This window comes from Pristiophorus japonicus, chromosome 10, assembly GCF_044704955.1.
Source record: "Pristiophorus japonicus isolate sPriJap1 chromosome 10, sPriJap1.hap1, whole genome shotgun sequence".
Taxonomy (NCBI): Eukaryota; Metazoa; Chordata; class Chondrichthyes; family Pristiophoridae; genus Pristiophorus; species Pristiophorus japonicus.
Genome location: NC_091986.1, coordinates 222,846,671 through 223,422,579, shown reverse-complemented (window position 1 = coordinate 223,422,579; position 575,909 = coordinate 222,846,671). Strand labels below are relative to the sequence as shown.

General features: G+C 47.6%; 3 protein-coding genes and 1 non-coding gene across 10 annotated transcripts; 1 reads left to right on the top strand and 3 right to left on the bottom strand.

Moving 5' to 3' along the window:
• Window positions 1-35,272: 35,272 nt before the first annotated feature.
• selenoj (selenoprotein J) lies at window positions 35,273-100,340 on the bottom strand. Of its 5 annotated transcripts, none has more exons than XM_070891680.1 (8): window positions 100,177-100,340; window positions 71,874-71,949; window positions 68,954-69,133; window positions 62,109-62,296; window positions 61,213-61,342; window positions 59,411-59,578; window positions 36,044-36,172; window positions 35,273-35,669 (listed from the first exon to the last, which is right to left on the bottom strand). In XM_070891680.1, exons 1-8 carry the CDS (start codon window positions 100,279-100,281, stop codon window positions 35,545-35,547), a joined length of 1,101 nt encoding a protein of 366 aa, XP_070747781.1. In that variant the 5' UTR covers window positions 100,282-100,340; the 3' UTR covers window positions 35,273-35,544. The 5 variants fall into 5 exon arrangements, with proteins under 5 accessions (XP_070747781.1, XP_070747783.1, XP_070747785.1 ...); XM_070891682.1 differs by lacking the exon at window positions 100,177-100,340 and adding an exon at window positions 80,799-80,853 and having other exon boundaries at window positions 35,275-35,669; XM_070891684.1 differs by lacking the exon at window positions 100,177-100,340 and adding an exon at window positions 80,499-80,519 and having other exon boundaries at window positions 35,276-35,669.
• A 141-nt stretch (window positions 100,341-100,481) lies between these two features.
• Window positions 100,482-166,787, top strand: LOC139275326 (ankyrin repeat domain-containing protein 50-like). The gene is made up of 5 exons (XM_070892634.1): window positions 100,482-100,682; window positions 106,395-106,948; window positions 133,119-133,348; window positions 156,311-159,846; window positions 165,787-166,787. Exons 2-4 carry the CDS (start codon window positions 106,548-106,550, stop codon window positions 159,841-159,843), a joined length of 4,164 nt encoding a protein of 1,387 aa, XP_070748735.1. The 5' UTR covers window positions 100,482-100,682; window positions 106,395-106,547; the 3' UTR covers window positions 159,844-159,846; window positions 165,787-166,787.
• Window positions 166,788-181,110: 14,323 nt separating this feature from the next.
• On the bottom strand, window positions 181,111-473,735 carry LOC139275325 (uro-adherence factor A). Of its 3 annotated transcripts, XM_070892631.1 has the most exons (6): window positions 473,349-473,735; window positions 350,669-350,794; window positions 337,850-337,939; window positions 337,179-337,273; window positions 225,091-225,254; window positions 181,111-185,669 (listed from the first exon to the last, which is right to left on the bottom strand). In XM_070892631.1, exon 6 carries the CDS (start codon window positions 185,584-185,586, stop codon window positions 182,194-182,196), a length of 3,393 nt encoding a protein of 1,130 aa, XP_070748732.1. In that variant the 5' UTR covers window positions 185,587-185,669; window positions 225,091-225,254; window positions 337,179-337,273; window positions 337,850-337,939; window positions 350,669-350,794; window positions 473,349-473,735; the 3' UTR covers window positions 181,111-182,193. The 3 variants fall into 3 exon arrangements, with proteins under 3 accessions (XP_070748732.1, XP_070748733.1, XP_070748734.1); XM_070892632.1 differs by lacking the exons at window positions 337,179-337,273; window positions 337,850-337,939; window positions 350,669-350,794; window positions 473,349-473,735 and adding exons at window positions 287,910-287,980; window positions 319,833-319,981; window positions 320,277-320,395; XM_070892633.1 differs by lacking the exons at window positions 337,179-337,273; window positions 337,850-337,939; window positions 350,669-350,794; window positions 473,349-473,735 and adding an exon at window positions 241,885-241,953.
• Window positions 337,592-337,790, bottom strand: LOC139275410 (U2 spliceosomal RNA). Its single transcript, XR_011595715.1, has one exon. It is a non-coding gene; the product is annotated as a U2 spliceosomal RNA (small nuclear RNA).
• Window positions 473,736-575,909: the final 102,174 nt, after the last annotated feature.

Genomic DNA, 575,909 nt, shown 5'->3' with positions numbered 1-575,909 from the left:
TGTGGGCGGTGTGGACGGTGTGGACGGTGTGGGCAGTGTGGATGGTGTGGGCAGTGTGAGTGGTGTGGGCGGTGTGGGCAGTGTGAGTGGTGTGGGCAGTGTGGGCAGTGTGGGCGGTGTGGGCAGTGTGCGTGGTGTGGGCGGTGTGGGTAGTGTGGGTAGTGTGGGTGGTGTGGGCGGTGTGGGCAGTGTGCGTGGTGTGGGTAGTGTGGGCGGTATGGGCGGTGTGGGCGGTGTGGGTGGTGTGGGCAGTGTGGGCAGTGTGGGCGGTGTGGGCAGTGTGGGCAGTGTGGGCGGTGTGGACGGTGTGGGCAGTGTGGATGGTGTGGGCAGTGTGAGTGGTGTGGGCGGTGTGGGCAGTGTGAGTGGTGTGGGCAGTGTGGGCGGTGTGGGCGGTGTGGGCGGTGTGGGCAGTGTGAGTGGTGTGGGCGGTGTGGGCAGTGTGAGTGGTGTGGGCGGTGTGGGCGGTGTGGGCGGTGTGAGTGGTGTGGGCAGTGTGGGCGGTGTGGGCGGTGTGGGCGGTGTGGGCAGTGTGGGCGGTGTGGGCAGTGTGGGCGGTGTGGGCAGTGTGAGTGGTGTGGGCAGTGTGGGCGGTGTGGGCAGTGTGGGCGGTGTGGGTGGTGTGGGCAGTGTGCGTGGTGTGGGCAGTGTGGGCAGTGTGCGTGGTGTGGGCGGTGTGGGCGGTGTGGGCGGTGTGGGCAGTGTGAGTGGTGTGGGCAGTGTGAGTGGTGTGGGCAGTGTGGGCAGTGTGGGCAGTGTGGGCGGTGTAGGCAGTGTGAGTGGTGTGGGCAGTGTGGGCGGTGTGGGCAGTGTGGGCAGTGTGGGCGGTGTGGGTGGTGTGGGCGGTGTGGGCAGTGTGCGTGGTGTGGGCGGTGTGGGCAGTGTGGGCGGTGTGGGCGGTGTGGGCAGTGTGGGCGGTGTGGGCGGTGTGGACAGTGTGGGCGGTGTGGGCGGTGTGGGCAGTGTGCGTGGTGTGGGCAGTGTGGGCAGTGTGGGCAGTGTGGGCGGTGTGGGCAGTGTGGGCGGTGTGGGCAGTGTGAGTGGTGTGGGCAGTGTGGGCAGTGTGCGTGGTGTGGGCAGTGTGGGCAGTGTGAGTGGTGTGGGCAGTGTGGGCAGTGTGGGCGGTGTGGGTGGTGTGGGCGGTGTGGGCAGTGTGCGTGGTGTGGGCGGTGTGGGCAGTGTGCATGGTGTGGGCAGTGTGGGCAGTGTGGGCGGTGTGGGTGGTGTGGGCGGTGTGGGCAGTGTGCGTGGTGTGGGCGGTGTGGGCAGTGTGGATGGTGTGGGCGGTGTGGGCAGTGTGCGTGGTGTGGGCGGTGTGGGCAGTGTGGGTGGTGTGGGCGGTGTGGGCAGTGTGGGTGGTGTGGGCGGTGTGGGCGGTGTGGGCGGTGTGGGCAGTGTACGTGGTGTGGGCGGTGTGGGCAGTGTGCGTGGTGTGGGCGGTGTGGGCAGTGTACGTGGTGTGGGCAGTGTGGGCAGTGCAGAGAGAAAATTCACTAACCCCACCACCGTGTTTGGGCTCATTTGAAAGGAAATTTAATTTGGGACTATCTACCGAAAAGTTTGGAACTCTAAAGCGTTTATGGAAGAAACTACGAACTTTAATAGAATTATGAACTTTTACAAGACAAATTCAAGCCTGTGGGCGGACCTAGGGAACAAAGGAAGCCCACTTGATTATTGGAACTGTCTGGGTGTGAGGACTGAGGTAACCTGTCTGGAAGAATGAGTATTTGGAAATCTTCCTCCACAGGAGACATTACCATCACAGTATCACCCAGAGATAGCTCCCCATCAACATGGGTCTGGACAAACCATTTTCAGCATATACATCACAAAGAGGCCCAATCCAGCCTGTATGCGGAAGACAAAGCACAAAAGGACATTAAAATTACCAAACTAAGATTTCCATCAGGAAACAGTTTTTCAAAGATCAACCCACCCAAGACATATCAACTTTTACAAGCCCGAAAAATATTACAAAGAAGAACCAAGCCCGCCAAAATTATACAAAGGATTGTGAATAGATTGGGTGGCAAGGTTAGAACACTGAAATCTTATAACTGGCCACTGTTTTCAAGGGAGAGTAGAGAGAGAGAGAGGGAGGAGAGAGAGAGAGAGAGAGAGAGGGGAGAGAGAGAGGGAGGAGAGAGAGAGGGAGGAGAGAGAGAGTGGGAAGAGAGAGAGAGAGAGAGAGAGGGGAGAGAGAGAGAGAGGAGAGAGAGAGAGGGAGGAGAGAGAGAGAGAGAGAGAGGGGAGAGAGAGAGGGAGGAGAGAGAGAGAGAGAGAGAGAGAGAGGGGAGAGAGAGAGAGAGGAGAGAGAGGGGAGAGACTCTCCAGCCTCGAAGTCTTGAAGTCCTGAAGGAAGGAAGAACATCACCATCTACCATTAACTATCAAAAGGATTGATAAGTATAAGTCCCTGCCTGCCCTGGAGTGTAACCTCGCTAGAATTAGGTATTGGGAGGTGGGAGATATAATTTTACTGCAACCCCCTTTGAATGTGTAGCGTATGGTCCTTTATTTGAGTGATTATAAGTTTGACCTTGTATCTTTCCTTGTATTATTCTTTGTTACAGTGATTGTAAGTTTGGCCTTGTATTTTCTTACGAGAGTAGTAGGTCTGTATTACCCTGACTGTAATAAAAACAAAGTTCTTTGCATCAAACCAGTGTCCTCTGCATTTTTGTCACACTCCCCAAATAAATCCAGAGTACCGAACCCAAGGGAGGGGGAGCGATTCAAAACCACTCAAGTTGGTCAGAAGGGGACCTGACTCCCTCAGAGAGACCACACACCCCCACCCCTTACAAAATGGTGACTGCGGCAGGACTCTGGTACACGGGGTGTGATGTAGAGAGTGCTGGTTTGGGGCAAAGAACCAAACTGGAAGAGAGGATTTCCTCCTATGTGTATAAGAAAGTGAATGTAACTAAGGAATGGGTGCTTAGTCTATTGTGCGCTGAGCGTCCGGCTCACGCTGCAGCCCAGTGAACAGCAAGTAAAGATCACAAAGAAGCAGCAAAGAAAGCAATTTGGTTGGTCTGTCTTCAGCAACAGGTCCAGCTGCTAGAATGAATGAAACATTACAGGTAGAGTTATGGGAATGTGCAGAGGACTGCCAGGAAAGGGTTATGTCAGAAGAAAGATTATCAGAACTCCGTAAGCTAAAACAGGAAAGGACCCAGATAATGGAACAGTCAGGACTATTTTCAATGTCAGGTTACCGCGGCCAAAAGTAATGAAAAATCACTGAGGGAGGAAAGCACTCACCTCACCCTACAAGAGCTTCAGGAAAGATTAAAAGATGTGCAAGCAGCGTATAAAGTAGCTAGCACTAATGGGTTTGAATCGGGAGACCACGGTCCCTGCCAGCGACAAATTAAAAGTTTAAACCTTGCTCTGTCCAAGGCAAAAGGCATGGTATGTCTAATAAGCCCGGGTACGCTCCAGGTAAACCTGGAAGAGAAGGAAGAAACTACCTGGCCACTACCTGTGGTACCGGTGACTACACCGGTGCAGCAGCAGGACGGGCAAATCAGTTGCGGGGCGGACAGGGATAGTGAACCACCACCACCTGTAGCACCGAGTTTCAGCTCGGCTTGGCCACAGGGAGGAGAAGGAGGCGAGCCAGAACAGAGAGAGCCAGAACCAGGGCCAATGTGCCCAGCCCAGCAACAAAGGTTTGGCCCGCCCACCAGTGGCGGGGGTCCAGGGCCCCAGGAAAGTCAGTTTGTGGTCCCCCACACTCACCACCTGGGGAAGCTAACTCCAAAGGGAGACTCCTCGGTTCACTTTGTGGAAGTGGAACAGGCCGGGGATATTAATGGGTGCGCTGATGCAGAAATAGCAAAGATGCTTCTCCTATCCCTAGACAGCAAACTGTACCAGTCCCTCTCTACTGAGAGCAAAAGAGGACAGAAAACACTTGCTGCCATCCAGACAGACATTTTAGAAGCTATGGGCTGCAATGATGGAAGTCCCTTCTCTAGAGTAGAGAAAACGGTGCAGCTCACAGGAGAAACCCCACAGGCTTTCTCAGACCGACTGTGGCCTGTGCACAAAAGCACCTGTAGTGGGGGCATAGACAGGGATCACTGAAACCCGGCCGAGTTAGCCCACTGGCTCCGAAGCCTAGTCACTAACAGTTTACCCAGAATAAGAACCAAGGCTGAGGCCTGGTTTGACCCCAGAGAGCCCCAAGCCACAGAACAGGGAGTGCTCAGGCAACTGACCCTAGCTTACAGAAACAGCAGAGGGACAGAAGAGCACCCACAAAAGGGAAGGGTTCACGAAATCCGACCTAACCAAGACAAGAGGGAATGGTACCTTGAGGGAGCCAACCCCTCTGATACAAAACGTACCTGCTTCGGGTACGGAAAGAGTGGGCACTGGAGAAAGAATTGTAAAAATCCTTGGTAGAATAGCGCAGGAAAGAATTCTCCAGCCCCTGCCCAAAAGACCGGGACAGATAAGCCAGTCCCTCCCCACTCGTTTGAGACCGATTTACCTGCGCTCCGAGCCATGTTAGATGGCCCTGGAAAGGTAGCCACTGCCACCGGTACGGAAATCCCATCTGCCCCTCCCAACCAAAACCGTGACTAGGACAGGCACAGCCTGGCCACCTGTGGGCCCTCGAGTATGATGCGTGGAGGAGACCGACCGTACAGATGGAAGTGGAAAAGGTGAAAGGGACTTACCTGCTGGACACCGGTGCCTCAAGCACCCTTGTCTATGCAGCTAACCCCACCACTTCACCTCTGTCTAACGGGGTCCCCTACAGCTTGGTGGGTTTCACAGGCACTGAACAGACAGGCTCATTCTCCGTTCCGCTCTCCATTCATTTAGGTACACTCCACACTAAGTGGACTTGTGCCCTGATGAAGTGGGAGCAGGGAGGGAGAGGGATCCTGGAGGCTGACTTCATCCTGGGCCACGGGATCCTAGTGGATTTAAGAAACCACTGTCTTTGGGGGTCAGTCTGTACGGGACAGGAGAGTGAGGTGATGGTTATCCCGGGAAAACAGGGAAAAGGGACGGTGTGCACCATGAAATCAAAGGAGGGTTACGACCTTGAATCACTGGTCAGTAACACACCTGTAGAACATCAAGAATATGTGAGGAAAAACCTTGCAGCTTTTGCCACTCACAAACACGACTGTGGGAGAATAAATGGGGTCGAGATTAGCATAGATGGGGACCCCATGACCCGACCACAGAAACAGTACAACTTCCCCAGGGAGGCGGAGACAGACATGGAAACAGCCTTGGGTTCTCTGGTTAAACAGGGGGTATTGAGACCAATAGTGAACTCTCCATTGTGGCCGGTTAAGAAACCGGACAACTCCTGGAGAGCCACGGTGGACTATCGAGTACTCAACCGTAACATCCCCGCCTGTGCACCCACTGTTGCTGCTGTCGCTGACCTCACTGGAAGTATCCCAGCCTCCGCGACCACCTTCACGGTGCTAGATATTTCCAACGGGTTCTGGTTCATACCTTTAAGAAGGGAAGATCAGAACAAGTTTGCTTTTACCTTTAAAGGGCAGCAATACACTTGGAACTGTCTCTCTCTTAGGGCTTCCACAACAGCCCCAGTGTTTTCCACCAGTGTATGGCCAACTGTTTAAAGGGCTTTAGCAGACCCCAGCAGTTGGTGCAGTATGTGGATGACCTGCTCCTGTTCACCGATCAGGGGGAGGAACATGGCCCACTGCTGGCTGAGCTGCTGGAGCTGCTGAAAGAAGAGGGATTTAAAGTAAACCCCAAGAAGGCACAAATCGTCCTGAAGGAAGTAAAATTCCTTGGACTGGCTGTGTGCGCTGGGGAGAGAGCAATAGAGAAAGCTAGAAGGGAAGCAGTGCAGAAGTTACCCGCCCCAACACAGTGACAGGAGTAAGATCTTTTCTTGGGCTAACCGGGTACTGCAGAGATTTCATTGAGGATTATGCAGCCACCGCAGTCCCTCTGCTCCGAGTCCTACACAAGGGAGTGGAGTGGGAATGGGACAAAGGTTGTGAGGCAGCATTTATCCAACTCAAGAAAGACCTGCAGACTGCGCCAGCTCTAGGGGCCATAGAAGGGGGTAAAGAGTTTTTCCTGGAGGTAGCAGCCAGTGGGGACAGCCTGAGTGCAGTACTGCTCCAAGAGTGGCATGGCCAGCTGAGACCAGTGGTCTACTCCTCCAGGATACTCACGGACATGGAGAAGGGATACTCCAACTGTGAGCGGCATCTCCTAGCCACTCACTGGGCCGTGAAAAGATCACTGATCTTCACAGCGGGGGTCCCCTATCACCACCATACCCACCATACGCCCACCCAAATGCTCCTGAATGGGAGAATCAAGGATGGGACAGTGAGCAGTGCCCGCATTGCTCGCTGGACCCTGCTCCTCTCTCATATGGACCTAAGGGTAAAGGGTCTCTGCGAGCCAAGACTCGCAGCCAACATGATTTATCCAGGGACAGCCCAGAAGGGGTATGGGAAATTAACATAGGTTTTCGGGCCGCGTTACACCCCACAGGCCGAGAGATCTATGTGGACGGTTCAAGCACGGTATCTGCGGGTGAACGACTCACAGGCTGCGGTGTTTATGACCCCGAGGCAGGCATTGCCCTGGCGATTAAACTCCCCAGTACTATGAGCGCCCAGCACACTGAACTGTCTGCGATGGTGTATGTAGTCACACACCCCTAAGAATTCCCTACCCCATACACGATTTGCTCAGACAGTATGTTCACATGCAATTCATGTACGGAGTACCTGGCTATCTGGTCTCGCCACGGATACACATCCGCAGATGGGAGACCCCTGGTAATTAAGCCCCTACTGGAAAGATCATAAAGCCGTAGGGGAGGAAGGGAATATATACATACATAAGGTGAAGGCACATTCCGCCACAGAACCCCGTAGCGAGGGAAACCAGCAGGCTTAGATGTTGGCCAAGCAAGGGGCCTGCACGGGCAAGCTCTGGGATCCGTACAACTCAGGACCCATAGCAGCAGTCAGGGGCAGGATAGGGACAGCAGGGAATGCAGGGAAAGCTTTGCCCCTGGACCTAAAAATGGTCCAGACCCAAGACCCCGTCCTCAAAACTGTCCTGAACACTCTAGCGAAAGGGGAAAGGATAGACGGCCCGTAAGGCACTGCAGCAATTGCCATTAAAGAAGGCATGCTGTTCAGGGGCGAGTAATGGATAGTACCGCAACAACATAAGAACACAAGAACAGAAGAATTAGGAACAGGAGTAGGCCATCTAGCCCCTCGAGCCTGCTCCGCCATTCAACAAGATCATGGCTGATCTGGCCGTGGACTCAGCTCTACTTACCCGCCCGCTCCCCATAACCCTTAATTCCCTTATTGGTTAAAAATCTATCTATCTGTGATTTGAATACATTCAATGAGCTAGCCTCAACTGCTTCCTTGGGCAGAGAATTCCACAGATTCACAACCATCTGGGATAAGAAATTCCTTCTCAACTCGGTTTTAAATTGGCTCACCCGTATTTTGAGGCTGTGCCCCCGAGTTCTAGTCTCCCCGACCAGTGGAAACAACCTCTCTGCCTCTATCTTGTCTATCCCTTTCATTACTTTAAATATTTCTATAAGATCACCCCTCATCCTTCTGAACTCCAACAAGTAAAGACCCAGTCTACTCAATCTAATTGTGTACAGTTTTGGTCTCCTAACTTGAGGAAGGACATTCTTGCTATTGAGGGAGTGCAGCGAAGGTTCACCAGACTGATTCCCGGGATGGCGGGACTGACCTCTCAAGAAAGATTGGATCAACTGGGCTTGTATTCACTGGAGTTCAGAAGAATGAGAGGGGATCTCATAGAAACGTTTAAAATTCTGACGGGTTTAGACAGGTTAGATGCAGAAAGAATGTTCCCAATGTTGGGGAAGTCCAGAACCAGGGGTCACAGTCTGAGGATAAGGGGTAAGCCATTTAGGACCGAGATGAGGAGAAACTTCTTCACCCAGAGAGTGGTGAACCTGTGGAATTCTCTACCACAGAAAGTAGTTGAGGCCAATTCACTAAATATATTCAAAAGGGAGTTAGATGAAGTCCTTACTACTCGGGGGATCAAGGGTTATGGCGAGAAAGCAGGAAGGGGGTACTGAAGTTTCATGTTCAGCCATGAACTCATTGAATGGCGGTGCAGGCTAGAAGGGCTGAATGGCCTACTCCTGCACCTATTTTCTATGTTTCTATGTTTCTATGTAACCCCCTCATCTCCAGAATCAGCCTAGTGAATCGTCTCTGTATCCCCTCCAAAGCTAGTATATCCTTCCTTAAGTAAGGTGACCAAAACTTCACGCAGTACTCCAGGTGCGGCCTCACCAATACCCTATACAGTTGCAACAGGACCTCCCTGCTTTTGTACTCCATCCCTCTCGCAATGAAGGCCAACATTCCATTCGCCTTCCTGATTACCTACTGCACCTGCAAACTAACTTTTTGGGATTCAAATAACAATACAGGACTCTTTCGAGGCCCTGTAATTGGACCTAAAAGAGTTTCATGCCAAAAGAGTTTCATGCACAAGGACCCCCAGGTCCCTCTGCACCGCAGCATGTTGTAATTTCTCCCCAATCAAATAATATTCTCTTTTACTGTTTTTTTCCCCAAGGTGGATGACCTCACATTTTCCGACATTGTATTCCATCTGCCAAACCATAGCCCATTCGCTTAACGTATCTAAATCTCTTTGCAGCCTCTCTGTGTACTCTACACAACCTGCTTTCCCACTAATCTTTGTGTCATCTGCAAATTTTGTTACATTACACTCTGTCCCCTCTTCCAGGTCATCTATGTATATTGTAAACAGTTGTGGTCCCAGCACCGATCCCTGTGGCACACCACTAACCACCGATTTCCAACCCGAAAAGGACCCATTTATCCCGACTCTCTGCTTTCTGTTAGCCAGCCAATTCTCGATCCATGTTAATACATTTCCTCTGACTCCGCGTACCTTTATCTTCTGCAGTAACCTTTTGTGTGGCACCTTATCGAATGCCTTTTGGAAATCTAAATACACCACATCCATCGGTACACCTCTATCCACCATGCTCGTTATATCCTCAAAGAATTCCAGTAAATTAGTTAAACATGATTTCCCCTTCATGAATCCATGCTGCGTCTGCTTGATTGCATATTCCTATCTAGATGTCCCGCTATTTCTTCCTTTATGACAGCTTCAAGCATTTTCCCCACAACAGATGTTAAACTAACTGACCTATAGTTACCTGCCTTTTGTCTGCCCCCTTTTTTAAACAGAGGCATTACATTAGCTGCTTTCCAATCTGCTGGTACCTCCCCAGTGCCCAGAGAATTTTGGTAGATTATAACGAATGCATCTGCTATAACTTCCGCCATCTCTTTTAATACCCTGGGATGCATTTCATCAGGACCAGGGGACTTGTCTACCTTGAGTCCCATTAGCCTGTCCAGCACTACCCCTCTAGTGATAGTGATTGTCTCAAGGTCCTCCCTTCCCACATTCCCGTGACCAGAATTTTTGGCATGGTTTTTGTGTCTTCCACTGTGAAGACTGAAGCAAAATAATTGTTTAAGGTCTCAGCCATTTCCACATTTCCCATTATTAAATCCCCCTTCTCATCTTCTAAGGGACCAACATTTACTTTAGTCACTCTTTTCCGTTTTATATATCTGTAAAAGCTTTTACTATCTGTTTTTATGTTTTGCGCAAGTTTACCTTCGTAATCTATCTTTCCTTTCTTTATTGCTTTCTTAGTCATTCTTTGCTGTCGTTTAAAATTTTCCCAATCCTCTAGTTTCCCACTAACCTTGGCCACCTTATACGCATTAGTCTTTGATTTATAGAAACATAGACATAGAAAATAGGTGCAGGAGCAGGCCATTCGGCCCTTCGAGCCTGTACCGTCATTCAATGAGTTCATAGCTGAACATGCAACTTCAGTACCCCATTCCTGCTTTCTCGCCATACCCCTTGATCCCCCTAGTAGTAAGGACTATATCTAACTCCTTTTTGAATATACTCTCTTTGATACTCTCCTTTATTTCCTTGGTTATCCACGGCTGGTTATCCCTTCTCATACCGCCCTTCTTTTTCACTGGAATATATTTTTGTTGCGCACTATGAAAGAGCTCCTTAAAAGTCCTCCACTGTTCCTCAATTGTGCCACCATTTAGTCTGTGTCTGTACTTTAGCCAACAACACCGGAGAGAATTCCTTTAGATGGCCCACGAGGGTCCAGGAGCAGGACACCCCGGACCTGAGACCACCTCGCAACGAGTGGAACAGACAGGTTGGTGGCCAGGACTCAGGGAAGACGTCCGCGAGTTCTGTGCTTGCTGTCTGGTGTGCGCGGCCAACAACCTCGACCCCCAGAAAAGAAGGTGTCGGTGGGACATATCAGGAGGGTGGAGGGCAGTCGATCCAGATCGATTACATCGGGCCCCTACCCACTGCCCAGGGAGGTTACAAGTACTGCCTCGTATTGGTGGATGTATTCACCAAATGGGTGAAAGCCTTCCCATGCCGAACAGCCACTGCCCTGGGAACAGCCAGGATCCTGGTCAGAGAAGTGTTCTCCCGATGGGGACTACCCCAGTACGTGGAGTCCGACCAAGGGAGTCACTTCACCAGGCAGGTGATGCAGGAGACCCTTAAGGTACTCGGCATCAAAGGGAAATGGCATGTCGCCCACAACCCGCAGCCATCCGGGCCTGTGGAGCGTTTAAACCGCACCATCAAAGAAAGGCTGCACAAAGAGACAGGGGACTCACCCAAAAGGTGGGTAGAGGTCCTACCACTGGTCCTCATGGGGATCCGGGCCAGCCAGTCAAAGAGCACGGGGTACTCCCCGTACGAGCTTATGACCGGCAGAGCCATGAGAACCCCCACCCATGTGTCAGTCCCGGTACTCACGGAAGGTCAGCTTAGGGAAGTGAACCGGGACAGCTTTGTCAGGAATCTGTTTGAACACCTTAAACAGATTCAGTGGTAGGCTGCTAACAACATGGGAAAACAACATCGGAGCAACCGACTGCTGCTGGAGCTCTGCAAACACCACGAGTGGGAGATTGGGGACCAGGTTATGGTAAGAAACTACGCTAGAGTAGGGGTCTTTGAAGCACTGTGCATGGGACCGTACCACATTGTCGACAAGGCAAGCCCCATGGTCGATGCCATAAAACTGCCCCGCCGAACAAAGTGGTTCCACATAAATCAGTGCAAACTTTTCAACCCATGGGCAGCAGCTAAACGTAAGGGACAGCCAAAACCTGTAAACCGCACTAAAGACAGGGACCCCCAGCCAACAGCCCCCGACTGTGTAACTCCCACAGGGGACGTGGCAGACCCACAGACTGTACCTAGAGGGGCGGTGGACTGTGTCACTGGAGGAGCTGTCCCCCCAATCATTGGGGACTTGGACACACCCCCAGCAGCCGGAGCCTTAAGAAGGATTCCCCGCACACCACGGCCAAAGGCACTGTGGTCACCAGCGCTTCAATGGTTCAGCCCCGGGAAAAGGACCAGCCACAAAAGGGCACCTAAGGTCAGAGGCCAGTCCGCGAGCAGGGACACCCAGCCGGTAGCCTCGGGCAGCGAGGGACCCCCCAGAGGAGATAGTGGTGGACCAGCCAGCAAGTGAGAGTCCCCAGCCTATAGTCCTCAGCCAGGCAGTCACCCCCAAAGGAGCGGTGTGCTGCAGCGCCGGAGGGGACGTTCCCCCGATAGTGTGGGACTCAAACCCACGTCCGGTCAGGGTACTTAGTGTTAGATGGTGTAGACCGATCTATCACCTACCTCGTTGAACACCTAGCGGGAGAAGAAGAAAAAGAGAAGGCAGAAATTAACCTGGCCACCCGCAGACGGGTGGCAGATGTACATATATAGCGATGTGAATTTAAGTATGTTTATTGAATAAGTTTAGAATAGTGTAAGATTTATCTGTGTATTGATAAGTATATATGTAGCAGTTAACTGGGGTAAGGAAAAGAATCTACCTGTGCAGCTGTTAAAAGAAGCACAGGCCTGGTAATACACAGGAGTAAGAAGAATCTACCAGTATGGCTATTAATGCAAGCACCGGTAAGATAATAAGCAGAACGAGTGTGAGATAAAGTTAAAAGCAGGAATCAGTCCACAAGGAACTGAATAAGACAGCCAGTCAATTAAAGACTATGAGCCCAAATTTGGAACTCCGTCACCTTTGTCAAGCTGTCTCAGGGCTCGACAATCTGTTTCATGTGCCCCTATAGGAAAAAGAACAGTCTGGAAAGAATCCTGTTCCTGCTCGCCCTGATAGGGATGAGCAGCAGCGACCGAGGAGAGGTGGAAGAATACCTCATTTACAGGTGTTCAGGAGGGAGAACACCGATCGTAACCGCCGGGGATGGCTCCCGACACGTGGAAGAACTCGCCGTTTATGCCCACAAGGGAAGATGGCCAGGGTGGCTGGGATCTAACTCTACCCGCTACACCAGCCAGGAAGGGTTTACTTACGGGGAGGCCTCACTTCCATGCCCCTGGATGCGGATCATCGCTGCCCGAGTCAGTGTTACAGAGGGAAAGCGTGTGTGTTTGACTTGCAAAGGGAACATTCCCCTGGGGAGATGGTGGTGGCTCAGAAAACTCAGCAAGGACGCATGGGACCAGGAATCGGACTGAGAAAGACACGGTAATGATACGTACCGCACCATCACGGGGACACGGGGAGGAGTAAAAGTGTGTGGGGACAAATGGTGGGAATCCGAACAAGGAATTTGTGTTTGCATGTGGGGATCAGAGAGTATTTGCCCTGCAGGCAATGGCAAGATGAAGGGAAAGGGATGGAGTGGGATTCTAGCCTACACGGGTGCGCGGTTCCACACTCCCCACTCCCAGTTAATGCCACCAAACTAAGAGCACACATTAAGAAACCCCTGCCCAGTAATAGAAAGGTGTCCTATCACCACCAAGGGACCTGGGAACGGATTAGTATTGGTACGGACCAAAAAGGTGTTATCCCGGGGGTACATGATGCAGGAGCTTCAGTAATATTAAACCTTACCGAGGTACACCTGCCTGCATGGTGTCTGAAGGAAACAGAGCTGCTATACCAGGCCCTACTTAGAGACATGTTCAAGAAATTTTATGAGTTGGACTTTGGAAATGTAGACAAAGCAGACCTATACACCCTAAACACTAGGGACACCATGGGCTCAGGGAGACCTAGAAGGGAAATCATAAATGACGTTTTCACTACTTACAATACAGCATCCTCTGTAATAAATAGCCTAGATGACATAGAGCTGCAAAAACTGATAAACAGTTTAAAGACCCAACTGAGAAAAATCCTGAAACAGGAGACCACAGTAGTAGGTTCAGAACTGCACGAGGACCAGGCTATGACTGTCTATTTAAAAGAAATAGTGGCTGAGTTGGAAAAACATGCACAGACAGTGAATGCACTAATACGGGAGGATAGAAACGCTTCTGACCAGGCTGCACAGAACGAGGTGTGCGTACTGTATGGGGCATGGTTGTTGGGCAAGGGCCGCGACAACCTGGAGGATTTAAAACAAGGTGTAGTCCCCTCTTGGATCAGGAACAAGCACCTCGCAGCCCTCCACCCATACAGCAATTCACTAAGCCTGTGCCAGCTCCACCTAGCCTCTGAAGCCTACCCTGTCCCAGTAGACTGTGGGAAATCTAACCACACTATTATGGGGATAGTATTAAGGATGCTGGTCATAGGTGGGACAGCCCGACCCGCACCGGTATACTGGGTGGAGAACATTGGAGTTATTCAGGGAGGTGCACACACTCGTTTCGTAGTGGTCCCACCCTATGTCATAAAGTGGGAGCACGCTGTAACGGGTACTGACCTCTCTGGGTGCCGGAGCCGGGGTCACACGTAATACTGTGTCCCCTGTACTTGAGTGCCAGTCACAGTGTGTGTTTAAAGCTGCTGGCGCACAACCTATTAACTGCACCATGGAGGTAATGGCACGAGACCATGTCCCTCCACAGATAACATACATAGGGGGTGGGGCATATTGTGTCACCACCAGTGCGCCCCACTACCAACATGGACACTTCTGGTGTCCGGTAAGTCAGCAGTTTTTGCTTCAAACCTGAGGCATCAATTCAAGTGGCTCAGGAACGGATTGTTCCCATTCCTGAACCCTCCACTGTCCACCTCACTGTGAAGGAAAACATTACAAACCTGCAGGGTTATGTTGTACATTTTGTCTATGCAATTCCCCCTCTACCCGAACATCTTACCGCTCTGCTAAAAGCTGTAATTATCTCACAAAAACACTTCTATACTCTAGAAAAGAAAACCATTGCGAAAGGGAAAAAGATTCTTGAGATCACCATTCCGCCTTGGTGGGAATATAGAGGTCCCAGTCTGGATCCGAATCGCTTTCCACACTTGAGTTATTTGTCAACTCGCGATTATTCTTTACTTATGGTGTCTCACTTGCCGAGTGAAACGCAAAGGCCATCAGGTCAGGCACCAAAGGGTGCTGTACGCTCCTTGACCGAACTTGGGAATCGCGCAGGGAGGGGTGACACCATACTACCATGTTTAATTTGTGTTTGATTTTATCTGCTGCAAACCGCAACATCGCGAGTGTTGTAAGAGTGTTACTTAAATGTTTTGACTATGTACCTTTATTTTACTGAACTTAAAACGTGTTTGACTATGGACCTTTATGCTATTTGAAAATGTGTTACTGTGTGTTTTTATTTTACTTTGCTTAAAGTTGTGTATGACTGTATAGCGTCATTATACTGTGAAAACCGAGTAAAAGAGGGACATCATACCCCCTCTATGCTATAACCGAATTGTAATGACTTTATTCGCCTGTATATTGCATTGCATTTCAACGGGGGATACAGGATAATGTTTAGCTAGTATAAAAGCAGGGAAGGTTGACTCACGGGAGCAGGAATTTTGCTTACCTTGATTGACACTCAAGAGTGTGGAGTGTGAACAGGGGGGAATGAAGGGATGCAGAATTCACAAGAAACCCCCCTGTGTTTGGGCTCATTTGAAAGGAAATTTAATTTGGGACTACCTATCGAAAAGTTTGGAACTCTAAAGTGCTTATGGAAGAAACTACGAACTTTAATAGAATTATGAACTTTTACAAGACAAATTCAAGGTTATGGGTGAACCTAAAGAACTCACAGGAGACACCCTGATTAATGGGTCTGCCTAGGTGTTGGAACTGAAGTAACTTTGTCTGGAGAATTGAGTCGTCAAAAATCTTTCTCCACAAGGAACATTAACATTCCAAAATAGCTACTCATCAACATGGGTCTGGACAACCATTTCAACATATACACCACAAAGAGGCCCAATCCAGCCTGTATGCGAAAGACCAAGCACAAAATCACATTGCAATTACCAAACTAATATTTCCATCAGGAAACAGTTTTCGAACATCAACCACACAAAACATACCAACTTTTAACGAGCTCGACAAAATATGACAAAGAAGAACCAAGCCCGCCAAAATTATACAAAGGATTTTGAAGAGATTTGGCGCTAAGATTAGAACCAGTGAAATCCTATAACTGGCCATTGTTTTCAACAGAGGTTAGAGGTGGTTGCTAGGTAGCTACAAGGCTGCTGCTGCCTCATCAAGACAAGGAAAGAAACCAACGCGACGGTTGTAAACTAACTTCTCCAGCCTCGAAGTCCTGAAGTCCTGAAGGAAGGAAGAACATCACCATCGCAGCAGCAACCGACCACAGTCAACGTGGTATCAAGGGAAAAACAACCGCAATCTACCGTTAACTATCAAAAGGATTGGTAAGCATAGTCCCTGCCTGCCCTGGATTCTAACCTAGCTAGAATTAGGTATTGGGAGGTGGGAGGTATAATTTACTGTAACCCCCTTTGAATGTGTAGTGTACGGTTCTTTATTAGAGCGATTATAAGTTTGATCTTGTACCTTTCCTTGTACTGTCCATTATTAGAGTGATTGTAAGTTTGGCTGTGTATTTTCTTACTAGAGTAATAAGCCTGTATTACCTTGACTGTAATAAAAACAAAGTTCTTTGCATCAAACCAGTGTCCTCTGCACTTTTGTCACAGCCCCAAATAAATCCAGAGTACAGAACCCAAGGGAGGGGGAGCGATTCGAACCGCTCAAGTTGGTCAGAAAGGAATCTGACCCCCTCATAAAGATCAACCCCCCTCCCCTTACAGGACTAATTAGGGACATTCAGCATGGAGTTGTTAAGGGAAGATCGTGTTTGACTAACCTGATTGAGTTTTCCGAGGAGTAACGAGGAGGGTCAATGAGGGCAGTGTATACGATGTAGTGTATATTGATTTTATCAAAGCTTTTGATAAGGTCCCACATGGCAGAATGGTCCCATGGCGGCGGTGTGGGCAGGCAGTGAGGGCAGTGTGAGTGGGCAGTGTGGGTGGGCGGTGTGGGTGGGCAGTGTGGGCAGTGTGAGTGGGCAGTGTGGGCGGGCAGTGTGGGCAGTGTGAGTGGGCAGTGTGGGTGGGCAATGTGGGCAGTGTGGGAGTGTGGGCGGGCAGTGTGGGCAGAGGACTCTGCCCGCTGCTCCCCAGGCATATCTCTTATGCATCGACATCTGGGCACCCGTGCCCCAGTGAGAGTCAGTGTGTGTGGGACCCATACCACAGTGAGAGTCAGTGTGTGTGGGACCCGTACCCCAGTGAGAGTCAGTGTGTGTGGGACCCGTACCCCAGTGAGAGTCAGTGTGTGTGGGACCCGTACCCCAGTGAGAGTCAGTGTGTGTGGGACTGTACCCCAGTGAGAGTCAATGTGTGTGGTGGGACTGTACCCCAGTGAGAGTCAGTGTGTGTGGGACTGTACCCCAGTGAGAGTCAGTGTGTGTGAGACCCGTACCTAGTGAGAGTCAGTGTGTGTGGGACCCGTACCACAGTGAGAGTCAGTGTGTGTGGGACCCGTACCCCAGTGAGAGTCAGTGTGTGTGGGACCCGTACCACAGTGAGAGTCAGTGTGTGTGGGAACGATACCCCAGTGAGAGTCAGTTTGTGTGGGACCAGTACATAGAAACATAGAAAATAGATGCAGGAGTAGGCCATTTGGCCCTTCGAGCCTGCACCACCATTCAATAAGATCATGGCTGATCATTCCTTCAGTACTCCTTTCCTGCTTTCTCTCCATACCCCTCGATCCCTTTAGCCGTACGGGCCATATCTAACTCCCTCTTCAATATATCCAATGAACTGGCCTCAACAACTCTCTGTGGCAGGCAATTCCACAGGTTAACAACTCTCTGAGTGATGAAGTTTCTCCTCATCTCAGTCCTAAATGGCCTACGCCTTATCCTAAGATTGTGTCCCCTGGTTCTGGACTTCCCCAACATCGGGAACATTCTTCCTGCATCTAACCTGTCCCGTTCCATCAGAATCTTATACGTTTCTATGAGATCCCCTCTCATCCTTCTAAACTCCAGTGTATAAAAGCTCAGTTGATCCAGTCTCTCCTCATACGTCAGTCCAGCCATCCCGGGAATCAGTCTGGTGAACCTTTACTGCACTCCCTCAATAGCAAGAACGTCCTTCCTCAGATTAGGAGACCAAAACTGAACACAATATTCCAGGTGAGGTCGCACCAAGGCCCTGTACAATTGCAGTAAGACCTCCCTGCTCCTACACTCAAATGTCCTAGCTATGAAGGCCAACATGCTATTTGCCTTCTTCACCGCCTGCTGTACCTGCATGTCAACTTTCAATGACTGAGGAACCATGACACCCAGGTCTCGTTGCACCTCCCCTTTTCCGAATCTGCCACCGTTCAGCTAATATTCTGCCTTCGTGTTATTGCCTCCAAAGTGGATAACCTCACATTTATCCACATTATACTGCATCTGCCATGCATTTGCCCACTCACCTAACCTGTCCAAGTCACCCTGCAGCCTCTTAGCGTCCTCCTCACAGCTCACACCGCCACCCAGTTTAGTGTTATCTGCAAACTTGGAGATATTACATTCAATTCCTTCATCCAAATCATTAATATATATTGTAAATAGCTGGGGTCCCAGCACTGACCCCTGGCGGCACTCAACTAGTCACTGCCTGCCATTCTGAAAAGGACCCGTTTATCCCGACTCTCTGCTTCCTGTCTGCCAACCAATTCTCTATCCATGCCAGTACATTACCCCCAATACAATGTGCTTTGATTTTGCACACTAATCTCTTATGTGGAACCTTGTCAAAGGCCTTTGAAAGTCCAAATACAGCACATCCACTGATTCTCCCTTGTCCACTCTACTAGTTACATCCTCAAAACATCCAGATTTGTCAAGCATGATTTCCCCTTCATAAATCCATGCTGACTTGGACTGATCTTGTCACTGCTTTCCAAATGCGCTGCTATTTCATCTTAAATAATTGATTCCAACAACTACTGATGTCAGGCTAACCAATCTATCATTACCAGTTTTCTCTCTCCCTCCTTTCTTAAAAAGTGGTGTTACATTAGCTACCCTCCAGTCCATAGGAACTGATCCAGAGTTGATAGACTGTTGGAAAATGATCAGCAATGCATCCACTATTTCTAGGGCCACTTCCTTAAGTACTCTGGGATGCAGACTATCAGGCCCCGGGGATTTAACGGCCTTCAATCCCATCAATTTCCCCAACACAATTTTCTGCCTAATAAGGATATCCTTCAGTTCCTCCTTCTCTCTAGACCCTCAGTCCCCTAGTACATCCAGAAGGTTATTTGTGTCTTCCTTCGTGAAGACAGAACCAAAGTATTAGTTCAATTGGTCTGCCATTTCTTTGTTCCCCATTATAAATTCACCTGAGTCCGACTGCTAGGGACTGACATTTGTCTTCACTAATCATTTTCTCTTCACAATTCTTTAGAAGCTTTTGCAGTCAGTTTTTATGTTCCCGGCAAGCTTCCTCTCGTACTATATTTCCCCCCTCCTAATCAAACCCTTTGTCCTCCTCTGCTGAATTCTAAATTTCTCCCAGTCCTCAGGTTTGCTGCTTTTTTTGGTCAATTTATATGCCTCTTCTTTGGATTTAACACAATCCTTAATTTCCCTTGATAGCCACGATTCCCTGTTTTATTTTTACTCCAGACAGGGATGTACAAGTGTTGAAGTTCATCCATGTGATCTATAAATGTTTACCATTGCCTATCCACCATCAACCCTTTAAGTATCATTTGCCAGTCTACTCTAGCCAATTCACGCCTCATGCTGTCGAAGTTACCTTTCCTTAATTTCAGGACCCGAGTTTCTGAATTAACTGTGTCACTCTCCATCTTAATAAAGAATTCTACCATATTATGGTCACTCTTCCCCAAGGGGCCTCGCACAACAAGATTGCTAATTAGTCCCTTCTCATTACACATCACCCAGTCTAGGATGGCCAGCTCTCTAGTAGGTTCCTCAACACATTGGTCAAGAAAACCATCTCTAATACACTCCAGGAAATCCTCTACCACCCCGCATTGCTACCAGTTAGGTTCTACAATCTATATGTAAATTAAAGTCACCCATGATAACTGCTGTACCTTTATTGTACACATCCCTCATTTGATGCTGTCCCCAACCTCACTACTACAGCTTGGTGGTCTGTACACAACTCCCACCAGTGTTTTCTGCCCTTTGGTATTCCGCAGCTCCACCCATACCGATTCCACATCATCCAGGCTAATGTCCTTCCTTACTATTGCATTAATTTCCTCTTTAACCAGTAATGCCACCCCGCCTCCTTTCTTTTCTGTCTATCCTTCTTAATGTTGAATACCCCTGGATGTTGAGTTCACAGTACCCCAGTGAGTCAGTGTGTGTGTGGGACCCGTACCCCAGTGAGAGTCAATGTGCGTGGGACCCAGTGAGGAGAGGGAATGGCAAGAATTTGGGGAAATTGTTTTTTGAAAAGTCCATACATTCCTTTTTCTTGCTAGAGAGTTCTCGGGAACATTGCTTGTTGAGCAAGGACTCGATTGTTTGTCATACAGAACCGGTAAGATCACTGAGTTCACAAGGTGGACTTTCACACGCAGGGATAGCGGGAACATGGGACGGTGACCTCGCTCCCAGGGTCCCGGAGACGGCAGGCTGTGGGGCCCAGACACGAGCAAGGAGCCGGCAGCAGCAACACCAGGCGGGCCGACTTCAATCCCTCGCTGCCCCTGAGAGCGAGAGGCCCTGAGCTGCTGGTAACAGCAGAGAGCAGGACTCCGGGAAAGTGTGGTAACTCCAAGCTCGCTCTCTGTTGCAACCTTGTTTGTGTGTGTGTGTGTTATCAATGGTCGTTGGGTCAGTGACCCCCTAACCTTCCCTCTCCCATCCAAGGCCCCCACCCCACATACTCGCTCTCTTCCCTCAATTCTCAATCTGCTACTCCTCAATTGTCTCCCAGATGTGAAGCTGACGCAGTGGATCAGCCGCCCCAATCGACAGCGTCAGTTTCACGCCCGAGTGGCGTGAATAAATCATCTCATCCTTTTCCAAATCGCTCTTCCTCAACCCCTCGATCTCTGCAACTCCTCCCCTCCTCCCTCACTACCCCCTCTCTCCTCACCTCTCTCACCCTACCTCCCTCACTCACTGCCCTCTCCCTCCATCATTCCACCCTCCCTCACTACTACCCCTCACTCCTCCCCTCTGCCCTCCCTCCCTCACTCTCCCTGCCCTCCCTCACTCTCTCCTCCCCTCCCTCACTCCTCCCCTCCCTCACTACAATCCTCCCTCTCCCCCTCCTCCCCACCTCCCTCTCTCCCCTCCTTCACTCCCTCCTTACCCCCCTCCCTCTCCCCCCCTCACCCCCCCATTTCCCCTCTCCCCTCCTTCACTACCCCCTCCCTCACTCCCTCTCCCTCACTTGCCCTCCTTCACTACCCCCTCCGTCACTGCCCATCACTCCTCCCCTCATTTCTCCCTCCATCACTCCCCTCTCACTCCTCCCCCTCACACCTCCCTTCCCACACTCCTCCCCTCCCACTCACCCATCCCTCACTCCCTCCTCCTCACTCCTGCCCATCTCCCCTCTCCTTCCCTCACTCCTCCCTCCCTCACTCCTCTCCTCCCTACTCCCCTCACCCTCCTCCCTCACTCCTCTCCTCCCTACTCCCCTCACCCCCTCCCTACTCCCCTCACTGCCTCTCTCGCTCACTCCTCTCCTCCCTATTCCCCTCACCCCCCTCCTCTCCTCCCTATTCCCCTCACTCATCCCTTCCCTCACTCCTCTCCTCCCTACTCCCCTCACCCCCTCCCTCCATCACCTCCCCTTCCCTCACTCCCCCTTCACGTCCCCCTCCCTCACTCCCCCTCCCTCACTCATCCCTTCCCTCATTCACCCTCTCCCTCATTCACCCCCCTCACTCCTCTCCTCACTTCCCCCCGCCTCACCCCAATTAGGGCGGTCTTTGGCCAGGGACTCCCAGGTGTCGGTGGGGATGTTGCACTTTATCAGGGAGGCTTTGAGGATGTCCCTGTAACGTTTCCTCTGCCCACCTTTGGCTCATTTGCCATGAAGGAGTTCCGAGCAGAGCGCTTGCTTTGGGAGCCTCTTGTCGGGCATGCGGACAATGTGGCCCAGCCAATGGAGCTGATCAAGTATGATCAGTGCTTCGATGCTGGGAATGTTGGCCTGGACGAGGACATTAATGTTGGTGCGTCTGTCCTCCCAGGAGATTTGTAGGATCTTGTGGAGGCATTGCTGGTGGTATTTCTCCAGCAACTTGAGGTTTCTACTGTACATGGTCCATGTCTCTGAGCCATACAGGAGGGTGGGTATTACTACAGCCCTGTCGACCATGAGCTTGGTGGTAGATTTGAGGGCCTGGTCTTCAAACACTCTTTTCCTCAGGCGGCCGAAGGCTGCACTGGCGCACTGGAGGTGGTGTTGAATCTCCTCATTAATGTCTGCTTTTGTGGATAAAAGGCTCCCGAGGTATGGGAAATGGTCCACGTTGTCCAGGGCCGTGCCGTGGATCTTGATGACTGGGGGGCAGTGCTGTGCAGCGAGGACAGGTTGGTGAAGGACCTTTGTCTTACGGATGTTTAGTGTAAGGCCCATGCTTTCGTATGCCCCAGTAAATACGTCGACTATGTCCTGGAGTTCAGCCTCTGAATGTGCGCAGATGCAGGTGTCGTCCGATTTGACACAGGGAGGGCGTGGGAAGCCCATCCCAAAGGTCTAACAGAAGATATGGGCCAAGATAGCAGAGGTGGTCTCGTTGGCGACCAATGAGGTGCGTGAGGGCAACCAATGCTGCAAACGCTGGAACGACCTTGTGGGATCCGCAAGAGTAAGTATTACATTTGTTTACATGTACTTATGTATTTATCTAATTTGATTTGTAACAATCATGAGTGACTGTCAGCAGATGTGAGATGTTTCACTTTTACCGGGAATATCGTCAAAGCCTGCGGTCACGGTGCCGTCTTTAGGTAAAGAATAAGTATCATAATAATTATGATTACTGCTGTTGGTTATGTGTTATCAGTCTCTATGACAGTACCTAGCAATGATATCACGCAATGATCTCATGCCATGTCGTCCTGTCACCTTTTACAGAAGAAGCTATCGATGATGAGGTCCATGCAGAGGCGAACGGGTAGGGGGCTACCAGTCCCCAGCGACATCACTGACATGGAGGAGCGGGTGCTCGCACTCGCGGGGAGGCACACCCGGACAGCCACAGATGCATCTGCAGATCCTGAAGTAAAATGACGTGAGTAAAGTTTACACCATTGCATGATGTAAAGTCAAGAGATGCCACACACACTCATATCTGAACAATCATATATGATAGATGATTTCTAAAGTTGTCCTAGAAATAATGCTGGCCTGATGAAAATCATTGCAATGCACAATGTGTTGATGGTCATGAAATGTGGTCTATGATGATCTTGATAGCAGTGGTGCTTTTGTCCTACATGTGCTGTGTGTAGCGCTGGACTCACCTTGTGACCTTAGCACCCCCTTCTCCTCTAATAACCTCATTTGTGTTTTGCAGCTCAGCCAGCAGCACATTCCCAGGCAAGACCACAGAGGCCAGAAGATGGAGGCGTGGGGCAGGAGTCGATGGATGATGCTACACCTAGTGCTGAGGGGCTCTGATTTGCGCCCGTCAATCCGCTGGGTCTGTTCTCTACGGATGAGAGCGTGGACTTCGCGGAACCTGCATCACCACGCTGCAGAAGCCATTCCATCCCAAGGCCATCTAGTGCTCCTCTGGCCATTCGCGCCTCCTCTCTGGAGGTAATGGTCCCAGCACCTCACCACAGGGCACCCCATTTGTCCCCTGGATGGCGCCGACCCCGCGGAGGTTTCGTGGACTTGGCAGGTCTGGTCTACGAGCGCGACATGACAGCGGAGAGATGGTACAGTTGTCCGGGAGGACAGTAGACATTGGTGATCAGCTCATTGAAGCATTGGGGGGCTATATCCCAACAGCTGTCCACCATGACTGAGTACGTTCTGCGGATGTTGGAGACACTGGATGTGATAGCCAGGAACACTGCTGGCACCCCCAGTGGTCCCCGAGCGCGGCACTCCACCCCTAGGTTCCGCGTCACCACTGCGAACGACAGCTGAGAGGAAGGATCAAGATCCTGCTTCTGCATCAGAGAATGTTCCCCCCTCAGCATCCCCCGCTCCTGTACCCGTGCAACCACCGCCTCTGCCTTTATTCCCCCCCCCTAATGAGGCACCGCCTGAGGAGCTCCTCAGCCAGGCACCGTGGAGCGAGGAGGGGTAGGGGTAGAGGTGGGGAGAAGAAGGGGAGGGGGGAAGGAAAGTGAGGTGCATGTCCACAGGTGATGGCTGTGTTATATCTCCATCTGGGGAGAGGGCCACCCTCCTGCTTTGCCTTTGTATTCTGTGTTGCTGAACATGTTGAACATTTGATTGATGTCAATGGTGGAGGAAGTGGGGTGTGGGTGGGGGTTGGGTGTTTTTGCCTGTGATACTTATGATTTCAGACTAATGTTGGTATAAATTTTATTTAATTGAACATTACCTTGTTGCGCATTGTCACAGATAGCTGGACCGTTACACACTGGTGGTGCCCTAACATGAAAGGGTTAAATAAAACTTAACTTCAATAAACGTAAACTTTAACTGGCACTAAGGTGATGGGCACCATTGATGACTGAGCTGCACACACACAGCAGTGTGTCAGCATCGTCACTCACAGCAATGTTCTTTCAGGCAAATCGTTCAGATATCAGCTCCTCACATAAGAGTCTTGCAGCTATGTAGCCACCACTGGCCCCTTCCTGCAATCTGGAGGGGGTCATGGGCATGGTTGCATAGCCAGCCTGATTGTCTGGCCCTAGGTCAGTGTCCAGTCCCTCGTCGTCTCCGTCCTCTCTCTCCTGAGGTGGACCATCAGACCCTTCTGGGAATTCTTGTCCCCTCCTCATAGCCAGGTTGTGCAGCATGGAGCACACGATTACAAATTTACCTACTTGCTCAGGGTTGTATTGTAGCTCCCCTCCTAAGTGGTCCAGACATCTGAAGCACTGCTTAAGCACAGTTATTGTTTTCTGGACCACATTGTGTGTGTCTCTGTGGCTCTGGTTGTATCGCTTCTCGGACTCGGTGTGGGTGTCACACAGGGGGGTCATCAGCCAGGTGGCGAGGCCATATTGGTTATCACCAAGCATCCAGCATTGTTCTTGTGACTGACTCTTAAACATAGAAACATAGAAAATAGGTAGAGTAGGCCATTCGGCTCTTTGAGCCTGCACCACCATTCAATAAGATCATGGCTGATCATTCACCTCAGTACCCCTTTCCTGCTTTCTCTCCATACCCCTTGATCCCCTTAGCCGTAAGGGCCATATCTAACTTCTTCTTGAATATATCCAATGAACTGGCATCAACAACTCTCTGCGATAGGGAATTCCACAGGTTAACAACTCTCTGAGTGAAGAAGTTTCTCCTCATCTCAGTCCTAAATGGCCTACCCCTTATCGCTGAGGCGTGAGTCCGGGGATCGGCGGAGGCCTATAAAGGCCGTGAGAGGCAGAAGGAGTTCGTGGTCACTGAGGCGTGCGTCCGGGGACAGCGGAGAGGCCGATAAAGGCCGCGAGAGTTCGTGGTCGCTGAGGCGCGAGTCTGGGGACAGCGGAAAAGCCTATAAAGGCCGCGAGAGGCAGCGGGAGTGCGTGGTCGCTGAGGCGTGAGTCCGGGGTTGGCGAGCGGCCTATAAAGGCGAGCTTGTGCAGCTACAGGGAGAAGGCAAAAAAGATATAGAAATAGAAAGGTGACGTCACAGCCAAGGGGGTAAGTGATTGGTAAGTATTTTTTCTTTTTTCTCTTCTATATCAGTGAGTAACTATTAGATACACTTAACCCTTAGTACTGTTGTTGCCAATTTAAGTCATGGCAGGAGAGCTCGGACACGTGTTATGCTCCTCCTGTACTATGTGGGAAATCAGGAACACCTCCGGTGTCCCTGACGATTACGTGTGCGGGAAGTGTGTCGCCTCCAGCTCCTGACGAACCGCTGGAGCATCCACGATGCTGAGAATGATGTGAATAGCACATTTAGTGAGTTGGTCTTACCGCAGGTAAAGGGTCCACAGCCAGATAGTGAATGGAAGACCAACAGGAAGAGCAGTGCAAGGAAGGTAGTGCAGGGATTCCCTGCGGTTATCCCCCTGCAAAACAGATACACTGCTTTGGGTACTGTTGAGGGGGATGACTCATCAGGGGGGGAGCAGCAGCCAAGTTCATGGCACCGTGGCTGGCTCTGCTGCACAGGAGGGCAGGAAAAAGAGTGGGAGAGCGATAGTGAAAGGGGATTCAATTGTAAGGGGAATAGATAGGCATTTCTGCGGCCGCAACCGAGACTCCAGGATGGTATGTTGCCTCCCTGGTGCAAGGGTCAAGGATGTCTCGGAGCGGGTGCAGGACATTCTGAAAAAGAAGGGTGAACAGCCAGTTGTCGTGGTGCACATTGGTACCAATGACATAGGTAGAAAATGGGATGAGGTCCTACGAGGCCAATTTAGGGAGCTAGGAGCTAAATTAAAAAGTAGGACCTCAAAAGTAGTAATCTCAGGATTGCTACCAGTGCCACGTGCTAGTCAGAGTAGGAATCGCAGGATAGCTCAGATGAATACGTGACTTCAGGAGTGGTGCAGAAGGAAGGGATTCAAATTCCTGGGACATTGGAACCGGTTCTGGGAGAGGTGGGACCAGTACAAACCGGACGCTCTCCACCTGGGCAGGACCGGAACCAATATCCTAGGGGGAGTGTTTGCTAGTACTGTTGGGGAGGAGTAAACTAATATGGCAGGGGAATGGGAACCTATGCAGGGAGACAGAGGGAAATAAAATGGAGACAGAAGCAAAAGACAGAAAGGAGAATAGTAAAAGTGGAGGGCAGAGAAACCCAAGGCAAAAAACAAAATGGGCCACATTACAGCAAAATTCTAAAGGGGCAAAGTGTGTTTAAAAAAAACAAGCCTGAAGGCTCTGTGCCTCAATGCGAGAAGTATTCGGAATAAGGTGGATGAATTAACTGCACGGATAGCAGTTAACGGATACCATGTGATTGGCATCATGGAGACATGGCTCCAGAGTGACCAAGGCTGGGAACTCAACATCCAAGGATATTCAGCATTTAGGAAGGATAGACAGAAAGGAAAATGAGGCGGGGTGGCGTTGCTGGTTAAAGAGGAAATCGAATGCAATTGTAAGGAGGGACATTAGCCTGGATGATGTGGAATCGGTATGGGTGGAGCTGCGGAATACCAAAGGGCTGAAAACGCGAGTGGGTGTTGTGTATAGACCACCAAATAGTAATAGTGAGTTTGGGGACAGCATCAAGCAAGAAATAAGGGATGTGTGCAATAAAGGTACAGCAGTAATCATGGGCGACTTTAATCTACACATTGATTAGGCTAACCAAACTGGTAGCAGTATGGTGGAGGAGGATTTCCTGGAGTGTATTAGGGATGGTTTTCTTGACCAATATGTCGAGGAACCAACTAGGGAGCTGGCCATCCTAGACTGGGTGATGTGTAATGAGAAGGGACTAATTAGCAATCTTGTTGTGCGAGGCCCATTGGGGAAAAGTGACCATAATATGGTAGAATTCCTTATTAAGATGGAGAGTGACAAAGTTAATTCGGAAACTAGGGTCCTGAACTTAAGGAAAGGTAACTTCGACGGTATAAGGCGCTAGAATAGACTGGCAAACGATACCAAAAGGGTTGACGGTGGATAAGCAATGGCAAACATTTAAAGATCACATGGATAACTTCAGCAATTGTACATCCCTGTCTGGTGTAAAAATAAAACTGGGAAGGTGGCTCAACCATGGCTAACAAAAGAAATTAAGGATAGTGTTAAAGCCAAGGAAGAAGCATATAAATTGGCTAGAAAAAGCAACAAACCTGAGGACTGGGAGAAATTTAGAATTCAACAGAGGAAGACTAAGCGTTTAATTAAGAGGGGGAAATAGAGTACGAGAGGAAGCTTGCAGGGAATATAAAAACTGACTGCAAAAGCTTCGAAAATATGTGAAGAGAAAAAGATTAGTAATTGTCATTGCAGTCGGATTCAGGTGAAATTATAATGGGGAACAAAGAAATGGCAGACCAATTGAACAAATACTTTGGTTCTGTCTTCACGAAGGAAGATACAAATAACCTTCCGAAGGTACTAAGGGACAGTGGGTCTAGTGAGAAGGAAGAACTGAAGGGTATCCTTATTAGGCAGGAAATTGTGTTCAGGAAATTGATGGGATTGAAGGCCGATACATCCCCGGGGCCTGATAGTATGCATCCCAGAGTGCTTTAGGAAGTGGCCCTAGAAATAGTGGATGCATTGGTGATCATTTTCCAACAGTCTATCGACTCTGGATCAGTTCCCATGGACTGGAGGGTAGCTAATGTAACACCACTTTTTAAAAAAGGAGGGAGAGAGAAAACAGGTAATTATAGACCGGTTAGCCTGACATCAGTAGTGGGGAAAATGTTGGAATCAATTATTAAGGATGAAATAGCAGCGCATTTGGAAAGCAGCAACAGGATCGGACCAAGTCAGCATGGATTCATGAAGGGGAAATTATGCTTGACCAACCTTCTGGAATTTTTTGAGGATGCAACGAGCAGAGTGGACTAGGGAGAACCAGTGGATGTGGTGTATTTGGACTTTCAAAAGGCTTTTGACAAGGTCCCGCACAAGAGATTGGTGTGCAAAATCGAAGTGCATGGTATTGGGGGTAATGTACTGGCGTGGATAGAGAACTGGTTGGCAGACAGGAAGCAGAGAGTCGGGATAAATGGGTCCTTTTCAGAATGGCAGGCAGTGACTAGTGGGGTGCCGCAGGGCTCAGTGCTTGGACCCCAGCTCTTAACAATATACATTAACGATTTGGATGAAGGAATAGAGTGTAATATCTCCAAGTTTGGAGATGATACTAAACTGGGTGGCGGTGTGAGCTGTGAGGAGGACACTAAGAGGCTGCAGGGCGACTTGGACAGGTTAGGTGAGTGGGCAAATGCATGGCAGATGAAGTATAATGTGGATAAATGTGAGGTTATCCACTTTGGGGGCAAAAACACGAAGGCAGAATATTATCTGAATGGCAGCAGATTAGGAAAAAGGGAAGTGCAACGAGACCTGGGTGTCATGGTTTATCAGTCACTGAAAGTGGGCATGCAGGTACAGCAGGCGGTAAAGGCGGCAAATGATATGTTGGCCTTCGTAGCTAGGGGATTTGAATATAGGAGCAGGGAGGTCTTAATGCAGTTGTACAGGGCCTTAGTGAGGCCTCACCTGGAATTTTGTGTTCAGTTTTGGTCTCCTAGTCTGAGGAAGGACGTTCTTGCTATTGAGGGAGTGCAGCGAAGGTTCACCAGACTGATTCCAGGGATGGCTGGGCTGTCATATGAGGAGAGACTGGATCAACTGGGCCTTTATTCACTGGAGTTTAGCAGGATGAGAGGGGATCTCATAGAAACATAAGATTCTGATGGGACTGGACAGGTTAGATGCGGGAAGAATGTTCCCGATATAATCCTGAGATTACTACTTTTGAGGTCCTATTTTTTAATTTAACTCCGAGCTCCCTAAATTCATCTCGTAAGACCTCAACCCATTTTTTTACCTATGTCATTGGTACCTATTTGCACCACGACAACTGGCTGTTCACCCTCCCTTTTCAGAATGTCCTGCACCCACTCCGAGACATCCTTGATCCTTGCAACAGGGAGGCAACATAGCATCCTGGAGTCTCGGTTGCGGCCGCAGAAACGCCTATCTATTCCCCTTACAATTGAATCCCCTATCACTATCGCTCTCCCACTCTTTTTCCTTCCCTCCTGTGCAACAGAGCCAGCCACGGTGCCATGAACTTGGCTGCTGCTGCCCTCCCCTGATGAGTCATCCCCCTCAACAGTACCCAAAGCGGTGTATGTTTTTCAGGGGGATGACCGCAGGGGACCCCTGCACTACCTTCCTTGCACTGCTCTTCCTGCTGGTCTTCAATTCCCTATCTGGCTGTGGACCCTTTACCTGTGGTAAGACCAACTCACTAAACGTGCTATTCATGTCATTCTCAGCATCGTGCATGCTCCAGAGTGAATCCACCCGCAGCTCCAGTTCCGCAACGCGGTCCGTCAGGAGCTGCAGGCCGACACACGTAGTCATCAGGGACACCGGAAGCATCCTGACTTCCCACATAGTACAGGAAGAGCATAACACGTGTCCGAGCTCTCCTGCCATGACTTAACCCTTAGATACACTTAAATTGGCAACAACAATGCTGAAAGTTACTTCCTGATATAAAAAAGGAAAAGAAAAACTACTCACCAATCACCAGCCAATCATTTACCACCTTGGCTGTGACGTCACCTTTTGATTTCTCTCTACTTCTTTTTGCCTCCCTGCTGCAGCTGCACAAGCCCCGCCCCTCCAACCCCGGACTCACCCTGCCCAAACTCCTCCTCCTCCTCCTCCGTACCTTCATAGGCCTCTCCGACCCCGGACTCACCCTGCCCAAACTCCTCCTCCTCCTCCTCCGTACCTTTATAGGCGTCTCCGACACCGGACTCACCCTGCCCAAACTCCTCCTCCTCCTCCGTACCTTTATAGGCCTCTCCGACCCCGGACTCACCCTGCCCAAACTACTCCTCCTCCTCCTCCGTACCTTTATAGGCCTCTCCGACTCCGGACTCACCCTCCGACCCCGGACTCACCCTGCCCAAACTCCTCCTCCTCCTCCTCCGTACCTTTATAGGCCTCTCCGACCCCGGACTCACCCTCCGACCCCGGACTCACCCTGCCCAAACTCCTCCTCCTCCTCATACTCCGTAACTTTATAGGCCTCTCTGACCCCGGACTCACCCTCCGACCCCGGACTCACCCTGCCCAAACTCCTCCTCCTCCTCCTCCGTACCTTCATAGGCCTCTCCGACCCCGGACTCACCCTGCCCAAACTCCTCCTCCTCCTCCTCCTCCTCCGTACCTTTATAGGCCTCTCCGACCCCGGACTCACCCTGCCCAAACTCCTCCTCCTCCTCCTCCGTACCTTTATAGGCCTCTCCGACCCCGGACTCACCCTCCGACCCCGGACCCGCGCTGCCCGAACTCCTCATCCTCCTCCTCCGTACCTTTGTCGGCCTCTCCGACCCCGGACCCGCACTGCTCGAACTCCTCCTCCTCCTCCATACCTTTATAGGCCTCTCCGACCCCGGACCCACCCTGCCCAAACTCCTCCTCCTCCTCCTCTGTACCTTTATAGGCCTCTCCGACCCCAGACTCGGGCTGCCCAACTCGTCAGTGGCAGCGCTCTCACGCAGAATGTGGGCCTCATCGAAGCTGCCCGGACATTTGGCATTCACTGCCATGAGGATCTGGTTGTGGTCGACAACTAGTTGGACCATGAGGGAGTGAAATCCTTTTCGGTTACGAAAAAGCTCTGTATCCAGAGAAGATGCCCGCATGGCGATGTGGGTGCACTGTATTGCTCCCTGCACCCTGGGGAACTTAGCAATGCGGTAGAATGCTCCAGCTCTGTCAGTCTGAGCTTCCATGGTCATGGGGAAGCTGATAAAGTCCATCCTTCGTGCGTACAGGGCTTCCGTGACCTGTCTAATTCAGCGATCGGTGGTATGGTGAGACAGAGGTGAAATCTCGACTGCGGAGGCCCGAAAGGAACCGGACGCGTAGGAAGACAGTGCCGCGGTGACTTTGACTTCGACCAACACTGATGTCCTGATGGCAGGCTGCATATGTGGCTAGTGAGGTGCCGCAGGGATCAGTGCTGGGGTCCCAACTATTTACAATCTATATTAACGACTTGGAAGAAGGGACTGAGTGTAATGTAGCCAAGTTTGTAGATGATACAAAGATGGGAGGAAAAGCAACGTGTGAGGAGGACACAAAAAATCTGCAAAAGGACATAGACAGGCTAAGTGACTGGGCAAAAATTTGGCAGATGGAGTATAATGTTGGAAAGTGTGAAGTCATGCACTTTGGCAGAAAAAAAAATCAAAGAGCAAATTATTATTTAAATGGAGAAAGATTGCATAGTGCTGCAGTAGAGGGACCTGGGGGTCCTTGTGCATGAAACACAAAAGGATAGTATGCAGGTACAGCAAGTGATCAGGAAGGCAAATGGAATGTTGGCCTTTATTGCAAAGGGGATGGAGTATAAAAGCAGGGAAGTCTTGCTACAGTTGTACAGGGTATTGGTGAGGTCACACCTGGAATACTGCGTGCAGTTTTGGTTTCCATATTTATGAAAGGATATACTTGCTTTGGAGGCAGATCAGAGAAAGTTCATTATGTTGATTCCAGAGATGAGGGGGTTAACTTATGAGGAAAGGTTGAGTAGGTTGGGCCTCTACTCATTGGAATTCAGAAGAATGAGAGGTGATCTTATTGAAATGCATAAGATTATGAGGGGGCTTGACAAGGTGGATGCAGAGAGGATGTTTCCACTGATGGGGGAGACTAGAACTAGAGGCATGATCTTAGAATAAGAGGCCGCCCATTTAAAACTGAGATGAGGAGAAATTTCTTCTCTCAGAGGGTTGTAAATCTGTGGAATTCGCTGCCTCAGAGAGCTGTGGAAGCTGGGACATTGAATAAATTTAAGACAGAGATAGCAGTTTCTTAAACGATAAGGGGAAAAGGGGTTTTCTGGGGAGCGAGCAGGGAAGTGGAGCTGAGTCCATGATCAGATCAGCCATGATCGTATTAAATGGTGGAGCAGGCTCGAGGGGCCGTATGGCCTACTCCTGCTTCTATTTCTTATGTTCGTATCCCCACCGACACCTGGGAGTCCCTGGCCATAGACGGCCCTAAGTGAAGGAAGTGCATCCGGGAGGGCGCTGAGCTCCTCGAGTCTCGTCGCCGAGAGCATGCAGAAATCAAGTGCAGGCAGCGGAAGGAGCGTCTGGCAAACCTGTCCCACCCTCCCTTTCCTCCAGAGACTGTAATTCCTGTATTGGACTGTACAATCACCTGAGAACTCACTTTTAGAGTGAATGCAAGTCTTCCTCGATTTCGAGGGATGCCTATGATGATGATGATGATGATGATGTACATTAATTATGAAGCAGTTAGATGTGATTTCAGGACAAGTAATCTACATTGTCTGTATGTGAATTATTTGTATGTACCATTGTTACTATGCAAGGAAACGAGACACACACACACTCACACAGACACATACACATACACACACACACTCACACGTACATAGGCACTCAATGGGGACGGTAGCTCAGAGGTTATGTCACTGGGCCAGTGACCCAGAGCCCTGGACTAATGGTCCGGAGACACAAGTTCACAATCCTACCACGGCCGCTGGGGAATTTAAATTCAGCGAATTAAATAAACCATTATGGTAAAATCCCATCCAGTTCACTCATGTCCTTCAGGTAAGGAAATCTGCTGTCCTTACCCAGTCTGGCCGATATGTGACTCCAGACCCACAGCAAAGTGGTTGAGTCTTTGCCCCCTGAAATGTCGGCCCACCCCCACCTTCTCAGGGCATTAGGGACAGGCAATAAACACTGCCTTTGCCAGCGATGCCCACATCCTGTGAACGAAGGAGGGAAAGCTCACACACACGCTGTTTCCCCGGGCGGTGAGCTTTGGTTAACGGGCTGTCTCGAACAGGCTCCACATCGAGTTGGTCAGGTTATTGCAGCCACCCAGTGGGCCTCCTGGAACGTCCCACCATCGGCAAAGACTTTGGGCACACGGTGTTGGTCGATTGTTACTGTTTATTTCTCAACATCCCAGTGTCGCTCGGCTGGAGTCACCGCTCACGGAGAGAATACCCCGGGGGAGGGGGAGGGAGTGGGAGGGGACAAGTGAGGGGTGATGGGGAGGGGAGTGAGGGGAAACTGAGGGAGGGGGTGTGAGAGGAGAGGGACAGGGGAGGAGATGTGAGGGGGAGGGGAGTTAGGATTAGGTTTAGGGAGCAGGGGTGTGGGGGACGGGAGTGAGGGAGAGGTGAGGAGGGGGTGGGAGAGGTGAGGAGGGGGTGGGAGAGGTGAGGAGGGGGTGGGAGAGGTGAGGAGGGGGTGGGAGAGGTGAGGAGGGGGTGGGAGAGGTGAGGAGGGGGTGGGAGAGGTGAGGAGGGGGTGTGAGTGGGGAGGTGTGAGGGGATGAGAGTGGGGAGGTGTGAGGGGATGAGGAGTGAGGGTGAGGGGATGAGGAGTGAGGGTGAGGGGATGAGGAGTGAGGGTGAGGGGATGAGGAGTGAGGGTGAGGGGATGAGGAGTGAGGGTGAGGGGATGAGGAGTGAGGGTGAGGGGATGAGGAGTGAGGGTGAGGGGATGAGGAGTGAGGGTGAGGGGATGAGGAGTGAGGGTGAGGGGATGAGGAGTGAGGGTGAGGGGATGAGGAGTGAGGGTGAGGGGATGAGGAGTGAGGGTGAGGGGATGAGGAGTGAGGGTGAGGGGATGAGGAGTGAGGGTGAGGGGATGAGGAGTGAGGGTGAGGGGATGAGGAGTGAGGGTGAGGGGATGAGGAGTGAGGGTGAGGGGATGAGGAGTGAGGGTGAGGGGATGAGGAGTGAGGGGATGAGGAGTGAGGGTGAGGGGATGAGGGGATGAGGGGATGAGGGGAGAGGGGATGAGGGGATGAGGGGTGAGGGGATGAGGGGTGAGGGGATGAGGGGATGAGGGGATGAGGGGATGAGGGGTGAAGGGGAGGGGATGAGGAGTGAAGGGGAGGGGATGAGGAGTGAAGGGGAGGGGATGAGGAGTGAAGGGGAGGGGATGAGGAGTGAAGGGGAGGGAATGAGGAGTGAAGGGGAGGGAATGAGGAGTGAAGGGGAGGGAATGAGGAGTGAAGGGGAGGGGATGAGGAGTGAAGGGGAGGGGATGAGGAGTGAAGGGGAGGGGATGAGGAGTGAAGGGGAGGGATTGAGGAGTGAAGGGGAGGGATTGAGGAGTGAAGGGGAGGGGATGAGGAGTGAAGGGGAGGGGATGAGGAGTGAAGGGGAGGGGATGAGGAGTGAAGGGGAGGGGATGAGGAGTGAAGGGGAGGGGATGAGGAGTGAAGGGGAGGGGATGAGGAGTGAAGGGGAGGGGATGAGGAGTGAAGGGGAGGGGATGAGGAGTGAAGGGGAGGGGATGAGGAGTGAAGGGGAGGGGATGAGGAGTGAAGGGGAGGGGATGAGGAGTGAAGGGGAGGGGATGAGGAGTGAAGGGGAGGGGATGAGGAGTGAAGGGGAGGGGATGAGGAGTGAAGGGGAGGGGATGAGGAGTGAAGGGGAGGGGATGAGGAGTGAAGGGGAGGGGATGAGGAGTGAAGGGGAGGGGATGAGGAGTGAAGGGGAGGGGATGAGGAGTGAAGGGGAGGGGATGAGGAGTGAAGGGGAGGGGATGAGGAGTGAAGGGGAGGGGATGAGGAGTGAAGGGGAGGGGATGAGGAGTGAAGGGGAGGGGATGAGGAGTGAAGGGGAGGGGATGAGGAGTGAAGGGGAGGGGGATGAGATGAGGAGTGAAGGGGAGGGGGATGAGATGAGGAGTGAAGGGGAGGGGGATGAGGAGTGAAGGGAAGGAGAGGAGGAGTGAAGGGGAGGGGATGAGGAGTGAAGGGGAGGAGAGGAGGAGTGAAGGGGAGGGGATGAGGAGTGAAGGGGAGGGGATGAGGAGTGAAGGGGAGGGGATGAGGAGTGAAGGGGAGGGGATGAGGAGTGAAGGGGAGGGGATGAGTGAAGGGGAGGGGATGAGGAGTGAAGGGGAGGGGATGAGGAGTGAAGGGGAGGGGATCAGGAGTGAAGGGGAGGGGATGAGGAGTGAAGGGGAGGGGATGAGGAGTGAAGGGGAGGGGATGAGGAGTGAAGGGGAGGGGATGAGGAGTGAAGGGGAGGGGATGAGGAGTGAAGGGGAGGGGATGAGGAGTGAAGGGGAGGGGATGAGGAGTGAAGGGGAGGGGATGAGGAGTGAAGGGGAGGGGAGGGGGTAGGAGTAATTGGTGGTTGTGGAACGGGTGGTTGCACATTGTTGGCAGTCGGTGAGACAGCGAGCTGAAGGTAGCCGATTGCAGTTACCGGGAGGGCTACACTCCCTTCCTGGGGAGGGAGGGGTTCCTCACTCGCTTTGCCGAAGGGCGACCAGCTGCTGCGCCAGCTCCTTAATGGCGTCACCATTCCGCGTCTTCTCCACCCAGCCCGCCGGGATCCCGCTGGGTCCTAATGCTGCCCCCGCACAGGCCCCTGGAACATACCGAGAGACGATGGTTAGCATGGCCGAATAGTCACTTGACGCCCCACTCACTAATGTACACCAGTCCCCCACCCTGCTCCCATACCCTCCCCAAACTGACCCGCTTTCTCCTCCCCCACGCCCTCCCCAACCCGACCCGATCTCCCCTCCCCCAACCCGATCTCCCCTTCCCCACCCCGCCCCCATACCCTCCCCAACCCGACACACTCTCCCCTCCCCCAACCCGATCTCCCCTTCCCCACCCACGTATGTCAATCCACTCACCGCTCCCACACCCCACCCTGCACTCACCCCTCTCCCCACCCCCCCCCCCACCCACCCACGTCAATCCGCTCACCGCTCCCCCACCCCACCCTGCACTCACCCACGAAGCAGAGCCGGCTGCAGTTGCATCCTCCGGCAGACAGGGTGCGCCGTACTATGGTGCTGTAATCACTCTGGCTGGGAGTCACCAGGAGGCAGTGCAGGGAATTCAACAAATTCCCCGGGATAGCTGGGTGGGAATAAAGCAGAGATCAATGATGGGGCAACAGAGGGTTCTGGGGGCACAGATACACTGATCTAAGGGTAATCACACTGATTGAGGGATACAGGTACACAGATAATAAACACAAGAATTAGGAGCAGGAGTCGGCCACTCAGCCCCTCGAGCCTGCTCCGCCATTCAATACGATCATGGCTGATCATTGACCTCAACTCCACTTTCCCGCCCGATCCCCATATCCCTCGATTCCTCGAGAGTCCAAAAATCTATCGACCTCAGCCTTGAATATACTCAACGACTGAGTATCCACAGGTTTTTGGGGAAGAAAATTTCACAGATTCACCACCATTTGAGTGAAGAAATTCCTCCTTGTCTCAGTCCTAAATGGCCGACCCCTTATCCTGAGACTGTGACCCCTGGTTCGAGACTCCCCAGCCCGGGGGAAACAACCTCTCAGTATTTACCCTGTCAATCCCCCTCAGAATCCTGTATGTTTCAATGAGATCACCTCTCATTGTTCTAAACTCCAGAGAGTATTAGCCCAATCTATACAACTTGTCCATTTGCCTTCCTAATTGCTTGCTGCATCTGCATGCTAACGTTCTGTTTCCTGTACATGGACACCTAAATCTCTCTGAACAACAACATTTCATAGTTTCTCACCGTTTAAAAAATATTCTGTTTTTCTATCCCTACCAAATTGATTCTGTTTTACTATTCTTCCGACCCCACATTATACTCTATCTGCCACCTTATTGTCCATTCACTTAACCTGTCTCTATACGCTTTAAAACGTTCCCGGTCGTGTCTATATTCCCCCAAATGTCCGATTACACCTGCCATTTTAATCTCTAGCTGTTCACACCGTGTGCTGTAATTTACCTCGGATTTTGTAGCTTTTTTCCGAAGACAGAAACTTCCAAAGTCTCTCTGTTGGCTGGCTGAATCCTTCACCAACAAAATTTAAGCTTTAAATCATCTGAAAAATCCCATCTTAATTGCCAAATGTGATATATTCACAGAGCACAGTACACACAGCTCCTAACATGGCAGGCAGCTCTCAGAAGCCTCCAGAAATCTGCCTGGTTCTGTTTATTATTAACCCTGCACTTACAGTACACAATATGTCCACATCCACAATGTGGAGCTACAAACATTACAAGCTTACAGACATTACACTTCTCCCTCCTTAAATGAAGAAGCCATCATAACAAACATCATACATAACTTTCATGTTTATACATAACACAGGGTATAAACTTTTTTTTCCCATATTTACAAATTTAACTTTACCACTTGTTTTCTGTTTCAAAGAGGATACCTTCTCTCTCGAACAGAACCTTCCAAACATTGTGTCGATTTCACACTCATTCGAGGCTCATCCTGAGGAACGTTTTCCTCCACAGAATTTCCTTGATTTTCATTTGAACTCACTAACTTCAGGCTCTTTGTTTCCCTGACTTGGACTCAGACTTTCATTCTGATTCTCTCCTGGATTTGTTTCCAGTACATTGGATTTAGGATTTGCTACTGGTGTAAACTATCTGATGAGTCAGAAATAATTGAATCATTCCCACCTTCAACTCCTTCCATGGCTGTAGGTAAAATATGATCAATATGAACAAACCTAACCTGTCCATTATCAAACATCTTTACCAAATATGTGCGAGGACCACATATCTTCACCACTCTTCCTGGTAACCACTTTAACCATTTATGGTGATGGTTCTTCACTCCCACCTTCTGGTTTAATTTCACACTTCTCTCTTTTACTCTACCTCTAGCATGATTCTCTTTCTGTCTTAATTGTTCCTCTTCTACGGACTGTGCCAAATTTGGCTTTAACAACGCAAATCTGGTTCGTGGCTGTCATTTGAGAAACAACTCTGCTGGTGTTCTACCAGTAGTTGTATGAGGAGTATTTCGATATGTAATTAAAAAATTAGCCAATTTGTGATCCAATGACAACTGTCGTTTCCTTGGATTAGGATCTAACATTTGTTTTATGAGGACACGTTTTACAATTTGTACAGTGCGCTCTGTTGCACCATTCGAAGCAGGATGGTATGGTGGAACCTTCGTATGTTTCACACCATTTTTGCTCGTGAATTGTGCAAATTCTTCTGAACGAAATTGTGGTCCATTATCCAAAACAGTTTCTTCAGGGAGGCCAAATGAAGTAAATAATTTTTGTAAAATGTCCAATGTTTTTCTTGTTATTTTCCACATTGGGAATACCTCAACCCACTTCGAATGGCTATCAATCACAATGAACAATTGTTGTCCTTCTAACTCAGCAAAATCAATATGTAGCCTTTGCCACACCCTGGGAGGCCATTTTCATGGCTTTAATGGTACTGGTGGTGGTTGCTTGCTTACCGATTGACATGTCGTACACTGACTTATGATGTACTCTATATATTTATCAAGACTAGGCCACCATAAATAACTGCGTGCAAAACTCTTGGTCAAGCACATTCCCAGCTGCTGGTCATGGAAATCTTCTAATAATTTGGACATGAATTTACTTGGTATAACCACTCTTGCACCCCACATGATACAATCTTTATCGACTGATAATTCATTCCTATGAATGAAGAATGGATGTGTATCTTTGTCTGTTACCTGGTTTGGCCATCCATTTGCAAGATACTTATACACCTTTAACATCACTGGGTCACGTTTGGTTGCTCTACCAATCTCTTCAGCTGTGACTGGCAGTTCATCAATGTATGAAAAATAAAACACTTTTTGGGTGTAACTTGTGATGGGGAAGGCAATCTAGACATTGCATCAGCATTACTGTGATCAGCTGATCGTCTGTATTCAATATCATATGTATATGCTGACAAAATCAAAGCCCATCTCTGCATTCGGGCTGCAGCTAATGTTGGAACTGGGGACTTTGGATGGAGGATTGCTGTTAGGGGCTTATGGTGCGTAACGATGGTAAACTTACGACTATACAAGTATGTGTGAAACTTCTTAACCCCCAAAATTATTGCCAAAGCTTCCCTTTCAATTTGAGCATAATTACTCTCACTGGCACTGAGAGTGCGTGAAGCAAAAGCAATTGGTCTCTCCTCCCCACTACGTGATACATGAGAGATCACTGCCCCAACTCCATACGCAGAGGCATCACATGCTAGCTTAATCTCCTTCGATATGTCATAGTGAACTAACATGGTGCTCTCTACCAATTTGCTTTTACACTCCTTGAATGCTGTATCGCATTCTTTTGACCACTTCCAATGGACCTGTTTTTTCAAAAGTTCATTCAGTGGATGTAATACTGTAGCCAAATTTGGTAGGAACTTCCCATAATAGTTCAAAAGACCCAAGAATGAACGAAGTTCAATGACATTCCTGGGAGTGGGTGCATTTCTAATTGCATCCAATTTTTCTATGGTTGGATGTAAACCATCTTTGTCTACTCTGTACCCTAAGTACTCCATTGAGTTTTTAAATAACTCACACTTACGAGCAGACACTCGTACTCTGTGCTTCTCTAGCTGTTTGAGACCTTCATTCAATATGTTATTATGAATTTGCCTATTTGGTGCTGAAATTAGTATGTCATCCAAATAACATACTACCCCTTCAATACCTTGCAAAATCTGGTTCATCACCCCTTGAAATATGGCAGGGGGGGAAGACACTCCAAACGGTAGCCTATTAAATTGATATTGACCTAGATGAGTATTTATAGTCAAACATGACTTGGACTCCTCATCTAGTTCAAGCTGTAAGTAGGCATTCGTAAGATCCAGTTTTGAGAAGATCTGACCAGCTGTCAGTGTTGTGAACAAATCTTCTATATTCGGCAATGTATTGGGGACATTACCCTCTAGAACCTGGTTTACGATTACTTTATAATCACCACACAATCTTACCTTACCATCGGACTTAGGTACAACAACAATGGGTGTAGCCCAATTACATCGATCTATCTTACAAATAATGTTCTCAGTCTCTAGTCTTTTGAGTTCTTGCTCAATTTTCTCCTTGAGTGCATATGGTACGGAACGTGGCTTGTAGTAAACCGATCTAGTGTCCTTCTGTACCCTAACACTCGTCTTGAAGCCTTGGATCGGACTGCCCGTTTCGCAGAACACCTTCAGATACTTCTTGATAACCTCATCCGTTGATGAAAATCTCGCTTCCACACAGAAAATCTTACTCCAATCCAGCTTCAGTGAGCTCAACCAATTTCTTCCTAGTAAGGCAGGCTTGTCTCCTTTCACTACTATTAGAGGCAAGTTCTGAAATTAATCTTTATATTTCACCGGTACGGTGATACGACCTACCACAGGAATTTTCTCTCCAGAGTAGCCTCGCAGCTCTATCTTAGAATTCTCCAGTTGAAAATCACGCAATTTGTCGAGGTATAGTGACTCCGGTACTACACTCACGGATGGATCCGTGTCAATTTCCATTGGTATCTTGAATCCCGCAACATCTATGTGGATTTTGATGCTTTCCGAATCGCTGTCCATTAACCTCGTGCTCCTGATGACGTGTAACTCTAACATCTCGTCCTGTTGTTGTTCTTCCATGCTATGTAGTCTCTGGGGATTTCTACTCATAGCTTTGAACGCTGGACTCATAGCTTTAAAAGCAGGTTTACCCTTCAGTCGGCATGCCTTCACAAGATGCCCAGTCTTCCTGCAGAAGAAACACTCTGCCTTCACATATGGACAACTTTGAGCAATGTGTTGTTCCAGGCACCTATCGCACGACTTCGACGCTCTGTTAGAATTTCCAGTTTCTGAGACTTTGGGTACCCACCGTCTTTTACCTTGAAGCTGCAGGTGATTTACCTCGGTTGACTGACGACCGTAATCATTATTTAATTCTCGGGAATATTGTTCGGCCATACCCATTGACCTCGCTGTCTGACAAGCAATCTCAAAAGTCAAGTCATCCGTCATCAATAACTTCCTTCTGATCGCATCATTTTTCACTCCACAAACAAAACGATCCCGTAATGCTCAGTTTTGAAAGTGCATTGATAGCTTTTTTAATGCTACGATGTAATCACTTATACTTTCATCAGTTTTTTGATTCCGAATCCTGAAGCGATAACTTTCAGCAATTTCTAACGGTTTGGGATTATAGTGCTGCTCCAGCTTCGTTAAAATCTCTTTAAGCGTTGTGTCCTTTGGCTCGTCAGGCACAAGCAGATTTACAAGGGTTTCGTACAATGCCGGACCTGCCTCCGATAAGAAGATCGCTTTCTTACGTTCTAACACAGCCCGGTTCTGGACTGCATTGTCTGGAACTTCGATTATGTTATTTGCAGTGAAATACATTTCTAGCTGATCCACATACGCTTTAAAACGTTCCCGGTCGTGTCTATATTCCCCCAAATGTCCGATTACACCTGCCATTTTAATCTCTCGCTGTTCACACCATGTGCTGTATTTTACCTCGGATTTTGTAGCTTTTTTCCGAAGACAGAAACTTCCAAAGTCTCTCTGTTGGCTGGCTGAATCCTTCACCAACAAAATTTAAGCTTTAAATCATCTGAAAAATCCCATCTTAATCGCCAAATGTGATAAATTCACAGAACACAATACACACAGCTCCTAACATGGCAGGCAGCTCTCTCGGAAGCCTTCGGAAATCTGCCTGGTTCTGTTTATTATTAACCCTGCACTTGCAGTACACAATACGTCCACATCCACAGTGTGGAGCTACAAACATTACAAGCTTACTGACATTACAGGGTGTTAACTTTTGAAATTTAAAAATTTAGTGCCAGGCTCCAATGATTCTGAACCTACTAAACTGGGTGTCAGCATCCCAGGAAGGAAGTGGAGTACTAAATTGAGCGCTAATTACCTCAGTAGGGCGCTACAGGGGCACAGAGCGATAAGGAATTTCAGATGCAATGCATTCAGCAATGATCCTTCACACTGGCTTCTTCCAGCTCTTAAAGGGGAGGTTGTGTCGTTGTGCAGATGCTCAATTTCAGCATTGCTGGCTCTGAAGGTGAGCTCTGAGCAACTGAATCCCCTGTTCTCAATGGCTGACCCCACTCCCAGGGAGAGAGCTCGTTGTTTCACTGATGTGGCATTGGAGGCATTGGTGGAATGAAGGAGGGCAGTGCTGTTCCTGGCCACTGGAAGGAGGCCATTGCACCAGGTCTTCGGGGCAATGTGGAGGGAAGTGGCCCAGGAGGTCTCGGCCAGCAGTGTGGTCGTACGCATTCCGACACAGCGCCAGAAGAAATTAAACAACCTGAGTCGGGTGGTCAAGGTGAGCACATTCTTCAATAGGTCTTACATTCCAGCATCTGAACCTCAGTCTGTGCACACACGGCAAAGCACCACGCACCCCGCCCCCCCCCACCAAACATCTGCACCGACTCAAACTCACATCCACATCTCACGCCTTGCCTACAATCACAGCTATTCAACATCGGCAGGCGTATCTCCCAGACACAAAGCGAGACTCAGACTCCTCCCATTCCTTTCCCTTGCAGGCCAAGATGGCCGACAGTAGGGGGGGAGCAGCAGAGAAGAGGCAGGGGGTGAAGCACATCTCCAGCAGCTCACGGACCTGGAGGAGCGAGCGCTGTGGCTCATTGGGCAGCAGGTGGTGGGCGACGTGGCCGTCCCTTGGGGGCAACGGTATCATCATCCCCTCTCCTTCTCTCATCCCACTTCCCAGCTCTTGATACTGTCTGTCTTCCTTGCTCCATTCCTGCCCTCCCTGCCCTCACCTTAACGCAAGTCTTGTGCATTTATGCTTTCAGATAATCAGACAGCAGATGAGCAGCCTGTCCCCGAGCCCCGCACTGAGAGTGAGGCAGGAGAGGAGGAGGAACCGAGCGCACAATTTTTGCTGCACAGGACTCAGATCAGGACCTCGATGGGGAGGCATTCACAAGAAGGATGATGGCCATGCACTCGGAGACGATAGGTGCAATGACCAGGGTGCCCGAGAGCCTCTCGGCAATGGTAAGGAGCATGGAGGAGTCTGTCTCCAACATTGTACACAGCTCTGTGCACACCAAGGAGCCCATCATTGCCAGTCTGTAGAAGATGGTGGACTCCCAGAGAGACTGTGTGGATCCAGACCTCATGACGCGTGTCATGGGCGACATGGCAGCTTCCATTGCAGCACAGGCGGAAGCCACGCAACGTCTTGGTGCTGTGATGCAGACAATGGTTGGTGGCATCGAAGCTCAGACTGCTCTCACGCAGTGTCAGCTGGATGCCACGTGAGCTCTGTCTGTTGCCATCATTGTTTGGTTCACCACAGACCACCGGGGATCTCACGGTGGCGCAGCAGGCCCGGAATCTGTGCTCCAGCAGGTTGATGGGGATGCTGAGGTGTTGCCCCGGGGAGTGGCAGTGGGTCAGGAACCTGCTGTCCACTCTCAGGATGACAGCGTCCCTGATCCCACCACTGCCACTCCGCCATTGCACATGTCGCTGCCCGTCACACAGCCAGCCCAGACTGCTGCCGCCCAGCCTGAGGTGGTGCAGTCAACAGCCGGGCCTTCCAGGCCCAGAGCTGGTCGAGGGTGCCCTGCAAGACCATCTGTAGTCTCTGGCCCTGACACACAGCAGCCTTCCAGCAGCCCTGCTGCAGTCACTGGGGAGACACTGCGGAGGAGTAGATTAGGGAAAGACACTGTAAAGAGGGGAAGTAAGTGTTTGCACAAGGGTGATTAGTTAATACTGTTGTTGTATTTATGTAGTTAATGGTTTTTGATAAATTTATTACTGGAATGTTGCAGATTTGTTGCCGTCTCTCATTTCAGTTCTGGGGTGTGATATAGAAGGGGAAATTGATGGAATGGTGGGGACGTGCTCAGCAACCGGGCAGTGGCCTCGAAGTCACTGGAATAGAAATCTGATGAGGCAGTCACCGACTGACCTTCCCCAAGGCCGACTGAGTGGCTGCCTTCTCCTCCTCCTCGTCCTCTTCCTCCACCTGCTCCTCCTCATCCTCCTGCTCCTCCACCTCCTTGATCTCCTCATCCTCGTCCTCCTCATCTCCCTCTTCCTCCTCCTCCTGAGGGGGTGGAGCTATGCCTGGTGGCAATGGCTGCGTCCTCATGATGGCCAAGTTGTGCAGCGTAAGAACATAAGAAATAGGAGCAGGAGTCGGCCATTCGGCCCCTCGAGCCTGCTCCGCCATTCAATAAGATCTGATCTTGGGCCCAGCTCCACTTCACCGCCCACTCCCCATAACACTTCACCCCCAGCATGCAGCAGTGAATAATGACACCCGCTCAGCCGAATACCGGACACCCCTCACCCCCCCGACTGGTCAAGGCAGCGGAACCGTTGCTCGAGCTCTCCGATGGTTCACTCACTGATGTTCCTGGTGGCGGCATGGCTCTCAGTATCTGAGTGCTGGCAGGAATGTTGATGTTGCGGAGGGGTGTCAGAGCCAGGTGGAGAGTGGATAGCCCTCGTCTCCCAGAAGCCAGCCACGAGCTCGATGTGGTGGCTGGAAGAGAGCTGGCACACCGGTCTGGCGCAGGATGTAGTCATCGTGCTGCCTGGATAGCGGGCATTGACTGTGAGGATTCTGCGTGTGTGGTCACACACCTACTGCACAGTGAGTGGCAGCCTTTGCAGTTACGGAATATCTCGGGATTGTGATGTGGTGCCTGCAAAGCCACGTGGGTGCAGTCAATGGCGCCCTGCACCGTGGGGGAAGCCCGCTATCCTGGCTTAGACACATGCACGCTCGTGCTGCTTCTTGCTGGTCACGGGGAAGGAAATATAGTCTCTCCTCCGCTGTATAGAGCATCTGTGACCTCGCAGATGGAGCAATGGACGGCGAACTGTGAAATGTTGGAGATGTCTCCTATTGTGTATGCATGCCTGTTTACTGTGTGATGTCTGTAACACTGTTATGCAACACTGAAGGGACCCTTACACTGTACACACCAGAGGGTGCTGCTGCTGGAGACCTAAGGGTTACCTGCACACTGCAGGTAACCCAGTATAAAAAGGAACACACAGCTTGTTGTCTGCACTCAGGAGCTGCAAATAAAGGACTACAGGTCTACACAGTTTAAGTATCATACCTTGCCTCGTGGAGTCATTACTAAAGGTGCCTACATACGCTACAACTGGCGACGGGAATACGAGGTCACGAACCACATGCTCAGCATGTTGAATCTCAGCAACTTTCAGCAATTTACCGATGGGGAAGATTGGGACGCTTTTGTAGAAAGATTGGAACACTTAAGGAGACTGGCTGCACCGTGCAACATTGGCGACCACCTAAATGAAGCACTAAAGGACTCTAACCGACGAGAGCAGTGCACCACATTGATACTTCGAAAGGCAGAAACGCTGCCCGAGTCCCGCAACCCTGAGTCCACCACATGGGACAAACTGGCTAGCCCCGTGCTGGCGCTGTGGAGGAAACCACAGGGCCCACCAGTGCCGCTACAAAGACTATGCATGCAAAGAGAAAAGGCACCTTCAAAGGATGTGCAGCAAAAGCTGTACTCACCATGTCTCTGATGAGTTGGCTGATCACCGGGGCTCCGACACAGAGGAAGGTGAAGTTGCTCAACCCCTGGAAGAAGGGTATGGAACTCATACCTGCTCCACCAAAAGTTCTCCGTGGACGAAGAAAGTAGACGTCGACGGGGTCCCGGTTTCTATGGCGAGCGACACAGGGGCGAGCCAGTCTGTGATGAGCCAAGCGACCTTTGAAGAACTTTGGATGAATCCCGCCAATTGACCATAACGGCATCCTGTCTGAGCGAAGCTGCTCCCAGGCCTCCGGGCTCCGGCAATCGACCTCGAACATGGATCCATTGCAGCATCCAGAGGTTCCACTGTCCAGCTCGACTGCCCACAGCACCCCGGCAAAATCTCCGAGACAGAGGATCCAAACTCCACTTTCTGGGCGGGGGCAGCACTCCAAGAGGTGAACATCGACGAAAGAAATGGATTCCAACATCCAGGATTGAACCTGTGGAAGAAAAGAGCACCACAGCCTACCTGCAGCAAGATCAGAAAATGGCTGCAGCACCACAAGCAGCAGAACCTGTAATCAAAATGGCCTCCGCCATGCCACCAGTGAGCATGGAGGAGCATCATGTGACATTGAGTGGCCAATCGGATTTGAAAGCTCCCTTAAAGGAGACTGGTAACCAAAAAAAAATTCAAAGGGGAAGTTTCAACTATTTGAGTACACGGACTTTAAAGCTAAGGATGCAATTAAAGGGTGCAAGTATGAAAATGTATGCAATGTAACCATGAATTGTGATGCTGGTTTAACTAATGTGACTAATGAGATGAATGCAGGTATCAGTAAGATTAAGAACAAGTTTATTATGCTTAACAATAATGCTAGAGATTGTGAAATGCCTAATGTAACCATATCTGTTGAAACCAGGACACCCAAAAGTGATGCAAGTGCGAGAATGTATAACGCAGGCTCGACTATGTGTGTCATGTATACCGGTAGGACACTGCCAAAGGACATTGGGTCCTACAGGGACCATGCTGATGCCAATGGAATTCCCCTGTGGGAGACCCCCAGGTACAGCAGGCTACCTGATAATGTAGCCTGGACCTTTGGAACGAATGTGATGCCCCTTGCAGGACACACACAGGCAGTGGGAGCAGACCCCCACTACAGGGACAGTGGTCAATGGGCAGCCCAGCCACCACCAATGGCAACCGGCACCAGACCAGCCCTACAGCCCCCGGCCACCAGGGCCAACACCAGAAGCATGAGGCCAATACCCTCCAGCTTCCCTGGCAAACCCTGGGATGACCTGACCCTCATCCCCATTGGTGGACAAGGAGCCCACCCAGTCTTGTGGCCCTGCCACAACTACCCACATCACACCACCCACTGCTGCTGTGGCCAACCCCCCCCCGCCCCGAGGGATCCCACAACAGTGACACCCACATGGTCTGTGTGTGAGGGAGGGGAAACGTACGAGGCCAGCCTCAAGCACAGGGGTCACACCTGGTAACCACACAACCCTCACCACAACCTCCCATAGCCCACCACTGATCACCTCTGAACCTCCCATAGCCCACCACTGATCACCTCTGAACCTCCCATAGCCCACCACTGAACCTCCCATAGCCCACCACTGATCACCTCTGAACCTCCCATAGTCCACCACTGATCACCTCCCCTAGTCATTACAACTAGGATATGAAAAATGCTTAGGGGGGGGGGGGGTAAGTGTTGTTGTGTATGCATGCCTGTTTACTGTGCGATGTCTGTAACACTGTTATGCAACACTAAATGTACCCTTACACTGTACACACCTTGCTTGTACACCAGAGGGTGCTGCTGCTGGAGACCCAAGGGTTGCCTGCACACTGCAGGTAACCCAGTATAAAAAGGAACACACAGCTTGTTGTCGGCACTCAGGAGCTGTAAATAAAGGACTACAAGTCTACACAGTTAACGTATCATACCCTGCCGCGTGGAGTCATTACTAAAGGTGCCTACTTACACGACAGTTTCCTGTTGCACACTGGAAGGATCTGCTGGTGAAGAAATTGAGGATGATGGTGACCTTGACTGGCACTGAGAGCGCAGTGATCCCCCTGGTCAGAGGCTCAAGGTCTGGCTACACAAGTGGCAGAGCGCTGTGACCACGCCCTTGCTGAAGCACAGCCTTTGAACAACAACAACTTGTATTTATATAGTGCCTTTAATGTCCGAAGGTGCTTCACAGGAACATTATGAGATTTTAAAAATTTGACACTGAGCCACATAAGGAGAAATCAGGGCAAGTGACCAAAAGCTTGGTCAATGAGGTAGGTTTTAAAAAACATCTTGAAGGAGAAAAGAGGGGTAGAGAGGTGGAGAGGTTTAGGCAGGGAGTTCCAGAGCTTGGGGCCCAGGCATCAGAAGGCACGGCCACCAATCCCTGGGTATGTCGTGTCCCACTGGCAGGACAGACCCACCAGGGATGGAGCACAGTGGTATACAGTCAGGAGGGAGTGGCCCTGGGAGTCCTCAACATTGACTCCGGACCCAGGAAGTCCCATGGCTTCAGGTCGAGCATGGGCAAGGAAACCTCCTGCTGATTACCACCTACCGCCCTCCCTCAGCTGATCAATCAGTATCCCCCATGGTGGACACCACTTGGAAGGAGCACTGAGGGTAGCAAGGGCACAGAATGTACTAGGTGGGGGACTTCAATGTCCATCACCCGAGAGTGGCTCCGTAGCACCACTACTGACCGAGCTGGCCGAGTCCTGAAGGACATAGCTGCCAGACTGGGCCTGCGGCAGGTGGTGAGAGAACCAACATGAGAGAAAAACCTACCTGACCTTGTCCTCACCAATCTACCTGTCGCAGATGCATCTGTCCATGACAGCATTGGTAGCAGTGACCACCGCACAGTCATTGTGGAGACCAAGTCCTGTCTTCACACTGAGGACACCCTCCATCGTGTTATGTGACACTACCACCGTGCTAAATGGGATAGATTCAGAACAGATCCAGCAGCTCAAAACTGGGCCTCCATGAGGCACTGTGGGCCATCAGCAGCAGCAGAATTGTATTCCCCACAATCTGTAACCTCATGGCCCGGCATATCCCTCACTCTAACATTACCATCAAACTGTTTCAATGAGGAGTGCAGAAGAGCATGCCAGGAGCAGCATCAGGCTTACCCAACAATGAGATACCAACCTGGGAAGCTGCAACACAGGACTACATGTATGCTACACTCAGAAGCAGCATGCTATAGACAGAGCTAAACGATCCCACAATCAACGGATCAGATCAATGCTCTACAGTCCTGCCACATCCAGTCGTGAATGGTGGTGAACAATTAAACAAGTAACGGGAGGAGGAGGCTCCATGAATATCCCCATCCTCAATGATGGTAGAGCCCAGCACCTGAGTGTAAAAGACAACGCTGAAGTGTTTGCAACCATCTTCAGCCAGAAGTGCTGAGTGGATGATCCATATCGGCCTCCTCCTGAGGTCCCCACCATCACAGAAGCCAGTCTTCAGCCAATTCGATTCACTCCACGTGATATCAAGTAACGGCTGAGCGCACTGGATACAGCAAAGGCTATGGCCCCCGACAACATCCTAGCTGTCGTGCTGAAGACTTGTGTTCCAGAACTAGCCGCGCCTCTAGCCAAGCTGTTCCAGTACAGCTACAACACTGGCATTTATCTGACAATATGGAAAACTGCCCAGGTATGTTCTGTCCACAAAAAGCAGGACAAATCCAATCCGGCCAATTACCACCCAATCAGTCTACTCTCAATCATCAGCCAAGTGATGGAAGGTATCGTCGACAGTACTATCAAGTGACACTTACTCACCAATAACCTGCTCACCGATGCTCAGTTTGGGTACCACCAGGACCACTCGGTTCCAGACCTCATTACAGCCTTGGTCCAAACATGGACAAAAGAGCTGAATTCCAGAGGGGAGGTGAGAGTGACTGCTCTCGACATCAAGGATCCCGAGTAAAACTGAAGTCAATGGGAATCGGGGAATACTCTCCACTGGCTGGAGTCATACCCAGCACAAAGGAAGATGGTTGTGGTGGTTGGAGGTCAATCATCCCAGCCCCAGGACATCGCTGCAGGAGTTCCTCAGGGCAGTGTCCTAGGCCCAACCATCTTCAGCTGCTTCATCAATGACTTTCCCTCCATCATAAGGTCAGAAGTGAGGATGTTCACTGATGACTGCACAGTGTTCAGTTCCATTCACAGCCCCTCAGATAATGGAGCAGTCCGTGCCGCATGCAGCAAGACCTGGACAACATCGACGACAGGGTCCAACACCGCCTCCAGGGCACCAGCGCAGCCTTCGGTCGCCTGAGGAAGAGAGTGTTTGAAGACCAGACCTCAAATCTGGCACCAAGCTAATGGTTTACAGGGCAGTAGTGATACCTGCCTTCTTATATGGCTCAGAGACATGGACCATGCACAGTAGACACCTCAAAGCACTGGAGAAGTACCACCAGCGCTGCCTCCGCAAGATCCTGCAAATCCCCTGGGAGGACAGATGCACCGTCAGTGTTCTCAATCAGGCCAACATCCCCAGCATTGAAGCACTGACCACACTCGACCAGCTCCGTTGGGCAGGCCACATTGTCCGCATGCCCGACACGAGACTCCCAAAGCAAGCGCTCTACTCAGAACTCCTACACGGCAAGCGAGCCCCAGGTGGACACCCTCAAAGCCTCCCTGATAAAGTGCAACATCCCCAGCAACACCTAGGAATCCCTGGCCAAAGCCCGCCCTAAGTGGAGGAAGTACATCTGGGAGGGCGCTGAGCACCTCGAGTCTCGTCGCCGAGAGCATGCAGAAACCGAGCGCAGACAGCGGAAGGAGCGTGCAGTAAACCAGATTCCCCACCCACCCCTTCCCTCAACCACTGTCTGTCCCACCTGTGACAGAGACTGTAATTCCCGTATTGGACTGGTCAGTCACCTGAGAACTCACTTTTAGAGTGGAAGCAAGTCTTCCTCGATTCCGAGGGACTGCCTCTGATGATGATTACCCTGGTTACATGTGCCTCTAATTTCCTGACTGATACTGTGCCCTACATTACCGCGACTGTTTGGGGCCTATAAACATCTCCCCTGCTCCTGGCTGTTTCTTAGCTCCACCCAAACTGATTCTATTTCTTGATTTTCCAAGCTCAGATCCTTTCTCTTTACTGTCTTTATCCCATCCTTTATTATCAGGGCTACCCCTCACCCTTTTCCATTTTACCAATCTCTTCTAAAAGTTGAGTATCCTGGAATATTTAGATCCCAAACTTGGTCACTTTGCAACCACGTCTCCGGAATGGCTATGAGATCAGTGTCCTGGCGAATCGAATAACTAGAGCAGTAGACAGGGCTTTAAACTCATTTCTATCTGCGCTGTTAATTCATTGATTTTGTTGTGAATGTTTTGTGCATTCAGATACAGTGCCTTTAGCTTTGACTTTTTTCTATTTCCCCTGATTTTTGACCTCAGTCAGTGATGCCCTATGACCTTTGTTACTCTCTCTGTTCCTTCCTGACCCATCCTGCTTATTTCACCCAAACTCTGCTCGGTTCTGCTCTCGAGCTTCGACATTTCTCTTGCTGCTTTTAAATTGACTCTTTCCTGAACCCTCCCACCCACCTTCATTAGTTTAAAGCCCTGTCCACTGTCCTAGTTATTCAATCCGCCAGGACGCTGGCTCCAGCCCGGTTCAAGTGGAGCCCGTCCCAACGGAACAGCTCCCTCTCTCCCCAGTACTGGTGCCAGTGCCCCACGGAGCAAAATTCTTGCCCCCCCACACCACTCTTCCCGGGGGGGACACGGACGGCCAATGGCTGGTGGTCAGACTCGAGGTACGGGCAGGGCAGGTCTGACACATTGACCAGTGCACAGGACCTGTCCCAGCAAGGAGCTGTGGCCGGGGGCTGGGCGGGAGAGCAATTGTGGAAGGTGTGCCCAGTAACAGGTTAAAGGGATATTCCTCGCGTCCCTATTAACAGCTGCCCCACCTGTTATATATGCAGACTACAGATATACTCCCTGTGTAGTCACTGTATAGTTGCATAAGATGGAGACTGGTTACCTGATGTACTATCAATAAGGTTTACGCTGTGTATACATCATGCTGGCACCACTAGAGGGTGCAACTGGTGGAGACCGGGGTTTCCTGCCCCTAAGGCAGGGGTTGTCCACCAGAGGGCACTGCAGTGGGAGACCTGGGGGTCACCTGCATAGGTGTGCAGGGCCCAGTATAAAAGGTTGCCCACCATGCTTGTGCCTCACTCTGGAGTTACGAATAAAGGACCAAGGTCACTACAATTTGAGTGCAACACATTGACTTGTGAAGTCATTCATAAGTGCATTATAGACATAACTACTGACGAGACTGTGGACTTTCACGTTATTATGGCTACCTTTGGCACACGAAAAGAGAGAGGGTGATGATCGGGATGCCTTCATGAATAGGTCGAGCAATATTTCATGGCAAACGCCCTGGCAGGAGAGAAGGACACATTGGCGGAGAAGTGCAAGGCTATACTGCTGACCAGTTGTGGGCCCGCGGTCTACCGCCTCGTCAGGGACTTGCTGGCACCCACGAAGGCCAAGGATAAGACATACGATGAGCTGACTGAACTAATTCGCGACCAACTAAAAACAAAACAGGGCATCCTCATGGCCAGACACAGATTCTACACTCACCGCAGACCTGAGTGCCAGGAGATTGCAAAATATGCTGCCGACCTCAGGAGACTTGCGGCACCGTGTGATTTCGGCACGCACCTCAACGAAGTATTGCGAGACATCTTAGTTATGGGAATTGGCCACGAGGGCCTCCTTCACAAGCTATTATCTGCCAACACCACAGTCAACCTGCAGAAGGCCATCAGCATCAGTCAGGCGTTCATGACCTCGACCTGCAGCACCAAGCAAATGATTCATCCTGTGGACTCAAACCCAGCAAGTTCTGTACACAGAATGGTGCCTTTCACAGGCAAGACTGTAGAACGTGGCTCTGCCCAGGGCAGAGAGCACAGACCTCAGGGTCCCAGAACTGAGAGTCCGCCGAGGTGTCCTAATCGAGTAGCACCAGGCTGGCATTGTGGAGGAAACCATAGGGCTCACCAGTGTCGGTTTGCTGAGTATGTATGCAAAGCCTGTAACACGAAGGGCCACCTCCAGCGTATGTGTAAAAGAAATACGACTCACCGTCTAGCAGAGGAGTCGGTAGATGACTTTGAATCCAGCGGGGAGTATAATGATTTGGCCAGAGAGGTAGCTCAGCCCCAAGAAGTGTATGGAGTGTATACCTACACCACCGATTGTCCTCCAGTGACGATGGAAGTCGAGATAAACGGTGTTCCAGTCTTCATGGAAGTGGACACGGGAGCAAGCCAGTCAGTGATGAGCCAGGATGCCTTTGAGAGGCTATGGAACGAAAAACGACCCGAGCTGGTTCCAGTACAGGAAAAGTTGCGCACCTACACCAAGGAGCTGAACCCAGTCCTCCGTAGTGTGGATGTAAGTGTAATCCATGATGGGGTGGTGCACAAGTTATCTCTGTGGATTGTTGCAGGTGATGGTCCAACGGAAGGAGGTGGACGGGGAAGATCCAGTGGAAATGGGAAGACCTCTTCACTCCAGCAATCGATGTCCCCCGTGCTCAGAGGCAGAGCAAAACCTCACCTTCACTTGGGCCAGGCACCAGAGAACAGACCAGTGCAGCACCTGAGGCACAGACCGTCCATCACGACTGCATGGCAATGATCCGACCGGAACGACCTAAAAGTACCCTCCAGTGGTAGGACTCCTGGGGAGGAAGATCGAATTCACAGGCACTCTTCCAGCTTTTGTGGCAGAATCGCGGGAGAGAAGGATCAAGGCAGTCGACCGCGAGGACAGAGGCAAGATGGCGTCCCTGCTGCAGCGAGGTGCAGCGTGGCTGAAAAAAAAGATGGCCTCGGCCACATCGTGAGGTGCAACGCTGAGGGACCAACATGGGGTGTCTGACAGAGGATTTGATTGGGCTCAAGCCAGCAGGGTTCTCTTAAAGGAGACCTGCAACCAACTGAAGTTAGAGACATTGTATGCACGGCAATCAATGTAACGAACCGATTAAGATTGTGAACAAAATGTTGCGAGATGTCGGGAATAGAGTGTCCCCAAAAATAGCCAGCGAGCGAATTTGGGAGGGTGAAGGCACTGATCCTGATACCCTGCCCCAGGTGTCCCCACAAGTTATAGGTCAGTGACCTCAGGAGGGTGAAGACACTGATCCTGATACCCTGCCCCAGGTGTCCCCACAAGTTATAGGTCAGAGACCTCAGGAGGGTGAAGACACTGATCCTGATACACTGCCCCAGGTGTCCCCACAAGTTATAGGTCAGAGACCTCAGGAGGGTGAAGGCACTGATCCTGATACCCTGCCCCAGGTCTATCCCACGCTGCAGACACCCGATGGCACTCTTCGCCACGGACCTGGAAACGAAAATGGCACCAATACGCGCAGTCGGCCGCCGTTGCCCAACACCCGGGTGGAGACGGTGCAGCCCCCAGACCCAGTCGCTACCTCGGCCATGTCCAGGAGTGAAAGGTCAGAACCAACGAGTTCCCCAAACGGGACCTGGAACAGCCAGGTTCCCAACACCGTTACAGAGCAGGCAGAAGATTCTGCAGCCCTCAAAGGAGGACAGGGAGGTCACACACATCTGTGGCCCTACCCACCACTAGGCAACGGCAAAGGCCTGGAGTCCTGGCTATGTGAGAGAACCAATCCCGTCCCGCTATCAGGGGGCGCAGTGAAGCTATCAGACGACTAGGACCCCATCCGGTTGCTCTGGAACCTGCGTCCTCGCATACCTGTACTGCTACCTCAGTACTGACCATGAATGCTATCTACCCAATCCTGGCGCATGACTGCAAAACGTAATGAATGGAAGTCACTGAACCCTAGGTGTCACGATACAAACTTTAACTTCCTTTCTGTGTATTGCACTGTGCCTGATCCTGTATGTCAATGTAATGGGCCAGCTGCATGATCTCGCTGTGGCGGGGAGCTGGGGGGGGAAATGGATGTATGTTGCCATGGACACACACATGGATCACACCCAGAACCCACTGGAACCTCCACTGCATCATCGAACCATCCAAACTGGTAACCATTACCCAACGTTGTGGCAAAAGGACTTGAGGGTTAACAGGGAGAGAGCCAAGCCAAAGCACAGCGAAAGTACAAGGGCTATCGGCACTTAAGTCTGGGAAGAGCAAAGCCAGAGCACATAGTGCAAAGGTAATCGGCACAAAGGACTTGGGGGAGAGTGATGTTATATATGCAGACTATAGGTATACTCTCTGTGTAGTCACTGTATAGTTGCATAAGATGGAGGCTTGTTACCTGGTGTACTATCAATAAGGTTTACACTGTGTATATACTATGCTGGCACCACTAGAGGGTGCAACTGGTGAAGACCGGGGTTTCCTGCCCCTGTGGCAGGGGCTGTTCACCAGAGGGCACTGTGGTGGGAGACCCGAGGGTTACCTGCGTAGGTGTGCAGAGCCCAGTATAAAAGGCAGCCCACCATGCCTCATTCTGGAGTTATGAATAAAGGACCAAGATTGATAAGCTCATAATAAAGGATGAAACTGAGTACTGTGAGCAATGAGTAAGTGTGACCTCTGCTCCTTTAATTAGACTCCAGAGTGCAGGGTACCGCATGGGTGGCCTGCTTATATACTGTGCTCCCAAGGGATGCTAGGATCCTTTGGGACTCCAACAGGTAGGCCCTCTGGTGGTGGTGTGATACAGGTTGCCAAGGGTTAAATACATAACATCACTCCCTCCCAAAGTCAATAGTTCACTTCTTTACAGGGTGAAACGATCTGGGGCTTTTCGCTCCCTTGTCGATCGTCTTGGTACAAATGCGATGAGTTGGTTAGTTCTTCACTGGGCTGTTGGGCAGCCGGCCTTGCCAGGTTGCTGGGGATGGTGAGTTCGGCTTCGTGGTCAACCATGATGTCAGTTGCCACTTGTGTGTGTGTTGGAGGGTCAAAGTTGGTGGCGTCCTCTTTGGGTTGTTCGTAGCTGTTGGTGAACCGCAATTTGATTTGGTCCAAATACTTTCTGCACGTTAATCCATTGGCCAATTTGACCTGAAACACCCTACTCCCTCTCTGGGTGCATTGCTCAGTTGAGAACAAGTGTTGCATTGGCGCACGCATGACTCTAAATCTGAGTCGTGCCGGGCCACCACACATGGGATCTGGCTATGGCGTTCATCTTTACAATGTCTGGGTGGGTGCTGTGTAGGTCACGAATGAATGTTTCACTGCCTTTCTTGGGCAAGACCACACGATTATCCCACAAAAGACAGTCCGCCTGCAAGGACATTTCATCTTTGCTCCTGTGGAACGGCTTGATCACCTCCTGCATCTCCGCTGGGATGTCTGACCAGCTCCCATGGAGGTCACAGTTCTTTTTGCCAAGGACAGTAAAGGATCCTGGCTGGTCCAGGTCCTGATCTGGCGGGCCGTAATGGGTGACTTTTCATTTTTGAATGCATCCATCACCATGAGCAAGTCTGCAGGCTGTGCCATTTCCACCCTGGTGGTGGGCAATGGTAGCCGACAGAGCATCTGAGTAGTTCTCTGTGCCCGGTCTGTGGCGGATTACATAGTTGTATGCCGACAGTGTGAGCGCCCATCTGTGGATGCGGGCAGAGGCATTGGTGTTAATCCCTTTGCTCTCTGAGAACAGTGATATGAGGGGCTTATGGTCAGTTTCAAGCTCAAACTTGAGGCCAAACAAGTACTGGTGCATTTTTTTCACCCCGTAAACGCACGCGAGAGCTTCTTTCTCAACCGTGCTGTAGGCCCTTTCGGTCTTGGACAGGCTCCTGGACGCATAGGTGACCGGTTGCAAAATCCCCGATTTGTTAGCCTGTTGTAACACACACCCGACCCTATATGACGACGCATCGCAAGCTAACACTAATTGTTTACATCTTTTTGTTTGAACATAACAGACTTTCTCAAAGGCAGCCTCTTGTGAATTCCCCCACACCCATGCGTCTCCCTTGCGTAGCAGCACATGTAGGGGTTCTCGCAAGGTGCTTAACCCGGGTAGGAAATTACCGAAATAGTTAAGGAGTCCCAGGAACGACGGCAGCTCCATCACGTTCTGTGGTCTCGGCGCGTTCTTGATGGCCTCCGTCTTGGTGTCGGTGGGTCTGATGCCGTCTGCTGCGATTCTTCTTCCCAAGAACTCGACCAGGAAAACAGTGTTTCAATCCGAGCCCCACACGATCTAGCTGACTTAGAACCTCTTCCAGGTTCTGCAAGTGTTCGATGGTGTCCCGACCTGTAACCAGTATGGCGTCCTGGAAAACCATGGTGCGAGGAACCGACTTTAGCAGGCTCTCCATGTTCTTTTGAAAAATTGCCGCAGCCGACCAAATCCCGAACGGGCATCTGTTATAGATGAACAGACCTTTGTGTTGTGTTGATGCAGGTGAGGCCTTTCGAAGATTCCTCCAGCTCCTGCGTCATGTAGACCGAGATCAGATCCAACTTGATGAACGTCTTCCCTCCAGCCCTTCGCAAATAGGTTGTCTGCCTTGGGTAGCGGGTACTGGTCCTGTAGCGAAAAACGGTGAATCGTTACCTTATAGTTCCCACAAATTCTGACTGTGCCGTCACCTTTGAGTACCGGGACAATCGGACTGGCCCACTCGTTGAATTCCACCGGCGCGACGATGCCTTCTCGCTGCAGCCTGTCCAGCTTAATTTCTCTCGCATCATATACGGTACCGCCCGTGCCTTGTGGTGGACGGGTCGTGTACCGGGAACCAAGTAGATCACCCGAGAAACTTCCAATGCCTGGCTCGAACAACGATGGAAATCTGCTCAGAATCTGGGCACAACAGGCGTCATCGACGGACGAAAGCACTTGGATGTTGTCCCAGTTCCAGCGGATTTTTCCCAGCCGGCTTCTGCCGAACAGTGTGGGGCCATCCCCTGGCACGATCCAGTGGTAGTTCATGTACTGCTCCATCATAGGAGACTTTGACTTCTGCACTGCCAATTACAGGGATCAGTTCTTTGGTGTAAGTTCTTAGCTTGGTGTGAATGGGGCTGAGCTTGGGCCTGTGTGCCTTTTTGCCCCACAGCCTGTCGAAGGCCTTTTTGCTCATTATAGACTGACTCGCACCTTTGTCCAGTTCCATGGATACTGGAATTCCGGTCAGTTCAACTTTTAACATTGGTTCGCGTCTCTAGTTCAGCCTGATCCACAGTGGATCGATCTTCCTCTGCAATCTGGTGGTTTGCAAGGTTTGCAGCTCGCCTGCACATTCGCTGGAGGTGTCCCATTGTTCTGCAGCCGTTGCACGCACAGTGCTTGAAGCGGCATTGATGGACCTGATGATCACCTCCACAACGCCAACAAGGTGTGAACTGCCTCGCATTAACGATTGATGGCGGGCTCTGGGTCATCTGAGGTTGTGTGTACGTTCTGCCATGTATATGCTTGCTCGAAAACGACGTTACTTTGTGCACAGTACTGGCCGAAACCTCTTTATGCGGCGAAATTTGTTTGGTGTTATCGTTGGTGGACATAAATACCTGGGCTATCGTTATGGCTTTGCTCAGGTTCGGTGTTTAAACAGTCAATAGTTTGCGAAGGATAACCTCATGGCCAATGCCAGGCACAAAAAAGTCTCTCAGCATTTGTTCTGGGAATCCATCAAATTCGCAATGACCTGCGAGGTGCCTTAGTTCGGCGACGTAGCTCGCCACTTCCTGGCCCTCCGACCGTTGACACATGTAGAGCCGATACCTCGCCATTAAAACGCTTTCCTTCAGATTTAAGTGCTCCTGGACCAGTGTACACAATTTTTCATAGGATTTAGTTGTTGGTTTTACCGGAGCTTGAAGATTCTTCATGAGGCCATAGGTTGTTGCCCCACAGACGGTAAGGAGGATCGCCCTTCGTTTGGCAGCGTTTTCGTCCCCTTCCAGTTCGTTGGCCATGAAGTATTGGTTGAGTCTCTGCACGAAGGCCTCCCAATCATCCCCTTCTGAGAACTTCTCCAGGATACCAACTGTTCTTTGTAATTTTGCGCGGTTGTTCGTTACCTCGTCGCCAATTGATTGTACGCATGCTCATAATAAAGGATGAAACTGAGTACTGTGAGCAATGAGTAAGTGGTGACCTTAGCTCCTTTAATTAGACTCCAGAGTGCAGGTACCGTGTGGGTGGCCTGCTTAGATACAGTGCTCCCAAGGGATGCTGGGATCCCTTGGGATTCCAACAGGTAAGGCTCTGGTGGTGGTGTGATATCGGTTACAAAGGTTAAATACATAACAAAGGTCACAACAGTTTGAGTACAACACATTGATTCCACAAGTCATTCATAAGTGCATTACAGACATAACACCACCTGTGCCTTTTACACATCAGTGATGACTTTAATATGATGAAAGTTTCCAGTGCCTGTGTTGAGCAATCAGTGTCTCCTGTCGATGAATCTAACATCCCCGACCCCCCCAATCCCTCCCACCTCCCAGTCTCCCTGATCCCTCCATTCCCCAACCCCCCCTCCCTGATCTCCCCACACCTGAGCCCCAACCCTTGTCCCCGACACCCCCTCCCCTATCACTCCACTCTCCGACCCCACCATCCCCTCCCCCATTCCCCGACACCCCTCTCCGGGAACCAGCACGGTGACAACCCCTCCCTGATTCCCCATCCCTGACCACTCTCCCCTCCCCTCCCCCCATCACTTACCACACGAGCTGCCGAATTTCTGCACTACCTCACGGTGAGCCGTGCCGCGCAGTTTCAGGACCTCGGGTAACTTGCTGGCGATAACGCTGAGCTCCGGCCGACCCATCATCTTCTCCAGGAAATCCTTCGCTGGGGGTCCGAGCACGAATCCCTCCAAAACAGCGGTGGCTGTGGGGGGGGAGGGGGGGCGTCGAGAGGCGGTTAGAGTGGCACAGAAACTGCGGCACACGGTGCCCAGGCAACGGGGCCATGGACTGAGGCACCAGGACAGCAGACACACCAAAAGATGCTCAGGGCAACATCCCCCCGCTCTCTGTCAGAGCAACCCCACCCACTCCCCATATCCCCAACCCTACCCACCCACTCCCCACATCCCCAACCCCACCCACCCACTCCCCATATCCCCCAACCACTCCCCATATCCCCCAACTCCACCCACCCACTCCCCATATCCCCCAACTCCACCCACCCACTCCCCATATCCCCAACCCCACCCACCCTCTCCCCATAACCCCAACCCCACCCACCCCCCATATCCCCCAACTCCACCCACCCACTCCCCATATCCCCCAACCACTCCCCATATCCCCCAACTCCACCCACCCACTCCCCATATCCCCCAACTCCACCCACCCACTCCCCATATCCCCCACCCACTCCCCATATCCCCCAACTCCACCCACCCACTCCCCATATCCCCCAACCACTCCCCATATCCCCCAACTCCACCCACCCACTCCCCATATCCCCCAACTCCACCCACCCACTCCCCATATCCCCAACCCCACCCACCCTCTCCCCATAACCCCAACCCCACCCACCCCCCATATCCCCCAACTCCACCCACCCTCTCCCCATATCCCCAACCCCACCCACCCACTCCCCATATCCCCAACCCCACCCACCCTCTCCCCATATCCCCAACTCCACCCACCCTCTCCCCATATCCCCAACCCCACCCACCCACTCCCCATATCCCCAACCATCCACTTCCCATATCCCCAACCCCACCCACCCATTCCTCATATCCCCACCCACCCACTCCCCATATCCCCAACCATCCACTCCCCATATCCCCAACCCCACCCACTCACTCCCATATCCCCAAACCCCACCCACCCACTCCCATATCCCCAATCCCACCCACCCACTCCCCATATCCCCAACCCCACCCACCCACTCCCCATATCCCCAACCCCACCCACTCACTCCCATATCCCCAAACCCCACCCACCCACATCCCCAATCCCACCCACCCACTCCCCATATCCTCAACCCCACCCACCCCCCATATCCCCCAACCTCATCCACACACTCCCCATATCCCCAACCCCACCCACCCACTCCCCATATCCCCAACCCCACCCACCCACTCCCCATATCCCCAACCCCACCCACCCATTCCCATATCCCCAACCCCACCCACCCACTCCCATATCCCAACCCCACCCAACCACTCCCATATCCCCAACCCCACCCACTCTCCATATCCCAAACCCCACCCAACCTCTCCCCATATCCCCCACCCCACCCACTCCCATATCCCCAACCCCACCCACTCCCCATATCCCCAACCCCACCCACTCCCCATATCCCCCAGCCCCACCTGACTGGGGATTGGAGTCAGAGGATGTTGGGGATTAATCATTGCCGGGCAGCCTTTTTGCGCCTGGGAATATCGGACAATCAGAGTCCCATTAAATGGGAAGAGCAGAAGCGAGGATCAGTGTGGAGCTCCTGCCTGGTTTGGTGTAAGAAATGCGAGTGACAGACCACGGGGACGGCCCAGGACTGAGTCCTACCTGCGATGCTGCACTTCACCGCCAGATTGTCGTCCTGTGTGACTCGAACCGCCTCCTCCACGAGCTGTGGGAGTCTGGGGTCTCCGGCATACAGGGCGACCAGGGGGGCAATCTTCGCCACACCGTCCATCTGCCAACCGAGAGCAAGGCAAATAAGCGGCAACTCACAGCATCCGTTTCATATATATTAATAACCTGGACCTGGGTATACAGGGCAGCATTTCAATGTTTGCAGGTGACTCGAAACAGAGCAGTTTAAGAGCAAAGTCCGCCATAAGCTGCATTGCCTCCTGTGCGGCCTGTTGAGATATTTGTGCCTGTGCAGGAACTCTGGGTAACAGGAAATTTTATAGACTGTTCAAAATCATGAAGGTTAGATAGAGTAAATAAGGAGAACCTGTTTCCAGAGGCAGGAGGGTCGGTAACCAGAGGGACACAGATTGAAGGTAATCGGCAGAACAGCCAGAGAAGACACGAGGAAATATATTTACGCAGTGAGTTGTTGTGGAATGCGCTGCCTGAAAGGGCGGTGGGAGCAGATGTAAGAGTAAATTGGATAAATATTTAAGGGAAATGTTTACCGGACTGTGGGAAAGGGCAGCAGTGGGACTGATTGGATCAGTCACAGAGCCGCTGAATGGCCTCCTACTGTGACTCGATAAAATGCTGACACCGCCACAAGTAGAAAGCAACCTGGGTCAATGCTATCTCTCTCGGACAACCATTCTTCACGGGTGATCGCTGGGAGGTTATACATCCGAAGGTCATCCATTATACACAGGGACAGCGCTCACCCTCTATCTGGGGCCCTCCTGGTTTAGGGTAATGTTTTGATGGGACTGACCGACCCAGATCGGATGGGAGTGGACCAGGCTGGGGCCGTTACTTTGCATTACCTGTGGATCCGGGGAGAGTCCCGTTTTCTCCTTGGTTGCTTCATACGCAGACAGGAAGGCTTTGATAGAAGCATGTCTGTATCCTATTGGTAACTGGTCCTGTCCTGTAGGTCTCGCCTTGAGGTCGTAGTCAGTGTTTGGTCCAAAGGTTTTGTACAATTCTTGTCTGTACAGCTGGACATCGAATCCTGCTCAAGGGAAACCACAGCATCACCTAATTATTCCTCATTTCCCCTCTTCTTCTGTCTCTCACTGGGGTACAGTTCCCCATTTCCCCCTCCTCTCCTGTCTCTCATTGGGGTCCAGTTCCCCATTCCCCCTCCTCTCCGGTCTCTCACTGGGGTACAGTTCCCCATTTCCCCCTCCTCTCCGGTCTCTCACTGGGGTACAGTTCCCCATTTCCCCCTCCTCTCCTGTCTCTCACTGGGGTACAGTTCCCCATTTCCCTCTCCTCTCCTGTCTCTCACTGGGGTACAGTTCCCCATTTCCCCCTCCTCTCCGGTCTCTCACTGGGGTCCAGTTCCCCATTTCCCCTCTTCTCCTGTCTCTCACTGGGGTACAATTTCCCATTTCCCCATCTCTCCGGTCTCTCACTGGGGTACAGTTCCCCATTTCCCCCTCCACTCCTGTCTCTCACTGGGGTACAGTTCCCCATTTCCCCCTCCAGTCCTGTCTCTCACTGGGGTACAATTCCCCATTTCCCCATCTCTCCGGTCTCTCACTGGGGTACAGTTCCCCATTTCCCCTCTTCTCCTGTCTCTCACTGGGGTACAATTCCCCATTTCCCCTCCTCTCCTGTCTCTTACTGGGGTACAATTCCCCATTTCCCCTCCTCTCCTGTCTCTCACTGGGGTACAGTTCCCCATTTCCCCCTCCACTCCTGTCTCTCACTGCAGCCATTCAGCCCCTCGAGCCTGTTCTGCCATTCAATGAGATCATGGTTGATCTGTATCTTAACTCCATCCACCTGCCTTGACTCATATCCCTGAATACCTTTGGCTAGCAAAAATCCATCAATCTCAGATTTAAAATTATGAATTGAGCTAGCATCTATTGCTTTCTGTGGGAGGGAATTCCACATTTCTCCCCCCACCTCCCCTGTGTGTGAAGAAGTGCTCCCTAACTCCTCTCCTGAATGGCCTGACTCTGATTGTAAGGTTCTGTCTCCTTCTCCAAAACTCCCCCACCAGTGGGAAAAGTTTCTTTGTATCTACCCTTTCAATTCAGTAAAAAACCTCAATCAAATCACCCCTTAGCCTTCTATATTCCAGGGAACTCAAGCCTAGTTTGTCATTTCTCCTGATAATTTAACCCTTGGAGCCCTGGTACCATTTGGGTCAATCTGTGCTGCTCCCTCTCTGAGGCTGGTATATCTCCCTGAGACTCGATGCCCAGGACTGTACACAGTGCTCCAGATGTGGGCTCTGGGTAGCTGGAGCAAAACTTCATCCCTGTTATATTCTAACCCTCTAGTTATAAAGGCTAACATTGCATACGCGTTTTTGATTATTTTTTGAACCTGACTGCTACATTATAATGATCTGTGTACATGGACCCCGAAATCTCTGGACTTCTGCTTCATCAAGGGGAGGATTAAGTAAAAAAGGGAAGCTTATGTCATATACCAACGGCTAAATACTGTAGAATCTTTAGAGGAATATAGAAAGTTAAGAGGCAAAATTAAAAAGGATATTAGGAATGCTAAGAGAGAGCACGAGAAATTCTTGGCCAATAAAATTAAGGAAAACTCTAAGAACATAAGAAATAGGAGCAGGAGTAGGCCATACGGCCTCTCGAGCCTCCTCCACCATTCAATAAGATCATGGCTGATCTGATCATGGACTCAGCTCCACTTCCCTGCCCGCTCCCCATAACCTCTTATCCCCTTGTCGTTTAAGAAACTGTCTATTTCTGTCTTAAATTTATTCCATGTCCCGGCTTCCACAGCTCTGAGGCAACGAATTCCACAGATTTACAACCCTCAGAGAAGAAATTTCTCCTCATCTCAGTTTTAAATGGGCGGCTCCTTATTCTAAGATTATGACCCCTAGTTCTAGTCTCCCCTATCAGTGGAAACATCCTCTCTGCATCCACCTTGTCAAGCCCCCTCATAATCTTATACGTTTCAATAAGATCACCTCTCATTCTTCTGAATTCCAATGAGTAGAGGCCCAACCTACTCAACGTTTCCTCAAAAGTCAACCCCCTCATCCCCGGAATCAACCTAGTGAACCTTCTCTGAACTGCCTCCAAAGCAAGTATACCCTTTCATAAATACGGAAACCAAAACTGCACGCAGTACTCCAGGTGTGGCCTCACCAATACTTTATATAGCTATAGCAAAACTTTCCTGTTTTTATACTCCATCCCCTTTGTAATAAAGACTAAAATGTTCTATAAATCTATTACGAGTAAGAGGGTAAATAAAGAAAGGGTAGGGCCTATTAGAGACCATGAGGGTAATCTTTGTGTGGAGGCGGAAGATGTTGGTAGGGTTCTTAACGAATACTTTGCATCTGTTTTCACAAAGGAAAGGGGCAATACAGATACTGCTATCAAAGAGGAGTGTGATATTCTGGATGAAATAAATATAGTGAGATGAAGTATTAAGGGGTTTGAAAGTGGATAAGTCCCCAGGCCCAGTCAGAAACATAGAAACATAGAAAATAGGTGCAGGAGTAGGCCATTCGGCCCTTCGAGCCTGCACCACCATTCAATAAGATCATGGCAGATCATTCACCTCAGTACCCCTTTCCTGCTTTCTCACCATACCCCTTGATCCCTTTAGCCGTAAGGGCCATATTTTACTCCCTCTTGAATATATCCAATAAACTGGCATCAACAACTCTCTGCGGCAGGGAATTCCACAGGTTAACAACTCTGAGTGAAGAAGTTTCTCCTCATCACAGTCCTAAATGGCTTACCCCTTATCCTTAGACAATGTCCCCTGGTTCTGGACTTCCCCAACATCGGGAACATTCTTGCTGCATCTAACCTGTCCCGTCCCGTCAGAATTTTATATGTTTTTATGAAATCCCCTCTCATCCTTCTAAACGCCAGTGAATACAGGCCCAGTTGATCCAGTCGCTCCTCATATGTCAGTCCTGCCATCCTGGGAATCAGTCTGGTGAACCTTCGCTGCACTCCCTCAAAGCAAGAACGTCAGATTAGGAGACCAAAACTGAACACAATATTCCAGGTGAAATGCATCCCAGGATGAAATGCATCCCAGGTTGCTGAGCGAGGTAAAAGAGGAAATAGCAGAGGCCTTGGCCATCATTTTCCAGTCCTCTTTGGATCTGTGCATGGTACCGGAGGATTGGAGGACTGCTAATGTAGTACCCTTGTTTAAGAAGGGAGAAAGGGATAGACCGAGTAATTACAGGCCTGTCAGCCTAGCCTCAGTGGTGGGAAAATTATTGGAAAAAATCCTGAAAGACAGGAGAAGTCTGCACTTGGAAAGGCAAGGATTAATTAGGGACAGTCAGCACAGATTTGTTAAGGGAAGATCATGTCTGACTAACCTGATTGAATTTTTTGAGGAGGTAACCAAGAGGGTCGATGAGGGTAGTGTGTACAATGTGGTATATATGGACTTTAGCAAGGCTTTTGATAAAGTCCCACATGGTAGACTGGTCATGAAGGTTAAAGCCCATGGGATACAGGGCAAAGTGGCAAGTTGGATCCAAAATTGGCTCAGAGGTAGGAAGCAAAGGGTAATGGTTGATGGGTGTTTTTGTGACTGGAAGGCTGTTTCCAGTGGGGTTCTGCAGGGCTCAGTACTGGGTCCCTTACTTTTTGTGGTATAGATCAACGATTTAGATTTGAATATAGGGAGTATGCAGACGGCACAAAAATTGGCTGTGTGGTTGATAATGAAGAGGATATCAATCTACTGGTCAGGTGGGCAAAGCAGTGGCAAATGGAATTTAATTCAGAGAAGTGTGAGGTAATGCACTTTGGGAGGGCTAATAAGGAAAGGGTATACACATTAAGCGGTAGGCCACTTAATAGTGTAGATGAACAAAGGGACCTTGGAGTGTTTGTCCACAGATCCCTGAAAGTAGCAGGCCAGGTAGATAAGGTGGTTAAAAAGGCATACGGAATGCTTGCCTTTAATAGCCGAGGTATAGAATACAAGAGCAGGGAGGTTATGCTTAAATTGTATAATACTTTGGTTAGGCCACAGCTGGAGTACTGCGTGCAGTTCTGGTTACCGTATTATAGGAAGGATGTGATTGCACCAGAGACGGTGCAGAGGAGATTTACTAGGATGCTGCCTGTAATGGAGAATCCTAGTTATGAGGACAGATTGGATAGGCTGGGTTTGTTCTCATTGGAACACAGGAGGTTGAGAAGAGGTGTACAAAATATTGAGGGTCCTGGACATAGTGGATAGTAAGGGTCTATTTCCATTGGAGATGGGGTCTATTACGAGGGGGCATAGTTTTAAGGTGGTTGGTGGAAGGTTTAGAGGGGATTTGAGGAGGGGCTTCTTTACGCAGAGGGCTGTGGGGATCTGGAACTCGCTGCCTGGAAGGGTGGTGGATGCAGAAACCCTCACCACTTTTAAGAGATGGTTGGATGGGCACTTAAAGTGCAGTAACCTGCAGGGTTACAGATCTAGAGCTAGTAATTGGGATTAGACTGGATGACCTTTTGTTGGACGGCGCAGATACGATGGCAAGTACTGCAGGGAATAGAATACGGCCAGAGTGATCTCCTGGACTATTTTCGATCGCCTGGATGGGTCGGAGAGGAATTTTCCCAGATTTTTTTCTCCCTAAATTGGCCTGGGTTTTTATCTGGTTTTTGCCTCTCCCAGGAGATCACATGGCTCCGGTTGGGGTGGAGTGTAGAATTTTTTTAGTGTAAGGGGTGTCGCAGTTGTGTGAGGCGGACTGGTTGGGCTGGGTGCTTTTTACCTTTCCGTCATTGTTCATGGGTTTATATGTAACCTTCAGGGCTGCTGACCGAGGGCCGTGTGGCTCTTTGTCGGCCGGGGCAGACACGATGGGCCGGAATGGCCTCCTTCTGTGCTGTAAATTTCTATGTTTCTATCAAGCGGAGGTAACCAGGAGGGTCGATGAGGGCAGTGTGAATGATGTAGTGTATATGGATTTTAGCAAGGCTTTTGATAAGGTCCCACATGGCAGACTGGCCATGAAAGTAAAAGCTCATGGGATCCAGGGCAAAGTGGCAAGTTGGATCCAAAATTGGTTCAGAGGCAGGAAGCAAAGGGTAATGGTTGATGGGTGTTTTTGTGACTGGAAGGCTGTTTCCAGTGGGGTTCCGCAGGGCTCAGTACTGGGTCCCTTGCTTTTTGTGGTTTATATCAATGATTTAGACTTGAATGTATGGGGTATGATTAATAAGTTTGCCGATTATACGAAAATTGGCTGTATGGTTGTTAATGAAGAAGAAAGCTGTAGACTGCAGGAAGATATCGATGTACTGGTCAGGTGGGCAGAACAGTGGTAAATGGAATATATCTGGAGAAGTGTGAGCTAATGCATTTGGGGAGGGCTAACAAGGAAAGGGAATACACATTAAATGGTCGGACACTGAGAAGTGTAGAAGAACAAAGGGACCTTGGAGTGCAGGTCCACAGATCCCTGAAGGTAGCAGGCCAGGTGGATAAGGTGGTTAAAAAGGCATACGGAATACTTTCCTTTAATAGCCAAGGCATAGATTACAAGAGCAGGGAGGTTATGCTAGAACTGTATAAAACACTGGTTAGGCCACAGCTGGAGTACTGCGTGCAGTTCTGGTCACCACAATACAGGAAGGATGTGATGTGCTAGAGAGGGTACAGAGGAGATTTATGAGGATGTTGCCTGGACTGGAGAATTTTAGCGATGAGGAAAGGTTGTGTAGGCTGGGGTTGTTTTCTTTGGAACAGAGGAAGCTGAGGGGAGACCTGATTGAGGTGTATAAAATTATGAGGGGCCTGGATAGCGTGGATAGGAAGGACTTAGCAGAGGGGTCAATAACCAGGGGGCATAGATTTAAAGTAATTGGTCGGAGGGTTAGAGGGGATTTGAGGGGAAATGTCTTCACCCACAGGGTGGTGGGGGTCTGGAACTCACTTCCTGAAAGGGTGATAGAGGCAAAAACACTCACCACATTTAAAAAGTACTTGGATGTGCACTTGAAGTGCCGTAACCAACAGGGCTATGGATCCAGAGCTGGAAAGTGGGATTAGGCTGGGTAGCTCTGTGTCGGCCAGCACGGACACGATGGGCCGAATGGCCTCCTTCTGTGCTGGCCGACACAGAGCTACGGAGCCAATGCGGGTCAGTAGAGTTGAGATACAGTTCAGGCATAATCACATTGAATGACCCAACAAGTTCTAGTGGCTTAATGGCTTCCTCATGTTCCTATGCCAGAGGTGGGGTTGGGGGATATGGGGAGGAGGAGGGTGGAGTTGGGAGATATGGTGAGTAGGTGGGTGGGTGGGATTGGGGGATTTGGCGAGAGGGTGGGTGGGTTGGGTTGGGGGATTTGGGGAGAAGGTGGGTGGGTGGGATTGGGGGATTTGGGAAGAAGCTGGGTGGGATTGGGGGATTTGGGGAGAAGGTAGGTGGGAATAGTGGATTTGGGGAGAAGGTGGGTGGGGTTGGGGAAAGGGTGGGTGGGTGGGGTTGGGGGTTATGGGGAGAGGGTCGGGGTGGGGTTTGATCTATGCGAAAAGTACGGGTTTGTTGGGCATGATGAATATTTCCCTCTCGGAGAATCTCTGTCCTCACACGTTGGGCCAGCAACTGGGCTAAACGGCAGCACACGGCTTCTCCCGACACTTGTACACCCTCCCATAGGTCATCCTCCTGAAATGTTTTGCTCACCTTTCCCTGCTACCAGGGACTTGAGCAAGGCGAGTGTCTGATCCCCATAGCCGCTCTGGGCTCCCGTGGCCTGGTGGTAGTACGGGCAATGGCTGGGATCCACAAACTCTGGAGTGTCCTCGCGACCCTTCAGGATCTGGTCCAAACGCTTCACATCATAGATCCAGTGCAGTGGCTGGCCTGGAGAGAGAGAGAGAGAGAGTGAGAGTGAGAGGGAGGGAGGGAGGGAGGTGGACAGACTGTAACCTGAGCTCACCCCGTCACACACATCTCACTTTCTCATTATTGAGAAACGCAAGGCCGCACGGATGGGGAGAGAGCGAGAGAGCGAGAGAGAGAGAGAGAGAGAGATGGAGAAAGACAGACAGTACAAAAGAGCATAAGAATTAGGAGCAGGAGTTGGCCATTTGGCCCCTCGAGCCTGCTCCACCATTCAATAAGATCACGGCTGATCTTCGACCTCAACTCCACTTTCCCGCTCGATCCCCATATCCCTCAATTCCCCGAGAGTCCAAAAATCTATCGATCTCAGCCTTGAATATACTCAACGACTGAGCCTCCACATCCCTTTGGGGTTGAGAATTCCAAAAATTCACCACCCCCCGAGTGAAGAAATTCCTCCTCATCTCAGTCCTAAATGGCCGACCCCTTATCCTGAGACTGTGACCCCTGGTTCTAGACTCTCCAGCCCAGGGGAAACATCCTCCCTGCATCTACCCTGTCAATCCGTTTCAAGATCACCTCTCATTCTTCTAAACGTCAGAGAATACAGGCCGAGAGAAGGAGGAAGAGAGAGGGGAAGGGACAGATAGAGGGAGAGTGAGAGAAGGAGTGAGGGAGTGAGAGAGGGATGCAGAGGGAGGGAGAGAGAGGGAGGGAGGGGGAAAGTGAGGGAAGGAAGGAGGGGATGGGAGAGTGAGAGGGAGCGAGTGAGATTGAATGAGGGGGAGCGAGAGGGAGAGGGAGGGGGAAAGAGAGAGGGGATGGGAGAGTGAGAGGGAGGGAGGGAGAGTGAGAGGGAGGGAGGGAGAGTGAGAGGGAGGGAGGGAGAGTGAGAGGGAGGGAGGGGGGGGGGAGTGAGAGGGAGGGAGGGGGAGCGAGAGGGAGGGAGGGGGAGCGAGAGGGAGGGAGGGGGAGCGAGAGGGAGGGAGGGGGAGCGAGAGGGAGGGAGGGAGGGGGAGCGAGAGGGAGATAGACAGAAAGGGCCTGGTGTCCACTAATCCAGTGGTTCCCAAGCTAGAGTCTGTGACCTGAGGTAATTTCAGGTCTGCTGCTCTTTATAAAACAGATAGGAATTGAGATTTTGCGAATTATTCTCAGGGGCAGGTCCTGCCTGCGGACAGAGGCCCCGCTCTCTCACGCACTCTGCACCCGGTGCTCCCCGCCGCTCGAGCAGATTCCTGAGCCTGGCGCCGCGACCAGGCGCCATGCTCCCGACACGTGGTCACAGCGCCCTTCGAACACAGGCCCGAACCTGTTCACATACACACACGTACAATCCCACCGTGTGGCTGGTACACGACATGCCAGTGGGACAGTGTGGCATCCAGCATTGCCCAGCATGTACACAGACCCCGTGCACCATCGCCCAAGCCTGTACACGGGCCCCGTATACCACCATCGCCCAGCCTGTACACGGGCCCCGTGTATCCACATCGCCCAGCCTGTACACAGGCCCCGTGTGCAGGCGGTGTGATGGTACAGAGTGCCCAGGGTTGGTGTGAGACGCAGGCACACCCATCTCACAGATCTGGCAGTAAATATCTGCTCATGTACAGCACTGGTCAAGTGTGGTCAGTGCTTCAATGCTGGGGATGTTGGCCTGGACGAGGACACTGATGTTTGTGCGTCTGTCCTCCCAGGGGATTTGCAGGATCTTGCGGAGACAGCGCTGGTGGTATTTCTCCAGCGATTTGAGCTGTCTGCTGCATATGGTCCACGTCTATGAGCCATACAGGAGGATACTACAGCCCTGTAGACCATGAGCTTGGTGGTAGATTTGAGGGCCTGGTCTTCAAACACTCTTTTCCTCAGGCGGCTGAAGGTTGATGTCGTTGATGTCTGCCCTTGCTGATAAGCTCCCAGGTATGGAAAGTGGTCCATGTTGTCCAGGGCTGCGCCGTGGATTTTGATGTTGTGCGGCATCAGTGTTCTCGCCCAGGCCAACATCCCCAGCATCAAAGCACTGACCACACTCGACTAGCTCCTCTGGGCAGGCAACATTGTTCACATGCCTGACACAAGACTCCCAAAGCAAGCGCTCTACTTGGATATATATTCAAGAGAGAATTAAATTTGGCCCTCATGGTTAAAGGGATCAAGGAGTATGGAGAGAAAGCAGGAAAGGGGTACTGAGGGAATGATCAGCCATGATCTTATTGAATGGTGATGCAGGCTCGAAGGGCCGAATGGCCTACTCCTGCACATATTTTCTATGTTTCTATGTTAACTCCTACACGGCAAGCGAGCTCTAGGTGGGAAACGTTACAGGGACACCCTCAAAGCCTCCCTGATAAAGTGTAACATCCCCACTGACACCTGGGAGTCCCTGGCCAAAGACCGCCCTAAGTGGAGGAAGTGCATCTGGGAGGGCGCTGAGCACCTCGAGTCTCATCGCCGAGAGCATACAACGGAAGGAGCGTGCGGCAAACCAGTCCCACCCACCTCTTCCCTCAACCACTGTCTGTCCCACCTGTGATAGGGACTGTGGCTCTGGTATTGGACTGTTCAGCCATCTGAGAACTCACTTTCAGAGTGGAAGCAAGTCTTCCTCGATTCCAAGGGACTGCCTGTGATGATGTGCAGCACTTTGACATTATGAGAGTTATAATTTGATGGGGGGTCCGAGATATCTAACCCATTTCAAAAGGGGTCCTTCAGCCGAAAGAGTTTGCGAAGCCCGGCGCTAATCCGCCCTCACCTGCCGCGTCTGCCACCAGGGATCCGATCACTGCTCCCACCGCACGCTGCTCCACCATCATCGTCACAGGCACACCCTGCACACACACACAGGGAGACAGGACACAGAGAATCATACACTGCCTGTCCCACACCTCGCTCCATCCGACCGCCCATCTCACTCTCTCTCTGTCCGTCCATCTCTGTCTCTGTCTCTCTCCCTCGCCCTCGCCCTCGCTCTCTCTCTCCCTCTCTTCCCTCTGTCTCTCTCTGTGTCTGTTTGAGTCTCTGTCTCTGTCTCTCTTTCTGTTTGTAACTTCCTGTTTCCACCACACAATTTACTGAGCCTCCGAACCGAGCAGCCGTTCTCACTCATCGGTCTAGTTTCCCCCCTTGCTGCCCCCTGCCTCCCCCTATATTCCCCCCTCTCGCTCCCTCCATTAACCCCCCGCCAGCCGCCCACCTTCGCAGGCTCCAGTCACAGGCCGGAGGAGCAGGTAGTGCAGCACTGCCACCCACTGGCCTCCCCCGCCAGTGCAGGCGCCGAGCATTCTCCTTCCTCGTCCTTGTCCCTCCCCCGGAGTCCCTGCCCATCCTCCGGCTCCACCTTCACTCCCCTCCCCCCCACCTCACCCTGCCCCCCCGCACTCACCCTGCCCCCCCACACACTCACCCTTCACCCCTCCGCACTCACCCTGCACCCCCCCCCCGCACTCACCCTTCACCCCTCCGCACTCACCCTGCCCCCCCCCCGCACTCACCCTTCACCCCTCCGCACTCACCCTTCACCCCTCCGCACTCACCCTTCCGCACTCACCCTGTCCCCCCCGCACTCACCCTTCACCCCTCCGCACTCACCCCGCCCCCCGCACTCACCCTTCACCCCTCCGCACTCACCCTTCCGCACTCACCCTGCCCCCCCACACACTCACCCTTCACCCCTCCGCACTCACCCTTCCGCACTCACCCTGTCCCCCCCCCTCGCACTCACCCTTCACCCCTCTGCACTCACCCCGCCCCCCGCACTCACCCCGCCCCCCGCACTCACCCTTCACCCCTCCGCACTCACCCTTCACCCCTCCGCACTCACCCTTCCGCACTCACCCTGTCCCCCCCGCACTCACCCTTCACCCCTCCGCACTCACCCTTCCGCACTCACCCTGTCCCCCCCCCTCGCACTCACCCTTCACCCCTCTGCACTCACCCCGCCCCCCGCACTCACCCTTCACCCCTCCGCACTCACCCCGCCCCCCGCACTCACCCTTCACCCCTCCGCATTCAGCCTGCGCGCCCCCCCCCGCACTCACCCTGCCCCCCCTCACACTGCCCCCCCAACGCATTCACCCTGCCTCCCTCACACTGCCCCTCCCAACGCATTTCTCCTGCCCCCCTCACCCCCGCACTCACCCTGCCCCCACCCCTCACACTCTCCCTGCCCCCCCCACACACTCACCCTACGCCCCCCCCGCACTCACCCTGCCCCCCCACACACTCACCCTTCACCCCTCCGCACTCACCCTGCCCCCCCCCCGCACTCACCCTTCACCCCTCTGCACTCACCCCGCCCCCCGCACTCACCCTTCACCCCTCCGCACTCACCCTTCACCCCTCCGCACTCACCCTGCCCCCCCCCGCACTCACCCTTCACCCCTCCCGCACTCACCCTGCCCCCCCCAACGCATTTCTCCTGCCCCCCTCACCCCCGCACTCACCCTGCCCCCACCCCTCACACTCTCCCTGCCCCCCACAACACACTCACCCTGCCCCCCTCACACTGCCCCCCCAAAGCATTCACCCTGCCCCCCTCACACTGCCCCTCCCAACGCATTTCTCCTGCCCCCCTCACCCCCGCACTCACCCTGCCCCCACCCCTCACACTCTCCCTGCCCCCCACAACACACTCACCCTGCCCCCCTCACACTACCCCCCCAACGCATTCACCCTGCCCCCCTCACACTGCCCCTCCCAACGCATTTCTCCTGCCCCCCTCACCCCCGCACTCACCCTGCCCCCACCCCTCACACTCTCCCTGCCCCCCACAACACACTCACCCTGCCCCCCTCACACTACCCCCCCAACGCATTCACCCTGCCCCCCTCACACTGCCCCTCCCAACGCATTTCTCCTGCCCCCCTCACCCCCGCACTCACCCTGCCCCCACCCCTCACACTCTCCCTGCCCCCCACAACACACTCACCCTGCCCTCCCTCACCCCCGCACTCACCCTGCCCCCCCCCCACCTTTCGGTGTTAGCCGTCGTTCACCCCCGCCCCCCCCCCACCTTTCGGTGTCAGCCGTGGTTCACTGGGCATCACGACCCCTCTGTCAGAAGGTCACAGGTTCAAGTCTCACTTCAGAGACGTGTGTACATAATCCAGGCTGACACTCTAGAAAAATAGACAATAGGAGGAGTAGTAGGCCATTTGGCCCTTCGAACCTGCACCACCATTCAATATGATCATGGCTGATCCTCTATCTCAACACCATATTCCCGCTTTTTCCCCATACCCCTTGATGCCTTTTGTGTCTAGAAATCTATTTATCTCCCTATTAAACATATTCAGTGACTTGGCCTCCAGAGCCTTCTGTGGTAGAGAATTCCACAGGTTCACCACCCTCTGAGTGAAAACATTTCTCCTCATCTCGCTCCGAAATTTCCTACCCCGTATCCTGAGACTGTGACCCCTTGTTCTAGACTTCCCAGCCAGGGGAAACATGCTCCCCGCATCCAGTCTGTACAACCCAGTCAGAATTTTATACGTTTCAAATGAGATCCCCTCTCATTCTTCTAAACTCTAGTGAATACGAGCCTAGTCGACCCAATCTCTCCTCATATGACAGTCCTGCCATCCCAGGAATCAGTCTGGTGAACCTTCGCTGCACTCCCTCTATGGCAAGTATATCTTTTCTTAGGTAAGGAGACCAAATCTGCACACAATACTCCAGGTGCGGTCTCACCAAGGCCCTGTATAACTGGAGTAAGACATCCTTGTTTCTGTACTTAAATCCTCTTGCAATGAAGGCCAACATACCATTTGTCTTGCTAACTGCTTTGTCCTTATGTTTATCCTACCAAAGTGGATAACTTCACATTTATCCACGTTATACTGCACCTGCCATGTGTTTGCCCACTCACTCAACCTATCTAAATCGCCTTGCAGCGTCATTGCATCCTCCTCACAACTCACAATCCCACCTAGTTTTGTGTCGTCAGCAAACTTGGAAATATTACATTTGGTTCCCTCACCCAAATCATTTATATATATTGTGAATAGCTGGGGCCCCAGCACTGATCCCTGTGGTACCCCACTAGTCACTGCCCGCCAACCCGAAAAAGACCCGTTTATTCCTACTCTCTGTTTCCTGTCAGTTTAACCTATTTTATCCATGCCAATACATTACCTACAATCCTATGTGCTCTAATTTTACACACTAACCTCATGTGGGACTTTATCAAAGGCCTTCTGAAAATCCAAATAAACTACATCCACTGGTTCTCCCTTATCTATTCTATCAGTTACATCCTCAAAAAACTCCAGTTAGTTTGTCAAACACGATTTTCCTTTCATAAATCCATGTTGACTTTGTTTAATCCCGTTAATATTATCTAAGTGTGCCGTTATCACATCCTTTATAATAGACTCTCGCATTTTCCCTATTACTGATGTTAGGCTAACCGGTCTGTAGTTCCCCGTTTTCTCTCTCCCTCCTTTTTTAAATAGTGGGGTTACATTTGCCTCCCTCCAATCTGCAGAAACTGTTCCATAATCTACAGAATTTTGGAAGATGACATCCAATGCATCTACTATTTCCATGGCTACCTCTTTTAGTATTCTGGGATGCAGATCATCAGGCCCTGGGGACTTATCTGCCCAGCCCCATTAGTTTCTCCAGCACTATTTTCTTACTAATAATCATTTCCTTTAATTCCTCTTGTTCACGAGACCCTTAGTTCCCTAGTATTTCTGGGACGTTATTTGTGTCCTCTTCCGCGAAGACAGAACCGAAGTATTTATTTAATTATTCTGCCATTTCCTTGTTCCCCATTACAAATTCTCCCATTTCTCTCTGTAAAGGACCTACATTTGTCTTCACTAATCTTTTTCTTTTTACGTACTTGTAGAAACTTTTGTAGTTGGTTTTTATGTTCCCTGCAAGCTTACTCTCACTCTATTTTTCCCCTCTCAATCAATCTCTTGGTCCTTTTTGCTGAATTCTAAACTGTTCCCAATCCTCAGGCTTGCTACTTCTTCTGGCAACTTTGTATAACTCCTCTTTGGATCTAATACTATCCTTAATTTCTTTTGTTAGCCATGGTTGGGCCACTTTTCCGTTTGTGTTTTTACGCCAGAAAGGAATGTATAACTGTTGCAATTCATGCATTCGTTCCTTAAATATTAGCCATTGCCTATCCACCGTCATGCCTTTTAATGAATCTTCCCAATCTATCGTAGCCAATTCATTCCTCATACCTTCGTAGTTTCCTTTGTTTAGATTGATAGTACGAGAGGAAGCTTGCAGGGAACATTAAGATGGACTGCAAAAGTTTCTATAGATATGTAAAGAGAAAAAGGTTAGTAAAGACAAACGTAGGTCCCCTGCAGTCAGAATCAGGGGAAGTCAGAATGGGGAACAAAGAAATGGCAGACCAATTGAACAAGTACTTTGGTTCGGTATTCACTTAAGGAGGACACAAACAACCTTCCGGATATAAAAGGGGTCAGAGGGTCCAGTGAGAAGGAGGAACCAAGGGAATTCCTGATTAGTCGGGAAATTGTGTGGGGAAATTGATGGGATTAAAGGCCGATAAATCCCCAGGGCCTGATGGACTGCATCCCAGAGTACTTAAGGAGGTGGCCTTGGAAATAGCGGATGCATTGACAGTCATTTTCCAACATTCCATAGACTCTGGATCAGTTCCTATGGAGTGGAGGGTAGCCAATGTAACCCCACTGTTTAAAAAAGGAGGGAGAGAGAAAACAGGGAATTATAGACCGGTCAGCCTGACATCAGTAGTGGGTAAAATGATGGAATCAATTATTAAGGATGTCATAGCAGCGCATTTGGAAAGAGGTGACATGATAGGTCCAAGTCAGCATGGATTTGTGAAAGGGAAATCATGCTTGACAAATCTTCTTGAATTTTTTAAGGATGTTTCCGTAGAGTGGACAAGGGAGAACCAGTTGATGTGGTATATTTGGACTTTCAGAAGGCTTTCGACAAGGTCCTATACAAGAGATTAATGTGCAAAGTTAAAGCACATGGGATTGGGGGTAGTGTGCTGACATGGATTGAGAACTGGTTGTCAGACAGGAAGTAAAGAGTAGGAGTAAATGGGTACTTTTCAGAATGGCAGGCAGTGACTAGTGGGGTACCACAAGGTTCTGTGCTGGGGCCCCAGCTGTTACATTGTACATTAATGATTTGGACGAGGGGATTAAATGTAGTATCTCCAAATTTGCGGATGACACTAAGTTGGGTGGCAGTGTGAGCTGCGAGGAGGATGCTATGAGGCTGCAGAGTGACTTGGATAGGTTAGGTGAGTGGGCAAATGCATGGCAGATGAAGTATAATGTGGATAAATGTGAGGTTATCCACTTTAGGTGGTAAAAATAGAGAGACAGACTATTATCTGAATGGTGACAGATTAAGAAAAGGGGAGGTGCAACGTGACCTGGGTGTCATGGTACATCAGTCATTGAAGGTTGGCATGCAGGTACAGCAGGCGGTTAAGAAAGCAAATGGCATGTTGGCCTTCATAGCAAGGGGATTTGAGTACAGGGACAGGGAGGTGTTGCTACAGTTGTACAGGGCCTTGGTGAGGCCACACCTGGAGTATTGTGTATAGTTTTGGTCTCCTAACTTGAGGAAGGACATTCTTGCTATTGAGGGAGTGCAGCAAAGGTTCACCAGACTGATTCCCGGGATGGCGGGACTGATATATCAAGAAAGACTGGATCAACTGGGCTTGTATTCACTGGAGTTCAGAAGAATGAGAGGGGATCTCATAGAAACGTTTAAAATTCTGACGGGTTTAGACAGGTTAGATGCAGGAAGAATGTTCCCAATGTTGGGGAAGTCCAGAACCAGGGGTCACAGTCTAAGGATAAGGGGTAAGCCATTTTAGGACCGAGATGAAGAGAAACTTCTTCACCCAGAGAGTGGTGAACCTGTGGAATTCTCTACCAAAGAAAGTTGTTGAGGCCAATTCACTAAATATATTCAAAAAGGAGTTAAATGTAGTCCTTACTACTAGGGGGATCAAGGGGTATGGCGAGAAAGCAGGAATGGGGTACTGAGGTTGCATGTTCAGCCTTGAACTCATTGAATAGCAGTGCAGGCTCGAAGGGCCGAATGGCCTACTCCTGCACCTATTTTCTATGTTTCTATGTTTCTTTGTTAGGACCCTAGTTTCAGATTGGACTACTTCACTTTCCATTTTAATGAAGAACTCAATCATATTCTGGCCACTCGTCCCTAAAGGACCCCTCACAACAAGACTGTTAATTAACCACTTCTCATTACACAATACCCAATCTAGGATAGCCTGTTCCCTAGTAGGCTCCTCAACATACTTGTAAAGCCCTTACTCTACAGCATGAAACCACACGAGGCACTTTCTGGGGACATCGTCACTCTGTGACCTTAACTCTTTATTCACAGGACTCCAAAGATGATGACCCTGCGTGTGATCAGGTAAGGAGTGTCTCCCACAAGTTCACCCCTTGTCGTCAAGGTGCGCATCTAGGTTGAGTGTATACAGTAATACAGTGGTGTTACATTGTGGTTACATACATGACAATACTGGTCTAAAAAAACATCTCGTACACACTCCAGGAATTCATCTGCCACAGTATTATTACTAATTTGGTTTGGCCAGTCTATATATAGATTAAAGTCACCTACGATTACTGTAGTACCCTTGCTACATGCATCTCTAATTTCCTGTCATCCCCTACACTATCACTACTGTTTGAAGGCCCATAGACAACTCCCACCAATGTTTTCTGCCCCTTGGTGCTCCTTAGCTCCACCCAGACTGATTCTACATCTTGATTTTCTGAGCCAATATCCTTTCTCACTATTGCTCTGATTTGATCTTTTACTAACAACACCACACCATCCCCTCTTCCCTTTTGCTTGTCCTTCCTAAATATCGAATATCGTTGGATATTCAGTTCCCAACCCTGGTCACCCTGCAACCATGTCTCCGTAATTGCAACTATATCATATCTGTTTACATCTATTTGTGTTGTTAATTCGTCTACCTTATTACAGATGCTTCGTGCATTCAGATTTGTCTTTTTAACATTATTAGACATCTTAACATTATTTTGTACTATAGCCCTATTTGTCTTATCGCTACTTTTTCTTACCTGCACCCTATTTGTTAGTGCACTCTTGTGTTTGTGTGCTCTGTCCCTTCCTGACATAATCTGGTTATCCTTACCACAATCACGTTCCTGCATTGCTTCCTTTTCTTTTCTCTTTAGCATTCTAGATTTATTTCCAGTGCGACCGTCCCCTCCCCCCCCCCGCCCCCACTTATTTAGTTTAAAGCCCAGTCTACCTCCCTAGTTATTCGGTTCGCTAGAACACGGGTCCCAGCATAGTTCAGGTGTAGTCCATCCCCATCTCTTTCCCGACTATTGGTGCCAGTGCCCCACAAATCGAAACCCACTTCTGCCACACCAACCTCTGAGCCACGCATTCATCTCCCTGATTCTATTGACCCGATGCCAATTTGCTCATGGCTCAGGTAATAATGCAGAGATTATTACCTTTGTGGTTCTGCTTTTCACTTTAGTCCCTAGCTGTTCAAACTCTCAGCAGAACCTCTTTCTTAGTCCTACCTATGTCATTGGTACCGACGTGTACCAGGACAACTGGATCCTCCCACTCCAAGTTCTTCTCCAGCCCGGAGGAGATGTCCTTTACCCTGGCACTGGGTAGGCAACGCAGCCTTCAGGACCTATTGTCTCAGCTGCAGAGAACCCTATCTCTCCCCCTAACTATACTGTCCCCTGCTACAACCACCTGCCTCTTTACTCCCCTCACTTGAATGACTTTCTGCACCACGGTGCCTTGGTCAGTCTGCTCGTCCACTCCGCAGTCTGCACACTTGTCCTCAAGGGTTGCAAGAACCTCAAATCTATTGGACAAGTGCAGGGACTGAGGCTCCTGCAATACTACCTCCTGGATCCCCGTATCTGCCTCACTCACAGTCACATCCTCCTGTCCCTGACCACGTGTCAATTCTAAAGTATTTAATCTAGAGGGTGTGGCTGCCTCCTGGAGCAAAAGGTCCAGGTAACTTTCTCCCTCCCTGAAGTCTCACAATGTCTGCAGCTTGGACTCGAGCTCCTCAACTCGGAGCCAAAGTTCATCGAGCCGCAGACACTTACCGCAGATGTTGTCGCCCTGGACCAAAACGTCCAGAAGCTCCCACATATTGCAGCAGCAACACATCTCCTGTTTTCCCATTATTTTATTTAATTAATTAGTTGAGTGTTAATCAAAGTATTTACCTTATATAATTTATTAAATTAGTTAAACAAATAAAGGTGAGATTTTAGAATTTAGATATATGCCATATGGTAATTTAAAAGAAAAACTTAGCCCACAATCAATCACTTACCTGCCTTACCTGTGATGTCACACAGCAGAGTTCTCCCCACCCGGAGCCATGCGATCCCCGAGAGAGACAAAAAAACAGATAAAAACCCAGGCCAATTGGGGAAAAAATCTGGGAAAATTCCTCTCTGACCCAACCAGGCAATGGAAACTAGTCCAGGAGCTCACACTGGCCGCATGCTGTGGCCTTTATTCCCACTCTCGGGCCTCGGTCTGCTCCCACTCAGGTACACCGCAGCTCTGCGGGAAAAGTTATGAAAAACAAGGCAAAGCAACACCTCCTGCCTCCACTTCACCGAACCCTCCCACTTACCAAACTCTGTTTTCTCACTCCGAGCTGCAGCACCATTCCTCGGTTTTTAAACTGCTTGTGGCTCAGATGAATCACCACTGGTCAGCTGTTCAAAGAACCGGTTTTAACTAGGTTTAACTAATCGGCTATTTAGAAAACTACTGCAGAGCTAGCTAGCTAGTTTGTCCCTACTTCAGCCTATTTTAAAAGTTAAAAGTTGATGAAAATTCCCAATTTGTTTAAAAAGTTTCTAAGAGTTGTTAAAAAGTCTAAGATGTAGATCAATAATAGGTTATAAAAGTTTCCCCAATTGTTTAAAAGTTAAGATTGATTAAAAGTTTTTTTTTAAAAAGAATTAAAAGTCGATTAAAAATTTAAGGTGCAGGGGTTCCCCCGGGCCGAGGTAGAAACGGGCCGGTGCAGGGGTCTCTTCGGCCCGGGACAGAAACGGGCCGGTGCAGGGGTCTCTTCGGCCCGGGACAGAAACGGGCCGGCGTAGGGCCCACACAGATCTGTCGGGCGAGCACGCCAGGCCAAAGGCGGCTCCGTGGGTTTTTTGGCAACAAGCGACACCAAGCCAGTCGGGACTGCTACCCTCACTCTCCTTGGTGTGTGTGTCCCGGGCTCGGGGCCCTGCTGTGTGTCCCGGGCGGTGCCAGGCCAGGCCCGGTTCCCCATGCAATCAAAATAACTTTGGAAGTGACCTTCCTAATGCCTGCCCCCCAACCGGGCCTCGGGCCATCTACCATCAATGGTGCCGAGCCTGCGGCCAACATCTCGCCGTAGGCAATTAGGCTTATCGAGCTGTGCCTGGTCTCCAGGTGTCTTGGACCCCCTTGGGACTGGACCAAGACCTTGTCCAGCTAAGCCCGTGTGGTTGATGGTGTGCAGTGGCCAGCCCATGTTAAAAGAACTCATGCACAGGCATCTTCCACTCCTTTAACATGAAGTTCCTGACCTGGAACGTCAGGACCCACTATGGACAATTCCAACAGGCCGGAACGCTGCATTGCCATAGTTGCACGGGAACTCAGACATTTTGACATTGACATCGCCGCTCTAAGCTAGACCCGACGGGCAGGGGAAGGCCAGCTCAAGGAACATGGTGGAGGTTACACCTTCTTCTGGAAAGGGAAACCAGAGGCAGAACGCCACCTTCATAGAGTCGGCTTTGCCATCAAGAATGAGCTGGTTGACTTCCTCAAAGACTCCCCCTGTGGGGTTAACGAACGCCTCATGACTCTCCGTATCACCCTATCTCGGAACCAATGTGTCACAGTCATCAGTGCGTACGCCCCCACACTCGATGCAACGGAGGAGGCTAAAGAGGGTTTTTAATTCCAACCTCGAGACATCCTTGTCCCATATCCCCACGGGCAACAAATTGATCCTCCTGGGTGATTTTAATGCAAGGGTTGGCAAAGACACAGCTCTCTCGGGAGGCGTGATTGGCAGAGGGGTAGGGAAAGCCAACTCCAGCGGTACCCTACTCCTGACAAAATGTCTAGAACATGAACTTTTCATCACCGACACCCTGTTCCGCCAGAGGGACAAATACAAGGCATCATGGCAACACCCTCGCTCCAAACACTGGCACTTGCTCGACTATGTCATCGTCCGAGCCAGGGATCGCAAGGATGTGCGCATCACCCGCGTCATGACAGGAGCTGACGACTGCTGGATGGACCATCACCTAATCCGATCCATCATCAACATTAACATTGCCCCAAAGCAGAGGGGACAGCAGAAGCAGTTCTGCAAAAAAGTTAATGCCGGGGCACTTAGAGATCCAGCTAAGAGAGCCCTATACAGCCAGCGCCTCACAGCCAATCTGGCATGCCTTGATGTCCCTGAGATGCTGAATCCCCATAGCGCTTGGTCAGCCCTCCAGGCCTCTATAACCAGTGCCTGGGAAGAGACACTTGGTCACTCAACCAGAAAACACCAGGACTGGTTTGATGAAAATGATCAGGAGATCCAAGAACTTAAAGATCGTAAGCGCAAAGCATTTCTGAGCCTCAAGCAACAACCCAACTCGGGAGTTGAAAAGCAACGTTACAGACGGCTCAAGGCTCAGGTCCAACAAAAAGCCCGGGATCTAAAGAACATTTGTGGATGGAGAAAGCACAGGAGATACAACAACTGGCCGACAGCCACAATATGCGAGGATTCTTCATTGCAGTCAAGGCCACCTACGGTCCAAACTCCCAAGGCCCCACCCCACTCCTGGCCAAGAACGGGGGAACACTCATCAAGGACACCGAGGCTGTCAGGGCCCGAAGGAAGGAATCTCCTCAATTGAGACTCTGCCTTTGACTCGAGTGTTCTCGATTCCATCCCGCAGCATGCGACCCGCCACCAACTCAGTGAGACCCCAACGTTGCACGAGGTTGGCAAAGCCATAAAACTTAAGAATAACATGGCTACGGGTGCGGATGGAATCCCTGCTGAGGTGCTAAAGTATGGTGGAGAGGTGCTGTTGGCGTGGATACATGACCTCATCTCTCTCATCTGGAGGGAGGAGAGCATGCCGGGAGATCTCAGAGATGCAGTGATCGTGACCATTTTTAAAAAGGGGGACAAGTCCAACTGCGGCAACTACAGGGGGAAAGTTGTCGCTAGAGTTCTCCTCAATGGTCTTCTCCCTGTGGCCAAGGAGCTCCTCCCGGAATCACAGTGCGGATTTCGCCCCCTACGGGGCATAACAGGCATGATCTTTGCAGCGCGACAGCTACAGGAAAAATGAAGGGAGCAGCGCCAGGCCTTATGCATGGCCTTTTTTAATTTTACAAAGGCCTTTGACACTGTCAACCGTGAGGGCCTATGGAGCGTCCTCCTCCGTTTCGGATGCCCCCAAAAGTTTGTCAACATTCTTCGCCTGCTCCACGACGACATGCAGGCCGTGATCCTGACCAACGGATCCATTACAGACCCAATCCACATCGGGACCGGGGTCAAACAGGGCTGTGTCATCGCCCCAACCCTCTTCTAAATCTTCCTCGCTGCCATGCTCCACCTCACAGTCAACAAGCTCCCCGCTGAAGTGGAACTAAACTACAGAACCAGTGGGAAGCTGCTCAACCTGCACTGTCTCCAGGCCAGGTCTAAGATCACCCCAACCTCTGTCGTTGAGCTGCAGTATGTGGACGATGCCTGCGTCTGCACACATTCAGAGGCTGAACTCCAGGATATAGTCAATGTATTCACTGAGGCATATGAAAGTATGGGCCTTACACTTAACATCCGTAAGACAAAGGTCCACCACCAGCCTGTCCTCACTGCACAGCACTGCCCCCCAGTCATCAAGATTCACGGCGCGGCCCTCGACAATGTAGACCTTTCCCCATACCTCGGGAGCCTCTTATCAATAAAGGCAGACGTTGGTGCAGAGATTCAACATCGCCTCTGTAATGTCTCAAATAAAGCAATGTGACTGAGTACTGTAGACTTGAGTAAGTGTGACCTTAGTCACTTTATTCTGACTCCAGAGTGCTGGCACAGCATGGGAGGCCTGATTATATGCAGTGCTCCCAGGGGATGCTGGGATCCCTTGGGACTCCAACAGATGCGCCCTCTGGTGGTGGTAGAATGGTTACAAGGTGTTGCATACATAACATCACTCCACCCCCCCACCCCCCCAAAGTCAATAGTACCCTTGTTTACAGGGTGAGACGATCTGAGGCTTTCCGTTCCCTAGTCGATCGTCTCGGTACAAACACAGATGCAGATGAGTTGGTTGGGCCTTCGCTGGGCTGCTGTGCAGCTGGCCTTGCTGGGCTGCTCGGGATGATGAGTTCAGCTTTGTGATCAACTGTGATGTCGGTTGCCACTTGTGTGTGCATCGGAGGGTCAAAGTTGGTGGTATCCTCTTCAAGTTGCTCGTGGTTGTCTGTGAATCGCAGTTTGGTTTGGTCCAAATGCTTTCTGCAAGTTAGTCCATTTGCAAGTTTGACCGCAAACATCCTACTCCCTTCTTTGGCTACGACAGTGCCAGCAAGCCATTTGGGACCATGTCTATAATTGAGTGCAAACACAGCATCATTGACTTCAATATCACGTGACAAATTTGCGCGATCATGGTACATGCTTTGTTGATGCCGCCTGCCCTCGACATGATCATGGAGAACAGGGTAGACAAGAGAGAGCCTTGTTTTGAGTGCCTTTTTCATGAGCAGTTCGGCAGGGGGAACTCCGGTGAGCGAGTGGGGTCTTGAGCGGTAGCTGAGCAGGAGTCGCGACAAGCGGGTCTGCAGGGAGCCTTCCGACACGCGTTTCAAGCTTTGCTTGATGGTTTGTACTGCCTGTTCTGCCTGGGCGTTAGATGCAGGCTTGAACAGGGCAGATGTGACGTGCTTGGTCCCATTGTGGGTCATGAATTCCTTGAATTCAGCGCTGGTGAAGCACGGCCCATTGTCGCTGACAAGGACATCAGGCAGGCCATGCGTGGCAAACATGGCTCGTAGGCTTTCTTTCGTTGCAGTGGACGTGTTTACAGACATTATTACTCACTCAATCCATTTTGAATAAGCATCCACAACAACCAAAAACATTTTGCCTAGAAATGGGCCAGCGAAGTCAACGTGGATCCTAGACCACAGTTTGGAGGGCCACGACCACAAACTTAGCGGTGCCTCCTTGGGTGCATTGCTCAGTTGAGAGCAACTGTTGCATTGGTGCATGTAAGACTTCAAATCTGAGTCGATACCAGGCCACCACACATGGGATCTGGCTATAGCTTTCATCATTACTCTGCCTGGGTGGGTACTGTGTCGGTCGCGTATGAACATTTCTCTGCCTTTACCACGCGATTACCCCACAAAAGACAGTCCGCCAGTATGGACATTTCGTCTTTACGCCGCTGGAACGACTTGATCTCTTCATGCATCTCCGCTGGGACGCTGGACCAGCTCCCATGGAGGACACAGTTTGTTACAAGGGACAGTAAAGGATCCTGGCTAGTCCAGGTCCTGATCTGGCAGGCTGTAACGGATGACTTTTTGTTTTCAAATGCATCCATCACCAAGAGCAGGTCAGCAGGCTGTGTCATTTCCATCCGGTGGTGGGCAATGGTAGCCGATTGAGAGCATCAGCACAGTTCTCTGTGCCTGGCCTGTGGCGAATTACATAGTTATATGCAGACAGCGTGAGCGCCCATCTTTGGATGCGAGCAGAGGCATTGGTATTAATACCTTTGCTCTCTGAGAATAGCGATATGAGCGGCTTATGGTCAGTTTCTAACTCGAACTTAGGCCCAAACAGATACAGGTGCATTTTTTTCACCCTGTAAACGCATGCCAGAGCTTCTTTTTCAATCATGCTGTAGGCTCTTTCGGCCTTGGACAGACTCCTGGACGCATAAGCGACCAGTTGCAATGTTCCCGATTCGTTTGCTTGTTGTAAGACATACCTGACCCTGTACGAAGACGCATCGCAAGCCAGCACTAAATGTTTACATGGGTTATATAGAACAAGCATATTTCTGGCTTTCTCAAAAGCAGTTTCTTTTGATTTCCCTCACACCCAGTCATCTCCCCTGTGTAGCAACACATGTAGAGACTCTAGCAAGGTGCTTGAGGAGTCCCAGGAATGATCGCAGCTCCATCACATTCTGTGGTCTCAGCGCGATCTTGGCGTCGGTGGGTCTGATACCATCTGCCGCGATTCTTCTCCCTAAGAACTCAACCTCTGGCACCAGGAAAACACACTTCGAGCATTTCAACCTGAGTCGCACGCGATCTAGCCGACTTAGAATCTCTTCCAGGTTCTGCAAGTGATCGATGGTGTCCCGACCTGTGATCAATATGTCGTCCTGGAAGATCATGGTGCGCGGAACCGACTTTAGCAGACTCTCCATGTTCCTTTGAAAAATAGCCGCGGCCGATCGAATCCCAAACGGGCATCTATTGTAGATGAACAGATCTTTGTGCGTGTTGATGCAGATGAGGCCTTTCGAAGATTCGCCAGTTCCTGTAGGCCGAGGTCAGGTCCAGTTTGGTGAATGTCTTCCCTCCTGCCAGCGTCGCAAATAGGTTGTCTGCCTTGAGTAGCGGGTACTGGTCCTGCAGCGAAAACGGTTAATCGTTACTTTATAGTCCCCAAAAATTCTGACCGTGCCATCACCCTTGAGAACTGGAACAATTGGACTGGCCCACTCGTTGAACTCAACTGGCGCGATGATTCCCTCTCGTTGCAGCCTGTCCAGCTCGCTCTCCACTTTCTCTTGCATCACGTAGGGTACCGCACGTGCCTTGTGGTGGATGGGTTGTGTACCGGGAACCAAGTGGATCTGCACTTTCACCCCAGAGAAGTTTCCGATGCCTGGCTCAAACAACGATGGAAACTTGCTCAAAACCTGGGCACATGAGACGTCATCGACAGACAAAAGTGCTCGGATGTCGTCCCAGTTCCAGCGGATTTTTCTCATCCAGCTTCTGCTGAATAGTGTAAGGCCATCTCCTGGTACAATCCATAGTGGGAGTTCGTGCACCGCTCCATCATAGGAGACCTTTACTGCTGCGCTGCCAATTACTGGGATCAGCTCTTTAGTGCAAGTTCTCTGCTTGCTATGAATGGGGCTCAGCTTGGGCCTTTGTGCCTTGTTGCACCACAGCCTCTCAAAGGCCTTTTTGCTCATGATAGACTGACCAATTCCATGGATACTGGAATTCCGTTCAGTTCAACTTTTAACATGATCGGTGGACATTTCGTGGTGAAGGCATGTACCCCGTACACTTCTGCCTCCTTCGTTCGAGTCTCTAGTTCAGTTTGATCTGCCATGTATCGGTCTTCCTCTGCAACGTGGTGGTTTGCAGGATTTGCAGCTCGTCTGCACATTCACTGCAGGTGTCCCACAGCCTTTGCACGCATAGTGTTTGAAGCGGCATTGATGGACTCGATGATCACCTCCGCAGCGCCAACAAGATGTTAATTGCCTTGCATTCACACTTGATGGCGGGCACTGAGTCATCTGAGGTCGTGCAGCTGCAGGCGTGTACGTTCTGCCATATGCATTACTGTCTGAAAACGACGTTACTTTGTGTACAGTACTTGCTGATGTATCTTTGTGCTGCAAAATTTGTTTGGTGTTATCACTGGTGAACATAAATTCCTGGGCTATCGTTGTAAAGTCCTGTCCCCTCAGTACAGATTCACACGAGGCATGTAGTGAAATCAAGGTCACTCTGGACCTGCACCTTTTATTTCACAGCTCTGGAATGCTGCACTTGCCTGAGACCTCGGCTTATATACCTGTATCTTGCAAGTGCACCCCCGGTGGTAAGGTATGCTGGTGGTTACAGGTCATATCTTATTACAGTCATGTATAGCATGTTAGGATACAGTTATATATAATAATGTAAGATACATGACAATCGTTATGGCTTTGCTCAGGTTCGGTGTTTCAACAGTTAATAGTTTGCGAAGGATAACCTCATGGCCAATGCAGTGCTCCCAAGGAATGCTGGGATCCTTGGGACTCCAACAGATGCACCCTCTGGTGGTGGTAGAATGCTGGTTACAAGGTGTTGCATACATAACAGCCTCCAGTGCACCAGTGCAGCCTTCGGCCGTCTGAGGAAAAGAGTTTTCGAAGACCAGGCCCTCAAATCTACCATCAAGCTCATGGTCTACAGGGCTGTAGTAATACCTGCCCTCCTGTATGGATCAGAGGCATGGATGATGTATAAAAGACATCCTCAAGTCGCTGGAGATGTATCACCAACGATGTCTCCGCAAGATCCTGCAAATCCCCTGGGAGGACAGACGCACCAACATCAGTGTCCTCGACTAGGCCAACATCCCCAGTATTGAAGCACTGACCACACTCGATCAGCTTCGCTGGGCAGGCCACATAGTTCACATGCTGGACACGAGCTTCCCTAAGCAAATGCTCTATGGGGAACTCCTCCAAGGCAAACGAGCCAAAGGTGGGCAGTGGAAACGTTATAAGGACACCGTCAAAGCCTCCCTGATAAAGTGCAACATCCCCACCGATACCTGGGAGACCCTGGCCAAAGACCGCCCGAGGTGGAGAAAGTTGAGCTCTTCAAGTCTCAACGCCGAGAGCATAAAGAGGTCAAGCGCAGGCAGCGGAAAGAGCATGCGACAAACCGGTCCTACCGACCCCTTCCCTCGAATGCCTGTCCCACCTGTAACAGGGTCTGTGGCTCTCATATTGGACTATTCAGCCACCAAAGAACTCACTTTAGGAGTGGAAGCAAGTCTTCCTCGATTCCGAAGGACTGCCTATGATGATGATGAGACTTGAATGTAGGGGGTATGATTAAGAAGTTTGCAGATGATACTAAAATCAGCTGTGTGGTTGATAACTAAGAAGAAAGCTGCGGACTGCAGGAAGATATCAATGAACTGGTCAGGTGGGCAGAACAGTGGCAAATGGAATTCAATCCGGAGAAGTGTGAGGTTATGCATTTGGGGAGTGCTAACAAGGCAAGGATATTAAATTACATTAAATGGTAAGGTACTGAGAAGTGTCAAGGAACAAAGGGACCTTGGAGTGCATGTCCACAGATCCCAAAAGGTGGCAGGCCGGGTGGATAAGATGGCTAAAAAGGCCAACGGAATGCTTGCCTTTATTAGCCGAGGCATAGAATACAAGAGCAGGGAGCTTAGGTTTGAACTGTATAAAACACTGGTTAGGCCACAGCTAGAGTACTGCATGCAGTTCTGGTCACTGAATTACAGGAAGGATGTGATTGCACTGGAGAGGGTGCAGAGGAGATTTGTGAGGATGTTGCTGAGAGTGGAGAATCTTAGCTATAAGGCAAGATTGGATAGGCTGGGTTTGTTTTCCTTGGAACAGAGGAGGCTGAGGGGAGACCTGATTGAGGTGTATAAAATTATAAGGGGCCTGGATATAGTGGATAGGAAGGAGCTGTTTCCCTTAGCAGAGGGGTCAACAACCAGGGGGCATAAATTGAAAGTAATTGATAGAAGGTTTAGAGGGGATTTGAGGGGAAATGTCTTCACCCAGAGGGGGGTGGGGGTCTGGAACTCACTGCTTGAAAGAGTGGTAGAGGCAGAAACCCTCACCACATTTAAACAGTACTTTGCACTTGAAGTGTTGTAACCTACAGGGCTACGGACCTAGAGCTGAAAGGTGGGATTAGGCCGGATAGCCTCTTGTTGGCTGGCACAGACACGATGGGCCGAATGGCCTCCTTCTGTGCTGTAAATTTTTATGATTTTATGATTGTTGAGTGAAGAAATAATAGAGGTGCCATTACACTACTCGGTGTATTCTATAGACCACCAAATAGTGGGAAGGATATGGAGGAGCAAATTTGCAGAGAAATTACAGAGAGGTGCAAGAACTATGGAGTAGTGATAATGGGGGACTTCAACTATCCTAATATAGACTGGGATTTTAATAGTGTGAAGGGCAGAGTGGGGGGAGAATGTCTGATGTGTGTTCAGGAGAACTTGAGCAGTATGTTTCCGGCCCGACGAGGGAGGAGGCATTGCTGGATCTGGTTCTGGGGAATGAGGTCGGTCAAGTGGAGCAAGTGTCAGTAGGGGAGCATTTAGGGAACAGCGATCATAATATCATAAGGTTTAGATCAGCTATGGAAAAGGACAGGGAGCAATCTCGAGTAAAAATGTTTAACTGGGGGAAGACCAATTTCAGAGGGATGAGAACAGATCTGGCCGAGGAAACTGGAATCAAAGATTGGCGGGAAACCTGTAATGGAACAATGGGCTGCCTTTAAAGAGGAAATAGTTTGGGTCCAGTCGAGGTACATTCCCAAAGGCAGGGCAACTAAAGTCAGGGCCCCCTGGGTGATGAACGAGAGAGAATATGATGAAGCAGATAAAGGGTCGTATGACAGATGTCAGGTGTTAATATATCTGAGAATCAGGCTAAATATAGAAAGGTCAGAGAAGTGAAAAAGAAAATAAGAGGGGCAGAGAGAGGGTATGAGAATAGAATGGCAGCCAACATATAGAGTTATCCAAAACTCCTCTACAGGCAGATAACTAGTGAGAGGGTAGTAAGGGAGGTGTGGGGCCGATTAGGGACCAGAATGGAGACCAATGTGTGGAGACAGAGGGTACGGCTGAGGTACTAAACGAGTACTTTGCATCTGTCTTCATTAAGGAAGAGGATGCTGCCACAGACAGAGTGAAGGAGGAGGTAGTGGAGACACTTGATAAAAATTGATAACGATTTATTAGAAAGGCTGCTGTACTTAAAGTCAATAAATCACCAGGAACGGACGGGATGCATCCTAGGATGCTGAGGGAATTGAGGGCGGAAATCGCGGAGGTACTGGCGATAATATTCCAATCCTCCATAGATACAGGGGTGGGGCCAGAGGGCTGGAGAATTGCAAATGTTACACCCTTGTTCAAAATAGGGTGTAAGGATAAACCCAGTAACTACAGGCCGCTCAGTTTAACCTCGGGAGTGGGGGAGCTTTTAGAAACAGTAATCAGAGACAAAATTAACGGTCACTTGGACAAGTGCGGATTAATTAAGGAAAGTCAGCACGGATTTGTTAAAGGCAAATCGTATTTAACCAACTTGATTGAGTGTTTTGATGAGGTAACAGAGAGGGTTGATGAGGGTAATTGTTATATATGTGGACTTGTATTTACTCTGTACAGCCACCAGAGGACTCATGCCCTGGAGTCCCAAGGGATCCCATAATCCCTTGGGAGCACAGGTATTTAAGGAGGCTTCACAGGTTGGAGAGGCACTCTGGAGACCTGCAATAAGAGACTAAGGTCACACTTTACTTTGAGCTCACAGTGTTCAGTCTGACTCTTTCTCCATACACTGCAACTGGCGACAAGATACAGATAGTGAACACAAAGATGCAGAGAACAGTGGGCAACCTGAAGAAATTTTCAGAGGGAGATGATTGGGAAACTTTTGTGGAGCGACTCGACCAATACTTCATGGCCAACGAGCTAGATGGGGAAGAGAGCGCTGCCAAACGAAGGGCGATCCTCCTCACCGTCAGTAGAGCACCAACGTATGGCCTCATGAAGAATCTGCTCACTCCAGCAAAACCCACGGAGAAATCGTATGACGATTTGTGCACACTGGTCCGAGAGCATTTGAACCCGAAGGAAAGCTGATGGCGAGGTACCGGTTCTACACCTACAAAAGGTATGAAGGCCAGGAAGTGGCGAGTTATGTCGCCGAGCTAAGACGCCTTGCAGGACATTGTGAATTTGAAGGACATTTAGAGCACATGATCAGAGACTTTTTCCTACTTGGCATTGGCCACGAAACCATATTTCGCAAACTTTTGACTGTAGAGACCCCAACCTTGAGTAAGGTCATAGCGATAGCCCAGGCGTTCATTGCCACCAGTGACAATATGAAGCAAATCACTCAGCACACAAGTGCTGCTACAAGTACTGTGAACAAAGTGATGTTGTTTTCGAATCGTAATGTACAGGACAGGTCACACATACCTGCAGCTACACGTCCGAAGATAACTCAGAGCCCACCATCAAGGGTGATGAATGCAAGGCCATTAACATCTTGTTGGTGCTGCGGGGGTGATCATCGTTTCCATTCATGCCGATTCAAAGAGAACATTTGCAAGGACTGTGGAACAATGGGACACCTCCAACGACTGTGCAGGCAAGCTGCAAAGCCTGTTAAACCTGCAAACCACCATGGTGCAGAGGAGGACAGATCTACGGAGGATCACGACGAACCAGAGCCTCAGATAGAGGAGGCAGATGTACATGGGGTGCACACATTCACCACGAATTGTCCCCCGATCGTGCTGAATGTTGAAATAAATGGACTCCTGGTGTCAATGGAGCTGGACACGGGTACGAGCCAGTCCATCATGGGCAAAAAGACTTTCGAAAGGTTGTGGTGCAACAAGGCCTCAAGGCCAGTCTTAACTCCAGCTCGCATGAAACTAAGAACTTACACTAAAGAACTGATTCCTGTAATCGACAGTGCTACCGTAAAGGTCTCCTACGATGGAGCGGTGCACAAGCTACCACTCTGGGTGGTACAGGGCGATGGTCCCACGCTGCTCGGCAGGAGCTGGCTGGGAAAGATACGCTGGAACTGGGATGACGTCCGAGCGCTATCGCCCGCTGACGACACTTCGTGTGCCCAGGTCTTAAGCAAATTTCCTTCGCTGTTCGAACCAGGCATTGGGAAATTGCCAAGGAGCAAAAGTGCAGACCCACCTAATTCCGGAGGCGCGACCCATCCATCACAAGGCAAGAGCAGTACCGTATACGATGACAGAAAGGGTAGAACTAGACCGGCTGCAACGAGAGGGCATAATTTCACCGATCAAGTTCAGCGAGTGATTTAAAGCTGAAATTTTGTTGGTGGGGGATTCAGCCAGTGGACACAGAGACTTTGGAAGCTTCTCGGTCTTTGGAAAAAGCTATAAAATTCGAGGTAAAATACAGCACACTGTGTGAACAGCTAGAAATTAAAATGGCAGCACCCGCAGGTGTAATGGGACATTTGGATGAATATAAACGCGACCAGGAAAGGTTTAAAGCATATGTGGATTGGCTAGACATGTATTTCACTGCAAATAACATAATCGAAGTTCCAGAGAATGCAGTCGAGAATCAGGCGATATTGGAACGTAAGAGAACGATCTTCTTATCGAAAGCTGGTCTGGAATTGTATGAAACACTGATAAATCTGCTTGTGACTGCCGAGCCAAAGGACACAATGCTTAAAGAGATTTTAACGAAGCTGGAGCAGCACTATAACTCCAAACCGTTAGAAATTGCTGAAAGCTATCGTTTCAGTATGCGGGATCAAAAGACTGATGCAAGTATCAGTGATTACATTGTAGCATTAAAAAAGCTATCTATTCACTGTAATTTTGGAAACTTTCAAAACCGAGCATTGCGGGATTGTTTTGTTTGTGGGGTGAGAAAGGATGCGATCAGAAGAAAGTTATTGACGACGGATAACTTGACTTTTGAGCTTGCTTGTCAGACGGGTATGGCTGAATAATATTCCTGTGAATTAAATAATAATTACGGTCGTCAGTCATCCGAGGTGAATCGCCTGCAGGTTCAAAGTAAAAGGCGGTGGGGGCCCAAAGTCTCAGAAACTGGAAATTCTAAAAGAGCGTCGAAGTCGTGCTATAGGTGCCTGGGACAACACATTGCTCAAAGTTGTCCATATGTGAAGGCAGAGTGTTTCTTCTGCAGAAAGACTGGGCATCTTGCGAAAGCATGTCGACTGAAGGGTAAACCAGTTTTAAAAGCTATGAGTAGAAATCCTCAGAGACTACATAGCATGGAAGAACAACAACAGGACGTGGAGATGTTGGAGTTACACGTCATCAGGAGCACAAGGTTAACGGACAGAGATTCGAAAAGTATCAAAATCCACATAGATGTTGCGGGATTCAAGATACCCATGGAAATCGACACTGATGCATCCGTGAGTGTAGTATCGGAGTCGTTATACCTCGACAAATTGCACGATTTCCCATTGGAGAAATCCAAGATAGAGCTGCGCGGCTACTCGGGAGAGAAAATTCCTGTGGTAGGTCGTATCGCGTACCGGTGAAATACAAGGATCAATTTCAGAGCTTTCCTCTCTTAGTAGTGGCAAGAGACAAGCCTGCCTTACAAGGAAGAAATTGGTTGGAATCACTGAAGCTGGATTGGAATGAGATTTATCATGTGGAAGTGAGATTTGCATCAAGGGATGAGGTTATCAAGAAGTATCCAAAGGTGTTCTGCGAAACGGGCAGTCTGATCCAAGGCTTCAAGGCGAATGTCAGGGTACAGAAGGACGCTAGATCGGTTTACTACAAGCCACGTTCCGTACCATATGCACTCAAGGAGAAAGTTGAACAAGAACTCAAAAGGCTAGAGACTGAGAACATTATTTGTAAGATAGATCGATGTAATTGGGCTACACCCATTGTTGTTGTACCTAAGTCCGATGGTAAGGTAAGATTGTGTGGTGATTATAAAGTAACCGTAAACCAGGTTCTAGAGGGTAATGTCCCCAATACATTGCCGAATATAGAAGATTTGTTCACAACACTGACAGGTGGTCAGATCTTCTCAAAACTGGATCTTACGAATGCCTACTTACAGCTTGAACTAGATGAGGAGTCCAAGTCATGTTTGATTATAAATACTCATCTAGGCCTATAGCAATTTAATAGGCTACAGTTTGGAGTGTCTTCTGCCCCTGCCATTTTCCAAGGGGTGATGAACCAGATTTTGCAAGGTATTGAAGGGGTAGTATGTTATTTGGATGACATACTAATTTCAGCATCAAATAGGCAAATTCATAATAACATATTGAATGAAGGCCTCAAACGGCTGGAGAAGCACAGAATACGAGTGTCTGCTCGTAAGTGTGAGTTATTTAAAAACTCAGTGAAGTACTTAGGGTACAGAGTAGACAAAGATGGTTTACATCCAACCATGGAAAAGCTGGATGCAATCAGAAATGCACTCACTCCCAGGAATGTCACTGAACTTCATTCATTCTTGGGTTTTTTTTAACTATTATGGGAAGTTCTTACCCAATTTGGCTACAGTGTTACATTCACTGAATGAACTCTTGAAAAAACAGGTCCATTGGACGTGGTCAAAAGAGTGCGATACAGTATTTAAGGAGTGTAAAAGCAAATTGGTAGAGAGCACCATGTTAGTTCACTATGACATATCTAAGGAGATTAAGCTAGCATGTGATGCCTCTCCATATGGAGTTGGGGCAGTGATCTCTCATGTATCACGTAGTGGAGAGGAGAGACCAATTGCTTTTGCTTCACGCACTCTCAGTGCCAGTGAGAGTAATTAGTGAGGGCAAATTGAAAGGAAAAGGGGAGGTGCAACGAGACCTGGATGTCATGGTACATCAGTCATTGAAGGTTGGCATGCAGGTACAGCAGGTGATGAAGAAGGCAAATGGCATGTTGGCCTTCATGGCTAGAGGATTTGAGTATAGGAGCAGGGAGGTCTTACTGCAGTTGTACAGAGCCTTGGTGAGGCCACACCGAGAATATTGTATTCGGTTTTGGTCTCCTAATCTGAGGAAGGACATTCTTGCTATTGAGGGAGTACAGCGAAGGTTCACCAGACTGATTTCCGAGATGGCAGAACTGACATATGAGGAGAGACTGCATCAACTGGGCTTGTAACCACTGGAGTTTAGAAGAATGAGAGGGGATCTCATAGAAACATATAAAATTTTGACGGGATTGGACAGGTTAGAGGCAGGAAGGATGTTCTCATTGCTGGGGAGTCCCAGAACTAGGGGTCACAGTAAGAATAAGGGGTAAGCCATTTAGGACTGAGATGAGGAGAAACTCTTTCACTCAGAGAGTGGTGAACCTGTGGAATTCTCTACCACAGAAAGTTGTTGAGGCCAGTTCGTTGAATATATTCAAAAGGGAGTTAGATATGGCCCTTATGGCCAAAGGGATCAAGGGGTATGGAGAGAAAACAGGAAAGGGGTACTGAGGTTGAATGATCAGCCATGATTTTATTGAATGGCAGTTCAGGCTCGAAGGGCCGAATGGCCTGCTCCTGCACCTAATTTCTATGTTTTTATGAAGCTTTGGCATTAATTTTTGGGGTCAAGAAGTTCCATAAATACTTGTATGGCCATAAGTTTACCATCGTTATGGACCATAAGCCCCTAACAGCAATCCTCCATCCAAAGTCCCCAGTTCCAACATTAGCTGCAGCCCGAATGCAGAGATGGGCTTTGATTTTGTCAGCATATACATATGATATTGAATACAGATGATCAACTGATCACAGTAACGCTGATGCAATGTCTAGATTGCCTTCCCCATCACAAGTTACACCCGATAGGGAAGAAGTGTTTTATTTTTCATACATTGATGAACTGCCAGTCACAGCTGAAGAGATTGGTAGAGCAACCAAACGTGACCCAGTGATGTCAAAGGTGTATGATTATATTGCAAATGGATGGCCAAACCATGTAGCAGACAAAGATATTCATCCATTCTTCATTCGAAGGAATGAATTATCAGTCGATAAAGATTGTGTAATGTAGGGTACAAGAGTGGTTATACCAAATAAATTCAAGTCCAAATTATTAGGAGACCTCCATGACCAGCACCTGGGAATGTGCTTGACCAAGAGTTTTGCGCGTAGTTATTTATGGTGGCCAGGTCTTGATAAAGATATAGAGTACATTGTGAATCAGTGTACGACATGTCAATCAGTAAGCAAGCAATCACCATCAGTACCATTACAGCCATGGAAATGGCCTCCCGGGGTGTGGCAAAGGCTACATACTGATTTTGCTGAGCTAGAAGGACAACAATTGTTCATTGTGATTGATAGCCACTCGAAGTGGCTAGAGGTGTTTCCAATGTGGAAAATAACAACAAGTAAAACATTGGACATTTTGAGAAGTTTATTTTCTTCACTTGGCCTCCCAAAAGAAATTGTTTCAGATAATGGATCACAATTTCGTTCCGAAGAATTTGCACAGTTCACGAGCAGAAATGGTGTGAAACATACCAAGGTCCCACCGTACCACCCTGCTTCGAATGGTGCAGCAGAGCACACTGTATAAATTGTAAAATGTGCCCTCATAAAACAAATGTTAGATCCAAATCCAAAGAAACAAAAGTTGTCATTGGATTACAAATTGGCTAATTTTCTAATTACTTATCGTAATACTCCTCATACAACGACTGGTAGAACACCAGCAGTGTTGTTTCTCAAACTACAGCCACGAACCAGATTCTCGTTGTTAAAATCAAATTTGGCGCAGTCCGTAGAAGAGACACAATTAAGACAGAAAGAGAATCATGATTGAGAGAGGGCAAAAGAGAGAAGTGTGAAATTAAACCAGAAGGTGAGAGTGAAGGACCATCACCATAAATGGTTAAAGTGGTTACCAGGAAGAGTGGTGAAGATATGTGGTCCTCGCACATATTTGGTCAAGATGTTTGATAATGGACAGGTTAGGTTTGTTCATATTGATCATATTTTACCTACAGGCATGGAAGGAGTTGAAGGTGGGAATGATTCAATTATTTCTGACTCATCAGATAGTTTTGAAACACCAGTAGCATATCCTACATCCAATGTTCTGGAAACAAATCCAAGAGAAAGTCAGAATGAAAGTCTGAGTCCGAGTCAGGAAAACAAAGAGCCTGAAGTTAGAGTGAGTTCAAATGAAAATCAAGGCAATTCTGTGGAGGAAAACTTTCCTCAGGATGAGCCTCGAATGAGTTTAAATTCAACATCATGTTTGGAAGGTTCTCTTCGCGAGTGAAGGTATCCTCTTCGAAACAGAAAACAAGTGGTTAAGTTAATTTTGTAAAGATGAAAAAAATAAATTTATATCCTGTGTTATGTATAAACATGCAAGTTATGTATGGTGATTGTTATAATAACTTCTTCATTAAGGAGGGAGAAGTGTAATGTCTGCGAGCTTGTAATGTTTGTAGCTCCACACTGTGGATGTGGACGTATTGTGTACTGCAACTACAGAGTTAATAATTAAGCAGAAGCAGAGGTTCCGGAGACTTCCGAGAGAGCTGCCTGCCATGTTAGAAAGCTGTGTGTGCTTGTGCTCTGTGAATATATCACAGCTGGTGTTGTAGTGCTGCTCGGCAGGGGTGGTGGGATTGCAGAGGGGTGTCATGAGCCAGGTGGCGAGACCATATCCTTCGTTGCCCAGGCAGCCACATTCGTGGCACACTGCTCTCCTGCAGGATGACGACATCGTGGCAGCTGCCAGGATAGCGGGCATTAACAGCGAGGTTCATCTGCCTGTGATCGCAGACCAGCTGAACGTTGAGGGAGTGGAACCCCTTGCAATTCGGAAACAGTTTTGCATCTTGGGGTGAGGACCTCAATGTTACCTGCATGCAATCAATGGCTCCATGAAACCTGGGGAAGCCCGCTAGCCTGGCGAAGCCAAGGGAGTGCTCATCCTGGTTTTCCCTGGACATGCTGAACTTGATGTAATCCAGTTGTTTGGTGTAGAGAGCGTCGGTCACCTGGCGAATGCAGCAGTGTACTGCAAACTGCGAAATGTTGCGTATATCGCCTACACCGACTGGAAGGAGCCGGTAGCATAGAAGTTGAGTGCTGCTGTTACTTTCACTGCCACTGACGGTGAGGTCCTGGTGCCGATGTAAGCTGCCAGGTCTGTCTGTAGGAGTTGGCACAGCTCTGTCACCACCTCCTTGCAGAACCTCAGCCTTGTTAGGTACTGGTCCTCGAACATCTCAGGGTAAGAGTATTGTCCACGGTAAACCCTGCGTCTGTACAGCCTCCTGGCCCACCACTGGGTGTCGCTCCTCTGGCACCTTTCAAGTCTTCACCGCAGGATGACATGATGTGCGATCACTGCTCCCATAAGTTTGCAGAGGTAACAGTGATATGCTAGTATCCGGCATTGACCCCACCAATGCCTCCGAGATGCTGGTACTGAAGCTTAGGAGTCAGTAGCCACAGGACGCCAGCACCTTCAAACTGTGCGAGCATCCAACGCAGCACGGACTGCGAGCTTTCTGGGCCATCTGCAACACCCTTTCAATAACGCCCCGGATTTGTTTCCCCGCCTTGTGCACGTTAACTTTTTCAGGCGTCCTCGCCGCCAGCTGGTAAGGAGACGTTGCACGTGTATTGACGTCAGGATTCCCATGGCGGTAGTCGGCGGGACAGCAAATCTTTACACCCTTGAAAAAGGACAACTGAATTTCCCATCAGGCGGCACCCACGCCTAACGCTGCTGGCCAGCCATTTACGCCCCATTGCTGCCTCACTCAGGTGGTTTCAGCTAGCGGTAGCAACCAAATTTCAATCAAACAAACTAAATGGTACAATCCCAAAGCGGGTGCACGAACAGAGTGGGTATGTGTGCATAAATCGTTGGAAGTGGCAGGGTAGGTTGAGAAAGGATTACAGAATCCTGAGCTTTATAAATAGAGGCCTAGAGTATAAAAGTGTGGAAGTTATGAAGAACCTGTATAAAACACTGGTCCGGCCCCAACTGGAGTATTGTGTCCAATTCTGGGCACCACACTTTAGGAAGGATGTGAAGGCCTTAGAGAGGGAGCAGAAAAGATTTCCGAGAATGGTTCCAGGGATGAGGGACTTCAGTGACGGGGAGAGACTGGAGAAGTTGGGGTTGTTCCCCTTGGAGCAGAGAAGGTTGAGAGGAGATTTGATCGAGGTGTTCAATATCATGAGGGGTCTGGACAGAGGTTGAGAGAAACTGTTCCCATTGGTGGAAGGGTCGGGAACCAGAGGACACGGATTTAAGGCGATTGGGAGAAGAACCAAAGGTGACATGAGGAAAAATATTATTCCGCAGCGAGTGGTTAGGATCGGGAATGCACGGCCTGAGAGGGTGGGGGAGGCAGACTCAATCGTGGCTTTCAAACGGGAGCTGGATACGTACCTGAGGGGAAAATGTGCAGGGCCCCGGGGAAAGGGACTGGCTGAGAGTCGGCACGGGCTCGACGGGCCGAATGGCCTTCCGTGCTGTAACCGTTCTATGAACCATTCACATAACTGAAGTATTCCATCCCGGGCCATTTTAGTAAATTCTCCTGGGGACAGGGCCCGGCGGTGCGGCTCCGCCCTGGGGACAGGGCCCGGCGGTGCGGCTCCGCCCTGGGGACAGGGCCTCGCGGTGCGGCTCCGCCCTGGGGACAGGGCCTCGCGGTGCGGCTCCGCCCTGGGCCCGCCTCCCGCAGGCCGCAGCCCCGCTTCCTGTGGCGGTGGGTCGGCCGGCGGAAGGTTGGCGGAGCCGGAGCCGGAGCCCGGGCCGAGGCAGAGCCGGAGCCGGGAGCAGCGCTCAGATTCCCGGGCCCGACACAGGCCGCAGGCCCAGCCCGAGCCTCGGCCTCTCCTGGCCGCAACTCCCAGCCAGAGCCCGAGAGAGAGAGAGAGAGAGAGAGAGAGGTAAGGACACCCGGGGGGCGGGGGGGAGAGAGACACCCAGGGTTAGGGGAGAGGGAGAGCGACACACACACCCAGGGGTGGGGGTGGGGGAGAGAGAGAGACACACACCCAGGGGTGGGGGTGGGAGTGGGAGAGAGACACCCAGGGATGGGGGAGAGAGAGACAACCAGGGGTGGGGAGAAATAGAGAGACAGACAGGGGTGGTGGGGGGGTTGGAGAGAGACACCCAGGGGTGGGGGGGGAAGAGAGACACCCAGGGGTTGGGGGGGGGGAGAGAGAGAGACAGACAGATGGGTGGGGAGAGAGAGAGAGACAGACAGATGGGTGGGGAGAGAGAGAGAGAGAGACAGATAGATGGGTAGGAGGGGGGAGAGAGAGAGACACTCGGGTTGGGGTTGGTGGGGGGGAGGGGGTGGAGAGAGAGCGAGGGGGACACCCAAGGGTGGAGGAGTAAGAGAGAGAGACACCCAAGGGTGGGGGGGTCGGAGAGAGAGAGAGAGACACACCCAGGGGTGCGGGGGGTCGGAGAGAGAGAGAGACACCCAGGGGGGTCGGAGAGAGAGAGAGACACCCAGGGGTGGGGGGGGGTCGGAGAGAGAGAGAGACACTCAGGGGTGGGGGGTCGGAGAGAGAGAAACACCCAGGGGTGGGGGGGGGGGGGTCGGAGAGAGAGAGAGTCACCCAGGGGTTGGGGGGGGGGGGGGGGGGTCGGAGAGAGAGAGAGTCACCCAGGGGTGGGTGGGTCGGAGAGAGAGAGAGTCACCCAGGGGTGGGGGGGGGGTCGGAGAGAGAGAGAGACACCGAGGGGTGAGGGGGGTCGGAGAGAGAGAGAGACACCCAGGGGTGGGGGGGTCGGAGAGAGAGAGAGAGAGACACCCAGGGGTGGGGGGGATCGGAGAGAGAGAGAGAGACACCCAGGGGTGCGGAGGGTCGGAGAGAGAGAGAGAGAGAGAGAGAGAGAGAGAGAGAGAGAGAGACACCCAGGGGTGCGAGGGGTCGGAGAGAGAGAGAGAGAGAGAGAGACCCAGGGGTGGGGGGGTCGGAGAGAGAGAGACACCCAGGGGTGGGCAGATGAAGGAAGAGAGGTTTCCAGGTGTTGGAGACATAATACCCCAGGGTTGGGGTAGGCTGTTGGGTTGTGGGGAGAATTACACAGAGCCAGTCTATGGGCCTGAGTTAAATTGGAAAAGGAAGGCAGGAACTTGCATTTCGAAAGCGCTTTTCATGAACTCGAGCACTTTACAGCCAATGAAGTACTTTTTGGAGTGTAGTCACTGTTGTAATCTAGGAAGCACAGCAAGCTCCCACAAACAGCAATGTGATAATGACCAGATAATCTGTTTTAGTGATGTTGGTTGAGTGATAAATATTGGCCCAGGACACCGGGAATAATTCCCCTGCTCTTCTTCCATTAGTGGTCCGGGATCTTTTACATCCACCTGAGTGGCAGACCACACCTCGATTTAACGCTTCATCCAAAACTTGGCATCTCCGACAGTGCGGCACTCCCTCAATACTGCCCCTCCGACAGTGCGGCGCTTCCTCAGTACCGCCCCTCCGACAGTGCGGCGCTCCCTCAGTACCGCCCCTCCGACAGTGCGGCGCTCCCTCAGTACCGCCCCTTCGACAGTGCGGCGCTCCCTCAGTACTGCCCCTCCGATAGTGCGGCACTCCCTCAGTACCGCCCCTCCGACAGTGCGGCGCTCCCTCAGTACTGCCCCTCCGACAGTGCGGCGCTCCCTCAGTACTGCCCCTCCGACAGTGCGGCGCTCCCTCAGTACTGCCTCTCCGACAGTGCGGCACTCCCTCAGTACTGCCCCTCCGACAGTGCGGCGCTCCCTCAGTACTGCCTCTCCGACAGTGCGGTGCTCCCTCAGTGCTTCCCCTCCGACAGTGCGGCACTCCCTCAGTACTGCCCCTCCGACAGTGCAGCACTCCCTCAGCACTGCCTCTCCGACAGTGCGACGCTCCCTCAGTACTGCCTCTCCGACAGTGCGGCACTCCCTCAGTACTGCCTCTCCGACAGTGCGGCACTCCCTCAGTACTGCCCCTCCGACAGTGCGGCACTCCCTCAGTACTGCACAGTGGGAGTCCGCCTGGATTTTGGGTTGAAGTCTCGGGGGTGGGACTTGAACCCTCTACCTTCTGACACAGAGGTGAACCTGTGATTTAATTATGTATGAACACCAGCAATGTGTGTTCATTCACGTTGCTGGTAAGGCTAGCATTTGTTACACATCCCAGTCACCCTGAGAAGGTGGTGGTGGGCCGCCTTGAATAAGTGCAGCACCATTTAACCGAGCAGCTTGCTTAATCACTTGGAATTACGGGCCAATCCCGCAGTGTGGGCCTGGAGTCACGTGTCGTTCAGAACGGGAAAGGCCGGGTGTGAGTGACCGGCATTCGTGGTCAGGTTCTTTGTTTGGTGCAAAGCCACAAATGATCAGTGGGAGTGAGGGGGTTAAACCTCCGTCCCTGCGGGAGTGAGGGGGTTGACCCTGCGGGAGTGAGGGGGTTGACCCTGAGGGAGTGAGGGGGTTAAACCTCCGTCCCTGCGGGAGTGAGGGGGTTGACCCTGCGGGAGTGAGGGGGTTAAACCTCCGTCCCTGCGGGAGTGAGGGGGTTGACCCTGCGGGAGTGTGGGGGTTGACCCTGCGGGAGTGAGGAGGTTGACCCCGTGGAGTGAGGGGGTTGACCCTCCGTCCCTCTTGGATTAAGCAGACTTCAGGTGCAGGAATATTTTGGGGATGAGGGAGAGTGAGGGGGATCCAGTGTTGCCTCCTACGCCGTCACTTCCGCTCGGATCGCCAAATCCACCGACACTGGAGCAAGTTTAAAAAAACTGATTATTGGTGTAGTCAGGGAGTTGGTGAGCAGGATCGCTGGGAACTGTGGTTTCACTTGTCTCACACACAGCCCCAACGCCTGCCTGTGTTCCTGCTCTTGGCTTTAACCATTTGCCAGATGGTGGCTCCTTCTCCGAAACAGGGGAGTGCCTACGTGGAATTAGCACGGGGTAAGGCTGCGTTTGGTGTGAACTGTTTTTATTAGTTGCTCAGGCCTCTCAACCAACGCTGCATGTGCAGGCAGATCGGACAGCTGGCTCACGCTTGTAACGTTTGAGGTGATTCATTGTTTGAAGTTCTGGGGCCGAGGTTCACAATCCAGCTGTCTGGAAACTGAAAGGAGTCCCAGTGCAGCGGAGACCAACATACGTGATTCCTCAGTCTACTGTATGCAGTTCCCGCTGGGCGTCCCACCTAGCCCCCAGTGTGAGCGCGGTGAGTCTCGCTCGGCGGTGGGGGGGGGAGTTTGGCACAAGATATTATCGCACAAAGCAGTCAACTAATTCCTCATCGAACCTTAGTTGGAATCGTGAAAAGCAGACATTTCACCTCAGAAGCAGAGACAGGAATTGCTGGGCACACTTGGCATGCCAGGTCGATGTAGAGTCACCCGGCCTGGGCCTGACAGAGGAGTCGGGGCCTGCACCCTGGGGTGCTGAATGCAGGATTGTGTCTCTCTGTCATTGTGTTCGTCAACCAGCTGAATCAGTCTCCTCATCCCCAAACTCAGCACCAAATAAGCCCACAAACTCTCACCAATCATTCCCAGGGCAGGTACAGCACGGGGTTAGATACAGAGTAAAGCTCCCTCTACACTGCCCCATCAAACACTCCCAGGGCAGGTACAGCACGGGTTAGATACAGAGTAAAGCTCCCTCTACACTGCCCCATCAAACACTCCCAGGGCAGGTACAGCACGGGGTTAGATACAGAGTAAAGCTCCCTCTACACTGTCCCATCAAACACTCCCAGGGCAGGTACAGCACGGGTTAGATACAGAGTAAAGCTCCCTCTACACTGCCCCATCAAACACTCACAGGACAGGTACAGGGGGTTAGATACAGAGTAAAGCTCCCTTTACATTGTCCCATCATACACTCCCAGGTCCCTCTGAACACCAACATTTCCCAATCTCTCACCATTTAAAAAAATACTCTGCTTTTCTATTTTTCCTATGGATAAAATGGATAACTTCACATTTCTCCAAATTATATTCCATTTGCCATTTTCTTGCCCGCTCACTTAGCCTGTTTATATCCCCGCGAAGTCTCTCTGCATCCTCCTCACAACTTACATTCCCACCGAGCTTTGTATCATCAGCAAACTTGGATACATTACACTTGGTCCCTTCATGCAAATCATTGATATAGATTGTGAATAGCTGGGGCCCCAGCACCGATCCTTGCGGCACCCCACTAGTTACAGCCTGCCAACCCGAGAATGACCTGTTTATTCCTACTCTCTGTTTCCTGTCTGTTAACCAATCCTCAGTCTATGCTAGTATATTACCCCCAATCCCTTGAACCCTAATTTTGTTTAATAACCTCTTGTGTGGCACCTTATCGAATGCCTTCTGAAATGCCAAATACACCACATCCACTGGTTCCCTTATCTATTCTGCTAGTTACAACCTTAAAAAACTCGTGTCAAACATGATTTCCCTTTCATAAATCTATGTTGACTCTTCACAATCGTATTATTATTTTCTAAGTGCCCTGTTACCACGTCCTTAATAATAGATTCTAGCATTTTCCCAACTACTCCTATCTACACTGTCCTATTAATAAACACTCTCAGGGCAGGTACAGCATGGGTTAGATACAGAGTAAAGCTCCCTCACTCTGTCTCAGTTGAATGCCCCCCACCACAGCAGTGTGTTGTATTTCCATTTGACACTTCTGCTGTTTGCCCATTGGAGTGGTCCCACGGTTCAAACAATCACACAGAGTCCTTCATTTTTGTTTCACTCCGTCGCTCGCCCCATACTGAGGGACACCGAACTGTCAGAGGGGCAGTACTGAGGGAGTGCCGCACTGTCGGAGGGGCAGTACTGAGGGAGCGCTGCACTGTCGGAGGGGCAGTACTGAGGGAGTACTGCACTGTCGGAGAGGCGGTACTGAGGGAGCGCTGCACTGTCGGAGGGGCGGTACTGAGGGAGCGCTGCACTGTCGGAGGGGCAGTACTGAGGGAGTGCCGCACTGTCGGAGGGGCGGTACTGAGGGAGCGCTGCACTGTCGGAGGGGCAGTACTGAGGGAGCGCTGCACTGTCGGAGGGGCGGTACTGAGGGAGCGCTGCACTGTCGGAGGGGCAGTACTGAGGGAGTGCCGCACTGTCGGAGAGGCGGTACTGGGGGAGTGCCGCACTGTCGGAGGGGCTGTACTGGGGGAGTGCCGCACTGTCGGAGGGGCTGTACTGGGGGAGTGCCGCACTGTCGGAGAGGCGGTATTGGGGGAGTGTCGGAGAGGCGGTAATGAGGGAGTGCTGCACTGTCGGAGGTGCCGTCTTTCAGATAAGACAGTAAACTGAGGCCCCGTCTCCTCTCTCAGGTGAATGTAAACGATGTCACGGCACTATTTTGAAGAAGAGCAGGGGAATTATCCCCGGTGTCCTGGGGCCAATATTTATCCCTCAACCAACATCACTAAAACAGATTATCTGGTCATTATCACATTGCTGTTTGTGGGAGCTTGCTGTGCACAGATTGTTTGCCGCGTTTCCCACATTAAGACAGTGATTAGACTTTAAAAAGTTCTTCATTGGCTGTAAAGTGCTTTGGGATGCCCTGAGCATGTGGAAGGGGCGAGATCAATGCAAGTGTTTCTCTGTGTGACTCGTGTCTCTCTCTCTCTCTCTCTCTCTCTACAGGTTCTCACACGCCGTGACTTGCGAGCGCTGCTGATGTGAGCCAGCCAGGCGTGGGGGATTGGAGCTGGGATCGCCGGGCACAGCCACAGCCACGCCCGCCCGGGAGTGCAGCATGCGTGAGCTGCAGCACTGGGAACGTGGAAAGGCTTGAGAATGACACAGAGCCTGCTGCAAGGGAAGCCCTTCTACTGCCGGGAATGGGCCCTGCGCAAGCTGCAACATTGCCTGGACTGCTGCCCTGGGGGTCGCGGCAGCGGCGTGCTGGTCACCGGGGGCCCCGGCAGCGGCAAGACAGCCCTGTGCAGCGAGGTGCTGTGGCCGGTGTCGGAGCACGGCCAGAGGTTTGACCTGTCCGCCAGGGCGGTGGGCCACCACTTCTGCCAGGCTCAGGACGTGCGCACGCTGTCGGTCAGGGCCTTTGTCCTGAGCCTGGTGGGTCAGATTAAGAGGTGCTCGCTGGTGCAGGGATACCGGGAGAAGCTGCGGGAGGTGTCGGTGCAGGCCGTGCTGGAAGCCAACGAGTGTGAGAGGAACCCCGATGAAACCTTCAAAAGGTAACATAGAAACATAGACAACAGGTGCAGGAGTAGGCCATTCAGCCCTTCGAGCCTGCACCACCATTCGATATGATCATGGCTGATCCTCGATCTCAATACCATATTCCCGCTTTTTCCCCATACCCCTTGATGCCTTTTGTGTCTAGAAACCTATCTATCTCCCTCTTAAATATATTCAGTGACGTGGCCTCCACAGCCTTCTGTGGTAGAGAATTCCACAGGTTCACCACCCTCTGAGTGAGAACATTTCTCCTCATCTCAGTCCTAAAATTCCTACCCCATAACGTGGAAAAAACGCCCCAAGTAACAGTTTGGAGCCTTGTTGTCATTTTGTTCTTGAAGTTGCTGATCTCCAGGACAGGGGTGTTGAGGGAAATGGCGCAAAGGCAGCTAAATGGAGTTGAGATGCAGATGAGCCGTAATCCTAAAGCTGGAGGGGCTGAATGTCGTCCTGTTACTATATTCCCCCACACCGTATTCTGGCAAGGCACGTGTCCCCTCGGTCGTGCTAATGTGGGCTGTGGCTGAGCAACTTCCAATATCTGGCCAGAAACAGGGCTCGAACTTGTTATTTGTCCTGATGCAGCCTCAATAACTCGGTAACGCTCCACAATCCCCACCCTGGCCACTGTCTCGGGCTGAACCAGGCTGTTCGCAACCCTGAGCGGAGTTTCTGACCCCATATCCACGCCTCCACTCAAACCGCCTCCTTCCACCTCTGTAACATCGCCCGTCTCCGTCCCTACATCTGCTGATTAAACCCTCATCCATGCTTTTCTTATATCTGGACTTGACTATTCTGACGTTTGCCTGGCCGACCTTCCACCTTCTGTAAACTTCAGGTCATCCAAAACTCGGCTGCCCCGTGTCCTAACTCGCACGAAGTCCCACTCACCCATCACCCCCTGTGCCCCGTGTCCCAACTCACACCCAGTCCCACTCACCCATCACCCCCTGTGCTCGCTGCCCCGTGTCCTAACTCATACCCAGTCCCTCTCACCCATCACCCCCTGTGCTCACTGACCGTGTCCTAACTCACACCCAGTCCCACTCACCCATCACCCCCTGTGCCTCGTGTCCTAACTCGCATCGAGTCCCACTCACCCATCACCCCCTGTGCTCACTGACCGTGTCCTAACTCACACCCAGTCCCACTCACCCATCACCCCCTGTGCCTCGTGTCCTAACTCGCATCGAGTCCCACTCACCCATCACCCCCTGTGCTCACTGACCGTGTCCTAACTCACACCCAGTCCCGCTCACCCATCACCCCCTGTGCCCCGTGTCCTAACTCGCATCGAGTCCCACTCACCCATCACCCCCTGTGCTCACTGCCCGTGTCCTAACTCACACCCAGTCCCACTCACCCATCACCCACTGTGCTCGCTGCCCCGTGTCCTAACTCACACCCAGTCCCTCTCACCCATCACCCCCTGTGCCCCGTGTCCTAACTCGCATCGAGTCCCACTCACCCATCACCCACTGTGCTCACTGCCCGTGTCCTAACTCACACCCAGTCCCTCTCACCCATCACCCTCTGCTCACTGACCGCGTCCTAACTCACACCCAGTCCTGCTCACCCATCACCCCCTGTGCCCCGTGTCCTAACTCTCACCCAGTCCCACTCACCCATCACCCCCTGTGCTCGCTGCCCCGTGTCCTAACTCACATCCAGTCCCACTCACCCATCACCCCCTGTGCTCACTGCCCCATGTCCTAACTCGCATCCAGTCCCACTCACCCATCACTCCCTGTGCTCGCTGCCCCGTGTCCTAACTGGCACCAAGTTCCATTCACCCATCACCCCTGTGCTCACTGACCCGTGTCCTAACTCGCACCAAGTCCGACTCACCCATCACCCCCTGTGCCCCGTGTCCTAACTCGCATCCAGTCCCACTCACCCATCACCCCCTGTGCTCACTGCCCTGTATCCTAACTCGCACCGAGTCCCACTCACCCATCACCCCCTGTGCCCCGTGTCCTAACTCACACCCAGTCCCGCTCACCCATCACCCCCTGTGCTCACTGCCCTGTGTCCTAACTCGCACCGAGTCCCACTCACCCATCACCCCCTGTGCCCCGTGTCCTAACTCACACCCAGTCCCGCTCACCCATCACCCTCTGTGCTCACTGCCCGTGTCCTAACTCACACCCAGTCCCGCTCACCCATCACCCCCTGTGCTCACTGCCCCCGTGTCCCAACTCACACCGAGTCCCACTCACCCATCACCCCCTGTGCTCACTGCCCCGTGTCCTAACTTGCACCAAGTCCCACTCACCCATCACCCCCTGTGCTCACTGCCCCGTGTCCTAACTCGCACCGAGTCCGACTCACCCATCACCCCCTGTGCTCACTGCCCCGTGTCCTAACTCGCACCGAGTCCGACTCACCCATCACCCCCTGTGCTCACTGCCCCGTGTCCTAACTCGCACCGAGTCCCGCTCACCCATCACCCCCTGTGCTCACTGCCCCCGTGTCCCAACTCACACCGAGTCCCACTCACCCATCACCCCCTGTGCTCACTGCCCCGTGTCCTAACTTGCACCAAGTCCCACTCACCCATCACCCCCTGTGCTCACTGCCCCGTGTCCTAACTCGCACCGAGTCCGACTCACCCATCACCCCCTGTGCTCACTGCCCCGTGTCCTAACTCGCACCGAGTCCCGCTCACCCATCACCCCCTGTGCTCACTGCCCCGTGTCCTAACTCGCACCGAGTCCGACTCACCCATCACCCCCGTGCCCCGTGTCCTAACTCGCAACGAGTCCCGCTCACCCATCACTGACCTACATCGGCTCTCGGTTAAGCAAATCCTCGATTTCAAAATTCTCATCCTAGTGTTCAAATCCCTCCATGGCCCTCGTTCCTCCCTATCTCTGTGATCTCCTCCAGCCCCACAACTCCCCGAGATCTCTGCGCTCCTCCAACCGCGGCCTCTTGAACATCGCTGATGTCCGTCACTGCACCGTCGGTGGCCATGCCTTCACCTGCCTGGGCTCTAAGCTCTGGAATTGCCTCCCTTAACGTCTCCGCCTCTCTGCCTCTTTTAAAGTCCTCAATACCCATCTCTGGCCAAACACTCAGTCACCCTTGCCAATATCTCCTCCTCTGGCTCGGTGTCCATTTATGAGCATCCTGCCTGTCGAGTGTTTGGGACAGTTTTCTTCGTTAAAGGTGCAGTTTAAATTGTCGCATGTACTCTTGCTCTGTCAGGATCTTACTCGCTCATTCGCACAAAATATAAAAACAGACAGTAAGAGTTTCTCCAGGTACATAAAAAGGAAGAGAGTGGCTAAAGTAAATGTTGGTCCCCTGGAGGATGAGGCTGGGGAATTAATAATGGAGAACAGGGAAATGGCAGAGATCCTGAACAAATATTTTGTATCGGTCTTCAAGGTAGATGACACTAAAAACATCCCAATAGTGGATAATCAAGGGGCTATAGGGAGAGAGGAACTTATTACAATCACTATTACTAATGAAGTAGTACTCGGTAAAATAATGGGACTAAAGTCCCCTGGACCTGATGGCTTACATCCTAGGGTCTTTAAAGAAGTGGCTGCAGAGATAGTGGATGCATTGATTGTAATTCCCTGGATTCTGGAGCGGTCCCAGCGGATTGGAAAACCACAAATGTAACGCCCCTATTTAAAAAAGGAGGCAGTCAAAAAGCAGGAAACTATAGAGGATTGCCTAACTAACAGAAAGCAGAGAGTTGGGATAAATGGATCTTTTTCTGGTTGGCAAACAGTGACGAGGGGGGGGAGGGGGGGTGGCGGGGGAGGGTCTATGCTCAGTCCTGGGGAGGGTCTGTTCTCAGTTTCAGGGTCCCGCTGTCTTGTTGACGCTTTCCCAGCCGGTCTATTTTCTGTCGGATTCTCACTCAGTCGGGCACTGGTGAGAATTGATTGATGTGCCAAGTGTTGCACTGGCTCAGTGACCAGTCTGCCTTTAGGTTCCAATAAATCTCCCACGATCACTGACTGCCACCTTTTCAGAGTTTCAATGATTCTCAACACCTAACGAATCATCAGTGACACTGGGTGTGAAGGCGGAGTGTGAGCTGCTGTGGTGTGTTCTGAATGGTTTAGTGCTTAGTCACAGCTACAGTCAGGGTGCGACAGGCTGGGCCGGAAAAACCAGTCTGTGTGCAATATGCACGCGCACAAGTGTGTACGTGTACGTGTATGTGTTTGTGTGTGTGTGCGCGCGCACGTGTGTGTGTGTGTGTGCGCGTACAAGTGCATACGTGTGTGTGTGCGCGCGCGCGTATGTACGTGTGTGTGTGTGCGCGCACAAGTGTGTACGTGTATGATTGTGTGTGCGCGAGTGTGTGCACAAGTGGGAGTGCACATGCGACTGTGTGTGCGGCACGAGTATGTACTTGTGAGTGTGTGCATGTTCGAGTGTACGTGAGTGCGTGCGTGCGAGTTTATGCGCACAAGAATGTGTGGGATGTGGGTGTCGCTGGCAAGGCCGGCATTTATTGCCCGTGCCTTACTGCCCTTGAGAAGGTGGTGAGCCGCCTTAGAAACATAGAAAATAGGTGCAGGAGTAGGCCATTCGGCCCTTTGAGCCTGCACCACCATCATGGCTGATCATGCAACTTCAGTACCCCATTCCTGCTTTCTCTCCATACCCCTTGGTCCTTTTAGCTGAAAGGGCCATATCTAACTCCCTTTTGAATATATCTAACGAACTGGCCTCAACAACTTTCTGTGGTAGAGAATTCCACAGGTTCACAACTCTCTGAGTGAAGAAGTTTCTCCAAATCTCGGTCCTAAACGGCTTACCTCTTATCCTTAGACTGTGACCTCTGGTTCTGGACTTCCCCAACATCGGGAACATTCGTCCTGTATCTAACCTGTCCAATCCCGTCAGAATTTTATATGTTTCTATGAGATCCCCTCTCATTCTCTCTAAATTCCAGTGAATATAAGCCTAGTCGATTCAGTCTTTCTTCATATGTCAGCCCTGCCATCCCAGGAATCAGTCTGGTGAACCATCGCTGCACTCCCTCAATAGCAAGAACGTCCTTCCTCAGATTAGAAGACCAAAACTGCACGCAATACTCCAGGTGTGGTCTCATCAAGGCCCTGTACAACTGCAGTAAGACCTCCCTGCTCCGATACTCAAATCCCCTCGCTATGAAGGCCAGCATGCCATTTGCTTTCTTTACTGCCTACTGTACCTGCATGCCTACCTTCAGTGACTGATGTACCATGACACCCAGGTCTCGTTGCACCTCTCCTTTTACTAATATGTCACCATTCAGATAATCTGCCTTCCTGTTTTTGCCACCAAAATGGATAACCTCACACTTATCCAAATTATACTGCATCTGCCATGCATTTGCCCATTCACCTAACCTGTCCAAGTCCCCCTGTTACCTTCTAGCATCCCTCTCGCAGCTCACACCGCCACCCAGCTTAGTATCATCTGCAAACTTGGAGATATTACATTTAATTCCTTCGCCTAAATCATTAATGTATATTGTAAATAGCTGGGGTCCCAGCACTGAACCCTGCAGCATCTCACTAGTCACTGCCTGCCATTCTGAAAAGACAGATAGGGAATGGGTGACCATCAAGCAGAACAGGAATAGGAAGGCAGTGCAGGAGTCCCCTGCGGACATCTCCCTCCAAAACAGATGCACCGTTTTGGGTACTGTTGGGGGAGATGGCTCATCAGGGGAAGGCAGCAGCAGCCAAGTTCATGGCACCGTGGGTGGCTCTGCTGCACAGGAGGGCAGGAAAAAGAAGGGGAGAGCTGCAGAAGTAGGGGATTCTATTGTAAGGGGAATAGATAGGTGTTTCTGCGGTCGCAACCGAGACTCCAGGATGCTATGTTGCCTCCCTAGTGCAAGGGTCAAGGATGTCTCGGAGCGGCTGCAGGGCATTCTGGAAGGGGAGGGTGAACAGCCAGTTGTCGTGGTGTGTATAGGTACCAACGATATCAGTAAAAAAACGGGATGAAGTCCTACAAGCTGAATGTAGGGAGCTAGGTGTTAAATTAAAAAGTAGGACCTCAAAGATAGTAATCTCAGGATTGCTGCCAATGCCACGTACTAGTCAGAGTAGAAATAGCAGGATAGCTAAGATGAATACGTGGCTTGAGGAGTGGTGCAGAAGGGAGGGATTCAAATTCCTGGGACATTGGAACCGGTTCTGGGGGAGTTGGGACCAGTACAAGACCAGGACGGTCTGCACCTGGGCAGGACTGGAACCAATGTTCTAGGGGGAGTGTTTGCTAGTGCTGTTGGGGAGGGTTTAAACTAATATGGCAGGGGGATGGGAACCTATGCAGGGAGGCAGAGGGAAGTAAAATGGGGGCAGAAGCAAAAGATAGAAAGAAGAAAAGTAAAAGTGGAGGGCAGAGAAACCCAAGGCAAAAATCAAAAAGGGCCACATTACAGCAAAATTCTAAAGGTACAATGTGTGTTAAAAAGACAAGCCTGAAGGCTCTGTGCCTCAGTGCGAGGAGTATTCGCAATAAGGTGGACAAATTAACTGCGCAGGCAGCTATTAACGAATATGATATAATTGGGATTACGGAGACGTGGCTCCAGGGTGACCAAGGCTGGGAACTCAACAAACATCCAGGGGTATTCAACATTCAGGAAGGATAGACAAAAAAGAAAAGGAGGTGGGGTGGCGTTGCTGGTTAACATAACATAAGAACATAAAAACATAAGAATTAGGCAGGAGTAGGCCATCTAGCCCCTCGAGCCTGCTCCGCATTCAACAAGATCATGGCTGATCTGGCCGTGGACTCAGCTCCACTTACCCGCCCGCTCCCCGTAACCCTTAATTCCCTTATTGGTTAAAAATCTATCTATCTGTGACTTGAATACATTCAATGAGCTAGCCTCAACTGCTTCCTTGGGCAGAGAATTCCACAGATTCACAACCCTCTGGGAGAAGAAATTCCTTCTCAACTCGGTTTTAAATTGGCTCCCCCGTATTTTGAGGCTGTGCCCCCTAGTTCTAGTCTCCCCGACCAGTGGAAACAACCTCTCTGCCTCTATCTTGTCTATCCCTTTCATGATTTTAAATGTTTCTATAAGATCACCCCTCATCCTTCTGAACTCCAACGAGTAAAGACCCAGTCTACTCAATCTATCATCATAAGGTAACCCCCTCATCTCCGGAATCAGCCTAGTGAATCGTCTCTGTACCCCCTCCAAAGCTAGTATATCCTTCCTTAAGTAAGGTGACCAAAACTGCACGCAGTACTCCAGGTGCGGCCTCACCAATACCCGATACAGTTGCAGCAGGACCTCCCTGCTTTTGTACTCCATCCCTCTCGCAATGAAGGCCAACATTCCATTCGCCTTCCTGATTACCTGCTGCACCTGCAAACTAACTTTGGGATTCATGTACAAGGACTCCCAGGTCCCTCTGCACCTAGCATGTTGTAATTTCTCCCCATTCAAATAATATTCCTTTTTACTGTTTTCTTTTCCCCAAGGTGGATGACCTCACACTTTCCGACATTGTATTCCATCTGCCAAACCTTAGCACATTCGCTTAACCTATCTAAATCTCTTTGCAGCCTCTCTGTGTCCTCTACACACTTGCTTTCCCACTAATCTTTGTGTCATCTGTAAATTTTGTTACACTACACTCTGTCCCCTCTTCCAGGTCATCTATATATATTGTAAACAGTTGTGGTCCCAGCACCGATCCCTCTGGCACACCACTAACCACCGATTTCCAACCCGAAAAGGACCCATTTATCCTGACTCTCTGCTTTCTGTTAGCCAGCCAATTCTCTATCCATGATAATACATTTCCTCTGACTCCGCGTACCTTTATCTTCTGCAGTAACCTTTTGTGTGGCACCTAATCGAATGCCTTTTGAAAATCTAAATACACCACATCCATCGGTACACCTCTATCCACCATACTCGTTATATCCTCAAAGAATTCCAGTAAATTAGTTAAACATGATTTCCCCTTCATGAATCCATGCTGCATCTGCTTGATTGCACTATTCCTATCTAGATGTCCCGCTATTTCTTCCTTAATGATAGTTTCAAGCATTTTCCCCAATACAGATGTTAAACTAACCGGCCGATAGTTACCTGCCTTTTGTCTGCCCCTTTTTTAAACAGAGGCGTTACATTAGCTGCTTTCCAATCCGCTGGTATCTCCCCAGAGTCCAGAGAATTTTGGTAGATTATAACAAATGCATCTGCTATAACTTCCGCCATCTCTTTTAATACCCTGGGATGCATTTCATCAGGACCAGGGGACTTGTCTACCTTGAGTCCCATTAGCCTGTCCAGCACTACCCCCCTAGTGATAGTGATTGTCTCAAGGTCCTCCCTTCCCACATTCCTGTGACCAGCAATTTCTGGCATGGTTTCTGTGTCTTCCGCTGTGAAGACCGAAGCAAAATAATTGTTTAAGGTCTCAGCCATTTCCACATTTCCCATTATTAAATCCCCCTTCTCATCTTCTAAGGGACCAACATTTACTTTAGTCACTCTTTTCCGTTTTATATATGTGTAAAAGCTTTTACTATCCGTTTTTATGTTTTGCGCAAGTTTACCTTCGTAATCTATCTTTCCTTTCTTTAAAGAGGACATTAATGCAATAGTAAGGAAGGACATTAGCTTGGATGATGTGGAATCTGTATAGGTAAAGTTGTGGAATACCAAAGGGCAGAAAACGCTAGTGGGAGTTGTGTACAGACCATCAAACTGTAGTAGTGAGGTTGGGGACACCATCAAACAACAAATTAGGGATGCATGCAATAAAGGTACAGCAGTTATCATGGGCGACTAATCTACATATAGATTGGGCTAACCAAACTGGTAGCAATATGGTGGAGGAGGATTTCCTGGAGTGTATTAGGGATGGTTTTCAAGACCAATATGTCGAGGAACCAACTAGAGAGCTGGCCATCCTAGACTGGGTGATGTGTAATGAGAAAGGACTAATTAGCAATCTTGTTGTGCGAGGCTCCTTGGGGAAGTATGACCATAATATGGTAGAATTCTTTATTAAGATGGAGAGTGACACAGTTAATTCAGAGACTAGGGTCCTGAACTTAAGGAAAGATAACTTCGATGGTATGAAACGTGAATTGGCTCGGATAGACTGGCGAATGATACTTAAAGGGTTGACGGTAGATAGGCAATGGCAAACATTTAAAGATCACATGGATGAACTTCAACAATTGCACATCCCTGTCTGGAGTAAAAATAAAAAGGGGAAGGTAGCTCAACCGTGGCTAACAAGGGAAATTAGGGATAGTGTTAAATCCTAGGAAGGAGGCATATAAATTGGCCAGAAAAAGCAGCAAACCTGAGGACTGGGAGAAATTTAGAATTCAGCAGAGGAGGAAAAAGGGTTTAATTAAGAGGGAGAAAATAGAGAATGAGAGGAAGTTTGTTGGGAACATAAAAACTGACTGTAAAAGTTTCTATAGACATGTGAAGAGAAAAAGATTAGTGAAGACAAACGTAGATCCCTTGCAGTCAGAATCAGTGAATTTAAAATGGGGCACAAAGAAATGGCAGACCAGTTAAACAAATACTTTGGTTCTGTCTTCACGAACGAAGATACAAATAACCTTCCGGAAATACCGAGGGTCTAGCGAGAAGGAGGAACTGAAGGAAATCCTTATTAGTCAGGAAATTGTGTTAGGGAAATTGATGGGATTGAAGGCCGATAAATCCCCAGGGCCTGATCGTCTGCATCCCAGAGTACTTGAGGAAGTGGTCCTAGAAATAGTGGATGCATTGGTGATCATTTTCCAACAGTCTATCAACTCTAGATCAGTTCCTATGGACTGGAAGGTAGCTAATGTAACACCACTTTTCAAAAAAAGGAGGGAGAGAGAAAACGGGGAATTATAGACCAGTTAGCCTGACATCAGTCGTGGGGAAAATGTTGGACTCAATTATTAAAGATGAAATAGCAGCGCATTTGGAAAGCAGTGACAGGATCGGTCCAAGTCAGCATGGATTTATGAAAGGGAAATCATGCTTGACAAATCTTCTGGAATTTTTTGAGGATGTAATTAGTAGAGTGGACAAGGGAGAACCAGTGGATGTGGTGTATTTGGACTTTCAAAAGGCTTTTGACAAGGTCCCACACAAGAGATTAGTGTGCAAAATTAAAGCACATGGTATTGGGGGTAATGTACTGACGTGGATAGAGAACTGGTTGGCAGACAGGAAGCAGGGAGTCGGGATAAACGGGTCCTTTTCAGAATGGCAGGCAGTGACTAGTGGGGTGCCGCAGGGTCCAGTGCTGGGACACCAACTATTTCCAATATACATCAATGATTTTGATGAAGGAATTGAATGTAATATCTCCAAGTTTGCAGATGACACTAAGCTGGGTGGCGGTGTGAGCAATGAGGAGGATGCTAAGAGGTTGCAGGGTGACTTGGACAGGTTAGATAAGTGGGCAAATGCATGGCAGATGAAGTATAATGTGGATAAATGTGAGGTTATCCACTTTGGTGGTAAAAACAAAGAGACAGACTATTATCTGAATTGTGACAGATTAGGAAAAGGGGAGGTGCAACGAGACCTGGGTGTCATGGTACATCAGTCATTGAAAGTTGGCATGCAGGTACAGCAGGCGGTGATGAAGGCAAATGGCATGTTGGCCTTCATAGCTAGGGGATTTGAGTACAGGAGCAGGGAGGTTTTACTGCAGTTGTATAGGGCCTTGGTGAGGCCTCACCTGGAATATTGTGTTCAGTTTTGGTCTCCTAATCTAAGGAAGGACGTTCTTGCTATTGAGGGAGTGCAGCGAAGGTTCACTAGACTGATTCTCGGGATGGCAGGACTGACATATGAGGAGAGACTGGATCGACTGGGCCTGTATTCACTGGAGTTTAGAATAATGAGAGAGGATCTCACAGAAACATAAAATTCTGACGGGATTGGACAAATGCTTGGCAGATTCAGTATAATGTGGATAAATGTGAGGTTATCCACTTTTGTGACAAAAAGGCAGATTATTATCTGAATGGCGACAGATTAGGAAAAGGGGAGGTACAACGAGACCTGGGTGTCATGGTACATAAGTCATTGAAAGTTGGCATGCAGGTACAGCAGGCAGTGAAGAAGCAGTTGGAGGCAGGAAGAATGTTCCCGATACTTGGGAAGTCCAGAACCAGGGAACACATTCTAAGGATAAGGGGTAAGTCAGTTAGGACCGAGATGAGGAGAAACTTCTTCACTCTGAGAGTTGTTAACCTGTGGAATTCTCAACCGCAGAAAGTTGTTGAAGCCAGTTCGTTAGATATATTCAAGAGGGAGTTCGATATGGCCCTTGCGGCTAAAGGGATCAAGGGGTATGGAGAGAAAGCAGGAAAGGGGTACTGAGGGAATGATCAGCCATGATCTTATTGAATGGTGGTGCAGGCTCGAAGGGCCGAATGTCTACTCCTGCACTCTTTGCTTCCTGTCTGCCAACCAGTTCTCTATCCATGTCAATACATTTCCCCCCAATACCATGAGCTTTAATTTTGCACACTAATCTCTTGTGTGGGACATAGAAACATAGAAAATAGGTGCAGGAGTAGGCCATTCGGCCCTTCTAGCCTGCACCGCCATTCAATGAGTTCATGGCTGAACGTGCAACTTCAGTACCCCATTCCTGCTTTCTCACCATACCCCTTGATCCCCCGAGTTGTAAGGACTACATCTAACTCCATTTTGAATATATTTAGTGAATTGGCCTCAACAACTTTCTGTGGTAGAGAATTCCACAGGTTCACCACTCTCTGGGTGAAGAAGTTTCTCCTCATCTCGGTCCTAAATGGCTTACCTCTTATCCTTCGACTGTGACCCCTGGTTCTGGACTTCCCCAACATTGGGAACATTCTTCCTGCATCTAACCTGTCTGAACCCATCAGAATTTTAAACGTTTCTATGAGGTCCCCTCTCATTCTTCTGAACTCCAGTGAATATAAGCCCAGTTGATCCAGTCTTTCTTGATAGGTCAGTCCCGCCATCCCGGGAATCAGTCTAGTGAACCTTCGCTGCACTCCCTCAATAGCAAGAATGTCCTTCCTCAAGTTAGGAGACCAAAACTGTACACAATACTCCAGGTGTGGCCTCACCAAGGCCCTGTACAACTGAAATAACACCTCCCTGCCCCTGTACTCAAATCCCCTCGCTATGAAGGCCAGCATGCCATTTGCTTTCTTAACCGCCTGCTGTACCTACATGCCAACCTTCAATGACTGATGTACCATGACACCCAGGTCTCGTTGCACCTCCCCTTTTCCTAATCTGTCACCATTCAGATAATAGTCTGTCTCTCTGTTTTTACCACCAAAGTGGATAACCTCACATTTATCCACATTATACTTCATCTGCCATGCATTTGCCCACTCACCTAACCTATCCAAGTCACTCTGCAGCCTCATAGCATCCTCCTCGCAGCTCACACTGCCATCCAACTTAGTGTCATCCGCAAATTTGAAGATACTACATTTAATCCCCTCGTCTAAATCATTAATGTACAATGTAAACAGCTGGGGCCCCAGCACAGAACCTTGCGGTACCCCACTAGTCACTGCCTGCCATTCTGAAAAGTACCCATTTACTCCTACTCTTTGCTTCCTGTCTGACAACCAGTTCTCAATCCATGTCAGCACACTACCCCCAATCCCATGTGCTTTAACTTTGCACATTAATCTCTTGTGTGGGACCTTGTCGAAAGCCTTCTGAAAGTCCAAATATACCACATCAACTGGTTCTCCTTTGTCCACTCTACTAGAAACATCCTCAAAAAATTCCAGAAGATTTGTCAAGCATGATTTCCCTTTCACAAATCCATGCTGACTTGGACCTATCATGTCACCTCTTTCCAAATGCACTGCTATGACATCCTTAATAATTGATTCCATCATTTTACCCACTACTGAGGTCAGGCTGACCGGTCTATAATTCCCTGTTTTCTCTCCCTCCTTTTTTAAAAAGTGGGGTTACATTGGCTACCCTCCACTCCATAGGAACTGATCCAGAGTCTATGGAATGTTGGAAAATGACTGTCAATGCATCCGCTATTTCCAAGACCACCTCCTTAAGTACTCTGGGATGCAGACCATCAGGCCCTGGGGATTTATCCCATCAATTTCCCCAACACAATTTCCCGACTAATAAGGATTTCCCTCAGTTCCTCCTCCTTACTAGACCCTCTGACCCCTTTTATATCTGGAAGGTTGTTTGTGTCCTCCTTAGTGAATACCGAACCAAAGTACTTGTTCAATTGGTCTGCTATTTCTTTGTTCCCCGTTATGACTTCCCCTGATTCTGACTGCAGGGGACCTACGTTTGTCTTTACTAACCTTTTTCTCTTTACATATCGATAGAAACTTTTGCAATCCGTCTGAATGTTCCCTGCAAGCTTCTTCTCGTACTCCATTTTCCCTGCCCGAATCAAACTCTTTGTCCTCCTCTGCTGAGTTCTAAATTTCTCCCAGTCCCCGGGTTCGCTGCTATTTCTGGCCAATTTGTATGCCACTTCCTTGGCTTTAATACTATCCCTGATTTCCCTTGATAGCCACAGTTGAGCCACCTTCCCTTTTTTATTTTTACGCCAGACAGGAATGTACAATTGTTGTAGTTCATCCATGCGGTCTCTAAATGTCTGCCATTGCCCATCCACAGTCAACCCCTTAAGTATCATTCGCCAATCTATCCTAGCCAATTCACGCCTCATACCTTCAAAGTTACCCTTCTTTAAGTTCTGGACCATGGTCTCTGAATTAACTGTTTCATTCTCCATCCTAATGCAGAATTCCACCATATTATGGTCACTCTTCCCCAAGGGGCCTTGCACAACGAGATTGCTAATTAATCCTCTCTCATTACACAACACCCAGTCTAAGATGGCCTCCCCCCTAGTTGGTTCCTCGACATATTGGTCTAGAAAACCATCCCTTATGCACTCCAGGAAATCCTCCTCCACCGCATTGCTTCCAGTTTGGTTCGCCCAATCTATGTGCATATTAAAGTCACCCATTATAACTGCTGCACCTTTATTGCATGCACCCCTAATTTCCTGTTTGATGCCCTCCCCAACATCACTACTACTGTTTGGAGGTCTGTACACAATTCCCACGAATGTTTTTTGCCCTTTGGTGTTCTGTAGCTCTACCCATATCGATTCCACATCATCCAAGCTAATGTCCTTCCTAACTATTGCATTAATCTCTTTAACCAGCAATGCTACCCCACCTCCTTTTCCTTTTATTCTATCCTTCCTGAATGTTGAATACCCCTGGATGTTAAGTTCCCAGCCCTGATCATCCTGGAGCCATGTCTCTGTAATCTCAATCACATCATATTTGTTCACATCTATTTGCACAGTTAATTCATCCACCTTATTACGGATACTCCTTGCATTAAGACACAAAGCCTTCAGGCTTGTTTTTTTAACACCCTTTGTCCTTTTAGAATTTTGCTGTACAGTGGCCCTTTTTGTTCTTTGCCTTGTGTTTCTCTGCCCTCCACTTTTCCTCATCTCCTTTCTGTCTTTTGCTTTTGTCTCCTTTTTGTTTCCCTCTGTCTCCCTGCATTGGTTTCCATCCCTCTGCCATATTACTTTAACTCCTCCCCAACAGCACTAGCAAACACTCCCCCTAGGACATTGGTTCCGGTCCTGCCCAGGTGCAGACCGTCCGGTTTGTACTGGTCCCACCTCCCCAGAACCGGTTCCAATGTCCCAGGAATTTGAATCCCTCCCTGCTGCACCACTGCTCAAGCCACGTATTCATCTGCGCTATCCTGCGATTCCTACTCTGACTAGCACGTGGCACTGGTAGCAATCCCGAGATTACTACTTTTGAGGTCCTACTTTTTAATTTAGCTCCTAGCTCCTTAAATTTGTTTCGTAGGACCTCATCCCTTTTTTTACCTATGTCGTTGGTACCAATGTGCACCACGACAACTGGCTGTTCTCCCTCCCTTTTTAGAATGTCCTGCACCCGCTCCGAGACATCCTTGACCCTTGCACCAGGGAGGCAACATACCATCCTGGAGTGTCGGTTGCGACCGCAGAAATGCCTATCTATTCCCCTCACAATTGAATCCCCTATCACTTTCGCGCTCCCACTCTTTTTCCTGCCCTCCTGTGCAACAGAGCCAGCCATGGTGCCATGAACTTGGCTGCTGCTGCCCTCCCCTGATGAGTCATCCCCCTCAACAGTACTCAAAGCGGTGTATCTGTTTTGCAGGGGGATAACCACAGGGGACCCCTGCACTACCTTCCTTGCACTACTCTTCCTGCTGGTCTTCCATTCCCTAGCTGGTTGTGGACCCTTCTCCTGCGGTAAGACCAACTCGCTACACGTGCTACTCACGTCATTCTCAGCATCGTGGATGCTCCAGAGTGAATCCACCCTCAGCTCCAATTCCGCAACGCGGTCCGTCAGGAGCTGGAGGCGGACACACTTCCCGCAGATGTAGTCGTCAGGGACACCGGAAGTATCCCTGAGTTCCCACATGGTACAGGAGGAGCATATCACGTGACCGAGCTCTCCTGCCATGACTTAACCCTTAGATACACTTAAATTGGTGACAACACTGTTACAGGTTACTTACTGATATAAAAAAGAAAAAGAAAAACTACTTACCAATCACCGGCCAATCACTTACCCCTTTGGCTGTGACGTCACCTTTTGATTCCTTTCGACTTCTGCTTTTTCTCCCGGCTGGAGCTGCACCAGCCTCTCGCCTTTTATAGGCCTCACCACACTGCTCCCGCCTCTCGCCGACTGCCGCTGCCTGTGGAACACCCGCTGGGCCTTTTATAGGCCTCACCATGCTGCTCTCGCTGACTGCCGCTGCCTGTGGAACACCCGCTGGGCCTTTTATAGGCCTCACCACACTGCTCCCACCTCTCGCTGACTGCCGCTGCCTGTGGAACACCCGCTGGGCCTTTTATAGGCCTCACCACGCTGCTCTCGCTGACTGCCGCTGCCTGTGGAACACCCGCTGGGCCTTTTATAGGCCTCACCACACTGCTCCCACCTCTCGCTGACTGCCGCTGCCTGTGGAACACCCGCTGGGCCTTTTATAGGCCTCACCACGCTGCTCCCGCCTCTCGCCGACTGCCACATACTCTATTTCCCCCCTCCTAATTAAACCCTTAGTCCTCCTCTGCTGAATTCTAGATTTCTTCCAGTCCTCAGGTTTGCTGCTTTTTCTGGCCAATTTATATGCCCCCTTCCTTGGATTTAACACTTTCCCTAATTTCCCTTATTAGCCACGGTTGAGCCACCTTGCCTTTTTTATTCTTACGCCACACAGGGATGTACAATAGTTGTAGTTCATCCATTTGATATTTAAATGTCTGCAATTGCCTATCCACCGTCAACCCTTTAAGTATCATTCTCCAGTCTATCCTAGCCAATTCACACTTCATACCGTCGAAGTTTCCTTTGTTTAGGTTCAGGACACTAGTCTCTGAATTAACTCTCTCGCTCTCCATCTTAATGAAGAATTCGACCATATTATGGTCACTCTTCCCCAAGGGGCCCCGTACGACCAGATTGCTAATTAACCCCCTCTCGTGACACAAGACTCAATCTAGGATGGCCTGGTCTCTAGTTGGTTCCTCGATATATTGGTCTAGAAAACCATCCCTTATACACTCCAGGAAATCCTCCTCCACCGTATTGCTACCAGTTTGGTTAGCCCAATCAATATGTAGATTAAAGTCACCCATGATAACTGCTGCACCTTTATTGCACGCATCCCTAATTTCTTGTTTGATTCTGTCCCCAACATCACTACTACTGTTTGGTGGTCTGTACACAACTCCCACGAACATTTTCTGCCCTTTGGTGTTTCAGCAGCTCTACCCATATAGATACCACATCATCCAAGCTAATGTCCTTCCTTACTATTGCGTTAATCTCCTCTTTAACCAGTAACGCCACCCCACCTCCTTTTCCTTCCTGTCTGTCCTTCCTGAATATTGAATACCCCCAGATGTTGAGTTCCCAGCCTTGGTTACCTTGGAGCCATGTCTCTGTAATCCCAATTACATCATGTCCGCTAATAGCTATCTGCAGTCAATTCATCCACCTTATTACAAATGCTCCTCGCATTGAGACTCAGAGCCTTCAGGCTTGTTTTTTTTTTAACAGTTTGTCCTTTTCGAATCATGTTGTAATGTGGCCCTTTTTGATTTTTGTTCTTGATTTCTCTGTCCTCCACTCTTGCTTTTCTGCTTCCTACCTTTTGCTTCTGCCCCCTTTTTACTTCCCTCTGTCTCCCTGCATAGATTCCCAATCCCCCTGCCATATTAGTTTAAACCTTTCCCAACAGCACTAGCAAACACTCCCCCAAGGACATCGGTTCCGGCCCTGCCCAGGTGCAGACCATCCGGTTTGTATTGGTCCCACCTCCCCCAGAACCGGTTCCAATGTCCCAGGAATTTGAATCCCTCCCCCTTGCACCATTCCTCAAGCCACGTATTCATCTAAGCTATCTTGCGATTCCTACTCTGACTAGCATGTGGCACTGGTAACAATCCTGAGATTACTACCTTTGAGGTCTACTTTTTAATTTAACTCCTAGCTCCCTAAATTCAGCTTGTAGGACCTCATCCCGTTTTTTTACCTATATCGTTGGTACCTATATGCACCACGACAACTGGCTGTTCACACTCCCCCTCCAGAATGCTCTGCAGCCTCTCCGAGACATCCTTGATCCTTGCACCAGGGAGGCACCCTGGCCTATCTATTCCCCTTACAATAGAATCCCCTATCACTATAGCTCTCCCACTCTTTTTCCTGCCCTCCTGTGCAGCAGAGCCACCCCTGGAGACATGGACTTGGCTGCTGCTGCCTTTCCCTGATGAGCTATCTCCCCAACAGTACCCAAGGTGGTGTATCTGTTTTGGAGGGAGATGACCGCAGGGGACCCCTGCACTACCTTCCTTCCACTGCTCTTTCTGATGGTCACCCATTCCCTATCTGACTGTGTAACCTTAACCTGCGGTGTGACCAACTTACTAAACATGCTATTCATGAGCATCGTGGATGCTCCAGAGTGAGTTCATGCGCAGCTCCAGTGCCGCAACTGGAAGCGTCCCTGACTTCCTACATAGCACAGGAGGAGCATGACACAGGTCTGGGCTCTCCTGCCAGGACTTAACCCTTAAATTAACTTAATTGGTAACAACGCCAAAGGTTTCTTACTGATGATAAAAGAAAAAGAATAAGATTAAATACTCACCAATCCACCAGCCAATCACTTATCCGCTTGGCTGTGACGTCACACTTCGATTTCCTTTTGCTGCTTTGTTTACCTTCTGCCCCTGCACCAGCTGGCTTCTCCCACCTTCTGGGCACCTTTTATGGACCTCGCTGCTCCCGACCTGCTCCGCTGTGACCTCTGTGAAGGTTCACCCACAGTGCTGTTATGGAAATAGTTCCAGGAGTACGTGTGCCTGTGTATGTGTGTGCGCGAGTGTGTGATAGTAGTGCGTGTCCCGGGACCCGTGTAAGTAATACACGCCACACGCTGCCCGCGAAGAGTGGGCTTTGTTGTTACTCCAGTTATTCCCAGCGCAGATTCTGCTCCTCCATGGGGAGACAGATGTTGCACATTTGAGCCCCTTATCACATCTGCGAACAGGTTCCAATGCATTTCACACAAATCAGTCACTTTTGAAGTATCGTCGCTGTTGTAATGTAGGATAGGGAGCAGCCTGAGGTTAAGTAAAGGAGACTACAAAGGTATGAGGGCAGAGTTGTCTAAAGTGGACTGGGAAAATAGATTAAAATATGGGGCGGTTGATGAGCAGTGGCAGACATTTAAGGAGATATTCCATAACTCTCAACAAAAATATATCGCAATGAAAAGGAAAGACTAAGAGAACTAACTAAGGAAATAAGGGAGGGTATCAAATTGAAAACAAGGGCATACAATGTGGCCAAGACTAGTGGGAGGCCAAAGGATTGGGAAACTTTTAAAAACCAGTAAAGAATGACTAAAAAAAAATAAAGAGGGGGAAGGTAGATTATGAAAGTAAACTAGCACGAAATATGAAAACAGATAGTAAGAGTTTCTACAGGTACATAAAAAGGAAAAGAATGGCTAAAGTAAATGTTGGTCCCCTGGAGGATGAGACTGGGGATGTAATAATGGAGAACAGGGAAATGCCACAGACTTTGAACAAATATTTTGTATCGGTTTTCACGGTAGAAGACACTAAAAACATCCCAATAGTGGATAATCAAGGGGCTACAGAGAGGGAGGAACTTAAGACAATCAGTATCACAAAAGATGTAGTACTCGGTAAAATAATGGGACTAAAGGCAGACAAGTCTCCTGGACCTGATGGCTTACATCCTAGGGTCTTAAAAGAAGTGGCTGCAGAGATTCTGGATGCATTGATTGTAATCTACCAAAAATCCCAGGATTCTGGGCTGGTCCCAGCGGATTGGAGAACTGCAAGTGTAACGCCCCTATTTTAAAAAAGGAGGCAGACAGAAAGCAGGAGACTATAGACCAGTTAGCCTAACATCTGTTGTTGGTAAAATGCTGAAGTCCATTATTAAGGAAGCAGTAGCAGGACATTTGGAAAAGCATAATTCAATCAAGCAGCGTCAGCATGGTTTTATGAAAGGGAAATCATGTTTGACAAATTTGCTGGAGTTCTTTACGGATGTAATGAGCAGGGTGGATAAGAAGGAACTAGTGGATGTGGTGTATTTGGATTTCCAGAAGGCATTCAATAAGGTGCCACATAAAAGGTTACTGCACAAGATAAAAGCTCACGGGGTTGGGGGTAATATATTAGCATGGATAGAGGATTGGTTAACTAACAGAAAACAGAGAGTCGGGATAAATGGGTCATTTTCCGATTGGCAAACAGCAGTTAGTGGGTGCCGCAGGGATCGGTGCTGGGACCCCAACTATTTACAATCTATATTAATGATTTGAATGAAGGGACTGAGTGTAATGTAGCCAAGTTTGTTGATGATAAATGAAACAAAAGGTTAGTATGCAGGTACAGCAAGTAATGAGGAAGGCAAATGGAATGTTGGCTTTTATTGCAAGGGGGATAGAGTATAAAAGCAGAGAAGTCCTGCTACAACTGTACAGGGTATTGGTGAGGCCACACCTGGAGTACTGCGTACAGTTTTGGTCTCTGTATTTAAGGAGGGATATACTTGCATTGGAGGCTGTTCAGAGAAGGTTCACTAGGTTGATTCCGAGATGAGGGGGTTGATTTAAGAAGGTAGGTTGGGCCTGTACACCTTGGAGTTCAGAAGAATGAGAGGTGATTTTTACGAAACATATAAGATAATGAGGGGGCTCGATAAGGTGGATGCAGAGAGGATATTTCCACTCATAGGGGAAACTAAAACTAGGGGACATAGTCTCAGAATAAGTGGCCGCACATTTAAAACTGAGATGAGGAGTAATTTCTTCTCTCAGAAGGTTGTAAATCTGTGGAATTCTCTGCCCCAGAGAGCTGGGTCATTGAATAGATTTAAGGCGGAGATAGACAGATTTTTGAGCGATAAGGGACAAAGGATTATGGGGAGCGGGCGGGGAAGTGGAGCTGAGTCCATGATCAGATCAGCCATGATCTTATTGAATGCTGGAGCAGGCTCGAGGATCCAAATGGCCGACTCCTGCTCCTATTTCGTATGTTCTTATTATGCTATTAAAAAAATAAGATCAATGACCAATAAATCTGTTGTTGATGCTGTCAGTTGAGTGAGGAATGTTGGCCAGGGAACAGTGCTGTGGGATCTGAACCTGCAGTCAAGGTCTTGATTTAACGGTTCACCTGAAGAGCAGCCCTCTGACAGTGAGGCGCTCCCTCAGTACTGCCCCTCCGACAGTGCGGCGCTCCCTCAGTACTGCCCCTCCGACAGTGCAGCGCTCCCTCAGTACTGCCCCTCCGACAGTGCGGCACTCCCTCAGTACTGCCCCTCCGACAGTGCGGCGCTCCCTCAGTACTGCCCCTCCAACAGTGCGGCGCTCCCTCAGTACTACCCCTCCGACAGTGCACTACTCCCTCAGCACTGCCTCTCTGACAGTGCAGCGCTCCCTCAGTACTGCACTGCAGTGTCTGTTCAGGTCCCGCATTGGATTGAACCCATGGGACAGTATAGAGAGAGCTTTACTCTATATCTAACCTGTCCTGTACCTGCGCTGGGAGTGTTTCATTGTACCGTGTAGAGGGATCGTTACGCTGTATCTAACCCCGTGCTGTACCTGCCCTGGGAGTGTTTGATGGAACAGAGTAGAAGGAGCTTTACTCTGTATCTAACCCGTGCTATACCTGCCCTGGGAGTGTTTGATGGGACAGTTTAGAAACATAGAAACATAAAAACAGGTGCAGGAGTAGGCCATTTGGCCCTTCGAGCCTGCACCACCATTCAATAAGATCATGGCTGATAATTCACCTCAGTACCCCTTTCCTGCTTTCTCTCCATACCCCTTGATCCCTTTAGCCATAAGGGCCATATCTAACTCCCTCTTGAATATATCCAATGAACTGGCATCAACAACTCTCTGCGACAGGGAATTCCACAGGTTAACAACTCTCTGAGTAAAGAAGTTTCTCCTCATCTCAGTCCTAAATGACCTACCCCTTATCCTTAGACTGTGTCCCCTGGTTCTGGACTTCCCCAACATCGGGAACAATCTACCCGCATCTAACCTGTCCAGTCCTGTCAGAATTTTGTATGTTTCTATGAGATCTCCTCTCTAAACACCAATGTATGAAGGCCTAGTTGATCCAGTCTCTCCTCATATGTCAGTCCCGCCATCCCGGGAATCAGTCTGGTGAACCTTCGCTGCACTCCCTCAATAGCAAGAACGTCCTTCCTCAGATTAGGAGACCAAAACTGTACACAATATTCCAGGTGAGGCCTCACCAAGGCCCTGTACAATTGAAGTAACACCTCCCTGCTCCTATATTCAAATCCCCTAGCTATGAAGGCCAATATACCATTTGCCTTCTTTACCGCCTGCTGTACCTGTATGCCAACTCTCAATGACTGATGAACCATGACACCCAGGTCTCGTTGCACCTCCCCTTTTCCCAATCTGCCACCATTCAGATAATATTCTGTCTTCGTGTTTTTGCCCCCAACGTGGATAACCTCACATTTATCCACATTATACAGCATCTGCCATGCATTTGCCCACTCACCTAACCTGTCTAAGTCACCCTGCAGCCTCTTAGCGTCCCCCTCACAGCTCACACCACCACCCAGTTTAGTGTCATCTGCAAACTTGGAGATATTACACTCAATTCCTTCATTCAAATCATTGATGTATATTGTAAAGAGCTGGGTCCCAGCACTGAGCCCTGCGGCACTCCACTAGTTACTGCCTGCCATTCTGAAAAGGACCCGTTTATGCCGACTCTCTGCTTCCTGTCTGCCAACCAGTTCTCTATCCACGTCAGTACATTACCTCCAATACTATATGCTTTGATTTTGCACACCAATCTCATGTGTGGGACCTTGTCAAAAGGCTTTTGAAAGTCCAAATACACCACATCCACTGGTTCTCCCTTGTCCACTCTACTAGTTACATCCTCAAAAAATTCCAGAAGATTTGTCAAGCATGATTTCCCCTTCCATGTTGACTTGGACCGATCCTGTCACTGCTTTCCAAATGCACTGCTATTTCATCCTTAATAATTGATTCCAACATTTTCCCCACGACTGATGTCAGGCTAACCGGTCTGTAATTACCCGCTTTCTCTCGCCCTCCCTTTTTAAAATGTGGTGTTACATTAGCTACCCTCCAGTCCATAGGAACTGATCCCGAGTCGATAGACTGTTGGAAAATGATCACCAATGCATTCACTATGTCTTGGGCCACTTCCTTAAGTACTCTGGGATGCTGACTATCAGGCCCCGGGGATTTATCGTCCTTCAATCCCATCAATTTCCCTAACACAATTTCCCACCTAATAAGGATATCCTTCAGTTTCTCCTTCTCACAAGACCCTCGGTTCTCTAGTACTTTCAGAAGGTTATTTGTGACTTCCTTCGTGAAGAAAGAACCGAAGTATTGGTTCAATTGATCTGCCATTTCTTTGTTCCCCATTATAAATTCACCTGAATCCGACTGCAAGGGACCTATGTTTATCTTCACTAACCTTTTTCTCTTCACATATCTATAGAAGCTTTTGCAGTCAGTTTTTATGTTCCCAGCAAGCTTCTTCTCGTACTCTACTTTCCCCCTCTTAATCAAATCCTTCGTCGTCCTCTGCTGAATTCTAAATTTCTCCCAGTCCTCAGGTTTGCTGTTTTTTCTGGCCAATTTATATGCCTCTTTCTTGGATTTAACACTATCCTTAATTTTCCTTGTTAGCCACGGTTGAGCCACCTTCCCCGTTTTATTTTTACTCCAGATAGGGATGTACAATTGTTGAAGTTCATCCATGTGATCTATAAATGTTTGCCATTGCCTATCCACCGTCAACCCTTTAAGTATCATTCGACAGTCTATTCTAGCCAATTCACGTCTCATACCATCGAAGTTACCTTTCCTTAAGTTCAGGACCCTAGTTTCTGAATTAACTGTGTCACTCTCCATCTTAATAAAGAATTCTACCGTGTTATGGTCACTCTTCCCCCAAGGGGCCTCGCACAACAAGATTGCTAATTAGTCCTTTCTCATTACACATCACCCAGTCCAGGATGGCCAGCTCCCCGGTTGGTTCCTCGACATATTGGTCTAGAAAACCATCTCTAATACACTCCAGGAAATCCTCCTCCACGTATTGCTACCAGTTTGGTTAGCCCAATCAATATATAGATTAAAGTCACCCATGATAACTGCTGTACCTTTATTGCACTCATCCCTTATTTCTTGTTTGTTGCTGTCCCCAACCTTACTACTACTGTTTGGTGGTCTGTACACAACTCCCACTAGCATTTTCTGCCCCTTGGTATTCCGCAGCTCCACCCATACAGATTCCACATCAACCAAGCTAATGTCCCTCCTTACTATTACATTAATTTCCTCTTTAACCAGCAATGCCACCCCGCCTCCTTTTCCTTTCTGTCCATCCTTCCTCAATGTTGAATACGCCTGGATGTTGAGTTCCCAGCCTTGGGCACCCTGGAGCCATGTCTCCGTAATCCCAATCACATCATATCCATTAACTGCTATCTGTGCAGTTAATTCGTCCACCTTTCCGAATACTCCTCGCATTGAGGCACAGAGCTTCAGGCTTGTCTTTCAAACACACTTTGCCCCTTTAGAATTTTGTTGTAATGTGGTCCTTTTTGCTTTTTGCCTTAGGTTTCTCTGCCCTCCACTTTTACTTCTTTCTACCTTTTGCTTCTGCCCCCATTCTATTTCCCTCTGTCTCCCTGCATTGCTTCCCATCCCCCTGCCATATTAGTTTAACTCCTCCCCAACAGCACTAGCAAAGACTCCCCCTCGGACATTGGTTCCGGTCCTGCCCAGGTGCAGACCGTCCGGTTTGTACTGGTCCCACCTCCCCCAGAACCGATTCCAATGCCCCAGGAATTTGAATCCCTCCCTGCTGCACCACTGCTCAAGCCACATATTCATCTGCGCTATCCTGTGATTCCTACTCTGACTAGCACGTGGCACTGGTAGCAATCCTGAGATTACTACTTTTGAGGTCCTACTTTTTAATTGAGCTCCTAGCTCCCTAAATTCGTCTTGTCGGACCTCATCCTTTTTTTTACCTATATCGTTGGTACCTGTATGCACCACAACAACTGGCTGTTCCCCCTCCCATTTCAGAATGCCCTGCACCTTCTCCGAAACATCCTTGACCCTTGCACCAGGGAAGCAACGTACCATCATGGAGTCTCAATTGCGACCGCAGAAACGTCTATCTATTCCCCTTACAATTGAATCCCCTATCCCTATAGCTCTCCCACTCTTTTTCCTGCCCTCCTGTGCAGCAGAGCCAGCCACGGTGCCATGAACTTGGCTGCTGCTGCCCTCCCTTGGTGAGTCATCCCCCTTAACAGTACCCAAAGCGGTGTATCTGTTTTACAGGGGGATGACCGCAAGGGACCCCTGCACTACCTTCCTTGCACTGCTCTTCCTGTTGGTCATCCATTCCGTATCTCCCTGAGTAACCTTTTCCTGCGGTAAGACCAACTCACTAAACGTGCTATAGTGCCAGAGGGAGTGGTTGATGGGACAGTGTAGAGGCAGCTTTACTGTGTATCTAACCCGTGCTGTACCTGCCCTGGGACTGTTTAATGGGACAGTGTAGAGGGAGCTTTATTCTGTATCTAACCCCGTGCTGTGCCTGCCCTGGGAGTGTTTGATGGGACAGTGTAGAGGGAGCTTTACTCTGTATCTAACCCCATGCTGTACCTGCCCTGAGTGGTGGAATGGTTTGTGCAGAGTTTGATCCGGTGTGAGGAATGTGATACGGTTTGTTGGGGACATTCCAGTGTCAGATGGTTTGAGGTGTTGTGTCTGATGTTTGATGTGTGCCCGGGGCATTTACTACAGGTCTGGCCAGTGATTATTGCTCCTTCCCACAGCTCCTGCGTACTCAGCCTGGGAGGGTGCACAGAAAGGTTGCAGGTGTCCATCAATGCTCTGTGCACAAACAATGCTCACAAACACCAGGGCTGCCTGCCGCTCACACTCGTGTTGGGATATGAGTGTGTAACTGAGTGTGACCCCAGTTGCCTAGTGAGGCCCACACTCATGAGGTGTCTTCCCCCCGCCCTCCCCGGTGCTCCGAGTGTGAGCTGGGGTGATTGTTCTCACTCACTATTGTGGCCCATATACTAGTGAGTCACGTTAATGCTCCCTGTACCTCTTCCTACCCCATAACCTCTCCATCACGCAGACCGCCTACTTCCCCCTCCTCAACATCGCCCGTATCCAGCCCCACTTCAGCTCATCTCTTGCTGATGCCCTTATCCGTGACTTTGTTACCTCCGGACTCAACTATTCCAGCACACCCATGGCCTCCCAACTTCCACCTTCATAAACTGGAGCTCACCCTAAACTCTGCTGCTCTTATCCAAACTCCTCAATCTGGTCACCATCCTCGTGCCTGCACCTTTGGCTCAGCGAGCATCCATTCCCGTGTCTGTGTGAAACACCTTGTGAGATGTTTGCATCTTGTTGTATAGGGAGAGCACTCACTTACACACTGATGCTTTTAACTTTGCCCGATGCAGGGCTGTCCTCCTCCCGCTCCTAGACATCCAGCCACCCTCACAGAACCTTCTGCTGCTGGTAGACTCCATCGATGAAGGCGAGATCTTCAAAGATGTCGACTGGAAGCCTTCTGGGAAGAGTGGGACCATCGGCGAGCTTCTTTCCAATCACCACGAACTCTTCCCCTCCTGGCTCCTCCTGGTGTGCTCGGCTCGAAAACAAAATAAAGTGGTCAGCAGAATGTTTACAGGTGAGGTGTACAGCAGGAGCAGAGTGTATGCAGGTGGGAATGGGGTACAGGTCCCACACACACTGACTCTCACTGGGGTACGGGTCCCACACACACTGACTCTCACTGGGGTACGGGTCCCACATACACTACCTCTCACTGGGGTACGGGTCCCACATACACTACCTCTCACTGGGGTACGGGTCCCACACACACTGACTCTCACTGGGGTACAGTCCCACATACACTAAATCTCACTGGGGTACGGGTCCCACACACACTGACTCTCACTGGGGTACAGTCCCACACACACTGACTCTCACTGGGGTACGGGTCCCACACACACTGACTCTCACTGGGGTACAGTCCCACATACACTAAATCTCACTGGGGTACGGGTCCCACACACACTGACTCTCACTGGGGTATGGGTCCCACACACACACTGACTCTCACTGGGGTACAGTCCCACATACACAAAATCTCACTGGGGTACGGGTCCCACACACACTGACTCACTGGGGTATGGGTCCCACACACACTGACTCTCACTGGGGTACGGGTCCCACACACACTGACTCACTGGGGTATGGGTCCCACACACACTGACTCTCACTGGGGTACAGTCCCACACACACTGACTCTCACTGGGGTGCGGGACCCACACACACTGACTCTCACTGGGATACGGGTCCCACGCACACTGACTCTCACTGGGGTACGGGTCCCACACACACTGACTCACTGGGGTACGGGTCCCACACACACTGACTCTCACTGGGGTACGGGTCCCACACACACTGACTCTCACTGGGGTAGGGGTCCCATACACACTGACTCTCACTGGGGTACAGTCCCACACACAGTGACTCTCACTGGGGTACGGGTCCCACACACACTGACTCTCACTGGGTTATGGGTCCCACACACACTGACTCTCACTGGGGTACAGGTCCCACACATACTGACTTATTGGGGTACGGGTCCCACACACACTGACTCTCAGTGGGGTACGGGTCCCACACACACTGACTCACTGGGTTACGGGTCCCACACACACTGACTCTCACTGGGGTATGGGTCCCACACACACTGATTCCCACTGGGGTATGGGTCCCACACACACTGACTCTCACTGGGGTATGGGTCCCACACACACTGACTCTCACTGGGGTACGTGTCCCACACACACTGACTCACTGGGGTATGGGTCCCACACACACTGACTCTCACTGGGGTACGGGTCCCACACACACTGACTCTCACTGGGGTACAGTCCCACACACACTGACTCTCACTGGGGTGCGGGACCCACACACACTGACTCTCACTGGGATACGGGTCCCACACACACTGACTCTCACTGGGGTACGGGTCCCACACACACTGACTCACTGGGGTACGGGTCCCACACACACTGACTCTCACTGGGGTACGGTTCCCACATACACAAAATCTCACTGGGGTACGGGTCCCACACACACTGACTCACTGGGGTATGGGTCCCACACACACTGACTCTCACTGGGGTACGGGTCCCACACACACTGACTCACTGGGGTATGGGTCCCACACACACTGACTCTCACTGGGGTACAGTCCCACACACACTGACTCTCACTGGGTTATGGGTCCCACACACACTGACTCTCACTGGGGTACGGGTCCCACACACACTGACTCTCACTGGGGTACAGTCCCACACACACTGACTCTCACTGGGGTGCGGGACCCACACACACTGACTCTCACTGGGATACGGATCCCACACACACTGACTCTCACTGGGGTACGGGTCCCACACACACTGACTCACTGGGGTACGGGTCCCACACACACTGACTCTCACTGGGGTATGGGTCCCACACACACTGACTCCCACTGGGGTATGGGTCCCACACACACTGACTCTTACTGGGGTACGGGTCCCACACACACTGACTCACTGGGGTATGGGTCCCACACACACTGACTCTCACTGGGGTGCGGGACCCACACACACTGACTCTCACTGGGATACGGTTCCCACACACACTGACTCTCAGTGGGGTACGGGTCCCACACACACTGACTCTCACTGGGGTACAGTCCCACACACAGTGACTCTCACTGGGGTACGGGTCCCACACACACTGACTCTCACTGGGTTATGGGTCCCACACACACTGACTCTCACTGGGGTATGGGTCCCACACACACTGACTCTCACTGGGGTATGGGTCCCACACACACTGACTCTCACTGGGGTACAGTCCCACACACACTGACTCTCACTGGGGTGCGGGACCCACACACACTGACTCTCACTGGGATACGGGTCCCACGCACACTGACTCTCACTGGGGTACGGGTCCCACACACACTGACTCTCACTGGGGTACGGGTCCCACACACACTGACTCTCACTGGGGTAGGGGTCCCATACACACTGACTCTCACTGGGATACAGGTCCCACACACACTGACCCACTGGGGTACGGGTCCCACACACACTGACTCACTGGGGTACGGGTCCCACACACACTGACTCTCACTGGGATACGGGTCCCACACACACTGACTCTCACTGGGGTACGGGTCCCACACACACTGACTCTCACTGGGGTAAGGGGTCCCATACACACTGACTCTCACTGGGATACAGGTCCCACACACACTGACCCACTGGGGTACGGGTCCCATACACACTGACTCACTGGGGTACGGGTCCCACACACACTGACTCACTGGGGTACGGGTCCCACACACACTGACTCTCAGTGGGGTACGGGTCCCACACACACTGACTTTCACTGGGGTACAGTCCCACACACACTGACTCTCACTGGGGTACGGGTCCCACACACACTGACTCTCACTGGGTTATGGGTCCCACACACACTGACTCTCACTGGGGTACAGGTCCCACACACACTGACTCACTGGGGTACGGGTCCCACACACACTGACTCTCACTGGGGTATGGGTCCCACACACACTGACTCTCACTGGGGTACAGTCCCACACACACTGACTCTCACTGGGGTAGGGGTCCCATACACACTGACTCTCACTGGGGTACGGGTCCCACACACACTGACTCACTGGGGTACGGGTCCCACACACACTGACTCTCACTGGGGTACGGGTCCCACACACACTGACTCTCACTGGGGTAGGGGTCCCATACACACTGACTCTCACTGGGATACAGGTCCCACACACACTGACCCACTGGGGTACGGGTCCCACACACACTGACTCACTGGGGTACGGGTCCCACACACACTGACTCTCACTGGGGTACGGTTCCCACACACACTGACTCTCAGTGGGGTACGGGTCCCACACACACTGACTCTCACTGGGGTACAGTCCCACACACAGTGACTCTCACTGGGGTACGGGTCCCACACACACTGACTCTCACTGGGGTACGGGTCCCACACACACTGACTCTCACTGGGGTACGGGTCCCACACACACTGACTCTCACTGGGGTATGGGTCCCATACACACTGACTCTCACTGGGATACAGGTCCCACACACACTGACCCACTGGGGTACGGGTCCCACACACACTGACTCACTGGGGTACGGGTCCCACACACACTGACTATCACTGTGGTACGGTTCCCACACACACTGACTCTCAGTGGGGTACGGGTCCCACACACACTGACTCTCACTGGGGTACAGTCCCACACACAGTGACTCTCACTGGGGTACGGGTCCCACACACACTGACTCTCACTGGGTTATGGGTCCCACACACACTGACTCTCACTGGGGTACAGGTCCCACACACACTGACTCACTGGGGTACGGGTCCCACACACACTGACTCTCAGTGGGGTACGGGTCCCACACACACTGACTCACTGGGTTACGGGTCCCACACACACTGACTCTCACTGGGGTATGGGTCCCACACACACTGACTCCCACTGGGGTATGGGTCCCACACACACTGACTCTCACTGGGGTATGGGTCCCACACACACTGACTCTCACTGGGGTACGGGTCCCACACACACTGACTCACTGGGGTATGGGTCCCACACACACTGACTCTCACTGGGGTACGGGTCCCAAACACACTGACTCTCACTGGGGTACAGTCCCACACACACTGACTCTCACTGGGGTGCGGGACCCACACACACTGACTCTCACTGGGATACGGGTCCCACACACACTGACTCTCACTGGGGTACGGGTCCCACACACACTGACTCACTGGGGTACGGGTCCCACACACACTGACTCTCACTGGGGTACGGGTCCCACACACACTGACTCTCACTGGGGTAAGGGGTCCCATACACACTGACTCTCACTGGGATACAGGTCCCACACACACTGACCCACTGGGGTACGGGTCCCATACACACTGACTCACTGGGGTACGGGTCCCACGCACACTGACTCTCACTGGGGTACGGTTCCCACACACACTGACTCTCAGTGGGGTACGGGTCCCACACACACTGACTCTCACTGGGGTACAGTCCCACACACAGTGACTCTCACTGGGGTACGGGTCCCACACACACTGACTCTCACTGGGTTATGGGTCCCACACACACTGACTCTCACTGGGGTACAGGTCCCACACACACTGACTCACTGGGGTACGGGTCCCACACACACTGACTCTCACTGGGGTATGGGTCCCACACACACTGACTCTCACTGGGGTACAGGTCCCACACACACTGACTCACTGGGGTACGGGTCCCACGCACACTGACTCTCACTGGGGTACGGGTCCCACACACACTGACTCTCACTGGGGTAAGGGGTCCCATACACACTGACTCTCACTGGGATACAGGTCCCACACACACTGACCTACTGGGGTATGGGTCCCATACACACTGACTCACTGGGGTACGGGTCTCACACACACTGACTCTCACTGGGGTACGGTTCCCACACACACTGACTCTCACTGGGTTATGGGTCCCACACACACTGACTCTCACTGGGGTACAGGACCCACACACACTGACTCACTGGGGTACGGGTCCCACACACACTGACTCTCAGTGGGGTACGGGTCCCACACACACTGACTCACTGGGTTACGGGTCCCACACACACTGACTCTCACTGGGGTATGGGTCCCACACACACTGACTCCCACTGGGGTATGGGTCCCACACACACTGACTCTCACTGGGGTATGGGTCCCACACACACTGACTCTCACTGGGGTACGGGTCCCACACACACTGACTCACTGGGGTATGGGTCCCACACACACTGACTCTCACTGGGGTACGGGTCCCACACACACTGACTCTCACTGGGGTACAGTCCCACACACACTGACTCTCACTGGGGTGCGGGACCCACACACACTGACTCTCACTGGGATACGGGTCCCACACACACTGACTCTCACTGGGGTACGGGTCCCACACACACTGACTCACTGGGGTACGTGTCCCACACACACTGACTCTCACTGGGGTACGTGTCCCACACACACTGACTCTCACTGGGGTAAGGGGTCCCATACACACTTACTCTCACTGGGATAAAGGTCCCACACACACTGACCCACTGGGGTACGGGTCCCATACACACTGTCTCATTGGGGTACGGGTCCCACGCACACTGACTCTCACTGGGGTACGGTTCCCACACACACTGACTCTCAGTGGGGTACGGGTCCCACACACACTGACTCTCACTGGGGTACAGTCCCACACACACTGACTCTCACTGGGGTACGGGTCCCACACACACTGACTCTCACTAGGGTACGGGTCCCACACACACTGACTCTCACTGGGGTATGGGTCCCACACACACTGACTCTCACTGGGGTACAGTCCCATACACACTGACTCTCACTGGGGTAGGGGTCCCATACACACTGACTCTCACTGGGGTACGGGTCCCACACACACTGACTCACTGGGGTACGGGTCCCACACACACTGACTCTCACTGGGGTACGGGTCCCACACACACTGACTCTCACTGGGGTAGGGGTCCCATACACACTGACTCTCACTGGGATACAGGTCCCACACACACTGACCCACTGGGGTACGGGTCCCACACACACTGACTCACTGGGGTACGGGTCCCACACACACTGACTCTCACTGGGATACGGTTCCCAAACACACTGACTCTCAGTGGGGTACGGGTCCCACACACACTAACTCTCACTGGGGTACAGTCCCACACACACTGACTCTCACTGGGGTACGGGTCCCACACACACTGACTCTCACTGGGGTACGGGTCCCACACACACTGACTCTCACTGGGGTACGGGTCCCACACACACTGACTCTCACTGGGGTAGGGGTCCCATACACACTTACTCTCACTGGGATAAAGGTCCCACACACACTGACCCACTGGGGTACGGGTCCCATACACACTGTCTCATTGGGGTACGGGTCCCACGCACACTGACTCTCACTGGGGTACGGTTCCCACACACACTGACTCTCAGTGGGGTACGGGTCCCACACACACTGACTCTCACTGGGGTACAGTCCCACACACACTGACTCTCACTGGGGTACGGGTCCCACACACACTGACTCTCACTAGGGTACGGGTCCCACACACACTGACTCTCACTGGGGTATGGGTCCCACACACACTGACTCTCACTGGGGTACAGTCCCATACACACTGACTCTCACTGGGGTAGGGGTCCCATACACACTGACTCTCACTGGGGTACGGGTCCCACACACACTGACTCACTGGGGTACGGGTCCCACACACACTGACTCTCACTGGGGTACGGGTCCCACACACACTGACTCTCACTGGGGTAGGGGTCCCATACACACTGACTCTCACTGGGATACAGGTCCCACACACACTGACCCACTGGGGTACGGGTCCCACACACACTGACTCACTGGGGTACGGGTCCCACACACACTGACTCTCACTGGGATACGGTTCCCAAACACACTGACTCTCAGTGGGGTACGGGTCCCACACACACTAACTCTCACTGGGGTACAGTCCCACACACACTGACTCTCACTGGGGTACGGGTCCCACACACACTGACTCTCACTGGGGTACGGGTCCCACACACACTGACTCTCACTGGGGTACGGGTCCCACACACACTGACTCTCACTGGGGTAGGGGTCCCATACACACTGACTCTCACTGGGATACAGGTCCCACACACACTGACCCACTGGGGTACGGGTCCCACACACACTGACTCACTGGGGTACGGGTCCCACACACACTGACTATCACTGTGGTACGGTTCCCACACACACTGACTCTCAGTGGGGTACGGGTCCCACACACACTGACTCTCACTGGGGTACAGTCCCACACACAGTGATTCTCACTGGGGTACGGGTCCCACACACACTGACTCTCACTGGGTTATGGGTCCCACACACACTGACTCTCACTGGGGTACAGGTCCCACACACACTGACTCACTGGGGTACGGGTCCCACACACACTGACTCTCAGTGGGGTACGGGTCCCACACACACTGACTCACTGGGTTACGGGTCCCACACACACTGACTCTCACTGGGGTATGGGTCCCACACACACTGACTCCCACTGGGGTATGGGTGCCACACACACTGACTCTCACTGGGGTATGGGTCCCACACACACTGACTCTCACTGGGGTACGGGTCCCACACACACTGACTCACTGGGGTATGGGTCCCACACACACTGACTCTCACTGGGGTATGGGTCCCATACACACTGACTCTCACTGGGATACAGGTCCCACACACACTGACCCACTGGGGTACGGGTCCCACACACACTGACTCACTGGGGTACGGGTCCCACACACACTGACTATCACTGTGGTACGGTTCCCACACACACTGACTCTCAGTGGGGTACGGGTCCCACACACACTGACTCTCACTGGGGTACAGTCCCACACACAGTGACTCTCACTGGGGTACGGGTCCCACACACACTGACTCTCACTGGGTTATGGGTCCCACACACACTGACTCTCACTGGGGTACAGGTCCCACACACACTGACTCACTGGGGTACGGGTCCCACACACACTGACTCTCAGTGGGGTACGGGTCCCACACACACTGACTCACTGGGTTACGGGTCCCACACACACTGACTCTCACTGGGGTATGGGTCCCACACACACTGACTCCCACTGGGGTATGGGTCCCACACACACTGACTCTCACTGGGGTGCGGGACCCACACACACTGACTCTCACTGGGATACGGGTCCCACACACACTGACTCTCACTGGGGTACGGGTCCCACACACACTGACTCACTGGGGTACGGGTCCCACACACACTGACTCTCACTGGGGTACGGGTCCCACACACACTGACTCTCACTGGGGTAAGGGGTCCCACACACACTGACTCTCAGTGGGGTACGGGTCCCACACACACTGACTTTCACTGGGGTACAGTCCCACACACTGACTCTCACTGGGGTACGGGTCCCACACACACTGACTCTCACTGGGTTATGGGTCCCACACACACTGACTCTCACTGGGGTACAGGTCCCACACACACTGACTCACTGGGGTACGGGTCCCACACACACTGACTCTCACTGGGGTATGGGTCCCACACACACTGACTCTCACTGGGGTACAGTCCCACACACACTGACTCTCACTGGGGTAGGGGTCCCATACACACTGACTCTCACTGGGGTACGGGTCCCACACACACTGACTCACTGGGGTACGGGTCCCACACACACTGACTCTCACTGGGGTACGGGTCCCACACACACTGACTCTCACTGGGGTAGGGGTCCCATACACACTGACTCTCACTGGGATACAGGTCCCACACACACTGACCCACTGGGGTACGGGTCCCACACACACTGACTCACTGGGGTACGGGTCCCACACACACTGACTCTCACTGGGGTACGGTTCCCACACACACTGACTCTCAGTGGGGTACGGGTCCCACACACACTGACTCTCACTGGGGTACAGTCCCACACACAGTGACTCTCACTGGGGTACGGGTCCCACACACACTGACTCTCACTGGGGTACGGGTCCCACACACACTGACTCTCACTGGGGTACGGGTCCCACACACACTGACTCTCACTGGGGTATGGGTCCCATACACACTGACTCTCACTGGGATACAGGTCCCACACACACTGACCCACTGGGGTACGGGTCCCACACACACTGACTCACTGGGGTACGGGTCCCACACACACTGACTATCACTGTGGTACGGTTCCCACACACACTGACTCTCAGTGGGGTACGGGTCCCACACACACTGACTCTCACTGGGGTACAGTCCCACACACAGTGACTCTCACTGGGGTACGGGTCCCACACACACTGACTCTCACTGGGTTATGGGTCCCACACACACTGACTCTCACTGGGGTACAGGTCCCACACACACTGACTCACTGGGGTACGGGTCCCACACACACTGACTCTCAGTGGGGTACGGGTCCCACACACACTGACTCACTGGGTTACGGGTCCCACACACACTGACTCTCACTGGGGTATGGGTCCCACACACACTGACTCCCACTGGGGTATGGGTCCCACACACACTGACTCTCACTGGGGTATGGGTCCCACACACACTGACTCTCACTGGGGTACGGGTCCCACACACACTGACTCACTGGGGTATGGGTCCCACACACACTGACTCTCACTGGGGTACGGGTCCCAAACACACTGACTCTCACTGGGGTACAGTCCCACACACACTGACTCTCACTGGGGTGCGGGACCCACACACACTGACTCTCACTGGGATACGGGTCCCACACACACTGACTCTCACTGGGGTACGGGTCCCACACACACTGACTCACTGGGGTACGGGTCCCACACACACTGACTCTCACTGGGGTACGGGTCCCACACACACTGACTCTCACTGGGGTAAGGGGTCCCATACACACTGACTCTCACTGGGATACAGGTCCCACACACACTGACCCACTGGGGTACGGGTCCCATACACACTGACTCACTGGGGTACGGGTCCCACGCACACTGACTCTCACTGGGGTACGGTTCCCACACACACTGACTCTCAGTGGGGTACGGGTCCCACACACACTGACTCTCACTGGGGTACAGTCCCACACACAGTGACTCTCACTGGGGTACGGGTCCCACACACACTGACTCTCACTGGGTTATGGGTCCCACACACACTGACTCTCACTGGGGTACAGGTCCCACACACACTGACTCACTGGGGTACGGGTCCCACACACACTGACTCTCACTGGGGTATGGGTCCCACACACACTGACTCTCACTGGGGTACAGGTCCCACACACACTGACTCACTGGGGTACGGGTCCCACGCACACTGACTCTCACTGGGGTACGGGTCCCACACACACTGACTCTCACTGGGGTAAGGGGTCCCATACACACTGACTCTCACTGGGATACAGGTCCCACACACACTGACCTACTGGGGTATGGGTCCCATACACACTGACTCACTGGGGTACGGGTCCCACACACACTGACTCTCACTGGGGTACGGTTCCCACACACACTGACTCTCACTGGGTTATGGGTCCCACACACACTGACTCTCACTGGGGTACAGGACCCACACACACTGACTCACTGGGGTACGGGTCCCACACACACTGACTCTCAGTGGGGTACGGGTCCCACACACACTGACTCACTGGGTTACGGGTCCCACACACACTGACTCTCACTGGGGTACGGGTCCCACACACACTGACTCACTGGGGTATGGGTCCCACACACACTGACTCTCACTGGGGTACGGGTCCCACACACACTGACTCTCACTGGGGTACAGTCCCACACACACTGACTCTCACTGGGGTGCGGGACCCACACACACTGACTCTCACTGGGATACGGGTCCCACACACACTGACTCTCACTGGGGTACGGGTCCCACACACACTGACTCACTGGGGTACGTGTCCCACACACACTGACTCTCACTGGGGTACGTGTCCCACACACACTGACTCTCACTGGGGTAAGGGGTCCCATACACACTTACTCTCACTGGGATAAAGGTCCCACACACACTGACCCACTGGGGTACGGGTCCCATACACACTGTCTCATTGGGGTACGGGTCCCACGCACACTGACTCTCACTGGGGTACGGTTCCCACACACACTGACTCTCAGTGGGGTACGGGTCCCACACACACTGACTCTCACTGGGGTACAGTCCCACACACACTGACTCTCACTGGGGTACGGGTCCCACACACACTGACTCTCACTAGGGTACGGGTCCCACACACACTGACTCTCACTGGGGTATGGGTCCCACACACACTGACTCTCACTGGGGTACAGTCCCATACACACTGACTCTCACTGGGGTAGGGGTCCCATACACACTGACTCTCACTGGGGTACGGGTCCCACACACACTGACTCACTGGGGTACGGGTCCCACACACACTGACTCTCACTGGGGTACGGGTCCCACACACACTGACTCTCACTGGGGTAGGGGTCCCATACACACTGACTCTCACTGGGATACAGGTCCCACACACACTGACCCACTGGGGTACGGGTCCCACACACACTGACTCACTGGGGTACGGGTCCCACACACACTGACTCTCACTGGGATACGGTTCCCAAACACACTGACTCTCAGTGGGGTACGGGTCCCACACACACTAACTCTCACTGGGGTACAGTCCCACACACACTGACTCTCACTGGGGTACGGGTCCCACACACACTGACTCTCACTGGGGTACGGGTCCCACACACACTGACTCTCACTGGGGTACGGGTCCCACACACACTGACTCTCACTGGGGTAGGGGTCCCATACACACTGACTCTCACTGGGATACAGGTCCCACACACACTGACCCACTGGGGTACGGGTCCCACACACACTGACTCACTGGAGTACGGGTCCCACACACACTGACTATCACTGTGGTACGGTTCCCACACACACTGACTCTCAGTGGGGTACGGGTCCCACACACACTGACTCTCACTGGGGTACAGTCCCACACACAGTGATTCTCACTGGGGTACGGGTCCCACACACACTGACTCTCACTGGGTTATGGGTCCCACACACACTGACTCTCACTGGGGTACAGGTCCCACACACACTGACTCACTGGGGTACGGGTCCCACACACACTGACTCTCAGTGGGGTACGGGTCCCACACACACTGACTCACTGGGTTACGGGTCCCACACACACTGACTCTCACTGGGGTATGGGTCCCACACACACTGACTCCCACTGGGGTATGGGTGCCACACACACTGACTCTCACTGGGGTATGGGTCCCACACACACTGACTCTCACTGGGGTACGGGTCCCACACACACTGACTCACTGGGGTATGGGTCCCACACACACTGACTCTCACTGGGGTATGGGTCCCATACACACTGACTCTCACTGGGATACAGGTCCCACACACACTGACCCACTGGGGTACGGGTCCCACACACACTGACTCACTGGGGTACGGGTCCCACACACACTGACTATCACTGTGGTACGGTTCCCACACACACTGACTCTCAGTGGGGTACGGGTCCCACACACACTGACTCTCACTGGGGTACAGTCCCACACACAGTGACTCTCACTGGGGTACGGGTCCCACACACACTGACTCTCACTGGGTTATGGGTCCCACACACACTGACTCTCACTGGGGTACAGGTCCCACACACACTGACTCACTGGGGTACGGGTCCCACACACACTGACTCTCAGTGGGGTACGGGTCCCACACACACTGACTCACTGGGTTACGGGTCCCACACACACTGACTCTCACTGGGGTATGGGTCCCACACACACTGACTCCCACTGGGGTATGGGTCCCACACACACTGACTCTCACTGGGGTGCGGGACCCACACACACTGACTCTCACTGGGATACGGGTCCCACACACACTGACTCTCACTGGGGTACGGGTCCCACACACACTGACTCACTGGGGTACGGGTCCCACACACACTGACTCTCACTGGGGTACGGGTCCCACACACACTGACTCTCACTGGGGTAAGGGGTCCCATACACACTGACTCTCACTGGGATACAGGTCCCACACACACTGACCCACTGGGGTACGGGTCTCATACACACTGACTCACTGGGGTACGGGTCCCACGCACACTGACTCTCACTGGGGTACGGTTCCCACACACACTGACTCTCAGTGGGGTACGGGTCCCACACACACTGACTCTCACTGGGGTACAGTCCCACACACAGTGACTCTCACTGGGGTACGGGTCCCACACACACTGACTCTCACTGGGTTATGGGTCCCACACACACTGACTCTCACTGGGGTGCAGGTCCCACACACACTGACTCACTGGGGTACGGGTCCCACACACACTGACTCTCACTGGGGTATGGGTCCCACACACACTGACTCTCACTGGGGTACAGGTCCCACACACACTGACTCACTGGGGTACGGGTCCCACGCACACTGACTCTCACTGGGGTACGGGTCCCACACACACTGACTCTCACTGGGGTAAGGGGTCCCATACACACTGACTCTCACTGGGATACAGGTCCCACACACACTGACCTACTGGGGTATGGGTCCCATACACACTGACTCACTGGGGTACGGGTCCCACACACACTGACTCTCACTGGGGTACGGTTCCCACACACACTGACTCTCACTGGGTTATGGGTCCCACACACACTGACTCTCACTGGGGTACAGGACCCACACACACTGACTCACTGGGGTACGGGTCCCACACACACTGACTCTCAGTGGGGTACGGGTCCCACACACACTGACTCACTGGGTTACGGGTCCCACACACACTGACTCTCACTGGGGTATGGGTCCCACACACACTGACTCCCACTGGGGTATGGGTCCCACACACACTGACTCTCACTGGGGTATGGGTCCCACACACACTGACTCTCACTGGGGTACGGGTCCCACACACACTGACTCACTGGGGTATGGGTCCCACACACACTGACTCTCACTGGGGTACGGGTCCCACACACACTGACTCTCACTGGGGTACAGTCCCACACACACTGACTCTCACTGGGGTGCGGGACCCACACACACTGACTCTCACTGGGATACGGGTCCCATACACACTGACTCTCACTGGGGTACGGGTCCCACACACACTGACTCACTGGGGTACGTGTCCCACACACACTGACTCTCACTGGGGTACGTGTCCCACACACACTGACTCTCACTGGGGTAAGGGGTCCCATACACACTTACTCTCACTGGGATAAAGGTCCCACACACACTGACCCACTGGGGTACGGGTCCCATACACACTGTCTCATTGGGGTACGGGTCCCACGCACACTGACTCTCACTGGGGTACGGTTCCCACACACACTGACTCTCAGTGGGGTACGGGTCCCACACACACTGACTCTCACTGGGGTACAGTCCCACACACACTGACTCTCACTGGGGTACGGGTCCCACACACACTGACTCTCACTAGGGTACGGGTCCCACACACACTGACTCTCACTGGGGTATGGGTCCCACACACACTGACTCTCACTGGGGTACAGTCCCATACACACTGACTCTCACTGGGGTAGGGGTCCCATACACACTGACTCTCACTGGGGTACGGGTCCCACACACACTGACTCACTGGGGTACGGGTCCCACACACACTGACTCTCACTGGGGTACGGGTCCCACACACACTGACTCTCACTGGGGTAGGGGTCCCATACACACTGACTCTCACTGGGATACAGGTCCCACACACACTGACCCACTGGGGTACGGGTCCCACACACACTGACTCACTGGGGTACGGGTCCCACACACACTGACTCTCACTGGGATACGGTTCCCAAACACACTGACTCTCAGTGGGGTACGGGTCCCACACACACTAACTCTCACTGGGGTACAGTCCCACACACACTGACTCTCACTGGGGTACGGGTCCCACACACACTGACTCTCACTGGGGTACGGGTCCCACACACACTGACTCTCACTGGGGTACGGGTCCCACACACACTGACTCTCACTGGGGTAGGGGTCCCATACACACTGACTCTCACTGGGATACAGGTCCCACACACACTGACCCACTGGGGTACGGGTCCCACACACACTGACTCACTGGGGTACGGGTCCCACACACACTGACTATCACTGTGGTACGGTTCCCACACACACTGACTCTCAGTGGGGTACGGGTCCCACACACACTGACTCTCACTGGGGTACAGTCCCACACACAGTGATTCTCACTGGGGTACGGGTCCCACACACACTGACTCTCACTGGGTTATGGGTCCCACACACACTGACTCTCACTGGGGTACAGGTCCCACACACACTGACTCACTGGGGTACGGGTCCCACACACACTGACTCTCAGTGGGGTACGGGTCCCACACACACTGACTCACTGGGTTACGGGTCCCACACACACTGACTCTCACTGGGGTATGGGTCCCACACACACTGACTCCCACTGGGGTATGGGTGCCACACACACTGACTCTCACTGGGGTATGGGTCCCACACACACTGACTCTCACTGGGGTACGGGTCCCACACACACTGACTCACTGGGGTATGGGTCCCACACACACTGACTCTCACTGGGGTATGGGTCCCATACACACTGACTCTCACTGGGATACAGGTCCCACACACACTGACCCACTGGGGTACGGGTCCCACACACACTGACTCACTGGGGTACGGGTCCCACACACACTGACTATCACTGTGGTACGGTTCCCACACACACTGACTCTCAGTGGGGTACGGGTCCCACACACACTGACTCTCACTGGGGTACAGTCCCACACACAGTGACTCTCACTGGGGTACGGGTCCCACACACACTGACTCTCACTGGGTTATGGGTCCCACACACACTGACTCTCACTGGGGTACAGGTCCCACACACACTGACTCACTGGGGTACGGGTCCCACACACACTGACTCTCAGTGGGGTACGGGTCCCACACACACTGACTCACTGGGTTACGGGTCCCACACACACTGACTCTCACTGGGGTATGGGTCCCACACACACTGACTCCCACTGGGGTATGGGTCCCACACACACTGACTCTCACTGGGGTATGGGTCCCACACACACTGACTCTCACTGGGGTACGGGTCCCACACACACTGACTCTCACTGGGGTATGGGTCCCACACACACTGACTCTCACTGGGGTACGGGTCCCAAACACACTGACTCTCACTGGGGTACAGTCCCACACACACTGACTCTCACTGGGGTGCGATACCCACACACACTGACTCTCACTGGGATACGGGTCCCACACACACTGACTCTCACTGGGGTACGGGTCCCACACACACTGACTCACTGGGGTACGGGTCCCACACACACTGACTCTCACTGGGGTACGGGTCCCACACACACTGACTCTCACTGGGGTAAGGGGTCCCATACACACTGACTCTCACTGGGATACAGGTCCCACACACACTGACCCACTGGGGTACGGGTCTCATACACACTGACTCACTGGGGTACGGGTCCCACGCACACTGACTCTCACTGGGGTACGGTTCCCACACACACTGACTCTCAGTGGGGTACGGGTCCCACACACACTGACTCTCACTGGGGTACAGTCCCACACACAGTGACTCTCACTGGGGTACGGGTCCCACACACACTGACTCTCACTGGGTTATGGGTCCCACACACACTGACTCTCACTGGGGTACAGGTCCCACACACACTGACTCACTGGGGTACGGGTCCCACACACACTGACTCTCACTGGGGTATGGGTCCCACACACACTGACTCTCACTGGGGTACAGGTCCCACACACACTGACTCACTGGGGTACGGGTCCCACACACACTGACTCTCACTGGGGTACGGGTCCCACACACACTGACTCTCACTGGGGTAAGGGGTCCCATACACACTGACTCTCACTGGGATACAGGTCCCACACACACTGACCTACTGGGGTATGGGTCCCATACACACTGACTCACTGGGGTACGGGTCCCACACACACTGACTCTCACTGGGGTACGGTTCCCACACACACTGACTCTCACTGGGTTATGGGTCCCACACACACTGACTCTCACTGGGGTACTGACCCACACACACTGACTCACTGGGGTACGGGTCCCACACACACTGACTCTCAGTGGGGTACGGGTCCCACACACACTGACTCACTGGGTTACGGGTCCCACACACACTGACTCTCACTGGGGTATGGGTCCCACACACACTGACTCCCACTGGGGTATGGGTCCCACACACACTGACTCTCACTGGGGTATGGGTCCCACACACACTGACTCTCACTGGGGTACGGGTCCCACACACACTGACTCACTGGGGTATGGGTCCCACACACACTGACTCTCACTGGGGTACGGGTCCCACACACACTGACTCTCACTGGGGTACAGTCCCACACACACTGACTCTCACTGGGGTGCGGGACCCACACACACTGACTCTCACTGGGATACGGGTCCCACACACACTGACTCTCACTGGGGTACGGGTCCCACACACACTGACTCACTGGGGTACGTGTCCCACACACACTGACTCTCACTGGGGTACGTGTCCCACACACACTGACTCTCACTGGGGTAAGGGGTCCCATACACACTGACTCTCACTGGGATAAAGGTCCCACACACACTGACCCACTGGGGTACGGGTCCCATACACACTGTCTCATTGGGGTACGGGTCCCACGCACACTGACTCTCACTGGGGTACGGTTCCCACACACACTGACTCTCAGTGGGGTACGGGTCCCACACACACTGACTCTCACTGGGGTACAGTCCCACACACACTGACTCTCACTGGGGTACGGGTCCCACACACACTGACTCTCACTAGGGTACGGGTCCCACACACACTGACTCTCACTGGGGTATGGGTCCCACACACACTGACTCTCACTGGGGTACAGTCCCACACACACTGACTCTCACTGGGGTAGGGGTCCCATACACACTGACTCTCACTGGGGTACGGGTCCCACACACACTGACTCACTGGGGTACGGGTCCCACACACACTGACTCTCACTGGGGTACGGGTCCCACACACACTGACTCTCACTGGGGTAGGGGTCCCATACACACTGACTCTCACTGGGATACAGGTCCCACACACACTGACCCACTGGGGTACGGGTCCCACACACACTGACTCACTGGGGTACGGGTCCCACACACACTGACTCTCACTGGGATACGGTTCCCAAACACACTGACTCTCAGTGGGGTACGGGTCCCACACACACTGACTCTCACTGGGGTACAGTCCCACACACACTGACTCTCACTGGGGTACGGGTCCCACACACACTGACTCTCATTGGGTACGGGTCCCACACACACTGACTCTCACTGGGGTACGGGTCCCACACACACTGACTCTCACTGGGGTAGGGGTCCCATACACACTGACTCTCACTGGGATACAGGTCCCACACACACTGACCCACTGGGGTACGGGTCCCACACACACTGACTCACTGGGGTACGGGTCCCACACACACTGACTATCACTGTGGTACGGTTCCCACACACACTGACTCTCAGTGGGGTACGGGTCCCACACACACTGACTCTCACTGGGGTACAGTCCCACACACAGTGATTCTCACTGGGGTACGGGTCCCACACACACTGACTCTCACTGGGTTATGGGTCCCACACACACTGACTCTCACTGGGGTACAGGTCCCACACACACTGACTCACTGGGGTACGGGTCCCACACACACTGACTCTCAGTGGGGTAAGGGTCCCACACACACTGACTCACTGGGTTACGGGTCCCACACACACTGACTCTCACTGGGGTATGGGTCCCACACACACTGACTCCCACTGGGGTATGGGTGCCACACACACTGACTCTCACTGGGGTATGGGTCCCACACACACTGACTCTCACTGGGGTACGGGTCCCACACACACTGACTCACTGGGGTATGGGTCCCACACACACTGACTCTCACTGGGGTACGGGTCCCACACACACTGACTCTCACTGGGGTACAGTCCCACACACACTGACTCTCACTGGGGTGCGGGACCCACACACACTGACTCTCACTGGGATACGGGTCCCACACACACTGACTCTCACTGGGGTACGGGTCCCACACACACTGACTCACTGGGGTACGGGTCCCACACACACTGACTCTCACTGGGGTACGGGTCCCACACACAATGACTCTCACTGGGGTAAGGGGTCCCATACACACTGACTCTCACTGGGATACAGGTCCCACACACACTGACCCACTGGGGTACGGGTCCCATACACACTGACTCACTGGGGTACGGGTCCCACGCACACTGACTCTCACTGGGGTATGGTTCCCACACACACTGACTCTCAGTGGGGTACGGGTCCCACACACACTGACTCTCACTGGGGTACAGTCCCACACACAGTGACTCTCACTGGGGTACGGGTCCCACACACACTGACTCTCACTGGGTTATGGGTCCCACACACACTGACTCTCACTGGGGTACAGGTCCCACACACACTGACTCACTGGGGTACGGGTCCCACACACACTGACTCTCACTGGGGTATGGGTCCCACACACACTGACTCTCATTGGGGTATGGGTCCCACACAGACTCTCACTGGGGTACAGGTCCCACACACACTGACTCTCACTGGGGTACAGTCCCACACACACTGACTCCCACTGGGGTACGGGTCCCACACACACTGACTCTCACTGGGGTACAGGTCCCACACACACTGACTCTCACTGGGGTACAGTCCCACACACACTGACTCCCACTGGGGTATGGGTCCCACACACACCGACTCTCACTGGGGTACAGTCCCACACACACTGACTCTCACTGGGGTATGGGTCCCACACACACCGACTCTCACTGGGGTACGGGTCCCACACACACCGACTCTCACTGGGGTACGGGTCCCACACACACCGACTCTCACTGGGGTATGGGTCCCACACACACCGACTCTCACTGGGGTACGGGTCCCACACACACACTGACTCTCACTGGGGTACGGGTCCCACACACACACTGACTCTCACTGGGGTACGGGTCCCACACACACACTGACTCTCACTGGGGTACGGGTCCCACACACACACTGACTCTCACTGGGGTATGGGTCCCACTCACACTGATTCTCACTGGGGTACGGGTCGTATACACACACTGACTTTCACTGGAGTACTCTCTATTGCCTTCCACAAGTGGCCATTTGTGAGCCCAGACAGTCAAGAGCTGCTGAACCAGCTCCATTCCCTCCTGTTGCGCCCACCTCCTGCCGTAATCAAGGGACGGGGACGGTGACCGAGACTGGGAACCCCGGCTGGATTTTCCTCCAAATCTGTTTATTTGACACGTGCCAGGGATGAGGCCACGGACCTACCTAATCTGTATGAGTTCGGAATGACACGCTGCAATACAATTAAATCCTTGTGGAGACCCAAGCAGTGTACGTCTGAGATAGAATTTACACAGGATTACACCGGATATTGGATGAAGGCGGATCAAGGGGTATGGTGAGAAAGCAGGAATGGGGTACTGAAGTTGCATGTTCAGCCATGAACTCATTGAATGGCGGTGCAGGCTAGAAGGGCCGAATGGCCTACTCCTGCACCTATTTTCTATGTTTCTATATGCGGTACAGAAACAGGCCATTCGGCCCAGCCAGTCCATGCCGGCCTTTATGCTCCATTCGAGCCTCATGCCCTCTTTCCTCATTAAATCTATCAGCTTCACCCTCTATTCCCTTCTCCCTCATATGCTTGTCTAGCCTCCCCTTGAATGCAGCTATACTATTTGCTTCAACCAGACCACGTGGTTTACAGTCTTTGGCTCAACTGCTCCGTGCTCCACTCGAGGCTCCTCCCATCTGTCTTTATCTCACTCCATCAGCATAACCCCCTATTCCTTTCCCCCTCATACGATTACCCAGCTTCCCCTTCCCACATAATGTGTTTTGAAACATGTAAGATAATGAGGGGGCTCGACAAGGTGGATGCAGAGAGGATGTTTCCATTCATAGGGGAATCTAAAACTAGGGGACATAGTCTCAGAATAAGGGGCCGCCCATTTAAAACTGAGATGAGGAGGAATTTCTTCTCTCAGAGGGTTGTAAATCTGTGGAATTCTCTGCCACAGAGAGCTGTGGAAGCTGGGTCATTGAATATATTTAAGGCGGAGATAGACAGATTTTTGAGCGATAAGGGAATCAAGGGTTATGGGGAGCGGGCAGGGAAGTGTAGCTGAGTCCATGATCAGATCAGCCATGATCTTAGTAAATGGCGGAGCAGGCTCGAGGGGCCGAATGGCCGACTCCTGCTCCTATTTCTTATATTCTTATGTTAAGTGCATCTGTGCTACTTGTCTCAACCCCTCCCTGTGGCAGCGAGTTCCACATTCTCACCGCTGTCTGGGTAAAGAAGTTTCTCTGAATTCTCTATCGGATTTATTAGTGACTAGCGTATATTTATGACCCTGAGTTCTGGTCTCCCTTCAATCACAAACATTTTCTCTGCGTCTACCCTATCAAACCCCTTCAATGAGGTCACTCAGCTTTCTCTTCTCTAGAGCAAAGAGCTCCAGCCTGTTCAATCTTTCCTGATAGTTATAACCTCTCAGTTCTATTATCATCCTTGCAAATCTTTTTTGCACCTTTTGATAAATATGGAGACCAGAACTGTGCACATTACAGTTGATGAGAAGGTTGCTGAGAGTAGTGTGGTTGATGTTGTGTGTATGAACTTTCTAAAGGCGTTCGACAAGGTACCACATAATTGATTTGTTAACAAAATTAAAGCCCATGGGATTAAAAGGACAGTGGCGGCAGGGATACAAAGTTGGTGAAGGGGCAGAGAGTGGTGGTGAACGGTTGTTTTTGGGACTGGAGGAAAATATACAGTGGTGTTCCCCAGGGGTTTGTATCAGAAACATTGCTCTTTTTGACAAATATATTAATGACCTGGACTTTGGTGTACAGGCATAATAATGAACAGTGAGGAGGATAGTGAGAGACTTCAGGAGGACACAGACAGGCTGGTGGGATGGGCGGGCACGGGGCAGATGAAATTTAACGCTGAAAAATGCAAAGGGATACATTTTGGTAGGAAAAATGAGGAGAGGCAATATAAACTATGGGTACAATTCTAAAAGGGTTGCAGCAACAGAGAGAACTGGGGGTATATGTAAACAAATCTTTGAAGGTGGCAGGGCAGGTTGATATGGATATTTAAAAAAGCATACAGGATCTTTGGTTTTATAAATAGAGGCACAGAGTATAAATATAAGGAAATTATTAAACACTGGTTAGGCCTCAGCTGGAGTATTGTTAAGTTCTACACACAACTTTAGGAAGAATGTCGAGGCCTTGATGAGGGTGAAGAAGAGATTTACTGGAACGATTCCAGGGATGAGGAACTTAAGTTTGATGATGAGAATAGAGAAGCTGTGGTTGTTGTCCATGGAGCAGAGAAGGTTCAAGAGAAATTTGATCGAGGTGTTCAAAATCATGAGGCTAACTAAGGAGCAACTGTTCCCTGGGGGCAGGAGGGACGGTAACCAGGGGACACAGATAGACGATAATCGGCGATAGACCCAGATGGGGAGAATGTGTTTACGCAGCGAGTTGTTGTGATCGGGAACGCGCTGCCTGAAAGGGCGGTGGGAGCGGATTCAATAGTAACTTTCAAACCGGGGATTGGGTAAATACTTGAAGGAAAGAATTTACAGGGCTGTGGGGTAAGAGCGGGGAGTGGGACTGATTGGATCGTTCGAATGGTCACCTGTGCTGTCTGATTCTGTGACTCCGAGTATGGTCTAACCAGTGTTCTGTACAAGTTTAGCTTTCTGTGGGAACTATAACGGATCGCTAATTTTGCGGGTTTTTTTCCGGCAGGATTCCGGAAGATTTGCCTGGACGACCTGCGGAAATCGCACATCGTGAAAGATGTGCAGCAGTACATCCTGTGCCGGCTGGATCAGGAGGAAGCACTGCGGCATCACCTGACCCGCGAGACGGCCGAGATGTTGAACCAGCTTCACATCAAGAGCAATGGCTGCTTCCTGTACCTGGAGCGGGTGCTGGACGGGGTGCTGGAGAGCTTCATCGTGCTGCGCGAGATTCGGGACATCCCTGGCACCCTCAATGGGCTCTACCTGTGGCTGTGTCAGCGTCTCTTCACCCGCAAGCAGTTCACTAAAATCCAGCCCATCCTCAACGTGATCCTGGCTGCCCACCGACCTTTGACCCCGCGGGAGCTGTTCGAAGCGGTCTGGACCAAGTGCACCAGTTTGACGGTGGCCGATTTCCAGCACAAGATGGAGATGGTGTCCAAACTGTTGCTGGATGGGGAGTGTGGGACCAGGATCCTCTTCCATCACAGCTTTGCCGAGTGGCTGCTGGACGTCAAGTACTGCACGCAGAAGTACCTCTGCAACTCGGCGCAGGGGCATGGAATGCTGGCCATGAGCCTGACCTGCCGGGCCAGGGAGCTGAGCCCTGCCCAGGTGCAGGAGTACGCCCTGCACCTCGTCCACTCCCGGCTGCAGACCGAGCCTTGCCGACTGGCGCTGTGGATGGTGTGGAGCGGGGCGCCGGTTAGCCGTGACTCCCTCACCTCCATCCTGCCAGTGGAGCAAGAGGTCCTGCAGCTCCTGGTCAAGGCCGGGGCCTACGTCACCGACCAGGAGTGCGAGGACTCCTCGGGGGTGATCCACCGAGCCCTGGAGAGGGAGGACTCGATCCGAATGCTGCTGGAGAATGGGGCGAGCGTCCACCAGCGGGACTCGAGTGGGCGCACGCTGCTGGCGAGTGCGGCCTACAGCGGCAACCTGGAGGTGGTCAACTTGCTGCTGTCCAGGGATGCCGATCTGGAGACTGAGGATCACCAGGGGCAGACCCCCTTAACCCTGGCCGCGCGAATGGGCCACACCAAAGTCCTTCACTGCCTGATCTCGCATGACGCCAACATCAACCACGCCGACCAGGAAGGCTGGACGGCCTTGCGATCGGCAGCCTGGGGTGGGCACTCGGAGGCGGTGACTGCTCTGCTGGACTCGGGGGGAGCTGAGGTGGACAGCACGGACACTGACCACCGCACTGCACTGAGAGCCGCCGCCTGGGGCGGGCACGAGGACATCGCGCTGACCCTGCTGCGTCACGGGGCCGAGGTCAACAAAGTGGACACGGACGGGCGGACGGCGCTGATTGCTGCCGCCTACATGGGTCACCGGGAGATGGTGGAGATCCTGCTGGACTATGGCGCTGACATCAATCACCGGGACGCGGATGGGCGCTCGGCGCTGTCCGTGGCAGCGCTCTGTGTCCCCGCCAGCCGCGGTTACGCCAACGTGGTGAGCCTGCTGATCGAGCAGGGGGCGGAGGTGGGGCACCGGGACCGCGACGGACTGACCCCGCTCCTGGTGGCTGCCTACGAAGGTCACGCAGACGTGGTGGACCTGCTGCTGGAGGGCGGTGCGGACGTGGACGAGGCCGACGCCACTGGACGCACACCGCTGCTGGCCGCGGCCTCCATGGGCCACGTGGCCGTGGTCAACGCCCTGCTGTTCTGGGGCGCGGCCGTGGATACCATCGACGGCGAGGGCCGCACGGTGCTCAGCATTGCCGCCGCTCACGGCAACGCTGAGGTGGTGCAGACCCTCTTGGACCGGGGCCTGGACGAGAATCACCGGGACGACACAGGCTGGACCCCTCTCCACATGGCCAGCTTCGAGGGCCACTGCTCCGTGTGTTTGGCACTGATCGAGCAGGGCGCCAGGGTGACTGAGGTGGACAATGACGGTAGGATCCCGGTCGTCCTCGCGGCTCAGGAGGGTCACTGCCCGTGCGTCCAGGCCCTGCTGGAATATAAGTCGCCGGTGGATTCCAAGGGGTACGACGGGCGGACCACCTTGTGCACCGCCGCCCTCGAGGGCCACAAGGAGGTGGTGAAGCTGCTGTTGAGCAAAGGGGCAGGTGTAGACGTGAAGGACGCAGACGGACGCCCCTTGCTCTACCTCCTGGCTTTGGACAACCAAATGGACATGGTGCAGTTGCTGCTGGACCAAGGAGCTGCCAATCTCGAGTCACGGGATTTAGACGGGCGGACGGTGCTGCATGTGTGTAGCTGGCAGGGCAGCCTGGAGCTGGTCAAGTTACTGGTCAAATATGGGGCAGAGGTCAATGCCTTGGACAATGACCGTCGCTCGGCCCTGCATTCGGCGGCCTGGCAGGGTCACTCCCCGGTGGTGCGGTTTCTGATTGAGAGCAGGGCTCCCGTCGATCATGCCTGTAACCAGGGAGCCACTGGACTCTGCATAGCCGCCCAGGAGGGCCATGCCGAGGTAGTGAGGATACTTTTAGAGAAGGGAGCAGATCCCAACCATGCCGACCAATATGGCCGCACGCCGATGAGGGTGGCGGCCAAACGCGGGCGGACGAAGATCATGAAGCTGTTAGAGAAATTTGGCGCGCCGGTGTTCAATGGTTACGTGGCACCGGCCTCCGGGCAGAAAGGGGAGCTACACATCTCCACTATGAAGACCCTGTCCTCTGGCACTTCCAACAGCTCTGGAAGCCCCAGTACAATGGGTGGAGAGATGCATTCTTCCAACCGCACGGCCAGCGACAGAAAACATTTGGGGGCAACGAGCTCTCCCTCCGAGTCCCCGGATTCCACCGTGGACCACCGCAAGTCCCTCATGTCCAGCAACTCCTTGAAGAGCTCCAAGAACTCGTCCATCCTGACCTCCTCCACCTACCACTCGCTGGCCACTGCCCAGACGGTGCCCATCGATAGCCTGACCTTCACTCAGCAGATCCAGCAGCACTCGCTACCCCGCAGTCGCAGCCGACACTCCATCCTCACCTCCCCTTCGTCAACACTGATCAAGCCCAAAGCCGGCACGCAGACCAGTGCCATATCGGAGGCGGCCAGGAGCCCCAGCAGACAGGGGGGAACCACACCCTTGTCCAGCCCGGTGCTGGGCCTTGAGCTGGCAGACACCAGTCCCAAAGGCAAGAAGCGACCAGCGGTGAAAGTTGGCCTGACCAGCGTCCCGGAGCAGATACCCAAAGCCGAAAGTGCCAAGAGGAGCTGGGAGATTGCGTCGCCACTCATCATGTCGCTGGGCAACGACCAGTCCCCTGTTGACCGGGAGACATCGCGCTTTACTTGGTGCCGTGACAACCAGACTGAGTTCGAGGAGAAGCATAACGGGATCCTGAGCAAGTCCCAGTATCGAGGGCATGGCAGCCCCAAGTACTCTCCGCAGAAGCTTAGCAGCACCAGTGCGGTGGCGAAGGTGATGATGGAACCGCTCATTGCGATCACTACCCTGGATCCTGAGCTGAACTTAAAACAAGCCATCAAACTGCAATTCGAGGGACCAACCAGTGGCTTTAACTACAAGAAGGAAACACCTCTGTGAGGGGTAAGGGCGTTAGTGTGTGACTGGAGGCGTGACAGTTTGGGGCATGACTGGGGGAGTGACAGTTCAATGTGTGACAGTTCATTGTGTGACTGAACGTGGCTGGGGTGTGATGTTATAGTGCATGGGGGTGTGGGTAAAGACCCTACACTTTTCATAGAATCGCACAGCACAGAAAGAGGCCATTTGGCCCATCATATCTGTGCTGGCTCTTGGAGCTATACAATTAATCCCCCCCCCCCCACCCTGCTCTTTCCCCATAGCCCTGCAATTTTATTCTTTTCAAGTGTATCCAATTCCTTTTTGAAAGTTATTATTGAATCTCCCTTTCAGGCAGCGCGTTGTAATCTGTGTCCTCTCGTTGCTGACCCTCCTGCCAGTGGATATAGTTTCTTCCCATATTGTCCTGGCAAATATTTATCCCCTGATGAACATAACAAAAAAAAACAGATTATCGGGTCATTATCACATTGCTGTGTGTGGGAGCTTGCTGTGTGCAAATTGGCTGCCGCGTTTCCTACATTACAACAGTGACTACATGCCAAAAGCACTTCATTGGCTGTAAAGTGCTTTGAGACGTCCGGTGGTCATGAAAGGCGATATATAAATGCAAGTCTTTCTATATACCATTTCAAAACATGTTATAATTTTGAACACCTCTATCAAATCTCCCCTTACCCTCTCTGCTGTAAGGAGAACAACCCCAGCTTCAACAGTCTCTCCACATAACTCATCCTCATCCCTGGTACCATTCGAGTAAATCGCTTCTGCACCCTCTCGAAGGCCTTAACATCCTCCCCAAAGTGTGGTGCCCAGCTTTGGGCAAGGATCCCGTGTGCTTTTGTTAACAGCCTTCTCAATTCGTCCTGTCACATTCAAAGATTTGTGTAGAAACATAGAAAATAGGTGCAGGAGTAGGCCATTCGGCCCTTCGAGCCTGCACCGCCATTCAATAAGATCATGGCTGATCACCCACCAGCACCTCCCCCCCACCCCCCCCCCCCCCCCCAGCCGCAAGGACCACATACAACTCCCTCCCGAACACATCCAATGAAATGGCATCAACAACTCTCCGCGGCAGGGAACCCCACAGGCCAACAACTCCCCGAGTGAAGAAGTCTCCCCCAATCCCAGCCCCAAACAGCCCCCCCAGTCCTTTCTGTTCCTGCAACCCTTTTCAAATTGTGCCTTTTAGTTTATATTGCCTCTCCTCATTTTTCCTACCAAAATGTTCACTTTATAATTTGCATTAAATTTCATTTGCCACGTGTCTGCCCATTACACCAGCCTGTCTACGACCTCCTGAAGTCTTTATCACAATCCTCCTCACTATTTACTATATTTCCCAGTTTCGTTTCAGCTGCAAACTTTGAAATTAAACCCTGTATATCAAAGTCCAGGTCATTAATATATATTGAAAAGAACAGTGGTCCTAATACCGACCCCCGGGGAAGATCACTCTATACATAGAAACATAGAAAATAGGTGCAGGAGTAGGCCATTCGGCCCTTCGAGCCTGCACCGCCATTCAATAAGATCATGGCTGATTATTCAACCTCAGTACCCCTTTCCTGCTTTCTCTCCATACCCCTTGATCCCTTTAGCCGTAAGGGCCACATCTAACTCCCTCTTGAATATATCACCACTCTCTGAGTGAAAAGGTTTCTCTTCATCTCGGTCCTAAATGACCTACCCCTTATCCTTAGACTGTGACCCCTGGTTCTGGACTTCCCCAACATTGGGAACATTCTTCCTGCATCTAACCTATCCAGTCCCGTCAGAATTTTATATGTTTCTATGAGATCCTCTCTCATTCTTCTAAACTCCAGTGAGTATAAGCCTAGCCGATCCAGTCTTTCCTCATATGTCAGTTCTGCCATCCCAGGAATCAGTCTGGTGAACCTTCGCTGCACTCCCTCAATAGCAAGAACATCCTTCCTCCGATTATGACTGGTGTACCATGACACCCAGGTCTCGTTGCACCTCCCCTTTTACTAATCTGTCACCATTCAGATAATCTGCCTTCCTGTTTTTGCCACCAAACCTCACATTTATCCACATTATACTGCATCTGCCATGTATTTGCCCACTCACCTAACCTGTCCAAGTCCCCCTGCAGCCTCTTAGCATTCTCCTCGCAGCTCGCACTACCACCCTGCTTAGTGTCATCTGCAAACTTGGAGATATTACATTCAATTCCTTCGTCTAAATCATTAATATATATTGTAAATAGCTGGGGTCCCAGCACTGAACCCTGCGGCACCCCACTAGTCACTGCCTGCCATTCTGAAAAGGACCCATTTATTCCCACTCTTTGCTTCCTGTCTGCCAACCAGTTCTCTGTCCACGTCAATACGTTACCCCCAATACCATGTGCCTTAATTTTGCACACTAATCTCTTGTGTGGGACCTTGTCAAAAGCCTTTTGAAAGTCCAAATACACCACATCCACTGATTCTCCCTTATCCACTCTACTAGTTACATCCTCAAAAAACCTAGAAGATTTGTCAAGCATGTTTTCCCTTTCATAAATCCATGCTGACTTGGACCGATCCAGTTACTGCTTTCCAAATGCGCTGCTATTACATCTTTAATAATTGACTACAGTATTTTCCACACCACCAATGTCGGGCTAACCGGTCTATAATTCCCTGTTTTCTCTCCCTCCTTTTTTAAAAAGTGGGGTTACATTAGCTACCCTCCAATCCATAGGAACTAATCCAGAGTCCGTGGAATGTTGGAAAATGATCACCAATGCATCTACTATTTCTAGAGCCACTTCCTTAAGTACTCTGGGATGCAGACTATCAGGCCCTGAGGATTTATCGGCCTTCAGTCCCTTCAATTTCCTTAACACCATTTCCTGACTAATAAGAATTTCCCTCAGTTCCCCCTTCTCGCTAGATCCTCGGTCCCCTAGTATTTTCGGGAGGTTATTCGTGTCTTCCTTAGTGAAGATAGAATCAAAGTATTTGTTCAATTGGTCTGCCATTTCCTTGTTCCCCTTTATGAATTCCCCTGATTCTGACTGCAAGGGACCTACATTAGTCTTCACTAATCTTTTTCTCTTCACATATCTTTTGCAGTCAGTTTTTATGTTCCCTGCAAGCTTACCCTCATACTCTATTTTCCCCTTCCTAATCAAACCTTTAGCCCTCCTCTGTTGAATTCTAAATTTCTCCCAGTCCTCAGGTTTGCTGCTTTTACTGGCCAATTTATATGCCTCTTCCTTGGATTTAACACTTTCCCTAATATCCCTTGTTAGCCACGGTTGAGCCACCTTCCCATTTTTATTTTTACGCCAATTGTTGCACAATTGTTGTAGTTCATCCATGTGATCTTTAAATGTCTGCCATTCCCTATCCACCGTCAACTCTCTAAGTATCATTCACCAGTCTATCCTAGCCAGTTCACGTCTCATACCATCGGAGTTTCCTTCTTGCACTGAACCCTGCGGCACCCCACTAGTCACTGCCTGCCATTCTGAAAAGTCACCTTTCTTTAAGGTCAGGACCCTAATCTCTGAATTAACTATGTCACTTTCCATCTTAATGAAGAATTCTACCATATTATGGTCACTCTTCCCCAAGGGGCCTCGCACAACAAGATTGCTATTTACACATCACCCAATCTAGGATGGCCTACTCTCTAGTTGGTTCCTTGACATATTGGTCGAGAAAACCATCCCTTATACACTCCAGGAACAACAACTCTACAGTATTGCTACCAGTTTGGTTAGCCCAATCAATACGTAGATTAAAGTCACCCATGATAACTGCTATACCCTCATTGCACGCATCCCTAATTCCCTGTTTGATGCCGTCCCCAGCCTCCCTACTACTGTTTGGTGGTCTGTACACAACTCCCACTAACGTTTTCTGCCCTTTGGTGTTTCGCAGCTCTACCCATATAGATTCCACATCATCCAAGCTAATGTCCTTCCTTACGATTGCGTTAATCTCCTCTTTAACCAATAATGCTACCCCACCTTCTTTTCCTTCCTGTCTATCCTTCCTGAATATTGAATACCCCTGGATATTGAGTTTCCAGCCTTGGTTACCTTGGAGACATGTCTCCATAATCCCAATTACATCATATCCGTTAACAACTATCTGCGCAGTTAATTCATCCACCTTATTACGAATACTCCTCGCATTGAGACTCAGAGTCTTCAGGTTTGTTTTTTTAATACTCTTTGTCCTTTTAGAATTATGTTGTAATGTGGCCCTTTTTGATTTTTGCCTTGGGTTTCTCTGCACTCCACTTTTCCTTATCTCCTTCCTATCTTTTGCTTCTGCCCCCATTTTACTTCCCTCTGCCTCCCTGCATAGGTTCCCATCCCCCTGCCATTTTAGATTAAACCCTCCCCAACAGCACTAGCAAACACTCCCCCTAGGACATTGGTTCCGGTCCTGCCGAGGTGCAGACCGTCCGGTTTGTACTGGTCCCACCTCCCCCAGAACCGGTTTCAATGTCCCAGGAATTTGAATCCCTCCCCCTTGCACCATTCCTCAAGCCACGTATTCATCTGCGCTATTCTGCAATTCCTACTCTGACTAGCATGTGGCACTGGTAGCAATCCTGAGATTACTACCTTTGAGGTCCTACTTTTTAATTTAACTCCTAGCTCCATAAATTCAGCTTGTAGGACCTCATCCCGTTTTTTACCTATATCGTTGGTATCTATATACACCACGACAGCTGGCTGTTCACCCTCCCCCCTCCAGAATGCACTGCAGCCGCTCCGAGACATCTTTGACCCATGCACCAGGGAGGCAACATACCATCCTGCAGTCTCTTTTGCGGCCGCGGAAACGGCTATCTATTCCCCTTACAATAGAATCCCTTATCTCTGTAGCTCTCCCACTCTTTTTCCAGTCGTCATGTGCAGCAGAGCCACCCCTGGTGTCATGGACTCGGTTATTGCTGCCTTCCCCTGATGAGCCACCTCACTCAACAGTACCCAAAACGGTGTATCTGTTTTGGAGGGAGGTGACGCAGGGGACCCCTGCACTACCTGTCTTCCTGATGGTCACCCATTCCCTGTCTGGCTGTGCAACCTTTACCTGTGGTGTGACCAACTCAGTAAACGTGCTATTCACGACATCCTCAGCATCGCGGATGCTCCCGAGTGAATCATCCACAGCTCCAGTGCTGCAATGCAGTCTGTCAGGAGCTGCAGCTGAATACACTTTCCGCACACTTAGTAGTCAGGGACACTGGTAGTATTCCTGATTTCCCACATAACATAGGAGGAGCATGCCATGGGTCTGGGCTCTCCTGCCATGACTTAACCCTTAGATTAACTTAATTTGTAACAATGCCAAAGGTTTCTTATTGCGAAGAAAATAAAAGATCAAATACTCACGACCAGCCAATCACTTACCCGCTTGGCTGTGACGTCCCACTTCTTTGTTTACCTTCTGCCCCTGCTCCTGCACCAGGGCCTTTATAAGCCGTTCGACTGCCCGAACTCCCGCTCCTGTGGCCACCTCCTCCGACTCTCGGGCCTTTATAGGCCGTTCGACTGCCCGAATTCCCGCTCCTGTCCAGCTCCCCCTCCAGTCTGTAAAATAACTATTCACCACCACTCTCTGCTTCTGCCCCTCAGCCAGTGTTGTATCCATGCTGCCACTGTCCCTTTAATCCCACCGGCTTTCAAATTTTGTACAAGTCTATTGTGTGCCTCAGTTAACCTGGGAGGGGACATGGTTTAACTTCTCATCCAAAACACGGTCCCTCTAACAGTGCAGTTCTCCCTCAGTACTGCCCCTCCGATAGTCCAGCACTTCCTCAGTACTGCCCCTTCGACAGTGCGGCACTCCCTCAGTACTGCAAGAGAGTGTGAGCCTGGATTTTGTGTTCAGTGAGACTTGAACCCATGATCTGACTCTGGAGAGGAGAGAACAGATACTGACCTGGGTTAATCTGTGTTTTTTGAAGGAATGCTTCCAGTGAGCGGCTCAATCATGAAGAAAATCGACGCATTTGTTTCCAACCTTGGTGGAATGCAAGAATATCGCTCCCTGCCACTATTGGGATGTCTGAGATTCCAGGACAGGAGGGAGTATTCTTGCAGTATTCTGGGCACAATCCTCTGGGACAACACTACATAATTCAGGAAAAAGAAGACCTCATTCCCGATAATATGCTGTTGAAATGTACAATTGTGTAATATATATATTTGCAGTCTGTGGTATGTTTAATGCCTGCGTATGCTGTTAAACAGTGTGTACAGTATTCAGGTCTTTTCCTGATGTAATCGGGATTCAATTTTTATTTTATTTTTTTTATTTTATTTCCTTCAGCATTAACACTAACAGGAATTGGGTATGAACGATAGGAGAGGGGGTCATCTTGGTCCCGAACCAAAGTGGAATTTCCATTGCTGCAGGTGCTGCCCTCTGACCCCCAGGGTCAAGGCATCGGAGGTCAAACTAACCCCACCCCCCCAGGGTCAAGGCATTGGAGCTCAAACTACCCCCGCCCCCCAGGGTCAAGGCATCGGAGATCAAACTACCACCACCCCCCAGGGTCAAGGCATCGGAGATCTAACTACCCCCGCCCCCCAGGGTCAAGGCATCGGAGATCAAACTACCACCACCCCCTAGGGTCAAGGCATCGGAGGTCAAACAACCAGGGAAGCGAGGAGCCCTCTCCCTCGAGTCTGTAGTAACTGCACCACAGGTGATGGGAAATCCCTTGCTGTAGCCCATAATATTCTCTCATCCCATAATATTCACAGGCTGTGCTCCTGTCACTAGTATTACAATCGTGTACACGCCCATGTGAACAGTACAAGTGCCAATATTACTACTGTGAGTCACAAATGCCACTATTGGTTGTGTACATGGTCTTGTAGAACAGATAAGTGTCACTATTAATAGTATCATTGATTGCTGCTTACGTTTGATTAATGAATTATTTAAATTGTTTTGTTTGGGTTGGGCTGTGTTTGGGGGCGGGAGTCATTGGTGGGGCGATGGTGGTTGGGCAATTTGGCTGGGGCGAGGAGGGCTGGGGCGAGGGCATTTAGGGAGTTTGGCTGGGCGAGGGGGGGGAGGTGAAGAGTTTGGCTGGGCGAGGGGGGGGGTGAAGAATTTGGCTGGGCGGGGGGGATGTGGGGAGTTTGGCTGGGCGGGGGGGATGTGGGGAGTTTGGGCCGGGCGAGGTGGGGGAGGGCGGTGGGAAGATTGGGCCGGGGCGAAGGGGATGTGGGGAGTTTGGTGGGGGGTGGGGTGGGGAGATTGGGCCGGGCGAAGGGGATGTGGGGAGTTTGCGGGGGGGGGGGGCGAGTTTGGGCCGGGGCGAGAGGGATGTGGGGAGTTTAGGCTGGGGGGGGGGAGATGTGGGGAGTTTGGGCCGGAGGGGGGTGGGAGATTGGACCGGGGGGGGGGGGTGGGGTGGGGGGGGGGCGGAGATTCGGCCAAGCCAAAGGGGATGTGGGGTGTTTGGGCCGGTGGTGGGGGGGATGTGGGGAGTTTGGGGCGGGGGGAGGAATGTGGGGAGTTTGGGGGTGGGGGGGATATGGGGAGTTTGGGGCGGGGGGAGGAAAGTGGGGAGTTTGGGGGGGGGGGCGGGAGGAGTTTGGGTCGGTGGGGGGACGGGGTTGTGGAACAGGGCGAGGCTGGGTGCTGACCCTGACCTTGTGACCCTGACCCTAACCTTGTGACCCTCGGTGTGCCGCATGCTGACGGCCTCACGGCGCTCCGGATTACTTTAGGGACGGTTCTGGGCTATCGGGGGAAATTCCGACTGTTGCCCCGACGCCCATTATCTAGTGTACTGTTAATATTTTTCATTGTATTTTTTGGAGAAGGGAGGGCAGGGATTGCTGGGCAGGCTTAAATTTATTTTTTTATTTTGGTGCTGTTCTGACCTTTTGTACAGCGTGTTGCCGATCTTCACTGGCACACAGCAGGGCCGAGCTGTCTGCTGCTCCGTTTCTCTGGATTTTATACGTGTAATTGTTTTGAGACAAATCTCTGTTCCCACCAGAGGCTTTTTTTCCCCTCTGCCAAATACAAAGGTTTTGGATTTAACCGTGTTCTCTGCTCTTGTATCGTTGCGTTGGAACCACACCAGCTATCCATCCACATCTGTGAAGAGGAAAAGATGTATGTGGGCCCTTCGGTATAACGGGTAACACTTGTCTCGGCTTGCCTCAGTCAGTACCACTCTCCCCACTGAGTTACAGGTCGTCCAAACTCCAGTGAATTGACAACATAATCCATGCCTCCAGATTAGGAAAAGGGGATGAGACCTGGGTGCCATGGTTCATCCGTCATTGAAAGTTGGCATACAGATGCAGCAGGTGGTGAAGAAGGCCAAATGATATGTTGGCCTTCATAGCTAGGGGATTTGAGTACAGGAGCAGGGAGGTCTTACTGCAGTTTACAGGGCCTTGGTGATGCCTGACCTGGAATATTGTGTTCAGTTTTGGTCTTCTAATCTGAGGAAGGACGTTCTTGCTATTGAGGGAGTGCAGCGAAGGTTCACCAGACTGATTCCCGGGATGGCTGGACTGACATATGAGGAGAGACTGGATCAACTGGGCCTTTATTCACTGGAGTTTGGAAGGCTTAGAGAGCATCTCATAGAAATGTATAAGATTCTGACGGGACTGGACAGGTTAGATGCAGGAAGAATGTTCCCGATGTTGGGGAAGTCCAGAACCAGGAGAGACACAGTCTAAGGATAAGGGGTAGGCCATTTAGGACTGAGATGAGGAGAAACTTCACTCAGAGAGTTGTTAACCTGTGGAATTCCCTGCCGCAGAGAGTTGTTGATGCCAGTTCATTGGATATATTCAAGAGGGAGTTAGATATGGCCCTTGCGGCTAAAGAGATCAAGGGGTATGGAGAGAAAGCGGGAAAGGGATACTGAGGTGAATGATCAGCCATGATCTTATTGAATGGCGGTGCAGGCTCGAAGGACCGAATGGCCTACTCCTGCACCTATTTTCTATGTTTCTATGACAGTCTCATGCAGTACTGAGCAAGGTTCTGTCTTTTGAATAAGATGTTATAAGAACATAATAGGAGTAGCAGTAGGCCACCTGGCCCCTCGAGCCTGTTCCACCATTCAATAAGATCATGGCTGATCTGATCATGGACTCAGCTCCACTTCCCTGCCCATAAACCTTTATTCCCTTATCTTTCAAAAATCTGTCTATCTCCGCCTTAAATATATTCAATGACCCAGCCTCCACAGCTCTCTGGGGCAGAGAATTCCACAGATTTACAATCCTCAGAGAGAAGAAATTCCTCCTCATTCAGTTTTAAATGGGAGGCTCCTTATTCTGAGACTATGTTCCCTAGTTTTAGTTTCACGTATCCACCTTGTCAAACCCCCTCCATTATCTTATAAGTTTCAATAAGATCACTTCTCTTTCTTCTGAACTCCAATGAGTAGAGGCCCAACCTACTCAACCTTTCTTCATATATCAACCCCCCCATCTCTGGAATCAACCGAGTGAACCTTCTCTGAACAGCATCCAATGCAAGTATATCCTTCCTTAAATATGGAGAGCAAAACTGTACGCAGTACTCCAGGTGTGGCCTCACCAATACCCTGTACAGTTGTAGCAGGACTTCTCTGCTTTTATACTCTATCCCCCTTGCAATAAAAGCCAACATTCCATTGCCTTCCTGATTACTTGCTGTACCTGCATACTAACCTTTTGTGTTTCATGCACAAGGACCCTCAGGTCCCCTAATACCAAGGCCCTGTCTGCCCCCTCGGGTGAATGTAAACGATCTACTGGAAAAAGAGCTGGGAGTTCTCCTCTTTGTCCTGGCCAATATTTATCCCTTAACCAATATAACAAAAATACATTGATCATTATCTCATTGCTGTTTGTGGGAGCTTGCTGTGTGCAAATTGGCTGCTGCGTTTCCTGCATTACAACAGTGACGGCACTTCAAAAAATACTCCATTGCTGTGAAAGGTGCGGAATAAGGCAAGTTCCTTTTTCTTATACCAGTCCCCCTGTCAGTCAGCCTTGACCTGCATTGCCAATTTTACAGTAACACTGCAGTTTGCATTGATTCCCACTTTCTCCTATCAAATCAAATATGGGTTATTTTGGCAATACCGGCCTGGTACCGGCTAAGACCAATACCATATTTACACATCCAAATATACAGAAGTTTAGGAAATAGGCAGAGCTATGAGCTCAAGGCACTGTTATGTACACAGGCTGGGGTTAAGTGCAGCATGTTAGTATAGTGGTTGTGTTACTGTAACAAGTGGGGGTGTCACAGAGATCAGTGCTGGGGCCTCAACTATTTACAATTCATATTAATGACTTGGATAAAGGGACCGAGTGTAATGTAGCCAAATTTGCTGATACAAAGGTAGGTGGGAAAGCGAGTTGTGAAGAGGACGCAAAGAATCTGCAAAGGGATATAGACAGGCTAAGTGGGTAAACATTTGGCAGATGGAGTATAATGTGGGAAAATGAGATTATCCACTTTAGTAGGAAAAACCAAAAAGCAAATTATTTAAATGGGGAGAGATTACAAAGTGCTGCAGTATAGAGGGACCTGAGGGTCCTTGTGCATGAAACACAAAAAGTGAGTATGCAGGTACAGCAAGTAATCAGGAAGGCAAATGGAATGTTGGCCTTTATTGTAAGGGGGATAGAGTATAAAAGCAGAGAAGTCCTGCTACAACTGTACAGGGTATTGGTGAGGCCACACCTGGAGTACTGCGTACAGTTTCGGTCTCCGTATTTAAGGAGCAATATACTTGCATTGAGGGCAGTTCACAGAATGTTCACGAGGTTGATTCCTGAGATGAGGGGGTTGTCTTATGAAGAAAGGTTGGGCCTATACTCATTGGCGTTTAGAAGAATGAGAGGTGATCTTATTGAAACATATAAGATTCTGAGGGAGCTTGACAGGGTAGATGCAAAGAGGATGTTTCCCCCCGTGGGGGAATCTAGAACTAGGGGGCATAGTTTCAGAATAAGGGGTCTCCCATTTAAAACAGAAATGAGGAATTTCTTCTGAGGTTGTAAATCTGTGGAATTCTCTGCCCCAGAGAGCTATGGAGGCTGGGTCTTTGAATATATTTAAGATGGAGATGGACAGATTTTTGAATGAGAAGGGAGTAAAGGGTTATGGGGAGCGGGCAGGGAAGTGAGTTGAGGCCATGATCAGATCTGCCATGATCTTATTGAATGGAGGATCAGGCCTACTCCTGCTCCTATAACTTATGTTCTTATAATTGAGAGCACATGATGTCAAATCCCACCAGGGCAATCTGAGAATTTGAATTCAGTTTTAAAAATCTAGTATCAGTAAAAGTGACCATGAAGCTGTTGGATTGTTATAAAAACCCAACTGGTTCACTGATGTCCTTTAGGGAAGGAAACCTGCTGCCCTTACCCGGGCTGGGCCGATATGTGACTCCAGTCCCACACCACCATGGTTGACTCTTAACTGCTCCAGCGAGAAAAAGAAAAGAAATGCATTTATATGCCGCCTTTCACGACTTTGGAACGTCCCAAAGTAACTCACAGCCAATCAAGTACTTTTGTAATGTAGAAAATGTGGCACCTAATTTCACACAGTAAGATCCCGCAAACAGCAATGTGATAATCATAGAATGGTTACAGCATGGACCAGATAATCTGTCTTCGTTGATTGAGGGATAAATATTGTCTACGACACAAGGGAGAACTCCCCTGCTCTCTTTGAAATAGTGCCATGGGATCTTTTACGTCCACCTGAGAGAACAGACAGGCCTGGGTTTAACGTCTCATCTGAAAGACGGCACCTTCGACAGTGCAGCATTTCTGTGCTCAAGTCTCTGGAGTGGGATTTCTACCCACAAACTTCTGATTCCGAGGCAAGAGTGTTACCACTGAGCCATGGCTGACACACACTACTGAAAGAAGGCGCACCACTACCTTCTCGAGGCAACACATGCCTTGCCAGCGGCACCCTCATCGTCAGTAAAGAAAATTCCACTCGGTTAGGGAAGTAACGAAAAAAAAAACTGACCAGGAACGCGAGGCTGGATTAAAGTTTTCTTTATTCCACACGGCACCCAGCTTTCAATACACAGAAACACACTCACAGAGATAGAAATAGAAATACACACACACACACAAATATAGTGACTGCTCAGATACATCGTGTTCATTCATGGACTGAAATGTTTGTGATAATGCTAATCCCACTGAGCAGCACAAAAAAAGTCCGGCTCACCATCGCATTGGTCCCTGGCCAGGGTCAGGTTACTGGGACCGAGGTGTTGCTAATTCAACTATTTAAAATAAAGTAATATTTAGGAAGAATGATGGTCAGTCAAATAAACATGAGAACTCAGTTCTGATATAGGGACCCACCTCTCTATTCCTGCTATCCTCCTCACTGACCAAAAATCATAGAATGGTTACAGCACAGGAGGCCTTTCGGCCCGTCGAGCCCATGCCAGCTCTGCAATAGCACTTCAGCTAATTCCACTCCCCTGCCCTTTCCTCATAGCCCTGCATTTTTTTTCCCCTTCAGGTACTTAATCCAATTCCCTTTTGAAAGCCACGATTGAGTCTGCATTCGCCATCCTTTCAGGCAGCGCATTCCCGATCCTAACCACTCGCTGCTAACATGTTTTCCGCCTGTTGCCTTTGGTTCTTTTGCCAATCACCTTAAATCTGTGTCCTCTGGCTCTCAATCCTTCCACCAATGGGAACAATCTCTCTCTACTCTGTCCAGACCCCTCATGATTTTGAACACCTTGATCAAATCTCCTCTCAACCTTCTCTGCTCCAAGGAGAACAACCCCAGCTTCTCCAGTCTATCCATGTCACTGAAGTCCCTCATCCCTGGAACCATTTTTGTAACACTTTTCTGCCCCCTCTCGAAGGACTTCACATCCTTCCTAAAATGCGGTGCCCAGAATTGGACACAATACTCCAGTTGAAGCCGAACCAGTGTTTTATACAGGTTCATCATAACTTCCTTGCTTTTGTACTCTACGCCTCTATTTATGAAGCCCAGGATCCCGTATGCTATTTCAACTGCTTTCTCAATCTTCCCTGCCACCTTCAACGATTTGTGCCCATATACCCCCAGGTCTCTCTGTTCATGCACCCCCTTTAGGATTGTACCCTTTAGTTTATATTTCCTCTCCTCATTCTTCCTACCAAAATGTATCACTTTTAAATTCCATCTGCCCCGTGCCCGCCCATCCCACCAGCCTGTCTGTGTCCTCCTGAAGTCTCTCACTACCCTCCTCACTGTTCATTATACTTCCAAGTTTTGAGTCATCTGCAGATTTTGAAATTGTGCCCTGTATACCCAAGTCCAAGTCATTAATATATATCAGGAAAAGCCGTGGTCCCAGTACCGACCCCCGGGGAACACCACTGTATACCTTCCTCCAGCCCGAGAAACAACCGTTCACCACTACTCTCTGTTTCCTGTCACTGAGCCAATTCCGTATCCATGCTGCCACTGTCCCTTTTATTCCCTGGGCTTCAACTTTGCTGCCAAGCCGATTATGTGACATATTGTCGAACGCCTTTTGGAAATCTATGTATACCATGTCAACCGCATTACCCTCATCAACCCTCTCTGTTACCTCATCAAAAAACTCAATCAAATTAGTTAAACATGATTTGCCTTTAACGAATCATGCTGGATTTCCTTAATTAATCCATACTTGTCCAAGTGACTGTTAATTTTCTACCTGATTATCATTTCTAAAAGCCTCCCCACTACCGAGGTTAAACTGACTGGCCTGTAGTTTCTGCGTTTATCTTTACACCCTTTTTGAACAAGGGTGTAATATTTGCAATTCTCCAGTCCTGTGGCACCACCCCCAATTCCAAGACGGATTAGAAGATTATGGCCAGTACCACCTTTACTTCTCTCAGCATCCAAGGATTCATTCCATCTGCTCCTGGTGATTTACCAACTTGAATTACAGCCAGCCATTCTAGTACCTCCTCCTTATCAATTTTTATTCAATCCAGCATCTCAACTACCTCTTCTTTCACTATGACTTTGGCAGCATCCTCTTCCTTGGTAAAGACAGATGTATAGTACTCCTTTAGTACCTCAGCCATGCCCTCTGTCTCCATGAATAGGTCTCCACCTACTGTGGCTGTGTTCACCGATGCCTCGATTTTGAAATTCTCATGTTCAAATCTTTCCATTGTCGCACCCCTCTCAACTTTGTAACCTCCTCCAAGAAATCTGTATTTCTCCATAGGAACAGGAGTAGCTCATTCGAGCCTATTCCACCATTCAATGAGATCATGACTGATCTGTGACCTAACTCCATATACCTGCCTTTGGCCCATATCCCTCAATACCTTTAGTTAACAAAAAGCTATCAGTCTCAGATTTAAAATGAACAATTGATCTAGCATCAATTGCCGTTTGAGAGAATACAGCTCTTGTTTGTGTAATCTCCCCATGTCATTTAAGCTTTGGAGTCCATGTATCATTATGGTAAACCTACGCTGCTCTCCCTCCGAGGCCAATATATCCTATCTAAAGTGCAGGGCCCAGAACTGAACACAGTATTCGAGGTGTGGTCTAACCAGAGCTTTGATAGCTGCAGCATAACCTCTACCCCCCTGTATTCTAGTCCTCTAGATATAAAGGCCAGCATTCCATTAGTCTTTTGATTATTTTTTGTACCTATCTATGACATTTTAATGATCGATTTACCTGGACCCCCAAGTCTCATTGGACCTCCACTGTCTCTCACCCTTCACCATTTGGAAAGCACTTTTCTCCATCGTCCCTAGGTCCAAAGTGGATGACCCCATATTTGCCTACAGTGAATTCCATTTGTCACAGCATTGCCCATTTGCTTAATCCATTAATACCTCTTTGCAATTCTATGCTCCCATCTACTCTACCCACAATGTTGCCTATCTCTGTGTCATCAGCAAACTTGGACATGTGGCTCTCCATCCCACCATCCAACTCGCCAATAAACATGATGAACAGTCGAAGCCCCAAAACTGATCCTTGCAGGACACCACCAGCCACATCCTGCCCATTATCGCTACTCTCCATCTCCTGCCACCCAGCCAATCTCCCAACCAGGTCAACAATCCGCCCTCAGTCTCTAGCCAACAGTCTCCCATGAGGGACTCCAGCAAATTCCCAAAGAACATCCATAGACATGCCCTGTCCACTACCTCAGTCACCACTCCCACAAAAAAAATTCAATCAGGTTCACCAAGCATAAGCCATCCCCCCACAAATCCATGCTGGCTCTCCGATCAGCTGAAAACCTTTGAGGTGTCCAGCCACTGCATCCCCAACCACAGACTTTAGGAATTTCCTGACAACAGATGGCAATTCCTTGTTTTCCCCATCACACCCCTCCCAAAAAATTGGAGTGGCATTATCCAATCTAAAAGAACAGATCCGAATCAAGAGAACTTGGGGCATCTGTCATGTGCTCACCTACTTCATTTAAAACCCTGGGATGGAAGACATCTGGTCCTGGAGATTCGACATCTATACGGCTATTTTCTTCATTTCCTCTTATTTTGCTTATGTGAATTTTGGCGAGTCCCTGTCTCTGATTCAGTATTAGTTTCCTTGGGATGTCCGGCTTGCTATGCTCTTCCTGTACTGTAAATACTGACACAAAGTCATTGTTCAACATGTCTGCCATTTCCTTCATTTACAATATCACCGTTAGTCGTTTTCAATACATTGCTCCTGACCATTCTTATTTTACTAATTGGAACATTTTTGTGGGCTGATTTTGATATCCCTTGCAAGTTTCTTTTCATGCTCCCTTTTTGTAGCTCTTACTATCTGTTCTGTCACCTTTGAATGTTCTTTGTATCTCTCCCAGTTGTTAGGATCTGTACTAGATCTTGCATTTTCGTATGCTTTTTCTTTTGTGCTGTCTCTTATCTCTTTAGTTGTCTATGTTTTTTTTTGGCAAGTCGAGCTCTTGCTCCTCAGGTATAAACTGGTTCTGTACCACATTAAATGATTATTCGAACGTCTCCCACTGATCTTTTGTCATCTTGTCCAGTTTACCGTGGACTTTCTCTGCCTCAACCCGCTGAAGTCGGCCTTACCCAAATCTAGAATCTTAGTGGCTGTTTCACGTTTCACCCTTTCAAACACTACGTTGAACTCAATCATATTATGATCGCTATTGGATAAATGTTCACGCAGCATTAGGCTGTTAGCTAAGTCTGGCGCATTACACATTACTAAATCTAATATGGCATGCCCCCTTGTTGGTTCTCGGACATTTATTCCGTATATGACGTGTGTTTGTATAAAGAACGTTTATTTAGTCCACATACCCTAACTTGCTCTACTCTTTTACATAATAGGAGCAGGAGACGGCCATTCGGCCCCTCGAGCCTGCTCCACCATGGCTGATCTGATCATGGACTCAACTCCACTTCCCCGCCCGCTCCCCATAACCCTTTACTCCCTTATCGCTCAAAATCAAATCGCACGGGGTAGCCTTGAGGAGGAATTCATACAATGCATATGGGATTGTTTCTTAGAACAGTATGTTACAGAACCTACAAGGGAGCAAGCTATCTTAGATCTGGTCCTGTGTAATGAGACAGGAATAATAAACGATTTCCTAGTAAAAGATCCTCTCGGAATGAGTGATCACACATTGGTTGAATTTGTAATACAGATTGAGTGTGAGGAAGTAGTGTCTCAAACAAGCGTACTATGCTTAAACAAAGGGGACTACAGTGGGATGAGGGCAGAGTTGGCTAAAGTAGAGTGGGAACACAGACTAAACAGTGGCACAATTAAGGAACAGTGGAGCACTTTTAAGGAGCTCTTTCATAGTGCTCAACAAAAATATATTCCAGTGAAAAAGAAGGGCGGTAAGAGAAGGGATAACCAGCCGTGGATAACCAAGGAAATAAAGGAGAGTATCAAATTAAAAACCAATGCGTATAAGGTGGCCAAGGTTAGTGGGAAACTAGCAGCTTGGGAAAATTTTAAACGACAGCAAAGAATGACTAAGAAAACAATAAAGAAAGGAAAGATAGATTACGAAAGTAAACTTGCACAAAACATAAGAACAGATAGTAAAAGCTTTTACACATATATAAAATGGAAAAGAGTGACTAAAGTAAATGTTGGTCCCTTCGAAGATGAGAAGGGGGATTTAATAATGAGAAATGTGGAAATGGCTGAGACCTTAAACAATTATTTTGCTTCGGTCTTCACAGTGGAAGACACAAAAACCATGCCAAAATTTGCTGGTCACGGGAATGTGGGAAGGGAGGACCTTGAGATAATCACTATCACTTGGAGGGTAGTGCTGGACAGGCTAATGGGACTCAAGGTAGACAAGTCCCTTGGTCCTGATGAAATGCATCCCAGGGTATTAAAAGAGATGGCAGAGGTTATAGCAGATGCATTCGTTATAATCTACCAAAATTCTCTGGACTCTGGGGAGGTACCAGCGGATTGGAAAGCAGCTAACGTAATGCCTCTGTTTAAAAAAGGGGGCAGACAAAAGGCAGGTAACTAGAGGCCGGTTAGTTTAACATCTGTAGTGGGGAAAATGCTTGAAGCTATCATTAAGGAAGAAATAGCGGGGCATCTAGATAGGAATAGTGCAATCAAGCAGACTCAACATGGATTCATGAAGGGGAAATCATGTTTAACTAATTTACTGGAATTCTTTGAGGATATAATGAACATGGTGGATAGAGGTGTACCGATGGATGTGGTGTATTTAGATTTCCAAAAGGCATTCGATAAGGTGCCACACAAATGGTTACTGCAGAAGATAAAGGTATGCGGAGTCAGAGGAAATGTATTAGCATGGATCGAGAATTGGCTGGCTAACAGAAAGCAGAGTCGGGATAAATGGGTCCTTTTCGGGTTGGAATTCGGTGGTTAGTGGTGTGCCACAGAGATCGGTGCTGGGACCACAACTGTTTACATTATACATAGATGATCTGGAAGAGCGGACAGAATGTAGTGTAACAAAATTTGCAGGAAGGCGAATGGAATGTTGGCCTTCATTGCGAGAGGGATGGAGTACAAAAGCAGGGAGGTCCTGCTGCAACTGTACAGGGTATTGGTGAGGCCGCACCTGGAGTACTGCGTACAGTTTTGGTCACCTTACTTAAGGAAGGATATACTAGCTTTGGAGGGAGTACAGAGACGATTCACTAGGCTGATTCTGGAGATGAGGGGGTTACCTTATGATGATAGATTGAGTAGACTGGGTCTTTACTCGTTGCAGTTCAGAAGGATGAGAGGTGATCTTATGGAAACATTTAAAATAATGAAATGGATAGACAAGATAGAGGCAGAGAGGTTGTTTCCACTGGTTGGGGAGACTAGAACTAGGGGGCACAGCCTCAAAATACGGGGGAGCCAATTTAAAACCGAGTTGAGAAGGAATTTCTTCTCCCAGAGGGTTGTGAATCTGTGGAATTCTCTGCCCAAGGAAGAAGTTGAGGCTAGCTCATTGAATGTATTCAAATCAGAATCGATAGATTTTTAACCAATAAGGGAATTAAGGGTTATGGGGAGCGGGCGGGTAAGTGGAGCTGAGTCCACGGCCAGATCAGCCATGATCTTGTTGGATGGCGGAGCAGGCTCGAGGGGCTAGATGGCCTACTCCTGTTCCTAATTCTTCTGTTCTTATGTAAAAATCTGTCAATCTCAGCCTTAAATATATTCAATGACCCAGCCTCCACTGCTCTTTGGGGTAGAGAATTCCAAAGATTCACACCCCTCAGAGAAGAAATTCCTCCTCATTTCTGTTTTAAAATGACGACCCCTTATTCTGAAACTATGCCCCCTAGTTCTAGATTCCCCCACGAGGGGAAACATCCTCTCTGCATCTACCCTGTCAAGCCCCCTCAGAATCGTGTATGTTTCGATAAGATCACCTCTCATTCTTCTAAACTCCAATGAGTATAGGCCCAACCTGCTCAATCTTTCTTCATAAGACAACCCCTTTAACTCAGGAATCAACCTCGTGAACCTTCTCTAAACTGCCTCCTATGCAAGTATATCCCCCCTTAAATAAGGAGACCAAAACTGTACTCGGTACTCCAGGTGTGGTCGCACCAATACTCTGTAGCAGGACTTCTCTGCTTTTATACTCTATCCCCCTTGCAATAAAGGCCAACATTCCATTTGCCTTCCTGATTACGTGCTGTACCTGCATACTAACTTTTTGTGTTTCATGTACAAGGACCCCCAGGTCCCTCTGTACTGCAGCACTTTGTAATCTCTCCCCATTTAAATAATAATTTGCTTTTTTATTTTTCTTACCAAAGTGGATAACCTCACATTTTCCTACATTATACTCCATCTGGCAAATTTTTGCGCACTCACTTCACCTGTTTATATCCCTTTGCCGATTCTTTGCGTCCTCCTCACAACTTGCTTTCCCATCCATTTTTGTATCATCAGAAAATTTGGCTACATTACACTCGGTCCCTTCATCCAAGTCATCAATATAGATTGTAAATAGTTGAGGCCCCAGCACTGATCCCTGTGGCACCCCACTAGTCACTGTTTGCCAACCGGAAAATGACCCATTTATCATGACTCTCTATTTTCTGTTAGGTAGCCAATCCTCTATCCATGCTTATAAATTACCCGCAACCCCATGACCTCTTATCTTGTACAGTAACCTTTTATGTGGCACCTTATCGAATGCCTTCATAGAATCATAGACATTTACAACATGGGAGGAGGCCATTTCGGCCCATCGTGTCCATGCCGGCCTTCTGGAAATCCAAATACACGACATCTACTGGTTCCCCTTTATCATCATCATCATAGGCAGTCTGTCGGAATCAAGGAAGACTTGCTTCCACTCTTAAAATGAGCCCTTAAGTGGCTGAACAGTCCAATACGAGAACCACAGTTCCTATCACAGGTGGGACAGATAGTCGTTGAGGGAAGGGGAGGGTGGGACTGGTTTGCCGCATGCTCCTTCTGCTGCCTGTGTTTGTTTTCTGCACGCTCTTGGCTATGAAACACGAGGTGCTCAGCGCCCGCCCGGATGCACTTCCTCCACTTAGAGCGGTCTTTGGTTAAGGACTCCCAGATGTTGGTGGGGATGTTGCACTTTGAGGGAGGCTTTGAGGGTGTTCTTGTAACGTTTCCTCTGCCCACCTTTGGCTCATTTGCCATGAAGGAGTTCCGAGTAGAGCGCTTGTTTTGGGAGTCTCGTGTCTGGCATGTGGACAATGTGGCCCACCCAGCCCGACCTTTATCCACGCTGCTCGTTATGTCCTCAAAGAAATCCAGCAAATTTGTCAAACGTGATTTACTCACATTGTTATACTGTAAAACATGTGATTTACTCACAACTTTCTTATTTCTCTCTTCTGGTTTAATCACTTGACATCTACAAGATGCACTGCAGCAACTCGCCAAGGCTTCTTTGGCAGTAACTCCCAAACCCGCGACCTCTACCACCTAGAAGGACAAGGGCAGCAGGCGCATAGGAACACCACCACCTCCACATTCCCCTCTCAATCACACACCATGCCGACTTGGAAATATATCGTCCGTTCCTTCATCGTCGCCAGGTCACAATCCTGGAACTCCCTCTCTAACAGCGCTGTGGGAGCATCTTCACCACATGGACTGCAGTGGGTCAAGAAGGCGGCTCACCACCACCTTCTCAAGGAGCAATTAGGGATGGGCAATAAATGTCGGCCTTGCCAGAGATGCCCACATCCCAGGGAAGAATTAAAAAAGTAACAGTGAACCCTAAACATCTTGTAATGTGATATTGAGGCTTTGAAAGGGTGCAGAGGAGAACCACTAGACTAATTACAAGTTTAAAGCATCTTATTTATCAAGATAGGCTAAAAGAGTTGGAACTCTGCTTTAGAGAAGTGTAGCCATATTGGTGATCCGATTAAGGTTTATAAAATGATGAAGGAAATAGATCGTGCTCCAATTGACAGTTTGTTCCAATAGATTAGGGAGGGCCGGAGGTCACAATTGAAGTTGTGTCAGGCCAGATCGAGGTTAGTTGTCAGGAGGTGGTTCTTTTCCCAGAGAACAGTGGACCTCTGGAATAGGCTGCCGTCTCGTGTGATCGATGCTGATTCGCTGAACTCCTTCAAGCGAAAGTTGGATTTAAAAATTCATTCTTGGGATGTGGGTGTCGCTGGCAAGGCTGGCATTTATTGCCCGTCCCTAATTGCCCCTTGAGAAAGTGGTGGTCAACTGCTGCAGTCCGTGTGGTAAAGGTACTCCCACAGTGTTGTTAGGGAGGGAGTTCCAGGATTTTGATCCAGCAACAATGACCTCTGGAATAGGTTGCTGTCTCGTGTGATAGACCCCGATTTACTGAACTCCTTCAAACGATAACTGCATCTGTTTCTAGCTGGGGTGAAGATCATTTCTTACAGAAGGCAGGTACTGCAGGGAATTCAGGGCCAGAGTGAGCTCCTGGATTAGTTTCGATTGCCTAGCTGGGTCGGACAGGAATTTGCAAGATATTTCGGGGCCTGGGTTTTCTACTTGTTTTTTTGCCTCTCCCAGGAGATTGTGGTTTCGGGTGGGGTGGAGTGTATATGTTGTGATAATTGTGTGGGACAGGCGGAATGGACCAAAGGGTATTTTCCTGTCTGTCATATGATATTCCTCCACAAATCACACACAAACAAGTTAATGATCTGCAGTAATCTACATGCCCTAGCCCTTCCCTATCTCTACACATGGCAATTTTTAAAAATGAAGAGACTGTATCTACAATCACTTAGCCTTCCAAGCCTGAAGCCATTTGCTTGTTCCTGGTTTGCACTTTGCATCTTGTTGACATTATACGACTGTTTCCATATGTACACTGATACCCAGCTTCCACTCTTTGCTACATCCCTTGAATCCACAATTCTTACTGAGCTATCTCACCAACCATTAAGTCAAGATGAGCCAGAATTCTCTCCATCTCAAGACAGAAGCAATTCTCAACACTTTACCTCCCAGCCCCTTGATTCCATCACTTTCCCCAGCTCCTCACCCAGGTTCAGGCTGAAAGTTTGCAACCAAAATTGTCACAGCAGGATCCCAAAATACAAATGCGATAAATGATCAGATAATCTGTTCCGGTGGTGTTGGATGAGGGCGAAATGTTGGCCAGGACATCGGGAGAACTCCCCTGTGTTCCATCCACCTGAGAGGTTAGACAGGGCTGGAAATGTGCAACATTGGATTACACAGGATGACCAGGGTCAATGGCATAGGAGGAGTTCAAAAACACTCAGAATTAGAAATGATTAATAAAATAAATTAATTCTTATGTTTTAGTTGTCAGGTTGTTGGGTGTGGAACTCAGTTCTACTGATTCAGCGGCGTTGTGTCTACTTGCGGACTTTCTCTATCTGTAGCGAAAGACCTTGATGCAGTTGTGCATGCTGTCCACCACTGCGATGTGTCCATCTTGGACCAGTCCAAGACCCCGAGGGCTTCTGAGTCCATCCTCCACAACAGTGCAGGCGGGTCCTTGTGGTGGGAAAAGGATGATTGTGTGTCTGCGGCCCCAGTCTACCACCAGCACATTGCCCTGGTCATCGATGCAGATGCCCCATGGGTTAGAAAGCTCGATGGTCAAACTGGACTTGGTGCTGCCCAGGACACCAAGAACTTGCAAGTCTCTGTCCAGAACCTTCACACAGCAGCCGCCATCAAAACCTCTCTCTGAGACAGCAACATGCTCGGAGCAGTTGGTGCTGATGAAATAAGGCTTATTGAAGCCGGACACGACATTGTTATCAATCCTTTGCGCAGTGCGTGGGTCCAGGGTCAAGACTGAGATGGTTCCTCGTTTGGTGTCAGTGATGAGGAACTGGCCACAGATGTTGGCAGTGATGCCCCGCGGGTTCTGGAAGTTCTCAGTGATGACACTGAGGAGCTTCCCATGCCTGCTGTAAACATCTACCGACTTATTGGGGATGCTGGTCAGAGCCAATAGGCCCTGGTTGTTCACTGCAACATCGAAGTATGCCCCTCGCTCCAACCCAACCTGTTGGGTGACGTCTCCTTTCCTGTTCATGGCCTGTAGCCGCTTGTTCCCGTAGTCCACCACATACATGGCACCCTGAGGGGTGGTGTGTATGCCGTAAGGGAGGTTCAGATCTGCTCGGCCACAGCCATACCTTCCAAACTGTCCAACCAGCTCATTTTTGAAAAAAAGTGCTCCTCTCTGCACCTGGAAGCTCAGATTGGCCTCGCTTTTGCTCCGAGCTTTAGTAGCACCGAGGGATGAACGAGGACTCTCTGTTGGACAATGGCCACTAGCCACCATCCACCCACCCACCTCAGCAGAGGCCCCACTGCAAGCTAGAGAAAGAGATCTGCTGTAGTTGGACGGTGATATCTTAGATGTCAAGATCTTCCTGTTACCTTGAAATGGGGGTTGAGGTTTCCTGGTCACTACCCTTGATTGAAACCGTGACTTTTGTCCTGCTGACACTGATGAATAGACGCGAGACATTCTATGGTGACCAGTCAGCGATGGACGTTCTTCACTGTTTGGAAATGAGCCGCTGCTTAAACTTGCTCTCAATGTTGTGTTTGGTTCAGAGGATCTCCCTTTGGCAATCCTGGTTTGAGATGAACCTCTTTTATGAGCCTCACATCCATCAGTCTTGGTGAAATGAGACCTGTATCTCCCTTTGGGTTGACACTGCACTGATTTTGAGGGTGACTCAGCCTTTGACGCCCCAATGGTTATTTTTTTCCTCTCGTCAATACCTCGAGGTGAGTTGATCAGGAAAGTATCAGAAGAGTCCAAGCTTTCACTGGGCGAGGAAGTCCTTTGAGAGAGTCTTTCCAGCTTGTCTTCCTCCGGATCACTGAACATCCTCAGCTCAGGGATTACAGGTGCTTGACTGTTATTTGCAGACAGATCCAAACAGCTCTTACTGAACTCATTCTTCTTAAACCTTTTCTTTATTGTCAAGGTCCCTGTGCCTCTTGCTGCAATCCTCCCACTGCCTTGTTTGGCTGAGGCTTTGCTGATTGAGTCCATTGATGTCCAACATGACATTTTAAGAAGATTGCTCCCTTGCCATGCAGAGGGCATGTGACTGGCACAGATTGCTTCTGCCAGACAGAGCTCAGGATCCTTTTCTTCTGTCTGCTTCAGTGCTTTTGTGTTGGTCACGCTTGACTGTTCGGTAAAGGTGGAACATTCTGAATCTTCATCAGAGATAAAAGCAGCAGTCACTCTGAAAATGGATTCACAATCAAATGGGCTGGAAGTTTCTAACGGAGACGAGCTGGATGTTGAGTCACCTCCTAGGCAGTCTTGATGGTCAGTGGGGTTAGATTGATTTGCCTTGTTTCTGTGTGTCACAGTACAATGACTGTTCCTTAGTTGTGAGAAAGGGTTGTGAAGATCGGTATTGGGCACAGAAGCCGTTGGGTGCACCTGTGTGGTAGAGTCCTCGTGGGCATTAGCTGGAGAGGTCATAGTCTGAGAGCCCAGTGCAGGCTCAGGTTTGTTCTTTGTCACTGAACTGAGAGTGCTGATTGGCTGTTGGTCCCTTTGAATGTGAAAATTATCGTTAAATGTCACAGATGAGCTTGTGGAGTCCTCAGCCAAAGATTTAGGTGTTTGGTAATTCCTGTCTGGGCCAGACTGGCCTGAAATCTGGACATCGGGGCACTGAGAACTCACTGGTCCAGGAATATCGGTGGCTCGGTTTGTAGAAGGGTCTCTTTTGATCCATGAAGCTCTCACTGTGAGGGGCACTGCAATGTTTCTCTGCTCAAGCACCTCTAATTTCTCCAGTACTTCAGGTGAAGTATGAGGGACACATCCACCATCTAGCCATGAGGCCGAAATATTTACCTTTTCAGATGACCTGCATCTCCCACAACCTTCACTCCCTGGAGCTTTACTCCCGATTGTACTGTAGCTCTCTGTGTTTGGAGATGGAACTGTTTGACAGTCACTCACCCTCAGAGAAATCTTGTTTCCTGAGCTCTTGAGAGGCAGCATCCCTTCCTCGCTCAGCCTCTCTCCATCAGATCCTTTCCAATTCACCTGATCCTCCATGCTGTCCTGAAAGAAGTCATCTTGAGCCCTTGAAGGATCTCCTACCAAAGCGTAGCTTTGACTAATGCTGTCACAGTCTAGGTTTTGCCAAGGGAATGTGCTGTTGATATCCAAAATCTCACTTAATGTAGTGTTCCCTGTCTTAACTCTGCATTTCTGCACTGAGCTACACTTCTGCTCTCCAGTAATCGAGGGACTCCTCATCTCACCACCTTGACACAGGGAGGAGAAGGAGAATTGAATGGACCGTTCCTCTGATACTATCTTCCCCAGCTTCAGGCCCTGCTGGAGCCTTGGCGCAAACTGAGGCTTCTTCAGTGTGATATTGAAGCTCTTCTCCTTGGGGAAAATCTTGGCAATTTCATCTCGGATCTCTCTGGCACCTATGTGCTTGCCCCCAGAGTTTATCAATGTCTGAAGTTTGGAGCAAAGTAGTAGAATCTGCTCTTGTTTCTGGTCGATTTTGGAGATCCCTTCTTGGAGACTTATTTGGTTAGCTTCCTGTAAGGCTGTGAGCTGCCGCTCCAGTTCACATTGTTCTTCCTCTACTTTTCGCAGAATGGCTTGCTCTTGTTGAAGAATTAACAGTCGAACATGTTCAGAGGAGTTGAAGGTTCTTTCGTGCTCCTTGATGTTGCTTGTCCTGAGGTCCTCAAGTCTCTGGTAGTCTTTCTGGAGCTTGGACAACAAGTCTATGTATTCCCCCATTGCTGCCTTTTGTAGTGGAGTTGATGCTGAGATGAGTTTGAATAATTCCTCAACTGAAGTAGATCTTCCTGGTCAACACTTTCCTACGGAAAAACAGCAAACTCATTAAGACATACTTTAAGAAAAAACAACAAACCTGAGGACTAGGAGAAATTTAGAATTCAGCAGAGGGGGACAAAGGCTTTAATTAAGAGGGAGAAATTGAGTACGAGAAGAAGCTTGCCAGGAACATAAAAACTGACTGCAAAAGCTTCTGTAGATATGTGAAGACAAAATGATTAGTGAAGACAAATGTAGGTCCATTTCAGTCGGATTCAGGTGAATTTGTAATGGGGAACAAAGAAATGGCAGACCAATTGAACAAATAGTTTGATTCTGTCTTTACGAAGGAAGACAAATAACCTTCCGTAAGTACGAGGGGACCGAGGGTCTAGTGAGAAGGAGGAACTGAAGGATATCCTTGTTAGGTGGAAAATTGTTAGGGAAATTGATGGGATTGAAGGCCGATAAATCCCTGAGGCCTGATAGTCTGCATCTCAGAGTACTTAAGGAAGTGGCCCTAGAAATAGTGGATGCATTGGTGATCATTTTCCAACAGTCTATCGACTCTGGATCAGTTCCTATGGACTGGAGGGTAGCTAATGTAACACCACTTTTTAAAAAAAGGAGGGAGAGAGAAAACAGGTAATTATAGACCGGTTAGCCTGACATCAGTAGTGGGGAAAATGTTGGAATCAATTATTAAGGATGAAATAGCAGCGCATTTGGAAAGCAATGACAGGATCGGTCCAAGTCAGCATGGAATTATGAAAGGGAAATAATGCTTGACAAATCTTCTGTAATTTTTTGAGGATGTAACTACTAGAATGGACAAGGGAGAACCAGTGGATGTGGTGTATTTGGACTTTCAAAAGGCTTTTGCCAAGGTCCCACACAATAGATTGGTGTGCAAAATCAAAGCACATGGTATTGGGGGTAATATACTGACATGGATAGAGAACTGGTTGGCAGACAGGAAGCAGAGAGTCGGGATAAACGGGTCATTTTCAGAATGGCAGGCAGTGACTAGTGGAGTGCCGCAGGGCTCAATGCTAGGACCCCAGCTATTTACAATATACATCAATGATTTGGATGAAGGAATTGAGTGTAATATATCCAAGTTTGCAGATGACACTAAACTGGGTGGAGGTGTGAGCTGTGAGGGGGATGCTAGGAGGCTGCAGGGTGACTTGGACAGGTTAGGTGAGTGGGCAAGTGTATGGCAGATGCAGTATAATGTGGATAAATGTGAGGTTATCCACTTTGGGGGCAAAAACGCGAAGACAGAATATTATCTGAATGGCGGCAGATTAGGAAAAGGGGAGGTGCAACGAGACCTGGGTGTCATGGTTCATCAGTCTTTGAAAGTTGGCATGCAGGTACAGCAGGCGGTGAAGAAGGCAAATGGTATGTTGGCCTTCATAGCTAGGGGATTTGAGTATAGGAGCAGGGAGGTCTTACTACAGTTGTACAGGGCCTTGGTGAGGCCTCACCTGGAGTATTGTGTTAGTTTTGGTCTCCTAATCTGAGGAAGGACATTCTTGCTATTGAGGGAGTGCAGCGAAGGTTCACCAGACTGATTCCCGGGAATGGCAGGACTGACATATGAGGAGAGACTGGATCAACTGGGCCTTTATACATTGGAGTTTAGAAGGATGAGAGGGGATCTCATAGAAACATATAAGATTCTGACGGGACGGGACAGGTTAGATGTCGGTAGAATGTTCCCGATGTTGCGGAAGTCCAGAACCAGGGACACAGTCTTAGGATAAGGGGTAGGACTGAGATGAGGAGAAACTTCTTCACTCAGAGAGCTGTTAACCTCTGGAATTCCCTGCTGCAGAGAGTTGATGTCAGTTCATTGGATATATTCAAGAGGGAGTTAGATATGGCCCTTACGGCTAAGGGGATCAAGGGGTATGGAGAGAAAGCAGGAAAGGGGTACTGAAGGAATGATCAGCCATGATCTTATTGAATGATGGTGCAGGCTTGAAGGGCCAAATGGCCTACTCCTGCACCTATTTTCTATGTTTCTATGTTAACTCATCCATTATTAATGTGAGGAATTTGGTATTTGCCTACTGGGCATCTAAGGACTCTTTGGTGATCACCGCAGGTATTGGGAGCCCATGCCCAAAGCAGAGGTCAGCTGGCATGAAAAGAGAGAGCAGGAGGGTAATGTGGGCTGAACCAAAGCAGATTTTCATGGATGCACCTTGGAATATGGCACCTGACTGAATTGCAGACGCCTTCTCCTATTACCACTTGCCCTGGGCTTGCTGACAATGAGACCCAAAGCAATCAGGTCGGAACTACAGACTTGAGCCTGGAGGACAAGAACCAAACACAAAGCAAACCATCCAACACAGTTCATTTCATTTTAATTGCAAATTCTTCTCATAGTTTTCAGAGATCAAACAATGAAATGACTGCACAGAAACTCCAGGTGATCTCACATAACTGAAACCAGATCTGGTGTTGTGTGCTGTGCGATTAAATTTAAATGACTGTTTTGTTACTGACAGAGAAAGGGAGGGCCACACAGATGAAGATAGAGAAAGGCACAAAGTAAAACAAATAACAAGATCGAGGGACACACAGAGATAGAGGCAGCAAAAAAATGGTCAATCCTGTTAATTCAGAATAAAACCTGAAATTGTTGGAAATACACAACAGGTTTGTCAGCATCTAAAAAGAGAGGTTAATGATTTGGGGTGGTCTTGGTTTTTATGTGAAGTTAAGAGACAGACATTAAAAGATGTACATATAGAAACATAGAAATTTACAGCGCAAAAGGAGGCCATTTCGGCCCATTGTGTCCGCGCCGGCCGACAAAGAGCCGCACGGCCCTCGGTCAGCAGCCCTGAAGGTTACATATAAACCTATGAACAATGAACAATGGCGGAAAGGCAAAGAGCATCTGGCTCAACCAGTCCACCCCACACAACTGCGACACCCCTTATACTGAAACATTCTACACTCCACCCCAACTGGAGCCATGTGATCTCCTGGGAGAGGCAAAAATCAGATAAAAACCCAGACCAATTGGGGAAAAAATCTGGAAAAATTCCTCTCTGACCCATCCAGGCAATTGAAACTAGTCCAGATCACCCTGGCCGTATTCGATTCCCTGCAGTGCTTACCATTATATCTGTGCCAGCCAACAAGAAGTTATCCAGTCTAATCCCACATACCAGCTTTGGGACCCTGCAGGTTACGGCACTTTAAGTGCCCATCCAAGCATCTTTTATATGTGGTGAGGGTTTCTGCATCCACCACCCTTCCAGACAGTGAGTTCCAGACCCCCACAACCCTCTGCATGAAGAAGCCTTGCCTCAAATTCCCTCTGAACCTTCCACCAACCACCTTAAACCTATGCCCACTCATAATTGACCTCTCCACCAAGGGAAATAGGCCCTTGATATCCACTATATCCAGGCCACTCAAAATTTTGTACATCTCAATGAGGTCTCCTCTCAGCCTCCTCTGTTCCAAGGAGAACAAACCCAGCCTATACAATCTGTCCTCATATCTAAGATTCTCCATTCCAGGCAGCATCCTTGTAAATCTCCTTTACACCCTCTCTAGTGCAATCTTGTCCTTCCTACAATACAGCGATAAAACTGCCATATACAGAGGGGACAGCGAAAAGGGGAGAGAAGAGAAGAGAGAGGGGAGTGGAAAGGAGTGGGGAAAGGGAGAAAGAGAAAGAATGAGAGAATGTGAGGTAAAAGAGAGGAAGAAACTCACTCCCCATACCCTTTAATATCCTACCCAGTCTAATTGCAGTTAAATAGTGCCCAGGTAAACCCCTGAGATCTTGGTCCTGCAGAGCTCAAAAGGGTAGATTATTCCAATCTCTAATATGCAAAATATTTACTGGGATGATTTTGAATGAATCTTCATGATCTCATGCATTCTAGAAAGAATCATAGAATGATACAGCCGAGGAGGAGGCCATTCGGCACATCATACCTGTGCCAGCTCTTTGAAAGAGCTATCCAATTAGACTTACTCCTCCCTGCAATTTTTTCCCTTTCAAGAATTTATCCAATTCGCTTTTGAAAGTTACTACTGAATTTGCTTTCAGCAGCACATTCCAGATCACAACAACAACAAATTGTATTTATATAGCACCTTTAACGTACTGAAACATCCCAAAGTGCTTCACAGGAGTATTATGCGCTAAAAATTTGACATTGAGCTGCATAAGTAGAAATTAGCGCAGGTGACCAAAAGCTTGGTCAAAGAGGTAGGTTTTAAGGAGCGTCTTGAAGGAGGAGAGAGAGGTAGCAAGGTGGAGGGATTTAGGGAGGGAATTCCAGAGCTTAGGGCCTAGGCAGCAGAAGGCACAGCCACCAATGGTTGAGCGATTATAATCAGGGATGCTCAGGAGGGCAGAGTTAGAGGAGCGCAGACATCTCGGGGGGTTTTAGGGCTGGAGGAGATTGCAGAGATAGGGAGGGGCGAGGCCAGGGAGGGATTTGAAAATAAGGATGAGAATTTTGAAATCAAGGCGTTGCTTAACCGGAAGCCAATGTAGGTCAGCGAGCACAGGGGTTGATGGGTGAGTGGGAGTTGGTGCGAGTTAGGACACGGGCAGCTGAGTTTTGGGTCACCTCTAGTTTATGCAGGGTAGAATGTGGGAGGCCAGCCAGGGGTGCGTTGGAATAGTCAAGTCGAGAGGTAACAAAGGCACGGATAGAATAAGTTCCTCATGTTGCCTTTGGTTCTTTGTCAATTACCTGAAATCTGTGTTCACTGGTTACTGACCCTTATGCTACTGAAAACAGTTTCTCCTTATTTATTCTATCAAAACCCTACATGATTTTGAACACCTCGATCAAATCTCTCCTTAATCTTCTCTGATCCAAGGAGGACAATCCCAGCTTCTCTCGTCTCTTCTACTAACTGAAGTCTTGCATCCCTGATACCATTCTAATAAATCTCCTCTGCACCCTGGTAAAGGCCTTGACATCCTTCCTAAAGTGTGGTCCCCAGAATTGGACTCAATACTCCAACACTGATAACCAGTGTTTTATAAAGGTTTAGCAGAACTTCTTGCTTTTGTACTCTATGCCTCGATTTATAAAGCCAAGGATCCCATATGTCTTTTTAACTTGTCTTGCCACCTTCATAAGTTTCTACATGTACATCGCCAGGTCGCTCTATTCCTGCACCCCCTTTAAAATTGTATCATTTAGTTTATATTGCCTTTCCTTGTTCTTCCTTCCAAAATGTATAATTTCATACTTCTCTGCGTTAAATTGCATCTGTTATGTGACTGCCCATTTCACCAGCCTGTCTATGTCCTCCTGAAGTCTGTTAATATACTCCTCATTGTTTACAACAATTCCAAATTTCTAGAAAGAAAGACTTGGATTTATATAGCACCTTTCATGACCACCGGATGCTTCAAAGCGCTTTACAGCCAATGAAGTACTTTTTGAAGTGTAGTCACTGTTGTAATGTGGGATTCGCGGCAGCCAATTTGTGCACAGCAAGCTCACACAAATAGCAATGTGATTAGTGACCAGATTATCTGTTTTTATGATGTTGATTGAGGGATAAATATTAGCCAGGACACACCTTCCAGTTTCTGAGCCTCATTCACAGAATGTGAATCTTATCCCCTGAAAGCAAAATTAAACTTTAAATTAACATTGAAATACCAAGTTCCCTTCCATGAAAAAATGGTCAAACATCCATAAACATAATACCTATGAGAACCTTTAAAAATCTCGGAGACCTCTATCAGGTCTCCTCTTAACCTTGCATCTATTAGAGAGAAAAGGCCTCCCTTCTCATGTCACTCTCCATAACTCTAACCCACTCCTCTCCGGTATTAGCCCTGTGGATCTGCATTCTACAATCCTACAATCGGGAGACCAAAACTCTACACGATACCCCACCTGCAGCCTAATAAGGTCTTGTACAAGTTCAACATTACCTCCTTGCCTTGCTATTCTATACCTCTAGATACAACCAAGGGTTCCAGTTCCCTTATCATGGAGAATGTTAGCTGTGGCTCAGTGGGTAGCACACTCACATCTGAGTCAGAAGGTTGTGGGTTTAAGTTTCACTCCAGGGGCTTGAGTACATAAATCTAGACTGACACTCCAGTGTAGTGCTGAGGGACTACTGCAATGTTGGAGGTGCTGTCTTTCGGATGAGATGTTAAACCAAGGCCCCCGTCTCTCAGGTGAATGTAAAAGATCCCATGGCACTATTTCGAAGAAGAGCAGGGGAGTTACCCCTGGTGTCCTGGCCAATATTTATCCTTCAACCAACCTAACAAAAACAGATTATCTGGTCATTATCACATTGCTGTATGTGGGAGCTTACTGTGCGCAAATTGGCTGTTGCGTTTCCCACATTACAACAGTGACAATACTTCAAAAGTACTTCAGTGGCTGTAAAGTGCTTTAAGACATCCTGTGATCATGAAAGGCGCTATATAAATGCAAGTCTTTCTTTCTTGCATTATCTCCTTCACCTGCCCCCATTCAGTGCCTGTGTATCTGCTCCTTGATTCATTTCAAATCTTACCATGTAAACTACTCCACTTCCCTATTTTCACTTCCAAAATGTATCGCTTCAGATTTTTCAACATTGATCTGCCTCTATTCCTTATCTGCCCCTCCAGCTGCCTCTTATCTGCTCCTAACAGATAGGGAAAGAGAAAAACAGAGAGACAGGCAGCGAAAGAGAATTAAACATGTTTACACCATGAGATAATTACATAGACAGAAAACTGTGTGTAAGTGTGTGCATGTGTGAGAGAGCAAGCTGGTAGAAGATGGAATAATTGAATTATAGGTAAATAGTAGAACTTAGATTGTATGGCATTTACCTACTTTTAGCAGCTGTGTTCCACAGTTCCTAGACCATCAATTGCACAATGCTAACTGGCAAAAGAAAGTGATATTTTGAACAGCAGTGTGAGAGTGATAATACCAGGCCTGCCCAAGCTTGCCTGACCCTCCCAGTTACCATTAGCAACATGAAGCCTGACCTGCGTGCAGTGGCCACATCCTGCCACGTGTGGTAGAGAACAGTAATCAACCTAGGAGTATCTCTACCCTGAGCTCCATTGTGTGTAAATGGTGTGATTATTGAATTACGGACGAGTCTGGTTATTAGGTTAGCGATGCTGCAATAATTGAGTTACTGATTAGTTTGTAAATTGGGTTAGTCACTAGATTGGTTATTGAGTTAGATAGAGTGTGCTTATTGTGCTATTGACTACTCTGGTTATTGGGTTAAATATACTGTGGTTATTGAGCTATTGACTAGTGTGGTTATTGGATTAATATAATGTGGCTTGGAGCTATTGACTGGTGTGGTTATTGGGTTAATATATGTGGTTATTGAGCTATTAACTAGTGTAGTTATTGAGCTACTGAATCGTCTGGTCATTGGGTTAGATAGAGTGTGGTTATAGAGTTATTGCCTAAATTGGTTATTAGGTTAGATATAGTATGGTTATTGAGATATTGACTATTTGGTTATTGGGTTGGAGACTGTCCAATTACTGTAATAGCAAACTGTTTGGTTATTGGATTAGAGACAGTCGTTGGGGATTTCCTCTATTCAGCAGAAGACAAGCAAAAAATCATTTATCCGTCTATCCAAGGTGTCTACTACATGTAGTAACCGTGGATGATCGTCAGAATCACCAAGGAAATTCCTGCCCACCGTGATTATTGCGTTAGGAATGATTGAATTAGAGGCAGTACTGCTACTGAGTTAATAGCTAGTTTCTTTATCAGATTGAAGACTGTGTGGTTATTGGTTAGTCTTGTTATTGGGTCAGTAATAGTGTGATTACTGAATCATTGACTGATCAGATTATTGAGTTGGAGACAGTGTGGTTATTGAGTTATTGGTTAGTCTGGTTATTGGATTATTACTGAACTGACGATTAGTCTGATTATTGAGTTCTAGGCACGCATTGTGGAGCTGCGGCTCAGTCTGGTGAGTTACCATCAGTCCACCGGAGATCAGAAACACGTAACAATCGGGCAGTGTGAGATCAGAGCCAACAGTTAGAGAAACGAAGCCGCAGAAACGTCGCGGTGGGGTGGCCAAGGAGGCGCTTCCCAGAGGATGAAACTGATTCCTCCCCACCCGCCTAACTTGGCAGCTGGCCCATTGGATCCTTTCGCCAACCCAGTAAAGGCCATGTCCTTGGTCAGTGTGCAGCCGGAACAAATCACTCGTCGGCAGGCGGATGATTATTGGGTCCTGGTCCGACGTGAGGTGAGAGCAGCAGGAGGGTCTTGGGGAGCCTTCATCAGGCTGAATGAGAGTCCATGTTTGTGAGAGGAATGGCAATCAATGGGAGACAGGGCAATGGGATCACTTCGTATCTGGAGTTCAGTGGGAGAAGGTGAGTGGGAGTAAAATCAGTAGGTCCCAGCCTTTTATCATGCCATTTTGCCAGATACCACCAGAGAGGAAATCTGTGAAACTGAATACCTTTTTTGAACGACAATTTGCATTTAAAAAGCCTATTTAACATCATAAAACATCCCAAAGTGCTGCATAGAAGCATAATCGAACAGAAATTGACAGTGTGCCAAAGAAGGAGACAATTAGGATCAGTGACCAAAAGCTTGGTTAGAGGTGGGTTTTAAATGTGAGACGGAGGGAGATCTTAGGACAGCAGAAGCTGCCAATGGTAGAGCGAAGAAAATAGTCGATGTGCAAGAGACTAGAATTAGAGGGATGCAGAATTCTCTGAGGGTTGTAGGGATGAGGAAATGGAAGGGTTTAGGCACAAGAATGAGAATTTTAAAATTGAGGCATTGGTGAACTGAGAGCCAATGTAGGTCAGTGAGCACAGGGGTGATGGGTGAATGGAACTTTGTGCAAGTTAGGATACGGGCAGAAAAGTTTTGTATGAGCTCGAGTTTATAACTGCATGGTTTAGAGGAGATATGAGAGGAAATGTCTTCACCCAGAGGGTGGTGGGGTCTGGAACTCACTGCCTGAAAGGGTGGTAGAGGCAGAAACCCTCACCACATTTAAAAAGTACTTGGCTATGCACTTAAAGTACCATAACCTATAGGACTATGGACCAAGAGCTGGAAAGTGGGACTCGGCTGGATAGCTCTTGATTGGCCAGTGTGGACACGATGGGCCGAATGGCCTCCTACGGTGCTGTAAATTTCTATGATTCTATCATTTTTATGAAGGTGAGAGGTTGGCTAGGAGAGCATTGGAATAGTTGAGCCTGGTGGTAACAAAAGAATGAAAGTGGGTTTCAGCAGCAGATGAGCTGAGGCAGGTGTGGTGATAGGTAATGATACAGAAATGGAAGTAGGCAGTTTTGGAGAGGAACCTCAGCTGAGGGTAAAATAAGACAGAGGTGTGAACAGTCTGGTTCAGCCTCAGGGTGGCCAGGGAGAGGGATGGAGGCAGTGCCTAGGGAACAAAGTTTGTGGTGGGAACCGAAGACAATGGCTTTGGTCTTCCTGATGTTGAATTGGAGGACATGTACGGTAGTGTAATGGTTGTTACTGGACTAGTAATCTTGAGATATGGGATTTCAAATCTAAGTGGGGCAGTATGAGAATTTGACTTTATTTTTTTGGTTGGAAGAACGAGGAGAGACCATACACACTAAATGATACTAGTTTAAAGGGGGTGCAAGATCAGAGAGACCTGGGGGCGCTTGTGCACAAATCTTTTGAAGGTGGCAGGATAGGCTAACAAAAGCAGTTATTAAAGCATATAATACAAAAGAAAAATACTGCGGATGCTGGAATCTAAAATAAAAACAGAGAATGCTGGAAATCTCAGCGGGTCGGGCAGCGTCTGTGGAGAGAAACAGTTAACTTTTCAGTCCGATGATCCTTCATCAGAACTTATTAAAGCATGGAATCCTGGGCTTTATAAATAGGGGCAGAGAGTACAAAAATCAGCAAGTTATGCTAAACCTGTATAAAACACTGGTTTGCCTTCAGCTGGAGTATTGTGTCCAATTCTGGGCACCACACTTTAGGAAGGCCATGAAGGACTTGGAAGCTATGCAGAAGAGATTTACTAGAATGGTTCCAGGAATGATGGATTACGGTGATGTTGATAGACAAGAGAAGCTGGGATTGTTCTCCTTGGAGCAGAGAAGGCCAAGAGGAGATTTGATAGAAGGTGTTTCAAATCATGAAAGATTTAGATAGAGTAAATAGAGAAACTGTTTTCAATGGCTGAAAGGTCGATAACCAGAGGGTACAGATTTAAGATGATGACAAAAGAACCAGAATCGAGATGAGGAATAACTTTTACACAGCAAGTGGTTAGGATTTGGAACACACTGCCTGATAGTGGTGAATACAGATTCAGTAGTAGCCTTCAAAAGAGAATTGGATAAATACATGAAGGAGAAAAATTAGTGATATAGGGAATGAACAGGGCGGACGGGGGGTGGGACTAACTCTTCAAAATGGCTGGCACAGATGTGATGGGCTGAATGGCCTCTTTCTGTGCTACACTATTCAATAATTGTGTGTCATTTTGGCTCATCCAGAACTGGATGTTGGACAAGCAATCTGATAAGAGATATGGAGGGGTCTAGGGAAGTGATGGGTTTTGTCAGAGTACAAGCGGAACCTGACCTTGTTTTCAATAAACCAAAGGCGAGGTAGGAAAAAACGTTTACGCAGCGAGTGGCTAAGATCTGGAATGCACTGCCTGAAAGGGTGGCGGAGGCAGACTGTTTTATCTTTCAAAAGGGAATTGAATAAATATCTGAAGGAAAATAATTGCAGGGCTATGGGGAAAGGCTTGGAGTGGGACTAGCTGAGAGTTGGCACATGCTTGACGGCCGAATGGCTTTCTTTGCTGTAACCATTCTATGATTCTATGTTGCTGAGGGGCAGCATGTAGATGGGGAAATAGGAGGGAGCCCAGTATAGATCCTTGGGGATTTCAGAGGTAATGGTGCAGGAACAGGAAATAAGTCAAGGTGAAGTCTTAGACACAGGGGTTGTTCCATACGACTGGAAGCAAGGTAATGTGGTGTGCATATGATGTGGCTAACACCAGTAATAGGCAAAATCATTGTCTCTTCCAAGGGGTACAGTAAGAACCTAATAATGAAAAACAAGCTTGGGTTTAGAAAGGGAAAATTCTGGTTAACATAGCGAACTCCACTATCTCTTTCTTCTGTAAAATCTTCCTTCTTTGAAGACGTTATAGGTAAAGAAAATAGTGCAACTCCCTTTGGTATCAAATGTAACACCAAATGCAAGAAGGGAGTGAGGGAGAAAGATAACCAGGAATTACAGGCCAGTTAGCCTGACATCAGTCGGTGGGAAAATACTGGAATCCATTGTTCAGGAAGTGGCAACAGGACACTTAAATAGAATCACAGAAATTTACAGCACGGAAAGAAGCCATTTCAGCCCATCGTGTCTGTGCCGGCCGACCAAGAGCTACCCAGCCTAATCCCACTTTTCAGCTCTTGGTCCATAGCCCTGTAGGTTACGGCACTTCAAGTGCACATCCAAGTACTTTTTAAATGTGGTGAGGGTTTCTGCCTCTTCCATCCTTTTCAGGCAGTGAGTTCCAGGCCCCCACCCTCTGGGTGAAGAAATTTCCCCTCAAATTCCCTCTAAACCTCCTATCAATTACTTTAAATCTATGCCCCTGGTTATTGACCCCTCTGTTAAGGGAAATAAGTCCGTCCTAACCACTCAATCTCGGCCCCTCATAATTTTATACACCTCAATCAGGTCTCCCCTCAGCCTCTACTGTTCCAAAGAAAATACCCCCAGCCTATCCAATCTTTCCTCGTTGCTAAAATTCTCCAGTCCACGCAACATCCTCGTAAATCTCCTCTGTACCCTCTCTCTAGTGCAATCCCATCTTTCCTGTAATGTGGTGACCAGAACTGCACGCAGTACTCCAGCTATTTTATACATTAAGTATAACCTCCCTGCTCTTGTATTCTATGCCTCGACTAATAAAGGCAAGTATTCCGGATGTCTTCTTAACCACCTTATCTACCTGGCCTGCTACCTTCAGGGATCTGTGGACATGCACTCCAAGGTTCCTTTGTTCCTCCACACTTCTCAGTGTCCTACCATTTCATGTGTATTCCCTTGCCTTGTTAACCCTCCCCAAATAGATTACCCCTCATTTCTCCGGATTGAATTCCATTTGCCACTGTCCTGTCCACCTGCCCACACTCGACCAGCTCCGTTGAGCGGGCCACATTGTCCGCATGCCGGACACAAGACTCCCAAAGCAAACGCTCTACTCAGAACTCCTACACAGCAAGTGAGCCCCAGGTAGGCACAGAAACGTTTCAAGGACACCCTCAAAGCCTCCTTGATAAAATGCAACATCCCCACTGGCACCTGGGAGTCCCTGGCCAAAGATCACCCTAAGTGGAGGAAGAGCATCTGGGAGGGCGCTGAGCACCTCGAGTCTCATCGCCGCGAGCATGCAGAAACCAAGCGCAGGCAGCGGAAAGAGCGTGCGGCAAACCTGTCCCACCCACCCTTTCCTTCAAACACTGTCTGTCCCACCTGTGACAGAGACTGTAATTCCCGTGTTGGATTGTTCAGTCACCCGCAACCTCACTTTTACAATGGAAGCAAGTCTTCCTTGACTCCGAGGGACTGCCTATAATGATGCCCACCTGACTAGTTGGTTGATATCTTCCTGCAGTCTACAGCTTTCTTCTTCATTATTAACCACACAGCCGATTTTAGTATCATCTGCAAACTTCTTAATCATACCGCCTATATTCAAGTCTAAATCATTGATATATACCACAAAAAGCAAGGGACCTAGTTCTGAGCCCTATGGAACCCCACTGGAAATAGCCTTCCAGTCACAAAAACACCCATCAACATTACCCTTTGCTTCCTGCTTCTGAGCCAATTTTGGATCCAACTTGCCATTTTGCCCTGGATCCCATGGGCTTTTACTTTCATGACCAGTCTACCATGTGGGACTTTATCCAAAGCCTTACAAAAATCCATATGCACTATATTAAATGCACTACCCTCATCGACCCTCCTTGTTATCTCTTCAAAAAATTCAATCAAGTCGTCAGACATGACCGTCCCTTGACACATCCATGCTGACAGTCCTTGATTAATCTGTATCTTTTTAAATGAAGTATTATCCTGTACATCAGAATTTTTTCCAATAATTGTCCCAGCACCGAAGTTAGGCTGACTGGCCTATAATTACTCGGTCTATTCCTTGCTCCCTTTACCACGTTAGCAGTCCTCCAGTATCGCACCTGTAGCCAGGGAGGATTGGAAAATGGTCAGAACCTCTGCTATTTCCTTTCTTGCTTTATTTAACAGCCGGGGATACATTTTAATCTGTGCCTGGGGATTTATCCACTTTCAAAGCTGCTAAACTCCTTAATACTTCCCCTCACACTGTTTATTTCATCTAATATTTCACACTCCTCCTCCGTGATTGCAATATCTGCATCACCCCTCTCATTTGTGAAAACAGACGCAAGGTATTCATTAAGAACCATACCCACATCTTCCGCCTCTACACACAGATTACCTTTATGGTCTCATAGGCCGTACTCTTTCATTAGTTATCCTCTTGCTCAATATATTTAGAAAACATCTTTGGGTTTTCTGTGACTTTACTTGCCAAAACTTTTTCATGCTCTCTTTGCTTTCCTAATTTCCTTTTTAATTGCACCCCTGCTCTTTCTATACTCCTAGGGTTTCTGCAGTATTGAGCCCTCAGTATCTGTTATAAGCCTCCCTTTTTTTCTTTATCCAGGCATCCATTATCTTGACATCCAGGCGGCTCTAAATTTGTTATTCCCACCCTTTTTCTTTAAGGGAACATACTTGCTCTGAACCCTACGGATCTCTTCCTTAAAGCCTCCCACTGCTCTGACACTGATTTACCTTCAAGTAGCTGTTTCCAGTCCACTTTGGCCAAATCACCTCTCAGCTTTGAAACATTGGCTTTTCCCCAATTGAGAACTTTTATTCCTGATCTATCTTTGTCCTTTTCCACAATTACCCTAAATCTAACTGAATTATGGTCACGAGCACACACAATGTGACGTCACAGCCAAGAGGGTAAGTGATTGGCTGGTAGATTGGTGAGTATTTAATCTTTTTCTTTTTTCTGATCAGTAAGAAACCTTTGGCATTGTTATCAATTAGGTTAATTTAAAGGTTAAGCCATGGCAGGAGAGCTCAGACCCGTGTCATGCCCCTCCTGCACTACGTGGGAAATCAGGGACGCTTCAGGTGCTGGAAGTGTATCCCACCTGACAGACTGCATTGCTGCACATGGATTCACTCTGGAGCATCCCGTGATGCTGAGGATGTCCTGAATAGCACATTTAGTGAATTGGTCACACCGCAGGTAAAGGTTACACAGCCAGATGGGGAATGGGTGACCATCAGGAAGAGCAGGGGCAGGAAGGTAGTGCAGGGTTCCCCTGCAGTCATCTCCCTCCAAAACAGATACACCATCTTGGGTACTGTTGGAGAGATGGCTCATCAGGGGAAGGCAGCATCAGCCAAGTCCATGGCACCAGGGGTGGCTCTGCTGCACAGGAGGGCAGGAAAAAGAGTGGGAGAGCTATAGCGATAGGGGATTCTATTGTAATGGGAATAGATGTGCGTTTCTGCAGTCGCAAACGAGAGTACTGCTGCAAGGGTCAAGGATTTCTCGAAGCGGCTGCAGCTCATTCTGGGGGGGGGGGGGGGTGAACAGCCAGCTGTCGTGGTACATATCGGTACCAACGATATAGGTTAAAAAAAAATGGGATGAGTTCCTACAAGCTGAATTTAGGGAGCTAGGAGTTAAATTTAAAAAGTAGGACCTCAAAGGTAGTAATCTCAGGATTGCTAGTCAGAGTAGGAATTGCAGAATAGCTCAGAGGAATACGTGGCTTGAGGAATGGTGCAAGGGGGAACGATTCAATTTTCTGGGACATTGGAACTGGTTCTGGGGGAGGTGGGACCAGTAGAAACCGGACGGTCTGAACCTGGGCAGGACCGGAACCGATGTTCTAGGGGGAGTGTTTGCTAGTGCTGTTGGGGATGGTTTAAACGAAAAAGGCAGGGGGATGGGAATCTATGCAGGGAGGCAGAGGGAAATAAAATGGGGGCAGAAGCAAAAGGTAGGAAGGAGAAAAGCAAGAGTGGAGAGCAGAGAAATCAAGGGCAAAAATCAAAAAGGACCACATTACAACTTAATTCTAAAAGGACAAAGAGTGTTAAAAAAACAAGCCTGAAGTCTGAGTCTCAATGTGAGGAGCATTTGTAATAAGGTGGATGAATTGGCTGCAGATAGCTGTTAACGGATATGATGTAATTGGGATTACGGAGACATGGCTCCAAGGTAGCCAAGGCTGGGAACTCAACATCCAGGGGATTCAATATTCAGGAAGAATAGACAGGAAGGAAAAGGAGGTGGGGTAGCATTATTGTTTAAAGAGGAGATTAATGCAATAGTAAGGAAGGACATTAGCGTGGATGATGTGGAATCTATATGGGTAGAGCTGCGAAACACCAAAGGGCAGAAAACGTTAGTGGGAGTTGTGTACAGACCACCAAACCGTAGTAGGGAGGTTGGGGATGGCATCAAACAGGAAATTAGGGATGCGTGCAATAAAGGTACAGCAGTTATCATGGGTGACTTTAATCTGCAAATTGATTGGGCTAACCAAAACTGGTAGCAAAGCTGTGGAGGAGAATTTCCTGGAATGTATAAGGGATGGTTTTCTAGACCAATATGTCGAGGAACCAACTAGAGAGCAGTCCATCCTAGACTGGGTCTTGTGTGATGAGAGGATTAATTGGCAATCTTGGGGAAGAGTGATCATAATACGGTTAGCCCAATCAGAATACCAAAGGACAAAAAACGTTAGTGGGAGTTGTGTACAGACCTCCAACAGTAGTAGTGATGTTGGGGAGGGCATCAAACATGAAATTAGGGGTGCGTGCAATAAAGGTGCAGCAGTTATAATGGGTGACTTTAATATGCACATAGATTGGGTTAACCAAACTGGAAGCAATACGGTAGAGGAGGATTTCCTGGAGTGCATAAGGGATGGTTTTTTAGACCAATATGTCGAGGAACCAACTAGGGGGGAGGCCATCTTAGACTGGGTGTTGTGTAATGAGAGAGGATTAATTAGCAATCTCGTTGTGCGAGGCCCCTTGGGGAAGAGTGACCATAATATGGTGGAATTCTGCATTAGGATGGAGAATGAAACAGTTAATTCAGAGACCATGGTCCAGAACTTAAAGAAGGGTAACTTTGAAGGTATGAGGCATGCATTGGCTAAGATAGATTGGCTAATGATACTTAAGGGGTTGACTGTGGATGGGCAATGGCAGACATTTAGAGACCGCATGGATGAACTACAACAATTGTACATTCCTGTCTGGCATAAAAATAAAAAAGGGAAGGTGGCTCAACCGTGGCTATCAAGGGAAATCAGGGATAGCATTAAAGCCAAGGAAGTGGCATACAAATTGGCCAGAAATAGCAGCGAACCCGGGGACTGGGAGAAATTTAGAACTCAGCAGAGGAGGACAAAGGGTTTGATTAGGGCAGGGAAAATGGAGTACGAGAAGAAGCTTGCAGGGAACATTAAGACGGATTGCAAAAGTTTCTATAGATATGTAAAGAGAAAAAGGTTAGTAAAGACAAACGTCGGTCCCCTGCAGTCAGAATCAGGGGAAGTCATAACTGGGAACAAAGAAATGGCGGACCAATTGAACAAGTACTTTGGTTCGGTATTCACTGAGGAGGACACAAACAACCTTCTGGATATAAAAGGGGTCAGAGGGTCTAGTAAGGAGGAGGAACTGAGGGAAATCCTTATTAGTCGGGAAATTGTGTTGGGGAAATTGATGGGATTGAAGGCCGATAAATCCCCAGGGCCTGATGGACTGCATCCCAGAGTACTTAAGGAGGTGGCCTTGGAAATAGTGGATGCATTGACAGTCATTTTCCAACATTCCATTGACTCTGGATCAGTTCCTATGGAGTGGAGGGTAGCCAATGTAACCCCACTTTTTAAAAAAAAAAAAAAGAGGGAGAGAGAAAACAGGGAATTACAGACCGGTCAGCCTGACATCGGTAGTGGGTAAAATGATGGAATCAATTATTAAGGATGTCATAGCAGTGCATTTGGAAAGAGGTAATATGATAGGTCCAAGTCAGCATGGATTTGTGAAAGGGAAATCATGCTTGACAAATCTTCTGGAATTTTTTGAGGATGTTTCCAGTAGAGTGGACAAGGGAGAACCAGTTGATGTGGTATATTTGGACTTTCAGAAGGCTTTCGACAAGGCCCCACACAAGAGATTAATGTGCAAAGTTAAAGCACATGGGATTGGGGGTAGTGTGCTGACATGGATTGAGAACTTGTTGTCAGACAGGAAGCAGAGTAGGAGTAAATGGGGACTTTTCAGAATGGCAGGCAGTGACTAGTGGGGTACCGCAAGGTTCTGTGCTGGGGCCCCAGCTGTTTACACTGTACATTAATGATTTAGATGAGGGGATTAAATATAGTATCTCCAAATTTGCGGATGACACTAAGTTGGGTGGCAGTGTGAGCTGCAAGGAGGATTCTATGAGGCTGCAGAGCGACTTGGATAGGTTAGGTGAGTGGGCAAATGCATGGCAGATGAAGTATAATGTGGATAAATGTGAGGTTATCCACTTTGGTGGTAAAAACAGAGACACAGACTATTATCTGAATGGTGACAGATTAGGAAAAGGGGAGGTGCAAAGAGACCTGGGTGTCATGGTACATCAGTCATTGAAGGTTGGCATGCAGGTACAGCAGGCGGTTAAGAAAGCAAATGGCATGTTGGCCTTCATAGCGAGTGGATTTGAGTACAAGGGCAGGGAGGTGTTGCTACAATTGTACAGGGCCTTGGTGAGGCCACACCTGGAGTATTGTGTACAGTTTTGGTCTCCTAACCTGAGGAAGGACATTCTTGCTATTGAGGGAGTGCAGCGAAGGTTCACCAGACTGATTCCCGGGATGGCGGGACTGACCTATCAAGAAAGACTGGATCAACTGGGCTTGTATTCACTGGAGTTCAGAAGAATGAGAGGGGACCTCATAGAAACGTTTAAAATTCTGACGGGGTTAGACAGGTTAGATGCAGGAAGAATGTTCCCAATGTTGGGGAAGTCCAGAACCAGGGGACACAGTCTAAGGATAAGGGGGAAGCCATTTAGGACCGAGATGAGGAGGAATTTCTTCACCCAGAGAGTGGTGAACCTGTGGAATTCTCTACCACAGAAAGTTGTTGAGGCCAATTCACTAAATATATTCAAAAAGGAGTTAGATGAAGTCCTTACTACTAGGGGAATCAAGGGGTATGGTGAGAAAGCAGGAATGGGGTACTGAAGTTGCATGTTCAGCCATGAACTCATTGAATGGCGGTGCAGGCTAGAAGGGCCGAATGGCCTACTCCTGCACCTATTTTCTATGTTTCTATGGTAGAATTCTTCATTAAGATGGAGAGTGACACAGTTAATTCAGAGCCTTGGGTCCTGAATTTAAAGAAAGGAAACTTCGACGGTATGAGATGTGAATTGGCTGGGATAGACTGGAGAATGATACTTAAGGGGTTGACGGTGGATAGGTAATGGCAGACATTTAAATATCACATGGATGAACTACAACAATTGTACATCCCTGTGTGGTGTAAGAAAAAAAAAGGGAAGATGGCTAACAAGGGAAAGTGTTAAATCCAAGGAAGAGGCATATAAATTGGCCAGAAAAAGCAGCAAATCTGAGGACTAGAAGAAATTTAAAATTCAGCAGAGGAGGACTAAAGGTTTAATAAGGAGGAAAATGGAGTGTGAGAGCTTGCAGGGAACATAAAAACTGACTGCAAAGGCTTTCATAGATTAGTGAAGACAAACGTAGGTCCCTTGCAGTTGGATTCAGGTGAATTTATAATGGGGAACAAAGAAAATGTCAGACCAATTGAACAAATACTTTGATTCTGTCTTCACGAAGGAAGACGCAAATAACCTCCTGAAAATACTAAGGGACCGAGAGTCTAGCGAGAAGGGGGAACTGAGGGAAATCCTTATTAGTCAAGAAATGGTGTTGGGGAAATTGAAGGGACTGAAGGCTGATAAATTCCCAGGGCCTGATAGTCTGCATCCCAGAGTACTTAAGGAAGTGGCCCTAAAAATAGTAGATGAATTGGTGGTCATTTTCCAACATTTCATGTACTCTGGTTCAGTTCCAATGAATTGGGGGCTAGCTAATGTAACCCCAGTTTTTAAAAAAGGAGGGTGAAAGAAAACACGTAATTATAGACCGGTTAGCCTGACATCGGTGGTGGGGAAAATGCTGGAATCAATTATTAAAGATGTAATAGCAGCACATTTGGAAAGCAGTGACAGGATTGGTCCAAATCAGCATGGATTTATGAAAGGGAAAATCATGCTTGACAAATCTAGAGTTTTTTGAGGATGTAACTAGTAAAGTGGATAAGGGAGAACCAGTGGATTTTGGTGTATTTGGACTTTCAAAAGGCTTTTGGCAAAGTCCCACAGACGAGATTAGTGTGCAAAATTAAGGCACATGGTATTGGGGGTAATGTATTGACGTGGATAGAGAACTGGTTGGCAGACAGGAAGCAGAGCATAGGGATAAATGGGTCCTTTTCAGAATGGCAGGCAGTGACTAGTGGGGTGCCGCAGGGTTCAGTGCTGGGACCCCAGCTATTTACAATATACATTAATGATTTAGAAGAAGGAATTGAATGCAATATCTCCAAGTTTGCAGATGCCACAAAGATGGGTGGCAGTGCGAGCTGCGAGGAGGATGCTAGGAGTCTGCAGGGTGACTTGGACAGGTTAGGTGAATGGGCAAATGCATGGCAGATGCAGTATAATGTGGATAAGTGAGGTTATCCACTTTGGTGGCATAAACAGGAAGGCAGATTATTATCTGAATGGTGACAGTTTAGTAAAAGGGGAGGTGTAATGAGACCTGGGTGTCGTGGTTAATCAGTCATTGAAGGTAGGCATGCAGGTACAGCAGGCAGTGAAGAAAGCAAATCGCATGCTTGCCTTCATAGTGAGGGGATTTGATTATAGGAGCAGGGAGGTCTTACTGCAGTTGTATAGGGCCTTGGTGAGACCACATCTTGAGTATTGTGTGCAGAAGAAAAGTAAAAGTGGAGGGCAGAGAAACCCAAGGCAAAAATCAAAAAGGGCCATATTACAGCATAATTCTAAAGGGACAAAGTATGTTAAAAGGGAAGCCTGAAGGCTCTGTGCCTCAATGCGAGAAGTATTCGTAATAAGGTGGATGAATTTTCTGCGCAGGCAGCTTTAATGAATATGATATAGGGATTACGGAGACATGGCTCCAGGGTGACCAAGGCTGGGAACTCAACATCCAAGGGTATTCAACATTCAGGAAGGATAGACAGAAAGGAAAAGGAGGTGGGGTGGTGTTGCTGGTTAAAGAGGAAATTAACGCAATAGTAAGGAAGGATATTAGCTTGGATGATGTGGAATCTGTATGGGTAGAGATGCAGAATACCAAAGGGCAGAAAACGCTGGTGGGAGTTGTGTACAGACCACCAAACAGTAGTAGTGAGGTTGGGGACAGCATCAAACAAGAAATTAGGGATGCGTGCAATAAAGGTACAGCAGTTATCATGGGTGACTTTAATCCTATATATTGATTGGGCTAACCAAACTGGTAGCAATGCGGTGGAGGAGGATTTCCTGGAGTGTATTAGGGATGGTTTTCTCGACCAATATGTTGAGGAACCAACTAGAGGGCTGGCCATCCTAGACTGGGTGATGTGTAATGAGAAAAGACTAATTAGCAATCTTGTTGTGCGAGGCCCCTTGGGGAAGAGTGACCATAATATGGTAGAATTCTTTATTAAGATGGAGAGTGACACAGTTAATTCAGAGACTAGCGTCCTGAACTTAAGGAAAGGTTAACTTCGACGGTATGAGACATGAATTGGCTAGAATAGACTGGTGAATGATACATAAAGGGTTGAAGGTGGATAGGCAATAGCAAACATTTAAAGATCACATGGATGAACTTCAACAATTGTACATCCCTGTCTGGAGTAAAAATAAAACGGGGAAGGTGGCTCAACCGTGGCTAACAAGGGAAATTAGGGATAGTGTTAAATCCAAGGAAGAGGCATATAAATTGGCCAAAAAAAGCAGCAAACCTGAGGACTGGGAGAAATTTAGAATTCAGCAGAGGAGGACAAAGGGTTTAATTAGGAGGGGGGAAATAGAATATGAGAGGAAGCTTGCAGGGAACATAAAAACTGACTGCAAAAGCTTCTATAGATATGTGAAGAGAAAAAGATTAGTGAAGACAAATGTAGGGCCTTTGCAGTCAGCTTCAGGTGAATTTATAATGGGGAACAAAGAAATGACAGATCAATAGAAGCAAAATATTTGTTCAGTCTTCATGAAGGAAGTCACATACAACCTCCCAGAAATATTCTGGGACCGAGGGTCTAGCGAGAAGGAGGAACTGAAGGAAATTTTTATTCAGGAAATTGTGTTAGGGAAATTGATGGGATTGAAGGCCGATAAATCCCCAGGGCCTGATTGTCTGCATCCCAGAGTACTTAAGGAAGTGGCACTAGAAATAGTGGATGCATTGGTGATCATTTTCCAACAGTCTATTGACTCTGGATCAGTTCCTATGGACTGGAGGGTAGTTAATGTAACACTTTTTTTTTTAAAAGAAAAAGGAGGGAGAGAAAACGGGGAATTACAGACTGGTTAGCCTGACATCAGCAGTGGGGAAAATGTTGGAATCAATTATTAAAGATAAAATAGCAGCGCATTTGGAAAGCAGTGACAGGATCAGTCCAAGTCGGCATGGATTTGTGAAAGCGAAATCATGCTTGACAAATCTTCTGGAATTTTTTGAGGAAGTAACTCGTAGAGTGGACAGGGAGAACCAGTGGATGTGGTGTATTTGGACTTTCAAAAGGCTTTTGACAAGGTCCCCCACAAGAGATTAGTGTGCAATGTTAAAGCACATGGTATTGGGGGTAATGTATTGACGTTGATAGAGAACTGCTTCCCGTCTGCCAACCGGAGCATAGAGATAAATGGGTCCTTCTGAGAATGGCCGGCAGTGACTAGTGGGGTGCCGCAGGGTTCAATGCTGGGACCCCAGCAATTTACAATATACATCAATGATTTTAGATGAAGGAATTGAGTGTAGTATCTCCAAGTTTGCAGACAACACTAAGCTGGGTGGTGGTGTGAGCTGTGAGGAGGATGCTAAGAGGCTACAGGGAGACTTGGACAGGTTAGGTGAGTGGACAAATACATGGCAGATGTGGTAAATTGTAGATAAATGTGAGGTTATCTACTTTGGTGATTAAAAACAGGAAGACAGATTATTATCTGAATGGTGACAGATTAGTAAAAGCCGAGGTGCAACGAGACCTGGGTGTCATGGTACATCAGTCATTGAAAGTTAGCATACAGTTACAGCAGGCAGTGAAGAAGCCAAATGGCATGTTGGCCTTCATAGGGAGAAGATTTGAGTACAAGAACATAAGAACTGGAACAGGAGTAGGCCATCTAGCCCCTCGAGCCTGCTCCGCCATTCAACAAGATCAACAAGCTCCACTTACCCACCCGCTCCCCATAACCCTTAATTCCCTTATTGGTTAAAAATCTATCTATCTGATTTGAATATATTCAATGAGCTAGCTTCAACTGCTTCCTAGGGCAGAGAATTCCACAGATTCACAACCCTCTGGGAGAAGAAATTCCTCAACTGTTTTAAATTGGCTCCCATGTATTTTGAGGCTGTGCCCCCTAATTCTAGTCTCCCTGACCAGCGGAAACAACCTCTCTGCCTCTATCTTGTCTATCCCTTTCATTATTTTAAATGTTTCGATAAGATCACCCCTCATCCTTCTGAACTCCAACGAGTAAAGACCCAGTCTACTCAATCTATCATCATAAGGTAACCCCCTCATCTCCAGAATCAGCCTAGTGAATCGTCTCTGTACCCCCTCCAAGGCTAGTATATCCTTCCTTAAGTAAGGTGACCAAAACTGCACGCAGTACTCCAGGTGCGGCCTCACCAATACCCTGTACAGTTGCAGCAGGACCTCCCTGCTTTTGTACTCCATCCCTCTCGCAATGAAGGCCAACATTCCATTCGCCTTCCTGATTACCTGCTGCACCTGCAAACTAACTTTTTGGGATTCATGCACAAGGACCCCCAGGTCCCTCTGCACTGCAGCATGTTGTAATTTCTCCCCATGCAAATAATATTCCCTTTTACTTTTTTTTTCAAAGGTGGATGACCTCACATTTTCTGACATTGTATTCTATCTGCCAAACCTTAGCCCATTCGCTTAACCTATCTAAATCTCTTTGCAGTCTCTCTGTGTCCTCTACACAACCCGCTTTCCCACTAATCTTTGTGTCATCTGCAAATTTTGTTACACTACACTCTGTCCCCTCCTCCAGGTCATCTATGTATATTGTAAACAGTTGTGGTCCCAGCACCGATCCCTGTGGCACACCACTAACCACCGATTTCCAACCCGAAAAGGACCCATTTATCCCAACTCTCTGCTTTCTGTTAGCCAACCAATTCTCTATCCATGCTAATACATTTCCTCTGACTCCGCGTATCTTTATCTTCTGCAGTAACCTTTTGTGTGGCACCTTATCGAATGCCTTTTGGAAATCTAAATACACCACATCCATCGGTACACCTCTATCCACCATGCTCGTTATATCCTCAAAGAATTCCAGTAAATTAGTTAAACATGATTTCCCCTTCATGAATCCATGTTGCGTCTGCTTGATTGCACTATTCCTATCTAGATGTCTCGCTATTTCTTCCTTAATGATAGCTTCAAGCCTTTTCCCCACTACAGATGTTAAACTAACCGGCCTATAGTTACCTGCCTTTTGTCTGCCCCCTTTTTTAAACGGAGGTGTTACATTAGCTGCTTTCCAATTCGCTGGTACCTCCCCAGAGTTTAGAGAATTTTGGTAGCTTATAACGAATGCATCTGCTCTAACTTCCGCCATCTCTTTTAATACCCTGGGATGCATTTCATCAGGACCAGGGGACTTGTCTACCTTGAGTCCCATTAGCCTGTCCAGCACAACCCCCTTAGTGTTAGTGATTATCTCCAGGTCCTCCCTTCCCACATTCCTGTGACCAGCAATTTTTGGCATGGTTTTTGTGTCTTCCACTGTGAAGACCGAAGCAAAATAATTGTTTCAGGTCTCAGCCATTTCCACATTTTTCCATTATTAAATCTCCCTTCTCATCTTCTAAGGGACCAACATTTACTTTAGTCACTCTTTTCCGTTTTATATATCTGTAAAAGCTTTTACTATCTGTTTTTGTTTTGCGCAAGTTTACTTTCGTAATCTATCTTTCCTTTCTTTATTGCTTTCTTAGTCATTCTTTGCTGTCGTTTAAAATTTTCCCAATCTTCTAGTTTCCCACTAACCTTGGCCACCTTATACGCATTGGTTTTTAATTTGATACACTCTTTTATTTCCTTGGTTATCCACGGCTGGTTATCCCTTCTCTTACCGCCCTTCTTTTTCACTGGAATATATTTTTGTTGAGCACTATGAAAGAGCTCCTTAAAAGTCCTCCACTGTTCCTCAATTGTGCCACTGTTTAGTCTCTGTTTCCAGTCTACTTCAGCCAACTCTGTCCTCATCCCACTGTAGTCCCCTTTGTTTAAGCATATTACACTTGTTTGAGACACTATTTCCTCACCCTCAATCTGTATTACAAATTCAACCATACTGTGATCACTCATTCCGAGAGGATCTTTTACTAGCAGATCGTTTATTATTCCTGTCTCATTACACAGGACCAGATCTAAGATAGCTTGCTCCCTTGTAGGTTCTGTAACATACTGTTTTAAGAAACAATCCTGTATGCATTCTATGAATTCCTCCTCAAGGCTACCCTGTGCGATTTGGTTTGACCAATCGATATATAGGTTAAAATCCCCCATGATTACTGCCGTTCCTTTTTCACATGCCTCCATTATTCCCTTAATTATTGCCTGCCCCACCGTGAAGTTATTATTTGGGCGCCTATAAACTACGCCCACCAGTGACTTTTTCCCCTTACTATCTCTAATCTCCACCCACAATGATTCAACATTTTGTTCATTAGAGCCAATATCGTCTCTCACAACTGCCCTGATATCATCCTTTATTAACCCCACTTCCTTTCCCTTCTTGTCTATCTTTCCGAATTGTCAGATACCCCTGTATATTTAATTCCCAGTCTTGGCCACCCTGCAACCATGTTTCTGTAATGGCCACCAAATCATACCCATTTGTAATGATATGTGCCGTCAACTCATTTACTTTATTTTGAATGCTGCGTGCGTTTTAGGTAGAGTGTTTTAATACTGGTATAGGAGCAGGGAGGTCTTACTACAGTTGTACAGAGCCTTGGTGAGGCCACACCTGGAACATTGTGTATAGTTTTGCTCTCCTAATCTGAGGAAGGACATTCTTGCTATTGAGGGTGTGCAGCGAAGGTTCACCAGATTGATTCCCGGGATGACGGGACTGACATGAAGAAAGACTGGATTGACTAGGTTTGTATTCAATGGAATTTAGAAGAAATGAGGGGGGGATCTCATAGAAACATATAACATTCTGATCGGATTGGACAGATTAGCTGCAGGAAGAATGTTCGTGATGTTGGGGAAGTCCAGAACCAGGGGTCACAGTCTAAGGACAAGAGGTAGGCCATTTAGGACCGAGATGAGGAGAAAGTTCTTCATTCTGAGAGTTGTTAACCTGTGGAATTCTCTAATGCAGAGAGTTGTTGATGCCAGTTTGTTAGATATATTCAAGAGGAAGTTAGATATGGCCCTGATGGCTTAAGGGATCAAGAGGTATGGAGAGAAAGCAGGAAAGAGGTACTGAGGTGAATGATCAGCCATGATCTTATTGAATGATGGTGCAGGCTCAAAGGGCTGAATGCACCTATTTTCTATGTTTCTATCATCAGTGATCCCTCAAACGAGGATGACTTGCTTCCACATGAGTTCACAGATGTTTCAATAAAGGATCCGATGTTCCAGTCCTCAACTCCAGTTGAGGGGGTGGAAGATGCCTGTGCGTGGATTTTGTTTAAGGTGTTGTGACCGTTGCACATCAGCCTTGACAGAGCTAGGCCTTTATCCAGTGGCAAGGGTTAACCAGGAAGACTGGAGACCCATTTATCACTGCCAAACTTCCTTGTTTATTTTCTTGCCCTTGTTTCCTCCTGTCTTCCAGATTTACTTTCTATTTTACTGTGTTCCAATTCCAGGTTTGCTTCTCTCTCTGATGAATCTATTCTCAGGCTCCTATCCCCCTGCCAAGCTTGTTTAAACCGTCCCCAAGTGCTCACCCCCCCCCCCCACCCCAGCCACACCCTGCGAGGATATTGGTCTCAGCTCTGTTGAGGTGCAACCCGTCCGACTTGTACAGGTCCCACCTCCCCTAGAAATGGTCCCACTGCCTCAGGAATCAACAGCCCTCCTGCCTGCACCATCCTTCCTGCCACGCATTCTTCTGTCTTCTGGGACTTTGATGAAGAGACTGAGTATATTGTATCCAAGTTTGTTGACGATACAAAGCTAGATGGGAAATTAAACTGTGAAGGGGACACTCATAGTCTGCTAAGACACACAGGTTAAGTGAATGGGTAAGAAGGTGGTCAATGGATTATTATCTGGAGAAATGTGAGGTTATTCATTTTTGGTAGGATGAATAAAAAAAACAATTGGTTGCAAATTGCATGGCGCCCCGTTAGGGGCGATAACTTTTCAGGGAGCGCAAAAGTATCGCCGGGCGAAAAAGATTTGCTGCTGCTGGGAACTTCCACTTTAGTGCTCCAAGAGGGAAGTGGAGCTAAATCAAGAGCTACCACTTCCCTTGGAGCGCTAAAGGAAGTGAGAGGGGCGATATCCGCAGAGCACTGAGCAATGTGCAATGCATGCTGTCGTCTGAACAGCCAATGATGGGTTGAAGGATTCTAACTGCTTGTTGCTGTAGGGCCACAGCACCTATGCTCATCATCATCACCATAGAAACATAGAAAATAGGTGCGGGAGTAGGCCATTCGGCCCTTCGAGCCTGCACCACCATTCAATAAGATCAAGGTTGATCATTCACCTCAGTACCCCTTTCCTGCTTTCTCTCCATACCCCTTGATCCCTTTAGCCGTAAGGGCCATATCTAAATCCCTCTTGAATATATCTAACAAACTAGCATCAACAACTCTCTGGCAGGGAATTCCACAGGTTAACAACTCTGAGTGAAGAAGTTTCTCCTCATCTCAGTCCTAAATGGCCTACCTCTTATCCGAAGACTATGTCCCCTGGTTCTGGAGTTCCCCAACATCGGGAACATTCTTCCCGCATCTAACCTGTCCAGTCCCGTCAGAATCTTATACGTTGCTATGAGATCCCCTCATCCTTCTAAACTCCAGTGAATAAAGGCCCAGTTGATCCAGTCTCTCCTCATGTCAGTCCAGCCATCCCTGGAATCAGTCTGGTGAACCTTCGCTGCACTCCCAATAGCAAGAACGTCCTTCCTCAGATTAGGAATCCCTCAAAATCGAGGAAGACTTGCTTCCACTCTCAAAGTGAGTTCATGGGTGAGTGAATAGTCCAATATGGGAATTACAGTCTCTGTCACAGGTGGGACTGTCAGTGGTTGAAGAAAAGGGTGGGTGGGGAGTCTGGTTTGCCACACGCTCCTTCTGCTGTCTGTGCTTGATTTCTGCTCTTGGCGACGAGACTCGAGGTGCTCAGCGCCCTCCTGGCTGCTGCTCCTCCAGTTAGGGCGGTCTTGGACCAGGGATTCCCAGGTGCCGGTGGGGATGTTGCACTTTATCAAGGGTGTCCTTGAAATGTTTCCTCTGCCCACCTGGAGCTCACTTGCCTTGTAGGAGTTCCGAGTAGAGCACTTGCTTTGGGAGTGTCGGGCATGCAGACGATGTGACCCGCCCAACAGAGCTGGTCGAGTGTGGTAAGTGCTTCGATGCTGGGGATGTTGGCCTGAGCGAGAACACTGATGTTGGTGCGTCTATCCTCCCAGTGGATTTTCAGGATCTTGAGACAACGTTGGTGGTACTTCTCCAGCGATTTGAGGTGCCTACTGTATATGGTCCACATCTGAGTCATATAGGAGGGTGGGTATCACTACTGCCATGTACACCATAAGGTTGGTGCTAGATTTGAGGTCCTGGTCTTCAAACACACTCTTCCTCAGGTGGTGCTGGCACACTGGAGGCGGTGTTCGACATCGTGCATAGCAGCCCCAAGCACTCTGACAGAGTGCAAGGCTGAGCAATCGCTGGGGCAAAGGAAATGAGGAGGCACCAGAATGACGATATAAATAAATTTTGCCCTATCTGACCACCACTTTAAATATCGGTCCCCAAGCGGCCAGACGAGGTGATCGCACCTCTTGCAACTGTTGACGCCTGACGTTGCTGCAGGGGACTGGAGCGAATATTGCATCCGGGGTGCTAATTGGGTGCTCTGCACCAGGTGATGTCATGATCTATGGGGTGCAAGAGAGCAAGGCGGTAAATGTTAGCGCCAGTGCAAAACCGCCAGGGAAGTTCACGGGCGTCGGTGATTTCACTGCACCTGGTCGGTAAGTCCATCGCACCCCGTTACCGCCCATCCGCACCTGCTAATAGGAGGCGCAAACCAGGTTAATTTCTCCCCCAATATGTTTTAAATAGTGAGAAACTATTAATGTTCTTCAGAGGGATTTAGGTGTCCCTGCACTGAAATATATAGGTGCAGCAAGCAAGGAAGGCAAATGGTATGTTAGTCTCTATTGGAGTACAAGAGTAAGGAAAAATTGCCATAAGAATTTGATTTAAAAAGTAGAAAGCAAAGAATAATTGTTGCAGCAGTAATGTCAAACTTGGCGTGGGGTAAGATTTTCCAGATTGACTTATCAGTTATGCAATTGGGCAGGTAAAGTCAGGTGAAATTAAACCGTGCTAAATGGAAATTACTGCACTTATTGAAAGAATGTATTTAATAGTTATCAAATTAACGGGTTTAAATTTGCAGAAGAAAACTTGGAATGGGCCCTGAAAATGGTTGAGTCAGCACTTTCAACATCTGAGTATAAGGGGAACAATATATAAAGCTGCTTGAATATTAGCAGTTGGGTTCACATTTGTGCTCCGGCTATACAAGACACTGGGCAGAATTCATTGGAGTTGCATTGTTCAGCTCTAGGAACACAAAAAGAATGGGAGAGGAGCAGCAAGATGGCTCTCAAGTGTAGAGGTTATGAGGAAATGTTAGAGAAGATTCATAGTTGAGAAAGGAAGAGATTAACTGGTGTATATAAAAAAAAAATATAAAGACTGGGTAAACAAATTAAGCTTAAAAAATTAAATTTAAATGTTAACTATTGGAAAATAAATTTAAACAGGGTGAATGGTTTTGTCAGAGGGTAATAATCAGCTGGGTGGGATGTTGGAGCAAAAAAATAGGATGTCCAGACAACAGCTGTCTTGTTATAAGAGTTAGGGGACTGGAGGGATGGTCTTCAATGGGAGGGTTATGGTACTGGAGGGGGGGGGGGGCGCTATGTTGGTAGTGTTAGGGTACTGGAGTGGGGGGGCTATATTGGTAGTGTTGGGGTACTGGAGGAGGGGGCTATGTTGGGAGAGTTTGGGCACTGGAGGTGGGGCTATGTTGGTCGTGTTAAGGTATAAAGGGATAAGAATTGAAAGGCAGTGTGCCTTTTTTCATCGTACTTTTATATTTTTGAGAGAAATATCCTGAAAAAGGGAGCCAGTATCTAACAATGACCACTACAGCATCCCTACCTTGCACACCCAAGTCCTGACCACTAAATACCCCACTCACCGTTCATAATGAATTCCACTATCCCAGCACAGCCCCGAGCTCCTGTTATAGACAGTAGTGAACAACCAGCTGCTCTTGACTATCAATTCAATTTGTTCAAATGAAATTTGCAAAATGGATTTGGGTAACTTCCTCGAGGGAGGAACCAGTCTCCCGAAAACAGGTTTTGCAGCTTCAGAAATATCAACAGGATTTGAGAGAGAGACTGAGGCACTGCTGTATTTTTTTAAAAAGGGGGAGGCAACTCGTTTCAAAGATGACATTAACCGCATATCTAGCAGTGAATGCATCGCCCAAGATGGAGGTGAGCTATACAGATTGATAAGGCCCCAGCTTTGATCCTTGGTCTGTGCAAATCGGTCTTCAGTCTTGACCATGACTGCATTGAATAAATTTAAGACAGATATGGGAATAAGGAGTTATGGGGAACAGGCAGGAAAGTGGACCAGAGTCCATGATCAGACCAGCCATGATCTTATTGAATGGCGGAGCAGGCTCGAGGGGCTGTATGGCCTACTCCAGCTCCTATTTCTTGTGTTCTTATGTTAACATTTTTCTTTCTTTCCAAATACTTCCTGATTAGATGAGTGTTTCAATCATTTTTCTTTATTTTAAATAATCACCATGAGCAACAGTTGCCCTTGGTCGCCCCCAGGCAATCATTTGAGGGGGGACATAGAGTATGAGAGGAAACTTGCCGGGAACATTAAAACTGACTGCAAAAGCTGCTATAGATATGTGAAGAGAAAAAGATTAGTGAAGACCAATGTAGGTTCCTTGCAGTTGGATTAAAGTGAATTTATAATGGAGAACAAAGAAATGGCAGACCAGTTGAACAAATAATTTAGTTCTATCTTCACGAAGGAAGACACAAATAACTTTACGGAAATACTAGGGGACCGAGGGTCTAGTGAGAAGGAGGAACTGAAGGATATCCTTATTGGGCGGGAAATTGTGTTAGGGAAATTGAAGGCTGATAAATCCCTGGGGCCTGATCGTCTGCATCCCAGAGTACTTAAGGAAGTGGCCCTAGAAATAGTGGATGCATTGGTGATCATTTTCCAACAGTCTATCATCTCTGAATCAGTTCCTATGGACTGGAGGGTAGCTAATGTAACACCACTTTTTAAGAAAGGAGGGAGAGAAAATGGGTAATTCTAGACTGGTTAGCCTGACAGCAGTAGTGGGGAAAATGTTGGAATCAATTATTAAAGATGAAATAGCAGCGCATTTGGAAAGCAGTGACAGGATCGGTCCAAGTCAGCATGGATTTATGAAAAGGAAATCATGCTTGACAAATCCTAGAATTTTTTGAGGATGTAACTAGTAGAGTGGACAAGAGAACCAGTGGATGTGGTGTATTTGGACTTTCAAAAGACTTTTGACAAGGTCCCACACACGAGATTGGTGTGCAAAATTAAAGCACGTGATATTGGGGGTAATGTACTGACATGGATAGAGAACTAGTTGGCAGACAGGAAGCAGAGTGTTGGGATAAATGGGTCCTTTTCAGAATGGCAGGCAATGACTAGTGGGGTGCTGAAGGGCTCAGTGCTGGGACCCCAGCTATTTACAATATACATCAATGATTTTAGATGAAGGAATTGAGTGTAATATCTCCAAGTTTGCAGATGACACTAAGCTGGGTGGCGGTGTGTGCTGTGAGGAGGACCCTAAGAGGCTGCAGGGTGACTTGGACAGGTTAGGTGAGTGGGCAAATGCATGGCAGATGCAGTATCATGTGGATAAATGTGAGGTTATCCACTTTGGGGCCAAAAACATGAAGGCAGAATATTATCTGAATGGCGGCGGATTAGAAAAAGGCGAGGTGCTACGAGACCTGGGTGTCATGGTACATCAGTCATTGAAAGTTGGCATACAGGTACAGCAGGCGGTGAAGAAGGCAAATGGTATGTTGGCCTTCATAGCTAGGGGATTTGAGGATGTTCTTGCTATTGAGGGAGTGCAGCGAAGGTTCGCCAAACTGATTCCCGGGATGGCAGGACTGACGTGGAGAAACTGGATCAACTGGGCCTGTACTCACTGGAGTTTAGAAGAGGGGATCTTATAGAAACATATAAAATTCTGACGGGACTGGACAGGTTAGATGCAGGAAGAATATTCCCGATGTTGGGGAAGTCCAGAACCAACAGACATAATCTAAGGATAAGGGGTAAGCCATTTAGGACTGAGTGAAGAAGTTTCTCCTCATATCAGAGTTGTTAACCTGTGGAATTCCCTACCGCAGAGAGTTGTTGATGCCAGTTCACTGGATATATTCAAGAGGGAGTTAGATATGGCTCTTACAGCTAAAGGGATCAAGGGGTATGGAAAGAAAGCAGGAAAGGGGTACTGAGGTGAATGAACAGCCATGATCTTATTGAATGGTGGTGCAGACTCGAAGGGCCGAATGGCGTACTCCTGCACCTAGTTTCTATGTTTCTATTGTTATAGAAAACATAATTAGAGCTGGTCTTCCAGCTTGCGATAGCATGACTGGTTGTCAGCGGTGTATCGGCTGGGGCTGAGTCTGGGCTGTGGGGGCCTGCGTGCACCACAACCTGTTCCCACAGGCTGCCAACACTCTGCATACTGGTTAACATGCTCAAAATGCCCTCTTGGTTCAAGTGCCATTCACTGTAACACTCCAATATAGCCCACACCCCTCACTGTAACTCTCCAATATACCCCATACCCCTCACTGTAACACTGATGTACCCCACACCCCTCACTAACGCTCTGATATAGCCGACACACCTCACTAACACTCCGATACAACCCACTCCTCACTGTAACACTCTGATATACCCCTCTCTTAGGCAGTCCCTCAGACGGGGATGACTTGCTTCCACACTAATAATGAGTTCTCAGGTGACTGAAGAGCTCAATGCGGGACCTACAGGGTCTGTCACAGGTGGGACAGACTATGGCTGAAGGAACAGGTGGGTGGGGTGCTTGGGTTGCTGCGCGTTCCTTCCGCTGTCTATGCTTGGTAGAAAGCAGCCAGTGGAGAAGGCCCTCGTGGCCGATTCCGATAATGATGTCCCGCAGCGCTTCGGTGATTAGGTCGCCAAAATCACACGGTGCCGCCAATCGTCTGAGGTCTGCAGCATATTTTGCGATTTCTTGGCCTTTGGGTCGCCGTTGTGTGTAGAACTGGTGAGGATGCTCTCTTTAGGTTTGAGCTGTTCCTGTATCATCATTACGAGCTCCGCATACATTTTGGTTGTTGACTTCTCTGGGGCTAGCAAGTCCCTGACGAGGTCTAGACGTGGGCCCACAACTGTTGAGCAGGATAGCTCTGTGCTTATCAGCCAGCGAGGTCGGTGTGTCTCCCACCAGGTCGTTCGCAATGAAAAAGTGTTCGAGCCTTTTCACAAAGGCCTCCCTCCCGATCTTCCCCATCGGCGAATTGTTGAAAGATGCCAAGGTTAGCCATTTTTTGTGTGGAAATTCATAATCTCGTCGCCAGTTATGGTGTCTAAGCACTCTAGTAATGACTCCACGAGGTAAGGTATTGCACTTGAACTGTTGTGACCTTAGTCCATTTATTGTAGCTCCTGAGTGAGGGTACAGGATGGTGAGCTCCCTTTTATACCTGGTCACCTGTAGTGACCCCTAGGTCTCCACCAGTTGCACCCTCTGGTGGTACAGGCATAGTGTATACAGTGTGAAGATACATCCAGTAGTCTTATGTACCTGTACATTGAGTGTACAGGCTATAAACTTGTTATATACACACACATTAATAAATTGATTAATAGTTCGGGCATGTCCTTCTAAGACCGTCACCTGTTGTGTTTGGATCTCTATACTTTCCTTCCTGCCTGTGACTCCTGTCTTTGATTATTATTCAGTTTCTCCAACAACGTTTTGACTTTCTGGGTTAAGGTTACAACCTTGGAGTTCAAATGAGTTATATCTAGAGTATTTACGGTGGACATTCCTGCTCCATAGACTGTCCCTACATCATTCAGTAACTCTCTGACTCCTTTTCCTAGCTGTCTTTGTTTCATTTCCCTGATTCCCACCTATCTCTTCCTTGAGCAACATCGAAGTCAAGTCCTGATACAATCTTTTGGTTCCCTCTGGACACCAATCGGGCAATTGTTCATTGGTTATATTCAGCACTATAGGTATTAATTCATATTGTACATTATCATAAACAACTTTAGTCGTGCTTCTTAATATTACTCCTCCCTTGGGTCCCAGCTTGTTTTTGGGGCAGCCCCAAACCCTTGGTGTGAGTGTAACCGGGGTCAAAGTGGTAGTTGCCGGGGAGTTGCAAATCTCTCTCTCTCCTGTTTTCTCAGCCCCTCGGCGGAGGTATTCTACGATTATTGTAATTGAAAATTCTATAACAGGACACGTTTACACAGTCTTTCACCCTTTCACACAGCACAGTCACTGGTTGTGCTGAACAGTCGGTGATGAAGTTGTGACTCAAATGTGTCTGGTTCCATGACAGTAGGCATGAGGAGTTGCTTAATCCTTGTTAGTTACTACTGTCCTACATGCTCTTTTGTAACTGTAGGGTACTTGGCTCTTCTAGGCAAGTGAAGCATATTTGTCATGCATGTATGATTGGGTTTACTAGCCACCAGGTGGTGCCCTGTCAGAGGTCATTGGGCTGTACGCACGTGTGTGCAGCCCAGTATAAAAGGCCAGCCATCTTGTAATGTGATCACTTTGGGTCCTAATAAAATGGAGCCAGGTTTGTACCTGTTCGGAGTTTACAATATTTAGTCTATTGAGTTATTGCATACACAACATTTGGCGATGAAGTAGCAAGAACCTTTGCATGCAAAAATGAGCACAATTGGAATTCTGGAGTGATTCGTGGAGGGAGAAGATTGAGCAGACTTTGTAGCCCACTTGAACCAGTACTTCGTGGCCAACAAAATGGAGAAAGAGGAAGACTCAGTTCAGCGCCGGGCTCACGGTTTGCAGTCCAAAAATCTATGGACTCATAAAGAATCTCCTCTCGCCATTAAGTCCAATGGACAAGGACTATGAAACATTGTGTGCTCTGGTATGTGACCATCTCAAACCAGATGAAGGCATCATCATCTCAAGATATCGATTCAATACGCACGTTTGTTCTGAGGGTAAGGATGTATCGGAATTCGTTGCTGACCTAAGACGTCTAGCTGGAAGTTCGAAACTGCGTTGGCAGACATGCTGCGGAACTTCTTTGTAATTGGCATCAATCACGAGGTGATCCTGCATAAGATACTGGCGGTGGAGATGCTGGATTTGAGCCAGGCCATCACGATTGCCCAATCATGCAAGATGACGGGCAAAAGTTTAAAGCAGATATTGAAAATTCGGAACTCGGCAAGATAGTATCGTCATATGGCAGGGCCTACCCGACTGCGTACGCGAAACCTGTGGCTGGTCAAAGTCCGCCAACGGGAATGAATCTGATCTCACCGTGCTGGTGTTGTGGGGGAAATCATGGGCATCATCAATGTCGGTTTAAACAGTATATTTGTAAAGGCTGTTCGAGAGTGGGGCATCTCCAGCGCATGTGTCCATATGTCCGCAATGGAGCAAGCGTACTGCAACACACCACGTGGGGGAGTTGACCAGTCTAGCGCAGATCTGGATATGCAATCCGAGCTACCAGAGGAGGAAGTGTATGGATTGTGTTCGTTCCTAACAAAGAGCCAACCGATACTGATGTAAAACTTAATGGTGTGCCGGTATCGATGGAATTGGACACAGGTGCGAGTCAATCAATAATGAGCCAGAGGACATTCAACAGGCTGTGGGATACTAAGGCTGTGAGGCCTAAGCTGAGTCCAGTCAATGCCAAGTTGCGTACATACACTAAAGAACTCGATGGTGATTGGCAGTGCAGTAATCAAGGTGTCGTATGATGGTGCGAACGATTTACCGTTATGGATTGTTCCAGGCAATGGTACAACGCTGTTCGGCAGGAACTAGTTAGAAAAAATCAAATTGAACTGGAACGAGATCAAAGCATTGTCGTCGGAGGATACTCCATGTACTCAAGTTCTGAGCAAGTTCCCAGCATATGGCAGGGCCTGCCCAACTGCATACGTGAAACCTGTGGCTGCTCAAAGTCCGCCAACGGGAATGAATCAGATATCACTGTTTGAACCAAGCATTGTCAATTTCACGGGAGCCAAGGTGCAGATCCACGTGGACTCTGATGCAAGACCCATCCATCATAAAGCTCGGGCAGTTATGTACATAATGAGGGAGAAGATTGAAATCGAACTGGACGGACTCCAGCGTGAAGGGATCTCCGGTCGAATTTAACGAATGGGCCAGCCCCATTGTTCCCGTGTTGAAAAGTGATGGCACTGTCAGGATTTGTGGAGACAAGGGTATGATCAACTGAGTTTCGAAACGGGATCAATACCAGTTACCGAAGGCTGATGACCTGTTTGCAACACTAGCCGGGGGGAAGTCATACACAAAACTGGATCTGACATTGGCCTATATGACACACGAGCTGGTTGATACTTCGAAGAAACTTACGTGCATCAACACTCAGGACTGTTTATCTACAACAGGTGCCCTTTTGGAATTTGCTCATCTGCAGCCATATTTCAAAAGAACATGGAGAATCTACTGAAGTACATATTCAGAACCGTTCCAAGATGACATACTTGTCACAGGTAGTGACTCCGCCGAACATCTGAACAACCTAGAAGAGGTTCTACATAGTATGGACAAAGTGAGACTCTGACTGAAATGCTCTAAGTGCGTCTTCATGGCACTGGAAGCCGAATTTCTGGGGAGGAAAGTTGCTGCTGACGGTATCAGGCCTACGGACTCAAAAACCAAGTCCATCAAAAATGCACCCAAGCCTCAATGTGACGGAGCTGCATTCGTTCCTTGGTCTACTCAACTACTTTGGTAATTTCTTACCTAGATTGAGCACCTTATTAGAGCCACTGCACATGCTGCGAAGAAAAGGTGACAACCGGGCCTGGGGTGTGTCTCAAATAGAGCTTTTGAGAAAGCTACTAATCTGCTTTGCTCTAACAAGCTGCTGGTACATTATGATCCATGTAAGTGTCTAGTATTGGCCTGTGATGCTTCGTCATATGGAGTTGATTGTGTGCTCCAACAAGCTAATGAGTGCAAGGGTCAAGGATGTCTCGGAGCGGGTGCAGGACATTCTGAAAAGGGAGGGTGGACAGCCAGTTGTCATGGTGGATATAGGTACCAACGATACAGGTTAAAAGATGGGATGAGGTCCTACAAGATGAATTTAGGGAGCTAGGAGCTAAATTAAAAAGGACCTCAAAAATAGTAATCTCAGGATTGCTACCAGTGCCACGTGCGAGTCAGAGTAGGAATCGCAGGATAGCTCAGAGGAATACGTGGCTTGAGGAGTGGTGCAAAAGGGAGGGATTCAAATTTCTGGGACATTGGAACCGGTTCTGGGGGAGGTGGGACCAGTACAAATCAGATGCTCTGCACTTGGGCAGGACCGGAACCAATGTTCTAGGGGGAGTGTTTGCTAGTGCTGTTGGGGAGGAATTAAACTAATATGGCAGGGGGATGGGAACCTATGCAGGGAGACAGAGGGAAATAAAATGGAGGCAGAAGCAAAAGATCAAAAGGAGAATAAGTGGAGGGCAGAGAAACCCAAGGCAAAAAACAAAGGGCCACATTACAGCAAAATTCTAAAAAGACAAACCTGAAGGCTCTGTGCCTCAATACGAGGAGTATTCGGAATAAGGTGGACAAATTAACTGCGCAGACAGCAGTTAATGGGTATGATGTAATTGGCATCATGGAGTCATGACTCTCGGGTAACCAAGGCTGGGAACTCAACATCCAGGGGTGTTCAACATTTAAGAAGGATAGGCAGAGAGGAAAAGGAGGCGGGGTGGCATTGCTGGTTAAAGAGGATTAATTAATGCAATAGTAAGGAGGGACATTAGCCTGGACGATGTAGAATACCAAAGGGCAGCAAACGCTAGTGGGAGTTGTGTACAGACCACCAAAAAGTAGCAGTGAGGTAGGGGACAGCATCAAACAAGAAATAAGGGGTGTGTACAATAAAGGTACAGCAGTTATCATGGGAGACTTTAATCTACATATTGATTGGGCTAACCAAACCGATATTGTCATGATGATGGCCATTGCCAGGTCTCCTGTATGGTGGCCTGGAATTGACTTTGATCTGGAATCATATGTGCATCACTGCAACACTTGCATGCAGTTTAGTAAAGCACCAGCGGAATCGTCGTGGAGTCTGTGGTCGTGGCCGTCTAAACCATGGTCATGAATCCACTGACTTTGCAGGTCCCTTCCTGGGAAAGGTGTTCTTGGTTGTGGTGGATGCTTATTCCAAGTGAATAGACTGTACAATCATGTCATCAGCACATGCACAAAGCTACCATTGAGAGCCATCGTGTCATGTTTGCTACGCATAGTCTGCCTGACATCGTTGTAAGCGACAACAGATCTTGCTTCACCAATATGGAGTTTCAAGAGTTCATGAAACTCAATATCAAATGTGAGGTCAGCACCATTCAAACCCGCATTCAATGGACAAGCAGAGCGTGTGATCCAAACCATCAAGCACAGTATGAAATGTGTAACTCGAGGTTCACTGCAAACTCGCTTGTCACGCATATTGCTTAGTTACAGGACAAGACCCCATAGGCTTACTGGGGTCTCCCCTGCTGAACTATTGATGGAGAGGTCTCAAGACCAGGCGCGCGCTCTCGCCCACCCTGACTTGAATAATCGTGTCAAATACAAATGTCAAAGTCAGCAAGGGTATCATGATCGTGCTACTGTGTCACGTGAAATTTCTATCAATGATCCTGTGTATGTACTGAATTATGGTCAAGGTCCCAAATGGATCGCCGGTACTGTTACGGCCAAGGAAGGCAACAGTGTTTATCCTTAAGCTCAAGAATGGGCAGACATGCAGGAAATATGTCGATCAGATAAAGCTGCGGCAGACGGATGAACCGGAATAGTCTGAGGAAGACCAATCAGTGACCAACCAACCTATCTTCAGTCATCAGAGGACTCCATTGTCATCAGTGAATCTGGACTTTCAATCCCTGACGTGGTCAATGAATCTGGACTTTCAATCCCTGACGTGGTCAATGAATCTGGACTTTCAATCCCTGACATGGTCATTGCCGCTACCCAGCCCCCAGTCATAACAGACTCTGAACGCTCGCCCAAGGCTGGAGTTGAACTGAGACATTCAACTCTGGAGCGGAAAACCCTGGACCGCCTCAATTTGTAAAAAGACTGTTACTAATATCTTAAAGGGGGATATTGTCATGTATTTATTCTTGGGTTTACTAGCCACCAGGTGGAGCCACTGTCAGAGGTCATTGGGCTGTGCGCACATGTGTGCAGCCCAGGTATAAAAGGCCAGCCATGTTGTAATGTGATCACTTTGGGTTCTAATAAAGTGGAGCCAGGTTTGTACCTGTTTGAAGTTTACAGTATTCAGTCTATTAAGTTATTGCATACACACCTGGTGGCTAGTAAACCTAAGCATACATACATGACAATATTGGTAGTTGGCTACCTTCTATGATCACCTTCCGACCATGTCTGTTTAGCCTGTTGGAGCATAGGTTGACTGGCTTACTCGCAACTATTCCAAGTAGGATGAGGATGAGGATCTCCATGTTCTATTTCTTCACCTTTCGGATTCTTGCAACGTCCTGACTCTTGGATCCAGGGTCCAACCTTTAACAAAAAGAAAATCAAGGGTACTATGGGCTCTTATTCACAGTTCTATCTTATTCGGATAACCGACGCTAACCGTTTGGTTCGCCCTGGACTGGGCGGGTATAGAGGTTGGTGTCTAGTCCAGGCGACGGGTCGGATTAGAAACGGGGTTCGGAGAGCCATCCTAGGAGGTTCCAAAAACAACCTCTAATCGTCGGTCGGATCCCAATTCAGTGCTGGGCCCAGCCCCCCTTGTGACCCTTCTGGGTGTGAGCCAGGCCTATTCATGTTCGCTGGCTCGAGAGCTCCCAGCACGGGGAGCCCGGCGTTGGCTGGGCCTTCAGCATCATCCTCCCCTGCGTCCAACATGACAGTGCATATGGAAAGAGCCCATTTTCCCAAAAGGTTTCAATTGGTTAATATGGTGCCATCAGTATTTCCCTTGTCCATCCATAATCGTATACACGGAAGCGCTAGCTTTTTCCATGACACTGAAGGGTCCAGCCTATTTAGGGGTCAAAAAGGTTCTTTCCCTATGGACCTTGACCATCACCTGATCCCCCTATCTTTAATTTCCAGGGATGGGACTTCTCATCAAAGTAAGCCTTGCTCTTTCGATGCCTATTTCCCATGTTTACTCATTTTAGCAGCCTCCAGTGTTTTACCAAATTGAACATGTATTTCTCGGAGGACAAGGAGGTTTTATGGATTTCATTTAGGTCTAATCCCATGAAGGCTTCAACCCCTCTCATAAATCTGTCATTAATTCATGTGGTGAATAGCTGGTAATTGCAACTACCCAATTACACATAGCCATTAATACATAGGGGAGTGCCTAATTCCAGGAGGTGTGATTTTGTTGGACCATTTTCCGCATCATAGTTTTTAGGGTTCTGTTCATTCTCTCCACTATTCCACTGGACTCTGGGTGGTATGCGATGTGGAATTTCTGTTTTATCCCAGCTAACTGCATGACCATTTGCATAACCTTTCCTGTAAAGTGGGTCCCCTGATCTGAATCGATACCTTCTGGCAATCCCCAGCGGGCAAACACTTCTTCCATTAGGATTTTTGCGGTGATGGCAGCTGAATTGTTTAGTCGGAAAGGCTTAATCCATTTTGAAAACACATCTACAATTACCAGGATGTATTTCTTCCCTCCCGAGCAAGAGGTCAATGGCCCGATGTAATCTATCTGGAGTTGAGTCCAAGGGCCCTTTCCTTGTGTCCCAATTTGGCCTGGTTTTTGTACTTCTTCCCCCCCCCCCCCCCAGATTAAACAATTCTTGACATATTTCTCTACATCTGGTTGTATCCCTGGCCACCAACACATGTCCCTTATTTTGGCCTCAGTCCTGTCTGTTCCTGGTGCTCTCCCACATCATGGAATTGGTAAATCATTTCTGCGCTTTATCTTTGGGACGACATATTTTCCCTCTTTCAGCATCACACCTTGATGCAAGGTTAGACCTGTTCTATGGTGACTGTAGGGGTCAGGATAGGGTTTTCCCAACTGAATAGCCTTTGTCTGGATCTGTACCTTGACTGTCCTTTAAATCTATAACTGTTTTGGAGGATACCTTGACAACAGAGAATTTCTGTTATGTATGAAGAAAGACTCTGACTGAACAGAGCTCAAAGTAAAGTGTGACCTTTGTCTTTTATTGTAAGTCTCCAAATGCCTCTCCAACCTGAGATCTCCTTAAATAGCTGTGCTCCCAAGGGATTATCCTGGTTGATCGTCTCGGGGCAAATGCTGGTATTGGTGAATCGTCTCTTGGGCCCTCACTGGCCTGCAGTGCAGCTGGCCTTGCTGAGCTACCTGGTGTGATGTGTCCTGCTGTGGATGATGGGTTCTGCTTTGTGATCAACCGCTGGGGGGGTCAAAGAAGGTAGGGTCCAAAGTGGGTTGCTCAGGATAGGCTGTGAATCTGAGTTTGATTTGGTCCAAGTGATTCCAGTGAATGAGTCCATTTGAAAGTTTGACCCTAAACACCCTGCTCCCCTCTTTGGCCGCAACAGTGCCGGGAAGCCACTTGGGACCTTGTCCATAATTCAGTACAAATACAGAATCATTGATTTCAATCTCGTGTGACACATTTGCGCTATCGTGATATGCACTTTGTTGAAACCGCCTGCTCTCTACCTGTTCATATAGATCAGGGTGAACTAACGAGAGCCTTGTCTTAAGTGCTCTTTTCATGAGCAGTTCAGCAGGTGGGATCCCAATGAGTGAGTGGGGTCTCATGCGGTAGCTAAGCAGGACTTGGGATAGACGAGTCTTCAATGAGCCTTCAGTTACCCTTTCAAGCCTTGCCTGATGATTTGCATTGCTGTCTCTGCCTGACCATTGGACGCTGGTTTAAACGGGGCAGATGTGACATGTTTGATCCTGTTACGGGTCATGAATTCTTTGAACTCAGCACTGGTAAAACATGACCCATTGTCGCTTACCAGGACATCGTGTAAGCCGTGAGTGACAAACATTATCTCACATGGAGTATGTGTCTACAACCACAAGGAACATTTTACCCAAGGACGGGCCTGCATAGTCGACTTGTACCCTAGACCACGGTTTGGAGGGCCAAGACCATAAAGTTAGTGGCGTCTTCCCGGGGGCATTGCTTAACTGCGAGCATGTATTACATCTGTGAACGCAGGACTCCAAGTCCGCATCGCTACCGGGCCACCACACGAGGGATCTGCTATCGCTTTCATCATTACGATGCCTGGGTGGGTACTGTGTGTCATGTATGTAACCACAATATAACACCACTGCATTACTGTATACACTCAACCTAGATGCACACCTTGACCACAAGGGGTGAGCTTGTGGGAGACACTCCTTACCTGATCACACAGGTATAAAAAGGGAGGTCCCACGCAGGGTCAGTGTCTTCGGAGTCCTGTGAATACAGTGACCTTGTCCCCAGAATGTGCCTTGTGTGGTTTCATACTGTAGAGTAAGGACTTTACATTGGCGACGAGAAACGGGAATTCACGCCCCCTGCGAATGCCCACCGGTAGCACAGGAACGGTACTGTGTTGGGGAAGACTGGGATGATTTTGTCAAGAGGCTTCAGCAAAGCTTCGTTACGAAAGAATGGCTGGGGGATGCGAAGGGCTCATCTTTTGACCAGCTGCGGACCAAAGACTTACACGCTCATGAAGGACTTACTAGCACCCGAAAAGCCGGTGGACAAAACCTTTGAAGAACTTAGCAAATTGATCGGGGAGCACCTCAAACCGGCGAGTAGCATACATATGGCCCGACACAGATTCTACACCCACCGACGTCGTGAAGGACAGAGCATACCGGACTTCGTAGCGGACCTCCGGCGTTTGGGCAGCCTCTAAGTTCACAGACGCCTGCAGGGGGGAGATGCTAAGGGACTACTTTATCGAGGGCATCGGTCATGCAGAAATTTTCTGCAAATTAATTGAGACCAAGGATTTGACCTTGGCGGCGTTGATAGCTCAAACTTTCATGGCGGGGGAGGAAGAGGCGAAAATAATATACGCGCGCAATTCTGCCTGTAATGCGGCGATGGATCAGGGAGTCAACATTATCAATGCGACTCAGAGCCCCGCAGGCAGGCAGGGGCAGTCCGACACTCCCCAGGCAGCAATTGACCCCAGAGTAGGACTTCAACAGCGACCATGGCAGGCTGAACGAACATTCTCACCATCACAATGAACAATGTGGCCCGGGATGGGGCCATTGACACCCACTAATAGGGTACTTGAGCAGTCAAAGGGACAGTCAGCGTGGAATGCCTGGCCATATTCCCTTTGTTCCCAACAATGGAAACTTTAACTCATGCTGGAGGTGTGGGGGGAAAACACTCAACTAGATCTTGCAGATTTCAACAGTTTGTCTGCAGGGACTGCAATCTCAGTGGCCAATTAGCTCGACTGTGCAGGAAGTCTGCAACCAGACTAATGAGGCGGATGGACCAGAAGAGGGTTCTTTGAGGCAGAATGACTTTTGGGGCAAATCAATGGACGCTGAGGTTCAGCGGGTCCATGTGGCAAATATTCACAGTTCATACACCAGAACACCACCAATGATGATGAGGGTGTTATTAAACAGTATCCCTGTATAGAAACATAGAAACATAGAAAATAGGTGCAGGAGCAGGCCATTCAGCCCTTCTAGCCTGCACCGCCATTCAATGAGTTCATGGCTGAACATGAAACTTCAGTACCCCCTTCCTGCTTTCTCGCCATAACCCTTGATCCCCCGAGTAGTAAGGACTTCATCTAACTCCCTTTTGAATATATTTAGTGAATTGGCCTCAACTACTTTCTGTGGTAGAGAATTCCACAGGTTCACCACTCTCTGGGTGAAGAAGTTTCTCCTCATCTCGGTCCTAAATGGCTTACCCCTTATCCTCAGACTGTGACCCCTGGTTCTGGACTTCCCCAACATTGGGAACATTCTTTCTGCATCTAACCTGTCTAAACCCGTCAGAATTTTAAACGTTTCTATGAGGTCCCCTCTCATTCTTCTGAACTCCAGTGAATACAATCCCAATTGATCCAATCTTTCTTGATAGGTCAGTCCCGCCATCCCGGGAATCAGTCTGGTGAACCTTCGCTGCACTCCCTCAATAGCAAGAATGTCCTTAAGTTAGGAGACCAAAACTGTACACAATACTCCAGGTGTGGCCTCACCAAGGCCCTGTACAACTGTAGCAACACCTCCCTGCCCCTGTATTCAAATCCCCTCGCTATGAAGGCCAACATGCCATTTGCTTTCTTAACCGCCTGCTGTACCTGCATGCCAACCTTCAATGACTGATGTACCATGACACCCAGGTCTCGTTGCACCTTCCCTTTTCCTAATCTGTCACCATTCAGATAATAGTCTGTCTCTCTGTTTGCATGGAGCTGGACACTGGGGCCAGCCAGTCACTCATGGGCGTTCAGCAATTTGAGAAGCTATGGCCACTTAAAGCCAGTAGACACAAATTAGCACTTGAGACACAGTTACAGACTTACACTAAAGAAATCATTCCGGTGCTAGGCAGTGCAATGTTGGCTGTCTCACACAATGGGTTAGTGAATAGGCTGCCACTCTAGATTGTCCCGGGCAATGGTCCCGCACTGTTGGGGAGGAGCTGGTTAGGAAATAGGGGGATGTTCATGCAATGTCATCTGTGGCGCGAAGTTCGTGCTCAAGTCCTACAACAATTCGATTCACTATTCCAACCACGCATCGGGACTTTCAAAGGCATTAAAGTAGTGATGCACATCACTCCGGACGCCAGGCCAGTGCACCATAAAGCCAGAGCGGTGCCATATGTGATGCGGGAAAAGATCGAGCGTGAATTGGACCAGCTGTTGAGTGGCCATTATCATGCCTGTTGAATTAAGCGACTTGGCGAGCCCCATCGTTCCCATCCTAAAAGCAGATGGCTTTATCAGGATCTGTGGCGACTACAAGGCCACTATCAATCGGGTGTCCCTACAAGATCAATACCCGCTCCCGAGAGTGGAGGACCTCTTCGCCACGCTGGCAGGCGGCAAGCTGTTCACCAAGTTGGACCTCACTTCAGCCGATATGACCCAGGAACTGGCTGATGAATCTAAACTACTGACCACCATCACCAGGGACTGTTCGTTTATAACAGGTGCCTGTTTAGCATTCGATCAGCGGGCTGCGATTTTTCAACAAAACATGGAAAGCCTGCTTAAATCCATTCCTGGAACGATCGTATTCCAGGACGACATCCTCATCACGGGTTGAGACACCGAGGAACACCTCCACAACCTGGAGGAGGTGCTACGCCAACTGGACCGGGTAGGCCTGCAATTTAACAAGTCTAAATGTGTGTTCTTGGCTCCTGAGGTTGAGTTTCTGGGCAGGAGGGTTGCTGCAGATGGGATTTGGGCCACCGAATCTGTAAAGTCCTTACTCAATGGCACAAAACCCACACGAGGCACATTCTATGGATAAGGTCACTCTATGACCTGAACCTTTATTCACAGGACCAAGAAGTGATGACTCTGCGTGGGACCTCCCTTTATATACATGGATGACCAGGTAAGGAGTGTCTCCCTGTGGTTAAGGCGTACATTGTTTAAGTATATACAGTATTGCAGTGTTACATAGAGGTTACATACATGACAGAATCCAAAACAGGCGATTCGACGAGCACCCAGGCCCTGCAACACAACGGAGTTGCGTTCATTCCTGGGACTGTTGAACTATTTTGGGAACTTTCTACCGAACTTGAGCACATTGTTGGAGCCGCTACACGTGCTCCTGCGTAAGGGTTGCGATTGGTTTTGGGGGGGACTGTCAGGAACGGGCTTTTGATTGGGCGCGAAACCTAATTTGTTCAAACAAGTTGTTGACCCTGTACGACCCCTGGAAAAATTGGTTCTGACATATGATGCATCGTCCTATAGGGTTGGGTGCGTGTTGCAGCAGGGCAATGCTGAGGGTCAACTACAATCTGTGGCTTATGCCTCCAGGTCGCACGCTCAAGCAGAACTGGGATATGGGATGGTCGAGAAGGAAGCGCTTGCATGTGTCTATGTTGTAAAAAAAAATGCATCAGTACCTCTTTGGTAGAAAACATAGAAGCAGAGAAAATAGGTGCAGGAGTACGCCATTCGGCCCTTCGAGCCTGCACCGTCATTCAATGAGTTCATGGCTGAACATTCAACTTCAGTACCCCATTCCTGCTTTCTCGCCATACCCCTTGATCCCCCTAGTAGTAAGGACTACATCTAACTCCTTTTTGAATATATTTAGTGAATTGGCCTCAACAACTTTCTGTGGTGGATAATTCCACAGGTTCACCACTCTCTGGGTGAAGAAGTTTCTCCTCATCTCGGTCCTAAATGGTTTACCCCTTGTCCTTAGACTGTGAACCCTGGTTCTGGATTTCCCCAACATTGGGAACATTCTTCCTGCATCCAACCTGTCTCAACCCGTCAGAATTTTAAACGTTTCTATGAGATCCCCTCTCGTTCTTCTGAAATCCAGTGAATACAAGCCCAGTTGATCCAGTCTTTCTTGATTTGTCAGTCCTGCCATCCCGGGAATCAGTCTGGTGCACCTTTGCTGCACTCCCTCAATAGCAAGAATTTCCTTCAAGTTAGGAGACCAAAACTGTACACAATACTCCAGGTGTGGCCTCACCAAGGCCCTGTACAACTGTAGTAACACCTCCCTGCCCCTGTACTCAAATCTCCTCGCTATGAAGGCCAACATGATATTTGCTTTCTTAACCGCCTGCTGTACCTGCATGCCAACCTTCAATGATTGATGTACCATGACACCCAGGTCTCATTGCACCTCCCCTTTTCCTAATCTGTCACCATTCAGATAATAGTTTGTGTCTCTGTTTTTACCACCAAAGTGGATAACCTCACATTTATCCACATTATACTTCATTTGCCATGCATTTGCCCACTCACCTAACCTATCCAAGTCATTCTGCAGCCTCATAACATCCTCCTTGCAGCTCTCTCTGCCACCCAACTTAGTGTCATCCGCAAATTTGGAGATATTACATTTAATCCCCCTCGTCTAAATCATTACATTGTACATTAAACAGCTGGGGCCCCAGCACAGAACCTTGTGATAGATACCCCACTAGTCACTGCCTGCCATTCTGAAAAGTACCCATTTACTCCTACTCTTTGCTTCCTGTCTGCCAACCAGTTCTCAATCCACGTCAGCACACTACCCTCCAATCCCATGTGCTTTAACTTTGCACATTAATCTCTTGTGTGGGACCTTGTCGAAAGCCTTCTGAAAGTCCAAATACACCACATCAACTGGTTCTCCCTTGTCCACTCTACTGGAATCATTCTCAAAAAAAATTCCAGATTTGTCAAGCATGATTTCCCTTTCACAAATCCATGTTGACTTGGACCTATCATGTCACCTCTTTCCAAATGCGCTGCTATGATATCCTTCATAATTGATTCCATCATTTTACCAGCTACCGATGTCAAGCTGACCGGTCTATAATTCCCTGTTTTTTCTCTCCTTCCTTTTTTTAAAAAAAAAAAAAAAAATGTTGTTACATTGGCTACCCTCCATTAGAGAAGGACCACAAGCCATTAACATCCCTGTTGTCAGACAGCAAGGCTATCAATGCCAACGCGTCAGCTCGCATACAGCGATGGGCTCACGCTGGCTGCTTATGACCATTCCATCCGGCACCAGCCCAGCACTGAAAATTGCTCTGACGCGCTCAGCAGGCTTCCACTGGCCACCACTCGGGCAGCAGAGCAAAGTGCTGAGACAAAGGGCTGTCGATGCCTTTGACAGCGCAGGCTCCCCATCACAGCCTGCCAGATCAAAATCTGGACAAACGGAGATTCCCCCCTATCCCTGATTAAGAAATGTGTCCTGACTGGGGATTGGGTGCCCGCACATGGATCATGCCCTGAGGAGGTCAGACCGTTCCACAGACGGATGGATGAGCTCTCCATCTAAGCCGACTGCCTATTATGGGGCAGCCGGGTAGTTGTGCCCCAGAAGGGCAGGGAGGCATTCATCAGGGAACTCCACAGTGAGCACCCTGGCATTGTGCTGATGAAGGCCATTGCCCGGTTACACGTTTGGTGGCCTGGAATTGATTCAGACCTGGAACACTGTTCGCAGGTACATGACGTGCCCAGCTGGGTAATGCCCCCAGGGAGGCCCTGCTCAGTCCGTGGCCCTGGCCCACCAGGCCATGGTCACGCATTCATGTTGACTACGCGGGTCTGTTCATGGGTAAGCTGTTCCTTATTGTGGTAGATGCATACTCGAAATGGATTGAGTGCATCATTCTGAATTCATGCACGTCATCCACCACCGTGAACAGCCTACGTGCGATCTTTGCAACTCATGGCTTGCCGGACATCCTGGTTAGTGATAATGGCCCATGTTTCACAAGCTACGAATTCCGAGAGTTTGTCGGGCAATGGCATCAACCACGTCAGGACTCCGCTGTTCAAGCCGGCCTCCAATGGCCAGGCGGAACGTGCGGTCCAAATCATTAAGCAAGGTATGCTCAGGATTCAAGGACCCTCCCTACAATGCCGCCTATCACGTCTCCTGCTGGTCTATAGATCCCGACCGCACTCGCTCACGGGGGGTTCCGCCCAGAGCTGCTAATGAAACGGACACTCAAAACTCTCTTGTCCCTCATTCACCCAGTCCTGACCGACATAGTTGAGGGCAAGCGCAAGTCACAAAAAACGAGTACCATGACTGTAATTTGAAGGGGAGATGTATAGAAATAAATGATCCTGTATTCGTCCTCAATCACGCCATGGGGCCCAAATGGCTTGAGGGCACTAATTGACAAAGAGGGGAATAGGGTCATCGTGGTAAAACACAACAATGGTCAGATATGCTGTAAGCATCTGGACCAAGTTTTAAAAAAAAAAAAGGTTCAGCATGGACACGGAGGAACCTGAAGAAGACCATGAGATGGAGCTCACCACCGCCAGTGAACGAGCAACAAGAGCAATCAGAAGAATGCACAGTCCCTGCGGTCAGCCCGGACAGGCCGGAATCACCACAGGTGACAGACACTCATGTCAGTGTCCAACAACCAGAGCCCCAACTGCGGCGCTCCACGAGGAAGCGTAGACCACCTGAAAGACTGAACCCATGATCCCAATAAGACTTTGGGAGGGAAGGTGATGTCATGTATGTAACCACAATGTAACACCACTATTACTGTATACACTCAACCTAGATGCACACCTTGACCACAAGGGGTGAGCTTGTGGGAGACACTCCTTACCTGATCACACAGGTATAAAAAAAGGAGGTCCCATTCAGGGTCAGCGTCTTTGGAGTCCTGTGAATAAAGAGTTAAGGACACAGTGACCTTGTCCCCAGAATGTGCCTCGTGTGGTTTCATACTGTAGAGTAATGACTTTACACTATGGAGGTCATTGATGAAGGGGTCTCTGCCCTTCTTGGGGACCACTACTTGACTGCCCCACAGAAGACAGTCTGCCTGTATAGACATTTCATTTTTGCGCTGCTGTAACGACGTTATCTCTTCCTGCATTTCCACTGGGACACTGGACCAGCTCCCGTGAAGCACACAGCTTTTGACTAGAGATAATAAGGGATCCTGGCTTGTCCAGGTTTTGATCTGCCAGGCAGTGACGGGTGATTGCTCACTCTCAAATGCTTCCATAACCATGGCTAGATCTGTGGGCTGCGCCATTTCCACCCCTGTGGTGTGCAATGGCAGCCTACTGAGAGCATCGGCGCAGTTTTCTGTGGCTGGCCTGTGGTGGATGGCATAGTTGTATGCGGACAACTTGAGCGCCCATCTCTGGATGCGGGCCGATGCGTTGGTATTTATCCCTTTACTCTTGGAAAACAGGGATATAAGTGGCTTATGGTCAATTTCCTATTCGAATTTTAGCCCAAACAGGTATTGATGCATTTTCTTTACCCCATAGACACACGCTAACGCTTCTTTTTCAATCATGCTGTAAGATCTCTCGGCCTTAAACAGACTCCTGGATGCATAAGCAACCGGTTGCAGTTTCCCGAAATCAAGTTTGTTGCAATACACACCCGACGCCATATGACGACGCACCACATGCTAGTACCAAAAGCTGACATGGATCATACAACACAAGCAATTTGTTTGAGCATAACAATTTTCTCTTTGCTTTTACAAAGGCGTTTTCTTGGCTTTTGCCCCAGCCCCCTTTTTGTAGTAAGACATGTCGTGCTTCTAGCAGTGTGCTGAGACCAGGTAAGAAGTTACCAAAGTAGTTCAAGAATCCCAGAAATGACCGCAGCTCTATCACGTTCTGTGGCCTTGGTGCGTTCTCGATTGCCTCTGTCTTCGTGTTAGTGGGCCTGATGCCGTCTGCCGCAATCCTTCTTCCCAAGAACTCCACTTCAGGCGCCAGGAAAACGCACTTCGAGAGTTTTAACCTGAGCCCCACGCCGACTAAGAACCTCCTCCAGGTTCTGCAGTTGCTTGACTGTGTTCCAACCTGTGACCAAGATGTCGTCCTGGAAGACCAACTTCAGTAAGCTTTCCATGTTTCTCTGGAATATCGTCGCTGCTGATTGGATTCCAAACGGGCATCTGTTATAAACAAAAAGACCTTTGTGCGTGTTGATGCAGGTGAGGGCCTTCGATGATTCTTCCAGTTCCTGCGTCATGTAGGCTGAAGTCAGATCCAGCTTCGTGAACATCTTTCTTCCCGCCAGTGTTGCAACGAGGTCGTCGGTAGTGGGTATTGGTCCTTCAGGGAGAAATTATTGATATTTACTTCGTAATCACCACAGATTCTGACAGTGCCATCTCCCTTGAGGACTGGGACAATAGGACTGACCCACTCGCTGAAATCGATCGGTGAAATGATGCCCTCTCTTTGCAACCGGTCTAGTTCTATCGCTACCCTTTCTCTCATCATGTACGGTACTGCTCTCGCCTTGTGATGGATGGGTCGCGCCCCCGGAATTAGGTGGATCGGCACTTTTGCTCCTTGGAATTTCCCGATGCCTGGTTCAAACAGCGAAGGAAATTTGTTTAAGACCTGGGCACACGAAGTGTCATCAGCGGACGATAGCGCTCGGATGTCGTCCCAGTTCCAGCGTATCTTTCTAAGCCAGCTCCTGTCGAGCAGCGTGGGACCATCGCATGGCACCACCCAGAGTGGTAGCTTGTGCACCGCTCCATCGTAGGAGACCTTTACGGTAGCACTGCTGATTTTAGGAATCAGTTCTTTGTGTAAGTTCTTAGTTTCGTGCAAGCTGGAGTTAAGACTGGCCTTGAGGCCTTGTTGCACCACAACCTTTCGAAAGTCTTGTTGACCATGATGGACTGGCTCGCGCCCGTGTCCAGCTCCATTGACACCGGGAGTCCATTTAGTTCAACATTCAACATTATCGGGGGACAATTCTTGGTGAATGTGTGCACCCCATGTACCTCTGCCTCCTCAGACTCTGGTTCGTCGTGATCCTCCATGGATGTGTCCTCCTCTGCAATGTGGTGGTTTGCAGATTTAACAAGCTGTGCAGGCGAGCTGCAAAATCGGAGGTGTCCCATTGTTCCACAGCCCTTGCAAACGTACTCTTTGAATCGTCATGAATGGAAACGATGATCACCCCAGCTGCATCAACAAGGTGTTAATGGCCGTGCATTCATCACCCTTGATGGTGGACTCTGAGACATCTGCGGATGTGCAGCTGCAGGTATGTGTGACCTGCCCTGTATGTTACAATTCGAAAACATTACTTTGTTCACAGTACTTGTAGCAGCACTTGTGTGCTGAGATTTGATTCGTATTGTCACTGATGGCAATGAATGCCTGGGCTATCGCTATGGCCTTACTCAAGGTTGGGCTCTTGACAGTCAAAAGTTTGCGAAGTATGGTTTCGTGGCCAATGCCAAATACGAAAAAGTCTCTGAGCATGTGCTCCAAATATCCTTCAAAGTCGCAATGTCCTGCAAGATGTCTTAGCTCGGTGACATAACTCGCCACTTCCTTGCCTTCAGATCTTTTGTAGGTGTAGAACCGGTACCTCGCTATCAGAACGCTTTTATAGAAACATAGAAAATAGATGCAGGAGTAGGCCATTTGCCCCTTCAAGCCTGCACCGCCATTCAATAAGATCATGGCTGTCCTTCGGATTCAAATGCTCTCGGATCAGTGTGCACAAATTGTCGTACGATTTCTCCGTGTGTTTCGCTGGAGTGAGCAGATTCTTCGAGGCCATACGTTGGTGCCCCACAGACAGTGAGGAGGATCGCCTTTTGTTTGGCAGCGCTCTCTTCCCCATCTAGCTCATTGGCCACGAAGTATTTGTCGAATTGCTCCACAAAAATTTCTCAATCATCTCCCTCTGAGAATTTTTCCAGGATGCCCACTGTTCTCTGCATCTTTTGTGTTCGCTATCTGTATCTCAGTTGTTATGTATGCAGAAAGAGTCAAACTGAACACTGAGCACAAAGTAAAGTGTGACCGTGGTCTTTTATTGCAGATCTCCAGAGTACCCCTCCAACCTGTGAAGCCTCCTTTAAAACCTGTGCTCCCAAGGGATTATGGGATCCCTTGAGACCCCAGGGGATGAGCCCTCTGGTAGCTGTACAGAGTAAATACAAGTCCACATATATAACACTAACATTGTACCGTTGTTTAAAAGTTGTTTAGAAAGGGAGAGACTAATTAATTACAGGCCAGTCAGCCTAACCTCGGTGGTGGGAAAATTAATGTAAAAATTCTGAGGGATGGAATAAATCTTAATTTAGAAAGACACAGATTAATCAAGGACAGTCAGCATGGATTTGTTAAGGGAGGTCGTGTTTGACTAACTTGATTGCATTTTTTGAGGAGGTAACATGGAGGGTCGATGAGGGCAGTGAGTATGAAGTAGTGTGTATGGACTTTAGCAGGGTTTTTGGTATGGTCACATATGGCAGACTGGCCACGAAAGTAAAAGCCCATAGGATCCAGGGCAAAGTGACAAGTTGGATCCAAAATTGGCTCCGAGGCAGGAAGCAAAGGGTAATGGTCGATGGGTGTTTTTGTGACTGGATGTTTCCAGTGGGGTTCCGCAGGGCTCAGTACTAGATCCCTTGCTTTTTGTGGTTATATATCATTGATTTAAACTTGAATGTATGGGGTATGATTAAAAAATTTGCAGAAGATACAAAAATTGGCCGTGTGGTTGATAATGAAGAAAAAAGCTGCAGACAGCAGGAAGACATCAATAGAATGAATTTGAATCCCGAAATGCATTTGGGCAGGGCTAACAAGGCAAGGGAATACACAAATGGTAGGACACTGAAGTGTAGAGGAACAGAGGGACCTTGGAGTGCATGTCCACAGATCCCTGAAGGTAGCAGGACTGGTAAACATAAAAAATAGGAGGTGTAGGTCACCTGGCCCCTCGAGCCTGCTCCGCCATTTAATAAGACCATGGCTGATCTGATCGTGGATTCAACTCCAATTCCCTGCCCGCTCCCCATAACCCTTTATTCCTTTATTGCTCAAAAATCTGTCTATCTCCGCCTTAAATATATTCAATGACCCAGCCTCCACAGCTCTCTGGGGCAAAGAATTCCACAGATTTACAATCCTCTGAGAAGAAATTCCTCCTCGTCTCAGTTTTAAATGGGCGGCCCCTTAGCGTGAGATATGTCCCCTAGTTTTAGTTTCCCCAGAGAGTGGAAACATCCTCTTTGCACCCACCTTGTCGAGCCCCCTCATTATCTTATATGTTTTGATAAGACCACCTCTCATTCTTCTGAACTCCAATGAGTATAGGCCAAACCTACTCAACCTATCTTAAGTCAACCCCCTCATCTCCGGAATCAACCTAGTGAACCTTCTCTGAACAGCTTCCAATGCAAGTATATCCTTCCTTAAATACGGAGACCAACACTGTACGCAGTACTCCAGGTGTGGTCTCACCAATACCCTGTATAGTTGTAGCAGGATTTCCCTGTTTTTATACTCTATCCCCCTTGCAATAAAGGCCAACATTCCATTTGTCTTCCTGATCACTTGCTGTACCTACATACTAACTTTGTGTTTCATGCACAAGGATCCCCAGGTCCCTCTGTACTGCAGCACTTTGCAATTTTTCTCCATTTAAATTATAATTTGCTTTTCTATTTTTTGTGCCAAAGTGGCTAACCTCACATTTTCCCATATTATACTCCATCTGCCAAATTTTTGCCCACTCACTTAGCCTGTCTACATCCCTTTGCAGATTTTATGTGTCCTCCTCACAATTTGCTTTCCCACCCGGCTTTGTATCATCAGCAAACTTGGCTACATTACACTCTGTCCCTTCATCCAAGTCATTAATATAGATTGTAAATAGTTGAGGCCCCAGCACCGATCCCTGCAACACTTCACTAGTTACTGTTTGCCATCCGGAAAATTACCCATTTATCCCGACTCTCTGTTTTCTGTTAGTGAGCCAATCCCCTATCCATGATATATTACCCCCAACCCCGTGAACTTTTATCTTGTGCAGTAACCTTTTATGTGGCTCCTTAGCGAATGCCCTCTGGAAATCTAAATACACCACATCCACTGTTTTGTAACAATTCTATGATTATATTCCAAGAATCTGATATACCCCACACTCCTCACTTAACACTCTGATATATCCCTCACTGTAACACTCTGCTATACCCTACACCCCTCACTGGAATCTGAAATGAAAACACAAAATGCTGGAAATTTCAACGGGTCAAGCAGCATCTCTGGAGAGAAAAACAGTTAACGTTTCAGGTCGATGACCCTTCGTCAGAATTGGCGAATGTTTGAAAAGAACATATTCTTAAGCACTGAAAGGGGGAGGGGAAGAAAGAACAAAAGGGAAGGTCTGTGATAGGGTGGCGGGCAGAAGCGATTAGAGAGACAAAAGGGATGATGGGCCGAATTGAAATGGTAATGGCCGGAATTAGAAAAAGGTTAATCTAGATAGTGTGTGAATGGTAGAATAATGACCAGCTGCCATTGGAGACAGAGAAAAAACGTAAGCTCAGCAAGGTGGGGTGGGGGGGCGCTAAGGTAAAGAGAGTCACTGATGGGTAGAGGTTATGCTCTGAAATTGTTGAACTCTATGTAGAGTCCAGAAGGCTCTAAAGTGTCTAAGCCAAAGATGAGGTGCTGTTCCTCGAGCTTGCGTTGAGCTTCATTGGAACAGTGTAGGAGACCGAGGTCAGAGTGGGAGTGGAGCGGGGAATTAAAGTGACAGGCGACCGGAAGCTCAGGTTCACTCGTACGGACTGAACGGAGGTGTTCCGCAAAGCGGTCACCCAATCTACGCTTGGTCTCCACAATGTAGAGGAGACCACATCGTGAGCAGCGAATACAGTATACTAAATTGAAAGAAGTACAAGTAAATCACTGTTTCACCTGCAAGGAGTATTTGGGGCCCTGGATCGTGGGAACACTTCCTGTAACACTTATACACCCTTCATGGTAACACTCTGATATACTCCACATCTCTTACTGTACTATACCCCTCACTGTAAAACTCTGGTATACCCCAGACCCCTTACTGTAATACTCTGGAATTCCTCACAGTAATATTCTGATGTATCCCATACCCCTCACTAACACTCTGATATTCCCCACACCTCTCAATGTAACATGCTGATATATCCTACACCCAAGAACACCATGTTGGACAATGAATCACATCTACTTGAAGCAAATGATTTAGTTTTCTCCCATCTCACATTCTACCCTGATCTCCTGTGGATGTTGACAAATTGGGACAGATCCATGGGCACTGTGCAACCTCTAGAATCTCCTCCAAATGGCTACTCATCATGTTTGAGTCTGGTAAGTAAACATAAGAGAATCACAGCTACACCCATTACTGCCCTCACCCATTGTACACACACACACTTTCCAGCAAGTGTCACTGGAGAGTGAACATGATGAAAGTTGGCTGAGCTTTTCCATCTGTCTAGCGTTGTTGAGGTCATTTGTGTGTCCCTAATCCCTGGCCCAGCTGTGATCAGTTAAGACCTGGGAACCAGATTGAAACCCTGTTTTGCTTGGTATGACACTGGGTCACACATTTCCTCACTGAGCCATCCAGAGCTCTTGTGAACCATGTCTTTATTGGGATTCTCTTGTGTTTCTGACTGTCTTTTAGGTGTGCGCAACATACCTTGGTCTGCATGTGGTTCCTGTTCCCTATCTGGTAGACTCTGATCACTATGGTCTGCTGAATGTGTTCGTCGAACGTTCAGAGAGCCTAGGGTCCCAACTATTTCGACGCAAGAGCTTCTTCCCTTTGGGGTCGCTGAAAGAAATGGTGGTCAATATTGATAAGGAAAGCATGGAATTGATGGAGCAGAGCATCGACCACATAACGAGATGCGTAAATGACTTTGATTATGAGGAAGTGGTTATTGACGAAGGAGTTTTGAAATCCATCAAGCTGATTGTCAAAGATATCAACAAGGACGTCTCACTGTTCTTTGTCAAACCTGGCATAATGAGGGTATCGGAAGATTTTCCTTGGATCTATTCTATTAGGAATCTGTACATCATCTATGAAGTTATCTACACCACTAACATTGAGCTCCTGGTGACCGACAGTAAGCTGACCCAGCAGTTTATGTCCAAAACCCGTATTCCAATTGGGTTTCTGTGTAAGAAGTTCAAGTTGGGCGTGGGAGGACTAATCGGAGATGAGATGTTCATGAATAAATCTCTATCCACTGCAAACTTTGTGAATACCTCATCCCATATTTATCAGACGGTGATCAGCCAGTTCCTCAACGTATCCGACGCGCCTTTTCTGACACGTAATAAGAACTCCCCCAGTGTTTTCCGATCTCTTTTATCAGGTAAATGATTGAGATTACCTAATGGGTTCTGGGAGGGAGAATGGAATTGATGTTGGCGGGTTTTTTTTCTGAGCATTGAATCTCCATTTGGCAAGTTCAAGGAATACTGCAGGTTTCATAACCAGTGACAAATACTAAGTCCAACCAGCATTCCCTTCTTTTTCAGTAATGGTTCCCATAGACCCTCTCCATCTATTGACTGTCTTGACTTCACTATTTCGTCTGATCGTCAATGGATCTTAATCTGCTTCTAAAAAAACACATGTTCTCTTTTGTCCCAAACCCCCCATAGCAACTCTTTTTACAAAGTCTAAATCCACCCAAGACTCAAATCATGCTCCCATATTGAGGGAGTCTCTGCGCAGTCCTCTCAAGCTCCAAGACAGGACACAAGAAAACAACTTGTAAACTGAGAGAGATGCAGAATTGCTTTGGCTAGAATGAATAGTTGGTAACAGAAGTAAACTATTTATGACAGTGTGCTATAGGCACCCAGGCCAGGTTGAAAGCCTTGATCTGGAACTATGGGATGAGATAAGGAAAGAGACTGATAAGAAAAGAGACTGGTAAGGAACCAACTATAGTAGTTAGAGATTTGAACTTACCAGCAATTGACTGGGACAATAATGTCTCTACTGGTAAGACAAGGAAGGGATTTCTAGAGTTAACGGAAGACTGTTTTAGGACTTGGCTTGTAAAAGAACCAACAAGGGGAGAAAACATCCTGGATTTAATTGAGCAATAGGAACAATCAAATCTCCAACACAAAGTTGGGTAAGGCTTCAAGTACCGGTGATCATAATGTAATCACAGTAACATCACAAGGATTGGAGAGATTCTAAAAACCCAAAGAAAATTGGCAATTTTTTTGAGGTCCATCCTTATAGGCTTGAGAAGTCTTGTCATAGAGGGTTTGCCAGGTTTGAATACGACTAGGGGAGCGGAGGAATTATGGAGTTTCTTCAAGACCGTGATTCTGAATGCAATAGATCAATGTGTACCCTTGCAAAGCAAAAGTACCAACTTAAATGCACACCTGCCTGGTTGAACAGGACTACCAAGCAATTTGCAAAGAAGGGGAAAGAAAGCAATGAAGGAAAACAGAATTAAGACAGATTCAATACCAAAAAGCATACCTAGTGTAAAAAGGACATCAGAGTAGAAAATAAAAAGGAAGTGAAAGATGATGTTTTTAGTTACAATCAAAGAAAAATCAAAACGTGGGAGTGGGGCCACTGAGGGTGGGATCAGGTGACGGCATGACAACTGATGCTGCAAAAGCGCTAAGCTTTTTTTTTACCTCAGGTTTTACAAAGAAGGAGACAGGTTATTTATTTGATCTGGAAATGGAACTGGAGGATCTTGCAGAGGGAAGTTGTGACACTATTCACATTACTACCAGCAATGGTTACTGAACTGCTGTGCAAACTTAAGGTAACTATCATAAAAAGATCGCCAATTTGGGTTGATGAAGGGGGGATCTTGCTAATCTAATCTTTGAGGGTGTGTCAAAGGCGCTTACTAGGAGTAAGGCAGTGTACATGGACTTCAGTAAGGCCTTTGATACAGTTCTTCTGGATAGGCAAGTACAGAATAGAAAGAAATCGAGAATCCAAGGAAATTTTTACACTGGATATGTAATTGGTTGACTAATAGAACCCAGAGGGCAGTGGTACAGGGATTGCCATGGACCTGGGAGAATGTTACTAGTGTAGTCCCATCAAGGGTCTGTTTTGGGACCTCTTTTGTTTAATATCTTTATAAATGATCTGGAGCTTGGAGTCAAACCCGCAGTGGCAGTCATTTTCAGATTATTCAAAGCTAATGAAGGTGGTGGACTCCAAGGCTGAACAGGATAAGCTACAGGAGGATTTGAATATACTTCAGGACTGGGCAGACAGGTGGCAGGTGAAATATAATGTAGAGAATGCAAAGTGCTTCACAGAGACAAAATATCCAGGAAGGGACGTTTACTTAATGGAAAGAAAATAATGTGCATGAAAAATGAGAGCGATCTGGGGTCCTGATTGACAATAAATTGAAGCTATCCCAACAATGCTCGGTGGCAGTGAGTGAAGTAAATCGGATGTTAGGATGTATTAAAAGGTCAATATTGAGCTAAAATAGAGAGCTAATCCTGACACTTAATGAATCATTGGTGCGACTGCACTTAGAATACTGGATATAGTTCTGATCGCCACAATGTTCGTGGTCACTGAGGCGAGTCCGGGGATCAGCAGAGGCCTATAAAAGGCAGCGGGAGTTCGTGGTCGCTGAGGCGTGAGTCCGGGGATCAGCAGAGGCCTATAAAAGGCCGCGAGAGGCAGCGGGAGTTCGTGGTCGCTGAGGCGTGAGTCCGGGGGATCAGCAGAGGCCTATAAAAGGCCGCGAGAGGCAGCGGGAGTTCGTGGTCGCTGAGGCGTGAGTCCGGGGATCAGCAGAGGCCTATAAAAGGCCGCAAGAGGCAGTGGGAGTTCGTGGTCGCTGAGGCGGAGCTTGTGCAGCTACAGGGAGAAGGCAAAAAAGAAGTAGAAAGAAACAGGTGACGTCACAGCCTAGGGGGTAAGTGATTGGCTGGTGATTGGTAAGTAGCTTTTCTTTTTTTCTTATATTAGACAGTAACTTTTAACATTGTTGTTGCCAATTTAAGTGTATCTAAGGGTTAAGTCATGGCAGGACAGCTCGATCGGGTGTTATGCTCCTACTGTACCATGTGGGAACTCGGGGACACATCCGGTGTCCCTGACGACTACGTGTGCGGGAAGTGTATCCGCCTCCAGCTCCTGACTGTCCGCGTTGCGGAATTGGAGCTGAGGGTGGATTCACTCTGGAGCATCCACGATGCTGAGAATGACGTGAGTAGCATGTGTAGGGAGTTGGTCTTACCGCAGGAGAAGGGTCCACAGCCAGATAGGGAATGGAAGACCAGCAGGAAGAGTAGTGCAAGGAAGGTAGTGCAAGGGTCCCCTGTGGTCATCCCCCTGCAAAACAGATACACTGCTTTGAGTGCTGTTGGGGGGGGGGGAATGACTCATCAGGGGAGGGCAGCAGCAGCCAAGTTCATGGCACCGTGGCTGGCTCTGTTGCACAGGAGGGCAGGAAAAAGAGTGGGAGAGTGATAGGGGATTCAATGGTGAGGGAAATAGATAGGCGTTTCTGCGGCTGCAACCGAGACTCCAGGATGGTATGTTGCCTCCCTGGTGCAAGGGTCAAGGATGTCTCGGAGCAGGTGCAGGACATTCTAAAAAGGGAGGGAGAACAGCCAGTTGTCGTGGTGCACATTGGTACCAACGACATAGGTTTAAAAAAAAAGGGATGAGGTCCTACGAAACGAATTTAAGGAGCTAGGAGCTAAATTTAAAAAGTAGGACCTCAAAAGTAGCAATCTCTGGATTGCTACCAGTACCACGTGCTAGTCAGAGTAGGAATTGCAGGATAGTGCAGAAGAATACGTGGCTTGAGCAGTGGTGCAGCAGGGAGGGATTCAAATTCCAAGGGCATTGGAACCGGTTCTGGGGGAGGTGGGATCGGTACAAACCAGACGGTCTGCACCTGGGCAGGACCGGAACCAATGTCCTAGGGGGAGTGTTTGCTAGTGCTGTTGGGGAGGAGTTAAACTAATATGGCAGGGGGATGGGAACCAATGCAGAGAGACAGAGGGAAACAAAAAGGAGGCAAAAGCAAAAGACAAAGGAGATGAGGAAAAGTGGAGGGCAGAGAAGCCCAAGACAAAGAACAAAAAGGGCCACTGTACAGCAAAATTCTAAAAGGACAAAGGATGTTAAAAAAAACAAGCCTGAAAGCTTTGTGTCTTACTGCAAGAAGTATCCGCAATAAGGTGGATGAATTAACTGTGCAAATAGATGTTAACAAATATGATGTGATTGGGATTACGGAGACGTGGCTCCAGGATGATCAGGGCTGGGAACTCAACATCCAGGGGTATTCAACATTTAGGAAGGATAGAATAAAAGGAAAAGGAGATGGGGTAGCATTGCTGCTTAAAGAGGAGATTAATGCAATAGTTAGGAAAGACATTAGCTTGGATGATGTGGAATCTATATGGGTAGAGCTTGGAGTTGTGTACAGACCACCAAACCGTAGTAGGGAGGTTGGGGATGGCATCAAACAGGAAATTAGGGATGCGTGCAATAAAGGTACAGCAGTTATCATGGGTGACTTTAATCTGCAAATTGATTGGGCTAACCAAAACTGGTAGCAATGCTGTGGAGGAGAATTTCCTGGAATGTATAAGGGATGGTTTTCTAGACCAATATGTCGAGGAACCAACTAGAGAGCTGGCCATCCTAGACTGGGTCTTGTGTGATGAGAGGATTAATTGGCAATCTTGGGGAAGAGTGATCATAATATGGTTAGCCCAATCAGAATACCAAAGGACAAAAAACGTTAGTGGGAGTTGTGTACAGACCTCCAAACAGTAGTAGTGATGTTGGGGAGGGCATCAAACAGGAAATTATGGGTGCATGCAATAAAGGTGCAGCAGTTATCATGGGTGACTTTACTATGCACATAGATTGGGCTAGCCAAACTGGAAGCAATACGGTGGAGGAGGATTTCCTGGAGTGCATAAGGGATGGTTTTCTAGACCAATATGCCGAGGAACCAACTAGGGGGGAGGCCATCTTAGACTGGGTGTTGTGTAATGAGAGGAGATTAATTAGCAATCTCATTGTGAGAGGCCCCTTGGGGAAGAGTGACCATAATATGGTAGAATTCTGCATTAGGATGGAGAATGAAACCATTAATTCAGAGACCATGGTCCAGAACTTAAAGAAGGGTAACTTTGAAGGTATGAGGCGTGAATTGGCTAGGATAGATTGGCGAATGATACTTAAGGGGTTGACTGTGGATGGGCAATGGCAGACATTTAGAGACCGCATGGATGAACTACAACAATTGTACATTCCTGTCTGGCGTAAAAATAAAAAAGGGAAGGTGGCTCAACCGTGGCTATCAAGGGAAATCAGGGATAGTATTAAAGCCAAGGAAGTGGCAGACAAATTGGCCAGAAATAGCAGCGAACCCGGGGACTGGGAGTAATTTAGAACTCGGCAGAGGAGGACAAAGGATTTGATTAGGGCAGGGGAAATGGAGTACGAGAAGAAGCTTGCAGGAAACATTAAGACGGACTGCAAAAGTTTCTATCGATATGTAAAGAGAAAAAGGTTAGTAAAGACAAACGTAGGTCCCCTGCAGTCAGAATCAGGGGAAGTCATAACTGGGAACAAAGAAATGGCAGACCAATTGAACAAGTACTTTGGTTCGGTATTCACTAAGGAGGACACAAACAACCTTCCGGATATAAAAGGGTCAGAGGGTCTAGTAAGCAGGAGGAACTGAGGGAAATCCTTTAGTCAGGAAATTGTGTTGGGCAAATTGATGGGATTGAAGGCCGATAAATCCCCAGAGCCTGATGGACTGCATCCCAGAGTACTTAAGGAGGTGGCCTTGGAAATAGCGGATGCATTGACAGTCATTTTCCAACATTCCATTGACACTGGATCAGTTCCTATGGAGTGGAGGGTAGCCAATGTAACCCCACTTCTTAAAAAAGGAGGGAGAGAGGAAACAGGGAATTATAGACCGGTCAGCCTGACCTCGGTAGTGGGTAAAATGATGGAATCAATTATTAAGGATGTCATAGCAGCGCATTTGGAAAGAGGTGACATGATAGGTCCAAGTCAGCATGGATTTGTGAAAGGGAAATCATGCTTGACAAATCTTCTGGAATTTTTTGAGGATGTTTCCAGTAAAGTGGACAAGGGAGAACCAGTTGATGTGGTATATTTGGACTTTCAGAAGGCTTTCGACAAGGTCCCACACAAGAGATTAATGTGCAAAGTTAAAGCACATGGGATTGGGGGTAGTGTGCTGACGTGGATTGAGAACTGGTTGTCAGACAGGAAGCAAAGAGTAGGAGTAAATAAGTACTTTTCAGAATGGCAGGCAGTGACTAGTGGGGTACCGCAAGGTTCTGTGCTGGGGCCCCAGCTGTTTACATTGTACATTAATGATTTAGACGAAGGGATTAAATGTAGTATCTACAAATTTGCGGATAACACTAAGTTGGGTGGCAGTGTGAGCTGCGAGGAGGATGTTATGAGGCTGCAGAGTGACTTGGTTAGGTGAGTGGGCAAATGCATGGCAGATGAAGTATAAAGTGGATAAATGTGAGGTTATCCACTTTGGTGGTAAAAACAGAGAGACAGACTATTATCTGAATGGTGACAGATTAGGAAAAGGTGAGGTGCAACGAGACCTGGGTGTCATGGTACATCAGTCATTGAAGGTTGGCACGCAGGTACAGCAGGCGGTTAAGAAAGCAAATGGCATGTTGGCCTTTATAGCGAGGGGATTTGAGTACAGGGGCAGGGAGGTGTTGCTACAGTTGTACAGGGCCTTGGTGAGGCAACACCTGGAGTATTGTGTACAGTTTTGGTCTCCTAACTTGAGGAAGGACATTCTTGCTATTGAGGGAGTGTAGCGAAGATTCACCAGACTGATTCCCGGGATGGTGGGACTGACCTATCAAGAAAGACTGGATCAACTGGGCTTGTATTCATGGAGTTCAGAAGAATGAGAGGGGACCTCGTAGAAACGTTTAAAATTCTGACGGGTTTAGACAGGTTAGATGCAGGAAGAATGTTCCCAATGTTGGAAGTCCAGAACCAGGGGTCACAGTCTAAGGATAAGGGGTAAGCCATTTAGGACCGAGATGAGGAGAAACTTCTTCACCCAGAGAGTGGTGAACCTGTGGAATTCTCTACCACAGAAAGTTGTTGAGGCCAATTCACTAAATATATTCAAAAGGGAGTTAGATGAAGTCCTTACTACTAGGGGGATCAAGGGGTATGGCGAGAAAGCAAGAAGTCGGTACTGAAGTTGCATGTTCAGCCTTGAACTCATTGAATGGTGGTGCAGGCTAGAAGGGCTGAATGGCCTACTCTTGCACCTATTTTCTATGTTTCTAATACAGATAGGATATTTCAGCTATTAAAAGGATACAGAAGAGAGCAACTAGATTGATTGAGGAGATTAGAATTATAAAGGGACTAGATAATGGCAACCATAACAAGGTTTTTCACCTTATGCAGAACAATAGAACCAGATACCCCCTGCGCTTGAAAGGGTGTAAATTCTAAATAATATGCAGAAACATTAGCCTCGATATTAACATATTCCGATGGGCGAGACAGGATCAGGTGGGTGGTTAAATTGAGAAAATCATCCGATCTGCCCTCCCCAATCGATGCCACAATTTCCACGCTGGCTGTCAGAGGGTCAAACGAGTGTCCCGCTATGGAGAGACCGGTGGGCAATAAATTAATTTTAATCAGGGTGATGCAATAAGAATCCCAAATTGATTTTAGGTAGTGCAGCAGGGGTTTCCTCCAAGACAGCAAGGTCACCAGGGAAATGGAGGCGGGATTGGCAGGATCTTTATTTAAGTGCTTAACTTCCCAGATGCTTTCTCAGTTCATTGGAAACAGGAGGTGAGCATGCCAAGAGATTGAGGGTGAGTGGAGGTGCATTGAGTCGGTCTGATTGGTCATGATGAGAGTGGTGTGTGGGTGAGGAGTGGTGTGAATTGAGTAGGATTGACAAAACAAAGTGATGGGAGGTGCAGTGCAGGAGCTGGGAGAATATAGCCTTATGCTTACCTGTTCTGACCTGGTCAGATAATTAAACGCTTCAAGGGCACCCTCAAATCCTCCTTGAAAAAGTGCAATATCCCCACCAACACCTGGGAATTCCTGGCCCAAGACCCCTCAAAGTGGAGGAGAAGCATCCGGGAAGGCGCCAAACACCTCGAGTCTCTTCGCCGGGAGCACGCGGAAGACAAGCGCAAACAGTGGAAGGAGTGCACGACAACCCAAGTGCCCCACCCAACCGTCCCTCTAACCACTGTCTGCCATACTTGTAACAGAGACTGTAGGTCCCACATTGAACCACACCTGAGAACTCATATTAGTGTGGAAGCAATTCATCATGGACTGCCTAAGAAGAAGATAATTGAACCAATTGCGGCACTGAATCCATGACTTAGAGGTGACATTCCTGCTGCTCACCCCAGATACACAGAAATCTATAGCGCAGAAGGAGGCCATTTCGGCCCATCATGACCGCGCCGGCTGACAAAGAGCCACACGGCCTTCGATCAGCAGCCCTGAAAGTTGCATATAAACCTGTGAACAATGGTGGAAATATAAAGAGCACCCGACCTAACCAGTCTGCCCCACACAACTGCGACATTCCATTCATCGCAGCATTTTATACTCCACCCCAACTGGAGCCATGTGATCACCCGGGAGAGGCAAAAAACAGATAAAAAAACTCAGGCCAATTGGGGGGGAAAAAATCTGGGTAAATACACCTCCGACCCATCCAGGTGATCAAAACTAGTCCAGGAGGTCACTCTGGCAGTACTTACCATCATATCTGCACCAGCCAACAAGAGGTAATCCCACTTACCAGCTCTAGGTCTGTAACTCTGCAGGTTACAGCACTTTAAGTGCCCATCCAAGCACCTTTTTTAATGTGGTGAGGGCTTCTGCATCCACCACCCTTCCAGGCAGCGAGTCCCAGACACCGACAACCCTCTGCCTGAAGAAGCTTCCCCTCAAATCCCCTCTGAATCTTCCACCAACCACCTTAAAACTATGCCCCCTTATAATTGACTGCTCCCACCAAGGGAAATAGGCCCTTGCTATCCACTATATCCAGGCCCCTCAAAATTTTATATACCTCAATGTGGCCTCCTCTCAGCATTCTCTGTTCCAAAGAGACTAATCCCAGCCTATCCAATCTGTCCTCATAGCTACAATTCTCCATTCCAGGCAGCATCCTAGTAAATCTCCTCTGCACACTCTCCAGTGCAATCTTGTCCATCCTATAATACGGCGACCAGAACTGCACGCAGCATTCCAGCTGTGACCCAACCAAAGTATTATACAATTTAAGCATAACCTCCCTGCTCTTATATTCTATGCCTCGGCTATTAAAGGAAAGCATTCAGTATGCCTTAACCACCTTATCCAGCTGGCCTACTTTCAGGGATCTGTGGACAAGCACTCCAAGGTCCCTTTGTTCATCTACATTATTAAGTGGCCGACTGCTTAATATGCATACCCTTCCCTTATTAGCCCTCCCCAAGTGCATTACCTCACACTTCTCTGAATTAAATTCAATTTACCACTGTTCTACCCATCTGACCAGTAGATTGATATCCTCCTGCAGTCCATGACTTTCCTCTTCATTATCAACCACACAGCCAATTTTAGTGTCATCTGCAAACTTCTTAATCATACCCACTATATTCAAATCTAGACCACTGATGTATACCACAAAAAACAAGGGACCCAGAACTGAGCCCTGCGGAACCTCACTGGAAACATCCTTCCAGTCACAAAAACATCCATCAAGCATTACCCTTTGCTTCCTACCTCTGAGCCACTTTTGGATCCAACTTGCTATTTTGTCCTGGATCCCATGGGTTTTTACCTTTGTGACCAGTCTGCCATGTGGGACCTTAAAGTCCATATGCACTACAGTGTACGCACTACTCTCATCGACCCTCCTGATTACCTCCTCAAAAAATTCAATCAGGTTAGTCAAACATGATCTTCCCTTAACAAATCCAGGCTGACTGTCCCTAATTATCCTTGCCTTTCTAAATGTAGATTTATCCTGTCTTTCAGGATTTATTTCCAATAATTTTTCCACCACTGCAGTTAGGCTGACAGGCCTGTAATTACTTGGCCTATCCCGTTTTCCCTTCTTAAACAAGGGTACCACATTAGCAGTCCTCCAGCACCATACCTAGATCCAAAGAGTACTGGAAATCGATGGTCAAGGCCTCTTCTATTTTCTCTTTTACTTCACTCAACAGCCCGGGATGCATTTCATCTGGGCCTGGGGACTTATCTACTTTCAAAGCTGCTAAGCCCCTTAATACCTCCTCTCTCACTCTGTTTATTTCATCCAGAATTTCACACTCCTCCTCGATAGCAGTGTCTACATTGCCCCTTTCCTTTGAAAACAGACGCAAAGTATTCATTAAGAACCATACCCACATCTTCCGCCTCCACACACAGATATTACCCTCATCGTCTCGAATAGTTTTCCTTAATTTTACTTGCCAAGAATTTTTCATGCTCTTGCTTAGCATTCCTAATATACTTTTTAATTTCACTTCTGAACTTCCTATATTCCTCCAGAGATTCTATAGTATTTAGCTATTGGTATATGATATAAGCTTCCCCTTTTTTTTTCTTTATCCTCCCCTGTAAGTCCCTAGACATCCAAGGGGCTCTAGAATTGTTATTCCCACCCTTTTTCTTTAAGGGCACATGTTTGGCCTGAGCCTTCCGGATCTCCTCCTCGAATGCCTCCCCACTGTTCTGCCACTGATTTACCTTCAAGTAGCTGTTTCCAGTCCACTGGGGCCAAATCACTTCTCAACTTAGTAAAGTTAGCTTTTCCCCAATTTTGGACTTTTATTCCTGGTCTATCCTTGTCCTTACCCATAACTACCTTGAATCTGACTGAATAATAGTCACTGGCACCCAAATGCTCTCCCACTGATACCCCTTCCACCTGCCCAGCTTCATTCCCCAAAACTAAATCCAAAACCACCCCCTCCCATGTTGGGTTTGTTAAATACTGACTAAAAAGTTCTCTTGAATAGATTTTAAGCATTCCGCACCCTCTATACCCTTCATAGTATATTTGTCCCAATCAATATTAGGATAGTTGATCTTCTACCACTGCTGCCCTATAGTTTTTGCAGGTCACAGTCTAAGGATAAGGGGTAAGCCATTTAGGACCGAGATGCGAAGGAACTTCTTCACCCAGAGAGTGGTGAACCTGTGGAATTCTCTACCACAGAAAGTTGTTGAGGCCAATTCACTAAATATATTCAAAAAGGAGTTAGATGAGGTCTTTACTACTAGGGGGATCAAGGGGTATGGCGAGAAAGCAGGAATGGGGTACTGAAGTTGAATGTTCAGCTAGAAGGGCTGAATGGCCTACTCCTGCACCTATTTTCTATGTTTCTATGTTTTCTATGTCTCAGAAATTTGCCTACATATTTGCTCTTCTGTCTCCCTCTCACTGGGGGTCTATAAGTACACTCCCAGCAGTGTGACTGCCCCTTTTTTCTTTTTCAATTCGACCCATATGGCCTCGTTTGATGATCCCTCCAACATATCATCCCAACTAGAGAATGTATCCTTTAGATCTGTAGTCGGGACAAGATGAAACAGCTTGTCTTGGTCGTTCTGATGAAGGGTTGACGACGCAAAATGTTAACTCTGCTTTCTCTCCATAGATGCTGCCTGACCCGCTGAGATTTACAGCATTTTCTGTTTTTATTCCAGGTTCCAACATTCGCAGTATTTTGCTTTTGTCTAAATTATCTAGTCGGTTTAGAGAAAATGGGTGGGGTTGGGGGATGTGGTGAGAAGGTGGGATTGAGGGATATGATGAGAAGGTGGTTGGGGTTGAAAGATATCGTGAGATGGTGGGTAGGGTGGAGGGATATGGTGCTGCGGCCTCAACTATTTACAATCTGTATTAATGACTTGGATGAAGGGACCGAGTGTAATGTAGCCAGGTTTGCTGATATAAAGTTGGGTGGGAGAGCAAATTGTGAGGAGAACACAGAAATCTGCAAAGTGATATAGACAGGCTAAGTGGGAAAAATTTGGCCGATGGAGTATAATGTGGGAAAATGTGAGGTATCCACTTTGGCAGAAATAATAGAAAAGGAAATTATAATTTAAATGAAGAAAAATTGCAAAGTGCTGCAGTGCAAAGGGACCTGGGGGTATTTGTGCATGAACACAAAAAAGTTTGTATGCTGGTAAGCAAGTGATCAGGAAGGCAAATGGAATGTTGGCCTTTATTGCAAGCGGAATGGAGTATAAAAGCAGAGAAGTCCTGCTACAACTGTACAGGGTATAGTTGAGGTCACACCTGGAGTACTGCATACAATTTTGATCTTTGTATTTAGGAAGGATATACTTGCATTGGAGGCTGTTCAGAGAAAGTTCACTAGGTTGATTCCAGAGATGAGGGGGTTGACTTATGAAGATAGATTGAGTAGGTTGGGCTATACTCATTGGAGTTCAGAAGAATGAGAGGTGATCTTATCGAAACATATAAGATAACGAGGGGGCTCGACAAGGTGGATGCAGAGAGGATATTTCCACTCATAGGGGAAAATAAAACTAGTTGGCATGGTCTGAGAATAAGTGGCCACCATTTAAAACTGAGATGAGGACGAATTTCTTCTGAGGGTTGCAAATCTATGGCATTCTCTGCCCCAGAGAGCCGTGGAGGTGGGTCATTGACTATATTTAAGGCAGAGATAGACAGATTTTTGAACGATAAGGGAATAAAGGGTTATGGGGAGCGGGCAAGGAAGTGGAGCTGAGTCCATAATCAGATCAGCTGTGATCTTATTAAATGGCAGAGCAGGCTCGAGAGGCCAAATCTCCTGCTCCTATTTCTTATGCTCTTATGTTTGCTGCACTCCCTCTATGGCAAGTATATCCTTCCTTAGGTAAGGAGACCAAAACTGTACACAATACTCCCCAAGTTTGGTCTCACGAGGGCCCGAATAATTGTAGTATGATTTGTTTACTCTTATACTCAAATCCTCTTGTAATAAAGATGAACATTCCATTTGATTCCTAATTGCTTGCTGGCTGCATGTTAAGTTTCAGTGATTCATGTAGAAGGACACCTAGGTCCCCCTGAACACCAACATTTCCCAATCTCTCACCATTTAAAAAATACTCTGCTTTTCTATTGTTTCTACCAGTGGATAACATAGAAACATGGAAACAGAAAATAGGTGCAGGAGTAGCCATTCAGCCCTTCGAGCCTGCACCATCATTCAATAAGATCATGGCTGATCATTCACCTCAGTACCCCTTTCCTGCTTTCTCTCCATACCCCTTGATCCCTTTAGCCATAAGGGCCATATCTAACTCCCTCTTGAATATATCCAATGAACTGGCATCAACAACTCTCTGCGGTAGGGAATTCCACAGGTTAACAACTCTGAGTGAAGAAGTTTCTCCTCATCTCAGTCCTAAATGGCTGACCCCTTATCCTTAGACTATGTCCCCTGGTTCTGGACTTCCCCAACATCGGGACCATTATTCCTACATCTAACCTGTCCAGTCCCGTCAGAATTTTATATGTTGCTATGAGATCCCCTCTCATCCTTCTAAACTCCAGTGAATACAGGCCCAGTCGATCCAATCTCTCCACATATGTCAGTCCTGCCATCCCAGGAATCAGTCTGGTGAACCTTCACTGCACTACCTCAATAGCAAGAACGACCTTCCTCCGATTAGGAGACCAAAACTGAACACAATATTCCAGTTGTGGCCTCACTAAGGCCCTGTACAACTGCAGTAAGACCTCCCTGCTCCTATACTCAAATCCCCTAGCTATGAAGGCCAACTTACCATTTGCCTTCTTCACTGCCTGCTGTACTTGCATGCCAACTTTCAATGACTGATGTACCATAACTCCCAGGTCTCGTTGCACCTCCCCTTTTCCTAATCTGCCATTCAGATAATATTTTGCCTTCATGTTTTTGCCACCAAAGTGGATAACCTCACATTTATCTACATGATACTGCATCTGCCATGCCACTCGTTTGCCCAATCACCTAACCTGTCCACATTATATTCGTGTTCTTACCCACTCACTTAGCCTGTCTATATCCCCTTGAAGCCTCTTTGCATCCTCCTCACAACTTACATTCCCACCTAGCTTTGTATCATCAGCAAACTTTGGATATATTACATTTGGTCCTCTCATCCAAATCATTGATATAGATTGTGAATAGCTGGGGCAAAAGCACTGATCCTTGCAGTACCCCATTAGTTGCAGCCTGCCAACCCGAAAATGACCCATTTATTCCTACTCTCTCTTCTCTCCGTAAACCAATCCTCAAACTATACAAAACAAAATACTGTGGATGCTGGAATCTGAAATAAAAACAGAGAATGCTGGAAATCTCAGCGGGTCAGGCATCATCTGTGGAGAGAAAGAGAGTTAATTTTTTGTGTCTGTGACCCTTCGTCAGAATGTTCTAATGAAGGGTCACAGACCAGAAATGTTCTGTTTCAATCCTCAATCCATGCTAGTTTACTGTCCTCAATCCCATGAGCCCTAATTTTGTTCAATAATCTCTTGTGGCACCTTATCAAATGCCTCTAAAAATACAAATGTATCACATCCACTGGTCCCCCGCTTATCTATTCTGCTAGTTTCTACCTCTCAAAATTCTTAACAGATTTATCAAACATGATTTACTTTTCATAAATCCGTGTTGATTCTGCCCAATAATATTATTTTCGAAGTGTTCTGTTTCTACTTCCTTAATAGATTCTAGAATTCTCCCTACAACTGATGTCAGGCTAACTGGTCTGTTGTTCCCCATTTTCTCTCTCCCTCCATTCTTAAATAGTGGGGTTACATTTGCTATTTCCAATCCACGGGAATTGCTGGAATTTTGAAATATGACATCCAATGCATCCACTATCTCTATAGCCACCTCTTTTAAAACCCTAGGATGTATGTAGGCAATCTGGTCCAGGGAATTTATTGGCTTTCAGTCTCAAGTACTTTTTTTTTTTTTTTTTTACACATACTAATTTCTTTCAGTTCATCATTCTTGCTAGACCCTTGGTTCTCCACTATTACTGGGAGATTTTTTGTGTCTTCCAAGAAGACAGACACAAAGGGATTGAAATTGACCCTCTCCTTCAGGCCTATTACCACGCTGCAGAGTGGAGTGGCCGCTGACTTTTTGTGGAATGGCCGCTAATAGCCCAATTGCACTCCCAAGGTTTCACGGCGGTGTCCCGATCACCCCCCTACTGCTCCGCTGCTGCTGATCCGTGGTAAGCGCATCATCACCGTGCACACCCCGACAGGGACATTCCCCTCTGACAATCTGCGGCAGTGCCAAAACCTGTTTTTTTTTTTTTTTTTTTTCCCCCGGTGGCTTTCTGCAACGGCCGTGCGGCTTCCCTTAAAGAGCAGGATACACTGCCGCTGAGTTTTTTTTGTCAGCTGACTGTCACGTCGGCCGGACAATTATGCCCCCAGGTTTGGCTAAGCCTCCAACAGGCAACCTGCCACCCCCGTGATAAAAACCATTCAAACGAGGTGCGTGTGCCCTGTTTTGGGTGGGGGTAATTTCTGCCCCAAAGTATTTGTTTAACTACTCTGCCGGTTCCTTATTCCCAATTATAATTTCTCCTGTCTCAGCCTGTAAGGGACCCATGTTTACTTTCGTTAATCTCTTCCTTTTTACATATCTATAGAAGTTTTTACAGTCTGTTTTTCTGTCTCCGCTAGTCTACTATTATATTCTATTTTCTCTTTCTTTATCAATTTCTTGATCCTGGTAAATTCAGAAATCCTCCCAATCATCAGGCTTATTACTCTTTATGGCAACATGATCTTTCTTTAATATACTATCTTTAATTTCTCTTGTTAGCCATGGTTGGACCATTTTTAAAACATAAGAACATAAGATAGGTTGAGTAGGTTGGGCCTATACTCATTGGAGTTCAGAAGAATCAGAGGTGAGCAGGAGTAGGCCCCTCGCCTGCTCCACCATTGAATAAGATCATGGCTGATCTGATCTTGGCCTCAACTCCACTTCCTTGCCTGCTCCCCATAACTCTTGACTCCTTTATCATTCAATAACCTGTTTATCTCTACCTTAAATATATTCAATGACAGAGCCTCCACAGCTCTCTGGGGCAGAGAATTCCATAGATTTACAACTTTCTGAGAGAAGAAATTCCTCCTCATCTCAGTTTTAAATGGGCGGCCCATTATTCTAAGATTATGCCCCCTAGTTCTAGTCTTTCTCATCAGTGGAAACATCTCCCTGCATCCACCTTGTTGTGCCCTCTTATATGTTTCAATAAGATCGCCTCTCATTCTTCTGAACTCCAATGAGTATAGGCCCAACCTATTCAACCTATCTTCATAAGTCAACCCCCTCATCTCCAGAATTAACCGAGTGAACCTTCTCTGACAGCCTCCAATGCAAGTATATCCTTCCTTCAATACGGAGACCAAAACTGTACGTAGTACTCTAGGTGTGGCCTCACCAATACCCTGTACAGTTGTAGCAGGTCTTCCCTGTTTTTATACTCTCTCCCCTTTGCAATAAAGGCCAACATTCCTTTTGCCTTCCTGATCACTTGCTGTACCTGCATACTAATTTTTTTTTTCATGCACAAGGATCCCCAGGTCCCTCTGTACTGCAGCACTTTGCAATTTTTCTCCATTTAAAGTATAATTTGATTTTCTATTATTTCTGCCAAAGTTTTGCCCTACTCAAAACCTGTCTATATCCCTTTGCAGATTATTTGTGTCCCCACAATGTGCTTTCCCACCCACCTTTGTATCATCAGCAAACTTGGCTAAATTACACTCGGTCCCTTCATCCAAATCATTAATATAGATTGTAAATAGCTGAGGCCCCAGCACCGATTCCTGCGGCACCCCACTAGTTACTGTTTGCCAACCAGAGAATGAACCATTTATCTTGACTCTCTGTTTTCTGTTAGTTAGCCAATCCTCTATCTATGCTAATATATTACCCCCAATCCCGTGAACTTTTATCTTGTGCAGTAACCTTTTATCTGGCACCTTATCGAATGCCTTCTGGAAATCCAATTACACCACATCCACTGGTTCCCCCATATCCACCCTACTCATTACATCCTCAAAGAACTCCAGCAAATTTGTCAAACATGATTTCGCCACTGCATTCACCACCATGATTCTGCCCCTCAGGTATAGTCACCGCACAACATTATGACCAACTTCCGGATGAAAACAAAAATAAAACAAAAACCGGAATTTCCGGATAGAATCGACCTGAACCGCAGCTGATGTAAGAAAAATCGAAATGGGCTCTGTGCGCCCCATTTCAGGCGTGGGGCAATGTCTACCCCTGTATGTTTGTTGCAAATAATGAATTATTTTTCAAATTTTTGCCATTGCTTTTCTACTGTCATAAAATTTAATCATATTGTGATCACTGCTCCCCAGAGGCTCCTTTACTGCAAGGTTATGATTAACCCTGTGTCGTAGCACAGTACTAGGTCTAAAATAACCAATTCCCTCCTGGATTCCTTGATTTACTGATCTAAAAAACTATATTAATTGCATTCCATGAACTGTTCTTCTGCACTATTTCTGCAAATTTGGTTTGCCCAGTCTATGTGAAAACTAATTACTCTATTACCCTTGTTCCATGAATCTTTAATTTCCTGGTTTATACTCAGCACAGCACTACAAACACTGTTAGAGGGCCGATAGACTACTCCCACTAGTGTTTCTGCTTCTTGTTGTTTCATAGCTCCACCCACGCTGATTCTCCATTTTGTATTTCTGAGCCAAGACCCTTTCTACTGTCTTTATTTCCTCTTTTCTGTAGACAGGGCTTTAAACTAAAAAATGCAGGTGGGGATCAGGTAAGAGGAAGTCAATGCAATAGAGCACTTTAGCGATTTGGATAAGAACATAAGAAAAGAAATAGGAGCAGGAGTAGGCCATACGGCCCCTCGAAACTGCTCTGCCATTCAATACAATCATGGCTGATCCGATCATGGACTCTGCTCCCCATAACCTCTTAATCCCTTATTGGTTAAGAAACTGTCCATCTCTGTCTTAAATTTATTCAATGTCCCGGTTTCCACAGCTCTCTGAGGCAGTGAATTCCACAGATTTACATAGAAACATAGAAAATAGGTGCAGAAGTAGGCCATTCAGCCCTTTAAGCCTGCACCACCATTCAATAAGATCATGGCTGATCATTCCCTCAGTACCCCTTTCCTGCTTTCTCTTCATACCCCTGATACCTTTAGCCATAAGGGCCATATCTAACTCCCTCTTCAATATATCCAATGAATTGGCATCAACAACTCTCTGCAGTAGGGAATTCCAGAGCTTAACAACTCTGAGTGAAGAAATTTCTCCTCATCTCAGTCCTAAATGGCCTACCCCTTATCCTAAGACTGTGTCCCCTGGTTCTGGACTTCCCCAACATCAGGAACAATCGAACCTGTCCAATCCCGTCAGAATTTTATGTTTCTATGAGATCCCCTCTCATCCTTCTAAACTCCAGTGTATAAAGGCCCATTTGAATCCAGTCTCTCCTCATCGGTCAGTCCAGCCATCCCAGGAATCAATCTGGTGAACCTTCGCTGCATTTCCTCAATAGTAAGAACTTCTTTCCTCAGATTAGGAGACCAAAATTGAACACACTATTCCAGGTGAGGCCTCACCAAGGCCCTGTATAACTGCAGTAAGACCTCCCTGCTCCTCTACTCAAATCCCCTAGCTATGAAGGCCAACATACCATTTGCCTTCTTCACCGCCTGCTGTACTTGCATGCCAACTTTCAATGACTGATGAACCATGACACCCAGGTCTCGTTGCACCTCCCTTTTCCTAATCTGCCGCCATTCAGATAATATTCTGACTTCGTGTTTTTGGCTCCAAAGTGGATAACCTCACATTTATCCACATTATACTGCATCTGTCATGCATTTGCCCACTCACCGAACCTGTCCAAGTCACCCTTCAGCCTCTTAGTGTCCTCCTCACAGCTCTCACCGCCACCCAGTTTAGTGTCATCTGCAAATTTGGAGATATTACACTCAATTCCTTCATCTAAATCATTATATTGTAAAGAGCTGGGATCCCAGCACTGAACCCTGCGGCACCCCACTAGTCACTGCCTGCCATTCTGAAAAGGACCCGTTTAACCCGACTCTCTACTTCCTGTCTGCCAACCAGTTCTCTATCCATGTCAGTCCATTACCCCCAATATCATGTGCTTTGATTTTGCACACCAATCTCTTGTGTGGGAACTTGTCAAAAGCCTTTTGAAAATCCAAATACATCACATCCACTGGTTCTCGCTTGTCCACTCTACTAGTTACATCCTCAAAAAATTCCAGAATATTTGTCAAGCATGATTTCCCTTTCATAAATCCATGCTGACATGGATCGATCCTGTCACTGCTTTCCAAATGCGCTGCTATTTCAGCTTTAATAATTGATTCCAACATTTTCCCCACTACTGATGTCAGGCTAACCAATCTATAATTGCCTGTTTTCTCTCTCCCTCCTTTTTTAATAAAGTAGTGTTACATTAGCTAACTTCCAGTCCATAGGAACTGATCCAGATTCAATGGACTGTTGGAAAATGATCACCAATGCATTCACTATTGCTATGGCCACTTCCTTAAGTACTCTGGGATGCAGAATATCAGACCCCGGTGATTTATCGGCCTTCAACCTTCAATTTCTCTAACAATTTCCCACCTAATATGGCTATCCTTCAGTTCCTCCTTCTCACTAGACCCTCGGTCCCCTCGTACTTCCAGAAGGTTATTTGTGTCTTCCTTGGTGAAGACAGAACCAAAGTAATTGTTCAATTGGTCTGCCATTTCTTTATTCCCCATTATAAATTCACCTGAATCTGACTGCAAGGGACCTACGTTTGTCTTCACTAATCTTTTTCTCTTCACATATCTATAGAAGCTTTTGCAGTCAGTTTTTATGTTCCCGGCAAGCTTCCTCTCATACTCTATTTCCCCCCTCCTAATTAAACCCTTTGTCCTCCTCTGCTGAATTCTAAATTTCTCCCAGTCCTCAGGTTTGCTGCTTTTTCTGGCCAATTTATATGCCTCTTCCTTGGATTTAAAGCTATCCTTAATTTCAATTGTTAGCCACGGCTGAGCCACCTTCCCCGTTTTATTTTTACTCCAGACAGGGATGTACAAATGTTGAAGTTCATTCATGTGATCGTTAAATGTTTGCCATTGCCTATCCACCGTGAACCCTTTAAGTATCATTTGCCAGTCTATACTCGCCAATTCACACCTCATACCATCCAAGTTACCTTTCCTTAAGTTCAGGACACTAGTCTCTGAATTAACTATGTCACTCTCCATCTTAATAAAGAATTCTACCATATTATGTTCACTCTTCCCCAAGGGACCTCGCACAACAAGATTGCTAATTAGTCCTTTCTCATTACACATCACCCAGTCTAGAATGGCCAGCCCTCTAGTTGGTTCCTCAACATATTGGTCCAGAAAACCATCCCTAATACACTCCAGGAAATTCTCCTCCACCATATTGCTACAAGTTTGGTTAGCCCAATCTATATGTAGATTAAAGTCGCCCATGATAACTGCTGTACCTTTATTGCACGCATCCCTAATTTCTTGTTTGATGCTGTCTCTACTACTGTTTGGTGGTCTGTACACAACTTCCACTAGCGTTTTCTGCCCTTTGTTTTTCCGCAGCTTCACCCGTACAGATTCCACATCATCCAAGCTAATGTCCTTCCTTACTATTGCATTGATTTCCTCTTTAACCAGCAATGCTACCCCACCTCCTTTTCCTTTCTGTCTATCCTTCCTGAATGTTGAATACTCTTGGATGTTGAGTTCCCAGCCTTGGTCACCCTGGAGCCATGTCTCCATGATGCCAATTATATCGTATTCATTAATTGCTGCCTGTGCAGTTAATTCGGCCACCTTATTACTAATACTCCTCGCATTGAGGCACAGAGCCTTCTAACACACTTTGCCCTTTTCGAATTTTGCTGTAATGTGGCCCTTTTTGATTTTTGCCTTGGGTTTCTCTGCCCCCCCCCCCCCCCCCCCAACTTTTTCTTTTCTTCTTTCTATCTTTTGCTTCTGCCCCAATTCTACTTTCCTCTTCCACCCTGCATGGGTTCCCATCCCCCTGCCATATTAGTTTAATTCCTCCCCAACAGCACTAGCAAACACTCTCCCTAGGACATTAGTTTCAGTCCTGCCCAGGTGCAGACTGTCCGGTTTGTACTGGTCCCATCTCCCTCAGAACGGTTCCAATGTCCCAGGAATTTGAATCCCTCCCTACTGCGCCACTCCTCAAGCCACATATTCATCTGAGCTATCCTGCGATTCCTACTCTGACTAGCATGTGGCACTGGTAGCAATCCTGAGATTACTACCTTTGAGGTCCTTTTTAATTTAACTCCTAGCTCCCTAAGTTCATCTTGTAGGACCTCATCCCATTTTTTACCTATATCGTTGGTACCTATATGCACCATGACAACTGGCTGTTCACCCTCCTGCTCCAAAATGTCCTGCAACCACTCCAAGACGTCCTTGACCCTTACAAACCTCAGAAGAAATTCCTTCTCATCTCAGTTTTAAATAGGTGGCCCCTTATTCTAAGATTATGTCCCCTGGTTCTAGGCTCCCCTATCAGTGGAAACATCCTCTCTGCATTCACCTTGTCAAGCCCCCTCATAATCTTTTATGTTTCGATAAGATCACCTCATTCTTCTGAATTCCAATGAGTAGAGGCCCAACCTCCTCCACCTTTCCTCAAGTCAACACCCTCATCTCCAGAATCAACTTAATGAACCTTCTCTGAACTGCCTCCAAAGCAAGTATATTTTTTCTTAAATATGTAAACCAAAGCTGTACGCAGTATTCCAGATGTGGTCTCACCAATACCCTGTATAACTGTAGCAAGACTTCCTTGATTTTATACTCCATCCCCTTTGCAATAAAGGTCAAGATTCCATTGGCCTTCCTGATCACTTGCTGTACCTGCATACTATCCTTTTGTGTTTCATGCATAAATATCCCCAGGTCCTACTGTACTGCAGCACTTTGCAATTTTTCTTCATTTAAATAATAACTTGCTCTTTGATTTTTTTTTTACTGTCAAAGTGCATGACCTCACTCTTTTTCCAACATTATACTCCATCTGCCAATTTTTTTTCCACTCACTTAGCTTGTGAATGTCCTTTTTCAGATTTTTTTTGTGTCCTCCTCACACATTGCTTTTCCTCCCATCTGTGAATGATCAGCAAACTTGGCTACATTACACTTGGTCCTTTCTTCCAAGTCGTTAATATAGATTGTAAATAGTTGGGTTCCCTGCGGCACCCTACTAGTTACTGATTGCAAACCTGAGAATGAACCATTTATCCCAACTCTGTTTTCTGTTAGTTAGCCAATCCTCTATCCATGCTAATATATTACCCCCAACCCCATGAACTTTTATCTTGTGCAGTAACCTTTTATGTGGCACCTTGTCAAATGCCTTCTGGAAGTCCAAATGCACCATATCCACTGGTTTCCCTTTATTCACCTTGTTCGTTACATCCTCTAGGAATTGTAGGAAATTTGTCAAACATGACTTCCTCTTCATAAATCCCTGCTGACTCTGCCTGACCGAATTATGCTTTTCCAAATGTCCTGCTACTGCTTCTTTAACAATGGACTCTAGCATTTTCTCAACTACAGATGTTTGACTAACTGGTCTATAGTTTCCTGCAGAGTGTGACAGGAAGGGACATGTGGTTTAATGTTAGCAGTGCAGCAGAGAATAAGGTCAAAGCAGAGAATAAACATAGAAACATAGAAAATAGTTGCAGGAGTAGGCCATTCAGCCCTTCGAGCCTGCACCACCATTCAATAAGATCATGGCTGATTGTTCACCTCAGTACCCCTTTCCTGCTTTCTCTCCATATCTCTTGATCTCTTTAGCCGTAAGGGCCACATCTAACTCCCTCTTGAATATATCCAATGAACTGGCATCAACAACTCTCTGCGGTAGGGAATTCCACAGGTTAACAACTCTCTGAGTGAAGAGGTTTCTCCTCATCTCGGTCCTAAATGGCTTACCCTTTATCCTTAGACTATGTCCCCTGGTTCTGGACTTCCCCAACATCGGGAACATTCTTCCTGCATCTAACCTGTCCAGTCCCGTCATAATTTTATATGTTTCTATCAGATCCCCTCTCATCCTTCCAAACTCCAGTGAATACAGACCCAGTCGATCCAGTCTCTCCTCATATGTCAGTCCTGCCATCCCGGGAATCAGTTTGGTGAACTTTCGCTGCACTCCCTCAATAGCAAGAACATCTTTCCTCAGATTAGGAGACAAAAACTAACACAATATTCCAGGTGAGGCCTCACCAAGGCCCTGTACAAATGAAGTAAGACCTCCCTGCTCCTATACTCAAATCCCCTAGCTATGAAGGCCAACATACCATTTGCCACCTTCAACGCCTGCTGTACCTGCATGACAACTTTCAATGACTGATATACCATGACACCCAGGTCTCATTGCACCTCCCCTATTCCTAATCTGCCGCCATTCAGATAATATTCTGCCTTCATGTTTTTGCCACCAAAGTGGATAACCTCACATTTATCCACATTATACTGCATCTGCCATGCGTTTGCCCACTCACCTAACCTGTCCAAGTCACCCTGCAGCCTCTTAGCATCCTCCTCACAGGTCACACCATCACCCAGTTTAGTGTCATCTGCAAACTTAGAGATATTACACTCAATTCCTTCATCTAAATCATTAATGTATATTGTAAAGAGCTGGGCTCCCAGCACTGAGCCCTGCGGCACCCCACTAGTCACTGCCTGCCATTCTGAAAAGGACCCGTTTATCCCAACTTTCTGCTTCCTGTCTGCCAACCCGTTCTCTATCCACATCAGTACATTACCCCCAATACCATGTGCTTTGACTTTGCACACCAATCTCTTGTGTGGGACCTTGTGAAAAGCCTTTTGAAAGTTGAAATGGTAAAAAATTAAATTAATTAGATAAAGGCTCTTTTTCTAAATGCATGGACCATTTGTTACAAGATAGACAAACTAGTGGCACAACAGAGAAAAATTTGTTTGATTTAATAGCCCTTATAGAGACATGGTTGCAAGATGCCCAAAGTTGGGAACTAAATGTTCCAGGGTACTTGATATTTTGAAAAGACAGACAGAATGTAAAGGAAGAGGGAGGGGGGGTGGTTGGTGGGGCTAGCCCTGATAATAAAGGATGACACAAGGACAGTAGAGAGAAAGAATATTGGCTCGGAAGTTCAGGAATTAGTGGGTGGAGATGAGGCGTAACAAGGGGCAGGGAACCACTGCGTATATAGGCCCTCTAACAGTAGCTATACCAGTGGACATAATATTAATCAAGAAATAGTAGGAGCTTGTAACAAAGGTAATGCAATAATCGTGGGGGACTTTAATCTTCATATAGACTGTACAAATCAAATTGATAAAGGTTGTCTGGAGGACGAGTTCATGGAATACATTCAGGACAGTTTCCTAGAACAATACGTCATGGAACCAACCAGGAAACAGGCTATTTTAGATGTAGTATTGTGTAATGAGACAGCATTAATTAGCAATCTTATAGTAAAGGACCCTCTGTGGCAGAGTGATCACAATACGATCGAATTTCACATTACATTTAAGAGTGATTTGTCTAAGTACGAAACTAGAGTCTTAAACTCAAATGAAGCCAATTACATAGGTATGATGAGCAAGTTGGCTAAGGTAGATTAGCAAAATAGATTAAAAGGTATAGCAGTACATAAGCAGTGGCTAGCATTTCAAGAAATATTTCATAATTCTCAACAAAAATACATTCCATTGAGAAACAAAAACTACACAGGAAAAGTTATCCATCTGTGGCTAACTAAAGAAGTTAAGGATAGCATTAGATTGAAGGAAGAAGCTTGTAATGTTGTGTAGAATAGTAAGCCTGAGGATTGGGAGAGTTTTAGAAACCAGCAACGGGTGACCAAAATATTGATAAAATGGGAAAAAAATAGACTGAGAAAACTAGCAAGAAATATAAAAACAGATTGTAAGAGCTACAAATATGTAAAAAGGAAGAGAGTAGCAAAAGTAAACATTGGCCCCTTAGAGACTGAGGCAGGAGTAATTATTATGGGGAATAAGGAAATGGCAGAAATGTCAAACAAATATTTTGTATTTGTCTTCACAGTAGAAGATACTAAAATCATACCTAAGATGGTGAGAAACCAATGGTCTAATGAGGGCGAGGAACTTGATGTAATTCATATAAGTAGAGAAAAAGTACGAGAAACTAATGGGACTAAAAGCCAACAAATCCCCTGGACCTGACGGCCTACATACTAGGGATCTAAAAGAAGAGGCTGCAGAGATAATGGATGCATTGGTTTTGATCTTTCAAAACTCCCTAGATTCTAGAACCGTCCCAGCAGATTGGAAGGTAGCAAATGTAACACCGCTATTCAAGAAAGGAGCGAAAGAGAAAACGGGGAACTACAGGCTAGTTAGCCTGACATCAGTCGTCGGGAAAATGCTGCAATCCATTGTTAAGGACGTGGTATCAGGGCATTTAGAAAATCATAAAATGATTAGACCGAGTCAACAAGGTTTTATGAAATGGAAATCGTGTGAGACAAATTTATTAGAGTTTTTTGAGGATGTAACTAACAGGGTAGATAAAGGGGAACCAGTGGATGTAGTATATTTGGATTTCCAAAAGGTATTTGATAAGGTGTCACATAAAAGATTATTACACAAGGTAAGGACTCATTAGATCTAAGGTAATGTATTAGCAATGATTGAGGATTGGTTAGCGGACAGAATACAGTGAATAGGGATAAACAGGTTGGTAGGCTGAAACTGGTGGGGTGCCGCAAGGGTCAGTGCTGGGGCCTCAGCTATTTACAATCTATATTAATGGCTTTGATGAAGGGACTGAGTTTAATGTATCTAAGTTTGCTGACTATACAAAGCTAGGTGGGACAATAAGCTGTGAGGAGAACACAAAGCATCTACAAAGGGATATAGATAGACTGAGTGAGTGGGCAGTATGGTGGCAGATGGAATATAATGTGGGGAAATGTGAGATTGTTCACTTTGGTAGGAAGAATTAAAAAAAACACTATTTTTTTTAAATGTTGGTGTACAGAGAGATTTGGATGTCCTTGTGGAAGAAACTCAAAGTTAGGATGCAGGTATAGGGAAAGCAAATGCAGTGTTGTTCTTCATTGCAAGTGGGTTGGAGTATAAGAATAAGGAAGACTTGCTGCAATTGTATAGGGCCTTAGTGAGACCACGTGGAGAACTGTGCAGTTTTGGTCTCATTATCTAAGGAAGTATGTACTTGCCTTGGAGGCGGTACTACAGAGGTTCACTAGATTGATTCCTGGGATGAGACACATCTTATGATGAGAGATTGTGTGGAATGGTCCTATACTCTCAGGGGTTTAGGAGAATGAGAGGTGATCTCATTGAAACATACAAGATTCTGAAGGGTAGATGCTGAGAGGTTGTTTCCCCTGGCAGAAGTGTCAAAAACTAGAGGGCACAGTCTCAAGATAAGGGTCGGCCATTTATGACAGAGATGAGGAGGAATTTCTTCACTCAGAGGGTTGGGAATCTTTGGAATTCACTGCCCCAGATGGCTTTGGATGCTGGGTCTCCGAACATATTCAAGGCTGAGATAGATAGATTTTTGGGGTCTAGGGGAATCGAGGGATATGGAGATCGGGCGGGAAAGTGGAGTTGAGGTAAATGATCAGCCCTGATCTTAATGAATGGAGAAGCAGGCTCGCGGGGCTGTATAAGAACATAAGATATAGGAGCAAGAGTCGGCTATTTGGCCCCTCGAGCCTGCTCCGCCATTCAATAAGATAATGGCTGATCTGATCATGGACTCGGCTCCATTTCTCTGCCCGCTCCCCATAACCCTTTACTCCCTTATTGCTCAAAAAATCTGTCTATCTCTGCTTTAAATATATTCAATGACCCAGCCTCCACAGCTCTCTGGGGCAGAGAATTCCACAGATTTACAACCCTCTGAGAGAAGAAATTTCTCCTCATCTCAGTTTTAAATAGGCGGCCCCTCTCTGCGACTATGTCACCTAGTTTTAGCGTTCCCTATGAATGGAAATATCCTCTCTGCATCCACCTTGTCGAGCCCCCTCATTATCTTATATGTTTCAATAAGATCACCTCATTCTTCTGAACTCCAATATGTATAGGCCCAACCTATTCAAGCTATCTTCATAAGTGAACCCCCTCATCTCCAGAATCAACCTAGTCAACTTTCTCTGAACAGCCTCCAATGCAAGTATATCCTTTCTTAAATAAGGAGACCAAAACTGTTATATATGTAATCCTTGAAAGTCCTGTGTAACCACCAGAATCTCAGAATCCCTTGGGAGCACCTGTACCTAAGGAGGCCTCACAGGCTGGAGAGGCACTTGGAGACCTGTAATAAAAGACTAAGGTCACACTTTACTTTGAGCTCATAGTATCTGGTCAGACTCTTTATTCATACATAACAACTGGCGATGAGATACAGATGACGAACCCAATGATGCAGAGAACAGTGGGCATCCTGGAGAAATTTTCGGAAGGAGATGATTGGGAAACCTTCGTGGAGCGACTCGACCAATATTTCGTGGCCAACGAGCTGGAAGGAGAAGCACATGCTGCCCAAGGAAGGGCGATTCTCCTCACCATTTGCGGGGCACCAACGTATGGCCTCATGAAAAATTTGCTTGCTCCAGCGAAACCCACAGAGAAATCGTACGATGATTTGTGCACACTAGTCCCGGAGCATCTGAACCAGAAGGAAAGCGTTCTGATGGCGAGCTAACGGTTCGACATGTACAAAAGGTCTGAAGGCCGGCAAGTGGCGAGTTATGTCGACGAGCTAGGACACCTTGCAGGACATTGCAAATTTGAAGGACATTTGGAGCACATGGTCAGGGACTTCTTTGTACTTGGCATTGGCCATGAAGTAATACTTCGCAAACTATTGACTATAGAGACCCCAACCTTGAGTAAAGCCGCAGCGATAGCCCAGGTGTTCATTGCCACCAGTGACAATACCAAGCAAATCTCTCAGCACATGAGTGCTGCTACAAGTACTGTGAACAAAGTAATGTTGTTTTCGAATCACAACATACAGGGCAGGCCTCACATGCCTGCAGCTGCATGTCCACAGATATCTGAGTCCACCAACAAGGGTGATGAATGCTAGGCCATTTACACTTTGTTGGCGCTGCGGGGATGATCATCATTTCCATTCATGCCATTTCAAAGAATACGTCTGCAAGGGCTGTGGAACAATGGGACATCTCCAACGTATGTGCAGGCAAGCTGCAAACCCTGCTAATCCTGCAAACCACCATGTTGCAGAGGAGGACAGATTCACACAGATCACGACGAACCAGAGCCTCAGACCGTGGAGGCAGAGGTATATAGGTTGCACACATTTACCACAAAGTGTCCCCCGATAATGCTGAAGGTTGAATTAAATGGACTCCCGGTGTCAATGGAGCTGAACACTGGCATGAGCCAGTCCATTATGAGCAAAAAGACCTTCGATAAATTGTGGTGCAGCAAGGCCTCAAGGCCAGTCCTGACTCCCATTCGCACTAAACTGAGAAGTTACACAAAGGAACTGATTCCCATAATCGGCAGTGCTACTGTAAAGGTCTCCTACGATGGAGCGGTGCATTTATTACCGCTCTGGGTGGTACCGGGCGATGGTCATACGCTGCTCGGCAGGAGCTGGCTGGGAAAAATACGCTAGAACTGGGACGACGTCCGAGCGCTCTCGTCCGTCGATGACACTTTGTGTGCCCAGGTCTTAAACAAGTTCCCCTCGCTGTTCGAACTAGGCATCGGGAAGTTCCAAGGAGCAAAAGTGCAGATCCACCTAATTCCGTGGACACGACCCATCCATCACAAGGCAAGAGCAGTACCGTATATGATGAGATCGAGCCTCACCCACTGCAACGAGAGGGCATCGTTTCGTCGATTGAACTCAACAAATGGGCCAGTCTGATTGTTCTAGTCCTCGAGGCAGACGGCACCGTCAGAATCTGTGGCGATTAGAAATTAACTATCAATTGTTTCTCCCTGCAGGATCAATACCCACTACCAAAGTCAGACGACCTTTTTTGTGACGCTGGCGGGAGGAAAGACATTCACAAAGCTGGACTTGACCTCGGCCTACATGAAGAGCTGGAAGAATCATTGAAGAGCCTCACCTGCATCAACATGCACAAAGGTCTCTTCATTTACAACAGATGCCCATTTGGGATTCGAAAAGCCGCGGCGATATTCCAGAGAAACATGGAAAGCTTACTGAAGTCGGTCCCACGCACAGTGGTCTTCCAGGACAACATCTTGGTTACAGGTTGGGACACATTTGAGCATCTGCAGAACCTGGAGGAGATTCTTAGTCGGCTCAACCACGTGGGGCTCAGGTTAAAATGCTCGAAGTGCGTTTTCCTGGTACCTGAAGTGGAGTTCCTGGGGAGGAGAATCACGGCAGATGGCATCAGGCCACCGATTCGAACACAAAGGCAACCGAGAATGCACAGAGGCCACAGAACGTGACAGAGCTGCGGTCGGTTTGAGGATTCCTGAACTACTTTGGTAACTTCTTACCGGGCCTCAGCACACTTAGAACTACTGCATGCCTTACTGTGTAAAGGAGACGAATTGGTATCGGGGAAAAAGCCAAGAAAATGCCTTTGTAAAAGCTAGAAAACTGTTATGCTCAAACAAATTGCAACTGGTTGCGTATGCATCCAGAAGTCTGTCTAAGGCTGAGAGGGCCTACAGCATGACTGAAAAAGAAGCGTTATCATGTGTTTAACATAGAAACATAGAAAATAGGTGCAGGAGTAGGCCATTCGGCCCTTCGAGCCTGCACCACCATTCAATAAGATCATGGCTGATCATTCCCTCAGTACCCCTTTCCTGCTTTCTCTCCATAAATTCTTGATCCCTTTAGCCATAAGGGCCATATCTAACTCCCCATTGAATATATCCAATGATCTGGCATCAATAACTCACTACGGTAGAGAATTCCACAGGTTAACAACTCTGAAGAATTTCTCCTCATCTCAGTCCTAAATGGCCTACCCCTTATCCTTAGACTATGTCCCCGGTTCTGGACTTCCCCAACATCGGGAACATTCTTCCTGCATCTAACATGTCCAGTCCCGTCAGAATCTTATATTTTTCTATGAGATCCCCTCTCATCCTTCTAAACTCCAGTGAATAAAGGCCCAGTTGATCCAATCTCTCCTCATATATCAGTCCCGCCATCCCGGGTATCAGTCTGGTGAACCTTCGCTGCACTCCCTCATTAGCAAGAGCCTCCTTCCTCAGATTAGGACACCAAAACTGAACACAATATTCCAGGTGAGGCCTCACCAAGGCCCTGTACAACTGCAGTAAGACCTCCCTGCTCCTATACTCAAATCCTTAAACAAAGGGGACTACAGTGGGATGAGGGCAGAGTTGGCTAAAGTAGACTGGAAATACAGACTAAACGGTGGCACAATTGAGAAACAGTGGAGGACTTTTAAGGAGCTCTTTCATAGTGTGCAACAAAAATATATTCCAGTGGAAAAAGAAGGGCGGTAAGAGAAGGGATAACCAGCCGTGGATAACCAAGGAAATAAAGGAGAGTATCAAATCAAAGACCAATGTGTATAAGGTGGCCAAGGTTAGTGGGAAACTAGAGGATTGGGAAAATTTTAAACAACAGCAAAGAATGACTAAAAAAGCAATAAAGAAAGAAAGGAAAGATAGATTACGAAGGTAAACTTGCGCAAAACATAAACACAGATAGTAAAAGCTTTTACAGATATATAAAACGGAAAAGAGTGACTAAAGTAAATGTTGGTCCCTTAGAAGATGAGAAGGGGGATTTAATAATGGGAAATGTGGAAATGGCTGAGATCTTAAACAATTATTTTGCTTCGGTCTTCACAGTGGAAGACACAAAAACCATGCCAAAAATTGCTGGTCACGGGAATGTGGGAAGGGAGGACCTTGAGACAATCACTATCACTAGGGGGGTAGTGCTGGACAGACTAATGGGACTCAAGGTAGACAAGTCCCCTAGTCCTGATGAAATGCGTCCCAGGATATTAAAAGAGATGGCGGAAGTTATAGCAGATGCATTCGTTATAATCTACCAAAATTCTCTGGACTCTGGGGAGGTACCAGCGGATTCGAAAGCAGCTAATGTAACGCCTCTGTTTAAAAAAAGGGGGCAGACAAAAGGCAGGTAACTATAGGCCGGTTAGTTTAACATCTGTAGTGGGGAAAATGCTTGAAACTATCATTAAGGAAGAAATAGCGGGACATCTAGATAGGAATAGTGCAATCAAGCAGACGCAGCATGGATTCATGAAAGGGAAATCATGTTTAACTAATTTACTGGAATTCTTTGAGGATATAACAAGCATGGTGGATAGAGGTGTACCGATGGATGTGGTGTATTTAGATTTCCAAAAGGCATTCGATAAGGTGCCACACAAAAGGTTACTGCAGAAGATAGAGGTACGTGGAGTCAGAGGAAATGTATTAGCATGGATCGAGAATTGGCTGGTGAACAGAAAGCAGAGAGTCTGGATAAATGGGTCCTTTTCGGGTTGGAAATCGGTGGTTAGTGGTGTGCCCAGGGATCGGTGCTGGGACCACAACTGTTTACAATTTACATAGATGACTGAGAAGAGGGGACAGAGTGTTGTGTAACAACATTTGCAGATGGCACAAAGATTAGTGGGAAAGCGGGTTGTGTAGAGGACACAGAGAGGCTGCAAAGAGATTTGGATAGGTTAAGCGAATGGGCTAAGGTTTGGCAGATGGAATACAATGTCGAAAAGTGTGAGGTCATCCACCTTGGGGGGGGGGGGGGGGGGGAAACAGTAAAAGGGAATATTATTTGAATGGGGAGAAATTACAGCATGCTGAGGTGCAGAGGGACCTGGGGGTCCTTGTGCATGAAACTCTTTTGAGTTCCTTGTGCATGAATCCCAAAAAGTTAGTTTGCAGGTGTAGCAGATAATCAGGAAGGCGAATGGAATGTTGGCCTTCATTGCGAGAGGGATGGAGTACAAAAGCAGGGAGGTCCTGCTGCAACTGTATAGGGTATTGGTAAGGCCGCACCTGGAGTACTGCGTGCAGTTTTGGTCACCTTACTTAAGGAAGGATATACTGGCTTTGGAGGGGGTACAGAGACGATTCACGAGGCTGATTCCGGAGATGAGGGGGTTACCTTATGATGATAGATTGAGTAGACTGGGTCTTTACTCGTTGGAGTTCAGAAGGATGAGGGGTGATCTTATAGAAACATTTAAAATCATGAAAGGGATGGACAGGATAGAGGCAGAGAGGTTGTTTCCACTGGTAGGGGAGACTAGAACTAGGGGGCACAGCCTCAAAATAGGGGGGAGCCAATTTAAAACCGAGTTGAGAAGGAATTTCTTCTCCCAGAGGGTTGTGAATCTGTGGAATTCTCTGCCCAAGGAAGCAGTTGAGGCTAGCTCATTGAATGTATTCAAATCACAGATAGATAGATTTTTAACTAATAAGGAAATTAAGGGTTACAGGGAGCGGGCGGGTAAGTCGAGCTGAGTCCACGGCCAGATCAGCCATGATCTTATTGAATGGTGGAGCAGGTTCGAGGGGCTAGATGGCCTACTCCTGTTCCTAATTCTTATGTTCTTATGTTCCTTTCGCTATGAAGGCCAACATGCCATTTTCCTTCTTCACCGCCTGCTGTACCTGCATGCCAACTTTCAATGACTGATGAACCATGACACCCAGGTCTCGTTGCACTTCCTCCTTTCCTAATCTGCTGCCATTCAGATAATATTCTGCCTTTGTGTTTTTTGCCCCCAAAGTGGATAACTTCACATTTATCCACATTATACTGCATCTGACGGGTTTAGACAGGTTAGATGCAGGAAGAATGTTCCCAATGTTGGGGAAGTCCAGAACCAGGGGTCACAATCTAAGGATAAGGGGTAAGCCATTTAGGACTGAGATGAGGAGAATCTTCTTCACCCAGAGTGGTGAACCTGTGGAATTCTCTACCACAGAAAGTTGTTGAGGCCAATTCACTAAATATATTCAAAAAGGAGTTAGATGTAGTCCTTACTACTAGGGGGATCAAGGGGTATGGTGAGAAAGCAGGAATGGGGTACTGAAGTTGCATGTTCAGCCATGAACTCATTGAATGGCGGTGCAGGCTCGAAGGGCCAAATGGCCTACTCCTGCACCTATTTTCTATGTTTCTATCTGCCATGCATTTGTCCACTCACCTAACCTGTCCACGTCACCCTGCAGCCTCCTAGCATCCCCGTCACAGTTCACACCACCACCCAGTTTAGTGTCATCTGCAAACTTGGAGATATTACACTCAATTCCTTCATCTAAATCATGAATGTATATTGTAAAGAGCTGGGGTCCCAGCACTGAGCCCTGCGGCACTCCATGAGTCACTGTCTGCCATTCTGAAAAGGACCCGTTATTCCCGACTCTCTGCCAACCAGTTCTCTATCTACATCAGGTACCAACGATATAGGTAAGAAGCGGGAAGAGGTCCTGCAAGCTGAATTTAGAGAGCGAGAAGTTAAATTAAAAAGTAGGACCTCAAAGGTAGTAATCTCTGGATTGCTATCAGAGTAGAGGGAGCAGGATAGTTAGAACAAATACGTGGCTTGAGCAGTGGTGCAAGAGGGAGGGATTCAAATTCCTGGGACATTGGAACCAGTTCTGGGGGAAGTGGGACCTGTACAAAAGGCACAGTCTGCACTTGGGTAGGACTGGAACTGATGTCCTGGGGCTAACATTTGCTAATGCAGTGCAGGAGTGTTTAAACTAATATGGCAGGGGGATGGGAACCTATGCAGTGAGATAGGGCGAAGTAATGTGGAGTCAGAAACAGATGGTAGAAAGGTAAAAAGCAATAGTGGAAGGCCGAGTAAACAAAGGCAAGAAACAAAAATGGCCACACTACATCATAATTCTAAAAGGACAAAGGGTGTTTAAAAAAAAAAAACAAGCCTGAAGGCTTTGTGTCTTAATGCAAGGACTTTCCGTAATAAGGTGGATGAATTAACTGTGCAAATAGATGTTAACAGATATGATGTGATTGAGATTACAGAGACGTGGCTCCAGGATGATCAGGGCTGGGAACTCAACATCCATGGGTATTCAACATTCAGGAACGATAGAATAAAAGGAAAAGGAGGTGGGGTAGCATTGCTGGTTAAAGAGGAGATTAATGCAATAGTTAGGAAGGACATTAGCTTGGATGATGTGGAATCTATATGGGTAGAGCTGCAGAACACCAAAGGGCAAAAAACGTTAGTGGGAGTTGTGTACAGACCTCCAAACAGTAGTAGTGATGTTGGGGAGGGCATCAAACAGGAAATTAGGGGTGCATGCAATAAAGGTGCAGCAGTTATCATGGGTGACTTTAATATGCATATAGATTGGGCTAACCAAACTAGAAGCAATACGGGAGAGGAGGATTTCCTGGAGTGCATAAGGGATGGTTTTCTAGACCAATATGTCGAGGAACCAACTAGCGGGGAGGCCATCTTAGACTGGGTGTTGTGTAATGAGAGAGGATTAATTAGCAATCTCGTTGTGCGAGGCACCTTGGGGAAGAGTGACCATAATATGGTGGAATTCTACATTAGGATGGAGAATGAAACAGTTAATTCAGAGACCATGGTCCAGAACTTAAAGAAGGGTAACTTTGAAGGTATGAGGCGTGAATTGGCTAGGATAGATTGGCGAATGATACTTAAGGGGTTGACTGTGGATGGGCAATGGCAGACATTTAGAGACCGCATGGATGAACTACAACAATTGTACATCCCTGTCTGGCGTAAAAATAAAAAAGGGAAGGTGGCTCAACCGTGGCTATCAAGGGAAATCAGGGATAGTTATTAAAGCCAAGGAAGTGGCATACAAATTGGCCAGAAATAGCAGTGAACCCAGGGACTGGGAGAAATTTAGAACTCAGCAGAGGAGGACAAAGGGTTTGATTAGGGCAAGGAAAATAGAGTATGAGAGGAAGCTTGCAGGGAACATTAAGACGGACTGCAAAAGTTTCTATCGATATGTAAAGAGAAAAAGGTTAGTAAAGACAAACGTAGGTCCCCTGCAGTCAGAATCAGGGGAAGTCATAACGGGGAACAAAAAAATGGCAGACCAATTGAACAAGTACTTTGGTTCGGTATTCACTAAGGAGGACACAAATAACCTTCTGGATATAAAAGGGATCAGAGGGTCTAGTAAGGAGGAGGAACTGAGGGAAATCCTTATTAGTCGGGAAATTGTGTTGGGGAAATTGATGGGATTGAAGCCCGATAAATCCCCAGGGCCTGATGGACTGCATCCCAGAGTACTTAAGGAGGTGGCCTTGGAAATAGCGGATGCATTGACAGTCATTTTCCAACATTGCATAGACTCTGGATCAGTTCCTATGGAGTGGAGGGTAGCCAATGTAACCCCACTTTTTAAAAAAGGAAGGAGAGAGAAAACAGGGAATTATAGACCGGTCAGCCTGACATCAGTAATGTGTAAAATGATGGAATCAATTATTAAGGATGTCATAGCAGCGCATTTGGAAAGAGGTGACATGATAGGTCCAAGTCAGCATAGATTTGTGAAAGGGAAATCATGCTTGACAAATCTTCTGGAATTTTTTGAGGATGTTTTCAGTCGAGTGGACAAGGGAGAACCAGTTGATGTGGTGTATTTGGACTTTCAGAAGGCTTTCGACAAGGTCCCACACAAGAGATTAATGTGCAAAGTTAAAGCACATGGGATTGGGGGTAGTGTGCTGATGTGGTTTGAGAACTGGTTGTCAGACAGGAAACAAAGAGTAGGGGTAAATGGATACTTTTCAGAATGGCAGGCAGTGACTAGTGGGGTACTGCAAGGTTCTGTGCTGGGGCCCCAGCTGTTTACATTGTACATTAATGATTTAGACAAGGGGATTAAATGTAGTATCTCCAAATTTGTGAATGACACTGAGTTGGGTGGCAGTGTGAGCTGCGAGGAGGATGTTATGAGGCTGCAGAGTGACTTGGATTGTTTAGGTGAGTGGGCAAGTGCATGGCACATGAAGTTTTATGTGGATAAATGTGAGGTTATCCACTTTGGTGGTAAAAACAGAGAGACAGACTATTATCTGAATGGTGACAGATTAGGAAAAGGGGAGTTGCAACGAGATCTGGGTGTCATGGTACATCAGTCATTGAAGGTTGGCATGCAGGTACAGCAGGCGGTTAAGAAAGCAAATGGCATGTTGGCCTTCATAGCGAGGGGATTTGAGTACAGGGGCAGGGAGGTGTTCCTACAGTTGTACAGGGCCTTGGTGAGACCACACCTGGAGTATTGTGTACAGTTTTGGTCTCCTAACTTGAGGAAGGACATTCTTGTTATTGAGGGAGTGTAGCGAAGGTTCACCAGATTGATTCCTGGGATGGCGGGACTGACATATCAAGAAAGACTGGATCAACTGGGCTTGTATTCACTGGAGTTCAGAAGAATGAGAGGGGATCTCATAGAAACGTTTAAAATTCTGACGGGTTTAGACAGGTTAGATGCAGGAAGAATGTTCCCAATGTTGGGGAAGTCCAGAACCAGGGGTCACAGTCTAAGGATAAGGGGTAAGCCATTTAGGACCGAGATGAGGAGAAACTTCTTCACCCAGAGAGTGGTGAACCTGTGGAATTCTCTATCACAGAAAATTGTTGAGGCCAATTCACTAAATTTATTCAAAAAGTATTTCGATGTAGTCCTTACTACTAGGGGAATCAAGGGGTATGGCGAGAAAGCAGGAATGGGGAACTGAAGTTGCATGTTCAGCCATGAACTCACTGAATGGTGGTGCAGGCTCGAAGGGCCGAATGGCCTACTCCTGCATCTATTTTCTATGTTTCTATTACCCCCAATACCATGTGCATTGATTTTGCACAGCAATTTCTTCTGTGGGATCTTGTCAAAGGCCTTTTGAAAGTCCAAACACACCACATCCACTGGTTCTCCCTTGTTCACCCGACTAGTTACAATCCCCAAAAATTCTAGAAGATTTGTCAAGCATGATTTCCCCTTCATAAATCCATGCTGACTTGGACCAATTCTGTCACTGCTTTCCAAATGCGTTGCGATTTCATCTTTAATAATTGATTCCAACATTTTCCCCACTACTGATGTCAGACTAACTGGTCTATAATTACCCATTTTCTCTCTTCCCTCCTTTTTTAAACCGTGGTGTTACATTAGCTACCCTCCGGTCCATAGGAACTGATCGAGAGTCGATAGACTGTTGGAAAATGATCACCAATGCATCTGCTATTTCTTTGGCCACTTCCTTAAGTACTCTGTGATGCAGACTGTCAGGAACTGGGGATTTATCTGCCTTCAATCCCATCAATTTCCCTAACACAATTTCCCAACCAATAAGGATATCCTTCGTTCCTCCTCCTCTAGACCCTCGGACTCCTAGTATTTCTGGAAGGTTATTGGTGTCTTCTTTCGTGTAAACAGAACCAAAGTATTTGTTTAACTGGTCCGCCATTTCTTTGTTCCCCATTATAAATTCACCTGAATCTGACTGCAGGGGACCTATGTTTGTTTTCACTAATCTTTTTCTCTTCACATATCTATCGAAACTTTTGCAGTCAGTTTTTATATTCCCAGCAAGCTTCCTCACATACTCTATTTCTCCCCTCCTAATTAAACCCTTTGTCCTCCTCTGCTGTATTGCAAAATTCTCCCAGTCCTCAGGTTTGCTGCTTTTTCTGACCAATTTATATGCCTCTTCTTTGGATTTAACACTATCCTTAATTTCCCTTCTTAACCACGGTTGAGCCACCTTCCCCGTTTTATTTTTACTCTAGACAGGGATGTACAATTGTTAAGTTCATCCATGTGATCTTTAAATGTTTGCCATTGCCTATCCACTGCCAACCCTTTAAGTATCACTTGCCAGTCTATTCTCGCCAATTCACGTCTAATACCATCGAAGTTACCTTTCCCCAAGTTCAGGACCCTCGTCTCTGAATTAACTGTGTCACTCTCCATCTTAATGAAGAATTCTACCATATTATGGTCACTCTTCCCCAAGAGGCCTCGCACAACAAGATTGCTAATTAGTCTTTTCTCATTACACATCACCCAGTCGAGGATGGCCAGCCCTCTAGTTGGTTCCGCGACATAGTGGTCGAGAAAACCATCCCTAATACACTCCAGGAAATCCTCTTCCACCGTATTGCTACCAGTTTGGTTAGCCCAGTCAATATGTAGACTAAAGTCGCCCATGATAACTGCTGTACCTTTATTGCACGCATCTCTAATTTCTTGTTTGATGCTGTCCCCATCCTAATTACTACTGTATGGGTAAAGAAAATGTATCAATATCTGTTTGGGCTCAAATTTGAATTGGAAACTGACCATAAGCCGCTTATATCCCTCCTTTTCTGAAAGTAAGGGGATAAATACGAAAGCATCGGCCCTCATCCAGATAAGGGCGCTCATGTTGTCCGCATACAACTACGCCATCCGCCACAGGCCAGGCACAGAAAATTGTGCCGATGCTCTCAGTAGGCTGCCATTGCCCACCATGGGGGTGGAAATGGCACAGCCTGCAGATTTAGTCATGGTAATGGAAGCATTCGAGAGTGCTTCCATTACCGTTACCGCCCGACAGATTAGAACCTGGACGAGCCAGGACCCCTTATTGTCCTTAGTAAAAAATTGTGTGCTTCACGGGAGCTGGTCCCATCTCCCATTAGAAATGCAGGAAGAGATAAAGCCGTACCAGCAGCGCAAAGCTGAAGGCAGACTGCCTTCCGTGGGGTAATCGGGTAGTGGTACCCAAAAAGGGCAGGGACACTTTCATTAGTGATCTCCACAGTACTCACCCAGGCATTGTAATGATGAAAGCAATAGCCAGATCCCACGCGTGGTGGCCCAGTATCGATGCGGAATTAAGAGTCGTGCATGCACAAATATAACACATATTCACAGTTAAGCAATACACCCAGGGAGGCGCCACTAAGTTTATGATCTTGGCCCTCCAAACCGTGGTCTAGGGTCCATGTCGACTATGCAGGCCCGTTCTTGGGTAAAATGTTCCTAGTGGTTGTAGATGCGTACTCCAAATAGATTGAATGTGTGATAATGTCGGCAAGCACGTCCGCTGCCACCACTGAAAGCCTGCGGGCCATGTTTGCCACGCACTGCCTGCCTGATGTCCTTGTGAGCGACAACGGGCCGTGTTTCACCAGTGTCGAGTTCAAAGAGTTCATGACCTGCAATGGGATCAAACATGTTACATCTGCCTCGTTCAAACCAGCCTCCAACGGTCAGGCAGAGAGAACAGTGCAAACAATCAAGCAGAGCTTGAAGAGGGTAACTGAAGGCTCACTGCAGACTCGCCTATCCCGAGTCCTGCTGAGTTACCGCACGAGACCCCACTCGCTTACTGGAATTCCACCCGCTGAACTGCTCATGAAAAGGGCACTTAAGACAAGACTCTTGTTAGTCCACCCTGATCTTCATGAACAGGTAGAGATCAGGCGGCTTCAACAAAGTACATATCATGATAGCGCAAATGTGTCATGCGAAATTGAAATTAATGATCCTGTATTTGTGTTGAACTATGGACAAGGTCCCAAGTGGCTTCCCGGCACTGTTGTAACCAAAGAGGGGAGTAGGGTGTTTCAGGTCAAACTTTCAAATGGACTCATCTACAGGAAACACTTGGACCAAACCAAATTCAGATTCATGGACTATCCAGAGCAACCCACATTAGACCCTACCTTTTTTGACCCCCCAACACACACACACACCAGTGGCAACTGACACAGCAGTTGACCACGAAGCAGAACCCATTACCCGCAGCAGCCCAGCAGGACTCACCACACCAGGCAGCCCAGCAAGGCCAGTTGCAAAGCAGCCAAGCGAGGGCCCAACAAACAACTCACCAAAACCAGCGTTTGCACCGAGACGATCAACCAGGGAAAGAAAGGCCCCAGATCGACTCGCCTTGTAAATAGTTACACTATTGACTTTTTGGGGGGGGGGGCGCGCAAGTGTTGTTATTTATGTAAACCTGTAAATATCTTGTGTAACCACCAGAGGGTTCATCCCCTGGAGTCCCAAGGGATCCCAGAATCCCTTGGGAGCACCTGTACTTAAGGAGACCTCATAGGCTGAAGAGGCACTCTGGTGACCTGTAATAAAAGACTAAGGTACACTTTGAGCTCACAGTATCTGGTCAGACTCTTTATTCATACATAACAAAAACTGTATGCAGTACTCCAGGTGTGGCCTTACCAATACCCTGTTCAGTTGTAGCAGGACCTCTCTGCTTTTATACTCTATCCCTCTTGCAATAAAGGCTAACATCCATTTGCCTTCCTGATTACCTGCTGTACCTGCATATTAACTTTTTGTGTTTCGTGCACAAGGATCCCCAGGTCCCGCTGTACTGCAGCACTTTGCAATTTTTCTCCATTTAAATTATAATTTGCTTTTCTATTATTTCTGCCAAAGTGGATAACCTCACACTTTCCCACATTATACTCCATCTGCCAAATGTTTGCCCACTTACGTAGCCTGTTTATATCCCTTTGCAGATTATTTGTGTCCTCCTCACAATTTGCTTTCCCACCCATATTTGTATCATCAGCAAACTTAGCTATATTACACTCGGTCCCTTCATCCAAGTCATTAATATAGATTGTAAATAGTTGAAGACATAGCATCGATTCCTGCGGCACCCCAGTAGTCACTGTTTGCCAACCGGAAAATGACCCATTTATTCCGACTCTCTGTTTTATGTTAGTTAGCTAATCCACTATCCATGCTAATATATTACCCCCAACCCCGTGAACTTTCTGCAGCCGCAGCTGCTCACTGGGATTGCGGGAACACTGCCTTTACATTTATAGGTAATGGAAAATGGAATGTTTAAGTTTTTTGTTGTAATATTATTAAAATCTAAACTGTTAGCAAGTTAACTTAGATATTTTTCAACCTTTTAGTGATTTATTTTGTGCAGCAAGCCGAGAGGTGTAGTGCTCACAGTGTTAGGATCAACGACTCCCAGGCACAACATGGATTAGCTTCCTCTTCCTCTCTACTGCCCCATCAAACATTCTTATTGCAGCCAGCTGAGATAGAGATTTTCATCACCTCCATCTGTGTTTTATTTGATCTTAGGTCTTAAATGTGAAAGGACAGTGCCTGACCCACTGCCCTGCTCAGTTCCCATCAGAGAGATGAGCCTTTCATCCCCTCTGTCTGAGGTTAGATTATACCCCAGGTCCCAGAGAGTGAAAGGACAGTGTTTGACAAGTATTTAGCCTTACAATGAAATTCTGAGTGGAGGTGGGGACTGGGCAGGGATCCCTGCTCACGGTGACACTGGAATGACTCTTTCTGATGTCGAATTGGGGTAGTTCTGGACAAAATGTCTGCTGAACCAAATGTCTGTGAAACAAAGTAAGGGAACTGGGAGTGGCTGAAAGATGCTGGTAAGATGATGGGCTGATCTCTGAGATTAAATACTGCAACATGCTGAGTACTGAGCTGTACAGACCAGTTCAGTTCCAGGTTCGATCGCTAGTCTTTTCTCAGGTAGGATGCTAAAATTGGTCTCAACATTTACGAAGACATCACTAACCAGCAACCCCTGCTGGAAAGGACGTGTAGGTGAGTGTCGTGTGAGAACAGGATTTGGCTCTGTGGTGATCTCTCCTAAAGTAACAATGATACTCAGCACTCACTGTCTGTGGGCTCACTATGAAAAATGGGTGAGGGTCTGGAGAGTGACAGTAAAACTATATCCCATTGAGAGTTAACACCTTTAGCAAGGAAGACAGGGGAAAAATCCATCAAAACATGTAGAGTTTAGAACACAGAAACAGGTCATTTAGACCAACCAGGCCATGTTGCCATTTGCCCTACACATGAGCAAATAGTCCTAATCACTTTTATCTGCCCTTTCCCCATATGCTTGAACCCCTTTTTCTTCATCTACCTACCCAATCTAATTTTTAATGTTGACATAGGCCCTGAATTTCCTCATTGTCTTCAATACATACGCCATTGTTACACCAAAAAGATTGAGGAAATTTGTGTTTGTCATGTACCTTACATTATTATATATAACTATATCCTAACATGCTATACATGACTGTAATAAGATATGACCTGTAACCACCAGCATACCTTACCACCAGGGGTGCACTTGCAAGAGACAGGTATATAAGGACAGGTCTCAGGCAAGTGCAGCATTCCAGAGCTGTGAAATAAAGGTGCAGGTCCAGAGTGACCTTGACTTCACTACATGTCTCGTGTGAATCTGTACTGAGGGGACAGGACTTTACAGTGGCGACGAGTTACGGGATTACAGAATCCACAGAATGGCGAACAACGGATCAGATGAAAAGTACAATGCGGGAGACAATTGGGAGGACTTTATAGAAAGGCTCCAGCAAAGCTTTGTAACCAAAGACTGGTTAGGCAAATATAAGGCAGACAAGAGAAGAGCCCATCTCTTGACCAGCTGTGGCTCGAAAACATATGCTTTAATGAAGGATCTGCTGGCACCAGTAACCAGCAAGCAAGTTGTTTGAAGAATTGAGCACACTGGTAAGAGACCACCTGAAGCCAGCAAGCAGCCTACACATGGCCAGACACAGGTTTGTGTTAGAAACCGACCACAAGCCCCTCACGTCCCTCCTATCCGAGAGCAAGGCAATAAACGGCAATGCCTCGGCGCGAATACAACGGTGGGCACTCATGCTGGCGTCCTACGACTATACCATAAGGCACAGACCAGGCACAGAGAACTGTGCCGTCGCGCTCAGCAGGTTACCCCTGGCAACCACGGAAGGATCTGACGAACAGGATCGCTAGTCATGGCAATCAATGCCTTTGAGTCCACAGGTTCGCCCATGACGGCTCGCCAAATCAGAGCTTGGACGGCCAGCGACCCCACGTTATCCTTAGTAAAAAGAACAGGTGACTGGGCAGAGGCTCGCGATGCCTGCCCGAGGAATTAAAACCTTTTCACAGGCGCATGCATGAGCTATCACTACAAGCATCTGCCTGATGTGGGGCAGCCAAGTAGTCATGCCTCTGCGAGGCAGAGAGGCATTTGTCCGGGAGCTCCACCGCGAGCACCCGGGGATCGTTCTCATGAAGGCCATAGCCAGATCCCACGTCTGGTAGCCTGGTATTGACGCGGACTTGGAGCTCTGCGTCCGAAGGTGCACCATTTGTGCCCAACTCAGCAATGCCCCCAGGGAGGCTCCACTGAGCCCCTGGCCTACCAAACCATGGTCGCGGGTGCTCGTAGACTATGAGGGCCCTTCATGGGCAAAATGTTCCTCATAGTTGTAGATGCATTTTCAAAGAGGATCGAATGCACCATTTTAAACTTGAGCACAACCTCCACCACTGTGGAGAGCCTCGCAACCATGTTTGCAACGCACGGAATCCCTGACATATTGGTCAGTGACAATGGTCCGTGCTTCACCAGCGCAGAATTCCAAGACTTTATAATTGACCACGGCATAAATCACGTCAAGACGGCACCATTCAAGCCGGCCTCCAACAGCCAGGTGGAGAGAGCAGTGCAAATCATTAAACAAGGCATGCTTAAAATCCAAGGTCCGACGCTGCAGGGTCGCCTGTCGCGACTGCTGCTGGCATACAGTTCTCGTCCGCACTCACTGACTGGGATCCCCTCCAGAGCAACTGTTGATAAAAAGGACTTTAAAAACAAGGCTCTCATTAATCCTCCCAGACATGCACAAAATCATTGAGGCAAAGCGCTGTAAGCTGACTGAGTACCATGACAGAAATTCGAGGGGGAGATGGAATGAGATAGGGGACAAAGTGTTTGTACTAAACTATGGCAGGGGTCCCAAATGGCTTGCAGGGAAAGTAACGGGCAAGGAAGGAAACAGGCTACTAGTAGTACAAATGGACAATGGCAAAACCTGCTGGAGGCTTTTAGACCAAGTCAAAAGCAGATTTACCAACAACACTGTGGAACCAGAGGCAGACTACAATGTGGAACTCGCACCACACCTGGTGGACAGACAGAGGGAACAACCTGAGGAAAGGGCAATCCCAACAGACAGCCCAGGCGAGTCAACAACTATCACACCAATCGAAACAGAGACCCAGGCGAGATACCAGCAACCACACCCAAAGAAAAAAAGACACCAAGGCAAACAACTGAACCACAACTCAGACGCTCCACGCGAGAGCATAGACCACCTGAGAGACTGAATCTATAAAGACAATAAGACCTTGGGGGAGGGTGATGTCATGTATCTTACATTATTATATATAACTGTATCCTAACATGCTATACATGACTGTAATAAGATATGACCTGTAACCACCAGCATACCTTACCACCAGGGGTGCACTTGCAAGAGACAGGTATATAAGGACAGGTCTCAGGCAAATGCAGCATTCCAGAGCTGTGAAATAAAGGTGCAGGTCCAGAGTGACCTTGTCTTCACTACATGCCTCTTGTGAATCTGTACTGAGGGGACAGGACTTTACAGCGTTCTAGTACATTACACCACTTATTTGCTGTTATTGCGTGAAACACAAATTTCCGTGGTCTTTTCAACAGTTCAAATCTTACACTCATCAAAGCTCCTCAGGATCCATTTGCATAGCTGCACTGTTCAAGTACATGAAAGCTTCCTGCCTTTACATTGCTTTTGGAGTCCGATATAAATTTCCATCCAAATGAAACGGTCTACCAGATCCTCCATCATTTCAAACAACTGTAACAACGGAGCTGGTGATCGGAAGACGCCATCAACTTCACTGACTGACTGCAGGCTTCTGAGGAACTATTCTTAATCCATCGCTGAACTAATACCAGAGCTTTCATTTACCATAATGATTTCCTCTCTTCCCAGAAATTTTTTTGGCACCTTCGACTTGTATCCCTCCAAACCCACACTCAGATCGATTCCGGACAAAAGATGGAATTCCCCATGGAGATACCACTTTGTGCTATCATAATGGAGGAGGATTTTCAGTAGCAGTGTATCCAGGCCTGGAGAATCAGGCAGCATGGCCAAGGACAGAAGCCCACTCGATACGACACTCCCCAATGTGTGTACAGACCACGGTGGTCCTATGAGGACCTCTCTGAGGAGTTGTGCACCCAATGGCTGTGCCTCTCTAAGGATGCCATTGGGTAACTTTGCCAACTTCATCACAAAGATCTGCAGACTTGCTCTACTGCCCTAATGCTCTGTCCATAGCAACTAAAATGACATGCAGCAGAGGCACAAAGGCAGGAACTTCTACAGGATAGCTAGATTCCCCAGGGTGTAGAGCACCATGATGGTATGCACCTGGCACTGAAGGCATCGACCAAGCATCTGTTGACATATGTGAATGCCAAGCCGTTCAATTCTACATATGTCCAGCTCATCTGTGATACAAACCAAACCATGTCCTAACTCGCCGATGCAAGTGGCATCAAATTCTGCAGGACGTCTTCATCGACTCATCAACTAGTGTCAGCAGCTCAGCCTTACCTCCTTTTACACACCTGACCAGATGACACCAGATCTCTTTAGCCCAGAAAGACCTTGACAGGAATCCTCACCTGTGAGAAGAAATTTGAGCCTACTGAGTAGTCGATCTCCTGATTTAATGTAATGTACATAAATAACCAATCATGAGACCAGTAAACACTTCCTTATTTTTTAGCTATGGGGTGGAAGGTTATGTGTGCGAGGATAAGAGTGTCAGTTAAGGAGTGTGTGGCAGTTGTTATCATAAAATCATACAACACAGAAGGAGGCCATTCAACCCATCGAGCCTGTGCTGGCTCTTTGAAAGAGCGATCCAATCAGTCCCACTCCCCTGCTCTTTCCCCATAGCCCTGTAAATTTCTCCTTTTCAAGTATATATCCAATTAATTTTTCAAAGTTACTTTTGAATCTGCTTCCACCTTTCAGGCAGCGCATTCCAGATTGTAACAATTCGCTGCGTAAAATAATTTCTCCTCATCTTGCCTCTGGTGCTTTTTACCGATTAGAAACATAGAAATATAGCAAATAGGTGCAGGAGTAGGCCAATCGGCCCTTCGAGCCTGCACCACCATTCAATAAGATCATGGCTTGATTGCTCACCTCAGTACCCCTTTATTCTTTTAGCTGTAAGGGCCATATCTAACTCCCTCTTGAATATATCCAATGAACTGGCATCAACAACTCTCTGCGGTAGAGAATTCCACAGGTTAACAACTCTCTGAATGAAGAAGTTTCTCCTCATCTTGGTCCTAAATGGCTTACCCCTTATCCTTAGACTGTGACCCCTGGTTCTGGACTTCCCCAACATCGGGAACATTCTCCTGCATCTAACCTGTCCAGTCCCGTCAGAATTTTATATGTTTCTATGCGATCCCCTCTCATCCTTCTAAACTCCAGTGAATACAGGCCCAGTCGATCCAGTCTCTCCTCATATGTCAATCCTGCCATCTCGGGAATCAGTCTGATGAACCTTCGCTGCACTTCCTCAATAGCAAGTACGTCCTTCCTCAGATTAGGAGACCAAAACTGAACACAATATTCCAGGTAAGGCCTCACTAAGGCCCAGTACAACTGCAGTAAGACCTCCCTGCTCCTGTACTCAAATCCTCTCGCTATGAAGGCCAACATACCATTTGCCTTCTTCACCACCTGCTGTACCTGCATGTCAACTTTCAATGACTGATGAACCATGACACCCAGGTCTCGTTGCACCTCCCCTTTTCCTAATCGGCTGCCATTCAGATAATTTCTGCCTTTGTGTTTTTGCCACCAAAGTGGATAACCTCACATTTATCCACATTATACTGCATCTGCCATGTATTTGCCCACTCACCTAACCTGTCCAAGTCATCCTGCAGCCTCTTAGCGTCCCCCTCACAGCTCACACCGCCGCCCAAACTTAGAGATATTACACTCAATCCCTTCATCTAAATCATTGATGTATATTGTAAAGAGCTGGGGTCCCAGCACTGAGCCCTGCGGCAACCCACTAGTCACTGCCTGCCATTCTGAAAAGGACCCGTTTATCCCGACTCTTTGCTTGCTGTCTGCCAACCAGTTCTCTATCCACATTAGTACATGAACCCCAATACCATGTGCCTTAATTTTGCACACCAATCTCTTGTGTGGGACCTTGTCAAAAGCCTTTTGAAAGTCCAAATACACTACATCCACTGATTCTCCCTTGTCCACTCTATTAGTTACATCCTCAAAAAATTCCAGAAGATTTGTCAAGCATGATTTCCCTTTCATAAATCCTTGCTGACTTGTCACTGCTTTCCAAATGCACTGCTATTTCATCTTTAATAATTGATTCCAACATTTTCCCCACTACTGATGTCAGGCTAACCGATCTATAATTACCTGCTTTCTCTCTCCCTTTTTTAAAAAGTGTTGTTACATTAGCAACCCTCCAGTCCATAGGAACTGATCCAGGGTCAATAGACTGTTGGAAAATGACCACCAATGCATCCACTATTTCTCGGGCCAGTTCCTTAAATACTCTGGGATGCAGACTATCAGGCCCTAGGGATTTATCGGCCTTCAATCCCATCAATTTCCCTAACATAATTTTCCGACAAATAAGGATTTCCTTCAGTTCCTCCTTCTCACAAGACTCTCGGTCCCCTAGTATTCCCGGAAGGTTATCTGTGTCTTCCTTCGTGAAGACATAACCAAAGTATTTGTTCAACTGGTCTGACATTTGTTTGTTCCCCATTATAAATTCACCTGATTCTGACTGCAAGGGACCTACGTTTGTCTTCACTAATCTTTTTCTCTTCACATATCTATAGAAGCTTTTGCAGTCAATTTTTATGTTCGCGGCAAGCTTCCCCTCCTAATTGAACCCTTTGTCCTTCTCTGCTGAATTTCTCCCAGTCCTCAGGTTTGCTGCTTTTTCTGGCCAATTTATATGCCTCTTCCTTGGATTTAACACTATCCTTAATTTCCCTTGTTAGCCATGGTTGAACCACCTTCTCCGTTTTATTTTTACTCCAGACAGGGATATACAATTGTTGAAGTTCATCCATGTGATCTTTTAATGTTTGCCATTGCCTATCCACCGTCAACCCTTTAAGTATCCTCTGCCAGTCTATTCTAGCCAATTTACATCTCATACCATCGAAGTTACCTTTCCTTAAGTTCAGGACCCTCGTCTCTGAATTAACTGTGTCACTCTCCATCCTAATAAAGAATTCTACCATATTATGTTTACTCTTCCCCAAGATTGCTAATTAGTCCTTTCTCATTACACATCACCCAGTCTAGGATGGCCAGCCCTCTAGTTGGTTCCTTGACATATTGGTCTAGAAAGCCATCCCTAATACACTCCAGGAAATCCTCCTCCACCGCATTGCTACCAGTTTGGTTAACCCAATCTATATGTAGATTAAAGTCGCCCATGATAACTGCTGTACCTTTATTGCACACATCCCTAATTTCTTGTTGGATGCTGTCCCCAATCTCACTACTACAGTTTCGTAGTCTGTACACAACTCCCATGAGCATTTTCTGCTCTTTGGTATTCCGCATCTTCACCCATACAGATTCCAAATCATCCAAGCTAATGTCCTTCCTTACTATTGTGTTAATTTCCTCTTTAACCAGCAATGCTACCCCACCTCCTTTTCCTTTCTGTCTATCCTTCCTATATGTTGAATACCCCTGGATGTTGAGTTCCCAGCCTTGGTCACCCTAGAGCCATGTCTCCATTATGCCAATTATTTCATATTTGTTAATTGCTGCCTGCGCAGTAAATTCATCCCCTTATTACGAATGATCCTCGCATTGAGGTACAAAGCCTTCAGGCTTGTCTTTTTAACACACTTTGCCTCTTTAGAATTTTGCTGTAATGTGGCCCTTTTTGATTTTTGCCTTGGGTTTCTCTGCCCTCCACTTTTACTTTTCTTCTTTCTATCTTTTGCTTCTGCCCCCATTTTACTTCCCTCTGTCTCCCTGCATAGGTTCCCATCCCCTTGCCATATTAGTTTAACTCCTCCCCAACAGCACTAGCAAAGACTCCCCCTCGGACATTGGTTCCGGTCCTGCCCAGGTGCAGACTGTCCGGTTTGTATTGGTCCTACCTCCCCCAGAACCGGTTCCAATGTCCCAGGAATTTGAATCCCTCCCTTCTGCACCACTCCTCAAGCCACGTATTCATCTTAGCTATCCTGAAATTCCTACTCTGACTAGCACGTGGCACTGGTAGCAATCCTGAGATTACTATCTTTGAAGTCCTACTTTTTAATTTATCTCCTAGCTCCCCAAATTCAGCTTGTAGGATCTATTCCCGTTTTTTACCTACATCGTTGGTACCTATATGCACCACGACAACTGGCTGTTCACCCTCCCCCTCCAAAATGTCCTGCAGCCGCTCCGAGACATCCTTGAGTCTTGCACCAGGGAGGCAACATACCATCCTGGAGTCTTGATTGCGGCTGCAGAAATGCCTATCTATTCCCCTTAAAATAGAATCCCCTACCACTATAGCTCTCCCACTCTTTTTCCTGCCCACCTGTGCAGCAGAGCCACCCACAGTGCCATGAACTTGGCTGCTGCTGCCCTCTACTGATGAGTCATCCCCCCAGCAGGACCCAAAATGGTGTATTTGTTTTGGAGGGGGATGACCATAGGGGACCTCTGCACTACCTTCCTTCCACTGCTCTTCCTGCTGGTTACCCATTCCTTATCTGCCTGTACCTGCCGTGTGACCAACTCACTAAACATGCTATTCACAACATCCTCAGCATCGCGGATGCTCCAGAGTGAATCCATGCGCAGCTCCAGTGCTGCAATGCGGTCTGTCAGGAGCTGCAGCAGGATACACTTCTTGCACATGTAGTCGTCAGGGACACAAGAAGCGTCCCTGAGTTCCCACATAGCACAGGAGGAGAATGACACGTGTCCGAGCTCTCCTGCCATGACTTAACCCTTAGATTAACTTAATTTGGTAACAATGATAAAGGTTACCTACTGATAAAGGAAAATAAAAAGAAGAAAAACTACTCACCAATCAGCAGCCAATCACTTACCCCCTTGGCTGTGATGTTACCCTTCGATTTCTTTCTACTTCTTTTTTGCCTTCTCTCCCTGCAGCTGCACCAGCTGGCTTCCTCAACGACTCACCACACCGCCTCCTCGACGATGAACTCCCGTTGGCTGCTCCCCGACTGTTGGGCCTTTTATAGGCTGCCACCTCGACGACTCACCGCGCCACCTCCTCGATAAATTGAAGGCCAATAAATTCCCAGGGCCTTATAGTCTGCATCCCAGAGTACTTAAGGAAGTGGCCCTAGAAATAGTGGATGCATTGGTGGTCATTTTCCAACATTCTATAGACTCTGGATCAGTTCCTGTGGATTGGAGGGTAACCCCACTTTTTAAAAATGGAGGGAGAGAGGAAACAAGGTATTATAGACCGGTTAGCCTGACATTGATAGCGGGGAAAATGTTGGAATCAATTATTAAAGATGAAATAGCAGCGCATTTGGAAAGTAGTGACAGGATTGGTCCAAGTCAACATGGATTTATGAAAGGGAAATCATGCTTGACAAATCTTTTAGAATTTTTTAAGGATTGTAACGAGTAGAGTGGACAATGGAGAACCAGTGGATGTACGTAACATAAGAACATAAGAATTAGGAACAGGAGAAGGCCATCCAGCCCCTCGAGCCTGCTCCGTCATTCAAAAAGATCATGGCTGATCTGGCCGTGGACTCAGCTCCATTTACCCGCCCGCTCCCCATAACCCTTAATTCCTATATTGGTTAAAAATCTATCTATCTGTGATTTGAATACATTCAATGAGCTAGCCTCAACTGCTTCCTTGGGCAGAGAATTGCACAGATTCACAACCCTCTGGGAGAAAAAATTCCTTCTCAACTCGGTTTTAAATTGGCTCCCCCGTATTTTGAGGCTGTGCCCCCTAGTTCTAGTCTCCCCGACCAGTGGAAACAACCTCTCTGCCTCTATCTTGTCTATCCCTTTCATTATTTTAAATGTTTCTATAAGATCACCCCTCATCCTTCTGAACTCCAACGTGTAAAGACCCAGTCTACTCAATCTATCATCATAAGGTAACCCCCTCATCTCCGGAATCAGCCTAGTGAATCGTCTCTGTACCCCCTCCAAAGCTAGTATATTCTTCCTTAAGTAAGGTGACAAAAAATGCACGCAGTACTCCAGGTGCGGCCTCACCAATACCCTGTACAGTTGCAGCAACACCTCCCTGCTTTTGTACTCCATCCCTCTCGCAATGAAGGCCAACATTCCATTCGCCTTCCTGATTACCTGCTGCACCTGCAAACTAATTTTTTTGGGGGATTCATGCACAAGGAGCGCAGGCCTGGCTAGCTCAGTCAATAGAGCATGCGATTCTTAATGGGAGAGGGGTGCGCCAGGGATGCCCCATGTCCGGCCAGTTATATGCTGTCTGCGTGGAGCCTTTCCTGCGCCTCCTGCGGACGAGGTTGACGGGACTGGCTCTGCAAGGGCCGGGCGTGGAGGTCGTCCTCTCGGCTTACTCCGATGACGTGCTCCTCGCGGTAGAGGATCCCACTGACCTGCGGAGGATACGTGAGTGCCAGGAGATTTACTCGGCCGCATCCTCCGCCAGAATCAACTGGGAGAAATGTTCCGGACTTCTGGTGGGTCAGTGGCGGGTGGACTCCCTGCCGGAGGAGCTCAGGCCTTTTGCCTGGAGCACGACCCATCTCCTCTATCTGGGAGTCTACCTTAGCCCCGACGAGGAAGCCTGGCCGGCGAACTGGCAGGAGCTGGAGGCCAAGGTCGCCGCTCGCCTAGGGCGCTGGACAGGACTGCTCCGAGTGCTGTCCTACAGGGGTCGAGCGCTGGTCATAAACCAGCTGGTGGCTGCCATGTTGTGGTACCGGCTGGTCACTTTGACCCCTCCCCCTGCGTTTGTCGCCAAGATACAGAAGAAGCTGGTGGACTTCTTCTGGAACAACAGGAAGCACTGGGTCTCTGCCGCGGTCTTGAGTCTACCGCTTGGGGAGGGCGGTCAGTCGTTGGTGTGCGTCAGCGCCCAGCTTGCGACTTTCCGTCTTCAGACCCTGCAAAGATACCTTTACGTTGAGCCCCATCCTAGGTGGCGTGCTCTGGCGATGTATTTCTTCCGCCAACAGCACGGCCTCAACTACGACACGCAGCTCCTGTTTGTGAGTGTGGGGGGCGTCAGGACCGCCCTCCGGGAGCTGCCTGCCTTTTACAAGGAACTCATCAGGGTCTGGAACAAAGTCTCCACCAAGCGCAGCTCTCCACCGGCTGGAGTGGCGGCCGTCCTGCAGGAGCCGCTGCTCGGGAATCCGTACCTCCACGACCGAGGTTTTGGGTGGCGGTCGGACGAGAGGGCTGTGGCTGGTGAGGTGACCAGGGTCAGGGACCTGCTCGATGGTGGAGGAGCGGGCTGAATGGCGCCAGACACGCTGGCGCGGTGCCTAAATTCTGCCAACGTCCGCCGCTCGGTCGATGCCATCGAGTCGCTAAAAAGAGCTCTGGGCTCCGACTCCGTTAGGTGCATCGAGGAGGCTCAGGCACGTGGGGAGATCCCGTCTGAACGGACCCCCGTCCGGACGGAATTACTCATCGGCGCCAAACCCCGGAACCTCCCTCGGGGGCCGGCGCCTCACAACTTGAGCCGCCTCGGGGAAATCCCCTCCGTGCCTTTCAGTTCCGCGCAGAGGGGTTTCCTGTACGGGCTGCTCCTGCACACTCTCAACTTTGCTATCCTCGCCTGCCGTCCGGACACGCCATGGCGTACCATCTTGCCGTCCGGAGGAGGCGGGGGTCCCCGATGGAGGGCACTCTACGCGGGGGTCCTCCCACTATTTATCGGGGACTTGGCCTGGAGGGTGGTGCACGGAACACTGCCGTGCAATAAATGTTTAAGCCGGTTCATGGGCTCCCAGGCCGCATGCAATTTCTGCGGTCTGGAAGAGTCCATGTTCCATGTTTTTATTGAGTGCACGAGGTTGCAGCCCCTGTTTTGCTATCTAAAGGGGCTGCTCCTGAAATTCTGGCTGCACTTCAGTCCCACACTCCTGATCTTCGGGCACCCTGTGCGGAGGGGAGTGGGTAGGTCCGAGGGCCTCCTCGTAGGACTGCTCCTGGGCACGGCCAAGGGTGCCATCAGCCGGTCCAGGCAGCGGGCGGTCGAGGGGGTCGTTCAGCCAGACTGCCTGCCTCTCTTCCGCGCCTACATCCGGTCCAGGGTGTCCCTGGAGATGGAGCACGCGGTGTCCACCGGTACGCTCGCGGCCTTCCGTGAGAGGTGGGCACCGGAGGGACTGGAGTGCATCATCACGCCCGGCAACCAAATTTTAATTTGATTTTATGTTTTTAAGTTAATTTGTTTTAATTGCCAGTGCTTTTAGTGTCCCCCTCCCCTTTTCTAGGGGGCACTTGGAGGAAAAAAAAAGGGGGAAAAAAAAAAAGCCTTGTAAATGGTTGGTGTTTCCCCCAGATCGGGGGGCACGGTTTAATGTTTTTTGTTTACTCCCAAAAAGAGTTTCATGCACAAGGATCCCCAGGTCCCTCTGCACTGCGGCATGTTGTAATTTCTCCCCATTCAAATAATATTCCCTTTTACTGTTTTTTTTTCCAAGGTGGATGACCTCACATTTTCCGACATTGTATTCCATCTGCCAAACCTTAGCCCATTCGCTTAACCTATACAAATCTCTTTGCAGCCTCTCTGTGTCCTCTACACAACCCGCTTTCCCACTAATCTTTGTGTCATCTGCAAATTTTGTTACACTACACTCTGTCCCCTCTTCCAGGTCATCCATGTATATTGTAAACAGTCATGGTCCCAGCACCGATCCCTGTGGCACACCACTAGCCACCGATTTCCAACCCAAAAAGGACCCATTTATCCCGACTCTCTGCTTTCTGTTAGTCAGCCAATTCTCGATCCATGCTAATACATTTCCTCTGACTCCTCGTACCTTTAACCTCTGCAGTAACCTTTTGTGTGGCACCTTATCGAATGCCTTTTGGAAATCTAAATACACCACATCCATCGGTACACCTCTATCCACCATGCTTGTTATATCCTCACAGAATTCCAGTAGATTAGTTAAACATGATTTCCCCTTCATGAATCCATGTTGCGTCTGCTTGATTGCATTATTCCTATCTAGATGTCCCGCTATTTCTTTCTTAATGATAGTTTCAAGCTTTTTCCCCACTACAGATGTTAAACTAACCGGCCTATAGTTACCTGCCTTTTGTCTGCCCCCTTTTTTAAACAGAGGCGTTATATTAGCTGCTTTCCAATCCGCTGGTATCTCCCCAGAGTGCAGAGAATTTTGGTAGATTATAACGAATGCATCTGCTATAACTTCCGCCATCTCTTTTAATACCCTGGGATACATTTCATCAGGACCAGGGGACTTGTCTACCTTGAGTCCCATTAGCCTGTCCAGCACTAACCCCCTAGTGATAGTGATTATCTCAAGGTCCTCCCTTCCCTGTGGTGTATTTGGACTTTCAAAAGGCTTTTGACAAGGTCCCACACAAGAGATTAGTGTGCAAAATTAAAGCACATGGTATTGGGGGTAATGTATTGACGTGGATAGAGAACTGTTTGGCAGACAGGAAGCAAAGAGTAGAACTAAATGGGTCCTTTTCAGAATGGCAGGCAGTGACTAGTGGGGTACCACAAGGTTCAGTGCTGGGACCCCAGCTATTTACAGTATACATTAATAATTTAGATGAAGGAATTAAGTGTAATATCTCCAAGATTGCAGATGACACTAAGCTGGGTGGCGGTGTGAGCTGTGAGGATGCTAAGAGGCTGCAGGGTGACTTCCACAGGTTAGTTGAGTGGGCAAATGCATGGCAGATGCAGTATAATGTGGATAAATGTGAGGTTATCCACTTTGGTGGCAAAAACAGGAAGGCAGAATATTATCTGAATGGTGACAGATTAGGAAAAGGGGAGGTGCAACGAGACCTGGGTATCATGGTACATCAGTCATTGAAAGTTGGCATGCAGGTACAGCAGGCGGTTTTAATGTCTGTGAGCTTGTAATGTTTGTAGCTCGACACTGTAGATGTGGATGTATTGTGTACTGCAACTACAGAGTTAATAATTAAACAGAAGCAGGGTTCCGGAGGCTTCCGTGAGATCTACCTGCCATGTTAGAAAGCTGTGTGTGCTGTATTCTGTGAAGATATCTCATTTGGCGGCGAGGTGGGATTTTTCGGATGACTTGAAGCTGAAATTTTGTTGGTGAAGGGTTCAGCCAGCCGACAGAGACAAGTTGGAAGCTTCTGTCTTTGGAAAAAGCTACAAAATCCGAGGTAAAATATAGCACACTGAGTGAACAGCTATAAATTAAAATGGCAGCACCCGCAGGTGTAATGGGACATTTGGGTGAATATAGACACGACCAGGAACGTTTTGAATCGTATGTGGATCGGCTAGAAATGTATTTCACTGCAAATAACATAATCGAAGTTCTAGACAATGCAGACCAGAATCAGGCGATATTGGAATGTAAGCGAGCTATCTTCTTATCTGCAGCTAGACCGGAATTGTATGAAACCCTTGTAAATCTGCTTGTGCCTGTCGAGCCAAAGGACACAACGCTTAAAGAGATTTTAACGAAGCTGGAGCAGCACTATAATCCCAAACCATTAGAAATTGCTGAAAGCTATCGTTTCGGGATTCAGAATCAAAAGACTGATGAAATTATCAGTGATTACATTGTAGCATTAAAAAAGCTATCTATTCACTGTAATTTCAGAAACTTTCAAAACTGAGCATTGCGGGATCATTTTGTTTGTGGGGTGAGAAAGGATGCGATCAGAAGAAAGGTATTGACGACGGATGACTTGATTTTTGAGCTTGCTTGTCAGGCAGCGAGGTCGATGATCATGGCTGATCAATATTGCCAAGAATTTCATAATAATTACGGTCGTCAGTCAACAGAGGTAAATCGCCTGCCGATTCAAATTAAAAGGTGGTGGGGGCCCAAAATCTCAGAAACTGGAAATTCTAACAGAGCATCAACGTCTTGCTATAGGTGCCTGGGACAACATACTGCTCAAAGTTGTCCATATGTGAAGGCAGATTGTTTTTTCAGCAGAAAGACTGGGCATCTTGCGAAGGCATGCCGACTGAAGGATAAACCAGCTTTCAAAGCTATGAGTCCAGCGTTCAAAGCTATGAGTAGAAATCCCCAGAGACTACATAGCATGGAAGAACAACAACAGGACGTGGGGATGTTAGAGTTACACATCATCAGCAGCACGAGGTTAACGGACAGCGATTCGGAAAGTATCAAAATCCATATAGATGTCGCGGGATTCAAGATACCAATGGAATTTGACACGGGTGCATCCATGAGTGTGGTACCGGAGTCACTATACCGCGACAAATTGCATGATTTCCCATTGGAGAAATCCAAGATGGAGCTGCGAGGCTACTCAGGAGAGAAAATTCCTGTGGTAGGTCGTATCACCGTACCGTTGAAATATAAGGATCAATTTCAGAACTTGCCTCTAATAGTAGTGAAAGGAGACAAGCCTGCCTTACTAGGAAGAAATTGGTTGAGATCACTGAAGCTGTATTGGAGTGAGATTTTCCATGCGGAAGCGAGGTTTGCATCAACGGATGATGTTATCAAGAAGTATCCGAAGGTGTTCTGCGAACCGGGCAGTCCGATCCAAGGCTTCAAGGCGAGTGTTAGGGTACAGAAGGATGCTAGATCGGTTTACTGCAAGCCACATTCTGTACCATATGCACTCGAGGAGAAAATTGAACAAGAACTTAAAAGACTAGAGACTGAGAACATTATTTGTAAGATAGATCGATGTAATTGGGCTACGCTCATTGTTGTTGTACCTAAGTCCGATGGTAAGGTAAGATTGTGTGGTGATTACAATGTCCCCAATACATTGCCAAATATAGAAGATATGTTCACAACACTGACAGGTGGTCACATCTTCTCAAAACTGGATCTTATGAATGCCTACTTACAGCTTGAACTAGATGAGGAGTCCAAGTCATGCTTTACTATAAATACTCATTGAGGCCTATATCAATTTAATAGGCTACCGTTTGGAGTATCTTCCACCCCTGCCATATTCTAAGGAGTGATGGACCAGATTTTGCAAGGTATTGAAGGGGTAGTATGTTATTTAGATGACATACTAATTTCAGCATCAAATAGGCAAATTCATAATAACATATTGAATGAAATCCTCAAACGGCTATAGAAGCACAGAGTATGAGTTATTTAAAAACTTGGTGGAGTACTTCGGGTACAGAGTAGACAAAGATGGTTTACAGTCAACCATGGAAAAATTGGATGCAATTAGAAATGCACCCACTCCCAGGAATGTCACTGAACTTCGTTCATTCTTGGGTCTTTTGAACTATTATGGGAAGTGCCTACCAAATTTGGCTACAGTATTACATCCACTGAATGAGCTATTGAAAAAACAGGTCCATTGGAAGTGGTCAAAAAAATGCGATTCAGCATTCAAAGAGTGTAAAAGCAAATTGGTAGAGAGCGCTATGTTAGTTCACTATGACATATCTAAGGAGATTAAGCTAGCATGTGATGCCTCTCCGTATGGAGTTGGGGAAGTGATCTCTCATGTATCAAGTAGTGGGGAGGAGAGACCAATTGCTTTTGCTTCACGCACTCTCAGTGCCAGTGAGAGGAATTATGCGCAAATTGAAAGGGAAACTTTGGCATTAATTTTTGGGGTCAAGAAGTTTCACAAATACTTGTATGGCCATAAGTTCATCATCATTACGGACCATAAGCCCCTAACAGCAATCCTCCATCCAAAGTCCCCAGTTCCAACATTAGCTGCAGCCCAAATGCAGAGATGGGCTTTGACTTTGTCAGTATATATATATGATATTGAATACAGACGATCAACTGGTCACAGCTATGTCTAGATTGCCTTCCTCATCACAAGTTACACCCGATAGGAAAGAGGTGTTCTATTTTTCATACATTGATGAACTGCCAGTTACAGCTGAAGAGATTGGTAGAGCAACTCAACGTGACCCAGTGATGTCAAAGGTGTATGATTACATTGCAAATGGATGGCCAAACCAGATATCAGACAAAGGCATTCAACCATTCTTCATTCAAAGGAATGAATTATCAGACGATAAAGATTGTATCATGTGGGGTGCAAGAGTGGTTATACCAAATAAATTCAAGTCCAAATTATTAGGAGACCTCCATGACCAGCACCTGGGAATGTGCTTGACCAAGAGTTTTACGCGCAGTTATGTATGGTAGCCAGGTCTTGATAAAGATATAGAGTACATCGTGAGACAGTGTACGACATGTCAATTGGTAAGCAAGCAATCACCATCAGTACCATTACAGCCATGGAAATGGCCTCCCGGGGTGTGGCAAAGGCTACACATTGATTTTGCTGAGCTAGAAGGACAACAATTGTTCATTGTGATTGACAGCTATTCTAAGTGGGCTGAGGTGTTCCCAATGTGGAAAATAACAACAAGTAAAACATTGGACATTTTGAGAAGTTTATTTTCTTCATTTGGCCTTCCAGAAGAAATTGTTTCGGATAATGTACCACAATTTCGTTCAGAAGAATTTGCACAGTTCACAAGCAAAAATGGTGTGAAACATACCAAGGTTCCACCGTACCACCCTGCCTCGAATGGTGCAGCACAGCACATTGTACAAATTGTAAAACGTGCCCTCATAAAACAAGTGTTAGATCCTAATCCAAAGAAACGAAAGTTGCCATTGGATCACAAATTGGCTAATTTTTTGATTACATATCATAATACTCCTCACACAACTGCTGGTAGAACACCAGCAGAGTTGTTTCTCATGACAGCCACGAACCAGATTCTCGTTGTTAAAGCCAAATTTGGCACAGTCCGTAGAAGAGGAACAATTAAGACAGAAAGAGAATCATTATAGAGGTAGAGTAAAAGAGAGAAGTGTGAAATTAAACCAGAAGGTGAGAGTGAAGAACCATCACCATAAATGGTTGAGTGGTTACTGGGAAGAGTAGTGAATATATGTGGTCCTCGCACATATTTGGTCAAGATGTTTGATAATGGACAGGTTAGGTTTGTTCACATTGATCATATTTTACCGACAGAAATGGAAGGAGTTGAAGGTGGGAATGATTCAATTATTTCTGACTCATCAGATAGTTTTGATACATCAGTAGCATATCCTGCATCCAATGTACTAGAAACAAATCCAAGAGAAAGTCAGAATGTAAGTCTGAGTCCGAGTCAGGAAAACAAAGAGCCTGAATTTAGAGTGAGTTCAAATGAAAACCAAGGAAATTCCGTGGAGAAAAACGTTTCTCAGGATGAGCCTCGATTGTGTTTAGATTCGACACCATGTTTGGAAGGTTCTGTTCAAGAGCGAAGGTATCCTCTTCAAAACAGAAAACAAGTGGTTAAGTTAAATTTGCAAATATGGAAAAAATAAGTCTATATCCTGTGTTATATATAAACATGCAAGTTATGTATGATGTTTGTAATAGAAACATAGAAAATAGGTGTAGGAGTAGGCCATTCGGCCCTTCGAGCCTGCACCGCCATTCAATGAGTTCATGGCTGAACATGCAACTTCAGTACCCCATTCCTGCTTTCTCGCCATACCCCTTGATCCCCCTAGTAGTAAGGACGACATCTAACTCCTTTTTGAATATATTTAGTGAATTGGCCTCAACAACTTTCTGTGGTAGAGAATTCCACAGGTTCACCACTCTCTGGGTGAAGAAGTTTCTTCTCATCTCGGTCCTAAATGGCTTACCCCTTATCCTTATTCTTCATTAAGGAGGGCGAAGTGTAATGTCTGTGAGCTTGTAATGTTTGTAGCGCCACACTGTGGATGTGAACGTATTGTGTACTGCAACTACAGAGTTAATAATTAAATAGAACTAGCGTTCCGGAGACTTCCGAGAGAGCTGCCTGCCATGTTAGAAAGCTATGTGTGCTGTGTTCTGTGAAGATATCACAGTGGTGAAGAAGGCAAATGGCATGTTGGCCTTCATAGCGAGAGAATTTGAGTATAGAAGCAGGGAGGTCTTACAGCAGTTGTACAGGGCCTTGGTGAGGCCACACCTTGAATATTGTGTACAGTTTTGGTCTCCTAATCTGAGGAAGGACATTCTTGCTATTAAGGGAGTGCAGCGAAGGTTCACCAGACTGATTCCTGGGATGGCAGGACTGACATATGAAGAAGGACTGGATCGACAAGGCTTATATTCACTGGAATTTAGAAGAATGAGAGGGGATATCACAGAAATATATAAAATTCTGACGGGTTTGGACAGGTTAGATGAGGGAAGAATGTTCCCGATGTTGAGGAAGTCCAGAACCAGGGGTCATAGTCTAAGGATAAGGGGTGAGCCATTTAGGACTGAGATGAGGAGAAACTTCTTCACTCAGAGAGTTGTTAACCTCTGGAATTCCCTGCCACAGAGAGTTTTTGATGCCAGTTCATTGGATATATTCAAGAGGGAGTTAGATATGGCCCTTATGGCTAAAGGGATCAAAGCGAATGGAGAGAAAGCAGGAATGGGTACTGAAGTTGCATGATCAGCCATGATCATATTGAATGGTGGTGCAGGCTTGAAGGGCTGAATAGCCTACTCCTGCACTTATTTTCTATGTTTCTATGTTTAGAGTTCCCAAGAGAAGTGGTAGCACTTGATTTAGTGCTCCACTTCCTTCCTGGAGAGTTAAACCGGAAGTTCACGTCAGAGTCCCTTGTGCAGTTCCCGCCGATACTTTTGTGCGACGGCAAAAGCTATCGCCCCAAGCGAGGCCTAAGCAATTTCTCCCCTTATGTCTCTATTTATAAAGCCCAGGATCCACTATGCCTTTTTAGCCTCCTTATCACTTGTCCTGCCATTTTCAAACATTTGTGTATTTAAACATCCCGGTCTCCTTGTGCCTGGATGGCCAGAGTTATGGGAGAGGTGATGTGGGTATGAGGGTGTTAGAGTAGAGGAAGGTGGGTTTGGGTTGTCTGAGGCAGTTGGTGTGTATTTGAGGCACCCTTACCCATAGTGTAGCTTTAAGAGAGTGAAGTATATGGTGGGGCCCAGGGTGAGCAGGGAGTCTGTGGTAACATGCTATCTTTGGCTGCCCTTGTGAAATATTTCTGCACTGTGGATCAGTCCCGGATGCAAGGGAGTTGGGAGTCAGTGTCAGTGCCAGCTCCCTGTCGGTGATATGATTGATGTTGGTGTCCAGCTTAGTGAAAGGAAGCCTCAGGGATGTGAGGCTCCTGTCTTGTACCTCTTGGAGTAAGTCTGGGAGATCTTCATCAGAGAAGTCAGTTGGGCTTCTTCTAGCTACTGCCCTGATGTAGTGCCCAGTGGTTACAGCTGGCTTCAATTTGGGCAAATGCTGTTGGTGAGAGAGGCCATCAAGTAATTTGATGGAAATTGCCAGAGAGCTCCCATCAGCAAATTACTTTGCTGTCCAACAATATTTAGCAGCTGCTGGGAGTCTGTAGTGCTTTTAAAGACTAAGGAGGAAAAATTGAGCTGATTTGTGCCTCCTGTTAGTGCCTGCGGGGGTTGGTAACGGGGCACTAAGGGGGTTACTGATTGGGCGCAGCGAACTCATCGACGCCTGCGAACTACCCTGGCAGTTTTGCGCTGGTGCTAGCACTTTTCACCTCACTCTCTTGCATCCCGTAGATCATGACATCATTTGGTGCGCAGCACCCCATTAGCGCCCCGGATGTGATATTCGCTCCCGCCCCCTGCAGCATTGCCAGGCGTCAACAACGGCAGCTGCAGGAGGCGTTGTTACCTCACCAGGCCACTTGAGAAGTAATATTTAAAGTGGTGGTCAGGTAGGGCAATGTTTATTTCTCTCCCCAGTATGGTGCCTCCTTATTTGTTTAGATGCAGCGATTCCTCAGCCCTGCACTCTCTTCGAGTGCTTGGGGCTGTTATACACGTAGCGCAAGTCTCGTGGCCCCACAGAGATAGCATGAGGATTGATTGATTCAAACCCTTAAGCAAGGGAAGGAGTTACCAAAAACGGCAGCGCTGGACAGAACATTCTTCAGCGCTCTGCCACTACCGCCCCTCTCACTCACTTTAGCGCTCTAAGGGAAGTGATAGCGCTTGATTTACATAAGATCATAAGAAATAGGAGCAGGAGAAGGACATTTGGCCCCTCGAGCCTGCTCCACCATTCAATAAGATCATGGCTGATCGGATCCTGGCCTCAACTCCAGTTCCCGCCCGCTCCCCATAACCCTTGACGTTCAAAAATCTGTCTATCTCCACCTTAAATACAGTCAATGTCTCAGCCTCCACAGCTCTCTTGGGTAGAGAATTCCAAAGATTCACGACCCTCTGAGAGAAGAAATTCCTCCTCATTTCCATTTTAAATGGGCGATCCCTTATTCTGAAACTGCGCCCCCAGTTCTAGATTCCCCCACCAAGGGAAACATCCTCTCTGAATCTACCCTATCAAGCCCCCTCAGAATTTTATACGCTTCGATATGATCGCCTCTCAGTCTTCTAAACTCCAATGAGTATAGGCCCAATATGCTCAACCTTTCTTCATAAGACAACTCCTTCATAAGAACATACGAAATAGGAACAGGAGTAGGCCATACGGCCCCTCGAGCCTGCTCTGCCATTCAATAAGATTATGGCTGATCTGATCATAGACTCAGCTCCACTTCCCTGCCCGCTCCCCATACCCCTTGTCGTTTAAGAAACTGTCTATTTCTGTCTTAAATTTATTCAATGTCCCAGCTTCCACAGCTCTCTGAGGCAGCGAATTCCATAGATGTGCAACCCTCTGAGAGAAGAGATTTCTCCTCATCTCAAAGAAATATAGAAACATAAGTTTTAAATGCGCGGCACCTTATTCTAAGATCATGCCCTCTAGTTCTAGTCTCCCCCATCAGTGGAAACATCCTCTCTGCATCCACCTTGTCAAGCTCCTTTATAATCTTATACGTTTCGATAAGATCACCTCTCATTCTTCTGAATTCCAGTGAATAGAGGCCCAACCTACTCAACCTTTCCTCATAAGTCAATCCCCTTATCTCCGAAATCAACCAAGTGAACCTTCTCTGAACTGCCTCCAAAACAAGTATATCCTTTTGTAAATATGGAAACCAAAACTGCACGCAGTATTACAGCTCTGGCCTCACCAATACCCTGTACAGCTGTAGGAAGACTTCCCTGCTTTTATACTCCATCCCCTTTGTAATAAAGGCCACGAAACCATTGGCCTTCGTGATCATTTGCTGTATCTGCATACTAACTGTTGTGTTCCTAACACAGATGAGACAGCACACAGGGAGGTTAAAGTAACAGTGACCTTAGTCTTTATTAAGATACGCCAGTGTGAGTAACAGGCCTTAAGGGCCAGTTTATATACAGTGCTCCCAAGGGATGCTGGGATCATCATCACAACATCACTCCCCCCCGCAAAGTCAAAGTGAAAACTATTTACAAGGTGAGGCGGTCGGGAGCCTTTCTTTCCCTGGTGGACCGCCTCGGTACAAATGTCTGTTCTGGTGTGTTGGCTATGCCCTCACTGGGCTGGCGTGTTGTTGGCACTGCAGGGCTGCTGGGTGAGCCTGGCCTTGCTGTGCTGTTGGGTGTGATGGATTCAATTTCCTGGTCCGGCGTGGTGTCATTGATCCTTTGGGTGTGTGCTGTTGGCTCGAAAAAGGTGGTGTCTGCTGTGGGTTGTTCAGGGCAGTATGTGAACCGCAGCCTCGTTTGGTCCAGGTGCTTTCTGCAAATTTGTCCATTGTCTAGTTTGACTACAAACACCCTACTCCCTTCTTTAGCTATTACCGTGTCCGCGATCCACTTGGAACCATGTCCATAGTTTAGCACATACACAGGGTCATTCAGATCAATTTCCCGTGACACAGTGGCGCGACCATCGTTTACATTTTGTTGCTGCCGCCTGCTCTCTACCTGATCAGGCAGGTTGGGGTGAACCAGCGAGAGATCTGGTTTTAAGTGTCCTTTTCATGAGTAGCTCAGCCGGGGGCACCCCTGTGAGTGAGTCGGGTCTCGTGCGGTAGCTGAGCAGTACTTGGGACAGGCGAGTTTGGAGTGAGTCTTCTGTGACTCGTTTCAGGCTCTGTTTGATAGTTTGTACTGCGTGCGCTGCCTGCCCATTGGAGGATGGTTTAAATGGGGCCGAGGTGACATGTTTGATCCCATTGCGGGCCATGAATTCTTTAAATTTGGCACTGGTGAAACATGGCCCATTGTCACTGACCAGTATGTCAGGCAGGCCGTGGGTGGTAAACATGGCCCTCAGGCTTTCAATGGTGGCTGTGGCGGTGCTTCCCGACATTATTTCACGTTCAATCCATTTTGAAAAAGCATCCACCACCACCAGGAACATATTACCGAGAAACGGGCCCGCATAGTCGACATGGATCCTCGACCATGGTCTGGAGCGCCAGGACCACAAACTTAATGGTGCCTCTCTGGGCGCGTTGCTCAACTGAGCAGATATGCTGCATTGCCGTACACAGGACTCTAAGTCAGAGTCGATACTGAGCCACCACACGTAGGATCTGGCTATTGCTTTCATCATTACTATACCCGGGTGTGTGCTGTAGAGATCCAAGATGAACGTCTCCCTGCCCTCCAGGGATAGCCTGGAGGAACAATTCATAGAATGCATACGGGATTGTTTCTTAGAACAGTATGTTACAGAACCTACAAGGGAGCAAGCTATCTTAGATCTGGTCCTGTGTAATGAGACAGGAATAATAAACGACCTCCGAGTAAAAGATCCTCTCGGAATGAGTGATCACAGTATGGTTGAATTTGTAATACAGATTGAGGGTGAGGAAGTAGTGTCTCAAACGAGCGTACTATGCTTAAACAAAGGGGACTACAGTGGGATGAGGGCAGAGTTGGCTAAAGTAGACTGGAAACTGACTAAACGGTGGCACAATTGAGGAACAGTGGAGGACTTTTAAGCAACTCTTTCATAGTGCTCAACAAAAATATATCCCAGTGAAAAAGAAGGGCGGTAAGAGAAGGGATAACCAGCCGTGGATAACCAAGGAAATAAAGGAGAGTATCAAAATAAAAACCAATGCGTATAAGATGGCCAAGGTTAGTGGGAAACTAGAAGATTGGGAAAATTTTAAACGGCAGCAAAGAATGACTAAGAAAGCAATAAAGAAAGGAAAGATAGATTACGAAGGTAAACTTGCGCAAAACATAAAAACAGATAGTAAAAGCTTTTACAGATATATAAAATGGAAAAGAGTGACTAAAGTAAATGTTGGTCCCTTAGAAGATGAGAAGGGGGATTTAATAATGGGAAATGTGGAAATGGCTGAGAACTTAAATAATTATTTTGCTTCAGTCTTCACAGTGGAAGACACAAATACCATGCCAAACATTGCTGGTCACAGGAATGTGGGAAGGGAGGACCTGGAGACAATCACTATCACTAGGGGTGTAGTGCTGGACAGGCTAATGGGACTCAAGGTAGACAAGTCCCCTGGTCCTGATGAAATGCATCCCAGGGTATTAAAAGAGATGGCGGAAGTTATAGCAGATGCATTCGTTATAATCTACCAAAATTCTCTGGACTCTGGGGATTGGAAAGCTGCTAATGTAACGCCTCTGTTTAAAAAAGGGGGTAGACAAAAGGCAGGTAACTATAGGCCGGTTAGTTTAACATCTTTAGTGGGGAAAATGCTTGAAACTATCATTAAGGAAGAAATAGCGGGACATCTAGATAGGAATAGTGCAATCAAGCAGACGCAACATGGATTCATGAAGGGGAAATCGTGTTTAACTAATTTACTGGAATTCTTTGAGGATATAACGAGCATGGTGGATAGAGGTGAACCAATGGATGTGGTGTACTTAGATTTCCAAAAGGCATTCGATAAGGTGCCACACAAAAGGTTACTGCAGAAGATAAAGGTACGCGGAATCAGTGGAAATGTATTAGCATGGATAGAGAATTGGCTGGCTAACAGAAAGCAGAAAGTCAGGATAAATGGGTCCTTTTCGGGTTGGAAATCGGTGGTTAGTGGTGTGCCACAGGGATCGGTGTTGGGACCATAACTGTTTACAATATACATAGATGACCTGGAAGAGGGGACAGAGTGTAGTGTAACAAAATTTGCAGATGACACAAAGATTAGTGGGAAAGCGAGTTGTGTAGAGGACACAGAGAGGCTGCAAAGAGATTTAGATAGGTTAAGCGAATGGGCTAAGGTTTGGCAGATGGAATACAATGTCGGAAAGTGTGAGGTCATCCACCTTAGGAAAAAAAACAGTAAAAGGGAATATTATTTTAATGGGGAGAAATTACAACATGCTGTGGTACAGAGGGACCTGGGGGTTCTTGTGCATGAATCCCAAAAAGTTAGTTTGCAGGTGCAGTAGGTAATCAGGAAGGCGAATGGAATGTTGGCCTTCATTGCGAGAGGGATGGAGTACAAAAGCAGGGAGGTCCTGCTGCAACTGTATAGGGTATTGGTGAGGCCGCACCTGGAGTACTGCGTGCAGTTTTGGTCACCTTACTTAAGGAAGGATATACTAGCTTTGGAGGGGGTACAGAGATGATTCACTCGGCTGATTCCGGAGATGAGGGGGTTACCTTATGATGATAGATTGAGTAGACTGGGTCTTTACTCGTTGGAGTTCAGAAGGATGAGGGTTGGTCTTATAGAAACATTTAAAATAATGAAAGGGATAGACAAGGTAGAGGCAGAGAGGTTGTTTCCACTGGTCGGGGAGACTAGAACTAGGGGGCGCAGCCTCAAAATACGGGGGAGCCAATTTAAAACCTAGTTGAGAAGGAATTTCTTCTCCCAGAGGGTTGTGAATCTGTGGAATTCTCTGCCCAAGGAAGCAGTTGAGGCTAGCTCATTGAATGTATTCAAATCACAGATAGATAGATTTTTAACCGATAAGGGAATTAAGGGTTGTGGGGAGCGGGCGGGTAAGTGGAGCTGAGTCCACGGCCAGATCAGCCATGATCTTGTTGAATGGTGGAGCAGGCTCGAGGGGCTAGATGGCCTACTCCTGTTCCTAATTCTTATGTTCTTATGTTCTTATGTTTTTGGGTAGCACTAGGCGGTTACCCGACAACAGGCAGTCTGCCTGAATGGACTACGCGGTTACCCGACAACAGGCAGTCTGCTGGAACGGCTTAATTAGCTCTTTCATTTCAACGGGGCTGCTGGCCCAGCTCCCATGCAGTACACAGTTTTTTACTAGGGACAGCAGAGGATCTTGGCTGTCCAAGTCCTAATCTGGCGGGCTGTGACAGGTGATTTATCATTTTCAAACGCTTCCATGACCATCAACAAGTCTGCGGGCTGTGCCACCATCAACATGTTTGCAGGCTGCGCCATTTCCACCCCCATGGTGGGCAATGGTAGCCGACTGAGAGCATCCACACAGTTCCCGGTGTCTGGCCTGTGGCGGATGGTAGAGTTATACGCTGATAGTGCGAGTGCCCACCTTTGTATGCGGGCTGAGGCATTGGTCTTTATCCCCTTGTTTTCAGTGAACAGGGATAGAGGGGCTTGTGATCGGTTTCCAGCTCAAATTTGAGGCCAAACAGGTACTGATGCATTTTCTTTATCCCGAACACACACGCTAATGCCTCTTTCTCGATCATGCTGTAGGCTCTCTCGGCCTTCGACAAGCTCCTGGAAGCATAGGCGACAGGTTGCAACTTCCCCGCAACGTTAGCTTGTTGTAATACACACTCGACTCCGTACGACGACGCATCACATGCTGGAACGAGTCTTTTACACGGGTTATACAGTACAAGCAGCTTCTTGGAGCATAAAATGTTTCTGGCTTTCTCAAAAGCAATTCCTTGTTTTTTTTTCCCCATACCCAGTTCTCACCTTTACGCAATAACACATGTAGGGGCTCTAAGAGGTTGCTTAACCCCGGTAGAAATTACCAAAATAGTTGAGGAGTCCCAGGAATGACCGCAGCTCTGTGACGTTCTGTGGCCTGGGTACGTTCCTGATAGCCTCTGTCCTGGCATCTGTGGGCCGAATGCCATCCGCCGCGATCTTTCTCCCCAAAAACTCCACTTCCGTTGCCATGAAGACGCATTTCGACCTCTTCAACTGCAGCCCTACGCGATCCAGTCGCTGGAGGACCTCCTCCAGGTTTTGTAGTGCTCGACGATGTCCCGACCCGTGACCAATATGTCGTCCTGAAAAACCACCGTGCGTGGTACTGACTTGAGTAGGCTCTCCATGATTCTCTGGAAGATCGCTGCAGCTGACCGAATTCCAAACGGGCATCTGTTGTAGATGAACAGTCCCTTGTGCGTGTTGATGCAGGTGAGGCCCTTCGAAGACTCCTCCAGCTCCTGCGACATGTAGGCCGAAGTCAGGTCGAGCTTGGTGAACGTCTTGCCTCCTGCCAGCGTCGCAAATAGGTAATTTGCCTTCAGTAGCGGGTATTGGTCCTGTAGCGAGAAACGATTAATAGTTACTTTATAATCGCCGCAAATTCTGACCGTGCCATCACTTTTGAGTACTGGAACAATCGGGTTGGCCCACTCGCTGAATTCCACTGGGGAGATGATGCCCTCGCGTTGCAGCCTGTCCAGCTCGATTTCCACTCACTCCATCATCGTGTGTGGTACCGCTCGCGCCTTGTGGTGAATGGGTCGTGCCTCTGGGACCAAGTAGATCTATACCTTCGCCCCGGAAAAGTTTCCAATGCCTGGCTCAAAAAGGGAAGGAAATTTGTTAAGAACCTGCGTACATGAGGCCTCATCGACATGTGATTGCGCTCGGATGTCACCCCAGTTCCAGCGGATTTTGCCCAGCCAGCTCCTTCCAAGCAGTGTGGGGCCATCGCCCAGGACAATCCAGAGTGGCAGTTCGTGCACCATGCCCTCGTAGGTGACCTTGAGCATGGCACTGCCCAGGACAGTGATGAGCTCTTTGGTGTACGTTCTCAGTTTCGTGTGGATGGGGCTCAGGGCTGGTCTGAGTGTCTTGTTGCACCACAGTCTCTCAAACATCTTTTTACTCATGATGGATTGGCTAGTGCCAGTGTCCAGTTCCATGGCTACGGGTAAGCCATTCAATTTTACGTTTAGCATTATAGGTGGACATTTTGTCGAAAATGTGTGCACCCCGTGTACTTCAACATCTTCCTCCTCTCTCTGAAGCTCGAAATTGCTTTGACCCACCATGGACTGATCTTCCTCTGCCACGTGGTGGTTAGCAGGTTTTGCAGAGCTTGCAGCTTGTTGGAGGTGCCCCATTGTTCCACAGCTCTTGCAAACATACCCTTTGAAGCAGCATGATTAGGCTCCACAACACCAACAAGGTGTGAATTGCCTTGCAGTCATCCTTTGTTGCAGACTCTGAGTCATCTGGGTCACCTGAGGCCTGCTGGCAGTTGCAGACTCGTGGGTTCTGCCCTGTACATTTTTGCTCGCAAACACAGTATCAGTTAATTTATGAACATTGCTAGCACTTGTGTGCTGAGAGATTTGTTTGGTGTTATCACTGGTGGACATAAACGCCTGTGCTATCGCAATGGCCTTGCTGAGGGTTGGTGTCTCTACAGTCAAAAATTTTCATAGGATGGTCTCGTGGCCAATGCCCAGTACAAAAAAGTCTCTGAGCATTTGCTCCAGGTAGCCATTAAACTCACATTGTCCTGCAAGTCGCCTTAGCTCGGCGATGTAGCTCACCACTTCCTGACCTGCAGATCGCTGGTCCGTATAGAACCAATACCTCGCCATTAGCACATTCACCCTCGGGTTAAGATGCTCCCGAACCAGTGTACACAGCTCCTCATACGACTTATCTGTGGGTTTCACTGGAGCCAGAAGATTCTTCATGAGGCTGTAGGTCAGTGCCCCACAAACCGTGAGAAGGACCGCTCTCCTTTTTGCAATGCTTCCTTCTCCGTTCAGCTCGTTGGCTACGACGTACTGGTCTAACCATTCGACATAGTCTTCCCAGTCCTCACCCTCCAAGAACTTCTCCAGGATGCCCACAGTTTGCTGCATCTTTGCGTTGGATTTGTGTACTTGTCGCTAGTTGTTGTGTTCCTAACACAGATGAGACTGCACACAGGGAGGTTAAAGTAACAGTGACCTCAGTCTTTACTAAGACACTCCAGAGTGAGTAACAGGCCTTAGGGCCCAGCTTATATACAGTGCTCCCAAGGGATGCTGGGATCCCTTGGGACTTCAGGGGATGCGCTCCCTGGTGGCGGAACATGGGAGTGCATGCTTTACAGATACACAACACTAACCTTTTGTGTTTCATGCACAAGTACCCCCAGGTCCCTCTGTATTGTAGCACTTTGCAATCTTTCTCCATTTAAATAATAACTTGCTCTTTGATTTATTTCTGCCAAAGTACATGACCTCACACTTTCCAACATTATACTCCATCTGCCAAATTTTTGCCCAGTCACTTAGCCTGTCTATGTCCTTTTGCAGATTTTTTGTGTCCTCCTCACACATTGCTTTTCCTCCCACCTTTGTATCATCAGCAAACTTGGCAATGTTACACTCAGTCCCTTCCTCCAAGTCGTTAACATCTCAGGAATCAACCTCGTGAACCTTCTCTGAACTGCCTCTAATTCAAGTATATCCTTCCTTAAATAAGGAGACCAAAACTGTACGTAGTACTCCAGGCGTGGTCTCACCAATACCCTGTACAGTTGTAGCAGGACTTTGCTACTTTTATACTCTATCCCCTTGCAATAAAGGCCAACATTTCATTTTTCCTTCCTAATTACTTGCTGTATATGCATGCTAACTTTTTGTGTTTCATGTGGACCACCAAATCCCTCTGTACCACAGCATTTTGTAATCTCTCCCCATTTAAATAATAATTTGCTTTTTTATTTTTCCTAACAAAGTGCATGACTTCACATTTTCCCACATTATATTCCATCTGCCAAATTTTTTCCCACTCACTTAGCCTGTCAATATCAATTTGTAGATTCTTGCTGTCCTCCTCACAATTTGCTTTCCCACCCATCTTTGTATCATCAGCAAACTTGGCTACATTACACTCAGTCCCTTCATCCAAGTCATTAATATAGATTGTAAATAGTTGAGGCCCCAGCACTGACCCTGTGGCACCCCACGTTACAATTTGCCAACCTGAAAATGACCCATTTATCTCGACTCTCTGTTTTCTGTTAGTTAGCCAATCCTCTAATCATGCTAATATATTACTCCCAACCCCATGAGCTCTTATCTTGTGCAGTAACCTTTTATGTGGCACCTTATCGAATGTCTTCTGAAAATCTAAATACACAACATCTACTGGTTCCCCTTTATCCACCCAGCTCGTTACATCCTCAAAGAACTCCAGCAAGTTTGTCAAACATGATTTCCCTTTCAAAAAGCCATGCTGAATCTGCTTGACTGTATTATGATTTTCTAAATGTCCTGCTACTACTTCCTTAATAATGGACTCCAGCATTTTCCCAACGATGTTAGGTCAACAAATGAAGTAAGCGATAATATTAAGCTAAAAGAAAAGGATTACACAAATGCAAGGAAAAATGGAAATCCAGCAGACTGGAAGAGCTATAAAATCAACAAATAATATAAAGGATATGATAATAATAAGAGAAAAATGATATAAATAAAACAATAGGGTATAAAGATAGGAATGTGAAAAATTTAGTGGATTTAATGTAAGTTAAAAATAAAGGTAAGAAAGTAATGGGACTTATTTTCCAAAGGTCCTTAGATTCAGGAATTGTGGCCGTGGATTGGAAATTTTACAGCCAATGAAGTATTTTTGAAGTGTAGTGACTATAGTAATAAAGGGAAGTGTAGCAGCCCATTTGCCCATAGCTTGATTCCACAAACAGCATGCAATAATGACCAGATAATTTTTATGTGATGTTGGTTGAGGAATAAATATTGGCCAGGACATTGGGAAGAACGCCCCTGCTTTATTAGAATATTAGAATTAAGAACAGGAGCAGGCTACAGCATTTAAAAAGGTCATGGCCTCTACTCATTGGAGTTCAGAAGAATTAGAGGCGATCTTATCGAAACATATAAGACATGCAGGGAGGATATTTCCACTCATACGGGAAACTAAAACTAGGGGACATAGTCTCAGAATAAGGGGCCGCCCATTTAAAACTGAGATGAGGAGGAATTTCTTCTCTCAGAGGGTTGTAAATCTGTGGAATTCGCTGCCCCAGAGAGTTGTGGAGGCTGGGTCATTAAGTATATTTAAGGTGGAGATAAACAGAATTTTGAGCGATTAGGGAGTAAAGGGTTATGGGGAACGGGCAGGGAAGTGGAGCTGAGTCCATGATCAGATCAGCCATGAACTTATTAAATGGCGGAGCAGGCTCGAGGGGTCAGGTGGCCTACTCCTGCTCCTATTTCTTATGTTCTTATGGCTGATCTTTGACCTCAGCTCTATTTTCTTGTCCGATCACCATGGGCTAGATTTGCTATTATTTTTGCACGCATCATACCCACTTAACGTCCATTTTACCGCTGAAATGAGGTGTAACGTCCAGATGTCGCCCATTTAGTCACAAAATGGAAACTGATGCCCATTTTTTGGACACTTATCAGCGTGCGTCACTTTTGCGATCTACGTAACGCCGGGAAAAAATAATACCGCCGCCCCCCCCACCACTTTTTTTGGACGGAATCATCAGAATGGGCCATAATATCACCCAGCGTCACTTTCCACACGGAATTAACGCTGAGATTCAATAATACCGAACGCCCACATTTTTCTTGTCGTAAAGATCACATTTGCCGAAACTAACGCTCAGTATACCATCCAGCATCATTTTCACCACCTCGCACACATATCGCCCATAATATCGCTCACCCAAAACACCGCTCTGAAAAAGTGGAACTGTTCTGAACTAATCACAGTGGTGTGGGCGCCATTTTACAAATCACAGGTCGCTTCATTGTAAAGGCTGCTTCAACTTCTGGGGTGTTTGGATTGATTCTGGAGTTCTTCTCAGGTGAAGTGACCATCTCAACAGACTGTGGATGATTAGGCTTTACTGCAGGTCTTTTAGTATGGAAATGATTTCTTCTGATCAATCGGTATTATACTTTCATTGGAATGGGCCAGCCATTTCTCAGCCTGTATCGATTAATATGCAGATGCTGCAGAGTGCAAATGGCATAATGTCTAATCCACACCATTATGTGCCCAATCTAAGATGTGCCAGAATGAGGAGGAGGTCCAGACCATACACACCCTGCACTTACAGGGAGAAGAGGTCTTACCTCGACGTGTCCAAGAACACCTGCCTTCGGAGACTGCGCTTCCACAAAGTGGTGATCACTGAAATATGCCAGCTCATCAGGGCAGATATGCAGCCTGCCATCAGTACATCACTACAAGGTCACCGCGGCATTGTCGTTCTACGTGTCCGGTTCCTTTCGGGCCTCCGCGGTTGACATTTCCCCTCTGTCTCACCATGCCACACATCACTGCATTAGACAGGTCACGGAGGCCCTGTATGTGCGTAGGATGGACTTGATCAGCTTCCCCATGACCACGGAGGCTCAGACTGACAGGGCTGGAGCATTCTACCGCATTGCTAAGTTCCCCAAGGTGCAGGGAGCAATACAGTGTACTCACATCGCCATGCGGGCACCTTCTCAGGACCTAGAGCTTTTTCGTAACTCGCTGAAGGTCCAATTAGTTGTCAACCACAACCAGATAATAATAGCAGTGAATGCCAAATGTCCGGGCAGCTTCGATGAGGCTCACATCCTGCGTGAGAACGCTGCCTCTGACATGTTTAAGAGTCAGCCACAAGGACAATGCTGGATGCTTGGTGACAACCGATATGGCCTAGCAACCTGGCTGATGACCCCTCCTGCATGACACCCACACCAAGGCCGAGAAGTGATACAACGAGAGCCACAGAGACACACGCAATGTGGTCCAGAAAATAATTATAATAAGAACATAAGAACATAAGAACATAAGAATTAGGAACAGGAGTAGGCCATCTAGCCCCTCGAGCCTGCTCCGCCATTCAATAAGATCATGGCTGATCTGGTCGTGGACTCAGCTCCACTTACCCGCCCTCTCCCCCTAACCCTTAATTCCCTTATTGCTTAAAAATCTATCTATCTGTGACTTGAAAACAATCAATGAGCCAGCCTCAACTGCTTCCTTGGGCAGAGAATTCCACAGATTCACAACCCTCTGGGAGAAGAAATTCTTTCTCAACTCGGTTTTAAATTGGCTCCTCCGTATTTTGAGGCTGTGCCCCCTAGTTCTAGTCGCCCCGACCAGTGGAAACAACCTCTTTGCCTCTATCTTGTCTATCCCTTTCATGATTTTAAATGTTTCTATAAGATCACCCCTCATCCTTCTGAACTCCAACGAGTAAAGACCCAGTCTACTCAATCTATCATCATAAGTTAACCCCCTCATTTCTCGAATCAGCCGAGTGAATCGTCTCTGTACCCCTTCCAAAGCTAGTATATCCTTCCTTAAGTAAGGTGACCAAAACTGCACGCAGTACTCCAGGTGCGGCCTTACCAATACCTTATACAGTTGCAGCAACACCTCCCTGCTTTTGTACTCCATCCCTTTAGCAATGAAGGCCAACATTCCATTTGCCTTCCTGATTACCTGCTGCAAAAGAGTTTCATGCACAAGGACCCCCAGATCCCTCTGCACCACAGCATGTTGTAATTTCTCCCCATTCAAATAATATTCCCTTTTACTGTTTTTTTTCCCCAAGGTGATGACCTCACACTTTCCGACATTGTATTCCATCTGCCAAACCTTAGCCCATTCGCTTAACCTATCCAAATCTCCTTGTAGCCTCTCTGAGTCCTGTACACAACCCGCTTTCCCACTAATCTTAGTGTCATCTGCAAATTTTGTTGCACTACACTCTGTCCCCTCTTCTAGGTCATCTATGTATATTGTAAACAGTTGTGGTCCCAGCACTGATCCCTGTGGCACACCACTAACCACTGATTTCCAACCGGAAAAGGACCCATTTATCCCGACTCTCTGCTTTCTGTTCGCCAGCCAATTCTCTATCCATGCTAATACATTTCCTCTGACTCCGCGTACCTTTATCTTCTGCAGTAACCTTTTGTGTGGCACCTTATCGAATGCCTTTTGGAAATCTAAATACACCACATCCATCGGTACACCTCTATCCACCATGCTCGTTATATCCTCAAAGAATTCCAGTAAGTTAGTTAAACATGATTTCCCTTTCATGAATCCATGCTGCGTCTGCTTGATTGCACTATTCCTATCCAGATGTCCCGCTATTTCTTCCTTAATGATAGTTTCAAGCATTTTCCCCACTACAGATGTTAAACTAACCGGCCTATAGTTACCTGCCTTTTGCCTGCCCCCTTTTTTAAACAGAGGCGTTACATTAGCTGCTCTCCAATCCGCTGGTACCTCCCCAGAGTCCAGAGAATTTTGGTAGATTATAACAAATGCATCTGCTATAACTTCCGCCATCTCTTTTAATACCCTGGGATGCATTTCATCAGGACCAGTGGACTTGTCTACCTTCAATCCCATTAGTCTGTCCAGCACTACCTCCCTAGTGATAGTGATCATCTCAAGGTCCTCCCTTCCCACATTCCTATGACCAGCAATTTTTGACATGGTTTTTGTGTCTTCCACTGTGAAGACCGAAGCAAAATAATTGTTTAAGGTCTCAGCCATTTCCACATTTCCCATTATTAAATCCCCCTTTTCATCTTCTAAGGGACCAACATTTACTTTAGTCACTCTTTTCCGTTTTATATATCTGTAAAAGCTTTTACTATCTGTTTTTATGTTTTGCGCAAGTTTACCTTCGTAATCTATCTTCCCTTTCTTTATTGCTTTTGTAGTCATTCTTTGCTGTTGCTTAAAATCTTCCCAATCCTCTAGTTTTCCACTAACCTTGGCCACCTTATACGCATTGGTCTTTGATTTGATACTTTCCTTTATTTCCTTGGTTATCCACGGCTGGTTATCTTAATGCTTAAGCAGCGCTTTAAATGCCTGGAGCACTCAGGAGGAGAGCTGTGTACAATACAACCCTGAGAAAGTAGCTAAAATCGTGGTCATGTGCTCCATGCTGCACAACCTGGCTATCAGGAGGGGACAAGAATTGCCAGAAGAGACTGATGGTCCACCTCAGGAGAGAGAAGAAGAGGAGGACAAGGGGCTGGACTCTGACCTAGAGCCAGACAATCAGGTTGACTATGCAACCATGCCCGTGTCCCCCTCCAGACTGCAGGAAAGGGCGCGAGGTGGCTTCATAGCTGCAAGACTTTTAAGTCAGGAGCTCATAAATGAGCAATTTGCCTGAAAGAACGTTGCTGTAATTGACAAAGCTGACACACTGCTGTGTGTGTGCAGCTCAGACATCAATGGGCATCACCTTGGTGCCAGTTAAAGTTTAAGTTGATTCAAGTTAAGTTTTATTTAACCCTTTCATGTTAAGGAACCACCAGCATGTAAGGGTCCAGCTATCTGAGACAATGCGCAACAAGGTTATGTTGAATAAAAATCATTTAATACGACCATTGGTCTGAAATCATAAGTATCATGGGCAAAAACATCCCATCCCCATCCCACTTTTTCGACGATTGACATCAATTAAATGGTCAACATGTCCAGCAACACAGACTACAAATGCAAAGCAGGAGGGTGGCCCCCTCCCCCCCTACATTACAACAAATTGCATACACCCAGATGGAGATATAACACAGCCATCACACAGCCATCACCTGCGGACATGCACCTCACTTTCCTTCCCCCCTCCCCTTCTTCTCCCCACCTCTACCCCTTCCCCTCCTTGCTCCACACTGCCTGGCCGAGGAGCTCCTCAGGTGGTGCCTCATTGGGGGGGGATGAAGGCAGAGCCAATGGTTGCACGGGTATTGGAGCTCGGGGGTGCCGAGGTGAAAACATTCTCTGATGCAGAAGCAGGATCTTGGTCCTGCCTCTCATGTGTCATTGGCACTGGTGGTGTGGAACCTAGGGGTGGAGTGCTGCGCTCGGGGACCACTGGGAGGCCTGTGCCAGCAGTGTTCCTGGCTATCGCCTCCAAGGACTTCGCCATCCGTGGTACGAACTCAGTCATGGTGCAGGAGATGGTGGCCAGCTGTTGGGATATGCCTCCCAATGCATTGAGGATCTGGTCACCAAAATCTACAGTTCTCCTGGACAACTTAACCATCTGTCCGCTCTCATTTGGCGCTAGTGGACCAGACTTGCCGCAGCCACGAAGCCTCCGTGGGGTCAGCGCCGTCCTGGGGACAAATGGGGTGCTCTGTGGCGAGGTACTTGGGCCCGTTACCTCCAGAGTGGAGGCGGGAATGGCCGGAGGAGCACTAGATGGCCTTGGGGTGGAATGCCTTCTGGAGCCTGGCACTGCAGATACCTCGAAGTCGGCGCTCTCATCCGTAGAGAACAGACCCAGAGTATTGGCGAGCGAGAATTGGAGCTCCTCAGCACCAGATGTAGGATCGTCCGCCAAGTCTGGCCCCATGCCTCCACCTTCTGGCCTCTGTGGTCTTGCCTGGGGCCGCGCTGCAAAACACAAATGAGGTTATTAGAGGAGAAGGGAGTGCTAGGGTCACAAGGTGAGTCCCGCGCTACACATAGCATATGCACAACAAAAGCACGACCGCTATCAAAATCATCACAGACATCACATTTCATGACCATCAATACATTGTGCATTGCAATGATTTTCATTAGGCCAGCATTATTTATAGGACAATTTTAGAAACCATCTATCATATTATTGTTCGGATATGAGTGGGTGTGGCATCAATTGACTTTAGATCATGCAATGATGTATAATTTCAGCCCATGGCATTACTTCAGGTTCTGCAGCTGCTTGTGTGGCTGTCCAGATGTGCTTCCCCAAGTGTGAGCACCCGCTCCTCGATGTCAGTGATGTTGCTGATGACTGGTGACCCCCCCCATCCGTTCGTCTCTGCATAGACCTAATCGTCGATAGCTTCTTCTGTAAAAGGCGACAGGCCGACATGGCATGAGATCATTGCTAGGTACTGTCACAGAGACTGATACAACACATAACCGACCGATGTAATCATGATTATTATGGTAATTATCATTATTTACCTAAAGACGTACACCATGAACGCAGACTTTGAGTGCAACATTCCCGGTAAAAGTGAAAGACCTCACAACTGATTATAGTCACTCATGACTCTTACAAATCAAATTATATAAATATATAAATACATGTAAATAAATGTAATACTTGCAGATACAACAAGGTCATTCCATCGCTTGCAGCATTAGTTGCCCTCACGCACCTCGTTGGTCGCCGACGAGACCATCTCTGCTATCTCGGCCCATATCTTCTGGTAGGCCTTTGGGGTGGGCTTCCCACGCTCTCCCTGGGTCAAATCACCCCAGCGTAACTCGACCTCCTGCAGGAGGGAGGCATTTGCCTCGTCCGAGAACCTCCTCGCTCTTTTGTGCCCTCCAATGTGCTCCTCTCCCAGCTCACTACTCTCGTCAGCGTCAGTCTCCACAGTGTGCTGTGTCGCTTCCTTCTCTCCATCCATTATAGGCACCAAATTCAGGAAAGTATCTGCCTGGTAACAGCTAATTTTGTTTCCCAATTTGCTATAAAGCTCGAACCACTCCCTCCTTCTTCCCAAAGCAGCCATACCACACCAACACACGCTTTCGCTCCCTCTCAGCTCCCTCTCTCTCTGTCTCCTCTTATGCGCACGTCATGATGACCATTGACTTCCTGAAACGCGGGAATCGAGCGTTGCCATGCCGTTGCTAAGGACGGCGATACTTTACGGCAGAAGGTCAGAGAGATTTAACGCTAACGCCCATTTCATATCGCTCGCGGTAATGTCCAATTTCAAAAATGAAGACTCGGGGGCTTTGAGAATGGGCGACAAGCCGGCGATCTGAAAACCCATTTTTACCGCCCACGCCGGAAATAACGCCAATTTTTGGGGGATCTCCACCAAAGTGTAAAATCTTGCCTCATATCCCTTGATTCATTTAGAGCCCAAAAATCTATCTATCTCAGCCTTGAATATACTCAACAACTGAGCATCCACAGCTCTTTGGGACAGAGAATTACAAAGATTCACAACCCTCTGAATGAAGAAAGACCTCATTATCTCAGTCTTAAAAGGCCGACCCCTTGTCCTGACTCCCAGCCAGGGGAAACAATCTCTCAGTATCTATAGAAACATAGAAATTTACAGCACAGAAGGAGACCATTTTGGCCCATCGTGTCCGCGCCGGCCGACAAATAGCCACATGGCCCTTGATCAGCAGCCCTGAACAATGAACAATGGCGGAAAGGTAAAGAGCACCCGGCCCAACCAGTCTGCCTCACACAATTTTGACACCCCTTACACTGAAACATTCTACACTCCACCCCAACCGGAGCCATGTGATCTCCTGGGAGAGGCAAAAACTAGATAAAAACCCAGGCCAATTTAGGGGAAAAAGAAATCTGGGATAATTCCTCTCCGACCCATCCAGGCGATTGAAACTAGTCCAGGAGATCACCCTGGCCGTCTTCCATTCCCTGCAGTACTTACCATTATAACTGCACCGGCCAACAAAAGGTCATCCAGTCTAAACCCAATTACCAGCTCTAGGTTCGTAAGTTACGGCACTTTAAGTGCCCATCCAACTATCTCTTAAAAGTGGTGAGGGTTTCTGCATCCACCACTCTTCCAGGCAGTAAGTTCCAGATCCCCACAATCCTCTGCATAAAGAAACCAGCCCTCAAATCCCCTCTAAACCTTCCACCAACCACCTTAAAACTATGCCCCCTCATAATAGGTCCCTCCACCAATGGAAATAGGCCCTTACTATACACTATGTCCAGGCCCCTCAATATTTTGTACACTTCAATGAGGTCTCCTCTCAACCTCCTCTGTTCCAATGAGAACAAACCCAGCATATCCAATCTGTCCTCATAAGTAAGATTCTCCATTCCAGGCAGCATCCTAGTAATTCTCCTCTGCACCCTCTCTAGTGCAATCATGTCCTTCCTATAATACGGTGACCAGAACTGCACAATCTATGCACAAGTTGCATCTATCCTGTCAATCTCCCTCAGAATCTTACATGTTTCAATCAGATCACCTCTCATTCTTCTAAACTCCAGGGAGCATAGGCCCAATCTATTCAATATCTCATAGAAACATAGCAAATAGGTGCAGTAGGCCATTCGGGCCTACTGCACCACCATTCAATAAGATCATGGCTGATCATTCCCTCAGTACCCCTTTCCAGCTTTCTCTCCATACCCCTTGATCCCTTTAGCTGTAAGGGCCATATCTAACTCCCTCTTGAATATATCTAATGAACTGGCATCAACAACTCTCTGCGGTAGGGAATTCCACAGGTTAACAACTCTCTGAGTGAAGAAGTTTCTCCTCATCTCAGTCCTAAATGGCCGAACCCTTATCCTAAGTCTGTGTCCCCTGGTTCTGGACTTTCCCATCATCGGGAACATTCTTCCTGCATCTAACCTGTCCAGTCCCGTCAGAATTTTATAAGTTTCTATGAGATTCCCTCTCATCCTTCTAAACTCCAGTATATAAAGGCCCAGTTGATCCAGTCTCTCCTCATAAGTCAGTCTCATCTTCCCGGGAATCAGTCTGGTGAACCTTTGCTGCACTCCCTCAATAGACGATATTGACTCAAATGAACAAAATGTTGAATCATTGTGGGTGGAGATTAGAGATAGTAAGGGGAAAAAGTCACTGGTGGGCGTAGTTTATAGACCCCCAAATAATAACTTCATGGTGGGGCGGGCAATAATCAAGGGAATAATGGAGGCATGTAAAAAAGGAACGGCAGTAATCATGGGGGATTTTAACCTACATATCGATTGGTCAAATCAAATCGCACGGTGTAGCCTGGAGGAGGAATTCATAGAATGCATACGGGATTGTTTCTGAGAACAGTATGTTACAGAACCTACAAGGGAGCAAGCTATCTTAGATCTGGTCCTGTGTAATGAGACAGGAATAATAAACGATCTCCTAGTAAAAGATCCTCTCAGAATGAGTGATCACAGTATGGTTGAATTTGTAATACAGATTGAGGGTGAGGAAGTAGTGTCTCAAACGAGCATACTATGCTTAAACAAAGGGGACTACAGTGGGATGAGGACAGAGTTGGCTAAAGTAGACTGGAAACACAGACTAAACCGTGGCACAATTGAGGAACAGTGGAGGACTTTTAAGGAGCTCTTTCATAGTGCTCAACAAAAATATATTCCAGTGAAAAAGAAGGACGGTGAGAGAAGGGATAACCAGCCGTGGATAACCAAGGAAATAAAGGAGAGTATCAAATTAAAAACCAATGCGTATAAGGTGGCCAAGGTTTGTGGGAAACTGGAAGATTGGGAAAATTTTAAACGACAGCAAAGAATGACTAAGAAAGCAATAAAGAAAGGAAAGATAGATTACGAAGGTAAACTTGCGCAAAACATAAAAACAGATAGTAAAAGCTTTTACAGATATATAAAACGGAAAAGAGTGACTAAAGTAAATGTTGGTCCCTTAGAAGATGAGAAGGGGGATTTATTAATGGGAAATGTGGAAATGGCTGAGACCTTAAACAATTATTTTGCTTCGGTCTTCACAGTGGAAGATACAAAAACCATGCCAAAAATTGCTGGTCACAGGAATGTGGGAAGGGAGGACCTTGAGATAATCACTATCACTAGGGGTGTAGTGCTGGACAGGCTAATGGGACTCAAGGTAGACAAGTCCCCTGGTTCTGATGAAATGCATCCTAGGGTATTAAAAGAGATGGCGAAAGTTATAGCAGATGCATTCGTTATAATCTACCAAAATTCTCTGGACTCTGGGGAGGTACCAGCGGATTGGAAAGCAGCTAATGTAACGCCTCTGTTTAAAAAAGGGGGCAGACAAAAGGCAGGTAACTACAGGCCGGTTAGTTTAACATCTGTAGTGGGGAAAATGCTTGAAGCTATCATTAAGGAAGAAATAGCGGGACATCTCGATAGGAATAGTGCAATCAAGCAGACGCAACATTGATTCATGAAGGGGAAATCGTGTTTAACTAATTTACTGGAATTCTTTGAGGATATAACAAGCATGGTGGATAGAGGTGTACCGATGGATGTGGTGTATTTAGATCTCCAAAAGGCATTCGATAAGGAGCCACACAAAAGGCTACTGCAGAAGATAAAGGTACGCGGAGTCAGAGGAAATGTATTAGCATGGATAGAGAATTGGCTGGCTTACAGAAAGCAGAGAGTCGGGGTAAATGGGTCCTTTTCGGGTTGGAAATCGGTGGTTAGTGGTGTGCCACAGGGATCGGTGCTGGGACCACAACTGTTTATAATATACATAGATGGCCTAGAAGAGGGGACAGAGTGTAGTGCAACAAAATTTGCAGATGACACAAAGATTAGTGGGAAAGTGGGTTATGTCGAGGACACAGAGAAGCTGCAAAGAGATTTAGATAGGTTAAGTGAATGGGCTAAGGTTTGGCAGATGTAATATAATGTCGGAAAATATGAGGTCATCCACCTTGGCAAAAAAACAGTAAAAGGAAATATTATTTGAATGGGGAGAAATTACAACATGCTGCGGTGCAGAATGACATGGGGGTCCTTGTGCATGAATCCCAAAAAGTTAGTTTGCAGGTGCAGCAGGTAATCAGGAAGGCAAATGGAATGTTGGCCTTCATTGCGAGAGGGATGGAGTACAAAAGCAGGGAGGTCCTGCTGCAACTGTACAGGGTATTGGTGAGGTCGCACCTGGAGTACTGCGTGCAGTTTTGGTCACCTTACTTAAGGAAAGATATACTAGCTTTGGAGGGGGTACAGAGACGATTCACTAGGCTGACTCCAGAGATGAGGGGGTTACCTTATGATGATAGATTGAGTAGACTGGGTCTTTACTCATTGGAGTTCAGAAGGATGAGGGGTGATCTTATAGAAACATTTAAAATAATGAAAGGGATAGACAAGATAGAGGCAGAGAGGTTGTTTCCACTGGTTGGGGAGACTAGAAATAGGGGGCACAACCTCAAAATACAGGGGAGCCAATTTAATACCGAGTTGAGAAGGAATTTCTTCTCCCAGAGAGTTGTGATTCTGTGGAATTCTCTGCCCAAGGAAGCAATTGAGGCTAGTTCATTGAATGTATTCAAATCACAGATAGATATAATTTTAACCAATAAGGGAATTAAGGGTTATGGGGAGCGGGCGGGTAAGTGGAGCTGAGTCTACGGCCAGATCAGCCATGCAAGAACGTCCTTCCTCAGATTAGGAGATCAAAACTGAACACACCAAGGCCCTGCTCCTAAAGTCAAATCCCCTACCTATGAAGGCCAACATACCATTTGCCTTCTTCACCGCCTGCTGTACCTGCATGCCAACTTTCAATGACTGATGAACCATGACACCCAGGTCTCGTTGCACCTCCCCCTTTACTAATTGGCCGCTATTCAGATAATATTCTGCCTTCGTGTTTTTGCCCCCAAAGTGGATAACCTCACATTTATCCACATTATACTGCATCTGCCATGTATTTTCCCACTCACCTAACCTGTCCAAGTCACCCTGCAGCCTTTTAGCGTTCTCCTCACAGCTCACACCGCCAGCCAGTTTAGTGTCATCTGCAAACTTGGAGATATTACACTCAATTCCTTCATCCAAATCACTGATGTAAATTGTAAAGAGCTGGGGTCCCAGCACTGAGCCCTGCGGCACTCTACTAGTCACTGCCTGCCATTTTGAAAAGGACCCGTTTATCCCGACTCTGCTTCCTGTCTGCCAACCAGTTCTCTATCCACATCCGTATATTACCCCCGACACCATGCGCTTTGATTTTGCACACCAATCTCTTGTGTGGGACCTTGTCAAAAGCCTTTTGAAATTCCAAATACACCACATCCACTGGTTCTCCCTTATCCACTCTACTAGTTACATCCTCAAAAAATTCTCTACCACAGAAAGTTGTTGAGGCCAGTTCGTTAGATATATTCAAAAGGGAGTTAGATGTGGCCCTTACGGCTAAAGGGATCAAGGGGTATGGAGAGAAAGCAGGAAAGGGGTACTGAGGTGAATGATCAACCATGATCTTATTGAATGGTGGTGCAGGCTCGAAGGGCCGAATGGCCTACTCCTACACCTAGTTTCTATGTTTCTATGTTTAACTTGTATAAAATCGATACCTTGCCATCAGAACGCTCTCCTTCGGATTTTGGTGCTTCCAGACCAGTGTGCACAGTTCTTTATACGATTTGGTTGTTGGTTTCACCGGAGCAAGAAGATTCTTCATGAGGCCAAAAGTTGTTGCCCCGCAGACCGTGAGGTGGATCGCCCTTCGTTTGGCAGCGTTCTCATTCCCTTCCAGCTCGTTGGCCACAAACTATTGGTCGAGTCGCTCCACAAAGGCTTCCCAATTGTCACCTTATGAGAATTTCTCCAGGATAGCAACAGTTTTCTGCATTTTCGCGTGATGGTTTGTTATCTATTACCCAGTTGTTGTGTCTCAAATAAAGCAATGTGACAGAGTACTGTGGACTTGAGTAAGTGTGACCTTAGTCTCTTTATTCTGACTCCAGAGTGCAGGCACAGCATGGAAGACCTGCTTATATGCAGTGCTCCTAAGGGATGCTGGGATCCCTTGTGACTCCAACAGATGCGCCCTCTGGTGGCAGTAGAATGCTGGTTACAAGGTGTTGCATACATAACACAAACCTTGGTCCAGGATCTATGTATATTTTGCAGGTCCCTTTCTGGGCAACATGTTTTTAGTGCTGATGGATGTTTATTTGAAGTGGATAGAATGCATAATCATGTCATCCAGTACGTCCAGAGAACGTTCGCGACACATGGTCTGCCTGACATAGTGATGAGCGACAATGGGTCGTGCTTCACCAGTCAGGGGTTTCAGGAGTTTATAAAACTTAACGACATAAAACATGTCAGCACTGATCAAGCCTGCGTCCAACAGGCAAGCAGAACACGTGTAGTACAAATTATCAAGCAAAGCATGAGGAGAGTAACCCAAAGGTCACTGCAGACCTGCTGGTCTTGCATACTGCTGAACTCATGATGAAAAGAGGTCTTAAGACCAAGTTATCTCTTGTACACCCGGATTTAAGTAATCATGTTGAATATAGAAGACAGAGTCAACAAGGGTACTATAATCGCACAACTGTGTCACGCGAGATTTCTGTTAATGATCCTGTACAGTGTTGAATTATGGTCAGGGTTCCCAAATGGATTGCTGGTACAGTCATGGCCAAGGAGGGCAATGGAGTATTTGTCATTAAGATCAAGAATGGGCAAACTTGCAGGAAACATATGGATCAAACAAAGCTGAGGCACAAAGATGAGCCAGAGCAATCGGACGAAGAAACTGTCGACGACCAAGCAACCCTTCAGTGGACTCAAGGGTCATCAGTGAACCCTGAATTTCCATCACGGACTTGTTCAATAAAAATGGACTTGCAATTCCTGACATGGCCACTGTCACCCCAACAAGTCAGCCATCCAACCACCAGCCACAGCAGACTCCGTACACTCACCCAAGGCCGGAATCGAACTGAGACGGTCAACCCGGGAGGGTAAAGCACCGGACCATCTCAACCTGTGAAAGACTGTGATAAGATCTCGGAGGAGGGTATTGTCATGTATGTACATGCTGTTTGCAGCCACCAGATGGCGTCATTGTTGGAGGCCACTGAGCAGCACGCACATGATGCTGCTCTGGTATAAAAGGCCAGCTATTTTGTGAGTCAGGCACTTTGGTCCGTAATAAAGCAGAACCAAGGTTGTAGCTTGTTCAGTTAAACAGTACTCAGTTTGTACCTTTATTGCATACAGAACACGAACATAAGAAAAATAAGGGACAGGTAATGACCATCTGGTCCATGTCCCACACAATTGTGATACCTTGTGTATCACAACATATACACTCCACCCCACCCGAAACCAAGTAATCTCCTGGGAGAAGCAAAAAAAATTTTAAAAACCCAGGCGAATTTGGGGAAAAAGAATCTGGGAAATTCCTCTCCGATCCATCGAGGTGATCGAAACTAGTCCAGGAGATCACGCTGGCCATTAAATTCCCTGCAATACCTACCTTCTGTAAGAGTTAATCTTCGCCACAGCTAGAAACAAATCCAGCTTTTGCTTGAAGGAATTCAGTGAGTCTGTATCCACCACATGAAACGGCAGCTTGTTCCAGAGGTCTACTATTCTCTGTGAAAAGAACCACCGCCTGACATCTAACCTAGATCTAGCCTCATACAACTTAAATTTGTGCCCCCTGGTCCTGCCTAACCTATTTAATTGAAATAAGCGGTCAGCTGGAACACTGTCTATTCCCTTCATTATCTTATAAACCTCAATCATATCCTCTCCCCCCTCCCGGCCATAGTCTATGCTGCTCTAAGTTAAAGAGTCTCAATCTATCTTGATAACTAAGGTGCTTTAGACTTGGAATTAGTCTAGAGGCCCTCTTCTGCACCCTTTCCAGAGCCTCAATATCACCCACCATGTGAGGTGACCAAAACTGGACACACTATTCCAAGTGCGGCCTGACTAAGGTCTTGTACAAGGACAAAACAGTACGCCTCGTCTTATACTCAATTGTCCTATGGATACACCCCAGCACCCTAGTTGCTCCAGCTATCGCTGCACGGCATTGCTCATGTACCTTTAAGGATGTATGTACTAGAATGCCCAAATCTCTTTCTATCTCCACCACCTTTAATGCCTTTCCCTTGAGTGTAAGTGGTCAATCTATGGTTATTTCCCAAGGTTTTCGAGGCCTCACCATAGGGTCCAAATACGTAAGAGTTTTTACTTGGCAGTGACCGGTGCCAAATCGGTCCTGCCTTGCTTGCTGTGCTACGGGTTGGTTTTCCGCAGAGACCGGTGCCAATAGGTCTCTCGCAGTTATCCAATCATGATTTAACACTTGCTTATAGCAAGCACACCAACCCTATCCTTATGCTCAGGTGAAAAGAATTACAACAGGTTGTTAACCTGTGGAATTCCCTGCCGCAGAGAGTTGTTGATGCCAGTTTATTGGATATATTCAAGAGGGAGTTAGAGATGACCCTTACGGCTAAAGGGATTAAGGGGTATGGAGAGAAAGCAGGAGTGGGGTACTGAAGTGAATGATCAGCCATGATCATATTGAATGGTGGTGCAGGCTCGAAGGGCCGAATGGCCTACTCCTGCGCCTATTTTCTATGTTTCTATGTCTTGTAGTAAGACACGGACCAATGTTTCAAGTTCAAAATCACACAAGGTTTATTATAACAGGTCAACACCTCCACTCCACTTGCCAGATGCTTGTGAAGTAGAACCACACAGTGCAGTAATACCCAGCAAAACAGTGCACTTCCCTTGTTAGCCTTACAACGTGGACCATTTCCCATATCTCGGAAGCTTCTTATCAACAAAGGCAGACATTGATGCGGAGATTCAACATCGCCTCCAGTGTGCCAGTGCAGCCTTCGGCCATCTGAGGAAAAGAGTGTTCGAAGAAGAGGTCCTCAAATTTACCATCAAGCTCATGGTCTACAGCCCTCCTGTATGGCTCAGAGACATGGACCATGTATAGTAGACACCTCAAGTCGTTGGAGAAATACCACCAACGATGCCTCCGCAAGATCCTACAAATTCCCTGGCAGAACAGACGCACTAACATTAGCGTCTTCGACCAGGCCAACATCCCCAGCATTGAAGCACTGACTACACTTGATCAGCTTCACTGGGCGGGCCACGTCATCTGCATGCCAGACACGAGACTCCCGAAACAAGCGCTCTACTCGGAACTCCTTCATGGCAAACGAGCCAAAGGTGGGCAGAGGAAACGTTACAAGGATACCCTCAAAGCCTCCCTGGTAAAGTGCAGCATCCCCACCGACTCCTGGGAATCCCTGGTCGAAGACTGCCCTGGGTGGAGGAGGTAGATCGGGAGGGTGCTAAGCGCCTCGAAACTCGTCGGTGAGTGCATGCGGAAAACAAGCGCAGGCTGCGGAAGGAATGTGCGGCAACCCTGTCCCACCCTCTCTTACCTTCAACGACTGTCTGTCCCACCTGTGGCAGGGACTGTGGCTCTCGTATTGGACTGTTCAGCCACCTAAGGACTCATTCTAAGAGTGGAAGCAAGTCTTCCTCGATTCCGAGGGACTGCCTATGATGATGATGAAATGGCTCATCAGTACTGATTGCTGGACCGTTGTGGGTCCAGCAGGTGTCGGTCTTGTCCTAGCACCTTGCTCTCTTCCCTAGACAACCTGGTTCCACACACAAAAGAGTCCCTTGGCCTTCCTAAGAGCACCCAGCTCTGATGTCACTGATCGCTGGCAGGCCAGTGTTCAAATTAACATTTGAACAGACCCAGTTTCTATGGGAGAGATCCGCCCACACGTGTTTCTCCCAGCAACATGTTTATTCCTAATCCAGACCAGCTGTCACAGTATTTCAAAAGTCCTTTTCAGGGTGTACAGCCAACAGGGATATAAACACAACAGTCCAGAGTTGATTTTGTCGACTTACCTGAGGGTGTATGAATGTTGAGCATTTGCCCTGCCCACATGCATAACACTACACTTATCTAAGTTATTCATCATTTTCCAGTCATGAGCCCAGTCTCCCAATACATTAAGAGCTGCCTGAATCAGACGAACCTCTTTTATAGTTCTAGCACTTGCACAGATCTCGGTATCATTTGCAAATTTGCAAATTGTGCCGCAAATCCCTGAATTCAGATCATTAATAAAAATAGTAAAAAGCAACAGTCCCAACACTGATCCCTGTGGGACACCACTGGTGACCAGTCTCCAAACTGATCCAAATCCATCTATAACTACTCTTTGCCTGCGTCCTGCCAGCCAGTTCTGTATCCAGCTCAATATATTTCCACTAATACCAGAGGCTCCGATCTTGTAGAGAAGCCTCTTGTGTGGTACCTTGTCAAAAGCTTTTTGGAAATCTAAATAAACAATGTCTACTTGGCTTCCCTCATCCACCAACTTTGTAACTTCTTCAAAAAATACAATTAGATTTGTGAGACATGACCTCTTTTTTTAGGAATCCATATTGGGTGTCCCTAATATGTCCCTCCTTATCCAAGTATTCATATATTGCATCTCATATGATTGTTTCAAGCATCTTACCTATTACTGATGTTAAATGGATGGGCCTATAGTTATCCGGGTCTGCCTTGTCATCTTTTTTTAAAATTTGGACTACATTAGCCTCTTTCCAATCTGTAGGAACCATTCCAGAGTGTAGTGAGCTATTAAACATATAAGCCAGGGGCTCGCACGGGGCCTGCCCCATCTCCCGGAGGACCCTCAGGTGGATATCATCCAGCCCTGCTGCTCTATCGATTTTTAAGTTCTTAGTTCTTTCTAAAACAATATGCTTATCTATGTTAATGTTACTGATAAAGCTAGTATCATTAACTTCTAATATTTGAGCATCATCTTTGTTGTGTCTAATGCTGTGTATGTATAACATAAGTATATACCCTGTACACTCAATGTACAGTTACATAAGACTACTGGATGTATCTTCACACTGCATACACTATGCTTGTACCACCAGAGGGTGCAACTGGTGAAGACCTAGGGGTTACCTGTACACGACAGGTAACCAGGTATAAAAGGGAGCTCACCATCCTGTACCCTCACTCAGGAACGTAATAAATGGACTAAGGTCACCACAGTTCAAGTGCAATACCTTGCCTCGTGGAGTCATTACTAGAGTGCTTACAGACACAACAACTGGTGACGAGATTATGAATTTCCTCGCTGGCTGATAAGCGCAGAACTATCCTGCTCAGCAGTTGTGGGCCCACTGGCTATGACCTTGTCAGGGACTTGCTAGCCCCAGAGAAGACAACAACCAAAACATATGCAGAGCTCGTAACGATGATACAGGAAAAGCTCAAACCTAAAGAGCCAGACACCGGTTCTACACCCACCGGCGGCGTAAAGACCAACAAATCTCAAAATATGCTGCAGACCTCAGATGTTTGGCTGCACCATGTGACTTTGGCGACCACCTCGCCAAAGCACTGCAGGACATCTTCGTTATTGGAATTGGCCACGAGGGCCTTCTGCACAGGCTGCTTTCTGCGGACACCACGGTCACCCTGCAGAGGGCAATTAATGTGAGCCAGGCGTTCATGGCCTTGGCCTGCGATTCCAAGCGGATGACTCACCCCCAGGACTCTAGCCCGGCAAGTACTGTGAACCGATTGGCGCCTTTTAGAGGCAAGGCTGCTGCTAGCAGTCTCTCTCAGGGTAGGGAGAACAAAACCCCGAGTCCTGCAACCCTGAGTCCGCCACATGGGGACCAACCAGCCAACCCCATGCTGGCGCTGTGGAGGAAAACTTCTACAAAAAACTATACTTGCAAAGGCTGTAACACGAAGCGCCATCTCCAGTGAATGTGCAAGAGAAATTTTACTCACCGAGTCGATGAAGAGTTGGCCGATCATCCAGACTCCAGCGATGATGAAGAGAGCGTCCATGAGGCAGCTCAGCCCCACGAAGAGATGTACGGAATGTTTACCTGCTCCACTGAGAGTTCTCCGTTGAAAATGGAAGTTGAAATCAATGTGTTCCAGTCACAATTGAGGTGGACATACGGGCGAGCCAATCTCAGATGAATCAGACAGCCTTTGAGAAACTTTGGGACAATCCAGTCGAACGACCTAAAATGATCCCAATCCAAGTGAAGCTGCTCACCTACACAAACGACACCATCCCAGTCGTTGGCAGCATGGATGTCCAGGTGTCCCATGGCAGTGTGATGCACAAATTACTTTTGTAGATCGTTGCTGGTGATGGTCCAACATTGCTAGGAAGAAGATGGATGAAACAAATCTCCAGCCTCCAGTGATCAACGTCCTATGCGGCCCCGAATATGGATCCAGCACAGCACCTGAGAAACCAGCCGCTCAACTCGACTATGTAGAGGCAACACAGACCGCTCAATCCAACTGCGAGATGATCAAGACCAAACGACCTGACCTCACCTTCCAGGCTCCAGTGGCAAGGCTTTGGAGGACAAAAATTGGCGTAGAAGGTAACTTCCCTGCTTCCGTGGCAGAACCTGTGGAAGAAAAGGATCACCGCAGCCTACCTCGTGGAGAGAAAGAAGATGGCGCTCGCACCACGAGGTGAAACGCCTGAAGTAAAGATGGCAGCGGCCAGACCACGAGGGGCAGCGTTGAGGGAGCAGCGAACCGGATTGGGGTAAAGATTGCAAGTCCCTCTTAAAGGAGACCGGCAACCCATCACAATTAAAGGGACAGTTCCACTCTTTGTACAGTGATGCCGGTAATACACATGTAAAGGATGTAATTGACAAATGCAAGTATGTAAATGTAACTAACCATGTTGAGTCAGGCAATTGCAGTCAGAGCCAATTTATTATGACAGTAAATGAAGTAATGATGTGCGATGTCGGGTTCTACATGTATGCCGATAAAACCAAGGGCAACCTCCCGTCGGAAGCACCCAGGTCCAGCGGGCTACCCGATCATGTTGCCTGCACCTCCGGGACCAATGTGATGCCCCAGGGAGCGTAGCCACACAAAGAGGGAGCATACCAGCTGCAGGGCCAGCAATCAGTGGACGGCAAAGGCACCACTACCAGTACCCTGCGCCAGATCGGCTCTATCTCTCTGGCCACCAGGGCCAGTACCAGGAGCAAGAGGCTAGCACCCTCCAGCCCTCCCAACGGGACCTGGGATGACTACTGCTGAAAAGCAGCAGGGAGACCCTGCAGCCCTCAAAGGAGGACAGGGAGGCCACACACTCCTGTGGCTCTGCCCACCACTAGGCAACGGCAAAGGCCCTGAGCCTCAGCCAGGTGAGCGATCTGAGCCTACCCAGCTGGCAGGGGGCGCAGCGCCGCTATCAGACAATCTGGACACAGTCCGGTTACTCTGGAACTAGCGTCCTCACCCACCTGCACCTACACTCCAGGGGCAAGACTGTGATACCACGTATGTACCTTACCTGTAAAATGTACTTGTTCCACTACTGCAGAAACCAAAGAGTGATGTAATTACTCCTATGTTCCTTTTTTTTTGTTCTTTCTTTCTGTACATGTATGCACATGCAGGTGTTGAGCCACACACATGGTCTATGTATGGGGGGGGGGGGAAATGCATGTATGTAGCCATGGACACACATGGATCACACCCAGAACCCACTCAACCCCCACTGCAACCTCTAACTGTCCACTGCTGACCATTTCCCAATGTTGTGGCAATAAGGACTTGCGGGTCAACAGGGAGAGAGCCAAGCCAAAGCATAGACAAGGTGCAAGGGCTTTGGGCACTCAAGTCTAGGGCCAGAGCACACAATGCAAAGGCCAGTGGCACAAGACTTAGGGGAGAGGGATGTTGTGTATGTATAATATAAGTATACCCCCTGTACATTCAATGTACAGTTACATAAGACTACTGGATGTATCATCACACTGTATTCACTATGCTTGTACCACCAGAGGGTGCAACTGGTGGAGACCTAGGGGCCACCTGTACACGACAGGTAACCAGGTATAAAAGGGAGCTCAGTATGCTCTACCCTCACTCAGGAGCTGTAATAAATGGACTAAGGTCACCAAAGTTCAAGTGCAATACCTTGCCTCATGGAGTCATTACTAGAGTGCTTACAGACATAACAATCTTCAAGGGTGAATACTGATGCAGAGTACTCATTTAATATTTCCGCCATACTCAGTGTATTATGTCTCGAATAAAGCAATGTAACTGAGTACTGTAGACGTGAGTAAGTGTGACCTTAGTCTCTTTATTCTGGCTCCAGAGTGTTGGTACAGCATAGGAGGCCTGCTTATATACAGTGCTCCCAAGGGATGCTGGGATCCCTTGGGACTCCAACAGATATGCCCTCTGGTGGCGGTAGAATACTGGTTACAAGGGGTTGCATACATAAGACTGTGAGTCCTTTGTAACCTGTCCTTAAACACTCTGCAGTGGCTCAATACAGTCTTTGATAGTTCTCTGACTCTTCACATAACTAAAAAAGCTCTTCCCATTACCGCCACAGTTGTCTACAAACCTTTTTTTCATTCGCCTTTTTCTGGTCTAATTGTTCTTTATAGTCAACCCTATTTATTTGAGTGGTATATTTCTTTAATTTATAGAAACATTTCTGTTTACATCTTATTTGTCTTTGTACATACCCAGTCAGCCACCTTGGCTTTTTCCTCCCACATTTCCCTCTTTTGATTTTTGGGTACATGTTTGTTTTCCACATTTTTAATCTTATTCTTAAAAACTTTCCATTTATATTCAACATCGGTCGCATCACCACCGAGGAGGGTTAGCCAATTTACCTATTCCAAATCATCTGTCATTTTGGAGAAGTTTGCCCTTCTAAAATCCGGTACGTGTTGCAGGTTCTCAGTACCTTTAATTCTACTGGCCAATTGGAACCGTATAATGTTGTGATCACTGTTGCCCAGATGTTCCCCCACATGGAGACCTGATACATGGTCAGGTTCACTACTAAACACCAGATCCAATATATGATTTTCCTCAGTTACTTCATTAACATGTTGAGTCAGGAAGCAGTCTTGTATATTTTTAATAAATTTTTCAGCTGCACTTGCCACCACAACAGTAGGTAAACCATAGTGCCACTGAATGCCAGGAACATTAAAATCACCCAAAGACAAAGGTGGCATTTTATTTTAAAAGCATCAGTGATCTGTTTTCATAATAACTCATCACGTTCAAGTGTCTGATCCGGGGGCCTATAACAATTATCGATAATTAATTCCTGCCCATGAGCTCGGTCCACTTGGACCCAGATAGCTTCGGCTGTACCTGATGAGGCAATATCAAGCTTCTCTCTAGCTGTTGGATAAAAATAGCAACCCCACCTCTCCTTTGACCTACCCTATCCTTTCTCAAACCCTTGTAGCCCTTTAGGTGAATGTCTATCCCATCATTGTCATCTAGCCATGTCTCAGAAATATGCAATATGTCTAAATTCTCCAACACAGGTTTGTAATTCTAACAATTTGCTTCTAACACTCCTTGCATTTACATAAAAGCAATTTAAAGGTCTCTCATCTAACTTTTTAAAGTTATTAATTCTTATTTGCTTCCTACATGGTTCTTCATGCTTAGCATCTATGTAGCTTTCACGTGCAGTAAGCCTAACTTTGAACTGATCTGCACTATCCCTGTTCTGAAATAGTTTAAATGTTTCCTGAAAGCATGCTCAATGCCCTCTGCCAGCCTTTTTGCTCCCTCAAAGTTAAGATGGAAGCTGTTCCTCCTAAACAATTTACTTGTCCAGCGAATATCTCCCAATTATTGATGAAGTGAATGAAGCTTCTTCTTTTTGCAGAGGTGCCAAAGCCAAATGCTGAATCCCACGATTCGGCTATTCCTTTCCATCGATCTGGACATGACGGGTAATAGCCCGGAGACTACTACCCTTGCACTTCTGTGCTGAAGGGCATTAATGAGGCTTTTGTAGGAATCCTGCAAAACAAATGGTCTTCTATCAATAATATCATTAGTTCCAATATGTAAACCTACTACAATATCTTTACACTCACCTTTATCCACACGATCCCGGAGATCAGCTACCTTGGCCCCTAGAAAATAGAAAACTGCTCTCGACAGAGCCTTACCTCTACAAAGAGTGCTGTCTGTGTGCCTGATGATGGAGTCCCCTATGGGGATTACCTTACCTTTTCCAAGATGTTGATATGAGCATTGAGGTTTGGTGTCATTGGTGCTGACCTCACTGCCTGTCGTGTTATCCAGGTCACAAAGGAGGGCATACCTGTTCGAAGTAATAAGAGAATCCAAGTAGTAAGAGAACTGGTGCTATCAATATCAGACAATAAAGGCTCAGTCAGGAGGTCGTCAAAATCCACTAAGAACGTCAATTGTTCAATCTTCTCCTTTAGGGAAACAATCTCATGCTGTAGAGAGAAAACCTGGACCCATTTAAAAAAAATTTTTTATTTTTTAAAATTTATTCGTTGCCAATCTTTTCCAATTCTTTGTCAGATCAACTTGTCAGATCACAAACGCCAGAGGTCACCTTGGGCCAATTCAAGGATCACTCTGCGCCAATGCTCTTAGCCAAAAGGCCTAGAGCCACTGCACCGTTCCTGGAAGTACTGCAATACCAGGTTCGTGCCATGGAGGTGGATGTGTGCCCCCCCACCCATCTCCTATTTCCAAAAAGCATAGGAGAACCACCTTCCTGATCCAGGGAGAACCACTTTCTGGTCATGGTTACTCCCCTGTCAGGTCAGTTACGCATGATCTTAGCCAAAAGGCCAAGAACCCATTTACTGCAAGTGAAGGTCCCACAATGCTTCACTTTGACACAATTTTGCTGTAACGATACCTTCAAGGTGTACATGGTGCACACCTCACATTGGAGTCATCCTTCTTCCCTCTGGAGTCCAGGGCTCACCATCTTATTTTTCCAAGGAGTCTACAAAGAAAGCAGAAAAAAAATAGCAGAAGGAACAGACAAAAAGAAAAATAATTTGTTATATCTTCAGTACAACTCACAAACACACACACATAGCTTTAAGATGGCAGAACATGCCGGAACCTCGAGTCAGGTGACCTATTCCCTCTTTATTTGCATAGAGCACTGGCTGCAGTGCCACAGTAGTCCACAGGTGGAGCTATATATACACGTCTCCCTCCTTAATGAAGAAGTAATTATAACAAAATAATCATCATACATAACTTGCATGGTTATACATAACAAAAGATATGGACTTATTTTGCCATATTTACAAAACAAGCTTAACCACTTGTTTTCTGTTTTGAAGAGGATACCTTCACTCTCGAACAGAACCTTCCAAATATGGTGTTGAATTTAAACTCATTCGAGGCTGATCCTGAGGAAAGTTTTCCTCCAAGAGATGCTCTTGATTTCCATTTGAACTCTAACTTCAGACTGTTTGTCTGCCTGACTCGGACTCAGACTTACATTCTGACTTTCTCTTGGATTTGTTTCAGGTACATTGGATTTAGGATATGCTACTGGTGTATCAAAACTATCTGATGAGTCAGAAATAATTGAATCATTCCCACCTTCAACTATTTTCATGTCTGTAGGTAAAATATCAATGTGAACAAACCTAACCTGTCCATGATCAAACATCTTGACCAAATATGTGCGAGGACCACATATCTTCACCACTCTTCCTGGTAACCACTTTAACCATTTATGGTGATGGTTCTTCACACCTTCTGATTTAATTTCACACTTCTCTCTTTTACTCTACCTCTATCATGATTCTCTTTCTGTCTTCATTGTTTCTCTTCTACGGACAGTGCCAAGTTTAGTTTGAACAACGAGAATCTGGTTTGTGGCTGTCGTTTGAGAAACAACGTAACTGGTATTCTACCAGTAGTTGTATGAGGAGTATTACGATACATAATTAGAAAATTAGCCAATTTGTGGTCCAATGACAACTGTCATTTCTTTGGATTTGGATCCAACATCTGTTTGATGAGGGCACGTTTTACAATTTGTACTGTGTGCTCTGCTGCACCATTTGAAGCAGGGTGGTACGCTGGAACCTTAGTATGTTTCACACCATTTTTGCTCGTGAGCTATGCAAATTCTTCTGAATGAAATTGTGGTCCATTATCAGAAACAATTTCTTCTGGGAGGCCAAATGAAGAAAATAATCTTCGTAAAATGTCTAATGTTTTACTTGTTATTATTTTCCACATTGGAAACACCTCGACTCACTTTGAATGGCTATCAATCACAATGAATAATTGTTGTCCTTCTAGCTCAGCAAAATCGATATGTAACCTTTGCCACACCCTGGGAGGGCATTTCCATGGCTGTAATGGTACTGATGGTGACTTCTTGCTTACCGATTGACATGTCGTACACTGACTGACGATGTACTCTATGGGCTAGAACCTCCACTTTTGTGCTTATCGCCCAAAAATGGGCGTTATTTCTGGCGTGGGTGGTAAAAAAGGGTTTTCAGATCGCCAGCTTCTCGCCCATTCTCAAAGCAACTAGTCTCCATTTTTGAAAATGGGTGTTACCGCGAGCGATATTAAATGGGCGGTAGCGTAAAATATTTTTGATCTTCTGCTGTAAAGTGTGGCCATCCTTAGCAATGGCATGGCAACGTCGATTCCCGCGATTCAGGAGGTCAAGGGTCATCATGACATGCGCAGAAGAGGAGACAGAGAGAGAAGGAGCTCAGAGGCACTGAAAGCGTGTGTAGCTGTGGTGTGTGCTTGTCTGGCTGTTGTGGGAGGCATGAGGGAGATTCAGCAGCAGCAAATAGCCTACTAAGCACCAAGAAAATAGTTGGCACCGAGTTTTTGTCCAACAAATAAGATATAACATAGAAGGGATGGAGGAGGTCTCCCAGGAACACTGGTGGCGGAGAGTTCCAAGTGGTCCCAGAGCACGGCACTGCACCCCAAGGTTCCGCACCCCCATTGCCAACCACACAAGAGCCAGCAGCAACATCTTGCTTCTGGCTCAGAGCACGTTCCCACCTCGGGACTGTCCTCTCCCGTATCTGTCCAAGCAGCGTTTCGGCCGTCAACCCTCCCCTCCCCCCTCGCCAATGAAGCATCGCCTGAGGAGCTCCTCGGCCAAGCAGCTTGGTCAGGAGGGGAAGGAGAGGGGTAGAGGTGGGGAGGAGAAGCGGGGAGGGGGGGGGGAGGAAGTGTTGGTTTGTACAGAAATACTGATGATTTCAGACCAATGTTTGGTTTAAATGTCTTTTTATTTAACAAAACCTTGTAGTGCATTAGCTCAGATAGCTGCACCGTTACACGCTGGTGGTTCCTTAACATCAAAGGGTTTAATTACCCTTCAATCATCTTGAACTTTAACTCTCATCAAGGTGATACCCACTATTGAGGTATGACCTGCACACCCAACAGTGTGTCAGCCTTGTAAATAACACCAACGTTCTTTCAGTCAAAGCGATCATTGATGGGCTCCTGACGTAAGGCTCTTGCAGCTATCATGTCACCACGGGTCCTTTCATGCGGGGGTGGGGGCATGGCTTCAGTGTCAACCTGATTGTCTGGGCTGGTGTCAGCATTCGCCTCCTCATCCTCCTCTTCCTCTCTCTGGTGAGGTGGACTGTCAGACTCATCAGACAATTCTTGTCCTCTCCTGATAGCCAAGTTGTGCAGCATGGAGCACACCACCATGAATTAAGCTACCCGCTCAAGGTGGTATTGGAGCTCGCCTCCTGAGTGGTCCAGGCAACTAAAGTGCTGCTTCAGCACTCCAATGGTTTTCTCCACGATATTGCGAATGGCTCTGTGGCTCTCGTTGTATCGCCTCTTGACTTTGGTGTGGGTGTCACACAGTGGGGTCATCAGCCAGGTGGCGAGGCCAGATCCTTTGTCACCAAGCATCCAGCATTGATCTTGTGGCTGATTGTTAAACAAGTCAGATACAATGCTCTCACACAGGATGTGAGCATCATGGATGCTGCCTGGAAATTGAGCATTCACTGCCAGTATAATTTGCTGGTGGTCGACAACCAGCAAATTATGGAGTATAATGTTGGAAAGTGTGAGGTCATGCAGTTTGGCAGAAAAAAATCAGAGAGCAAGTTATTATTTAAATGGGGAAAGATTGCAAAGTGCCGCAGTACAGCGGAACCTGTGGGTACTTGTGCAAGAAACACAAAAGGATAGTATGCAGGTACAGCAAGTGATCAGGAAAGCCACTGGTATCTTGGCCTTTATTGCAAAGGGGATGGAGTATAAAAGCAGGGAAGTCTTACTACAGCTATCTAAGGTATTGGTGAGGCCACACCTGGAGTACTGCGTGCAGTTTTGGTTTCCATATGTACGAAAGGATATACTTGCTTTGGAGGCAGTTCAGAGAAGGTTCACTCGGTTGATTCCGGGGATGAGGGAGTTGAATTATGAAGCAAGGTTGAGTATGGTGGGCCTCTACTCATTGAAAATCAGAAGAATGAGAGGTGATCTTATCGAGACGTGTAAGATTATGAGGGCTTAACAGGGTGGATACAGAGAGGATGTTTTCAGTGATGGGGGAACTAGAGGGCATGATCTTAGAATAAGGGGCCACCCATATAAAACTGAGATGAGGAGAAATTTCTTCTCTCAGAGGGTTGTGAATCTGTGGAATTCGCTGCCTCAGAGAGCTGCGGAAGCTGGGACAATTAATAAATTTAAATCAGAAACAGACGGTTTCTTAATCGATAAGGGGGTAAGGGGTTATGTTATGGGGAGCGGCAGGGAAGTGGAGCTGAGTCCATGATCAGATCAGCCATGATCTTATTGAATGGCAGAGCAGACTCGAGGGGCCATATGGCCTACTCCTGTTCCTATTTCTTATGTTCTTAACTAGTTGGACATTCAGGGAGTGGAATCCCCTGAGGTTCCTGAAAAACTTTGTATCCTGAAAAGGTGCCCGCATGGCGATGTGCGTACAGTCTATTGCTCCCTGCACCTTGGGGAAGTTTGTGTTGTGTGGAGAAAGAGTCAGACTGAACACTGTGAGCTCAAAGTAAAGTGTGACCGTAGTCTTTTATTGCAGGTCTCCAGAGTACCTCTCCAACCTGTGAAGCCTTCTTAAATACCTGTGCTCCCAAGGGATTATGGGATCCCTTGGGACTCCGGGGAATGAGCCCTCTTATGGCTGTACAGAGTAAATACAAGTCCACATATATAACAACAATCCCCCCCAAAGTTAATAGTGTAACTATTTACAGTGTGAGTCGATCTGGGGCCCTTTTTGCCCTGGTCGATTGTCTCGGTGTGAAAGTTGGTGTTTTTGAATCATTTGCTGGGCCCTCGCTGGGCTGCTGTGCAGCTAACCTTGGGGGGCTGCCTGGTATGTTGGGCCCTGCAGGGCTGCTGTGGATGATGGATTCTGCTTTGTGCTCAACCATGGTGTCGGCTGCCACTGGACTGTGTGTTGGGGGATCAAAAAAGGTAGGGTCCGAGGTGGGTTGCTCAGGGTAGTCCGTGAACCTGAGTTTGATTTGATCCAAGTGTTTCCAGTGAATGAGTCCATTTGAAAGTTTGACCTGAAACACCCTGCTCCCTTCTTTGGCCACAACAGTGCCGGGAAGCCACTTGGGACCTTGTCCATAATTTAATACAAATACAGGATCATTGACTTCAATCTCACGTGACATATTTGCGCTATCATGGTATGCACTTTGTTGAAGCCATCTGCTCTTGATCTGTTCATGTAGATCAGGGTGAACTAACGAGAGCCTTGTCTTAAGTGCTCTTTTCATGAGCAGTTCAGCAGGTGGGATCCCAGTGAGTGAGTGTGGTAGCTAAACAGGACTCGGGATCAGTGAGTCTGCAGTGAGCCTTCAGTTACCCTCTTCAAGTCTTGCTTGATGGTTTAGAAACATAGAAACATAGAAAATAGGTGCAGGAGTAGGCCATTCGGCCCTTCTAGCCTGCACCACCATTCAATGAGTTCATGGCTGAACATGCAGTTTCAGTACCCCCTTCCTGCTTTCTCGCCATACCCCTTGATCCCCCTAGTAGTTTGCACTGCTCTCTCTGCCTGACCATTGGATGCTGGTTTAAATGGGGCAGATGTGACATGTTTGATCCCGTTACGGGTCATGAATTCTTTCAACTCAGCACTGGGAAAACATGGCCCATTGTCACTCACCAGGACATCGGGTAAGCCGTGTGTGGCAAACATGGTCCACAGGCTTTCAGTGGTGGCAGCGGACGTGCTAGCCGACATTATCTCACATTCAATCCACTTGGAGTACGCGTCTACAACCACAAGGAACATTTTACCCAAGAACGGGCCTGCATAGTCGACATGTACCCTAAGCCACGGTTTGGAGGGCCAAGACCATAAACTTAGCGGCACCTCCCTGGGTACATTGTTTAACTGCGAGCATGTGTTGCATCTGTGCACGCAGGACCTTTGAGTATCATTCGACAGTCTATCCTAGCCAATTCACGTCTCATACCACCGAAGTTACCTTTCTTTAAATTCAGGACCCTAGTCTCTGAATTAACTGTGTCACTCTCCATCTTAATGAAGAATTCTACCATATTATGGTCATTTTTCCCCAAGTGGCCTCACACAACAAGATTGCTAATTAATCCTCTCTCATTACACAACACCCAGTCTAGGATGGCCAGCTCTCTAGTTGGTTCCTCGGCATATTGGTCTAGAAAGCCATCCCTAATACTCTCCAGGAAATTCTCCTCCACGGCATTGCTACCAGCTTGGTTAGCCCAATCTATATATAGATTAAAGTGGCCCATGATAACTGCTGTACCTCTATTGCACGTATCCCTAATTTCTTGTTTGATGCCATCCCCAACCTCACTACTACTGTTTGGTGGTCTGTACACAACTCCCACTAGCGTTTCCTGCCCTTTGGTATTCCGCAGCTCGATCCATGCAGATTCCACATCATCCAAGCTAATGTTCTTCCTTACTATTGCTTTAATTTCCTCTTTAACCAGCAATGCTACCCCACCTCCTTTTCCTTTCTGTCTATCCTTCCTGAATATTGAATACCCCTGGATGTTGTGTTCCCAGCCTTGGTCACCCTGGAGCCATGTCGCCGTAATCCCAATTACATCATAATCGTTAATAGCTGCCTGCGCAGTTAATTCATCCACCTTATTACGAACACTCCTCGCATTGAGGCACAGAGCCTTCAGGCTTGTCTTTTTAACACTCTTTGTCCCTTATAGAATTTTGCTGTAATGTGGCCCTTTTTGATTTTTGCCTTGGGTTTCTATGCCCTCCACTTTTACTATTCTCCTTTCTATCTTTTGCTTCTGCCCTTCGTCCGGGCTGGTAAGTGGTTGGCCTTTTGATTGGTAAGTATCTCTCTTTTTCTTTTTAATTAGATTTTAAATTAGACTCTACCCCCATTTTATTTCCCTCTGTCTCCCTGGATAGGCTCCCACCCCCCTGCTATATTAGTTACCCTTTAGTTACCCTCTTGCTAGTGATATATTTATAGAACATCTTTGGGTTTTCCTTAATTTTACTAGCCAAGAAATTTTCATGCTCTCTCTTAACATTCCTAATATCCTTTTTAATTTTGCCTCTTAACTTTCTATATTCCTCCAAAGATTCTGTCGTATTTAGCCATCGGTATATGACATAAGCTTCCCTTTTTTTCTTTATCCTCCCTCGTAAGTCCCTAGTCATTCAAGGGGCACCAGGGAGGCACAAAACCATTCAGGAGTCACGTCTACAGCCGCAGAAATGCCTCTCTGTTCCCCTAACTATAGAATCCCCTATCACTGGAGCTCTTTTATTCTTCGTCCCTCCCCCTTGTGCAGCTGAGCCGCCCGTGGTGCCTTGGAATTGGCTCTGGCTGCACTCCCCAGAGGCACCATTACCCTCACTGATACTCAGAAGTGAATATCAGTTTGAAAGCGAGATGGACTCACGGGGGGGATTCCTGCACTACCTGCCCAGCACACTTACTACGTCTGGTGGTCACCCACTTCCCCTCTGCCTGCGCACTTTTAAGCTGCGGGGTGACCACCTCCTGAAACGTAGTATCCACATAGCTCTCAGCCTCGCGGATGCACCGTATTGACTCCAGCCGCCGCTCAAGCTCCGAAACGCGGAGCTCGAGTAGTTGAAGCTGGAGACACCTCCTGCACATGTGGTTGTCTAGGCCACGCGAAAAGTCCAGGACTTCCCACATACCACAGGATATGCACTCCACAGGACTGAGCTGCCCTGCCATCCCTCTAATTAGATTGATCTAATTTAAAATCTAATTAAAAAGAAAAAGAGGATTCTTACCAATCAAACAGCCAACCACTTACCTGCCCGGACGAAAGGCTGTGGGATCCTCGTCAGAAGTGAATTCCTCGCCTACCTCTGGCCCTCATGCTCCTCGGACTCCTAGCCTCCCAAATTCCTGGCCTCCCGGACTCTTAGCCTCCCGTGAGCTCACAAGGTCTCCCAACTCAACAAACTCCCGACTCACAGGGCATCCCCTCAGCTAAGGTTTTTCCTCTTGCTCTTAATATATTTATAAACCTCTTTGGGTTTTCCTTGATTTTACTTGCCAAGAATTTTCCATGCTCTCTCTTTGTTTTCTTAATATCCTTTTTAATTTCACCCCTGGACTTTCTATACTTCGCTGGAGATTCTTCAGTATTTAGTCCTCGGTATCTGTCATAAGCCTTGCTTTTATTCTTTATTCTACCCTGTATGTCCCTTGATATCCAGGGGGCTCTAGATTTGTTAGTCTCACCCTTTTTCTTTAAGGGCACATGTTTGGCCTGAACCCTCCGGATCTCCTCCTTAAATGTCTCTCACTGCTCTGACACTGATTTACCTTCAAGTAGCTGTTTCCAGTCCATTATGGCCAAATCACCTCTCAGCTTAGCAAAGTTGGCTTTTTCTCAATTTAGAACTTATATTCTGGTCTATCTATGATTGGACAGGTTAGATGCAGGAAGAATATTCCCAATGTTGGGGAAGTCCAGACCCAGAGGTCACATTATAAATATAAGGGGTAAGCCATTTAGGACGGAGACGAGGAGAAATGTTTTCACCCAGAGAATTGTGAACCTGTGGAATTCTCTACCACAGAAAGTTGTTGGATATATTAAAAAGGGAGTTAGCTGTGGCCCTTACGGCTAAATGGGTCAGAGAGTCTAGCAAGAAGGAGGAACTGAGGGAAATCCTTATTAATCAGGAAATTGTGTTGGAGAAATTGATGGGATTGAAGGCCAATAAATCCCCAGGGCCTGATGGTCTCCATCCAGAGTACTTAAGGAGGTGGCCTTGGAAATAGCGGATGCATTGACAATCATTTTCCAACATTCCATAGACTCTGGATCAGTTCCTATGGAATGGAGGGTAGCCAATGTAACCCCACTTTTTAAAAAGGGAGGGAGAGAGAAAACAGGGAATTATAGACCGGTCAGCCTGACATCGGTAGTGGGTAAAATGATGGAATCAATTATTAAGGATGTCATAGCAGCGCATTTGGAAAGAGGTGAAATGATAGGTCCAAGTCAGCATGGATTTGTGAAAGGGAAATCATGCTTGACAAATCTTCTGGAATTTTTGAGGATGATTCCAGTAGAGTGGACAAGGGAGAACCAGTTGATGTGGTGTATTTGGACTTTCAGAAGGCTTTCCACAAGGTTCCACACAAGAGATTAATGTGCAAAGTTAAAGCACATGGGATTGGGGGTAGTGTGCTGACGTGGATTGAGAACTGGTTGGCAGACAGGAAGCAAAGAGTAGGAGTAAATGGGTACTTTTCAGAATGGCAGGCAGTGACTAGTGGGGTACCGCAAGGTTCTGTGCTGGGGCCCCAGTTGTTTACATTGTACATTAATGATTTAGACGAGGGGATTAAATGTAGTATCTCCAAATTTGCGGATGACACTAAGTTGGGTGACAGTGTGAGCTGCGAGGAGGATGCTATGAAGCTGCAGAGTGACTTGGATAGGTTAGGTGAGTGGGCAAATGCATGGCAAATGAAGTATAATGTTGATAAATGTGAGGTTATCCACTTTGGTGGTAAAAACAGAGAGACAGACTATTATCCTAATTATGACAGATTAGGAAAAGGTGAGGTGCAACGAGACCTGGGTGTCATGGTACATCAGTCATTGAAGGTTGGCATCCAGGTACAGCAGGCGGTTAAGAAAGCAAATGGCATGTTGGCCTTCATAGCGCAGGGATTTGAGTACAGGGACAGGAAGGTGTTACTACAGTTGTACAGGGCCTTGGTGAGGCCACACCTGGAGTATTGTGTACAGTTTTGGTCTCCTAACTTGAGGAAGGGCATTCTTGCTATTGAGGGAGTGCAGCGAAGGTTCACCAGACTGATTCCCGGGATGGCGGGACTGACATATCAAGAAAGACTGGATCAACTGGGCTTGTATTCATTGGAGTTCAGAAGAATGAGAGGGGATCTCATAGAAACATTTTAAATTCTGACGGGTTTAGACAGGTTAGATGCAGGAAGAATGTTCCCAATGTTGGGGAAGTCCAGAACCAGGGGTCACAGTCTAAGGATAAGGGTCAGCCATTTAGGACCGAGATGAGGAGAAACTTCTGCATTGAGAGAGTGGTGAACCTGTGGAATTCTCTACCACAGAAAGTTGTTGAGGCCAATTCACTAAATATATTCAAAAAGGAGTTAGATGTAGTCCTTACTACTAAGGGGATCAAGGGGTATGGAGAAAGCAGGAATGGGGTACTGAAGTTGCATGTTCAGCCATGAACTCATTGAATGGCGGTGCAGGCTCAAAGGGCCGAATGTCCTACTCCTGTACCTATTTTCTATGTTTCTATGTTTCTAGTAGGTATGGAGAGAAGGCAGGAATGGGATACTGAAGTTGCATGATCAGCCAAATGGCCTGCTCCTGCACCTTGTTTCTTTGTTTCTGTCCTTGTCCTTTTCCATAACTACCTTGAATCTGACTGAATAATGGTCACTGGCACCCAAGTGTTCTCCCACTGATACCCCTTTCACCTGCCCAGCTTCATTCCCCAAAACTAAATCCAGAACCGCCCCCTCCCGTGTTGGGCTTGCTACATACTGACTAAAAAAGTTCTCCTGAATGCATTTTAGGATTTCGCACCCTCTATACCCTTCACACTAATTTTGTCCCAGTTAATATTAGGATAGTTGAAATCCCCTGCTATTTATGGCCCTGGACAACGTGGACCATTTCCCATAACTCGGGAGCCTCTTATCAACAAAGGCAGACATTGATGCAGAGATTCAGCATCGCTTCCAGTGCGTCAGCGGAGCCTTCGGCCGCCTGCGGAAAAAAGTGTTTGAAGACCAGGTCCTCAAATCTACCATCAAACTCATGGTCTACAGGGCTGTAGTAATACCCGCCCTCCTGTGTTGGTCTGAGGCATGGACGATGTACAGAAAGCACCTAAAGTCGCTGGAGATATATCACCAACGATGTCTCTGCAAGATCCTGCAAATCTCTTGGGAGGACAGGCGCACCAACATCAGTGTCCTCGACCAGGCTAACATCCCCAGTATTGAAGCACTGACCACACTCGATCATCTTCGCTGGGCAGGCCACATAGTACGTATGCCAAATACGAGACTCCCTAAGCAAACCCTTTATGCGGGGCTCCTTCATGGTAAACGAGCCAAAGGAGGACAGCAGAAACGTTATAAGGACACCCTCAAAGCCTTTCTAGTAAAGTGCGACATCACCACTGACACTTGGGAGACCCTGGCTGCAGACCGCCCGAGGTGGAGAAAGTCCATCCGGGAGGGCGTTGAGCTCTTTGAGTCTCGACACAAGGAGCATGAAGAGGCCAGGCGCAGGCAGCGGAAGGAGCGCGCGGCAAACCAGCCCCACCGACCCCTTCCCCCGACGAATGTCTGTCCCACCTGTAACAGGGTCTGTGGCTCCCTTATCGGATTGTTCAGCCATCAAAGAACTCACTTTGGGAGTGGAAGCAAGTCCTCATCGATTCCGAGGGACTGCCTATGATGATGATGAGTTTTTGCACTTCTTAGAAATTTGCCTACATATTTGCTCTTCTATCTCCCTCTCACTGTTTGGGGATCTATAATACATGCCCGGCAGTGTGATTGGCTCTTTTTTGTTTTTCAGTTCGACCCATATGGCCTCGTTTGATGATCTCTCCAACATATCATCCCTCCTCACCGCTGTACTAGTTTCTTTAATCAATACTGCGACCCCCTCCCTCCCTTTTTACGCCCCTCTCTATCCCATCTGAAGATCCTGTAACCAGGAATGTTGAGCTGCCATACCTGCTCCTCTTTTAGCCATATCTCTGTAATGGCTATAATATTATACTCCCAATTGTCGACCTGTGCTCTCAGCTCATCTGCCTTATTCGCTATACTCCTTGCATTGAAGTATATATCATTTATTACAGCCAGACCTCCTTGTTGACTACTTTCTAGCCCTTGTTTCCTCTGTCCTTCAAATTTTACTTTCTACATTTTTGCTTTCTAATTCCAGCTTTACTCCCCTCTCTACTGAATCTATTTTCAGGTTCCCAACCCCCTGCTAGTTTAAACCTTCCCCAACAGCACTAGCAAACCTCACCGCAAGGATATTGGTTCCGGCTCTGTTGAGGAGCAACCCATCCGGCTTGTACAAGTCCCACCTCCTCCAGAAGGGGTCCCAATGCCTCAGGAATCTAAAGCCCTCCCACCTGCACCATCACTCCAGCCACGCATTCATCTGCTCTATCCTCCTGTTTCTGTACTCACTAGCTCGTGGCACCGGGAGTAATAGGAGATTACTACCTTTGAGGTCCTCTTTTTAATCTCTTTCCTAGCTCCCTAAACTCTGCCTGCAGGACATCATCCCTCTTTCTACCTCTGTCATTGGTACCGATATGGACCACGACCTCTGGCTGTTCACCCTCTCCCCCTAGAATGCTCTGCAGCCGCTCGGTGACATCCTTGACCCTGGCACCAGGGAGGCAACATACCATCCTGGAGTCAGGTCTGTGGCCACAGAAATGCCTGTCTGCTCCACTGACTATTGAATCCCCTACCACTGTAGCTCTTCCATTCTTCTTCCTACCCCCGTGTAGCTGAGCCACCCGTGGTGCCGTGGACTTGGCTCTAGCTGCACTTCCCAGAGCTACCATTACCCTCACCAGTACCCAGAACAGAATACTGGTTGGAGAGAGAGATGGACTCAGATGACTCCTGCCCTACCTGCCTAGTCCTCCTTTTCTGTCCGGTGGTCACCTACTCCCTCTCTGCCTGCACACTCTTAAGCTGTGGGGTAACCACCTCTAGAAACATGCTATCCACATAGCTCTCAGCCTTGTGGATGCACCGCAGTGACTCCCGCCGCTGTTTGAGCTCCGAAATGCGGAGCTCGAGTTGGTGCAGCTGGAGACACCTCCTGCACACATGGTCGTCCCGGTTGCGCAAAGCGTCTAGGGCTTCCCAAATGCCGCAGGATGTGCAATCCACGGGACTGAGCTGCCCTGCCATCACTCTAGTTAGACTATCAAGCAAAAATACTCTCTAAACCTTCGCAAAACACACCCAGCAGCTACTGAGCAATCAGCTGATTTAATTAATTCGGGTTTTTAGATTAGAAATATCACTTAATAATTTAATTACAGCTTCTTTATTTAAAAGAGTAAGAACTAACCTTTATTTAAAAGACTAAGAACAAAGTTAAGAGAATAAAAACACATTCACCCACTACTCACCAATCAGCTACTTTCCTTGTGCTGACATCACTTTTAAACTCTGATGTCCATTTCGAATGTTGCCAGTTGAGCCTTGCTTTTAAGCGCTCTGCCTTGCCTCAGCTCCCGCTGCTGCTCCCACATTCTCTAGAGTTTAGAAGAATGAGAGGTGATCTCATTGAAACATACAAAATTCTTACAGGGCTTGACAGGGCAGACGCAGGGAGGATGTTTCCCCCGGGCTGGGGAGTCGAGAACCAGGGGTCACAGTCTCAGGATAAGGGATCGGCTATTTAGGACAGAGATGAGGAGAAATTTCTTCACTCAGAGGGTGGTGAATCTTTGGAATTCTCTGCCCCAGAAGTCTGTGGAGGCTCAGTCGTTGAGTATTTCAAGATAGCGATTGATAGATTTTTGGATATTAAGGGAATCGAGGGATATGGGGATAGTGCAGGCAAGTGGAGTTGAGGTAGAAGATCAGCCATGATCTCACTGAGTGGCGGAGCAGGCTCGAGGGGCCAAATGGCCGACTCCTGCTCCTAGTTTTTTATGTTCTTATGTTCCTTAGTAGTAATGAGGTTGGGGACAGCATTAAACAAGAAATAAGGGAGGTGTGCAATAAAGGTATAGCAGTAATTATGGGCGACTTTAATCTACATACTGATTGGGCTAACCAAACTGGTAGCAATGCGGTGGAGGAGGATTTCCTGGAGTGTAATAGGGATGGTTTTCTAGACCAATATGTCGAAGAACCAACCAGAGAGCTGGCCATCCTAGACTGGGGATGTGTAATGAGAAGGGACTAATTAGCAATCTTGTTGTGCGAGGCCCCTTGGGGAAGAGTGACCATAATATGGTAGAATTCCTTATTAAGATGGAGAGTGACACAGTTAATTCGGAAACTAGGGTCCTGAACTTAAGGAAAGGTAACTTCGACGGTATGAGGCGTGAATTGGCTAGAATAGACTGGCGAAGGATACTTAAAGGGTTGATGGTGGATAGGCAATGGTAAACATTTAAAGATCACATGAATGAACTTCAGCAATTGTACATCCCTGTCTGGAGTAAAAATAAAACGGGGAAGGTGGCTCAACCATGGCTAACAAGGGAAATTAAAGATAGTGTTAAAGCCAAGGAAGAGGCTGTAAATTAGCTAAAAAAAAGCAACAAACCTGAGGACTGGGAGAAATTTAGAATTCAACAGAGGAGGATTAAGGGTTTAATTAAGACGGGGAAAATAGAGTACGAGCGGAAGCTAGCAGGGAACATAAAAACTGACTGCAAAAGCTTCTATAAATATGTGAAAAGAAAAAGATTAGTGAAGATAAACATAGGTCCCTTGCTGTCGGATTCAGGTGAATTTATAATGGGGAACAAAGAACTGGCATACCAATTGAACCAATACTTCGGTTCTGTCTTCACGAAGGAAGACACAAATAACCTTCCGAATGCAGGGGACAGTGGGTCTAGTGAGAAGGAGGAACTGAAGGATATCCTTATTAGACAGGAAATTGTGTTCGGGAAATTGATGGGATTGAAGGCCGATAAATCCCCAGGGCCTGATCGTCTGCATCCCAGAGTACTTAAGGAAGTGGTCCTAGAAATAGTGGATGCATTGGTGATCATTTTCCAACAGTCTATCGACTCTGGATCAGTTCCTATGGACTGGAGGGTAGCTAATGTAACACCACTTTTTTAAAAAGGAGGGAGAGAGAAAACGGGTAATTATAGACCGGTTAGCCTGACATCAGTAGTGGGGAAAATGTTGGAATCAATCATTAAGGATGAAATAGCAGCGCATTTGGAAAGCAGTTACAGGATCGGACCAAGTCAGCTAGGATTTATGAAAGGGAAATCATGCTTGATGAATCTTCTGGAATTTTTTGAGGATGTAACTAGCAGAGTGGACAAGGGAGAACCAGTGGATGTGATGTATTTGGACTTTCAAAAGGTTTTTGACAAGGTCCCGCACAAGGGATTGGTGTGCAAAATTAAAGCGCATGGTATTGGGGTTAATGTACTGATGTGGATAGAGAACTGGTTGGCAGACAGGAAGCAGAGAGTCGGGATAAACGGGTCCTTTTCAGAATGGCAGGCAGTGACTTGTGGGGTGCCGAAGGGCTCAGTACTGGGACCCCAGCTCTTTACAATATACATTAACGATTTAGATGAAGGAATTGAGTGTAATCTCTCCAAGTTTGCAGATGACACTAAACTGGGTGGTGGTGTGAGCTGTGAGGAGGACGCTAAGAGGCTGCAGGGTGACTTGGATAGGTTAGGTGAGTGGGCAAATGCATGGCAGATGCAGTATAATGTGGATAAATGTGAGGTTATCTATTTTGGGGGCAAAAACAGGAAGACAAAATATTATCTGTATGGCGGCAGATTAGGAAAAGGGGAGGTGCAACGAGACCTGGGTGTCATGGTTCATCAGTCACTGAAAGTGGGCATGCAGGTACAGCAGGCGGTAAAGAAGCCAAATGGTATGTTGGCCTTCATAGCGAGGGGATTTGAGTATAGGAGCAGGGAGGTCTTACTGCAGTTGTACTGGGCCTTAGTGAGGCCTTACCTGGAATATTGTGTTCAGTTTTGGTCTCCTAATCTGAGGAAGGACGTTCTTGCTATTGAGGGAGTGCAGCGAAAGTTCACCAGACTGATTCCAGAAATGGCTGGACTGTCATATGAGGAGAGACTGGATCAACTGGGCCTCTATTCACTGGAGTTTAGAAGGATGAGAGGGGATCTCATAGAAACGTATAAGATTCTGACAGGAATGGACAGGTTAGATGCGGGAAGAATGTTCCCGATGTTGGGGATGTCCAGAACCAGGGGACATAGCCTGAGGATAAGGGGTAGGCCATTTATGATTGAGATGAAGAGAAACTTCTTCACTCAGAGAGTTGTTAACCTATGGAATTCCCTGCCGCAGAGAGTTGTTGATGCTAGTTCATTGGATATTTTCAAGAGGAAGTTCGATATGGCCCTTACGGCTAAGGGGATCAATGAGTATGGAGAGAATGCAGGAAAGGGGCACTGAGGGAATGATCAGCCATGATCTTATTGAATGGCGGTGCAGGCTCAAAGGTCTGAATGGCCTACTCCTGCACCTATTTTCTATGTTTCTATGTTTCTAAGTATACCAAAACTATACAGTATTCCAGGTCTTGCCAAAGCCCTATATAATTGCAGTAAGACTTATTTACTCTTATACTGCAATCCCTTTGTAAAAAAGGATATCATACATTTGCTCTCCTAATTCCTTGCCGTACCTACATGTTAACTTTCTGTGATTTGTGTAAAAGGACACCCAGGTCCATTTAAATACCAACATTTCCCAATCTCACACCATTTAAAAAATATTCTGCTTTTCTATGTTTCCTACCAACGACAACAACATATTTGTATATAATGTAGTGAAACACCCCAAGGAACTTCATAGGAGTATTATGAGGTAAAAATCTGACACAGTCGAGAAAATAGAGTAGGTGACCAAAAGCTTGGTCAAAGAGGTAGGTTTTAAGGAGCGTCTTGAAGGAGGAAAGAGAGGTAGAGAGGCTGAGAGGTTTAGGCAGGGAATTCCAGAGCTTCGGGCCTAGGCAACAGAAGGAAGTGGATAACTTCAATTTTCCCCGCAGCCTGATAGTCTGCATCCCAGAGTACAGGAGAGAGGCTCAGGAGGTGCGTGGAGAGGTCTATAAAAAGGCCCAGCGTCCGAGAGTCGTCGGGAGTCGTGGTGTGTCGGCGAGAGGCTCGGGAGGTGCGTGGAGAGGTCTATAAAAAGGCCCAGCGTCCGAGAGTCGTCGGGAGTCGTGGTGTGTCGGCGAGAGGCTCGGGAGGTGCGTGGAGAGGTCTATAAAAAGGCCCAGCGTCCGAGAGTCGTCGGGAGTCGTGGTGTGTCGGCGAGAGGCTCGGGAGGTGCGTGGAGAGGTCTATAAAAAGGCCCAGCGTCCGAGAGTCGTTGGGAGTCGTGGTGTGTCGGCGAGAGGCTCGGGAGATGCGTGGAGAGGTGTGCTTGTGCAGCTACAGGGAAAAGGCAAAAAAGAAGTAGAAAGAAATCGAAATGTGACGTCACAGCCAAGGGGGTAAGTGATTGGCTGGTGGTTGGTGAGCAGCTTTTCTTTTTCTTTCTATATCAGTAAGTAACATTTAGCATTGTTGTTGCCAACTTAAGTGTATCTAAGGGTTAAGTCATGGCAGGAGAGCTTGGACACGTGTTATGCTCCTCCTGTACCATGTGGGAAGTCAGGGACGCTTCTGGTGTTCCTGACGACTACGTGTGCGGGAAGTGTATCCATCTCCAGCTCCTGACGGACCGCAATACGGCACTGGAGCTGCGGGTGGATTCACTCTGGAGCATCCACGATGCTGAGAATGACGTGAATAGCACGTTTAGCGAGTTGGTCACACCGCAGCTAAAGGGTACTCAGCCAGATAGTAAATAGGTTACCAGCAGGAAGAGCAGTGTGAGGAAGGTAGTGCAGGGGTCCCCTGCGGTCATCCCCCTGCAAAACAGATACACTGCTTTGGGTACTGTTGAGGGGGATGACTCATCAGGGGAAGACAGCAGCAGCCAAGTTCATGGCACCGTGTCTGGCTCTGCTGCACAGGAGGGCAGGAAAAAGAGTGGGAGAGCGATAGTGATAGAGGATTCGATTGTAAGGGGAATAGATAGCCGTTTCTGCGGCCGCAATCGAGACTCCAGGATGGTATGTTGCCTCGCAGGTGCAAGGGTCAAGGATTCTCGGAGCAGGTGCAGGACATTCTGAAAAGGGAGGGTGAACAGCTAGTTGTCGTGGTGCACATTGTTACCAACGATATAGGTAATAAAAGGGATGAGGTCCGACAAGACGAATTTAAGGAGCTAGGAGCTAAATTAAAATGTAAGACCTCAAAAGTAGTAATCTCAGGATTGCTACCAATGCCACGTGATAGTCAGAGTAGGAATCGCAGGATAGCTCAGATGAATACATGGCTTGAGCAGTGGTGCAGCAGGGAGGGATTCAAATTCCTGGGGCATTGGAACCGGTTCTGGGGGAGGTGGGACCAGTACAAACCAGACGGTCTGAACCTGGGCAGGACCAGAACCAATGTCCTAGGGGGAGTGTTTGCTAGTGCTGTTGGGGAGGAGTTAAACTAATATGGCAGGGGGATGGGAACCAATGCAGGGAGACAGAGGGAAACAAAAAGGAGACAAAAGCAAAAGAGAGAAAGCAGATGAGTAAAAGTGGAGGGCAGAGAAACCCAAGGCAAAAAACAAAAAGGGCCACTGAATATAAAGGGGCTGCAGGAGGGGTCAAAACTAAAAATCATGGTTTAAAAACTAGTATTAAAACACTACCTAAACGCACGCAGCATTCGAAATAAAGTAAATGAGTTGACGGCACAAATCATTACAAATGGGTATGATTTGGTGGCCATTACAGAAACGTGGTTGCAGGGTGGCCAAGACTGGGAATTAAACATACAGGGGTATCTGACGATTCGGAAAGATAGACAAGAAGGGAAATGAGGTGGGGTAGCTCTGTTAATAAAGGATGATATCAGGGCAGTTGTAGAGACGATATTGGCTCTAATGAACAAAATGTTGAATCATTGTGGGTTAAGATTAGAGATAGTAATGGGAAAAAGTCACTGGTGGGTGTAGTTTATAGGCCCCCAAATAATAATTTCACAGTGGGGAGGGCAATAATCAAGGGAATAATGGAGGCATGTGAAAAAGGAACGGCAGTAATCATGGGGGATTTTAACCGACATATCGATTGGTCAAATCAAATCGCACGGGGTAGCCTGGAGGAGGAATTCATAGAATGCATACGGGATTGTTTCTTAGAACAGTATGTTACAGAACCTACAAGGGAGCAAGCTATCTTAGATCTGTGTAATGAGACAGGAATAATAAACGATCTCCTAGTAAAAGATCCTCTCGGAATGAGTGATCACAATATGGTTTAATTTGTAATACAGATTGAGGATGAGGAAGTAGTGTCTCAAACGAGCGTACTATGCTTAAACAAAGGGGACTACAGTGGGATGAGGGCAGAGTTGGCTCAAGTAGACTGGAAACACAGACTAAACGGTGGCACAATTGAGGAACAGTGGAGGACTTTTAAGGAGCTCTTTCATATTGCTCAACAAAAATATATTCCAGTGAAAAAGAAGGACGGTGAGAGAAGGGATAACCAGCCGTGGATAACCAAGGAAATAAAGGAGAGTATCAAATTAAAAACCAATGCGTATAAGGTGGCCAAGGTTAGTGGGAAAATAGAAGAGTGGAAAAATTTTAAACGACAGCAAAGAATGACTAAGAAAGCAATAAAGAAAGGAAAGATAGATTACGAAGGTAAACTTGCGCAAAACAGAAAAATGGATAGTAAAAGCTTTTACAGATATATAAAACGGAAAAGAGTGACTAAAGTAAATGTTGGTCCCTTAGAAGATGAAAAGGGGGATTTAATAATGGGAAATGTGGAAATGGCTGAGACCTTAAACAATTATTTTGTTTCGGTCTTCACAGTGGAAGACACAAAAACCATGCCAAAAATTGCTGGTCACAGGAATGTGGGAAGGGAGGACCTTGAGACAATCACTATCACTAGGGGGGCAGTGCTGGACAGGCTAATGGGACTCAAGGTAGACAAGTCCTCTGGTCCTGATGAAATGCATCCCAGGGTATTAAAAAAGATGGCGAAGTTATCGCAGATGCATTCGTTATAATCTACCAAAATTCTCTGGACTCTGGGGAGGTACCAGCGGATTGGAAAGCAGCTAATGTAACGCCTCTGTTTAAAAAAGGGGGCAGACAAAAGGCAGGTAACTATAGGCCGGTTAGTTTAACATCTGTAGTGGGGATAATGCTTGAAACTATCATTAAGGAAGAAATAGCGGGACATCTAAATAGGAATAGTGCAATCAAGCAGACACAGCATGGATTCATGAAGGGGAAATCATGTTTAACTAATTTACTGGAATTCTTTGAGGATATAACGAGCATGGTGGATAGAGGTGTACCGATGGATGTGGTGTATTTAGATTTTCAAAAGGCATTCGATAAGGTGCCACACAAAAGGTTACTGCAGAAGATAAAGGCACGCGGAGTCAGAGGAAATGTGTTAGCATGGATAGAGAATTGGCTGGCGAACAGAAAGCAGAGAATCGCAATAAATGGGTCCTTTTCGGGTTTGAAATCGGTGATTAGTGGTGTGCCACAGGGATCGGTGCTGGGACCACAACTGTTTACAATATACATAGATGACTTGGAAGAGGGGACAGAGTGTAGTGTAACAAAATTGGCAGATGACACAAAGATTAGTGGGAAAGCGGGTTGGGTAGAGGAAACAGAAAGGCTGCAAAGAGATTTAGATAGGTTAAGCGAATGGGCTAAGGTTTGGCAGATGGAATACAATGTCGGAAAGTGTGAGGTCATCCACCTTGGAAAAAAAAACAGTATTTGAATGGGGAGAAATTACAACATGCTGCGGTGCAGAGGGACCTGGGAGTCCTTGTGCATGAAACTCTTTTAGAGTCTACCTGCAAAACATAAAACATTTATCCGTGCCACCCGACCTGGATGACACACCAGACATTTACAAGGCCCTTTTTTTTTCCCCCTTTTTTTTTGTTTTTTTTTTGGGCACTAAAATCAAATTTTTTCCTTTTTCCAGTGCCCCCAATAAAAGGAGAGGGGTACACTAAAAGCACCGGCAATTGAAACAAATTGAACTTTAAAACGTAAAATCAAATAAAAATTTGGTTGCCGGGCGTGATGATGCACTCCAGTCCTTCCGGTGCCCACCTCTCACGGAAGGCCGCGAGCGTACCGGTGGACACGCGTGCTCCATCTCCAAGGACACCCTGGACCGGATGTAAGAGCGGAAGAGAGGCAGGCAGTCAGGTTGAACGACCCACTCGACCGCCCGCTGCCTGGACCGGCTGATGGCACCCTTGGCCGTGCCCAGGAGCAGTCCTACGAGGAGACCCTCAACCTACCCGCTCCCCTCCGCACAGGGTGCCCAAAGATCAGGAGAGTGGGACTGAAGTGCAGCCAGAATTTCAGGAGCAGCCCCTTCAAATAGTGGAACAGGGGCTGCAACCTCGTGCACTCAATAAAAACATGGAACACGGACTCCTCCAGACCGCAGAAATTGCAGGCGGCCTGGGAGTCCGTGAACCGGCTTAAAAATTTATTGCACGGCACTGCTCCGTGCACCACCCTCCAGGCCAAGTCCCCGATGAAAAGTGGGAGGACCCCTGCGTAGAGTGCCCTCTATCGGGGACCCCCGCCTCCTCCGGACGGCAAGATGGTACGCCATGGCGTGTCCGGACGGCAGGCGAGGATGGCAAAGTTGAGAGTGTGCAGGAGCAGCCCGTACAGGAAACCCCTCCGCGCGGAACTGAAAGGCACGGAGGGAATTTCCCCGAGGCGGCTCAAAAAGTTAGTTTGCAGGTGCAGCAGGTAATCAGGAAGGTGAATGGAATGTTGGCCTTCATTGCGAGAGGGATGGAGTACAAAAGCAGTGAGATCCTTCTGCAACTGTATAGGGTATTGGTGAGGCCGCACCTGGAGTACTGCGTGCAGTTTTGGTCACCTTACTTAAGGAAGGATATACTAGCTTTGAGGGGGTACACAGACGATTCACGAGGCTGATTCCAGAGGTGAGGGAGTTACCTTATGATGATAGATTGAGTAGACTGGGTCTTTACTCGTTGGAGTTCAGAAGGATGAGGGGTGATCTTATAGAAACATTTAAAATAATGAAAGGAATAGACAAGATAGAGGCAGAGAGGTTGTTTCCACTGGTCGGGGAGACTAGAACTAGGGGGCACAGCCTCAAAATACGGGGGAGCCAATTTAAAACCGAGTTGAGAAGGAATTTCTTCTCCCAGAGGGTTGTGAATCTGTGGAATTCTCTGCCCAAGGAAGCAGTTGAGGCGAGCTCATTGAATGTATTCAAGTCACAGATAGATAGATTTTTAACCAATAAGGGAATTAAGGGTTACGAGGAGCGGGCGGGTAAGTGGAGCTGAGTCCACGGCCAGATCAGCCATGATCTTGTTAAATGGCGGAGCAGGCTCGAGGGGCTAGATGGCCTACTCCTGTTCCTAATTCTTATGTTCTTATGTTCTTATGGAACCGACTAGAATGCTGACCATCCTAGACTGGGTGATGTGTAATGAGAAGGGACTAATTAGCAATCTTGTTGTGCGAGGCCCCTTGGGGAAGAGTGACCATAATATGGTAGAATTCTTTATTAAGATTGAGAGTGACACAGTGAATTCAGAAACTAGGGTCCTAAACTTAAGACAAGCTAACTTCAATGGCATGAGGCGTGAATTGGCTAGAATAGACTGGCAAATGATACTTAAAGGTTTCACGGTGGATAGACAATGGCAAACATTTATGGATCACATGGATGAACTTCAACACTTGTACATCCCTGTCTGGAGTAAAAATAAAACAGGGAAGGTGGCTCAACCGTGGCTAACAAGGGAAATTCAGGATCGTGTTAGATCCAAGGAAGAGGCACATAAATTGGCCAGAAAAAGTAGCAAACCTGTGGACTGGGAGAAATTTAGAATTCAGCAGAGGAGGACAAAGGCTTTAATTAGGAGGGGGAAAATAGAGTATGAGAGGAAGCTTGCCGGGAACATAAAAACGGACTGCAAAAGCTTCTATAGATATGTGAAGAGAAAAAGATTGGTGAAAACAAACATAAGTCCCTTGCAGTCGGACTCAGGTGAATTAATAATGGGGAACAAAGAAATGGCAGACCAACTGAACAAATACTTTGGTTCTGTCTTCACGAAGGAAGACACAAATGACCTTCCGAATGTACTAGGGGACCGAGGGTCTAGTGAGAAGGAGGAACTGAAGGATATCCTTATTAAGCGGTAAATTGTATTGAGGAAATTGATGGGGTTGAAGGCCCATAAATCCCCAGGGCCTGATTGACTGCATCTCAGAGTACTTAAGGAGGTGGCCCTAGAAATAGTGGATGCATTGGTAATCATTTTCCAACAGTCTATCGACTCTGGATCAGTTCCTATGGACAGGATGGTAGCTAATGTAACGCCACTCTTTAAAAAGGAGGGAGAGAGAAAATGGGTAATTATACACCGGTTAGTGTGACATCAGTGGTGGGGAAAATGTTGGAATCTATTATTAAGGATGAAATAGCAGCGCATTTGGAAAGCGGTGACAGGATCGGTCCAAGTCAGCATGGATTTATGAAAGGGAAATCATGCTTGACCAATCTTCTGGAATTTTTTGAGGCTGTAACTAGCAGAGTGGACAAGGGAGAACCAATGGATGTGGTTTATTTGGACTTTCAAAAGGCCCTTGACAAGGTACCACATAAGAGATTGATGTATAAGATCAAGGCACATGCTATTGGGGGTAATGTACTGGCATGGATAGAGAATTGGTTGGCAGGCAGGAAGCAGAGAGTTGGGATAAATGGGTCCTTTTCAGAATGGGAGGCAGTAACTCGTGGAGTACCACAGAGCTCAGTGCTGGGAGCCCAGCTCTTCACAATATGCATTAATGATTTGGATGCAGGAATTGAGGGTAATATCTCCAAGTTTGCAGATGACACTAAGCTGGGTGGCGGAGTGAGCTGTGAGGAGGATGCTAAGAGGCTGCAAGGTGATTTGGACATGTTAGGAGAGTGGACAAATGCATGGTAGATGCAGTATAATGTGGATAAACGTGAGGTTATCCACTTTGGTGGCAAAAACACGAAGGCAGAATATTATCTGAATGGCGGCAGGTTAGGAAAAGGGGAGGTGCAACGAGACCTGGATGTCATGGTTCATCAGTCATTGAAAGTTGGCATGCAGGTGCAGCAGGCGGTGAAGAAGGCCAATGGCATGTTGGCCTTCATAGCTAGGGGATTTGAGTATAGGAGCAGGGAGGTCTTACTGGAATTGTACAGGGACTTGGTGAGGCCGCACCTGGAATATTGTGCTCAGTTTTGGTCACCTAATCTGAGGAAGGACGTTCTTGCTATTGAAGGAGTGCAGCGAAGGTTCTCCAGACTGATTCCAGGGATGGCTGGACTGACATATGAGGAGAGACTGGATCAACTGGGCCTTTATACACTGGAGTTTAGAAGGATGAGAGGGTATCTCATAGAAACGTATAAGATTCTGACGGGACGGGACAGGTTAGAAGCGAGAAGAATGTTCCCTATGTTGGGGAAGTCCAGAACCAGGGGACATAGACTTAAGATAAGGAGCAGACCATTTAGGACTGAGATGAGGAGAAACTTCTTCACTCAGGGAGTTGTTAACCTGTGGAATTATGTGCCGCAGAAAGTCGTTGATGCCAATTCATTGGATATATTCAAGAGGGAGTTAGATGTGGCCCTTACGGCTAAAGGGATCAAGGGGTATGGAGAGAAAGCGGGAAAGGGGTACTGAGGTGAATGATCAGCTATGATCATATTGAATGGTGGTGCAGGCTCGAAATGCCGAATGGCCTATTCCTGCACCTATTTTCTATGTTTCTATGTTTCTATGTTTCTATGTTAAGAAAGTGGCCCTAGAAATAGTGGATGCATTGGTGGTCATTTTCTAACAGTCTATCGACTCTGGATCAGTTCCTATGGACTGGAGGGTAGCTAATGTAACACCACTTTTTAAAAAAGGACGGAGAGAGAAAACAGTGAATTATAGACCGGTTAGTCTGACATCAGTAGTGGGGAAAATGTTGGAATCAATTATTAAAAATGAAATAACAGCACATTTGGAAAGCAGTGACAGGGTTGGTCCAAGTCAACATGGATTTATGAAAGGGAAATCATGCTTAACAAATCTTCTCGAATTTTTTGAGGATGTAACTTGTCGAGTGGACAAGGAGAACCAGTGGATGTGGTATATTTGGACTTTCAAAAGGCTTTTGACAAGGTCCCGCAGAAGAGATTGCTGTGCAAAATTAAAGCACATGGTTAAGGGGGTAATGTATTGACGTGAATAGAGAACTGGTTGGCAGACAGGAAGCAGAGAGTCGGGATAAACAGGTCCTTTTCAGAATGGCAGGCAGTGACTAGTGGGGTGCCACAGGGCTCAGTGCTGGGACCCCAGCTATTTGCAATATACATCAATGATTTAGATGAAGGAATTGAGTGTAATATCTCCAAGGTTGCAGATGACACTAAACTGGGTGGCGTTGTGAGCTGTGAGGAGGACGCTAAGAGGCTGCAGGGTGACTTGGACAGGTTAGGTGAGTGCGCAAATACATGGCTGATGCAGGATAATGTGGATAAATGTGAGGTTCTCGACTTTGGGGGCAAAAACACAAAGGCAGAATATTATCTGAATGGTGGCAGATTAAGAAAAAGGGAGGTGCAACAAGACCTGGGTGTCATGGTACATCAGTCATTGAAATTTGGCATGCAGGTACAGCAGGCGGTGAGGAAGGCAAATGGTATGTTGGCCTTCATAGCTCGGGGTTTTGAGTATAGGAGCAGGGAGGTCTTACTGCAGTTGTACAGGGCCTTGGTGAGGCCTCACCTGGAATATTGTGTTCAGTTTTGGTCTCCTAATCTGAGGAAGGACATTCTTGCTATTGAGGGAGTGCAGCGAAGGTTCACCAGACTGATTCCCGGGATGTCTGGACTGACATATGAGGAGAGACTGGATCGACTGGGCCGGTATTCACTTGAGTTTAGAAGGATGAGAGGGGATCTCATATAAAATTCTGACGGGACTGGACAGGTTAGATGCAGGAAGAATGTTCCTGATGTTGGGGAAGTCCAGAACCAGGGGTCACAGTCTAAGGATAAGGGGTAAGCCATTTAGGACTGAGATGAGGAGAAACTTCTTCACTCAGAGAGTTGTTAACCTGTGGAATTCCCTACCGCAGAGAGTTGTTGATGCCAGTTCGCTGGATATATTCAAGAGGGAGTCAGATATGACCCTTACGGCTAAAGGCATCAAGGGGTATGGAGAGAAAGCAGGAAAGGGGTACTGAGGCGAATGATCAGCCTTGATCTTATTGAATGATGGTGCAGGCTCGAAGGGCCTACTCCTGCTACTATTTTCTATGTTTCTGTTTTTATGTTTCTCCACGTTATATTCCTTATGCCATGTTCTTGCCAACTCACTTAACCTGTCTATCTTTTTTTACAGCCTCTTTGCATCTTCCTCACAATGTACTTTCCATCTAGCTTTGTATGTCAGTCTTAAATGGCCGACCCCTTATTCTGAGACTATGACCCTGTTGTGTATGTGATAACTCGATAGACTGAATACTGTAAACTAACACAAGTACAAAAGCTGGCTCTGCTTGATTTGGGCCCAAAGTGATTACATTACAAGATGGCTTGCCTTTTATACCTGGGCTGCACACAAATGCGCACAGTCCAATGACCTCCGACACTTGTGCCACCTGGTGGCTAGTAACCCCAAGCATACATACATGAAAATATCCCCCTTTATGAAATTAGTAACAGTCTTTTTACAGATTGAGATGGTCCGGGGTTTTCCGCTCCCGAGTTGATCGTCTCAGTTCAACTCCAGCCTTGGGCGAGCGTTCTGAGTCTGTTATGACTCGGAGTTGGGTAGCCGATCTGATGGGAGTGAAAATGACCATGTCAGGGATTGAAAGTCCAGATTCATTGATGACAGCAGAGTCCTTTGATGACTGAAGGTAGGTTGGTTGGTCACCGATTGTGTCTTCCTCAGACTGTTCCGGTTCATCTGTGTGACAGGATTGTTGACAGAAATGTCGGGTGACACAGCAGCGCGATCATGATACCACTGCTGACTTTGACGTCTGTATTCAACATTATCCTTCAAGTCAGGGTCGACAAGAGAGAGCTTGGTCTTGAGACCTCTCTTCATCAATAGTTCAGCAGGGGAGACCCCGGTAAGCATGTGGGGTCTTGTCCTGCAACTAAGCAATATGCACGACAAGCGAGTCTGCAGTGAACCTTGAGTTACACGTTTCATACTCTGCTTCATGGTTTGGACAGCACGCTCTGCTTGACCATTAGAAGCGGGTTTGAACGGTGCTGACCTCACATGTTTAATACAATTAAGTTTCATGAACTCTTGAAGCTCCAGACTAGTGAAGCAAGATACATTGTCGCTTACAATGAAATCAGGCAGACCATGAGTGGCAAACATGACACGAAGGCTCTCAATGGTAGCTGTGGATGTACTGGATGACATGATTATACACGCTATCCACTTGGAATATGCATCCACCACAATTAAAAACATCTTTCCCAAGACGGGACCTGCAAAGTCGATGTGGATCCTGGACCATGGTTTAGATGGCTATGAGCATAGATTCAGCGGCGATTCCACTGGTGCTTATTAAGCTGCATGCAATGTTGCACTGATGTACACATGATTCCAGATCAGAGTCAATTCCAGGCCACCATACACGAGACCTGGCAACAGCTTTCACCATGACAATACTGGGATGAGTGCTATATAGATCATGTACAAATTTCTCTCTGCCTTTCTTAGGCATAACAACATGATTATCCCACAGTAAACAATCTGACTGAATGGATTGTTCGTCTTTGCGACGGTTGTAAGGTTTGGTCTCATTACACATTTGCTTGGGTAAGGCAGACTAATCACCACTAAGGACACAACATTTCACAACTGATAATATCGGGTCCTGGCTGGTCCAGTCTTAACTTGTTGAGCAGTGACAGAAACATAGAAATATAGAAATTAGGTGCAGGAGCAGGCTATTCGGCCCTTAGAGCCTGCACCGCCATTCAATAAGATCATGGCCGATCATTCAACCTCAGTACCCCTTTCCTGCTTTCTCTCCATACCCCTTGATCCCTTTGGCCATAAGGCCCATATCTAACTCCCTTTTGAATATATCTAACGACTGGCCTCAACAACTCTCTGCGGCAGGGAATTCCACAGGTTTACCACTCTCTGAGTGAAGAAGTTTCTCCTCATCTCGGTCCTAAATGGCTTACCCCTTATTCTTAGACTGTGACCTGGTTCTAGAACTCCCCAGCAACGGAAACATTCTTCTTGCCTCTAACCTGTCCAATCTCATCAGAATTTTATATGTTTCTATGAGATCCCCTCTCATTCTTCTAAACTCCAGTGGATACAAGCCCAGTTGATCCAGTCTCTCCTCATGTCAGTCCTGCCATCCTGGGAATCAATCTGTTGAACCTTCGCTGTACTCCCTCGATAGCAAGAACGTTCTTCCTCAGATTAGGAGACCAAAACTGAACACAATATTCCAGGTGTCGCCTCACCAAGGCTCTGTACAACTCCCTGCTCCGATACTCATATCCTCTAGCTATGAAGGCCAACATGCCATTTGCCTTTTCAGCGCTTGCTGTACCTGCATGCCAACCTTCAATGACTGATGTACCATGACACCCAGGTCTCGTTGCACCTCCCCTTTTCCTAATCTGTCACCATTCAGATAATATTCTGACTTCCTGTTTTTGCCTCCAAAGTGGATAACCTCACATTTATCCACATTATACTGCATCTGCCATGCATTTGCCCACTCATCTAACCTGTCCAAGTCATCCTGCAGCCTCTTAGCATCCTCCTCACAGCTCACACCACCACCCAGCTTAGTGTCATCTGCAAACTTGGAGATATTACATTCAATTCCTTCATCTAAATCATTGATGTATATTGTAAATAGCTGGGGTCCCAGCACTGAACCCTGCGGCACCCCACTGGTCACTGCCTGCCATTCTGAAAAGGACCCGTTTATTCCGACTTTCTGCTTCCTGTCTTCCAACCAGTTCTCTATCCACGTCAATACATTACCTCCAATACCATGTGCTTTAATTTTGCACCCCAATCTCTTGTGTGGGACCTTGTCAAAATCCTTTTGAAAGTCCAAATACATCACATCCACTGGTTCTCCCTTGTCCACTCTACTAATTACATCCTCAAAAAATTCGAGAAGATTTGTCAAGCATGATTTCCTTTCATAAATCCATACTGACTTGGACCGATCCTGTCACTGCGTTCCAAATGCGCTGCTATTTCATCTTTAATAATTGATTCCAACATTTTCCCCACCACCGATGTCAGGCGAACCGGTCTATAATTCTCTGTTTTCTCCCTCCCACCATTAGCTACCCTCCAGTCCATAGGAACTAATCCAGAGTCAATAGAATGTTGGAAAATGATCACCAATGCATCCACTATTTCTAGGGCCACTTCCTTAAGTACTCTGCGATGTAACTGATCAGGCCCTGGGGATTTATTGGCCTTCAATCCCATCAATTTCCCTAACACAATTTCCTGACTAATAAGGATTTCCTTCAGTTCCTCCTTTTCGCTAGACCCTCGAACCCCTAGTATTTCCAGAAGATTATTTGTGTCTTCCTTAGTGAAGACGGATCCAAAGTATTTGTCCAATTGGTCTGCCATTTCTGTGTTCTCCATTATAAATTCACCTGATTCTCACTGCAAAGGACCCACATTGGTCTTCACTAATCTTTTTCTCTTCACATATCTATAGAAGCTTTTGCAGTCAGTTTTTGTGTTCCATGCAAGCTTCCTCTCATAATCTATTTTCCCCCTCCTAATTAGACCCTTTGTCCTCCTCTGCTGAATTCTAAATTTCTCCCAGTCCTCAGGTTTTCTGCTTTTTCTGGCCAATTTATATGCCTCTTCCTTGGATTTAACACTATCCCTAATTTCCCTTGTTAGCCACGATTGAGCTACCTTCCCCATTTTATTTTTACTCCAGACAGTGATGTACAATTGTTGAAGTTCATCCATGTAATCTGCTGTCATCCCCCTGCAAAACAGATACACCACTTTGGGTACTGTTGAGGGTGATGACTCATCAGGGGATGGCAGCAGCAGCCAAGTTCATGGCACCGTGGCTGGCTCTATTGCACAGGAGGGCAGGAAAAAGAGCGGGAGAGCTATAGTGATAGGGGATTCAATTGTAAGGAGAATAGATAGGCATTTCTGCGGCCGAGACTCCAGGATGGTATGTTGCCTCTCTGGTGCAAGGGTCAAGGATGTCTTGGAGTGGGTGCAGGATATTCTGAAAAGGGAGGGTGAACAGCCAGTTGTCGTGGTGCATATAGGTACCAACAATATAGGTAAAAAACAGGATGAGGTCCTACGAGACGAATTGAGGGAGCTAGGAGTTAAATTAAAAAGTAGGACCTCAAAAGTAGTAATCTCAGGATTGCTACCACTGCCATGTGCTAGTCAGAGTAGGAATCGCAGGATAGCTCAGATGAATACGTGGCTTGAGGAGTGGTGCAAAAGGGAGGGATTCAAATTCCTGGGACATTGGAACTGGTTCAGGAGGAGGTGGGACCAGTACAAACCGGACGGTCTGCACCTGGGCAGGACCGGAACCAATGTTCCAGGGGGAGTGTTTGCTAGTGCTATTGGGGAGGAGTTAACCTAACATGGCAGGGGGATGGGAACCTATGCAGGGAGACAGAGGGAAATAAAATGGAGGTAGAAGCAAAACATAGAAATGAGAATAGTAAAAGTGGAGGGCAGAGAAACCCAAGGCAAAAAAGAAAAACGGCCACATTACAGAAAAATTCTAAAGGGGCAAAGTGTATTAAAAAGACAAGCCTGAAGGCTCTGTGCCTCAAAGCGAGGAGCATTCAGAATAAGGTGGACATATTAACTGCGCAGACAGCAGTGAACGGATATGATGTAATTGGCATCACGGAGACATGGCTCTTGGGTGACCAAGGCTGGGAACTCAACATCCAGGGGTATTCAACATTTAGGAAGGATAGGCAGAGAGGAAAAGGAGACGGGTTGGCGTTGCTGGTTAAAGAGGAAATTAATGCAATAGTAAGGAGGGACTTTCAGCTTGGATGATGTGGAATCAGTACGGGTGGAGCTGCGGAATTCCAAATGGCAGAAAACTCTAATGGGAGTTGTGTACAGACCACCAAAAGCTAGCAGTGAGGTTGGGGACAGCATCAAACAAGAAATAAGGGATGTGTGCAACAAAGGTACAGCAGTTATCATGGGCTACTTTAATCCTTATATATTGATTGGGCTAACCAAACTGGTACCAATGCGGAGGAGGAGGATTTCCTGGAGTGTATTCGGGATGGTTTTCTAGACCAATATGTCGAGGAACCAACTCGAGAGCTGGCCATCCTAGACTGGGTGATGTGTAATGAGAAGGGACTAATTAGCAATCTTGTTGTGCGAGGCCCCTTGGGGAAGAGTGACCATAATATGGTAGAATTCCTTATTAAGATGGAGAGGGACACAGGTAATTCAGAAACTAGGGTCCTGAACTTAAGGAAAGGTAACTTTGATGGTATGAGGCGTGAATTGGCTAGATTAGACTGGCAAAGGATACTTAAAGGGTTGACAGTGGATAAGCAATGGCAAACATTTAAAGATCACATGGATGAACTTCAGCAATTGTACATCCCTGTCTGGAGTAAAAATAAAACAGGGAAGGTGGCTCAACCATGGCTAACAAGGGAAATTAAGGATACTGTTAAAGCCAAGGAAGAGGCATATAAATTGGCTAGAAAAAGCAACAAACCTGAGGACTGGGAGAAATTTAGAATTCAGCAGAAGACTATGGGTTTAATTAAGAAGGGGAAAATAGAGTACAAGAGGAAGCTTGCTGGGAACATAAAAACTGACTGCAAAAGCTTCTATAAATATGTGAAGAGAAAAAGATTAGTGAAGACAAACGTAGGATTCAGGTGAATTTATAATGGGGAACAAAGAAATGGCACACCAATTGAACCAATACTTCGGTTCTGTCTTCACGAAGGAAGACACAAATAACCTTCCGAATGCACTAGGGGACAGTGGGTCTAGTGAGAAGGAGGAACTGAAGGATATCCTTATTAGACGGGAAATTGTGTTTGGGAAATTGATGGGATTGAAGGGCGATAAATCCCAGGGGCCTGATAGTCTGCATCCCAAAGTACTTAAGGAAGTGGCCCTAGAAATAGTGGATGCATTGGTGATCATTTTCCAACAGTCTATCGACTCTGGGTCAGTTCCTATGGACTGGAGGGTAGCTAATGTAACACCACTTTTTTAAAAAGGAGGGAGAGAAAACGGGTAATTATAGACCGGTCAGCCTGACATCAGTAGTGGGGAAAATGTTGGAATCAATCATTAAGCAGCGCATTTGGAAAGCAGTGACAGGATCGGATCAAGTCAGCATGGATTTATCAAAGGGAAATCATGCTTGGCGAATCTTCTGGAATTTTTTGAGGATGTAACTAGCAGAGTGGACAAGGGAGAACCAGTGGATGTGGTGTATTTGGACTTTCAAAAGGTTTTTGACAAGGTCCCGCACAAGAGATTGGTGTGTAAAATCAAAGCACGTGGTATTGGGGGTAATGTACTGACGTGGATAGAGAACTGGTTGGCAGACAGGAAGCAGAGAGTCGGGCTAAATGGGTCCTTTTCAGAATGGCAGGCAGTGACTAGTGGAGTGCTGCAGGGCTCAGTGCTGGGACCCCAGCTCTTTACAATATACATCAACGATTTAGATGAAGGAATTGAGTGTAATCTCTCCAAGTGTGCGGATGACACTAAATTGGGTGGTGGTGTGAGCTTTGGGGAGCACGCTAAGAGGCTGCAGGGTGACTTGGACAGGTTGGGTGAGAGGGCAAATGCATGGCAGATGCAGTATCATGTGGATAAATGTGAGGTTATCCATTTTGGGGGCAAAAACACGAAGGCGGAATATTATCTGAATGGCAGCAGATTAGGAAAAGGGGAGGTGCAACGAGATCTGGGTGTCATGGTTCATCAGTCACTGAAAGTGGGCATGCAGGTACAACAGGCGGTGAAGAAAGCAAATGGTATGTTGGCCTTCATAGCTAGGGGATTTGAGTATAGGAGCAGGCAGGTCTTACTGCAGTTGTACAGGGCCTTAGTGAGGCCTCACCCGGAATATTGTGTTCAGTTTTGGTCTCCTAATCTGAGGAAGGATGTTCTTGCTATTGAGGGAGTGCAGCGAAGGTTCACCAGACTGATTCCAGGGATGGCTGGACTGTCATATGAGGAGAGACTGGATCAACTGGGCCTTTATTCACTGGAGTTTAGAAGGATTAGAGGGGATCTCAAAGAAACGTATAAGATTCTGACGGGACTGGACAGGTTAGATGCGGGAAGAATGTTCCTGATGTTGGGGATGTCCAGAACCACGGGACATAGTCTTAGGATAATGGGTAGGCCATTTAAGACTGAGATGAGGAGAAACTTCTTCACTCAGAGAATTATTAACCTATGGAATTCCCTTCCGCAGAGAGTTGTTGATGCCAGTTCATTGGATATATTCAAGAGGGAGTTAGATATGGCCCTTACGGCAAAGGGGATCAAGGGGTATGGAGAGAAAGCAGGAAAGGGGTACTGAGGGAATGATCAGCCATGATCTTGTTGAATGGCGGTGCAGGCTCGAGGGGCAGAATGGCCTACTCCTGCACCTATTTTCTATGTTTCTATGTTTCTATAAGTGTCTGCCATTGCCTATCCACTGTCAACCCTTTAAGTATCATTTGCCAGTCTATCCTAGCCAATTCACGTCTCATACCATCGAAGTTACCTTTCCTTAAGTTCAGGACCCTCATCTCTGAATTAACACTGTCACGCTCCATCTTAATAAAGAATTTTACCATATTATGTTCACTCTTCCCCAGGACGCCTCACACAACAAGATTGCTAATTAGTCCACTCTCATCACACAACACCCAGTCTAGGATGGCCAGCTCTCTAGTTGATTCCTTGACATATTGGTCTCAAAAACCATCCCTAATACACTCCAGGAAATCCTCCTCCACCGCATTGCTACCAGCTTGATTACCCCAATCTATATGTAGATTAAAGTCGCCCATGATAACTGTTGTACCTTTATTGCACACATCCGTAATTTATTGTTTGATGCCATCCCCAACCTCACTACTACTGTTTGGTGGTCTGTACACAATTCCACTAGCATTTTCTGCCCTTTGGTATTTCGCAGCTCTACCCATACAGATTCCACATCATCCAAGCTAATGTCCTTTCTTACTATTGCATTAATTTCTTTAACCAGCAATGCTACCCCACCTCCTTTTCCTTTCTGTCTATCCTTCCTGAATGTTGAATACCCCTGGATGTTGAGTTCCCAGCCTTGGTCACCCTGGAGTCATGTCTCCGTGATGCCAATTATATCATAATCGTTAAGAGATGCCTGCTCAGTTAATTCATCCATCTTATTATGAATACTCCTCACATTGAGGCACAGAGCCTTCACTTTGAAAAGCATCAATAACTAACAGTAGGTCTGCAGGTTGTGGTGCCTTCACCTCCGGTGTTGGCAATGGCAGACATCTCAGTGCATCGGCTCAATTCTCGGTGCCAGGTCCATGGCGAATGACATAATCATAGGCAGATAATGTCAGCGCCCACCTCTGGATGCAACACGATGCATTGGTATTGATACCATTGTTTTCCGAAAACAATTAAATGAGTGGCTTGTGATCTGTTTTCAACTCAAACCGAAGACCAAACAGGTACTGATGCATCTATTTAACCACAGTCTAATACTTGGTTTTCTACCATGCTGTAGACTCTTTCCGCCTTTGACAAACTTTTAGCAGCACACACAACAGGTTGTAGTTTACCTGATTCGTTAGTTTGTTGGAGCACGCAACCAACTCCATATGACGAAGCATCACAGGCCAATACTAGACGCTTGCACGGATCATAATGTAAAAGCAGCCTGTTAAAGCAAAGCAGATTAGTAGCTTTCTCAAAACCTCTATCTTGAGACGCACCCAAACCCAGTTGTCGCCTTTTCTTAGCAGCATGTATTGTGGCTCTAATAAAGTGCTCAATCTGGGTAGGAAATTAGCGAAGTAGTTGAATCATCACCATAGGCAGTCCCTCGGAATCGAGGAGGACATGCTTCCACTCCCAACGTGAGTTCTTTGATGGCCGAATAATACGATATGAGAGCCCTGTTACAGGTAGGACAGACATTCGTTGAGGGAAGTGGCCGGTGGGGCTGGTTTGCCGCGCACTCCTTCCGCTGCCTGCGCTTGGCCTCTTCATGCTCCGTGCGTCGAGACTCAAAGATCTCATCGCCCTCCCGGATGGACTTTCTCCACCTCGGGCGGTCTGCGGCCAGGATCTCCCAGGTGTCAGTGGTGATATCGCACTTTACCAGAGAGGCTTTGAAGGTGTCCTTATAATGTTTCCGCTGTCCTTCTTTGGCTCGTTTACCATGAAGGAGCTCCGCATAAAGTATTTGCTTAGGGAGTCTCATATCTGGCATGCGTACTATGTGGCATGCCCAGCAAAGCTGATCGAGTGTGGTCAGTGCATCAATACTGGGGATGTTAGCCTGGTCGAAGACACTGATGTTGGTGCGCCTGTCCTCCCAGGAGATTTGCAGGATTTTGCGGAGACATCGTTGGTGATATATCTCCAGCGACTTGAGGTGCCTTCTGTACATCGTCCATGCCTCAGACCCAGACAGGAGGGCGGGCATTACTACAGCCCTGTAGACCATGAGTTTGGTGGTAGATTTGAGGGCCTGGTCTTCAAACACTCTTTTTCGCAGGCGGCCGAAGGCTGCGCTGGCACACTGGAGGCGATGCTGAATCACCGCATCAATGTCTGCCTTTGTTGATAGAGGCTCCCGAGATAAGGGAAATGTTGTGTATCTGTAGAGCATGCACTCCCATGTTCCGCCACCAGGGAGCTCATCACCTGAAGTCCCAAGGGATCCCAGCATCCCTTGGGGGCACTGTATATAAGCCGGCCCCTAAGGCCTGTTCCTCACTCTGGAGTGTCTTATTAAAGACTGAGGTCACTGTTACTTTAACCTCCCTGTGTGCAGCCTCATCTGTGTTAGGAACACAATAACTGGCGACGAGAATACGTATCCAATGCAAAGATGCAGCAGACTGTGGACATCCTGGAGAAGTTCTTGGAGGCTGAGGACTGGGAAGCCTATGTTGAACAGCTAGACCAGTACTTTGTAGCCAACGAGCTGGACGGAGAAAGAAGCGTTGCAAAAAGGAGAGCGATCCTCCTCACAGTCTGCGGGGCACCGACCTACAGCCTCATGATAAATCTTCTGGTTCTGGTGAAACCCACAGATAAGTCGTATGAGGAGCTGTGTACACTAGTTCGGGAGCATCTTAACCCGAGGGAGAGTGTGCTGATGGTGAGGTATCGGTTCTACACGTGCCAGCGGTCTGAAGGTCAGGAAGTGGCGAGCTACATCGCCGAGCTAAGGCGACTTGCAGGACAATGTGAGTTTGATGGCTACCTGGAGCAAATGCTCAGAGACTTTTTTGTACTGGGCATTGGCCACGAGACCATCCTACGAAAGCTTTTGACTGCAGAGACACCGACCCTCAGTAAGGCCATTGCGATAGCACAGGCGTTTATGTCCACCAGTGATAACACCAAACAAATCTCTCAGCACACAAATGTTCATAAATTAACTGGAACTGTGTTTGCAAGCAGAAATATACAGGGCAGAACCCACGAGTCTGCAACTGCCAGCAGGCCCCAGGTGACCCAGATGACTCAGAGTCCCCAAAAAAGGATGAATGCAAGGCAATTTACACCTTGTTGGCGTTGTGGAGGCTTCCATTCAGCTTATGCATGCTGCTTCAAAGGGTATGTTTGCAAGAGCTGTGTAACAATGGGGCACCTCCAACGAGCTTGCAAACGAGCTGCAAGCTCTGTAAAACCTGCTAACCACCATGTGGCAGAGGAAGATCAGTCCATGGTGGATCAAAGCAATTTAGAGCCTCAGAGAGAGGAGTAAGATGCTGAAGTACACGGGTGCACACATTTTCGATGAAATGTCCACCTATAATGCTAAATGTAAAATTGAATGGCTTACCCATAGCCATGGAACTGGACACTGGCGCTAGCCAATCCATCATGAGTAAAAAGATGTTTGAGAGACTGTGGTGCAACAAGGCCAGCCCTGAGCCCCATCCACACGAAACTGAGAACGTACACCAAAGAGCTTATCACTGTCCTGGGCAGCGCCATGGTCAAGGTCACCTATGAGGGCACGGTGCACGAATTGTCACTCTGGATTGTCCCGGGCGATGGCCCCACACTGCTTGGAAGGAGCTGGCTGGGCAAAGTCCGCTGGAACTGGGATGACATCCGAGCGCTATCACTTGTCGATGAGGACTCATGTACCCAGGTTCTTAACAAATTTGCTTCCCTTTTTGAGCCAGGCATTGGAAACTTTTCCGGGGTGAAGGTGCGGATCCACTTGGCCCCAGAGGCACAACCCATTCACCACAAGGCACGAGCGGTACCTCACATGATGAGGGAGAGAGTGGAAATCGAGCTGGACAGGCTGCAACGTGAGGGCATCATCTCCCCAGTGGAATTCAGCGAGTAGGCCAGCCCAATTGTTCCAGTACTCAAAAGTGATGGCATGGTCAGGATTTGCGGCGATTATAAAGTAACTATTAATCGTTTCTCACTACAGGACCAATACCCGCTACCTAAGGCAGATGACCTATTTGCTGGCAGGAGGCAAGATGTTCACCAAGCTCGACCTGACTTCGGCCTACATGATGCAGGAGCTGGAGGAGTCTTCGAAGGGCCTCATCTGCATCAACACGCACAAGGGACTGTTCATCTACAACAGATGCCTGTTGGAATTCGGTCGGCTGCAGCGATCTTCCAGAAAAACATGGAGAGCCTACTCAAGTCGGTACCACAAATGGTGGTCTTTCAGGGCAACATATTGGTCACGGGACGGGACACCGCCGAGCACCTACAAAACCTGGAGGAGGTCCTCCAGCGACTGGACCGCGTAGGGCTGCGGCTGAAGTGGTCGAAATGCGTATTCATGGCAACAGAAGTGGAGTTTTTGGGGAGAAAGATCGCGGCGGACGGCATTCGGCCCACAGACGCCAAGACAGAAGCTATCAGGAACGCGCCCAGGCCACAGAACGTCACGGAGCTGTGGTCGTTCCTGGGACTCCTCAACTATTTTGGTAACTTCCTACCGGGGTTAAGCACCCTTTTAGAGCCCTACATGTGTTATTGTGCAAAGGTGAGAACTGGGTATGGGGACAAAACAAGTAATTGCTTTTGAGAAAGCCAAAAACATTTTATGCTCCAACAGGCTGCTTGTATTGTATAACCCGTATAAAAGACTTGTGCTAGCATGTGACGCGTTGTCATACGGAGTCGGGTGTGTATTACAACAAGCTAACGTTGCGGAGAAGTTGCAACCTGTTGCCTATGCTTCCAGGAGCTTGTCTAAGGCCGAGAGGGCCTACAGCATGATTGAGAAAGAGGCATTAGCGTGTGTGTTCGGGGTAAAGAAAATGCATCAGTACCTGTTTGGCCTCAAATTTGAGCTGGAAACCGATCACAAGCCCCTCACATCCCTGTTCGCTGAAAACAAGGGGATAAATACCAATGCGTCAGCCCGCATATAAAGGTGGGCACTCGCGGTATCAGCATACAACTATACCATCCGCCACAGGCCAAGCACCGAGAACTGTGCGGATGCTCTCAGTCGGCTACCATTGCCCACCACAGGGGTGGAAATGGCGCAGCCTGCAAACTTGTTGATGGTCATGGAAGCGTTTGAAAATGCTAAATCACCTGTCACGGCCCGCCAGATTAGGACTTGGACAAGCCAAGATCCTCTGCTGTCCCTAGTAAAAAACTGTGTACTGCATGGGAGCTGGGCCGTTCCAGCGGCGAAAGGATGAGCTGTCCATTCAGGCAGACTGTCTGTTGTGAGGTAACCGCGTAGTGCTACCTAAAAAGGGCAGGGAGACGTTCATCTCGGATCTCCACAGCAAACACCCGGGCATAGTAATGATGAAAGCGATAGCCAGATCCCACATGTGATGGCCCAGTATCGACTCTGACTTAGATTCCTGTGTACAGCAATGCAGCATATGTGCTCAGTTGAGCAACGCGCCCAGAGAGGCACCAGTAAGTTTGTGGTCCTGGCCCTCCAGACCATGGTCAAGGATCCATGTCGACTATGCCGGCCCGTTTCTCGGTAAAATGTTCTTGATCGTGGTGGATGCTTTTTTAAAAGGAATTGAACGTGAAATAATGTCGGGAAGCACCGCCATCGCCACCACTGAAGGCCTGAGGGCGATGTTTGCCACCCACGGCCTGCCTGACATACTGGTCAGTGACAACGGGCCATGTTTCACCAGTGCTGAATTTAAAGAATTCATGACCCGCAATGTGATCAAACATGTCACCTCGGCCCCCTTTAAACCAGCCTCCAATGGCTCGGCAGAGCAGGCAGTACAAACCATCAAACAGAGCCTTAAACGAGTTACAGAAGGCTCATTCCAAAACTGCCTGTTCCGAGTACTGCTCAGCTACCGCACGTGACCCCACTCGCTCACAAGGGTGCCCCCGGCTGAGCTACTCATGAAAAGGATACTTAAAACCAGACTCTCGCTGGTTCATCCCAACCTGCATGATCAGATGGAGAGCAGACGGCAGCAACAAAATGTAAACGATGGTCGTGCCACTGTGTCACGGGAAATTGATCTGAATGACCCTGTGTATGTGCTAAACTATGGACATGGTCCCAAGTGGATCGCGGGCACAGTGATAGCTAAAGAAGGGAATAGGGTGTTTGTAGACAATGGACAAATTTGCAGAAAGCACCTGGACCAAGCGAGGCTGCGGTTCACAGACTGCCGTGAACAGCCCACAGCAGACACCACCTTTTTCGAACTCACAACACACACCAAACGAATCAACGACACCATGCCAGACCAGGAAATTGAACCCATCATGCCCAACAGCCCAGCAAGGCCAGGCTCACCCAGCAGCCCTGCAGGGCCAACAACATGCCAGCCCAGCGAGGGCACAGCCAACACACCAGAACAGACATTTGTACCGAGGCGGTCCACCAGGGAAAGAAAGGCTCCCGACCGCCTCACCTTGTAAATAGTTTTCACTTTGACTTTGGTGGGGAGTGATGTTGTGTATCTGTAAAGCATGCACTCCCATGTTCCGCCACCAGAGAGCACATCCCCTGAAGTCCCAAGGGATCCCAACATCCCTTGGGAGCACTGTATATAAGCCGGCCCCTAAGGCCTGTTCCTTACTCTGGAGTGTCTTATTAAAGACTGAGGTCACTGTTACTTTAACCTCCCTGTGTGCAGCCTCATCTGTGTTAGGAACACAATGGAAAATGGTCCACGTTGTCCAGGGCCGCGCCGTGGATCTTGATGATTGGAGGGCAGTGCTGTGTGGCAGTGACAGGCTGGTGAAGGACCTTTGTCTTACGGATGTTAAGTGTAAGGCCCATACTTTCATATGCCTCAGTGAATACATTGACTATATCCTGGATTTCAGCCTCTGAATGTGCACAGACGCAGGCATCGTCCACATACTGCAGTTCAATGACAGAGGTTGGGGTGTTCTTGGACCTGGGCTGGAGGCGGTGTAGGTTAAACAGCTTCCCACTGGATCTGTAGTTTAGTTCCACTCCAGCGGGGAGCTTGTTGATTGTGAGGTGGAGCATGGCGTTGAGGAAGATTGAAAAGAGGGTTGGGGCGATGACACAGCCCTGTTTGACCCCGGTCCGGACGTGGATTGGGTCTGTAATGGATCCATTGGTAAGGATCACAGCCTGCATGTCATCGTGAAGGAGGCGAAGGATGTTGACAAACTTTTGAGAGCATCCGAAACAGAGGAGGACGCTCTATAGACCCTCACAGTTGACAGTGTCAAAGGCCTTTGTAAGATCGAAAAAGGCCATGTATAAGGCCTGGCGCTGCTCCCTGCATTTTTCCTGCAACTGGCGCGCTGCAAAGATCATGTCTGTTATGCCCTGTAGGGAACGAAATCCGCATTGTGATTCCGGGAGGTGCTCCTCGGCCACAGGGAGAAGACATAGAAACAAAGAAACATGGAAAATAGGTGCAGGAGTAGGCCATTCGGCCCTTCTAGCCTGCACCGCCATTCAATGAGTTCATGGCTGAACATTCAACTTCAGTACCCTATTCCTGCTTTCTCGCCATACCCCTTGATCCCCCTAGTAGTAAGGACCTCATCTAACTCCTTTTTGAATATATTTAGTGAATTGGCCTCAACAACTTTCTGTGGTAGAGAATTCCACAGGTTCACCACTCTCTGGGTGAAGAAGTTCCTCCGCATCTCGGTCCTAAATGGCTTACCCCTTATCCTTAGACTGTGACCTCTGGTTCTGGACTTCCCCAACATTGGGAACATTCTTCCTGCATCTAACCTGTCTAACCCCGTCAGAATTTTAAATGTTTCTATGAGGTCCCCTCTCATTCTTCTGAACTCCAGTGAATACAAGCCTAGTTGATCCAGTCTTTCTTGATAGGTCAGTCCCGTCATCCCGGGAATCAGTCTGGTGAACCTTCGCTGCACTCCCTCAATAGCAAGAATGTCCTTCCTCAGGTTAGGAGACCAAAACTGTACACAATACTCCAGGTGTGGCCTCACCAATGCCCTGTACAACTGTAGCAACACCTCCCTGCCCCTGTACTCAAATCCCCTTGCTATGAAGGCCAACATGCCATTTGCTTTCTTAACTGCCTGCTGCACCTGCATGCCAACCTTCAATGACTGATGTACCACGACACCCAGGTCTCTTTGCACCTCCCCTTTTCCTAATCTGTCACCATTCAGATAATAGTCTGTCTCTCTGTTTTTACCACCAAAGTGGATAACCTCACATTTATCCACATTATACTTCATCTGCCATGCATTTGCCCACTCACCTAACCTATCCAAGTCGCTCTGCAGCCTCACAGCATCCTCCTCGCAGCTCACACTGCCACCCAACTTAGTGTCATCCGCAAATTTGGAGATACTACATTTAATCCCCTCATCTAAATCATTAATGTACAGTGTAAACAGCTGGGGCCCCAGCACAGAACCTTGCGGTACCCCACTAGTCACTGCCTGCCATTCTGAAAAGTACCCATTTACTCCTACTCTTTGCTTCCTGTCTGACAACCAGTTCTCAATCCATGTCAGCACACTACCCCCAATCCCATGTGCTCTAACTTTGCACATCAATCTCTTGTGTGGGACCTTGTCAAACGCCTTCTGAAAGTCCAAATATACCACATCAACTGGTTCTCCCTTGTCCACTCTACTGGAAACATCCTCAAAAAATTCCAGAAGATTTGTCAAGCATGAATTCCCTTTCACAAATCCATGCTGACTTGGACCTATCATGTCACCTCTTTCCAAATGCACTGCTATGACATCCTTAATAATTGATTCCATCATTTTACCCACTACCGATGTCAGGCTGACCGGTCTATAATTCCCTGTTTTCTCTCTCCCTCCTTTTTTAAAAAGTGGGGTTGAGGAGGACTCTAGCGACAGCTTTCCCAGTGGCTGAAAGCAGCGAGATTCCCCTGTAGTTGCTGCAGTCGGACTTTTCCCCCCTTTTAAAAATGGTCATAATCACTGCATCTCTGAGGTCTCCCGGCATGCTCTCCTCCCTCCAGATGAGAGAGATGATCCACGCCAACAGCGCCTCTCTGCCATATTTTAGCGCCTCAGCAGGGATTCCATCCGCACCTGTAGCCTTGTTATTCTTAAGCTGCTTTATGGCTTTGCCGACCTCGTGCAACGTTGGAGTTTCACTGAGTTGGTGGCGGGTGGCATGCTGCGGGATGGAATCGAGAACACTCGAGTCAAAGGCAGAGTCTTGATTGAGGAGATTTTCAAAGTGCTCCTTCCATCGGGCCCTGACAGCCTCGGTGTCCTTGATGAGTGTTTCCCCGTTCTTGGCCAGCAGTGGGGTGGGGCCTTGGGAGTTTGGACTGTAGGTGGCCTTGACTGCAGTGAAGAATCCTCGCATATCGTGGCTGTCGGCCAGTTGTTGTATCTCCTGTGCTTTCTCCATCCACCACCTGTTCTTTAGGTCCCGGGTTTTTTGTTGGACCTGAGCCTTGAGCCGTCTGTAATGTTGTTTTGCAGCTCCCTAGTTGGGCTGTTGCTTGAGGCTCAGAAATGCTTTGCGCTTGCGATCTATTAGTTCTTCGATCTCCTGATCATTTTCATCAAACCAGTCCTGGTGTTTTCTGGTTAAGTGACCAAGTGTCTCTTCACAGGCACTGGTTATAGAGGCCTGGAGGGCAGACCAAGCGCTATGGGAATTCAGCATCTCAGGGTCATCAAGGCACGCCAGATTAGTTGTGAGGCGCTGGCTGTATAGGGCTCTCTTAGCTGGATCTCTAAGTGCCCCGGCATTAACCTTTTTGCAGAACTTGTTTTGCTGTCCCCTCTGCTTTGGGGCAGTTAATGTTGATGATGGATCGGATTAGGCGGTGGTCCGTCCAGCAGTCATCAGCTCCTGTCATAGCGTGGGTGATGTGCACATCCTTGCGATCCCTGGCTCGGATGATGACATAGTCAAGCAGGTGCCAGTGTTTGGAGCGAGGGTGTTACCACGATGCCTTGTATTTGTCCCTCTGGCGGAACAGGGTGTCGGTGATGAGGAGTTCATGTTCTAGACATTTTGTCAAGAGTAGGGTACCGCTGGAATTGGCTTTCCCTACCCCCTCTCTGCCAATCACGTCTCCCCAGAGGGCTGTGTATTTGCCAGCCCTGACATTAAAATCACCCAGGAGGATCAATTTGTCGCCCTTGGGGACACGGGACAAAGATGTCTCGAGGTCGGAATAAAAACTCTCTTAAGCCTCATCCATTGCATCGAGTGTGGGGGCATACACACTGATGACTGTGGCACATTGGTTCCGAGATAGGGTGATATGGAGAGTCATGAGGCGTTTGTTGACCCCACAGGGGGAGTCTTTGAGGCGGTCGACCAGTTCATTCTTGACGGCAAAGCCGACTCCATGAAGGCGGCGTTCTGCCTCTGGTTTCCCTTTCCAGAAGAAGGTGTAACCTCCACCATGTTCTTTCAGCTGGCCTTCCCCTGCCCGTCGGGTCTCACTTAGGGCGACGATGTAGACCAAGTAACGAACGCAGCTCTGTCATATTCTGAGGCTTGGGTGCATTTTTGATGACCTTGGTTTTCGAGTCCGTAGGCCTGATGCCGTCAGCAGCAATTTTCCTCCCTAGGAATTCGACTTCTGGTGCCATGAAGATGCACTTCGAACATTTCAGTCTGAGTCCCACTTTGTCCAGTCGATGTAAAACCTCTTTCAGGTTGTTCAGATGTTCGGCGGTGTCACGACCTGTGACCATGATGTCATCTTGGAACACGACAGTTCTAGTGACGGACTTCAGTAGACTCTCCATGTTCCTCTGAAATATGGCTGCAGCCGAGCGAATTCCGAAATGACACCTGTTGTAGATAAACAGTCCTTTATGAGCGTTGATACACGTAAGTTTCTTCGATGTCTCGACAAGCTCCTGTGTCATGTAGGCCGATGTCAGATCCAGTTTAGTGAACGACTTCCCCCCGCCCCCCGCTAGCGTTGCAAACAGGTCATCAGCTTTCGGTAATGGGTATTGATCCTGTTTCGAAACTCGGCTGATCGTTACCTTGTAGTCTCCACAAATTCTGACAGAGCTATCACTTTTCAACACAGGAACAATGGGGCTGGCCCATTCGTTAAATTCGACCGGAGATATGACCCCTTCACGCTGGAGTCTGTCCAGTTCGATTTTGACCTTCTCCCTCATCATATACGGAACCGTCTGAGCTTTATGATGGACGGGTCTTGCATCCGAGTCCACGTGGATCTGCACCTTGGCTCCCGTAAAATTGCCGATGCCTGGTTCAAACAGCGAGGGGAACTTGCTCAGCACTTGAGCACATGGAGTATCATCCTCCAACGACAATGTTTTGATATCATTCCAATTCCATTTGATTTTTTCTAGCCAATTCCTGCCGAACAGGAATTGGACCATTGGACCATTGCCTGGAACAATCCATAACGGTAAATCATGAACTGTACCTTCATAAGACAACTTGACTACTGCACTGCCAATCACCATTATGAGTTCTTTAGTGTACTTACGCAACTTGGCATTGACTGGACTCAGCTTAGGCCTCTCAGCCTTAGTATCTCACAGCTTGTCGAATGTTCTCTGGCTCATTATTGATTGACTCGCACCCGTGTCCAATTCCATCGGTACCGGCACACAGTTAAGTTTCGCATTAATCATTATCGGTTGGCTCTTTGTTAGGAACGAATACAGTCTATACACTTCCTCCTCTGGAATCTGTGATTACATATCCGGATCCGTGCTATACTGGTCATCATCCTCCATGTGGTCTGTCGCAGCATGCTTGCTCAGTTGCAGACACACGCGCCGGAGATGCCCCATCTCAAACAGCCTTTACAATTGTACTGTTTAAACCGGCACTGACAACGCGGATGATTGCCCCCACAACACCAACACGGTGAAATCGTATTCATTCCCGTTGGCGGACTTTGGGCAGCCAGAGGTTTCGCACATGCAGTCGAGTAGGCCCTGCCATATGCAGCTCTGCCAAATGACGATACAATCTTGTTTACAGTACTTGCCAAGTTCCGATTTTCTGATGATATCTGCTTTAAGTGTTTGGCCGTCGTCATGCATGCCTGAGCAATCGTGATGGCCTTGCTCAAGTCCAGCGTTTCCGCTGCCAGTAGCTTCTGCAGGATCACCTTGTGGTTGATGCCGATTACAAAGAAGTCCCGCAGCATGTCTTCCAATGCTTTTTCGAACTTACACGGTCCAGCTAGACTTCTTAGGTTGGCAACGAATTCCGACACATCCTGGCCCTCAGAACGAACATGCTTTTAGAATCGATATTGTGAGATGATGATGCCTTCTTCTGGTTTGAGATGGTCATGTACCAGAGCACACAATTCCTCATAGTCCTTGTCCTTTGGACTTGCAGGCGAGAGAAGATTCTTTATGAGTCCATAGATTTTCAGACCGCAAACCGTGAGGAAGACTGCCCTGCGCCTAACTGCGTCAGTGGGTTTCTCCATTTTGTTTGTCACGAAGTGCTGGTCCAGACGAGCTACAAAATCTGTCCAGTTCTCTCCCTCCACGAATCTCTCCAGAATTCCAATTGTGCTAATTTTTGCATGCGAAGGTTCTTAAGTTACCTCGTCGCCAAATGTTATGTATGTAATAACTCGATAGACTGAATACTGTAAACTAACACAGTTGGGCCCAAAGTGGTTACATTACAAGATTACAAGCCTTTTATACCTGGGCTGCGCACACGTGCATACAGCCCAATGACCTCCAACAGTCGCGCCACCTGGTGGCTAGTAACCCCAAGCATACATACATGACAGACCCCTAGTTCTAGGCTCTCCAGCCAGAAGAAACAGCCTCTCAGCATCTGCCCTGTCAAGTCCTCTAAAAATTATATATGTTTCGAGGAGATCACCTCTCATTGTTCTAAACTCCTAAGAATACAGGCCCATGAAGGGAATGTTCTCTGATTGATAGGATGTGATAAGTGCTGTTCCCAAGGGACCTGTACAGGGGCCTCAACGTTTCACCATATATATCAATGACAGATGATGGAACAGAGAGCTGTATATCCAAGTTTGCAGATGACACTACATTTGGAGGCAAGAAGTTGTGTTGATTGCAGCAGAAAGTTACAGAGGGACAGAGACAACACAAAGTGATTGAACTCCCTCTACCATAGTTTTGCCCAATGTGGGAAATTACAGTCATTAACTTTGGATCTGAGAAAGACAAATCAGAATATTATCTTAATGGTGAGAGACTGCAGCTATGGAGGAGCAATGTGATCTGTACGCAAATCACTTAAAGCTAGTGCACAGTGTAAGATTCAGGATCACAGGTCACTCACAGATACCCAAAGGGTCTAAGGAGTTGTAAGGCAATTTATTAAGGGACTGATAGTTCAAATATAGTCAAACACAACACACAATCAGGATAGACTTAGTAGACATATGACCATGACAAATAGCTGTTATTAGTCCTGATCAGGCAGACGGCTGGTGGTACGAACAGTTCTTATCTTCACAGTCTGCCCTGAAACCCTTCTGGGTCTTTCTTTTATTCTCTTTTTAGGTGTGGGCCTGGTGTAGGATATTGGCAGGGCCATTTAACCTATGATATGTCGGGTTCTTTGTCTCAACTCTTGGGTGAAAACCTCCTCTTCACATCCTCCCAAAGTTGGAGTCAGACATGGCATTCTTGACCTTCAGATGTTTGGAGCTGCCAGTTATCAGTTATTTATGTTCACACTGTTTAAGTTGCTTTAGCTATTGTGCCATGGAATGTGAATGTCCTTGATCATCCCCAGCATCGAAGCACTGACCACACTCGATCAGCTCTGCTGGACGGGCTACATTATTCGCACGCCTGACACAAGACTCCCAAAGTAAGTGCACTACTCGGAACTCCTACACGGCAAGCGAGCCCCAGGTGGGCAGAGGAACCGTTTCAAGGACACCCTCAAAGCCTCCCTGATAAAATGCAACATCCTCACCAACACCTGGGAATCCCTGGCCAAAGACCGCCCTAAGTGGAGGAAGAGCATCCAGGAGGGCGCTGAGCACCTCGAGTCTCGTCGCCGAGAGCATGCAGAAAGCAAGCGCAGGCACCGGAAGGAGTATGCGGCAAACCAGACTCCCCACCCTTTCCCTCAACCACTGTCTGTCCCACCTGTGACAGAGACTGTAATTCCCGCATTGGACTGTTCAGTCATCTAAGAACTAATTTTTAGAGTGGAAGCATCTTCCTCGATTTCGAGGGACTGCCTATGATGATGAATCATTTAATTCTAACACCAGTCTGATAAGGCTTTTTGGTCTCAAGTTATTTCTTCCAATCCACAATTTCTTACAACAGTACAAAAAATAATCAAAAAGCCTGGTGGAATTTTTGCATTTATCTCAAGATGACTAGAATACAAAGCGGTGGAAGTGATGTTACAGCTGTATAGAGCTCTGGTGAGACCCCATCTGGAGTAATGCATTCAGGAAGGATATATTGGCCTTGGAGGGGAGGGCAGCGGAGATTCACCAGATACCGGGGCTAAAAAGGTTAAATTATGATGACAGGTTGGATGGACTATGTGTTTCTTTGAATATAGAAGATTAAGGAGTAATCTCATTGAGGTGTTTAAGATAATGAAATAATTTGATAGGATAGATAGAGAATAAGTATTTCCTTTGGTGGGAGGAGTCCAGAACAAGGGGGCATAACCTTAAAATTAGAGCTAGGCAGTTCAGACTTGATGTCAAAGAGCACTTCTTCACACAAGGGGCACAGAAATCTGGAACGCTCTTCCTGAAAAAGTTGTTGAAGCTGGGAGCCATATGAAAATTTAAAAACTAAGTGTCATGTATGTAGACCAAGTATACTAATTGTATAGTCACATAAGATATGCCACCAGAGGGCACTGCGGTGGGAGACCTAAGGGTCACCTGCATAGGTGTGTAGGGCCCAGTATAAAAGGCTGCCCAGCATGCTTGTGCCTCACTCTGGAGTTACAATAAATGGGACTAAGGTCACAACAGCTCAAGTACAATACCAAACCTCGTGGAGTCATTCATAAGAGTGCTAAAGACATAACAACTGGCAACAAGATTATGAACTTTCACGCAAAAATGACTAACGTTGGTGCATTAGAAAAGTTCTCAAAGGGTGAAGATTGGGAAGCTTTACGGACCAATATTTCGTAGCAAACGACCTGGAAGGCAATGATCCGGCCACGCTGGCAGATAAGCACTCAGCTATCCTGTTGATCAGTTATGGGCCCGCGGTCTACGGCCTCGTCAGAGACTTGCTTGCACCAGAGAAAACAACGACCAAGTCATACGAGGAACTGAAAGTGCTAATTCAGGACCAACTCAAACCGAAGGAGAACATCCTCACGGCCAGGCATCGATTTTATACACACCGCCGCCCCGAGGGACAGGAAATCGTGAAGTACGTTGACGACCTCAGGAGGCTGGCAGGACCATGTGAATTTGACGCATCCCTCGCCGGTGCGTTGCGGGACATCTTCGTAATTGGCATCGGTCATGAGGCCCTTCTTCACAGGCTACTGTCTGCTGAAACCACTGTCATTCTGCAGAAGGCCATCAGCATCAGCCAGGCATTCATGACCTCAAGCTGCAGCTCCAAGCAGATGATGACTCACTCTCAGCACTCAAACCCGGCAAGTACTGTAACTAGAATGGCACCTTTCACAGGCAGAACTGTTGAACATGAATCTGCCCAGGGCAGAGCGTACAGACCCCCGAGTCCTTTAACTCAGAGTCCGCCGAGGGGTGCAAACGTAAGTCGAATAGCACCATGCTGGTGTTGCAGAGGTAATTACAGGGCTCATCAGTGTCGGTTCAGAGACTATGTGTGCAAAGACTGCAGCACAAAGGGCCACCTCCAGCGAATGTGATTAAGAGCTGTGACTCACCATGTGGGAGAGGAGTCAGCAGATGGCTGTGAATCCAGTGTGGATTACGAGGAGATGGCTAGAGAGGCAGCTCAGTCCCAGGACGAAGTGTATGGAGTATATACCTACACCACAGATTGTCCTCCAGTGACACTGGAAGTTGAGATAAATGGCGTTCTAGTCTTCATGGAAGTGGACACGGGGGCGAGTCAGTCAGTAATGAGCCAGGAAGTCTTTGAGAGGCTATGGAACGATCAAGCTGAATGACCCAAGCTGGTCCCAGTACAGGCAAAGCTGCGTACCTACACCAAGGAACTGATATCAGTTGTTGGTAGTGCGGATGTAAGTGTATCCCATGATGGCGCGGTGCACAATTTACCATTGTGGATTGTTTCAGGTGATGGACCAGCGCTACTTGGAAGAAGATGGATGGGGAAGATTCATTGGAACTGGGAAGATTTCATCCCTCCACCGATCGACGTCCCCTGTGCTCAGAGGCAGAGCAAGCCCCCACCTTCAGTTGGACCAGGCACCGGAGAGCAGATCCGTGCAGCCCCCGAGACACAGACCACTCATCACGACTGCGGGGCGATGATCCGGCCGAGACGACCCGAATGCACCTTCCCGGTTTCAGTGGCAGGAGTCCTGGGGAGGAAGATTGGATCCGAGGGCGCCGTCCCAGCTTCAGTGGCAGAATCCCTGGGAAAGAAGATCGCGACAGTCGACATCATGGACAGGGAAAAGACGGCGTCCAAATCACGAGGTGCAGCATTAATGGAGCAACGACACATGGTTCCACGCAAGGAAGACGATTAGGGTAAAAGTAGTAAGGCCATTTTAAAGGAGGCCAGCAACCTGCCATTTTTGAATGAACTGCTTGAAATTGGTAACCAATGTAAAAGTCCAGCTGTAACGAGCAAAATGTTGTTGAGCGATGTCGGGTGCAAATTGCAATCAGACAATGTAGCAGGCGAACGCCTAACGGTCGTATACAGCTCCAGCGGGCTATTCAATGCTGTAAGCCTGCGTCCCCGGGACCAGAACAATGTATCATAAAGTGTCCCCACAGCTGACAGAAGTAGACAAGCCGCAGAATAAACGATCCCCGGAGAGCACAGGCACCGGTAGTGATACCCTGCCTCAGATCAGTTTAACATTGCAGGCACCCGATGGCATGAGCCGCCACGGGCCAGAAACAGTAAACTGTGCCTATGCTCGCAGTCAGCTACCATCGCCCACCACCCAGGTGGAAAAGGCGCAGCCCACAAACCCACTCCCCACTTGGGCAATGCCCAAGAGCGAAGGGTCACCCGCAACGGCTCCTCCGAACAGGACCTGGACCAGCCAGGATCCCAAACTAGAGAGTGCTCACAATGGTACCCTCAAGGAAAGCGAATAGCAGTCCCCTGTGAACTGCTAAACAAGACGAGGCAGCCCCACCATCACTTAGACGAAATGCTCACTCGTTCAGACCGCTTCCCAGGGAGCAGCAGTAACACTGTGCAAACGAAAAGGACAGGAAGGTCACAGACACATCAGCTGTCTATGGGCCTGCCCAACACTAGGAGTAACGGCAAGAGCCCTTAGCTCCAGCAGTTCGAGCAAAATGAGTTTACATCACTTGCATGGAGCACAGCGCAGCCACCAGACGACCCGGATCTCATCCGGCCATGGTGGAATTAGACTGTCCTTGTGTACCTGTACTGATATACCTGTACTGATCATGTAAATGTACCACACAAAAAGAAACGCAACTGTAATCCACCCAACAAATGTACCAAGATGTAAATGTAAAAGCCATGTGATGAACTTGAATGCAACTTACATGTAACGGGCCATTAACATGATCGCTGTGCAGGGGGTGGGGAGAATGGAGTAGTCATGGACTCACAACCAGAAACCACTGGGACCTCCACTGGCAACAAATCTCACTACCAACCCACCCAAGCTAGTAGCAACCCTCCAATGGTCAACCAGGAAGAGCAAAGCCCACATCACCGTCAATGTACGAGTCAATTTGCATTCAAGACTTGGGGGGGAAGTGATGTCATGCATGTAGACCATGTATACTAACTGTATAGTCACATAAGGTGTGCCACCAGAGGGCACTGCAGTGGGAGACCTGAAGGTCACCTGGATAGGTGTGCAGGGCCCAATATAAAAGGCTGCCCACCATGCTTGTGCCTCACTCTGGATTACAATAAATGGGACCAAGGTCACAACAGCTCAAGTACAATACCAGACCTCGTGGAATCATTCATAAGAGTAATAAAGACATAACACTAAGATTGATAGATTTTTATTAGGCAAGGGTATTCAGGGTTACAGAGCCAAGGCAGCTAGATGGAGTTAAGATATAGATCAGCCATGATCTAATTGAATTAGATAGGGATGAGGTCCTGTAGGCAGAGTTTAGGGAGCTAGGAGAGAGATTAAAAAGCAGGACCTCAAAGGCAGTAATCTCCTGTTACGGCCAGTACCACATGCTGGTGAGTACAGAAATATGAAGATGGAGCAGATGAACACGTGGCTGGAGAGATGGTGCAAGTGGGAGGGCTTTAGATTCCTGAGGCATTGGGACATTTCTGGTGGAGATGGGACCCGTACAGGCCGGATGGGTTGCACCTCAACAGAGTCGGGACCAGTATCCTCGCGGGAGGGTTTGCTAATGCTGTTGGGGAGGGTTTAAACTAGCTCGGCAGGGAGATGGGAATCAGAAAATAGATTCAGTGGGGAGAGAAGCAAGGCTAGAATTGGGCTGCAGAAAAGTAGAAAGTGAATGTGAAAGACAGAGGAAATAAGGGCTGGAAAATAGACAACAAGGGAGTTTGGCACCACTAAATGGCATATACTTCAATGCAAGGAGTATAGAGAACAAGGCAGATGAGCTGAGAGCACGATAGACACTTAGCGGTATGATATTATGGCCATTACTGAGACATGGCTGAACAAAGAACAGGTATTGCAGCTCAACATTCCTGGTTACAGTATTTTCAGATGCCTTAGAGTGGGGCGTAAAAAGGGAGGGCGGGTCGCAGTATTGATTAAAGAAGCAATTACAGCTGTGAGAAGGGATGATATGTTAGAGGGATCATCAAACAAGAACATATGGGTTGAATTGAAGAACAAAAAAGGGCGATCACACCACTGGGAGTGTTCTATAGACCCCCAAACAGACAGAGGGAGATAGAAGAACAAATATGTGGCAAATTGTTGCCAAGTGCAAAAACTATAGAGCTGTAATAGTGGGGGCTTTCAACTACCCTAATATTAACTGGGGAAAAAAAGCAGTGTGAATGGTACAGAGGGTGCAGAATTCCTAAAATGCATTCAGGAGAACTTCTTTAGCCAGTATGTAACAAGCCCAACAACTTGGTTTTGAGGAATGAAGAGGGGCAGGTGGAAGGGGTATCAGTGGGAGAGCAGTTTGGTACTAGTGATCATAATTCAGCAAGATTTAGGGTAGTTATGGAAAAGGACAAAGATGGACCAAGTAAAAAAAGTTCTCAATTGGGGAAAAGCCAATTTTGCTGAGCTGAGATGGGATTTGGCCAAGGTGGACTGGAAGCGGCTACTTGATGGTAAATCAGTGTCAGTGGGAAGCATTCAAGGAGGAGATCCTGAGGGTACGGAGCAAGTATGTTAGCTTAAAAAAAGGGTGGGGCTAACAAATCTAGAGCACCCTGGATGTCAAGGGACATACAGGGTAAGATAAAGAAAAAAAGGGAAGCTTCTGACAGATTCCGAGAACTCAATACTGCAGAGACTCTAGAGTAGTATAAGCAGTGCAGAGGTACAATTAAAAAAGATATCAGGAAAGCAAAGAGAGTACATGAAAGAATGTTGGCAAGTAAAATCAGGGAAAACCCAAAGATGTTTTATAAATATATTAAGAGCAAGAGGATAACTAGAGAAAGATAGGACCTATTAGAGACCACAAAAGAAATCTGTGAGTGGAGGTAGAAGACATGGATATGATTTTTAATGAATACATTGCATCTGTTTTCACAAAAGAGAGGGGCGATGCAGACTTTGCAATGAGGGACGAGGAGTGTGAAATATTAGATGAGATAAACATAGTGAGAGAGGAAGTATTAAGGGGCTTAGCAGCTTTGAAAGTGGATAAATCCCCAGGCCCAGATGAAATGTATCCTAGAATCAAAAGAGCAAATAGCAGAGGCTCTGAGCATCATTTTCCAGTCCTCTCTGGCTACAGATATGGTGCTAGAGGACTGGAGGACTGCTAATGTTGTACCTTTGTTTAAAAAGAGAGAAAGGGATCAACTGATTAATTACAGGCCAGTCAGCCTAACTTCAGTGGTGGGAAAATTATTAGAAAAAATCTTGAGGGATAGGATAAATCTTCATTTGGAAAGACATTTGGATTAATCAAGGACAGTCAGGATGGATTTGTTAAGGGAAGGCTGTGTCTGACTATCTTGATTGAATTTTTCGAGGAGGTAACCAGGCGGATCGATGAGGGCAGTGTGTATGATGTAGTGTATATGGATTTTAGCAAAGCTGTTGATAAGATCCCACATGGCAGACTGGTCATGAAAGTAAAAGTGCATGAGATCCAGGGCAAAGTGGCAGGTTGGATCCAAAATTAGCTCAGAGACTGGAAGCAAAGGATAATGGTTGATAGGTGTTTTTGTTACTGGAAGGCTGTATACAGTGGGGTTCTGCAGGGCTCAGTGCTGGGTCCCGCAGGGCTCAGTGCTGGGTCCCTTGCTTTTTGTGGTATATATTAATGACTTAGACTTGAATGTTGGGGATATGATTAAAAAGTTTGCAGATGACACTAAAATAGGCTGTGTGGTTAATAATGAAGAAAGCAGCGGATTGCAGGAAGATATCAATGTATTGGTCAGGTGGGCGGAACAGTGGCAAATGGAATTCAATCCGGATAAATGTGAGGTAGTGCATTTGGGGAGGTCTAACTAGGCAAGGGAATACACAATAAATGGTAGGACACTGAAAAGTGTAGAGGACCAAAGGGACCTTGGAGTGCATGTCCACAGATTCCTGAAGGTAACACGCCAGGTTGATAATGTGGTTAAGAAGGCATATGGAATACTTGCCTTTATTAGTTGAGGCATGGCATACAAGAGCAGGGTGGTTATGCTTGAACTGTATAAAACACTGGTTAGGCCGCAGCTGGAGTACTGCATGCAGTTCTGGTCACCACATTACAGGAAAGATGTGATTGCAGTGTAAAGGGTGCAGAGGAGATTTACAAGAATGTTGCCTGGACTGGAGAATTTTGGCTATGAGGAAAGATTGGAGATGCTCAGTCTGTTTTCTTTGGAACAGAGGAGGCCAAGGGGAGACCTCATTGAGGTGTATAAAATTATGAGAAGCCTGGATAGAGTGGATAGGAAGAACCTGTTTCCCTTGGCAGAGAGGTCAACAACCAGGGGACATAGAATTAAAGTAATTGGGTGGAGGTTTAGAGGAGATATGTGAGGGAGCACCACACCGGCAGCGGAGCTTAAAAGAAGAGCAGCCAGGACCCTGCAGGGAGCAGTGCGAGCAGGTAAGAGAGGGTGACAAAGGAGAACAGAGCAACTACATTCGACGTCACAGGATTATTTGGTGAGTTTTTCTCTCTCTATTCTTTTCTTCCTTTAAATTAAGGGCTTTAGATTAGGGGCTGGGATTAATGACTAAAAACTAAATCTAATTAATTAAATACATTAGAGATGGCAGGACAGGTGATGTGTTTCTGCTGTTGCATGTGGGACCCATTGAGGTCCATCACGACCACATCTGCAGCAAGTTTCTGCAGCTCGAGAGACTTCGACTCCTTATTGATGAGTTGGGGTCCGAGCTGCAGACACTACGACACATCAGGTCGGAGGAGAGTTACCTGGACGCTATGTTTCAGGAGGCAGTCACGTCCCTTAGATTAATTAATTCAAATTCGGTCCGTGGTCAGGGACAGGAGGGTGTGACTACAAGCGAGGCAGCTAAGGGGACCCAGAATGTAGTGATGGAGGAGCCTCGGCCCTTGCTCTTGTCCAACAGGTTCGAGGCTCTTACTCCGTGTGGATGCGAGCAAGGACTGCAGGGAGGATGAGCAAACTGACTACAGCACCATGGTGCAGGGGGCCAATTCAAGCAGGAAGATTAAAAAGAAACATTGTAGTGGTAGGGGACAGTATCATTAGGAGGATACAGTTCTCTGCAGCCGAGAGCATGAGTCCCAAAGGCTGTGTTGCCTGCCCGGTGCCAGGGTTAAGACATCTCCTCAGGGCTGCAGGGGAACTTGGAGTGGGAGGGGGAAGATCCAGTTGTCATGGTCCACTTGGGTACCAACGACATAGACAGGACAAAGAAAGAGGTTCTGCTGAGAGAGTATGAGTAGCTAGGGGCCAAATTAAAAATCAGAACCACAAAGGTAATAATCTCTGAATTACTAACTGAGCCACGAGCAAATTTGCATAGAGTAAATAAGATGAGAGAGTTTACCACGTGGCTCAAAGACTGGTGTGGGAGAAATGGGTTTTTTGTTCGTGGGACACTGGCATCAGTATTGGGGTAAGAGGGAGTTGTTCCGTTTGGGGCGGGCTTCACATAGACCATGCTGGGACTAGTGTTCTGGTGAATCAAATAACTAAGGCTGTAGAGAGGGCATTAAACTAATTAGTGGAGGAGGGTGGAGGATTCAGCCAAGCAAAAATTTAAAAAGTCAAATAACAAAGAGACAGCAATTGAACAGGGTAGCACTGGAGGAAATAAAAACCAGAGCATGCCAGGAAGGGATAGAATGTATAAACATAAAGGTGAATCAGAAAGTGGGGTCAAAGCAGCAAAAAATGGTAAAAAAACAAATTTAAAACCTCTTTATCTGAATGCACGTAGCATTTGTAACAAAATAGATGAGTTGACGGCACAAATAGATACAAATGGGAATGATCTGATAGCCATTACAGAGACGTGGTTGCAAGGTGACCAGGACTGGGAACTAAATATTCAGGGGTATTTGACAATTCAAAAGGACAGACAGAAAGGAAAAGGAGGCAGGTTTCATGTATGTACTTTTGGGATCACTAGCCACTAGATGGCGTCACTGTTGGAGGTCATTGGGCTGCACGCACGTGTGTGCAGCCCAAGTATAAAAGGCCAGCCATTTTGTATATTAGTCACTTTGGGCCTTAATAAAGCAGAGCCAAGGTCCAAGACCATCAAGAATGCACCCAAGCCGCAGAATGTGATGGAGCTGTGTTCGTTCCTGGGTCTACTCAACTACTTCGGTAACTTCCTACCTAAATCGAGCACCTTATGAGAACCACTGCACATGCTGCTAAGAAAAGGCAACAACTGGGTGTGGGGTGCGTCTCAAGACAGAGCTTTTGAGAAAGCCACTAACCTGCTTTGCTCTAACAAGCTGCTGGTACATTATGACCCATGTAAACATTTAGTATTGGCCTGTGATGCTTCGTCATATGGAATTGCTTGCGTACTCCAAAAAGCTAATGAGTTGGTTAAACTTCAACCGGTCGCGTATGTTTCAAAAAGTTTGCTAAAGTGGAAAGAGCCTACAGCATGATAGAGAAAGAAGTACCAGCCTGTGTGTATGGGGTTAAAAACATGCATCAGTACCTGTTCGGTCTTCGGTTTGAACTGGAGACAGATCACAAGCCGCTCATTTCACTGTTCTCTGAAAACAAAGGTATCAATACCAATGCTTCATCCCACATCTAGAGGTGGGCGCTGACATTATCCGCTTATGATTATGTCATCCGCCATAGACCTGGCACCGAGAATTGTGCCGATGTTTTGAGCCGTCTGCCGTTGCCCACACCGGAGGTGGAAACGCCACAACCGGCAGACCTATTGTTAGTTATGGAGGCTTTTGAAAGTGAAGGAACCCCTGTCACAGCTCAACAAGTTAAGACCTGGACCAGCCAGGACCCGATTTTATCGGTAGTGAAGAGTTGCATCCTCAAAGGTGATTGGTCTGCCATACCCAAGCAAATGTGCGAGGCGACCAAACCTTACATTCATCACAAAGACAAATTGTCTATTCAGTCGGATTGTATACTGTGGGGCAATCGTGTTGTTATGCCCAAGAAAGGGAGAGAGAAATTTGTACGTGAGCTATATAGCACACATCCCGGCATTGTAATGATGAATGCCATCGCCAGGTCTCATGTATGGTGGCCTGGAATTGACTCTGAGCTGGAATCATGTGTGCATCAGTGCAACACTTGCACGCAGCTCAGCAAAGCACCAGCGGAATCGCCGCTGAGTCTGTGGTCGTGGCCGTCCAAACCATGGTCCAGGATCCTCGTAGACTTTGCTGGTCCCTTCCTGGGGAAGATGTTTTTAGTTGTGGTGGATGCATATTCGAAGTGGATACAGTGTATAATCATGTCATCCAGCACATCCACAGCTACCATTGAGAATCTCAGTATCATGTTCGTGACACATGGTCTGCCTGACATCATTATTAGCGACAACGAATCGTGCTTCACCAGTCAGGAGGTTCAAGAGTTCATAAAACTCAATGGTATTCAACATGTAAGGTCAGCCATTCAAACCTGCATCCAATGGGCAAGCAGAACGTGCTGTCCAAATCATAAAGCAGAGTATGAAGCGAGTAACCCAAGGGTCACTGCAGATCCGCCTGTCATGCACACTGCTTAGTTGCAGGACAAGACCACACACATTTACCGGGGTCTCGCCTGCTGAATTAATGTTGAAGAGAGGTCTTAAGACCAAGCTATCTCTTGTACACCTTGACTTGAATAATCATGTTGAATATAGAAGACAAAGTCAGCAAAGGTATCACGATCGCGCAGCTGTGTCACACGATATTTCTGTAAATGATCCTGTATATGTTCTGAATTATGGTCAGGGTCCCAAGTGGATCGCTGGTACTGTCATGGCCAATAAGTGCAACAGAGTATTTATTGTCAAGCTCAAAATTGGGCAAACATGCAGGAAACATATGGATCGGACAAAGCTGCGGCACACAGACGAACCAGAACAGTCAGGGGAAGAGACAATCGACGACCAACCAACCTACCCCCAGTCATCAGAGGACTCAGTGGTCATCAGTGAATTGAGACTTTCAATCACTGACATGTTCAATGAAAATGGACTTTCAATCCCTGACGTGGCCATTGTCACTCCCGCCAGGTCAGCCACCCAGCCACCGGTCACAACAGACTCTGAACACTCACCAAAGGCTGGAGTTGAACTGAGACGGTCAACCCGGGAGCATAAAACATCGGACCGTCTCAATTTGTAAAAGACTGTGTTAATATCTCAGAGTGGGGTATTGTCATGTATGTACTTTTGGGATCACAAGCCACTAGATGGCGTCACTGTTGGAGGCCATTGGGCTGCATGCATGTGTGTGCAGCCCAAGTATAAAAGGACAGCCATTTTGTATATTAGTCACTTTGGGTCTTAACAAAGCAGAGCCAATGTCATACCTCTTAAAGTTAAACAGTACTCAGTCTAACAATTATTGCATACAGAACAGCGGGGTAGCACTGTTAATAAAGGATGGGATCAGTGCATTAGTGAGCAACGATATTGGATCAGAGGATCAAGATGTTAAATCAGTTTGGGTGGAGATAAGGAATAATAAGGGGAAAAAGTCGCTGGTGGGCATAGTCTATAGACCCCCTAACAGTAGCTAAGCTACACTGTTGGACGGAATATAAATCAAGAAATAATGGAGGCTTGTAATAAAGGAATGGCAATAATCATGGGCGATTTTAACCTACATATTGATTGGACAAAGCAAATTGACCAGGGCAGCTTTGAGGAAGAGTTCATAGAGTGTATCCGGGATAGTTTCCTTGAACAGTATGTTGTGGAACCAACCAGGGAGCAGGCTATCTTAGATCTGGTGTAATGAGACAGGATTAATAAATGATCTCATAGTAAAGAATCCTCTAGGAATGAGTGACCATAACATGGTTGAATTTCAAATTTAGTTGGAGGGCGAGAAGCTTGGTTCTCAAACCAGGTTCCTAAGCTTAAATAAAGGAGACTACAAAGGTATGAGGGCAGAGTTGGCTAAAGTGGACTGGGAAGTATGGGACGGTTGATGAGCAGTGGCAGAAATTTAAGAAGATATTCCATAACTCGCAATATAAATATATCCCAATGATAAGGAAAGACATCCATGGCTAACTAAGGAAATAAGGGAGGGTATCAAATTGAAAACAAGGGTATACAATGTAGCCAAGACTAGTGGGAGGCCAGAGGATTGGGAAACTTTTAAAAGCCAGCAAAGAATGACTAAAAAAATTATAAAGAGAGGGAAGATAGATTATGAGAGTAAACTAGCACAAAAAATAAAAACAGATAGTAAGAGTTTCAACAGGTACATAAAAAGGAAAAGAATGGCTAAAGTAAATGTTGGTCCCCTAGAGGATGAGACTGGGGAATTAATAATGGGGAACAGGGACACTAAAAGACACTAAAAACATCCCAATAGTGGATAATCAAGGGGCTATAGGAAGGGAGGAACTTAATAAAATCACTATCACTAATGAAGTAGAACTCGATAAAATATTGGAAGTAAAGGTGGACAAGTCCCCTGGACCTGATGGCTTACATCCTAGGGTCTTAAGAGAAGTAGTGGCAGGGATAGTGGATGCATTGGTTGTAATTTACCAAAATTCTGTGGATTCTGGGGCGGTCCCAGCAGATTGGAATACTGCAAATGTAACGCCCCTATTTAAAAAAGGAGGCAGATAAAAAGCAGGACCAGTTAGCCTAACATCTGTCATTGCGAAAATGCTAGAGTCCATTATTAAGGAAGCAGTAGTGGGACATTTGAAAAAAACATAATTCAATCAAGCAGAGTCAGTTTTATGAAAGGTGTTATATATGTGGACTTGTATTTACTCTGTACAGCCACCAGAGGGCTCATTCAAAGGAATCCCAAGGGATCCCATAATCCCTTGGGAGCACAGGTATTTAAGAAGGCGTCACAGGTTGGAGAGGCACTCTGAAGACCTGCAATAAAAGACTACGGTCACACTTTACTTTGAGCTCACAGTGTTCAGTCTGACTCTTTCTCTATACACTACAAAAGGGAAATCATGTTTCTTCAGAGGGATATAGACAGACTAAGTGAGTGGGCAAAAATCTGGCAGATGGAGCATAATGTGGGAAAATATGGGGTTATCCACTTTGGCAGAAAAAATAGAAAAGCAGATTATAATTTGAATGGAGAAAAATTGCAAAATGTTGCAGTTCCGAGAGACCTGGGGGTCCTTGTGCATGAAACACAAAAATTTAGTACGCAGGTACAGCAAATAATCAGGAAGGCAAATAGAATGTTGGCCTTTGTTGCAAGGAGGATAGAGTATAAAAGCAGAGAAGTACAGGGTATTGGTAAGGCCACACCAAGAGTACTGCGTACAGTTTTGGTGTCCGTATTTAAAGAAGGATATACTTGCATTGGAGGCTGTTTAGAGAAGGTTCACTAGGTTAATTCCAGTGATGAGGGGGTTGACATAAAAATAGGTTGAGTAGGTTGGGTCTGTACACAGTTGAGTTCAGAAGAATGAGAGGTTATCTTATCGAAACATATATGATAATGAGGGGGCTCAATAAGGTGGATGCAAAAAGGATATTTCCAATCATAGAGGAAACTAAAACTAGGGGACATAGTCTCAGAATAAGGGGACGCCCATTTAAAACTGAGATAAGGAGGAATTTCTTCTCTCAGAGGGTTGTAAATCTATGGAATTCCCTGCCCCAGAGAGCTGTGGAGGTTGGTCATTGAATATATTTAAGGCGGAGATAGACAGATTTTTGAGCGATAAGGGAGTAAAGGATTATGGGGAGCGAGCAGTGAAGTGGAACTGAGTCCATGATCAGATCAACCATGATCTTATTGAATGGCGGAGCAGGTTCAATCAGCCAAATGGCCTAATCCTGCTCCTAGTTCTTATGTTCTTATATGAGGGAAAATTTCTTCACCCAGAGGATAGTGGGTGTCTGGAACTCACTGCCTGAAAGGGTGGTAGAGATAGAAACCCTCACCACATTTAAAAAATACTTGGATGTACACTTGACGTGCCGTGACCTACAGGGTTACGGATCTAGAGCTGGAAAGTGGGAGTAGGCTGGATAGCTCTTGGTCGGCTGGCACGGACATGATAAGGTGAAATGGCCTCCTTCAGTGATTCTATGAATTGGAAGAACAGCTCTGAAGGGTTGAATGGCCCACTCAGGTTCCTATGCTATAATGAATACAAGATGGAAGTGATGTTTCAGCTGTACAGACCCTTGTTGAGACCCCACAGGAAAATAGGAATAAGAGGCCATTCAGTCGCTCAAGCCAGCTCCACCATTCAATTAGATCATGGCCGATCATCTACTCTACTGAATCTTTTTAACATTTTAAACTCCTTGATCAGAGGGAACATAAGCAAAGTTTATGCAACCTTCTCTCATAAGTTAACCCTGTAAACTTCGGTTTCATTCTGGTGAATCTACTCCAAGATCAATATCCTTCCTGAGGTGTGATGCCTAAAACTGAGCAAAGTACTTCAGATGGTGCCTTACCAGTGCTTCATACAACTAGAGCATAACTTGCTATCCTTTGTAATCCAGCCTCCTTGAAATAAAGGCCAACGAATGTTTTAACCTTTTTAATTATATTTATTGGTTTACTAGCTTTAAACGATTTGTGTATTTGGACTCTCAAATCCCTTTGCTCCCCTACAGTTCCTAGTTTCTCGTCATTTAAAAAATACTCTGATTTATCTTTCTTGGGTCCAACGTGGATGACCTCACAATTGTCCATATTAAACTCCATATGTCATAGTTTTGCCCACTCATTTAGCCTGTCTATGTCCCTTTGCAACTTCCTCCTCCCATTTGGACTACTTACTATTGCTCCTAATTTAGTGCAACTTGCAAACTTGGATATATAACTATTCCTTCATCCATCATTAATTAAAAAAAGAAAAAGTTGAGAACCTAGAACAGATCCTTTGTGAACATCATTTTATACTCTGGGTGGAACCCATCAGGTCCTGGAGAATTATGTATCCTAAGTCCCATTATTTTCTACCTTCCCATGTATTTTAACTAATATTAAGTATAATAAGTGTCCCCTTAATTTATTTTTAGATTCCCTTCTATCACTGATATTTTATCCTCTTCTTCTAACAAGGTAAGGTTGAAAACAGATACAAAGTACTCGTTTAATAAATCTGCCATAACCTGCTATCAATTACAGTATCACATGTGACTTTCTTTAATGGGTCCACATCACCCTTAGCCACTCTATATTCAATATATTTATAAAATCTTTTACTATTAGCCTTTATATTACTTGAAAGTATTTTCTATATTCCTTTTTGCAGATCTTAATACTTCCTTTGTGTCCCTTTGTTTTTTTCTATATTTCTCCCAGTCGTCTGAATTACCACTTCTCTTGGCTTTGTGCAAGTCACTTCCTTTAGCTTTATACTGCATCTTACTTCACATGTTGACCATGTACAAGTGGACATTTTACTCTTTAGGGGTATGTGTATTTGTATTGTATTGTACTAAATACTTCTCCAAGTACCTCCCACTATTTCTCTGTAGGTTTACCGGTTAACAGCTCAGCTCAGTTTATCAGTCCTTCAAAGTCAGCCTTATTTAAATTTAAAACTTTGGTTAGCGTGTGATCTTTGTCTCAAACTTAAAGTCGAATTCTATCATGTTATGGCTACTGTTTGCAAGCTGCGCCCTGACTGTCAGACTATTACTTCATTCTCACTTGGAGCAGGTACAGCGTAGATTCACTAGAATAATAGAATCATAGAATGGTTACAGCACAGAAGGAGGCCATTCAGCCCATCGAGTCCATGCTGTCTCTCTGTAATAACACATCAGCTAGACCCACAACCTCACCCTTTCCTCGTAGCCCTGCAATTTGTTTTCCTTCAGGTACTTATCCAACTCTCTTTTGAAAGCCACAATTGAGTCTGCCTCCACTATCCTTTCAGGCAGTGTGTTCCAGATCCTAGCCACTCACTGTGTTAAAAAGTTTTTCCTCATGTCGCCTTTGGTTCTTCTGCTAATCACCTTAAATCTGTGTTCTCTGGTTCTCAATCCTTCCACCAATGGGAACAATTTTTCTCTATATACTTTGTCTAAACCATGGGTGTCAAACATACGGCCCGCGGGCCGGACCTGGCCTCCCATGCCCCTTCCTCCGGCCCGCCAGTCCTGTACTTGGTAATTGGATTTGCTCGAGGCTATGTCAGTTCTCGCTCTTGACTCGTGTGCAATATTTCAATTCAGTCCTGTTTTACATCAGCCCACGGATTCTTTAAAAAAAAACACACAGACGAGCAGGAGTTCTGCCATTCCAGCTGACACTGTTCCTTCAATCAACAACACCAAAGAAACAGATTAAATTGGTCATTCATCTCCATGCCACTTGTGCAGTCTCACAGCATGCAAAATGGCTGACGTCTTTTGCATTCAAAGCGCTGTGAGATGTTTCTGAGGGACGCGATGAGGCACTGGGTGAATGTAAGTTGTTCTACCAGGTGACTCCAGTAATCAGTCTTTCTTTTGCCTTCTGTATGAATATCTTGGAGCCTTGAGCCACATTAGATTTGTGGATGCAAGAAAGGCCGGTCCTGACCTGAAGCAGCTAGTTACCACCAGGGATCTTTGGAGTGAGTCCAACCCTCACTCTTGCATTGAAAGAGTCAGAATTAGAAGCGTCTGATTTTAAGCTCCTAACAATGCTTCAGCATAGAAAGAGAAAATACGTTGCATACGTTTTACAGCCCCCCCCACCCCCCAAAAAAAAAACAATCAGAAGAAACGCATACTCCCGCCGTGTCCAAATAACTTCTGTAGAATGCAGCCCGCATCAAGTGCCAGAACGGCGAATCAGGCCCACCACGGAAATTGAGTTTGACACGCCTGGTCTAGACTCATCCTGATTTTGAACATGCTCTATCAAATTTCCTCTCAACCTTCTCTTCTCTAAGGAGAACAAACCTAGTTTCTCCAGTCCGTCCACGTAACTGAAGTCCCTCATCCCTGGAACCATTCTCTTAATCTTTTCTGCATCCTCTCTAAGGCCTTCACACCTTCCTAAAATGCGGTGCCCAGAATTGGACACAATACTCCAGTTGGGGCCGAACCAGTTCATCATAACTTATAAAGGTTCATCATAACTTCCTTGCTTTTGTACTCTATGCCTCTATTTATGAAGCCCAGGAGCCTGTATGCTTCTTTAACCTATGCTTTCTCAACCTACCCTGCCACTTTCAAATGTTTGTGCACATATATCCCCAGGTCTCTCTGTTCATGCACCCCCTATAGAATTGCACCATTTAGTTTATATTGCCTCTCCATGTTCTTCCTACCAAATTGCATCACTTCCACTTTTTTGCATTAAATTTCATTGCCACGTGCCTGCCCATTCCACCAGCCTATGTCTTTTTGAAGTCCCTCACTATCCTCCTCACTGTTCACTATACTTCCAAGTTTTGTGTCATCTGCAAATTTTGAAATAGTGTCCTGTATACTCAAGTCCAAATCATTAATATACATCAAGAAAAGCAGTGGTCCCAGTACCGATTCCTGAGGAACACCACTGTATACCTTCCTCCAGTCCGAAAAACAACCGTTCACCACTACTCTCTGTTTCCTGTCACTTCGCCAATTCCGTATCCATGCTGCCACTGTCCCTTTTATTCCAAGGGCTTCAACTTTGCTGGCAAGCCTATTATGTAGCACTTTTATCAAATGGAAGTCGATGTACACTACATCAACCGCATTGCCCTCATCAACTCTCTCTGTTACTTCATCAAAAAGCTTGATCAAGTTAGTTAAACACGATTTCACTTTAACAAATCTGTGCTGGCTTTCCTTAATTAATCCACATTGTCCAAGTGACTGTTAATGTTGTCGCTGATTATCAATGATACAAGCTTCACCACTACCGAGGTTAAACTGACTGGTCTGTAGTTGCTAGGTTTATCCTTACATCCTCTAAAGCTTAAAAGGTTAAATTATGAGGACATTTTGCATAGCCTTGGCTTGTATTCCCTTGAGTTTAGAATGTTGAGGGCTGATCTAATGGAGGTGTTTAAAATGATAAAGGAATCTAAATAGGGTAGATAGGGAGAAGTGAATTCCTCTGATGAGGGAATCCAGAACAAGGGAGCAAACCTAAAAATTTGAGCCAGGCCATTCTTTGAAATCAGAAAGCACTTTTTCACACAAAGGGTAGTGGAAATCTGGCACTCACGCCCAATGGCTGTGGATCATGGGTTCAATTGGAACTTTCAAGACCAAGGTCAATAGATTTGTGTTCGGTAAGGTTATCAAGGGATATGAAGCAAAGGTGGGTAAATGGAGTTGAGGTATGGATCAGCCATGATCTAACTGAATGGCAGAGCAGGCTCAGGGGTTGAATGTCCTCCTCCTGTTCCTATGATGCTCACTGGCCATCTGCAGCCTGGAGCTGAGTTGCGATATTTAGATACTGGAATGCAGTTGTGTTAAATCTGGCCTGTCTTTAGGATTCAGGTACACCCCTGTTGGGAAGCAGTTGAAATAGGAGTAGCTTGAGGATTAGTGAGAGGGCCATTGAATAGACAAGTTTCTGCAGATTGATAGCTGCTGGTAAATCTCTGGCTTTCACTCTTGGAGAAACGCCAGGTTATCAAGGTTAGAATAACTAGGAAGAGATGACTGGCTTAAAAAAAATAAGATAATAGGAGCAGGAGTAGGCCATTTGACCCCTCGAGCCTGCTCCACCATTCAATAAGATCATGGCTGATCTGATCATGGACTTAGCTCCACTTCCCTGCACACTCCCCATAACCCTTTACTTCCTTATCGCTCAAATATCTGTCTATCTCCACCTTAAATATATTCAATGACACAGCCTCCACAGCTCTCTGGGGCAGAGAATTCCATAGATGTACAACTCTCAGAGAAGAAATGTCTCCTCATCTCAGTTTTAAATGGGCGACCTCTTAGTCTGAGACTATGTCCCCTAGTTTTAGTTTCCCCTATGTGGAAATATCATCTCTGCCCCCTCATTATCTTATATGTTTCAATAAGATCACCTTCATTCTTCTGAACTCCAATGTGTAAAGGCCCAACCTACTCAACCCCCTCATTTCCGGAATCAACCTAGTGAACCTTCTCTGAACAGCCTCTAATGCAAGTATATCCTTCCTTAAATACGGAGACCAAAACTGTACGCAGTACTCCAGGTGTGGTCTCGCCAATACCCTGTACAGTTGTGGCAGGACTTCTCTGCTTTTATACTCTATCTCCCTTGCAATAAAGGCCAGCATCCCATTTGCCTTCCTGATTTCTTGCTGTACCTGCATACTAACTTTTTTGTGTTTCATGCCCAGGTCTCTCTGTACTGCAGCACTTTGCAATTTTTCTCCATTTAAATTATAATTTGTTTTTCTATTATTTCTGCCAAAGTGGATAACCCCACATTTTCCTACATTATACTCCATCTGCCAAATTTTTGCCCACTCACTTAGCCTGTCTATATCCCTTTGCAGATTTTGTGTGTTCCCCTCACAATTTGCTTTCCCTGCGGCACCTCACTATTCACTGTTTGCCAACCGGAAAATGACCCATTTATCCTGACTCTTGTTAGTTAGCCAATCCTTTATCCATGCTAATATATTACCCCCAACCTCATGAGCTTTTATCTTGTGCAGTGCCCTCTTATGTGGCACCTTATCGAATGCCTTCTGGAAATCCAAATACACCACATCCACTGGTTCCCCCTTATCCACCTTGCTTGTTACATCCTTAAAGAACTCCAGCAAATGTGTCAAATATGATTTCCCTTTCATAAAATCATGCTGACTCTGCTTGATTGAATCATGCTTTTCCAAATGTCCTGCCAGTACTTCCTTAATAATGGACTTCAGCATTTTCCCAGTGACAGATGTTAGGCTAACTGGTCTATAATTTCCTGCTTTTTGTCTGCCTCCTTTTTTAAATAGGGGCGTTACATTTGCGGTTTTCCAATCTACTGGAACCGCTCCAGAATCCAGGGAATTTTGGTAGATTACAACAAATGCATCAACTATCTCTGCAGCCACTTCTCTTAAGACCCTAGGATGTAAACCATCAGGTCCAGGGGACCTGTCTGCCTTTAGTCCCATTTTTTTTTTACCTAATACTACTTCATTAGTGATAGTGATTGTATTAAGTTGCTCCCAACCTATAGCGCCTTGATTATCCGCTATTGGGATGCTTTTAGTGTCTTCTACCATGAAGACCAATACAAAATATTTGTTCAACATCTCTATTCTCCTGTTCTCCATTATTAATTTCCAGGTCTCATCCTCTAGGGGACCACATTTACTTTAGCCACTCTTTTCCTTTTTATGTACATGTAGAAACTCTTACTGTTTTTATATTTCGTGCTAGTTTACTTTCATAATCTATCTTCCCTCTGTTATTCATTTTTTTAGTCGTTCTCTGCTGACTTTTAAAAGTTTCCCAATCCTCTGGCCTCTCACTAGTCTTAGCCACATTGCATGCCTTTGTTTTCAATTTGATACCCTCCCTTATTTCCTTCGTTAGCCACTGATAGTTATCCCTTCTCTTAGTCTTTCCTTCTCATTGGGATCTATTTTTGTTTTAAATGTCTGCCACTGTTCATCGACCGTCCCATACTTCCCAGTCCACTTTAGCCAACTCTGCCCTCATACCTGTGTAGTCTCCTTTATTTAAGCTTAGGACGCTGGTTTGGAACCAACTTTCTCACCCTCCAACTGAATTTGAAATTTAACCATATTATGGTCACTCATTCCTAGAGGATCTTTTACTACGAGGTCATTTATTAATCCTTTCTCTTTATTATTTTTGACATCTAACGTGTGACTGAGGCCTTCTAAATGCTAATTTAATAGATGTGTAGACTCGAGTTCTGTGTTATGGAGTGTGCAAGTAACACCAGCAAGTGTGTTTCTACACTGCCTTTTAACTATAATGAAGGCCCTGACTCACGGGTGTACAGTTCCAAGTGTTCCAGCCTTCCCCAATGCTTCATCCAAGTGGCTATTCTTTACGTGCGAGCCTCGGCGGTGACGAACAACAACCTCTCCCGATTTTTAGCCTCATACTTTAACCTAACCCGCCTATTGCAAAACTAAGGGTGTAACGCAGGTTTTACATCCCATCCGATTTTACTCTCCATTGAAATCATTTGGTGTTGAGTAAGACTGGGTTCTACCCGATCCTATCGGGTTTCCTGCCGGCAAGTTAGGTCGAATTTACCTCTACACTAGGATGTGAATTGGCTGTGCTGAGGTAGCCCAGGCTGCCCCAGTGTTAAGGAAGGGGTCAATTCAGGCCTCATCTGACCTCCACACGCACATGCACTTTCCAGTAGGACAGTGATTGGGAACCCTGTCAGATTTTCCTCCTCCCTGACAGGCTGAGACACAGTTAACTCAGCGTAGATCCGGAACGAACCTGGAATGTTTTGGTCCATTCGGCACTTTGCATCTCTACCGGCTGTCACACTATCTGTTTTATAAACTGGTCAGGTCTCAGTCACACTTTCTCAGTGGTACAAACAGTGTTGGCTTATCTTTTCTGTTCAACAGACTGCTGTTTATCACGTGGTATCAAGGAGGCAAAATCCGAGGCAAATTCCCTGCCTTTTACAGCGCCAGACAGCTCTGTTGAGGGGGGTATGGAGGAGCGGGCAGCGTCTCTGCTTTCGATAGAAGTTCCCGATATGGAGTTCGAGGAAAATGTGGAAAATAAATCTCCACAGCATGTGATCATCAAATCATTGTGGAACTGCAAGAGCAGCGTGTACCAAAATGTACCAATCAGGACGAGGAGACCTTCCGCTCCACTGGCATACGGCTCGGCCACTCTGCATGGACAATCATCAGACATGGAGACTCCCTGTGTATCGTCGAAGACAGACAATCTGATTTCACAAACGCTAGAAATATACTCTCACAGTCTATGGCCACCTGACACTAACTTCCCAAATCTCTTGCCACCAGTCATGGACTCCCTAAACCCCTTGCCATCAGTCATGGACTCATCAAACCCCTTACCATCAGTCATGGACTCCTTAAACCCCTTGCCATCAGTCATGGACTCCCTAAACCCCTTGCCATCAGTCATGGACTCCCTAAACCACTTGCCATCAGTCATGGACTCATTAAACCCCTTGCCATCAGTCATGGACTCATTAAACCCTTTGCCATCAGTCATGGACTCCCTAAACCCCTTGTCATCAGTCATGGACTCCCTAAACCCCTTGTCATCAGTCATGGACTCCCTAAACCCCTTGCCATCAGTCATGGACTCCCTAAACCCCTTGCCATCAGTCATGGACTCCCTAAAGGTTTGTTTTTTAACACTCTTTGTTCTTTTAGAGGCCCCAACACAGATCCCTGAAGGACACCACTACTCATGTCCTACCAATTTGAGTACCTAACCATTATTCTTACTGTCTGTCTCCTACTACTCAGCCAATTTCCTAACCAAGTCAATAATTTGCCCTCAATTCTGTGGGGTTCTACCTTGGATAACAGTATCTAATATGGGACTTTAGCAAATGCCTTGAAGTCCATATACATAACATCCATAGAAATTCCTCTGTCCACTGCTTTAGTCACCTCCTCAAAAAATTCAATCAGGTATGTCAGGCATAACCTACCCATCAGAAATCCATGCTGGCTCTCTGTGATCAACTAAACATTTTCGAGGTGTTCAGTCACCCTAACCTCAATTAAAGATTCTCACAATTTATTGACAACAGATGTTAGGCTAACTGGTCTATAATTCCCTGGTTTCCCTCTCTCACCATTCTTAAATAGCAGAGTGATATGCACAATTTTTCAATCTAAAGGAATGATTCCTAAATCAAGAGAACTTTGGGCATCTGCAATGTGCTCACCTATTTCCTTTAATACCCTGGGATGGAAACCATCTGGTCCTGCGGATTTGTCAGTTTAATGCCATTATTTTCTTTATTACTGTTATTTTACTTTTGTTAATTTTATTGATTAAATATTAGTTTCCTTGGTATTTCCTCAACTGTAAATACTGATAGTAATTATTCGACATGTCTGCCATTTTCTTATCATTGACATTACCACTTTCAGCATTTCCTCATATCATTGTAAAAATTCTTTGTCATAGAATCATAGAAATTTACAGCACGAAAGAAGGCCATTTCAGTCCATGTTTGATGGTGAGAAATTTGTCCGCGCCAGCCAACAATGAGCTATCCAGCCTAATCCCACTTTACAGCTCTTGGTCCATAGCTCTGCAAGTGCACATTGAAGTACTTTATAAATGTGGTGAAGGTTACTGCCTCCATCACCCTTTCAGGCAGTGAGTTCCAGACCCCAACCACTATTCTGGGTAAAGAAATTTCCCCTCAAATTCCTCTAAACCTCCTACCAATTACTTTAAATCTATGCCCGCTGGTTTCTTGACTCCACTCCTAAGGGAATTAGGTCCTTCCTATCCATTCTATCCAGGCCCCTCATTATTTTATACATCTCAATAAGGTCACCCCTCAACCTCTGTTCCAAAGAAAACAAACCTCAGCATATCCAATCTTTCCTCAGAGCTAAAATTCTCCAGTCCAGGCAACATCTTCGTAAATCTCCTCTGTACCCTTTCTAGTGCATCACATCTTTACTGTAATGTGGTGACCAGAACTGCATGCAGTACTCTAGCTGTGGCCTAAGTAGTGTTTCATATAGTTCAAGCATAACCTATCTGCTCTTGTATTCTATGTCTCGACTAATAAAAGCAGTTATTCTGTATGCCTTCTTTACCACCCTATCTGGCCTGCTACCTTCAGGGATCTGTGGTCATGCACTCCAAGGTCCCTCTGTTCCTCTACACTTCTCAGTGTCCTACCATTTAATTTGTATTCCCTTGCATTGTTTGCCCTCCCCAAATGCATTACCTCACACTTCTCTGGATTGAATTTCATTTGCCACTGTTCTGCCCACCTGACCAATTCATTGCTATCTTCCTGCAGTCTTTAGCTTTCTTCTTCATTATCAACACAGCAAATGTTAGTATAATCTGCAACTTCTTAATCATATCCCCTACATTCAAGTCTAAATCATTGATATATGCCACAAAAAGCAAGAGACATAGTACTGAGCCTTGCGGAACCCCACTGGAAACAGCCTTCCAGTCACAAAAACACCCATCAACCATTACCCTTTTCTTCCTGCCTCTGAGCCAATTTTGGATCCAACTTGCCACTTTGCCCTGGATCCCATGGGCTATTACTTTTGTGACCAGTCTGCCTTGTGGGACCTTACCAAAAGCCTTGCTAAAATCCATATTCACTACATCAAATGCACTACCCTCATCGACCTTCCTGGTAACCTCCTCAAAAAATGCAATCAAGTTAGTCAGACACAACCTTCCCTTAACAACTTCATGCTGACTGTCCTTGATTAATCCTTGCCTTTGTAAATGAAGATTTATCCTGTCCCTCAGAAATGTTTCCAATAATTTCCCCACCACTGAGGTTAGGCTGACTGGCCTGTGATTAATCAGTCTAGCCCTTTCTCCCTTTTTAAACAAAGGTACCACGTGGGTCCTCCAGCACCACACCTGTAGCCAGAGAGGACTGGAAAATGATGGTTAGAGCCTCTGCTATTTCCTCTTTTGCTTCTCTTAACAGCCTGGGATACATTTCATCCAGGCCTGGGAATTTATCCACTTTCAAAGCTGCTACAGCCCTTAATACTTCCTCTCTCACTATGTTTATTTCCTCCCTGATTGCAATGTCTGCATCATTGTATTGATTTTGATATCCCTTGCAAGTTTGTTTTCATATTCCCTTTTTGTAGCTCTTACTGTCTGTTTTGTGACCCTTTGTTGTTCTTTGTATCTTTCCCATTCGCTAGGATCTCTGCTATATTTTTGCATTTTTGTATGCTTTTTCTTTTAGTTTTATACTGCCTCTCACCTCTTTAGTTATCCATGGCTGCTTTTCCCCCTCAGAAGTATAAACTGGTTCTGTATCACCTTGAATTATTTTTTGAACATCTCCCACTGATCTTCTGTCATTTTACACATTAACAGATTTGCCCAGTTTAATGTGGACAGTCTCTATCTCATCCCGTTGAAGTCAGCCTTACTCAAACCTAGTAGGTGTTTCGCATTTCTCCCTTTCAAATGCTATGTTGAACTTGATCATGTTATGATCGCTATTGGATAAATGTTCACAGTTAGGCTGTTAACTAAATCTGGCTCATTACTCATTACTAAGTCTAATATGGCATGCCCCCTTGTCTCCAGGACATATTGTTGCAGAAAACTATCCCAAACACACTCAAGATATTCACTACTTTTCTGACAGGTGTTAGTCTGCTTTTCCTAATCTACATGAAAGTTAAAATCCCCCATTAAAACCACTCTGCCATTACTACATGCTTGTCTAATCTCTGCAGTTATGCAATCTTGCAATCACAGCTGCTACCAGAGGGCCTATACACAACTTCCACTACAGTCTTAAATCCTATCCTATTTCTTCATTCTACCCATAAAGTCTTCACTGCCTGCTTATGTCTCATTATATCTTCTTTAATCATTGAAGTGATTTCATCCTTAATCACTAAAGCTACTCCTCCTCCTCTGCCATTTTCGCTATCTTTCCTATAGACCTTGTAACCGGGTATATTTAGTTCTCAGTCCTGACCGTCTTGCAGCCATGTCTCAGTAATGGCTACATCGTCATAATCTCGAATTTGAATTTGCTCTTGCAGTTCATTCAATTTATTCCTTATACTATGAGCATTTGTATAAAGAACGCTTATTTGGACCACACATCCTAGCCTGTCTTTCAGCTCTAATATTTGACTCCAGTAACTTCCACGCTCTCTTTCACTCATAAAGCTCCCCTCCACCATTATTTTCTTCCAGATGATTGTGCAAGAGCAAATTCAAATTCGAGATTATGACGTGGTAGCCATTACTGAGACATGGCTGCAAGAAGGTCAGGACTGAGAACTAAATATACCCGGTTACAAGGTCTATAGATGTGGGTGAGAGGGGACACTTTCATATTTACTGCATGCATGGTAATTTGGTGGAGCAGATCGCTCAGTCTTTTATATCCTGTCATTCCATTGATTTCAGTCATTTGCAAATCAGGCAGATTCTACAATGGACAGGCGATCCACTCTGCCAGATTCCAGGCAGTGAAGACAAACAACTACCCTCATGAGAAATCTGGCATGAGTTTGATGGGCTGAATGGCCTTCTTTCATGCTGTAACCATTCTATGATTCTGTAAAGTCCTTACTCTACAGCATGAAACCACACGAGGCACATTCTGGGGACAAGGTCACTCTGTGACCTGAACTCTTTATTCACAGGACTCCAAAGATGATGACCCTGCGTGGGACCTCCCTTTTTATACCTGTGTGATCATGTAAGGAGTGTCTCCCACAAGTTCACCCCTTGTGGTCAAGGTGTGCATCTAGGTTGAGTGTATACAGTAATACAGTGGTGTTACATTGTGGTTACATACATGACATCACCTTCCCCCCAAAGTCTTATTGGGATCATAGGTTTAGTCTTTCAGGTGGTCGACGCTCCCTCGTGGAGCGCCGCAGTTGGGGCTCTGGTTGTTGGACACTGACATGAGTGTCTGTCACCTGTGGTGATTCCGGCCTGACCGCAGGGACTGTGCATTCTTCTGATTGCTCTTATTGCTCGTTCACTGGCGGTGTTGTGAGCTCCATCTCATGGTCTTCTTCAGGTTCCTCCGTGTCCATGTTTAACCTTTTTTTTTACTTGGCCCAGATGCTTACAGCATATCTGACCATTGTTGAGTTTTACCACGATGATCCTATTCCCCTCTTTGTCAATTACAATGCCCTCAAGCCATTTGGGCCCCATGGCGTAATTGAGGACGAATACAGGATTATTTATTTCTATACATCTCCCCCTCGAATTACGGTCATGGTACTCATTTTGTGACTTGCGCTTGCCCTCAACTATGTCGGTCAGGACTGGGTGAATGAGGGACAACAGAGTTTTGAGTGTCCGTTTCATTAGTAGCTCTGCGGGCGGGACCCCCGTGAGCGAGTGCGGTCGGGATCTATAGGCCAGTGGGAGACACGATAGTCGGCATTGTAGGGAGGGTCCTTGAATCCTGAGCATACCTTGCTTAATGATTTGGACCGCAAGTTCCGCCTGGCCATTGGAAGCCGGTGTGAACGGCGCAGTCCTGACGTGGTTGATACCATTGCCCGACATAAACTCTCGGAATTTGTAGCTTGTGAAACATGGGTCATTATCACTAACCAGGATGTCCGGCAAGCCATGGGTTGCAAAGATCGCATGTAGGATTTCCATGGTAGTGGATGATGTGCATTAATTTAGAATGATGCACTCGATCCATTTTAAGTACGCATCAAACACAATAAGGAACATCTTACCCATGAACGGGCCCGCATAGGCAACATGAATGCGTGACCATGGCCTGGTGGGCCAGGGCCACAGGCTGAGCGGGGTCCTCCTGGGGGCATTACCCACTGGGCACACATCATGCACCTGTGAACACAGTGTTCCAGGTCTAAATCAATTTCAGGCCACCAAACGTGCGACCAGGCAATGGCCTTCATCAGCACAATGCCTGAGTGCTCGCTGTGGAGTTCCCTGATGAATGCCTCCCTGCCCTTCTGGGGCATAACTACCCGGCTGCCCCATAGTAGCAGTCGGCTTGGATGGAGAGCTCATCCACCCGTCTGTGGAACAGTCTGACCTCCTCAGGGCATACTCTGTGTGCGGGCGCCCAATCCCCAGTCAGGAGGCATAAGCTACACGTTGTAGTTGACCCTCAGCATTGCCCTGCTGCAACACGCACCCAACCCCATAGGACGATGCATCACATGTCAGAACCAATTTTTTCCAGGGGTCATACAGGGTCAACAACTTGTTTGAACAAAGTAGGTTTCGCGCCCGATCACAAGCCGTTTCCTGACAGTCCCCCCAAAACCAATCGCATCCCTTACGCAGGAGCACGTGTAGCGGCTCCAACAACATGCTCAAGTTCGGCAGAAAGTTCCCAAAATAGTTCAACAGTCCCAGGAATGAACACAACTCTGATGTGTTGCAGGGCCTGTGTGCTCTTCGAATCGCCTCTGTTTTAGATTCGCTGGGCCGAATCCCATCTTCAGCAACCCTCCTGCCCAGAAACTCAACCTCAGGAGCTAAGAATATTCATTTAGACTTCTTGAGTCGCATCCCTACCCGGTCCAGTCGGCGTAGCACATCCTCCAGGTTGTAGAGGTGTTCCTCGGTGTCGCGACCCATGATGAGGATGTCGTCCTGGAATACAATCGTTCCAGGAATGGATTTAAGCAGGCTTTCGATGTTTAGTTGAAATATCGCGGCCGTTAATCAAATGCCAAATGGGCACCTGTTATAAACGAACAGTCCCTTGTGCGTGGTGATGGTGGTCAGTAGTTTAGATTTGTCGGCCAGTTCCTGGGTCATATAGGCTGAAGTGAGGTCCAACTTGGTGAACAGCTTGCCACCTGCCAGCGTGGTGACGAGGTTCTCTGCTCTCGGGAGCGGGTATTGATCTTGTAGGGACACCTGATTGATGGTGGCCTTGTAGTCGCCACAAATCCTGACAGAGCCATCCGCTTTTAGGACGGGAACGATGGGGCTCGCCCAGTCGCTGAATTCAACAGGCGAGATGATGCCCTCTCTCAAAAGCCGGTCCAATTCACTCTCGATCTTTTCCCGCATCACATACGGCACCGCTCTGGCTTTGTGGTGCACTGGCCTGGCATCCGGGGTGATGTGTATCACTACTTTAGTGCCTTTGAAAGTCCCGACGCCAGGTTGGAATAGTGAATCGAATTGTTGTAGGACTTGTGAGCACGAACTTCGCTCCACAGATGACATTGCGTGAACATCCCCCTATTTCCTAACCAGCTCCTCCCCAACAGTGCGGGACCATTGCCCGGGACAATCCAGAGCAGCAGCCGATTCACTAACCCATTGCGTGTGACAGCCAACATTGCACTGCCTAGCACCGGAATGATTTCTTTAGTGTAAGTCCGTAATTGTGTCTCAATACGTGCTAATTTGGGTCTACTGGCTTTAAGTGGCCATAGCTTCTCAAATTGCTGAACGCCCATGAGTGACTGGCTGGCCCCAGTGTCCAGCTCCATGCGTACAGGGATACCGTTTAATAAAACCCTCATCATCATTGGTGACGTTCTGGTGTATGAACTGTGAATATTTGCCACATGGACCCGCTGAACCTCGGCATCCATCGATTTGCCCCAAAAGTCATCATGCCTCAAAGAACACTCTTCTGGCCCATCCGCCTCATATATTAGTCCTGCACATTCGAGCTAAGTGGCCACTGAGATTGCAGTTCCTGCAGACAAACTGTTGAAATCTGAAAGATCGAGCTGAGTGTTTTCCCCCACACCTCCAGCATGAGTTAAAGTTTCCATTGTTGGGAACAAAGGGACTATGGCCAGGCATTCCGCGCTGACTGTCCCTTTGACTGCTCTTAAGTATCCTATTAGTGGGTATCAATGGCTCCATCCCGGGCCGCATTATCCACTGTGATGACGTGAATGTCCGTTCAGCCTGCCATTGTCTCTGTTGAAGTCCTACTCTGGGGTCAATTGCTGCCTGGGGAGTGTCGGACTGCCCCTGCCTGCCTACGGGGCTCTGAGTTGCATTGATGATGTTGACTCCCTGATCCATCGCCGCATTAGAGGCAGAATTGCACGCGTATATTATTTTTGTCTCTTCCTCCCCCGCCATGAAAGTTTGAGCCATCAACGCCGCCACTTCCAAGGTCAAATCCTTGGTCTCAATTAATTTGCTGAAAATTCCCGCATGACCAATGCCCTCGATAAAGAAATCCCTTAGCATCTCCCTCCTGCAGGCATCTGTGAACTTACAGAGGCTGGCCAAATGCCGGAGGTCTGCTACGAAGTCCGGTATGCTCTGTCCCTCACGACGTCGGTGGGTGTAGCATCTGTGTCGGGCCATATGTATGCTACTTGTCGGTTTGAGGTGCTCCCCGATCAATTTGCTTAGTTCTTCTAAGGTTTTCTCCGCCGGCTTTTCGAGTGCTAGTAAGTCCTTCATGAGCGTGCAAGTCTTTGGTCCACAGCTAGTCAAAAGATGAGCCCTTCACTTGTCGGCCGCTGCATCCCCAGCCATTCTTTTGTAACGAAGCTTTGCTGAAGCCTCTCGACAAAATTGTCCCAGTCTTCCCCAACACAGTACCATTCCTCTGTGCTACCAGTGGCCATTCTCGTTGGCCGTGAATTCCCATTTCTCGTCGCCAATGTAAAGTCCTTACTCCACAGCATGAAACCACATGAGGCACATTCTGAGGACAAGGTCACTCTGTGACCTTAACTCTTTATTCACAGGACTCCAAAGATGATGCCCCTGCGAGGGACCTCCCTTTTTATACCTGTGTGATCAGGTAAGGAGTGCCTCCCACAAGTTCACCCCTTGTGGTCAAGGTGTGCATCTAGGTTGAGTGTATACAGTAATACAGTGGTGTTACATTGTGGTTACATACATGACAGATTCTATGAGATACAGAGTCCATGACTGATGGTAGGCATAGGCATCAAGTTCATGCATGCTGATTGTCGTGGGTGTTGTGTAAACATAGAAACATAGAAAATAGGTGCAGGAGTAGGCCATTCGGCCCTTCGAGCCTGCACCACCATTCAATGAGTACATGGCTGAACATGCAACTTCAGTACCCCATTCCTGCTTTCTCGCCATACCCCTTGATCCCCCTAGTAGTAAGGACATCTAACTCCTTTTTGAATATATTTAGTGAATTGGCCTCAACAACTTTCTGTGGTAGAGAATGCCACAGGTTCACAACTCTCTGGGTGAAGAAGTTTCTCCTCATTTCAGTCCTAAATGACTTACCCCTTATCCTTAGACTGTGACCCCTGGTTCTGGACTTCCCCAACATTGGGAACATTCTTCCTGCATCTACCCTGTCGAAACCCGTCAGAATTTTAAACGTTTCTATGAGATCCCCTCTCATTCTTCTGAACTCCAGTGAATACAAGCCCAGTTGATCCAGCCTTTCTTGATATGTCAGTCCCGGGAATCAGTCTGGTGAACCTTCGTTGCACTCCCTCAATAGCAGAATGTCCTTCCTCAAGTTAGGAGACCAAAACTGTACACAATACTCCAGGTGTGGCCTCACCAAGGCCCTGTACAACTGTAGTAACACCTCCCTGCCCCTGTACTCAAATCCCCTCGCTATAAAGGCCAACATGCCATTTGCTTTCTTAACCGCCTGCTGTACCTGCATACCAACCTTCAATGACTGATGTACCATGACAACCAGGTCTCGTTGCACCTCCCCTTTTCTTAATCTGTCACCATTCAGATAATAGTCTGTCTCTCTGTTTTTACCACCAAAGTGGATAACCTCACATTTATCCACATTATATTTCATCTGTCATGCATTTACTCACTCACCTAACCTATCCAAGTCACTCTGCAGCCTTTTATATCCGGAAGGTTGTTTGTGTCCTCCTTAGTGAATACCGAACCAAAGTACTTGTTCAATTGGTCCGCCATTTCTTTGTTCCCCGTTATGACTTCCCCTGATTCTGACTGCAGAGGACCTACGTTTGTCTTTACTACCCTTTTTCTCTTTACATATCTATAGAAACTTTTGCAATCCGTCTTAATGTTCCCTGCAAGCTTCTTCTCGTACTCCATTTTCCCTGCCCTAATCAAACCCTTTGTCCTCCTCTGCTGAGTTCTAAATTTCTCCCAGTCTCCAGGTTCGCTGCTATTTCTGGCCAATTTGTATGCCACTTCCTTGGCTTTAATACTATCCCTGATTTCCCTTGATAGCCACGGTTGAGCCACCTTCCCTTTTTTATTTTTACGCCAGACAGGAATGTACAATTGTTGTAGTTCAGCCATGCGGTCTCTAAATGTCTGCCATTGCCCATCCACAGTCAACCCCTTAAGTATCATTCGCCAGTCTATCCTAGCCAATTCACGCCTCATACCTTCAAAGTTACCCTTCTTTAAGTTCTGGACCATGGTCTCTGAATTAACTGTTTCATTCTCCATCCTAATGTAGAATTCCACCATATTATGGTCACTCTTCCCCAAGGGGCCTCGCACAACGAGATTGCTAATTAATCCTCTCATATGACACAACACCCAGTCTAAGATGGCCTAGTTGGTTCCTCGATATATTGGTCTAGAAAACCATCCCTTATGCACTCCAGGAAATCCTCCTCCACCGTATTGCTTCCAGTTTGGTTAGCCCAATCTATATGCATAAAGTCACCCATGATAACTGCTGCACCTTTATTGCATGCACCCCTAATTTCCTGTTTGATGCCTTCCCCAACATCACTACTACAGTTTGGAGGTCTGTACACAACTCCCACTAATGATTTTTACCCTTTGGTGTTCTGCAGCTCTACCCATATAGATTCCACATCATCCAAGCTAATGTCCTTCCTAACTATTGCATTAATCTCCTCTTTAACCAGCAATGCTACCCCACCTCCTTTTCCTTTTATTCTATCCTTCCTGAATGTTGAATACCTTTGGATGTTGAGTTCCCAGCCCTGATCATCCTGGAGCCACGTCTCTGTAATCCCAATCACATCATATCTGTTAACATCTATTTGCACAGTTAATTCATCCACCTTATTATGGATACTCCTTGCATTAAGACACAAAGCCTTCAGGCTTGTTTTTGTAACACCCTTTGTCCTTTTAGAATTATGATGGCCCTTTTTGTTTCTTGCCTTTGTTTACTCGGCCTTCCACTAATGCTTTTTACCTTTCTACCATCTGTTTCTGACTCCATATTACTTTGCCCTGTCTCGCTGCATAGGTTCCTTCCTCCTGCCATATTAGTTTAAACACTCGCGAACTGCATTAGCAAATGTTACCCCCCGGACATCAGTTCCAGTCCTGCCCAAGTGCAGACCGTCCCTTTTGTACAGGTCCCGCTTCCCCCAGAACTGGTTCCAATGTCCCAGGAATTTGAATCCCTCCCTCTTGCACCACTGCTCAAGCCACGTATTTATTCTAACTATCCTGCTCCCTCTACTCTGATTAGCACATGGCACTGGTAGCAATCCAGTGATTACTACCTTTGAGGTCCTACTTTTTAATTTAACTCCTAGCTCCCTAAATTCAGCTTGTAGGACCTCTTCCCACTTCTTACCTATATCGTTGGTACCTACATGTATCACGACAATTGGCTACTCACCCTCCCTCTCCAGAATGCCCTGCAGCTGCTCCGAGATATCCTTGACCCTTGCACCAGGGAGGCAACATACCATCCTGGAGTCTCGGTTGCAGCCGCAGAAACTCCTATCTATTTCCCTTACAATCGAGTCCCCTATCACTATAGCTCTCCCACTCTTTTTCCCACCCTTCTGTGCAGCAGAGCCATGGTGCCATGAACCTGGCTGCTGGTGCCTTCCCCTGGTAAGTCATCTCCCCCAACAGTATCCAAAACGGTATATCTGTTTTGGAGGGAGATGACCGCAGAGGACCCCTGCACTACCTTCCTGCTCTTGCCTTGTCTCTTGGTCACCCATTCACTATCTGTCCTAACCCTTACCTGCGGTGTGACCAACTCACTAAATGTGCTATCCATTAAAACTGCACACATTACTCAAGCTGTGGTCTCACCACGGCCCTGTACAACTGCAGCAAGACCTCCTGCTCCTATATTCAAATCCTCTCGCTATGAAGACCAATATGCCATTTGCTTTCTTTACTGCCTGCTGTACCTGCATGCGAACTTTCAATGACTGATGTACCATGACACCCAGGTCTCACTGCACCTCCCCTTTTACTAATCTGTCACATAGAAACATAGAAACATAGAAAATAGGTGCAGGAATACGTCATTCGGCCCTTCGAGCCTGCACCAGCATTCAATAAGATCATGGCTGATCATTCCCTCAGTACTCCTTTCCTGCTTTCTCTCCATACCCCTTGATTCCCTTAGCCGTAAGGGCCATATCTAACTCCCTCTTGAATATATCCAATGAACTGTCATCAACAACTCTCTGCGGCAGGGAATTCCACAGGTTAACAACTCTCTGAGTGAAGAAGTTTCTCCTCATCTCAGTCCTAAATGGCCTACCCCTTATCCTAAGACGATGTTCACTGGTTCTGGACTTCTCCAACATTGGGAATGTTCGACCCGCATCTAACCTGCCCTGTCTCGTCAGAATCTTATCTGTTTTTATGAGATCCCCTCTCAACCTTCTAAACTCCAGTGAATACAGGCCCAGTCGATCCAGTCTCTCCTCATATGTCAGTCCTGCCATCCCGGTAATCAGTCTGGTGAACCTTCGCTGCACTCCCTCAATAGCAAGAACGTCCGTCCTCAGATTAGGAGACCAAAACTGAACACAATATTCCAGGTGAGGCCTCGCCAAGGCCCTGTACAACTGCAGTAAGATCTCTCTGCTCCTATACTCAAATCCCCTAGCTATGAAGGCCAACATACCATTTGCCTTCTTCACCGCATGCTGTACCTGTATGCCAACTTTCAATGACTAATGAACCATGACACCCAGGTCTCGTTGCACCTCTCCTTTTCCTAATCTGCCGCCATTCAGATAATATTCTGTCTTCGCATTTTTGCCCCCAAAGTGGATAACCTCACACTTATCCACATTATACTGCATCTGACATGCATTTGCCCACTGACCTAACCTGTCCAAGTCACCCTGCAGCCTCCTAGCATCCTCCTCACAGCTCACACCACCACCCAGTTTAGTGTCATCTGCAAACTTGGAGATATTACACTCAATTCCTTCATCCAAATCATTGATGTATATTGTAAAGAGCTGTGGTCCCAGCACTGAGCCCTGCGCCACTCCACTAGTTACTGCCTGCCATTCTGAAAAGGACCCGTTTATCCCGACTCTCTGCTTCCTGTCTGCCAACCAGTTCTCTATCCACATCAGTATACTACCCCCAATACCATGTGCTTTGATTTTGCACACCAATCACTTGTGTGGGACCTTGTCAAAAGCCTTTTGAAAGTCCAAATACACCACATCCACTGGTTCTCCCTTGTCCACTCTACTAGTTACATCCTCAAAAAATTCCAGAAGATTTGTCAAGCATGATTTCCCCTTCATAAATCCATGCTCACTTGGACCGATCCTGTCACTGCTTTCCAAATACGCTGCTATTTCATCCTTAATAATTGATTCCAACATTTTCTCCACTACTGATGTCAGGCTAACCGGTCTATAATTACCCGCTTTCTCTCTCCCTCCCTTTTTAAAAAATGCTACACTCCAGTCCATAGGAACTGATCCAGAGTCGATAGACTGTTGGAAAATGATCACCAATGCATCCACTATTTCTAGGGCCACTTCCTTAAGTACTCTGGGATGCAGACTATCCGGCCCCGGGGATTTATCGGCCTTCAATCCCATCAATTTCCTTTGCACAATTTCCTGCCTAATAAGAATATCCTTCAGTTCCTCCTTCTCGCCAGACTCTCGGTCCCCTAGTATTTTCGGGAGATTATTCGTGTCTTCCTTAGTGAAGGCAGAAACAAAGTATTTGTTCAATTGGTCTGCCATTTCCTTGTTCCCCATTATGAATTCAGCTGATTCTGACTGCAAGGGACAGGTTAGGTCAGAGGTTGTTTCCACTGGTCGGGGGGACTAGAACTAGAGGGCACAGCCTCAAAATACCCGCTTTCTCTTTCCCTCCCTTTTTAAAAAGTGCTACACTCCAGTCCATAGGAACTGATCCAGAGTCGATAGACCGTTGGAAAATGATTACCAATGCATCCACTATTTCTAGGGCCACTTCCTTAAGTACTCTGGGATGCTAATTTAAAACCGAGTTGAGAAGGAATTTCTTCTCCCAGAGGGTTGTGAATCTGTGGAATTCTCTGCCCAAGGAAGCAGCTGAGGCTAGCTCATTGAATGTATTCAAGTCACAGATAGATAGATTTTTAACCAATAAGGGAATTAAGGGTTACGGGGAGCGGGCGGGTAAGTGGAGCTGAGTCCACGGCCAGATCAGCCATGATCTTGTTGAATGATGGAGCAGGCTCGAGGGGCTAGATGGCCTACTCCTGCTCCTAATTCTTATGTTCTTATGTTGACCTAAGTTTGTCTTCACTAATCGTTTTCTCTTCACATATCTATAGAACCTTTTGCAGCCAGTTTTTATGTTCCATACAAGCTTACTCTCATATTCTATTTTCCCCCTCCTAACTAAACCCTTAGTCCTCCTCTGCTGAATTCTAAATTTCTTCTAGTCCTCGGGTTTGCTGCTTTTTCTGGCCAATTTATATGCATCTTCCTTGGATTTAAAACTATCCCTAATTTCCCTTGTTAGCCACCTTCCCCATTTTATTTTTAAGTCAGACTGGAATGTACAATTGTTATAGTTAATCCATGTGATCTTTAACTATCTTCCATTGCCTAGATACCGTCACCCTTTAAGTATCATTTGCCAGTCTATCCTAGCCAATTCACGTCTCATACCATCAAAGTTATCTTTTTTTAAGTTCCGGATCCTAGTCTCTGAACTGTGTCACTCTCCATCTTAATGAAGGATTCTACCATATTATGGTCACTCTTCCTCAAGGGGCCTCGCCTGAAAAGATTGCTAATTAATCCTCTCTCATTACACAAGGCCCTGTCTAGAATGACCTGCTCTCTAGTTGGTTCCTCGATATATTGGTCTAGAAAACCATCCCTTATACACTCCAGGAATTCCTCCCACCCAGTATTGCTACCAGTTTGGTTTGCCCAATCTATATGTAGATTAAAGTCACCCATGATAACTGTACAGCAGTTATCATGGGTGACTTTAATCCCTAATTTCCTATTTGATGCCATCCCCAACCTCACTACTACTGTTTGGTGGTCTGTACACAACTCCCACTAACGTTTTCTGCCCTTTGGTGTTTCGCAGCTCTACCCATACAGATTCCACATCATCCAAGCTAATGTCCTTCCTTACTGTTGCGTTAATCTCCTCTTTAACCAGTAGCGCTACCCCACCTCCTTTTCCTTTCTGTCTATTCTTCCTGAATATTGAATACCTCTGGATGTTGAGTTCCCAGCCTTAGTTACCCTGGAGCCATGTCTCCATAATCCCAATTGCATCATATCCATTAACAGCTATCTGCGTAGTTAATTCATCCACCTTATTATGAATGCTCCTTGCATTGAGACGCAGAGCCTTCAGGCTTATTTTTTTAACAATCTGTCCTTTTAGAATTATGTTGTAATGTGGCCCTTTTTGATTTTTGCCCTTGATTTCTCTGCCCTCCACTCTTACTTTTCTCCTTCCTACCTTTTGCTTCTGCTCCCTTTTAACTTCCCTCTGCCTCCCTGCATAGATTCCCATCCCCCTGCCATATTAGTTTAAACCCTCCCCAACAGCACTAGCAAATACTCTGCTAGGACATTGGTTCTGGTCCTGCCCAGGTGCAGACTGTCTGGTTTGTACTGGTCCCACTTCCCCCAGAACTGGTTCCAATGTCCCAGGAATTTGAATCCCTCCCCCTTGCACCATTCCTTAAACCATGCATTCATCTGAACTATCCTGCAATTCCTACTCTGACTAGCACATGGCACTGGTAGCAATACTGAGATTACTACATTTGGGGTCCTACTTTTTAAACTTAACTCCTAACTCCCTAAATTCAACTTGTAGGACCTCAACCCGTTTTTTACCTAAATCGTTGGTACCTATATGCACCATGACAGCTGGCTGTTCACCCTCCCCATCCAGAATGCCCTACAGCCGCTCCGAGACATCCTTTACCCTTGCAGCAGGGAGGCAACATACCATCCTAGAGTCTCGTTTGCGGCCGCAGAAACGCCTATCTATTCCCCTTTCACTGTAGCTCTCCCACTCTTTTTTTCTGCCCTCCTGTGCAGCAGTCACCCATGAACTTGACTGCTGCTGCCTTCCCCTGATGAGCCACCTCCCTCAACAGTATCCAAAATGGTACATCTGTTTTAGAGGGAGATGACCGCAGGGGACCCCTTCACGACCATCCTTCCCCTGCTCTTCCTGATGGTCACCCATTCCCTTTCTGCCTGTGTAACCTTTACCTGCAGAGTGACCAACTCACTAAACGTGCTATCCACGATGTCCTCAATATTGCAGATGCTCTAGAGTGACTCCATGCACAGCTCCAGTGTCGCAAAATGCGGGTGCTGGTCCTGTAACGATCAACAGAATCTCGTTACAGGACCAGTAAACATAGAAATATAGAAACATAGAAAATAGGTGCAGGAGTAGACCATTTGGCCCTTCGAGCCTGCACCACCATTCAATATGATCATGGCTGATCATGCACTTCAGTACCCCATTCCTGCTTTCTCTTCATACCCCTTGATCCCTTTAGCCGTGAGGGCCACATCTAACTCCATTTTGAATATATCTAATGAACTAACCTTAACAACTTTCTGTGGTAGAGAATTAAACATGCTCACAACTCTGAGTGAAGACGTTTCTCCTCACCTCGGTCCTAAATGCCTTACCCCTTATCCTTAAACTGTGACCCCTGGTTCTGGACTTCCCCAACATCAGGGCCATTCTTCCTACATCTAACCTGTCCAATCCCATCAGAATTTTATATGTTTCCATGAGAGCCCCTCTCATTCTTCTAAATTCCATTGAATATAAGCCTAGTCGATCCAGTCTTTCTTCATATGTCAGTCCTGTCATCCCGGGAATCAGTCTGGTGAACCTTCGCTGCACTCCCTCAATAGCAAGAATGTCCTTCCTCAGATTATGAGACCAAAACTGTACACAATATTCCAGGTGTGGCCTCACCAAGGCTCTGTACAACTGTAGTAAGACCTCCCTGCTCCTATACTCAAATCCTCTCGCGATGAAGGCCAACATGCCATTTGCCATCTTCACCGCCTGCTCTACCTGTATGCCAACTTTCAATGACTGATGTAGCATGACACCAAGTCTCGTTGCACCTCCCCTTTTACTAATCTGTCACCATTCAGATAATAATCTGCCTTCCTGTTTTGCCCCCAAAGTGGATAAACTCACACTTATCTACATTATACCACATCTGCCATGTATTTACCCACTCATCTAACCTGTCCAAGTCATCCTGCAGCCTCTTAGCAACCTTCGCACAGCTCACACTGCCACCCAGCTTAGCGTCATCTGCAAACTTGGAGATATTATATTCAATTCCTTTGTCTAAATCATTAATGTATATTGTAAATAGCTGGGGTCCCAGCACTGAACCTTGCAGTACCCCACTAGTCACTACCTGCCATTCTGAAAAGGACCTGTTTATTCCTAATCTTTGCTTCCTGTCTGTCAAGCAGTTCTCTATCCACGTCAGTACATTACCCCCAATACCATGTGCTTTAATTTTGCACACTAATCTCTTGTGTGGAACCTTGTCAAAAGCCTTTTGAAAGTCTAAATACACCACATCCACTGGCTCCCCCTTGTTCACTCTACTAGTTACATCCTCAAAAAATTCTAGATTTGTCAAGCACGATTTCCCTTTCATAAATCCATGCTGACTTGGACCGATCATGTCACTGATTTCCAAATGCGCTATTACATCTTTAATCATTTTTTCCCCACCACCGATATCAGGCTGACCGGTCTATAATTCTCTGTTTTCTTTCTCCCTCCTTTTTTAAAAAGTGGGGTTGCATTAGCTACCCTCCAGTCCATTAGGAACTGATCCAGAGTCTATAGAATGTTGCAAAATGACTACCAATGCATCCACTATTTCCAGGGCCACTTCCTTAAGTACTCTGGGATGCAGACTATCAGGCCCTGGGGATTTATCAGCCTTCAATCTCATCAATTTTCCTAACACAATTTGCTGACTAATAAGGATTTCCTTTAGTTCCTCCTTCTCGCTAGACCCTCGGTCCCCTAGTATTTCTGGAAGGTTATTTGTGTCTTCCTTAGTGAAGATAGAACTACAGCATTTGTTCAATTGGTCTGCCATTTCTTTGTTCCCCATTATAAATTCACCTGATTCTGACTGTAAGGGACCTAGGTTTGCCTTCACTAATCTTTTTCTCTTCACGTATCTGTATAAGCTTTTGCAGTCAGTTTTTGTTCCCTGCAAGCTTCCTCTCATATTCTATTTTCCCCCTCCTAATTAAACTCTTTGTCTTCCTCTGCTGAATTCTAAATTTCTCCCAGTCCTCAGGTTTGCTGCTTTTTTTGGCCAATTTGTATGCCTCTTCTTCGGATTTAACACGATCCCTAATTTCCCTCGTAAGCCACAGTTGAGCCACCTTCCTCGTTTTGTTTTTACGCCAGACAGGGATGTACAATTGTAGTTCATCCATGTGATCTTTAAATGTCTACCATTGCCTATCCATCGTCAACCCTTTAAGTATCATTCACCAGTCTATCATAGCCAATTCACATCTCATAAAAGTCAAAGTTACCTTTCTTTAAGTTCAGGACCTTAGTCTCTGAATTAACTGTGTTACTCTCCACCTTAATGAAGAATTCGACCATATTATGGTCACTCTTCCCCAAGTGGCCTCGTACAGCAAGATTGCTAATTAATCCTCTCTCATTACACAACACCCAGTCTAGGATGACCAGCTCTCTAGTTGGTTCCTCAACATATTGGTCTGGAAAACCAGCTCTTATACACTCTAGGAAATCCTCCTCCACCGTATTGCTACCAGTTTGTTTAGCCCAATCTATATGTAGATTTAAGTCACCCATGATAACTTTATTGCACGCATCGCTAATTTCCTGTTTGATGCCATCCCCAACCTTACTATTACTGTTTGGTGGTCTGTACACAATTCCCACTTGCGTTTTCTGCCCTTTGGTGTTCCGCAGCTCTACCCATACAGATTCCACATCATCCACAATAACGTTCTTCCTTACTATTGCATTAATCTCCTCTTTAACCAGCAATGCTACCCCACCTCCTTTTCCTTTCAGTCTACCCAAGGTGGATGACCTGTTCACAACATTAGCAGGGGGGGAAGTCGTTCACCAAGTTGGTCCTAACCTCTGCCTAGATGACTCAGGAGCTGGCTGAATCTTCAAAAAGATTGACGTAAATCAACATGCACAAAGGACTGTTCATGTACCACAGGTGCCCTTTTGGGATTCGCTTGGCTGCTGCCATCTTCCAGAGGAGCATGGAGAATCTGCTGAAATTGGTTCCGCACACCAACATCCTGATCACTGGTCGTGACACCACTGAACACCTGCACAACCTGGAAGAGGTTCTAAGACAACTAGACAGAGCGTGACTCAGGCTGAAATGCTCCAAGTGTGTTTTCCTGGTGCCAGAGGTCGAATTTTTGGGGCGAAAGATTGCGGCAGACGGCATCAGACCCACGGACTCAAAGACAGAGGCCATCAAGAATGCACCCAGACCACAGAATGTGATGGAGCTACGTTCATTCCTGGGACTCCTCAGCTATTTTGGAAACTTTCCTGGAACCATTACACATGTTGCTATGTAAGGTGATGACTGGGTTTGGGGTAAATCTCAAGAGACAGCCTTTGAGAAGACCAGAAACCTACTTTGTTCCAATCAGTTACTTGTACTGTATGACCTGTGTAAACGATTAATGCTAGCTTGTGATGCATCTTCGTACGGGGTCAGCTGTGTGTTACAGCAAACCAATGGATCGGGCAAACTTCAACCGGTTGCATATGCGTCTAGAAGTCTGTTTAAGGCTGAAAGAACCTACAGTATAGTCGAGAAAGAAGTGTATGTGTATGTGTATATGGGGTTAAGAAAATGCACCAATACCTATTTGGACTTCGGTTTGAGCTTGAAACCGACCACAGACCGCTCATTTTGCTGTTTTCAGAAAGCAAAGGTATAAACACCAATGCTTCGTACCGCATCTAAAGATGGGCACTAACATTGCTATGTAATCCGCCACAGATCAGGCACGTAGAACTGTGCTGATGCCTTCAGTCAGCTACCATTAACTACTACCAGGGTGGAAATGGCCCAGCCTGAAGACTTGCTTCTGGTCATGGATGCTCTTGAGAGCAAGGGGTCACCCGTCACTGCTTGCCAGATCAGAACCTGGACCAGCCAGGATCCTGTGCTATCACTTGTAAAAAATTGCATCCTCAATGGGAGCTGGTTGGCCATTCCCGGGGAAATGCAAGATGAAATTAAGCAGTTTCACTGACGCAAAGATGAAATGTCCATCCAGTCGGATTGTCTCTTATGGGGTAATTGCGTGGTTTTGCCCAAAAAAGGCAGGGAAACATTTATACGTGACCTACACAATACGGACCCAGGCATAGTCTTGATGAAGGCTGTTGTAGCCAGGTCGCATGTTTGGTGGCCTGGCATTGACTCGGACTTAGAGTCATGCGTACACCAGTGCAACACATACTCACAACTGAGCAATGCACCAAGGGAGGCTCCACTGAGTCTGTGGTCATGGCCCTCCAAACTGTGGTCCAGAATCGACGTAGATTTTGCTGGCCCCTTTCTCGGAAAGATGTTTTTAGTTGTAGTGGATGCTTACTCTAAATGGATTGAATGCATAATTATGTCATCCAGCACATCCACTGCCACCATTGAAAGCCTCTGGGGTATGTTCACCACCCATGGCTTGCCCGACGTCCTTGTCAGTGACAATGGACCGTGTTTCACAAGCTCAGAATTCAACGAGTTTATGACCCGCAATGGCATCAAGCATGTCAGGTCTGTCCCGTTTAAGCCCGCATCCAATGGTCAAGCGGAATGGGCAGTCCAAACTATCAAGCAGAGCTTGAAACACGTGACGGAAGGCTCATTGCAGACCCGCTTATCTCGGGTTCTGCTCCGCTACTGGATATGACCCCACTTGCTCACTGGGGTTCCCCCTGCAGAATTGTTAATGAAGACAGCACTCCCTATTCCACCCGGATCTAAATGATCATGTGGAAATCCGGCGTCAGCAGCAAAACATGTACCACGGCCGCGTGGCTGTATCGCGTGTCATTGATGTTAACGACCCTGTGTTTGTCCTGAATTACAGTCATGATCCTAAATGTACTGCTGGCACTGTCTTAGTCAAGGAGGGGAATAGGGTGTTTATAGTCAAACTATTGAATGGACAAACGTGCAGAAAGCATTTGGATCAGACCAAACGGCGGTTCACCAACAACCAGGAACAACCTGAAGAGGATACTATCATCGATCCACGAACACACACCCAACCAGCAATCGACCTCGCTGTCAATCAAGAGGATGAACCCACCATTCCCAACAGTCCTGTCAGACCAGCTGTGCCGCAGTGCAGCAATGGTCTGACCAACTCACCCATGCCAGAGTTTGAACTCAGACGATAAACCAGGGAGCATAGGGCCCCAGATCATCTCAACTTGTAAATAATTTGTATCAAAGACTTTGGTGGTGGGAGGGGGGGGGGGAGGGGAAGTGATGATATGTTTGTAAACATTGTAACTGTGTAAAACTTGCCACCAGAGAGCGCAACTGTTGGAGGCCCAAGGGTCACCTGCACACCTCGTGCAAGGGAGTATAAAAGGTTGCCATGCTGCTTAGGCACTCTGGAGTTGTGTTAAAGAGACGAAGGTCACGTTAGTTTTAGTTCACAATACTCAGTCTTGTGGAGTTCTTCCATACTTAACAGAAAGTTGTAATGGATTGTGAAACTTTGGGTGAATAGGGAATGGAAGGGCTGATTTAGCTGAAGGACTCCTCGATAAACTAATTTTGGAGCTCGGGCAGGTAAGGGTTCTGGTTGTCTCTGCCTCCTTTTCCTCCTCCTGATCCTCCCCTGTACTTGTTGCTGCTCAGGTGGTGGTCAAGTCTGGTCCCTCATGATGGAGAAGTTACGCAGCATGCAGATGACAACAAATCTGGATACGAGCTCAGGGAAACTCCTCTGGCATGATCCGAACAGTGGAAGCATTGTTTAAGCATGTCAATTGTTTACTCCTTGTGGCAGCGTTGCTCTTGTTGTAGGTGTGCCCGCAGCTATTAACCATGTCCGGAGGAGATATACATTGGCGCCCAATAGTCAACCTGCAATTTGCTGTTCTGGTTGGAATAAAGGCGGCACAATGGACTGGCGCAGAATGAATGACTGCTGCCAGGATACTGGGCACAGACCTGCATGATGCACTGCCTGTGGCCACAAACCAGCTGTAAGTTGAGGCAGTGGAATCCATTTCAACTGATAAAAATGTCAAGCTGGTGATAGGTGGCATTCAAGGCAATGTGTGCATAGTTATTGGACCCTGTACCCTGCAGAATCCTACCATGTGGGTGAAACCTATTGCTCTCAGGTGCTGCTTCACACTGACCATAGGAAGGAGATGTAGCTGTTCAGAGAGAGCATTGTTGACCTCCCTGATATATCTGTGTATTGCAAACTGTGGGATGTTGCTGATGTCAGCTGCTGCAGCCTGAAAGGAGGCTGTGGCACAAAAGTTGACACCATGGGCAGTGCTCTCAGTGCTATGAATTGAGGTTTAAGTTGTGGTTGCAGCAGATGACATAGCTCAGTGACAGCCTCCTTGAAGTGAAGGCGCCTCAGTACAGTTGAGGGGTGAGAGGTGCTCTCTGAGGCCCTCTGTTGATATGGCTATCTGTGCAGTTTCCTTCTCCTTATGATGGCAACTACTCCGGCTCTTTGGTGTCTTCCTTGCTACTCCCTCCATCCCTTGTTCTGCAGCCCCGAAGGCACCCCTATGAAACCACCCACGTCTGCAGCCAACATATTTCTGAAGCAAGCAACAGTGCAAGACCAGCATTGTGTAGACAAAGTAAACTTTCCAGAGTGATATATAGCAAAAACACCCAGTAATCAAGCAACAGTCTGAAATGGTAACATGTGCTGCATGATATCTTTAAATAACTATGGAGAAAGGGCCTTCCTGCTTGTTGGTGCCACATTGTGGCTCTCTCTCCCCCAAAAGGCTGTGAATGCTGCAGGAACAGTGGGAGATTTCAGGACTGAGCTCAATAGATTTTTGTTCGGTAAGGATATCAAGGGATATGGAACAAAGGCAGAAAATGAAGTTAAGGGACTGATCAATTAGGATCTCATCATCATCATAGGCAGTCCCTCAGAATTGAGGAAGACTTGCTTCCACTCTTAAAATGAGTCCTTTGGTAGCTGAACAGTCCAATACGAGTGCCACAGGCCCTGTCACAGGTGGGACAGATAGTCGTTGAGGGTAAGGGAGGGTGGGACGGGTTTGCCACATGCCCTTTCCGCTGCCTGCACTTGATTTCTGCATGCTCTCAGCGATGAGACTCGAGGTGCTCAGCGCCCTCCCAGATGCACTTCTTCCACTTAGGGCAGTCTTTAGCCAGAGACTCCCAGGTGTCAGTGGGAATGTTGCACTTTATCAGGGAGGCTTTGAGAGTGTCCTTGTAACATTTCCTCTGCCCATCTTTGGCTCATTTGCCGTGAAGGAATTCCGAGTCTCATGTCTGGCATGCGGACAATGTGGCCAGCCCAGCAGAGCTGATCAAGTGTGGTCAGTGCCTCAATGCTGGGGATGTTGGCCTAATCGAGGATGCTAATATTGGTGCATCTGTCCTCCCAGGGGATTTGTGATCTTGCAGAGACATCATTGGTGGTATTTCTCCAGCGACTTGAGGTGTCTACATGGTCAATGTCTCTGAGCCATACAGGAGGGTGGGTATTACTACAGCCTTGTACACCATGAGCTTGGTGGCAGATTTGAGGGCCTGGTCTTCGAACACTCTTTTCCTCAGACAGCCAAAGGCTGCACTGGAGGTGGTGTTGAATCTAGTCATCAATATCTGCTCTTGTTGATGAGGCTTCCGAGGTATGGGAAATGGTCCACGTCGTCCAGAACCCCGGCGTGGATCTTGATGACTGGGTGGGGGGGGCAAGAGCTGTGTGGCGAGGACAGGCTGGTGGAGGACATTTGTCTTATGGATGTTTAGCGTATGACCCATGCTTTTGTACACCTCAGTAAATACATCGACTATGTTTTGGAGTTCAGCCTCTGCATGTGCGCAGACGCAGGCGTCATCCGCATACTGTAGCTCGACGACAGAGGTTGGCGTGGTCTTGGACCTGGCCTGGAAATGACGAAGGCTGAACAGGTTCCCACTGGTTCTGTAGTTTAGTTCCACTCCAGCGGGGAGCTTGTTGGCTGTGAGGTGGAGCATGACAGCCAGGATCTAATAGAATGGTGGAACAGGTTTGATGGCTGAATGGCATCTTCCTGTTGTTTCTATGTTTCTATGTGCTGTGCAGCTCATGGCAAGTGAAGCATTGGGGTGCTGGAAAATTTAGAATGGGTGCTGCAAGAAGTGCAGGATCTAATTTACATTAACTATTCTTCGCATTAAATGTTGCCGCATTGTACTCCTGCCTACCTAAAGGCGGCAGCACACCTCCGGTTGGAAATGTGTGCATGCTTCCGATTGGGGGATTAGCAAGTCCATTAGCTGTGTGGCCGAATTTCTAGGCATTGAGGCAATGGGTGGCAACATGGGTGTACTAAGACCATAAATATTGAAAACTATGGATGGTTGTTTGGTTCAATATCAGGACCATTGATGGTGGTTCAGGACCGTGAATGGTGGTTCACTTGAGTGTCAGGATCACGGGTAGTATTCCAGCAACAACTTGCATTTATATAGCACCTTTAACAGAGTAAAATATCCCAAGGCACTTCATAGAAGTGTTAGCAAACACAATTTGACACTCAGCCACATAAAGAGCTATTAGGACAAATGAATAAAAACTTGGTCAAAGAGGTAGGTTTTAAGAGCGTCTTATAGGAGTAGAGAGGCATAGAGGTTTAGGGTGGAATTCCAGAGCTGAGGGCCTAGGCAGCTGAAGGCACGGCCACCAATGGTAGAGCAATGGAAATCAGGGATGCACAAGAGGCCAGACTTGGAGGAGCACAGAGATCTCGAAAGATTGTAGGGCTGGAGGTTATATAGAGGGGAGGTGAGACCATGAAGGGATAGCGGATGCATTGACAGTCATTTTCCAACATTCCATAGACTCTGGATCAGTTCCTGTGGAGTGGAGGGTAGCCAATGTAACCCCACTTTTTAAAAAAGGAGGGAGAGAAAACGGAATTATAGACCGATCAGCCTGACATCAGTAAATAAAATGATGGAATCAATTATTAAGGATGTCATAGCAGTGCTTTTGGAAAGAGGTGACATGATAGGTCCAAGTTAGCATGGATTTGTGAAAGGGAAATCATGCTTGACAAATCTTCTGGAATTTTTTGAGGATGTTTCCAGTAGAGTGGACAAGGGAGAACCAGTTGATGTGGTGTATTTGGACTTTCAGAAGGTTTTCGACAAGGTCCCACACAAGAGATTAATGTGCAAAGTTAAAGCACATAAGATTGGGGGTAGTGTGCTGATGTGGATTGAGAACTGTTTGTCAGATAGGAAGCAAAGAGTAGGAGTAAATGGGTACTTTTCAGAATGGCAGGCAGTGACTAGTGGGGTACCACAAGGTTCTGTGCTGGGGCCCCAGCTGTTTACATTGTACATTAATGATTTAGACGAGGGGATTAAATGTAGTATCTCCAAATTTGCGGATGACACTAAGTTGGGTGGCAGTGTGAGCTGCGAGGAGGATGCTATGAGGCTGCAGAGTGACTTGGATAGGTTAGGTGAGTGGGTAAATGCATGGCAGATGAAGTATAATGTGGATAAATGTGAGGTTATCTACTTTGGTGGTAAAAACAGAGAGACAGACTATTATCTGAATGGTGACAGATTAGGAAAAGGTGAGGTGCAACGAGATCTGGGTGTCATGGTACATCAGTCATTGAAGATTGGCATGCAGGTACAGCAGGCGGTTAAGAAAGCAAATGGCATGTTGGCCTGCATAGCGAGGGGATTTGAGTACAGGGGCAGGGAGGTGTTACTACAGTTGTACAGGGCCTTGGTGAAGCCACACCTGGAGTATTGTGTACAGTTTTGGTCTCCTAACTTGAGGAAGGACATTCTTGCTATTGAGGGAGTGCAGCGAAGGTTCACCAGACTGATTCCCGGGATGGCGGGACTGACATATCAATAAAGGCTGGATCAACTGGGCTTGTATTCACTGGAGTTCAGAAGAATGAGAGGGGATCTCATAGAAACGTTTACAATTCTGACGGGTTTAGACAGGTTAGATGCAGGAACAATGTTCCCAATGTTGGGGGAGTCCAGAACTAGGGGTCACAGTCTAAGGATAAGGGGTAAGCCATTTAGGACCGAGATGAAGAGAAATTTCTTCACCCAGAGAGTGGCGAACCTGTGGAATTCTCTACCACAGAAAGTTGTTGAGGCCAATTCACTAAATATAATCAAAAAGGAGTTAGATGTAGTCCTTATTACTAGGGGGATCAAGTGGTATGGCGAGAAAGCAGGAATGGGGTACTGAAGTTGCATGTTCAGCCATAGAAACATAGAAACATAGAAAATAGGTGCAGGAGAAGGCCATTCAGCCCTTCTAGCCTGCACCGCCATTCAATGAGTTCATGGCTGAACATGAAACTTCAGTGCCCCCTTCCTGCTTTCTCGCCATAACCCTTGATCCCCCGAGTAGTAAGGACTTCATCTAACTCCCTTTTGAATATATTTAGTGAATTGGCCTCAACTACTTTCTGTGGTAGAGAATTCCACAGGTTCACCACTCTCTGGGTGAAGAAGTTTCTCCTCATCTCGGTCCTAAATGGCTTACCCCTTATCCTCAGACTGTGACCCCTGGTTCTGGACTTCCCCAACATTGGGAACATTCTTCCTGCATCTAACCTGTCTAAACCCGTCAGAATTTTAAACATTTCTATGAGGTCCCCTCTCATTCTTCTAAACTCCAGTGAATACAAGCCCAGTTGATCCAGTCTTTCTTGATAGGTCAGTCCCGCCATCCCGGGAATCAGTCTGGTGAATCTTCGCTGCACTCCCTCAATAGCAAGAATGTCCTTCCTCAAGTTAGGAGACCAAAACTGTACACAATACTCCAGGTGTGGCCTCACCAAGGCCCTGTACAACTATAGCAACACCTCCCTGCCCCTGTATTCAAATCCCCTCGCTATGAAGGCCAACATGCCATTTGCTTTCTTAACCGCCTGCTGTACCTGCATGCTAACCTTCAATGACTGATGTACCATGACACCCAGGTCTCGTTGCACCTTCCCTTTTCCTAATCTGTCACCATTCAGATAATAGTCTGTCTCTCTGTTTTTACCACAAACGTGGATAACCTCACATTTATCCACATTATACTTCATCCGCCATGCATTTGCCCACTCACCTAACCTATCCAAGTCACTCTGCAGCCTCATAGCATCCTCCTCGCAGCTCACACTGCCACCCAACTTAGTGTCATCTGCAAATTTGGAGATACTGCATTTAATCCCCTCGTCTAAATCATTAATGCACAATGTAAACAGCTGGGGCCCCAGCACAGAACCTTGCAGCACCCCACTAGTCAACTGCCTGCCATTCTGAAAAGTACCCGTTTACTCCTACTCTTTGCTTCCTGTCTGACAACCAGTTCTCAATCCACGTCAGCACACTACCCCCAATCCCATGTGCTTTAACTTTGCACATTAATCTCGTGTGGGACCTTGTCGAAAGCCTTCTGAAAGTCCAAATATATCAACTGGTTCTCCTTTGTCCACTTTACTGGAAACATCCTCAAAAAATTCCAGAAGATTTGTCAAGCATGATTTCCCTTTCACAAATCCATGCTGACTTGGACCTATCATGTCACCATTTTCCAGATGCACTGCTATGACATCCTTAATAATTGATTCCATCATTTTACCCACTACTGAGGTCAGGCTGACCGGTCTATAATTCCCTGTTTTCTCTCTCCCTCCTTTTTTAAAAAGTGGGGTTACATTGGCTACCCTCCACTCCATAGGAACTGATCCAGAGTCAATGGAATGTTGGAAAATGACTGTCAATGCATCCGCTATTTCCAAGGCCACCTCCTTAAGTACTCTGGGATGCAGTCCATCAGGCCCTGGGGATTTATCGGCCTTCAATCCCATCAATTTCCCCCAACACAATTTCCCGACTAATAAAGATTTCCTTTAGTTCCCCCTCCTTACTAGACTCTCTGACCCCTTTTATAGCCATGAACTCATTGAATGGCGGTGCAGGCTCGAAGTGCCAAATGGCCTACTCCTGCGGCTATTTTCTATGTTTCTATGATTTGAACACAAGGATGAGAATTTTAATATCGAGGCGATGCAGGTCAGTGAGCATAGTTGTGATAGTCCAATTGGTAACTGGACCATGGAGTTCTTTTCTGGTTAGGCATTTAGACCATGGTGGGTGGTCAAGTTGGGAATTAGACACTGGTAGACAGCACAGTGTTTTTATTGTGATTGTAGTGGGTGTTGGGGCAATGGATGAGCTTGGCTCAGTTGTTAGAACTGGTAGTTTTCTCCCTTCCTCTCGTGAAGGTGCAGACTGTCGTGTGTTATGAATGCTGATAATTGAAGCACTCCGACAGCTAACTCAGCACAGACCTGGCATTGAGCCTGGGATCTCGCTGGTCCATATTCTTGTATGTATTCCGAAAAAGGTTGCCATTTTATAGACTGGTCAGGTCTCAATTGTGTTTCCTCACTGGTACAAACTGTGCTGGCTTTTCTTTTCTGTTCAACAGACTGCTGTTTCTTCAGTACACAGGACGATACTGTACCCAATTCAAAATCCCTGCCTTCATTAACGGTAGAAAGTTCTGTTGAGGAGGAGGGTATGTCACCGTCTCCCGTTCTACTGCCGGCAGACACCGATATGGAGTCTGATGAGAGTGATAAATCAAGGTCTCAGACGCAAGAGACAACAAGTAGTCATCCCACGACGCAATCGGAAGCAAAGAAAGTTTCACATAAATTGTCATGGATCACACTCGCTGCACCTTTACCGCCAAAAGCCAGCAACTTTTTCTCATTAATTTCGCCATACTCCTCCAGTATGCCTCAACTACCAACAAATGCGGGCAAATACAAACCACCGCCAAAGACCACAGCATCTCAGGAAGCTTGGACAGCTTCAGGTGCACAGCCGTCAGTCGGTCAATCTCCCCAAATACCACCGTCAGCTGCGCACCCGCTCCAGGTAAAACCTTCAGTCATTGACTCTGCAGCATCTATGAACTCTGTCTCTGTACCACAGCCAGTACCGGATTATCTCCATGTAGTCCCGTTAGGCACGCACGCTCCCAATCCAGTACCGTTGGGCACGGACTCTCCCCATGAACCACCGCCACTTACGGAACCTTTCCATATATCACCGTCAGTCGCAAGTACACTCTCTGCACTATCGCAATCTCAATCTCACCGTGGACGGCGGTCAGTCACATATGCTCCCTCCACACCGCCGACAGACACCGACTCTTCCCTCGCACTGCCGACAGACACCGACTCTCCCCGTGCACTGTCAGCAGACAGACACTTTCCCACCGTACGGCCGGCAGACACCGACTTTGCCCATGCACTGCCGGCAGACACCTACTCTCCCACCGTACGGCCGGCAAACACCGACTTTACCCGTGCACGGCCGGCAGACACCGACTCTCCCACCGTACGGCCGGCAGACACCGACTTTACCCGTGCACGGCCTGCAGACACCGACTCTCCCACCGTACGGCCGGCAGACACCGACTTTACCCGTGCACGGCCGGCAATTAGTGAGTCTCCCCGTGCACGGCCGGGAGACACGGTCTCTCCCCACCGACAGATATATGCAGACTCTCCGGATCTATTGCCATCTCCCGTTGACTCTTCAGCCCTCATCCCAACAATCAGAGACTTTATCTGTCTGTTGCGGCGGATCATGGGCTCTGCCCAGCATTTGCACTCAATCATGTACTCTCCTTGCCCATTGCCAGCAGGCAGGGACGCGACAACTCCAATAACATCAATCATGGATTCTCTATCTGCACGGCCAGGAACCACTGTGACAGCACCAAAGGCGCCTTCGGCAAGTCTGTGCCAAGAGACAGAGCAAAATAAATGTCTCTTTTGCGGGTCTCTCCACGCATGCTTTTCTGAGGCGGAAGCAAAGCGGCCGCCAGTTCCTGGATTGGTGCCTCCATTGCCGGTAAACTGTCATTCTGAAGTGGAATTGGAATCGAGATCGCCATCCTCAGACACTACGAGCTCATCCGAACTGGAGCTGGACAACATTCACAAGTCTCTGTCTGAGATGCTGATAACCTCCTCTGACTCAGATAGTGAACAGACCTGGGCCAATTGCTCCCCATCTCAACAGCCATTCGTCATGGAGCATCAACTTCCATTGCTGACAACTAGTAAAAAAGAATCCGAACCTCTGGGGGAGAAAAGCTTGGACCTTTCGATTGTAGCAATGCCAGCGAAGAAATCTTCACGACTATCGCGGTCAGTTACGTACTCTCTACCTCCACAGCCATCGATCATGGAAACTCCGTATCGACTGCTACCAGCCATAGACTCTACATCTCGACTTCGATCAATCGTGGATTCTCTGTCTGCACAGCCAGGAACCACTGCGACAGAACCAAAGACGCCTTCTGCAAATCTTCGCCAAGCGGTAAGATGCTATGAGGAGACAGAACAAATTAAATGTCCGTTGTGCGGGTCTCTGAAACCATCACACTTTGCTGAAGCGAAAGCAGGGAAGCCGTCAGTTCCTGAATTGTTGCCTTCATGGCCGGCAATTTGCCGTTGTGAGGTGGAATGGGAGCAGCAGCCGAGATCTTCCTTTCCAAACACCACCAGCGCGTCGGAGCTGGATAACATTTACAACGCTCTCTCTCAGGTGCTGATGACCTCCTCTGACTCAGATTGTGAAGAGACCTCGGCCAAATTCTCCTAATTATATATTGGGACTTGTGAGGAACGACGAGACCATTTTCGTATTTTGTGTTGTTTCAGCTGATCACACTGGTACAGCAGAAATTTCCACATTTAAGACAATAAAGTGAAGCTCTACAATGAGAAGTAGTCTGGCTGAGATAAATTAGGTTTTCCCATCATCTAGATTCGAACTTAGTGTAGGAAAAAGGAGCAAATCGTTTAGAATGAGTCACACGGAGACTAACCAGGAAATAGGTACAAGGAGAGTAACCAGGAAGTAGTCAACGGAGAGTAACTAGCAAATAGGCACACAGAGAATAACCAGACATTAGGCACAGGGAGAGTAAACAGGAAATAGGCAGAGAATAACGAGGGAAAAGTCACATGGAGAGTAACTAGAAATAGGCATAGAAGTGCAAGAAGCACATGCCACGAGGAGAGTAATCAGGACATAGGCATATTTAGGCTCACCTGGAAAGATGCACAAGTGGAGTAACTAGCATATAGTAACACGGAAAGTGACCAGAAATGGCCATAAGAGCAACAAGGAAATAGGCACAGGGAGATTAATCTGGAACTTCACACAGAGGAGAAACAGGAACACATAGAGTAACCAAGAATTAGACTATTATTCACCAATAAATAGGCAAAAGGAGAGTAACCTTGAAATAACCACATGGTGAGAAACTAGGAAATAGGCACATGGAGGGTACCAAGCCAATAGGCACTTGGATTGTAACCAAGAAACAAGGAATTCGAGAGTAAGCTGAAAATAATCACATGGAGAGCAAACATAACATAGGCAAGTGGTTAGAGGTGGTAAACAGGAAATAGTCACACAGTAACTAGGAAATAGAGACATGGAGCATAAACAGGAAATAGGCACAAGGAATGTAACTAGGATACATTCACATAGAAATTAACCAGAAATGGGCACAAGGAGAGCAACCAGGGCACAGCACATGGAAAGTAACCAGGAAATGGTGACATGGAGAGTTAACTGGGAACAGACACATGGAGGGTAACCAGGGAACAGACACATGGAGAGTAATCAGGGAACAGACACATGGAGAGTAACCACGGAACAGACACATGGAGAGTAATCAGAGAACAGACACATGGAGAGTAATCAGGGAACAGACACATGGAGAGTAACCACGGAACAGATACATGGAGAGTAACCAGGGAACAGACACATGGAGAGTAACCAGGGAATCATCATCGTTATAGGCAGTCCCTTGAAAAGAGGATGACTTGCTTCCACGCCAGGTGTTTCAAATGAAGAACCTGAACTACATCCTGAAGGGTGGAAGATGCTTGTGCATGCATTTTTTTAACGTGTGGTGGCCGTTGCACACCAGCCACCACACGGGCTTGACAGAGTGGCAAGGATTACCCAAGATAACTGGAGACTTGCTCTGCCGCACGGACGTAGTGTGCACACGTACCGCAGTGTGGGCTGGCCCGTGCTGCCCCTGGGCCCCTGGCCCTGTAACTTATGCCTCCCCTGGGCCCCGAACACATCCCTCCAGGCTCTCGTTGCTCCTTCGCCCCTCCTGCTGCATCTGCCCATGTTCCAATCACTGACCTGGATCTTGCTGACATCACTCTTTGCTGCTGTTTCCCTCCTGCACCAGCTCGCGTTGTACGTTGCAGCAACATGCCTTCGCGCTGCTCCCTGGGCTGCACACCGCTCCTTTTATGGCCCCAACCTGTCGCTGATGGTTTCTCACAGGTTGGGGCCTCCACGCTGCTCCCTGGGCCGCATGCTGCTCCTTTTATGGTCCCGACCTGCTGCTGATGGTTTCTCGCAGGTCGGGGCCTCCATGGGAATAGGCACATGGAGAGTAACCAGGGAATAGGCACATGGAGAGTAACCAGGGAACAGTCAGTGAGAAAGAAAAACTCTACAAGAATGATCAACCATCTGTGACTAACTAAGGAAGTTTAGGATGGTATCAAATTGAAAACAAAGACATACAATGTTGCAAAGATTAGTGGTAGGCTAGAGGATTGGGAATTTTTTAGAAACCAGCAAAGGACTAAAAAAATAACAAAGAGGGAGACAATTGATTATGAGAGTAAACTAGCAAGAAATATAAAACAGACAGCAAGAGCTTCGACAGGTATATAAAAAGGAAGAGAGTAGCTAAAATAAATGTTGGTCCCTTAGAGGATGAGACTGGGGAATTAATAATCTGAAAAAGGGAAATGGCAGAGACTTTGAACAAATATTTTGTATCGGTCTTCATGGTAGAAGACACTAAGAGCAACCCAATAATAATAATCAAGGAGCTTTAGGGAGGGAAGAATTTAAAACAAGCACTGTCACTAGAGAAAAAGTACTAGGCAAACTATTGGGACAAAAGGTGGACAAGTCACCTGGACCTGATGGCCTGCATGCTAGAGTCTTAAAAGAAGTGGCTGCAGAGGTAGTGGATGCATTGGTTGTAATCTACCTGAATTCTGGAGAGGTCCTAGCGGATTGAAAAACCGCAAATGTAACGTCCCTATTTAAGAAAGGAGCGAGACAGAAAGCAGGAAACTATAGAACAGTTAGTCTAGCATCTGTCATTGGGAAAATGCTGGAGTCCATTAAGGAAGTAATAGGCGGCCATTTAGAAAATCATAATACAATCAAGCAGTCAGCATGGTTTTATGAAAACTTACTAGAGTTCTTTGAGGATGTAACGAGCAGGGTGTATAAAGAGAAACCAGTAAATGTAGTGTATTTGGATCTACAGAAGGCATTCGATAAGGTGCCACATAAAAGGTTACTACACAAGATAAGATCTCATGGGGTTAGGGGTAATATGTTAGCATGGAAAGAAGATAGGTTAACTAACAGAAAACAGAGAGTAGGGATAAATGGGTCATTTTCCAGTTATATAGAAACATAGAAAATAGGTGCAGGAGCAGGCCATTCAGCCCTTCGAGCCTGCACCACCATTCAATAAGATTATTGCTGATCATTCACCTCAGTACACCTTTCCTGCTTTCTCTCCATACCCCTTGATCCCTTTAGCCATAAGGGCCATATCAAACTCCCTCTTGAATATACCTAACAAACTGGCATCAACAACTCTCTGCGGTAGAGAATTCCACAGGTTAACAACTCTCTGAGTGAAGAGGTTTCTCCTCAACTCGGTCCTAAATGGCTTACCCTTTATCCTTAGACTGTGACCCTTGGTTCTGGACTTCCCCAACATTGGGAATATTCTTCCTGCATCTAACCTGTCCAGTCCCGTCAGAATTTTATATGCTTCTATGAGATCCCCTCTCATCCTTCTAAACTCTAGTGAATACAGGCCCAGTCGATCCAGTCTCTCCTCATATGTCAGTCCTGCCATTCCAGGAATCAGTCTGGTGAACCTTCGCTGCACTCCCTCAATAGCAAAAATGTCCTTCCTCAGATTAGGAGACCAAAACTGAACACAATATTCTAGATGAGGCCTCACCAAGGCCCCTGTACAACCGCAGTAAGACCTCCCTGCTCCTATATTCAAATCCTCTCGCTATGAAGGCCAACATGCCAGTTGCCTTCTTCACCGCCTACTGTACCTGCATGCCAACTTTCAATGACTGATGTACCATGACACCCAGGTCTCGCTGCACCTCCCCTTCTCCTAATCTGTTGCCATTCAGCTAATATTCTGCCTTTCTGTTTTTGTCACCAAAGTAGATAACCTCACATTTATCCTCATTATACTGCATCTGCCATGCATTTGCCCCCTCACCTAACCTGTCCAAGTCACCCTGCAGCCTCTTAGCATCCTCCTCGCAGCTCACACTGCCACCCAGCTTAGTGTCATCTGCAAACTTGGAGATTTTACACTCAATTCCTTCACCTAAATCATTGTATATTGTAAATAGCTGGGGTCCGAGCACTGAACCTTGCGCTACCCCACTAGTCACTGCCTGCCATTCTGAAAAGGACCCGTTTATCCTGACTCTCTGCTTCCTGTCTACCAACCAGTTCTCTATCCACGTCAATACATTACCCCCAATACCATGTGCTTTAATTTTGCACACCAATCTCTTGTGTGGGACCTTGTCAAATGCCTTTTGAAAGTCCAACTACACCACATCCACTGGTTTTCCCTTGTCCACTCTACTAGTTACATCCTCAAAAAATTCTAGAAGATTTGTCAAGCATGATTTCCCTTTCATAATTCCATGCTGACTTGGACCGATCCTGTAATTGCTTTCCAAATGCTGCCACTACCGATGTCAGGCTAACCAGTCTATAATTCCCCGTTTTCTCTCTCCTTTTTTAAAAAGTGGTGTTACATTAACTACCCTCCAGTCCATAGGAACTGATCCTGAGTTGATAGACTGTTGGAAAATGATCACCAATGCATCCACTATTTCTAGGGCCACTTCCTTAAGTACTCTGGGATGCAGACTATCAAGCCCTGGAGATTTATCGGCCTTCAATCTCATCAATTTCCCTAACACAATTTCCTGACTAATAAGAATTTCCTTCAGTTCCTCCTTCTCACTAGACCCTCGGTACCCTAGTATTTCCGGAAAGTTATTTGTGTCTTCCTTCGTGAAGTATTTGTTCAACTGGTCTGACATTTGTTTGTTCCCCATTATAAATTCATCTGATTCTGACTGCAAGGGACCTACGTTTGTCTTCACTAATCTTTTTCTCTTCACATATCTATTGCAGCTTTTAGTCAGTTTTTATGTTCCCAGCAAGCTTCCTCTCATACTCTATTTTCGCCCTCCTAATTAAACCCTTTGTCTTCCTCTGCTGAATTCTAAATTTCTCCCAGTTCTCAGGTTTGCTGTTTTTTCTGGCCAATTTATATGCCTCTTCCTTGGATTTAACACTAACCCTAATTTCCCTTTTTAGCCAAGGTTGAGCCACCTTCCCCGTTATATTTTTACTCCAGACAGGGATGTACAATTGTAGAAGTTCATCCATGTAATATTTAAATGTCTGCCATTGCCTATCCACCTTCAACCCTTTATGTATCATTTACCAGTCTATTCTAGCCAATTCATGTCTCATGTCATCAAAGTTACCTTTCCTTAAGTTCAGGATCCTAGTCTCCGAATTAATTGTGTTACTCTCCATCTTAATAAAGAATTCTACCATATTATGGTCACTCTTCCCCAAGGGGCCTCCCACAACAAGATTGCTAATTAGTCCTTTCCTATTACATATCACCCAGTCTAGGATGGGCAGCCCTCTAGTTGGTTCCTCGACATAGTGGTGCAGAAAACCAACCCTAATACACTCCAGGAAATCCTCCTCCATCGTATTGCTGCCAGTTTGGTTAGCCCAATCTATATGTCGATGAAAGTCGCCCATGATAACTGCTGTACCTTTATTGCACGCCTCCCTAATTTCTTGTTTGATGCTGTCCCCAACCTCACTACTACTGTTTGGTGATCTATACACAAGTCCCACTAGCGTTTTCTGCCCTTTGGTATTCCGCATCTCTACCCATACAGATTGCACATCATCCAAGCTAGTGTCCTTCCTTGCTACTGCATTGGCAAACTGTAACTAGTGGGGTGCCACAGGGATCAGTGCTGGGGCCTCAATTATTTACAATCTATATTAATGACTTGGATGAAGGGAATGAATGTACTATAGTCAAATTTGCTGACAATAGAGATAGGTGGGAAAACAAGTTGTGAGGAGGACACAGTCTGTAAAGGGATATAGATAGGGTAAGTGAATGGGCAAATATTTGGCAGATGGAGTTTAATATGGGAAAATGTGAGGTTATCCACTTTGGTAGGAAGAATAGAAAAGCAAAATATTATTTAAATGGAGAGAGACTACAGAATAAGAACATAACATAAGAACATAAGAAACAGGAGCAGGAGTAGGCCATACGGCCGCTCGAGCCTGCTCCACCATTTAATACGATCATGGCTGATCCGATCATGGACTCGGGTCCACTTCCCTGCCTGCTCTCCATGACCCCTTATTCCCTTATCATTTAAGAAACTGTCTATTTCTGTCTTAAATATATTCAATGTCCCAGCTTCCACAGCTCTCTGAGGCAGTGAGTTCCGCAGATCCACAACCCTCTGAGAGAAGAAATTTCCCCTCATCTCAGTTTTAAATAGGTGGCCCCTTATTCTAAGATTATGCCCCCTAGTTCTGGTCTCCCCTATCAGTGGAAACATCCTCTCTGCATCCACCTTGTCAAGACCCCTCATAATCTTACACGAGTAGAGGCTCAACCTACTCTACCTTTCCTCATAAGTCAACTCCCTCATCTCTGGAATCAACCTTGTGAACCTTCTCTGAACTGCCTCCAAAGCAAGTATATCCTTTCGTAAATATGGAAACCAAAACTGCACGCAGTATTCCAGGTGTGGCCTCACCAATACCCTGTACAACTGTAGCAAGACTTCCCTGCTTTTATACTCCATCCCCTTTGCAATAAAGGCCAAGATTCCATTGGTCTTCCTGATCACTTGCTGTACCTGTATACTAACCTTTTGTGTTTCATGCACAAGTACCCCCAGGTCCCGCTGTACTGCAGTACTTTGCAATCTTTCTCCATTTAAATAATAACGTGCTCTTTGATTTTTTTTCTGCCCAAGTGCACAACCTCACACTTTCCAACATTATACTCCATCTGTCAAATTTTTGCCCACTCACTTAGCCTGTCTTTATCCTTTTGCAGATTTTTTGTGTTCTCCTCACACATTGCTTTTCCTCCCATCTTTGTATTATTGGCAAACTTGGCTACATGACACTCGGTCCCTTTCTCCAAGTCATTAATATAGATTGTAAATAGCTGGGGTCCCAGCACTGATCCCTGCGGCACCCCACTGGTTACTGATTGACAACCTGAGAATTAACCATTTATCACTACTCTCTGGTTTCTGTTTGTTAGCCAATCCTCTATCCAGAAAGGTCTGTGATTGGGTGGAAATATTAAAAGGGATGTTGATACAAGGAAAAGGGAATGGTAATTTAACAAGTAAATAAAGAGGTGTAAATAGGAATAGCAGAATTATTACCAACAACTGCTGTCTGAGAAAAAATGGGGTCAGTGGTTACGATCTGAAATTATTGAACTTAATGGCTGTAAAGTGCCTAATCAAAAGACATGGTGCTGTTTCTCGAGCTTATGAGCTTCATTGGAACAGTGCAAGAGACTGAAGATATGGAAGTGGAGCAGAGAATTAAAATAACAGGCGATTGGAACCTCAGGATCATACTTGCAGACTGAATGGAAGTGTTCCACAAAGCGGTCACCCAATGTGCATTTGGTCTCCCCAATGTAGAGGAGACCGCATCATGAGCAGCAAATACCATATATTAAATTGAAAGAAGTACTAGTAAATTGCTGTTTCACCTGGAAGGAATGTTTGGAGTCCTGGACGATGGGAAGGGAGGAGGTAAAATGGCATCTCCTGTGCTTGCACGAGAAGGTGCCATGGGAAGGGGAGGGGATGTTGGGAGTGATTGAGGAATGGACCAGGGTGTCCCGGAGGGAAGTCTTTCAGAATGCTGAAAGGTATGGGGAAGATGTGTTTGGTGGTGGTATCATGCTGATGGTAGTTAATTTCATGGACGATAATTGGTTAAATGTGGAGGTGAAAGTGAGGACAAGGGATACCTTATCATGGTTCTGTGAGGGAGGGAAGAGTGAGAGCAAATGTATGGGAAATGGGATGGACACAATTGAGGGTTCTATCAATGACAGTGCAGGAGAATCCTCAGTTGAGGAAAAAGGAAGACATATTAGGAGCTAGTATGAAATGTGGCATCGTCAGAACAGATGCGATGCAGATGAAGAAACTGGAATAATGGAACAGAGTCCTACAGAAAACGGGGTGGGATGAAGTGTAGTCAAGATAGCTGTGGGAGTCTGTGGGCTTATAGGAGATATTGGTTGATTGCTTATTCCCAGAAATGGAGAGAGAAATCGAGGAAGCGAACTGAAGAGTCAGAGATGGACCATGTGAAGGCGAGGGAAGGGTGGAAATTAGAAGCAAAGTCAATGTAATTTTCCAGTTCTGGGCGAGAGCAGGAAACTGCACTGATATAGTCATCAATGTATCAGAAAAAGAGCTGAGGGAGGGGACCCGAGTAGGACTGGGTTCTAGCTATGCCTGACTTTTCTTGGGATATGTGGAACATTCTTTGTTCCAGTCCTACTCAGGTCCTTTCCTTCTGTGACACCCTGGTGCACTCCTCAATCACCCCCAACACCCTCTCCTCTTCCCGCTACACCTTCCCGTGCAAGAACAGGAGATGCAACACCTGCCTTTTAACCTCCTCCCTTCCCACCGTCCAGTGCCTCAAACATTCCTTCTCAATGAAACAACAATTTACTTGTGCTTCTTTCAATTTAGTATACTGTATTCACTGTTCACAATGTGGTCCCCTCTACATTGGGGAGACCAAACGCAGATTGGGTGACCACTTTGTGGAACATTTCCATTCAGTCTGCAAGCGTGACCTAGAGCTTCCGGTCACCTGTCATTTTAATTCTTCGCTCCACTCCCACTCTGATCTCTCTGTCCTTGTCCTCCTACTGTAACAATGAAGCTCAACATAAGCTCGTGGAACAGCACCTCATCTTTCAGTTAGGCATTTTACAGCCTTCCAAACTCAAGAGTTCAACAGGTTCAGACCATAACCACTTCCCTCATTTTTTCGCACAGCAACTGCTAGTCCCATTTACACCTCCTCTGGACCCATCTTTTGTTTCTCAAATTGTCCTCTTTGCCTTGCATAATTTTTGTCATTTTGCCATTTAATCTCTCCTGTCTTCCACTCTATCACAGACTTCCCTTTTGTTCTTTGCTCCCCTTTCCCTGCCTCTGTACTTGCTTAAAACTGGTTACATCTCTAGCTTTTTCCAGTTCTGATGAAAGATCATTGACCTTAAATGTTAATTTTGTTTTTCTCTCCACAGATACTGCCTGATCTGCTGACTATTTACATTTTCTGTTTTTATTATGTGGAGAGAAACCTGGAAATAGGAATAAGAACATAAATAGGAACAGGAGTTGGCCATACGGTCCCTTGAGCCTGCTCTGCCATTCAATAAGATCACAGCTGATCCTCTACCCCAACTCCACTTTCCTGCACTAACCCACCCTTTGCCTCGATTCCCTTAGTGCCCAAAAATATATCGATCTCAACCTTGAATATACTCAACGACTGCGAATCATAACCTTCTGGGGTAGAGAATTCCAAAGTTTTACAGCCCTCTGATTGAAGAAATGTCTCCTCATCTCAGTCCTAAATAGCGAAACCCTTATCCTGAGATGTTGACCCCTTAGTTCTAGAATCTCCAGCCAGGGGAAACAAGCCTCTCAGCATCTACCCGGTCAAGCCCTCTTTTATACGTTTCAATGAGATCGCTTCTCATTCTTCTAAACTCTGGAGAATATACATCCATTCTACCTAATTTCTTCTTGTAGGACATCCAAGGAATCAATCTAGTGAACCTTTGTTGCACCACGTCTAAGGCAATTATATCCTTTCTTCCTTAGGGAAGGAGACCAAAACAGTTCTCCAGATATGGTCTAACCAAAGGCCTATAAAATTGGAGCAAGACTGTCTTACTCTTATACTGCAATAAAGGCTAACATAACCATTTGCCTTCCTAATTTCTCTCTGTACTTGCATGTCAACTGTTTGTGATTCATGCACAAGGACCCCCAAAACCCTCTGCATACCAACATTTACTAATATCGCCTTTTAAAAAATATTCTGCTTTTCTATTCTTCCTACCAAAGTGGATAATTTTACATTTCCCCACTTTATACTCTATCGGCCATTTTCTTGCCCATTCACTTAACCTGTCTATATCCCTCTGCCGCCTCTTGGCATCTTCCTCACAGCTTACGTTCCCACCTAGATTTGTATCATCAGCTAACTTAGATACAATACTCTTACTCCCCTCATCTAAGTCATTGATATAGATTGCAAATAGCTGACAACAATATATTAATCCTTGCTGTACCCCACTGGTTACAACCTGCCAACGCGAAAGTGACCTACTCCATTTATTCCTACTGTTTTCTGTTCGTTAATCAATCCAAGCTAATATATTACCCCAAATACCAAACCTTAATCTTGTGCAACAACCTCTTGCATGGCACCTTATTGAATGCCTTTTCAAAATGCAAAAACACTACATCCACTGTTCCTCTTATCTACCCTGCTAGTTACACCCTCAAAAAACTCTAATAGATTTGTCAATCACGATTTTCCTTTCATAAAACCACATTGACTCTGCCTAGTCATATTATTTTCTAAGTTACCACATCCCTAATATATTCTAGCATTTTTCCTACTACTGATGTCAGGTTAACTGGCCTATAGTTCCCTGTTTTCTCTCTCTCCTTTCTTGAATAGCAGTATTACATTGGCTACCTTTAAATCCATGGGGATCGTTCTAGAATCGAGGGAATTGTGGAGAATCAAAACCAATGTAGCCATTATCTCTGCAGCAACCTCTTAAAATCCTAGGATGCAGGGCATCAGGTCCAGGGGATTTGACTGCTTTTACTCCCATTGATTTCTCCAGTACCTTTTCTTTACTGATATGAATTACTTTAAGTTGTTCACTCTCATTAGACCCTTGGTTCCCCACAATTTCCGGTGTGTTTTTTGTGTCTTCTACTATAAAGACAGATAGAAAATATTTTTTATTTAATGGGGGATGGGAACCTGAGAACAAATTCAAGAGGAAAGGAAGTAAAGCTGAAATTGCAAAGCAAAAATGTAGAAAGTTAATTTGTAAGATAGAGGAAACAAGGGTTGGTAATCAAGGAGGACTTCCTGTGCTAAATGGTATATACTTCAATGCAAGGAGTATACCGAATATGGCGGATGAGTTGAGAGCACAGGTACAAACTTGGGCGTATGACATTATAGCCATTACAGAGAAATGGCTGAAAGAGGGGCAGGTTTGGCAGCTCAATATTCCTGTTTACAGGATTTTTAGACAGGACAGTTTGGGGGGTAAAAAGGAGGGGGGTCGCAGTATTGATTAAAGAAACTATTACAGCTGTGAAGAGGGATGCTATGTTTGAGGGATCATCAAATGAGGCCATATGGGTCAAACTGAAAAATAAAAAAGGGGTGATCACACTGCAGGGCAGTGTATTATGGATCCCCAATCAATGGGAGGGAGGTAGAGGAGCAAATACGTTGCCAAATTTCTGTGAAGTCCAAAAACCATAGGGCAGTAATAGTAGGGGATTTCAACTATCCTAATATTGATTGGGACAAATATAGTGTGAAGGGTATAGAGGGTGCGGCATTCCTAAAATGCATTCAAGAGAACTTTTTTAGTCAGTATGTAACAAGCCTAACATGGGAGGGGGCGGTTCTGGATTTAGTTTTGGGGAAAGAAGCTGGGCAGGTGGAAGGGGCATCAGTGGGAGAGCACTTGGGTGCCAGTGACCATAATTCAGTCAGCTTCAAGGTAGTTATGGATAATGGCAAGGATAGACCAGGAATAAAAGTCCCAAATTGGGGAAAAGCTAACTTTGCTAAGTTGAGAAGTGATTTGGCCACAGTGGACTGGAAACAGCTACTTGAAGGTAAATCAGTGCTGTAACAGTGGGAGGCATTGAAGGAGGAGATCCGGAGGGCTCAGGTCAAACATGTTCCCTTAAAGAAAAAGGCTGGGAATAACAATTCTAGAGCTCGCTGGATTTCTAGGGACTTACAGGTGAGGATAAAGAAAAAAAGGGATGCATGTCATATACTGATGGCTAAACACTGTAGAATCTCTGGAGTAATATAGGAAGTTCAGAGGTGAAAAGGGATATTAGGAATGCAAAGATAGAGCATGAAAATTTCTTGGCAAGTGAAATCAAGGAAAACCCAAAGATGTTCTATAAATATATTAAGAGCAAGAGGACAACTAAAGAAAGGGTATGGCCTATTAGAGACCATGAGGGTAATCTGTGTGTGGAGGCAGACGATGTGGTATGTTTCTTAATGAATACTTTGCATCTGTTTTCACAAAAGGGGCAATGTAGATACCGCTATCAAGGAGGAATGTGAAATTCTGGACAAAATATACAGTGAGAGAGGAGAGATTGAATGGTTTAGCAGCTTTAAAAGTGGATAAATCCCCAGGCCCAGATGAAATGCATCCCAGGTTATTGAGCGAAGCAAGAGAGCTTTGATCATAATTTTCCAGTCGTCTTTGGATTCAGGCATGGTGCCAGAGGACTGCTAATGTGGTACCCTTGTTTAAGAAGGGAGAAAGGGATAGGCCGAGTAATTACAGGCCTATCAGCCTATACTCAGTGATGGGAAAATTATTGGAAAAAATCCTGAAGGACAGGATAAATCTGCATTTAGAAAGGCAAGGATTAATCAGGGACAGTCAACATAGATTTGTGAAGGGAAGATCGTGTTTGACTAACCTGATTGAATTTTTCGAGGAGGTAACCAGGAGGGTTGATGAGGGTAGTGCATATAAAAACATAACAAAAGAACATAAGAAATAGGAACAGGAGTAGGCCATATGGCCCCTCGAGCCTGCTCCGCCATTCAATAAGATCATGGCTGATCTGATCATGCACTCAGCTCCACTTCCCCGCCCGCTCCTTACAACCCATTATCGTTTAAGAAACTGTCTATTTCTGACTTAAATTTATTCAATGCCCAGCTTCCACAGCTCTGAGGCAGCGAATTCCACAGATTTACAACACTCAGAGAAGAAATTTCTCATCTCAGTTTTGAATGGGCAGCCCCTTATTCTAAGATCATGCCCTCTAGTTCTAGTCTCCCCCATCAGTGGAAACATCCTCTCTGCATCCACCTTGTCAAGCCCCCTCATAATCTTATATCTTTCGATAAGATCACCTCTCATTCTTCTGAATTCCAATGAGTAGAGGTCCAACCTACTCAACCTTTCCTCATAAGTCAACTCCCTCATCCCCGGAATCAACCTAGTGAACCTTCTCTGAACTGCCTCCAAAGCAAGTATATCCTTTCGTAAATATGGAAGCAAAAACTGCATGCAGTATTCCAGGTGTGGCCTCGCCAATACTTTATATAGCTGTAGCAAGATTTCCCTGCTTTTATACTCCATCCCTTTTGCAATAAAGACCAAAATATCATTGGCCTTCCTGATTACTTACTGTACCTGCATACTATCCTTTTGTGTTTCATGCACAAGTACCCCCAGATCCCGCTGTACTGCAGCACTTTGCAATCTTTCTCCATTTAAGTAATAACTTGTTCTTTGATTTTTTTCTGCCGAAGTGCATGATCTCACACTTTCCAACATTATACTCCATCTGCCAAATTTTAGCCCACTCACTTAGTCTGTCTATGTCCTTTTGCAGATTTTTTGTGTCCTCTTCACACATTGCTTTTCCTCCCATCTTTGTATCGTCAGCAAACTTGGATACATTACACTTAGTCCCTTCTTCCAAGTCGTTAATATAGATTGTAAATTGTCATGTATGTAACCACAATGTAATACCACTGTATTACTGTATACACTCAACCTAGATGCACACCTTGACCACAAGGGGTGAACTTGTGGGAGACACTCCTTACCTGATCACACAGGTATAAAAAGGGAGGTCCCATGCAGGGTCATCATCTTTGGAGTCCTGTGAATAATTATGGACTTACACTAAAGAAATCATTCCAGTGCAATGTTGGCTGTCACACACAATGGGTTAGTGAATCGGCTGCCGCTCTAGATTGTCCCAGGCAATGGTCCCGCACTGTTGGGGAGGAGCTGGTTAGCTGAGATGAACTGGAAATGGGGGGATGTTTACGCAATGTCATCTGTGGAGCGAAGTTTGTGCTCACAAGTCCTACAACAATTCGATTCACTATCCCAACCTGGCGTCGGGACTTTCAAAGGCACTAAAGTAGTGATACACATCACCCCGGATGCCAGGCCAGTGCACCACGAAGCAAGAGCGGTGCCGTATGTGATGCGGGTAAAGATCGAGAGCGAATTGGACCAGCTGTTGAGAGAGGGCATCATCTCGCCTGTTGAATTCAGCGACTGGGCGAGCCCCATTGTTCCCGTCCTAAAAGCAGATGGCTGTGTCAGGATCTGTGGCGACTATAAGGCCACCATCAATCGGGTATCCCTACAAGATCAATACCTGCTCCCGAGAGCGTAGGCCCTTTTCGCCACGCTGGCAGATGGCAAGCTGTTCACCAAGTTGGACCTCACTTCAGCCTATATGACCCAGGAACTGGCCGACGAATCTAAGCTACTGACCACCATCACCACGCACAAGGGCCTGTTCGTTTATAACACGTGCCCATTTGGCATTTGGTCAGCGGCCGCGATTTTTCAACGAAACATGGAAAGCCTGCTTAAATCCATTTCTGGAATGATTGTATTCCAGGACGACTTCCTCATCATGGGTCGAGACACCGAGGAACACCTCCACAACCTGGAGGAGATGCTACGCCGACTGGACCGGGTAGGCCTGCGACTCAAGAAGTCTAAATGTGTGTTCTTAACTCCCGAGGTTGAGTTTCTGGGCAGGAGGGTTGTTGCAGATGGGATTCGGCCTACCGAATCCAAAACAGAGGTGATTCGACGAGCACCCAGGCCCTGCAACACATCCGAGCTGCGTTCATTCCTGGGACTGTTGAACTATTTCGGGAACTTTCTGCCGAACTTGAGCACATCGTTGGAGCCGCGACACGTGCTCCTGCGTAAGGGTTGTGATTGGTTTTGGGGGGACTGTCAGGAACGGGCTTTTGATCGGGCGCGAAACTTACTTTGTTCAAACAAGTTGTTGACCTTGTACGACCTCTGTAAAAAATTGGTTCTGACATGTGATGCATCGTCCTATGGGGTTGGATGCGTGTTGCAGCAGGGCAATGCTGAGGGTCAACTACAACCTGTGGCTTATGCCTCCAGGTCGCTCTCTCAAGCAGAACGGGGATATGGGATGGTCGAGAAAGAAGCGCTTGCATGCGTCTCTGGTGTAAAAAAAATGCATCAGTACCTCTTTGGTAGGAAGTTTGAATTAGCGACGGATCACAAGCCATTAACATGCCTGTTGTCAGACAGCAAGGCTATCAATGCCAATGCATCAGCTCGCATAAAGCGATGGGCTCTCACACTGGCTGCTTATGACTACTCCATCCGGCACCGGCCCGACACTGAAAATTGCACTGACGCGCTCAGCAGGCTTCCACTGGCCACCACTGTGGGGGCAGCGGAGCAAAGCACCGAGATGGTCATGGCTGTCGATGCCTTTGACAGCGCAGGCTCCCCCATCACAGCCCGCCAGATCAAAATCTGGACTAACAGAGATCCCCTCCTGTCCCTGATTAAGAAATGTGTCCTGACTGGGGATTGGGTGCCCGCACAGAGCATGCCTGAGGAGGTCAGACCGTTCCACAGACGGATGGATGAGCTCTCCATCCAAGCCGACTGCCTACTATGGGGTAGTCGGGTAGTTATGCCCCAGAAGGGCAGGGAGGTATTCATCAGGGAATTCCACAGCGAGCACCCAGGCATTGTGCTGATGAAGGCCATTGCCCGGTCACACGTTTGGTGGCCTGGAATTGATTCAGACCTGGAACACTGTGTTAGCAGGTACACGACGTGTGCCCAGCTGGGTAATGCCCCCAGGGAGGCCCCGCTCAGCCCATGGCCCTGGCCCATCAGGCCATGGTCATGCATTCATGTTGACTATGCGGGCCCGTTCATGGGTAAGATGTTCCTTATTGTGGTAGATGTGTACTTGAAATGGATCGAGTGCATCATTCTGAATTCATGCATGTCATCCACCACCGTGGAAAGCCTACGTGCGATCTTTGTAACCCTTTGTGATGGACATCCTGGTTAGTGATAATGGCCCATGTTTCACAAGGTAGAAATTCCGAGAGCTTATGTCGGGCAATGGCATCAACCACATCTGGACTGCGCCGTTCAAGCCGGCCTCCAATGGCCAGTCGGAACGTGCGGTCCAAATCATTAACAAAGGTATACTCAGGATTCAAGAACCCTCCCTACAATGCCACCTACGTGTCTTCTGCTAGCCTATAGATCCCAACCGCACTCGTTCATGGGGGTCCCACCCGCAGAGCTACTAATGAAAGGGATACTCAAAATTCGGTTATCCCTCATTCACCCAGTCCTGACCGACATAGTTGAGGGCAAGCGCAAGTCACAAAACGAGTACCATGACCGTAATTCGAGGGGATATGTATAGAAATAAATGATCTTGTATTCATCCTCAATCATGCCATGGGGTCCAAATGGCTTGAGGGCACTGTAATTGACAAAGAGGGGAATAGGATCATCGTGGTAAAACTCAACAATGGTCAGATATGCCGTAAGCATCTGGACCAAGTAAAAAGAAAGGTTCAGCATCGACACGGAGGAACCTAAAGAAGACCATGAGATGGAGCTCACAACACCGCCAGTGAACGAGCAACAAGAGAAATCAGAAGAATGCACAGTCCCTGCGGTCAGCCCGGACAGGCCGGAATCACCACAGGTGACAGGCACAACCAGAGCCCTAACTGCGGTGCTCCACGAGGGAGAGTAGACCACCTGAAAGACTAAACCTATGATCCCAATAAGACTTTGGGGGGAGGTGATGTCATGTATGTAACCACAATGTAACACCACTGTATTACTGTATACACTCAACCTAGATGCACACCTTGACCACAAGGGGTTGAACTTGTGGGAGACACTCCTTACCTGATCACACAGGTATAAAAAGGGAAGTCCCATGCAGGGTCATTGTCTTTGGAGTCCTGTGAATAAAGAGCTAAGGACAGAGTGACCTTGTCTCCAGAATGTGGTTTCATGCTGTAGAGTAAGGACATTACATAAATAGTTGGGGTCTCAACACTGATCCCTGTGGCACCCCACTAGTTACTGGTTGCCAACTAGAGAATGAACCATTTATCCTGACCGTCTGTTCTGTTAGTTAGCCAATCCTCTATCCATGCTAATATATTACCACCAACCCCGTGAACTTTTATCTTGTGCAGTAACCTTTTATGCGGCATGACGTAGTGTATATGGACTTTAGCAAAGCTTTTGATAAAGTCCCACTTGGCAGATTGGTCACGCAGGTAAAAGCCCATGGGATCCAGGGCAAAGTGACAAGTTGGATCCAAAATTGGCTTAGAGGTAGGAAGCAAAGGGTAATGGTTGATGGATGTTTTTGTAATTGGAAGGATGTTTGCAGTGGGGTTCCACAGGGCTCAGTACTGGGTCCCTTGCTTTTTGTGGTATACATCAATGAGCTAGATTTGAACATAGGGGCTATGATTTAAAAGTTTGCAAATGACACTAAAATTGGCGGTGTGGTTAATAATGAAGAGGAAAGTCATGGACTGCAGGAGGATATCAACTACTGGTCAGGTGGGCAGAACAGCGGCAAATGGAATTTAATTCAGAGAAGTGTGAGGTAATGCACTTGGGGAGGGCTAATAAGGAAAGGGAATACACATTAAATGGTAGGCCACTTAGAAGTACAAATGAACAAAAGGACCTTGGAGTACTTGTCCACAGTTCCCTGAAAGTAGCAGGCCAGGTGGATAAGGTGGTTAAGAAGTGTAGAATTTACCAATATCTCGCAAAGATTCCAGGTACCTTTCCCCTACAGAGGAGAAGAATCACTTTCTGGGCTTTTAAAATGAGTTTAAAGGGGCAGACGAAGCCTACAGGGGATAAAAGGGGATGCATTCATGGAGACCCCCCCAGTGTTTGGACTCATAGGAAAGGGAATTCAAAATGGACCTAAATTACAGAAGCTTGAGATCCCCTAAACATCTATGGGAAGGAGCATATCAATTTTAAGATTCTACAACATTTTGGCTGCAAAAAAAAGTTACCAAATACAGGAAGTGGGGCCAAATTCGTGTATTAAAGACCCCAGACTGTCTGGGGGAACTATTCACCCTCTAAGAGATAATCGAATTACCCAATCAAGCACAATGGAAATCATGGTCAAGAAACTGGACAATTCTAAAACAATGCAAAACCAGTGATAGCACATTCTCACACCCTAATCGAGTTACTGCTGACAAAGGAGACATTTGAAAATCAGTGGACAGTACAGTTTAAACAGAGCCCAAGAGATTTGATGGGAGATAACGGAGCTTTTTTTTGGAATATATCTATCCCCCAGTTTTACAAGGAGAGACCAGCAAGGAGCAGCACACAGACTAGCAGAACACAAAAGGCTAGCAGAACGCAAGGAGCAGCACACAGACTGGAACACAGACACAGATACAAGCAGCCGGAGCTGGGGAGTGAAGAAATGGAGCAGTGAAGGAAACTACTAGAACTCATCAAGAACTGACCGAGCACGAGGCCCACAAAACGGAAGGTTGTCAGCAACCAAATTGACAACCCGGGCCACCACAACCAGCGAAACGACCAACCGAAACCAACTCAGCAAAAACCGAAGAATCGACATTTGTTTCCACTCTACAATCTACTTCGGAACGACCAACGGGTGAGAAATTACCAAAAGGGACTAACTAAACTATTCCTAACCAAAGAAAGTGGGTACTTACCCCATACATCCAAAACGCAACTTACCGCATCAACGGACGCACCCCAACCGAAGACTACGCAGTCCAAAATCCTCTCCTCCGACCGGGGTACGGCTCACCTAGAAGGCCAAGTGCAGCGAACCCCGAAACCACGATTCACCGGCAACTGTCAAAAGGGATTGGTGAGCATAGCCCCTGAACTCCCCAGAGCTATAAGTTCGTTAGTTAGGGGAATTGGGAGGAGGGAGGCTGGGATAACTTGTGTAAATGTATCTGCATTCTCCTCTTTACCCCATTTAGAGTTTAAGCTGTATTCTTTTCCCCCACAGACTGTAATTGGACAATTTATTCAATGTGTTGTACCCCTCAGTGTGTATTGGTCTGTGTGTGTTATTAAAGGTGTGCCTTTTACTTCTTTTTAAACACAATAAAGCCATATCTGCTTCCTACCTTGAAACCGATTGTCTGTCCAAGTCTGTCACCGTCCCTTCATAATTCCAGTGTCTAGAACCAAGGGTGTGGGAGCGATTCGGAACCGCTCATATAAGGTCAGAAGGGAAAGCTGACCCCCTGCAAACCACCCCTTACAGAAGGCATGGGGAATGCTTGCCTTTATTGGCCGAGGCATAGAATACATGAGCAGTGAGGTTATGCTTAAATTGTATAATACACTGGCTAGGCCACAGCTAAAATACAGCATGCAGTTCTGGTCGCCGTATTATAGGAAGGACGTGATTGTACTGGAGAGGGTGCAGAGGAGATTTTCGAGGATGCTGCCTGGAATGGAGAATTGTAGCTATGAGGACAGATTGGATAGGCTGGAATTGTTCTCCTTGGAACAGAGGAGACTGAGGGGAGACATCATTGAGGTGTATAAAATTTTGAGGGGCCTGTATATAGTGGATAGCAAGGGCCTATTTCCCTTGGTGGAGAGGTCAATTATGAGGGGGCATAGGTTTGAGATGGTTGGTGGAAGGTTTAAAGGGGATTTAAGGGGAAGCTTCTTCATGCAGAGGGTTGTCGGTGTCTGGGACTCGCTGCCTGGAAGGGTGGTGGAGGCAGAAACCCTCACCACATTTAAAAAGTGCTTGGATGTGCAACTGAAGTGCCATAACCTGCAGGGTTACGGACCTAGAGCTGGTAAGTGGAATTAGACTGGATAACCTCTTGTTGGCTGGCGACACACAATGGTAAGTACATCATGGAATCTAATATGGCCAAAGTGATCTCCTGGACTAATTTCGATCGCCTGGATGGGCCGAAGAGGAATGTTCCCAAATCTTTTTCCCCCAATTGGCCTGGGTGTTTACCTGTTTTTTTGCCTCTCCCAGGAGATTTCATGGCTCTGGGTGGGGTGGAGTGTAAAATGTCACGATACATGATGTATTGCAGTTGTGTGAGGTGGACTGGTTGGTCCAGATGCTCTTTACCTGTCCGTCATTGTTCATAGGTTTATATGTAACCTTCAGGGCTGCTGACCGAGGGCCGTGTGGCACTGTGTTGACTGGCACGGACATGATGGGCTGGAATAGCCTCCTTCTGCACTGTAAATTTATGTTTCTATGTCTCTTTCCCCATTAGAATCTCTCCTGTTTCTGCCTGCAAGGGACCCATATTTACTGTCGATAATCTCTTCCTTTTTGCATACTTATCGAAGCTCTTACAGTCTGTTTTTATATTTCTTGCTAGTTTACTCCCATTCTATTTTTCCCTCTTTATCAATTTCTTAGTCATCCATTGCTGATTTCTAAAACCCTCTCAATCAGGCTTACTCCTCTTTTTGGTATCATTGTAAGCCTCTTCTTTTAATCTAAAACTATCTAACTTCTCTAGTTAGCTATGGTTGGACAACTTTTCCTGTGGAACTTTTATTCCTCAAGACAATGTGTGTTAATTGCAAATTATGAATTATTGCTTTAAATGTTCACCATTGCTTATCTACCATCATATCTTTTAATCTAATTTTCCAATCTACTTTAGCCAACTCACCACTCATAGAATAGTTATAGCACAGAAGTAGGCTATTCGGTCCATCAAGCCGATGCCATCTCTCTGCAAGAGCACTTCAGCTAGTCCCACTCCCCAACCCTTTCCCTGTAGCCCTGCAAATTTTAACCTGGGTAACTGACTTTGTTTCTGACTTAATCACACTACTCTCAAACTCAATCTGAATTTGTTTCATACCTATCATATTCTCAGAGGATCCTTTACTATAAAATAGCTAATCCTTTCTTTATTGCTATCTAATAAGAAAGCAATAAAGAAAGGAAAGATAGATTACAAAAGTAAACTTGCGCAAAACATAAAAACAGATAGTAAAAGCTTTTACCGATACATAAAACGGAAAAGAGTGACTAAAATAAATGTTGGTACCTTAGAAGATGAGAAGGGGGATTTAATAATGGGAAATGTGGAAATGGCTGAGACCTTAAACAATTATTTTGCTTCGGTCTTCACAGTGGAAGACACAAAAACCATGCCAAAAATTGCTGGTCACGGGAATGTGGGAAGGGAGGACCTTGAGATAATCACTGTCACTAGGGGGGGTAGTGCTGGACAGGCTAATGGGACTCAAGGTAGACAAGTCCTCTGGTCCTGATGAAATGCATCCCAGGGTAGTAAAAGAGACGGCGGAAGTTATAGCAGATGCATTCGTTCTCATCTACCAAAATTCTCTGGACTCTGGGGAGTGACCAGCGGATTGGAAAGCAGCTAATGTAACGCCTCTGTTTAAAAAAGGGGGCAGACAAAAGGCAGGTAACTATAGGCCAGTTAGTTTAACATCTGTAGTGGGGAAAATGCTTGAAGCTATCATTAAGGAAGAAATAGTGGGACATCTAGATAGGAATAGTGCAATCAAGCAGACGCAGCATGGATTCATAAAGGGGAAATCATGTTTAACTAATTTACTGGAATTCTTTGAGGATATAACGAGCATGGTGGAGAGAGGTGTACCGATGGATGTGGTGTATTTAGATTTCCAAAAGGCATTCGATAAGGTGCCACACAAAAGGTTACTGCAGAAGATAAAGGTACGCGGAGTCAGAGGAAATGTATTAGCATGGATAGAGAATTGACTGGCTAACAGAAAGCAGAGAGTAGGGATAAATGGGTCCTTTTCGGGTTGGAAATCGGTGGTTAGTGGTGTGCCACAGGGATCGGTGCTGGGACCACAACTGTTTACAATATACATAGATGACCTGGAAGAAGGGACAGAGTGTAGTGTAACAAAATTTGCAGATGACACAAAGATTAGTGGGAAAGCAGGTTGTGTAGAGGACACAGAGAGGCTGCAAAGAGATTTAGATAGGTTAAGCGAATGGGCTAAGGTTTGGCAGATGGAATACAATGTCGGAAAATGTGAGGTCATCAACCTTGGAAAAAAAAAACAGTAAAAGGGAATATTATTTGAATGGGGAGAAATTACAACATGCTGCGGTGCAGAGGGACCTGGGGGTCCTTGTGCATGAATCCCAAAAAGTTAGTTTGCAGGTGCAGCAGGTAATCAGGAAGGCGAATGGAATGTTGGCTTCATTGCGAGAGGGATGGAGTACAAAAGCAGGGAGGTCCTGCTGCAACTGTACAGGGTATAGGTGAGGCCGCACCTGGAATACTGCGTGCAGTTTTGGTCACCTTACTTAAGGAAGGATATACTAGCTTTGGAGGGGGTACAGAGACGATTCACTAGGCTGATTCTGGAGATGAGGGGGTTACCTTATGATGATAGATTGAGTAGGCTGGGTCTTTACTCGTTGGGAGTTCAGAAGGATGAGGGGGGATCTTATAGAAACATTTTAAATAATGAAAGGGATAGACAAGATAGAGGCAGAGAGGTTGTTTCCACTGGTCAGGGAGACTAGAACTAGAGGGCACAGCCTCAAAATACGGGGGAGCCAATTTAAAACCGAGTTGAGAAGGAATTTCTTCTCCCAGAGGGTTGTGAATCTGTGGAATTCTCTGCCCAAGGAAGCAGTTGAGGCTAGCTCATTGAATGTATTCAAATCATAGATCGATAGATTTTTAACCGATAAGGGAATTAAGGGTTATGGGGAGCGGGCGGGTAAGTGGAGCTGAGTCCACGGCCAGATCAGCCATGATCTTGTTGAATGGCAGAGCAGGCTCGAGGGGCTAGATGGCCTACTCCTGTTCCTAATTCTTATGTTCTTAACCTATATAATTACACATGTGTAATGTAACAGTAGAATTGGCACATCGACCATAAACAGGAAGTAGGCACAAGAAGAGTAACCAGGAATTAGGTCTACAGAGAGTAAGTAGTAAATAGGCAAAAGGAGTGTAACCTGGAAATAGCCACGTACAGTTTAACCATTTAATAGGCACATGGAGAGTAACATATAAATTAATGCATTGGAGGTGAAATAGGAAATAGGCACAAAGAGAGCAACCTGGAAATAGTCACACAGGGAGAAAACAGGAAACAGGCGTAAGGAGAGTAACCAGGAATTAGGCCCATAGAGAGTCACCAATAAATAGGTAAAATGAGAGTAACCAAGATTGTCATGTATTCAACCAGCATTGTAACCCATGTATAAACTGACCTAAGTTGTACACCGTGAGAACACTGACCACTAGGTGGGAGACACTCCTAACCTGGACCTTCAGGTATAAAAGGGGAAGCTCCACCCACCTTCATCACTTGAGTGCTAAGGAATAAAGGACAGGTCACAGACTGATCTTCTCTCAAGCATGGGCCTCGTGTGCATTTATACTGTATAGTAAGGACGTATCAATGGCGACAAGAAACTGGGATTTAAATCACGCGAGCATGGCCACTAGCAGAACAGACAAGAGGTACTGTGTTAAGGAATGGTTGGGACAGAGATTCAACATTGTTAAAGCAGCACACAGTTCTCCAGGCAGACAAGGGCAGTCGGGCATGCCCCAACATGTCGTCGAACTCAGAGGGGGAGTTCGACAGAGACAATGGCAAGCTGAACAGCGATTCACGCCATTGCAAGGGACAATGCGGCCCGTAATGGGGCCATCAACACCTGTTAATGGTGCACTCAAGGACAATAACAGGGGCAGTCAGGGACGATCGACTGGCAAGGGACCTTTTGTTTCAAACCGCAACTCATGCTGGAGGCGTGGAGGCGTGGAGGCACACACTCAGCCGGAGTTTGCAGAGATGAGCAAAATACCTGCAGAAATGGACACTGGGGGAAATCGCTGGAAGCTGAAGTTCAGCAAGTTCGTGTGGAGCACGTATACAGTTCATACACCAGGACGCCACCGATAATGATGAAAGTGCTCCTCAATGACATCCCAGTATCAATGGAGTTAGACATGGGTGCCAGCCAGTCCCTGATGGGTCTCAAACAGTTCGAAAAGTTGTGGGCATCCAAGGCCAGGAGGCCAAAATTATCGCCGATTGACGCACAGCTACGGACTTACACAAAGCAGATCATTCCGGTGCTTGGCAGCGCCACGGTAGTCGTGACCCACAAAGATTCGGAGAACAGACTGCCACTCTGGATTGTCCCAGGGGACGGTCCCGCACTACTGGGGAGGAGTTGGCTTGCTGTCATGAACTGGAAATGGAGCGATGTCAATGCAATTTCCTCTGTGGAGCGAGTATCATGCTCACAGATCCTGGACAAATTTGACTCATTATTTCAACCCGGCATTGGCACTTTCATGGGGGCCAAGGTTGTGATTCACATAAACCCGGGCGCCAGGCCAGTACACCACAAGGCCAGTACACCACAAGGCCAGAGCGGTGCCGTACATGATGCGGGAAAAGATAGAAGGCGAATTGGACCGCCTGCTGAGGGAAGGCATCATCTCGCCAGTCGAATTCAGTGACTGGGCAAGCCCGATTGTGCCGGTGCTCAAGTCGGATGGGTCGGTCAGGATATGTGGCGATTACAAGGCCACCATCAATCGGGTGTCACTCCAAGACCAGTACCCGCTACCGAGAGCGGAGGACCTCTTTGCAACGCTATCCGGTGGCAAACCTTTTTCAAAATTGGACCTGACCTCAGCTTACATGACCCAGGAGCTGGTGAGTGAGTCGAAGATGCTGACCACCATCACGACACACAAGGGGTTGTTTGAGTACAACAGATGTCCGTTAGGGATTTGCTCGGCCGCCGCGATCTTCCAACGAAATATGGAAAGCCTCCTCAAGTCGATTCCAGGGACGGTGGTTTTTCAGGATGACATCCTCATTACAGGTTACGATACTGAAGAACACCTCCACAACCTGGAGGAGGTGCTACGCAGATTGCTCTGCGACTGAAAAAGGCGAAGTGCATCTTCCTAGCTCCAGAGGTAGAATTCCTGAGGATGAGGGTAGCAGCAGACGGGATCAGCCCTACTGCGTTCAAGACGGAAGCGATCCAGAGAGCACCCAGACCCCGTAACACGACGGAGCTGCATTCGTTCCTGGGGCTGCTGAACTATTTTGGTAACTTTCTTCCCAAATTGAGCACACTGCTAGAGTCGCTACACGTGCTCCTACGCAAAGGTCGCGAATGGGTCTGGGGGGACAGCCAGGAAAGGGCTTTTAATAGAGCATGCAATTTGTTATCTTCCAACAATCTGTTAACGCTATATGACCCATGTAAGAAACTTGTGTTAACGTGCGATGCGTCGTCCTATGGTGTCGGGTGTGTGTTGCAGCATGTCAATGCCAAGGGTCAGTTACAGCCGGTAGCTTATGCCTGCAGAAGTCTGTCCCAGGCAGAAAGGGGCTACGGGATGGTAGAAAAGGAGGCGCTCGCATGTGTATTTGCGGTAAAGAAAATGCACCAGTACCTGTTTGGCAGGAAATTTGAGCTGGAGACAGATCACAAACCCCTAACGTCCCTTTTGGCCGACAACAAGACCATAAATGCAAACGCATCGGCCCACATACAGATGTGGGCACTCACATTAGCCGCCTATGACTACACAATTCGGCACAGACCGGGCACCGAAAACTGCGCCGATGCACTCAGCATGCTCCCACTAGCCACCACTGAGGGGGCTACCGAGCATGCTGCTAAGATGGTCATGGCCGTTGAAGCTTTCGGAAGCGAAGGCTCACCCGTGACAGCCCGTCAGATTAAAGTCTGGACAAATAGAGACCCGCTATTGTCTCTAGTCAAGAAATGTGTCCTGAATGGGGACTGGGCAGCCACGTACAGGGCATGCCCTGAGAAATGTAAACCATTTCACAGGCGCAAGGATGAACTCTCGATTCAGGCCGATTGCCTACTGCGGGGAAACCGTGTAGTCATGCCACAGATGGGCAGAGAGGTGTTCATCAGAGAACTCCACAATGGGCACCTGGGCATTGTCACGATGAAGGCAATTGCCAGGTCACACGTTTGGTGGCCAGGGATAGACGCAGATCTGGAACTTTGTGTTCGCAGGTGCAACACGTGTGCCCAGCTGGGCAATGCGCCCAGGGAAGCCCCCCTTAGCCCCTGGCCATGGCCCGCCAAGCCTTGGTCACGCATCCATGTGGACTACGCAGGTCCTTTCATGGGGAAAATGATTTTGGTTGTAGTAGACGCCTACTCCAAATGGATCGAGTGTGACATTTTAAATTCAAGCACATCCTCTGCCACGGTAGAAAGTCTACGGGCAATGTTCGCCACCCACGGTCTACCGGACATCTTGGTCAGTGACAATGGCCCGTGCTTCACAAGCACTGAATTCCAGGATTTCATGGCAGGCAATGGAATTAACCATGTTAGAACGGCACCGTTCAAGCCGGCCTCAAACGGCCAGGCAGAACAAGCAGTGCAGATAATCAAACAGGGGATGCTCAGAATCCAAGGGGGTTCCCTACAAACCCGCTTATCACGCCTCCTGTTGGCCTATAGATCCCGACCACACTCGCTCACAGGGGTTCCACCCGCAGAGCTACTAATGAAAAGGACGCTCAAAACCCGGTTATCCCTTATACACCCCACCATGAAAGAAATTGTCGAGAGCAGGCGCCAGTCACAATATGACTACCATGACAGGAATGCGAGGGCGCGATGTATTGATGTAAATGATCCTGTTTTTGTCCTCAACTACGCTGCAGGGCCCAAATGGCTCGCAGGCACTGTGGTTGCCAAAGAGGGAAATAGGATTCTGGTAGTTAAACTTACCAATGGACAAATCTGCCGCAAACATGTGGATCAAACAAAAAGGAGGTTCAGCAACCCCATAGAAGAAGCAGAGGAAGAACACGATATAGAGTTCACTCCACCACAGGTGACCGAACACCGGAACCAAAGGGAGGAGAGCCCAGTCACTGTGGGCAGTCCGGACAGGCCTGAGGCACCGCAAACAGCAGACACTCAGGCCAGTGCCCAACAACCGGAGCCCCAACTCAGGCACTCTACAAGGGAGCGTAAACCACCAGAGAGACTCAACCTGTGATCCCAATAAGACTTTGGGGGGGGGGAGGTGATGTCATGTATTCAACCAGCATTGTAACCCATGTATAAACTGACCTAAGTTGTACACCGTGAGAACACTGACCACTAGGTGGGAGACACTCCTAACCTGGACCTTCAGGTATAAAAGGGGAAGCTCCACCCACCTTCATCACTTGAGTGCTAAGGAATAAAGGACAGGTCACAGACTGAGCTTCTCTCAAGCATGGGCTTCGTGTGCATTTATACTGTATAGTAAGGATGTATCAAAGATATCGGCACACGTAGAGTAATTAGGAAATAGGCAAATAGAGTGTAATTATCAAATACGCAAATGGAGATTAACCTTGAAACAGTCGATAAAATAGCAACATAGAGTAACTAGGAAATAGGCACGTTGAGATTATACATGGAATAGGCAAAAGGGGTAACTAGGAATTAGTCATGTGGAATTTAAACATGGAATAATCTCATGCAACAAAATCAGGAAATAGACACATGTAATCAGGAAATAGACATGGAGATTAACCAGGAGATAGGTATATGGCGATTAACCAGAACATAGGCACATGTAGAGTAATCAGGACACAGACACATGGAGAGTCACCATCATCATCATAGGCAGTCCCTCGAAAAGAGGATGACTTGCTTCCACGCCAAATAAAAAGGATGAGTTCACAGGTGTTTCGAATGAAGAACCCGATCTACACCCTCAAGGGGGAAGATGCCTGTGCATGATTTTTTTAGTGTGTGGTGGCCGTGTGAAGAACCCGATCTACATCCTCAAGGGTGGAAGATGTCTGAGCATGATTTTTTTAGTGTGTGGTGGCCGTTGCACACCAGCCACCACACGGGCTTGACAGAGCTAGGTCCAGTGGCAAGGTTTACCCAAGACAACTGGAGACCTGCTCTGCTGCACGGACCTAGTGCACACACATATCGCAGTATGGGCTGGCCCGTGCTGCCCCTGGGCCCCGTAACTTACGCCTCCACTGGGCCACAATCACATCCCTCCACAGTCTCTCACAGCTCCTTCGCTCCTCTCGTCGCTCCTGCTGCATCTGCACATGCTCCAATCACTGACCTGGACCTTGCTGACGTCGCTCTGCGCTGCTGTTGCCCTCCTGCACCAGCTCACACTGTACCTTGTAGTGGCATGCCTCCACGCTGCTCCCTGGGTCACACGCCGCTCCTTTTATGGCCCCGACCTGCCGCTGATGATTTCTCGCAGGTTGGGGCCTCCACGCTGCTCCCTGGGACGCATGCTGCTCCCTGGGCCGCAGGCTTCTCCTTTTATGGCCCCGACCTGCCGCTGATGGTTTCTTGCAGGTCGGAGCCTCCATGGGAATAGGCACATGGAGAGTAACCAGGGAATAGGCACATGGAGAGTAACCAGGGAATAGGCACATAGAGAGTAACCAGGGAATAGGCACACGGAGTGTAACCAGTTTGAAAACAGATATGGATAGATTTTTGGATACTAAGGGACTTAAGGGATATGCCGATTGTGGGGGAAGGTGGAGTTGAGGTAGAACATAGGAACAGGAGTAGGCCATTCAGCCCCTTGAGCCTGCTCCACCACTCAATGAGATCATGGCTGACCTGCGACCTTTGGCCCAATCACTTAATACCTTTGGTTAGCAGAAAGCCATCAATCTCCGATTTAAAATGAATAATTGATCTCGTATCAATTACCATTTGCAGAAGAGTTCCAAACTTCTACTATCCTTTGTGTGTAGAAGTGTTTCCTAATTTTACCCCTGAAAGGTCTGGTTCCAAGTTTTAGACTGTGCCCCCTAGTCCTCGAATTCCCCAACTAGTGGATATAGTTTCTATCTACCTCTCTGTTGCCCTTAATATCTTGAAAACTTCAATCAGATCACACCTTAATCTTCTAAATTCTAGGGAATGCAACCCTAATCTCTCCTCGTAACTGAACCCTTGAAGTCTGTGCATCATTTTGTTAAATCTACGCTGCACTCCCTCCAAGGCCCAATGTATCTTTACTAAGGTGTGGTGTCCAGAACTGCTCACAGTACACCAAGTGTGGTCTAACCGGGGTTTTATATAGCTGCAACATAACTTCTACCCCCTTGCATTCTAGTCCTCTAGATATAAAGGCCAGCATCCCATTAGCCTTTCTGATTATTGTGTGCACCTGTTCACGACACTTTAATGATCTATGTACCTGAACCCCCAAGTCTCTTTGGACATCCACTGTCATTAGCCTTTCACCATTTAGAAAGTACCCTGTTCTATTCTTTTTAGGTCCGAAGTGGATGACCACATATCTGCTTACATTGAAATTCATTTGCCACAGTAACCAGCAAAAAGTCACCTGCATGAAACAGGTAAACAGACAATAACCTGGAGAGTAATCCGGAAACAGTCACACGGAGCGTAACAAGAAATAAGGAATGTGGAGTGTAACAAGCAAATAGTCACATCAATTTTAACCAGGGAATAGGCACATAGAACATAGAGAAACATAGAAAATAGGTGCAGGAGTAGGCCATTCGGCCCTTCTAGCCTGCACCGCCATTCAATGAGTTCATGGCTGAACATGCAACTTCAGTACCCAATTCCTGCTTTCTCGCCATACCCCTTGATCCCCTTAGTAGTAAGGACTTCATCCAACTCCTTTTTGAATATATTTAGTGAATTGGCGAGTAACCAGAAAATAGGCACATGGAGAGTAACCAGAATATAGGCACAAGGTGGGTAACCAGAAAGTCAGTGGATGGAGAGTAACTAGGAAGTATTCACATGGAGAATAACCAGAAAATAATCACAGGGAAAGTAACCAGGCACATTTGGATTAACCAGCAATTAAGCATATGGTGATTAACCTAGGATAGGCACATGTTAAACCAACAAGTAGGGACATGGAGATCAGCTAGCAAATATGCACAAGTAATGAAACCCGGAAAAAGGCACATGGAGAGTAACCAGGACATAGGCACAGAGAATAACCAGAAACCTAGGTAGATGGACGGTAATCTGGTGTGCATGGGTTTGTCACCATATAACACTAGGGTACAGTACTGGTGGGTACAGGTCTGTCACTGTATAACACTGGGGTACAGTACTGGTGGGTACAGGTCTGTCACTGTATAACACTGGGGTACAGTACTGATGGGTACAGGTCTGTCACTGTATAAAACTGGGTACAGTACTGGTGGATACAGGTCTGTCACTATAACACTAGGGTACAGTACTGGTGGGTACAGGTCTGTTACTGTATAACACTGGGGTACAGTATTGTTGGGTACAGGTCTGTCACTGTATAACACTGGGGTACAGTACTGGTGGGTACAGGTCTGACACTGTATAACACTGGGGTACAGTACGGATGGGTACAGGTCTGTCTCTGTGTAACACTGGGGTACAGTACTGGTGGGTACAGGTCTGTCACTGTATAACACTGGGGTACAGTATGGGTGGATACAGGCCTGTCACTCTGTAACACTGGGGTACAGTACTGGTGGGCACAGGTCTGTCACTGTAGAACACTGGGATACCGTACTCGTGGGTACAGGGCTGATACTGAATAACACTGGGGTACAGTACTGGTGGGTACAGGGCTGATACTGAATAACACTGGGACACAGTACTAGTGGGTACAGGTGTGTCACTGTATAACACTGGCATACATAACTGGTGGATACAGGTTGGTAACTGTACAACACAAGGATACAGTACTGATGGGTACAGGTTTGACACTGTACAGGGACATAAAAAGGAAAAGAGTGGCTAAAGTAAATGTTGGTCCACTAGAGGATGAGACTGGGGAATTAATAACGGAAAACAGGGAAATGGCAGAGACATTAAACAAATATTTTGTATCGGTCTTCACGGTAGAAGACACTAAACATCTTAAGGGGCTAGAGGTAGGGAGGAACTTAGTACAATCACTATTACTAATGAAGTAGTATTAGGTAAAATAGTGGGACGAAAGGCAGACAAGTCCTTTGGACCAGATGGCATACATCTTAGGGTCTTAAGTGGCTGCAGAGATAGTGGATGCATTCGTTGTAATCTACCAAAATTTCCTGGATTTTGGGGTGGTCCCAATGGATTGGAAAACTGCAAATGTAACACCCCTATTTAATAAAGGAGGCAGACAAAAAGCAGGAAACTATAGACCAGCTAGCCTAATGTCATTGGGAAAATGCTGGAGTCCATTATTAAGGAAACAGTAGTGGGACATTTGGAAAAGCATGATTCAATCAAGCAGAGTCAGCATGGTTTTATGAAAGGGAAATCATGTTTGACAAATTTGCTGGAGTTCTTTGAGGATGTAACAAGCAGGGTGGATAAGGGGGAACCAGTGGATGTGGTGTACTTGGATTTCCAGAAGGCATTCAATAAGGTGCCACATAAGAGGTTACTGCACAAGATAAAAACTCATGGGGTTGGGGGTAATATATTAGCATGGATAGAGGATTGGTTAACGAACAGAAAACAGAGAGTCGGTATAAATGGGTCATTTTCCGGTTGGCAAACTAACAGTGACTAGTGGGGTGCCGCATGGATCGATGCTGGGTCCTCAACTATTTACAATCTATATTAATAACTTGGATGAAGGGACCGAGTGTAATGTAGCCAAGTTTGCTGATGATACAAAGATGCGCGGGAAAGCAAATTGTGAAGACACAAAAAATATGCAAAGTGATAGAGACAAGCCAAGTGAGTGGGCAAACATTTGGCAGATGGAGTATAGGGCCCAAGTTTCCACATGATTTGCGCCTGATTTTTTTAGGAGCAACTGGTGGAGAACGGACTATCTTAGAAATCGCAATTCTCCACAGATTTTTTTCTGCAGTTCTCGTCAGGTAGAACAGTTCTACTTTGGAACAGAATTTTTTCTTCAAAAGGGGGCTTGACCGGCCACTGACGCCTGATTTGAAAGTTTCCACAGTGAAAACGTACTCCAAACTAAAGTAGAATGGAGCAAGTGAAGATTTTTGTAGAACTGAAAAAACCTGTTCTACACATTAAAAAATCAGGCGCAGGTTACAAATTAGGCGTCCAGAACGAGGTGGGGGGGGGAGGGGGGGGGGAAGGGAACTCATTAAATTCTACAATAAATCCTTATTTATACTTCTACAAATATTATACAAATAAATCCAACCTGAATAAACATTTATAAGCAAAGAAAAGATTAAATAAACCATCTTCCTACCTGTGTGAAAGTGCTTCAGCCAGGGAGAATTCTGCAGCCGTTCGTTGCCGCTGAGCGGGAGGGGGAGGAGGGAGAGAAAGCTGTTCGTGCCGCTGAGTGGGGGGGGGGGGGGGGGAGGAGAAAGCGGTTTGTTGTTGTGGAGGGGAGGGAGGGGAAGGAGACAGCGGTTTGTTGCCGCGGAGGGGAGGGAGACAGCGGTTTGTTGCCGCAGAGGGGAGGGAGGGAAAGGAGACAGCGGGTTGTTGTTGTGGAGGGGAGGGAGGGGAAGGAGACAGCCAGCCGTTTGTTGCCGCGGAGGGGAGGGAGGGGAAGGAGACAGTGAGAAGGGTAGCCTCAGTGCTGATGGCAATGTGATTTTATTAAAAAATGTTCAAAAATTAAACAGCGACAAAGAACTACAAAAATGGCCGAGTGCCAATGTTTTTTTTCACACTGAGCATGCGCGAACGCTCCAACGCGCACGCGCAGCGTTGCCGGCAGGAAAAAAAATAATTTAAATAGTATCCGCCCCCTCCCACTTACAAAATCGGCGCGAGTGTAGGCTCCGCCCCCCTGGGTGCCGCGCCAAACAGACAAAGAGCTGCAAAGCGCTCGAGAATAGCGCGTTTTTTTTCTGGCGCCGTTTTAGGCGCGAAAAATGGGCGCCCAGCTCGGAGGGGCGCCCGTTTTTTTATCCTGTGGAAACTTGGGCCCTTAATGTGGGAAAATGTGAAGTTATCCACTTTAGCAGAAATAATAGAAAAGCAAATTATAAATTCAATGGCGAAAAATTGTAAAGTGCTGCAGTACGGAGAGACCTGGGAGTCCTTGTGTATGAAACACAAAAAGTTAGTATGCAAGTGATCAGGAAGGCAAATGGAATGTTGGCCTTTACTGCAAGGGGGATAGAGTATAAAAGCAGAGAAGTCCTGCTACAACTGTACAGGGTATTGGTGAGACCACACCTGGAGTACTGCGTACAGTTTTGGTCTCCGTATTTAAGGAAGGATATACTTGCATTGTGGCTGTTCAGAGAAGGTTCACTAGGTTGATTCCGGAGATGAGGGGGTTGACTTATGAGGATAGGTTGAGTAGGTTGGGCCTATACACATTGGAGTTCAGAAGAATGAGAGGTGATCTTATTGAAACTTAGAAGATAATGAGGGGGCTCGACAAGGTGGATGCAGAGAGGATATTTCCACTTATAGAGAAAACTAAAACCACAGGACATAGTCTTAGAATAAGAGGCCGCCCATTTAAAACTGAAATGAGGAGGAATTTCTTCTCAGAGGGTTGTAAATCTATGGAATTCTCTGTCCCAGAGAGCTGTGGAGGCTGGGTCATTGAATATATTTAAAGTGGAGATAGACAGATTTTTGAGCGATAAGGGAGTAAAGGGTTATGGGGAGCGGGCAGGGAAGTGGAGCTGAGTCTGTGATCAGATCAGCCATCATAGACAGTCCCTTGGAATCAAGGAAGACTTGCTTCCACTCCCAAAGTGCGTTCTTTGATGGTTGAACAGTCCGAGAGCCACAGGCCCTGTTACAGGTGGGACAGACATTCGTTGAGGGAAGGGGTGGGTGGGACTGGTTTGCTGCGTGCTCCTTCCGCTGCCTGCACTTGACCTCTTCACATTCTTTGCGTTGAGACTCAAAGAGCTCAACGCCCTCTCGGATGCACTTTCTCCACCTCGGGCGGTCTTCGGCCAGGGTCTCCTAGGCGTCAGTGGTGATGTCGCACTTTACCAGGGAGGCTTTGAGGGTGTCCTTATAATATTTCCGCTGCCCACCTTTGGCTCGTTTACCATGAAGGAGCTTGGCATAAAGCATTTGCTTAGGGAGTCTCGTATCTGGCATGATCACCATGATCTTATTGAATGGCAGAACAGGCTCGATGGGCCAAATGGCCTACTGCTGCTCCTATTTCTTATGTTCTTAAATAAAGTACAGGCTGGACCTCCCTTATCTGGCACCGCAGACCACGGCCGGGTCCTCCGACATGAACAAATTGAAGTCCTTCCTCGCTGCCAACTTCTGCAATCGTTGACCTGACCCCGCGATCCACCGCGCCCCCCCCCCCACCAACAATCTGTCCGCTGCACTCCCAACCCCAGCCAGCCAGCCCCGATATCCCCAACCTCTCTACTGCAAACTCCACCGGACTCCTGACTCCTCGATCTCTACCACCACCGCCGAACCCTCCCGTGGCCTTCCTAGCTGCAGCACTCCCAGTCCCCAGCCAGCCTCGAAATCCCCGATCTTGGGGCAACAACCAAAACATGCAGATAATCGTAACTTTGCCTACCTTCCCAGCATTTTGCTTTCATTGGGGATAAAGGGCTAGGAGCTGGAAGTGCGGCAGCGAGGGAGACCGCGGCGGGGCGGGGGAATCGGTAGAAGAGTTCACAGAATCGTGAGTCCGGCGGAATTTGCAGTGGAACGGGTCGGGGATATCGTGTCTAGCTGGCTGGAGGCTGAGAGTGCGACAGAGAGATCGGTGGGGGGCGGTGGATTGCGGGGTCAGGCCAGCAATTGGAGTTCATGAAAGTTGTAAAAATTACGCTTAATGTACACAATGTGTGTACTTGGTCGCTATGGCACAGAAATGAAGGCACACTCTGTTTTTGACCAATGATTGACACCAATGAAGTTGTAAAAACGGTTTGTATAGTGTTGCTCCCCTTATAACACGTGATCTCCCCACATCCGGCAAAATCCCTTATTTGGCACAGACCAGGTCCCAAGGGTGCCGGATAAGGGAGTTTCAACCTGTATCTTCTTCTGGCCTTTTTCAAGAATTCTTTGGGCTACCTTTTCTTTGCACTCGAAGTGACTATTGACAGCACGTTCCACCTGTATCATAAATGACATCGCAATAACTGTTGACACTGCAGCCCAGCCCTCCATCTTGTTATTGATAAAGCATGATTGAGGGTTAGTGGGAAGGATTGGAGATAATGGCTAGGGTTTATGTTGGGGTTGAGGGTTAGAAATCACTATTTATAAAGCAGTTATCTCTAGACAGATCAATTTTCATTTCATATTTTTACCTCATGCAGACATATTTCAAAACAACCTCATGGATTGTTCATTCAAGTAACCTTCTTCTGGCCCAAGCTTGATTTCCTACTTTCTTTCACATCTCTACATTTCTCATCGAAAAATACATCAGGGACATAAATTTTGGTACAAACAGGCGGATCCAGGTGTTGTGCTGGTTACATCCAATCATCGTGCTGCCGGCAAAGGATTTCAGACAGTAACATATCACTACTAGTTTGAAACTGAATTCACGGTCATATCTTCACCAATTACTCACCTTTTGCCATCACTAGGGCTGATTTCACCACAATAACCATTTCCCATACTGTGGCACTCTGATTCCCATTTCATAGTTTCAGTGTAAGTGGTCCCTGGATTTGGTCTCTTCTTTAAATAAACCAATAAATGGAACATTGGATTGCCCCAGTGTCATCAACTATAAATCAAACAGTGCCCCCTAAGGAATGTAAACATAAATAGAAATGAAACTTAATCTAAATAACATTATACCTAGTTGTGACTATGCACTTCAGACCTTACTGCGTTCATTGGTCATGGAAGGCCTCACTCGCACTGATGAACACCGCATGCTCCTTCTGCAGGGCTACCTGGGCGCGGACAAGACCGCAGAGTGTCAGTAGCCAGAGCGACTTCCACCGGCAGCGTCAAACCTGGACCTATAAATAACGACCTTGACCAGGTCAAGGAGGAGACCCACAAGGCGGTCTCGTAATGCGACAGGACCCTGGATTTGGTATCACAGTGTAAGTGGTCCCTGGATTCAGTGTCACAATGTAAGTGGTCCCTGGATTCAGTGTCATAATGTAAGTGGTCCTTGGATTCAGTGTCACAGTGTAAGTGGTTCCTGATTTCAGCGTTAGTGTCCTTGAGTGTCATCGCCGAGCGCATGCAAATATCAAGCACAGGCAGCGGAAAGAGCGTGCGGCAAACCAGTCCCAACCCACCCCTACCCTCAACGACTAAGTGTCCCACCTGTGACAGAGACTGTAATTCCCGTATTGGACTGTTCAGCCACCTGACAACTCATGTTAAGAGTGGAAGCAAGTCTTCCTCGATTCCGAGGGACTGACTATGATGATGATGATGATGATGATGATGAAATTGTCCCTGGATTTGGTTTCACAGTGTAAGTGCTCTCTGGATTTGGTGTCACAGTGTAAATTGTCCCTGGATTTGGTGTCACAGTGTAAATTGTCCCTGGATTTGGTGTCACAGTGTAAATTGTCCCTGGATTTGGTGTCACAGTGTAAATTGTCCCTGGTTTTGGTGTCACAATGCGAGTGGTCCCTGGATTTAGACTCAGAAGCTCGCTGTCCGCTTCAATCGACAACTTTTCATCCTTTTTTCAGTTCTTTCTTTTTGTCCAGCCTTTGTCTTTTGCTCTTTATGAATGCGGGGCCTGTCGCCGTCGAACCAGGGATTACTCTTCTGGCTAGGAAGCAGAAACCAATGGCGGGGCGGTCTAACACACGGTCTGCCGGTCGCTTACAGCCGGGCGAACATTTTGATCCCGCTGCCGCAGACTTTCCCTCCGAGGCGAGGGTCTGATTTTCTCCGGCCTGTGAAACAGTCAGGCCACGTTCCCACCTCCGCTCCCCACGCCCCGCCACGGGGCTCTGAGGAGAATTCCCGGCGCTCGCTCGCCTCACCCCGCAGCTCCTCCAATCAGAGCACGGCTTTCTTCCCGCTCGGACCGGTCGCTCGCGCTCCGGCCGTTGGGCTTTGAACCCAGCACCGCCCCCCGCCCGAGCTCGGCCAATCACAGACCGTCAGTTTCCTCGCGCGCTCCGGCCGTTGGGCTTTGAACCCAGTCCCTCCCCCCCGCTCGAGTTCGGCCACTCATAGCTGCTCGATCCGAGCGGGAAAGCTCGGTAGGCCTCAGGAAAAGCAGAGGCACTTCGACAACGGCCACCCAGCTTTGTCCCCTCCGCTTCTCACCTCACCAAAAGAAGAAACACACACAGGCCGAAAAAAGAAAGAACTGAGAAAAAGATGTACAGATGGCGAGTGAAGGGACAGGGATGAGGAGGCGGTGACAACGAGCATCCTTTCAGAGACCGAATCCCGGGACAGTGACACCCAGAGACCGAATCCCGGGACATGGGCACCCAGAGACCGAGTCCCGGGACATGGACACCCAGAGACCGAGTCCCGGGACATGGGCACCCAGAGACCGAGTCCCGGGACGTGGGCACCCAGAGACCGACTCCCGGGACGTGGGCACCCAGAGACTGAGTCCCGGGACAGTGACAGCCAGAGACCAAATCCTGGGACATGAGCACCCAGAGACCGAATCCCGGGACAGTGACAGCCAGAGACCAAATCCTAGGACATGGGCACCCAGAGACCGAATCCCGGGACATGGGCACCCAGAAACCGAATCCCGGGACAGTGACAGCCAGAGACCAAATCCTGGGACATGGGCACCCAGAGACCGAATCCCGGGACATGGGCACCCAGAAACCGAATCCCAGGACAGTGACAGCCAGAGACCAAATCCTGGGATATGGGCACCCAGAGACCAAATCCTGGGACATGGGCACCCAGAGACCGAATCCCAGGACATGAGCACCCAGAGACCGAATCCTGGGACATGGGCACCCAGAGACCAAATCCTGGGACATGGGCACCCAGAGACCAAATCCTGGGACATGGGCACCCAGAGACCAAATCCTGGGACATGGGCACCCAGAGACCGAATCCCGGGACAGTGATAGCCAGAGACCGAATTCTAGGACAGTGTCACCCAGAGACCGAATCTTGGGACATGGGCACCCAGAGACCGAATCCCGGGACATCGACACACAGAGACTGAATCCCGGGATAGTGATAGCCAGAGACCAAATCCTGGGACTTGGGCACCCAGAGACCGAATCCCAGGACACTCAGAGACCCAAATCCCGGGACACCCAGAGACCGAATCCTGGGACACCCAGAGACCGAATCCTGGAACACCCAGAGACCGAATCCTGGGACAGTGACACCCAGAGATAGAATCCCGGGACACCCAGAGACCGAATCCCTGGAAATCCAGAGACCGAATCCCGGGACAGTGACACCCAGAGACCGAATCTTGGGACAGCGACACCCAAAGACAGAATCCCGGGACACCCAGAGACCAAATCCTGGGACAGCGACACCCAGAGACCCAATCCCGGAACAGCCAAAGACCCAATCCCGGGACAGCGACATCCAGAGATCGAATCCTGGGACAGGGACAGCCAGAGACCGAATCCCGGGATAGTGACAGCCAGAGACCTAATCCTGGGACACCCAGAAACCAAATCCCGGGACACCCAGAGACCCAATCCCAGGACAGTGACATCCAGAGACCCAATCCCGGGACACCCAGAGACCCAATCCCGGGACACCCAGAGACCAAATCCCAGGACACCGACACCCAGAGACCCAATCCCGGGACAGCAAGAGACCAAATCCTGGGACACCCAGAGACCGAATCCCAGGACACCCAGAGACCCAATCCCGGGACACAGAGACCAAATCCCAGGACACCGACACCCAGCGACCAAATGCAGAAATTACTTCCACCCACTTATGTTCGATGTTCAGAGACCAAATCCAGGCAACACTGATACTAAGATACCAAATCCAGGGACCACTGCGACCGAGAGACCAAATCCAGACAACATTGATACCCACAGACCTAATCACCATCATAGGAAGTCCCTCGGAGTTGAGGATGACTTGCTTTCACTCTAAAAGTGAATTTTCAGGTGACCGAGGAGTCCAATGTGGGACCTACAGTCTCTGTCACAGGTGGGGCAAACAGTGGTTGAAGGAAAGGATGGTCGGGGAGCCTGGGTTGACGCACGCTCCTTCCGCTGTCTACACTTGGTTTCTGCTTATTCTCGGTGATGGGCATCGAGGTGCTCAGTGCCCTCCCAGATGCTCTTCCTCCACTTAGGGTGGTCTTGGACCAGGGATTCCCAGGGGATGTTGCACTTTATCAAGGAGACTTTGAGGATGTCCTTGAAACGTTTTCTCTGCCCACCTGGGGCTCGCTTGCCGTGTCGAGGCTCCTCGTAGAGAGCTTGCTTTGGAAGTCTCATGTCAGGCATGCGGACGATGTGGCCTGTCCAGTGGAGCTGGTCGAGCGTGGTCAATGCTTCGATGCTAGGGATATTGACCTGAGCGAGAACACTGACGTTGGTGCATCCCTCCTGCCAATGGATTTGCAGGATCTTGCAGAGGCAGCGGTGGTGGTACTTCTCCACGGGGACACTTCCACCCAGAGACCAAATGCAGGGATCACTTCCACCCAGAGACCAAATCCAGTGACCACTGATACCGAGAGTGGTCTCATATAAAAGTAGATTGTAAGTGCTTTTACAAGTGTGTAAAAAGGAAAAGCTTAGCAAAAGTATGGGTCCCTTAGAGGCAGACAGACGACATCATGTTAGCCAATAAGGAAATGGCAATAAATAATTATTTTGTATCTGTCTTCACAGTAGAAGACACAAAGAAAAACAAATAAGGGGAAGCAAGGGTCTAATGAGAATGAGGAACTTAAAGTAATTAATATTAGTAAATTGAAAAGTACTGCAGAAATGAATGGGACTAAAATCCAAAAAATTACGTGGACCTGATGGCCTACACTCTAGGGCCCCGAACTTGGTCGAAGTTCCGCCCACAGCCGCCGAGATTCTGCCGGAAATATATATATTTTTGGCAATTCCTCCGGTATCGCCCATCTGCCGCCCAGGTGCCGCCCGCCAGGAGATATCTCAAGGAGGTTCCGCCGGCGCTACTTGCTGCCGCCCGCCAATGCCAAAGGCTGGAAATCTGGGATTTTCCTCCGGCACCATCGACTAAGATTGCCCTGCCGCCTGCCAGAAGGACCGCTGGCAAATAGCTGGTCTGGGCTGGCCGTGAGTCGGGCGGCAGGGAGAATCGCTGAGAGTGAGCAGCGCTTCACATCCTGGGTATCGTGCACATGCTGCAGCATTATCAGTGGCACAGAAATAGTAATGTGATGGACCTTAACCCGTACAAAAGAATTGAGATATGTAAATCCAAATTACTCCGTTGAAGGGAAGGTGTGGTAGAGGAAGCGGCAATGAGTCGCAAAAGATGGTAAAGGCTCAATGGAGATACCCTACAAGAGTTTTGACATCATTTCAGGCAGAAGATATTTTAGTGACACATTGTGATTGCACAGATGGTATGAGCTTATGTCAGAGTAAATAAGTGAAAGTTAGAAGATGTAAAGCTCTGGCAGTTTGCTGCATGTGATAGTGGGAACAGCATTTCATGAAATATGAAAGCCGGAAAAATACATATAATGGACTGCACTGTCACTGATGCATTTGTCATCTCGGGTGGCATTCTGCGATGTTTGGCATCAGAAAAAGTCGGGGGAACTGCAAGTCTTAATTGTGCCTTGCAAGTGGTTCAACTGACTCTCATTGAATGGCAGCCTTCTTGCATTGGTGACCCTTACCTGTCGTGTCAAGATGACCTGATGGCAGGGCCCATTATACAGTAGAATCATATGTGGAGGGCAATATATTCCTCATACAGCAGAACACCTGAGGGAGAGCTGTGCTTTCCTCAGAAGACACCACACATTATGTAGAAATGAGACACTGACCAAGAGTGGGTGAACAATGTGACTATTGGAAAGTGCACCATTCCAAAAGTGACAGACATAATAACATTAACGAACATATCCACCGCCAACACTTGCCCATCACCACCACCTCTCTTCCCGCCCTCCCTCCACCCCCTCGATGTGAGGCCCATCATCCTCTTCTTCGCTCCGCCTTCAGCACGGCGTGCTGCACCCCTGTCCCTCACCGCCTCTGCTTCAACAGGTTGTGCAGGAGGGAGCCGGATTTCTGCAGACGTGGTAGGGGGTGTGATTGAAGGCACCGGCATTGTAAATTCCTGGATTCTTTTACCTCAATCTGGTTCAGTAAAATTACTGAGTCGAATACCTCTTGTGCTTTGAACAAAGCAGTCTTTATTACCGGCCAGTAAGACCTATCAGACAGAAGATATACTCTCTGGATAGAGCGTACACACTCCCTACGGATAGGTGAAGTTACATCGTAAAGCGTTAACAGTTATACAGTTTTGAAATCAGATAACAAAATACAAATGGATTGACAGTCTAACTCAGCCACTCATTAGTCAATCTATATGAGATGTTTTTCTTGAAAGCTCAAGCATTGCCTCTAAATGTTCCAATCTAGTGGTGTGACTATTAGCTGAGACCTTGCAATTCTGCAGATTTATTTCATGTTACAATTAGATGTTATTGGCAGGATTAGTGACTTGAAACCTTGAGAAAGACTGTTAGCTATGCTGATGTTGCACTATTTGCAATCTGACATTCTCCCAGCTATTCTTCCATGGCTTATACATTTTCATATATCCCGTTTACTTTACTGTCCTTAATTCCATATATTCCGTTCAGATATCCACATCCCTCCTTTTATCATTCTATGATAACATTTAGGATCATTCTAGGAGTATTGCATTGTTGAGTAGTTCTTTAGTTTGTTGGATCATAACCCGGGAACCCTTGACCACAAGAGGGTCTGCTAACCTTGTCATCATTACTTTACAGCAGAGGTTAAGGCAACCAACAATGAAACAGCAGGTAATTATTACGATGAGAACAATTGCCCCATGTATTAGATAGGATCTCCAAGATCCACCCAGAAACCAATCAAACCTGCTAAGTTCTTTTGCTGGTGTGGATAACTTTTTCACCTCCCTCCTTATGTGATCGGCAAGGTGGGTTATGTTTTCTGAACTATCAGGAATGTATGTGCAACATTCAGATCCTATCAGGGCACACGTTCCCCCTTTCTCAGCTAACAGGTAATCGAGGGCCATTCGGTTTTGTAATGCTACGGTCCTTATCGCTACCATTTCAGCTGTGATGCCCTCCAGAGCCTCAGCAGTGCGGTTAGCTACCTGTTCCAATATCGTTTCTTTGAATCCATCTAACAGTCTCAGTTAGGGTCAGGGGAACGGTGCGCAAAGGAATTCCCCCTTTAGAATGTATAGGGATATGTGAACACACCCAGCATCTAGTGAAGTGCCCTTTTTCCGCATAAACGTAAGACATATACAAAAAGGTGTTTACATGGAGCTCTCGCCTTTGTCTTCCTTCCCGTGCGCCAAAACTGTCATATCAACACTATTATGCAGACAGTGGCATACAGACACAGTCTCATCTTATAAATAGTCCAATTATTTAGCTGATAAAAAGAGTTCTGTTTTCCCGTTTCCCTTTTTCAGGTCTCCGTCAGTGTATTTGGCTGTCTTACGGGTAAAAGTTCAAACTGATCCTCCTTCAACTGTCTTGTTCAGCTATGGGGAAGAGGAGATCTGGAACAGAAACAGGAATTAGACTAACCAGCAAAATTTGTTTAAATGGTGATGAGCTTGCAGTGGTGCAGGTGAACCCAGGCACTTTTCCCCTCAACCTTGGCTGCAGTGGGGGTAGTGAGTGACACCTGAAAAGGCCCCTCCCATTGTGGCTCTAATCCCTTCCGAATCCATACTTCCCTGGTGCCACGAGGGACAATTCGGGTAAAACTGGGAGGTCGAGGTGAGCATCTTGAACCTGGTTGTGAACTAGTCGCAGAGCCTGAGTCAGAGAAAGAACATAGGTGGTCATCAGTCTAGCTGAGATCTCATATCTAGGAACAATTTCCCTCATTAACACCTTAACAACAGTCTGAGTCTTATTGTCCAGGTTAGGGTAGGCTTCAATCCATCTGCCAAACACATCTACTATTACTAACACATATTTGTAACACTGAACTTTTTGCAACTCAATGTAGTCCAACTGAAATGTCTCAAAGGGACCTTCGGGTAGGGGCGTTTTACCCCAATCACAGGGGACTCCCTTCCCTGGATTATGTTGCTGGCCAACCAGGCAATGACTACTGATGTTCTGGGTGAGCGCCTGGAGTCTAGGGTGCCACCAAGTAGCCAAAAGCGTATCACTTGTTGCCCTTGCTCCACAATGAGTAGCAAAATGCAGACATTCTATAACCCATGAGGCCAACTCGTCAGACATGCAAGTCTGTTCCGCGGGAGTGGTCCAGAGTTTAGAAACATTGTCATAAGTACATGCATAATATTTCCACAACAGTTTATCTTTTTCAGGAGCGTCCTCCTGTGCTTTTATAACATCTTGGATGGTTGGCATTGGTTTTTCCGAGGCTAACTTATCCTTCGCAGGATTTTTAGTCTGACTCATAATTTTGGGCACTACCATCTGTTGGTCACGAGAGGCCTGTTTGGCCTCTTGGTCAGGACAATGATTCCCTATATCAACCAGAGAATTTCCGGTAGTATGGGCGGTACATTTGACAATGGCAATGCGTTTGGGGAACATGAGGGCTTGCAACAAATCAGATACTAACTGTTTATGAGATATCTCATTCCCCTGTGAGGTTAGGAATCCCCTATTTTTCCATAATTGTCCGAAATCATGGACCATCCCAAAGACATACCTAGAGTTGATATAGATATTGACTTTGAGATCTTTGGCCAAGATACAGGCTTGGGTGAGGGCGAATAGTTCAGCTTGTTGAGCAGAATAGGCGGTTTCAAAGCGGCAGATTCCAAGACCTGATTCTCCTGGTTTACTATGGCGTATCCTGAGATTCGTGTATCTTCTGGATTAATAGAAGTACTTCCGTCAACATACATAAACAATCATGACTGGGTTCTTCCTCATCTTGGGTTGGCTCAGTAAGAATACAGTCTGGATCTTCCATTGGTACATCAACTAAATCTTCCCTGACTGATGTGGCATCTTAAATTAAAGATAAGCAATCATGACTGGGTTCTTCCTCATCTTGGGGTGGCTCAGTAAGAATACAGGCCGGATTAATTGCAGTACAGTGCCGAAAGGTCAGTTTAGGATTACCTGTGATTTCAGTGGGTTCTGTCGAATAGAGGGCCAGTCCACATTGCCCTGCACTGGGATCTCAATCGGATCAATGGGAGTATAACCCACTTGGGAGGGGTTCTCTGCCCACACATGAGGATCCACATAGTCAGGTATGCCGGAGCCAGTATGATGCTGTAGAGTCCTTAAGACCTTCTCGGGAACCCCATTATATTGGACTGTTCGGCCATGTTTTACGATTTGCACATCCCGGCTGGTAGGGTCAGCCTCATCTATGGCCTTGCGTACCATAACTCCCAAATCTTTAGCATGGTGAGGGGCTAATACTTCACGAGCAATATACAGTGCCATTGTTAGGGGCTGTTTCCACAGATTCTTATCCACTTCCACAAAATCTGCCTCTCTTTCCAGTCCAGTCACTCTAGCCCTTAATAGAATTCCCTTCACTTCCCCTTCGTGATCCTGATAAAAGTTCTGCAGGTCCTGATTCTTTCCACTGGGATCGTATGCTAGGGTCATGTGATAGGGTGCCTGCAGCAGGTCCAGAGACCACCACTGAGGGGTTCTAGTGGTATAATACTGCCGCTTAAGGGTTTCCTGTTTTACAATAATCCCATCATCTCCACACTCCAAATGCAACTGGAATTTGCAAAGGAGGTCTCTAGCCATCAAGTTACAGTCCAGATTGGTTGTGATAACAACTCTATGTTCCACCGATTCTTCCTGGTAACCCATTTTAACCGGTTCTGACACTGGGAATGTCGAGATTTGTCCCAGGAATCTTGAAAGTTCCTGTGTTTCAGTAGAGGCAGGGAGTTTAAGCTTTGATTGTACAGAAGACATGAAGGCTCCCGTATCTATCAAAAAGGGTTGCCACTCATTCAGAATGGGTTCGTCGTCCGGGGAGGATCACTGCACAATCAAGCTGTGTAGTCCAATTGGGGGACAATTGACCAAAGGGGTTGTTTCTGGGAGAAGTTAGTGTAAGATCCTCCTCTCCCCCCTTGCCCCCCTCCTCTTCCTTTTCCATGCTGACGGTAGGGGCAATTTTTATTCCAATGTCCTTCCTGCCCACAATTAAAACAGTCAATTCCTCTTACCCAGTCCCGGCCTCTTCCCATACCATGCCGGGGACAATAGGGAGGTTTATTAGCAGGGCTCGGGCCGTTTGGTTGTTTAGTATAACCGTATCCTTGCTTATCCATCCAATCCTGTATGCAACACTACGGTTCTATTGATCCTTCCTCCCGAGATGGCTCTTCCTTTCTAGTCACGTATTCAGTCTTGACCCGGGTTGGGGGCGCACCTCCCCCCTCCCCTTTCTTTTCCTGCCAATAATATCTAACTGTCCTCTCCATCTGTCCGGATAACGTGAGCAATCAAATAGTTGTTTGAATATCACAGACATCTATAGAGAGGTGGTCTGCAGCTTGTTGTGCATCAGGGTTTGGCATTGGTCTGACAGGGAATTGGTGTCGGGACTTTGGGATCTTGGAAATCATTTCTAGGCCGGAGGATGTTTCAGAGCTGTCTGACTGCTTGACAGTTCTGCGTCTCGATCGGCGGGGGTGTTTGCTATGTCTTTCACAACTTGGACTGGTAGATTGACTAGAAGATTTACGGGACTGTTTGTGATGTTGAGATATAGTTCTGCCCTTTCGAGTGTGAGATCTGGTCCTTTCGGCTATATTGCTTGTAAACTAGGGATCCGAATCGCTATCAGAGGATGAGGAGTCAGTTTGGGTTAGTTGCTTTGGTGATATGGGGTTGTTCCTAACTCTTTTTACCGGAGTGTTAGGTGGAGGGTGTTGGGAAAAGGACTGGAGCAAGAGGCCAGGGGGTGCGGGAGGCGCCGTTGGGCGCTGAGTCAGTGGCCACTCATCAATTTCATCATCAGCCTCGGTTAACACAAAGCTAGCCATTTTAACTTGTAGTTGATCAATATCTTTCTCAGAGGTCCCAGAGGATCTCTTAGCAAGTTTCTCGTGCGCACATTCTTTCTTTAAGACGTCTACAGTTTTAACATGTGTTCCCTCTGTCAATGCAAGTCCTAATTTAATAGCATTTGTTTGCCAACTTGACAGAAGTGATGCATCTTTTAATTAATTTTTTTTTAACAATCACTGTGCTTTTTTTTACTACCTCTACGCTTCTAGTGCCACCTAGAGGCCACTGGTCATCTCCTAATAATTTATTCAGGGCTCCTGATAATTTTCTAAAGTCTTCAGCTCTTTCAGGGAATTCCTCACATAACTTTTGTAGCGGACTATCTGCATCCGTGGTTTTATCTAACTGATTACCCATTTTCACGCTACTCCTCGTATTACCGTGTCGTTACGCGTTCGTGTCGTCGTGCAATTTAAACAAACTTAAAAATAGACACAGACTTTACAGAAACTAACACTGACTTTTAACCAACTCCAAATAAACAAACTTTACTAATGCTAACACTTACCCGCGTCGCCGCGCGGTTCGCGTCGCCGCGCGATACTTAAAACTTCCACGTCGCCCCGCAGTTCACGTCGCCGCGCAATCCGCGTTGCCTCGCAGTTCACGTCGCCACGCAATCCGCGTCGACCCGTGGCTCGCGTCGCCGCGCAAGTTAAGATACTTAAAACTTTAAAAGATGAACAAGGACGTCTAACACTTACCCGCGTCACCGCGCGGTTCGCGTCGCCGCGCGATTTCAAACACTTAAGATTCCCGTGTCGCCGCGCGGTTCACATCGCCGCGCGATTAGAATACTTAAGACTTAAAACACAAGGTAAACAAAGACTCTACTAATCTAACACTGATCCGCGTCACCGCGCAGTTCGCGTCGCCGCGCGATTTAGAACACTTAAGATTCCCGCGTCGCCCCGCGGTTCGCGTCGCCACGCGATTAGAATACTTAAGACTTTAAAACACTTAAAACTAACAAAGACTTACTGACACTAGCACTGACTCTCGCGGTTCGCGTTGCTGCGCCTTCGCGTCGGCCCACGTTTACTCGGGTGCGTGCTGCCGCACGTCCCACGTCACCACGTGTTCACGCTGCCGTGCGTCCGCGTCAGCCCTCCTTTACTCGGCCGCACTCTTGCGCCGCTGCGCGTCTGCGTCACTGCACGTTCGCTTCACTACGCGTTAGCGTTGCTGTGCGTTTGCGTCACTACGCGTTAGTGTCGCTGCGCGTTTGCGTCACTACGCGTTAGTGTCGCTGCGCGTTTGCGTCGGCCCTTCTCCTCTCGGCCGCTCGCGCCGCTGCGCGTCTCGCGTCGTTTGCACGTCTGCGCCGCTGCGCGTTCGCGTCGGCCCTACCTTCCGAGTTGCTGTGGGTTTTTTAATTCAATCAGAGCCTAGACGGGCCAAGTGATATACAAGGTCGACGTCGTACCTGAGTTGAACACCTATTTCTAAATTTAATTCCCCATTTTATTCCCTGTGAGCCTAATTTTCTAAATTTGATTTCTTATGAGCCTTAATTAATTTCTTTTAGTCTCCAAATTTCCCTATCCTTTCACGTTACTGCGCAGTTTAAATCCAATCAGTCAATGAAAGCCCTAATTTAATGGAGTTTTTCTGCCAACTGGACAGGAGTGATTTATTTATTTTTTACTGCAGTGGAATTTTTTTCATAATTTAAAATCTCAGAACATTTTTTTCTTTCAGCACCTATTTAGTACGTTACTTTTTTTTTCCATGACTAGAGAGAAGTCTGGCATGTAGGCTGTGGACTGCTTTTCGTTATCTCAATTGTTCCAGCCTTAAGGTCGTGTTATTTAATATAATTTTTTTTTAAATCCTTTTGAATCCATCTCAGTTGTTTTGCTGTGCCTTCTCTGAATGTTTTCTTTTTTTTTCAACAAACCTATCCTTTGTGCATTTCCTGGCTCCGTAACTTATCATCCGAATATACGTAATTTAGTAAGGTTCACACTCTTAAACTTCCCACATACAGGACAACACTACGAAGGGTTAAAACAAACTTTCATTCTGTTTGAGATAAAATAAACCACAACTCCCCGGCTTTTGTTACAGTAAAAATCACAGAAGCATTTCTCATTTAAACAGACATTCACAAGAGTCTCTTTTCTTTCCTATTAATTTTTGGATCCATGATTGATCATCCATCCCTCTCTAGCTCTAACTATAACCTATCTTTCCAAGTCCCCGCTTGGTTTGCGTCATCGCGCAATTTCCCTATCTCTATCCCTATTCTAAGTTTGAAAGGTATTCACCAGATTGTCCTGGATCTCGTTCAGACACTACCTGAGAACCAGCGAGTGGCTAAACTTTCCTCACACTTTTGAAACCGGGGGAAACTGGAGCAGTATTGAAATCATACTCACTCCAGTGGCCACTTTCCCCTCGTCTCGTCCAAGGCTAGTCTGGCTCTTAATTCGCAAGTTTTCGGCAGTCGTCCGTTGAGATCCCACTTCTGACACCAAATGTAAATTCCTGGATTCTTTTACCTCAATCTGGTTCAGTAAAATTACTGAGTCGAATACCTCTTGTGCTTTGAACAAAGCAGTCTTTATTACCGGCCAGTAAGACCTATCAGACAGAAGATATACTCTCTGGATAGAGCGTACACACTCCCTACGGATAGGTGAAGTTACATCGTAAAGCGTTAACAGTTATACAGTTTTGAAATCAGATAACAAAATACAAATGGATTGACAGTCTAACTCAGCCACTCATTAGTCAATCTATATGAGATGTTTTCCTTGAAAGCTCAAGCATTGCCTCTAAATGTTCCAATCTAGTGGTGTGACTATTAGCTGAGACCTTGCAATTCTGCAGATTTATTTTATGTTACAATTAGATGTTATTGGCAGGATTAGTGACTTGAAACCTTGAGAAAGACTGTTAGCTATGCTGATGTTGCACTATTTGCAATCTGACATTCTCCCAGCTATTCTTCCATGGCTTATACATTTTCATATATCCCGTTTACTTTACTGTCCTTAATTCCATATATTCCGTTCAGATATCCACAGCATCTCCGGCTCCTCGGGATCTGTCTGCCTTGAAGGTGTGGGTCGGGGGCTTGCACGACCTGTCCAGAAGCAATCGCTTGCCTCATCGCCTCAACAGACTGGGTGTTGCGCTCCACTGCGCTAATGAGCCGCTCCATGCTGTCAGTATGATGCTGAGCAAAGGTTGCGATACTGGCAGCTATTCCAGCCATGGTCTGCAGCAGATCGTGACCTAGGTCAGCGCTCGACTTCGACAGCTCGATTATCCTGAATAGCTGCACGCCGTCTGCATTCTCAGGTGACTGTTGGGTCTGTGTGGGTGCATGCACCGTGGTTGGTTTAACGCCACAACCTCTGCGCCTGCCAGCACTTATTTTTGGTTTGTCCAGTTTGAAGCCCATGAAGCCCCGATGTCGAGGCTCTCCAGACAGGTGGCACACATGTCAGGAGGCTGGTGTCCTCCTTTTCCAGCTCCTCGAGCTCAATTGGCTCGAACACTGGCCCTTCTCCCTCCTGGTCTTCCTGACTCTGGGTGGCGGAGATGGGTGCGGTGAATATGGGTGATCTTGGGGGTTGGGGGGGGTGTGTGGAAGAAGGAGCTGCTGTCTTGGGCTGATGGTAACATCAGGGTGGGAGAAGTTGGGATCACTATCCTCCTTTGTGTGCCCGAGGTGGATGGTGTGCATTGATCGGTGCTGTCCGACTCACCATCTGCAAGTAGAGGACAACATTTCAGTCTATAGCTGGGGGGTGGTGTTGGTCAAGCTGACATGTGAGCTGTGCCATCTCACATTGTGCCATCAAGGAGTTCCATTGCTACATGGGCATAGCAATAATGGCCATCAAAGTGTGCATTAAAACGCCTTTGACTTAACATTGCATGACCTTTCATGACATGAGCGTTTCGCACACCGGAGATTAGTATATGTCATGTATCTTACATTATTATATATAACTGTATCCTAACATGCTATACGTGACTGTAATAAGATATGACCTGTAACCACCAGCATACCTTACCACCAGGGGTGCACTTGCAAGAGACAGGTAGAAAAGGACATGTCTCAGGCAAGTACAGCATTCCAGAGCTGTGAAATAAAGGTGCAGGTCCAGAGTGACCTTGACTTCACTACATGCCTCGTGTGAATCTACTGAGGGGACAGGACTTTATAGTGGTGACGAGTTATGGGATTACAGAATCCACAGAATGGTGAACAACGGATCAGATGAAAAGTACAATGCTGGAGACAATTGGAAGGACTTTATAGAAAGGCTCCAGCAAAGCTTTGTAAAGGTTAGGAGAAGACAAAGCAGACAAGAGAAGAGCCCATCTCTTGACCAGCTGTGGCTCGAAAACATATGCTTTAATGAAGGACCTGCTGGCACCCAAGAAACCCACAAGCAAGTCGTTTGAAGAATTGAGCACACTGGTAAGAGACCACCTGAAGCCAGCGAACAGACGACACATGGCAAGACACAGGTTCTACAACTACAGACGCTGTGTGGGCCAGAGCATACCCAACTTCTTGGCGGAACTTCGGAGGTTGGCTAGTTTATGTGAGTTCTCCAGTGAACTGAGGAGAGAAATACTGAGAGACTTTTTCATTGAAGGAATAGGCCACGCAGGCATATTCCGGAAGCTCATAGAGACCAAGAACCTGACCTTAGAGGCAGCAGCACTGGTTGCACAGACATTCTGGGTAGGGGAAGAAGAAACGAGGTTGATTTACAATGCAGGTATGATAACTAACATAGAAACATAGAAAATAGGTGCAGGAGTGGGCCATTCGGCCCTTCTAGCCTGCACCGCCATTCAATGAGTTCATGGCTGAACATGCAACCTCAGTACCCCATTCCTGCTTTCTCGCCATACCCCTTGATCCCCCTAGTAGTAAGGACTTCATCTAACTCCTTTTTGAATATATTTAGTGAATTGGCCTCAACAACTTTCTGTGGTAGAAAATTCCACAGGTTCACCACTCTCTGGGTGAAGAAGTTTCTCCTCATCTTGGTCCTAAATGGCTTAGCCCTTATCCTTAGACTGTGTCCCCTGGTTCTGGACTTCCCCAATATTGGGAACATTCTTCCTGCATCTAACCTGTCTAAACCCATCAGAATTTTAAACGTTTCTATGAGGTCCCCTCTCATTCTTCTGAACTCCAGTGAATACAAGCCCAGTTGATCCAGTCTTTCTTGATAGGTCAGTCCCGCCATTCCGGGAATCAGTCTGGTGAACCTTCGCTGCACTCCCTCAATAGCAAGAATGTCCTTCCTCAGGTTAGGAGACCAAAACGATACACAATACTCCAGGTGTGGCCTCACCAAGGCCCTGTACAACTGTAGTAACACCTCCCTGCCCCTGTACTCAAATCCCCTCGCTATGAAGGCCAACATGCCATTTGCTTTCTTAACCGCCTGCTGTACCTGCATGCCAACCTTCAATGACTGATGTACCATGACACCCAGGTCTCATTGCACCTCCCCTTTTCCTAATCTGTCACCATTCAGATAATAGTCTGTCTCTCTGTTTTTACCACCAAAGTGGATAACCTCACATTTATCCACATTATACTTCATCTGCCATGCATTTGCCCACTCACCTAACCTATCCATGTCGCTCTGTAGCCTCATAGCATCCTCCTCGCAGCTCACACTGCCACCCAATTAGTGTCATCTGTAAATTTGGAGATACTACATTTAATCCCCTCGTCTAAATCATTAATGTACAGTGTAAACAGCTGGGGCCCCAGCACAGAACCTTGCGGTACCCCACTAGTCACTGCCTGCCATTCTGAAAAGTCCCCATTTACTCCTACTCTTTGCTTCCTGTCTGACAACCAGTTCTCAATCCATGTCAGCACACTACCCCCAACGAAATATCGGAACAAGAAGTTCACAGCATTAAACAAGCTGCTACCCCCACACACAGACAAAACCGGGAGAACAGGCTCTCGACAGCAGGCAGTGGCGCCAGAAGCCATCAAGAGCCACAGGAACGGCCGTTCACACCTCATCAAACCACAATGCGATCAATCAACTACAAACTGAGAGAAGCTCACGAGAGATCAGCCAGACGCAGCTCATTCCTTGCAAGCAGTCTGTGCTGGAGGTGTGGGGGTGGGCACTCGTCAAGGGGATGTCGATTTCAGCATGTTGTTTGCAGGAACTGTGAATATACAGGGCATTTGGCCCGCATGTGCAGAAAAACAGCAGCTCGGCTGGTATACGCATCGGATTGGTCGGAAAGCGGACCAGAAGACGGTGGGGACAGTACCCGGGACACCGATGTACAGCGGGTCAACACAATCAATGGCCATTGCTCCTACAACAGGATGCCTCCTATAATGAAGAGGGTCCCACTCAATGGGATACCTGTCAACATGGAGCTGGATACGGGAGCAAGTCAATCTCTCATGGGCGCTCAACAATTTGAACAACTGTGGCCGCATAAAAGAGACAGACCAAAACTCACAAGGGTCGACACCAAACTAAGGACCTATACCAAAGAAATCGTACCAATCCTCGGCAGCGCCATGCTCTCTGTCACACACAAAGGGTCAGTGAACCGACTTCCCCTGTGGATTGTCCCTGGAGACCCCCCAGCACTGCTGGGGAGAAGCTGGCTGGCAAAACTAAACTGGAAATGGGATGGTGTCCATGCCATGTCATTAGAGGAACGGACCTCCTGCTCAACAGTTATAAAGCGATTTGAACATCTCTTTCAGCCAGGTGTGGGCACTTTCAAAGGGGCCAAAGTCAAAATCTACATCACACAGGATGCTAGACCGGTCCATCACAAGGCCAGAGCTGTATCCTATGTGATGAGGGAAAAGATTGAACACGAACTAGACAGGCTTCTGCGGGAAGGCATTATATCACCTGTGGAATTTAGTGACTGGGCATGTCCCATCATCCCAGTCATGAAGCCTGATGGATCCGTACGAATCTGTGGGGACTACAAATCTACCATAAACAGAGTCTCCCTACAGGACCAGTACCCGCTGCCCAGAGCGGAGGACTTATTTGCCATTTTGGCTGGAGGTAACCTTTTCTCAAAACTAGACCTCACATCTGCGTATATGAAGCAAGAATTGACCGAGGAATCCAAGTTACTCACCACCATCAACACACATCAAGGCCTTTTCATGTACAATCGATGCCCATTCGGCATCAGGTCGGCAGCAGCCATATTCCAGCGCAACATGGAGAGTCTGCTCAAGTCCATCCCGGGGACGGTTGTATTTCAAGGCAACATACTTATCACGGGCAGGGACACCGACTCTCATCTCCGTAATTTGGAAGAAGTACTAAAGCGGTTGGATCGGGTAGGCCTACGAGTCAAGAAATCCAAGTGCCTGTTTCTCGCAATCGAGGTTGAATTTTTGGGCAGAAGGATTGCCGCTGATGGAATCCGCCCAACAGAGTCCAAAAGAGAAGCAATTCGCCTGGCACCCAGGCCCCGGAATGTCTCAGAACTGCACGCCTTTCTCAGGCTACTCAATTACTTTGGGATTGGGAACTTTATGCAGAACTTAAGCACGCTGCTGGAGCCTCTGCACATGCTACTCAGGAAGGGGTGCGATTGGTTTTGGGGGGACGGCCAGGAATGCGCCTTCAATAAGGCACGCAACCTTCTGTGTTCCAACAGTGTTTTGACTTTCTTTGATCCAGGTAAAAAGCTACTTCTCACATGCGATGCGTCGGGTGCGTTTTGCAACATGTCAATAGTGCGGGCAAATTACAACCCATAGCTTATGCCTCCAGGTCACTTTCGTGGGTGGAGCACGGGTAAGGAATGGTAGAGAAGGAGGCGCTCGCATGCGTGTACGGTGTCAAAAAGATGCACCAATACCTTTTCGGGGCCAAGTTCGCATTAGAAACCGACCACAAGCTCCTCACGTCCCTTCTATCCGAGAGCAAGGCAATAAATGACAACGCCTCGACGCAAATACAACGGTGGGCACTCATGCTGGCATCCTACAACTATACCATAAGGCACAGACCAGTCACAGACAACTGTGCCAATGCGCTCAGCAGGCTACCCCTGGTGGCCATGGAAGGGTCTGACGAACAGGACTGTGAGATAGTCATGGCAATCAATGCCTTTGAGTCCACAGGTTCGCCCATGACGGCTCGCCAAATCAGAGCCTGGACGGCCAGCGACCCCACGTTATCCTTCGTAAAAAGAACCGGTGACTGGGCAGAGGCTCGTGATGCCTGCCCCTAGGAATTCAAACCCTTTCACAGGCGCATGCATGAGCTATCACTACAAGCAGACTGCCTGATGTGGGGCAGCTGAGTAGTCATGCCTCTGCAAGGCAGAGAGGCATTTGTCCGGGAGCTCCACCCCGCGCACCCGGGGATCGTTCTCATGAAGGCCATAGCCAGATCCCACATCTGGTGGCCTAGTATTGACGTGGACTTGGAGCTCTGCATCCGAAGGTGCACCATTTGTGCCCAACTCAGCAATGCCCCCAGGGAGGCTCCACTGAGCCCCTGGCTCTGGCCTACCAAACCGTGGTCGCGGGTGCACGTAGACTATACGGGCCCATTCATGGGCAAAATGTTCCTCGTAGTTGTAGATGCATTTTCAAAGTGGATCGAATGCACCATTTTAAACTCGAGCACAACCTCCACCACTGTGGAGAGCCTCGCAACCATGTTTGCAATGCAAAGAATCCCTGACATATTGGTCAGTGACAATGGTCCGTGCTTCACCAGCGCAGAATTCCAAGATTTTATAATTGACCACGGCATAAATCACGTCAAGACGGCACCATTCAAGCCATCCTTCAATGGCCAGGCAGAGAGAGCAGTGCAAATCATTAAACAAGGCATGCTTAAAATCCAAGGTCCCACGCTGCAGGGTCACCTTTCATGACTGCTGCTGGCATACAGATCTCGTCCGCACTCATTGACTGGGATCCCCCCCCCGCGCAACTGTTGATGAAAAGGACTTTAAAGACAAGGCTCTCATTAATCCTCCCAGACATGCACGAAATCGTTGAGACAAAGCGCCGTAAGATAACTGAGTACCATGACAGAAATTCGAGGGGGAGATAGGGGACTAAACTATGGCAGGGGTCCCAAATGGCTTGCAGGGACAGTAACGGGCAAGGAAGGAAACAGGCTACTGGTAGTACAAATGGACAATGGCAAAACCTGCCAGAGGCATGTAGACCAAGTCAAAAGCAGATTTACCAACAACACTGCGGAACCAGAGGCAGACTACAATGTGGAACTTGCACCACACCTGGTGGACAGACAGAGGGAACAACCTGAGGAAAGGGCAATCCCAACAGACAGCCCATGCGAGTCAACAACAATCACACCAATCAAAACAGGCAGCCCAGCCCAGCAACCACACCCAAAGAAAAACAGACACCAAGGCAAACAACTGAACCACAACTCAGAAGCTCCACGCGAGAGTGTCGACCACCTGAGAGACTGAACCTATAAAGACAATAAGACCTTGGGGGAGGGTGATGTTATTTATCTTACATTATTATATATAACTGTATCCTAACATGCTATACATGACTGTAATAAGATATGACCTGTAACCACCAGCATACCTTACCACCAGGGGTGCACTTGCAAGAGACAGGTATATAAGGACAGGTCTCAGGCAAGTACAGTAGTCCAGAGCTGTGAAATAAAGGTGTAGGTCCAAAGTGACCTTGACTTCACTACATGCCTCGTGTGAATCTGCACTGAGGGGACAGGACTTTACAGTATAACCTTACCATACTCTAGCGCGGGATCTGCATCACCCTTTGTGTTTGCATGGCAGTGGTCACCCACCAATGCCAAGGCATGCTCCTCCAGACTGCTCAACTCTATGACCTCAGCTGGACCTTCCTCCCGTGGCACTCAGACTTGCTACCTTGGATGTATTTTTCTTCTGCAAAAAGAAACGTTGCAGCCTTTCCCCCTTTTGCTCATGGCCCCCACACACACACTCACACACTCACACACACACACACACACACACAGACACATCTGGCACAGAACCTTTTGGAGTTGTATGGGAGGGCTCCAATAAATGGTTACTCGCTCTTGCTGACGCCAACACATCGTTCCAACGTTTCCTATACTGGTCACCACCCCGTGCAATGTTGCCCATTGGGACACGGCCTCACCAATTTCCCTCCAAATGCATCTGTATTAGGGTGGTGGAGTTTTGCCACAACCATCCCAGGTGAGGTCTTTATACCTGCGCTCCACCTCTGATACAAGCTCCTCCAGTTCTTCATCATTAAACCAGGGAGCTCTGGGCTTGGTTTTAACAGTCTTCTTTGAAGCTATTTGTCCACTCATTTTAATTCCCTTGATGGATGACTGCTGATTACTTTGTAGCTCTGTATTTCCAACATTTTCCCCTCTCCAACTGGCAGGTGCAAGGGAATGATCAGCATTTAAGCGCATGCGCAGATGTCCCATCAGCTCCAATCACGGCAACACTGACGTCAGCTGGCAAGTAAAACTACAAAAAAAATCCCCAAGTCTCGCACATGCGTGGTGCACGGCCTCTGAAATTTTCTGAATCGAGAGGCCTGCACCTACCGCCCACTGCTACCGCCGCCCGCTGACACCCGCTCCCACCCGCTGCCTGTCGCTGCCTGCCACTGCCGCCGACACAACCATGGCGAAACTCGCTCCCGACTGGCCCCAGCAGCAGCGGGCGGCAAAAGGGTAGGTGACGCCTGGGGAATGCCGAGAAATGGGCGAGCCTTAGAGTTGACCAAGTTCGGGTCCTAGTTTTTAAAAGGCGTTCGACAAAGTGCCACATATAACCGGTACAGTGGCAGCATGGATATGAAATTAGCTAAGTGACAGGAAACAGAGAGTAATGGTGAACGATTGTTTTTCGGACTGGAGGAAGGTATACAGTGGTATTTCTCAGAGGTTGGTTCTGGGACCACTGCTTTTCTTGATATATATTAATAACTTAGACTTGGGTGTACAGGGCCCAATTTCAAAATTTGCAGATGACATAAAACTTGGAAGTGTAGTGAACAGTGAGAAGGATAGTGATAGACTTCAAGCTGACACAGACAGACTGGTGGGATGGGCAGACACGTGGCAGATGAAATTTAATGCAGAAAAGTGTGAAGTGATACATTTTTGTAGAAAGAATAAGGAGAGTAAATATAAATTAAAGGGTACAATACTAAAGGAGGTGCACGAACAGAGAGACCTGGGGGTATGTGCACAAATCGTTGAAGGTGGCAGGGCAGGTTGAGAAAGCGGTTAAACAGCTTACGGGATCCTGGCTTCATAAATAGAGGCATAGAGTACAAAGTGTGAAAATTATGAAGAACCTGTATAAAACACTGGTTCAGCCTCAACTGGAGTATTGTGTCCAATTCTGGGCACCACACTTTAGGAAGTATGTGAAGGCCTTAGAGAGGGTGCAGGAAAGATTTACGAGAATGGTTCCAGGGATGAGGGACTTCAGTTACATGGATAGACTGGAGAAGCTGGGGTTGTTCTCCTTGGAGCAGAGAAGATTGAGAGGAGATTTGATAGAGATGTTTAAAATCATGAGGGGCCTGGACAACATGGATAGAGAGAAACTGTTCCCATTGGCGGAAGGTTCGAGAACCAAAGGTCATAGATTTAAGGCAAAAGAACCAAAGGCAACATAAGAAAAAAAAATTTAAACAGCGAGTGGTTAGGATCTGGAATACATTACCTGAAAGGATGGTGGAGGCAGACTCAACCACGGCTTTCAAAAGGGAGTTGGATAAGTAAGAAATACTTGCATTTATATAGCACATTTCATGATCACCGGATGTGTCAAAGCGCTTTACAGCCAATTCAGTACTGTTGGAGTGTAGTCACTGTTGTAATGTGGGAAACACAGCAGCCAATTTGCACACAGCAAGCTCCCACAAGCAGCATTGTGATAATGACCAGATAATCTGTTTTTGTTATGTTGATTGAGGGATAAATATTGGCCAGGACACCAGGGATAACTTCCCTACTCTTCTTTGAAATAATGCCATGGCATCTTTTACGTCTACCTGAGCGGGCAGATGGGGCCTCGGTTTAACGTTTCATCCAAAAGGCGGCACCTTCAACACTGCAGTACTCCCTCATCATCATCATAGGCAGTTCCTCGAAACGAGGATGATTTACTTTCATGCCGAAAAGGGATGAGTTCACAGATGTTTCAATGAAAGACTGAATATTCCGGATCCCGAACTACATCTTGAAGGGTGGAAGATGCCTGTGCATGGATTTTTTTTAACGTGTGGTGGCTGTTGCACACCAGCCACCACACGGACTTGACAGAGCTAGGTCTTGGTCCAGTGGCAAGGTTTAACCAAGACACCCGGAAATCAGCGCGGTCCTAGCCTGCAAGACCATCAGCAGGCCGGAACCATTAGAGGGAGCAGCATGCAGTGGCCCGGCCGGGAACTCCCTCAGCCCTGCACTGGAGAAAGAAAAAAATTTGCAGGGCTATGGAGAAAGGGCGGGGGAGTGGGACTAGCTAAGGCGCTCTTGCAGAGAGCCGGCACGGGCTTGACAGGCCAAATGGCCTCCTTCTGTGCTATAACCATTCTATGATTTTATGAGGTGGCTGCAGAGATAGTGGATGCATTGGTTATGATCTTCCAGAATTCTCTCGATTCTAGAATGGTACCCACGGATTGGAAGGTCGCAAATGTAACCCCGCTATTCAAGAAAGGAGGGAGAGAGAAAACAGAACTATAAGCCAGTTAGCTTGATATCAAGTGGAGGGAAAATGCTAAAATCCACTAATGGGATGTGGTAACAGGGCAGTTAGAAAATCATAACATGATTAGGCAGAGTCAACATGGTTTTACGAAGGGTCATCGACCTGAAACGTTAACTCTGCTTTTCTCTCCACAGATGCTGCCTGACCCGCTGAGATTTCCAGCATTTTCTGTTTTTATTTCAGATTCCAGCATCCCCAGTATTTTTCTTTATGAAAGGGAAATTGTGTTTAACAAATTTATTAGAGTTTTTTGAGAATGGCTCGCAGGGTAGATAAAGGGGAACCAGTGGATCCAGTATATTTGGATTTCCAATAGGAGTTCGATAAGGTGTCACATAAGAGATTATTACATATGATTAGGGGGGGCTTGTGGGTAATATATTATCATGGATAAAACCAGAAATCTCAGCACCTGTGGAAAGGAAGCAGTGTGAGGTAGATCACAGGATAGAATCATGGAATGGTTGCAGCATGGAAGAAGGCCATTCAGCCTGTTGAGCTCATACCGTCTCTCTGCAAGAGCACTTCAGCTCGTCCCACACACCCGCCCTTTCCCCGTAGCCCGGCAAATGTTTTTCTTTCAGGTACTTATCCTACTCCTTCTTGAAAGCTGTGATCGGGTATTGCAGGCATCAGTGCTTGGGCCTCAGCTATTCATAATCTATATCAATAATTTAGATGAGGGGACCGAACGTAATATATCCAAGTTTGCTGATGATGCAAAACTCGGTAGAAAACTAAGCTGTGAGAAGGGCGCAAAGAGGCTGTAAAGGTTTCTTGACAGGTTAAGTGAGTGGGCAGAAACATGGCAGATCGAATATAAAGTGGAGAAATGTGAGATTACTGCACTTTGGTAGGAAGAATGGAAAAGCAAAATATTTTTTGAAAGGCGAGAGATTAGAAAATGTTGATATTCAGAATGATTTGGGAGTCCTTGTATGTGTATCACAGAAATTTTACTAAAAAATGGGGGGAAGGGGGTCAGGTGAGGGGAAATGTAGATAGCTTAAGAGAAAGGTCAATGCTATAGAGCAGTGTAGCGATTTGGGTAAAAATAAGCAGAGTGTGACAGGAACGGACAGAGAGTTTAACGGTGACAGTGCAGCAGAGAATAAGGTCAAAGCGGGGAAAAATGGTAAAAAAAAATTAATTAAGGTCTCTTTATCTGAATGCACGGAGCATTCGTAACAAGATCGACGAACTAGTGGCACAAATCGATATAAATGGGTTTGATCTAATAGCCATTACAGAGACGTGGTTGCAAGGTGACCAAGGTTGGGAACTATGGGTCAATTTTCATCAAGGCCTCCACCCGCCCAATGGCCGCCGAGGTACCGGATGGTACTTTGGACGGGATAGTCATCGCCAAGGTCCCTCAAAGGTTGGCGGGCGGCAAATAGACAACGTATGTTGCCAATTTGGGCGGCAGCGGGCGGGAGGTCTCATTCTCGGCGGCAGAGGCGCTTGCTGCCCAAGTGCCGCCAAGGATGGAGTCGGGCCCACGGAGGGTCGAAGAAGACAATCATTAGTAAAAATTTTTTTAAACTATCGAAAGACCTTCAGGGGACCCCATCCAGGTAAGTTGCTGTGGAAAATGTTTTTTAAAATTTTCACTAACCATTTTTTCAGGTTCTTCATACTTACCATTTGGGTCAGACCCAGCCTGTAGCCAGCGGTCCACCCCCGCTCTGCCACCGACTCCCACCCGCATCAATATGGGAGCTCGACGGACGGGAGCTCAGTTGCGCCACTCAGCCATCCGCTGAGGGGCATAAAGCATTGTTGGGTGTCGTGTATATAAGCCCCTAACAGTAGCTATACCATTGGACAGAATATTAATTAAGAAATAGTAGGAGCTTGTAGCAAAGGTAATGCAATAATCGTGGGGGACTTTAATCTTCATATAGACTGGACAAATCAAATTGGCAAAGGTAGTCTGGAGGAACAGGTTCATAGAATGCACCGGGACAGTTTCCTCGAATAATACGTTATGGAACCATTTTAGATCTTGTATTGTGTAACAAGACAGAGTTAATTAGCAATCTCATAGTAAAAGACCCTCTGGGACAGAGTGATCACAATACGATAGAATTTCACATTACGTTTGAGAGCGACTTGCCTCAGTTCGAAACTAGAGTCTTCAACTTCAATGAAGCCAATTACATGGTATGAAGGGTGAGATGGCTAAGGTAGATTGGAAAACTAGATTAAACGGTATGGCAGTAGATAAGCAGTGGCTAGCATTTCAAGAAATATTTCATAATTTTCAACAAAAATACATTCCATTGAGAAACAAAAACTACACAGGAAAAGTTATCCATCCGTGGCTAATTAAAGAAGTTAAGCATAGCATTAGATGGAAGGAAGAAGCTTATAATGTTGCAAAGAACAGTAAGCCTGAGGATTGGGAGAGTTTCAGAAACCGGGAAAGGATGACAAAAAAATTGATGAAAAGGGAAAAAGTAGACTATGAGAGAAAACTAGCAATAAATATTAAAAAAGATTGGAAGAGCTTCGACAAATATGTAAAAAGGAAGAGAGTAGTGAAAGTAAACATTGGTCCCTTAGAGTCTGAGGCAGGAGAAATTATTCAAGTCTAGATCATTGATGTATTCCACAAAAAGCAAGGCAAGTAAGGAAATGGCAGAAACGTTAACCAAATATTCTGTATGTGTCTTCACAGTAGAAGATGCAAAAAGCATAACTAAAATGATGGGGAACCAAGGATCTAATGAGGGTAAGCAACTGAATGCAATTAATATAAGTAGATAAAAGTACCAGGGAAACTAATGGGACTAAAAGCCGACAAATCCCCTGGACCTGGTGACCTACATCCTCGGGTTCTAAAAGAAGAGGCTGCAGAGATAGTGGATGCATTGGTTTTGATCTTTCAAGATTCCCTAGATTCTAGAATGGTCCCAGCGAATTGGAAGGTAGCAAATGTAGAATCATAGAAGTTGAGAGCACGGAAGGAGGCCATTTTGGCCTATCGTGTCCATGCCGGCCAACAAGATAGCCGGCCGGCTATCCAGCATAATCTCACTTTCCAGCTCTCGGTCCATAGCCCTGTAGGTTATGGTACTTCAAGTGCATATCCAAGTACTTTTTAAATGTGGTGAGGGTTTCTGCCTCTACCACCCTTTCAGGCAGTGAGTTCCACCACACCACCCTCTGGGTGAAGAAATTTCCCCTCAAATCCCCTCTAAACCTTCTATCAATTACTTTAAATTTATGTCTCTTGGTTATTGACCCCTCTGCTAAGGGAAATAAGTCCTTCCTATCCACTATATCGGGGCCTCTCATAATTTTATACACCTCAATGAGGTCACCCCTCAGCCTCATCTATTCCAAGGAAAACAAACCCAGCTTATATTGTCCTCAGAACTAAGATTCTCCACTCCCGGCAACATCCTCATAAATCTCCTCTGTACCCTCTCCAGTGCAATCACATCCTTCCGGTAATGTGGTGACCAGAACTGCATGCAGTACTTCAGCTGTGACCTAACCAGTGTTTTATACAGTTCAAGCATAACTCCCTGCTCTTGTATTCTATGCCTTGGCTAATAAAGGCAAGCATTCCTTATGCCTTCTTAACCACCTTATCTACCTGTCCTGCTACCTTCAGGGATCTGTGGACCTGCACTCCAAGGTCCCTTTGTTCCTCTACACTTCTCAGTGTCCTACCATTTACTGTGTATTCCCTTTCCTTATTAGCCCTCCTCAAATGCATTACCTCACACTTCTCCGGATTGAAATCCACTTGCTACTGTCCTGCCTACCTGACCAGTTGATTGATATCTTCCTGCAGTCTACAGCTTTCTTCTTCATTCTCAACCACAGCCGATTTTAGTATCATCTGCAGACTTCTTAATCATACCCCCAACATTCAAGTCTAGATCATTGATGTATACCACAAAAAGCAAGGGACCTAGTACTGAACCCTGCGGAACCCCACTGGAAACATCCTTCCAGTCACAAAAACACCCATCAATCATTACCCTTTGCTTCCTCCCTCTAAGCCAATTTTGGATCCAACTTGTCACTTAGCCCTGGATTCCATGGGCTTTTATGTTCATAAGCAATCTGCCATGTGGGACATTATCAAAAGTCTTGCTAAAATCCATATACACTATATCAAACGCACTACTCTCATCAGCCCTCCATGTTACCGCCTCAAAAAATTCAATCAAGTTAGTCAGACACGACCTCCCTTAACAAATCCATGCTGACTGTCCTTGATTAATCCATGTGTTTCTAAATTAAGATTTATTTCGTCCCTCAGAATTTTTTCCATTAATTTTTCCACCACTGAGGTTAAGCTGACTGGCCTGCAATTACTCGGTCTCTGCCTTTCTCCATTTTTAAACAACGGTGCAATGTTAGCAGTGTTCCAGCCCTCATTGACCCTCCTGGTTACCTCCTCAAAAAATTCAATCAAGTTAGTCAGACACGACCTCCCTTAACAAATCCATGCTGACTGACCTTGATTAATCCATGTGTTTCTAAATTAAGATTTATTCCGTCCCTCAGAATTTTTTCCAATAATTTTCCCACCACCGAGGTTAAGCTGACTGGCCTGTAATTACTCGGTCTCTGCCTTTCTCCATTTTTAAACAACGGTGCAATGTTAGCAGTGTTCCAGCCCTCATTGACCCTCCTGGTTACCTCCTCAAAAAATTCAATCAAGTTAGTCAGACATGACCTTCCCTTAACAAATCCATGCTGACTGTCCTTGATTAATTGTGTCATTCTAAATGTAGATTTATCGTGTCCTTCAGGACTTTTTCCAATAATTTTCCCACCACTGAGGTTAGGCTGACTGGCCTGAAATTACTCGGTCTATCCCTTTCTCCCTTCTTAAACAAAGGTACCACATTAGCATCACTCCAGTCCTCTGGCACCACTCCTGAAGCCAGAGAGGATTGGAAAATGATGGTCAAAGCCTCCGCTATTTACTCTTTTGCTTCGATTCACAGCTTGGGATACATTTCATCTGGGCCTGAGACTTATCCACTTTCAAAGCTGCTAAACCCCTTATTCCTCCTCTCTCTCCATGTTTATTTCATCTAATATTTCACACTCCTCCTCCTCGATGGCTGTGTCTGCATTGCCCCGCTCTTTTGTGAAAACAGACAAAAAATATTCATTAAGAACCACAGCCACATCTTCCGCCTCCACACACAGATTACCCTCATGGTCTATAATAGGCCCTACCCTTTCTTTAGTTATCCTCTTGCTCTTAATATATTTATAGAACATCTTTGGGTTTTCCTTGATTTTACTTGCCGAGAATTTTTCATGCTCCCTCTTTGCGTTCTTAATTTCCTTTTTAATTTCACCCTGGACTTTCTATACTCCTCTAGAGATTCTGCAGTATTTAGTCCTCGGTATCTGTCATAAGCATCTCTTTTTTTCTTTATCCTACCCTGTATGTCCCTAGACATCCAGGGGGCTCTAGATTTGTTATTCCCACCCTTTTTCTTTAAGGGAACATACTCGCTCTGAACCCTCCGGATCTCCTCCTTGAATGTCTCCCACTTCTCTGACACTGATTTACCTTCAAGTAGCTGTTTCCAGTCCATTATGGCTAAATTACTTCTCAGCTTAGCGAAGTTGGCTTTTCCTCAATTTAGAACTTTTATTCTTGGTCTATCCTTGTCCTTTTCAACAGTACTTTAAATCTAACTGAATTATGGTCACTGATACCCCTTCCACCTGCCCAGCTTCATTCCCCAAAACTAAATCCAGAACCGTCGCCTCCCGTGTTGGACTTGCCACATACGGACTAAAAAAGTTCTCTTGAATGCATTTTAGGAATTCCCCACCCTCTATACCCCTCAAACTAATTTTGTCCCAGTTAATGTTAGGATAGTTGAAGTCTCCTACAATTACTGCTCTATAGTTTTTGCATTTCTCAGAAATTTGCCTACATATTTGCTCATCTATCTCCCTCTCACTGTTTGGGGGTCTTTAGTACACTTCCAGCAGTGTGATCGCCCCTTTTTTGTTACCTGTATTTCATATAGTATGAAAAACAAGGACTAGAGTGCATAGTTGATACTAGGTATAATAGTGTTATTTCATTTATAAGTTTCCTTTCTTCTTATGTTTAAGTTCATCTTTCGTTGTGCTTCTTTAAGGGGGTATTTTATTTTATTTTATTTATACTGGATGACTGGGGCAACAGAGTGTCACATGTATTGTTTTATTTAAAGTGGAGATTAAATCCAGGGACCCACCCCACAACCCACTCCATACCCACCCCATACCCCCCCCCCCTCAAACCCACTCTGATACCCACCCAACACCCCCAGAACCACTTCGATTCCCACCCTACCCCCTCAAACCCACTCCGATACCCATCCTGCACCCCCAGAACCACCCCGATACCCACCCTACCCCCTCAAACCTACTCCAACACCCACCCCGCACCCCCAAAAACAACCCACTGACTCCTGGCTCCGGTTCTGGGTCAGCCGACAAGCCGGCAGCACCATGAGCAGGCCTGGCCACCACCGCTGGCACTGACATGATCCAGTGGGATGCGGCAGGGGGTCCGAGCGAGCCTCACCCCTTTTAAGGGTTTTAAAGTAAATAAAAATCTACCCACTCCCCCGGCGGCAGTTTCAAGAGCTCACACCCCCACAACTTTCAAAATCGCAGGACACATGCGTGGCTTGGAAGAGGCTGAATCACTGAATATGACTTCACATCATTAAACTGGAAATGCGCAGATGCGAGAAATTCGTTTCCTGCAGTTTAATTGACAGGAAGCGCCTCCAGATGGCATAGGTGTCATGTATCCTACATGTTTACTGCTTGTACTATTACATATGATGTGCCACCAGAGGGCACTGCTATGGGAAACTTGTAGGTTACCTGTACAGGTGTGCCAGGCCTAGTATAAAAGGCAGGCCACCATATGTGATCTCACTCTGGAGGTACATTCAATGGACTAAGGTCACTACAATTAAAGTACAACACATTGTCTCGTGGAATCATTATCAGAGCATCTAAAGACATAACAATTGGCGATGAGATTACGGAGGGAATCACAGGGCTCACCAGTGCCATTTTAAGGACTGTGTGGAAAGACTGCAGCACAAAGGGTCACCTCCAGAGAATGTGTAAAAGAAATATGACTCATTTTGTTGATGAAGAGTTTGCAGATGGCCATGAATCCAGCGCGGATTATGAAACGATAGAGAGGCAGCTCAGCCCCACGATGAGATATATAGCATGTTTACCTGCACCACCAAATGTTCCCCGTTGAGGATGGAAGTCGAAATAAACGGCATTCCAGTCTTCATGGAAGTGGACACGGGTACGAGCCAGTCAGTAATGAATCAAGAAGCCTTTGAGAGGCTATGGACAATCAAGCTGAACGACCGAAGTTGGTCCCGGTTCAGGCAAAGCTGCGCACCTACACCAATGAACTTATCCCAGTCATTGGTCGTGCGGATGATGGCGTGGTGCACAAGTTACCACTGTGGATTGTTGCAGGTGATGGACCAACACTACTCGGAAGAAGGTGGATGGAGAAGATCCATTGGAGCTGGGAAGATTTCATCCCTCCTGCACTCGAAATCCCCTGCGCTCAGAGGCAAAGCAAGCCCTCACCGGAGGTTGGATCTGGCACCAGAGAGCAGACCAGCACAGCACCCAAGGCACAGTCCGCTCAGCACGACTGCATGGCGATGATCCAGCTGAGACAACCCAAACGCACCTTCCAGGCTCCAGTGGCAGGACACAGGAAGAAGAAAGTCAGATCCAAAGGCGACTTCCCAGCCTCGGTGGCAGAACGAGGGGAAAAGAGGATCACAGTAGTCGACATCGTGGATGGAAGAAAGATTGTGCCCAAACCACGAGGTGATGCACTGAAGAATAAGATGGCAGCAGCCAGATCACGAGGTGCAGCGCTGATGGAACAACACGTGGTACCTAGCGAAAAAGAGCATTGGGGTAAAGATAGCAAGGCTCTCTTAAAGGAGGCCAGCAGCCCACCACACTTAAAGGGACAGTTCCACATTGTCACTCAATGTAATAACAACTGTGAGTTAAATGTGAAGAGTGTAATAGATGATCAGAGTTTCATACATGTAATAAGCAAAGAAAAGCCGTATGATTGCGATCGGAGCTACAGTTTATTTACAATGATTAATGAAACATTGTGCGATATATGATTTCAACTGCATTCAGTTAATGCAGCAGGCAAACACCCATCGGGAGCACACAGGTCCAGCGAGCTATCCAATGCTGCGTCCTTGGGACCAGAGTGATGCACCATGGAGTGTGGCCACAAGCAGCTAATATAGACAAACTGCAGAGCAAGCGATCTCAGGAGGGCAATGGCACAAGTATCGATACCCTGCCCTTGATCGGCTCCACCTCTCAGGCACCCGATGGCACCAACTGCCACGAGCCTGAAAGAGAAAACCGCGCTAAGGCGCAGCCCCCAGACCCTATCACCAACAAGGCTACACCCGGGAACAAAGGGTCACCCGCAATGGTTCTCCCAAATGGGATTAGGACCAGCCAGGATCCCAAACCAAATAAAGCCCAGCCAAGCAAGTCAGCAGTTCCCTGCACACTGCCAGACGACTGCTCCTCAGGGAGCAGCAATGACCCGGGGCGCAAGGAAAGGACAGGGAGATCACAGGCATCTGTGAACCTGCCCGATGCTAGGAGCAACGGCAAAGGTCCCAAGAGCAGTCAACTTGAGCCAACCGGGTTCCCACTGCCAACACTGGGCACCGCGCCACCACCAGACTACCTGGATACCATCCAGCAGTTCTGGTACTAGTTTGTCCTCACGCAACAGTGCAGACAACAGCACTGTTTCCAAGTATATATCAAGTATGCACCTCACCAGTCAAATGTACTTGCCTCACAATTATACCACAAATGTAATGCTGTACATGCAAATTATTTTTTCTGATCTTGAATATATATGAATGCAATGAGCCACCGGCATAATCTATATGTGGGTGGGGGCGAGAGAATGGAGTGGTCATGGATGCACAAACAGAAACCACCAGCACCTCTACTGTCAATGAAACACCACCTACTCATCCAAGAGTTTAATTAGGAGGGGAAAATAGAGTATGGGAGGGAACATAAAAACTGACTGCAAAAGCTTCTATAGATATGTGAAGAGAAAAAGATTAGTGAAGACAAATGTAGGCCCCTTGCAGTCAGATTCAGGTGAATTTATAAAGGAGAACAAAGAAATGGCAGACCAGTTGATCAAATACTTTGGTTCTGTCTTCACGAAGGAAGACACAAATAACATTCCGGAAGTACTGGGGGACCGAGGGTCTAGCGAGAAGGAGGAACTGAAGGAAATCCTTATTAGGCGGGAAATTGTGTTAGGGAAATTGATGGGATTGAAGGCCGATAAATCCCCGGGGCCTGATAGTCTGCATCCCAGAGAACTTAAAGAAGTGGCCATAGAAATAGTGGATGCATTGGTGATCATTTTCCAACAGTCTATTGACTCTGGATCAGCTTCTATGGATTGGAGGGTAGCTAATGTAAAACCATTTTTTTAAAAAGGAGGGAGAGAGAAAATGGGTAATTATAGAATGATCAGTAGTGGGGAAAATGGTGGAATCAATTATTGAAGATGAAATAGCATTTGGAAAGCAGTGACAGCATCGGTCCAAGTCAGCATGGATTTATGAAAGGGAAATCATGCTTGGTACATCTCCTGGAATTTTTTGAGGATGTAACTAGTAGAGTGGACAAGGAAGAACCAGTGGATGTGGTGTATTTGGACTTTCAAAAGGCTTTTGACAAGGTCCCACACAAGAGATTGGTGTACAAAATCAAAGCACATGGTATTGGGGGTAATGTGCTGCCATGGATAGAGAACTGGTTGGCATGCAGGAAGCAGAGAGTGGGGATAAACGGGTCCTTTTCAGAATGGCAGGCAGTGACTAGTGAGGTGCCGCAGGGCTCAGTGCTGGGATCCCAGCTCTTTACAATATACATTAATGATTTAGATGAAGGAATTGAGTGTAATATCTCCAAGTTTGCAGATGACACTAAACTGGGTGGTGGTGTGAGCTGTGAGGAGGACACTAAGAGGCTGCAGGGTGACTTGGACAGGTTAGGTGAGTGGGCAAATGCATGGCAGATGCAGTATAATGTGTATAAATGTGAGGTTATCCACTTTGAGGGCAAAAACACGAAGGCAGAATATTATCTGAATGGCGTCAGATTAGGAAAAGGGGAGGTGCAACGAGACCTGGGTGTCATGGTTCATTGAAAATTTGCATACACTTACAACAGGCGGTGAAGAAGGCAAATGGTATGTTGGCCTTCATAGCTAGGGGATTTGAGTATAGGAGCAGGGAGGTGTTACTGCAGTTGTACGAGGACTTGGTGAGGCCTCACCTGGAATATTGTGTTCAGTTTTAGTCTCCTAATCTGAGGAAGGACGTTCTTGCTATTGAGGGAGTGCAGTGAAGGATCATCCCAAACTGATTCCCGGGATGGCTGGACTGACATATGAGGAGAGACTGGATCAACTGGGCCTTTATACACTGGAGTTTAGAAGGATGAGAGGGGATCTCATAGAAACATATAAGATTCTGACGGGACTGGACAGGTTAGATGCGGGAAGAATGTTCCCGATGTTGGGGAAGTCCAGGTGACAAAGTCTTAGGATAAGGAGTAGGACATTTAGGACTGAGATGAGGAGAAACTTCTTCACTCAGAGAGTTGTTAACGCCAGTTCATTGGATATATTCAAGAGGGAGTTACATATGGCCCTTATGGCTAAAGGGATCAAGGGGTATGGAGAGAAGGCAGGAAAGGAGTACTGAGAGAATGATCAGCCATGATCTTATTGAATGGTGGTGCAGGCTTGAAGATCCTTCAGTTACCCTCTTCAAGCCTTGCTTGGTGGTTTGCACTGCTCTCTCTGCCTGACCATTGGATGCTGGTTTAAACGGGGCAGATGTGACATGTTTGATCCCGTTACGGGTCATGAATTCTTTGAACTCAGCACTGGTAAAACATGGCCCATTTCACTCACCACGACATCGGGTAAGCCGTGAGTGGCAAACATGGCTCGCAGGCTTTCAGTAGTGGCAGCGGACGTGCTAACTGACATTATCTCACATTCAATCCACTTGAAGTACGCATCTACAACCACAAGGAACATTTTACCCAAGAACGGGCCTGCATAGTCAACGTGTACCCTGGACCACGGTTTGGAGGGCCAAGATCATAAACTTAGCGGCACCTCCCTGGGCACATTGCTTTAATGCGACCATGTATTACATCTGTGAATGTAGGACTCTTAAGTCCGCATCGATACCGGGCCACCACGTGTGGGATCTGGCTATCGCTTTCATCATTACGATGCCTGGGTGGGCACTGTGGAGGTCATTGATGAAGGTGTCTCTGCCCTTCTTGGGGACCACTATTCGATTGTCCCACAGAAGGCAGTCTGCCTGTATAGACATTTCATCTTTGCACCGCGGGAACGGCTTTATCTCTTCCTGCATTTCCACTGGGACACTGGACCAGCTCCCGTGAAGCACACAGCTTTTGACTAGAGATAATAAGGGGTCCTGGCTTGACCAGGTTTTGATCTGCCGGGCAGTGACGGGTGATTGCTCACTCTCAAATGCTTCCATAACCATGTCTAGATCTGTGGGTTGCACCATTTCCACCCCCATGATGGGCAATGGCAGCCTACTGAGAGCATCGGCGCAGTTTTCTGTGCCTGGCCTGTGGCAGATGGCGTATTTGTATGCGGACAACATTAGCACCCATCTCTGGATGCGGGCTGATGCGTTGGTATTTATCCCTTTACTTTCGGAAAACAGGGGTATAAGTGGCTTATCGTCAGTTTCCAATTCGAATTTTAGACCAAACAGGTATTGATGCATTTTCTTTGCCCCATAGACACACGCTAATATTTCTTTTTAATCATGCTGTAGGCTCTCTCAGCCTTAGACAGACTCCTGGGTGCATAAGCAATCGGTTGCAGTTTCCTGAAATCATTAGCTTGTTGCAATACACACCCGACGCCATATGACGACGCATCACATGCTGGTACCAAACGCTTACATGGATCATGCAACATAAGCAATTTGTTTGAGCATAACAATTTTCTCGCTTTTACAAAGGCATTTTCTTGGCTTTTGCCCCAAACCCATTCACCCCCTTTTCATAGTAAGACAAGTAGTGGTTCGAACAGTGTGCTGAGACCCGGTGAGAAGTTACCAAAGTAGTTCAAGTGTCCCAGAAGCGACCGCAGCTCCATCACGTTCTGTGGCCTCAGTGCGTTCTCGATTGCCTCCGTCTTCACGTTGGTGAGCCTGATGCCATCCGCCGCAATCCTCCTTCCCAAGAACTCTGTTGTGTTCCTAACACAGATGAGACTGCACACAGGGAAGTTAAAGTAACAGTGACCTCAGTCTTTATTGAGACACTCCAGAGTGAGGAACAGGCCTTAGGGGCCGGCTTATATACAGTGCTCCCAAGAGATGCTGGGATCCCTTGGGACTTCAGGGGATGCGCTCCCTGCTGGCAGAACATGGGAGTGCATGCTTTACAGATACACAACATCACTCCCCCGCAAAGTCAAAGTGAAAACTATTTACAAGGTGAGGCGGTTGGGAGCCTTTCCTTCCTTGGTGGACCACCTCGGTACAAATGTCTGTTCTGGTGTGAAGGCTGTGCCCTCGCTGGGCTGGCGTGTTGTTGGCCCTGCAGAGCTGCTGGGTGATCCTGGCCTTGCTGGGCTGTTGGGCAAGATGGGTTCGATTTCCTGCGCCGGAGTGGTGTCGTTGATCCTTTGGGTGTGTATTGTGGGCTCGAAAAAGGTGGTGTCTGCTGTGGGTTGTTCAGGGTCGTCTGTGAACCACAGCCTCGCTTGGTCCAGGTGCTTTCTGCAAATTTGTCCATTGTCTAGTTTGACTACAAACATCCTACTCCCTTCTTTAGCTATCACCGTGCCCGCGATCCACTTGGGACCATGTCCATAGTTTAGCACATACACAGGGTCATTCAGATCAATTTCCCGTGACACAGTGGCGCGACCATCGTTCACATTTTGTTGCTGCCGCCTGCTCTCTACCTGATCATGCAGGTTGGGGTGAACCAGCGAGAGTCTGGTTTTAAGTGTCTTTTTCATGAGTAGCTCAGCCAGGGGCACCCCTGTGAGCGAGTGGGGTCGCGTGCGGTAGCTGAGCAGTACTCGGGACAGGCGGGTTTGGAGTGAGCCTTCTGTGACTCGTTTAAGGCTCTGTTTGATGGTTTATGCTGCCCGCTCTACCTGCCCATTGCAGGCTGGTTTAAAGGGGGCCAAGGTGACATGTTTGACCTCATTGCGGTCATGAATTCTTTAAATTCGGCACTGGTGAAACATGGCCCATTGTCACTGACCAGTGTGTCAGGCAGGCCGTGGGTGGCAAACATGGCCCTCAGGCTTTCAATGGAGGCGGTGGCGGTGCTTCCCGACATTATTTCACATTCAATCCATTTTGAAAAAGCATCCACCACCACCAGGTACATTTTGGGCCGGCATAGTCGACATGGTTCCTCGACCATAGTCTGGAAGGCCAGGACCACAAATTTAGTGGTGCCTCTCTGGGCGTGTTGCTCAACTGAGCACACATGCTGCATTGCCGTACACAGGACTCTAAGTCAGAGTCGATACCGGGCCACCACACGTGGGATCTGGCTATCGCTTTCATCATTACTATACCCGGGTATGTGCTGTGCAAATCCGAGATGAACGTCTCCCTGCCCTTTTTGGGTAGCACTACGCGGTTACCCCACAACAGGCAGTCTGCCTGAATGGACAGCTCGTCCTTTCGCCGCTATAACGGCTTGATTAGCTCTTGCATTTCAACAGAGATGCTGACCCAGCTCCCATGCAGTACACAGTTTTTTACTAGGGACAGCAGAGGATCTTGACTGGTCCAAGTCTTAATCTAGCGGGCCATGACAGGTGATTTCTCACTTTCAAATGCTTCCATGACCATCAAAAAGTCTGCGGGCTGTGCCACCATCAACAAATTTGCAGGCTGGGCCATTTCCACCCCCGTGATAGGCAATGGTAGCCGACTGAGAGCATCCGCACAGTTCTCGGTACCTGGCCTTTGGCGGATGTATAGTTATACGCTGATAGCGCGAGTGCCCACCTTTGTATGCGGGCTGAGGCATTAGTGTTTATCCCCTTGTTTTCAGCAAACAGGAATACGAGGGGCTTGTGATCGGTTTCCAGCTCAAATTTGAGGCCAAACAGGTACTGATGCATTTTCTTTACCCCGAACACACACGCTAATGCCTCTTTCTCAATCATGCTGTAGGTCCTCTCGGCCTTAGACAAGCTCCTGGAAGCATAGGCGACAGGTTGCAACTTCCCCGCAACATTAGCTTGTTGTAATGCACACCCGACTCCGTACGACGACGCATCACATGCTAGCACAAGTCTTTTACACGGGTTATACAATACAAGCAGCTTGTTGGAGCATAAAATATTTCTGGCTTTCTTAAAAGCAATTACTTGTTTTTTTCCCCATACCCAGTTCTCACCTTTGCGCAATAACACATGTAGGGGCTCTAAGAGGGTACTTAACCCCGGTCGGAAATTACCAAAATAGTTGAGGAGTCCCAGGAACGACCGCAGCTCCTTGACATTCTGTGGCCTGGGCGCATTCCTGATAGCCTCTGTCTTGGCGTCTGTGGGCCGAATGCCATCCGCCGCGAGCTTTCTCCCCAAAAACTCCACTTCTTTTGCCATGAATATGCATTTCGACCTCTTCAGCCGCAGCCCTATGCGATCCAGTCGCTGGAGGACCAGTTTTGTAGGTGCTCGGCGGTGTCCCGACCTGTGACCAATATGTCGTCCTGAAAAACCACCGTGTGTGGTACGACTTGAGTAGGCTCTCCATGTTTCCCTGTAAGATCGCTGCAGCCAATCGAATTCCAAACGGGCATCTGTTATAGATGAACAGTCCCTTGTGCGTGCTGATGCAGGTGAGGCCTTTCGAAGACTCCTCCAGTTCCTGCGTCATGTAGGCTGAAGTCAGGTCAAGCTTGGTGAACGTCTTGCCTCCTGTCAGCATCGCAAATAGGTCATCTGCCTTCGGTAGCTGGTATTGGTCCTGTAGCGAGAAGCGATTAATTGTTACTTTTATAATCGCCGCAAATCCTGACCGTGCCATCACTTTTAAGTACTGGAACAATTGGGCTGGACCACTCGCTGAACTCCACTGAGGAGATGATGCCTTTGCATTGCAGCCTGTCCAGCTCGATTTCCACTCTCTCCCTCATTATGTGAGGTACTGCTCGCGCCTTGTAGTGAATGGGTCGTGCCTCTGGGACCAAGTGGATCCGCACCTTCGCCCCGGAAAAGTTTCCAATGCCTGGCTCAAAAAGGGAAAGAAATTTGTTAATCAACTGGGTACATGAGACCTCATCGACATGTGATAGCGCTCGGATGTCATCCCAGTTCCAGCAGATCTTTCCAGGCCAGCTCCTTCCAAGCAGTGTGGGGCCATCGCCCGGGACAATCGAGAGTAGCAGTTCATGCACCGTGCCTTCATAGGTGACCATGATCATGGCGCTGTCCAGGACAGTGATAAGCTCTTTTGTGTACGTTCTCAGTTTCATGTGCTCAGGGCTGGTCTGAGTGCCTTGTTGCACCACAGTCTCTCAAACATCTTTTTACTCATGATGGATTGTTGTCCAGTTCCATGGCTATGGGTAAGCCATTCAATTTTATAATTAGTATTATAGGTGGACATTTTGTCAAAAATGTGTGCACCCCATGTACTTCAGCATCTGCCTCCTCTCTCTAAGGCTCGAAATTGCTTTGATCCACCACGGGCCGATCTTCCTCTGCCATGTGGTGGTTAGCAGGTTTTGCAGAGCTTGTAGCTCGTCTGCAAGCTCGTTGGAGGTGCCCCATTGTTCCACAGCTCTTGTAAACATACTCTTTGAAGCGGCATGAATAGGCTGAATGGAAGCCTCCACAACGCCAACAAGGTGTGAATTGCCTTACATTCATCCTTTGTTGCGGACACTGAGTCATCTGGGTCACCTGAGGCCTGCTGGCAGTTGCAGACTCGTTGTTTCTGCCCTGTACATTTTGGCTCACAAACACAGTTCCAGTTAATTTATGAACATTGCCAGCACTTGTGTGCTGAGAGATTTGTTTGGTGTTGTCACTGGTGGACATAAACGCCTGTGCTATCGCAATGGCCTTACTGAGGGTCGGTGTCTCTACAGTCAAAAGTTTTCATAGGATGGTCTCGTGGCCAATGCCCAGTACAAAAAAGTCTCTGAGCATCTGCTCCAGGTAGCCATCAAACTCACATTGTCCTGCTCGGCGATGTAGCTTGTCATTTCCTGACCTTCAGATTGCTGGCACGTGTAGAACCAATACCTCGCCATCAGCATGCTGTCCCTCGGGTTAAAATGCTCCCGAACCAATGTACCCAGCTCCTCATACAACTTAAATGTGGGTTTCACCAGAGCCAGAAGATTCTTCATGAGGCTGTAGGTTGGTGCCCCGCAGACTGTGAGGAGGACCGCTCTCCTTCTTGCAGCGCTCTCCTTTTTGCAGCGCTCTCCGTTCTCTGTCCAGCTCATTGGCTGCAAAGTACTGGTCTGGCCATTCGACATAGGCTTTCCAGTCCTCACCCACCGAGAACTTCTCCAGGATGCCTACAGTTTGCTGCATCTTTGCGTTGGATTCGTATACTCGTCACCAGTTGTTGTGTTCCCGACACAGATCAGACTGCACGCAGGGAGGTTAACGTAACAGTGATCTCAGTCTTTATTGAGACACCCCAGAGTGAGGAACAGGCATTAGGGGCCGGCTTATATACAGTGCTCCCAAGGGATGCTGGGATCCCTTGGGACTTCAGGGGATGCACTCCCTGGTGGCGGAACATGGGAGTGCATGCTTTACAGATACACAACAAACTCCACTTCAGGCACCAGGAAACCCACTTCGAGCGTTTTAACCTGAGCCCCACGCGGTTGAGTCGACTAAGAACCTCCTCCAGGTCCTGCAGATGCTCGACTGTGTTCCGACCTGTGACCAAGATTCATCCTGGAATGTGTGTGCGGGACTAACTTCAGTAAACTTTCCATGTTTCTCTGGAATTTCGCCGCCGCTGATCGGATTCCAAACGGGCATCTGTTATCAACGAAAAGATCTTTGTGCATGTTGATGCAGGTGAGGGCCTTCGATGATTCCTCCAGTTCCTGTGTCATGTAGGCTGAAGTCAGATCTAGCTTCATGAACGTCTTTCCTCCCGCCAGCGTTGCAAAGAGGTCGCCGGCCTTTGGTAGTGGGTATTGGTTATGCAGGGAGAAACGATTGATAGTTACTTTGTAATCGCCACAGATTCTGACGGTGCCGTCTCCCTTGAGGACTGGGACAATAGGACTGGCTCACTCGCTGAACTCGATTGGTGAAATGATGCCCTCTCTTTGCAGCTGATCTAGCTTGATCTCTACCCTTTCTCTCATCATGTACGGTACTGCTCTCGTCCACATATATAACAGATTGGGTCTGTAATGGATCCATTGGTTTGGATCGCGGCTTGCATGTCGTCGTGGAGCAGGCAGAAGATGGTGACGAACTTTTGGGGGCATCTGAAACAGAGGAGGACGCTCCATAGACACTCACGGTTGACATTGTCAAAGGCCTTTGTAAGGTTGAAGAAGGCAATGTATAAGGGCTAGTGCTGTTCCCTGCATTTCTCCTGCAACTGTCGCACTTCAAAAATCATATCCGTTGTGCCCCGTAGGGGACGAAATCTGCACTGTGACTCTGGGAGAAGCTCCTCAGCCACAGGGAGAAGACGGTTGAGAGAATACTGCATTTATAGCGGGTGTGTTGGTGTAAATGTGATTTGCCCTATAGCATGGTAGTACTATTAGAGTACTTTTCTAAATCTCAACCAAAGTGAGACCCCGTCCGCTGTAGGTGGTGGTGCGTGGGGTCAGGCTCCTCATTCCTGAACCCTCCACTGTCCACCTCACTGTGAGAGAAACCATCACAAACCTGCAAGATTATGTTGTACATTTTGGCTATGAAATTGCCCCTCTACCCAAACATTTTACCACTCTGCTAGAAGCTGTAGTAATCTCACAAAAACATTTCTACACCCTGGAACAGAAAACAATTGAGATAGGGAGAAAAATTCTAGAGATCACAATTCCACCTTGGTGGGATATTTTCAGGAATATAGAAGTTCCTGCCAGGATCAGAATAGCTTCCCACGCTTCCCTAAGCTGACCTTCCGTGAGTACCAGGGCTAATATATGGGTGGGGGTTCGCATGGCTCTGCCGGTCATGAGCTCGTACGGGGAGTACCCCATGCTCTTTGACTGGCTGGCCCGGATCCCCATGAGGACCAGTGGGAGGACCTCTACCCACTTCTTGGGTGAGTCCCCCGTCTCCATATGTAACCTTTCCTTTATAGTGCGGTTTAAACGCTCCACAGGCCTGGATGACTGCGGGTTGTGGGCAACATGCCATTTCCCTTTGATGCCGAGCACCTTTAAGTGTCTCTTGCATCACCTGCCCAGTGAAGTGACTCCCTTGGTCGGACGCCACGTACGGGGGTAGTCCCCATCGGGAGAACACCTCCCTTACCAAGATCCTAGCTGTTCCTAATGCAGTGGCTGTTCGGCATGGGAAGGCTTCCACCCATTTGGTGAATACATCCACCAATACTAGGCAGTACTTGTAGCCTCCCTGGCAGTGGGTAGGGGCCCGATGTAATTCACCTGGATCGACTGCCAGGGTCCCTCCACCCTCCTGATATGTCCCATCGACACTTTCCTTTTCTGTGGGGTCAGGGTTGTTGGCAGCGCACACCAGACAGCTAGCACAGAACTCGCGGACATCTTCCCTGAGTCCTGGCTACCACCCTGCCTGTTCCACCCGTTGCCAGGTGGTCTCAGGTCCGGGGTGTCCTGCTCCTGGACCCTCATGGGCCAGCTGGAGGAATTCTCTCCGGTGTTGTTGCGGTACCACCCATTGCTCCCCCCTGAACAGCATGCCACCTTTAATGGCAATAGCTGTGGTGCCGTACAGGCCGTCTATCCTTTCCCCTTTAGCTAGCGTGTTCAGGACAGTTTTGAGGACGGGGTCTTGGGTCTGAACCGTTTTCAGGTCCAAGGGCAATGTTACTCTTGCCCTCCCTGCCATCCCTATCCTGCCTCTGACTGCTGTGATGGGGCCTGGGTTGTACGGATCCCAGAGCTTGCCCGTGCGGGCACCTTACTTGGCTATGTCAGCCTACTGGTTTCCCTCGCTACGGGGTTCAGTGGTGGAATCCTCCCCCATGGCTGTCATGATCTTTTCCAGTAAAGGCTTAATTGCCAGGGGTCTCCTATCTGCAGACGTGTATCCGCGACAGGACCAGATAGCCAGGTACTCCGTACACGAATTGCATGTGAACATACTGTCCGCATAAATCGTGTATGGGGTAGGGAATTCTTCGGGGGGTGTGACCACGTACACAGCCACTGACAGTTCAGCATGCTGGGCAATCATAGTACTGGGTAGTTTAATCGCCAGGGCAATGCCTGCCTCTGGGTCATACACTCTATAGTGTATGCAGGCACCTTTAGTAATGACTCCACAAGGCAGGGTATGGTGCTTAAACTCTGCAGACTTGTAGTCCTTTATTAGCAGCTCCTGAGTGCCAACAACAAGCTGTGTATTCCTTTTTATACTGTGCAGGCAACCCCTGTGTCTCCAGCAACAGCACCCTCTAGTGTGCCAGTGAGGTATGTACAGTACAAGGGTACATTCAATGTTGTATACAGTGTTACAGACATCACACAGTAAACAGGCATGCATACACAACAATACTCCCCCCTGAGCATTTTCCATATCCTAGTTGTAATGACTAGGGGAGGGGATCAGTGGTGGGCTATGGGAGGTTGTGGTGAGGGGTGTGTGGTTGCCAGGTGTGACCCCTGTGCTTGAGGCTGGCCTCGTACATTTCCCCTCTCTCACACACAAACCAAGTGGGTGTCACTGTTGTGGGATCCTTCGGGGAGGTAGCCATGGCAGCAGTGGGCGGTGTGTATACACTGTGATGTGGGTAGTTGTGGGGTGGTGGGCCACAAGACTGGGTGGGCTCCTTGTCCACCAATGGGGATGAGGGTCAGGTCATCCCAGGGTTTGCCAGGGAAGCTGGAGGGTATTGGCCTCATGCTCCTAGTGTTGGCCCTGGTGGCCAGGGGCTGTAGGGCTGGTCTGGTGCCGGTTGCCATTGGTGGTGGCTGGGCTGCCCATTGACCACTGTCCCTGTAGTGGGGGTCTGCTCCCACTGCCTGTGTGTGTGTGTCCTGCAAGGGGCATCACATTCGTTCCAAAGGTCCAGGCTACATTATCAGGTAGCCTGCTGGACCTGGGGATCTCCCACAGGGGAATTCCATTGGCATTAGCATGGTCCCTGTAGGACCCAGTGTCTTTTGGCAGTGTCCTACCAGTATACATGACACCTTGGCTCTGATCACACATAGTCGAGCCTGCATTATACATTCTCGCACTTGCATCACTTTTGGGTTTCCTGGTTTCAACAGACATGGTTACATTAGGCATTTCACAATCTCGATCATTATTGTTAAGCATAATAAACTTGTTCTTAATCTTACTGACACCTGCATTCATCTCATTAATCACATTAGTTAAATCAGCATCACAATTCATGGTTACATTGCACCCTTTAATTGCATTTTTAGCTTTAAAGTCCGTGTACTCAAATAGTTGGAACTTCCCCTTTAAATTATTTTGGTTACTGGACCACAGAATGACTGCAGCACCACAAGTATGTGGAAGAAAGGAGCACCACAGCCTGCCTGCAACAAGACCACAAAATGGCGGCAGCACCACAAGAACTTGGAAGAAAGGAGCATCACAAAATGGCTGCTCCTTGGTGAGCAGCAGACCTGCATTCAAAATGCGAGTCAACATGGGGGCGCATCATGCGACATCAAGCGGACAATCGGATTTGAACATAAGAATTAGGAACAGGAGTAGACCACCTAGCCCGTCGAGCCTGCTCCGCCATTCATCAAGATCATGGCTGATCTGGCCGTGGACTCAGCTCCACTTACCCGCCCGCTCCCCATAACCCTTAATTCCCTTATTGGTTAAAAATCTATCTATCTGTGATTTGAATAAATTCAATGAGCTAGCCTCAACTGCTTCCCTGGGCAGAGAATTCCACAGATTCACAACCCTCTGGGAGAAGAAATTCCTTCTCAACTCGGTTTTAAATTGGCTCCCCCATACTTTGAGGCTGTGCCCCCTAGTTCTAGTCTCCCCGACCAGTGGAAACAACCTCTCTGCCTCTATCTTGTCTATCTCTTTCATTATTTTAAATGTTTCTATAAGATCAACCCTCATCCTTCTGAACTCCAACGTGTAAAGACCCAGTCTACTCAATCTATCAACATAAGGTAACCCCCTCATCTCTGGAATCAGCTGAGTGAATCGTCTCTGTACCCCCTCCAAAGCTAGTATATCCTTCCTTAAGTAAGGTGACCAAAACTGCTTGCAGTACTCCAGGTGCGACCTCACCAATACCCTGTACAGTTGCAGCAGGACCTCCTTGCTTTTGTATTCTATCCCTCTCGCAATGAAGGCCAACATTCCATTCACCTTCCTGATTATCTGCTGCACCTGTAAACTAACTTTTTGGGATTCATGCACAAGGACCCCCAGGTCCCTCTGCACCGCAGCATGTTGTAATTTCTCCCCATTCAAATAATATTCCCTTTTATTGTTTTTTTTCCCAAGGTGGATGACCTCACACTTTCCGACATTGTATTCCATCTGCCAAACCTTAGCCCATTCGCTTAACCTATCTAAATCTCTTTGCAGCCTCTCTGTGTCCTCTACACAACCCGCTTTCCAGCTAATCTTTGTGTCATCTGCAAATTTTGTTACACTACACTCTGTCCCCTCTTCCAGATCATCTATGTATATTGTAAACTGTTGTGGTCCCAGCACTGATCCCTGTGGCACACCACTAACCATAGATTTCCAACCCGAAAAGGACCCATTTATCCTGACTCTCTGCTTTCTGTTAGCCAGTCAATTCTCGCTCCATGCTAATACAGTTCCTCTGACTCCACGTACCTTTATCTTCTGCAGTAACCTTTTGTGTGGCACCTTATCGAATGCCTTTTGGAAATCTAAATACACCACATCCATCGGTACACCTCTATCCACCATGCTCATTATATCCTCAAAGAATTCCAGTAAGTTAGTTAAACATGATTTCCCCTTCATGAATCCATGTTGCGTCTGCTTGATTGCACTATTCCTATCTAGATATCCCGCTATTTCTTCCTTAATAATAGCTTCAAGCATTTTCCCCACTACAGATGTTAAACTAACCGGCCTATAGTTACCTGCCTTTTGTCTGCCATCTTTTTTAAACAGAGGCGTTACATTAGCTGCTTTCCAATCCGATGGTACCTCCATAGAGTCCAGAGAATTTTGGTAGATTATAACGAATGCATCTGCTATAACTTCCGCCATCTCTTTTAATACCCTGGGATACAGTTCATCAGGACCAGGGGACTTGTCTACCTTGAGATTCATTAGCCTGTCCAGCACTACCCCCCTAGTGATAGTGATTGTCTCAAGGTCCTCCCTTCCCACATTCCCGTGACCAGCACTTTTTGGCATGGTTTTTGTGTCTTCCACTATGAAGACCGAGGCAAAATAATTGTTTAAGGTCTCAGCCATTTCCACATTTCCCATTATTAAATCCCACTTCACATCTTCTAAGGGACCAACATTTACTTTAGTCTCATAGAAACGTTTAAAATTCTGATGGGTTTCGACAGGTTAGATGCAGGAAGAATGTTCCCAATGTTGGGGAAGTCCAGAACCAGAGGTCACAGTCTAAGGATAAGGGGTAAGCCATTTAGGACCGAGATAAGGAGAAACTTCTTCACCCAGAGAGTGGTGAACCTGTGGAATTCTCTACCACAGAAAGTAGTTGAGGCCAATTCACTAAATATATTCAAAAGGGAGTTAGAGTGGAGGGTAGCCAATGTAACCCCACTTTTTAAAAAAGGAGGGAGAGAGAAAGCAGGGAATTATAGACCGGTCAGCCTGACCTCAGTAGTGGGTAAAATGGTGGAATCAATTATTAAGGATGTCATAGCAGCGCATTTGGAAAATGGTGACATGATAGGTCCAAGTCAGCACGGATTTGTGAAAGGGAGATCATGCTTGACAAATCTTCTGGAATTTTTTGAGAATGTTTCCAATAAAGTGGACAAAGGAGTACCAGTTGATGTGGTATATTTGGACTTTCAGAAGGCTTTCGACAAGGTCCCACACAGGAGATTAATGTGCAAAGTTAAAGCACATGGGATTGGGGGTAGTGTGCTGACATGGATTGAGAACTGGTTGTCAGACAGGAAGCAAAGAGTAGGAGTAAATGGGTACTTTTCGGAATGGCAGGCAGTGACTAGTGGGGTACCGCAGGGTTCTGTGCTGGGGCCCCAGTTGTTTACATTGTACATTAATGATTTAGACGAGGGGATTAAATGTAGTATCTCCAAATTTGCGGATGACACTAAGTTGGGTGGCAGTGTGAGCTGCGAGGAGGATGCTATGAGGCTGCAGAGTGACTTGGATAGGTTAGGTGAGTGGGCAAATGCATGGCAGATGAAGTATAATGTGGATAAATGTGAGGTTATCCACTTTGGTGGTAAAAACAGAGAGACAGACTATTATCTGAATGGTGACAGATTAGGAAAAGGGAAGGTGCAACGAGACCTGGGTGTCATGGTACATCAGTCATTGAAGGTTGGCATGCAGGTACAGCAGGCGGTTAAGAAAGCAAATGGCATGTTGGCCTTCATAGCGAGGGGATTTGAGTACAGGGGCAGGGAGATGTTGCTACAGTTGTACAGGGCCTTGGTGAGGCCACACCTGGAGTATTGTGTACAGTTTTGGTCTCCTAACTTGAGGAAGGACATTCTTGCTATTGTTCACCAGACTGATTCCCGGGATGCTGGGACTGACCTATCAAGAAAGACTGGATCAACTGGGCTTGTTTTCACTGGAGTTCAGAAGAGTGAGAGGGGACCTCATAGAAACATTTAAAATTCTGACGGGTTTGGACAGGTTGGATGCAGGAAGAATGTTCCCAATGTTGGGGAAGTCCAGAACCAGAGGTCACAGTCTAAGGATAAGGGGTAAGCCATTTAGGACCGAGATAAGGAGAAACTTCTTCACCCAGAGAGTGGTGAACCTGTGGAATTCTCTACCACAGAAAGTAGTTGAGGCCAATTCACTAAATATATTCAAAAGGGAGTTAGATGAAGTCCTTACTACTCGGGGGATCAAGGGGTATGGCATGAAAGCAGGAAGGGGGTACTGAAGTTGCATGTTCAGCCATGAACTCATTGAATGGCGGTGCAGGCTAGAAGGGCTGAATGGCCTGCTCCTGCACCTATTTTCTATGTTTCTATGTTGGGGAAGTCCAGAACCAGGGATCACAGTCTAAGGATAAGGGGTAAGCCATTTAGGACCGAGATGAGGAGAAACATCTTCACCCAGAGAGTGATGAACCTGTGGAATTCTCTACCACAGAAAGTTGTTGAGGCCAATTCACTAAATATATTCAAAAAGGAGTTAGATGTAGTCCTTACTACTCGGGGGATCAAGGGGTATGGTGAGAAAGCAGGAATGAGGTACTGAAGTTGTATGTTCAGCCATGAACTCATTGAATGGCGGTGCAGGCTTGAAGGGCCGAATGGCCTACTCCTGGGTCTCCAGCAACAGCACCCTCTAGTTTGCCAGTAAGGTGTGTACAGTACAAGGGTACATTCAATGTTGCATACAGTGTTACAGACATCACACAGTAAACAGGCATGCATACACAACACACTCCGCATCCTGTGAGTTGTTCGCCCGCAGATACCGTGCTGGAACCGTCCGCATAGATCTCTCGGCCTGTGAGGTCTAACCCGGCCCGAAAGCCTAAGTTAATTTCCCATACCCCTGCTACGGAACAACGGTGGGCTGTCCCTGGATAGATCAGGTTGGATGCGAGTCTTGGCTCGCAGAGACCCTTTACCCTTAGGTTAATCTGAGAGAGGAGTAGGGTCCAGCGGGCAATGCGGGCACTGCTCACCATTCCGTCCTTGATTTTCCCGTCTAGGAGCATTTGTTGGGCGTATGGTGGGTAAGGAGTGTGATAGGGGACCCCCCTGTGAAGATCCGTGATCTTTTCACTGCCCAGTAAGTGGCTAGGAGGTGCCGCTCACAGTTGGAGTATCCCTTCTCCACATCCGTGAGAATCCTGGAGGAGTAGACCACTGGTCTCAGCCGGCCGTGCCGCTCTTGGATCAGTACTGCGTTCAGACACTCTCCACTGGCTGCTACCTCCAGGAAGAACTCTTTTCCCCCATCGATAGCCCCTAGAGCTGGTGCGGTCTGCAGGTCTTTCTTGAGTTGGATAAATGCTGCCTCGCAACCTTCGTCCCAATCCCACTCCACTCCCTTGTGTAGGAGTCGGAGCAGAGGGGCTGCTGTGGCTGCATAATCCTCAATGAAATCTCTGCAGTACCCGGTTAGCCCTTGTTATGTATTGTCCAGGTACATTAAATGTATAAGTAAAATGGTGCACCACAGAGGGCGCTGTGGTGGGAGACCTGAAAGTACCTGCAAGACAGAGTATAAAAGGCTGCCCACCACACCTGATAGGCACTCTGGAGTTACACAATAAAGGACTAAGGTCACAGCAGTTACTACAACACCAGACCGTGTGGAGTCAGTGATTTGAGTGCTACATACACCACATTGGCGACAAGGACACGGACGAACTTCACGCAACCATGGCTACTCTGGGCTCGCTCAAGGATTTTGCGGTGGGCAATGATTGGGAGGCCTTTACGGAAAGGCTCGAGTACTACTTCACAGCAAACGACCTGACGGGGAACACGGACGCACTGAGAGAGAAGCGTAAGGCGATATTGCTCTCCAGTTGTGGTGATGAGGTTTACTGTCTCGTCACGGATTTGCTGGCACCCGCGAGCACCAGGGATAAGTCATATAAGGAGCTGACTGAACTCATTCGTAACCAACTGAAACTGAAGGAGAGCATCCTCACGGCCCGGCACAAATTCTACCACCGTTGCAGACCTGAGGGCCAGAATGTCACCAAATATGTTGCGGACCTCAGGAGACTTGCGGTGCCGTGTGATTCTGGCACACACCTTGACGACGCCTTGCGAGAAGTCTTTGTTATGGGGATTGACCATGAGGGTCTCCTTCACAAGCTGCTATCCACTGAACCCACAGTCACCCTGAAGCAAGCCATCAACATCAGCCGGGCATTTATGACCTCGACTTGCAGCACCAAACAGATGATCCACACAGTCTCGAACCCGGCGGGCACTGTCCACAGGATAGCGCCCACCATGGACAAAACTGCAGAATATGGCTCTGCACAGGGCAGGGAGCATGGACCTCAGGGTCTGGGAACTCAGAGTCCGCCGAGGAGGGCTAATCGGGTAGCACCATGCTGGCGCTGTGGAGGAAGCCATGGGGCTCACCGGTGCAGGTGTGCGGAGTATACGTGCAATACCTGTCACAAGAAAGGCCACCTTCAGTGTATATGCAAAAGAAACCTGACTCACCGTCTGACTGAGAAGATGGTAGAGGGTCCACCATCCAGCAAGGAGCAGGCAGAAGAAGATGAGGCGTTGTTGGACTGTATATGTGTACCGACGATTCGGCCCCAGTGATTATGGAAGTCAAGATCAACGGAATCCCAGTGAGTATGGAAGTGGACACTGGATCGGGTCCGTCGTTGATGAGTCAGAGAACTTTTGAGAAACTGTGGGTCAACCTAGCTGCACGACCCAAGCTGGTCCTGATCACGGCTGGATGCGTACCTACACCAGGGAACTGATACCTGTTCTTGGCAGAGCGGATGTGCAGGTATCTCACGGGGGCGAGACGCACGGTTTACCTTTGTGGGTCATTGCAGACGACGGGCCGACGCTTCTCAGCAGGAGGTGGATGGGGAAGGTCCGTGGGAGCTGGGAAGACTTCATTCCTCCACAGACTGTTGTTCCCCGGGTTCCCAAAGAGCAGCGCGACCGAGCTGGAGGAGAAAGAAGCCGTTCATCGGCAGTCTAAATCCCCACACAGATGACAGCAGCCCAGAACTCCTGACCTCAAGCAATCCTGCAGCTCCAGCCTCCACAGACGAGCAGACCCTGGAAGAGCAGGCGTTGATCGGGAAATCTATCGACAGACGACAAATCGGGGGGAGCCCTCGCGGAGAGAAAGTCAGACGGCAGTCACGGCTACAGTGGAGGCCGGGACGGCAGCGGCTGGAACAGCAGGAGAGGAGGCTACAGCGGCGGTGGAGGCTACAGCGGCGGCAGGTATGACCCGGGAGAACGCGACAGCTACTCGGATGGGCATAAGAGCCAGAGCAGTGGATTAGGCAGCAGTTATGGGAGTTACGGAGGCCACACGAACTATGACTGATCGGATCCACAGAACCATTTCTGCCACGATTCAAGAGTCAATCGTTCTTGGCCGTTTTTCTTCTTTCTTCCTTCTTTACCCTTTCTAGTTCTTCCTAAAATGCCATGCCAGCGAGCTCGAGTAGTAGAGTTCAGCAGAACAAAGGCAAGCAGAACAACTAAAATGGCGGCGCCCAGTGGAAGCCTCGTGGGAACCACAAGATGGCGTCTTAAAAGGGAAATGCACCCGGGAGCCTTAAACGGGCCTTACGCCATTGGCGGTCCCCACAAAGAGACTTTTGTCAGGCAAGAGTGAGTCTAATTGAGTAATGTGATTTGTATGATGACATGATTTTGGATAAGAGTTAATATTTTGATGCTATATGGGTACTGTGTTTAAAATGATGGATATGAATGATTTACAAAAAGAGTTAATACCACGAGGTACAAGTAAAAGGGTTAAGGGGTCCGTGACTAACATGCCGAATGGACCAAGGCAATCTTTTGACATAATATCTGTACCATACAATATATGTACCATACAAATGTACTGTCCCTGTATACCTGCTTTCTGTTGGAGGTTATACTCGTGACTTCATCACCCATGTAAGGACTGCTAATACCACGTGCTTGCACCGGATCGCAAGCATAATCTCCACATGAGGGGGAAGAAGGAAGTGGATGGTCATGGACTCACACTCACAAATCAACCAGGACGAACAAGGCCGAGGTTACTGGCAATGGCTCTTGGAACTGGGAGGGGGGAGTGAGATGTTGTGTATTGTCCAGGTACATTAAATGTATAAGTACAATGGTGCGCCACAGAGGGCGCTGTGGTCGGAGACCTGAAAGTACCTGCAAGACAGAATATAAAAGGCTGCCCACCACACCTGAGAGGCACTCTGGAGTTACACAATAAAGGACTAAGGCCACAGCAGTTACTACAACACCAGACCGTGTGGAGTCAGTGATTTGAGTGCTACATACACCACAGCCCTAAAAAAGATCTTACTCCTGTTACTGTGTTGGGGGATGGTAACTTCTGCACTGCTTCCCTTCTAGCTTTGTCAATAGCCCTTTCCCCAGCGCGCACAGCCAGTCCCAGGAATTTTACCTCCTTCTGGCCAATCTGTGCCTTCTTGGGATTCACTTTAAATCCCTCTTCTTTCAGCAGCTCCAGCAGCTCAACCAGCAGTGGGCCATGCTCCTCCCCCTCATTGGTGAACAGGAGCAGGTCGTCTACATACTGTACCAGCTGCTGGGGTCTGCTGAAGCCCTTTAAACAGTGGCCATACATTGGTAGAAAATGCTAGGGCTGTTGTGGAAGCCCTGAGGGAGACAATTCCAAGTGTATTACTGTCCTTTAAAGGGAAAAGCAAACTTGTACTGGTCTTCTCTTCGAAAAGGTATGGACCAGAACCCGTTGAAAATATCCAGCACCGTGAAGGTGGTTGCGGAGGCTGGGATACTTCCAATGAGGTCGGTGACAGCAGCAACGGTGGGTGCACAGGCGGGGATGTTACGGTTGAGTACTCGATAGTCCACCGTGGCTCTCCAGGAGTTGTCCGGTTTCTTAACCGGCCACAAGGGAGAGTTCACATGGGTAACTATCGGTCTCAATACCCGCTGTTTAACCAGAGAACCCAAGGCTGTTTCCATGTCTGCCTCCATCTCACTGGGAAAGTTATACTGTTTCTGTGGTCGGGTCATGGTGCCCCATCTATGCTAACCTCGACCCTGTTTAAACTTCCACAGTCGAGTTTGTGAGTGGCAAAAGCTGCAAGGTTTGCCCTCGCATATTCTTGGTACTTCATCGGAGTGTTACTGACCAGTGATTCAAGGTCGTAATCCTCCTTTGGCTTCATGGTGCACACCGTCCCTTTTCCCCGTTTTTCTTGGATAACCAGTACCTCACTCTCCTGTCCCGTACAGACTGACCCCCAAAGACAGTGGTTTCTTAAATCCACTAGGATCCTGTGGCCGAGAATGAATTCAGCCCTCCCCCTCTCTTCCTGTTCCCAATTCATCAGGACACAAGTCCACTTGGTGTGGAGTGTTCCCAAATGAATAGAGAGTGGAACGGAAAATGAGCCAGCCTACTCGGCGCCTGTGAAACCCACCAAGCTGTAGGGGACCCCACTAGACAGAGGTGAGGCGGCGGGGTTAGCTGCATAGACAAGGATACTTGATGCACCGGTATCCAGCAGATAAGTCCCTTTCACCTTTTCCACTTCCATCTGAATGGTCGGTCTCCTCCATGCATCGTACTTGAGGGAACACAGGTGAACAGGCTGCGCTTGTCCTAGTCACTGTTTTGGCTGGGAGGGGGCAGATGGGATTTCGGAAGCGGTGGCGGTGGCTAACCTCCCAGGGCCCTCTAGCATTGTTCGGAGCGCAGTCATGAATGTATCAAACGTGTGGGAAGGGACTGGCTTCTTGGTCTCGGTCTTTTTGGCAGGGGCTGGAGAATTCTTCCCTGGGCTACTCTTCCATGGGTTTCTACAATCCTTTCTCCAGTGCCCACTCTTTCTGCACCCAAAACAGGTACGTTTTATATCGGAGGGGTTGCTCCCCTCCTGCCACCATTCCCTCTTATCCGGACTAGGTCTGATCTCGTGGACCCTTCCCTTGGGTGGGTGCTCTTCCGTCCCCCTGCCGTTCCGGTAGGCTAGGGTCAGTTGCCTGACCATTCCCTGCTCGGTGCCTGGGGATCTCCCGGGTTAAACCAGGCCTCAGCCTTTGCTCTTATTCGTGGCGAACTGTTTGCCACTGGGCTTCGGAGCCAGAGGGCTCTCTCGTCCCAGTTTAGGTTACCCCGGTTGAGGTCCCCTCCACAGGCGCTCTGGTACACAGGCCACAGTCTGTCTGTGAAAGCCTGTGGGGTTTCCCCTGTGAGCTGCACTGTCTTCTCCACTCTGGAGAAGGGACACCCGTCATTACAACCCATGGCTTCTAGAATGTCTTCCTGGACTGCGGCACATGTCCTCTGCCCCCTTTTGCTCTCGGCAGAGAGGGACTGGTACAGCTTGCCGTCCAGTGAGAGGAAGAGCATCTTTGCTATCTCAGCATCATCACACCTGTTAATATCCCCTGCCTGTTCCACTTCCATAAAGTGGACCGAAGGGTCTCCCTTTGGAGTGAGCTTTCCCAGGTGACTTATCATAGACCTAAGCTGTTGGGTAGTGTGGGGAACCACAAATTGACTTTCCAGGGGCTCCTGACCCCCAGCACCAGTGGGCGGGCCGAACTTCTGTTGCCGCACCAGGCACATCGGCCCCGGCTCTGGCTCTTCCTGCTCTGGCTCACCCAACCCTGCCTGCTGCCAAACCGAGCTGAACCTCGGTGGTGGTCTGTTATCCCTGTCCGCCCCGCAACTCGTTCGCCCCTCCTGCTGCCGAACCGGTGTAGTTACCGGCGTCACAGGTGATGGTCGAATACTTTCCTCCTTCTCTTCCAGGTTTACCCGGGCCGTACCCAGGTTTATTAGGCATACCATGCCTTTGGCTTTGGACAGAGCAATGGTTAAACTCTTGATTTGTTGCTGGCAGGGACCGTGGTCTCCTGACTCAAAACCATTAGTGTTAGCTACTTTATAAGTTGCTGTACGTCTCTTAACTTCTTCTCCAGCTCTTTTACTTGAAGGATGAGGCGAGTATTTTCCTCCCGCAGTATCTTTTCATTATTCCTAACCTCGGTAACCTGACACTGAAAATAGTCCTGGCTGTTCTTGAACCTCTCCATTAGCTGTGCCTTTCCATGCTTCAGCTTGTGGAGTTCTCCCCAGAACCTTTCTCCTGCCATAGCCCTTTCATGTGATGTCTCTGCACATTCCCATAGTTCTACCTGTAGTGACTCGATGGTTTTATCTAGAAGTTGGACCTGTCGCTGTAGACAGAGCAACCAAATTGCCTTTTCTACCGATTCTTTATGGTCCTTGCTTGCTGTACACTGGGCCGCAGTATCTCCCGGATGCTCAGCGTGCAATAGACCAAGCATCCATTCCTTAGTGACATCCACTTTCTTATACACATAGGAGGAAATCCTCTCTTCCATCTTGGTTCTTTCTTCCAAAACAGAACTCTCTGCATCACATCCCTTATACCAAAGTCCTGCCGCGGTCGCCATTTCTGTAGGGGGTGGTGTGTGGCGTCAGGTTCACCTCTGACCTTCTGAGCGGTTCGAATCACTCCCACTCCCTGAGTTCTAGACTTTGGATTTATTTAGCGGATGTGACAAAGTGCAAGAGACAACCGGTTTGGTGCAAAGAACTTCAATTTTATTAAGGACAAGAAAATACAATGTCAAACTTATAATCACTTGAATACAGAACACTATATCACACATACAAAGGGGTTACAGAAATAATACACCTCCCACCTCCCAATGCCTAACTCTGACTAGGTTAAACTCCAAAGCAAACAGGGACTATTCTTACCGATCTTTTACTGGTAGTTTGCAGTGGTTCGCGATTTCGGGATTCATTGGATTCTGTAGGTTCTGTTTGCTGAATGTCGTAGAAGACTTCTTACTGCGCAATCTTCAGTTGGGTGGTGTCCGCTGATGTGGTAGGGTGCGTTTTGGACTTATAGGGTAAGTACTCACTTTCTTTCGTTAGAAATGGGTTTCAAAGTCTCTTTAGGTAATGTTTTCACCAGTTGGTAATGAGGCCTAGATTGTAGAGTTGGAACTTTCGAATCTCCGGTTTCCCCTTGTCGGAGTTTTGTTTCAGAGTTGTTCGATCATGGTGTATTCGATGGTACCACGTTGGCTGTGGTCGGTTGCTGCCGCGATGGTGATGTTCTTCCTTCCCTTTTGGTAGCAGGGCAATGTAGCCTGGTAGTGTCGTTGAGGCTGGAGAGGCTTGTTACAACTGCTGCAGTGGTCTCTTTCTCCTCCCTTCTTGATGCTCTCTGATGCTATGCACCCAATGCTCTATAGAAACATAGAAAATAGGTTCAGGAGTAGGCCATTCGGCCCTTCAAGCCTGCACTGCCATTCAATGAGTTCATAGCTGAATATGCAACTTCAGTACCCCATTCCTGCTTTCTTGCCATACCCCTTGATCCCCCTAGTAGTAAGGACTACATCTAACTCCTTTTTGAATATATTTAGTGAATTGGCCTCAACAACTTTCTGTGGTAAAGAATTCCACAGGTTCACCACTCTCTGGGTGAAGAAGTTTCTCCTCATCTCGGTCCTAAATGGCTTACCCCTTATCCTTAGACTGTGACCCCTGGTTCTGGACTTCCCCAACATCAGGAACATTCTTCCTGCATCTAACCTGTCTAAACCCGTCAGAATTTTAAACGTTTCTATGAGATCCCCTCTCATTCTTCTGAACTCCAGTGAACACAAGCCCAGTTGATCCAGTCTTTCTTGATATGTCAGTCCCGCCATCCCGGGAATCAGTCTGGTGAACCTTCGCTGCACTCGCTCAATAGCAAGAATGTCCTTCCTCAAGTTAGGAGACCAAAACTGTACACAATACTCCAGGTGTAGCCTCACCAAGGCCCTATACAACTGTAGTAACATCTCCCTGCCCCTGTACTCAAATCCCCTCGCTATGAAGGCCAACATGCCATTTGCTTTCTTAACCGCCTGCTGTACCTGCATGCCAACCTTCAATGACTGATGTACCATGACACCCAGGTCTCGTTGCACCTCCCCTTTTCCTAATCTGTCACCATTCAGATAATAGTCTGTCTCTCTGTTTTTACCACCAAAGTGGATAACCTCACATTTATCCACATTATACTTCATCTGCCATGCATTTGCCCACTCACCTAACATATCCAAGTCACTCTGCAGCATCATAGCATCCTGCTCGCAGCTCACACTGCCACCCAACTTAGTGTCATCCGCAAATTTGGAGAAACTACATTTAAACCCCTCGTCTAAATCATTAATGTACAGTGTAAACAGCTGGGGCCCCAGCACAGAACCTTGTGGTACCCCACTAGTCACTGCCTGCCATTCTGAAAAGTACCCATTTACTCCTACTCTTTGCTTCCTGTCTGCCAACCAGTTCTTAATCCACATCAGCACACTACCCCCAATCCCATGTGCTTTAACTTTGCACATTAATCTCTTGTGTGGGACCTTGTCGAAAGCCTTCTGAAAGTCCAAATACACCACATCAACTGGTTCTCCCTTGTCCACTCTACTGGAAACATCCTCAAAAAATTCCAGAAGATTTGTCAAGAATGATTTCCCTTTCACAAATCCATGCTGACTTGGACCTATTATGTCACCTCTTTCCAAATGCGCTGCTATGACATCCTTAATAATTGATTCCATCATTTTACCCACTACCGATGTCAGGCTGACCGGTCTGTAATTCCCTGTTTTCTCTCTCCCTCCTTTTTTAAAAAGTGGGGTTACATCGGCTACCCTCCACTCGATAGGAACTGATCCAGAGTCTATGAAATGTTGGAAAATGACTGTCAATGCATCCGCTATTTCCAAGGCCACCTCTTTAAGTACTCTGGGATGCAGACCATCAGGCCCTGGGGATTTATCGGCCTTCAATCCCATCAATTTCCCCAACACAATTTCCAGACTAATAAGGATTTCCCTCAGTTCCTCCTTCTTACTAGACCCTCCGACCCCTTTTATATCCAGAAGGTTGTTTGTGTCCTCCTTAGTGAATACCGAACCAAAGTACTTGTTCAATTGGTCTGCCATTTCTTTGTTCCCCGTTATGACTTCCCCTGATTCTGACTGACTGATACTATCCTCTCAAGCAAAAACATATTCTGCTCAGCATACCTTCATTAAAACAGTGCCCCAGTTATAATTTTGGACTTTGTGCCAAATCATTCCCGATTCCTTGTTTAATTTTTGGCAGGCTTGCTATCTCTTTGTCATATTTTGGAGGGCTCATTAAATGTTAACTTGTCTCAGATGTGTTGATCTTCTGAATCTGTTTCTTGATGGAAAAATTAGCTTTGGTATTTGCAGTGTCTGCCTAGGTTTTGGTTTTCCATGTGAGCTGGATGTGCCATTGTCATTATGTCTGTGCTGGAATGGGTTTTCTGCTCACGGTGATGGCTGGCTATCTCTGGGTTGATTGGTGCTATGTTAAAGTCTCTTGGGTAGGAGGGTTTTTGAGTTTTCACAATTTCCCTAGACGATTTGTTTTAGCTTCAATACCCCAGACAGTTTCAATACTTATAACTCGTTTCTTTGAAGGATAGTTCCTTTAGTTCTTAGCCCTTCCCACATGGACTCAATCTGCCTTGTAAAATCCCAAATTCGATTAAAGTTCGTAGTTTCTTCCATGTGCACGTTAGAATCTCAAACTTTCTGTTGATAGTTCCAACTTAAATTTCCTTTCCAATGAGTCCAAACATTGGGGGTGGGGGGGGAGGCGGGGTGGGGAGGGGGTTTCCCATGAATTTTGCAACTCTACAGTTTCTCTCAGATGGATGTAAAAGATCCCATGGCACTATTTCGAAGAGCAGGGGAGTTATCCCCGGTGTCCTGGGACCAATATTTATCCCTCAATCAACATAACAGAAACAGTTTATCTAGTCATTATCACATTGCAGTTTGAGGGAGTTGGCTGCCGCGTTTCCCACATTACAACAGTGACTACACTGCAAAAATACTTCATTGGCGGTCAACGTTTTGAGACGTCCGGTGGTTGTGAAAGGCACTATGTGAATGTAAGTCTTTCTTTCCTTTCTCCATCAATCAACATAACAAAAGCAGATTATCTGGTCATAATCACATTGCTGTTTGTGGGAGCTTGCTGTGCGCATATTGGCTGTTGTGTTTCCTATATTACAACAGTGACTATACTTCTCAAGTACTTCATTGGCTGTAAAGAGCTTTGGGGTGTCCGATGGTCGTGAAAAGCACTAGGTAAATGCCAATCCTTCTGCCTTAGATATGGGAGTGGTGCAAGAAGATTGGAGGAATGCTACAACCCTGTTCAAAAAAATAAGAGAGTGACATTCACAGAGTGGATACAATATAGACTAAGCGATAGAAAGCAGAGTAATGGTAAACGGTAGTTTTTGAGACTGGAGGCAAATATTCTGTGGTGATTCCCTAGGGATCAGTATTAGGATCACTGCAGTTATTACATATATGTTAACGACCTGGACTTGGGTATACAGTGCATAATTTCAAAGTTTGCAGACAACACAAAACTCGGAAATGTATTAAACAATGAGAAGGATAGTAACAGAAATCAAGAGGACATAGACAGGCTGGTGAAATGGGCAGACACATCACAGATGAAATTTAACACAGAGAAGAGTTAAGTGATGCATTTTGGTAGGACGAATGAGGAGAGGCAATAAAATTAAAGGGGGTACACGTATATACATCTTTGAAGGCGACAGGAGTAGTAGAGAAGTCTGTTAAAAAGACATTCGGCATCCTTGGCTTTATAAATAGAGGCATAGACTACAAAAGCAAGAAAGTTATATTAAACCTTTATAAGGTGCTTAGACCCCAGCTGGAGTATTGTATCTGTTGTGCATCTGTAAAGCATGCACTCCCATGTTCCACCACCAGGGAGCACATCACTTGAAGTCCCAAGGGATCCCAGCATCCCTTGCGAGCACTGTATATAAGCCGGCCCCTAAGGCCTGTTCCTCACTCTGGAGTGTCTTAATAAAGACTGAGGTCACTGTTACTTTAACCTCCATGTGTGCAGTCTCATCTGTGTTAGGAACACAATAACTGGCGATGAGTATACGAATCCAACGCAAAGATGCAGCAAACTGTGGGCATCCTGGAGAAGTTCTCGGAGGGTGAGGACTGGGAAGCCTATGTCAAACGACTAGACCAGTACTTTGTAGTCAACGAGCTGGACGGAGAAGGAAGCGCTGCAAAAAGGAGAGCAGTCCTCCTCACGATCTGCGCTGCACCGACCGACAGCTTCATGAAGAATCTTCTGGTTCCGGTGAAACCCACAGATAAGTCGTATGAGGAGCTGTGTACACTGGTTCGGGAGCATCTTAACCCGAGGGATAGTGTGCTGATGGCGAGGTATCGGTTCGACATGTGCCAGCGATCTGAAGGTCAGGAAGTGGCGAGCTACGTCACCGAGCTAAGGCAACTTGCAGGACAATGTGAGTTTGATGGCTACCTGGAGCAGATGCTCAAGAGACTTTTTTGTACTGGGCATTGGCCACAAGACCATCCTATGAAACCTTTTGACTGTAGAGTCACCGACCCTCAGTAAGGCCATTGCGATAGCACAGGCGTTTATGTCCACCAGTGATAACACCAAACAAATCTCTCAGCACACAAGTGCTAGCAATGTTCATAAATTAACTGGAACTGTGTTTGTGAGCAGAAATGTACAGGGCAGAAACCACGAGTCTGCAGCTGCCAGCAGGCCTCAGGTGACCCAGATGACTCAGAGTCTGCAACAAAGGATGAATGCAAGGCAATTCACACCTTGTTGGCATTGTGGAGGCTTCCATTCAGCCTATTCATGCCATTTCAAAGGGTATGTTTGCAAGAGCTGTGGAACAATGGGGCACCTCCAACGAGTTTGCAAACGCGCTGCAAGCTCTGCAAAACCTGCTAACCACCAAGTGGCAGAAAAAGATCAGTCCATGGTGGATCAAAGCAATTTCGAGAGAGGAGGCAGATGCTGAAGTACACAGGGTGCACACATTTTCGACAAAATGTCCACCTATAATGCTAAATGTAAAATTGAATGGCCTACCCATAGCTATGGAACTGGACACTGGCGCTAGCCAATCCATCATGAGTAAAGAGATGTTTGAGAGACTGTGGTGCAACAAGGCATTCAGACCAGTCCTGAGCCCCATCCACACGAAACTGAGAACGTACACCAAAGAGCTCATCACTGACCTGGGCAGCACCATTGTCAAGGTCACCTATGAGGGCACGGTGCAAGAACTGCCACTTTCGATTGTCCCGGGTGATGGCCCCACACTACTTGCAAGGAGCTGGCTGGGCAAAATCTGCTGGAACTGGGATGACATCCGAGTGCTATTACATGTCGATGAGGCCTCATGTACCCAGGTTCTTAACAAATTTCCTTCCCTTTTTGAGCCAGGCATTGGAAACTTTTCCAGGGCGAAGGTGCGGATCCACTTGGTCCCAGAGGCACGACCCATTCACCACAAGGCGCGAGCGGTACCTCACATGATGAGGGAGAGAGTGGAAATCGAGCTGGACAGGCTGCAACATGAAGGCATCATCACCCCAGTGGAATTCAGCGAGTGGGCCAGCCCAATTGTTCCAGTACTCAAAAGTGGTGGCACGGTCAGGATTTGCGGCGATTATAAAGTTTCTCGCTACAGGACCACTACCAGCTACCTAAGGCAGACGACCTATTTTTGACGCTGGCAGGAGGCAAGACATTCACCAAGCTCGACCTGACTTCGGCCTACATGACGCAGGAGCTGGAGGAGTCTTCGAAGGGCTTCACCTGCATCAACACACACAAGGGACTGTTCTTCTACAACAAATGCCCGTTTGGAATTTGATCGGATACAGCGATCTTCCAGAGAAATATGGAGAGCCTACTCAATTCGGGACCATGCACGGTGGTTTTTCAGGACGACATATTGGTCACGGGTCAGGACACGTCGAGCACCTACAAAACTTGGAGGAGGTCCTCCAGCAACTGGATCACGTAGGGCTGCGGCTGAAGAGGTCGAAATGCGTCTTCATGGCAACAGAAGTGGAGTTTTTGGCGAGAAAGATCGCGGCGGATGGCATTTGGCCCACAGACGCCAAGACAGAGTCTATCAGGAATACGCCCAGGCCGCAGATAGTCACGGAGCTGCGGTCGTTCCTGGGACTCCTCAACTATTTTGGTAACTTCCTACCGGGGTTAAGTACCCTCTTAGAGTCCCTACATGTGTTATTGCGTAAAGGTGAGAACTGGGTATGGGGAAAAAAACAAGTAATTACTTTTGAGAAAGCCAGAAACATTTTAAGCTCCAACAAGCTGCTTGTATTCTATAACCCGTGTAAAAGACTCGTGCTAGCATGTGACGCATCGTCGTACGGAGTCGGGTATGTATTACAACAAGCTAACGTTGCGGGGAAGTTGCAACCTGTCGCCTATGCTTCCAGGAGCTTGTCTAAGGCAGAGAGGGCCTACAGCATGATTGAGAAAGAGGCATTAGCATGTGTGTTCGGGGTAAAGAAAATGCATCAGTACCTGTTTGGCCTCAAATTTGAGCTGGTGACCGATCACAAGCCCCTCGTATTCCTGTTTGTTGAAAACAAGGGGATAAATACTAATGCCTCAGCCCGCATACAAAGGTGGGCACTCGAGCTATCAGCGTATAACTATACCATCCGCCACAGGCCAGGCATCGAGAACTGTGCTGATGCTCTCAGTCGGCTACCATTGCCCACCACTGGAAATGGCGCAGCCTGCAAAGTTGTTGATGGTCATGGAAGCATTTGAAAATGATAAATCAGCTTTAACGGCCTGCCAGATTAGGACTTGGACCAGTCAAGATCCTCTGCTGTTCCTAGTAAAAAGCCGTGTACTGCATGGGAGCTGGGCCAGCATCCCCGTTGAAATGCAAGAGCTAATCAAGCCGTTCCAGCGGTGATAGGACGAGCTGTCCACTCAGGCAGACTGCCTGTTGTGGGGTAACCGCGTAGTGCTACCCAAAAAGGGCAGGGAGACGTTCATCTCGGATCTCCACAACACACACCTGGGTATAGTAATGATGAAAGCGATAGCCAGATCCCACGTGTGGTGGCCCGCTATCGACTCTGACTTAGGGTCCTGTGTACGGCAATGCAGCGTGTGTGCTCAGTTGAGCAACGTGCCCAGAGAGGCACCACTAAGTTTGTGGTCCTGGCCCTCCAGACCATGGTCGAGGATCCATGTTGACTATGCGGGCCTGTTTCTCGGTAAAATGTTCCTGGTGGTGGTGGATGCTTTTTCAAAATGGATTGAATGTGAAATAATGTCGGGAAGCACCGCCACCGCCTCCATTGAAAACCTGTGGGCCATGTTTGCTACCCACGGCCTGCCCGACATACTGGTCAGTGACAACGGGCCATGTTTCACCAGTGCCGAATTTAAAGAATTCATGACCCGCAATGGGATCAAACATGTCACCTCGGCCCCATTTAAACCAGCCTCCAATGGGCAGGCAGAGCAGGCAGTACAAACAATCGATCAGAGCCTTAAACGAGTCACAGAAGGCTCACTCCAAACCTGCCTGTCCCATGTACTGCTCAGCTACCGCACGAGACCCCACTCGCTTAGAGGGGTGCCCCCGGCTGAGCTACTCATGAAAAGGACATTTAAAACAAGACTCTCGCTGGTTCACCCCAACTTGCATGATCAGGTAGAGAGCAGGCGGCAGCAACAAAATGTAATATTTGGTTGCGCCACTGTGTCACGGGAAATTGAACTGAATGGCCCTGTGTATGTGTTAAACTATGGACATGGTCCCAAGTGGATCGCGGGCACGGTGATAGCTAAAGAAGGGAATAGGGTGTTTGTAGTCAAACTAGACAATGGAAAAATTTGCAGAAAGCACCTGGACCAAACGAGGCTGCGGTTCACAGACTGCCCTGAACAACCCACAGCAGACAATGTTAATACGGATTCTTTTCCCTCAATCTGTTTCAGCGAATACACTGACTCGAACACTTTAAAGTTTAGTTCAGACTAACTTTATTCATCGATTAAGTGTCTTGCTCTGATAAAGGGGCACCAACTTCATGAGTCTGTCGAATCCACCAGAGCAAGCAAAATATCATTACAAAACTTTACAGTTATACAGTTCTTGATCGGTACTACCCATTTTCATTGTCATATCACATCAACTATCGTGGCATAGATACAAGCTAAACCAGTCATATACACAGTAAAGCAAGCAATTCCCCAATCATGAGTGAAGATTAAGTCATCTCCAGCTTATCTTTGTTTTGCAGGCAAGGAAGACACAGTTCTGTTTCTCTGGGTATTCCCACAGTTTAGCTCCTACATCTGTTGCTACATTCCCATGATCAGACGGTTCTTCAAGGTTGTTTTACAAAAGCAAGTCTCTCATTGTTCTCCCCTATAGTGAAATCTGAATAATCAGCAATAACCATGAGCGGCCATTTTAGAAAGAGTTAAAACATTTGAAATTAGTACGGATAATATATATAAAGTTGGTAGCTACATTGATACAGATTCTCATTCCCCCCTTTTATCATTTCATGATAACTCTGGTGGCTAATCCAGGAGTATTGCGTTTAGCCCTTCGCATTCCTGCTCCTGATCCTCTTTGTTGTCATCGAGTAGGTCTTTAGGTTGTTGGACCATAATCCGGGGGCCCATCGCCATAAGAGAGTTTTCCAACTTTGCCATCATGACTTTACAACAGACATTAAAACAACTGATGATCAAGCAACAGGTAATTATTATTATAACGAGAATAACTACTCCATGCGTTAAATAGGACCCCCAGTTTCCTCCGAATAGCTAGTCAAGCCAGCTATTCCCCTTCTTTGGGCCTTGTCGAAACTCATCAAGTTGTTTCCGTATAGCATCAATAGCTTGGGTGATATTGTAGGATTTGTCCGTGACATGGGTGATACATTTGTCTCCTATTATCGTGCAGACCTCTCCTTGTTGGGCCAGCTGATAATCTACTGCATAACGGGTCTGTTGGGTATATAGCCGCAGCTCAGACAATTCCCGGTTGATAGCATCCAATCCCTTAGAGATGCTGTTTCCCAGGATGGTCAACCCACAAATAAGATAGTTCCTATTTTTGGCACTAATTACCCCCACTGATCCCCCTACAGATAGGGCCCCGAGGAACCCGTAGCCGAGTGATTATCCCAGCGTGATAGGATCCTCCCAATCGGCACAGAACTCCTTGCTGATGGCCCGTGTTACTATCCTTCTCCGGGTATGCCCCCTTTTGGGGCATGGGACAGTGAGTGGTCCTATAGTTCCTACTGCGAAGAGGACCGGGAGGGTCGGTGTTGCGGTCTTGAAGGTGCCGTTGAGGAGGAATACGAATCCTTCCTTAGCTCTATAACACTTTACGTCGGTGTTGCTAACACTCGTGAACTGCTTATACCACCAATTGCTCGGGTTCCCTTGAATTTGAGCCCGATCCTACCAATTGGTAAGCATCAAACGGGTATGCCCATGTTTCTGAGCTGACATGAGTTCCGTTACACTGACCGCAGATAACTTGCCTTCCCCCGGTCACATTCAGGCATCTTTGCTCGTTACAGGTACAGGTAAACTGGCCGCCCTGCACTCGACAGTGCTGACCGGCACACTGCGTCTGCACACAGGTGGCGTTCCCGGGGACCAGGGCATATACACACCCCCACCCTTGCCCTGAGAAGCAAAGCGGGTAGCTTGCAATGTCCGAGCATACCGCTCCGTTCTTTCCCTGGGATCCCCTGCACTCAGGATTCATGGAGTCTATTAATTCCACACATCTTCCCTGTATACCCCTTCTATATTCGCCCGTTTGTCCCTCACAGGGTGTGTCTGAGGTATCTGCCGTATATAAGTCGCAGGGGGTCCACCCAGGGGTGGCCACGAACAGGGCTTCCACTGATTGGGCTCGGGGGTAGCACACGGTTCGATTGCCGTGCAATCGGGTATGGGTCTTGAAAAACAAGTTATCCTCTAACCCCTTTAGCTTTACGACCGTGACAACATAAAGTAACGCAATTATATACGCTATCTTAGGCATGTTTGTTATGCTCAAACAATATTACACATTAGTAGTAGCCGTAAGTTGGATGACAACTGGGTCTTTTCCTCCTTTTGAAAAAAAAACCCTTCGCCGAGTTGAAGAGTCCGATTTCCTCGTTTCCTCTTTAGTCTACTGTCGGTACAAATGCTCGTCTACCATGGGGATCCAAACTGCCTTCCTCGGGATTCACTTTGCCAATCGGGAAGCTTCTAAGAAGGTCCTTATTCAGCTATGGAGAAGAGGAAGTCTGGAATAGAAATAAGGGTTAGGAAAGCCAGTAAAATGGGTTCATTATTATAAGGTGATAAGTTTACAGTGGTGCAGGTGAACCCAGGCGCTCCTCCCCTCAACCTTGGCGGCAGTGGGGGTGGTGAGTAACACCTGGAAAGGCCCCTCCCATCGAGGCTCCAATCCCTTCCGAATCCATTTCTTAATCAGGACATACTTTCCTGGTACCACGAGAGACGATTCAGGTAAGACTGGGAGGTCGAGGTGAGTATCTCGGACCTGGTTGTGGGCTATTCGCAGAGCCTGAGTCAAGGCAAGAACATAGGTGGTCATTTCCTCAGTCATATGGTGGAATTGGACAGTGGAGGGGACATTCTGATTCCATGGGGTCCTAAGGGGCCTACCATAAATGACCTCAGCGGGGGTCAGTCTAGCCTTACCGGCGGGGGTAGTTCGGATCTGGAATAGGGCTATGGGAAGGAGTTTGAGCCAATTGAGTCCGGTAGATGCTACCAGTTTCACAAGCTTGGTTTTAAGAGTTTGATTAGCACGCTCAACTAGTCCCACAGCTTGGGGTCGGTAGGCACAATGCAGCTGCTGGTTAATGCGCATCTGGGAACAGAATTCCTTGTTAACTTGGCCAATAAAGTAAGGGCCATTATCGGAACTCAGTCGAGCTGGGATACCATATCTAGGAACGATTTCCCTCATTAACACCTTAACAACAGTTTGAGCCTTATTGTCCAGGGTAGGGTAAGCCTCGATCCATTTGCTAAACACATCTACTATTACTAACACATATTTGTAACACTGAACTCTTTGCAACTCAATGTAGTCCAACTGCAAGGTCTCAAAGGGACCTTCTGGTAGGGGCGTCTTACCCCAATCACAGGGGACTCCTTTCCCCGGATTATGCTGTTGGCAAACAAGGCAGCGACTACTGATGTTCTGGGCCAGCGCCTGGAGTCTAGGGTGCCACCAAGTGGCCAAAAGCGTGTCACTTCTTGTCCTTGCTCCACAATGAGTAGCAAAGTGCATACATTCAATAACCCATTGGGCCAACTCGTCAGACATGCAAGTCTGTTCCGCAGGAGTGGTCCAGAGTTTAGAAACATTGTCATAAGTACATCCATCATCTTTCCACAACAGTTTATCTTTTTCAGGAGCGTCCTCCTGTGCTTTAATGACATCTTGGATGGTTGGCATTGGTATTTCCGAGGCTGACTTATCCTTTGCAAGGTTTTAGTCTGACTCATCTTTTATCCATGCATGTCGAGGTCACTCTGTGAAATCGGAGGTCAGGGTTAGGTTGGGTTTGTGGATTCCCCACCGTGGGGTACATTGGCTCTTTTGCCACAGGTGATGGTGCTATTGCTGTGCACTGTACTATCTGTCTGGTCCCGTTTTTTTAAAATCTCTTTCAGCTTATTAATCTTAGCTTTTAACTCTTGAATTTGTTTTGTTTGAGTATCCATTTCTTTATTGTATCAGGCAGGTATTATTACATAAGCTAGTTCTGTTTTATTTATTTTTTTATCCTGACTATCCCACCATTTCCTTTATCTGTCAGGTGAGTCTTTATTCTATTAAGAAATCCAAATTAATAATGTCCAGTATAAAACAGCTGTCAATGGAAAGGGTTAACTCCTTTACAGGTTTGTAAGAAGACCTGATGTCATTACGTGACTTCGCGTAATCATCCGAAAATAAACATTTTTTAAGTCTTTGTGCCTTCAAAACTTGCTTAGAAATTAGGAATCTGTTAAAACAGCAGAAATCATTCGTAAAGCCGTCATAATAAAAGTCTTCTCATCAGGAAAGACAGCATTTTAGATTAAACTCCAATTTTTTCTTAACTTCTAATTCAAGTACTTGCCAAAGATTTTTTTTTAATTGATTTAAAACGAGACCACACATTTTTTAATAGTTATTTTGTTTACTGAAATTCGATTTCGTCATCAGCCTCGGTCAATGCAAGGCCAACCATTTGACTACGTAGTCTATCAATACCATTTTCAGAGGTCCGAGTGGAGCTCTTGGTACGTTTTTTGCGCGCGCACTCTTTCTTTAATACATCTAGGGGTTTAACATGTCCTCCTTCCATTAATGAGAATCCTAACTTAGTGGCGTTTTCCTGCCAACTTGATAGAAGTGATTCATCTTTTAGTTTTTGGCAATTTGTTCAAGGCTCCAGATAACTGTCTAAATTGCTCAGCCTTCTCGGGGAATTCTTCGCATAACTTCTGTAGTGGGCTGCCCGCATTCGTAGTACTGTCAAAGTGATTGCCCATTCTCGCGTCACCCCACGGTAAAAAGGTAGTTTATCTTATCCAGAGCCTAGGCGGGCCAAGTGATAAACAAGGTCGACACTGTACCTGGCATAAATACAAGTCAAATTTACATAATCCCCCTCGCATCGCCCCGCGGTAATCGTATCCCGGTTAGTCTGTTTAAGTCCAATCAGCTCCTAGACGGGCCAAGTGATATACAAGGTCGACATCATACCTGACTTGGACACTTATTTCCTAAGTTTAAAAGGTATTCACCAGATTGACCTGGATCTCGTTCAGACGCTACCTGAGAACTAGCGAGCGGCAAAACTTTCTTCAGACTTCTGGACTGGAGGAAACCGAGGTGATATTTAAAGAATACTCACTCCAATGGCCATTTTCCTTCCATCTCGTCCGAGGCTAGTCTGGCTCTTAGTTCGCAAGTTCCCGGCGGTCGTCCGTTAAGATCCCACTTCTGACACCAAATGTTGATACGGATTCTTTTCCCTCAATCTGTTTCAGCGAATACACTGACTCGAACACTTTAAAGTTTAGTTCAGACTAACTTTATTCAAGTCAAATTTACACAATCCCCCTCGCGTCACCCCGCGGTAATCGTATCCCGGTTAGTCTGTTTAAGTCCAATCAGCTCCTAGACGGGCCAAGTGATATACAAGGTCGACATCATACCTGACTTGGACACTTATTTCCTAAGTTTAAAAGGTATTCACCAGATTGACCTGGATCTCGTTCAGACGCTACCTGAGAACTAGCGAGCGGCAAAACTTTCTTCAGACTTCTGGACTGGAGGAAACCGAGGTGGTATTTAAAGAATACTCACTCCAATGGCCATTTTCCTTCCGTCTCGTCCGAGGCTAGTCTGGCTCTTAGTTCGCAAGTTCCCGGCGGTGGTCCGTTAAGATCCCACTTCTGACACCAAATGTTGATACGGATTCTTTTCCCTCAATCTGTTTCAGCGAATACACTGACTCGAACACTTTAAAGTTTAGTTCAGACTAACTTTATTCATCGATGAAGTGTCTTGCTCTGATAAAGGGGCACCGACTTCATGAGTCTGTCGAATCCACCAGAGCAAGCAAAATATCATTACAAACCTTTATAGTTATACAGTTCTTGATCGGTACTACCCATTTTCATTGTCATATCACATCAACTATCGTGGCATAGATACAAGCTAAACCAGTCATATACACAGTAAAGCAAGCAATTCCCCAATCATGAGTGAAGATTAAGTCATCTCCAGCTTATCTTTGTTTTGCAGGCAAGGAAGACACAGTTTTGTTTCTCTGGGTATTCCCACAGTTTAGCTCCTACCTCTGTTGCTACATTCCCATGATCAGACGGTTCTTCAAGGTTGTTTTACAAAAGCAAGTCTCTCATTGTTCTCCCCTATAGTGAAATCTGAATAATCAGCAATAACCATGAGCGGCCATTTTAGAAAGAGTTAATACATTTGAAATTAGCACGGATAATATATATAAAGTTGGTAGCTACATTGATACAGATTCTCCACCTTTGTCGAGCCCACAACACTCACCTAAAGGATCAACGACACCACCCCAGAGCAGGAAATCAAACCCATCACGCCCAACAGCCCAGCAAGGCTACGCTCACCCAGCAGCCCTGCAGGGCCAACAACACGCCAGCCCAGCGAGGGCACAACCAGCACACCAGAACAGACATTTGTACCGAGGTGGTCTACCAGGGAAAGAAAGGCTCCCGACCGCCTCACCTTGTAAATAGTTTTCACTTTGACTTTGGGGGTGAGTGATGTTGTGTATCTGTAAAGCATGCACTCCCATGTTCCGCCACCAGGGGACGCATCCCCTGAAGTCCGAAAGGATCCCAGTATTCCTTGGGAGCACTGTATATAAGCCGGCCCCTAAGGCCTGTTCCTCACTCTGGAGTGTCTTAATAAAGACTGAGGTCACTGTTACTTTAATCTCCCTGTGTGCAGTCTCATCTGTGTTAGGAACACAATAGTTTCCAATTCTGGACACCACAACTTTAAAAAGGATATCAAGGTGTTAAAGGGTGCAGAGGAGATTTATTAGAATGATATCAGGGATGAGGGACTTCAGTGACGTGGAGAGACTACAGAAGCTTGGATTGTTCTTCATGGAGCAGAGAAGGTTTAGAGGAGATTTGATAGAGGTGTTCAAAATGCTGAAGGGTTTTGACAGAGTACATAAGAAGAAAGTGTTTCTGCTGGCAGAAGGGATGGTAATCAGAGGAGACACATCTACGGTAATTGATGTGAGGAAACATTTCTTACACAGCGAGTTATGATCTGGAATGCACGCCTGAAATGGTGGAAGCAGATTCAATAATAACTTTCAAGAGGGACTCATGGAATCATAGAAATTTACAGCACAGATGGAGGCCATTCAGCCCATCATATCCGCACCGGTTGACAAAGAGCTATCCAACCTAATCCCACTTTCCAGCTCTTTGTCCATTGCATTATAGGTTACGGCACTTCAAGTGCATATCCAATACGTTTTAAATGCTACCACGCTTTCAGGCAGTGAGTTCCAGACCCCCACCACCCTCTGGGTGAAAATATTTCTCCTCAAATCCCACTGACCGTCCTACCAATTACTTGAAAACTATGCCCCCTGGTTGTTGACCTCTCTGCTGAGGGGAATAGGCCTTTCCTATCCACTCTATATAGACCCCTTATAATTTTATACACCGCAATTATGTATCCCTTCAGCCTCCTCCATTCCAAAGAATACAAACCCAGCCTATCCGATCTTTCCTCATAGCTAAAATTCTCCAGTCCAGGCAATAGCTCATAAATCTCCTCTGTACCCTCTCTAGTGCAATCACATCTTTCCTGTAATGTGGTGACCAGAACTGCATGCAGTACTCCAGCTGTGGCCTAACCAGTGTTTTATACAGTTCAAGCATAACCTCCCTGCTCTTGTATTCTATGCCTCGGCTAAGAAAGGCAAGTATTCCGTATGCCTGCTTAACCACCTTATCTACCTGGCCTGCTACCTTTACGGATGTGTGGACCTGTACTCCAAGGTCCCTTTATTCCTCTACACTTCTCAGTGTCCTACCATTTATTGTGTATTCCCTTGCCTTGTTAGCCCTCGCCAAATGCATTACCTCACACTTCTCTGGATTGAATTCCATTTGCCATTGTTCTGCCCACCTGACCAGTTCATTGATATCTTCCTGCAGTCTACAGCTTTCTTCTACACTATCAACCACACAACCGATCATCAAGTCGAAGGGACACAGACTTGAATGGATATGGCAGACGACTGGTTTAGCCATTCACCGCCAGATCTGGCTGGGCCACATAAAGCATTATTGGACCCTGCTCTCGTCTGCCAAAATCACTCACTATTCCAGAATCAGTCATTGAAGGTGCAGCAGGCGGTTAAGAAAGCAAATGGCATGTTGGCCTTCATAGCAAGGGGATTTGAGTACAGGGGCAGGGAGGTGTTGCTACAGTTGTACAGGGCATTGGTGAGGCATTGGTGAGGCCACACCTGGAGTATTGTGTACAGTTTTGGTCTCCTAACCTGAGGAAGGACATTCTTGCTATTGAGGGAGTGCAGCGAAGGTTCACCAGACTGATTCCCGGGATGGCGGGACTGACCTATCAAGAAAGACTGGATCAACTGGGCTTGTATTCACTGGAGTTCAGAAGAATGAGAGGGGACCTCATAGAAACATTTAAAATTCTGACGGGGTTAGACAGGTTAGATGCAGGAAGAATGTTCCCAATGTTGGGGAAGTCCCGAACCAGAGGTCACAGTCTAAGGATAAGGGGTAAGCCATTTAGGACCGAGATGTGGAGGAACTTCTTCACCCAGAGAGTGGTGAACCTGTGGAATTCTCTACCACAGAAAGTTGTTGAGGCCAATTCACTAAATATATTCAAAAAGGAGTTAGATGAGGTCCTTACTACTAGGGGGATCAAGGGGTATGGTGAGAAAGCAGGAATGGGGTACTGAAGTTGAATGTTCAGCCATGAACTCATTGAATGGCGGTGCAGGCTAGAAGGGCCGAATGGCCTACTCCTGCACCTATTTTCTATGTTTCTATGTTTCTATGTAAAGATAAACCATGGCTTCTATTCTCCACTGCTAACCATTTTTTATAAAGACCTCTCCATCCTCACCTCCAACAATAAGTGTGAGGAGCTCATGGACTTCTTTGTATCTAAGATTGAGACCATCCGTTCAGCTGCCTCTGCCTCTTCCCTTCCTTCCCCCAGCCCACCGGGGAAAACTTCCTGCAAGGATCCTCCCTGCCCTAGCCTTGACCTCACATCTTTCTCCAGTTTCTCTCCGATCTCCTCTCGTGACCTTTCCGAGCTCATCCTGTCTGAGACCCACTTCCTGCTCCCTTCACCCTATTCCCACCAAACTGCTGACCACCTAACTTCCTTTTCTGGCTCCCATGTCAGCCGACATTGTTAACAGTTCTCTCCCCCTCTCCCTCAAATCCACCGTCATCACCCCTCTCCTTCAAAAAACAACCCTCAAAAAACAACAAATCTATCTATCTGTGATTTGAATACATTCAATGAGCTAGCCTCAACTGCTTCCTTGGGCAGAGAATTCCACAGATTCACAACCCTCTGGGAGAAGAAATTCCTTCTCAACTCGGTTTTAAATTGGCTCCCCCGTATTTTGAGGCTGTGCCCCCTAGTTCTAGTCTCCCCGACCAGTGGAAACAACCTCTCTGCCTCTATCTTGTCTATCCCTTTCATTATCTTAAATGTTTCTATAAGATCACCCCTCATCCTTCTGAACTCCAATGAGTAAAGACCCAGTCTACTCAATCTATCATCATAAGGTAACCCCCTCATCTCCGGAATCAGCCTAGTGAATCGTCTGTGTACCCACTCCAAAGCTAGTGTATCCTTCCTTAAGTAAGGTGACCAAAACTGCATGCAGTACTCCAGGTGCGGCCTCACCAATACCCTGTACAGTTGCAGCAGGACCTCCCTGCTTTTGTACTCCATCCCTCTCGCAATGAAGGCCAACATTCCATTCACCTTCCTGATTACCTGCTGCACCTGCAAACTAACTTTTTTTGGGATTCATGCACAAGGACCCCCAGGTCCCTCTGCACCGCAGCATGTGGTAATTTCTCCCCATTCAAATAATATTCCCTTTTACTGTTTTTTTTTCCCAAGGTGAATGACCTCATACTTTCCGACATTGTATTCCATCTGCCAACCTTAGCCCATTTGCTTAACCTATCTAAATCTCTTTGCAGCCGCTCTGTGTCCTCTACACAACCCGCTTTCTCACTAATCTTTGTGTCATCTGCAAATTTTGTTACACTACATTCTGTCCCCTCTTCCAGGTCATCTATATATATTGTAAACAGTTGTGGTCCCAGCACCGATCCCTGTGGCACACCACGAACCACCGATTTCCAACCCGAAAAGGACCCATTTATCCCGACTCTCTGCTTTCTGTTCGCCAGCCAATTCTCTATCCATGCTAATACATTTCCTCTGACTCCACGTCCCTTTATCTTCTGCAGTAACCTTTTGTGTGGAACCTTATCGAATGCCTTTTGGAAATCTAAATACACCACATCCATCGGTACACCTCTATCCACCATGCTCGTTATATCCTCAAAGAATTCCAGTAAATTAGTTAAACATGATTTCCCCTTCATGAATCCATGCTACGTCTGCTTGATTGCACTATTCCTATCTAGATGTCCCGCTATTTCTTCCTTAATGATAGCTTCAAGCATTTTCCCCACTACAGATGTTAAACTAACTGGCCTATAGTTACCTGCCTTTTGTCTGCCCCCTTTTTTAAACAGAGGCGTGACATTAGCTGCTTTCCAATCCGTTGGTATCTCCCCAGAGTCCAGAGAATTTTGGTAGATTATAACGAATGCATCTGCTATAACTTCCGCCATCTCTTTTAATACCCTGGGATGCAGTTCATCAGGACCAGGGGACTTGTCTACCTTGAGTCCCATTAGCCTGTCCAGCACTATCCCCCTAGTGATAGTGATTGTCTCAAGGTCCTCCCTTCCCACATTCCTGTGACCAGCAATTTTTGGCATGGTTTTTGTGTCTTCCACTGTGAAGACCGAGGCAAAATAATTGTTTAAGGTCTCAGCCATTTCCACATTTCCCATTATTAAATCCCCCTTCTCATCTTCTAAGGGACCGACATTAACTTTAGTCACTCTTTTCCATTTTATATATCTGTTTTTATGTTTTGCGCAAGTTTACTTTCGTAATCTATCTTTCCTTTCTTTATTGCTTTCTTCGTCATTCTTTGCTGTCGTTTAAAATTTTCCCAATCTTCTAGTTTCCCACTAACCTTGGCCACCTTATACGCATTGGTTTTTAATTTGATACTCTCCTTTATTTCCTTGGTTATCCACGGCTGGTTATCCCTTCTCTTACCGCCCTTTTTCACTGGAATATATTTTTGTTGAGCACTATGAAAGAGTTGCTTAAAAGTCCTCCACTGTTCCTCAATTGTGCCACCGTTTAGTTTGTGTTTCCAGTCTACTTTAGCCAACTCTGCCCTCATCCCACTGTAGTCCCCTTTGTTTAAGCATAGTACGCTCGTTTGAGACACTACTTCCTCACCCTCAATCTGTATTACAAATTCAACCATACTGTGATCACTCGTTCCGAGAGGATCTTTTACTAGGAGATCGTTTATTATTCCTGTCTCATTACACAGGACCAGATCTAAGATAGCTTGCTCTCTTGTAGGTTCTGTAACATACTGTTCTAAGAAACAATCCTGTCTGCATTCTATGAATTCCTCCTCAAGGCTACCCCGTGCGATTTGATTTGACCAATCAATATGTAGGTTAAAATCCCCCATGATTACTGCCGTTCCTTTTTCACATGCCTCCATTATTCCCTTGATTATTGTCCGCCCCACCATGAAGTTATTATTTGGGGGCCTATAAATTATGCCCACCAGTGACTTTTTCCCCTTACTGTCTCTAATCTCCACCCACAATGATTCAACATTTTGTTCATTAGAGCCAATATCGTCTCTCACAACTGCCCTGATATCATCCTTTATTAACAGAGCTACCCCACCTCCTTTCCCTTCTTGTCTATCTTTCCGAATTGTCAGATACCCCTGTATGTTTAATTCCCAGTCTTGGCCACCCTGCAACCACGTTTCTGTAATGGCCACCAAATCATACCCATTTGTAATGATTTGTGCCGTCAACTCATTTACTTTATTTTGAATGCTGCGTGCGTTTAGGTAGAGTGTTTTAATACTAGTTTTTAAAGCATGATTTTTAGTTTTGACCTCTCCTGCAGCCCCTTTATATTCAGACATATTGTCCCTTCCTATCATCTTGTGGTTTACACTTACCCCAGTGCTACTCTGCTCTGTTGCCTCCTGCCTTTTGCATTCTTTCTTGGGATCCTGTTCATCTGAGCTCTCACCCATTCTAACTAGCTCAGAGCCCTCACCTGTGTTCCGAATACTCCTTGCATTGAGGCACCGAGCTTTCATGCTTGCCTTTTTATTACACTTTGACCCTTTAGAATTTTGCTGTACAGTGGCCCTTTTTGTTTTTTGCCTTGGGTTTCTCTGCCCTCCACTTTTACTCATCTTCTTTCTGTCTTTTGCTTTTGTATCCTTTTTGTTTCCTTCTGTCTCCCTGCATTGGTTCCCATCCCCCTGCCATATTAGTTTAACTCCTCCCCAACAGCACTAGCAAACACTCCCACTAGGACATTGGTTCCAGTCCTGCCTAGATGCAGACCATCCGGTTTGTACTCATCCCACCTCCCCCAGAACCGGTTCCAATGCCCCAGGAATTTGAATCCCTCCCTGCTGCACCACTGCTCAAGCCACGTATTCATCTGAGCTATCCTGCGATTCCTACTCTGACTAGCACGTGGCACTGGTAGCAATCCTGAGATTACTACTTTTGAGGTCCTACATTTTAATTTAGCTCCGAGCTCCTTAAATTCGTCTCGTAGGACCACATCCCTTTTTTTACCTATATCGTTGGTACCAATGTGCACCACGACAACTGGCTGTTCACCCTCCCTTTTCAGAACGTCCTGCACCCGCTCCGAGACATCCTTGACCCTTGCACCAGGGAGGCAACATACCATCCTGGAGTCTCGGTTGCGGCCGCAGAAACGCCTATCTATTCCCCTTACAATTGAATCCCCTATCACTATCGCGCTCCCACTCTTTTTCCTGCCCTACTGTGCAACAGAGCCAGCCACGGTGCCATGAACTTGGCTGCTGCTGCCCTCCCCTGATGAGTCATCCCCCCCAACAGTACTCAAAGCAGTGTATCTGTTTTGCAGGGGGATGACCGCAGGGGAACCCTGCACTACCTTCCTTGCACTGCTCTTCTTGCTGGTCTTCCATTCCTTAGCTGGCTGTGGACCCTTCACCTGAGGTAAGACCAACTCACTACATGTGCTACTCACGTCATTCTCAGCATCGTGGATGCTCCAGAGTGAATCCAACCTCAGCTCCAATTCCGCAACGCGGACCGTCAGGAGCTGGAGGCGGATACACTTCCCGCATACGTAGTCGTCAGGGACACCGGAAGTGTCCCTGAGTTCCCACATGGTACAGGAGGAGCATAACACGTGTCCGAGCTCTCCTGCCATGACTTAACCCTTAGATACACTTAAATTGGCAATAACAATGCTAAAATTTACTCACTGTTATAGAAGAGAAAAAAGAAAAACTACTCACCAATCACCAGCCAATCACTTACCCCCTTGGCTGTGACGTCACCTTTCTGTTTCTTTCTACTTCTTTTTTGCCTTCCCCCTGTAGCTGCACAAGCCTCTCGCCGAACTCGTGCTGCTCCCGGTCTCACTGACCTTATGTAGGCCTCTCCGATCCCCGGAACTCCCGCTGCTCCTGGTCTCACTGACCTTATGTAGGCCTCTCCGATCCCCGGAACTCCCGCTGCTCCTGGTCTCACTGACCTTATGTAGGCCTCTCCGATCCCCGGAACTCCCACCTCTCACCGAACTCGCGCTGCTCCCGGTCTCACTGACCTTATGTAGGCCTCTCCGATCCCCGGAACTCCCGCCTCTCACCGAACTCGCGCTGCTCCCGGTCTCACTGACCTTATGTAGGCCTCTCCGATCCCCAGAACTCCCACCTCTCACCGAACTCACGCTGCTCCCGGTCTCACTGACCTTATGTAGGCCTCTCCGATCCCCAGAACTCCCACCTCTCACCGAACTCGCGCTGCTCCCAGTCTCACTGGCCTTATGTAGGCCTCTCCGATCCCTGGAACTCCCACCTCTCGCCGAACTCGTGCTGCTCCCGGTCTCACTGGCCTTATCTAGGCCTCTCCGATCCCTGGAACTCCAGCCTCTCACCGAACTCGCGCTGCTCCCGGTCTCACTGACCTTATGTAGGCCTCTCCGATACCCGGAACTCCCACCTCTCGCCGAACTCGTGCTGCTCCCGGTCTCACTGGCCTTATGTAGGCCTCTCCGATCCCTGGTACTCCCGCCTCTCACCGAACTCGTGCTGCTCCCGGTCTCACTGACCTTATGTAGGCCTCTCCGATCCCCGGAACTCCCGCCACTCACCGAACTCGCGCTGCTCCCGGTCTCACTGGCCTTATGTAGGCCTCTCCAATCCCCAGAACTCCCACCTCTCGCCGAACTCGCGAGTTCAGCTGTCGGGAGGTGCGTCGCTGAGGGGTGAGTCTGGGGTCGGAGAGGCCTATAAAAGGCCACCTTGTGCAGCTACAGGGAGAAGGCAAAAAAGAAGTAGAAATAAATAGAAAGGTGACGTCACAGCCAAGGGGGTAAGTGATTGGCTGGTGGTTGGTGAGTCGTTTTTCTTTTTTCTTTTCCATATCAGGAAGTAACATTTAGCATTGTTGTTGCCAATTTAAGTGTATCTAAGGGTTAAGTCATGACAGGAGAGCTCAGACACGTGTTATGCCCCTCCTGTACTATGTGGCAAATCAGGAACGTCTCAGGTGTCCCTGACGACTACGTGTGCGGGAAGTGCATCCGTCTCCAGCTCCTGACGGACCGCGTTGCGGAACTGGAGCTGAGGTTGGATTCACTCTGGAGCGTGCATGATGCTGAGAATGACGTGAATAGCACGTTTCGTGAGTTGGTCTTACCGCAGGAAAAGGGTCCACAGCCAGATAGGGAATGGAAGACCAACAGAAAGAGCAGTGCAAGGAAGGTAGTGCAGGGATCCCCTGCTGTCATCCCCCTGCAAAACAGATGCACCACTTTGAGTACTGTTGAGGGGGATGACTCATCAGGAGAGAGCAGCAGCAGCCAAGTTCATGGCACCGTGGCTGGCTCTGCTGCACAGGAGGGCAGGAAAAAGAGTGGGAGCGCGATAGTGATAGGGGATTCAATGGTGAGGGGAATAGACAGGCGTTTCTGCGGCCGCAACCGAGACTCCAGGATGGTATGTTGCCTCCCTGGTGCAAGGGTCAAGGATGTCTCGGAGCGGGTGCAGGACATTCTGAAAAGGGAGGGTGAACAGCCAGTTGTCGTGGTGCATATAGGTACCAATGACATAGGTAAAAAAAAGGGATGAGGTCCTACGAGGCGAATTTAGGGAGCTAGGAGCTAAATTAAAAAGAAGGACCTCAAAAGTAGTAATCTCATGATTGCTACCAGTGCCACATGCTAGTCAGAGTAGGAATCGCAGGATAGCTCAGATGAATACGTGGCTTGAGCAGTGGTGCAGCAGGGAGGGATTCAAATTCCTGGGACATTGGAACCGGTATTGGGGGAGGTGGGACCAGTACAAACCGGACAGTCTGCACCTGGGCAGGACCGGAACCAATGTCCTAGGGGGAGTGTTTTCTAGTGCTGTTGGGGAGGAGTTAAACTAATATGGCAGGGGGATGGGAACCTATGCAGGGAGGCAGAGGGAAATAAAATGGAGACAGAAGCAAAATATAGAAAGGACAATAGTAAAAGTGGAGGGCAGAGAAACCCAAGGCAAAAAACAAAAAAGGCCACATTACAGCAAAATTCTAAAGGGGCAAAGTGTGTTAAAAAAAACAAGCCTGAAGGCTCTGTGCCTCAATGTGAGGAGTATTCGTAATAAGGTGGATGAATTAACTGCGCAGATAGCAGTTATCGGATATGATGTGATTGGCATCACGGAGACATGGCTGCAGGGTGACCAAGGCTGGGAACTCAACATCCAGGGGTATTCAGCATTTAGGAAGGATAGACAGAAAGGAAAAGGAGGCGGGGTGGCGTTGCTGATTAAAGATGAAATCAATGCAATAGTAAGGAAGGACATTCGCTTGGATGATGTGGAATCGGTATGGGTGGAGCTACGGAATACCAAAGGGCAGAAAACGCTAGTGGGAGTTGTGTACAGACCAACAAGCTGCAGTAGTGAGGTTGGGGACAGCATCAAACAAGAAATAAGGGATGTGTGCAATAAAGGTACAGCAGTTATCATGGGCAACTTTAATCTACATATTGATGGGGCTAACCTAACTGGTAGCAATGTGGTGGAGGTAGATTTCCTGGAGTGTATTAGGGATGGTTTTCTAGACCAATATGTCGACGAACCAACCAGGGAGCTGGCCATCCTAGACTGGGTGATGTGTAATGAGAAGGGACTAATTAGCAATCTTGTTGTGCGAGGCACCTTGGGGAAAAGTGACCATAATATGGTAGAATTCTTTATTAAGGTGGAGAGTGACACAGTTAATTCGGAAACTAGAGTCCTGAACTTAAGGAAAAGTAACTTCGATGGTATGAGGCGTGAATTGGCTAGTATAGACTGGCAAACGATACTAAAAGGGTTCATGGTGGATAAGCAATGGCAAACATTTAAAGATCACATGGATGAACTTCAGCAAATGTACATCCCTGTCTGGAGTAAAAGTAAAACTGGGAAGATGGCTCAACCATGGCTAACAAAGGAAATTAAGGATAGTGTTAAAGCCAAGGAAGAGGCATATAAATTGGTTAGAAAAAGCAACAAACCTGAGGACTGGGAGAAATTTAGAATTCAACAGAGGAGGACTAAGGTTTTAATTAAGAAGGGGAAATAGAGTACGAGAGGAAGCTTGCAGGGAATATAAAAACTGACGCAAAAGTTTCTATAAATATGTGAAGAGAAAAAGATTAGTAAAGGAAAACGTAGGTCCCTTGCAGTCGGATTCAGGTGAAATTATAATGGGGAACAAAGAAATGGCAGACCAATTGAAGCAATACTTCGGTTCTGTCTTCACGAAGGAAGATACAAATCACCTTCCGAAGGTACTAGGGAACAGTGGGTCGATTGAGAAGGAGGAACTGAAGGATATCCTTATTAGACGGGAAATTGTTAGGGAAATTGATGGGATTGAAGGCCGATAAATCCCCGGGGCCTGATAGTCTGCATCCCAGAGTGCTCAAGGAAGTGGCCCAAGAAATAGTGGATGCATTGGTGATCATTTTCCAACAGTCTATCGAATCTGGATCAGTTCCCATGGACTGGAGGGTAGCTAATGTAACACCACTTTTTAAAAAAGGAGGGAGAGAGAAAACGGATAATTATAGACCGGTTAGCTTGACATCAGTAGTGGGGAAAATGTTGGAATCGATCATGAAGGACGAAATGGCAACGCATTTGGAAAGGGGTGACAGGATCAGATCAAGTCAACATGGATTTATGAAAGGGAAATCATGCTTGATGAATCTTCTGGAATTCTCTGGACTCTGGGGAGGTACCAGCGGATTGGAAAGCAGCTAATGTAACGCCTCTGTTTAAAAAAGGGGGCAGACAAAAGGCAGGTAACTATCGGCCGGTTAGTTTAGCATCTGTAGTGGGGAAAATGCTTGAAGCTTATCATTAAGGAAGAAATAGCGGGACATCTAGATAGGAATAGTGCAATCAAGCAGACACAACATGGATTCATGAAGGGGAAATCATGTTTAACTAATTTACTGGAATTATTTGAGGATATAACGAGCATGGTGGATAGAGATGTACCGATGGATGTGGTGTATTTAGATTTCCAAAAGGCATTCGATAAGGTTCCACACAAAAGGTTACTGCAGAAGATAAAGATACGCGGAGTCAGAGAAAGTGTATTAGCATGGATCGAGAATTGGCTGGCTAACAGAAAGCAGGGAGCCGGGATAAATGGTTCCTTTTTGGGTTGGAAATCGGAGGTTAGTGGTGTGCCACAGGGATTGGTGCTGGAACCACAACTGTTTACAATATACATAGATGATCTGGAAGAGGGGACAGAGTGTAGTGTAACAAAATTTGCAGATGACACAAAGATTAGTGGGAAAGCGGGTTGTGTAGAGGACACAGAGAGGCTGCAAAGAGATTTAGATAGGTTAAGCGAATGGGCTAAGGTTTGGCAGATGGAATACAATGTCGGAAAATGTGAGGTCATCCACCTTGGGAAAAAAAACAGCAAAAGGGAATATTATTTGAATGGGGAGAAATTACAACATGCTGCGGTCAGAGGGACCTGGGGGTTCTTGTGCATGAATCCCAAAAAGTTAGTTTGCAGGTGCAGCAGGTAATCAGGAAGGCGAATGGAATGTTGGCCTTCATTACGAGAGGGATGGAGTACAAAAGCAGGGAGATCCTGCTGCAACTGTATAGGGCATTGGTGAGGCCGCATCTGGAGTACTGCGTGCAGTTTTGGTCACCTTACTTAAGGAAGGATATACTAGCTTTGGAGGGGGTACAGAGATGATTCACTAGGCTGATTCCGGAGATGAGGGGGTTACCTTATAATGATAGATTGAGTAGACTGGGTCTTGACTCGTTGGAGTTCAGAAGGATGAGGAGTGATCTTATAGAAACATTTGAAATAATGAAAGGGATAGACAAGATCTAAGCAAAGAGGTTGTTTCCACTGGTAGGGTAGACTAGAACCAGGGGGCACAGCCTCAAAATACGGGGGAGCCAATTTAAAATCGAGTTGGGAAGGAATTTCTTCTCCCAGAGGGTTGTGAATCTGTGGAATTCTCTGCCCAAGGAAGCAGTTGAGGCTAGCTCATTGAAAGTATTCAAATCACAGATAGATAGATTTTTAACCAATAAGGGAATTAAGGGTTATGGGGAGCGGGCGGGTAAGTGGAGCTGAGTCCACGGCCAGATCAGCCATGATCTTGTTGAATGGCGGAGCAGGCTCGAGGGGCTAGATGGCCTACTCCTGTTCCTAATTCTTATGTTCTTATGTTCTTATGTATGTAACTCGCAGAGTGGACAAGGGAGAACCAGTGGATGTGGTGTATTTGGACTTTCAGAAGGCTGTTGACAAGGACCCGCACAAGAGATTGTTGTGCAAAATTAAAGCACGTGGTATTGGGGGTAATGTACTGACGTGGATAGAGAACTGGTTGGCAGACAGGAAGCAGAGAGTCGGGATAAACGGGTCCTTTTCAGAATGGCAGGCAGTGACTAGTGGAGTGCCGCAGGGCTCAGTGCTGGGACCCCAGCTATTTACAATATACATTAACGATTTGGATGAAGGAATAGAGTGTAATATCTCCAAGTTTGCAGATGACACTAAACTGGGTGGCGGTGTGAGCTGTGAGGAGGACGCTAAAAGGCTGCAGGGTGACTTGGACAGGTTAGGTGAGTGGGCGATTGCATGGCAGATGCAGTATAATGTGGATAAATGTGAGGTTATCTATTTTGGGGGCAAAAACACGAAGGCAGAATATTATCTGAATGGCGGCAGACTAGGAAAAGGGGAGGTGCAACGAAACCTTAGTGTCATCGTTCATCAGTCACTGAAAGTGGGCACACAGGTACAGCAGGCGGTAAAGAAGGCAAATGGTATGTTGGCCTTCATAGCTATGGGATTTGAATATAGAAGCAGGGACGTCTTATTGCAGTTGTACAGGGCCTTAGTGAGGCCTCACCTGGAATATTGTGTTCAGTTTTGGTCACCTAGTCTGAGGAAGGACGTTCTTGCTATTGAGGGAGTGCAGCGAAGGTTGACCAGACGGATTCCAGGGATGGCTGGGCTGTCATATGAGGAGAGACTGGATCAACTGGGTCTTTATTCACTGGAGTTTAGAAGGATGAGAGGGGATCTCATAGAAACATATAAGATTCTGACGGAACTGGACATGGACTGGAAGAATGTTCCCGATGTTGGAGAAGTCCAGAACCAGGGGACATAGTCTTAGGATAAGGGGTAGGCCATTTAGGACTGAGATGAGGAGAAACTTCTTCACTCAGAGAGTTGTTAACCTGTGGAATTCCCTGCCGCAGAGAGTTGTTGATGCCCGTTCACTGGATATATTCAAGAGGGAGTTAGATATAGCCCTTACGGCTAAAGGGATCAAGGGGTACGGAGAGAAAGCAGGAAAGGGGTACTGAAGAAATGATTAGCCATGATCTTATTGAAAGGCAGTGCAGGCTCGAAGGGCCGAATGGCCTACTCCTGTACCTATTTTCTATGTTTCTATGATAGCACAGGCGTTTATGTCCACCAGTGATAACACCAAGTGCTAGAAATGTTCATAAATTAACTGGAACTGTGTTTGCGAGCAGGAATGTACAGAGCAGAAACCACAAGTCTGCACCTGCCAGCAGGCCTCAGGTGACCCAGATGACTCAGAATCCGCAACAAAGGATGAAGGCAAGGCAATTCACACCTTGTTGGCTTTGTGGAGGCTTCCATTCAGCCTATTCAAGGCGCTTCAAAGGGTATGTTTGCAAGAGCTGTGGAACAATGGGGCACCTCCAACAAGCTTGCAGACGAGCTGTAAGCTCTGCAAAACCTGCTAACCACCACGTGGCAGAGGAAGATCGGTCCATGGTGGATCAAAGCAATTTCGAGAGAGGAGGCAGATGCTGAAGTACACGGTGTGCACACATTTTCGACAAAATGTCCACCTATAATGCGAAACGTAAAACTGAATGGCTTACCCATAGCCATGGAACTGGACACTGGCGCTAGCCAATCCATCATGAGTAAAAAGATGTTTGAGAGACTGTGATGCAACAAGGCACTCAGACCAGCCCTGAGCCCCATCCACACAAAACTGACAACGTCCACCAAAGAGCTTATCACTGTCCTGGGCAGCGCCATGGTCAAGGTCAAGGTCACCTATGAGGACACGGTGCATGAACTCCCACTCTGGATTGTCCAATGATGGCCCCACATTGCTTGGAAGGAGCTGGCTGGGCAAAATCCATTGAAACTGGGATGACATCCGAGCGCTATCTCATGTTGATGAGGCCTCATGTACCCAGGTTCTTAACAAATTTCCTTCCTTTTTTGAGCCTGGCATTGGAAACTTTTCCGGGGCGAAGATGCAAATCCACTTGGTCCCAGAGGCACGACCCATTCACCACAAGGCGCGAGCGGTACCACACACGATGATGGAAAGTGGAAATCGAGCTGGACAGGCTGCAACGCGAGAGCATCATCTCCCCAGTGGAATTCAGCGAGTGGGCCAGCCCAATTGTTCCAGTACTCAAAAGTGATGGCACGGTCAGGATTTGCGGCGATTATAAAGTAACTATTAATCGTTGCTCGCTACAGGACCAATACCCGCTACCTAAGGCAGACGACCTATTTGCGACGCTGGCAGCAGGCAAGACATTCACCAAGCTCGACCTGACATCGGCCTACATGACACAGGAGCTAGAGGTGTCTTCAAAGGGCCTCACCTGCATCAACACGCACAAGGGATTGTTCATCTACAACAGATGCCTGTTTGGAATTCGGTCAGCTGCAGCGATCTTCCAGAGAAACATGGAGAGCCTACTCAAGTCGATACCACGCCCGGTGGTTTTTCAGGACGACATATTGGTCACGAGTCGGGACACCGTCGAGCACCTACAAAACCTGGAGGAGGTCCTCCAGCGAGTGGATTGCGTAGGGCTACGGCTGAAGAGGTCGAAATGCGTCTTCATGGCAACAGAAGTGGAGTTTTTGGGGAGAAAGATCGCGGCCGATGGGATTCGGTCCACAGACGCCAAGACAGAGGCTATCAGGAATGCGCCCAGGCCACAGAACATCACGGAGCTGCGGTTGTTCCTGGGACTCCTCAACTATTTTGGTAACTTCCTGCCGGGGTTAAGCACCCTCTTAGAGACCCGACATGTGTTATTGTGTAAAGGTGAGAACTGGGTATGGGGAAAAAAACAAGCAATTGCTTTTGAGAAAGCCAGAAACATTTTATGCTCCAACAAACTGTTTGTATTATATAACCCGTGTAAAAGACTCGTGCTAGCATGTGACGCGTCATCATACGGAGTCGGGTATGTATTACAAAAGGCTAACGGGGAAGTTGCCTATGCTTCCAGGAGCTTGTCTAAGGCCAAGAGGGTCTACAGCATGATTGAGAAAGAGGCATTGGCGTGTGTGTTTGGGGTAAAGAAAATGCATCAGTACCTGTTTGGCCTCAAATTTGTGCTGGAAACCATTCACAAGCCCCTCATATACCTGTTCGCTGACAACAAGGGGATAAATACTAATGCCTCAGCCCACATACAAAGGTGGGCACTCGTGCTATCAGCGTATAGCTATACCATCCGCCACAGGCCAGGCACCGAGAACTGTGCGGATGCTCTCAGTCGGCTACCATTGCCCACCACGGGGGTGGAAATGGCACAGCCTGCAAACTTGTTGATGGTCATGGAAGTGTTTTAAAATGATAAATCACCTGTCACAGCCCGCCAGATTAGGACTTGGACCAGCCAAGATCCTTTGCTGTCCCTTGTAAAAAACTGTGAACTGCATGGGAGCTGGGCCAGCATCCCCGTTGAAATGCAAGAGCTAATCAAACCGTTCCAACGGTGAGAGGACGAGCTGTCCATTCAGGCAGACTGCCTGTTGTGGGGTAACCGCGTAGTGCTACCCAAAAAAGGACAGGGAGACGTTCATCTCGGATCTCCACAGCACACACCCGGGTATAGTAATGATGAAAGCGATAGCCAGATCCCACGTGTGGTGGCCCGGTATCGAATCTGACTTAGAGTCCTGTGTACGGCAATGCAGCGTGTGTGCTCAGTTGAACAACGTGCCCAGAGAGGCACCACTAAGTTTGTGGTCCTGGCCCTCCAGACCATGGTCGAGGATCCATGTCGACTATGCGGGCCCGTTTCTCGGTAAAATGTTCCTGCTGGTGGTGGATGCTTTTCAAAATGGATTGAATGTAAAATAATGTCGGGAAGCACCGCCACCGCCACCATTGAAAGCCTGAGGAACATGTTTGACACCCACGGCCTGCCTGACATACTGGTCAATGACAACGGGCCATATTTCACCAGTGCTGAATTTAAAGAATTCATGACCAGCAATGGGATCAAACATGTCACCTCGGCCCCGTTTAAACCATCCTCCAATGGGCAGGCAGAGCGGGCAGTACAAACAATCAAACAGAGCCTTAAACAAGTCACAGAAGGCTCACTCCAACCCGCCTGTCCCATGTACTGCTCAGCTACCGCACGAGACCCCACTCACTCACAGGGGTGCCCCCGGCTGAGCTACTCATGAAAAGGACACTTAAAACCAGACTCTCGCTGGTTCACCCCAACCTGCATGATCAGGTAGAGAGCAGACGGCAGCAACAAAATGTAAACGATGGTCGCGCCACTGTGTCACGGGAAATTGATCTGAATGGCCCTGTGTATGTGTTAACATAGAAACATAGAAACATAGAAAATAGGTGCAGGAGTAGGCCATTCGGCCCTTCGAGCCTGCACCGCCATTCAATGAGTTCATAGCTGAACATGCAACTTCAGTACCCTATTCCTGCTTTCTCGCCATACCCCTTGATCCCCCGAGTAGTAAGAACTACACCTAACTCCTTTTTTAATATATTTAGTGAATTGACCTCAACAACTTTCTGTGGTAGAGAATTCCACAGGTTCACCACTCTCTGGGGGAAGAAGTTTCTCCTCATCTCGGTCCTAAATGGCTTACCCCTTATCCTTAGACTGTGATCCCTGGTTCTGGACTTCCCCAACATCGGGAACATTCTTCCTGCATCTAACCTGTCTAAACCCGTCAGAATTTTAAACGTTTCTATGAGGTCCCCTCTCATTCTTCTGAACTCCAGTGAATACAAGTCCAGTTGATCCAGTCTTTCTTGATATGTCAATCCCGCCATCCCGGGAATCAGTCTGGTGAACCCTCGCTGCACTCCCTCAATAGCAAGAATGTCCTTCCTCAAGTTAGGAGACCAAAACTGCACACAATACTCCAGGTGTGGCCTCACCAAGGCCCTGTACAACTGTAGCAACACCTCCCTGCCCCTGTACTCAAATCCCCTCACTATGAAGGCCAACATGCCATTTGCTTTCTTAACCGCCTACTGTACCTGCATACCAACCTTCAATGACTGATGGATCATGACACCCAGGTCTCGTTGCACCTCCCCTTTTCCTAATCTGTCACCATTCAGATAATAGTCTGTCTCTCTGTTTTTACCACCAAAGTGGATTACCTCACATTTATTCACATTATACTTCATCTGCCATGCATTTGCCCACTCACCTAACCTATCCAAGTCACTCTGCAGCCTCATAGCATCCTCCTCGCAGCTCACACTGCCACCCAACTTAGTGTCATCCGCAAATTATGGAGATACTACATTTAATCCCCTCGTCTAAATCATTAATGTACAGTGTAAACAGCTGGGGCCCCAGCACAGAACCTTGCGGTACACCACTAGTCACTGCCTGCCATTCTGAAAAGTACCCATTTACTCCTACTCTTTGCTTCCTGTCTGCCAACCAGTTCTCAATCCACGTCAGCACACTACCCTCAATCCCATGTGCTTTAACTTTGCACATTAATCTCTTGTGTGGGACCTTGTCGAAAGCCTTCTGAGAGTCCAAATATACCACATCAACTGGTTCTCCCTTTTCCACTCCACTGGAAACATCCAGAAGATTTCTCAAGCATGATTTCCCTTTCACAAATCCATGCTGACTTTGACCTATCATGTCACCTCTTTCCAAATGCGCTGCTATGACATCCTTAATAGTTGATTCCATCATTTTACCCACTACCGATGTCAGGCTGACCGGTCTATAATTCCCTGTTTTCTCTCTCCCTCCTTTTTAAAAAAGTGGGGTTACATTGGCTACCCTCCACGCGATAGAAACTGATCCAGAGTCTATGGAATGTTGGGAAATGACTGTCAATGCATCCGCTATTTCCAAGGCCACCTCCTTCAGTACTCTGGGATGCAGACCATCAGGCCCTGGGGATTTATCGGCCTTTAATCCCATCAATTTACCCAATACAATTTCCCGACTAATAAGGATTTCCCTCAGTTCCTCCTTCTTACTAGACCCTCTGACTCCTTTTATATCCGGAAGGTTGTTTGTGTCCTCCTTAAGTGAATACCGAACCAAAGTACTTGTTCAATTGGTCTGCCATTTCTTTGTTCCCCGTTATGACTTCCCCTGATTCTGACTGCAGGGGACCTATGGACATGGTCCCAAGTGGATCGCGGGCACGGTGATAGCTAAAGAAGGGAGTAGGTTGTTTGTAGTCAAACTAGACAATGGACAAATTTGCAGAAAGCACCTGGACCAAGCGAGGCTGCGGTTCACAGACTGCCCTGAACAACCCACAGCAGACACCACCTTTTTCGAGCCCACAACACACACCCAAAGGATCAACGACACCACGCCGGACCAGGAAATCGAACCCATAACGCCCAACAGCCCAGCAAGGCCAGGCTCACCTAGCAGCCCTGCAGGGCCAACAATACGCCAGCCCAGCGAGGGCACAGCCAACACACCAGAACAGACATTTGTACTGAGGCGGTCCACCAGGGAAAGAAAGGCTCCCGACCACCTCACCTTGTAAATAGTTTTCACTTTGACTTTGGCGGGGGAGTGATGTTGTGTATCTGTAAAGCATGCACTCCCATGTTCCGCCAGCAGGGAGCACACCCCTGAAGTCCCAAGGGATCCCAGCATCCCGTGGGAGCACTGTATATAAGCCGGCCCCTAAGGCCTGTTCCTCACTCTGGAGTGTCTTAATAAAGACTGAGATCACTGTTACTTTAACCTCCTTGTGTGCAGTCTCATCTGTGTTAGGAACACAACACTTTCTAAGGCCTTTAATCTTTCCTGGTGTGGTACCCAGAATTATCCAAAATTCTCCAACTGAGGCCTAACCAGAGATTTATAAACTTGTAGCCTGATCTCCTTGCTCTTATATTCCTTTATTTATAAACTCAAGTAACCCATATGCTTTTGTAACACCTTATCAACTTGCTGTGCCATCTTTAACGATTTGAGTGTATGGACACCAAGATCTCTCTGCTTATCTTCACTTTTGAAAATTCATCATAGGCAGTCCCTCGAAGCGATGATGACTTGCTTCCATGCCAAAAAGGGCTGAGTTCACAGGTGTTTCAATGAACATAAGAACATAAGAACATAAGAATTAGGAACAGGAGTAGGCCATCTAGCCCCTCGAGCCTGCTCCGCCATTCAACAAGATCATGGCTGATCTGGCCGTGGACTCAGCTCCACTTACCCACCTGCTCCCCGTAACCCTTAATTCCCTTATTGGTTAAAAATCTATCTATCTGTGACTTGAATACATTCAATGAGCTAGCCTCAACTGCTTCCTTGGGCAGAGAATTGCACAGATTCACAACTCTCTGGGAGAAGAAATTCCTTCTCAACTCGGTTTTAAATTGGCTTCTCCGTATTTTGAGGCTGTGCCCCCTAGTTCTAGTCTCCCCGACCAGTGGAAACAACCTCTCTGCCTCTATCTTGTCTATCCCTTTCATGATTTTAAATGTTTCTATAAGATCACCCCTCATCCTTCTGAACGCCAACGAGTAAAGACCCAGTCTACTCAATCAATCATCATAAAGTAACCCCCTCATCTCCGGAATCAGCCTAGTGAATCGTCTCTGTACCCCCTCCAAAGCCAGTATATCCTTCCTTAAGTAAGGTGACCAAAACTGCACCAATGAAGGACCTAATATTCCAGATTCCGAACTACATCCTGAAGGGTGGAAGATACCTGTGGGTGGGTTTTTTTAACGTGGGGTGACCGTTGCACACCAGCCACCACATGGGCTTGACAGAGCGAGGTCTTGGTCCAGTGGCAAGGGTTAACCAGAATGACTGGAGACCAGCTCTGCTTCACGGACCCAGTGCACACACATATCGCAGTGTAGGTTAGTCCGTGCTGCCCCTGGGCCCTCGCCTCTCCTGGCCCCCATCACATCCCTCTTCAATCTCTCGCCGCTCCTTCGCCCCGACCTCGCCGCTCCTGCTGTACCTGCCCACGCTCCAATCACCGACCTGGACCTTGATGATGTCGCTCTTCGCTGCCGTCACCCTCCTGCACCAGCTCACTCTGTACCTTGCCGTGGTACACTGCCACGCTGCCCATGGCCACCGTTCACCGCTCCTTTATAGCCACGACCTGCCGCTGATAGTTTTTCGCAGGTCGGGTTGAGAGGCCATTCGATAAGATCATGGCTGATCATTGACCTCAACTCCACTTTCCCACCCAATCGCCGTATCCCTTGATTTCCCTAGACTCCAAAAATCTATCAATCTCAGCCTTCAATATATAACCGTCTGGGGCAGAGAATTCGAAAGATTCACAACTCTCCAAGTGAAGAAATTCCTCCTCATCTCTGTCATAAAAAGCCAACCCCTTATCCTGAGGCTGTGCCCTCTAGTTCCAGACACTCCAGCCCGGGGTAAACAACCTCTCAGCATCTACCCTGTCAATCCCCTTCAGAATCTTGTATGTTTCAATTTCATTACCTCTCACTTTTTCTAAACTCCAGAGCGTATAGGTCCATTCTACACAATCTCTCATCATAAGACAGCCCTCTCATCCCAGGAATCATTCTGGTGAACCTTCGTTGCACCACCTCCAAGGCAAGTATATCTCTCCTTAGATAAGGAGACCCAAACTGTCCACAGTATTCCAGGTGTGGTCTCAGCAAGTCCCTGTACAATTGTTGCAAGACTTCCTTACTCTTATCGAAACATAGAAATTTACAGCGCAGAAGGAGGCCATTTTGGCCCATCTTGTCCGTGCCGGCCAACAAAGAGCCGCACGGCCCTCGGTCAGCAGCCCCAAAGGTTACATATAAACCTATGAACAATGGCGGAAAGGCAAAGAGCACCCAGCCCAACCAGTCCGCTCACACAACTGTGAAACCCCTAATACTGAACTATTCTACGCTCCACCCCAACCGGAGCCATGTGATCTCCTGGGAGAGGCAAAAACCAGATATACTCCAACTCCCTAGCAATAAAGGACAACATGCTATTTGCCTTTCTATTGCTTGCTGTACCTGCATGCTAACTTTCTGTGTTTCTTCAACGAGAATACCCAAATCTCTCTGAACACCAACTTTTAAAAGTTTCTCACCATTTAATGATTTGACCACAGTGGACTGGAAACAGCAACTTGTAAGTAAATCAGTGCCGGAACAGTGGGAGGCATTCAAGGAAGATATCCGGAGGGTTTAGGCCAAACATGTGCCCTTAAACAAAAAGGGTGGGATTAATAATTCTAGAGCCTCCTGGATGTCTAGGGACTTACAGCGGAGGACAAAGAAAAAAAGGGAAGCTTATGTCATATACTGACGGCTAAATACTATAGAATCTTTAGAGGATGATAAAAAGTTAGAAACATAGAAACATAGAAAATAGGTACAGGAGTAGGCCATTTGGCCCTTCGAGCCTGCACCACCATTCGATACGATCATGGCTGATCATTCCCTCAGTACCCCTTTCCTGCTTTCTCTCCATACCCCTTGATCCCTTTAGCCGTCAGGGCCATATCTAACTCCCTCAACAACTTTCTGCGGCAGGGAATTTCACAGGTTAACAACTCTCTGAGTGAAGAAGTTTCTCCTCATCTCAGTCCTAAATGACTTACCCCTTATCCTAAGACTACGTTCCCTGGTCCTGAACTTCCCCAACATCGGGAACATTCTTCCTGCATCTAACCTGTCCAGTCCAGTCAGAATTTTATATTTCTCTATGAGATCCTCTCTCATCCTTCGAAACTCCAGTGAATACAGGCCCAGTCGATCCAGTCTCTCCTCATACGTCAGTCCTGCCATCTCGGGAATCAGTTGGGTGAACCTTCGCTGCACTCCCTCAATAGCAAGAACGTCCTTCCTCAGATTAGGAGACCAAAACTGAACACAATATTCAAGGTGCGGCCTCACCAAGGCCATGTACAACTGCAGTAAGACCTCCCTGCTCCTATACTCAAATCCCCTAGCTATGAATGCCAACATACCATTTGCCTTCTTCACTGCCTGCTGTACCTGCATGCCAACTTTCAATGACTGATGTACCATGACACCCAGGTCTCGTTGCACCTCCCCTTTTCCTAATCTGCCACCATTCAGATAATATTCTGCCTTCGTGTTTTTGCCACCAAAATGGATAACCTCACATTTATCCACTTTATACTGCATCTGCCACGCGATTTCCCACTCACCTAACCTGTCCAAGTCACCCTGCAGCCTCTTAGCATCCTCCTCACAGCTCACACCACCACCCAGCTTAGTGTCATCTGCAAACTTGGAGATATTACACTCAATTCCTTCATCTAAATCATTAATGTATATTGTAAATAGCTGGGGTCCCAGCACTGAGCCCTGCGGCACTCCACTAGTCACTGCCTGCCATTCTGAAAAGGACTCGTTTATCCCCACTCTCTGCTTCCTGTCTGCCAACCAGTTCTCTATCCACGTCAGTACATTACCCCCAATACCATGTGCTTTAATTTTGCACACCAATCTCTTGTGTGGGACCTTGTCAAAAGCCTTTTGAAAGTCCAAATACACCACATCCACTAGTTCTCCCTTATCCACTCTACCAGTTACATCCTCAAAGAATTCTAGAAGATTTGTCAAGCATGATTTCCCTTTCATAAATCCATGCTGACTTGGACCGATCCTGTCACAGCTTTCCAAATGTGCTGCAATTTCATCTTTAATGATTGATTCCAACATTTTCCCCGCTACTGATGTCAGGCTAACCGGTCTATAATTATCTGCTTTCTCTCACCCTCCTTTCTTAAAAAGTGATGTTACATTAGCGTCCCTCCAGTCCATAGGAACCATTCTAGATTCGATGGATTGTTGGAAAATGATCACCAATGCATCCATTATTTCTTGGGCTACTTCCTTATTTACTCTGGGATGCAGACTATCAGGCCCCGGGGATTTATCGGCCTTCAATCCCATCAATTTCCCAAATACAATTTCCCGCCTAATAAGGATTTCCTTCAGTTCCTCCTTCCCACTATACCCTCGATCCCAGAGAAACATAGAAACATAGAAAATGGGTGCAGGAGTAGGCCATTCAATGTGTTCATGGCTGAACATGCAACTTCAGTACCCATTCCTGCTTTCTCACCATACCCCTTGATCCCCCTAGTAGTAAGGACTACATCTAACTCCTTTTTGAATATATCCCCTAATCCCCTCGTACTTCCGGAAGGTTAGTCGTGTTTTCCTTCGTGAAGACAGAACCAAAGTATTTGTTTAACTGGTCCGCCATTTCTTTGTTCCCCATTATAAATTCACCTGAATCTGACTGCAAGGGACCTACGTTTGTTTTCACTAATCTTTTTATCTTCACATATCTATAGAAGCTTTTGCAGTCAGTTTTTATGTTGCCAGCAAGCTTCCTCTCATACTCTATTTTCCCCCTCTAATTAAACCCTCTGTCCTCCTCTGCTGTGTATTACAAAATTGCTCCCAGTCCTCAGATTTGCTGCTTTTTCTGGTCAATTTATATGCCTCTTCCTTGGCTTTAACACTATCCTTAATTTCCCTTGTTAGCCACGGTTGAGCCACCTTCCCCGTTTTATTTTTACTCCAGACAGGGATGTACAATTGTTGAAGTTCATCCATGTGATCTTTAAATGTTTGCCATTGCCTATCCATTACAGGTCTGTCAGCCTAACCTCATTAATTATTGGAAAAAATCCTGAAAGACAGGATAAATCTACATTCAGCACAGATTTGTTAAGGGAAGATCGTGTTTGACTAATCTGATTGAATTTTTTGAGGAGGTAACCAAGAGGGTCAATGAGGGTAGTGCGTACGATGTAGTATATATGGACTTTAGCAAAGCTTTTGATAAGGTCCCACATGGCAGACTGGTCATGAAGGTTAAAGCCCATGGGATCCAGGGCAAAGTGGCAAGTTGGATCCAAAATTGGTTCAGAGGTAGGAAGCAAAGTGTAATGATTGATGAATGTTTTTGTGATGGGAAGGATGTTTCCAGTGGGGTTCCGCAGGCTCAGTGCTGGGTCCCTTGCTTTTGGTGGTATATATCAATGCTTTAGATTTGAATATAGAGAGTATGATTAAGAAGTTTGCTGATGACACTAAAATTGGCTGTGTGGTTGATAATGAAGAGGAAAGTCATGGGCTGCAGGAGGATATCAATCTACTGGTCAGGTGGGCAGAGCAGTGGCAAATGGAATTTAATTCAGAGAAGTGTGAGCTGATGCACTTTGGGAGAGCTAATAAGGAAAGGGTATACACATTAAGCGGTAGGCTACTTAATAGTGTGGATGAACAAAGGGACCTTGGAGTGCTTGTCCACAGACCCCTGAACGTAGCAGGCCAGGTGGATAAGATGGTTAAGAAGGCATACGGAATGCTTGCCTTTATTGGCCGAGGCATAGAATATAAGAGCAGAGAGGTTATGCTTAAATTGTATAATACTTTGGTTAGGCCACAGCTGGAGTACTGCGTGCAGTTCTGGTCGCCATATTATAGGAAGGACATGATTGCACTAGAGAGGGTGCAGAGGAGATTTACTAGGATGCTGCCTGGAATGGAGAATCTTAGTTATGAGGACAGATTGGATAGGCTGGGTGTGTTCTCATTGGAACAGAGGAGGTTGAGAGGAGACCTACTGAGGTGTACAAAATATTGAGGGGCTTGGACATAGTAGATAGTAAGGGCCTATTTCCATTGGTGGAGGGGTCTATTACAAGGGGGCATAGTTTTAAGTTGATTGGTGGAAGGTTTAGAAGGGATTTAAGGCGGGGGGGGGGCTTCTTTACGCAGAGGGTTGTGGGGATCTGGAACTCGCTGCCTGGAAGAGTGGTGGATGTAGAAACCCTCACCACATTTAAGAGATGGTTGGATGGGCACTTAAAGTGCAGTAACCTGCAGGGTTACGGACCTAGAGCTGGTAATTGGGATTAGACTGGATGACCTTTTGTTGACCGGCGCAGATATAATGGTAAGTCCTGCAGGGAATAGAATATGGCCAGGGTGATCTCCTGGACTAGTGTCGAACGCCTGGATGGGTTGGAGAGGATTTTCCCCAGATTTGTTTCCCTAAATTGGCCTGAGTTTTTAATCTGGTTTTTGCCTCTCCCAGGATATCACATGGCTCTGGTTGGGGTGGAGTGTAGAATGTTTAAGTATAAAGGGTGTCGCAGTTGTGTGAGGCGGACTGGTTGGGCTGGGTGCTCTTTGCCTTTCCGCCATTGTTCGCAGGTTTATATGTAACCTTCAGGGCTGCTGACCGAGGGCCGTGCGGCTCTTTGTCGGCCGGCGTGGACACGATGGGCCGAAATGGCCTCCTTCTGCGCTGTAAATTTCTATGTTTCTATTTTAAAAATATTCTACTTTTCTATTCTTCCTACCAAAGTGAATAACCTCATATTTTCTTACATTATACTCCATCTGCCACCTTACTGCCCACTCACTTAGCCTATCTATATCCCTTTGAAGACTCTTTTGGGCAGAAATTGTTCCTTGCCTGAAGTCCTCTTCACACCGGAGAGTGCAATGGCCGCCGACTTTTCCTGTAATGGCTGCCATGATCAAAATTCCACTCCCATTTAACCTCGGCGGGGATCCTCTTCCCCCGACCGCTCCGTGCTAAATGCATCATCACCATGCACACCGCTGATCTCCCTCCACCCCCGATGGGGACATTACGCCATGAAAATTTTGGCACTGCCGAAACCTGTTCTCCCCGACGCTCCAATTAAAGAGGGCACACTGCCGCTGCCATGTTTTTTCTAATGTCGGCCGATTGCTATGTCAGTCTGACAATTATGCCCCCCGGGTTCGGCCAGGCTACCAACAGGCAGCCCGGCCCAAACCCTCCCTGGTGGTCTAGTGGGCCGAAGCTTAAAGCTCGCGCAGGCTCTCCCCTTTAAGTGAAGGTGATGTTATCGTGGCGGCCACTCCAAAACGCCCCACCCCTCCGTGCCCCCCACAATTTGCACCCCTCTTGTGTTGTCACCGCCGTGTGTCCGGCACCATTAAGAGCGACTTCTGGATCCGAGTGAAAAAAAAGAGCGGAATTTCGCTCAAGAGGCGACTTCAACTACGGCGGTGGTAAAAACCACAGAAATAGGGTACATGCGCCCCGTTTCAGGTGGGGGGGGCAATTTGTGTCCCTTTATGTTCTCCTCACAGCCTACTGTCCCACCCACCTAACTCTTACCCTGCTTTATATCGGCAGCAAACTTGCACTCAGTTATTTACAATCTATAATTAAAGACTTAGATGAAGGGACCGAGGGCCCAGCACTGATCCTTGCGGTACCCCACTAGCTACAGCCTGCCAACCTGAAAAAGACCCGTTTATCCCGACTCTCTGTTTTCTGTCCTTTAACCAATCTTCTATCCATGCCAATACATTACCTCCGATCCCATGACCCCTTATCTTGTGTAATAACCTTTTATGTGGCATCTTATTGAATGTCTTTTGGAAATCCAAATACATCACATCCACTGGTTTCCTTTTACTGACCCTGATAGTTACATCCTCAAAAAACTCAAATAAATTTGTCAAACATGATTTCCCTTTCATAAAACCACCTTGACTCTGCATAATCATGTTATCATTTTCTAACTTACCAGATCAGGAAGGCAAATGGAATCTTGGCCTTTATTGCAAAGGGGATGGAGTATAAAAGCAGGGGAGTCTTGTTGCAGCTGTACAGAGTATTGGTGAGGCCACACCTGGAATACTGCGTACAGTTTTGGTCTCCGTATTTAAGAAAGGATATACTTGCTTTGGAGGCAGTTCAGAGAAGGTTCACTAGGTTGATTCCGGAGATGAGAGGGTTGACTTATGAGGAAAGGTTGAGTAGGTTGGGCCTCTACTCATTGGAATACAGAAGAATGAGGGGTGATCTTATAGAAACATATAAGATTATGAGGGGGCTTGACAAGGTGGATGCAGAGAGGATGTTTCCATTGGTGGGGGAGACTAGAATTCGAGGGCATGATCTTAGGATAAGGGGCCGCCCATTTAAAACTGAGATGAGGAGAAATTTCTTCTCTCAGAGGGTTGTAAATCTGTGGAATTCGTTGCCTCAGAGAGCTGTGGAAGCTGGGACATTGAATAAATTTAAGACAGAGATAGTTTCTTAAACAATAAGGGGATAAGAAGTTATGGGGAGCGGGTGGGGAAGTGGAGCTAAGTCCATGATCAGATCAGCCATGATCGTATTAAATGGCGGAGCAGGCTCGAGGGGCCGTATGGCCAACTCCTGCTCCTATTTCTTATGTTCTTATGTAATAGATTCCATCACTTTCCCAACGACTGATGTCAGGCTAACTGGCCTGTAGTTACCTGTTTTCTCTCTCCCTTCTTTCTTGAATAGCGGTGTTACATTTGCTACCTTCCAATCCACTGGGACCGTTCTAGAATCCAGGGAACTTTGAAAGATCAAAACCAATGCATCCACTATCTCTGCAGCCAACTTTTTAGATCCCTAGGATGTAGACCGTCAGGTCCAGGGGATTTGTCAGATTTTAGTCCCATTAGTTTCTCTAGTACTTTTTCTCTACTTATATTAATTATATTAAGTTCCTCACCCTCACTAGACCCTTGGTTCCCCACCATTTTAGGTAAGCTTTTTGTGTCTTTCACTGTGAAGACAGATACAAAATATTTGTTTAATGTTCCTGCCATTTCCTTATTCCCCATAATAATTTCTCCTGCCTCAGTCTCTAAGGGACCAATGTTTACTTTTGCTACTCTCTTCCTTTTTACATATTTGTCTTACATTCTTTTTTAATATTTATTGCTTATTTACTGTCATTCAATTTTTTCCCTTTTTATCAATTTTTTGGTTACCCTTTGCTGGTTTCTGAAACTCTCCCAATCCTCAGGCTTACTACTATTCTTCGCAACATTATAAATTTTTTCAGAGAGAGGATCGGAGGTTGGCGGGGTTGGGAGCTGACAGAGGCTCAAAGCAGGGAGAGTTGATTGGATGGGGACAGAGAGGGAATTGGAGGGGAGGAAAAAGAGGATTGGAGGGGTGTGAGGCTTAGGATGGGGAGAGTTGTTCAGATAGGGGACAGAGAAAGAATCGGAGGGGAGGAGTGCAGAGAGAGGATCGGAGGCGGGAGAGAGAGGGGATTGGAGGGAGGGAGATCAGAGGAGGAACAAGGGCATCGGAGACTGGAGAAAGGGGATTGGAGGTGGGGGGAGGGAAGCGGATGGTGGAGAGAGGATGGGGAGGTAGAAAGAGGGGAGGGGAAAGAATGGAAGGAGGGGAGGGGAGGCCAGGAATTCAGGAACAAGTCAAGATCTGGGGGTGGGGGTGGGGAGCAAGTAAAGAGCATGGAGGGCACAGTAGAGATGGGGAATCCAGGTCTAAAGGTGGGGATGAGAGCGAGAACATTATCCAGATGATAAGATGGATCACGTTCTTCCTACCCCTTTACACCAGCCCCACTTTCTCCTACCCCGATGAGTTCTCAGAAAGCTGTCACTATTCACTGCACACCCAATAAACCTGTGAACAATTTGTGACCCACGCACACTACCCCATCTTTTGGGGGAGGGAGGGCACATTAGGAACCCAGGGAGGAGGAACTTGGGCAGGGAAGATCAGGAATCCAGCCGGGGGGGAGGCGAGGGGTGGTGCAGGTCAGGAACTTGGGGTGAGGGGAGTAGGCCAGGAACTTGTGAGGGTGGGAGGGTCAGGAACTTGGGCAGGGGGAGGTTAGGAACTCGGTGGGGGGGCGGGGGCAGGGGGAGAGGAGGAAGAATGGCAGAAATGGGGCAAGTTGAGGAATGTGGGTGGTGGTGACAGGCACTTGTTTGGGAGGTGGAAGAAGCTCTTGACCTGCGAGAGTGAGCCCTATCTGTTCCAAGTGAACTCTGTTCTGCCTGGAGTCGGCAGTCAGAATGGCTGGAATCGCACTTTGTAAATTATTACGTACGCAGGGAGGATCTAATTGCACATTCCAGAAATACAGCTGGGTGTGTCTTGTCCTCCAAGGGGACCAATCAGCAATCAGGTCTTGTCATCCAAGGGACCCAATCAGAGCTTTGGTGTTGCAAATAGATTTGTCCAAAATTAACAAGCTCTTGGACAAGCATGGTCTAATAAAGGCGAGCCAGCACAGATTTAAGGGAAAATCATGTTTGACGATCTTGATTTGAGTTTTTTGGTGAGGTCAGAGAGGGTGGATGGGAGCAGTGCAGTTTATGCTGTGCACTGGGACTTTCAAAAGCATTTGATAAAGTGCCACATGATAGTCTTGTTAGCAAAATTGAAGTCCGTGGGATAAGAGATGCAGAAGCAACATGGATACAGAATTGGCTGAGGCATAGAAAACAGGGGTCCAGAAATTGGGCTACTTACCGCCACCCGTTTGCACTGCAATCCTGGAAAAAATGCCGACTGCCGCTCTAACGCCACCTCTGGCGCACGATTCAACGGCCGCCATTTTGGTGAGGGTCTTGGTGGCCCTGGACATGCAAATATGGGGAGTGTGACATCAGTTGGCATGCAACACCAACTTGACATCATCCTCTGCAAACTTGGACCTTTGCGCTTCCTAAAGGCTTGCACACAACTTTCAGGTAAGTGTTCATTTAAACTTTTGGACTGGATTTTTAATAGTGGCTTGGTGCTGTACATGTTAAAAGTGTTTAAAAGACTGCAGTGAGTGCTGCTGGACACTTACAAAACCTCAGATGGTAAAGGAAGGCCTCTGAGAAGAGGGAAAATGCTGGAAACACTCAGCAGGTTGAGCAGCATCTGTGAAGAAACAGTTCACGTCTCAGGTTGAGAAGCTGCCTGATCTGCTGAGTAATTCCAGCATTTGGTGCTTTTATGTGACGGTCTCTCTCTCTCCGATGGATACTGAAGCTCCTCAGGGAATGAGTTTGGGGAGAAGGTTGAGAGGTGATACAATTGCTGTTTTAACGGGAATGTGGGAAGGGAGGACCTTGAGATAATCACTATCACTAGGGGGATAGTGCTGGACAGGCTAATGGGACTCAAGGTAGACAAGTCCCCTGGTCCTGATGAAATGCATCCCAGGGTATTAAAAGAGATGGCAGAAGTTATAGCAGATGCATTCGTTATAATCTACAAAATTCTCTGGACTCTGGGGAGATGCCAGTGGATTGGAAAGCAGCTAATGTAACGCCTCTGTTTAAAAAAGGGGGCAGACAAAAGGCAGGTAACTATAGGCCGGTTAGTTTAACATCTGTAGTGGGGAAAATGCTTGAAGCTATCATTAAGGAAGAAATAGCGGGACATCTAGATAGGAATAGTACAATCAAGCAGATGCAACATGGATTCATGAAGGGGAAATCATGTTTAACTAATTTACTGGAATTCTTTGAGGATATAACGAGCATGGTGGATAGAGGTGTACCGATGGATGTGGTGCATTTAGATTTCCAAAAGGCATTCGATAAGGTGCCACATAAAAGGTTACTGCAGAAGATAAAGGTACGCGGAGTCAGAAGAAATATATTAGCATGGATCGAGAACTGGCTGGCTAACAGAAAGCAGAGAGCCGGGATAAATGGGTCCTTTTCGGGTTGGAAATCGATGGTTAGTGGTGTGCCACAGGGATCGGTGCTGGGACAACTGTTTACAATATACAAAGATGACCTGGAAGAGGGGACAGAGTGTAGTGTAACAAAATTTGCAGATGACACAAAGATTAGTGGGAAAGCGGGTTGTGTAGAGGACACAGAGAGGCTGTAAAGAGATTTAGATAGGTTAAGCAAATGGGCTAAGGTTTGGCAGATGGAATACAATGTCGGAAAATGTGAGGTCATCCACCTTGGGAAAAAAAAACAGCAGAAGGGAATATTATTTGAATGGGGAGAAATTACCACATGCTGCGGTGCAGAGGGACCTGGGGGTCCTTGTGCATGAATCCCAAAAAGTTAGTTTGCAGGTGCAGCAGGTAATCAGGAAGGCGAATGGAATGTTGGCCTTCATTGCGAGAGGGATGGAATACAAAAGCAAGGAGGTCCTGCTGCAACTGTATAGGGTATTGGTGAGGCCGCACCTGGAGTACTGCGTGCAGTTTTGGTCACCTTACTTAAGGAAGGATATACTGGCTTTGGAGGGGGTACAGAGACGTTTCACTAGGCTGATTCCGGAGATGAGGGGGTTACCGTATGTTGATAGATTGAGTAGACTGGGTCTTTACTCGTTGGAGTTCAGAAGGATGAGGGGGGATCTTATAGAAACATTTAAAATAATGAAAGGGATAGACAAGATAGAGGCAGAGAGGTTGTTTCCACTGGTCGGGGAGACTAGAACTAGGGGGCACAGCCTCAAAATACGGGGGAGCCAATTTAAAACCGAGTTGAGAAGGAATTTCTTCTCCCAGAGGGTTGTGAATCTGTGGAATTCTCTGCCCAAGGAAGCAGTTGAGACTAGCTCATTGAATGTATTCAAGTCACAGATAGATTTTTAACCAATAAGGGAATTAAGGGTTATGGGGAGCGGGCGGGTAAGTGGAGCTGAGTCCACGGCCAGATCAGCCATGATCTTGTTGAATTGCGGAGCAGGCTCGAGGAGCTAGATGGCCTACTCCTGTTCCTAATTCTTATGTTCTTAATAATCCTAAAAGGGGCTACATAATGTAGGCGATGAGGAGCTGTTTCATCTTGTCCAGAATAGTCGAGGACACGGCCTGTGCTTGAAGTGGGGTAAATTCAAATCTAACCTGCGTAAACATTGGCAGTGAAATTGGTTTTCGATAGCAGTTGTGAAACGGACGTTAGTCCACCAGCCGCCCGTTTCACACTCGGAGAGGTCAATCGGGCGGGCATGCAATAAGGGCTGATCCGCTATTGCCCATCGAAGATCAATTTCACCCCACCTGAGGGCAGATAGGTTCTCGGTTTGATTTCTAATCCGAAAGACAGCACCTCCGACTGTGCAGCGCTCCCTCAGTACTGCCCCTCCGACAGTGCGGTGCTCCCTCAGTACTGCCCCTTCAACAATGCAGCGCTCCCTCAGTACTGTCTCTCCAACAGTGTAGCGCTCTCTCAGTACTGCCCCTCCAACAATGCGGCGATCCCTCAGTACTGTCCCTCCAACAGTGTAGCGCTCTCTCAGTACTGCTCCTCCAACAATGCGGCGCTCCCTCAGTACTGTCCCTCCAACAGTGTAGCGCTCTCTCAGTACTGCCCCAACAATGCCGCGCTCCCTCAGTACTGTCCCTCCGACAGTGTAGCGTTCTCTCAGTGCTGACCCTCCAACAGTGCGGCGCTCCCTCAGTACTGCCCCTCCGACAGTGTTGCGCTCCCTCAGTACTGCCCCTCCGACAGTGCAGCGCTCCCTCAGTACTGCCCCTCCGACAGTGCAGCACTCCCTCAGTACTGCTCCTCCGACAATGTTGCACTCCCTCAGTACTGCCCCTCCGACAGTGCGGCGCTCCCTCAGTACTGCCCCTCCGACAGTGTTGCGCTCCCTCAGTACTGCCCCTCCGACAGTGTTGCGCTCCCTCAGTACTGCCCCTCCGACAGTGCAGCGCTCCC

Coding starts and splice junctions, on each gene's coding strand:
- selenoj (XM_070891680.1), bottom strand. CDS start 100,281: ATGGTTCATAGAACGGTTACAGCACGGAAGGCCATTCGGCCCGTCGAG. Junction 62,297..68,953: donor GTCCCTGGTAGCAGGGAAAG/GTGAGCAAAACA, acceptor TCCCTTGAGCAG/GATTCGATGTCCAGCTGTAC. Junction 36,173..59,410: donor GAAATTCGGCAGCTCGTGTG/GTAAGTGATGGG, acceptor ATTCCCACCCAG/CTATCCCGGGGAATTTGTTG.
- LOC139275326 (XM_070892634.1), top strand. CDS start 106,548: ATGACACAGAGCCTGCTGCAAGGGAAGCCCTTCTACTGCCGGGAATGG. Junction 106,949..133,118: donor CCCGATGAAACCTTCAAAAG/GTAACATAGAAA, acceptor TGCCCGATGCAG/GGCTGTCCTCCTCCCGCTCC. Junction 133,349..156,310: donor GGTCAGCAGAATGTTTACAG/GTGAGGTGTACA, acceptor TTTTTCCGGCAG/GATTCCGGAAGATTTGCCTG.
- LOC139275325 (XM_070892631.1), bottom strand. CDS start 185,586: ATGGGGGAATACATAGACTTGTTGTCCAAGCTCCAGAAAGACTACCAG.